The sequence below is a fragment of the Cupressus sempervirens genome, chromosome 10, assembly GCF_028749045.1.
Source record: "Cupressus sempervirens isolate cs-2001-9-10 chromosome 10, ASM2874904v1, whole genome shotgun sequence".
NCBI classification, from domain to species: Eukaryota; Viridiplantae; Streptophyta; class Pinopsida; order Cupressales; family Cupressaceae; genus Cupressus; species Cupressus sempervirens.
The window spans coordinates 567,124,613-567,701,328 of NC_143127.1; the positions used below are offsets into that span (position 1 = coordinate 567,124,613).

The 576,716-nt window shown below is 35.3% G+C and overlaps 2 protein-coding genes and 1 long non-coding RNA gene across 6 annotated transcripts; all 3 read right to left on the minus strand.

Moving 5' to 3' along the window:
- Positions 1-138,183: 138,183 nt before the first annotated feature.
- Positions 138,184-431,890, minus strand: LOC149535144 (protection of telomeres protein 1a-like). 4 transcript variants are annotated; one of them, XM_089804784.1, is made up of 14 exons: positions 431,611-431,890; positions 431,223-431,320; positions 405,975-406,074; positions 405,814-405,881; positions 405,139-405,292; positions 380,252-380,388; positions 304,629-304,821; positions 294,706-294,773; positions 294,464-294,552; positions 254,525-254,806; positions 254,355-254,428; positions 191,008-191,066; positions 139,042-139,218; positions 138,184-138,723 (listed from the first exon to the last, which is right to left on the minus strand). In XM_089804784.1, exons 3-14 carry the CDS (start codon positions 406,024-406,026, stop codon positions 138,478-138,480), a joined length of 1,599 nt encoding a protein of 532 aa, XP_089660910.1. In that variant the 5' UTR covers positions 406,027-406,074; positions 431,223-431,320; positions 431,611-431,890; the 3' UTR covers positions 138,184-138,477. The 4 variants fall into 4 exon arrangements, with proteins under 4 accessions (XP_089660910.1, XP_089660909.1, XP_089660911.1 ...); XM_089804783.1 differs by lacking the exon at positions 431,223-431,320; XM_089804785.1 differs by lacking the exons at positions 405,814-405,881; positions 405,975-406,074.
- LOC149535145 (uncharacterized) lies at positions 234,316-235,012 on the minus strand. Its single transcript, XR_016357070.1, has 2 exons — positions 234,954-235,012; positions 234,316-234,846 (listed from the first exon to the last, which is right to left on the minus strand). It is a non-coding gene; the product is annotated as an uncharacterized LOC149535145 (long non-coding RNA).
- On the minus strand, positions 363,415-366,212 carry LOC149535146 (uncharacterized). Its single transcript, XM_089805278.1, has 4 exons — positions 365,008-366,212; positions 364,573-364,869; positions 364,052-364,450; positions 363,415-363,925 (listed from the first exon to the last, which is right to left on the minus strand). Exons 1-4 carry the CDS (start codon positions 366,139-366,141, stop codon positions 363,539-363,541), a joined length of 2,217 nt encoding a protein of 738 aa, XP_089661404.1. The 5' UTR covers positions 366,142-366,212; the 3' UTR covers positions 363,415-363,538.
- Positions 431,891-576,716: the final 144,826 nt, after the last annotated feature.

The following is a 576,716-nucleotide window of genomic DNA, read 5'->3' on the forward strand; positions in this document are numbered from 1 at the left end:
AGTCAAGTGTATGAAAGTGTTTAACATTGACTAAGAAGAGTTTTATTAATTTTTAGGATATAAGTAAAGATCTTATCTTGCACAAATGATGTGAAGAGTAGAAGTGATGTGAACTATTGTGAAGAAAGATTATATGGTATGTGAGCCTTATGTGATGCAAAATCCAATGTATGATCAAAGAAAGTGTGAGATACAATAGCAAGACAGTATTGTACGTATACCTACTCTTGTGAAGACCTTAATTGATTTACAAGTTCTAGTATTTAACAGAATAGAACATAGCATATCAAAGAATTAAATTGTATGAATTATTTTGGTGACAAAATAATTACTAACTCATGATGGGCTAACATCCTAGATTTTTACCCTAAGTTAGTTTTATATTTAGTCAAGTGTGTGAAAGCATTTAAGGCCAACTGAGTAGAGTTTTATTAATTTGCAAGATATAAGTAAAGATCTTATCTTGCACAAATGATGTCAAGAATAGAAGTGATGTGAACTATTGTGAAAAAATCTTATATGATATGTGAGTCTTATGTGATGTGAAATCTAATGTATGATCAGAGAAAGTGTGAGATACAATAGTAAGACAATATTGTATGTATATCTACTCTTGTGAAGAACTTAGCTGTATAATTGCATGTTAGGGAAGTGGTCTCTTCTTGCACACATCTTATTTGGTTTACCAAATCCTAACAGGGTTGAGGTTTTTAATAGGGCTTAGTCCTCTAACAAGGACACAAGACACTATATGTATTTTATGGACTCCCAATAGGGTCAATATCCTTAACATGATTCTTTTTTTTAGTGGATCATCTTGTGGGTATCATCCCCACCAGGGTTTTCCCTTGGCTAGGTTTCCCTAGTTAACAAATAATTGTGTTATGAGTTCTCTTTGTGCATGGTTATATTTACTTTCATATGAAAGTATAAAATAATTAACAATATTTATTTGTTAACCAGGGAAACCCTAGCCAAGGGAAAACCTCAATGAGGATGATACCCACAAGATGATCCACTAAACAAAAGAAACATGTTAAGGATATTGACCCTATTGGGAGTCTATGAAATACATATAGTGTCTTGAGTCCTTGTTAGAGGACTAAGCCCTATTAAAAACCTCAACCCCTCTTCCTCATCTATTTCTAATAGATAAAACATTTTTATTTGAAGTATCATTTTATTCTTGATTTTCTATAAAAAATAGAAGTTGAATTGAAACACATAAACACTAAAGATCATATGGTAGATATCTTCACCAAGGCAGTTGCAAAAAATTAGTTTTTAATTCTTTGTGATCAAATTGTGAGCCCACTCATCATCAAGGGGGAGTATGTGAATAATTGATGCTAGTGGAAAAAACAAAGATTTTTTGGGAGAGATTTTTAAAAATTTCATTTATTTTTTATACAAATAAGGGATGTGGCACAATATGCATATATCTTTAGGATTTAGTTTTTTTTTTTTTTTTTAACTTTTATTTTCTTGCCAATTAAATATGTCTAGGTACATGTGTACATCTAATTTTGTTTCTTATTTTCTCCAAGATTGTGAATTCTTTATAATCAAACCATTGTATTTTTTTCCTTAAGAGCTACAACAAAGATATATTTTCAAAATTTTATTGTTTGAAGAATCTACAAAGAATTACTTTTACTTATCTATTAAGAGAATTTCCAAATCACTTATACACTACATTAACACCATAAAAATGTAAATCATTGATCATTAAATAATTCAACTCAAATTTTATTAAGAGTTCAAACTAATGATGCACTATAACTTGCAATCAAAAAATTATAAATTGAATAAACATAAGAGGTTTCACCATTGTTTATCAATAATACCTTCCATTCAAGTATGCAATATAAAAAAGTAATCAATGTTAGGATAAACCACAGACAGAAATAAAAAACTACATGCAAATATAACCAATAACAAAAAATAATAAAACACACAGAAATGAACACAAGGCACCAAGATTTAACGTGGTTCACCCAATCCCTGGGCTACGTCCACCAAATAGCAAGTCCGGTCTTATTACAATCCAGTGATTACAACCTGATTACAATCCATAATCCCTTACAGCTCAATACCGCCGAAAGAACCAATTTCGTATCACCACACATAAAAATACCCAACCCTAAGCCCTTTTTATACAAGTATTAAACCGCTTTAGGGTTATAACATGTTGGCCATATGTCGGCCATAATATGTCGGCTACCATGTCGGCTACTTCCCAAAAACCCCACTATTTATGAAGTATGTACAGTACTTTCCTGATCAGTCACCACAATCTAACAAGCAATTGGAAAATAGGAAATTATTATAACACCTAACATAACACAATTATTGACGAAGCTTCAATGAATTTCCAATTAGTTTGGAAAATATTTAACAATAAGTTTTTCATCTCCTACTAAAAAGAAAAAGGTTTTATATAGGGCTTTGAAATACAATCAAAGGACCAAATTGATATAATATCAATGGCCAAAAAATTCAAAATAGCTCTAGTTAGGGTGTTTAATAACTACCACTTATAATCCAAATATTCCTTGGTGTGAGTGAGGATTAGTGTAGGAGTGCACTAGTCTACTAGTTGGTGGGTTTTGAATCTGGTTCTTTCACATGTTTCATCTAGAAAGCAATTGTATCATTGGGGCAAGAAACATGTCTACAAAAACCCAAAACTAAATACGCTTCAAAAAATAAGAATCAAAGAAAGGTCTAGAAAGGAAAACTTCCCCAATGGATAAATGTTTCTAGGGATAGTACCTAGGCTTAGAAGATGAATGACTAATGTAAGGGAGAGGAATCTTCTTCGAATTAGTGTGCAAGTGAGTGTAAAGTCCCCAAGATCTAGGTGGGTTCATTTCATATCCCCATTTAAAGATAGAATTTTAATAATAATAATAAGATAATAAAATGTTATTAAATAAATACTGATAATAGAGGTATATTAAAACTAATACTAAAATAAAAAATAGGAAATTATTATTATTTAATCTATATTATCAATGGAATAACATTTAGTATCATATTTTAAATAATTAGAAAATAATTAAATTATAATAAATAAATAAAGGAATAAAATTAAATACAAAAAACAATATTGTAGAAAGTATCTTCTTTCTAAATAGAATTTAATAATAACTAATAATAAACACAAATAAGTAAGTAAATAAATAATATAACATAGAATAATATAAATTAACTAAATCTAATGAAAAGTCAAAAGATATTTAACAAATAGACATGACTCCTTAAAATAAGATATAAAGAGGAAGAGAGTGTATTTTAGAGAGAGGGGAAAAGAAGAGGTGAAGATAGGAATTCAAAAAGGAAAAATGGAAGAGCAAAGTAATATAAAATAAAGAAGCTAATTTCTATAAAGGTATCAATGATATTGAAAGGATGTGAACCTTTGAAAGGGTCATAATTATGAATAGTTGTGAATCTTAAAAAATGTTGTAATTATAAAGTATTAGGGCATTTCCAAAGGATTTTAGTTATAAAGTGTTGTGACTTTTTGAAAGGATTATAACTGTGAAGTGTTCTGACTTTTCAAAGGATTTGCATTATGAAAGGTTGTGACTCTTTGAAAAGAAGAAACAAAAAAGTATGTTTTATGTTTTCCTTATAATTAGAAAAGGAATAATTTTAGAAAGTAAATATAGAGTTGAGATAATCTAGTAGGAATAATTCATTGAGGGGCCAACTAAGGATGGAGGCACATGGACCAAGAAAAGAGAAAGGTAAGAAATGTATATTTATGGATTATATTTGTTTAATTATGTTTATGAATTTATTTATACTAATGAATCATACTTGTGGATAATTTATGCATATACATATGTATATGTAAAGGTGGAATTCAAAATGGATAACACGCATGACTTAATGGTTAATGGTTTAAGATTAAGAGAGTCCCTTTGGGAAGAGAGTGACCTTAGTATGGTTATAAAGCTGAAATATTCCATAGATGGTAATTAATGCATATGTGACAAGGGCCTTGGATGGATAATGTCCCTTCAAGGAAGGACCTCAAAGACACTTTATAGAAGATGAAGAAGTAACTGGAGATCTAAGGATCCTCAAGAGGGTTATTGATTATTATGTGGGTCTATAAGGTTGGGTTAGGATAGAGTGTAGAATAGTGAATTTTTTATTTATTACTGTATAAATTCTCACATTGTTTTGTAGGTATCCTTGTCCTAGTTAGTGGGGACATTAAAATTCAAACAATTCAATCAAGGATGGAAATACAATAAACCTATTATAAGACCCCTAAATTATAATCCTTGGCAAAAGTTAGTGAAGTTGATGAGTGACTAGGAGAGGAGGAAAAATATGGTGGATGGTAGTTAGAAAATGATCCATGAGGTTTCTCCTTCCATTTTAGAATATATGGGGACTTAATGGGTCCCATAAACAAGATGTCCTCGTAGATATTCCTAGAGACTATAGACTAGACATAGTTTTGATACATGAGACAAAATTGTCAAGTGAGAAGGTGGGAGAGATTAAAATTTTCAATCATTATTGAGTGGAGGGGTCTTATTCGGATGAGGCTTGTAGTGGGACTATTGTGTTTTGAAATTTTAGATACCTTAAAGGGAATATTGTGTTGGCTAAAGATAATATGGTCTCCATTCATTTTCACTATATTAGGGATGGATTCTCAATAGTTCCTTACAAAAATTTATGCTCCTAACTCTAAGATAGGGGCTGAAAGCTATTTTAGAGAGGAGATTTCAAATTCCTTGTTGGATGATGAGAAGTTTGGAGGTTCCAAGTCTTAGCTGGACACTGGACATAATCTTATGAATTTTATTCAATTTCAAGTCCTTTCAGATGTGGATCTTCAATTGAGGTCTTACAAATGGGATAACAAAAGATTCAATAAATATCTAATTCAAATTCATCTCAATTCATCCCTTATTTCTAATGAATGGCTCATAAATTATTCTTTCTCACTTAATTTTATTTCTAGAATTCTCTCACATCTTTTCCACATTTCTTTTCTGGGTGATCCTACTAAATCCAAACACAAATTTCTTTTCCATTTCAGTAAGATGTGTTTCTCTGACCAAAATTTAAAAAAAATTGTTATATAATGATATAATTTGAAGGTGGAAGGTACAACTATTTTTAGAATTTATAAAAAAGATAAGGTTTGTTAAAGTTAAATTCATGAAATGAAATAAAGATACTTTTGGAGATATTTTTGTCTAATTTTTTTTTATCAAAGATGACTGAAAAAGATGAAGTCACTATGGAGGAGGAATCCAATATGCTTGTCAAATACCACAATATCATTATGAAGGATGAAGTTTGCTAGAAACATAGATCTTGGGCTTTATGACCTACTATTGAAGATAAAAAATACAAAAAAAATTTGTTTGACTACATCCAAGCATAGAGCTATAAATAGGACATCTCAAATCATTTATGACTCTATTAAATTTGAGGAGGATATCTGAGTTGAGGTGATGGATTTTTTTCACTTCTTTTCTTTTTGTTGATAACTATCCTATCCTTGAAGATCATGAGACTATTCTCTTAGCTATTTCTTATCTCTTAGGGGAAGAGAAGAATAAGTTTCTCTCTACCATTCCATTATCCAAGGAGACTAAAAAAATATGTTTCTCTTTGGAGGTGATAAATTCCCTAGTGTCAATAACTCACCCCTCTTATTTTTTCAAAAAATGTAGCATATAGTGGGAGAAGATGTTTCTAATGTTTTCATAGAATATTATAGATCTAGGTCTCTTCTTAAAGATCTTAATATCACTTTCATAGTGTTGATTCAAAAAAACATAGTGCTAATTCATTGGATGGATTCATGCATATTATCTTATGTAACTCTATTTGTAAAATTATTTCTAATATTTTATCATTGAGAAAATCTTTCCCTTCTTCACTCAATTATCTCTATCAATCAACACAATGTTTTTCCTTGGAGATAGATTTTGGATTCTATTATCATTGTGCATGATAACATTCAATCTTTGGAGATGTCTAAGAACTAGGAATTCCTTCTAAAACTTAATATGGTGAAAGCCTATGATCGAGTTGATTAGAATTTCTTAACTAAGGTGTTGCAAGCTCTTGGCTTTGGGAGAAAGGTGTTAAAGCTCATCATGCAACTTCTTAATAAAGGGTGTTCCTTTTAATACCACAAACACATAATACAAATAAAGAACCAATAACAATTGTTGAGAAAAAAATATGGGCTTCTTATTATTACTACAAATGTGGAATTACAAAATTTTGAAATACAATATGCAAACCCACATGGGCACCTTCCTTACAATAATTTGCAATATAGAACTACAAACTATCACCCTAAATTGTCCTAGACAATGTATGTGCATTCCTTAAATAGGAATTTTTACACCAGCTAGGATGTTTCTAGAAATAAAACCCTAACCCTTGAGACCAACTTGTTGGATACAATTGTTCAATTGTGTGTTGTCTTTGATGTAACATAAACGTCATATCAGTCATCAGATAGAGTCTACCAAGCTCAGATGGTCAGCAAGGCAAAGGACAAAGTCTATTGAGCTCAGTTGGTCAGCAAGGAAAAGGACAGAGTCTACTGAGCTCAGAAGGTTAGTAAATAAGGTTTATAGTGTCTATCAAGTAGACAGTTGTTATCGAGATTTCAAGGTTAAACAAAGAAATTTAGTTGTTACCAAGTTCACTAGATCATCAAAGGGAAATATGGAAGAAACAGTTCTTACCAAGCTTTCACAGACAGTGAAGGAATTTAGTTCTTACTGAGTAAACTCGGTAGCCAAAGGATTTTGCAGATATTGCAATGTTAACCGAGTCAAGATGGTTAACTCAAGAAATCTTTGGAAGTAGTATTTACCGAGTAGGGTCGGTGAGTGAAGGATTTCATTGTTTTGTGAAATAACATTTATTTGTTTAAAGTAATATTTATAGCCGACTGATGTATGGTTTATTGGTAAATGTAACACGTGAATGAGCTGACTTGATAATATGAATGGTATAAATAAGAGGTAAAGTTTCAAATTTTAAGTGTAGAGGTGGATTTGATTTGATATGAAGATTGATTATTGTGGAAGAAAATTTTGAGGATGATTAGAGACCATTGAGAAGCAGCAAAGCCATATTTGATCAAGGAGGATCTAATGGTGCAGAATAGGGATCTGTAATCAGCAAACTCAGTTGCATCTTATTTAGGTCAACTCATTATTACTTTCTAACCATTGTAGTAGTGATTTCAAATCTCTTAATAGAGTTGGTTTAATAGCCATTTTGTAAATCCTCTAACAAGGTGATAGTTTGGTTGAATTGTTCTAAAGACCTCTAGCAAGGCCACTCCTAATAGGGTGATTAAATCCTCTAACAGGGTCACACCTAATAGTGTGTATTGTAACCTTTAATAGGGTTGGCTTCTAATAGGGCTCACTTTAAAAGAGTGAAAATTGGTAACTAGTTACTTGGTGGTTTTTCCCATATTGGGTTTTCACATTAAATCTAGTGTCTCTTGTGTTCATTGTATTTAACTTTTGTATGCATATTAATAATTATGAATGCTAGATGACCAGTAACTAGTTAATCTACCGAGTTACAACAATCTTACAGTGTTTATCAAATATTAGCAGTAAATAGGTATTTAAGACATCTAAGGGATCTATGGATTTATTTTTGTGGTAATTGATTCACCCCCCCTCTCAGTTACTCCATCTATAATTCCAAAAATTGGTATCAAAGCTCTTGGTGCTTGCAGGAAAAGATTTCAAGGATCTAAGCCAAAGGTCAAGATGTCTTATAAGAGGGAAATTCCAAGACTTAACAAGGACAACTTCTCAGCATGGTAGGGATTGATGAGACTTCATCTGGCTTCTATTGGTGATACAGGACTAAAGTATCTTGATGAAAAATATGAAGAGCCTACTGGTACACTATCTGTCAATGATATTGCTAAAAACAAGACTCACAACAACATGATGATAGATATAGCATCTACTCTGAGTTATGAAAAATTTAATGACATCAAAGATTGCAAAATTTCTTTTGAAATGTGGAACAAGCTGAAAGAGATCTATGGAGGAGATGATAATGTGAGAAGAGCCAAAGCAAAAATTTTGAGAGGACAATTTGATCAAATGAGGATGAGAGAGGATGAAAACATTGCAAAGTATGTTGAAAGAGTTAAAGCATGTGTTAGTGCAATCAAAGCATCTGGAGGAGATATCAAGGAGGAGACAATTATAAGTAAAGTTCTTAGAACTCTACTTCCTATTTATGCAATCAAAATCTCTACAATTCAAGAAAGAAGATGTGAAGCAAATCATAAGATAAATTTAGTGGCCATAGTTGGAAGATTCACTACATTTGAGATAGACAACTATGATAATTATGTTCCAGCTGCCAAGAACATTGAATCAGCATTTGAAGCCAAGCTTTCACTCAAAGAAAAAGGGAAGAAGACAAAGGATCCATAGTCAAATAGTGATGAAGAATCAGAACAAAGTTTAGACAGTGATCTTGAGGTGGTTGAAGCTCTACTAGCAAGGAAATATTCAAGAGGCAAAGGGAAAGGTTCCTCTAATCTATTTTTCTTGTGAAGAAATTGGACATATTGCTGCTAGGTGCCCAAATAAGTAAAAAAAGGATGAGAAGAAAGGTCACAAGTACAATGGCAAGAAAGACTTTAAATAATTCAAGGATAAAAGTAAGAAAAAATGTTTCATGGCTAAAGATTCTAATGATTCTAATGATGAAGAAGAAGAAGATGAAATTGTCTACATTGCTGTAAAAGACGAGTCTGATAATGATGAAGAAATGACACTCATTTCTCATATGAGTAGAAATGATATAATGATTATAGATAGTGGTTGTTCTCATCACATGACTGGTGATAAAACCAAGTTTGAACATTTTGAAGACTTTGATGGTGGTAGTGTAAGATTTGGAAATAATGAACCTTGTTGTATAAAAGGAAAATGAATAATCTCACTGACCAGGGAACTTGTATGTAATAATGCATATTGGGTAGAAGGACTAAAGAAAAATCTATTGAGTGTGGCATAGCTACTCAATAATGGATTTAAAGTAGAATTCATGCAAAAAAAAGTAAGGCTGCTGAATGACAAAGGTAAGCTGATTGGATCAGGCACTCAAACGAAAGGTATCTTATTTTATCTTGAACTTGGTGAATGTTCATGTTTTATTGCTCAAGTTGAAGAAAGTTGGTTATGGCATAGGAGGTTATGTCATGTAAACTTTGATAACTTGATAAAAATTAGTATATTCATTAAAGTAAGAGGCATCCCTAACATAAAAAAATCTGAGGTTGATCTATGAGAATTGTCAAATTGGTAAAATGGGAAAGACTAGCTTTAAAAGCAAGAACTATTAGACTGAAGAAATTCTAGAAATTATGCATACTGATTTGTGTGGACCTATTGACATTGAAAGTTATACTAGTGAAAAAAAATTCATTCTTTTTGTTGATGATTATTCAAGAATGATGATCGTCATGTACCTAAGAGAGAAATCATAAGCATTTGAAAAGTTCAAATGGTATTTGGCCAGAGTGGAAAAGGAAATAGGAAAAAGACTGAAATGTTTAAGGTTTGACAGAGTTGGTGAATTTATTTCAAATGAACTCAATAACTTTTGCATTGAAAGGGGAATCAAAAGACAAGTTTCAACACCTAGAACACCTAAAAAAAATGGAATAGCAGAAAGAAGGAATGGATCTATCATGGATTGTGCAAGAACCTTAATGATTAAGAAAAGCATTGCTATCAAATACTAGAAGGAAGCTATTAGCACTGGAATTCATACCTTGAACCAAGTACAACTAAAAAAGGATTCATTCAAAACCCCCTATGAGTTATGGTATGGCTGCAAACCCAATGTAAGTTACCTAAAAGTATTTGGAAGCAAATGTTACATTTTGAAAGAATCTAGAAAACGTAAATTTGATATAAAAGGTGATGAAGAAATATTTTTGGGATACTCTTGCAAAAGTAAAGCATATAGATGTTTGAATTTATCTACTCACAAAGTCATAGAAAGTGCACATGTGAAAGTTGATGAGTTTGCAGAAAGAACAGAAGAAGAAAGCAAAAGGGAACCTAAAGACTACAGGAGATTTTTTTACATTGAACCTGATACAATTCCAAATACACCTGTTAATTAAGAATCTTCAACTCCTAAGTCTTCATTAACTGAGTCATAGGAAGTTCAAACTAAGCTAATAACTACCGAGTCAACATCTACCGATCCTGAGCAACCAGAAGTTGAAGCACAAAAGGTTAACAAAGCAAGTCACCTAAAAGACAAGGATCCTATGTTAGCCAAGTATGTTAGGAAACATCATGCACTAGATCAGATCATTAGAGATAAATCAGAAGGAATAATGACAAGAAGTAAGTTGAAAAGCACTTGTTTACTTGCTAATTTTGAACCTAAAAATGTCAAAGATGCACTAGACAATGAAAGTTGGATTGAAGCTATGAATGAAGAGATAGAACAGATAGAGAGAAAAAAAGCATGGACTCTTGTACCTAGACCTTAAAACAAGAATGTAATTGGAACTAAGTGGGTATTCAAAAACAAGCTAAATGAAGATGTAAGGTATCAAGGAACAAAGTTAGATTAGTATGCAAAGGATACTCTCAAGAAGAAGGTGTAGACTATGGAGAAACTTTTGCTCTTGTTGCAAGATTGGAAGGTGTCAGAACCCTACTTGCATATGCTATATAGAAAGGATTCAAAGTTTATCAGATGGATGCCAAGTCAACATTTCTCAATGGCATATTGGATGAAGAGGTTTACATTGAACAACCTAAAGGTTTTGCTGATCCAAACAAAAAGGACATGATCTGCAAATTGCATAGAGCATTATATGGATTGAAACAAGCCCCTAGAGCATGGTATGAAAGACTGCATAACTATCTTATTCAGATTGGTTTTCAAAGAACTAATGACAACAGTAGTTTGTACATAAAGGAAGGACCATATAATAAAATTGTGTTGGCAAAAATATTTGTAGATGATACTTTGTTCACAGGAAATGATGATCTTTACAAAGAATTTTTAGAACAAATGAACAAAGAGTTTCAAATGTCAATGTTTGGAGAAATCAAATTTTTTATTGGTCCTCAAATTCATCAAAATAAGAATGGTATCTACATCACTCAATCTAAATACATCAAGGAGATATTGAAAAAGTTTGGTATGGAAGAATGCAAACCAGTTGGAACTCTTATGTGTACTAGATTGAAACTTACCAAAGATGATGAATCAAAGGAAGTGGATCAAACATTGTATAGATCTATGATTGGAAAATTGCAATATGTAGTGCACACAAGACCAAACATTGCTCTTGCAATAGGACTTGTAGCAAGATTCTTAGCAAAACCAAAAGAAAATCACATGATGACAATCAAAAGGATCATGAGATACTTAAAAGGAACTGAAGATTATGGCTTATGGTATAAACTTGGAGGAAATCTAGATTTAAAAGTGTTCACTGATGCAGATTGGGCAAGAAATGTTGATGACAGAAAGAGTGCAAGTGGATGAGCTTTCTTTCTTGGAAAAGGTTGGTTTCTTGGACAAGTAAAAAGTAGAATTGTACATCCCAATCCATAGCAGAGGCTGAATATGTTGCAGCAGTAGTAAATTGCTCAAACATTGTGTGGTTCAAACAATTATTGGAAGGTATGAAGCAAGAAATCAAAGAACATGTTATTATGTTTTGTGACAACACAAGTGCAATTAACATCTCTAAGAATCTAGTGATGCATTCAAAGACCAAGCATATTGCTAAAGAGAGTGAATTATTCTGTCAAGTACAGACCTGTTTTCAAATTTCATTCTGCTATGACATGTTGTGTTGCCATCAATGCCAAAGAGGGAGATTGTTGGATACAATTGTTCAATTGTGTGTTGTCTTTGATGTTACACAAATGTCATATCAGTTATTAGACAGAGTCTACCAAGCTCAGATGGTCAGCAAGGCAAAGGATAGAGTCTACTGAGCTCAGTTGGTCAGCAAGGCAAATGATAGAGTCTACCAAGCTCAAAAGTTAGTAAAAAAGGTTTACAGTGTCTACCGAGTAGACAGTTGTTACCAAGATTTCAAGGTTAAACAAAGAGATTTAGTTGTTACTAAGTTCACTTAGTCATCAAAGGGAAATATGGAAGAAACAATTCTTACCAAGCTCTCACAAACAATGAAGAAATTTAGTTCTTACCGAGTAAACTTGGTAGCCAAAGGATTTTATAGATATTGAATGTTAACCAAGCCAAGATGGTTAACTTAGGAAATTTTTGGAAGTAGTATTTACTGAGTAGGGTCAGCCAGTAAAAGATTTTATTATTTTTTGAAATAACATTTATTTTTTAAAAGTAATATTTGTAGCCGATTGATGTATGGTTTATTGGTAAATGTAACATGTGAATGAGTTGACTTGATAATCTGAATGGTATAAATAATAGGTCAAGTTGTGAATTCTAAGTGTAGAGGTGGATTTGATGTGATATGAAGACTGATTATTGTGGAAGCAAATTTTGAGGATGATTAGAGATCATTGAGAAGCAACAAAGCCATATTTGATCAAAGAGGATCTAATGGTGTAGAATAGAGATCTGTAATTAGCAAACTTAGTTACATCTTATTAAGGTCAACTCATTGTTACTTTCTAACCATTGTAGTAGTGATTTCAAATCTCTTAACAGAGTTGGTTTAACAACCATTTTGTAAATCCTCTAACAAGGTGATAGTTCAGTTGAATTGTTCTAAAGACCTCTAGCAAGGCTACTCCTAACAAGGTGATTAAATCCTCTAATAGGATCACACCTAACAGTGTGTATTGTAACTTTTAACAGGGTTGGCTCCTAACATGGCTCACTTCAGAAGAGTAAAAATTGGTAACTAGTTACTTGGTAGTTTTTCCCATATTGGCTTTCCACATTAAATTTGGTGTCTCTTGTGTTCATTTTATTTAACCTTTGCATGCATATTAATAATTATGAATGCTAAATGATCAATAACTAGTTAATCTATCAAGTTACAAAAATCCTACAGTGTTTATCGAGTATCAACAGTAAATAGGTATTTAAGACATCTAAGGGATCTATGGATTTATTTTTGTGGTAACTGATTCACCCCCCCTCTCAGTTACTCCATCTATAATTCCAACACAACTAACTCTAGAATTACATATAGAGTCAACCCAATACACATTTGAAACTTATTTTGGAAATTTTGGCAGGGTCAACTTTGGAATGCCATAACCTCTTGAGCCATTACTTTGATTGGATATTATAACCACCTTTTAGAATCCTCAGCTTCTGATCTACAGGGTCCTACTCACCCAAGCTCTAGTCCACCCCATTTTGGAGCCCATCCGGTGAATCTAAGGTCTTCAATAATGAGCCTATTGTTTTAATACCAAAATTGCACACCAAAAATATGCAATAACTTCATGAATACTCATTATATGGAATTGAGCCTTAACTGGAAGGCTTATATATATACAAGATGAACATCCACCTCTGGAATTAGGATATCTTGAGCTTGTATGACTAACTTACTAAGTAGAAAGCCTCCAAGAATAAAAACTTTGCATTGAAACAACCTTTATTCAAAAAACAAAAAGGAAATATTTTTGGGTGATGCAAATATAATCAATAAAAGAAAATAATAAATTACATATAAGAGAACACAAGACACAAGGATTGAATGTGGTTCATCCAATCCTTGGGCTACATCCACCAACAAGAAGTCCAATATTATTATTATCTAGTGATTACAATTTGTAATTCCTTACATTTCAATACTGCTAGAAGAAGCTACAATATCATCATACATTATAAAATCCCTAAATCTAAGACATTTTATACAAGCTTTTTCCACTTACAAAATTGGGCTAGAATACTTTGTCTAATAAAAAAAAGAATAAATCTTGGGGGTACTTCCCCCAAACTCCTGTACAAATAATCTCAATGGAAATCATGCCGAATAAACCTTTGAGTCTAATTTGGCTCCACATCACAATAATATCCCACTTGGAGACTAATCAAACTTCACAACTATAACCTCCCACTTGGATATTGACCATAGCACTGCCAAACTTGTAGCTCCCATTGGAAGATCAAACCACCCTGGACTCTATTGTTCCTTTATTCTATTCAACCTAAAAGACCAATCGAACATAAAGAGGAGTTCACCTTCTCCCTTGTTACTGCCTTGGTGAAGATATTTATTAGATTATCATTTGTATGTATCTTCTCCATCTTTAATTATCCATCATCCAAAACTGACTAAATGAAATGGTACCACAACTATATGTGTTTTGTCTTTGAATGTAGAGTAGAATTCTTTGCAAGACGAATGACACTCTAGCTATTTATGAACCAATAATTATCCCTCTTTGGGTCTCCCAATTCTTCCATGAAGAAATAAAGTCATATGTCTCCTTGGCTGCCTCTATAGTGGATAAAGCATTCACCTTCTATAACTAAGAAACCCATCTCATCACTACCCCACCAATAGTAAATACATAACCTATAGTAGTCTGCTTGGTATCAACATCCTCTACCAAATATGAGCCAACATAACACTCTAAATCAGTAAGAGAGCCCCTAAAATGTAAAAACTTAATGTTTCTCTCAAATATCTAAGAATCTATTTGACTGTATTCCAATGCTAAATTCTAGGATGAATTATATACCTACTAAAACTCCAACTGCACGTATAATATTTGGCCTATTACATACCATGACATACATAAAACTTCCTACAATTGAAGCATAAATAACCTTGGATAGTTTTTCCTCCTCTTCCAATATCTTGGGACACATCTCCTTAGTCAATTTTAAATGATCAGGTAAAGGTGTGCTGACAACTTTAGCATTCTATATAGAAAAATCTTGCAACACCTTCACAATATAATCAAGAGGAGATAAAGTCAATTTTCTATTTTTCCTATCTCTTCAAATCTTCATACCAAGGATTTGTTTTGCTACCCCCAAATCCTTCATAGCAAATGAATATGCTAATAGTAATTTTAACCCCTTAATGTGATCATCAACATATAAACATAAAATAAAATATCTATCATCATATAACCTTCTAAAATAAATAAAATGGTTAGAATGACACTAAGTGCAACCAAGCTCATTCATAACACCAAAAAATTTAAGATACCATTGCCAAGGTACTTGCTTCAAGCCATATAAAGTTTTCTTCAATCTACAGACTAAGTTCTCCTTACCTTTGACCTCAAATACCCATGGTTGTGCCATATATATCTCTTTGTCCAAATCACCATGAAGAAAGATTTTTTTAATATAAAGCTTCTCCAAATAAAAAAATTTAGTAGGCACAATAGTTAAAATAGTACAAATAGAAGTCATTTAAAAAAAAGGAGAAAATATCTCATCAAAATCAATGCCCTTTTTCTATACAAATCCTTTTACAACTAACCTAGATTTAAATATTTTCTTACCTCCATCCTCATCTTGAAACCTATAAACCCATTTATTTTGTAAAGCCCTTTTACCTACAGGCAACTTGCATAAATCAAAAATTTGATTTTTTAGCAAGGAGTCTATTTCTTCTATCATCATAGACTCCCACTGAATCTTAGTATCCACATGCATAGCTTCATCACAACATTTAGATTCACCAACATCAATTAGTAAAATAGATTACAAAGAGGGAGAAAATATTTCTAGAGGTCTACTTAGCTTTATTTATCATCTAACATTCACTGAGGTGTGTGGTATTTGTTGTTGAAGTTGTTGCAGAGCATGATGGACTACTAAAACATCTTCCTTTTGAGTATCATCAAACACTACATAATCATTTTCTTTCTTCTCATATTGTTACAATAGATATTTTTACAACATTTTCTCATTGAATATGACATCTCTTCTTCTTACAATTTTATGATTTTCAAAATCCCAAAGCCTATAACCACTTGTTAACCTGGCTCTAATACCACTTGTTAGGATTAACCGCAAATAGAAATAACAATTACATGAAAATATAACCAAATTCATCAATTCCATATCCAATAAATACACATTTTTTTTGACTTAGCTTCCATCTTGGTTCTATTTTTAGAATCTATATGTACAAGTGCTTTACATCCAAAGGTTTTGACAAAAGAATAACTCATCTTCTTACTAGTACATGCTTCTTCTAGAATACCACAACCCAAAGGAGTAGAGAGATCTCTATTAATAAAATATATAAAATATTTGATGATGTAAGAGCATACTGAGTTTAAGAGAAATCTTGCATCACCCAAAAATATTTTCTTTCCAGTCTTTTCTATTTTGATAAAGACTCATAGATGGGGGGTTGCTATTTTTGGGAGATTGCTATTTTTAGTAAGTTTTTCATACAAGCTCAAAATGTTCTCACTTTCTACAAGAAGGTTCATTTTAGAGTTTTAAGCCTACCACAAAAATCTCATTGCTCAAGCATAAGTATTAGAGGAGTTATTGTAGATTTTCAATGAAAAAAATTATAGAAAATTCTTCATGCTCACCGTTGGAGGCCTTAGAGTGCCTGGATAGCTCCAAAAACTTGATAGAAGGGCACTAGCCCAATTCTAAGCCTATAGATCAAGAGTTGGCATTTCCAAAAAGTAGTTATAATAGCCAATCAAAGAAACAGTTAAGAGTTATGACCTTCCAAAGTTGGGCTACCCAAAATATCTAAAATAATAGGTCTATGGGCCCCACATTTTCTACCCATGGCCCTACCCATAGAATTGTAGGGTTGCCCAATTGCTAATTGATGCATGCAGAGTGGGCAGTTCCTGATCCAGATAAATCCCTAAACCCTATATTCTCTTTCTCTTTTCTCTAGAGTCTGACCAATCAATGAGGAGTGATGAAAGAAGTTCATCTACTACACTGCCCATAAAATTATAGGGCCTTTAATAATTGTCAAAGATGTATTTGGACAACTCTATATATTGTTAGGGTCTGTCAGCCCTAGGTATTAAGTTTCATTATTTAGAACCTTCCCAGGTGGCATAAAATTGCCTATTTAAGAAAGGCCCAAACATTGTTTAGAATAGCTCTAGGTGGTAATTTACAACTTAGTCTTGTAGATTACTATAATGAAGGCACACATGTGGGCTAGCATGTTGTACTTGTGAATTCTATAATTCTACATTTGTGACACAAATAAGAAGTCCATACTTTTTTTTTGCATTTGTTATTTTTTCTTTGTTTTTTTTATATGTTTATGCCATTAAGGGGAGAACCTTTCATCAAGTGGTATCAAAGCTAGAGTTCTTGAGTGTGTGGATAGATCACCAACTATGAGGCAGTTCGCACTAGGACTATGGTTTGGGTTCAGCATGTAGATAGATTGCCAATTGTGAGGCAGTTTATACTAGGGTTTTAGGGAAGGTGCAAAAATGCCTTCATGAAGAGAGCATAACAGAAGAGTATATATGTTTCTTCTGAGGGTTATAGAGCCCTCCAAAGACAAATGCAAGCATTGGAAGAAAAATGTAAAGAGGAATAAATCTTTCTATAAAAGATGAAAGCAAGGATGAGGATGAAGTAGAAGAAAAAGTCAAAGCAGAGGTAGTTCTAAACCCAGAGGAAGAGAGGTGTTTTAGGGCCATCTCCAAGATTGGAAAAAGACCTAAGTTTGAGGTTTCCATAGTTTTGGGAAATCTTAACCTAAATGAGCTGATCGATTGGATCAATGAACTAGAGGAGTACTTTGAGTATGAAGATATTGATTATCCTAATTGGGTCAAGTTTGTGAAGGTGAAATTGAAGGGACATGCAAAGATCTAGTGGCAATAGGTTTAGCTGGAGAAAAATAGAGAGGGAAAGGAAAAAATCACCAAATAAGAATAGATGATAGCTAAACTAAAGTGATGTGTTGAGTCTAGTTCAAATGAGAGTATTGAGGAGGCATACTAGTCTTCCCTAAGAGTTGAGGAGAAACTAGGCAAGAAGTTTGACAACTAGAATAGTGGAAGAGGTTGCAGTGGAAGATCTGGCAAATGATCTTATAGAGGCCATAATGATGATCAAAAGAACAAGGATGAGGATGGAAGTAGCAATCAAAATCAGATGGGAAACAATTCTAATCATTTCAATGATTAGAACAATAGAGATCAAAGAGGAAGAGGTAGATGACAAGGATCTGAAAGAGAAGGCTTCCATGGAAAATGCTTTCCTTGTGGAGAAGAATGAAATAGAGAATTTGAATGTTCCCAACACTAGGGAAGGACATATCAAAGAACAAAAGGCCAAGCTAGAGCTGCACATATTGATGAAGATGCCAGATCATTACATTCTAAAGATGCTAAAAGAGGAGAAGTCTTAGTTAATAGAAGATTTTTGTTGAGTGGTGAGAATGAATCTGATCAAAGAAGGAACTTGTTTTTCATAAGGTGTAGATGTGAAGATAAGTGTTGTAATGTGATCATTGATAGTGGAAGTATGAAAATTTGGTGTTAGAAATGATAGTCACCAAGTTGAAGCTGAAGAGACAGAATCACCCACGTCCATACCATATTGCTTGGGTGTAAGATGACCACAAGCTCATGGTCAATGAGAAGTGTTTAGTTAAATTCAAGATTGGAAGCTACCAAGATGAGGTACTATATGATATCATACCTATGGACATATGTCATATGTGTAGGACTAGAAAATGAGTAAATTTGCATAAATGAGAGAACCACTAATCTCATATAAAACAATGCAAACAAATATAATCTAAACATAAAAGCCACTTGAAATATAAAATAATTTAAAATAACAAAACTTCCTTCAAGTGTAGCTCCTATGCTCTCCTTTCTTCACCATAAATTTGAATTTTTTTGTAGCTCTTGATCTTGACAAGATCTACCTACAATTGAAAGATGATGATATGATATGAAAAAATGACAAGATAATGAGAATATGATTGGAAGAATGTGGTTAGCCAAAACATGTGCAAAGAGGCTCAATTTATAGTGTTAGAGCCAAAATGCAAAAATGGAAGGAAAATGTGCAATTGGAAAATTGTCATAATTAAGAGATTTACAATAGAAAATGTGTCATAAAATGGCACATTATAAAAAATTGTAAGAGATGTGCATAGAAACATGCAAAAACATTAAATAGAAGCAGTGAAAATGGAAGGGAAGGTGTAAGAAAATGAATAGAATGTGTAAGAGTTTGAAAAGATGAAGGTGTAAGAGTGGAATCTAGAATATAGGAAGTGCAAGCACAATTAGTGGGAATTTGTGAGAGTTAGGACTTCATAATTTAAAAACTCATAAATCTCTCCAAAAATGGAGAATTAGAATTTAGGAAATAGAAAATTCCAAAAATTCACGACAATTAATTAATTGGGAATAATTAATAAAAGAGAATGGATTAATAAGATGAGATTGATTAAATGATTAAGACATAGGAATAAAGCATGGGTTATTTATTCCTATTAGGAAAATTAATAGAAATAGTTGCCCAAATGATAAAATAAATACAATGAATAACCCTATTAAAGGATTATAATGAAAATGTAGATCAAATGTGATGACATTGGATTGAATTAGGGACTCGATTAAATTAATGAAATAAATGATGCTAGATGAAGGAAAATGAAATGATGACTTGTCAAGGACACATGACAAAGATTGATGATGTTGATGAGGCATTGAAAGATGTGACAATTCCAAGGATCGAATTGATAAAATGAGAACATGCCAAGGACACATGACATGTATTAATGAATGTTGATAAGGAACTAAAGGACGTAACAATGCCTAAGGGATTGATGGTGATAAGATGACATTGAAATGGTTTTGAATTGATTCTGACATGATCTGCATCTTGATTGAATGATGATCAGGTTGGCCAAAAGATCAAAGTTAGTGAAATGATAAAATGGGACAAATTATGATGTGAAGGTGATAAAAGAGTTGGCACAAACCATTTTTTAGCATCTACATTTTTCCCTTCTTTGATACAATGTGATTATGAGCATTGTGTCAAAGAATAATAATGAAAAAGATCAATGCCTCAATGAAATTAAAAGAAGGATGTAGGGTGCCCCCTTTGAAAAATTGGGCAAGAAATTGACTCAAGGGAAAAAAAAATCAAAATGAAAAGAAGATGAGAGAAAGAGATTAATGAAAGAAACATGAGTAGAAGAAGGAAATGAGACTAAGAAGAGTGATGAAGCTTTCTTTCATAGGTGCAATTTATGTCATAAGAGCTTTATTTTTATGTAGCAAATAGAATGCAATACATCGTGACATAGAGAGCCAGAGTGAAAGTGCAAGCCTTTTACATAAATGAATACAATGAAAACAAAGAATTACCTTATCCATCTTAAGGCATAGAGTCGTGCCCCAGACTATCAAAGAACATTTGAAAAATAAAGACAAAAATGATCATGAACCATTCCAGCTACTCTCATAAATCAATTTATATCATTGAGTAGCATAGGAACATGATCAAAAGAAAAAAAAAAAGAAAAAACAAAACACTCACTAAATAGTGTGAGCAAACAACCATTCTGATCTATTATTACTCACTTTTATTAAGTGTTAATTGGGATTTCAAAGATCAATGTTTCACAGGTTGATTGTTTGAAGGTTGGTTCTAGCAGTTATGTGTGAATCTTGTCAAAGCATGATTTCATTGAAGTGCAAAATTTAAGTCAGAGTCTACATGTACAAGTGTTTAGCAAAAGAAGTGATTATTTCATTGATTATGTACAAGGTTTATTGCAAATTTTTAGGATTTGTCATTTTTTTTTGTTTCCAAAAATATTTGGTTTTTTTTTGTGTTGCAATTTTTTCACGACATTTTGTAATTTTTAGGTTTTTTTTTCAGGTTCATATTTAATGTTTAGTGTTTTGTTTAAGACATTTAATAATTTTTAGGGACTTTTTCAAGACATTTTATGATTTTTTTATTGAGTTTTCAAGGACATTTTATGACTTTTTGGATTTTTTTCAGGATCATAGTTGATTTTTTTGTTTGAATTTTTTTCAAGATCATATGTGGTTTTTTATATTTTGTTTAGGATCTTTAAGGTATTTGTAGAGAAAGAATTTCCCCTAGTGTCTAGCAAAGCAAGGGTATTGTGGATGGATGAAAAGAAAAGTAATGGATGATGGAAAAAGGTTACTTAGAAGGGTTTTGAGGTTGGGTCACCAAGGACTATCCACAGAAATGGGAGGACATATTTTATGACTCAAGGGTTGGATATGAAAATGATAGGATATCGACACTTTAGGAACTAGAGGAAAAGTGATGCATGAAGATGGACATACTAAGAGGTTTGTTAAAAATATGTTGTGAATTTTGTGTCCTTATTTTCATCAAGACTAAGATAGGGAGAGTGATAGGAAATTGATAGGATATGGATAGGAAAAGCAAGATCATTAATGGACAAGGGGATATGGAGTAGAGGTTTTGATAGGATAGGAAAATTTTGAGCAAGGGGATAGGATAGGGTAAAGCACATAGGAAATGAGGATCTTCCACAAGATCTGTATCCTTATCAAGATCAAAGTTGAGGAAAAAGAAAGTGGGGACTGCTAACAAGATAAGGGGTATGATGGACATATGATAAAATGAAGGAAATGATAAGGGATAATATGAGTGAAATTGCCCCCAAGTATGGAATGCAAGATATTCATAGACTACACATGATGTTTGTTTGCTAGGTTTTCATCATGGTACTTGTTTTCCACGTTTTCACTGTTGGACGAAAAGACTTATTTTTTATTACTTTTTTATTTTTTTTCAATTTTTTTTCAATTTTTTTTTTGACTTTTTGACATTTTTAGAAGATAATGGATGCATGATGTGGCATGGATGAAGGACTCAAGCATCTTATTCTTTGGATAATCCTCTAGAAAGGTGTGCAATAATGGACCATGACTATGATAGTATGCTCAAAGACATTGGTAGGGTAATGAAAATGGGGATAAAAGGGATTTAGGAAAGGGATTGGACATGCTCAATGAAAGGATAGGAAAAATATGTAGGAAGATGGAGGGAATGAAAGAAGGCTTGATGTTTAGTGAATGGAAGTGGATGCAACAAAAACATTAGCACACACCTTGAAGGGTGATGAAATGATAGAGGAAAATGAGATTTTGGATTTGATAGAGGAAGGGATGTGGATTTTGGGACACAAGGACCAAAAATAGATTTGTAAGGTAGAAGAATTTTTGATGGAGGGATAGCAAATTTGGATTCCAACTTTGATCTTGCTTTAGAGCTTTATGCTTCAAGAAGCTTTTTGAGAATCCACATGTATTTTGACTTTTCATTCTTTTGAGGGTCCTTATATTGTATTGAATGTAAAAGAGATTTAGGAACTAATTTTGACTTTTCTTTTCTAGCAATGGACCTTTGTGGCCATTTTGGTATTTCTTTATCTTTTTGGATCATATTTTTTATTATATTGACATGTCAATTAGACTAGACATGTTGATGCTTGACTGCATGTGGATTACTTAATTTATAGATTTTATGCTTGGCATCTAAATTACTTGGAGATGGAATAAAATTAAGGGATGAATATGAATTGTGTGTATGACTTTTGGATGGGTTAAGAGCTCCCCAAGATGTGTGTCTTTGTTGACTTGCATACGGGAAAGGGTAAGTGGATTGTGAACTAATGGATGGAGGAACATATGGACCTAAAATGGATGGAAGGGTGAAAGAGGAGGTATACATTTGGATCTAGATTTGGAAGTGATACCAACACCTTGAGAATGAGCTTCAGGACTGAGGTAATGACCTTTAGAATCTTCTTTGATATAAAATGGTTTTGAGATACTTTTTTCTTCAATGTTAGACCCTTTAACTCGATAATTTTTTTGATGTGTGAGATACTTACTACTAGATGGGAGTCCATTTCTAGGTGTATATGATATGGAAGACTTGATAGGACAATGGATTAGACTAGACTCAAAAAAACTAGGAGAACACATTTGAACTAAAGGGGGTTCATGAACATTTTGCACAAGTGTATTTAGGCTATGAGGGGGATTATGAGGGATAATTGAATTGTGTAATGGAATACGAGTAGTGGTAGGATCATTTAGTAGGATGGGATCTTGTGGAGGATTTGGAGGGATGGTTGGATCTTTTGGATAATCTAGGAGTGAAGGAATACTTTGATCTTGACTTGGATTTGGATCATCAAGAAATATGCAAGGGTGATCTTGATCTCTCTTGGAAAGTCAAAGGTCAAGGGGAAATCGATCATCTTGGAAAATGGAGTTATTGTAAAGCTTAATGGAAATGAGGCCTTGATCAAATATTGGATTTGATTGGATATTGTTTTGATCTTGATCTTGATTATTTTTAGGACACATTTCTATATTGTTTAAATCATCCTCTTGACATGGGGTATGAAAGTTTGAAAAGGGATTAATGTTTTGATGTAAAGGAGATGGACTTTGAGTTGGACTTTATGAAATAGTATTTTTTGGAGATGAGGGACATAGTGTTATTGGTTCTAGGAATTGAGAATCATGAAAGGGACTTATGTCAAGGAGGGGACTAGTTTGAAGTTGTTCTGTAGATATCCCTTGGGTGGTTTCAACATTGGAAGTGAAACTTGTAGGTGATGAAGGGAAATGTTCTTGGGAGTTTTTGGGAGATGAAGGGATAGAGGAACACATGGATTTTTCTTGAAGGTAAGTGTTTTGAGGGGATATTGGTGTTGCATCAATGTGAATTTTTTGGGATGAGTCATTGGTAGACATGGGTGACTTGTTATCGCCATCCTTTTCAAATAACTTTTGAAAGATTTTCTTAATAGTATAATATTTTAATTTCCTTGCTTGGATGATCTTGTTGGTGTTGTAGAATTGATTGTACATCTTGTTCAAATTTATTTGGTTGAAGATATTCCTCAAAAGGAATTTGATTGATCATGTTTGTTTGATGTGAAAATTTTGATATGCTCAAGTTGGTGTTTGTTTGATAAAGATTTATTGGATTTGTTTGTGAGTTTGAGGACACAAAGTCTTGTTGATCAAATTTTGTTGAAGACCAAATTGTTCATGATTGAATTGTTGGGACTGAAGGTTGTGACATTTCTTGGGATTCACTTGATTCAAATATTGGATTGATCATATTTAAAGTCCTCATTAGAAGTATTTGGCTGAATTTTTCCTTTGCCTCTACAAGTTGTGCAATAATTTTTGGCATGTTTGATCTATCCATGAGATATTTTACATGAGCTTCAGGAAAAGTTTGTAATGGACAATTATAAAGTTTAGCCATGTCCTAGCCTTGTTTTATATTAGATTCCATTTGGTCTTGAACTATTTTGTCTTGTTTATCCAATTTATTTTGCAACCTTTTGATAAGGAGTATGTAAGATTCAAGTGATTGATCATAAGTTGTTGAGGATGTCATTTGTGTTTGATCAAAAGAGGTAATGTCATTTGAAGTGTATGCCATGTTGGGGTCAAAACCTTGTGTTTGAACAAAAGGTGTTTGTGAAGTGTCCATGATGTTTGGATGAAAACCTTGTTGTTGCACATGTATGTCTTGTATTGGGTCAAAAAGTTCTTGTGGTTTCTTGTCACTTGAAATGTACATGGTTTGGTATGGACCTTGTTGCCTTTTGGAAGTTTGTGATCTTGTAAAAATTGGCATGATGTCTAAGAATGTATGCAAATGCACCTAAGTATGAAGGTATATAAAAAATGCACTTTATTTTTGGATTTTGGGATTTTTGAATGAAAATACAAGAGAAGGGTTTATGTATGCAATGTGGTGGGTGTTTAGGATGGGTGTTTAGGACATGAAAATTTAAAGTGTAATGTAGGGGTATGCAAATGTTTGACTATGCAAAGAAATGTGTGGCTGAAATTTTTGGACTTGGAAAATGTTTGTGTTGATGGTGCTCCTTGGACTTTGGAGGCTTTTGGTGTTTGGACAATGTTTTTGGATATGATATGATTTTTTTTTGGAGATTGATATGAAAATGAAAAATTAGATTTTTTTTTTGGATTTTTGGACTAACTAGATTGAAAGAAAACCTAGGCTTATGCAACAATGGTTTGAGAAAATTGAGATAATGAAAAATGAGGACAAGGTTATGCAAGATGAGGACTATGAAAACTAAGGACATGCAAAAGGAGGTTTTAATTTTGAGGAAAATATTTGGAAAATACAAGGCTAAGAGTCTAACCTTAGAAGGATGAATATTGGATCTTGACCAAGAAAGAAAGGACAAAATCAAAATGACAAAGTTGATAAAAGGACTAAGTCAAATTCATCAAGACATAGATAAAATTTGACTCAGAGAAAATGATAAAATGAAAAATGATAATGAGACTAAGGTCAAGATCCTTTATTTATCCAAATAAGAAAATACTCTAAGACTCATGTTTTGTTTGGATTCTCCACCAAATTCAAAGGGTCCTAGGTTGAAAATGAGTGTTATGATAGCATCAAAAATGAGGGATATGCAAGGATTAAGATGGGATCAAAATGAGCACTAGGAGGATAAAAATGTGGATTAGGATGTGAAAAATGAGGATAATGTAAGGTATGATAAGTGGAAATGAGGACAATGTAGGGACCAAGATAAGGGCTATGCTATGAAAAAGGGATCCTAAGTGCAAAATAAAAATTATGCAAGGAATATGATAAGGACATGATAGGCAATATGCAATATGGATATGAAAAATGATTTTTAAGAGACATGCCATAAGAGCCTAAGGCAACAAGTTTGAGTTTCCATGTGTTTGTAATATTTTTGCACAAGTTTGACAAGTGTATGTTTGGAAAATGTTTTGAATTTTTTTGAAAAGTGTTTGCAAGTTTATCAATTTTTAAATTATCTTTATTAATGTGAAATACTCACACAAGACACAATAGACAGAATGGTTTTTGTTAAAAGTAAACAAAAACAACACAACCTAGGCTGAAAGGACAATATCCACTGAATTCTCACTTGAACTAAAGTTCAGCCGCACTTATCTAGAGAAAAAGACCTAGAATTTTGGTAGCACAAGCTCCCCTTATAGTGCACTCACTTCTCAACCATACCAAGATCCACTTCCCAAGGGGCGTCACTTCCCAAGGGACTGTTGTCTCTACTAAGGACCATAAAAGTATGAGATGTCTTCATAGGCATGGGTGACCCCTTGAGCTAGTGAATAGAAGGATTTTGGCCACTATAACAAAGGTTTTTAGTATGAGACACTCTGTTTAGTAAGTGGATGATAAAATACTACAGGAGGTCTCCTAGCCCTAAGAACTAGGGTTTGACTCACCTCTAAGGGTACTGGACGAGAGCTATCACCCAACCATACCGCTGATTGGGCATTACCCACAATCGAGCCTTTATATAATAGTTAGAGTAGAGACCTAGATTTGCCCCATTACTACTCTGAATTCATCCCTTGGCATACCCAATATCAGATATCTTGGTCCAAGGTAGGCTTCTCTAAAAGAATCACATAGATTTCTCTTACACCCAAGATCCATGAAGGTGAGGGGAGAGGATATGTTTGTATAACCCTTTTGGATTTTAGAAATTTTAGACATGCCAAGAAGAATAGAAAATGTTCATTTTAGGACCCAAATAAAGTGTTTGCTAATCTAGGGCATCAAACACACAAGTTCTTCATCATACGTCTTGCATCAAATGCATTAGTAGTTTTATGATATGATCTTCATCCCACAATTTCCACAAGCTAAAAAGAGACCATTAGTAACACCAAAAATGCTTCTTAAAAGAACTACATAGATTTCTCTTCACCCAAGTTCCACAAAGGTGAGGGGAGAGGATACATCTATATAACCTTTTGAGATTACAAATGATAGGACAATCCAAACACTTAAAATGAAAAGTTCATTTTAAGCACATAGCACATGGTCCTTAATCCAATTAGAAAGAAATTGTGGTAGAAAGTACAACTTTATCATTCTTTCCTTCCCAATTAAAATTACATAAAAGTTTGTTGTTCATTAACCTGCTAAGAAAGGAAGTTTGACAAAATATGAAAATTTGTTGTTCTTTTTCTTCCTAATTAGGCTAAATGAGATTTTTTGTCCATTCACCTCCTAATTAGATCTAAGTGACTTTTTTGTTCATTTGATCCATTAAGAAAGGAAAATTGAGAGCATAAAAAGAAGGAATTGTTGTTCTTCAATCCTCCTAATTAGGCTAAATGATATTTGTTGTTTATTCACCTCCTAATTAGACTATGTGAATTTGTTGTTCATTTTAATTCCAAAAATAAGAAATTAAACAACAAATAAAATAAGACTCCAAGATTCTTCCTTGTACCTACAAGAACAAAAGAAGATTAGTATAAGATTCATGTCGGGTTCACCAAATGTAGGACTAGAAAATGAGTAAATTTTCATAAATGAGAGAACCACTAATCTCATATAAAACAATGCAAACAAATCTATTCCAAACACAAAATCCACTTGAAATATAAAATAATTTAAAATAAAAAAAACTCCCTTCAAGTGTAGCTCCTATGCTCTCCTTTCTTCTCCATAAATTTGATTTTTTTTGTAGCTCTTGATCTTGACAAGATGTACCTACAATTGAAAGCAAGAAGATGATATGATATGACAAAATGACAAGATAATGAGAATAATAGGAGAATATGAGTGGAAGAATGTGGCTAGCCAAAATAAGTGCAAAGAGGCTCAATTAATAGAGTTTGAGAGCCAAAATGCAAAAATGGAAGGAAAATGTGCAATTGGAAAATTGCCATGACTAAGAGATATAAAATTAAAAATGTGTCATAAAATGGCACATTATTACAAATTGTAAGAGATGTGGGTAGAAACATGCAAAAAAATTAAATAGAAGAAGTGAAAATGAAAGAGAAGGTGTAAGAAAATGAATAGAATGTGTAAGAGTTTGAAAGAGGAAGATGTAAGGGTGGAAGCTAGAAAATAAGAAGTGGAAGCACAATTAGTGGGAATTTGTCAGAGTTAGGATTTTATAATTTAAAAACTAATAAGTCCCTCCAAAAATAGAGAATTAGAATTTAGGAAATTGAAAATTCCAAAAATTCATGGAAATTAATTAATTGGGAATACTTAATAAAAGAGGATGGACTAATAAGATGAGATTAATTAAGTGATTAAGACATAGGAATAAAGCATGAGTTATTTATTCCTATAAGGAAAATTAATAGAAATGATTGACCAAATGATAAAATAAATACAAGGAATAACCCTATTAAAGCATTATAATGAAAATGTAGATCAAATGTGATGACATTGGATTGAATTAGGGACTCGATTAAATTGATGAAATAAATGATGCTAGATGAAGGAAAATGAAATGATGACTTGTCAAGGACACATGAAAAAGATGGAAGATTTTGATAAGGCATTGAAAGATGTGATAATGCCAAGGATCACATTGATAAATTGAGAACATGTCAAGGACACATGACATGTATTAATGAATGTTGATAAAGAACTGAAGGACGTAACAATGCCTAAAGGATTGATGATGATAAGATGACATTGAAATAGTTTTGAATTGATTTTGACATGATCTGGATTTTTATTGAATGATGATCAAGTTGGCCAAAAGATCAAAGTTTTTGAAATGATAAAATGGGACAAGTTATGATGCGAAGGTGATAAAAGAGTTGGCACAAACCATTTTTGATAGTCACCAAGTTGAAGTTAAAGAGACAGAAACACCCATGTCCATACCATATTGCTTGGGTGCAAAATGACCACAAGATCATGGTCAATGAGAAGTGTTTATTGAAGTTCAAGATTGGAAGCTACCAAGATGAGGTACTATGTGATAACATACTTATGGACATATGTCAAATGTTTCTAGGTAGGTCATGGTAGTTTGATAGACATACTATACACAATGGGTGAGAAAATACCTACACTTAGACCAAGGATAGAGTGAAGCATGAGTTGAAGCCATTGAAGGATAAAGAAGAAAAGGTATGTAGTGCTGCCAAAATATGTTTTGTTGATGGAAAAGAGTTTCTCAAAGGTATGAAGCATGAGCATATGTGTTTTGCTATAATTCCAAAAGATAGTAAAGAAGAAGTATATGAGGTACATGAAAAAGTTGGAGATATGTTGGGAGAGTTTTCTAATATTGTATCAAATAATGTACCTGATAGATTATCCCTAATGAGGAAGATCAGTCACCAGATGGATTTGGCTCCATGAGCCAGTTTACCAAACAAGGTAATGCATAGAATCACACTAGCAAAAAGCGAAGAGTTGAATAGACAAGTTCATGAGTTATTGAAAAAGGGGTTGATTCAAGAGAGTTTGAGTCCATGTGTTGTACCAATAGTATTAGCACCAAAGAAGAATAGAGAATGGAGGATGTGCACAAATTCTCATGCTATCAATAAGATCACAATCAAGTACAGATTTCCATTGTCAAGGATGAATGATATTATGGACTATTTGAGTGGAGTTGAGTATTTCATAAAGATAGATTTTAGAGTGGGTATCATCATATTTTTATCAAAGAAGGTGATGAGTGGAAGACTACTTTCAAGTACAAAGAAGGACTATATGAGTGGTTAGTCATGCCTTTTGGGCTAACCAATGCACCAAGCACTTTCATAAGGCTCATGAATGAGGTATTGAAGGAGTTTTTGCATAAGTTTGTCATTGTTTACCTAGATGATATATTAATATTTAATAAGACATTGGGGGAGCATTTGACTCCTATTTGTAAGATGTTTGATAAATTGAGTGAAGAAAAGCTGTTGATAAACCTGAAGAAGTGTAGTTTTATAAAAAGAGAGTTGGTGTATCTAGGATTTATAGTTTCAATAGAAGCTCTAAAAATGGACCCAAAGAAAGTGAAGGCTATCCTTGAATGACCTACTCTAAGGAGTGCAATAGAGGTAAGATCTTTCTATGGACTGGCAAGTTTTTATAGAAAGTTCATAACAAGTTTTAGTATGACTTGTAGACCCTTGACTGAAACAATAAGAGGGGATAGGAAAGAATTTATGTAGACTATAGGAGAAGATAAGAGTTTTAATATGTTGAATTAGAAAGCTACTAAGTATGTTGTTTTAGCACTTCTAGATTTTAACAAGGTGTTTCAAGTAAAATGTGATGCTAGTGGTACTACAATATGAACTGTTATGAGCCAAGAAGGTAGACCTATTACTTATTTTAGTGAGAAATTGAATGATCAAGAATTTTATGCTATAGTTCAAGCATTGAAGAAGTGGAGACCTATCTTCTTCCTAAGGAGTTTTTTTTTATATACTAATCATCAAGCTTTGTAATATTTGAATAGTCAAGGAAAATTGAACCGAAGGCATTTGAAGTGGCTTGAGTTTTTGCAAATATATATATATATTTTTTGAAATACATGAGTGAGAAGTCTAGCAGAGTTGTAGATTCTCTTAGTAGAAGACAACTTTTGCTGATAGAAATGTAGATAGAGGTGGTTGGGTTTAAAGAACTTAGTGCTTTGTATCCATATCCTAATTTTGGTGAAGCATAGAAGGCTTGTACATAGCCTATTATACTTGATAGGACAAAGTGGTTGGATTTCATGATCTAGGTTAGTATATTGTTCAAAAGAAGCTAGTTATGCATTCCTAGAAGTTCAATGAGAGAGAATCTCATCAAAGGGAAGCATAGTGGAGGATTGGCTAGACATTTTGGTTGAGATAAAACCATAGCTTTGGTTGCTAAGAATTATTACTATCAAAAACTGTAACAAGATGTGAAGAAGTTTTTATAGAGTTGCAGAGTATGTCATATGGCAAAAGGAGTGAAGTAGAATACATGGTTGTATCAATAATTACCTGTACCAGAGAAACCATGGGAGGATGTTAGCATGGATTTTGTTCTTAGATTACTGAGGGCATAGTGTGGGTATGATTCTATTTTTGTGGTGGTTGACAGGTTTTTAAAGATGACATATTTTATTCTTTGCAAGAAGACTAGTGATGTTGTTCATGTGGTAGAGTTGTTTTTCAAAGAAGTCGTGAGACTACATGGTCTTCTAAAGAGTATAGTTTCAAATTGAGATACCAAACTTGTTGGGTATTTCTGGAAAACATTATGGAAGAATTTGAAGATAGATTTGAAGTTTAATTTATCACATCATCCATAGACTAATGGGCAAACAAAAGTTGTGAATCACAGTTTGGGAAACTTGCTAAGATGTTTGGTTGGAGAAAAGCCAAAAGGATGGGATATGATTTTACCACAGGAAAATTTTTCATATAATAATTCTATCAATAGGAGTACTAGCAAATCACCATTCCATATTGTATATGGGAGTAGTCCTAGAAATACTTCTAAATTGTGGCAGTTGGATAAAGGAGAGATAATTAGTGCTAAAGCAACAAAATTTGTTGAACATTTGAAGAACATCCATGAGGAGGTGAGGAAGCATATCATAAAGATGAATACATAGTATAAGGTTAAGGTAGATGTGAAAAGAAGATATAAGGAATTTAAGATTGGAGATGAAGTCATGGCTCATTTGAGAAAGGAGCATTTTCTAGTGGGTACATATAATAAGTTGAAGACAAAGAAGTTTGGACCATGCAAGATAGTGAAAATGCATGATTCTAGAAATGCTTATGAAATGGAGTTGTCTTCTGAGTTCAATATTTTACCAGTATTTAATATTTCAAATTTGAAAAAGTATTATGAAGGAGGTGATGGAGATGAAATTGCAAAAGCACAGTGGAGTGTTACAATAACTAGTTTGGCTACAAAGGAGTTTGAAGAGATACTAGACAACCGTGTTGGTAAAAGCACTAGGAATAGAAATAATGAGAAATACCTAGTAAAGTGGAAAGGGAGGCTAGTAGAGGATTCATCATGGCTAGCAAGGTAGGTGGTTAACCATCTTAGTTTTCCTGTGAAAACCTAAGATGTCACAAAGTCACTTCTCAAATTACATAGGGTGTCTGATGTAGAAGCATCCTGTGTGTAAGAGCAATCTTGCATCACCTAAAAATATTTTCTTTTTAGTCTTTTATATTTTAATAAGAACTAGAAGAAAAGGGGGTTTCTATTTTTGGGAGCTTCCTATTTTTAATAAGTTTTCCATATGGGCTTGAAATGTTCTCATTTTCTATAGGAAGTTTCATTTTAGAGTTGTATACCTACCATAAAAATCTCATTTTCCAAGAATAAGTATCAGAGAAGTTATTGCCAATTTTCAGTGAAAATTTTGAAAAAAATCTTTAGATTCATTGTTGGAGGCCTTAGAGTGCCCAGATGAGGTTTGAAAACTTGATGAAAGGGTGTAACATGTTTCTACACCTATAGATCAAGAGCTAGAATTTTCAAAAAGTGGTTATAATAGCCAATCAAAGCAATGATTTGAGAGTTATGACCTTCCAAAGTTGGGCTGCCCAAAATATCTAAAATAATTGTCAAAGATGTATTTTGATGACTCTATATGTATTGTTAGGGTTTGTCGGCCCTAGATATTAAGTTTCATTGTCTAGAACCTTCTTGAGTGGCATAAAATTGCCTATTTAAGAAATACTCATTGTCTAGAATAGCTCTAGGTGGTAGTTCACATCTTACTCTTGGAGATTACTGTAATGAAGGGACCCATGTGGGTTAGCATATTGTACTTGTGAATTCTATAATTATGCATTTGCAACACAAATAAGAAGTCCATACTTTGTTCTCGCATTGGTTGTTGTTTCTTTATTTGTATTATGTGTTTATGGTATTAAGGGAAGCACCCTTCACCAAGTGATAGCCTCCACCCACATGTTTAAGGGAAATCCAACATAAAAACTCATGCTCCTTGCATTCTCCATTATTTTCATGTTCATGCATTTAGCCACTCCATTTTCCTATGGAGTCCTTGGAACACTTTTTTGTCTACAAATACCATTAGTAGAGAAATAGTCTTCAAATACATAAATACAATACTTACCACCATTATCAAATCTAAAATATTTTAATCTATTACCAGTCTCATTTTCAACCAAGCTTTTCAATTTCTTAAGAGTTTGAAATACATAAATAAACCCATACTTTTCTAGATGCATCATCAATGAATGTAACATAATAATGAAAGCCATCAAGGGAAGATAATTGAGATGGTCCCCATACATCTATATGCACAAGCCCTAATTTCTCATTTTTCTTTTCCTTCCCACTCTTCAGAAACCTCACTTTCTTTTGTTTTCCATACACACAACTTTCACAGAAATCCATATTGACACATTTTAGACCTAGTAAAACTTTCTTTGAATGAATTAATTTCACACCTTTCTCACTCATCTACCCAAGTCTGTTGTGCCATAGATCTGTATCAAAATCTACATCAATTATTTGTTCTCCCCACTCTACTATAGCAACTATTCCTAAATATTCATTTTTCTCTGAAACAATTAAAGAAGAAGAAATAGTATGACCTATACAAAGATATAAGGTTCCTACTTTCACACCATTTTCTATGACAAGGGAACCTTTTGAAACCTTCCAATTTTTATTATTAAAATTAATTACGCAACCATCATCACCGAATTTTCCTACTAAAATTAAATTCCTACTCAACCTTGGAACATGTCTTACCTCATGTATTAGCCAATGATTCCCATTCTGCAACTTAATCTTAACTTTTCCCTTTCCAAAAATCTGATAGGGTTCATTATCCCCCACATAAACAAGACCAAAACCCCCTTGGACATAACCAATAAAATAACCTCTATGGGATATATCATGAAATGAAGCCCCAAAATCTAACACCCAAGAATCATCAACACTTTCTAAAGAAAGAAGAAAAACATCCTCTTCAGATTTGTTACTTACCACATTTTCCTTGTTGTTCCCTTCTAGTTTATCTCCTTCATTTTTTTTTGAGTCCAACAATCTTTCTTCTTATTCCTTGATGTCCTACAGTACCAAAAATCTCTTGGTCCTCTAGATTGAGACCTCTTCCCTTTGATTTTCCTCTTGATTTCTCTCAATTTCTAGAATTACTTCCTCTCTCAGGTATCATGTATCTACTTTGTGCATTCAAAGAACTTCTTGATGTAGATCTACCTGAGACTTTCATATAATTTTCTACTCTCAGAATAACACCAATCACATCATCGAATTTTAGGGTATTAGATCTAAAAATAAAATTTCTCACAACCATTACCAAGCTATTCCAACTCTCAGGAACACAAAATCAAGAGAGCCCTAATTTCATCATCAAAATTAAAATTTACAAAAGACAACTGAGTAGTAACTGTATTAAAATCATTTAATGATCTATAAAAAATCCACCTTCTGCTATCTTATACTAAATAAATGCTTCGTGTGAGAAATACCTTGTTTAAAATAGAAGGATTTTTATTTATTTTTTCTAGGGTTTACATCAACTCTTCTGTTGTCTTTGCTTTTATAATATTAAATATCACTAATTGTACCAAGCATAATCAAATACTTCCAAGTGCCTTTCTATCCAAAATTTCCCACTCATCATCTATTAGAGTTCCCCATCTCTTGGCTTTTCCTTCCAATGGATACCATAAATCCTTTTGATAAAGATAGTCCTCCATTTTCATTTTTCATAAATGAAAGTTCTACCCATTAAAATTTTCAACCTTCAGCTTACCCTCATGTGGCATCACTTCCACTCAACCATGAGACTCCCACTCAAACGTGAGACCTTCCTGTAGAGGATAGATACAAAAATGATGATAGTTTGGGCTAAAAAAATGACAAGTATCTAGCTCTAATACTACTTGTTAGGATTAACCATAGATAGAAATAACAATTACTTGCAAATATAACCAATATCAAAAAATAATAAATTTCATAGAAGAGAATGCAAGACCCAAACCTTGTCTTGGGGGTGCTTCCCCCAAACCCCCATAGAAATAATCTAGGGGGGAAATCACACCAAATAAACCTCCAAGTCTAATTAAGTTCCACATCACAACAACAAGATTTCTTTTACACCTAGGATTCTCCTGCACCAAACAACCAAAGTAATTTGAGAAGTGACCCCATTACGTCTAAGGTGTTTAGAGGAAAATCAAGGTGGTTAATCTCCTTCCTTGCTAGCCATAATGAATCTTCTACTAGTCTTCCTTTCCATTTGACTAGATACTCTTCATAAGTTCTATTGCTTGTAATTTTTCCAACATGACTGTCCAGTACCTTCTCAATCTCTTTTGTAGCCAAACTAGCTACTAGAATACTCTAGTGTGCTTTTACAAATTCATCTCCATTACCTCCTTCATAATACTATATCAGATCTAAACTATTAAATACTGGTGAAATATTCAAGTCAATAGGCAACTCTACTTCATAGGCATTTCTAGAATCATGCCTCTTCACTATCTTGCATGGGCCAAACTTCTTTATTTTTAGCTTATTATATGTACCCACTAGAAAATTCCTCTTTCTCAAATGAACCATGAATAGATCTCCAATTTGAAATTCTTTATACCTCCTTTTTACATTTGTGTTATTTTTATACTATGCATTCATCTTAATAATGTGCTTCCTTACCTCCTTATGGATATTCTTCAAATGTTTAGCAAATTCTTTTGCTTCAACACTACTATTTCTCCTTTATCCAATTTCCTTAATTCATAAGCATTTATGACACTAATCTTATATACAATCTAGAATGATGATTTTCTAGTACTTCTATTGATAGAATTATTATATGCAAATTTTTCTTGTGATAAAATAAGATCGTATCCTTTTGTCTTATCTTCAACTAAATATCTAAGAAAATTCCCAAACTATGGTTCACTACTTCTAATTCATCCATCAATCTATGGATGATGTGATGAATTGAACTTCAAGTTTATCTTTAATTTCTTCCACAATGATGCCTAAAATACCCAACAAACTTGGTATCTCTTTTTGAAACTATACTCTTTGGTAGACCATGTAGTCTCACTTGTATGAAAAATAACTCTGCCACATGAAAAAAATCAATTGTCTTCTTGTAGAGAATGAAATGTTCCATTTTTGAAAATCTGTCAACCAACACAAATATGAAATCATGTCCATATTATGTCCTTGGTTAACCAAGAATGAAATCCATGTTGACATCCTCCCATGGATTCTAGTATTTTGCTTCATGCCTTTTTCCATCTGACATACTCTGCAACTCTGCACAAACTTCTTCACATCTTTCTATAATTGTGGCCAATAACAATTCTTAGCAACCAAAGCAATGGTCTTATTTCTCCCAAAAAGTCCAACCAATCCTTCACTATGCTTCTCCTTAATGAGATTCTCCTCATAGAAGTTCTAGGAATGCACAAATGACTTCCTTCAAACTACATACCATCTTGGATTATTAAATCCAATCACTTTATCTTGTCAAGTGTAATAATTTCTATACAAGCTTTCCAAGCTTTACCAAAATTAGGATCCTCTTGATAGAAATTCTCGAGTTCCTTGAACCCAACTACCTCAATTTGCATTTTTATCAACAAAACTTATCTTCTACTGGGAGCTTCTATAACTCTGTTAGACTTACCACTATTGTATTTTAAAACAAATGCATAATTCTACAAAAACTTAACCCACTTCAAAAGCCTTTTATTTAATTCTCCTTGACTATTCAAATATTACAAAGCTTGATGACCAATATACAAAATAAACTCCTTAGGAACAAAATAGTGTCTCCACTTCTTCAATGCCTGAACTATAACATAAAATTCTTGATCATAAACATAATATTTTCTTTTGGTATCATTCAAATTCTCACTGAAATAAGCAATAGGTCTACCTTCTTGGCTCAAAATAACTCCTATTGTTGTACAACTAGCATCACAATCTACTTGAAACACCTTGTTAAAATATGGAAGTGCTAAAACAAGATGCTCTATAGATTTCTATTTCAATAGATTAAAACTCTTATGTGCTCCCATATTCTACTTAAATCATTTCCTCTCCCCTCTTATTGTTTCAGTCAAAGGCACAAAATACTACTAAAAATTCTTATAAACTTTCTTTAAAAACTAGAAAATCCATGGAAAGATCTTACCTATGTTGAACTCCTTGTAGTAGACCATTCAAGGATACCCTTTACTTTCTCAAGGTCCATTTTCAGACCTTTTTTTGAAACTACAAATTCCATGTACACTAACTCCTTCACAAAATAACACTTCTTCAAATTTATAAACAATATTTTCCTCTTTCAACTTATCAAAAACCTTACAAATATGCATCAAATACTCCTCCAATGTCTTCCTAAAGATCACTATATCATCTAGGTAAACAATAAAAAATTTACCTAGAAAATATTTCAATACCCGATTCATGAGCCTCATGAAAGTGATTAGTGCATTGGTTAGACCAAAATGCATGATTAACCACTTGTGCAATCCTTCTATTATCTTGAAGGTATTCTTCCACTTGTATCTTTCTCTTATGTGAATCTGATGGTACCCACTTTTCAAATCTATCTTTGTGAAATACATAGCTCTACTCAAACAATGTGTTATATCATCCATCCTTGGAAATGGAAATATACTTGATTGTAATCTTATTGATAGGTCAAGAATCTATACACATCCTCTATTCTAAATTCTTCTTTGGTGCTAATATTGCTCGTACAATACATGGGGTCAGACTCTCTCGAATCAATCCCTTCTTCAACAACTCATACACTTATCTATTTAACTCTTCACTTTCTACTAGTTTCATTTTGTGCACTACCTTATTTAAAAAACTAGCTCCTGGGATCAAGTCCATCAAGTGACTAATCTTCCTTAAAGAAGGTAATTCATCAGGTACATTATCTAATATAATATCATGAATCTCTCCCAACTAATCTACAACTTTTACAGGTACCTTCTCTACTTCTTCTTTACCATATTTTGGCATTAAAGAAAAACACATGTGCTCATGCCTCATACCTTTGAGAAACTCTTTCCCATCAAAAAAAATATTTTGGAAGCACTATATACCTTTTCTTCTTTCTCCTTTAATGGTTTCAATTTATGTTTCATTCCATCCTTCATTAGAGTGTAGGTATTTGATTGCCCATCATGTACACCATACCTATCAAATTGCCACAACCTACCCAACATATGATATATATCCTTAGGTATCATATAAAAAAGAACCTCATTCTGGAATCTTCCAATCTTGAACTTCACTAGGCACTGCTCATTGACCATGACCTACACCCAGGAAATATGGTATGGATACAGGTGTTTCTGGCTCTTGATATTTAACTTTGTGACCATATTTTTTGGCACTATATTATTAGTTCTTCCTCCATTAATGATCATATCACAACACTTGTTCTCACATTTTCACCTTGTGTGAAACAAACTCCTTCTTTCATCAGGTCCATTCTCACCACTCAACAAGACTCTCCTATTAACTAGGACTTTTCCTTTTTCAACATCTTTAGAATGTGATGATTTGGTTCATCATCAACATACACAACTTTGGCCTAGCCTTCTACTCTCTAATGTATCCTCCATTGACACTGGGAACATTTAAATATGCAATTCCCTTCTTCCCATAGTGAAAAAAATTTCCATGAAAATCTCCTCTTCCAAATCCTTGGCCTCTTCCTCTTCCTCTCTAATCTCTATTTTTTTGATCATGGAAATGATTATAATTGTTTTCCTTTTATTGGAACTTCTTGCCTCATCCTTGTTCATTTTATCACCATTTTGGCATCCCTAAGATTGTCCACCATGACCTCTTTCACTATTCTTGTTATCAAATGTTTTTCTCACCTTCTCCTTAACTCTTAGGGAAAATTGGTACGCCTCCTCAATACTAATCATTCAAACTAGACTTAGCTATTCTTGAATGCTTAGCCTTAACCCATTAAAATTAAAAAATAACCTTCTCCTTACCATCTTTTGCATGGCCAATTCTAATGAAAACTTAATAGAACTCTTTAGTATACTCTTGAATAGATTTTCTTGCTTGCTTCAACCCTTGCATTTTCTTCAACACATCAAGCCCATAATCTGAAAGAATAAATTGTCACTTCAATTTAGCTATCATTTGATCCCATCTAGTGATTTTGTCTTTCCCTCTTCTATTTTACTCCAATTGAATCTCCTCCCACCAAATCTTCACTTGTCTCTTCATTTTTGCCTTCACAAACTTGACCCTATCAAGATCCTCAATATCTTTATACTCAAAGTATTCCTCCAATTCATTGATCCAATTGATTAACTCCTTTGCATTAATTTTTTCCAAAAATGTGGAAACCTTAGACTTGGCTCTTTTTCCAATCTTAGAGATGGCCTTGAAAGTCTTTCTTCTTCTAGGTTTAAAACTTCCTCTTCTTCAACATTTTCTTCTTCTTCACCTTCATCCTTGCTTTCAACTCTTAAAAAAAGATATATGCCTTTGTGCATCTGCTTATCCAATGCTTGCATTTGTCTTTGGAGGGATCTAAAAACCTTAGGTATAAAAACTAAATATCTCCCACCATGCTTTATTCATGGAGGCATTTTTCATGCTTCTGTTGAAACCCTAGTACAAACTGCCTCACAATCAACAATATATTGACACACTTAGCTCAAACCATGGTCCAAGTACAACTGCCTCATAATTGGTGATCTATTTATACACTCAAGAAATCTTGCTCTAATACCCATTGATGAAGAGTATTCCCCTTAATACCACAAACACATAACATAAACAAAGAAATTTCAATAATTGGAAAGAATAAAATATGGGATTCTTATTATCACTACAAATGCATAATTAAAGAATTTTGAAATATAATATGCAAGCCCACATGGAAGCCTTCCTTACAATAATCTGCAACACATATCTATGAACTATTACCTGATGAGGCATATTAATGTCTCAAATTTGATATAGTTTTAATATAGTCTAAACTTACTCTTTGAGACATGTGAAAAATATTTCCAAAATATCTATTTTAAATATCTTATGAACTTATGTTGAATGTAGCTAGAACCTATTAAACCTATGGATAGTGGATATGATGTACCTTGCTTAATATTATATATAAAGTGCAGTATTTCATATAAATATTTTAAGCTATGTTTTAATATTTGAATAAGAGTAGAAATGTTGTTGTATGTGTTCAAATGTTTGTAATCTTCAGGAAATGTAGAAGTGGCGTGAAGAGTGGTGAGCACAACATTAAGGGAGTAATGAAGACTGGTCATAGCATGAGAAGCACAAGTTCTTTTCGGGTGATAAGCCATGTCTGAGAAAGGAGTTACTTCAGAAAGCCTAACTTGTTACATTATTTGCAGACTATTATTTTGTTTCTTAATCAATGTTGTAAAAATTATGGTTGACATCCCGCCCTTTTTCTATTGATGATGTTCTCTCATGAGTTTTTATGTTATGTTTTGTAATAAGTTTCAATCGTCTATATATATGGAAAGTTAGTGAGGGGATTCTAAGATTCTTAAGTTTTTTCTCTATTCTCTACGAATTACTCAGTCATGTAACAAAAGAAGAATTCTAATGAGAGTAATTTTGGATTACTTGTTGTGTTCTTAGTTAGTTGAAGCCAACCAAGAGGGCCCACTTTGGAGATGGAATAGATTTAGGTAGAGTACATTTGTTTCTTTCAATTTCTTGTTTAAGATAGCTTTACTATATTAGTCCTACAACATAGTTACTCTAAAAGTTCCCGTAGCACTTGTGGAAAATGGTCATAGTGGATGATTTGAACTATTAACTAGTTTAGAATTCCCTTTTCTATAGTTTCTACAATTCCTTGTTGATAATCTAAGTATGTTTACTATTCTATATCAATAATATAGATTCATTTCATGTATTTTACTTTCCTACAACATAGGTGTTATGACTCTTAAAGGAACTTGGTGCACATACTGTGCCGACCCATTTCAAGTCCTACATCATTGGGTTAACAATTCAAATGTATTTTCATAATGTAATAGATAGTTCTCAAAATGGATATAGTACCATTGTTAATGAAATAGTAGTATGATTATCTTGATCTATTATGGAAACCTCCATTTTTGGCATCATTGTTAGGAACGGTGTCAAACTAGGAACCTTCATGAGTTCTTTGTTTCTACATTAGCGTGTTAGTTAGAAATCACAAGATTGAGTGCTCGATTCACAAGTCACCAATTCAATTGCATGCATCAAAGAGGAAGACCATGAGATGAATATGGGAGATTTCTTTCATGGGATCTTGTTAATCTAAATAAAGAAATTGAAGAAGAAGTTGAGTTGCCTTTTTTAGATGTAAGTCCTATTTTTCGTACAGAATCATCCTCAAGGGCAGAACCTTTTGATACAAGTGGCCTTCAACCTTTTGCTAAAATTTTGGCTAGTTTTCTTGATAGTACTACTCCAAATCCACTAGTTGTTAACAATCTAGTGGCTACTATCCCTTTTCAACAACAACCTCATAATCAAATACCTCCAGTAATGGCACAACCCCCTTTTCCATTTCCTCTCCCAAGCCTTGTAACCAATGCTAATCTCAAAAATATACCTCCAAATTCTCTTCCAAAGTGTTATGGCTTGACCACTGAAGATGTTGATACTTTCTTGTTTGAGTTTGATATCCACTATTGTAGCTTTGACTACAACACTAATTCCCATAAGCTCAAATTATTTCCAGCAACACTAAAAGAGTCAGCTTTATGATACTTCATGGGTTTAGGAGCCAATGTAGTAGGTAGCTAGGATGAAATGAAAACTCTATTTCTGGACAAATACAAAGAGTATTGAAAAGCAAATGATTCAAGAGGAGATGATATTTTTAGAATATCAAAAAAGGAGGAAGAAACATTGGAAGAATATGTTTCACATTTTTTGTATATACTATAGAAGAATCCTCAACATGTGTTGTCCAAGGATTCACAAAAGCTAGTCTTTTTGAGAGGTGTGAATGATAGTTTTCTAGAAGCACTAGATTTGATGGCTAGAGGAGATGTGTATCAATATTCTTGGGATGACCTGAGGAAAAATTTTCTTAATTGCTCAAGATCAACCATGAGGAAAGGAAAAGGAAACCTAAGTACAACTATTAAAGAAATCAATCAAGGTATTTCAAAGCTTGAGATATCTAATTTGCTCTCAGATTTCAAGTAGGACATTATAAATGATGTCACTACACATCTCAACACAATGACTACAAAGAAAAAAAATGTAGAAGCTAAAGTACAATTGGTTGCGTACTACTCCCTTACTAGAAGCAGAAGAAAGATTGCCAATGCAAAATGGTCACTAGTTTGAAAAACTAGCATCTTCCAACTAAGTGCATCAATATAGATGGAGATGATGAGAAAGTATTCTTTGTTACTCGATGCTGGCCATGGGGCCCATGTAAGGTATGCCTCAAGACCCTTTGTAAAATTCAAATCTATATGGTAATCAATGGCAAAACCATAATACCCAAGGTCCTCCACAATATAGTCAACCTAATTGGAATAATGCTTTGAAAAATAATCCACAATAGCCTTAATGGCCTAATTCCCAACCTTCCTAGCCAAACCAATAGAATAATCAATGGTAGAACTAGAAGAACCAATGGCAACCACCCTAGGGGAATTGGCACTCTACAAATCAATGGAGAGGACCTCAATAGTAGCCTAACCAAAATACTGGTAATCCACAATTACCACCTCCAGTCCAACAACCTGCACTAATGCAACCACTTGTGAGTCCTAGACCTCAAAATCAGACCCAGTTACCTGCACAACCTCAACTAAATCCAAATAACCAACAATCACATCAACCCGTGTACTCTGTTGATGCTTAGCAATATCCTGCTTACGCTCTGAATGTTGCAAATATACATTTGAGATATGGTACAACCATACCAGTGCCTAAATTGCCTCGTATAACTAAAATACTAGATACTCTTGTAGCATCAAAATCCCCAATTTCTAAAGAGGTTGACCCAACTAATGTCACTATTTTAGTTCAAGCCTAGCCAATAGTTGAACCTCCTTTTCTAGAGAAGTTCATACAAAGTAAACCTATACAAATAGAGGAATGGTCTTTTGATATTGTTGATCAATTAAAGGGCATGCATGTCCAAATATCCCTATTCCAAGCTATGAAAGATGTTCCTATCTATGGAAAAGCCATTAGAGAAACATGCCTGAAGAAGCCTTGGAGGAAGAAAAAGGGCCTAACTATAGTCCATATTGCAGGACAATTGGTTGACATTATGTTAAGAAAATTGGTTATTCCTAAATATTTTGATCTAGGTAGTCCAATTGTGAATGTGATTATAAATGGTCAATCTGTTAAAAATTCTTTAATTGATCTTGGTGCCGCTATAAATGTTATGACCAAAGATACTATGAAGAAATTAAAAATAGAAGGATTAAGGGCTACTCCAACAATTCTACAACTTGTAGATAGTTCTACTATCACTCCTGATAGGATGATAGAAAGCATAGTTGTAACCTTAGACTCTCTAGAGTACCCTATAGATTTCATGATTTTGTCTCCCAAAGTCAATTTATCTGGTTAGCCTATCATTCTAGGATGACCATGGTTAGCTACAAATGATACAAATATAAGTTGTAGGTTAGGAAATATGACCATATCTAATGGTCAAGCAACAAAGAAATTTGATTTATATCCTCCAACACAACCACAACTAGATTTAAGCACATATGTCTAGCTAGATTTAGGGGATGAAGAAGAAGAGTTAAATTCTATAGCACAACTTATGATGTTACATTGACAATCTTTCCTAAAGCTCCAAGAAGAGGATTTAGTAATTTAGAGTATTCTTACTAACACTTGTGTGGTAGAAAAAAATGTATCTGACAGTTCCATGTTAGAGTTAACCACATATGAGGAATGTAATGAGAATTGTATTCTACTCAAAGAACTGAGGATTATTCATCAACTATTACCATGTGAATTAAATACAAGTATAATCTCTAAAGTTGCTATAATTGGGCCTAACACTACAATTCAACTGTCACATGGTCATAATCTTCACATCAATCTCAAATTATCTTCCACATAGATGAAACAGTTAATAGAGCTACTTCAAAAACATGAAAAGGATTTTGCATGGGACTATGAGGATATGAAAGGGTTGAGTCCTATATTATGTACTCATATAATATACATCAATGAAGGGTGCCTGCCACTCCATCAACCCCAGAGAAGGATTAATCTAGCCCTTAGAGAAATAGTTAAAATTGAACTGAAAAAATTGCTTGATGATGGTTTTATTTATCCTATATCTAATAGTAGATGGGTGTTACCCCTAGTCATAGTGCCTTAAAAGGGAGGAAAATGGCATATTTGCATAGATTATAGAGAATTGAATAAGGCAACCAAAAAGGATCACTTTCCTTTACCATTCTTAAATCAAGTTCTGGACACTCTAATTGGAAAGAAGTATTTCTCTTTTCTAGATGGGTACAGTAGTTATAATCAAATAAGTATTGCTCCCAAAGACCAAGAAAAAACCACATTTACATGCCTATGGGGTACTTTTACATATTCTATTTTTCCATTTGGCCTGAGTAATGCTTCTGCAACTTTCCAATGAGTTTTGATCAACATTTTTACTGATATATCACATGATTGTATGGAAATATATATGGATAATTTCACAAAATTTGGAGTCACCTTTGAAGAAGCCATGATGAATCTTGAAAAGGTTCTTATCTGATGTAAAGAACATAATCTAGCACTTAATAGTGAAGAATGTTTCATGCTCATGTAGGAAGGAGTGGTACTTGGTCATTTCATATTAATTGTAGGAATACAAGTGTATCTAGCTAAGATAGAGGTAATTTTAACACTGCCCATACCTACAAAACTGAAAGATGTAAGATCTTTTTTAGGTCATGTTGGATATTATAGGCATTTCATAAAAGACTTCATCAAAATAGCTAGTCCTCTATACACATTAAAGGAAGCTAAATTTATTTGGACACCTAAATGTAATGAAACCTTCCTGAAAGTTAAGAAATTTCTCACCATGGCACCAATTTTACAAGGATCAAATTGGTCAATTCCATTTCATATTCATATTGATGCATTAGACTATGTCCTAGGAGCTATATTAGGACAAAAGCCTGCTAATCTTGAGAATGTCATCTACTATATTAGTAAAAGCCTTCATGGACCCGAGATGAATTATAAAGTAGCAAATAAAGAACTTTTAGTTGTATTCTATGCATTGAACAAATTTAGACATTATGTGATTAGATATCCTATTTTTTTCATATTGATCACTCAGCTATAAGGTATTTAATAAAAAAGCCAATTGTCATTGGTAGATTGACAAGATGGCTCTTATTGTTACAAGAATTTGATATTACCATTATTGATAAGCCAGGAAAATCCAACACAGTTGCAAATTATTTGTCTAGATTAACCGTTGCTAATCATTGAAGACACCTTTCTACATGAGCACTTGTTCCATATAGAAACCCATACACCATGGTATACAGACATTGCAAATTATCTTGCTACAAATAGATTGCCCCCACACTTCTCTTATAAAGAAAAGAGAAAGCTAGCAAAGAAATTTTTTCAATATTATTGGATAGATAACAATCTCTTCTATGTAGTGCTAGATCAAGTCATGAGGAGGTGTGTCAAGGAAGATGAGATATATGATATATTGCATGCTTGTCATGATGAACCATGTGGATGCCATTTTGTAGGGAAAATGATAGCACTAAATATATTTACAATGGGATACTATTGGCCAACCCTACATAAGGATGCAATGACATATACAACTAATTGCGACAAATGCCAAAGGATGGGCGGACCAACCAAAACTGATGAGATGCCACTCCCTCCATAGGTTGTGGTCACACCTTTTGATAAGAAAGGCATGAATTGCATAGGTCCAATTAACCCACCATCAAGTGGAAAATCCTACATCTTAGTATGTACAAATTATGTAAGTAAATGGGTGGAAGTTAGGGCAATGAAAAATGCTAGATATGAGAAAGTAGCTAAGTTCCTATATGAAGAAATATTGACCCATTATGGACTACCTAGAGAAATTGTCATAGATGAAGGAGCTCAATTTACATAAAATTTGATCACTAAGGTTATGAAGGAGTACAACATAAGGAACCATAAATATAGTCCTTATCACCCTCAAGAAAATGGGCAAACAAAGTTTACCAATAGAGAACTTGAAGCCATTCTAACAAAAATAGTACACCTATACAAGAAGGATTGGACAAGCAGATTAATTGAAGCTATTTGGGCATACTGGACCACATGGAAGACAACAACTAGATTCACTCCATTTGAGCTTGTCTATGGTAAAGCAGTAATGTTTCCCATTGAATTTGAATACAAGACACTACGTACTACTTTAGAATTGAACATCAATCTTCCCATAGCATGACAATAGAGACTCCTCCACTTGAATTTGTTGGATAAAATATGAAAAAGAGCTTTAGAAAGAACATAAATTATTCAACAGTAGTAGAAGAAGTGGCATGATGCACATATTAGGAATAAAAAACTCCAAGCAAGAGATTGGGCCCTCCTTTATGATTCTCACTTCAAAGAGAATCTAGGGAAATTGTAGACTCAATTGTTAGGGCCTTATGAAATTCAACATGTATTTGACAATGGTGTAGTACAACTAACAACCATTGATCCTGTTCAGTTTAAATTACTTGTAAATAGCCATAGGCTGCATCTCTATCATAAGAAACAAACTAAAGCATAGTTCCTATAACAATTCCAACCAACCAATGCACCAACTCTTCTGAACACAGTTCCTGCAGCTGAAGATGAAAATCTTCTTCCTACAACCATGCAATGATAGAATTTTAGGAACCTTCATAATAAAACCTCATTTAAATATGAGGCCCCATTCTTCCATTCACTTTTATCTTTCTTCATATTAGCCCATCTCATTTCTTTATCTACCATCCACCCACATTCCATGTCACCCACACTCTATTTTTCTTTCTTTCAATAAACAAAACTGTCAACACTTTCTACAATCATCAAACTTTTCCACCTCATCAACTTGCATGTAGATGTACAATCTCAAATTTGTAGGTATAACAATTTATTTTACTCTTTATTCATTTTTAGAATATAGGTTTCGATATTTATATCTAATATTGCATTATATATGTCATATAAGACTTAAGCTAATTTCTCCTTCCCATGCCAAAAATTTAAAGTGAGGACACTTGTCAAAGTTTAGTAGGCCACTGGGAAAGTGTAGTAATTTCCAAATGTCACCTCCATGTTATCCTAGTCATGTATACATTAAATAATGTACTTTGGCAGTAGTCTGATAGTTTTTATTTCATTAATTTTTAAAATCTTTCTATATCTGTCGTACCTTTTATTATGATTTTTGGGAAAAGATCTCTTGTACTTGGTAGGATTGAAGGACTAAGAGCTATTATGGGAACATTTTTAGTTAAAGCCTCAATGTACTCCATCATTAATGTATCATTATTCTACATGCTAAAAACAAAGGGGTCTTGACTATGGGAAGTGGTAACAACATAAGACATTTTTTTAAGATTAGTTTTGAAGTTCAGAGAAAAAGAAAATTTGCAGAGGTAAGAGGGAAATTTTGTTATCATAGTAGCAAGAGTGGAAGCCAGACATTTTGAAGATGGGAGGATAGTTAAAGAGGTATGAGCTAGTCATTCATAATATTTTACTCGTGAACATTAAAGCAGTTTGGCTATTCCATGCTTGTGGATGGCTCGATTATTTCTTACGATTAACAAAATTTAATAAAGAAGTGGCAATTGAGTTCATGAGAACATTTGATGAAGGAGAAGCCTCAATTTGGGGATTAAGAGTGGTTTCTACCAAGGAAAGGATAGCAAAGCTCACAGGATTACCAGCAATTGGGGAACATTATCCAAATGAACATAATGCTAGATCTTCAAGGGCATAGTTCACTTAGCAAGGTGACCCTCAACTGGACATTACAAAACAAGGATGTAAGAGACTCTCTCTTCCACCTCCATATCTAGATCTAGCAACCCTCATTATCAGATATTTAACCTATGAAGGTAGGTTTTCAAACTTGCATGCTCATCATTTTAAATTGCTTAGTTGCATAAGGCATAACATGCAAGTTAATATTCCCAACTTTCTTTAAAATATGTTGTATATTAGTGCTGAGGAAACCCAAATTATATTTCCCATCATGCCCTCATTAAAATTCTAGTTGAAAGATCTTTTAGGGATTCTTCCCCTATTTCATGGGCAGAATTTGTTGAATCCAAGTCCTTACAACTGCAATCCAACCCTATTCCTCAAAACTTAGACAATGAGGAAGAAACCACAAAGTCAATTAAAAATCCAGCTAAGAAGGAAAAATAAACCTCTCCTGATAAGTCTACTAAGCCTAATTTAGAGGATGATATGCCGAGTTCTTCTAGGGGTAAAGGCAAGAGTAAGGTTAGCCCTAACCTTGAAAAGGAAGTGCAAAATCCCTCTCTTAAGGAAACAAAAAGAAAGAGGTCTATGCCTACAACAACTAATCCTATAGCATCCACTCCAGTCATACCTAAACCAAAATGGACCCACAATTTGGTCAAAGTTGAAGAAGTTCCTGTATGTAGAAGCCCTCATATGCGAGGTCAATTATCTCTAACTTCTATTAAAAAACCAAATGCCCCAATTTTAAAATCTCAAATAAAGTCAGTAGTTGAAAATGTCCCAAATGATTCTCTTGTGCAAGTAGAGCCCCAAAATGTAGAAACACATAAAGCTAAGTTTGTCAAGGAGACACTACAAGAGAATCAAGAAATGTGCAAATCAAATCCTACTACTATTCCAAAAAAAGCAGCTAGCAATGAGCAACCTACCATGTCATCAGTCCCTAAATATTCCAATGTCTCCCTTATACCTTATAAATCTTCTTGGTACACTTAGTATTTCCAACAAGCTACTAGAGAACAAAAGATGAAATCTAAAAGTCGAGAATTTTTTTCATCAACAATTCAACCAATATTGTTTGATACAATCATTTTATTTTTTAGAAAGCCTTGTGAAAGCAAGAGAAGAGCCAGATGAAAAAGGCAATATTTGACAAAGATGAAGAAATAAAATCATTAAAGGAGCAACTACAAAAGTAGAAGCAACAAATGAATAAGGCTTTGAAGCTAGTTGATTAGGTTATAGCCTATAGACCACCCCCAAGGTTGTATGCTATGGGTTTGAAAGAATAGTTTCTATTATTCCAGTTGATGATGACAATGAGAAATATTGATTGTGAATTTAAGAATGCTTGAGATTATTATAATATATATCAAACTTTGCCCTCATAGCAAAAGAACTTTTTGTGTGAGCTCTATTTGCATAATTTCATAATTCCACAAGAAACAAAGTGGAATCCCTTACTTTACATAGAGGATATTCACTTAAGAGCTCTAATGTCAAGGATGCTCAATGAAACAAATTATTATAGGTAGTTGGATACTTATAGAAACCTCAAAAAATTTGAGCCACTGCCACTTTGGGCTAAATCCCATAAGCCTTATGACCTCTTGAGAGATTGGTTCAAATTAACTTGTGGAAGGCCAAAATTGGAAATCAAAGAGAAAGTGTTTGAAGAAAGGGAAAATGTTTGCAAGGTATCAGACGCTTCCTAATTTTACACAATAGAGAGCAATTGCGGGGCTTAGAAATAGGTGGAGTTGACTACCAAAATCTTTCAGAAAGGCTGAACCACACAACCCTATTAATTTTGAGGCAATAATAAATAGAGTGCCTAAATACATGTAATTGGGAAGGCAAATCAGGAAAAAATTATGAATGCCACTAACCTTCCAACCTCCTACCCTTCTCTAGCCCCCATATGAAAGCAATGCTACTAGATTAGATCCATTAGTTGAAGAACACTTGGGTGAGCATTAGAGATGATCCAAAGGGTACTTATACACCTTTAGAAGTGGGAAACAAGGGAAGACAACAATGAGAGATTTCAAAGTAATGGCAAAGATGTACAATGCTTGAGGACAAGCATTTGCATGGTGGGGGGCAAATGATGAGGCATATTAATATCTCAAATTTGATATAGTTTTTATATACTTTGAACTTACTCATTGAGCCATGTGAAAAACGTTTCCAAAATATCTATTTTAAATGTCTTGTGAACTTATGTTGAATGCAACTAGAACCTATTAAACCTATGGATAGTGGTTATGACATACCTTGCTTAATATTATATATAAAGTGCAGTATTTCATATAAATATTTTAAGCTATGTTTTAATATTTGAATGGGAGTAGAAATATAGGATCAACCCGATACACTTTTGACACTTATTTTGGAAATTTTGGTTGACCAAACTTCAAAAGTCCATAACTTTCAAACCGATGCTCTAATTGGCTATTAAAACCACTTTTTGAAATCTTCGGCTTCTAATCTACAAGGCCCAACTCATACAAGCTCTAGTCAACCCCATTTTGGAGCTCATCTAAGGCCTCTAAGGTCTTCAGTGATGAGCTTAGAGTTTGTATACTAATAACTCCATGAATAATCATGTCATGGCACTAAGCCTCAACTAGCAGGCTAGTATATCTAAGATGAACATCCGCCTCTGAAATTAGGACATTCTAAGCTTGTATGACTAACTTACTAAGTACCAAGCCTCTAGAAACAACAACTTTGCACTAAGATAACCCTTATTCAAGAAACAAAAAGGAAATATTTTTGGGTGATGTGAGACTTCTCTTATGCCTAGAATGTTCCTCCATCACTTCTTATACCCCTAGCTTTGTAGTCTTGGTTAATGACTCTCCTTCTAGTTTCTTCAAACCCTTAAGAGATTTACAAGAAGGAGATATTATCTCTCCCATCTTGTTTGCTATTATGGTTGAATTTTTGTAAAGACTTATCTAAAAAATGATCCATTAAGGTAAGTTGTAGGCTCTTAGCTCATTTTATTTTAATGTTATGGTTAAGAGGGAAATGTGAATCAAGGATATAAAACCCTAAGCTCATTGCAAATCCCACTTGCACAACTTAAAGAGGGAGTTAACTATATCTAGTAACTATATCTAAGATGAACATCCACCTCTGAAATTAGGACATTCTAAGCTTGTATGACTAACTTACTAAGTACCAAGCCTCTAGAAACAACAACTTTGCACTAAGACAACCCTTATTCAAGAAACAAAAAGGAAATATTTTTGGGTGATGTGATACTTCTCTTACACCTAGAATGTTCCTCCATCACTTCTTATAACCCTAACTTTGTAGTCTTGGTTAATGACTCTCCTTCTAGTTTCTTCAAGCCCTTAAGAGATTTACAACAAGGAGATATTATCTCTCCCATCCTAACTCTAAAGTAACTATATCTAGGAATATTAGTGCCAACCAAATGATAAAGGAGCACTAATGTAAATAAATATTTAATGGTTATAGGGTTGGAGAAAGGATGCAAAATTCCTTAAAACCCTGATTTAGTAAGAGCTATAAAGATCAAATAAGTGGATGAGAATATATAACTAAGATATAAAGCAGTGATAAAGTTTATTGAAATGAAAGAGGAAAAATTATATACCTTGTAAAAATCCTAAAAAGTGGACTACTAAATGACCTCCAAAAGAGTTGATTCTCATGGGTTGGATTAAAAACTATGTTATAGACAAAACCCATATATCATTCAGTGATATGTCAGGGACCACCTTCCTAATAAGGGTCAAAATGGAAGGGTTGAAATAGATTAATTTGGGTTGATCTAGAGCCAATTAGGGGAAAACATGGGTCCTTAGGGAAAAACTGCACCAATCAAGGGTAAAATACACCAATAAGGGGTGAATTGTGGCCCTGATAGAAAATATACAATGTTGATTTTGATTTTGTAGTTCCTAAGAAAAATGGAAAGGGTTCTTAGATCTACAATCTATTCATCAATCTAAGATCCAAAACCTATAATGAAAATGGTTTTTTTTTGTTGATGGAGGGAGGGGGTTGCCTCACTCAAATCCCAATTTAGGAATTAAACTTCAATTAAAATAATTGAAATAACATGAATGTAAAGTAAGTGCCTAAATTCACCTTAAAATAGCCAGATATCTTGAATCAAATGCAATTTTCTTACTTTACCAATTGATTTAGACCAAGACGATGAAGATGAATGGATGCAGAAGATGCAAAAAAGGATCTTGAATGGATAGAATAAGATCTTTATGATAAACTCCTTAAATTGCTTGAATGCTTAAATAATTGATCTTCAATGGAGGAATTCTTGAATGAATTCTTGAAGACTTGAAGGCTTGAAACTAAAACACTTGAGAGATTGAGCACTAGAGTGATTGCTTGATATGACATGAGATGAGAAATGGAGAAAATGGAAGGCTTTATATAGATCTCAGAATTAACTAACTACCATGAGCTAACCTACTTAGGAATCCCCATCTTGAATGTACCTAGACACATCACCAAAAGATGAGACCTAAAATAGGCCCCAATCAAGGGTATTTTGTGCCCCTAACAACTAGGTCTTGGAACCTCTAGGATCTCAAACTAGGTCCCAAATCTCTAGAGTTAGGTTTAAAATCTAAGATATAGTTGTAATAGTGTGAGACATAGATTCTAAGTGGATAGATGAAAGAAAGAGATGTTAGAGTAAATAATTAATATTTAATTATTTATTCTATTGCTTAAGCTTACTTAGGTCATGCATTTATTTAATACTTTTGTATTTAATGCATGTAGTGGTTAGTTGTTGACAACTCGGGAGTTTGCTCCTTTTTTAGCATATTCCACTTTTTGTGGATATGTGCTGAGTTGTCAATCTTATCTTCTACCTCCTTCCAGCTTGTTCTACAAGCTTCCATGAGCTCTTTATATTCGAGCTCCCTCTTTGTATTTTTCATCAAATCATAACATCATTTCTTATTGTAAATACATTTCTTCTTGTGTTTGCATTATGATGGCTCTCATGTCCGTTTAGGTTTTTTTGCCCGTGCTCCATGCTCTTCCCTTCTATGGCTTCTCTTTGACAGGTTTCGCATGCAGGTGATCTTGGCGTCTTCGAAGTTGGCTTTCCTCAACTTCAACATGGTATCAGAGCCTTCCTGCTGCAGCTTTGTTGAAGAAATTTTGAAGCCATGATTTGAAGTCACAAACCCTAGTTTGTTTGTGTATTTTTTCTTCAAATCAGGGGTCAGAAAATTTTCGGAGCACTTTAGGCCCAAACAGACATCACCATTGGATCCGGAAGGCCGTTTGCAATCAAGATTCATATAAAACTTGTCATTTTTGGACACAGGGCAATTTTGGCAATTTTTTGAGGCCTCCAGGGTCGCTGTCGTATAGACGCACGGCTTGAGAAAAACAAAAAAAATTTTGGGGCCCACCACCACCGCGCCACCTGCGTGCAGCCCACAGCGGCTGAAGCAGGCAGCGCCGCCCACGCTCCGCCGCGGCCCGGCCGCCGCCCTTCGCCGGCGGCTCCTCCGTGTTCGCCGCCCTGCGGCCACCTCCTTCGGCGGCGATTCCCAGTTCCGCCACCTCAGCTCTGACTGCGGCCACCTCTGCCTCTTCGCTGAGTCACCAGCTACAGTCACTGCCCGCGTGGCATTTCTGCCAATCTACGCCTGACACGTGGCACGGGTGCCACGTGGCCCCTGCCACGTCAGCCTGTCTACTACGTGGCACTTTTTTTGCAGCGACGGGTGACGGGCCGTCAAATTTAATGCCCTATATTGCTGACATCACCATGAGGTCAGCGCTGCATCAGCCCTTGCATGCACCTCTCCCGATTTGCTTTTGGACCTACCTTTGGTTTTTTGGCCATAACTTTTGCATACGGAGGTATTTTTCCTATCTGAAAGAAGCGCTGGAAAGCTGGTTCCAAGACGGAGATTTTGGTGCAGGTATTTTTTTGGTTTTGATGCGTTTTTTTGCCCTTTTTTTCTGTTGAAGTCCGAAGTCCTATTTTTGACTCCGGCATGCATATCTTTTGCGTCCCATGTCTATTTTTTGAAAACTTTATATTTTTGGAAAGCTGGTTTTCTCATATTTTTAGAAATGTAGTCCTTTTTCTTCGTTTTTGGCCTCTTCTCTTTCTATCATAGTTTTGGTGTTTTAGCTCTATGGTGGATATTTTGAGTGTTTTATGCCCGAGGATCGTTTTCTTGGCATGGTTTGCTTTCTTTTCGGCTGTACTTTCTTTTGGTTCAGCTCTTTTTCAGTTTTGATCATTGTAGCTATCATTTTGAAGCACTTCTTTGTATCACACTGAGATAAAGTGTCACTTTTGCATTCTGGGAGTCATGAACGTTGTTTTGAGTCAGGTGTACTTGCACTATTTTCATAAAGCACCATGGGGGGGATTATTGTTTTCTGTTTTAGGCATTCTCCCTTTGTCAAGTGAGTGTCCCTTCCATGACATTAGCCCATGCAGAGTCAGTTAGACCGTGTCTTTATCGGTGTCTGTACCTCTTTCCCTCTCTCCTCGTTCTTGGTTCGTTTGTAGGAGATTTTGGCCCACCTTCTCAGTTGCTTGTCATCACACCCCATCTGCATTAAGGGGGGGTATGTTGTTGTTCTAATGCATCTGTGGTTTGATGGTTTGATAGTGTGAACTATGTATTCAGTGGTTGATCCTATGTACAAGGCGATTGCAGTGGCTGGCTACCTATGCATTTCGGTGAGATGGATCATCTACCATAGAGACATGCTCAGTGTGTGCCTTCTTCTTCCATGGAGGTTCTTTTGATCAGCAGTTTGACAGATTTGTGATTCTTCATGCTTCAGTGATGCTGCTTCTTCATGATCACTTCTTGTTCCTGTTTTAGGGGACAATTTCCCTAGTTGGAGACTTCTTCAGCTCTTCACTGGGTTCTTACCTCTTTTTGGGGGAGGGTTTTTCTCATGTGATTTTCTCTCTTTCCTTGCTTACAGAGGTTGCATTTTCTTGCATTGTACTTGGGTACCTAAAATGGCCTCATTGCCGGGACCCATTATGCATTCATCTTAGCTTTGTGAGCTTAAGGCATTTCCCTAAGTTGCACTTAAGGGGGGGTGTTAGAGTAAATAATTAATATTTAATTATTTATTCTATTGTTTAAGCTTACTTAGGTCATGCATTTATTTAATACTTTTGTATTTAATGCATGTAGTGGTTAGTTGTTGACAACTCGGGAGTTTGCTCCTTTTTTAGCATATTCCACTTTTTGTGGATATGTGCTGAGTTGTCAATCTTATCTTCTACCTCCTTCCAGCTTGTTCTACAAGCTTCCATGAGCTCTTTATATTCGGGCTCCCTCTTTGTATTTTTCATCAAATCATAACATCATTTCTTATTGTAAATACATTTCTTCTTGTGTTTGCATTATGATGGCTCTCATGTCCGTTTAGGTTTTTTTGCCCGTGCTCCATGCTCTTCCCTTCTATGGCTTCTCTTTGACAGGTTTCGCATGCAGGTGATCTTGGCGTCTTCGGAGTTGGCTTTCCTCAACTTCAACAAGAGAGACCTAAGAGATAGATCCTTCCTCAAGTTTAATGTTGGGACAATAGGAGCTTTAAAGAGGATCTATCAGGTTTTACCCCAATTCTATCTAGGAGAAAGGACATAAAAGAGAAGAACGAATGAAAAATGAAAAGATGTTGATGATCTCACATTAAATTAGAGTGCATCCAATTTAAGGTGATACATTTAGCCCTCACTTTAGCAAGAGTATGGAATTGATCCAAACTCTTGGTAAAGTATAGCACAAATCATAAGATACTCTTACCTAGTAGAGTTCCCAACCTATTGTAAAACACTAAAAGAGATATTGCAAAAGATAACATTGAAATAGTCTAATGGGGTGGTAACCTGATAGTCAACCCATCAAAAGGGCCACCCATAGATCAGCATTCATCATATCACCATGGAAAGGTATAATAAGACTATGTTACCCATGCATAAGACTTAGCAAATTGTTATGCATTACCCATAGATGAGATTTAGCATAGGTGAATGTAAAGGAAAGATAGACCCAATGTCAAGGATTCTTACTTCCTCTTTTTCCATTCACACATCTTGTGAATCCCTTTATGGATTATGCACACAAAAATACATATGTTGAATTTCATAATGAGTAATGCATATAAACTTGCTAATTCTCATTCATGGGTAACACATCTAATACATATATGCTAAATATTATATTTTGGTAATGCATAACAACTTACTAAGTCCCAATATAAGTAACACATTCAAGTAGAACATGTTTAGTCACATACATAGGTAACATGTCTTTTACATAAGACCATGCCATGATGATATAATGAATGTTGATCTATGGATGGAACTTTGGTGGGTTGACTAGTAGGTTGCCACCCTGTTAGACCATTCAACACTACATTTTATAGAAACTTTTTCAGTTATTCATAGTGGGGTGGGCACTCTACTAGGTGAGGTAATCACTTTTTCTTTCCCTTCTTTCTCTTTAGCTTTCATGCTAGTAGGTTAGATCCAAAGCCTATGTAATTAATGATGTTTCTCTTACTTTTCTTATGTCATCATTCATGATGTTGTAGTGTATTTCAAAATGTGATATTAGTGGGTGAGATATCTCTCCAACTAAGGCCTCTCTCAGTGGTTGATTTGGGCTTGTTTTAAGTAAAAAGGTGTTAAGGGTGAAATGTGAATCAAGTATGTAAAAATGCAACCTCATCACAAATCCCACTTACAAAACTCAAAGAGGAAGTTAAGGAGATTGATCCTTTTAGTCCCAACTATAAAGTAACTAGATCTAGGAAGATTAGTGACAACTAAGTGATAAAGGAGCACTAATGTAGAAAAAGATCTAATGGTTATAGAGTTGGAGAAAGGATAGAAAAGTCCTTGAAACCCTAATTTAGCGAAAACTATGAAGAGAAACTAAGTGGATGTGCAATATAGAACTAAGATAAAGTAGTGATCAAGTATATTAAATGAAAAAAGGGAAATGATATACCTTATAAAAATCCTTCAAAATGGGTTTTTAAATTCCCACCAAAAGAGTTGATTGATGCTAGCAAGAATGAAAATGGTGCTACAGACAAAAGCCAATGACCATTCAGCAAGATTTTAATCGTGATCTCCCTTATAAGGGTCAAAATGAAAGGATCAAAATGGATCAATTAGGGCTGACCTAGAGAAATTAGGATTACCCTAGAGCCAATTAGTGGAAAACTAGGGTTATTAGGGGAAAATTACACCAATAGGGGCAAATTGTGGCCCTAATTGAATGTATGCAACCTTGATTCTGATTTTGTAGTTCCAAAGAAAACCAAAAAGGTTACTTAGATCTACAACCTACTCATCAATTTGAGATTCACAATCTACAATAAAAAAGGGTTTTTGTTGTTGATGGGGGGTTTACCTCAGTCAAACCCCAATTAATGAATTAACCTTGAATTGAAATAATAGAAATAACATAAATGTAAAGTAAATGTATGAATTCACCTTACAATAGTTAGATCTTTTGAATCAAATGCAATATGCTTACTTCACCAATTGATAAGGACTGAGAAGATGAAGATAAATAGATTTAGAAAATGAAATAAAAGATCTTGAATGGATTTAAGAAGATCTTGAAGATAAAATCCTTCAATTTCTTGAATGCTTCAATCCTTGATCTTTAAAGGAAGAATGCTTGAATGAATTCTTAAAGACTTGAAGGCTTGAAAATTGAACACATGAGAGCTTAAGCACTAGAGTTATTTCTAGATATGAGATGAGATGAGATGAGAAATGGAGAAAATAGAAGTCTTTTCATAGAGCTTGTTATTAATTAACTCCTAGATGTTGATCTACTTAGGAATTAACACCCCAAACATACTCAGATACAAGAACCAAATATGAGAACCAAAATGTGTCCAAATCAGGGGTGCACTATGCCCCTAATTGGCCTATCAAGGGCACACTAAACCCCTAATTGGTTATGGATACACTGTGCCCCTAGGAACTAGGTCTTGGAACCTCCAAGATCCCTTCAGTATTCTAAAATAGGTTCCAAATCTCTAGAATCATATGGAAAATAAGCATTATGATGCGAGGAGAAGTTTCCAAGTAGATAGATTAAGGGAAGGGAGGGACCTAGGAGGATAGAACCTACATTGAGCTTAATGCTATGACAATAGGATCTCTAAAGAAGATTTATTAGGTTTTACCTCAATTCCACCTAGGAGAAAGGACATGTAATGCCTGCCCCTACTTAACTTTTCTATTGTATTGTCAGATTTTTTTAGGCCATTTTTCTAATTGTGTTTTATAATTATTAGTCTTAGTTACCATATTAGATTAGATGTATTTCAGACTCAATTTATATATGTGATGAGTTGCTTATTTATTTCAAGTGTTTATGATTGTTTTGATGACAATATATGTATGCTCATTTAATGAATTTTAATTACTTCATGATGTTAGTAGAGGAATGATTTATATGTAGTTTCTATCATTACTTACCCCATACTTTCATGTGTATGGTGTATGTGTATGTTTTACATTATGATTGAAGTTCCTGATGTGGTTGAGGGAGGGAGTCATAGTCACCTATTAGTTGGGATCTACATGATGTAGCATTTTTCAGATTGGTTTTGACAATTGAGTGTCAACACACTTAAGTCATTTATTAAGTTCATACCGAACTTACAATAAATGATGAGTATAATATGTAAATATAGACTATGCCAAGTTGCATTGAGTGACAAGTCACTCATGTGTCAAGTCACTTAAGTGCTAAGAAAACAATACATGCCAAGTGATTCAAGTGCTAAGCAAACAATGGATGCCAAGTAGTTTAGATATCGAGTTAGAGATATAATTATAGTATACACTGAGCATCAGTAACCTTAAGTACCGATTAACACAAATTTGACATAGTTGTTTGAGATTGTACAAACAACTATGTAAACTATTTTTCACTCAACCTAAAGATAGAATATGATCTTTTAAAGATAAGGGCAAATTTGTATGAGAATTCCCTATGATATTACATGTATCCAATTAGAAAAAGGGAAGGACTAAGTGGCAAAATGGATGAATCTCAGCCATAGATTCATACCTAACCCTAATTCTTCTAGTCTTCTTAAGAAGGATGAAACCCTAAACTTCATTAAGAGAATGTATGCAAAAAGAATTGAAGGGAGAGAACAAAAAAGTTTTCATGGAGACTTAGAAGGTGTAAGAGAGTGAATTTCAAAATTAGTTTGAGAAGAACAAGGATAAAGGATACAAAATTGACATATCATATCAGATAAGATCAAGAAGGACATATTGCAAATTTGATCTTTAATTAGGCTATTAGAGGTAATCATAAGATCTATATTGAAACATCCTAATAGGTGATTTTGGTTAAATCTCCTAGCCAAAGTAGTCCTAATAGACTATTGTAAATCCTTTAATAGGGTGACATTCCAAGTGGATGTTTTGAAGTCCTTTAGCTAGGCACACTTCTAATAGGGTGTTGAAATCCTCTAACAAGGTGGAACTTAATAGTCCTTGTAAGCCTTTAAAAGGGTAGGCCTTTCATAGGGCAGATCATGTCTCATGGTCAAACTTATTGTGACCTTAACTAGTGATACTGTATTGCTATAGTAGTGAAGAATTGTGGGTGTCATGCCCACCCCAATTTTACCCTCTCATTTGGAGGGTTTCTGGGTAATCATATTAGGTGTCAAATGTGTGATTACTTATGTGTTTACATGCTTTAGATGTTTATGCTTGAGATGGATGAGTGGTGAAAAGTTTAATGGGTTCATGTTTTAACTATTGATTCACCCCCCCCCCCCCCCCCCCCTTTGAGTAGTTCACTTTTCCTACTTGTAATTCCATCAATTGTTATCAGAGCTTGGTTCCTAGAAGAAGAAGCTTTGTTGCTTAGAGGAAAGATCTTGAAATAGAAGTCTAAAAGTTGGGGAAGACCATTGAAAACTAGTGGATTGAGATACATCTCATACTACATCAATTAAATGAAGTCAGAGATGCTTTGAAGAGTTCCTTAAAGAGAAGGAAAGAGATTGCTATGGCAGAAAATGACACATAATATAAAGAGATTGACACCACAAAGCTATTTGCTAATGGTAACTCTAGTGAATTTGATGTAGCAATTGTAGATCTAATGGAAAAGAATAGAGCAAAAGCTAAAGAGATTAGAAATCTCAAGTTGGAGCAAGAATAACAAGCTATACTGTTGTGTGAGGTGACTAAACTAAAGAAGAAAGCTATAGAAGACAAGGCCATGATTGATGAAGACAAAAGAATTTTGGCAAACATATTGGAAGAAAAACCAATAGAGATATCTAGGATCTCAAACATGCAATTGGATACCTAAAGCCAAATGATGAATGCTCATCATGAGTTGAATTTGAAGGACATTGAAATAACCACTTTGAAGCTATGAAATGAACAACTACAAAATGACCTGAAAAGAGAAAAGGAATTTGCAAAAATTTTAAACAAGCCAAATGAAGCCATCAAGTACTTTGAGCAACTACTAAAATCCCCTAGATCTAGTAGAGATACATCAGGATTGGGCTACATAAGCATTGAAGAAGGAAATCATCCAAAGCTGCTGAGGAAAGAAATAATAAAGGAAAGAAGTCTAAACCTATTTGTCAGCATTGTGGTAAGAAAGAACTAATGTTTGCAAGAGAAAGAATGTAACTCAGAATGGTAAGCCTAAGAATATGACTCATTGTCACAAGTGCCACAAATAAGGTCATCATGCACATGAATGCAAAACTAGAACCATACATGCACCAAAATTTGAAGGACACTGTTACAATTGTTAGAAGTATGGACATAGAGCCTTTGAATGCAGATCCAAGTCCACATGGTCATCAAGTAAGTCAACAAAGGCAAGAAGCTATGAAAACTCCTATAACTGGGATTACAATACAAGATATGGTTGTCACTATTGTCAAGAATATGGTCATATACCTAAGAATTGCATTAAAACACACTTTAGTGGTAATTACAAGAGATGGTTGAGTCAAACTACATATTTTAGCTATCATAAGACTAGTCACATCAGCAAGCATTATCCAACTAGGTCAAGGCACCCAATTCTGAATTTGACAAATGAAGAAGGGATCACTTCATCTAATGGGTCAAGTGGTCACACTTCATTAAAGTAAGAAAATAAGAGGTATGTGAGACTAATACTTAAAGTGTTGCATTATACATTAGTTCCAAAAGAGATCAACACTAAAATGATCACATTAGGATTAATTAAGATGTAAAGAGTTGTGGAAAAATCAAGGTTAAATGTTCAAGTTTTTGTGATGTTGCCGAACATGAAAGGTCCTCAATAGATGCTGAGTAAATATTAGTGTGTGTCGACCTATTGGTTAAAAATAGTTAGAGCCAAGGTAGTAGTGGTTGCTGAGTGAATAGAAATCTCTATAGAAGATCAGTGGAATAGTAATTGTGTTGATGTTGAGCTTTACAGCTATACACGACTAAGCATTAATTGTGTTGTTTTGTAGGGCATAAGGTCAATTTTGTTCTATTTTTCATCATTACAAACTCAAAGCAAGAATGAGTAGGGCAAAGAAGTGATCTAAAAACTAGTTCAAAGCACTTGCAACATTTCCTACAATGATTAACCAACAATTCATTGAATCTCAAAGGTGTTCTTCACAAGCCAAGTTGCACAATTTTAAATTTTGATAAACCTTAGTTTGTTAGAATAGCTTCTAGTTCAAAAATTGTAAAAGAGAAAGAGACATTTGATGTTTAATTAGTTAGCAATTAAGTTAAATTACCATATTTCAAAGCTATTCCAAAAGTTTCCTATAAAAATGACCGAGTAGGAGTACTATCCATGATCCTGCCTAAAATAATAATGGTTCAAGACTTGAGGAAATGCTACAACTGCAAAGTAGGAGCCATAGGTGACATGTAAATAAGATAGGCATATGATAAATTGTGTGAAAATGGAATCCTAAAGGAATAATTCAAGATTGTGGAGAGAAAGGTTTTGACCCATACCTTAGATTTCCCCATGGTGTTTAAAGCTAAATGGATTAAAATAGTTTTGAGTAGAATTCATGATGGATTTCTATGGTTGGAGGGTGGACTATAAAGATTTAAAAAAGAATTGTCCATAGGGTCACAAGTTTTCCAACCCTACATCAGCCAAAGACCCTATGCAGTGACTCCAAAGAGGCAATAAAAAACACGTGCAAAATGGAACAAGTGTGGTATGACCATTGAAACCATTACAAATCCTTTACTTGGCTTTTTTGTTAGAGTTATTTCCCACAAGTTCTACCAATCAAGTAGGTTAAACAGTGCACCCTACATAGTAGTGGATGTTGGATACAAAATTGTGAAAAAAGATCACACCTATGATCTTGCAGAACTTCAACTGCAACAGATAAATGAAAATCTAGGTGCCATCAGGAAGACAAAAAGTGCTCAATGTAAGTTTGGATCAATCCTTGTGTGCATATTATTTTATGTGCAAAATTAATTCCCATCTTTTGGTAAAATTAGATGGAAGACCAACAAGTCAGTGACTGTCCAAATCAATGAGTATATTGAGAAAATGGGAGAGAACTTTGAGTCAATTATGACAACCTATTTTGAAGACTTTAAGAAGTATATGAAGCAAAGATTGAGGATACCTATTTCCTTAGTGGAACAACACTATAATGACATATGTTTCCTTGTTGATATTGATTACACATACATTTAGACTACAATACCTAGGATTAGATGGCTAAGACCCCTAGGGTATGAAATCAATGTAGATGAAGCCTCAAATACCATTACTACACTCCTAGTAGAGGAGATTGATAAAGCATTTGGAAATTATGATGTAATGAATTCTAAGGTTGAAATGGAGCTGAAGATAGCTCCTAAATTGAAGAAGAAAGATGAATCAGTAAGAAAACTAAAGGCAAAATATGGTGATGAGGAAGAAGAAGATGATGAAGAGAATGAAGAGGAAGAAGAGGTACAAGCACAAGAACCTCTAGCTTTAACCCAAGGCATGGGTGAGGATCAAGAAGAAGAATGTGTCGAGGAGGAAGAAGAAATCAAGGAGGCACTAGCCCAATCAGCACCAAAGAAGAGGAAGGCCAAGGCCCAACCAATGACTAAACCAAAGGCAAAGAAAACTATCAAGCCTAGCCTAGCAAAGCCTATAGCTCCTATCACCAGAGCTAGTACAAGATCGACCACACAAAAGGCTAAGGAGAAAACCAAGTAGGCTAAGAAAGAGAAACCAATGAAAATGAAACAAAGGAGAAAGTACATTGCACAACCTAATTCAAATGAAGAAAAGACAAAATCAAATGACATTAGTCAATATAAAGTGGTAATTCATGCACCACTTTCTGATCTTGAAAACTTGTGTAATAATGTCAAGAATAATGCAGATTTATCTGGATTGAAAAATTTAGGTTTTGATAAATTGAGTAGAGATGAAAAGAATCTAGTGGAAGAGGCATTGTATGCTATGATGTCCAAATTTAAGAATACTCCACTTGAGTTTGCCAACAATATACCCAAAAGTCTATATGATATTGTTGAAGAAAAATGTCATTACTATTTAAATCTTGAGAAACAAATCAAAGAGTCAACATTAGCTCAAGTGATGCTAAAGCTAACAAATGGATAGATTGCTAAGGCACTGAAGAGATATGTAGCTAGGTTTACACCTAAATATAGAGCCTTTAGCATTTTACAAAGAAATATTGATGACTTGGTTAAGAAAATAACCCAAATATGGAAATTAATTGATGGGCATCAAAAATTGATGATCAACAAAAGGAATAGAATGTGTTGGACATGAAAGTGTTGAGTGTCAGCCCCTCACATGACACATACAATTCAATAGAGACAATTATTGTTAAGGATGTTTCTGATGCTTCACCTCAAAACATCAATCCTTTAACTATAGATGACTTGAAGAGGATATTGGATCAGTCTAGACTCCATGCAAAATTATGTGAGAATCCAATACTGGTGAGTGTAGATGAGCTCCAAAAGGTAGTAACTAATATCACAAGGGACAAGGTGAATACACAAGAACCACCTTCTGTCATCCCTTTAGCTACTCATGTGAAACCTTTGATGCAAACACTAGTAGATACAACTACAAAGGTTTAAACACTTGTAAAAGTTTATACTATTGAGAAGAAGTAGACTAAAATAGAAGAGAGAGATAAAATAGGATAGATAGACACATTTGTACTTACAACATAGACACAAGGTGCTAGTTAGGTAATAGTCATTGATCAAGGGAGATCACAAGAAAAGGACATACCAAAGGAGAAGGATCAAGAATCCATACAAGCATTGGTCACATTACCAACATCTAGCTCTCCTACAAAAGTCCTTCAGAAGCCAATCACTAAAGCTATACCACTGTAGATTTCAACATCAAGCTCCAGTTCATCCAAAGTTGCAAAGGTAATTCACTATGAAGATGTAACTTTAGATGAAGAAACAGTGATACCTAAATATGACTATGCAACCATTACCTTGGAACAAATAGGCTTAATGTAACAAGCCTTAGAAAAGAAGAAAAATCAAGAAATATTTGAGAAGTATAAGTAGAGGCAAGAATTGTAGGAAATAAAAGATATCATTCTAGATGTTCTCAGTTTGCCTAGACCTGAATAATCCAAGCCAATATTAGAAAAACTATTAGATATTGTGGATCAGGTGAATGATGAAGACCAAGATACTAATGAAAAACTTATGGAATGGTTAGAAATAAAATTTCAAGGAACAGTCAATGAGAAAATATCTGGTAATATAACTCTAGTGCAAGTACAATTGGCTACAAAAGTTGAGACAGTAAAGAAGGTACTTGAGAATATATTCTCATTATACACAAAATTGTGTGATCCCACACTCTTCACACAAGAAAATAGCCATTTAATTTTGAGTCTAGAGAGAAATCTCAAAGTATCAGGTATGCAACTACCTCAAAACCCAGCTCAGAGTGAGAAGCATTTTCATTCATTACTTAAATCACAAAGTCAACTAGCTATATTAACAGCAGAAGAGGCTACTATAAGAGACAAGTTGCTTAACATTCAAGCCTCCCTAACCCCTCATATTGAAATACTCCACAAGGATATGCAGAGACTTTAATGAAGAAAGATCCTAATCTTTCCACATCTAATGGTCTAGTTCACCTTGCAATAGAGATAGTCATCCAAATCAAGTCACTTAATGTTGCATGTGATAATTGGGATGTTGCTCTAAAAATAATAATGGGATTCCACAAGTCTTTCTTGGAAAAACACACAATTAGTGTATAAATCCTTTGACATAAGTGTTAAATAGGGGGAGATAATTAAGCAAGGGGCAGTAATTAAGCAAAGGAGGAAATAAAACCATAGGGGGAGAAATCACAAAAAGAGAAAATAGAAGAACAAAAACAGAGCATATTAGATAAAGAGTATCAGTATATTGAAGATAGAGTATCAACAAGAGACAAAATTACTCAGAGCAGAGAATAGAATTTTGGTTAATATATGCACATTAACTCAAGGGGAGTTATAAATTTTGAGGTATATAGTCTATTACGAAATTTTGAAAATGTTGAAGTATTCTATATGCTGAGTTGTGAATATATTAAACTCAAGAAGAATAGATTTTTTTATGTAAAGTTAAGTGTTTTTTGACACTCACATCAAAGGGGGGGAATGTTGATCTCAAATTGATTTTGACAGTTGAGTGTCAACACACTTAGTCATTTATTAAGTTCATGTCGAACTTACAATATATGTCAAGTATGATATGTAAATATAGACTATGTTGAGTTGCACTAAGTGTCAAGTCACTCATGTGCCAAGTCACTTAAGTGTCAAGTAGATAATATATGTTGAGTGATTTGAGTGTCGAGTAAATAGTGGATGTCAAGCAATTCAAGTGTTGAGTCAGAGACAGAATTATAGTATGTGTCGAGCATCAATAAACTTGAGTGTTGAGTAACATAGATGTGACATAATTATTTGAGATTGCACAAACAACTATATAAACCATTTTTTAGCTGACCAAAAGACAAAATATGATCTTTTGAAGATAGGGACAAATTTGTATGTGGATTCCCTATGAAATTACATGCAGCCAATCATAAAAAAAGGAAGGATTAAGTTGCAAAATGGATGAATCTCAGTCATAGATTCATACCTAACCCTATGATGGGGACACAACCCAAGCACAAAATGGACACAACAGGAAAAGGGAAATTGTATTAACTGTGAAAATAAGCTAGTACATTTAGTACAGAGAAAATAGACTTCAAAACATGCCCTAAGGGCTTACAATAGCACAAAACTAGAGATAATTTCTCCTTTTGGTACCTCCTCTCAAATTCCACTCTGAACTACCTTTTACAATGCCAAAAATGTCTTTAAATAGACCCGAGAGGGTTAAGGACTAGGAATACATTCTAGAAAGTGCTAGTAGGCATCCATTGACCAAGTAGAAGGCTCCAGAAGCCATGTTAGAAGTTGGTGCAAATCTAGAAGAATCCAAAAATGGTAACTGAACTTTTGAGAGGCATAACTTTTGAACCGTAGCTTCGATTGATGAACTGTTTACATTTTCGAAAAGCTCTCAAAGTGCTCTATAGCCCTATGGACTAGCTTCACTCATCCCCCATTTTTTGGCCCTTTTCAAGGTCATTTAATGCCCCTAACTGACTTTGAAGCATTCTTATGAGGTCTCTAGAAATTGAAAAACTGTAATAACATTCAAACTGTGGGGCCTTTTGACCTGATTCTTTTTCTAGAATGCTCTAAATTACAATTACATTCATCCAGCCAATTTACCCCTTCTAGTTCACCAAAATGATGGTTCAATTACATACTCCTATTTTTATAGCATTTATATGTATCCCAAGGTGTTCAAATACTCTATCCTAGAACACTAATAGTGGAACTATGAGAGTTGGAACCTTTATTTGACCCAAATGGGTATCCAAAAATGAAAACACATGAAACAGAAACTAAGTCTAAGTACATTTTTTTGGGTGACACAAGATTGCCCTTATACCTTTGGATGCTCCTGCATCAGACACCCAGGGTAGATTGAAAAGTGACCCTGTCACTTTATGAATGGTAGAAGAAATCCCAAATGGGAAACCTCAGCTACTGAAATCCAAGTTGAGTCCTTTATCGGCCGTCCTTTCCACTTGACCAAATACTCTTCATACTACCTATTTCTGGTACTCCTACCCACACGATGATCTAGAATGTCTTCTATCTCCTCCTTCTTAGAAGTAGGAATTGGACATGGCTCTAACATCAATTCCTCATCTACACTATCATCATGATACTCTGTTAAGTCTACAATGTTGAAAATAGGAGAAGTGTGAATACCATCTGGCAACTCCACCTCATATGCATTTCCTAAGTCATGTTTCTTCAAAATTTTTCAGGGACCAAATTTTTTCATTTTCAGCTTGTTGTAAGTGTCGGCTGGAAATCTTTGTTTTCATAAGTGTACCATGACTAGATCCCCTACTTGGAATTACTTATGTCTTCTCCTTTGATCAGCCCTAGCTTTATACTCTTGATTCATCTTGGTAACGTGTGCTTGAACCTTCTCATGTAGATGCTTGATATGTTCAGCAAATTCTTCAGCTTCAGCACTTGTCCTCTCCCCTTGCTCTATCTTTCTCAATTCTAGTGCAGTCCTTGGGCTACTTCCATATACAATTTGGAATGGTGATCTACCAGTACTCCTATTTACATAGTTATTGTAAGCAAACTTGGCTTGTGGTAGAATCAAATCCCATCCCTTGGGCTAATCCCCAACTAAACATCTCAACAAATTGCCCAGACTTATGTTTACCACTTCCGTTTGGCCGTCAGTCTGTGGGTGATGTATGAAACTAAATTTCAAGTCTGTTCTCAACTTTTTCCACAATGTTCCCCAAAAATACCCAACAAATTTAGTGTCTCTGTTAGAAACTATACTCCTTGGAAGATCATGTAGTCTTACCACCTCTCTGAAAAATAAGTCTGCAATATGGATAGCATCATGAGTTTTGTGGCATGGAATGAAATGTGCCATTTTAGAGAACCTATCAACCACCACAAATATTGAGTCATTACCCCTTTGTGTCCTCAGCAATCCAAAAACAAAATCCATACTTATGTCCTCCCATGGCTTTTATGGAATAGGCAATGGCTGATATAGTCCAGTATTGTGGCTAAATCCCTTGGCAACTTGACAAACCTGGCAACTCTGTACAAACTTCTTCACATCTTGTGAAATTAGAGGCCAAAAATAATGTTCTCTAAGAATGGCAATGGTCTTATCTCGACCAAAATGTCCTGCCATCCCTCCACTGTGTTTCTCTTTAATCAAATTTTCCCTCATGGAACTCCTTGGAATGCACAATTGGTCGCCCTTGAATAACATACCATCCTGAATATAATAGTCTAACCACTTAGTTCTGTCTACAACAACAGGCTCTTTACAAGCTTTCCACGCTTCAGCAAAATCAAGATCATCAAGGTACAAATTCTTGAGTTCATCAAACCCAACTACTTCAACCTGCATTACTATTAGCAACAACTGTCTCCTACTTAATGCATCTACAACCCTGTTAGATTTTTCACTTCTATGCTTCAACACAAATGTATAGCTCTGCAAGAACTCTACCCACTTCATATGCCTCTGATTCAATTTACCTTGGCTATTTAGGTATTGTAATGCCTGGTGATCAGTATACAAAAAAAATTCCTTTGGCAATAAATAATGCCTCCATTTTTTTAAGGCCTGAACTATTGCATAGAACTCTTAATCATAAACAAAATGCTTCTTCTTTGCATCATTCAATTTTTCACTAAAATATGCAATAGGCTTACCTTCTTGGCTCAATACAGCCCCAATAGCACCACCACTAGCATCACAATCCACCTGGAACACCTTTCTAAAATCTGGAAGTGCCAACACAAGCTATTCTGTCACCTTCTTCTTCAACAATTCAAAACTTCTCGCAGCTACTGTAGTCCATTTGAACTCTTTTCTATCCCCTCTTATTGTGTCAGTTAGGGGTGCACATATGCCACTGAAATTCTTAATAAACATCCTGTAAAAACTAACTAGACCATGAAATGATCTTACCTTAGTAGAAGACCTTGGATTAGGCCATTCCAAGATGGCTTTTACCTTCTCTGGATCCATTTTGAGACCTTCAGGTGATATAACAAACCCCAAATAGACTAACTCCCTTTTTGCAAAGATACACTTCTTCAAATTAATTCATAGTTTCTCTTCCCTTAACCTTTCAAGGACACTACAAATATGCAATAAATTCTCTTTGAAAGTCTTGCTGAAAATTAAAATATCATCCAAATAGACAATAACAAATTTTCCCAAGAACTTCTTAAGTACCTCATTCATAAGCCGCATGAAGGTGCTTGAGGTGTTCGTCAATCCAAAGGGCATGACTAACCACTCATAAAGACCCTCCTTGGTCTTGAAGGCTTTTTTCCACTCATCTTTTTCTCGAATCCATAGCTAGTGATAACCACTCTTGAGATCTATCTTTGTGAAGTACTGAGCTCCACTCAAGCAATCCATAAGATCATCCATTCTATGAAAAGGAAACTGATATTTGATGGCTATCCTATTTATAGCTCGAGAGTCTGTACACATCCTCCACTCTCCATCCTTCTTTGGTGCTAGTACTGTAGGTACTGCACATGGACTCAGGCTCTCCCGAATCAAGCCCTTCCTCAATAGTTCCTGAACCTATATATTTAGCTCCTCAGTTTCAGTAGGAGTCATCCTGTGAGCAGCCTTGTTAGCCAAACTAGCTCCTGGGATTAAATCTATCTAATGACTGATTTGCCTTACTGGTGGGAAATCCTTCTGGAACATTATCAGAGATAATATCTCCAAACTCACCTAGTAAATCTAAAAAATCAAGTGGTATTTCACTACTACCTTCTTTATCTTTCCTAGGAATCAAAGCATAGCACATACGCTAAAGTTTCATTCCATCTAAAAACTTTCTTCCATCAACAAGACAAATCCTAGCACTACTACATACCTTTTTGCCTTCCTTTTTCATGGGCTTCAGTTTGTGGCAAACTCCATCTTTTGTTAGAGAGTATGTTTTTGCATGGCCATCATGTACTGTATGCCTATCAAACTGCCGCAATCTACCCAACAATAAATAGCAAACATCCATTGGAATAACATCACAAAGAACTTCATCATGGTAACTCCCAATTTTGAATTTCACAAGAAATTGTTCACTTTCCAGGACCTTATGATCATCTTTCACCCAAGCAATTCGATAGGGTTGGGGATGTTTCTCCCTCTTGAGCTTCAGCTTAGAGACCATCTCCTCTGATACCAAGTTATCAGTGCTACCACCATCAATGATCACATCACAATATTTATCCTTACACTTGCATCTGGTACGGAACAAACTCCTCCTTTGTCCTGGTTCAATCTCACCACTTAGTAGGACCCTTTCATTTACCAAGGTCTCTTCTCTTTCTTCATCCTCTAAATGTGATGACTGTGCATCCTCATCCACATGAGCAACCCTAGCTTGACCCTCAGCTCTCCTATCTATCCTTCCTTTTCGTTGAGGGCATTCAAAGGCATGATGACCTTCTTCATTGCAATGGAAATAGGTACCACAGAAGCCTCCTCTTCCTTGTCCATGTCCTTTACCTCTTCCTCTCTGATTTCCAAAGTCTTGATCATGGGAGCGATTGAAACCCTCATTCCTCCGGTTCCTGCTAGTACCCACATCTTCATTTTTCTTTTGGGTTTCATTTCGGCCTCCAGATAACCTACTACTTCCCCTTCCTTCTTGACCATGCCCTCTTTGTCTCCCTTCAAACCTTTTATTTAGCTTCTCTTCGACTCATAGGGAAAACTGGTATGCCTCTTCAACGCTGGTCATTCTTACTAGACTTAATTCCTCCTAGATGCTAGGTTGCAACCCACTGATATAACAAGAAACCTTCTCCTTATTTGCTTCTGCATGCCCTGCTCTAATCAAAAGTTGATAAAACTCATCTGTATATTCTTGGACTAATCTTCATGCTTGCTTTAGCCCATGCATCTTCTTAAACAAATCAAGCTCGTAGTCCACAGGAATGAACTACTTCTTCAATTTGTCCACCATATGATCCCACCTTGTGATCTTCTCCTTTCCTCTTCTATTTCTTTCCAATTGAACCTCTTGCCACCAGATTTTGGCATGGCCTTTGCAAACTTAACCCTATTTGGGTCCCTGGTATCCTCATACTCAAAGTATTCTTCTAGTTCATTGATCCAATCGATCAACTCATCTGGTTTTAGATTTCCTGAAAAATACACCCACATCAATTATAGGTCTTTTTCCAAACTTAGTAATGGCCCTAAAAAGCCTTTCCTCTGCCTGATTCAGAACTTCCTTGTCAAATTCCCCTTTGGGTCTAATTTCTTCTTCTTCATTGTCATCCTCACTGTTGTCACCTGCAGCAACATTTGTTCCTCTACGGAGCTCCTCCTGCAATGCTTGTACCTGCCTTTGGAGGGCTCTAGCCTCCTCAGGATTAATAGCTCTGACCCTTCCACCACACTCTCTTTGTGGAGGCATCTTCTTAACTCAAACCCACAACCACATAGTCCTGGTGCAAATTGCCTCACAGTTGGCACTCTATCTACACACTCAGGAAAACTAGCTTTGATACCACTTGATGGGGACACCAGCCAAGCACAGACTAGACACAATAGGAAAAGGGAAATTCTATTAACTGTGAAAATAAGCTAGTACATTCAGTATAGAGAAAATAGACTTCAAAACATGCCCTAAGGGCTTACAATAGCACAAAACTAGAGATAATTTCTCCTTTTGGTACGTCCTCTCAAATTCCACTCCGAACTGCCTTTTACAATGCCAAAAATGTCCTTAAATAGACCCCGAAGGGTTAAGGACTAGGAATACATTATAGAAAGTGCTAGTAGGCATCCACCAACCAAGTAGAAGGCTCCAGAAGTTGCGTTAGAAGTTGGTGCAAATCTAGAAGAATCTAAAAATGGTAATCGAACTTTCAGGAGGCATAACTTTTGAACCGTAGCTTTGATTGACGAACTGTTTACATTTTCGAAAAGCTCTTAAAGCGCTCTATAGCCCTATGGACCAGCTTCACTCATCCCCCATTTTTTGGCCCTTTTTGAGGTCATTTAATGCCCCTAACTGACTTTGAAGCATTCTTATGAGGTCTCCAGAAATCGAAAAACTGTAATAACATTCAAACCGTGGGGCCTTTTGACCTAATTCTTTTTTTGGAATGCTCTAAATTACAATTACATTCATCCAGCCAATTTACACCTTCTAGTTCACCAAAATGATGGCTCAATTACATACTCCTATTTTTTTGGCATTTACACATATCCCAAGGTGTTCAAATACTCTATCCTAGAACACTAATAGTGGAACTATGAGAGTTGGAACCTTTATTTGACCCAAATGGGTATCCAGAAATGAAAACACATGAAACAAAAACTAAATCTAAGTACATTTTTTGGGTGACACAGGATTGCCCTTATACCTCTGGATGCTCCTGCATCACCCTAAGTCTTCTAGTCTTCTTAAGGAGGATGAAACCCTAAACTTCATTAAGAGAGTGTGTGTGAAAAGAATTGAAGGGAGAGAATAGTAAAGTTTGCATGGAGACTTAGAAGGTGTAAAAAAGTGAATTGCAAAAATAGTCTAAGAGGAACAAAGGATAGAGGATATAGCATTCACATATCAGATAAAATAGGATCAAGAAGGACATACTAAAGATTTTATCTTTAATTAGGCTATTAGAACTAATCACAAGATGTATGCTAAAACATACTAACAGGTGATTTTTTGGTTAAATCTCCTAGGCGGAGTAGTCTTAGCAGACTACTGTAAATCCTTTAATAGGGTTACATTCCAAGTGGATGTTTTGAAGTCCTTTAGCCAAGCACACTTCTAACAGGGTGTTGAAATCTTCTAACAAGGTGGGACTAAATAGTCATTGTAAGCCTTTAACAGGGTAGACCTTTCAAAGGGCAGATCATGTCTTATGGTCAAACTTATTGTAACCTTAATTGGTGACACTTTATTGCTGCACTAGTGAAGAATTGTGGGTGTCATCCCCCTCAGTAGTTCACCTTTCCTACTTGTAATTCCATCAACCATTCCTTTCCATTGCCTTTTTAGTTTAGAATATATGTGTATTTACATGCGTGAATTTTATGTAGATTACAGGTACTAGGTATCAACTTCCTTGAATTGCCAAGATGAGTGTACCCTATCATAGTATCTCAATGGTATAAGTGGGGAGATAACTCTTGAGTCCAAATCCTAACCTAAGTCAATGGTCCTAGAAAGTAGGAAAAGTATCTAAGTTGTTTACCCATTTGAATTCATCAAGTGACGTGAATTCATGATTTTCAGTTGTAATTAAATCAAATTAAAATAATATTTAATGATTTAATTTAATAAGAATTTATAAGGTAAAATCAATATTTAATTATATTTAATTAATTGGGAAATTAATTAAATAAAAGAACTAAATTCAGAGTTTTAGTTAAAGTCTAATTTTGGACGTATTAATATTTATTTAATTTAATAATAATATAGTTAGGAGTTTATTTTTAAATAAATGCTAAATATTATCATTACTTAATAAATATTGTTATAAAAACGTCTCAAGAATTAATTAAAGAATGAAATGAATTAATTTCATAAAGATATGTTAATGGCAAAAAGTCTGTGCATGAAAATTGAATTATAATAAAATAATAAAGAGACAAAGAGTTATGTTCATAGGATTGCACAATTAAAGCCCAAAATTAAGGAAAAAGTCTTTATTAGAGATGGAGAGTTCATTTTTCAATTACTAGGTCTTGGATGATCAATTTGAGAGAAAAAGAGTTTAAGAAAAAAAATGGGATTGTTTTCGTGCTTCATGCTTTATCATTTTTAGCATCAGATCTAGGTAGGATCTTGTGGAATTATTTGTATGCTAGTGTTCTCTTCTTTGAATTTATGTAATCTTTATGTCTAGATAAATTTGTATTCTTCATGTCTAGATAAATCTATATTCAAAGTTTTAAATTGGTTTAAAACCCTTGTGGTAAATTTCATTGTCCTTCGTTGTGAGATTATCTACATATGAATTTAATATATGAAATCCTCTTTTGATTGATCTGGTAATTTGTAGATTGAATTGATTAAGAAATCTGTGTGTTCGAATAGGATTTTGAAAAGAAATCAGGATTGGTTATTACAAATTCGATTGATTATCTATAATTCTTCTATTAGATTTAATCTTGAAAATTACATATATATATATATATATATATATATATATATATGTAATTACACAGTAAATTTTAATTACATTATTAAATATTAGAAAAAAAAAATTGAATAGGGGGCTTTTGTTTGTGTTATTTAAATAAAATAAGAATATATTTATGGGGGGCGAGGCCACCACTCCCCATCCACCTTTCCTTCCCTCCTTGTTTCTTCTTACCCCTCGATGGCACACAAGAATTGCTGATGCAGGACCTACTGCAACCATACTAGGGCCTGCTATAATGGTCTTTGTTTATGGCAAGCCAACGGGCCTTAAAACATGTCATTTTTTATTTAAAATTTTATTTAAAGTTTAAAATTATTTAAATTTTAATTTATTAAAATTCTAAGTTATTTAAAATTTTAATTCATTTAAATTTAAATTTAATTATTAATAGTTTTCTTTTAATTATTAAAATATTATAAGTTATTAAGTATTTTCTTTAAAAGGATATGTTATTAGCAATTAAATTAATTAAATTAATTAATTTGCTAATATGACGTTAGAAGGAAATTAATTAATGAAACTCATTTTATTATTTAATATTGTTAAATAATTACTAGTTAATTATTTATTAATTATTATTTAAATTTATGGTCCTTATAGAGACATTGGTTTGGTGAGTTAGGGGTAGATAGGTGTTTAATTCTAAAATTAGAATGGAGATTTTATAACTTTGTTAAATCAGAAAAGCTTACTATGAAATGTGATTTTGAAACCTTAATATTAACTCAAAACTATATTTTTCTAAACCAAACAGAACTATGAAACTACACTGTCAGTTGTATGATTTCTTGTGTGTTGGGTTTCAAGGTTGACTTAGTTTATTAACTGGTTATTAAGATGTTTACCAGAGGCTTGGGAGTTTTGTGCTGTGATGTCATGATGATTTTTTGATTACAATCTTTTATACCTGACCATGGTGATGTGTCATGTATGTGCTATGATGAGTTTGATTAGATATTTTGATGTTCTTTCTAGTTTCTTGTATGGGACTGAGGTGAATGGTGTGACTTTCCTAATATAACCTTTGAGTCTTTGATTAGTTGTCCTCGATTGCTTTCTAATTGCTTGTATAGTACTAAGGTGATTAAATGATTTGTTTGTTTGGTGATGTCATTTTATGACATGGATTTGGTTTATGTGTACTTGATTTTAGATCAGTCCTATTAGGATGATCATATTGGTGGAATCTATGATTATGATTAGTAATATTTCAGTAATTTTTAGTTGCTTATTTAAGAACTGATGAGTGATTTATGGTCATATGAGACCTATTGCTTTTACTAAGCTTAGGGTAGGCTATTTGTATGTCATGTTGGGAAGTGGCTTGCAATTGAGGATGCAACCCCCAAAGAGGCTGATAGGTAACCCATTACAGGTTATTTTAATAAGTGATAACACTACATTAAATGAGAGTAAAATGAATTAATAAGAGTCATTGTTTTTCCTTGCCCATTTCTCTAGTGCTAGTACAAAGCTCTAGGATGGGAGTATGGAGGATGCTTGGTTGCAACCTTGCTTCGTTAGTATGTCTTGTCTATATGAAAGGATACTGATGTTGTATAGAGACACTAGGGGGCCAAAGGATTAAAAGACTACCAAGGTAATCTTAGAGATGGCTCATGCAATGACACTTTCCCACTTACATAGTAGATTTCCTATGTATCTTTGTTGCCTTTGGGTTTAGATGTCATTTATATCTTGGTACCTTTGAGTTAGATTGATTTCAAATTTTCCTTGACCTAGATGTTGGTTTTGACCTTGTGAGTTTGTTATCTTGTTTGGGACTTGAGACTATCTCCTCAGCACGATGGGAGTGGACCTTTTTGAGTTTCACAAGGTTGAGTGGTAGTGCTTTTCAATTTTACCATTGAGATTCAATAGTTTGATGCCATGGCTAGAGTTCCCTATTCTGTACTCTCTTTCATTTTTTTTCTTATGTACTATGGTGGATGGTTGTACTAGATTGTATTGTATTTGATTTCATAGATCTTACAAGATGATGTAATCTATTTTTATGATGTATATTTTTTTATCCTTTCATACCCTGTGACCTGTATAGTCAATGATTGTGCATTCTAGTTATTGCCAAGTAGCATTTAGGATAACTGTATATTATTTAAATAGATTTGTACCAGTAGTTATTATTTAATGTGGATGTGTTATATAATAGTTTTAGTATTAATTAAACTCAAATGTGATTCAACTTCATGGGACCCTTAAGAATTGTAATCTATTTTATGGTATGTATTTATGTATATATTATTGCTTCTATTATTTTATTTCTATTGTTGTTTTTTATTAGGTAAACAGGTTTTGTAGGGACCTTGAAACCCAAGAGTTAAAACATAAACAAGGCTGATAATAAGTGTTAAAAGCCTAGCCAAAAAAAGAACAAGTCTAAAGACTGATAATAAGCACTAGACCTAGCCGAATCCACAAAGGCCAAAGGAAAGGCTAAATAGTTATATTAAAAACAAAATAGGCAAAAGCTAGGACAAAAAGCCAGACAAAAGGGAAAAACTAGAACCGAATAAAAGAGCTAATCCTCATTCTTTCTTTTGAGCTCCTGCATGACCTGGGCAACCTTGTAGGCTACCTGGTTCTCCTCAACCTCCTGCTGATGGGTCCTGTGAACATCCTAGTCCAGACTAGTGTAAGTGATACCTGTGATAGTTTCATCATTAAATTTGGATTTTCCCCTATCTTTTCCTTCCTCATCCCCCTGCATACTTCTATCTTTAAGCCAATCAGTTAATGATAGAATGTTGTCATTAATTGAGTTGAGTAGTGAGATCATCTGGCTCAACAGATTGTGATTTTAATTTTCCAGGTTGTGGATCCTCCTTTCTGCTAGGCTAATTCTATCATCTTGGTCTATCCCCTTCTCAAGAATTGTTAAATTCCTAGCTCCTTCTATTTGACCCACCTTCTCCTTGACCTCCTCCAACTCATGAAAAAGCCACTTGATTGACCTAAAATTGTCAATCATGTTGTTGCAGGCATTGTTCAAAAGGTTCATCCTAGTTTCCCTAGCATTATCAAAGATTGCCACAATCACAGGGTTAATTAGCTCTTCAAGTTGTGGCTCCTCCTAGTTATCCACCAAAATATGGGGATTCATCACTTCTCTGAAAATACCCATTTTTGTTGTCTTCATATTAAAATTCCTCCAAGCTTTCCTCCTATCTTTGGCCAGCAGTTCCCCCCCTCATCTCCAATACTGTTCTTTATCTACTCATCTAGATGGGCTTGAGGATGGATAGGGGAGAGAGGTAGCGAAGATATATCTAGTTTCTACTACAACCTCTCATCCTCCATTCCCACCCACTTGCATTTATTCCCACCTTGGTCTTCCTTTTTTTCCTCCTACTTCTCCTTATCCTCACCTTTAGTCTCCATGTCCTCCTCTTCATCATTGTAGTCCTTCTCCTCATTCCCAAGCATCTTCTAACCATGACCCCTAGGGCTTTTTTTGCTAGGGGTAATGGGAGACAATGACTTCTTATCATGAGGTATAACATTTTTACTGAAGAAAGTTAACCCCCCTTCCTTAGAGCTAATGCTCTGAATGTCATCCAAGTTAGAGGAGTAGCTTGAGCTTCCATTTTCCTCTTTCCCAGCCTATGAGGGGATGTTACTTATCATCTGAGTCTTAAAGTTCTCATAGATAAGCAATAACAACCCCTCATGTACAGTGGGGTTAGCAGTGGGATTCTTTTTGAAGCTAGACACTGTCTTGTTCATGGAAGTCAACAAATAGAAAGGAAAAGAAACTTTACTATCATGCCAAAAATGATTTAAAAGAACAAAATGGTGGGGAAAACACGATCAAATCTAGGGTCAAGAGTAATGTTCTCAATGACAGCATGCAGAACATACCTCCATAGTTTCATTATGGAATCTGGATCATAGAATGTATCACTCTTTTTTAGGGCATTTAGCTCCTTAGTGTTGTCCATGAAGTCCTTCATTGCATTGGGCAAGAGCTTTTTGTCCCTAAAGAGCTTAAAACCTGCCATCAGAATCTTAGTAACAGCCAAAATCACCTCCTCCATTATCAAAAATGAAACCCCATTCACCTTGACTCTACCATCCTTCTACGAGCTGACCATGTTGGCTATCACATTTTGATCAAAACCATGTAGCTTCATGATATATCTTGTAATCCTACCATATTCTAGCTTCTCCCACACTTTATCCCTACTTCTCCATTTTTCCATCTTGCCCACCAATTCTTTTTTGCACCTTTCACCCACCATTTTAGCACTTTGCATTCCCACAATTCTCATAAGCACAACCCTCTATAACTTCACCACCTAATGGAAATCTCTGTGTTTAAGAAAAAAGCTGAAGAAATTAACCTTACTATTGCATAGGTTGCATATGCAAAAAATGACCCATAAAGCATGTCAAATAAACTCTAATAAATTCCACCTCTTGCACTTTCCAATATAGCCTTTATGAATCGTACCCTTTCCCCAAAAGCCTTTCCTAATCATAATTGCAAATTGATCTCCTCTGTACTCCCTTGGATCTTATCCAACTCAATCAAGCTCTTAACATCAACTAGAAAACTCTTTCCTAGTTGCCAGGTCATCTTTTAGTCAGATTCAACTCCTTTATTTGCAAACCAATCTGCCACAATCTACCACTAGGTTTACTTCCCAGAAAATGTAAGTGACATGGACTCTATTAAATTTATCAAGAGTCTCATGTGTCTCTTTAATGATATTTGCAATCATCCACAAATAATGATATTTTCCATTCATACATTTAATAATGTTATTTGAGTCCCCTTCAAGCCAGAGATTAGTAACTCCAACTTCAAAAGCCAGTTTCACCACATGGCACACCACACTTGCTTCTACAAAGTGATTAGTTTGGAAGCCCAGGGGGAGAGAGAAGGCCTCTACTCCCTCCCCAAATTCATTCCTTATTATGCCTCCACATCCCAAGGAGCCAGGGTTTCCCTTGGAGGCCCCATCAAAATTGGCTTTATGCCATCCTTCTGGTGGGAGAAGCCACTTGGCTTCTTATCTTTTTAACATTCTTTCTTTTTCCTTCTCAATTTTTCTACCACCCGCTTCAATATCTCCCCCCTTCCTTACTAGGTAGTTTTCCTTTATATTTTTATAAATCTTCTTCCCAAGCACTATGGCCAGCTCCTCTGTATCTCTAAAGATTCTATTGTTCCTCTCCTTCCATATGCTCCAGCAGTAGTGAGGTAAGATCCAGGTACTTAATTCCTACAAGATAGATAGATTGAAAAAAAATTTCCATTGGCTGAAAAAATCTAGGAAATTATCTGGCATGCACTAGCTAATCCCTAAGTCTTGGGTAAGGAAATCCCAAACCTCCCTTGAGTAGGAACAGTGAATGAACAAGTGGTTGTCTTCTTCTAACTGGTTCTTACATAAAATACATTTGCTTGACAAAATCTATCCTCTTTTTATAAGGTTATCCTAAGTGAGGATTTTATTCTATAGGGCCAGCCAATAAAATATATTAATTTTTGGTGTGAGGCCAGGGAGCCAAGCTCTCAACCATGGAGGCTTCTCTTTTAAGCTCCAAAGAGCCATATAACCTGAAGCAACAGAGTAGTTTCCATTGGAGTTGTCCCCCTAGATCATTTCATCCCTCTTGTTGCTGAGAGCTATATAATTTAACATTAACATGATTGGTTTTAGATCATTACATATTATAAATAGATCTATCCAATCCTAGTCGTTCTCATAGTTGCTGACTTTCAAATCTATCCAGATTTGAAAGGTTATCCTGAGTGAGGATTCTATTTTGTAGGGTCAGCCAATAAAATATATTGATTTTTGGTGTGAGGCCAGGAAGCCAAGCTCTTGACCATGGAGGCTTCTCTTTTAAGATCCAAAGAGCCATATCACCTGAAGCAACAGAGTAGTTTCCATTGGAATTGTCCCCCCAGATCATTTCATCCCTCTTGTTGCTAAGAGCCACAGAATTTAGTATTAACATGATTGGTTTTAGATCATCAGAGATTATAAACAAATCGATCCAACCCTACTCATTCCTATAGTTGTTGTTAAGTTATTACCTTTCAAGAAAAAAAAAGTTTGGCAAACTTAGTGAAACTTTAGATCAATTTCTTTTGGGTTCCTTGGTAGGGCATTACAAGACATAAAAGGGGAGAAATAATAAAAGATGCAAATACATTGATGATCTCACTATAAATAGATGTAAAAACTTCATTGAATTGAAATGCATCCAATTTAAGATGGTACAACTGTAATCACCCAAAAATGATCGTCTAGACTATGAGCCCCCTTTCTAGATTTATGTATTAATTTATCTGTTGCTTATTCTTGATCAAATCATCACTTTGTTATTTATTTGATTATAACCCATGGCTTCACCACTTTATCCTAAGTCTTTTATTTAATTGAAATAACTTTCTCCCTTTTGATTAAATAAAATCCCCCAAGTCTCACTCATCCTAGGTGTGCAAATAAAACACAATATTCTTATTTTAAAAATAAAATAAAAGGCTTTTTTTTTAATATACAAAGGACACACTTTTCTATGTGAGAGGAATGTTTATATTAAAAATATATTCAATTCTTCTCCACACATCTTTTTCCTCTTAAACATCATTATTTATCTTTCTTAGGTGAGATGCTTGTGCACATGGATCACTCAAGATGAGTTCTCCACCCTTGATTGTGCCTCTTTTGCTTCTTAATCTCTATCATCTATTTTTATTTAAAAGGATGCTCTCAATATTAGTATCTCATGTTATTTTTATGTTGTAGGTTTTCTTAGTGACTTTGGATCTTTTAATCACCTATAGTATTCTTTCATGCTTGAGTCATAGTTTCATCTTACTTGCATTATAGCTTCGTGGCATTCTTAGCTTAGCCTTTCTTTTATGCTCTAGATTATCTCACATAACTTATTTAGGAGGATTTTTAATGTCTTCATCCTTCATATCTTATCTTGCATCTTGTATTTCATTTTTCTTAGATCTTGCATTTGCATTACATCCATTATGAATTCTTGGATACTAGCATTCTTTCTCATTTTCTTGAATATCTTGTTCTATGGTTCACCTTGAAATGGTTGCATAGATTGGTTCATTTGAGAGACATCATACTATTATTTTCACCTTTGCACACCATAGATAGAGAGCTATAAGTCACAATTAAAGTTTCCTAATCTATTGGATCCCTTGGATAGAATGTCTTAGAGAAGTGTACTATTTTTTTGGTGTACATTTTTTGTGCCCATTGTGGGACCAAACACCCTTGTCTAGCTCCATTTTAGCTATTTTTGTCACATTTTCTATTTCTACATTTGAACTTCAAATAGAAAAATCCTATGATACTTTGTTAGTGAGTGTATGATACTTTATTTAATGGCTACAATATAGGGCTAGTTTAATTGTTGTACTAGTTTGTGTATTTTTTTCATACTATTTGATACAGAGTATCATATCGGGAAGAACTATCACCTTGACATACTGGAAAGTATCATATGATATTAGATCAACCTGTATTATCTTCCTTCCTATTTCATTTTCTCATTTATTTTTCTAGTTTGCATTTTTAATTTCCAAGTTCTTGCATTTTTGTTTTTCGGTTTAAAACAATTCCTAACAACAGTTTTGTAGGGTATTTGTAAGATTTGATTAATGATTTGATGCCCTAACCCTTGTTTGTTTTGTAGGGGCTTATTTTTAGCTTTCTTGCTAAAGGAAATTGCTAAATCAAGAAGGGTTACTAACATTTTTGTAGGTCTGCCCAAGCTAAAATGAAAAAACAAAAGACAAATATTTTGTGTGTGTGTCTTCTTTTCATTTCATGTTCAAAATTTACTAGAGCATATTTTAGGCACATAAAATGAATTACTTAAGGTTAATTATTGGTAGGATAATATGATCTTCATCTTTTAGGTGAATCCAAAATCTTGACCCTTCATTGAATCAAGAAAGTTAGTGGGATATTCCACTCTTTAGTGGTCTTAATTTACCTTGCTTGGCATGTCTAGGGGAAGCATTGGGGAGTAGGAAAGTATGCTCTTCACCTCTTGGTGAATAAAAACACTTAACCTTCTTGTTGTGGATCCATTTTTTAATCCCCTTATGATATTCTTACCTTTGGAGGGCCTAATCATCGAAAGTGGGAACAAACAAAACCCAACTAATCTGACCCACTATAATCAAAACCTTTTGACAAAGGTGAAAGCCTTGGGGGGCATAAAACTTGACTTCACTTGGTGAGATTACTTGTGGAATTATGACTAGGTGGGTATGCTTTATTGGAACTATTTAGAATAACCAAGAGGGGGTTGAATTAGTTATCTAAGGTCCAAATGTACTAATAAAACTTTTTCAATGCTTAATAGATTCGTATCCATAAAACCATAGGTCAAAATAACTTTGTAGAAATGTAAACATGAAATACTACAAAATCATTTATATAATTTGACATGAGGATTTTACATGGAAACCTAATTTGGGAAAAGCCACCTATAACATGCTACCCAATTTCACTCTTCTATAGTGATGCCCTATTAAAGGCCAACCCTGATAAAGGTTACAATACACACCATTAAATGTGACCTAGTTAAAGGATTTTAATCACCTTATTAGGAGTGAGCCTTGTAGAGGACTTTAAAACATTCCATTAGAATTTCACCTAGTTAAAGGATTGACTATTAGGTCAAACTTAACCCAAAGGATTTATCTAGACTGATACAATTGTTAGAAAGTAACAACAGTACTTTATTTGATAACAAAATTCAACTCACTTGCAAATTACAAATCTCTGGTTTAGTCCTCTATTATCCTTGGCATTTATACTCTTCATCTCTAACAACTTGTTCACCCTTCAAGCATCCAACCTCTTAAGACTTCTAGTTTTTCATGCTAACTAAAGTCTCTTCTATTCTTCTTGTCTTCTTGTCTTCCTTAGGTTCTTGCACATGACAACCTTTGCTTCTAGCCTATTATCTCTATAATAGAGAACTTAAGTTTTTTTTTCATTTAACCAAAATTATCCATTTTAGGGTTAGGTAAGATTCAATGAATCTACCCACTTTTCCATTCTAGTCCATCTAGAAACTTCTACAATCTTCCTTGAATTTTCCTCAAAATGATTTATCTTGAATTCTATGCCACCAACTCATTATACTTATATTCCACACACTTCACATAATCCAAGAAATCAAATTAGTTGGCTTAGATTCATCAAATCTTCAATTTAACACTTTTTGTTGCTACTCAACATCTACACTACTCACTCGATAATAACAGTCTTTTGATGCTCAACCATTACTGGGTTTCTCGACACCAAGTACATCTTCTTAGCTTGGTTACCACTATTATTTCCCTAATTTTTGACACTTACTAAATTTTATTGATGTTCAGCACAAACTAAATTTTTGTATGGCCTGAACAAGAATTTGCTCAGTTTACACTATTTACTCAGCTAGGCTTGGCAAACACTTTTTATGAAAACACTTCTTGTTGGCTTAGTTAAAGTAGTCATTTACTTTAACCTTAATTAGATCAACAATACATAATATCATCAATGTCTTACTTGGTCTCAGTACTCCTTTTATATACTAAATAACTCAACCTCTCTCTAGATTCTCTTGTTATCTTCTCTTTTCAAATCCTCTTCATCAATCAAACAAACGATAGCCTTCAAACCAAAAAGAAATTGTCTCACCAACAAGTAGCTAGTTTGACATCATTGACAAAATAATGATTATTCTATGATAATCTCTTTTCAACAATCTTCATCTTTGGCATTGATGGAAAACCAATACCAACAACAATACCAAAAAGAAAATTAATGCCTTGTATTTAAATTTCTCCCTCTATCAATATATGTGCCTCTTTTTTTCTTTTCTTTTTTTATCTGATCTCTCTGATATCTCCCTTAACCTTATATCTCCTTCTTTGATCACTCTCTATTATCTCCTTCTTTCTTATATCTCCCTCTTTGACAATAATGCCAAAGGCTTGTCATCTTTTCATGCATATATAATCAATTCTAGTTCTCCCTCTGTCACCTTGCATGTGATTGTAAATCTCTTGACTCAGTTCCTTCATTACTTTAGGTAGCTCCTAAAGTAAGATCCACTACACCAAATTCTAAAATATGACATTCAACTAAATTGATATAGGTCACTAATCTTTCTTCTAAGTAGCTTTTGATAGGGGTATCAGCCCTAGTTTACCTCTAAGATATTCATGGGCATCCTTAGGTAAAGCTTTTATGAATATATCAATTATCTATTCTTTTTTATTCACATATTCCATTCTCACTTCTTTTTCTTGAACCAACTCTCTCAAGTATTGATACTTGATTGCAATGTGCTTTGTCTTTGTGTGCATCACAGGGTTCTTTGATATATTTATAGTACTTGTATTATCACAATAAAGTACCACAAGTTTAGTAATTTCTTCCTCTCTCTTTTTTTCCTTTAAGTAGTTGTTTGATCCATATCACATTTGTACAATTTACTACAACAACCACATGTTCAGCTTCAATAGTAGATTAAGATAAACAATCTTGTTTCTTATTAGTCTAGGTGACCAATCTCTTTCCTAAGAAAAATGTTCCACCACTTGTACTCTTTCTGTCATCAATGTTTCCAACCCAATCAACATCTTTATAGGCTCTTAATTCAAACTTATCATTTAGTCTTATGTTCCTTTCAAGTATGTCATGATCCTTTTAACAACCATCAAATGATTCTCCTTAGCCAGATTTGTAGAAAACCTTGCAACAATCCCAATAGCTAATGCAATGTTAGGTTTTCTATGTACTGCATATTGCAATTTTCCAATCATAAACCTATACAATGTTTGATTTACTTCAGCAAAAACATCAATTTTGGACACTTTGTGTCCTATAATTGTAGAAGTACTAATTGGTTTTGAATCCTCCAAACCAAATTTTTTCAATATTTCCTTTACATACTTAGACTAAGTAATGTAAATACCATATTTCATCTAATATATGTGAAAACCAAAAAAGAACTTTATCTCTTCAAACATTGACATCTCAAATTGTTTCTTCATTTCATTTGCAAATGTCTTACACAATACATTTTGTCCTCCAAATATGATATCATCAAAAAATATTTTAGCTAGTAAAATCTCTTTACCTTCTTATGTCTTCAAGTACACATTGTTGTTATCATTAGTTTTCTCAAAACCAATCTTCACAAGATAATTCTGAAGCCTTTCATACCATGCTCTTGGGGCTTGCCTTAAACCATATAAAGCTTTGTGTAATCTACATACCATGTTCTTGTTGTTTGGATCAACAAATCCTTCTAGTTTTTCAATGTAAACCTCCTCTTCTAGTATACCATTTAGAAATTTTTACTTTACATCCATTTGATAAACTTTGAAACCTTTGTATGCAAAGTAAGAAAATAGAATTCTTACTCCTTCCAATCTTGCAACTGGAACAAATGTCTCTCCATAGTCAATTCCCTCTTCTTATGTGTATCCCTTGCAAACTAATCTTTCCTTATTTCTTGTGACTTCACCATTCTCATCTAGTTTTTTTTTGTACACCCACTTGGTTCCAATCAGATTTTTGTTCTCTAGTTTGGGTACTAGAGTCCATGTGTTGTTCTCCTCAATTTGATCAATCTCTTCTTTTATGGCTTTACTCCAGTCTTATTTCTCTAATGCATCCTTCACTGACTTAGGCTCATGAATGCTTAAAAAAATGTATCACTTCTCAACCTATTCAATGTCATTGGTCTGGCTTCTTTATCTCCAATAATTTGTTCAACGGGGTGATGTCTCTTGACATATTTTCATAATTTTGGTTCTGCTCTTCTTTCTTCAATGGGTCTATCAATTTCAAAGTTGTTGTGCACTTCTTTATCAGGTAAATAAGCATTCCTTTCATACACACTAATCTTAGTATTAGGAATGTACCTCAACTTTTTTCTACAACTCGATTCTTGAATGCAATTCAGTTCATGAATACAATTTAATATCCATTGTATGTGGCTCAACATTCACTATACTTGATCCTTGGTTCATAGATTCATTAACATTCATGTCTTTATAGTAGTTTAAGAAGGTTTCATATTCTTTAGGTTCTTTTTTAGGTTCAGCTTCATGTACTTGTGTATCTCATCAAACCTCACATTTGCACTTTCCACAACTTTTTTAGTGTCATTATTTAAACACTTATAAGCTTTATTTCTTGTGGAATAGCCTAGTAATATACCTTCTTCACTTTTAGCATCAAGTTTACCATTCTTGACATCCTTAAGAATGTAACACTTGCTTCCAAATACCTTAAAATATTTTACATTGGGTGAGTATCCATAGCATAGTTCAAAAGGTGTGGAATTTGTACCTTTCTTGGCTTGTAATTGGTTCAAGGTATAGATAGTTGTACTTACAAATTTTCTCTAGTATTTCAAAGTAACATTCTTCTCCATCATCTGCATTGTAGCATAGTCTATTGCAAATTTTTTCTTTCTTTCAACAATCTCATTTTGTGGAGGGGTTCTAGGTGCAGAAGTCTATCTTTTGATTCCTTCTATCATTATAGAATATCTCAAACTCATTTGATGTAAATTATCCACCTCTGTCAGATCTCAAACATTTCAAGCTTTTTCCAGTCCCCTTTTCAACTCTTTCCAAATACCAGTTAAACTTTTGAAAAGCATTAGATTTTTGTTTCAAAAACATAATTATCATCATCCTAGAATAATCATCAAAAAATAGGATAATGTACTTGTCACCTTTGTAGCTTTGTACATCAATTGGTCCACACAAATTAGACTGAATTAATTCTAGAATTTATTTTGAGGAGTGGGTCTTACTTATAAAACTAGATTTTTTCATCTTGCATTACTAACATTGTTTGCAAATCACATTATCAAGTATATTCAATTTTGGCAAACCTTTGACTCCTTTCACGTTACTGATACTGACTAAGCTATCAAAGTTAACATGACATAATATCTTGTGCCATATCCACACATCATAAAATTCTACAACAAGATAAGAAGCATCATTCATGTCAAGATAAAATAGATTACCTCTAGTCTAATCTCTATTTCTAATTAGTTTTCCATTAGTGACATGGATATTTTCTTTCTTGTTATCAAATTCAACTTTACAACCTGAACTATTCAATTGTGACACAATCAACAAGTTATATTTAAGTCCTTGTACATAGCAAGCATTTTTACACATGATCTTTTATGTTAGTTTTATTGATCCTTTAGCTTTTGTTAGAAAGGGTGCATCATACCAAATCTAGCACTATTTCCATTATAATACTCAAGGGTAATGAACTTACTTTTATCTCTAGTCATGTGATGTGAACATCCACTGTCAATGATCCATCTATCACTTTTATTCACATAAGATATTAATGTAGTTGCCTCATCTTCATCAAAATCATCTTTCATAGAAACATACACAACTTCATCATCATGGCGATCAGATCCATCTTTTGTTTCCTCTTTAGTAATGTAGTAGGAATTATTTCCTTTGTCTTTATAGTCTTTTTTGTTCTCATTCCTTTTACCTATGCATTTATCTCCACTTCTATTGTTCTTCTTCTCTAGACACTTAGCAGCAATATGATCAACCTCATTACAATTGAAACGCATGATAGGTAGCTTACCTTTTTGTTTCCCTTTGCTTCTGTGAAATCTCCTCGCCAAAAATGCTCCAGTCTCTTCTACATCTTCCTTATATATATCACTACCATTAGAAAAATTCTTGAACTTTTTATCTTTCTCCTTAGATTATTTCATTGTCAATTTAGTTTTGAAACCAAATTCGACATTTTTAGTTTTGAAATTATAAAAATTAGAAAGTTCAAAAGTAGTGATTCTACCCATCAGTCCTTCAAGGGTTAGATTTCTACTAGGAAAACACCTTAGTTCTTGTATGAAAGAAACTCTAATAGCATAGATAGGTAGTAGGGTTCTTAATACTTTGTTGATCATATTTTCATTTTCAATAACACCATTTTCTCATCTGGTAGCATTCACAACATCTTTGATTCTTGTGCAATATTGGGATACATTCTCACCTTCTTTCATTTTCACATCATCAAACTTTCCTCTTAGACTTTTAGCTTTAGCTCTCAAAACATTCTTATCTTCTCCATAGATCATTTCTATAGCATCCCACATATTCTTAGCAAAATTACATCCTTTGATGTCATCAAACTCTGAGTAGCTTAGGGCTAATGCAAGATCTAACATTGCATGATTGTATTCTTTCTTCTTTTTTAGATCATCAATAGTAAGGGCTCTAGTAGGATCAACATGCTTAGTGGTGATGGTAGATTGTGCATAATCTCCAAGTCTTCCTATATGTAGCTTCATCAAACTTTTCCATGTAGGAAAATTTTCCTTATTCAGTTTGGTCACTTCCTTTTTATACATCTGGATCTTTAGCTTTTAGTACCTTCAAACTACTTCCTTACAAGCACCAATACTCTGATACCAATTATTGGAATTATTTAGAATAACTGAGTGGGGGGGTGAATCAGTTATCCAAGGTCCAAATGTAGAAATAAAACTTTTCAATGCTTAATAGATTCATATCCATAAAACCATATCATGCATGCATCCATTAGATCATCCAATACCTTAACTTAGTAGGTTACTATCCTAGGTCAAAATAACTTTGCATAAATATAAACATGAAATACTACAAACTCATTCACACAATTTGACACAAGGATTTTACATGGAAATCAAATTTGAGAAAAACCACCAATAACATGCTACCCAATTTCACTCTTATGAAGTGATGCCCTAATAAAGACCAACCCTATTAAAGGTTAAAATACACACTATTAAATGTGACATGGTTAAAGGATTTCAATTACCCTATTAGGGGTGATCCTTGTTAGAAGACTTTAGAACATTCCATTAGAATGTCACTTGATTAAAGGATTTACAAATGATTGTTAGGTCAAGCTTAATCCAAAGGATTTATCCAGATTGATAAAATTGTTAGAAAGTAACAATAGGACTTGATGTAATAATAAAATTCAATTGACTTGTAGATTACAAAATTCTAGTTTAGTCCTCCATTCTTCTTGGCATTCATACTCTTCATCTCTGACAACTTGTTCACCCTTCAAGAATTCAACCTGTTAAGCCTTCTTGCTTTGCATGCCGATTGTAGTCTCTTCTATTTAGCCACCATATGAAGAAACACCCTAGACTTATTTTCTTCGTTAGGTTCTCACATATGAAAGGCTTCACTTCTGGCCTACTATCTCTATAAATAGAGAATTTAGATCTTTTTCTCTTTAACCACAATCATCCATTTTAGGGTTAGGTAAGATTCAATGAATCTACCCACTTTTCCATTTTAGTCCCTCTAGAAAATTCTTCTACAATCTTCCTTGAATTCACCTCAAAATGGTTTATCTTGAATTCAATGCCACCAAATCATCATACTTATCTTTCATATGTTTCACATAATTCAAGAAATCAAATTACTCAACTCAAATTTGTCAAATTTTTGATTTAACACTTTTTGTTGTCACTTGACATCTACACTATTCACTTGACAATAATAATCTTTTGATGCTCCACCAACACTGCGTTGCTCGACACCAACTATGTCTTCTCAACTTGGTCACCACTATGATTTCCCTAATGGCTCAACACTTACTAAATTTTGCTGACGCTTGGCATAAACTAACTTTCTACTTGGCCTAAACTAGAATTTTCTTGGCTTGCACTATTTACTCGGCTAGGCTTGGTAGACACTTTTTATGAAAGAACTTCTTCTTGGCTTGCACTATTTACTCGGCTAGGCTTGGTAGACACTTTTTATGAAAGAACTTCTTCTTGGCTTAGCTAAAGTAACCATTTACTTTAGCCTTAAGTAGACCAACGATACATAATATCATCAATGTCTTACTTGGTCTTAGTGCTTCTTTTATACACTAAATAACTCAACCTTTCTCTAGGTTCTCTTGTTATCTTCTCTTTTCAAATCCTCTTCATCAATCAAACAAATGATAGCATTCAGACAAAAAAGAAATTGTCTCACTAGCAAGTAGCAGGTTTGACATCATCAACAAAATAATGATTGTTCTATGATAGGTTCTACACTTCAAAAAATCTCTTTTCAACATTCTTAAGGTAGTCTTGTCACTACAAGGTCCATTATTATGTATTGTATTGTGTGCAAGAGGGGTGTTATAAATGAAATCTTTACTAGTCACTTCAGGATTTAGAGGCTGCCCCTTTTAGCTACTCAATATCTTGGTGCAAGGATTAATTCTAGTGCACTACCTAGATCACCCCAAGATATACACTCACCATATGTGTCCCTTTGGTTGTGTTAATATCACTTCCATCAGAAATCCAATATCTATTGTAGACAACCACTTTGTGTAGGGTGATGGACCATCAAGTTGTGGGATATGGCATTGAGTAATGAACCATGTCCTTTATGTAAATTTTCCTTGATGTGTTTTCAAATGTGCTAGACCCATGGAAATCTATAAACATACACATGATAGTAGTTTTCATATGGTCTTTTCTTTAAAACTTTAGAAGTTCTTGTATTGGCAAGGTTTCTTTGTCCCTTGTCTAATTATTTAAAGATGTGTGTTTGTGCCACAATTTTTTTTAAAAAAACTACCTTGTTAAAAATTGAAACACACTCTGCTACAATGATCACATTGCTCAAATTGATCTAAAATTTGAGTCAAAATATAGGTCTTAGGGATGAAGTCGCTAAAAGTGTCTTCATTGAACAACTCTTGTACTATCTTTCAGAGAAGTATCATACGATACTTCTAGACCCTTTAAACTATTGTTCTTCCATTTGAAAACTATCTTATTGCTATACTACATTCTATTGTACTACTTCATAGAAACTATCATAGTGGACTAAACTATTATTCAACATGAAGATAATTGTGTCCCTTCTACCTCCATTCATTTGGAAGAGGTTGACCTACCCAATAATCACACCATTGAGGATTCCACTTTGAGACACCTTGAGTTTGATGAGTGAGATGTAAAGGACCCTAATAGAGAACAAATTAGAAGAAATATTGCTCATCTTATAGAATGTGACCAAAGTACTGACCCAAATGAATGTGAATGGGATTCTCTTTTGGTTGCATCTCATGAGTTGGAAGTAGATGTTGTACATTCCTATGCTAATCAAATTGACATAGTTGATGAGTATTTTGTAGGGTTTGACAAGTTGAACTCTCAACTTGCTTTAGTGGATCACACTGACTCTCCTAGGGCTTATTCTGATTTGGATACCTTTGAAGATTTCATTATAGGTCCTAACTCTTTTATCACTAGAGAATATTCCTTTCCTATTAATAACCTATAATCTTTGACTTCTCTATCCCTTATACATCCTAATCTTATTCATTTGTCTATGAAAAACCAATGACCTAAGCTAACATCATTTCAAAATGATTATGAAATCACTTGCTACCTAAATGCTACTAAGCCTATAGTCTCTTCCACCAGTAAGCCAACTATTGATCAATATGATTGAGTTAGATATCAAGTACCTTAGTCACAAATTAAAAAGAAAAAGAGAAAAAGGAGCTTTGGTGGAAAAAACCACTTTGTAGCAGTGTTAGAGCCCAAAAATAGTAAAAATAAAGACATATCTGAGGGTAAAAACCTCTTTGAGATACTTAAAGATGAGGTACTTGGTAGTATTCTTATCTATTTTCAAGATATATTATTAATTTTAATTGAACCTATGAAGCCTATCAAACTTGGTATAGAGGAGCCTCCAAAGATCATGCATTTAGCTAAATTACTTTTAGCTAAAGAAAAAGAATATTTCACTCAGTTTTCTATGAGAAGAAAATTAACTTTGGTTGGACATATGTAGACATACTTGGTCTTGACACTAATTTAATCATGCATCACCTTTCTATAGATCCTAGTATCAAGCATGTCAAGTAAAAATTAAGGAAAATGCATCAACATGTTTCCCTATTAGTGAAAGTTGAATTAGAGAATCTCCCAAGTGCCAAATTTATAAGAGTTATAAACTATGTTGAATGGATATCTAACATTGTAACTATTTCAAAGCATGACAAATCCATTTAATTTGTATTGATTTATGAGATCTAAATAAAGCTTTCCCTAAGGCTGATTTTCCACTTCCAAATATTGATATGATAGTGAACATGACTACAGGTTATGAAATGCACTCCTTGATGGAGGGATTCTTAGGATATAACCAAATAAAGATAACTCCCAAAGATCAAGAAATGATTAGTTTCACTTGTGCATGGGGTAACTTTTCCTAGAATGTCATTCCATTTGGGCTTAAGAATGTTGTTGCTACTTATCAAAGGGCTATGAAAACCATATTCCATGATATGATGCACAAAAACATGGAGGATTATGGAGATGACACCTTAGCTAAGTCTAAACAAAGGAATACTCACTTGGGTGGCTTGAGTTTGATAGTGGACCATATGAAACAATTTTAGCTTAGGCTCAACCCTACGAAAAGTTCTTTTTAGTGTCACTTCTAGTAAACTGGTAGGTTACATCATACCCACTAAAGGCATTGAAGTTGATGCAAAGAAATTACAAGCTATCATAAAAATGGTGCCTCCTCATAAAACAATTCAATTAAGAAGTCTTCAAGGGTGTCTTCTATCTATAAGTGTTAGAATCTAAAAAGATTAATAACCCAAAAAACTAGTACAAAGAATAAATATCTAAACTATGAATACAAATGATACAAAATCAAAATAGCAACACAGAGTTAGTCTCCAAGAGAGTAATGCAAATGCTAGAATCAAAATAGCATTAAGAGGATGCAAAAACAAGAGATGCAAATATAAGCCAGGTAGCATGCTTATATAGGCTAGGAAGAGGGAGGAGGTGGCAACACCAACCAATGAGGAGCAACCATCTATCAAACTAAAGATAACAAAATATCTTCCCAAGATATCAAATGGATGCTCACATGTAGGAAGGTGACACCTCACAACCATTCACCTAATAAGACATCCTTTATTAACCTAAGCGAGATTATTAAAAGTGTAGGAAAAACCTAGTAAAATAGGAAAAATAAAAACTACACTAACAATAAGGAGGTTTATTTCTCAGTTGGTTGATAGATCACAACCATTAAATAAAATCTTGCACAAAGGATCTACATGTGTATGGAACGAGAAATGTGAAAAGATTTTCGTTCAAATTAAGGAGTGTTTGGCCAAACCTCCAATCCTTATGCCTCCTATTCAAGGGAAGCCCTTACTTTTGTACATCTCAGCTACAACTACTTCCCTAGGGGTATTACTAGCACAAAATGATGAGAATAGAAATGAGTGAGCTATTTATTACATTAGAAGAACCTTAGTTTCTTATGAGATCAGTTACAATAATATTGAGAAATCTTGTCTCATTGTTGTATTGGATCCCAAAAACTTGGACACTACATGCTATCTTATACTACACATTTGCTTGCCAATATTGATCCTATTAAGTGCCTCTTAAGAAAAGTTGCGCTTATAAGTAGACTTGCCAAATGGAAGATGCTCCTATCTAAATTTGACATTTAGTATGTCAAACATAAATCCATTAAAGGACAAACTATTATACACCTTTTGATTTTCTACTTCAAGATAATGCTCCTATGCAAATAGACTTCTTGGATTCATATGTTATGTATGTCATAGAAAGGACTTGGAAAAATGTTCTTTGATGAATCTCATACTTAGAATTGTGCTAATGTTGGCATTTTTGTTCATTATACCTCATGGTTATACAATTCCTAATTCTTAGAAGCTATTGTACCCTTGCACAAAATAATAGAGTAGAATATGCAGCTCATACAAATGGGATATGCTAGCTATTGAATGGGGAATTTCTATGCTAGATATTTATGGAGATTCTCAACTTGCATAAATCATATCAATAATGACTATAAAACCAAGGATTACAAGTTGATTATGTACAAGAAGTTGATAGAAACTCTAAGGAATTACTTCACTTTTCAACAAATTTCTAGAACTCAAAATAAGGCTACTGATGCTATGGCTACCTTGGCATCCATATTACAATTGCAAGAACATAAATCTTGGTTTGAATTCCTAGAGGAAGAGCCATGTTACCCCACCTATGATTCTCTTGAAAACTAAGTCATTTGTTTAATTGTTGGACATGACTCTTCTTGCTATGCTACCATTTACTCCTACCTCTATGACCAAATTATTTCTGATAACCTAACTTGCAATGAAAAAGACCAACTCATTCATAATGCTTCCCATTATACCCTTGTCTTTTGTGACTTGTATAGGAAGGGTTTGGATGGAACACTCCTTAGGTTCTTAGAGAAGGATGAGTCTGAATGAGCATTAGCTAAAGTTTATGATGACATTTGCAGGTCTCACTCTAATGGCCTTGCTCTTTCTCAACAACTACTTAGGGATGGTTACTATTGGCCTACTATGAAAGAAGATGTTGTGTTATGCTAAGTCCTACAAAAAGTGTTAGCTACATGTTAATTTGATTCATGCTTTTGGACATGAATTAATACCCTCTATCATGATTGGCCTTTTTAGTATTGGGCCTTTGATCTAGTTGGAAAAATAAATCCTAGCTCTTTGAGTGGACACAAGTTTATCATCATTTCTACTACTATTGAATACTTCATTGAGTGGGTTAAAGTTGTCCTACTTTCTACTGCTATGGAGAAACATGTTTCTCTCTTCAAATTGAACCACATCATTTGTTGCTATGACATTCCCTCCTCTATAGTCACTAATAATCAAGGACAATTCAAAAATAATGACCTTAGACAAATTTTACAAGAAGTTCAAGATTAAGCAACATTGGTCCTTTATCTACTACCCTCAATTGAATGGTCAAGTTGAGGCTTCAAACAATACATTGCTCAAAATTCTACATAGAACTATAGATAAATCTAGGAGATATTGGAATCTACAGATCAATCCTACACTATGGGCTTATAGGAATAGCATATGTATGCCTATTGAGGTTACACCTTTTTTTCTACTTTATGGTTTCAAGATTGTTCTACAATTAAAAGTTGAGATTCCTTCTTTGTAAGTTTCCTTGAAAGGGTTAATCACTAATGAAGATTATAGATCTATGAGGATACATGAGCTTGAAATCATAGATAAACATCATAAGGCTACTTTTGATCATATGAGAGCTTAGTGTAAATGAATGTCTACTAGCTATAATAAGAAGGCTCATTATAGAGAATTTCAAGTGGGCAATCTTGTAGGGTTCATCCTAATTGGTAGGGTCTCTACATTATTAGTACTTGTTTTGGATCTAGTGCTTATCAACTCTCTACACTTGAGGGAGATCACCTCCTTGATCCCATCAACATACTTCATTTGAAGAAGTTCTATGGTTACCACTCTCGCTATTTAGTGCTTATTCATAGCTTATGCTTTTGAAAAAATCCAAAAAAATCATATATGATGCTGAAGAAATTCTAAAATTTAGAAAATATCCTAAAAAAATGATCATCTTAGTGAAAACCTAACAATATGAACTTTGATTAATCACCAAAAAAATCAAATATCTCAATTTTTTTTTTAAAAAACATAAAAATTCCTAGAAAAAAATCTCTGTGAAGAGGTGAAAACCTAGAAACAAGCACTGCTTGAGGCTCTTGCACCTATGTCTATCGATATTTCACTTTATTCATCTCACATTGCTTCACCTTTTCTAGCTTGGAACTAACTCTTGTCTAGGTCTAGTAGGCACAGACAACATAGCTTATTAGGGTCTCCTTTTTGTGTTGGTGTTTCTTTGGCAGCTTGCTAAACATTATTTTTCAAAATTCCCTTGACATTGAGTGTTTCTCAACACTTATTAGATATGTTAAGTATAGTCTAGGAGGTTGCAATACTTCTCACATTGGAATACTTTATTCATAAAAAGACCTAATAATCTATTGAGAATGTCATGAAATAGAGAACTGAGGGCATGGGACATGTTTTCTTCTTCTTTCTGTATGTTGGTATACCTTGTCGATCTTAGGTGTATTGTCTTTCTTGTCCTTCTTGACCCTTGGGATCTTCAATGTATAATCCTTGTCTATTTTTTGCAAGTGCATGCTTATAGCCATCTTGATATTTTGTGTCTCAATGCAAGCATAATATTGCTACATTAAACCTAGGGAATCTAATTGCACTTTCATCTTGACCTTTATTTCTTTGATGCATAGTTTGGGTTCTCATGTACCTATTTGATATAGATCATATTCATATCCTCATAGTTTATACTAGTAATGATTGTATGATTTTGCGATGTTCCTAATAAAGCTTGATGATAAAAACTAGGACCTACTTATATAACCCTTGCAATTGCACCTTTGCATACTAGTTTTCATTTTAGAGTTCATTCTTTCTTAGATTTGCATTTTGAGTGTTGAGAGAGTCTTCTTTATCTTTCATGGATGTGTTAATCAATTGCATTCATCTCCTTGGTTATCCTGAACTATATCTTCAGCTCTTTTTTATTTTGTCATCTCATCACTTCTCTTATTTTCCTTTCATCATAAAGGGTTAATCCTATCATCACACCTATGTATCCTTTTGGATCCCTTATATACCCCTTTGACTTATTTTTGACCTAATTTATGAAATCCTTGGATTTCTACAAAAATTGCACCCTTACCTAGTTTCAACATCCTGGATCTATTTTTGGGATCAATTCGGGTTCATCTTGCTGCTCAAAATTACATTTTAAAATTCTTCCTTCTTCTATGCAGTTGACTGAGCTTTGGAGGCTTCATCTTCAAATATTCATGTCTTTATCATTTCTACTCTCTTTTTCTCTTCTTATTTATTTCATTTGTTTTAACCTTTCTTCTCATTTTGACTTAATCGTTATGCTTTACCATTTGTGGTCAAATTTTTCAAATTGGAGGATATCATCATTGCTTGGTGGTTATCCTTTAGTCTTAATCTCTTATCTATCATCATGGAATTTTCTTTATCTCAATTTGATCAAATCTAGCTCATTTTTTAATCTCCTATACCTCATTTTGATTTCAACCCTAAGGGAGAAAGAATTTGTTATTATTACTTTTCTTAGCTGCATATTGATTCTGTCGTGACTGTCTATTTTCTCAAGAGCATGTTGGAATGAATTTTCACCTTGTTTGAATCTTGAAAATCTATTGTGAAAATTCATTTTTCATTGTGTGTAGTTAGGGTTTACAATTTTCATGTGTAAATTTATCCTAGCAAAACCCTAGCTTCATAGTCCTCTTGCTTATTTTCTTTAGAAACACCCTTTGTTTTAAAATATGTTTTGCGATCTTAAAAGACTTTTAAATTTTTTAAAGTGTGACCATGTGACCAAGGTGATCGCATGGTCATTACATGGTTAGGATCTTAATATTTTTATGGTGTGACTATGTGAAATAGTTGAAAGCTCAATGTTCACTTGGTCGCAATGGTTTATTGAAAAAGGTATTTTTAGGCAATGAAGGTACAATGCAATCAAGAGAGAAGCTTCACATGGTTGCATAGTCAAATATGAGGTTATATTTTCCAGCAACAACTATGCAAAAAGGGACAATCACTTAGTTTCTACCCTCATAGCAGTTCAATGATTTGACACACAGAGTTATCTAAGAAGATTGGCTTATATAACATCAAGATTATGTTGTGATGATGAAACTAAGTTTAAAGAAATGTCAGTCATAGTTTTGCAACCTCAGTTTCAGATAGTCAAAGTAGCAAAATGACTCAATGACTAGTTGTGATTGCACATTCGAAGGCTTAAAGGTGTAGTGTTATTAAATAGTCACGATCATGTGGAACTATCAATATAGGTAACTAAAGCGCTTGATTGTGTAGTCGCCAAGTCTAAAAGGTAACAAAAGGTATAAGTTATGATTGGGAGACATGATTAAGAGCTTGTTAAGAATTGTTTGATTGTGTACTCATGTAGTTAGAAGACATGGGGTAAAGTGAAGTTATGAGCTAGAGAACTCTTTGATCACATAGTTGTATCATTAAAAAAGGGCAATCAAAGTGTATACATGAGATTGTTTTTTGCATGCTCGTGAATTTGAAACTTTAAATTGAAAAGGAAGCTGCAAAGTAGTGAAACAATTAAGAGCTTAAAATGATTATTTGATCGTGTAGTCACATAGCTAAGATATTAATAAGAAATAAAGGCTGACACAATGATTCCTTAGAGTTAACTATTTCACATGATCACAAGCCTTAAGTGTTAAATTTAGGATCAAGCAGTGATCATACAATGCAATCAAAAGCTTGTAAAGATTTATGTGGTCACCCAGTCTCATAGTTAAGAGTATGAAGGAAAAGGAAAGTTGTGTAGTGACAAAGGCATAATAATAGTGTTCTCTTGGTCGCAATGCTAAGGATTTAAACATAAAGACAAGTCATGAAGCAATGACCAAAGTTTTTTGCATAGTTACAAACAAAAATATGAGTTAGTGATTAAATCTTGTGAAACTGCAAATGGTTAATAATATGTAGTGTTTCCATAGTTTCAACATAAGAATTTAATAATTAAATGACTATTATAACCTCATGATTACCAAAAAGATGGGTACTATCTAAAAAAACACAAAAAATATTTTGAAACATAGCAATTCGAGAATTGCAAAGCCAAATTGTGACGCTTTTTGAGTTTTCAAAATTTCTCATGCATGCTGACTTAAAGACACCATTAATGTTATTTTTGTGCTCAAATTCTATTAAAAAGTGATGTAACAAATTTTTAATTACAACATTCACCAAGTTTCAAAGCCAAAAGAGAATTGAGAGCGAATTTTCTATAGAAAATTTAGTCGCAGAAGAAGTGTTTGAAGAAGTTGAAATTAGAAAAAATGGCACAGAAAGAGGGTAAGTTGATAGCTCAAGTCAATGTGGAAGAAGCTTCTCAAAGTACTGAACAAAAAAAAAACCAAAGCTAGCCAACCTCTTTGTAGAAGAGTGGGTTTATTTTCTACTAGGATCATCCCATGCTCAAGCATTGAATTTCCATATTTTCAAAGATACATACAAGTTTTCCAAATATGTGACAATGCCAAAGACTAATGGAAATGATTTTTTTTGGTATTTCTACAATAATAGGTTAAAAAATTTATCTATCTACAACCCCTAGAATAGAAACTTGGCAAAGTTAATCATGCCAAAGGTAATTCTTGATGTGGATTTGGTGAAATCTTCATAAAGTCTTACAATCCTATAACTCATGGATTCCATAGGAAGTACATGAGTTTGTTGTGTACAATGGACAAAGAAACCTTCATTGAAGTCTTTAACATTGGAGGACCAATGAAAAATCACATTGAGCTAAAAAAGATGAATGAGACGTTCAAGAATCAAAATAATTTCTTCACTGGAAGGGTTATACAAAGACATATCCCTAAATCCACAAAAGAAAATGGTGAGCTTCCAAAGAAGGTAGGGGACTTCGTGCCTCTAGAATTTTTAGAAAATACTTCCCGTATACTATGTTTAGAGTGGATAAGGTGATTGGACTAGATGGCACAATGAATGCTCCTAGAAAATTTTATATCATTTCCCTAGATATTCAATATTTGCACCATAATATAGGGTATGGCTTTGTGGCCTACATTATAAATATTATGCACAATGAGATTATTGTTGCTCAGAGTGCAGAGATGAGGAATTTCAAATTCCACCATTACTCATTGTTAATGCACATCATCCTTTACAAAAATACATGGCACATCAGTTCTTTTTTAATTGAAGAGACAAAAGAGAATGGAGAGAAATTGTTGGTGAAACTATGGATAAGGTTATGACAAAGGTTTTACCCTTTACTTTTGTTTCTTTCTATAATGATTTTTTTTTTCCAATTTCAAACATGCTTTCTGATATGATAGAGAGGGTTCCTAGGGGGCTTACAATGCTAATCAAACCCTTTGTATGCCCTAATGGAGATAGAAGGTTGAGCCATGATTTGCCAAGCTTTTTCCTTTTTTGACAAATTTTCTTCAATAAGGGTTTATGGATGCCCTCATGTTTTGCCTAGGTATATTCTAGAAAAAGTTGGGGATAATAGAATTCTTATGGTAATTAATAGTAATTAACATGGAATACCTAGGGCCTATAGTAAAAAAGGGTTGATTTTTTCCTAGAAATGTTAAAATAGGAGATTTTTTCATAGTAAAGGATGCTACAAACAATAGATGCATTCATGAGTGAATTCCTACTACCCACTTCTCCTTCTAGGACTTATGATCCTAATGACTTGGTTAGGCATGCCTTGAAGTAGATGAGGAAATACATCATGCCAAGTATTAAACCCCATTGGGAGGAGGATGTGATAATGAATTGTTTGGATACAGAGGACTGTAGAGACATGACTCTCATATGGAGAGAGCTCATAAGGATAGAGGAGAAGATGAAAAAGGAAGATATCTCCTTTAAATATTTTTATCATGAGGAGAGGTATGTTAACAGATAAAATAAATGCCTAGATAATTTTGATAGCATACTATCTTAGGTCCCTCCTAAAATAAGAGATAGGGAAGCACCTGAACTTCTACAATGTGATGATGTAATAGATATTGATATTGAAGGTGGTCAACCAGAAATCTCATCATGGGACAAAGGAGGTAGAAAGAAGAAAAAAATGATAGAAATCCTAGATAAGGAAAGGGAGAAGGCACTGTAGATCCTATGAAGGGAAACAAAATATCCCGAGGACATTAGGCATAACATTTTAATAAGGCAAGCTGGCCATAATGAAAGAATCCCTAATTATCTTGAGCTTCAAACAAGGATGTTAGATGAAAGGATTGTCCAAACTCAAGAATTTATGAAGGATGAAAACTTCATGAATTCAAAGAAATTAAAATCATTCTTGTTTAAGATTAAATATAATGAGCTTACTCTTCAACTACAGCCAAGAGACTCACAAGAAAAAACAATTGAATTGGTGTAGAAATTGAAAGAGTATGACCCACATAGGGTAACTTTCACTGTAGATGAGGCTAGGGAGCTAGTATAGAGAAGTGGGATTTTAATTTTCCCTAGATGGGAGCTCAACTCATCCTTCATGCTTCACCAAATTAGGAGACAAAGAAAATCGATCTCATTTGAAGAGACAAATATTGCAGGAGAGTTGTAGGGGTATGGATTCAATATTGACTCCAAGAAAATGGCAATGTGAAGCATGGCTCTTGAATTTGATAAGACCACTCTGATGGAAGTAAGGGACTCTCCCCAAGGCAATGTGATATTCTAGAATTTCATAACAACTTCAAATGACTAGATTAATGATCTGATGAATAGTGCTTCACTAATGGGGAAGAGAAACATGGATATGCTTGAAGAATAATTGTATCAAACATACAATATATACACTAATACAAGGAAAAAGTATGAGGAAGAACTGAAAAGAACATATGTAATAGAGCAAAGAGTTTCTTGCCTCGAGGATGAGGAAAGGAATTTGAGAAATGTAACCAGGCATGTGACATAGGTCAAGGATCAAGAGACCCAAACAAAAGCTGATACAAAAAATATGGGTACAAATCAGCCAATGGAGGTAGATGAGCTAGAAGCTAGAAAGGAAATAAAGATTAAAAAAATGGAGAGCATGCTCTCACATAATATAAATGTTCTCAAATAGGTTTCCCATTGTATCCACATCAACTACATCACACTACAAGGAGCAAAGTACCAGTGTACAGAGGCATTGTCCATTCTTTCTCCCTTATTCACTAAGTGGAATCCTTACAATTCATTCCTTGATAGATTGGTCCCAATGTTTCCATAGAAAAACGAGTTTCCTAAAGAAACCATTATTTCCATAAGGAAAATGGTAAATAAAGTAAAATATTTAAATGCATTATTTTCTGGTAAGTTGCAAGCAATAAGCAATAAAATGAAGGTCATTGCCAATGGGACACTTGGCTTCATACCTAAGATAATTGATGATGATAATAAGATAAGGGAATGACACTAGTGGTCAGACTCCTTCAATAAAATTTTGAAACATCAGAGGTTCTTTTCCTACAAAAATGGAGAAACAAACATTGTAACAATTTTTGATATTGCTAATCTTTTATAGAAGCTTGAGGAAGATATGAATAAGATAGTTGCAGAAGTTAGATCTATAACTAATGTAAAATGGAATAAGTGCCTAACAGAGCTTAATATAGTTAGAGAAGCCACCTAGCCAAAAAAAGAATCAGATATTACTATCTAGGAGGTGATAGTTGATATAAAGGAAATTCTAGCTGGAGATAGTGACTGAACATGCTAAGAAAAGTCAAAGAACATCAAGAGGGAGGAAAACTATCATATAGAGACACCTTATCTTTGTGGTTCACCTATTGTGGGTGTGCTCTCATTACAAATTACAAAGTTGGTCCTGAACATCAAAATTGATAGCTATTCAAATTTTGGCTATCTCCAATATTCTTTTTATAATTATTTTGTGTCATACAAGAAATTTTTTGTAACTTGATTTTGAAAATGTGTCCTCCCATTTGAAGCTTGTTGCAATCCTTGTTTCTACCAAAGGATTTCTAAGATGTGGAGTGATGGTCCAATTTTGTTTAATCTGAACAGAGTATTTTTATTTTGGTGTTGATCCATGCATAATGTGTAATTTTATTCCAAAGTTTGAATAGAAAGTTAACAATGGCTTTTCTAATAAAGTTATTTTTTGATAGTAATGGTCATTGAATTGCATACAATTTCCAAGAAGTCAATAAAAAATGTAGAAAGCTAGTTATTCATCCTAGATCTTGTCTCTTCTTTTATCTCCATTTTGTTCTCTCAGATTTAATGGAAAATTTTATTAAATTCTAGTTGTAATTTGTTTTTCAATTATATTTCAATTTACTTTTTCTTATAATCTAATGGGTTATGTAAATGCTTAATGCAAATTGAAAGAGCTTTATGGTTTTGATTGAAGATTTTGATAAGTATGAGATCTAGAAATGAACATTGATAATCTTTTCACAAAGTGTTAAGATAGATCAAGAAATAGATGTCTAATTCTTGTGAGTTTATAGCTGAAATAGATAAGGCACTAGTTATCCTTGAAGTTGATCTAGTTTGGAATATCTCATATGGTGCAAAATTCATATAAATTAATCATTTACTTTTTTGCTATTGAAGTTTTGAAATGTCAACCTACACTTGATTCATGGAGTTCTAGGGTTTGATAAGATAGCCATTTATCATCTCTTTTACTGTCACAGAATTGTTGGACTAACTGCTAGCCTTTTGCTTTGGGATTAGTGACATGGTTTAACCGCCTCCTCTATTCTATAAGTCTAGTGTTTGTATCAAGAATTAATAGGTCAATATTTTGGTGCAACGACAACTCTAGCTTGTAACAAGTGGTATCAAAGCTTGGTCACATGTTTGAATCTCCTTGGGTAACATTGAGGGGGGAATTGTTAGACTAACCACCAGCCTTTCCCGTTAGGATTTGTGATATGGATTAATCACCTCTTGTGTTCTATAAGTCTAGTGGTTGTATCAGGCATTAATAGGTCAATCTTTTGGTACAATGACAACTCTAGCTTGTAACAATAATTAGAAGAATTAGGGCTAAATCATCTTCTATAAGGAAATTCATTTTTGGGATGTAAGTGGTGAAGAAGTAAAGATTGAGTTCTTAGTTAAAACCACTTGAATTCTACAAAGTTCAAAGAGGAGAATGCATTAGAGTCTTGTTAGTTGGCCCTTTTATTTTGCTTCTTAGAATACCCATTATGGTTCCTAGCTAATTCCTAAGTTTTCTGATCTTGCAAAAGGTTGTTAAAATTATGTCAAACCAGAAGCCAACAAAATGGAAACTCTACTAGGGTACTATGAAGAAATTCATTGTTAAAATTTTGGGGTCATTGGTACAATTTGTACTTTTGTCAGTCACGTATTGGTTTATTTTAATAGACAAACCTTGAGAATCTACAAAATTCCAATATAGTAGGAAGCACATGACATGGTTTTTGTCTAAATAGTGCCTTGTCTATATGACAAAGTTTTCGTTTACAAAAGTTCATCTTGACAGTAGTTCTTGTGTCAGATTTGTAATCAAACATTTTGTTCTCATGTTGTTTTATGTCTTCTAGCTATATTAAAAAAAAAACCCCTTAGTGGGTGGCAACTCGATCAAAGGTTTTGTAGCTAGTGCTATATATTTTAAGTGTTCTTTAAAATGATAGATAGAAGGAAAAACATGAGCATATACAAAGGAAAATCTAGAAATTCTTTTGCATATAGAATTACCCCAAGGTGGTAGGGAGAACTAGCCCAAGAAAAAAGGTGATCCTAACCAAACATGGAAACCTTGTGACAAGAACTTAGTCCAATCCTAATATCATCATGTGGTAGATAGAGAGTCATCATCCTTAAATTATGAATTTGAGAATACTAAGGTTTTAGGTGAAATGTTCAATAACCCATTACCAAAAGAAATAATCTTACGAGATAAAATTGTCTCTTCTATAGGAGATACCACTTTTAGACCTAATGTGTCTAAAGAAGTAAACCATAGGTGGGGGTATAAGAACACCTTGAATATTTGGCCAACTATAGGTCAAGTCCCATATATTGAAAGGAATCTCATAGATCTAGATGATCTGGTAGATTCATAGATAAATTATTATTAGAGATTGAGACATTAAGGAAGAAGTTTGTTGACAAAGATTCCAAATGCATTCATTTGGAAAAGAAGTCATTACCATGAATGTTCTCACAGAGAGAGAAAACTTTCTTATAAGAATGGAAGTTCTAAAAGAGTAGAATAGAAATTTAGAAGAAAAATCTTCCACATTGAATTCAGACATTTTTGGAGATGTGGGAGAGATAAGGTCAGGAATCCAAGATCATGAATGCCTTCTAAAGGAGAAGGAAGGACCTGTCATTTCCAAAATCCTACCCTATAAACCTATAGAAGAAAATGTTATATATCTTACCATGAAGAATCTTGATAAAGAAAAGAAAAAAGTTGTGGGGATACAAATTAATGAGCTTCAAATTGTCTCTAAGAATCTTGTCATGTCAAAGATTGATTTGGAGTTGAAAAGAGAAAAGGAGAGGGAATATTTGGATAAAGAGCTTGAGAAAATTGAGAATGAGGCCGAATTGTAGAGACAAGGACAAATATTCATTTCCTTAAAACCACCTCTAGCTTAGCATCTTGGCCAAATCAGACTACACAAACTATACCTTTTATTCCAACTTGTGGACTTGTAGTAAATAGCCAAAGTTTTTCCCAGTCAATACTAGCTTCCTTTTCCACTACTACAGATTAGTTAGCTACAACTCAATAGGTCAAAATTCCCATGCAGACCCCAAGAGCTAGACCTAGTAATTCAAATGTTGTAGGTTTTCAGAAGGGGCCTATTTACATGGTAAGATACAAACAAATAATCTTTGTAGGAATCCTTGGCTTTCCCCATCCTATCTCCAATGATTTGAGAGACAAGGTTACTAAGTTTCTAGGAAATAATGCCATAACTAGTGAAAAGCATCTCATAAAGTTCACTAATATGTTAAATGATTATGAAGTGGAGCATGAGGATGTTGTTATGAAATTGTTTGTGCATTCACTCACTGAAGATGCAAGAGACCGGTTCAAAAGATCACTTGATGACAGTATTGGTTCATGTGATGATTTAGAAAAGTTTTCCAAGGAGCAATATGATAATGCTAATGCAAGATTCATGTTGAATAAGTTCAATAATATTAAGAAATATTAGAAAAAGTCAACATTTGATTTTAATATAAGATTCTAGAAAGGAATGTATAAATTATTTCAAGTTATGAGACTAGGTGAGAATGTGTGTCTCAATGCCTATTTCAATGCCTTTGATAGAAAAATGGCTTATATTCTAAGAGATAAATATCCCAAAAAATAGAGGGATACTTTCAAGACAAATCTCAACATTGAAAACAATAGAAAAGCCTCTAGTAAATTAGGAAAGAGAGATGACCCTAAATTGTTCAATCCTAGGGGAAAGAGGAAAGAATGTGACAAGATTGTTACAACCAAAATACTAAGGATGAAAAAATGAATCAGGTTTTTACAATGCTAATTTTTGAATCCTTCACCAAAATCTACAAATAAGCCTAGTTCTAGTGAGAAACAATAATTCAATAACAATTATAATAGGCAGACTAAATTGTAGAACTATCCATATAATACACATTGAAAGGATGGCAAACCCATTGCTAACCCTACCTAGGGCACAAAGGACAAGGACACACCAGATCTATTGTAGAGCAGTTCTATAAATATGATGGAGGAAATGCCTTGTATTATTTTCCAATCTCCTCTTTCCTTTTACTATTGTGTTGTTTCCTAAGCATTTTCTACACATCAACAAACACAACGTGAAGAGGATGAGGAAGAAAAAATCCATGATGATGTGACATGTAACATGGTTAACTTATGTGACAACGACAAAGAATATAATGTAGAAGAATCTGAAATTGATGTTAATAATCAAAGAATTATGTATCAATTACATCATCAACAAATTTTTTCAAATGATGAAGATCAAGATGAAGATAAGATGTGCAACATGATATCTAATGTTGAGCATATGAATTTGAGAAAGTCATCCAAAGAAGAAATTGGCAAAATAACTACAGAGATGGTGTCCCAAGTTCATAGCACATATAATCTAAGAAACATAACTATCAATAATACTATTGGGAAAGCAACAGGTGTTTTCATTAAAGACATAACCCATAAGATGAATGATGGCCATAAAGAAGAGAATCAAGTGGTTGTCAAGGTCAAGGACAATAAGACCAAAAAGTGGGAACCTAAGAAGGTACAATTTCAAGCTGCAAAGGTAGTCAAGATAAACATAGGTAATTTATGAAAACTTCTTTCTTATGAGCTTGTTGACATGATTGCCATGTTATCATAGATTACTATCAAAGTTACCTTATCTAAAAAAAATTAGGATAGAGGAACATAAGAGTAAAGCCCTTTCTTGGTTGGGAGGGATTGAAGACAACAATTTTATTGATAGAGAGTCATTAGTAGGGTAGGAGCTACTACTTGTAATAAAAGAAAAGGAAGACTAAGGAGTTATATCCCAAATACCCCAAATGTGTTTAGATAATTTATCTATAGTTTTTATAGAGAATATTGATCCTTTCTTCCTTAGCTTGGTCATAAATGGCACTTGACCTTAAAAAATTGCATGATTGACTCAAGAACCTCTAATATTGTCATGTCATTTAAGATCATGGAAGCTCTTGGTCTAAAAGTATATACAAATCATGGTAGATGTAGAGCTATGGATTCTAGAGAAGTCCCCTATTATTGGCACCATTAATGCATTACCTTTTAGGTTAGTTACTTATCCTAATGTTGGTCTGACCATGACTTTCCTAGTAGTTGACATTCCTCCCTGGTATGGAATGCTACTCTCTAGAAAATGGTGTGTTGCAATGGGAGGTAGCCTACAATTTGATTTATCTTTTTCCACATTTCATGTAGGGGACAAGGCCATCAAATTTAATAGATAACCAAGTGTTATCCAGATGATTGAGGATAACATTGGTACATATTATACATGTTTTCTAGACACAGAGGTGAACGCTTTCAGAGCTAAGAGTACCATTCTAGAAAGTAAAAGAGTACTCCCATTTATTTCACAAGAGGTAGAAAAATGCACAGATTCTTAGAATCTTTGGAAAATACATTTTAATGGGGTTGTTTCCAAAGAGGGGCTAGGGGCTAGTGTATTTTCATCTCTCCAGAGAAGAATACATTTAGGTATTCACTTACCTTGAATTTTACCTATACAAATAACATAGAAAAGTATGAAGAACTTTTACTTGGGTTAAAAGTGGTTACAAGTCATGGTATTAAAATGTTGCATGTTATTCATAATTCTAAATTGTTGTGTCTTAGATTAATGAGACATATGCATCTAAGAACAAGAGGCTAAAGCAATAGAGAAATGTTGTATGGGATCACATTGAAGCATTTGATGCTTTTGGAATCTCTTAGATGGACATATGTAATAACAAGATGTATGATCTTTTAGCCAATGTATCCATTAAGCCAGATGATATATCATTTGCTAGGGTATCCAAAAATTGAAATGCAGAATAGGCCATCAATTCCTGACAACATAGAGAACTAGTAGGCATTTGAGGATGATAAATATATTCTAAAATTTCTTTTAAGACAAATACTATGGCCATGAGCTGGATTGTAGCACAAATTAGTTGAGAATGTAGATGGGAAGGATACCATCTTTGGCCGAGAGATCTTGTAGCTGAAGACAAATAAGGTTCTTTAAGGATTGGTAGTGTTGGAGAGTGTGTTTGATAATCAAGATAGAGTTCACCTAGAGACCAAAGATAAGAAACCACAAGAGCTTGAAGAAGTGAACCTTGGAATAGCTAAGTCTCCCAAGAAGGTGTACATAGGTAAAAATCTATCTTCTACCATTAGAAAGTCTTTGATTTATTTGCTGAGGAAATTTAGAGATGTTTTTGCATGGTCATATGATGACCTTAAGGCTTATAGGGAAGACCTTTTTAACATGTTGTTCCACTATAAGAAAATGTCAAGCCATTCAAACAAAAGTAGAGACCTATGAATCTTGCATTATCCCCCAAAATGCAAGAAGAGCTAATGAAGCTTAGGGATGGGGTAATTATTAAACTTATAAGGCATTCCTCATGGGTATCAAACCTAGTGCTTGTTAGGAAGAAGAATGGTGACATTAGGCTCTGTGTAGACTTTAGGAATCTGAATATTACTTCCTTAAAAGATAATTATGGTCTACCAAACATGGAGGCTATGTTACAATAGGTTACTGGTTCTGAACTAGTGTCCATGATGGATGGATTTTCTAGATACAACCAAGTGTTGGTTGATAGGAAGGAGCAGTTCAAGACAACCTTTACAACTCTATGGGGGACTATTGTATATGTCAGAATGCCTTTTGACTTGATCAATGCAGAGGCTACTTTCAGAGAGCCATGGTTTTTTCTTTCAAAGAGTATATAGATAAATTTATGGTTGTCTACCAAGATGACTTGACAACTTATTCTAAGAAAGCTAAAGACCATTGTAAACATTTGGAAAAATATTCCTAAAGGCTTTGAAATATGGAGTTTCATTGAACCTATTGGCACCTAAATTTGTAGGTGTCAAATTTGACAGGAAAGTACTTTTTTTTATACTAGAAAGCTTGATTATTTTGTAGAAATTATATTCCTTATATGTTTTAAAAAAATTTAAAAATAAAAATAAAACATTTACCCTTGTCATGCAATGAAATAGTTATTAGGGTAAAGTTCATTCAAAAGGGAAAATATACCTTCTTATGAAAATGTCAAATATTATTTATAACAAATTTTAATATTGATGATTTGCAATGCATATTTGATGAATTAATTGTTCCCTTTTTAAAAGTGAATGGAAAAAATATATGGGTTTTACAAAAAGGATGGGGAGAGGGAGTTGATTACTCAACCTCTCAACCATATCCTCTTTCCTATCCTAACTACTCATTCTACCCTAACCAATTGTTATTGTATTCCTTGAGAATATTTGTTAGAAATGAAAGATATAATTGTAATGTTCTTATTTTACATGTAAATTAAAGGGATAATTAATATTTCTTATGGGTTAGTTAAAATAGTGAAAGTTATTTACATTAACACTTGTTTTAAAAGGAAAATAAATAAAAGTTTAATGTAAATGATTATTATGATGTATTTTCCTTACTTTTTATCCAAGTATTGTTTCTAGGGAGATATAATAATAAAGTAATATTATTAAAAATTTAAAATCATTTATATATTCCTAGATCTTTAATATAAAATGCTTTTATTTCATGCTTCATTGATCATATAAAGGAATTTTTTTAAAGTAAAATCAAAATTCCTTCTAAAGAAAAAGCAAAATATTTTCTTGATATGAGGGCATTATGTTTTTACCCTAAGTTGATAAAAATGGATTAACATTAGGGTAAAATTTTGTTTTGAATCATATATAAAGATTATATATTTCTAATGTAATTTACTAACAAAGTTTTTCATACAGGAAAAAGACAAACCATTCTTGATATTGAAAGAGGCATTTCCTAAATCAAATCAAATAAGCATTATGGAAAAGGAATGATTATCAAGGAGTTACTCAAAACTAAGAACACAACCTTCTAGGAAGACCAAATTCTAGATTAATTATTTTGTCAAACTTTGCATTGTAAATAAAGTGTTCAATTGTATTTTAGGTTTTTTGTTAGGAAGCATCATGATGATCTAAAGCTTGTATGCATCCTTTGAATTTCCATAAAGGATATGAAGATCATCACAAAAATAAGAATTCATTACCATATTTTCTCATATATATTTTATAGAAGGTCAATCCTTTTGTTTTACTTCAGATTGTGATATCTGTATGCACCAAAAACACATGTATTTGTGGTGAAAGCATTTCAAATTCAATATAAGGATTCATGTGCTCGATTGATCTTTTGGTGTATCATTTTTGTCTCATTCATTTTGTTTCCTTAGATCAAATTTTAAATTTTCTTTAATTGACTGTCCAGTTGATTGAATGCAATAAGTGATTTTAATGTTTGGAAAATAGTAATATTGTATTGATAAATCAATTTTGTCTTTTGGACTCTTCAGGGGAGTTAAATTCAATTAGACGAAGTATTGGAATTTACTTAAGTATTCAACAATTCATACATCATTAAAGTGATAACAATTTATCTCAAAGGGATTTATTATTTGTCTCTAAGGGTTACTTTAAACATTTTGAATGATTGATAGAATAATGATAAAGAATCCATCAGTTAAGGCATTGGTCTATTGATTATTGTTTTGAGTCTTCATGTTGATTGCAGAAAGGACATACATCCAAGTGATAAAGGTTGAAAAATCTATTATAGATTTATATATTACCCCTACAAAGTATTTATCAACTTCATAATCAATTTTCCAAACACCCAAGTCCCCCAAGTTATCTGCTCTAAAAGCCTCTAGGGTGTGAGGTATAGGCCTACCAGCCTTGGTTCTGCAGAACCAGAATTGCAGAGGTTTGTATTCGGTCAAAGTGGAACCTGTCAGTTGGAAAATTTCTATTAGGATTTCCCATAATTGGATCATCATTCCATAGGAAACTTAATCTACTAATTTGGGCACCAATAAATTGGTGACTCTATTGGGGAGTTGATTACACAATTGGGGATTGTGAAGTAACCAAGAAAATATTAAGTTTTAGAAGATCAAAAATATAGAGTGAGGAGTTTGTGTACTCTATTGGAGGTAGAACTAAGAAGATCATAAAATTGATATATTCCTTTGTAAAAGAGGCAGCGACTCTATTTAAAAAGATTCAAGTTGGTAGCTCTATTAAGGGAGAAGACTTAGAAGGAAATGGCTTAAATTGTACCATGGTATGGAAGAAGATCTGTATTACACCATGAAGGAAGCACACAAACACCTTTTGGATGCATTTTTCAATTTGGAAAGATATGAAGGAGAATCCTGAGCACATTTGTTTATAAGGATGGCCAATATTATCTAGGAAGCACCTTTAGGATTCATGCCTTCATTGAGGGAATTTGCAAGAAAATTTAGTGAGTTAAGAATCTCACTAGATAATTTTGATTTGAACCTTCTTTTTCAAATATTACATGAAGATGATGAAGGACCAAGTTATATATCTCCTTTCAATGCATTTTGAAACTTAGAAAAATAAGAAGATGAATCTGTAGTACAATTTTTTATAAGGATGTTCAATACCTATCAAGAAATACCTTCAGAATATAGACCTCCATCCTTTTCTCTTATCAAAAAAATACAAGAACTAGGTCTCTCATGTGATCAACAACTCTGTACCTTTCTCAAACCAAATAATGAATTGGCTGTAGAGGATAGTGAATAAATTATTGAAGCAATATATGAGTCAGATGAAGTTTTAGATTGGGATGGAGATGAAAATATTAAACATTATGAAAAAGAATATGCCACTGAACACATTTGTACGACAATAAATGATAGTAAGTATGCAAATGAGGAGGGTGATTCTCTTAGTATGGAAGAAATCTTAGCCTTGCTAGATATGGAATACAATAAATATGTTGAGAGAAGTGGCTCTAGTTTTTTCTCAATCCACTGTGATAAACAAGTTGATGGATCAACATATACTTAGGAGATTCTGGATGAAAACAATAATTTTTAGGAATCACGTAATGAAGATGAAATGGAACTATTTACAACAAATAAACATGAATAGGTTTTAGAAGAAATCGTTCATGGAAATATGTCTAAATTCTCTATGTTCCTAAATCCTTTGTTTGAAGAAGAAACATGTGAAGATGTGTACGAGTTTTCTATGTTCTTGAACCCATTATTTGAAGATGAATCCTTATGCAGTCAAACCCATAAGCATCATGATGAAGATAGAAGGCTTAGTGATAATGTTGAAGTCAATGAAATTCAAGACATGTGAGTAGGAGTTGTTTCAAACTTGTGAAAATGGTATGTGTTATCAACAACAAGTTGAGGTAAGTATTCTAAAAAATCCTTTTGAAAATATTTTTGATACTTTCAACTTAAATGTTTTCTCATATATACTATGTGAAATGAAAAAGAAAATTAATATCAAAAAGAAATATTTGTTCCTAGGATTTCAAAGAATAGAAATGAAAGTGTTCAATATCATCAATAATGATTCTTATAAAGTTCTTGGGAACATTCAAATGAATGATATAATGATTTATTATAAGAAGCTGAGTTTTTTGAATAAATTGCTTTTTAGATATAGGCCTTTTACTTTGCAAAAGAGTTTAAACCCTAGAAATTATGTAATGAGTGAAGTGATAGATATCGACGATAAAAATTTTAGATTTTTTCTTTTACATGATCAAAATAAGGTTTTTGATAATAGGAAAAACCAGACATTTCCTCTTAGGGGGCCTAGGACCTCCCTTTTTTGGTTTGCACTAGATTAGGCATTAATCATTGGTCAGAAAGGAAATTGTTTCATAAAATATGGATAAAGTATGCTCTCTCATCTCCAATTCTCAAAGGATGGATGATCGAAAACTAGGTAAGTACATATTGTAAAAATGTAGAATCTCTTAGGTATGTACTCTTGGAATCCTAATTCCTTTATGTTTGAATCTCCTCTATAACTATTTTATGTCGATTATTCACATAATGTGATTATAAGATGAGATGAGAATGATCATATATTCATTGGCATCATAATGAAATCTCAAGGGTATATGATCTTATGTTGAGTTTCTCTAAAGTTTCTTTTTATGTATGACCTCATATGATGTATAAAAGTTGCAATATTTTGATGGCTTAAATAACATATAATTCAATGCATGTATGATTTTAAATCTTTATTTTTACATTAAATATTTTCCCTAGTGTTCTTATATGCATAAATGATTGGGCTATAAGAGATTGAGAGAAATTGAATCAAAGCAATATGTTCTCCTCAATCAAATTCTTATTTTTAAACATTTATTTGGAGAAACGTATTTATTGATTTGTCTGATGAAATTTATCTAATTCATCTGATGAAATTTATATAATTTGCATCTGATTTATATGTTTAAATAAAAATATTAAGAGATTGAGAGAAATTGAATTAAAGCAATATGTTCTCCTCAATCAAATTCTTATTTTTAAACATTTATTTGGAGAAACGTATTTATTGATTTGTCTGATGAAATTTATCTAATTCATCTGATGAAATTTATATAATTTGCATCTGATTTATATGTTTAAATAAAAATATTAATTAAAGAACTTATTTTTTTACATCTTATATTTTTGACATGGGGAATAATAGATTATAGCTATCTCAAAAGAACTCCAAGATAAATCACTTGATATAGCAAAAATTTTGATGCAGGAAGCATAAAAATAAATTTTAAACATCCCCAAATTCCTCTACTATCCTCTTTCAGGCAAACTCATGTCTGGTCCAGTTAGAATAGACAATGGCACAACATTTGGCCGTAGCAGCATTGAAGAATGCCTTGCCAAAGGTAGCATCCATTGCACCATCATGGAAAGATATATCTCCCGCAATCTCATTTCCAATAGGAAGCTATAGCTTCACATCAACCAATGGAAGAGCTTTATCCTCAATTCAAAGATGCAGCCCAAAATGAAGTAGATTTATTGTGTTAAGCTCAGGACTAAGAATATACATGAGATTATATTTCTATTTCATGATGGTTCTGAGTCGAGTGCCATTGTGTATTTGATTGTGAAGAAGGGTGATGTGTGATGACACCAAATAACCAATGAAAAGGCAATAGCAATGGAGAATACATATAAATTGGTGGCTTATCTGTGCTACTTCTCTCTTAAACTTATGTCAATACAAGAATATAAAACATGTCGAACCACTATATATATTGGAAGAATTCATGATTTGACTAACACTGGCTTGGTGACATTGTTGGCTTCATTTAAGCACCTCAATAAATTTGCAGTATCTTTATCTAAATGATTGCTCTGCACTAAGCTTAGTATGGACATTCTCAAAAATATCACAAATCTGGAGGTTATGCAAGTTGAGAGTTGTCCAAAAATCACAATATTGTCTGTTCAAATTGCAATCAGAAATCACTCAAAAAGTTGGAAGTGGACTCTGCAAGCTTGATGGAGCTACCAGATAACATTGGAGAACTGATTGAAGTGGAGGATGTTGTTGTCAAGAAACCTGTTGATTTGTGTAAGGAAATATTCTCAGATGAGTCTGATACCGAGGAAGAAGAAACTAAATAGAAGAAAATTGATATTCAAGATAAGAGTGTTTAGGAAGACAAATTGAAAAACAATTATGGAAAGTGTTGAAGTGAGCAAGGAAAAATAAAGGTCACGATGTATAGCCCGAAGATGAAAATGCCCAGCATTCAAAATCTTCAACCTGACTATATAAGATGTTTGTGGATATCATGAGGGGGGCAAAAATTGTTGTCATTTTCATTATCATAAATGTGTTGACGATAGCTACATTAAAGAGATGTTAGAGGTCCACCAATAACATATGCGACCATGAGGAGAGATTCATGCATGCCATATTCACCTGAGACAAATATCATATAATTCATCAATTCTATGAATTCTAGGCAATGAAAGATGCATGATATCAATCGAAGAATGCAACGAGAGCAACACAAGATATGAGAAACCTAACATCTAATAGTTCTTGTCACAGTGAATGGGTTCTAAAGAATGAATATATTAATAGTGGATATAATGGCATGATTGGAGTGACTTGTACAAGGATTGAATTGTACCTTGATTCTTCAGAAACCCTAAACCTAATGTTGCCACCTCTGTGATTGGACTATGGATTATGTTTACACTCACCAATATGGGGCCATCCAATATCAGTATATCCTTCAATGATGGCAATAGGTTCATGAGATATCATTATAGTCCATACCGATCAAGTTCATCACTAAGTGGAGGAGATATATTTCTTCTATAGAGATGAATGATATGTAAAGGTCGGATCGCTATAGCAATAGTAGTAAGATTTTCGGTGAATGAAAGGAGTAGTATTATGTTGTAGCGATTGGCAATGAGTGATAAGGTTATTACTATTATTGTGGTGATAAAGGCAAAAATTACCAATACATTATCATTTCCCACAAAATAAACATATAGCATCAAATCAAGCTACTATATTTGCAATATTTTAATTCTATCTCTCAGTTCTAAGTTTTCAAGTTCATGTATGAAGGCCAACAACAAATCCTTAATCAGGATGGAGGCAATGAATGCAGCACAATGGATGCTCTAACATCATAGGACATTATGTGATTTTCCAATCTCTTTCTTGCAACCAAGATGCAATGTTCATCATTTGGCAACCCTAAACCTAATGCCATCAGGGATGGCTATAGCATATTTTATGCTTTCTCAGCGATAGTTGCTATGCCGATGAGAGATCAAGTGGGGCCCAAGCATTTAAACTTTACAAGACCAAGGAAATATGAGGAGGGGAAATGATTTATTTTAGGGAAGTACTTTTTCTATTTGTATTATGTTTTTATTTTAATAGATTAATTTTTTTTACATGTTTTTGATCTATTTTTATGCTTTTTATTTTATGTGATTTTCTTCTTCCAAAGAATGTTGGATTCTCGTTGTATCCATGTATGGATGCACGTCCCCAATTAGAGCCACTATTGATACCCAAATTTGCAAATGTCAAATTTGATAGGGAAGTACTTTTTTATACTAGAAAGCTTGATTATTTCATAGAAATTGTATTCCTTATATATATTTTTAAAAATAAAACATTTACCCTTGTCATGCAATTGAAAAATGTTATTAGGGTAAAGTTCATTCAAAGGGGAAAATATATCTTATGGAAATGTCAAATATTATTTTAAGTAAATTTTAATGTTGATGATTTACAATGCATATTTGATTAATTAATTGTTCCCTTTTTGAAAGCAAATGGAAAAAATAAATGGTTTTTATAAAAAGGATGGGGAGAGGAGTTGAAAGGACCATGGCAATAAGGAGTTGAGGGATGATCAAGGACCTAGTAAATGGACTATGGCAAGTTCAAAGAAACCTGAGTCTATGGATGATAAAGAGCTTGATGAGCTAAGGGCTTCTATAGTTAAAATGAACATTCTGGCTGATCAGGTAGCCAACATGTTGAAGACTTTCTAGCTATTCTTCTATTGTCTTTTTTTAGAGTTTTTGTTGTCTCTATTGTATGACCCTTTGTTGGGGTTCTCTATTTCTTGTTGTTGATGCATAGTTTCATTTGGACCTTTTATGCTTATTTTCTCTAATCTTTTTAAAAGGTTTCAGACCCTATCCTCTTTCCTATCCTAACTACCCATTCTACCCTAACCAATTGTTCTATTGTATTCCTTGAGAATATTTGTTAGAAAGGAAAGATGTAATTGCAATGTTTTTGTTTAACAAGTAAATAAAAGGGACAATTAATCTTTCTTATTGGTTAGTTAAAATAGTGAAAATTATTTACATTAATACTTGTTTTAAAAGAAAAGAAAAGAAAGTTTAATGTAAATTATTATTATGATGTATTTTTCTTACTATTCCAAGTATTGTTTCTAGGAAGATATATTAATAAAGTATTATTATTAAAAATTTAAAATCATTTATATATCCCTAGATCTTTAATATAAAATGCTTTCATTTTATGCTTCATTTATCATATAAAGGAAAGTTTTAAAAGTAAAATCAAAATTACTTGAAATGAAAAAGAAAAATATTTTCTTGATACGAGGGCGTTATGTTTTTACCTTAAGTTGATAAAAATGGATTAACATTTTGGTAAAATTTTGGTTTGAGTCATATATAAAGATTATATATTTCTAATGTAATTTACTAACAAAGTTTTTTTGTACAGGAAAAATACAAACCATTCTTGACATTAAAAGAGGCACTTCCTAAATCAAATCAAAGAAGCATTATAGAAAAGAAATGATTATCAAGTAGTTACTCCAAACTAAGAACACAACCTTCCGGGAAGATGGCAATAATGATACTAGATTCCAAATTGATTATTTTGTCAAACTTTGCTTTGTAAATAAAGTGTTCAGTTGCATTTTAGGTTTTTTGTTAGGAAGCATCATGATGATCTGAAGCTTGTATGCATCCTTTGAATTCCTATAAAGGATACCAAGATCATCATAAAAATAAGAATCCATTACCATATTTTTTAATATACATTTTCTAGAGGGTCAATCCTTTTGTTTCACTTCAGATTATGGTATTTGTATGCACTAGCAACACATGTATTTGTGGTGAAAACATTTCAAATTCAATACAAGGATTCATGTACTCGATTGATCTTTTGGTGATATCATTTTTGTCTCATTCATTTTGTTTCCTCAGATCAAATTTTAACTTTTCCTTAATTGGTTGTCCAATTGATCAAATGCAATAAGTGATTTTAGTGTTTGGAAATAGTAATATTGTATTGGTACATCAATCTTCATTATTGTCTTATTGGGCTCTTTAGGGGAGTTAAATTCAAAAAGATTGAGTATTGGAATTTACTTAAGTATTCAACAATTTATACATCATTAAAGTGATAACATTTTATCTCAAAGGGATTTATCGTTTGTCTCTGAGGGTTAATTTTTTTTGAATGATTGATAGAATAATGATAAAGAACCCATCGGTTAAGACACTGATCTATTAATTATTATTTTGAGTCTTCATGCTGGTTGCAGAAAGGACATACATCCAAGTGACAAAGGTCGACAAATCTATTATAGATTCATATATTAACCCTACAAATTATTTATCAACTTTGTAATCAATTTTCCAAACACCCAAGTCCCCCAAGTTATTTGCTTTAAAAAGCCTCTACGGTGTGAGGTATAGGCCTACTAACCTTAGTTCTATAGAGCCAGAATTGCAGAGGTTCGCATTTGGTCAGAGTGGAACCTATCAGTTGGAAAATTTCCATTAGGATTTCCCATAATTGGATCATCATTCCATAGGAAACCTAATCTACTAATTTGGGCACCAAAATTACCCAAGGAAATGTACCTTTGGTGTTACAAAGCGGAAGTTGCTTGGCCATATAGTTTCTAAAGGAGTTAAAATTGATCCAGAGAGGGTGGTAGCAATAGAAAAGTCTTCAAGCCAAAACAATGTCAAGGGTATCCAGTCTTTCTTTGGCCAAGCCATTTTCTTGAGAAGGTTTGTGAGTAATTTTGCTAAAATTAGTAGACCTATTTCTAAAATGCTTAAGAAAGGAGCAATAATAAATTGGGAGGGTGAACCATCAGTTACCTTCCAAGAAATTAAGAATGCACTAGTATTAAGAATGCCATATTATGCAAAGCCAATGCATATTTTTTCTTTTGCTTCCTTCCACACCATTGTAGCATTTTTACTCCAAAAGAATAAGGAGGGTTTTGAACAACCGATAACCTTTTTCAGTAAGTCACTCCAGCTTGTAGAGCTAAACTATGAAATTAATGAAAATAGGCCTATACTATTGTGAAAGTTGTTAAAGCTTTTAGGTTTTATTTGGTAGGTGCTACTATTATAAGATTTGTTCCTAGTGCTATTGCAAAAGATATATTTTCTCAACAAGAAGTGTATAGCAGGAGATGCAAACGGATTTACAGAATCTAGGAGCTCAATATTGAAATCCAAATAACAAAACTGGTAAGAGATCAACGATTGGAAAAATTAATAGCTCAGTCCAGCCTAGATGCCAATTAGATAAATGTTGTAGATGAGGATCACAGGCCGTATACTTGTGATATGGATTACTGTGAGTGGTACAAAAATGTTATTTATTATTTGCAACATATAGAAGCACCTCCTAATATAACTGATAATGAAAGAAGATATGTAAAGTAGCAGACCATCAGGTATAGTATTATTGGTGGGTACCTCTAGTGGAGAAATTTTAAAGGAATACTATTAAAGTGCATTGGTTATGAGGAATCAGTAAAGGTACTTACTAAAATGCATTCAAGAGTATGTGGAGATCATTATGTGGCCAAGACTATTGCTCATAAGGTGATGAGAGCTGGGTTTTGGTGGCCTAGCTTATTCAAGGATGCCTCTGCTCTAGTTAGAGAATGTGATCTATGCCAAAGATTTTATGATAAGTTGAAATTCTTTGGAAATACTTCTTTAAAATCAGTGGAGCTTCAAGCACCATTCCAGTAGTGGGGAATGGACTTCATAGAGGAAATATCAAATAAGTCTAGTACTAGTTATTCATAGATTTTAGTAGGAACAGATTATTTTACAAAATGGGTAGAGGCCATTCCTACTAGGAAAGCTACTAGCAACTAGTTTGAAAAGGATCATTTTCCTTTGTTGCATTTCTATTTGGAATTTCTTTAAATACTCACCTAGCAATTCAAGGCCTTCATTTTCCAACTTATTGTACATTCTAGTGATTTGTGCAATTTTATGACTTCTGGTCTTGCATTCAAATTTCTTGAATCTAGGAAATTCATTTCTAAAGTAAAAGAAAATGCATACCAATATAGCACCATATTTGAGAATGTACTTATTGTAATTCCTCTTTTATTTTCATAGATTGTCTAGTAGTTGCATCTATAGCCATCCATTAGATTAAGTAGTGTGTGGAAATTAATAATTTGGTGTACCCCATACACCCCTCCACTTGGTACGCTATTACTCCTACTAGATTGATAGAGTCAACATGTAATCATCATTGTTGCATACTATACCTTCTTGCCACTGATGTCTTTCATTGAGCATATACACCCATCATGGTAACATCTAGTCATCTTGGCCACTTCTATTGGTGAGTATTTCTTTACTATCATCTCCTTTCCTATTCTACTAAAACTTGTAGCTCTTCAGATCATATCATTTATGATATTGTAGGGGTTGTCAAGCCATATGTATTGATTTTGATCACTTCTTAGCACGAGTCAAACCCAATTATCCTAAAAGAAATTGGGGATATGGGTGAACCCACAATAATGGGTTCCACTTTAGTGGGACGAACAAAAATGAAAAAAATTGCAAAATGAGAAATTGAGTTTACCATATGTTCGTGCGAACACACTTATTATGTTCACGTGAACTTTTTTTTTAATCATGTTCATGTGAACATATTTTGTATGTTCGCGCGAACAAATGTGATATATATGTTCATGCAAACATGATTTTCATGTTCACGCGAACATGGTAAATGTGTTCGCGCGAAAGTCATGTTCGCGCGAACGTCATGTTCGCACGAACATGCAAAATCACAAAAATTTTAACCTTTTTTTCTTTTTCTTTTTTTTTTTGCTTTTTTGACTGCCATAATTGTAGGAGAATGATCTCCTATTGTAAAATAAAAAATTTCAAAATGTGCTACTCGGAACAAGCTTTCCAATGACTATAATTTTATTACATAATTTAATCATTAAGACTTTCAAATATGAGTTTAACTCATTATAGGTTCATTACCGATTGAACATTAACCGACTTTGACACCTCGAGAAAATTAGTAAATTAGGTCAAATTTTTTTTGAAAAATATGGAGGCACTAGCTTATTGAGATACCTTTCTATTCAAAAAAAAAAAAAAATGGTTTATGATAAATTGACTTCAAATTATCTGTGTCAAACGGAACGTATGTCTGAATTATAGTTCATGTCACTTCAAAACTTCATAAACTATACAATATTCAACAAAACTAAATCAAACCAAATGCAGACACTGGATATTGATGTTACAAATCTAACGCCGAAAGAATTACTTCATTATCATTTCTAGAAAAAAAGTTATGTGTGTCAAACAGACTGTCACTTTTTAAAATATTGAATTTTATTATGTACCACTTTTTGGAGGAGATAAAAAAAATTGACATAAATAATTTTTTTTTTTAGATTAAAAAATATGGTTGCAAAGTAGGAACAAAGTACTCAAAATCACTAGTTTATGTCATCTTGAAATTATTTATAGTTTTGGAGATATAGTCACTTGAACGTGACGTTTGTTGCAAAAATATTGATTTCAGTGTCAAAATTGGTCAAAAAGTGGAACCCATTATTGTGGGATCACCCATATCCATGGCATGATGTAAGGATATTTTCCTCTAGATGTTTGAATTCAAGCTTCAATGCTCTATCATAATAGAACGATTGATGCAAGTTGCAAATTTCTCTATCACCCAACTCACATATCTTCACTGTCAAATATGCACTCACAATATCAATGAGGAGAATGCTACTCGGGGGTGAGGAAAGGGCTCCTATCATATCATTTACTTCAATACCCATTGGATTAGGCATGAAAATTGGTGGTTCACTTTCCTTTCCATCAACCAACTCTACATCGTATAGTTCCTCTACCATTGTTAGTTGTATAAATTTGTTCATTGCTTCTCACACTAGCTTCCTTAGACCTTGCTCTTAGATTACCTTTCACTTTTTCCTTGGATTCACACAAAACTCTCATAATGATATCACACTTGATAGGGTTTGGCAAATATGAAAGCTTAAGAAATTTCAAGTTTGCAAAGTGATAATCACTTTGTGATGTGCCTATTTATAGATCTGAAATAGTAACATTGAGGCTCTAATGGTAAACACATCTCCTACCCACCTCTTAGTTTTTGTAGCTAATGATTTTTGTCATGTTGTCCAATGCTCAATATTTTGGATATGACTTATCTTATCTTCACAAGTAAAGCATATTATACTAGTAACTAAATTCTAGTTCTCCTTAGCATCATGTTTCATGACTTACCAGTTTGAATATAGGGATCGATGCAAGATTCAGCTTGCTTGCATAACCCCTTAAGATTTGGTGGCTTAGTTTGATTTGAAAGTTTCACCATTCACTAGTTATCTCACAACCTCTACAGGTTTAATGTCAACTTCTTTTTCATTCTTCTTGGTCTAGACCTTGGCAAAGTCCTTGTTGACTTCCTCAATGCCAATGATCTTCTCCTTTCCTTTCTTGCTAGCATGTTTCTATTTAGATTTTCCTTTGGTTCAACAATTTTTGGCAACATGACTAATCTTATGACATCTGTAGCATTTCATAAATGTACTTTTCCATGGTCTAGTATTATTCATGTGATTGGTCCTTAACTTTTCATGGATGTAAGATGACCATCATTCCTACAAGTAGAGAAAACTTGTGCAACACACTTGTTCTGTCTAGTGTGTCTTTCTATCTTTGAAGATGACTAATTTGATTGATTCTTTGATCTATAGTCCTTGGATTTGTGCCCATACTTCATAAAATGGTAATAGTATCCTTCTATTATTTCCTCATTTGCATGATCCCTACACTCATTTTCACTATGTCCATACTGGTGACAAATACCATAGTAGCCATTATAGGCATGTTAAGTACCAAACACTACTTGTCTATGTTGAAAAACATTTGATGTATTTCCTACTTTACCACAATAGTAACAAGTAGGTCTATTGGATTCCTTATCACTCTTTGGTGTTTTCTTGTTCCTCTTGAGGTTTAATTCTTTCATTCCCAAAGATTTCCTTTCTCTTCTTTTCTAATTCCTTCAAATCCTAGGCGGGTTAAGCTTTCAAACTTCTTTTGAGAGTTGAGTTGCTCTTCCATCTTCTTGGTGCTTTCATTTGACTTCATCAGTCTTTTGTTCTTTTCCTTTGAGTTCTTCAACTCATCAGATAGATGGTGTACTTTCTCAACTAGTTGCTCACATTATTTAGTTAGAGCTTCCAACAACTATGTCTTTTCATGATACTGTTCATGCAAAAAATTATTTTCTTGTTTAATATAATGGCATTTTTCTTCAATCATATCCATGTATTCTTCCTTTTCTCTTAACAGTTCTTCATCTTACAATTTTTCTTCTTGGGTTATTCTTAGTTCTTTAGTGGCTTAATCTCTTGCTAGAATGTCATTACCTTTCTCATCCTAAGCTTCACTCATTCTTACTGCTACTAACTCTTATTCATTTTTCATTGTCACGATCTTTTTAGTTAACTTTTCATTGTTAGCCATGATATTTGATATTGCTTCTTCAAATTCTTGAGATCCACTTTGTTCTTCTAACTTTTCTATTAGCATTTGAATTTCATCTAGCATCTTCATTAGTGTCTTTATCTTTTCCAATCATTGTCTTAACTTTTCTTTCAAGTCCTTAATAGTGTCCACAACTTCATCAAGTTGTCTTTGAAGTATAATAGTTTCCATTTGATCTTCCATTGAGTTCTTAAGTTTTTTAATCTTAGGCCCTAAGCTTTGATATCGATTGTTGGTCGCAATTGGTACTAAGAAGAGGGGTGGGTGGGGGGGCGGGGGGTGAATCAATACAAACTTTTAAACTAGTTACAACAACAATATTTCGTACCAATCTTAGCACCAATCCCTTAACAAGTAAGATGATAACAAATATAGTGCAAAAGAATAATATAGTATCACATAGAAAGGCATACATCAATGACACAAGTATTTATACATGGAAACTATCAATGTGAGGATGAAAACCATAGCGGGAGTAATATAGCCACTATTCTTTCCTTGCAAGTAAAAGAGTGTCATGTGAAAGGATACAATTATTCCTTCTAAGAACTCATCCTATTTCCAATGTATATAATTTATATTAGGATTAAAAAAGCCTACTAAAGCTACCTTGTGAGATAATTTAAAATATCTTTTTGAGAGATACCTTGTTAGAGGATTTTAAAGACTTCCATACAAGTTTTTCCTATTAAGGATTACAAAAGTTGCAATGATAAGAAACAAAACTAAGGGTTTTGATCTTAGATTATGACACACCTTGCCTTGTAAATATTATTTGATTACCCACAAAGATTTCTTGTTCATATTCTTATGTTCCAGCTTTCTTCTATGAATGATCCTTGTTCACCTCTTCCTTTTACGTGTTTCTCCACTGGTCTACTATTCTTCTCTCTAGTTTTTTCTGAACTCTAATGCTCTTCTATAAGTCTTCTTCAAGAAACAAACTCAACAACCCACTTCAATTTTGAAGCTAAAGTTTCTATATACACTCATTGTATCTACGGATTGGAACCCTAAAATTATCCTTCTCAGAACATGTATTCAAATTTTGAGTTCCATAAGTTAGTCTGCCACATCATACTCATGACTACCTATATAGGTTCCTATTCACATAGGCTTATATGTCCACCTATGAGTCTACATCTAGACTTGTGTCCTTGTGTCCTTCAATCTCTTCTTATTGCATGCATGTAACATCATTATTGGAGTTTCATCTAGTCCTGTCACATCCTTTGTGACTCATCTTAGATGATCCGTGATCAACTAACCTCTACACTTGTTTTTTGGTCATAGCCTTGATTACAACATTCTCTTTAGTCTTTAACCAGTGTTCCTGTCTACTAGCGGTTGCAATTCCTTGAAATGCTTCATCCTTAGTTAACTTGTTTCCAATCAATGACAACACTTTAAGTTTTTGTGATTCTACATCTTAGTAATCACCATTTTCTGGTCATGCCATTGTGACTCCTTTAGTTCAACAATCTCTTTATGGGTGGTTTATCTATTATCATCTTGATAATTATTATTTGTAGTCTAGAACTTCTTCAGTTTCTTACTTTATGGCCTTTTCGTGCTCGACAATGCTTCGTATGCCTATTTCTAATCTTTTTTTGATGAAAGCTTGGATGAAGTTCTTGATTCTTAAAGTGTTTTTTCTTCTTCTAGATTTTCTTACAAAACAAGATTCTTACTATTGACTCTTTGTGCAAAAGAGGCTTTTATATTCTTAACAAGTTATTTTTATGTATGTGGGACTCTAAGTCAATAGATAATTTACTACTTCATTGTTCCTTCACCTGAGAGGTCTAGAAAAATTTCTTCCAATTATGGAATCTTTGTTGGATTTTCCCTTTTCCTATGAAATATTTCTTTTGCTAAGGGAAATGCCAACGTCAAATAAAGTTCTCAAAACCTTATGGAATATTGTGGCTAGCTACATTCTCTAGGTTGTTGGAAGGAAATACATAAGAGTATTTTTATGGATGTTTCTCTTTATTCAAAGGTGGTTGTTAAAAAATATTTAAGAGACATTAATAAAAATGTTAACTTGATGTAGGATCAAATCAAGGACAAGCTTTCCCATATCCATATAAATGAGAATTGAGTGATTTCTAAGAGATGGGGTCTAAAGGTGGACATATCTAAAGTGGTGGGGAAGGTTAAAAAGAAATGGGAGGGATTGGTGTAACTTTTTCCTCTTAAAGGATGTGTATTAAAGTAAACTTTGATGGGGAAGATAGGGGAAGTCTTGAGCTAGATAGATGTAGGGGAGTGAGTGGTAAGAGATGGGAATGGTAGATGTTGGGTTGTAGTGGCACTTCCCTTGGGAATATAGAATAATTATTTCACATAAGCCACATGAGCCTTGCAAACTATGCAAATTTTCAGTCATATGTAACCTAAAAATGTTTGGATTGAGGTTGAATCTAATAATAAAATAAAGTGTCTTAGTGGGAGTCAGAAAGATTCATAGACCATATAATAAAAGAAGTAGGGACATAATACAATATTTTAATAATTATTATATCTCACATTCTTATAGGGAAACTAATGTTATGGTCGATGGTCTTGCTAACATTGGAGTTGATAATAATGAAATTATTATTTGGTGTGGGAGAAGAATTTAAATAATGACATAAATGCCTTACTTGGATAAGATTAGATGAATCACAGACTTGGAAAAATAGGTAATCATGGCAGTGACACATAATCACATTAAAATCATCATTTGTGGTGTCAAAGGGCCAAAAATATTGACTGAATTAATCTATTATAATTCCCCACATCCTTTTTACACATTTTTTGTGTTTTATTTTACAAGAAATTTCATTTCCAAGTATTAGATTTTCATGTAGTGTGGTCATTCTTGCTTTGCAAAAATTGTAGGTGACTTGAAGCACATTGAGTTTATGTCATATTTTTGATGTAAGAGGGAACCAAATGTTTGGAAGAAGCTGAGGCAAGGTGGGGTGATGGATTTTACACAAAAAGCGCATGACTCTATGGGCCAACTATTCTACAATTTGTGGAAGACTGGAGAAATAGTTTTGTGATGATGGAGGATAGGAAATTGGTGATAGATGTGGAACTAGTGGCTAGGATTACTTGGATATCCACAAAGTGGATAAATTTTTACAAAGACAAGAAGATTTTTGATAACATGAATAACAAGTTTTCCAAGAAAAAACAGGTGAGGGAGTTCATGGAAAAAGTAATACTTCCTTTCAGTAGCCTTAGTAGATAAAGAAAATTTGGAGAGAAGTTATTAAACCTATAATGGTGCATTTTACTTTAGATGGTACGTATACCAAAATTTATGGGTACCATTTTGTTATCCCTAACCACTTCTAACATAAAGCCTATATGTACTTCCCTTTTTAGTTGATGTTGGACCTTAACTATAGTGTTAAAATGCACTAAAGGAACCCTAAGAGACAAGTTTCTCAACAAGGTCGCATTCTCCTTATTTATGAGTACATCAAATTTTCTTCTTCTTTCCCTAGTACTAAGACGAAAAGATATATTAGTGGGAGTGAGCCTTCTGCTCAAGGCCTAGGGGAGAATTAAAAGGAGTATGAGACGTGGGTTTTTCTCATGTCCCTCCTTCTAAAAGCATAAGGTTTTCTAAGTCTCTTAAGGATGTTTCATCGACGGGAAATAATTAATGGGAGGAAAATGTGATAGAAACTATAGAGGACTTTGAGGAGGTTTCTCCTTTCCACCAAAGAAAAGGGTCACTGACACCTCTTCTAAGTTGGATTCTTCCAACCGTAGGGTTGTGCAAGATTTGTCTGAATGAAGGGTTAAGTGGAATGAAAAGGGTATGGAGATGAAAGATGAAAACTTGGAGGAATACCATGGCATTTTCTCCCAAGACAATTTCCCTTCCCTCTTCCTATGAACAAGGAAATGGTGCAAAAGAAAAGAAAGGAGGGTCCATATTTTTTTACACGAAAGTCTAAGAATGAAGGCGTTGAGGAAGGTAAGGTTCCTTTGCTAGAATACATCTAGGGTGATATGGATCAGATGTGTACATTTCAAACACTCCAAGATCAAAAAAGGATAAGGATGTGAAGTTAGACCCTCTTCCATTTTTTTGATGCTCAATGACTAAAAGGGAAAAAAAAAAGGATGACTTTTGGGGTTTTTCAAATGGACAAAGCTAAAGCTCTCTACTCTTTCTACCTACTAAAATAGGCTTTCCATGAAATTAAGGGCCTCAATTTGAAGCTTCATTCTTTTTTATCCAAGGTGGAGAATTTGAAGAGTAAAATGAGAAATTCTCCCTCACCCCCTTTGATGTTTGTGCCTTGTGGACTCTTGAAGAGGAAAAGAAGATGCTTGATTTTGTGGATGCTAAGGAAAAAAAGAATTTAATGCTTAAAAGTAAAATGGAGGATTTGAATCAGATGGATAATAGGATGAATTCCTACCTTAAGAAGATCATGAATGATTCCCACAAGGTTCTCAAGAATTCATTAAGTAGTGTGAGGAATATGATGACCATTCTAGAGGGATCTTTGGGATCAAAGACTATTATGAATGTGGAGCAAGTTTCTAAGGAGAGCATTGGTGTGGGTGTTGGTTTGGGTAAGAGAACTAGAGCAAGTGTCAAGAAGATGGCATAGTCTTGTTTGACCAAGGTGGTGGATTTGAAGAATGTAGTACTGAGAATGAAAGAGATAGAAGAGGAGGTCATTGTGACTTTACAATCTATAGGTTATCTACTTTGGGGGCTATTTTCTATTTTGTTCTATTATGTTGTTGTGTTTGTTGGTCTTTTGGCTACTTGTTATGTCTCAGTGATAGAATATGTTGTTTTTGATCTATCATTTTCTCTTTTGGTGTATTTCTCTATGGGGATTTAAATGCTTTATCTAATGTAATTTCTCTATAAAGGGTTTTAGGTTCCCTTCAAAAATTTATTTTCCTTAATCAAAAAAACCACTTATAATCATTGAATGATAGCCAATGAAAAATAAAATATCCTCCATGAGACAGTAGGAAAACCCCATGGCATGTTCGATCACAACAAACTCTCTTTCAAAAGGATGCATCCCTTATATTTTTCCTTGATGAAAAAAGCGATGCATCTAGTCACAATAATGATATGTTTTGATTTGATTGATTGCAAATTAGTGGATGCTACATCAACTTGCTTGTCTTGAAATATATCTTCCTTATAGAAAAACAAGTCTTTGTACTACAATAGTATCTCTCAATATCATCATAGATAAGTCTCAACTTCTTATATTTTTTTCTTAAATCCTTTGGAATTATTTTCCTTAAGATTCATTGTACATTTAATCATCATGGTTATCTTCTCTTTTTAATGACCAATTTTGTGATTTCCCTCCAACTTGAAATTGTCTCCCTCTAGTTTCTTCATCTTAAACATCTTTTTTTCAATATTTTCTTTATGTGGTTGTTGACTTGGACCATTTCACTTGCATTGCTATTTCCATCTTTTATTTCCAATCTTGATTTCAACCTTAATATTCTTCTTTTTCTTAGTGAGCCACTTAAAATTGCTTTGTTTCTAAATTTCTTCTTCAGTTCTACATTTCTTGGATATTCAATGGAAATCCAAGGATCATGTGGCATTCTTCACTTGTGAAACATTTCAATTGCTTAAACCATTTAATCTTCACTATCATCTTTCCTTCAAACTTGATCTTCATATGCCTTTGCTTGTGTGTTCCTTGAACATCATATTCCATGAAAATTGCCACGTATATGCTCTTACAAAGAATGGAAAAAGACTTGTGTTAAAAGGAAAAAACCCAATTAAAAAGTCATCATTAAAATATGCATTCTCAAGAATTAAAGGATTTGTATCAAGATATTGCAGTCCATTTTTACATTTTGATTTTTTTTTAAACTAAAATTGTTTACACCTTGCTAAAATTTAGGAATTTCATCTTTTTCTTGCACATGAACAAGTTCTAACTTTTTTCTTAATTTTGATTTTCCTAAGCTCTATATTTTGTTAGCTCAAATTTGCAATCTCAAATTTGATGTTTTATACTTCCTAGGGTAGGTTTTCACATCTTTTAGACTTAATTAAAATTCCTCCCTTATAGGGATTTTTTCCCATCAAATTATTTATAAATTTTGAATCCATATGTTTGATTATTGGCTAAAATTATTAGGGTTGGATTTAAATTTTCCCATTGCTTGAATTTGTCGAATCTTAACTAAGGTTTTCTCTTAATTTTTCCCTTTATCATTTCATTTTTCTTAATGTCTGATTCACACTTTTAGATCTACTTCTTAGTCTTAATTGGTCTTGATAAGATGTAATTTCTCCTCTTGATTGATCTGAATTTTTTAATGCTTAGATCAATCACCTTTAATCTTGAAATTTCTTCTTGTCTACTCAAATTTTCACCAATCTTTGATATAATTTGTATTTTTATTTTTTATTTTTGTGTTGCAATTGTAATGACCTCCATCAACTTCTCTATCTAGAAATCACAAGGATTCAATGAAAAAATGTGTCCATTGACTCAAGTAGGTTTACCTTGATTGTCATTTCATTGGATTTTTCATTTTTAAATATCCTTTCTTAGACACTCAAATTAGCCTTGCATCAAGGAGACCTACCTAGACCAAAACCTTCTTTATTTACATTTTAATTTCTTCTTGAACATTTTGATTTCCTCTTTTAATGAAAAAATTTGATATGGTTTGGAGATGAGAACGCGGAAGAGCATGATTCCAATAGGTGGTTGGAAATGAACAAAATATTGAGTAGATTTCCAATAAGGGTTTGGAAATGAGCAAAATGTTGGGAAAATTTTCAATAGGAACTCTTGGTAGGTATTAGAAGTGAGAAAAGGATTGACAAACTCTTCCTTCTCCACTTGATCTATTTAGATTTTTCATTATAATTTCAATATTTCCACTTCTTTTTCCAAAAATTTCTTATTTGTCAAAGGATTTTCCTTTTCACTTCATTGAAATTCAAAATTTTAAACAAGAAATCCTTTATTTAATCCAAGGATAATCTTTTATTCAATTTCAAACTCACTATTTTCTCTTACATTTCTTAGCTAGTTTCATTTGAAAATGACTTTTAATCTAGTCAAATTTCCAATAGGTGAGTGCAAATGAGCAAAAGTGGGTCGAAACCTCATCACTAAACTAGAAATGAAAATTTCTTTTTTTCCCCTCATTTTCACTTGCACTCACTTGAATTTCTTGCAATGTTTTATTACACACCTAGAAAGTTTCATTGTTCTTCACTTAACCATTGAACTTTGATTTCCACTTACCATTCAAAATAATTTTCAATTGTGATAGCTCATATTCTTGAATCGCTTCATCTTACTTATTCACTTTTTCCTTCATGAAATCCTCAAGTTGATTTTCAGAACCAAAGTTGCTTCTATCATTTGAAACAACTTTGTCCCTTGATAATATTCATCAAATTTCTTAACAACTTTCGATCTCAATCCTCTACCTATATTTGTAAGACTTAGAATCCAAAACAACTAATACTAAAACTAAAACTAAGGAAACCAAACTACTACAAAAAATAAAGGGGTCCCTATTTGCAAAGGTCACAACACTTTTAATGTGGATCATGCTTGAGATGAATGTACTTTTAAAGTGTTATTCCAACTTCATTTACAAAACTACACATAAAGGACAAATTAATACCATTGCCTAAAAAAATAAAAATTTAGAGTTGTACGATGCTAATGTAAATCAAAAAAATTGCATGGGGCTTATAAATCTCATGAATCCTAGCATTTGACATGATAGTCAAAGGTAAATGAAGACTAGATTTTTGTAGTTGTTAGACATTTTGATGATACCCACAAGCTAATGTAAATTTTTTTTATAGGTTTTTAGGTATACATATGGAACTTGGTGGAGAACTCTCCCTTTTATACTCATAAGCACTTAGAGAAGCATTAGTGATAATGAAGAAAATTACCTAAAAATACTTTATGATAGAGATTAATTTTCTTTCTTGTTTGGATCTATTTTGATGCACTAAAAGGGAAATGAGAGAAGGTAGAAAGATTATTGATGAGCTTAAGGTTACCAAAGATCCTTCAAAGAGAACTCAAGTGGCCCTTCAAGAGTAAGAAATTTAGACTTATGAGCTATGTAAAGAATTGTGTTTAGCTAAAGAATCATCATCCACTGTAGAAATGCAATCTTTGACTTTCATAATACTTAAGGATGAGAGTGGTACTCATGGTTTGATGGGAGAGTCTTATGATGGAAAAAAATGAGGAGCTCTCTGTTTTGCATGAGCTAAATGACAAGTATGATTCTAAAAAAGATGAATGCACATAAAACCTACATCATGGTGATCATGAACCACCATTAAAGGGGATAATTGATTGCACAAGTGGTGGATATAAATACAAAAGAGATAACTAAGCGCACCCCTAGTGAACCATCCCCTAGCATGTTACCTATACATGTAGAGGGGGACATAAGTGATTTATTGTTGGCTGAGCCCTTGGTCACTCACAAAGAGCTTCATGGCTTATCTTCTCTAGAGGCTCATGCGACAAAGCTTACTTATTTTGGACCATCCTATGAAAGGGTGGACATGGATGTGACATTGTTGATTTGGGAGTACCTAATCATGTGGACATTCTTGGAGAGGCCATTTTAACACTATTTCCTTATTATGCATTATTGAAGTATGGAGTTGATTCATTTTTAAGGGATGGGGTATGAGCAAAGACGAGCACATTAACCCTAATTCATTGAGTTGTGGGCCAAACATTGACATTAGACGTTTTATTATGTTGACCAAAAATATTCAAGATTATTTTTTGAGGAGATTAGTTGATTGAAGGGGTTGGAGAGGTTTGTATCAACCTTTCCCTATTGGAGGTTGGCATATTGATGAACTGACCCCATCATACTTTTCCCTTAGAGGTATTTGTCATGTTATTTGTAGTAAGGTTCTCAATTGAGTTGATGTTGTTTTGATATAGAACATGTAGCGGAGTGATTTGATTGTTTATGCACTTGGAATGATCTTTTTCCACATCCAACATAGTTCTTTTAAAGTTATATGGGCAATTCACATTGGTAGCATGGTTAGTTGTTCTAACCAATAACAACATAAGGTGAAGTGGTTTGATTAGTTATATACTTACAATGATCATTTTCCTCATCCATGAGAGTTCATTTATAGTTAGATCGACATTAGATATTGGTTGCATGAATGGAACAAGTTTTTCAATCCATTTAATATTGGTAGCATTGTTAGGGATATCTACCACTCTACTTTTCATTGGTTGAGAATATGATAATTTGGGATCTAGGGATCACATGATATAGTGCTTACCATGTTGTTGCAAATTGATGATTGATATGCTAGAATGACACTGGATTTTTGGAGCAATATGTTTGCAACCTTGGTATTCATATCAATATATATGTGCAATTAGCAACATATTTGGTATGCAAATGTACATGGCTCGAGGGAAATCAAAATCCAGGAAGGGAAAACAATAATTTCTCCTTTACGGCATTAACTTTTCTCTAGATGTTAATCTATAATTTTGGTCTATGAAGGCTAACATAATAATTAGGGGCCCCTTGTGATTGCTTGTGGGCAAGCAATCTCTAGAAATGATGAATTGTGATATTCCCTTTCAAGGCATTCACTTTTTTTTCTTCTAGATGTTAGCTTATATCTTTGGTCTTTGTTGACTAACATAGTGATAAGGGAACCCTCATGAGTGTGTTATATGTCTCTTTAGTTGATATTTTGGTGCTTATTTCAATAATCTTCACACCGTGTCTTAATTTATTATTGTGCATTCTAAAGTTCATTCAACAACTTTAAATTCACACTATTTTTAATAAATCACTTGTAATGTCCCTTGCTGATTTATTTTGAATAATTCAAGTCAATTACAATGTATTCTCTTTTCTTACGTTGTTATGGGATAATCAATAAGATAGGGGTGGAAAGAGAAGTAAACTAAGTGCTCCCAAGTTTTGTTCCTATTGACTTATCCACGAAGTTGTTTCTTCCTTTGTATGGTGGAGTTTCTTTGTTGAATATATATATATATATATATATATATATATATATATATATATATATATATATATATATATATATATATATATATATATATATATATCAATTGTTGGTTCTATTGTAAAGATTGTCTAAGTTTATTATTTGTTGCTCCTCTATAGTTGATGAGCTCCATGGATACCATCGTAATTATTCTGCAATGCTCCTCTAAATGTTCTATTCCATCCTTTTTGTACATTGCGAGGACAATTCAAAAAAGGTCGCGGCTACTTGGTATAAGGTATGTGGATGTTTAATTTGATATTTTCAACAATTGTTAATTTGTTTATATTATATGTTATATTATGATATTCTATATTTATATCATCATACATTTGATTAGTATTATAGATAATATTGGTGTATTATAATTGTATATTATTAAAGGTATTATTTAGTTATATTTACCTTTATGCATTAAAATATTATTTTTTATTTATGCTATACATTAATAGTTATTTATTACTTAGTTTTATTAGTATTATTTAATATAAAAAATAATTATTATCACTTATTTTAAAACCTTATTCTAGAAAAATGGGACATTACATCACTTGAATGTTTTGAGCATAATGACTATTTATAGTTAATCATCAGAGTGGTTAGTTGGCATCATATTTATATCTAGAAAGTGGATGAATTACTCCCATGATTTAATATTGATAATTAACATGGCTTTGATTATTTAAGTTTAATTATAAAAACTAAATCAAACGTAGGTCTAATCAATGCCAAGATGACAAAAAGGGTGGAGTGTGATGGCATAAGTGTGTTAATGTTAATGTTTTGATTATGTAAAAATGGGTTTTAAAGGACCCAAAACCTTTAACAAAGTATTAGAGAAATACAAACATAAAAGTTCAAATAATAAAAGACCTCAGAACATATAAACAACCATAGAAATAGGAGGCCAAAGCACAACTATGCACTAAAAGACAACAAAAGAAAAGCAAAAGGACAACTCCTAGACAGCTACAGAGTCTTCAATAGGTTCGCAACTTGATCTACCAGAATGTTCATATTCTCTGTAGAAGCTTTCATTTCATCCAACTTTTTTGCTTCCACTCCTTTGGTCTTCTTGGAATTGACCCTTGGATGCTTGTTCAAGCCTTGGTCCTCATTCACAACAAGGGAATCTTGGCCTTTACTTTGTTCCATCTTGTTCAACAAGGAATTGAAATTATCAGCCACAGTCTTCAAAATACTTCAATTTTGATCTACCAATTTCTTAACTGTTTTTTCCATGTTACTTACTCTAACATCCAGACTATCCATCCTTTTTTGAATATCTTTGCTTAACTGATCAAGGTTCCTATTTATGGTTTCAATTGTTGGCACATGCTTCATCAAGTTTTTTACCTCTTTCGCATTGCCAATAACCTTAGAGAGCCTATTAATGTGTTGACCCAACGTTCGCTCCCCCCTTGCTGTCTTGCTGAGCTAATCAAAGTCCTTTGAAATCTCCTACATTTGATGTTTAAGGGTACCAATATCCTTCATAATTGAACCTAGGTTACCCATGATTCCCTTTAGGAACACCTGTTCATCCTCTTCCCTATTATGTTCAAACTAGTCCTCCTACTTCCCCTGTTTGTTTCTATCCAGGTCCACCTCCTTGAGATCATTGTCATCACCCACATCTTGAGCAACCACCTTTTTTCTTTTCCTTTCCATCCTCTTAATTAAGGGTTCATCATCAAAGGGGACAGAAACCCTTTCCACATTCTTTCCTCTGTTTCCCAAGGCCTTCCCTACAGTTTCTCTCTTCTGAAAATCCTTTCTCTGCTCCTCGTAATCACTACCTTGATCCGACTCATTCTCCTTTCCTTTCCTTTTCTTCTTGGAAGAGCTTCCCAAATCCTCTTTCATGTTCTTTATATCAACCTCATCCACCTCATCTTTTCTTCTTGTTAATGTTAATATTAATAGTTATCTTTCAACTTAAATTTGACAACAATCTACATTGCAAAACTTCAATATTTATTATAAACATAATATACTTTTTAAAATAATTTAATATTTGCTAAAATTATAAGTTTTGGAGATGTAAATAATCATTTTTTTTAGAAATTAAAATTAAAAAAATTAAGTCAATACTAAAAAATAAATATTAATATTTTTGAGTGTAATACATTAAATCTAAACCATTTTATAATTGATATTTCTTGACATTTCTTCAAATACATTTATTTAAGATATCTGTGCTAGTAATAATAATTATATTAAATGACTTTATTATATGAAGACATAAAGGGGATTAAAGTGATTTTAAGTTGTTTTCATGTATAGGGAGTTATGGAGACTTTATTTTGGTATTTTGAGAGTTGTGAAATTTTCTTCAATAAAATATTATATGAAGATATGCACAAATATTAGAAAAAGGTGAATATACAATTAATTCATAATGTGACTTTAAATTAATTATAGTTATATAAGGGGTCACTTTATTATTATTCCCAAGTGCAAGTAAATATTATTTTTAAAAGTGAGAAATATAAATAGTGCTTCCAAAAACTTCAAGAGATGATTACACAAGGTAAACTAAGGAAGTCACTTGATCTACTTAGCTTATTTGATCTCTTTCAGAAGCTTGAGAGCTTTTCAGTGTAACACTAGTATTTGGGTATTTCAAGATATTGGGATACTGAGGTGAGTTTCCAAGATGGGGGGACAATGGGACTCAATTTTGGTACAACTAGGGGAGGACGACAAGGAGGGGATTGGGTAGGGAGGGGTGTTGTATACTGTACATATAGAACTTGAAATGCTAGTTAGAAATGATGAAAATACTTGAAATGCTAGTTAGAATTTAGTATAACATACTAAATTAAAATACTTGAACATATAAAAATTGCAGCACGAATTAGAACCTTTGAACATTCAACATAGTAACATAGTACATACACAATAGTAACATTTAAAAATCAAAATTTAAATAGAAATTCAAGTACCCATCCCAGTAGTGACATCATTGCGAGGAGGTGAGGGTACTTGGGTACTCCAAGTACCCAGTGCAAAAACATCTCAGGAATGGGTACTTCAAGGTTTGGGAAGGGGTCCAAGTCCTCGGGTTTCACTAGAACTTTTGCTTTCATTTTTGGGAAATACAAGGACGGAAACCCTTATCTTTGAGCAGTTTGGTTAGAACCCCAAATCCATCTTTGGTGAAATTCACCATTGTGTTTCATTCTTAGATTGTTGGAGGTTTCAACTTGAAATCTCTTGGGAGGATTTGATAGCTTGGATGACAAGGGCTTCGAGGTGAATGCCATGTTTTGGAAGGGTTTTATGTGATTGTTGGCATTTATCGTCATTCAGTTTTATGTGCCAGGCCTAGCAAATCTATATTAAACTTTAGTTCAGAATGATTTGTATTTGCTTGAGCAAGGATTTCATACAATTTCATTGCTAGGATGTAAACAAGGTTTGAGTGCTTATCTTGAATCTGGAGCTAACCATTGGAGTTGATTTGAGGAGCTATTTCAGATACTTGGAACAGTCTCATCCTTGTTTCAGGTCTGGCATAAATATTAGATTTATATTCAGATTTGTAATCAGCATCCATACCTTGTTGATTAATATTTTATGCATCATAACATTGAAGGCTACCATTGGGTATGTCATTGTATTGGAACTCGTTAAATTCAATAAGAAAAACTTGTCATTCAAAACTATATCAGACTTTTGATTTTAATTCCAGTACATATATTTGTTGTTATTTCTTATGTTAAATGTTTCTATAATTGATTCCTATCATGCCAAAAACTTCTACAAATTGGAAACTCATTAAAACCAAACCAACGCACTCAAAAACAAACTCAGAAGATTCAGACCAGCAATCAGTGAAAACAAGGGTGGGATGTTACAATATAAGAATGTGATCTTGGGCTGTTGGTAATCAGTGATTTGATACCATCTCATCTCATTGAAGTAGCATTGGCAACACATTCAAACAGTTTGACATCTTTTTGTACTAACTTTATCCTTCAACACTTATGCAAACAATTACTTTAATGAGAACAGATTTCCACAATCCATGATACTTCTTTGCAACAACTTCTGGATTTGATTGTGTGAAATTTTGTTGCATCAACGTTTCAAATCACACTCTGTGATCCATCATCAGGATGAAACCTTTGCTCTCTTATGCTTGGTTTCATCCTGATGATGGATCACTGAGTGTGATTTGAAATGTTGAAGCAAAAAACTTCACATGATCAAATCCAGAAGTTGTTGCAAAAAACAAACAATTACTTTTCACTGTAGCAGTAGTATTTGGTATTTTTGTCCCCTAGAACTTATTCTAAGATTTATTTTCTGTGGATTCCTTTCTGATAGTGTTTCTTTATTGATTTTAAATAAATCAATGCATTGCAACACAGAGAAACAACCATGTAATAAATATTGAGCATTCAAAAGTTAACAGGTCAAACAGATACTTCGTGTTCATCTCAACAAGTCTCCTGGATCTCTAGCTCCTTTTGTTTCCTCATTTGTCCAGAATTACAACCAGATCTTAGATCCATTAACAAAACATAATGTGAAATGGATTGCTATAATATTTTGCCACATTTGCAGCACATGGATGAGGCATCAAATACAAAATATATTCGTCCAAAAAAAACACACAGCACAATTGATTTAAAAGACGGAATAAATTTTACTACCATATCAAATTCAACCTCGCAAAGTAGTACCAAATATTCTATATCGCCTGCTATCCCAAGGAGAACTTTTGTCCAAGTAATATGACTTTATACAACATTCCACCCAAGGGGGATTTTGAGTTTTAGAAGACTTTTCACCTTCATTAGAATTGGATTCATTAATACCAAGAAGCTTATTGAATTTAGTCTTCAGTGCAACCAAATTTATGCTAGAACCCAGTAAACTTGTCGGAGGATAGCCACTGAAAAAAATATTCTGCAGCCAACAAAACCAGGAGTCTTCAAATGTATTCAAAGTTGTCTGACTCAAGAAAGAAAATTCAACTACTGCCAATTTGATCCATTATATGATACAATAACCATAAACTATTAGCTATGCAAGGTCCTTGTTATGGATATTTTGGCACCAGAGCACTCAATTTTAACAACAGATTAATGCCTTTTTCTTTAACAAAATTTTAGAACAATGTTTAATTAGTTGTTTCTTTAGCCACATAATATTTTCATGTTGAGAATTTTGTACTATGAAATTGAGGACGTCATTTATTAATGGAGATAAAATAAGCAACCCTACCGCATCTTCACCATACAAGTATGCATGTATTCTTGCTGTCGAATCTTCCAAGGTTAGCCTCACTCTATAAAAATACTCGATATTGTTTTCAGAGTCTTTTCTCTTGCCACAAAATTCTTCAATATTCCGTGGTAAACTTGCTATGACTCGAACAAGACAACGAAATTTGTATGTTACCTGTTTCAGAATGAAGAAAATGCTGAACATGATGTGATATCCCCATTTGAAATAAGATCTGATAATAATAAATAACCATAAACTATAAATAATTTTGAAAAGTCGTCTAAAAACACTATTGATATGAATAAAAAATATTATTAGTCAATATATTCATATTTGACTAATAATATATATTCTATTATTCAAATATTTATTGAATTGATAATAATCAACAATAAAATAATCAATGTAATAATCCTAACATTAGTTATACCGATGTCATATTAATACAACTGCAGCGCCATCCTTTGGTTTGGGGGGCACCAAGTGAGAGGCATCAACCCTTCTATTGTTTGACCAACACATATATATTCCCCCACGTAGGAAGGAACGAAAAAAGAGAGAGAGTGGAATATAGAAGGCAGTGAATGAAAAAGGACAACATAAATTCATAAGAGGTGCAATCTTAAATAAAGAAACGAGAAAGACATAGGCATAGGAAAAGTTAAAAAAAAGACTTACGAGAATAATGGAAGGAACCCCTCAAAGGTATAAAACCAACATTAATAATAAAGAACCAAATTCATTGATTAGAGGAGGATTTTAGGGAGTATTAGGTGGTGAAATAAGTTAGGAGGGATACAAAAGGAGATAAGAAAATAAGGGAAGAAAAAAGGAAGTTGGAAATTTATATACCTTAAAGTATTATTAAATTTTTTTTGAAATACATGAATTAAGGAACAAATAAAGTACATTATAAATAAATGCACCTTTCAATAAGGAAATAAAGAAATCAATTCAAGGGAGGAAATATAAACCATAAGGAATATGCTAATTGCATGAAATATTAATGAGAAAGTATATATAGTAAATTTAAGTAAGGGGTAAATAAGCTTATAAAGGATTCACGAAGTTAAACTTAAACCTATCTTTTGGTAATATTTTTGTCCTTCCCTATAAATTGCATTTTAAGAGACCATATTAAAAGGGGGCATCACAAGTGGTATCAAAGCACTATTCTTGCCATCTTGTGGGAGGTAGCTGATGCAAACTAGCCAAAGATACCAAAGAGCATTAGAGAGAGAAAAAAATAAATCGACCTCCACCATGAGTGATCAAATGAAAAATAAATCAAGAGCCTTCATGGAGCAAGCAATCCTCCAAGCACTACAAAACATGGGCAACTCAATTGAGAGTCTAAGGAATAATAATAATTCCACTCATAGGAGGGATGCAAGTTCTAATCGCTCAGAGAATCATAAGGGATATTCGTTAACTGAAGTACCCAGACCTCCCTTTTTACCAAGAAAGGAAATTTCAAGAGGAAGAAGGAATTGAACAACCTACAAATAGTGTTGTAGAAAATGCTAGAGCATTTGCCAGTCTGGAACCAGAGATTAGAGAACTTATAACATTTAGCGAATTTTGTGAAGGCCAAAAATAAGAAGCGTGAAAAAGGACTTACTCAAACACAAAGTTAACGTTCCAAACTTTGATGGATCAAGAGAAATCAAAGCATATGATTGGTTGCAAACACTAAACAATTACCTCGCCCTTAGTCCCATGATGGAGGAAGATGCACTTCAATTTTCTATTTTACTCCTAAAGGGCATAGTGCATGAAGGGTGGTACTATGGAATTCACACTTGAGGACACCAAAAAATTACTTCGTATGAGGAATTCTCACAGAGGCTGATCAGAAGGTTTAATAGAAGAAACCCCTAGGAAGACTTCAAAATGTTAACACATTAAGCAAAAAGGGACAGTTGAAAGTTATATTAATGAAAGGAAAGCTGCCGACTACTTTGTGATAAAGGGAGAATGGCTAGGGTACCCGATTGTAGTACTAGTTAAGTGAATCCTAATGCAAGAAGCTTTCCTAGGAGTCTACAAAAGGGAGAACCAATAGGACACCTTATTGTAGTACTAATTAAGGGAAAGACGCTAAGGGAACCTTTTTGTAAGAATGCCTCTAATAAAGGATATGATACATAAAGAGAAACAAGCAACCCACTAAGTAGAGCATCTCAGATGGATGCCTAAAAGCTGCCATCGGGCCAGGGGGCCAATGTTTTGCTCTTGGGTTTAGTATGGGATTTGCTTGGACTAACTTCAATTTTTCTTTGAAAACTTATAGATATATATGTATTGATGTTCACTTTCTGGTTGCAGGATTCATGACCAAAGCATAATAAAGAAGAGAATTTTGTAAAATAATGAAAATATTTTGTGTGTCTACTTTGTATCTTCATGCATCAATGTGCTTTCTTTGTGTCTACTTCGTGTATTCACATATTCCTGCATACATCTTTAATGAAGAAACATGTAATTGCATGAGGACAAGCAATTTTGGGCAGGGTAGGTCTATGATATCCCCATTTGAAATAAGATTTGATAATGATAAATAATCATTAATTATAAATAATTTTGAGAAGTTTCCTAAAAACATTCTTGATATGAATAAAAAATATTATTAGTTGACTAATAACATATATATTCTATTATTCAAATATTTATTGAATTAATAACAATAATCAACAACAAGTAAATCAATGTAATAATCCTAACTTTAGTTATACCGATGTCATATGAATACAAGTGGGGCACCACCCTTTGGGTTGGAGGCCCCACGTGAGAGGCATCAGCCCTTGTATTGTTTGGCCAACACACACACACACACACACACACACACATATATATTCCTCCACATAGGAACAAATGATAAAAAGAGGGAGAGAAATATAAAAGGCAGCAAATGAAAAAGAAGGAATATAATGCATAAGAGGGGCAGCTTTACATAAAGAAAAGAGAAAGACATAGGCATAGGAAAAGTTGAAGAAAAGAGAGATGAGAATAAGGGAAGGAACCCCTCACAACTATAAAGCCACCATTAATAATAAAGAACCAAATTCACTGATTAGAGGACGATTTTAGGGAGCATTAGGTGGTGAAATAAGTTAGGTAGTTAAATAAGTTAGGAGGAATAGAAAACGAGACAAGAAAATAAGGGAAGAAAAAAGGAAGTTGGAGATTTATATGCCTTAAAAGTATTATTATATATGAATGAAATACATGAATTAAGGACCAAATATAGGACATCATAAATAAATGAACCTTTCAATTAGGAAATAAAGAAATCAATTCAAGGGAGGAAATATAAACCATAAGGAATATGCTAATTAGTTTCAGCATGAAATATAAATGGGAAAGTGTATATAGTAAATTTAAATACGGAGTAAATAAGCTTATACAAGATTCAAAGAAGTTGAACTTAAACCTATCTTTTGGTAATAATTTTGCCCTTCATTATAAATTACATTTTAAGAGACCCATATTAAAAGGGGACATCACACATGACCAGAATTCATCTCTTCAAACAGTGGTAAATTAGTAATAATCCAGCTCTTATTAAAGCACATTAGATTGATCTAAAAACAATATCAAACAAATCCTAGCTCCTTGAAGGTAAGATAGATAATGCCATAGTAGCCTAAAGAGTCAATTGAAAGACATAAACTTTGAATCTTATGTTGACCATGAATTCAGAATAGCTCTTGAAAAAATGGTAACTTCATTACTAGTACTTTCTCTTCTACAAATAAATTAAATAGCAAGAAGTACAACTTAACCTTTCAATTTCTACCCAATAACATCAGCTAAAGTTCAACAATTTAACTGAATTGAATCACTATTGTCTGAATATTAGATATTCTTTAATATCCAGAAACTGTTAATGTGAAGAGTGAAATATTTAATTATAAATTCTCCTGGTTTGTAAGATGTTGCTCATGAAATTTCCACAAATTTTCAGAGATACAATACAAAGAAAACAGAAGCACTAAAAATGACATAAAGCTAAATTAAACTAATCATCAGAAATGCTGATATAGGAGCAACAATGCGCAAAACTTATGTGCCACATAATCATTGTCGATAAGAATATGGGCATTCAAATTTAATTTATTATTTGCTTAAGATATTAGATAGACAATGTACATGATTTGAGTTCTGGAAAAAATGTATGGTATGGAATACAAAGCTAATTCGAAAATAGAGGGTAAGAGTGGGTTGTAACTTGTGAGCATGGGCCAATGAACAGAGAGCTACACATTCTAATTGTGTCAACCCAGACTAATTCAATACCTCGTTCACTGGCATCAAAAGGTGCCATGAAATTTTGACCATTTCTGCTAAATTACATTGGGCAACATATCACAAAACAATTTTACCAACACTTGTGCAAAATTTAACCATTTTACTGTCAAATTGTTTGATTCAAGCATAATGGTCTGTACTATAATTCTCAAGACGAACTGCCATATTCTCTAGTTGAGGTGTTCAGTCATTTAAAAAATAATAATTCTGCATGATCATTTAAGAAAAAACAGTACAAGAATTGTATAGTATACAACTATGGCTGCTATTGCCCGAACAGTTGTAATAGTTTCCCAAGTCATGAAAGAGAATAACAATTCAACTTGATAATCGATGCAGTGAGAGGCTGTGTCAAATTTGAGACAAATTAAGGAGTTTAGCCATTGTTGTGTGGGCTTCTAGTATCGATAAGATGATAACTTCATGTTGTAAAACAAGACAACCAAGCCATGGAAGTCAAAGTAGATTACATAACCAGCAGTTTATTTGCACACAACTCAATGGTAATCAGGGACGTTTTCATGCATCAAGCATCAAAACTGACACAAAAGAATGGGAAATAGGTCTTACTAAACTGAAAAGAATGAGCAATAGAAATGATGAGCAACAATATTTTTGTCTTGGCACACTGAAAGTTGTGTTTTCCCTTATCAACAAATAAATAAGAACTGTTTCTTGAAGGGGCTTAGTATTTACATATAATACCATATCCACAAGACTTTAGCTAGAGAGAGGCTGTAATGTTCCCGTTATAAAATAAATTGTTTATTAAAATGTTGTAACAGGCCAATTGATTTAATGTATCTCAGACCCATTTTTATTTTTGTTTCTATAATTTGTGTCGCCATTGGCTATCTTTGTACACCCTCGGAAAGTTGTTCCCAACGGGTATTTAAGCATGGCATGTGGGTTGTCTTTAGGCAGGCAATTTGGATTATTTTCTCTGTATTGCAAACTCCTGTTGGGATTCTCTGTTGTTCACCATTTCGGAAGTGAAAGATCTTCCCTATTTGGTCATTTCCAGTTTTGGTGGGATTCAACCCTCACCCTATTCCGTCACCTATAATACTTTGCTCGGATCTGGCAAGTCGGAGCATCATCATATTGCGAATATCTATTGTGTTGGTTCAATCTACTCTTGTTCTATGTACTTCCATTTGTTGTTTATCGGCATTAAATCTGGTTACTTATTCACACTATCTGTTAGTCTACAAATTCTAATCATTCATCTCCAATCACCACCGTACATTGTATGACCTTCCATTTTCACCCTCCATTTCCTCCTAAGACCATCGTTCAGCCTTCCAATTTGACCGTACGACCTTCTGCACTTCCTGCGGTTGCTTTGGTGTCCACTAGACCCACCGTACGACCCTCCCTCACTTCTACTCACCTCCGTAGTGCTCACCCCTCATATTGCAGTTGTACGACGTACAGACTCCATTTGTCCACTGTACGGATCTCACAACTCCCATACGGACATTTCCTTCTCTTGCATTCAACTCCCACTGTACGACCACATAATAAACTCTGCCATCGTATGGAACCCTCACGGTGACCTACGGACAAGGAAAATTTCTCCAGTCGGATTGTACAGTTATCACCTGCTTAGGACAGAACATTACAGTGGTATTAGAGCTCTTCGATCTTGCCAGCTTGTGGACAGTGAATGAGAGTTTATAGCCAGAAGAGAGGGAGGACACATTCCATTGATGGAATGGTTGCTGAATCGAAACTGACAGCCATCGAACTCATGGCACTACTAAGGGAACTTGCCAGGAACTAGGCACAAATCATTGATACATAGCGACTCATGGAAGAGACTCTCAAGAAGTTGGCAAACAATAAAATATCTGGCGAACAAAATTGTCACAGCACGGACTCGGTGTTGGGTAAATCAAACCCTCATCTAGCATGCTCTTGACCTTCCATGCCGACTTTTCCTTCATAACACGGAGGGAAACAACCAACCTTTGAAGAGATGCAAAAACAATTGAGAGAAGACTGGAAGAATGCAAATTTTGAAGAAAATATATCCTACAAAGATTACACAGATCTGAGAATGAGATATTCGAGAGGCAGTAACAGAGGATATTTTAACTATGATCTCAGAAGAAAGTTGAGTAAAGTAAATTTTTCTCCATTTGACGGATCCGGTTCCATATTTGTGCAAGCATGAATAATGGAGGTCGTTACTTACTTCCAGTTGAATCCTATGCCAGAAGAAGCAATCAAATTTGCGGCACTACACTTGGAGGGAGTTGCACATGAGTGGTGGCATCACGGCACCATCAAATTAGGACATGATCAAATAAATACTTATGTGGAATTCACGGAGAGATTGACATAACTCAATTTCAAAGATTTGGCACAGTTGAGACAAAATGGATCGGTCGATCAGTACATTGCAGAATTTTAGAAACTCTTTGTTTTGGTCACGGACATTTCCTAAAGAAGACGGTAGTACTCTTCATGGATGGATTGACAGAACCTTTGAAAGGTTGGATAAAAGGGTTCAACCCTGCCACCCTATCGGAGGCTATCATTAAGGCAGAGTATGGCATCGTCATCCGCATCATCCTCTTGAAGTTACTCACATGCCAAACCGTCGACGTTTTTGAGGGAAAATAAACCTCCGCCCAGGAAGCCATCGTTGGATAAAGCTACCAAACAAGAACTCCAAAAGACAAAACTATGTTTCAATTACAAGGGACCTTGGGAGCTTGGCCATAGATGCCTCAGAAAAGGGAAGATCCATTACATTGAGGTTGTGTCTGATGATGAGGGCGAAGAGGAAGAAACGCTTGTTGAAGACAACCAACCTCATGACGAAACCAACATGATTAGATTAAACTGTATGGAAAGAATTGCAGCTTTGGTATGACGTGGAGGAACCATTGCCCTAGCCGGTAGCCCAAGGTACACAGTTTTTCGTGTATGGGGAACCCTCCAAGGACAATGGGTTACGGTGATGCTGGATAGTGGAGCTACTCTAAATTTCATAAACTCATCTTTAGTAAAGTGAAGAAATCTACCTATGGAGACTCACGCACGCTTTCAAGTCAAGGTTGCCGAAGCGACTCTTCTGCACTGCACGCACCTTGTTCCCCAGCTAAGTATCACAATGGTGAATCACACGGTGCCTGAGGATTTCTTCATAGTAGACCTAGATGACATGGAAATTATTCTAGGCATATAGTGGATGGAGACACTTGATGAATACACACAGAGTTTCAAACGGTGGACTTCATTTTTGTTGTCGATGGAAAGAAGGTTGTCCTCCGTGGAATGGCAAATGAAGGTCCAAAGGAAGTTTTTGGGCATCAATGGAGGCAATTTTTCCGCATGATGACGTTATGTGGGCTGTGCATTGTTATATCTTGGCGGAACTTATAAAAGGGCATCAGACACCTCCACAGGATGATGAGCTCCAGAATAATTTGAGTAAACATGATAAAGTTTTCATTGACATTCCTCTTGGCATACCACCTCATCGAGGGTTTGAGCATACTATCGAGTTGGAAGTAGGAGCCAAGCCGGTCATAACCACACTGTACTGCCATCCGAAGAAATTCAAAGATGAGATCGAAAAACAATTCAAGAAATAATAGAGAAAGGATGGATTCGACCCAGTTCCAGCCCTTTTGCGTCATTTGTGGTTTTGGTCAAAAAGAAGGATGGGACGATGCGCATGTGTGTGGAGTAATGTGCGTTGAAAAAAAAAAAATAAAGAATAGATATCCCATTCCAAGGATAGACGAGTTGTTGGATGAGTTGCATGGCACGGTCTATTTTTCGAAAATAGATCTCCGTTCCAGATACCATCAGATCCACATGAGGGAGGAAGACATAGAAAAGATGGCCTTCCATTGCCACTATAGACATTACGAGTTTCTAGTCATGCCATTCGGATTGACAAATGCACCTGCTATATTCCAATCATGCATGAATCGCATTTTCAACAAAAAACTACATAAGTACTTATTGGTATTTTTTAATGATCTTATTTATAGCAGGATATGGGAGGAGGACCTGAAGCATTTGAATGAAGTCCTAAGTATCATGGAGGAACAATCTTTGTTCACCAAGCAGTCCAAGTGTGAATTCAATATCACAGAAATATCGTACCTGGGGCATGCTGTCAGTAAATACGAAGTTTAAGTGCATCAGGAGAAGATTCAGGCTCCTTGATTGGCCTCCCCCAAAATCACTCACTGATTTGCGAGGATTTTCCAAACTATACAGTTATTACTGGAGGTTCGTCAAAGGATTCTCTCAGCTTAGTGCACCTTTGACGGATCTAACAAAGGGGTCTTTCCAATGGAACGAAAAGGCACAACTCACTTTCGATAAACTAAAAGAGGCAATGAGCACTTGTCCCATATTGGCATTACCTGACTTCACTTGACCATTCATTTTGGAGTGTGACATGTCTAGAGAAGGCATTGACGTGGTACTACACAAACAAAATGCCTCTATTCTATCTATGACAAGGAGATGTTGGCCATCGCACATGCGCTAACCAAGTTCCAGCAGTATTTGGTAGGTGCCAAGTTTGTCGTCCGCACGGATCACAATAGCTTGAGATACTTTTTGGAGCAACGAGATTTGAACGAGAGACAACAGAAATGGGTAAGCAAGGTTCAAGCCTTTGATTTTGATATTGAATATGTAAAAGGAAGAAACAATGTGGTTGCAGATGCTTTGTTCAGAAAGCCCACTGTCTGCTTACTAATCTAGATTTCAGCCGATTGGAAAGCACAGCTATTGGTAGAATATTCCAAAAACACATTTGCCTGTGAGCTAATGGATGGCATCACCAAGGATGATAGGTACAGAGTAGTAGATGAAATCATTTACTATAAGAGCCGGATATTCCTAGTGCGTGAATCTAAATTGAAGCAGAAAATCCTGAAGGAAGTACATGACTCACCCTTGGCAGGACATTCAGGCTTCCTCAAAACACAGAGAAATCTACGGGAGAGGTTTTCATGGAAAGGATTGAAAGGGGACGTGTTGCAATCTGTAAGAGAGTGTGCAATCTGCCAACAGAACAAATCCGCACATGCCCTACCTACCGGGTTACTGCAACCATTGCCAATTTTAGAACATAAGTGGGAAAGTATCTCGATGGATTTCATAACGGGGCTTCCCAAGGTGAACGGAAAGGATTGTATTTTCATGGTGGTCGACAGGTTGACAAAGTACGCATATTTCTTCGCCATCCCCTCAAAATTTCAGGCCACACAAGTTGCTAAACTATTTTTTAGATAAGTCTTTCGTCTGCATGGGTTACCTCGAAACATTGTTAGTGATCGAGATAGGCAATTCATCAGTATCTTTCGGACAAAACTATTTTAGATGGTAGGGACAAAATTGTCACCAAGTACTAGTTACCACCTGCAGACTGATTGACAAACAAAGATTGTGAACAAATGGCTCAAAGATTACCTTTGGAACTATGTTTTGGCACAACAATGGGCATGGGTCAAATGGATACATCTAGGGGAATATTGCTACAATACCACATGCCACATGTCCATTAGAATGGCACCCTTCAAAGCTCTGTATAGGTATGAACCCCTTTCCTTCATTGACACGGTTCTGGGTGATAATCGCGCACCAAGGGCGAGGGACTAACTTCAAGAGGGACAAGACATACTGAGATGCTTTAAGGAAAACTTACAACAAACACAAAATCAACAGAAGATGTACGCCGACAGACACAGATTGGAGAGGAGTTTCAAAGTAGGGGACTTGGTTTATCTCAGGCTCCAACCATATCAGCGATCCTCATTGAAGGAAAAGGGAAAAGAAAAACTAAAACCACGATTCTATGACCCCTATTGTATAACTCGCTGTATTGGTGAAGTTGCCTACGAGCTGGAACTTTTGGAGGGTAGTCGTATTCATAATGTCCTCCATGTTTCTTGTCTGAAGAAAGCCATTGGGCAGAACGTCACAGTTGCTACCAACCTTCTGCCACTCAATGAAGAAGGAAAGCTCATTTTGGAACCAACTGAGATACTCGAAGTACATGAAAAGATCCTACAAAACTACAATATGAAGGAATATTTGGTACGCTGGCAACACCTACTGTTGGACGACACAACGTGGGAGGGCGAGCACATTCTTCAACACTTCGTATTGCATTTTCTTGAGGACAAGAAAAATTTGGGATGGGAGGACTGTAATGTTCCCATTATAAAATAAATTGTTTATCAAAATGTTGTAATGGGTTGATTGATTTAATGTATCTCGGACCCATTTTTTTTCGTAATTTGTGTCACCGTCGGCTATCTTTGTACACCCTTGGAAAGTTGTTCCCGACGGGTATTTAAGCACGGCATGTAGGTTGTCTTTAGGCAGGTAATTTGGATTATTTTATCTGTACTGCGAATTCCTGTTGGGATTCTTTGTTGTTCGCCATTTTGGAAGTGAAAGATCTTCCCTATTTGGTCATTTCCCTTTTCGGTGGGACTCAATCCTCACCCTATTCTGCCACCTGTAATACTTCGCTCGGATCTAGCAAGTCGAAGCATCATTATATTGCGAATATCTATTGTGTTGGTTCGATCTACTCCTGTTTTGTGTACTTCCATTTTTTGTTTATCAGCATTAAATCCGGTTACTTATTCACACTATCTATTAGTCTACAAATTCTAATCATTCATCTCCAGTCACCACCGTACATCATACAGCCTTCCATTTTCACCCTCCATTTCCTCCTAAGAGCATCGTACGGCCTTACAATTCAACCGTACACCTTCTACACTTCCTATGGTTGCTTTGGTGTCCACTAGACCCACCGTACAACCCTCCAAGTGTCTTCACTGTACGGCCCTCCCTCACTTCTGCTCACCTTCATATTGCTCACCCCTTGGATTGTAGTTGTACAACGTATGGACTCCATTTGTCCACCATGCTCTGACAACTCCTGTACAGACATTTCCTTCCTTCTCTTGCATTCAACTCCCACAGTACGGCCACAATATACACTCTTTGCCACTGTACGGATCCCTCACGATGACCTACAGACAAGGAAGATTTCTCTAGTCAGATTGTATGGCTATCACCTACCTAAGACGGAACATTACAGCTGCGGCCCCTCATGGCATGCATACAAGATATCACACACCATAGAGCTTTTAGTGGCAATCAAAAGTAAAGCAGCAATTGTTACTCAAGAATGCATTCCCATCAATTGTTTTAGAAGTAGCTAGATTAAGAGATTGACCACTTTATTGGCACATTTTAACAATAACCATAACTATCTTGGCATTAATGGCCCATCTAAAAAACAAAAAATCTATGTGACACAAGGACGTGTTTCCTGTCCCTAGACAATGGAAAGAAAAGAGGACGTTCCCCATCGTCACCGATTTCAAAAACCGCAGGAAATGTCCCCTAACATTTAGGAACAGCTAGCCGTCCCCGAAATTCCTAGGGGACAGCCAAAATGTCTGATCCTCCTTGAAACAAGAAAGTGTCCCCTACACATTTGAATGATTTTTAGCATTTAAATACAAAAGACAAAACACTTTCAAAATTCTTTTTGCCAAAGCAGCAATGTGGGGTCCTGCAAGGTTCAAATTTGTGTCTGTAAATGATGGAATTAAAATGAAGGAGGTGCAACCAGGAGTAGTCGGGCTAGCATTGGATGATGCAGTTCTGCCAAAGGGAGATAAAGACTCAAATGATTATGAGCCTTTGGATATTGATAGCTAGAATAAGATTAGTTTCATATGTTGTGACTGTAACCTATTATATTTTGATGTTCCAGACTTCTGGATAGATGTTTGAGACATTTTGATTTGGATATTTATCTTGATAGACCATGGTTTTGATGTTTGGGACTACTGTTATGATGTTTTTATACTAATTTATACAGCTGCTATTATAATTTATGTTGTTATACTACTATTGTAACTTGTAAATCAGTGATTTATTTGCATGATCTTTTTGTTATCAATTATTGACACATCTCTTCCTCTTTCTGTCTCTCTTTCTATAGTATCTTAATTTATTTTGAAAAATTCACACACATGTATATTGCAACCCCCTATTGTCCCCTATTTTTGGCTCTTTAGAAAACGTCACAGAAGCATGTCTCCTATCGTCCCCATCTCAATAGTTCACATTATGTATGAAAGAGTAAGAAATATTATCATATTGTGTGCATCCATATAAAAGAGATTATACATCAAATATGGTATCATGTATTATACATTATTGCCTTTATCATTATGTGAGGAATTACCTACAAAACATCATCGTGCTACATACCACATGTTACTGAATTCGCAAACTGATGCTGGAGATTGCAAGTCGTGTGAAGCATATAAGTGATCTTGATCCAATTCCTTGATGTTTTCCAATTGCTCTATACCTTCCTCCATATGGTCTTCTACCTTTTATATCTTCACGTCTTTGAAAAGACAACTTTTGGAAATTGCTTGAAAGATCCCCTCCAGGATCTGACCTGGTTTTTTTCTATATCAATTTCATTTGAGTTTATTTGCAAGGGTTATGTTTGAGTTTTCAGTGTCAAGTGATTGTTTGGGTTTCAAACCTTGCAACGCATGCAAGATACAATGCACTTAACTCCCAAATGCAGATATATAAAGGACTGATATCAAAAATGAGTTCTGATATATTTTTAGCAGCACTTTAAGCCCCATATTTGCAATTCCAAATAGCAAGGGATGCATACTAAAAATCAGAACTCAACCACTTAATGAATTTCATATGAAACCATAGTTACACCACCCTACGAGACGGCGAGACGAGGGGACAAGTTCCCAAGACGGGTTGATAGAGGGGCCTTAATTTGGGGATGGCGACGGGGGATGGGGGGGGTGGCGGGGGGAAGAGGGGTGTATATACTATACATATGGTACTTAAAATGCTAGTTATGAAAGATGTACTACAATTATACAATATAATATATAAAGATGTAAAAAACTTAAACATAGAACATTGCATTGAAGTTTTGAACTAGAACATCATGATTCATGATTAAATGACAAACAATGAACATTGAACATGAATGAATGAAAGAGTGTCAAATTATATAATTTTAAATTTATAATATATATCAGTCTCTGATTATAGAAAGAAAATGTGAATAAAAATAAAGAATAGAAGGCTTTTGAACAAAGGAGGAAGGAATGGGCTCCACATCCCATTACAACAAAAATAGAACCAAAAAATAATTAAAATAATGCCTTATTTTTTTATTTTTTAATGTCCCCCATCTTGTTGCCACAAGAGACGTTTCGACGTCCAACCTCACATCCCCTTGCACCCACAGGGGACACAGAGACATCTCACCGTCTCACCGTCTCCGATGGAGGTGGCGCTTTGAGTGGCACCGCCCAAAATGGCAAGACATTGTCCCCCCGTCCTAGGTGTGTCCCCGTGTCCAGTGCGGCATGTTACACTGTATGAAACTGATTCACAAGAATAGGGGTGTCCAACTTGCTAAGGTGGTGCAAAATGGTTTATTTCTGATCAACACAAATTATTGAAACCAAATAATGGAAGAAACAATTAAAATGCTAAACCTATGTATGGCATGCAAGTGAGGATGTTAACCTCAAATTGGAAAACCTCAATGGGCACAAGAAAACAGATCCACAAATTATTCTTGATTTCTGATGTACCTAAATTTGCTGGTGATGAGTATTGATAAAATTTTGCACCAATTCCCAATGTCAAATCTAGATGGTAATGACCTGCAGGGAGAGTGGTATAGCCGCAAGGTGAACAGTACAATCAGCTTAGGAAGTTGCAACCCTTCAAAATCTACTCATAAATTGTTATATATCTACTACAACCAACTCATAGAGGAAATCTAACAGAAAATGCATCAAACAATGCCTATTTTGATCTGAATTCACCAAGCCCTAGAAACTATTTACCGTACTGGGTAAAGAAACAATGCATACAGATCATAGAATAGAATAACAGATAAGAATAGCAGAACTCCTTAGATTATTTGCATATGCCAGAACATTACATTATGCTTCATAAGTTAAGATCAATGATTAATGATGATTTACAATGATCCCAGACAAGATATAAATACTATCCGCCGAACCTTCCCGAAGGAGTCCGTCGGCCACAAACATTATGTCCGCTACAAACTATTTACTCGTCGGCTGCAAAATACAGAAACACCGATGACAATCACCCCGTCGGCTACAGAAACACTGACGACAATCATCCCGTCGGCTACAGAAACACCAACAACAATCCAGTCGGCTGACACCATCCCCCCCAAAAAGAAAAGTTGTCTCCTGACGACTAACAAAATATCTGAGACAAATTAACAACCAAAATACATTAACAGACTAATTACAACAAGATAAATCTACTTCTGACACATCACTGTCACCTTCATCCCGTGCCTGTAGCCTCTGCTAACACAATACTGCCTCCTTAATGAAGCTGACCTTGATAGCCACCAGTGCTGCTTTCTCTGCTTCCAACTCCTCGGTACCCTAAGCCAAGTGCCGCTGCACTGCCTCCAACTGGATGATCAGCTCCTCCCGAGCTCTCTACACATCCACCAAGACAGCCTCTCGGCCAACACCTACTCCCAATGCCTCTGGTACACAGACACTCCATGTCTGTAGCAGCTCCAAGTCTTCTCAATTGGTTAGACACCCATGACTGACATCTGCAACGACTGGGGGTCCAGGGGGCAACGCCCCCGACGGGGTCGAGGGGCAGCGCCCCTCGCCGCTAAGACCAAATTAGCACTCTGAAATCCACACAAAACTGCATGGAACACACTGTTTCTGTCATTTTTTGTCGATTCTTCACTCTTCCTAGCAACCACCGATGCTTCCCCTTCCCTTTGGCATTATCTGTCACTCATTCTGAACAACTTGAATCTGTCGTCATTTTTTTTTTGTTTCTTCGTTTGTAAGAAAACCCCTCACATCCATATTTTACACAAACTCGAATAATCTCTCCTCCGCAAATGAGAAACAAAACTCCAACAATCTTTCACTGAAGATGGCATGGAATAATAACAACAGTGGTATATTGTTTTTCAACCGTGACAATTAGATTGAAATCCACGGCCTCTAGATAACGCCGCGGGAACAGGTCCACCAAATTTAACGAAGAGGAATCAAAACTCGCGGAAGATGTAGAATTCGTGGCTTGACAACCCCGTGGAACACCTCCTGCGGATAGGTGCTGCCCGTGGAGCACCTCCCGCAGACAGGTGCTCGCGGACAGATGCTCGCGGAGCACCTCTCGCGGACAGATGCCCACGGACAAATGCCCGCAGAGCATGTCCCGCAGACAGGTGCTGCCCGCGAAGCACCTCCCGCGGACAGGTGCCCGCAGAGCACCTCTCGCGGATTTATTTTATTTTTTATTTTTTTCAAATTTTTTTTTTCATTTTTTTTTCAAAAATAAAAAATACAGAGGTACCTCAATTTTGCCTCCAGGCGTCGCCATTCTGCAATGATGACGACGAAGGAGCCCTCAGATCATTCGCCGACGACTTCTTCAGCAATGGCAACAACGTCAGATGATTCTGCAATAACTTTTTCGATGGCGACAGCGACGATGAAATCTTTCGGGTGCGGTATGTTTTCAATTTGGACCCGTTCATCGCCTGAGGGATCTCTTCCCCGTCCAAGGTTGACAATTTAATTGCTCCATTGTCGCCGACTTCTCGGATCTGGTATGGTCCAACCCATCTTGCCTTAAACCTTTCCTGTTTGCTTTCATTCTGATCGTCGTACTTGAGTACCAACTGCCCCGATTGAAACCTGTGGAGTTTGTCATGCCACGCCTTATGCCTGTTCTGTGTCACCTCTGTCGCCCACTGTGCCTGCGGTCGTTGCGCATCTAGCTTATTTCCTTGCTGTCGGTACCCTTCAGGTAATTTTATGGTGCGATGCATTCTTTTCTTCCTATGCGGTCCGTTCACCGTGTACCGAATGGTGGGATCTTTCTTTTTTCTGAGTTTGAACTGTATGTTCTTCCCCTCAACTTCAGGCGTAACCGCCTTTCCTTCTTCCGCTGCTCTGTATTCCTTCAGACACTCATTTTCCTCTTTTATCTCACCTTCGTCAACCCTTAGCATATTACAACTCGAAAACAATTTGTAGTCTTCTATCTGTCAGTGGTAAAGGCCATTCACCGAATCTAGGTCGTCATCATTTGATCCTCCTTCTAGTGTCAATACTCCTTCGTCGTTCGGTTCCATTCTCCTCTTTCCTTCATCATCATTTCTTTCGTCATCACTATCGCCTTCACCTTCTGAGTCTGATGATGCTGCCTCCTCACCTACCATTTGTGTGTGCAAGTCAATTATGAATCTTTTTCCTCTGCGCTCCATTGATAGGGTATTTCATTTCCAATCATGTTTTACTTTTGCTTGCACCAACCAAGTCCATTCAAGAATAGCATCATATCCTTTTCTTTTCAATAGAATGACCACAAAATCCAATAAAAATGGTTGTGTTCCAATAGTGACTGGTTGCGTCCTTAAGGTTCCCAACGATTTGATCCTGTGCTGGTCTGCCGTGAGCAACTGGAATGTAGGTGGCTATAGCGTCAGCTTTCCCAACTTCTTCCAAGTATCCTCCGGCAACACATTCACGCCGGACCCTCCGTCGACAATTGTGTTTGTCAAAACATTTCCCAAAATCCCCATCTCGACGACCGTCGGATGCCTTCCCGTTGTGAGCGCCAGAAGCATTGGGTCTGTTGCCGTCGTTGGACTACTGTCCCTTCCTGTGTCCTCCGTTGCTTTCGAAAATGGTGTATGATTCAGAATGGTCCTCCGTAACTGGGGCATTGTGAGAAGGAAGTCACTTATCTTGACCGGTATCTCCGTTTGTAAGATCTGTCGTACAATGTTTTGTTCTGTGAAGTTCCTTGCCAAGGTGCCGGTGATGTCCTTCAACTGAGATGTCCTTGCCGACGATGCCTTTCCAATTTCCACCTGCGCTTCCCCCAATTTTCTTTTTTCCTCCGCCGACGATTTTGCTTGCCTCCGCATAATTGCCAGAACCTCCTCTTCATCCGTGCCGACAGTGATCAAGTTTACTCTAGACTTTGGGCACTTGGCATCTTCATGGTCGCCAGGTCCGCACCATCTACATAATAATTTCGGTGTGTTTGCCGCTATACAATCCCGCGCAAAATGACCCCACAAATTACATGCTTGGCATTGAACGATCGACCGTCCATTTGCATCATACTGGGTTCGACTTCGGCTCCCATTATTATTGTTATTGTTCGCATTGTTGTTATTTTGCCCTCTATTATTATTCCTGTACCCTCCGGATGTGGCACCTGCACTATTCGTATTTCCGCTACTACCCGACGGGGAAGCCTCTTGTGTAAGAAGCACCTGCGGAGATCCTCGTGTCTTCATGTTAAAGGGGCACTCTTTTGTCGAATGGCCCATGATCTGACAAATGTTACAAAATTGGTTCTTTGGACACGATCCTTTAGTATGACCGTCGGTCTTACACTCCGTGCACCACAGCTCACTGCCTTTTGGCTCCTTCTACATGTTTTTAAACTCCATCATGCGGATCATGTCCTTCTGTAGGGCACGAACCTTCTTACTGTTGCCTTCATCGACGCTGCTATCACCTCCGGCAGGCTCATCGTCATCCGAATCAGATGAGCTAGTCTTCGTCTTCTTCTTTGTCTTCAGCTCACTTTCGAGGTCCAATGCTCTGTTATAAGCTTCCGTATATGACGACGGTGGCACAATTTTCATTTTCCTCCGCAACTTCGAGCATAGGCCTTCCACGAATCATCTTTTTTGAAGTCCGTCCGCCGGCTTACTTTTCATTTTGTTTATCAAGTCTTTTAATTTCCTGGGGTAAACGCGGACGGTTTCGTTCTTCCCCTGCTTAGTATTGAAGATCTCTGCTACAATTTCATTATCATCCCACAACAGTTCAAATTCTGCTAGAAAGTCCTTTTTAATGTTATCCCAACTGTTTAGCTTTTGTGGATCTGTATCAATGAACCAATAAATTGCTACGCCTCGTAGGGTGGCCGAAAATTGCCTCATCCAGTCGTCTTCATCAGTTATCCCATTTGCCCTCCAGATCATTTCACATGTTTTGCAATGTCGAATGGGATCGGCCGTACCATCGCCATTGAACTTCGGTAGTTTCTCTTTTGGTCCCGCCATCATGATTGGTTTCTGTAAACAGGTGTTGCTTGGTCCTGCAACACTGGCGCTCTGCACTCCCACACCAGCGGTCTGCACTCCCACACCGGCAATCTGTACTCCCACACCGGCGGACTGGTCTCCCACAGCGACAGACTGCACTCCCACACCGACGGACTGCACTCCCACACCGGTGGTCTGCACTCCCACACTGGCGGACTGGTCTCCTACACTGGCGGACTGCACTCCCACACCAGCGGACTGGTCTCCCACACCGGCAAACTGCACTCCCACACCGGTGGACTGTTTTCCCACACCGTCAGACTCAACAGCTACGAACCTTGGTGAAGAAGGGTGTTCTGAAGTTGTCCCCTGCGGAAGTATATCGCGGACGAAGAGTTCACAACACGCTCTTGCTCCATCGACACTTCGAGCCATGCGAGTCGATGCTCTTTCATCTAAATTCTCTTCCATCGGCGAACACAAATTCAAAAACTCCTCCCGTGCTTCTTCCACCAATTCTACCCGCTAGCAAGTTTCCTCCAACAATTCTTTCGTGCTTCGATTTCCGTCGGCAATCTTCTGGAATCTCCTTCGACGTTCGGCTTGCTGTGCCAGAATTAAATTTTCTTGTGTAGTACGGATTCCATCTTTTCCCTTGACCTTATTTCGATCCTTGTTAAGCTGATTTGGCATTAATCTTCATTCCTCCCACCTTCCAAGTTCATAGGGAAATGACGCCAAATGTTTACCGTACTGGGTAAAGAAACAATGCATACAGATAATAGAATAGAATAACAGATAAGAATAACAGAACTCCTTAGATTATTCGTATATGCCAAAACATTACATTATGCTTCATAAGTTAAGATCAATGATTAATGATGATTTACAATGATCCCAGATGGGATATAAATACTATCTGCCGAACCTTCCTGAAGGAGTCTGTCGGCCACAAACATTATGTCCGCTACAAACTATTTACCCATCGGCTACAGAATACAGAAACACCGATGACAATCACCCCGTCGGTTATAGAAACACTAACGACAATCATCCCGTCGGCTACAGAAACACCGACGACAATCATCCCATCGGCTACAGAAACACCGACGACAATCCAATCGGCTGACAAAAACATTATGGCTGTAAGAAAACCTGTCAAATCTATTTGTGAATAATTCACAGTAGCACAAATGGAAACCTTGTATAAATTCCCCTCAATAGTGAACTAGATTTTGTCCAATTCACAATTCTCCAAAGGTTTTTGTCCTCAAAAAATACCTCGCAAGAGTAGCACACCTCCTCATGTTACTTTATTGACTTCAAATCCTAATTGGCCCTTTTAGGGTTTCCACTTTATTTAATTAAGTTAATTTTTACAAACTTATGTCTCCTCATCAAATTCGAACCCCTTATGACATTCTTATTTATAATAATTTATTTTTTAAACAATATAATTTAAGCCCTCCTAGGCATCATTTCCCATGGTGGTCCACTTATTCACTACTTTATTAACATAATAGAAAGTAATTTTATTAGATGTTTAATTTATAAATTTATTTAGAACATTAAAGTCCTACATTCAATATTCCATTTTATTCCTGAAATCATCACTTGGACTCTGACCTAAAAATTGAGTGATGTTGATAGTACAAGAGTAATGTCTAAATATAGGACCATTGTCACTGTCATGTCCCCAAATTTTAATGTAAATTATATTAATTAATTAATTGATCCCAATATTTAAATAATATAATAAAAGGACCTTCAATTATTTACTTTAATTAATTAAGATGGGGCCCAAGTTAATAATATGTGTATTTGTGGTTTCAAATGATTTAGTATATCTCGGATCCATTTTTATTTAATTGTTTCCATAGGTGTGGCCGTTAGCTATCTTTGTAAACCTTAGGGAAGTTCTCCTGAAGGGTATTTAAGCACGGCATGAAGGTAGTAGTTGGTATGCAATTTGGATTCTTCTTCATTGTACTATGAATTCCTGTTGGGATTCTCTGTTGTTCGTCATTTTGTAAGTGAAAGATCTTCCCTACTTGGCTTTCACGATTTCAATGGGAATCAACCCTCACCCTATTCCATCCATTGTACTTTGCTTCAGATCTGACAAATCTGGAACACCATTTGAGTTTGGAATATATCTATATCTACTTGTGACTGTTTTGATATACTTTGTTGTCGTTTGTATTATTTTTGTGAAGTTTTCAATCCATTTTGGAGGGCTTAGTTGAGCAAATTTGAACAACTACAAAGCACTGCATTCCCCCTTGTCAAGCACGGCCACTTATCTTCTCAATGCTCAATTCCATCACTGTATGGTATCCTCTTGTTGCCGTACAAATCCACTATCTCATCCCTCATACTACCGTACAGACACAACATCCCAGTAGTGTCGTACAACCCTTCTAAAGTTACCGTATGACCTCTTCTCTTGTTATTGTGCGTCCACTTCTAATCCCACCATACGACCTATTGCTTGCTATTGTACGATTCCCAAGTGCACTCAAACACTACCATATGACTCCCAATTGCACTCCAACACTACCATATGACCTCCCTCGTGTGCATTGTCTACCATAGTACTATAGTATGACCTTTCCCCTTGCGCATCTAACGAATACTTGATAGCCATTTATAGTTGGAAGTGTTGGAAAGGAAATAGAACATTACAGTGGTATTAGAGCCGGTGATTCTGCGAGCCTGTTGGGAGAATGCAGAGCTTTGACTTGGATTACACTATGGCTTAGTTTCCAGCTGATTGGAGGGCACATTTGTTAGTCAAATACTCCAAGAATACTTTTACATGCCAACTATTGGATGGTTAAGTATAAGATGACAATTACAAGGTAGTTGGCGAAATCATTCACCACAAAGACAAAATCTACTTGGTACCTGAGACCAATATGAAGGAAATGATTCTAGAAGAAGGTACTTGCACAAATATCATTGAACCAACACCCACAATCAATTTGATGGAAATTTGGGTTCTACCAATGACCCTCCAAATAAGCAAGTTCTACCGGTAGTTGTTCAGCCTCTAGGTGATGCAGAGTCGATCAAGGACTATTAGTAGGAGCAATCTTTACAGTTGGTTGATTATGAAGTCTACTCCCCAGTTGCAATCATGATGGATTACATAGATGAATTTCAAGTTAGGGATCCTAGTGACTCAAGACACGACAATATTCATATCAGACTAGTGCAACGAAAGTTTGATGGCAGTGTAGTGCTACGGAGGATTGATATCATTTCAATCATCTAACCTGTACATTTGATTGGGGACCTTGGAGCTATTGGCATTTTGTTTGATGATGGCTTGCTTGAGGGCAAGCAATCTTTGGCTAGCGACGATTTGTCATGTCTCCAAATTTTAATGCAAATTAAATCAATTAATTAATTGATCCCAGAATTTAAATAATATAATAAAAGGACCTTTAATTATTTTCTTTAATTAATTAAGATGGGGCCCAAGTTAATAATGTGTATTTGTGGTTCCAAATGATTTAGTTTATCTCAGACTAATTTTTATTTGTTTCTGTAGGTGTGGCCATCAGCTATCTTTGTTAACACTCAAGAAGTTCCCTCGAAGGGTATTTAAGAACATGTAGGTAGTAGTTGGTATGTGATTTGGATTCTTCTTCATTGCATTATGAATTCCCGTTTGGATTCTCTATTGTTCATCATTTTGGAAGTGAAAGATCTTCCTTACTTGGCTCTCGCAATTTCAATAGGAATCAACCCTCACCCTATTCCATCCATTGTACTTTGCTTCGGATTTGGCAAATTTGGAACACCATTTTAGTTTGGAATATATCAATATCTATCTATGACTGTTTCAATATACTTTGCTGTCTTTTGTATTATTTCTGTGAAGTTTTCAATCCATTCTGGAGGGCTTAGTTGAGCAGATTTGAAGAACTTCAAAGCACTGCATTCCCCCCCATCAAGCACGGCCACTTATCTCCTCATTGAAGGCTCAACTCCATCACCATATGGTATCCTCCTATTGTCATACGAAGCCACTATCTCATCCCTCATACTACTGTATGGACATAGCAACCCACTAGTACTGTACGACCCTTCTAAAGCTATTGTACAATCTCCTCTTACTACTGTGTGTCCACTTCTAATCCCACTGTACGACTTGCTACTTGCTACTGTACAACTCCAAAGTGCACTCAAACACTACTGTACGACCTATTGATTGCTATAGTACGACTCCAAATTGCACTCCAACACTACCATACAGCCTCCCTTGTGTGCATTGTCCATTAGAATACTACCGCACAACCTTTTCCCTTAAGCATCTAACAAATACTTGATAGCCATTTCACAGTTGGAAGTGTTGGAAGGGAAATGGAATATTACAGTCACTTCCCTCCAATAAAATAGGGCCCCTTCCTAAAATTTATGAAATTGTCTCAAATCAATTGTAATGACTTAGAATACCCCTCAGACCAACTCCTGGTCTCCTAAAAATTAGGTGACTACCTCAAACTATCTAGGATGGGCTCCCCACTAAGCTCTACAACCTCTGGTTGGGTCCTCTAACCACTCTATTGACCTATGAAAACCCCTAATTATAGGTCAAGAATTGCCTAAGGGAAAGTACCATGTTGTAGGGTTCACACCCTATAGAGTTGCACCTGGTGTAGGCTAGGTGTGCACAGGGTGTACGCCTAGATTTGTGGGTGTGTAATTCCACACATCTGGGTGCACCCTTATGATTGGGTGTGCACCCAACCTGCACCAATGCACACTTCTTAAAAGTAGCATAAATACATATTAAAAAGGTATTTCTTTTTTTTTTACAGCTAACGATGATGATCTTAAGGTTGTAGAAGATGAAAATGGAAATAGACAATTTTTTTGATACTCCTTTTGATGATTTATCACCATTGAATCATGTTTCATGAACTACATTTCATAATTCAGTAATTGTAATGATTTCATTGGAATTGTGAACATAAACATATATAAAATCATTGATATTTGATTAAATTTTAACTATTGATTGACATGTAATACTTATCTTTGGGATTTGGCACTAATCGATGATCACTTATCATCCCATGTAATGATTTAGTTATAACTTTTTACAATTATTAATATTTCTCTTTCTTTTTTGTATATACAATACATACATATACACGTACTCATATGCACACAAAGTGTTGGCAATTTGGCTGGATTAGACATTTTGATGTTGTCATTTATGACAACATATCAACTATATGAAGTGAGCAAAACAAGAAGATAAAGTCATGGCATGTATACTTAGACAACTATCTAAGTGTTACATAGTTTATCTGTCAAAACAGATGAAGTTTTGATCAACGTAGTTTACAAAAGCTATATTAGCACATGCACACTTGAGGATAACCAGTACAGAGTATGAGGAATCTAAAGTCAAGTTTGTAGGACAGTGTGGTCAGCATGGGCAGAGTTATGACGGATTTACCAGTTACAACATTGTACACGTAGAACAAAGCATAATAAGGAAATGGGTAATTTTGGGTTAAGGAATTATTTTGTTTATGAAATAACTAATGAGGGACAATATCCTAGATGCTAACCCTAAGTCAACAAGAGTTACTATTGCATTTTGATAAATGTATAAAGGCATGATGGCCAACATATAAGATGTTTGATAATTAGCAAGGTATAAAGGAAGTTTGCTAAATGCAAAGTTATGAGAAGTATTATGCGATATTGATATAATGTTTTGTGATGCGAATTCTAATGTAGGATCAAAGGAATGCGAATTGTGAGCAGAAAAGGCAATATCATATATTGAAGATATCAACAATAGTGTAAAGAGGTTTTTATATCTATCTCTTTGTATTGAAGAACTATATCATACATTGCATGTTTGGGCAGTGGGCTCATCTTGCAAACATTTTGTAATTGCATCTATCAACTCCTAACAAGGTTAAGGCTTCTAAAAAGGCCTAGTCCTCTAACAAGGACTGAGACAATATACAGATGTAATAGACTCCTAACAAGGTCAATATCTTTAACCAAATGCTTTTGATTAGAGGATCATTTTGTGGGTACCATCCCCACTGGAGATTTTCCCTAGTTAACAAAATATGGTGTTATGAGTTCTCTTATTGGATGGTTATGTTTACTGTTCAACATAGTTAGTTTACTTGCTCATGCAAGTTATAAAGTTGTTAAAGATATCCAACTTTGGGCTAAAGTTCCCCCCCTCCTCAGTTTCTCCTCTTTCTAATGATTGGTATCAGAGCATAGTTCCTCAGAGAAGGCTTAACAACTTGAGTAAGATGCCTATGGATATGGAATAGTTACACAAGAACCTAGAAGAAGCTCTTGAGCAGATTGATATTCTTACTGAAGAAAGAGATGCTCTGAAAGAAAGATATGAAGATGCTAAAGACTACATTGGAAAGTTGAAAGACAACATAGATCATCTCAAGTCCAAGAAAGAGCCTAAAGATCATATCAAGGAAAGTGATGAAGTTTCAAGACTGAAGAAAAAAAATGAGATCCTGAAACATGAACCTATACTAGTAAAATTGGATCAAATTTGAAGTTTGAGAATGCAAATCTAAGATCCAACCTTACCAAAGTGACATCTAAGCTTGAGTATACCAAGTTGCAATATGCAAAACTAGATAAGTACAACATTTTTGTGAAGGAAGAGTTAACATAGTCTAAGCAACAACTTTAAAAACTATATTCTAGCAATGAGAAGCTTGATGAACAAATGTCTTTTCAAAGACCTAATGATAAGTCTAGTCTTGGATATTTCATTGGAGAAAAGTCAGCTAAGAAGTTTGAAGCAAGAAAGGAACCAAATCCTGAAAAATCATCAGCCTATGCAAGAAAAAGTAGTTCTGAACAATATTGAGTTAAATCAATCTGATGATGCACTTAAGGAGGTTGAGCAAGATAAGCAACTTGAGCAAGTTGATGAACCTAAGAAACCTGAGCAAATTGAATTACCCAAAGAAGTAAGATATGAATTCAAAGGTAGATGTTATGCATGTAATGAAATTGGTCATATGAAAAGGGACTGTACAAGTAAGTCATTTAAACCAATTATTGATTTTTATTGTTATAATTGTCATGGTTTTGGTCATACAAAAACTAATTGTAAAAAGCCTAACTTTGATAATAATAATAGCAATAGTAGAATGTTTAGAAGTACTAATCCTGCAGGAAGAAGATTTGATGAAGGAAACAATAGAATGAGAAGCAACATTGTGTGTTACAAGTGCAAAAACTTTGGGCATATTGCTAGAGATTGTAGAACACCTGTTAACCATCCTGGACCTAGATTTAGAAACAATGCACCAATATGCCAGCTATGTAACAACTTTGGTCATATAGCAAGATTTGATAGAATGGACATGAGGAACAACTCAAGGATTCCAAATTTTAGAAGGAACATGAACAAAAATGCAAGAAGGAATGACAACACCAATAATAGTCAAAAAGACAATATAAGAGAACATGTAGAAGAATTTAAAGAAGTATTTGTCAAAGCCAAAGATTCATCAAGTTCACATTTGGTGTTGGAAGAATAGTCAAATATGGCGTCGGTAGAAATTGTGCATTGGCCGACGGGTCCCTTCGGTAAAAGTCTTGTTATGTAGCCGACGGGTAAACAGTTTGTAGCGGGCATAATGTATCTGGTCGACGGACTCCTTCGGGAAAGTTCTTCGGAAGGTATTTATAACCCCTTCAGGAAGCATTCTATGGATCTTATCATTATAACATACCATGGAAGCATAATGTACTATGGGCATATGCGAATAATAATAAGACTTCTGCTGGTTGCTGTTCATGTTCGTATTCTTTGTCTGTGTGCGTTTCTTAATTAACCCTTGCGGTAAACAATGAAATCCGTACTTTGGCAGTGAAATCCGTACCCTTAGCAATGAAATCCGTACGGTGGCAATGAAATCCGTACCTTGTCTTAAAACCGTACTACAAATATGGAATCTGTACATTCTTAAAAAAACCGTACTTACTTCCTTTTCCCTTCAGACGAAAACCCCGTACGGTGCTGTCTCCTGCAAATATGGAACCGTGCGGTACTTCTCAAAAACCGTACGGTGCTTCCCAGAAACCGTACGGTGCTTTCTAGAAACCATACAGTGCTTTACTTCACTTTTTTTTTTTGTTTGTTTATAATAAATTTTTTGAACAACTATGTACAATATTTACATATGTACAGTACTTACAATCTTCTTCTTTCAGTTGTTCGTCCATGGAGGTGCGTTACTTCTTTCATGGAAAACATTCAACTTCGACCTATTCACTGTGTTGGCAGTTTCCTTTCTGTCTAGCATCCATTCTTTTACTGCTCCATTATCACCCACTTCCCGAATTTGATATGGTCCGACCCACTTAACTCTGAACTTGCCTGGGTTGATCTCATTCCGTCCATCATACCTCAACGCCAACTGTCCTGGTTGAAACCTGCTACGCCTGTTCTGTGTCATCTCCATATCGCCTAGTTTGTTCCCAAAGCTCCATACCATGGACTCCGTCAGCTGCCCCTTCTGTCCGTCAATAACACTTTCACTCTGTACTGCTACAACTTTTATTGAAACCTTCCTCTTTGTTGCCTGTGCAGACCGTATCATGTGTCTTCCTTGCCGCCGGTACCTTTCTGCTATATCTGTGGTTTGACATAATACTTTCTTCCTGCGCAGTCGTACAGTAGAATCTTTCCTTCTTTTGGGTTTGTACTGTATGTTCTATCCTTCAGCTTTAGTCATATCTGCGTTTCCTTCTTCAGCTTCTCTGTGTTGCTTCGAACATTCATTTCCTCCTTCGACTTCTCCATGTTCCTTCGGACATTCATTTCCTCCATCGGCTTCTTTGTGTTCCTTCGGACATTCATTTCCTCCTTCGATTTCTCTGTGTTCCTTTGAACATTCATTTCCTTCTTTCTTACCTTTGTCGATCCTTAGCATATTACAACTTGGAAAGAGCTCGTAATCCTCTATCTGCCAGTGGTAAAGACCATTTACTGAATCCAGATCGTCATCTCCTTCCAATCGTACGACTCCCTCCTGATCGAGTTCCATACTCTGCCTCCTCTCATCGTCTTCTCCTTCAGAATCCGATGATAGAGCTTCTTCTCCAACCATCTGAGTGTGTAGATCGATGACATACTTGCGGCCTTTGCTTTCAAGTGATAAAGTATTTTGCTTCCAATCGTGTTTTACCTTGGCTTGTATCAACCACCCCCGGCCCAAAATGGCATCATATCCTCTCCGCTTCAGTGGGATCACGACAAAGTCCAACAGGAATGGCTGTGTTCCAATCATCACTGGTTGTGCTGTCAGGACTCCCAATGGCTTGATTCCATGTTGATCGGCCGTTAGCAGCTGAAATGTAGGCGGCCAAAATGTCGGCTGTCCCAACTTTTTCCAAGTGTCTTCAGGCAACACATTGACACCGGACCCTCCATCCACAATTGTTTTCGTCAATACAGTCCCGAGAATTCCCATTTCGACGACTGCCGGATGGCCTCCGGATGAGAGGGCTAACAACATCGGATCTTTTGCACTTGCGCCACTCTCCTCCCTTTTGTCCGTTGTACTTGCTCCACTTTCTTGCTCCCTTCCATGTTCTCCTGGTAGTTTAGCAGCGGGAACGATGTTTGTGAGTGCCGATCGGAGCTGAGGCATAGTGAGCAACAGATCACTTATCCTGACGGGTATCTCAGTTTGCAAAATTTGCCGTACAATGTTCTGTTCTGCGCAGTTCCGTACGGAAGTACTCGATGTGTCCTTCAGTCGTGCCGTTTCTGCCTGTGTTGCTTTCTGGATCTCTACTCGTGCTTCCTCCAGTCTCTTCTTTTCTTCCGCCGGGTCGGGGTACACTTTAACTTGTTGCCATGTAATAGCCAAAACCTCTTCTTCGTTTGTCTCGACGGTGATCAAGTTTACTCCTGACTTCGGACACCTAACATCTTCATGATCACCAGGTCCACACCATCTGCATAACAACTTCGGTGTGTTCGCCGTTGTACACTCTCGGGCGAAGTGACCCCACAGATTGCATGCGCGGCATTGAACAATCGGTCGACCATTCGCCTCATACTGAATTCAACTCCTTCCGCCTATATTGTTGTTGCTGCTATTGTTGTTATTTTGACCATGCCGGTTGTTTCTGTATCCGCCCGATGTGGCACCTTCCGTACTGGTGTTCCCGTTCCCTCCGGACGGGGATGCCTCCTGTGTCAAGAGCACTTGCTGCGGTGTTCTTGTTTTCAAATTGAAAGGGCATTCCTTTACTAAGTGTCCCATAATCTGGCAGATCTCGCAAAATTGCTCTTTCGGGCAGGATCCCTTCGTATGGCCTTCCTTCTTGCACTCCGTGCACCATAGTTCATTGCCCTTAGTTTCCTTGTTCATGTTCTTGAATTCCTTCATCATCTGAATCATGTCTTTCTGAAGGGCACGAACCTTCTTGTTGCTATCCTCATCATCACTGCTATCTTCTCCTGAAGAGGCGTCGTCATCTGAATCGGATGAACTAGTCTTCTTCTTCTTCTTGGTCTTCTGTTCACTTTCCAGGTTCATTGCCCGGTTATATGCTTCAATGTATGTCGATGGTGGCACGATCTTCATCTTCGTCCACAGCTTCGAGTGAAGGCCTTCAATTAACCATCGTTTCTGTAACCCGTCAGCTGGCTTATTCTCCATCTTATTGATCAAGTCCTTCAATTTCCTTGCGAAGACTCGGACTGTTTCATTCTTCCCCTGTTTAGTATGGAATATCTCCGCTACAATTTCATTATCATCGCGCAGGAGTTGAAATTCAGCGATGAACTCCTTTTTAATGTTATCCCAACTATTTAACTTTTGTGGATCGGTATCGGTAAACCAATCAATTGCAACACCCTGGAGGGTTGCCGGAAATTGCCTTATCCAATTATTTGTATCCGTCACGCCATTAGCTCTCCAAATCGTTTCACAGGTTTTACAATGTCGAATGGGATCAGCTGCTTCATCTCCACCAAATTTAGGCAATTTTTCCTTCGGACCTGCCATTATCACTATATGTTGGGGATTTTGTTGTGTACCTGCGTTGTTTTGCACTCCCGCACTGTTTTGAGCACCCGCGCTGTTCTGAGCTCCTGCGCTGTTTTGAATACCCGCGCTGTTCTGCACACCCGCGCTGTTTTCAACACCCGTGCTGTTTGGTGAAGAAGAGGGTTCGTCAACCGAAGCTGTTCGTCCTGGAAATATATCTCAAACGAAGAGGTCACTCCACGCTCGTGCTCCTTCGGCACTCCGAGCCGTGCGAGTCGATCTCCTTCCGTCAGGATTCTCTTCCTGTGGCGTATGCAAGTTCAGAAACTCCTCCCTCGCTTCTTCCACCAACTCAAGCCGTTGTCGAGTCTCCTTCAACAATCCTTCCGCGCTCTTGTTTCCGTCAGCAATTTTTTGAAATCTCCTTCGACGCTCTGTCTGCTGAGCCAGAATTAAATTTTCCTGCGCAACGCGTATGTCATCTTTTTCCTTCAACTTACTCTTATCTTTGTTCAATTGATTCGGCATTTAATTCATAGCTGCCTACCTGCGTACCAGGTCCATCGGGCAACGACGCCAAATGTTTACCGCAAGGGTTAATTAAGAAACACACACAGACAAAGAATACGAACATGAACAGCAACTAGCAGAACTCTTATTATTATTCGCATATGCCCACAGTACATTATGCTTCCATGGTATGTTATGATGATAAGATCCATACAATGCTTCCCGAAGGGGTTATAAATACCTTCTGAAGAACTTTCCCAAAGGAGTCCGTCGGCCAGATACATTATGCCCGCTACAAACTGTTTACTCGTCGGCTACATAACAAGACTTTTACCGAAGGGACCCGTCAGCCGATGCACAATTTCTACCGACGACAAAATGAAGCACCTGAAAGGAGATTGAAGTTAGTTGTAGAGATTAACTTATCCTACTTGACTTAAGCACTTTTATCAAGGAATTAGCATAAAAAAGGTAGAAGAAATGTTATAGAAAGAGTTAAGCATACACAGTTAGTATGAGGTAGAACATGATGTGTTGAAGCTTGGTTAAGTGCGCAAAAGATTTGGAGTTCATATGTGAGTGCACGAAGGAAAACAAGTATCTTGGTAATTAGAAATAGCTTTTGTTGATTGTGTACTTGCGCAATTAATGAATAGATGAATTAGATACAATTTAAGGGTCAAAATCGAGTTAAGGAGCACCATTTGATCATGCAAGAGTTAAAGGAGAGCTTTGGAGCAAATTTAAGGCAAAATTGAAGAGTTTTAAAGAGAAAATTGAAGCAAGCCCTAGTTCTACAAAATTAAGGTATTTATCAGCTGTGCAGTCGTAATTTGAAATTTCGGTTTGAGAAATGGAAAATCCTACAGTATGTGATGTAAATGAGAGGCCTAGGTAGAAGTTCAAGAAACACCCCATATATTTTCATAGAAGATGATCCCCTAGGAGCATTTTCACAAGTTCCCCATAACATTTTACATGTCAAGGATGTTAGGGCATACATACATTGTAATTTTGAAAGCATTGATGACAGTGACATCCATAAGGACTTAGACCTAGTTTGTAACAATGACCTATCATTAAAACAAGGGTTTGAGCACTTCAATGAGTTAAACATCATCAAACACATGTTCTACACAGAGTTTGATAATCATGAGTGGACCACAATCATACTAAGAAAAATTCATGAGGATATGTTTTGGGTAGGTAATATTCCTATTATGATTGACAATGAATTAATTCATAAGCTTACTGGTTTGAGCAATGAGGGCAGTAATCCAGTAAATGGGAAAAATGTGAAGAAACTGGTAGAGACAAACCTACAGACTAAATCTGATGGAAGGAATATGAGACTAGACATGATAACTAACACGGAAGTAAGATTGATAAGTAAAATCATTGGTTACAAAATGAATTATAGTTCAAGACTAAATTCAGTTCCTGTTGGATTTATCCATGCAGCATATATGATGACATTAAAAAGGGAAAAGGTGAATATGTGTGAAATTACGAGACAACAATTGTTAGACAATATAGACAGATTAAAGAAGACAAAAAATGTAGTGTTCAGATTTGAGTCCTTGTTAACACACTTATTCTTTCAAGTAATCAGAAGATTTCCTGGTATGACAAATCATGACTGGGATAGCAGCACTTGTACAATGAGCATGATTACCTATCATTACAGAAAACAATCAAAAGGCAGAATAACAGAAGATATTTCAAGGATGATGAAATTTTTTCAAGCCGCTATGAAGCAAAGGTATAGGATACCTCCATCTTTGGTGGAAAAATATAAGAATGAAATCTCTTTCATGGTTGAGACTAATGTTACATGCATGGAGGCAGTTGAACCAAAGGTCAAGTTCATTGATCCTATAAAATATGAAATCTATGAATCTATGATTCTAGTATGGATCTATGAATCTAGTATACTTTATAATTGATCTATTTTCATGATTATAAAGAAAATCGACACATTCACATTGAATTACCGATTTACAAAATGAAATTATGAAAATTCAAAATATAAATCATTAAACTTAAAGTTTGTAATAGGATTCACTCATAATAGAGTCAAGACTAAAGTTCTTGATTTTAATCATCAAATGGATTTTCAAGAAAATCCGCATCAAAGGGGTACTGATGAGCTGCAAGTGCCATATATACATCACTAGAGGAACCCAAACCAGCTACACTAGTACTAGAAGGGATTGTGAATTCATAATCCTCCTCATCATCCACATCAGCCAAAGTGGATCTAGAAAGATCCTGCATGGTCATATCTAAATTAGAAGTCTTGGGTGCTACATCCCAAAGCTTTTCAGGCCCCTTCTTGTACCCACCATTTTATGTTTTTATGCTTTGTATTGCCGTGGATCCATGTTGGATCCTCGATCTGTGGCTTGGATCTGTGAGGATCCGATCCTTGATTCTACCTGTGGATCCGTCAGGATCCGCGGGCCGCAAGTCCTGGCCGATCCACAAGCAGTATAAAGGATCCTGCCCAGATCCTTAAGGATCCAAGCCCGAATCCGGAGCTGTGGATTCTAGCGGATCCACAAGCAGAATCAAGGATCCTGCCCAAATTTTTAAGGATCCAAGCCCAAATCCGGATCTGATCTATCTAGGATGAATCTAGCAACTAAGTGCATAACTCTACCAAAATACACAAGAAATGTGGATTATGGTTTACCGCTGCAAGTATTTTCAGTTTTCCTAATATTGGTTTCGAATTTTCCATGCTTTTTGCCACTATTAATCAATGTGAGAGCCTTTAAAATATTTTTTATCAACCTGTGTAGATATTGGCATATCAATATCATAGCTATATACTTTTTGTTGGTCCTGTTTTCATTTTAGGTTTATCTAAATATATTTGTAAGTGAATGTTCCAGGTTCCTTTTGTGAAAATTAGGGTTTGGTGTTTTTAATTTTGTTAACCCTAGAATAACCCTAATTTTTGTTTCACTAAATGTCGCCCTAGAAAGCTTTTGGGTTGTGTGCCTTTCCAAATTAAAATGCGCGGGGAGAAATCATTTTTAATTCCCCCTTTCTTTTGTCGATAAAATTGTAAATCAGCCGACAGGGCCCTTCAAGAAGGTTCTTGTTATGTAGCTGATAGGCCCTTCGGCAATTGTTATGTAGCCGATGGACCCCTTCGCGAAGGTTATTTGGAAAGTATATATACACCCTTCGAGATCATTGTAATCATCATCATAAGCATTATGTAATATCTTTGGCATATGCGAATAATAAAAGGAGTACCGTTGTTCTTGTCTATTGTTTGTGTGCATTAATCTATTTGCCCCATACGGTAAAAATTTGGCGTCGTTGCCTGATGGACCTGGAATGAAAGCAGAGGAATGAAGACTAATGCTGAATCAACTAAACAAAAACAAGAATAAGCCGAAGAAAAAAGATGAAATACGCATAGCACAAGGGAATTTAATTTTGGCACAATAGGCCAAACGCAAACGAAGGCTTTAGTAGATTGCCGACGGACATCGAAGCACTGAGGAATTGCTGGCAGAGACTCGACAGCAGTTGGATTTGGTGGAAGAAGCAAGGGACGAATTTCTTAACTTGCATACGCCGAGGGAGGAGAATCCAAACGGAAGGGGGATTAACTTGCACAGCTCGGAGTGCCGAGGGACCACGAGCGTGGAGTGAACTCTGCATCCAAGATACACTTCCGAAACGAACAGCTTCACTTGACAAAAACCCTTCTTCACCAAATAGCACGACTATTGGAAATAAAACAACTATTCAGAACAGTGTGGGTGTACAAAACAATGTGGGTGTTCAGAACAGCGCAGGTGTACAGAATAGCACAGGTGTGCAGAACAACATGGGTACACAACAAGTATCTCCAACTCGAATAGTAATGGTGGAACCAAAGAAAAAATTGCCAAAGTTTAATGGTGATGGAACAGTCAACTCAATCAGACACTGTAAGACATGCGAAATATTTTGGATGGCGAATAGCATAACCGAGACAAATGAGTGGGTCCAACAATTTCTAGCAACCCTAAGGGGTGTAGCAATTGATTGGCTTGCCAATACGGATCTCCAAAAATTAACCAATTGGGCAAAAGTTTAAAAGGAATTTATCACTGAATTTCAATTGCTGCATGACGACAATGAGATCGTAGCAGAGATATACAACACAAAGCAAGGAAAAAATGAAACAGTTCGAGTATATGCCAGAAAATTAAAAGACTAAATAAACAAGATGGAAAGTAAGCCAGCAGATGGGTTGCAAAAGAGATGGTTCATTGAAGGACTACGGTCGAAGTTACAGAAGAAAATGAAGATTGTGCCGCCATCGTCATACACTGAAGCATACAATCGGGCAATGAACTTAGAAAGTGAGCAGAAAACAAAAAAGAATAGTAGCTCATTTGATTTAGATGACGACACATCTTCGGAAGAAGAGAATAGCGATGACGAAAATGGCAGCAAGAAGGTCCGAGCTCTTCAAAAGGATATGATCCAAATGATGAAGGAATTTAAGAACATGCAGAAAGAGACGAAGGGAAATGAGCTATGGTGCACAGAATGTAAGACAAAGGGTCACACGAAGGGATCCTGTCCTAAGCACCAATTCTGCAAGATGTGCCAGATCATGGGACATTCCACAAAAGAGTGCCCCTTCAATATGAAAACAAGAGGACCTCAACAAGTGCTCTTGACCCAAGACGCTTCCGCGTCAGGAGGGAGCGGAAACCCCAATAATGAGGGTGCCACATCAGGAGTGTACAGAAATAATAGACGAGGGCAAAACAACAACAACAATGCGAACAATAATAATGGAAGCCACAGCCAAATTCAGTACGATGCGAACGACTACCCAATGGTACAATGCCAAAGTATCATACGCACCAAAGTTGGACATAGAGGCTATTATAGAAGATTCATACTTTTATAGTCTCGGGCAAAGTGGCTATAATAGCCTATAATAGCCTATAATAGTCTCCTTGGACATAGAGGCTATTATAGAAGATTCATCAAAAACTTTGCCAAAGTATCATACGCATTGGACAAGTTAACATGCAAAGGGGAACCATTCAAATGGGAGAAAGAATAGGATGAGTCATTTGAAGGGTTAAAGGTACATTTGGCCACAACACCTATATTGGTGTACCTAGATTGGAACAAGGATTATCATGTTCACGTGGACGCATCCAACTATGCAATTGGAGCGACTTTGGCACAGACAGGCAACCACAGACTAAATCACCTGATATATTTTGCCAGTAAATTATTGTCAAAAGTAGAACAAAACTACAGTAAAACAGAACGGGAAGCCTTAGGAATGGTCTACACAGTGCAAAAGTTGCGACACTACTTGCTGGCAACTTTATGAGCAAATAATTACCAGGCATGGGATTCCACTGCAGTTGACAAGTGATAGGGGAGGACACTTCGTTAACCATGTTATCTGACTGCTCACTACTGAATTTAAGATCTATCATTCATTATCAAGTCCATACAACCCGAGAGCAAACGGACAGACTGAAGTTATGAATAAGATCCTGATATCAATTATCTACAAGTCTTGTGCAGTTGAAGGTGAGGATTGGGAGGAAAAACTGCTCTCTGCCCTTCTGGCATACTACACAATATACAAGGTGACAATGGGAGACACACCGTTCCAATTGATGTTCGAACAGGAGGCAGTGGTACTAGCAGAATTCATGATACCGAGCCTAAGGATCGCTCTAGAAAATAAGTTAGGCGACATGGCAAGCCTGAGGGAAAGGTTGTAGAATTTGAACAAGCTTGAGGAGAAGCGACTATTTGCACAATGGGCCACGGAGGTGACACAGAACAGGTGCAAAGCGTGGCATGATAAATGCCTAAAACTGAACAAGTTCCAACCGGGACAGTTGGTGTTGAAGTATAATGGATGGAACAAAATCAAACCAGGCAAGTTTAAAGTCAAATGGGTCGAGCCATACCAGATCCGGGAGGTAGGTGATAATGGAGCAATAAAGTTGTGGACATTAAATGGACAAGAAATACCAGAGGCAGTCAACAGTTCAAAGCTAAAGATGTACCATGCCAGAACGATCCCCTCGTCGTCAGAGAATGACGAAACTCGGAGGGAGAATTGATTTTTTTTTTTTTTTAAAGAAGAGAAAAAATGAAACAAAAAAGAGAGAAAGAAAGTCACCTTATGGCTCCTGTATGGTGGCTTAAGTTAAGCTAAAAGGAACCGTACGACACAGTCACCGTACGGCTCTCCTATTACTGTATAGCTGCTCCTTTCTTCTAAACATCGTACAGAGTTTTGCAGGTGTTAAACGATAACCGTACAGCAACTCCAAACACCGTACGACCCCCTTTATTTGTCGCCGCGACCATATGGATTGAAGGATCGACAGAGAGCTTTCCCTTACGGATTTTATAATGCCCATACGACAATTGCCAGATTCCTGTTTGAAGCATCGTATGGTTAGGTTCAGTTGACCACTAAAACACAGTACACTCATTCCCCTTTCCGCTGTACGGCTTTTAGAAGTTATTTCATGGCCGTACGACACATTATAATTAGGCATTAGCACCGTACAGTGATCTTATTCAGTGCGTGGTTGAAGTATCCTCACCGTACGACTTATTCCTACGTCTTCTTTGTATGCTTAGAAGAAGATCAATGTATAAGAGATTGACACCAATTGGGTTTGCAGGGCATCAATTCTAAAGAAATTTGAAGCCCTCTTCAAGAGGCTTAGTGGAGGCTACACAATCTGTAGAATGGTTTGGGTAAATCCCCGTATGGAAAAGGTAGCTAACAATGCTTGTGGTGTTTTATATGCCTGCACATTTTTCTATGTTCCTTCACCGTACGGCCTAGGTAAGGGAGAAAGTTGGAAGCTGCATACAAACAATTGGCAAAGCATGGAAGGCCGTACAACTCCCTTCTAGGAAATCGTAGGACTTGGTAAGTATAGCAGTTAGAAGCCATTCGCTCATCTTGAAGGAAGGTCGTACAGACGCCTGGAAAGGAGGAAAATGTGTGTACAGAGAAATAACTGACCTAAGAATAAATGGAGTCTATAGGAAAGAGAAAGTGGAAAAAGCAATTGGAAGAATCTACAGATGAGAAGGGCATGAAAGTGTCGACCGCAGGTAACAAGAATGAAGGCACCAGTAGCATCAGCAAGCAAAAATGTAAGGCTCAGGCACTTGCAGCCATTGAGATCACACCACAGAATATAGCATTTGAAGGATTGAGCGGAATGGACTGTAGAAAGTGGTGGTAGGAAACTCCTGACGACCATGCAGTAAAAGCCAGCATTAGAAGGGCACAAGTGGAATGGGCAGTTCGGATGCCTATTTTTTGCATTCGAGATTATGAGGGTTTCCTACGTGTCATGATTAAGACTTATGGCAGGGGCTCTGAAAAGAGCACATTTCAGTACTTGGGAAAAAACTTGGTAGTTTCATTTAAAGCAACAGATTTCACATGGGTGTTTGGCATACCAAGGCCGCAGGGCAAGAAGGTTCAACCTAAGAAGATTTCCAAGGAGGTAAAAATGTTTTTTATTAGACTGGTATGCGCAGACATGACTGAAGCAAAACAGGAAGTGCTGGCTGAAACATCAAAAGGTAGGGGATTGAAGAAAACAAACATCTAGGAGGGACTGTGGCGATCCCTGATGGATTTAGTTAAGAGCAGACTTACAAGATCAAGTAGGGCATCCGATATCTCCTTTCCATAGGTATCTATGATGAATGGCATAATGAATGGAAAGGTGTATGATTGGGCATCTGTGCTGGCTGAACGTATGCATGAATTTATGACTCTCCAACATAAGACATTTTATATGCCACATTATGCCATAGGTCTCTTCCTCAATGCTATAGCATGAATGATTCTAGAGGATAGGTTGGAGGCGAGACCTAGACCATTAGCTCTGGGGGGGACCTCCTATCATGCAGTGGAAACACTTAGACTCAGCCTCTGGGCAAACAGGCTCTGCAGGACAAAAGAGACCTCAACTAGATACAGGAGGTGATACGAACAGTGGCCTACAGGAGACATCTTCCGAAGAGAACAGCATGGGAGAGGAGGAAGGGGAAGACGATGACGAAGAGGTTGAGATTGTCATAGCCACTCCCTTATTATTTCCACGCCCCACACTTTCTGCCACTTCTTGTCTGGTCCCAAGGGGTCTGCACATGGCTCATATACCAAGGTTTGGACAAACACGGCAATCGATAGTGATGACTACAACACTCTAGCAGGCGGTTACGGTAGCAGCACCCTGGCAGCACAGGGTAAGACCTCCAGTTCGACCAGCAGTTCGGTTTGTTGTGGAGTTTGCACGAGTGGCAGCACCTATCAGCCAAGAGAGTATGCCAGCTCCTGCTGAAGCACTTCCGATAGCAAACCGTAGCACCTACTGAAGCACAACCAGCACTAGAATCTGTGGCAACTACAGTAAAGAATGTGCCGGAGGGGGGAGAAGAGACTGCCATGGAAGTACTCGACTTACTAGTACCAGAGACAACAGAGAGCCAGAGTACGCCTGGTGTGCACTTGGATGTAGCAGGGTCGGATGTAGCACTCTTAGCATCACCCGAGCATGACAGGGAGAGTAGAGTGCAGAGGTTGAGCACGCACTTGAGTACGCAGTTCCACCGTACTCTAGTACCTCGAATGGCCTACGTGTGATGAAATTCCAAAGGGAGATACTCAGCAGGAACAAGTAGTGGAGCCAGTTCAAGATGTGGGACCGTCACATAGTGTTGTTAAGCGTATGGCGGAAGCAGTAGAGACAGCTATGGGTGTACAGCAGGTACATCAAGTAGTGCAGAAGACAGGGATGAGAGAGGCATTTCTTGCTGATGTAGCAGCTCTAGCATCTTGGGCTTGCTTCGACGAAGACTCAAGCATTGGACTTAGTCGTGAAGGAGCTGGAGAGAGTTATGTTTTATGAGATTGGGATGCCCAGCTGCCTTTACTATCTGTTTTGAGGAGTGAGGATGGCCGTATGTGGAGACTTTAAAGATGCGGCAGGATTGGGCCACAACAAGAGATCTTGGTATGGAGAGCCGAGTACAGGCTTTGATTCATGAGGTAGTGAAGTTATATAGGGAGGCGTATTACACTCTTCGGAGGAGCCAGGCAGATAAGGTAAGGTAGCAGCTGGGAGGGCTCAGGAGGAGTCAGCTGCCAAGTTGGCCTTAGAGAGGTCGGCCTGGGAATCCAAGAGGGCAACCCTATTAGATAGACAAAGTCAGCTATAGAAGTTGGCAGCACAAAAGGAGTAGTTGGCAGCTGAAAAGGAGTAAGTGGCAATAAGAAAGGAGAAAGAGTTGGGGGAAATTGTAGAAATGATGCAGTGAGCTCTAGAGCTTCAGATGGAGGCACAGGCAGAACTGAAGGCTAGGAAAGAACAAGTCTACAAGCTATGAGTGAAGTTGAACGAGTTGAGAGCATGGACGGCCACTATGCCAAGGATGCATCCCTTTGTTTAGTATTTATGTATTGATGTACTTGGGTTATTGTGAGTTTTGTTGTATTGTCATCTGAAGACGACTTTTCTTTTTGGGGGGATGATGTTGTCGGTAAAATTGTAAATCAGCCAACGGCGCCCTTTGGGAAGGTTCTTGTTATATAGTTGACGGGCCCTTCGGTAATTGTTATGTAGCCGACAGACCCCTTCAGAAAGGTTCTTCGGAAAGTATATATACACCCTCCGAGATCATTGTAATCATCATCATAAGCATTATGTAATATCTTTGGCATATGCGAATAATAAAAGGAGTACCAATGTTCTTGTCTATTATCTGTGTGCATTAATCTATTTACCCCATACGGTAGACACTTTCTATTTCCGAGAACCTTTGAAAAAAGGTTGTTCACACTGTTTAAATATTTCCTAAAGTTCTCGAAATAATTTCAACCCAAGCTTTTATCTTCATTTTTTCGCAGGTTTATGTTTCTATTTGAAAAAGTCAAGGAAATACCGCATTGTCAAATCTCCTCAAGATCGATAGTAGTTGCCATGTTGCCATGGGAAATCACGTGCCTTTTATTCCTAGTGACATGGCGACCAATTAATGTTCATCCATGGGACCCAGTTAATAAAAGAACAAGGTTATAAAGTGAATGGCCCTCACCGTCAAATCTTCCTATGATTGACGGTGGTCACTTTGTCGTTATTGGAAGCCACAAAGTTTTTACCCTTGGCAACATAGCAATGGCCCACTACGTAGACATGTGGCTAGACCAACCTTTGAAGATGGGGCCGTATTTTCCATGTCATTAATAGCCTTGTCAACATGTTAGTTTGTCAACATGTTAGTTTGTCAAAATGTCTGATGCCACAGAGGATTCACACTAAAAGAAATTACTGTTGATCTGCACCGTTAGATCTCCTCAAGATCAACGGTGGTTGTCTTGTCGCCATGGGAAGTTGCATGAACTTTATCCTTGGCGACATAGCGACCAAGAGGAAATATCATGGGCCCACCATATTTACAATTAAATAATCATAAAGTTCTAACTGTCCGATGCAAGGATCATCCACAATACTCTCTATGTCGCCAAAGGGAGTTGCTTGATTTTTACCTTTGGCAACATAGCAAAAGCATAACACGTGTCCAAAGGCAAAAGTGGGTTCAATGTAAGTCACCAGTAGTAAAAGAAGAAGCTTATGTGGAAGGATTTGATTGGATTGACCACCAACTTGGAGGGTTGAAGCCGAATCATTAAAGGTTTTATTCCTCAATCGTCGGATTTTTCAAAAATCAATGGCTTGTTTTCAAAATTGGAAAGTGGTGCCACCCTGTTTCTCTACAACCCATTTATGAGAATTAAGGCTTTCTGTGTGAAGTAAAACTAGAGAAATAGTGCAAGATTCAAAGATTTTCTTCATGCAAACGTATTTCTAATTTTCTGAGAGTTAAGAACCCATTGAAGAGCTATTTTCCGCTTGGATAAATCGTGAAGAGTTTGCTATACCATCAATTCACTGTAGAATTCAGAAAGAAAAAACAGAGAGCTAAGTATCTCAGTCTATATATTAATTCAAAGCGTTCTAGTATTCTACATTTTTATAAAACAAGCCTCCAAAGAAGGGTTTCTCAAGAAAATATAGTATGCTAGTAGGAATATCCATGATGATCTCCTTAAACAATCAAGTGAATCCACAAATGAGTCAGCCCAGATTAAGAAGATAGTACCTGTAAACCCTAGGCTCTGGATTGCAGATGGTTTGTATGATAAGGGGAATTGGACTAGGGATGCCATAACCTCTAAAACAGGGCACCAGTTGTTCAAGAAATGGTTCTCAGAGAGGAAATTGTTTGCCCCCCATGGGAATATTTAGAACTTTGATTTAGGAAAGCTAGTAGTCCCTAGTGTTTTCATGGATTCAGACCTTCTCAAAGCTATAGCACTAAGTTATGACCCAATAACCAGGATGGTGAGAGTAGATGGGAAGTGACTGATAAAAATCACTCCAAAAGAGATTCGAGAGGTTTTAGGGTTGAAGCCAATCATAGATTACCATGAGATCATTGACTTTCAGGGATTGGAAAAGGAGTATTTGTCTAAAAAAGATCAAGTGAAACAAGGTGCATTGAGAAGACACTTGGCTACAATTGGTAATTTGACCTTTGTCACACCATCAACTAAGGAGCCTTTCAAGAAGCAATTTTTCAATACTAGGGTCATAGACATTTACATGACTTTATTTAGGGTTTATGGTGAGGATGAACAAGATCTTATGCCAATAAAGTTCATGTATATGAAGACACAGATCTCTTCTTTTGGTGTGGATATAATTTTTTATTCTGCATCTTAGTTAGTAGAGGAAATTCACAAAGGCTTGATTGGAATTGCAAAGAGCAAAGTTGAGAAAACATTTGGCCATTATTCATTGTTGATGCATATGTTCTTGTTTAAAGGGATTACTTATTTTGAAAAAGAAATGGAATTAAACAAAGAATATGAGGGAGAAGCTTTGCCAGTCCAATTATGGAGCGCACATGACTTGGGATGCAGAAGAGGATAGCTTTGTGACATTTGACAGATACTTCGCATTTAGGTTAAGGAACCTCATATTAAGGGACAATCAAATAATACCTAAGGCACTACTGGATTTTATTAGGCCTATCGACAACCCTGGTAGTTTGAAGGTGTCCCATAATTGGGCAAATATCATACCATACCCTTTGTCTACGGTCTTTAGATTGTATGATTCCAAGGGACTCCCCATGTACTTCCCTACCAAGTACCTCTGAAGGTGGGAATAGCTGAAATGCTATGGTAGATAGGTGGATTAGAGGAAGAGTAATGTTCCTAAGGTGAACTCGGCTTGTAGGTGATCTCAATCCATAAGCAATTACTTACGTAGCCTTGTCGTGTGCTCCTAGTAGCAAATGCTTTAGGTAGTTCTCCCTCTATGCTTCGGGTAGTCTTTCCAGCGCCTCAAGTAGTTCTTCTTCGTGCCTCACGTAGTCTTTCTAGTGCCTCAGGTAGTTCTCCTTCGTGCCTTGGGTAGTCAATGCATCAAGTATGGTGGAATCAGGAGGCGAAAGGGGTGACCGTACGGTCCAATAAGGATGTCCGTATGGTGATGGGTGAAGCCATACGGTAGTTTGGGATAGGTTGTACGGTAGCAGTAGTGTTGTACGGTGGGCCTTGGGTAGCCGTATGGTAAGTAAACGAAAAGTTATATGGTGCAGGACAGAGAAGGAAATCGTGGATAATGGAGCAAGGGAGGTCCAACAAAGTCGCTCCACAAAATATATCGATATTTGATAGAATCAAATCAAGAAATACATAGATGTAATAGGGTGAGGCTTAAATCCCACCGAAACTGTGCAAGCCAAATAGGAAAGATCTTTCACTTCCGAAATGGAAAACGATCCAAAACTCTAACAAGAATTCGCCGTACATAGAAAATAATCCAAAAGCATACAAACTACAATCTACATGCCGTGCTTATATACCCTTCGGATAAACATCCCGAGGGTGTACAAAGATAGCCGATGGTCAACACCTATGGAACAATTAATTAAAAATGAGTCTAAGATATACTAAATCAATCGGAACCCACCAATACAAACATTAATAACTTGGGCCCCAAATTAATTAAAATTGGGAACATTACAAATCCTCACCGTCCAAAAATTGCTTGTCAAGAAGCAATTTGCAACTCCAAGATCCCAAACCATACGTGGAGGTTGATAGTTGTATCTTCTGAAGTCTTCATGTAGCATCATGATCGCATACACACACTTAGGAAAGGAGAGTAAATATTCATCAAACTTTCACTGCGCCACTCTGATATAAACATTGTCGTGTCCTAAGTCACCGGGATCCCAAGGATGCAAAATCATAACATACATCAATGTCATCATGTTCATCAATCTCTTCAGGTATGGTCATACACATAGACGCCAATGTTGGTACAAACCCAACAATTCTAGCTGTAAATAAAACCTTGGTAGCACACAGAACCTCGGTTGAAACCTCGACAATGGATAGAGCCTCGGCAATGAGCAATGTCTCAATGGTTGTAGTTGCACTAGTGGACACACAATAATGACATAGATGACCACAATGACAATGACGGGCACAAGCTCGATGTCGATAACAGACACGACGATGACAAACACAATGATGGTAATAGACACGACGACGACGATGAATACAACAGCGTCGATAACGGACACAACGACAATGATTGACACAGCAATGGTGACAGATGCAATGACAACGACAGTAATGATAATGACAGATACACCAACGATGACTGACACAACGACGGTGACAGGTGCAATGACGACAATGAATACAACGGCGTTGGTAACAGACACAATGATAGTGACTAACACAACGATGGTGATAGATGCAACAACGACGATGAATACCACGATGGTAATGATGGTGATGGATATAATGACAATGATGGATACAAACTCGACGACGGTGACAAACACAAGGACAAAGACAGACACGATGGTGGTAGACATAACAGTGACTGACATAAACTCGACGATGGTGATGGTCACAACAACGGTGACAGACATGGCAAGGGACTTTGTAACAGACATGGGGACTATGATAGACATGGCAACAACCATGGCGATGGTGACGAAAACAAACACAACTATGGTGGTGGATACAACCACAGTGACGGACATACAACTTTGGCAACAAACATGACCACAATGATGGAAATAGCTTTGGTGATAGACACATAGTCTTGACAACAACCTTGGTGATGGGTATAACTTGATCTATACATGTCTTCACAAGATCTATACAAGCAACCTCTTCAATTTTTTGGTGTTCTCCCTAGGTTGGTGTAGAAGAAAGATTTAATAATTTTTTTGGAGAAGCCTTGTAGGAATGCCTTCCTTTTGGTGTAATGCATCGTCCTTATTACTGCCATCTATTTTCTCCCACTTGTCCAAATGAGATATTAGTTTTTCTTCACAATGCTTGAAAATATGATTGACCAATCTACATGCAGCTATAGAGGGGACACATTCAAGATAACGAATAGCCCATAACATAGATGTGATGAGTTGGGATATTTCATCCATCTCCTCAATGCACGAAATCATAAGGCTCTCCATAGCAACTAAAACCTTAGAATCATGATCTTTCTTGATGGTGGCCAAAAAGTGATGAAACAAGTCGTTGGCCAGATTTTGAAATTCGAGATCTAAGAGGAGGTTTCCCATTTTAACATTTGCATAATTCTCCAAGATTGTAGATTTTCTGCAAAAGGGATCAGCACTAATGTCATCTAGACTCTAAGAGCTATCAACAATCAAATGCAAGATATTTCTCATGGTGTTATCATCATATGGTGTTCTAGGAGCCGATATTCTCAAGATCTCATTAAAACATGATGCAACTGCCAACCTTTTCCCCTTGTCATGGTCTCTTAAAAGCTTGGGTTGACTTAAGGCATCTTTAATTGGTGAGAGGATTCTCTGTATAAATCTTGAAGGTAATTGGTTAAACTTACACAAACATACTTCCAACAAATCTAATGGAAGATCAACACCTTCGCTAAGCTCCTTGCCAATCCCATGTAGTGTCTTCAACCACCACTCTTTGTCGCTGCTTGGTGCCATAATGCTAGCCCAATCCCAAAATCTCTCAACCATCCCAATAGGCTAGCAAGATCACTGGCTCTAATACCACTGTAATGTTCCTAAGGTGAACTTAGCCTGTAGGTGATCTCGATCCGTAAGCAATTACTTAGGTAGCCTTGTCGTGGGCTCCCAATAGCAAATGCTTCAGGTAGTTCTCCCTCCATGCTTTGGGTAGTCTTTCTAGTGCCTCAAGTAGTTCTCCTCCGTGCCTCGAGTAGTCTTTCCAGTGCCTCAGGTAGTTCTCCTCCGTGCCTCAGGTAGTCAGTGCATCAAGTACAGTGGAGTCAGGAGGTGAAAGGGGTGACCATACAATCCAAGAAGGATGTCTATATGGTGATGGGTGAAGCCCTACGGTAGTCTGGGATAGATCATACAATAGCAGTAGGGTTGTATGGTGGGCCTTGGGTAGCCGTACGGTAAGTAAACAAAAAGTTGTATGGTGAGGGACGAAGAAGGAAATCACGGAGAATGGAGTGAGGGAGGTCCAAAAGAGTCACTTTACAAAATATATCAATATTTGCAGAAATCAAATCAAGAAATACACAAATGGAATAGGGTGAAGGTTAAATGCCACCGAAACTGCGCAAGCCAAATAGGGAAGATCTTTCACTTCCGAAATGGCAAACGATCCAAAACTCGCCGTACATAGAAAATAATCCAAAAGCACACTAACTACAATCTACATGTCATGCTTATATACCCTTCGGATAAACATCCTAAGGGTGTACAAAGATAGCCGATGGTCAACACCTACGGAACAATTAATTAAAAATGGGACCGAAATATACTAAATCAATTGAAACCCACCAATACAAACATTAATAACTTGGGCCCCAAATTAATTAAAATTGGGAACATTATAGGAAGCACAATTGACTGGATGGTCTAGAGGCTCAATTTTCCCATCTTGTATAGTTGCTCACCAGTTCATAATCACCAAGGGTGGTTGGTTGTTATTGTTTAAATTTTTAGATCAATATAAAATGGCTATTTCTCATGTTTGTTTCAATGATAGTGAAGGATTCTTTGATATATTCAGATAGAGGGCCAAAACTGGTGCCAAGAAGCATCAACCCTACTTCCCTGAGGACATAATTAGAAATGAATTTTCTCTTCAAGAACAAGAGATTAAGAAGAAGTGGAGAGTTTACTCCAGGGTTTTGGAATTTATTAATTGCTTTGATAAGGATTATAGGCCTCTAGAAGATGCCAAGACAGAGGCAGATAAAATAAATAAATTGATGATAACCTTTCCTAAAATTATGGAAGCAAGGAATGAAAAGAAACTATTCTTTATAAATTCTTATCCGGATAAGGCCCAAGAGGTCATGAGAAAATTGTCTTTCACCCCTCTAGTAGGATTAGGCTAGTTGATTATTCAAAATAAAAGGCCTGCAGTTGATAAGGGAAAACAAATAATTAGGTTGACCCGTGTTGTTTTGAAGGAGAGGCTTGATGAGCCAATACCCAAGACGTAGAAGATAAAAGAGAGACAGGTGCCCCAAACAGAGGAGTACTCACCCTCTCAATCCCCATTGCATTTTGGAGGTGAGCAACTCACTAAGAAGCAAATGGAGTAGTTGGGATCCCAAGGGGAAATCTTCACTTCTACTACGGAATTAGAAGAGGGGAATCCTCAAGAACCTCCCATGCCAAGCCTTGGTTAACTATTGCTGATTACAAAGGAAGGGAGTTAGACCCCGTTGTAGAACAAGCTAGCCATGAATTTATGTCTGATGACAATTTTGTTAAATCTAGAGCCTTTTATCAGTTTGTATGGAGGGCAAATATTGGAATATTTGAAAAGAGATGTAATAAGATGAAAATAGAGCATCTTGAGATGGAAAAGGCAGCTCTACAGAATCAAATAAAAGAGGAAATGATGCAAAAGTTTCAGAGCCTGACCCCTGAAGAGGGAAGAAAAAATGATAAAATCATCTGGGGTCTTGCTTCTGCCAAATTGTGACATTGTTGATGCAATGGTTTTTAACTCTGTTACTAAGAAATTGAATGCAGATGAAAAGATGAAAAAGGAGCTGAAAGGTGCCAAATTTAGTGAAGATCACGCTGCATTAGTTATTTGGTCTATGAGGAAAGGATCTAGAGCTAGTTATTCTTAGCTGGATGATACTAATTTGATATGAAATTTGATTGTAAAAAAGGTGGAGGATACTCCAAGTGAAGAAGCCGCAGAGCTAAATGTTGGAACAGCCAACCTCACCCTAGCCACAACCCTAAGGGAACAAAGGGAAAGATTAGAACTATAGGAAAAGTATGAGAAAGTTCTGGTTGCTTATAATAGAGAAGTCCAAAAGAGAATTGAGCTTGAAAATAAGGTGATTGGGCACCAAGGATAATCTAGCAGGCCAAGAATCACTTATTCTTGTCCACTAGTGGAGCCTTTTAAATCCACTCCTCTTATAGAAATTCTAGATACACCACAGAGACCTCAGTAATATACTGCAAAGGATTTTGAAGAAGAAAAGAGCAAACTGTGGGCATTGCATGTGGAATTGGATATTCAGTACGAGGGTAGACTGAGGAAAGCAATTATGTATTTAGTAGATAAAATTGGTTGGCCAACATTTAATGAGCAATCAGCGAAGGTAATAAATATATGGAATGAGTTGTTAGAAAATGATGATGCTCTAAAGCCAATTGTCAATAAATGGAACGAGAGGGACAAAGATGTCACTCTTCTGTGTTTTTCAATTATCACTCTATCTTGTGAGCATATAGAAAAGACTTATGGCTTGACTAATAATCTCTCCAAGTTTGATGATAAAAGAACTGCATTACAAAGGAGAATCATTAATTATCTTCCAAAATATAAGAGTAAAAATTTTGGACTCTTCCCCCATGCCCTGGATAGAAAGGATAAGTTGAAGAATACAGAGGAATGGGCCCAAGAACTGGATGACCTATTGTGTCTTAGGATGAATAGTCATAAATGAGAAGGGAAATGCATGATGGGAAAATACAACTGAAGAAGTTGTAAAAGTGCAATTATTTTATGATTCTTTAAGGGATGATTTTATTGAGATAGATAAATTGGGAGAATATGTGATGAAGAAGTAGCATGAGATTCTAAATTTTAATTGGCTAGATAACACTTTTTGACAATTGGTGGTAGATTTTGTTCATGCAAAGTAGTTGGAACTTGGGGAAACTGATGATGATGAAATGGAACAAGATGATTTGCAAATAATTGACACATCAGTGAAAGCAGAAGAGGACAGAGGTAAGTAACCACTTGCACTAAAAAGTGCAGAGATCCAAACTGATGACTTGGCAGTAGGAGAATAAGATGTAACTGTTGTTTTGTCAGTGCATGATGACATGGATGGAAAGCCTCGAGTTGAAGTAAGTCTACAAACATCAGAACCAGGTCCATCATAAGCAAGTCCACTGATTACATCTTCCGAGGAAAAACAACATTAAAGCCAATCAAGAAACTCCTCGGCAACAAAAAGTGCAGCAAAAGTAGTCCCACAAAAGAATATTCATGATCAAAAACATTATGTTGCACCAATTTTTGTCTTTTATGACAATAACCTTGCAAATATCTTTTTGTCTTAAGGACAGCTATCAGTATTCTCTATGCCTAAAGCTTGTTGCATCTCACACTATATAAGTGAAATTCCAAGGCTAGAGAAAGGGTTTGAACTACTGCATAATTTCTTGTTTTGCTAGTTTTATCTTGGTTCAGTTTTCTTGATGCCAATTCTGTGATGTTTTTCTCTGTAATTCTGAGATACATTAATCTTCTAGGATCATGGTGTCTTGTCTTGAGTTCTTCTGAGTTCTATTCCAATGTTACATAATTTTCAAAGAGAATTAATACAAAGATGAACCGTCCCCATATCTTTTTTCTCTGAATCTTCTCCATTGTTATTGACTGGATATTTTGAGGCTGTATGGGTAAAGCATTTCTCAATTGAATGCAACTAGGATAGGTTGTATATCAGTTCACTATTGCTTTTAATTCAATGGATTAAGTAAATGCTTCAGTGAATATGATAGGATCTCCAAGCACTAAGAAGGATTTATGTAAGAATGACAGTCAATTAGGTCAAGAAATTGGATAGACTCTGAATCCCAATGGATGAGACACTGATCAATTATTTCAGTTTGCATATGAAGAGATCATAGATAGATATTAAGCACAATCTTAAAATCAATATCAACTTTACTTTAAATGTATGAAGAATATCATAGCTGGTCAATACTTGTTTACATTTAATCTCCGAGTTTTAGTTAGCTATTGTTTCGCAGAATTACTTGTAATTTGAGAAGAACTATGACCAAACTGTTGTAGGGGATGAATATTTTAATAAATGTCATTGAATGAATGAAATGTGAAGAAGTATCAAGACTTGAACCTTTTTATCCCTCAGGTACAACCGCTTTGATTTTGCAGAGTCAAAAGAGTAGAAAATCTTTTATGATTTTGTTGAAGTTGGGTCTAGATCTGAAGACCATCTAGTTGTTTATGGGAAGTAGCTAATCCTTAGGTTATTTTGATCTTCACCATCTTGGTATCAAGTATTCTTACTACTTGGTAGTGTAAAAGCACCAACACTTTCTTTGCTTCAATTCATTACATATGTCATACTAGTACCCTTGTAGACTAATATTATCAATATCATAACCTGTAATGGCCCTTTGCCAATAGGCCACTAATAACCACTAATACTGAACTACGAAATTTCGTCACACTTGACATGCAAACTAAATACACTGCTGAAAGTAAAATGCTGAATAACGGAAATTGTTGTGCAATAAATCTACTCAAATAGCTGATGTAAAAAAAAGTGCCAATATATTTATTCAATGATAACCAAATGCTTTTACATATGATATGCGATTTTCAACTCAAAGCATTACAACATGGCACATTACACACAAACCCTCACTGGCTGAATGCAACTGAGAATTTCTTGCAATTACAAACTGAAATAAAAGAACCTGGATTGAGCAAATGCTGAAGACGAAATGATGAAAATGCAACTCCAACCTACCCTCAAACTTGCTAACCGTATGGCCTGCAAGTACAACCGTACATGTATGGACTGGTACGACACTTGGCAAAAATAAATGCTGGGCTGAAAGGTGTCAAAAATGCTATGAAAATAATCACCAGGTTCCAAGGAAAATTCTCCTAGAAAATAAAAATCAAACTCCCAGCCAACAGTGAGATATGAGCAAAAATGTATGTCTAGGCTGAAAATCGAACCCTGTTGGAAATGTCCAAATAAGCCCAACTTGAAGTAGTTGAATACCACTTCCAAAATGCAACCCTTCAAAGGATATTTCACCTCCTCGATTATGCAAATCCTTAAGAGACTCCATTCCTAATGATCAAATGAAAATCTGCAGACCAAGATGGCACCACAAATGCTTAAAGAGAAACGTAGTGTAAACTTGAGTCATAGAATGTCCAAATGAGAGGCCAAGCACTATATTTATTCACTTTCCTAAGAAGCCACTAAGAACTTCTAGAAGTATCCATAAAATATTCTTATGAAATTCCTTTATAATGCACTTTTATATAAAAAGTAACTTTATAAAATAAAAAGTGCAACTCAACTCAAAATTATAATATTTTGGCCCCGCATAACACATAAAATAAAAATATGATAAATCCCATTTCTCCAAGAGAAAAATAGACCGTCCAATCCCCAAATAATCATCAAAATGACTCTCTCACCAAAATCATCTGCCTACGAGAGTCCATGATAGGCAAATTCACTGAAAATGACATGTCACTAAAAAGGGGACATGACATAACCAAATACCTTCTGCACACTAATTCATTGCATATGTCTTACTATTGCCCTATAGACTAGTAAAAAAGACTATAAACCCCATTTAATCTTTTGAGAAACACAAATTTATATTTATTGTTACAACTAACTTTCCAGTTATTGCTTCCATTGACCAAAATCAGCCACCAAGATTGCCATGAAAACATCTTATTGGCCAATAGGACAATGAAGCCTGGAAATTCAACAGGATGTCTTAGTCGATGAGATGGCAATAGAGAAGCTAAGATCTGAATTTACACTTGGGTCGAAAATCTTCAGTAAAGGGAACAATGCGAAAAAAAAGCTTGAAAGTTATGGCCTTTCTCCATCATAAACGCTAGAAAACTGTTTCCCTATGACTCTCATGGTAGTATAGCAATAGCTTCATTCAAAATAGAGAGAGATAACCAACCAAGATAGGGATGGATGAGACTAAAGCCTCCATAAGGCACTGATATTTAAAGCATCAATTGAAGCAGAAATAATGACAGAGATTCCTCTTGCTGTTGTTTCTTGTGCCATCCTATATTTGTGTGCGGTCATTCACTCCACCATCAAGCCTTTTTAAAAATATTTATATTTATGGATGATGATTGTAAGTTTTGGACCATGATACGAGCTACAATTTTTAGCACAAGTTAGCTGTTTCACCATATATTCCAATTTTTACAAGTTTGAGTACACAATGCTTCTAGATGAATTGGTTAGATCTCTTAAAACTAGCTACTTCACCACTCAAAATTTGTAATAAAAGATCCATAAGACAATCAACATTTCCATTCTCTTATGCAAATCATTCACTTTACCATGAATTGGGATGCAAAATGTCATCCAGTTATACTATCATTCTTCTTTACTCAAGAACAAATTAATTTCCAAATTCAACATCAAGGAAACTATAGATGATAACTTTCTACATATATATTTCAAGAATTAATGGTCGAACCCAGAAATCAACATGCAAATAACAGAAGGGAAAGAAGAATCAACAGACCTGTGAATTTGTAATGACATCCATCAATGATGAGAATTTGATACCCGCACAATTTGTTACTGAAAGATACACAAAACTGTTGGAAAGACATTCTTACCAGCACAATCTGGACAATATCATTAAATTAAGCTACAAGTAATGTAAAAGACAAATATCATTAATATTTAAGAAACCGTCTGAGTACTGATTGGAAACATTACAGAACACATATATGACTAATCCTTTCACTAAGCAAAAAATTTTACCATCTAAAAATGTAATTTGCTTAAACAAATTCAAATATTTTGCATTCACTTCAGTAAATTCAGCAGATGTATTAATTATGTAACATAGATAAAATTAAGATGTTGTAAATGCAACAAAGCATGCTGATCCCAAATCCATCTTGCTCATTCAACTGAAATCTTAGGTGGATAACTTTAAGAGTAGTGAAATTATAATAAATTTAAATCCATTGCAGATATGAAGCATGAAAAATTTAGCAAAAGGAGAGAGCTGTTGATTGTCTAACTATAATCATATCCACAATCAAATTAGTTGGTGAGAAGTTCTGAGGATTTAATCCAGTACAGCCATTGACAAAGGTATGATACTCATATAATTTCTACCATTGAATACTTGCAAGGAAAGGAGAAGAAATATATCATGTAAACAGAAAAGGAGGAAATACGCATAAATCATATGATCTTTGATCATTTGAAAGGAATGAATAACACAAAATAATCAATAATTTTAGTTTGATATCTAAAGGCACATTTAATCAAGTGTGAATTAAGTGATTCAATATTGCAAAAAGAATTACAGATTAACCCCATCCATATTAAATTTCAGTACAGCAGTAGATTGATAACTACAACATGATTATTAAATGCATATAATCTCAAAGGCTAGACAATATCAATTTTTAGAAAGCTAATGCCCAGAACTGCAAAATAAAAGCTCTGCAACAACAAAAAAATTACAAGTGTAGACCATTCTTAAAAAACTCTCTTCCCTATAGGTACCATTTACCAAGTAAAATTTAAAATAGCAGAGTAAGAGTGCAATTCATACACAAATCCAGACCATGCGTAAGTAGCACTAAATCACACAGCAGCAGTACTGTGATCCTCACAGTGTAAACTCCCCATTTTGCCAATATCAGAGTTTAAGAAATTAGCCTATTCTTGTGATCCTCGTGGCGTAATTATTGTGTATAGAGGGTCTTCTGTGTCATGTCCCCATTTTGGAGGCAATTTGATTTAATTAATTTAATTAATTAGGTTGTCCAAAATAATGAATATTTTATGAGGATGACTAATTAATTATTTTAATTAAATAAATAAGTGGTATTAATTTAATTATTTATAAAGTTATCAAATAAATAAATATTAAAAAGTAACTTTATAGTTAATTAATTTAATAAAGTGACTTGAATTATAAAATATTTTATAAAGTCACTTAATAGATAAAATAAAATAATGTTCTAGAAGTTTCTGGAGAAAGTGGAGAAAAATGAATAAATAGGCACCCCGGGCTTCATTCTAATCATCCAGTTGTTTATTTCTCTTTTGACATCAAATTGTGATTCAGTCACATAGTCTATTGTGGAGCCAAGTGGTTTCAGATAGTCAGTTGATCTTTGGGAACAAAAACTCCCTTGGATTTGCATAACTGAGGAAGTGAACTATCTTTTGAAGGGTTGCACATTTGGAGGTGATACTTTAGTCACTTCAGCTAGGGCGTCATTGGGCCTAAGGCCATTTTCAGCATTTCAGCATTTCAGGGGGCATTTTTAGCAGGGCCGAACTTATTGGAGGTCATTTCTAGCAGGTTCGGAATTACAGGAAGCCATTTTAAAGCAGTCCAAAAAAAACCAGGCCGAAAAAGCAGAACCGAAAAAAAAAGCAGGCTGAAAAAAACAGTCCGAAAAAACAGCTCCGAAAAAAGCAATCCGAAAAAGCAATTCGAAAAAGCAAAACGAAAAAAACAAAATCCGGAAAAAGCAAGTGGAAAAAGCAGATCGGGAAAAAGCAAAGTAGAAGGGGCAGCATTGAAGAAAATTATTACAGCCATCTATAATCAGGTTCTTCACTTCTCATTTGGCATATTTTCTGAGAAATGTAGGTTTTCAACTGAGTACAAATTATAGCTTCAGCACTTCACTATTTCACATTGTACTTGTCTTTGTTTGCCTTTTGGCATTATTGGTATCAAAGGAAGGCTAGGATTTTGCAATTGAAAGAGCGTTGTAATTTTTTAGACTGTCTATATTGCAACCCTAGAGTTGATGATCAGCTTATTAGTTTGCATTCCAATTGTTTGACAAAATATAAATTGGTTGTAAGTTCTCTTTTTGGCATAAATAATGTTATAATTTTGCATACTAAGTGTTTATATTAATGACACTTGGTTGTAAGTGCATTAATACCATTTTAGGTTGCATCCAAAGTATTTGTCATAATTACTAGTTGTTGTAGCTGCATATTGCAAGTAGTTTAGTCACATATTTGTATTGACTATTGTCAAAATTAGTTGCACATTCATGTTAGATCATTGTTTAGACAATCTGGAGTCTTTTTTGTAAGCATTCTCTTTGATGCAAATCGAAACAAGAGTCATTGCAGCAATCTAAAAAGATATATCAGTCATATGACCCCTTGTATGCGAAGTGTTTGACAAAATTCTTTGAGCCTTCAATCAGCATTTTAAGGTCAGAATTGAGCAGGACTATTACAGTGGTATCGGAGCTTGCTTGCAAAGTGTTTGACGAAATGTCAAACAACTGAAGTATAAAGATTTTTGGTGTTTGAAGAAGTTATAACCTATTGGGGTTATTACATTCTAACATAGTGGCTTGACTTGGAAGGGTCTTATCCTCTCCACAATGCAGTAAGTACAGGTTGGTCTTCGTTTGGCTCAAATTGGACTTCATTTGGGCTTAGTTTTGTGTACTTACTATTTGTGGTAAGTTGGGTGTGGATTGAGATGGACCCTTTCTATTTTTGGAAAGTGCATTTGGTCACATGGAAAAATAATAGGCATGACTCCTATTTCAGACGACATATTTAAATGATGAGTATTTTAGGAGTTATAATATTTTTAGTGGACACATTATTATTAATCACTAAATGATTTATTATAAAGTTATAATTTAACTTTATAATATCACATAAGTTGAGGGTTGATCAATCATTGGAAGGGGCCATTTATTTTATTATTATTATACCAAGCCAAGTATTAAATGTTGCAAAAAGAGTTAAGTTGAAAAGTTTCAAGAGTTGAATTCTGTTGGGTAACTTTCACAATTTCAGAAGTTCAGTTCTTTTGGAAATGTTTGTCAACAAAAGCATTATAAATATGAGCTCATTTCATTGGGAAAAGCATGCTTGGATATTATATTTTCTTTTGATGCCTTTGTGGCTTTTTTTGAAGTTCTAAAGTTTGTGCCCTTGTTGAAGTATAAGGGTTTGTTCTAAGGATTTGTTATCCATTACTGAAGTATAGTGGAAGATTGTCTAAAATTGGTAGTGCAACTTGCTACTAAAGTATAGCAATTTGATTTGTCTTCTCAACTGTATTAACAGTGCAAGAGAAGCTGATATTTGTGACTTGGTCTTATTCGTTAAGGGTTTGGAGATAGAAATTATAAGTTGCAGACCTGTGTTTTCCTTGGAGTTTGATGTTTTCTTTATTGGGGCAGTGTCTATTACATGCTAGCTACAATCTGCCTTAAGTTGGAGGGAGCATACTGTTGTATGTTGTTCCTCATATAAATCTGTTGCAATTTGATATCTACAATAATCACCTATAGGTTCTTCATTTAATTGAAAATTTCATGTGAGTTGTAGTTATGTGTTTCAATCATTAGATTGCATGCCAAATGTTTGTATAAATGTTTATTGGTTGTAGATGCACATTTCACAGGTTGACATCATATGTATGTATTTGAATGGTCAAAAAAACATTGCATTTGTACTACAACTTCTTTGTTTGGGCATATAACAACCATTTACATGCGTCTAAACTAAATTTGAACCATTACAAGCAAGCGGAAATAATCTAAAGATAAAAGACAGCATGATAGAGATTTCATGCAAAATGTTTGACGAAATGTCAAACCATTAAACTTGTGAAGGAAAATTGATGTTTAATTAAGCTATCACTTGGTGAGAGTTATTACAATGGTATCAGAGAGGTTCCTACTAGACTGTAGGAATTCGGCTCAGTTTTTATTTTGTTTGGTGCTGACTTTCAAGATTTTCAAATCTTATTTCTAGAGTGACCAGCACATATTTTCTCCAACTATGGACAGACATAGGACTAGCAGTTCTAGAAGTCAAAAGAGTAATGAGGAAGTTAGCTTAAAAATGAATGCCTTGCAGAAGAGTTTGGAAAAACTGAAGCTTCATCAACAGAGGTTGGCGAAGAGCTTGTTGGATCCCGTGACAGCTGAGAGAGCAGCAAGGTATATAGTTTCCACCTTTAGAAGGCCAACATCGAGGTTGCAGGGAAGGAAGCTTGAGTTTTCCCAACAGATATGCATGATGCTAATGTACCTACATTTAGTAGAACACCTATTAACTCGATCCGCAGTGTTGATGATGGACTCATTACATAGAGATTAGTAGATGTGTCAGTACCCTTGGTGGATAGTGGCATTGAGTTTCAGCAAGTTGAGGCTCCCAGAGTTGTTGCAACTAGTACAAAGATAGTTGATGCAGTTGTTACTATTGACACTTCTGTCTCTCTTGAGGAGGGGATTATTATTGGAGATTTGTATGTGAGTTATCATAGTGTTGCTCCAGTACAGGAGGCAATAGCTTCCTCAGATGGGACAAATGCATGTATGGAGTCACCTAGTTGTGATATTGGTGATTTGTATGTTACAGTGGAGTCAGTAGGTGTGGATGCAGATAGTATGGACACATCTGATGATACATTTGATGATGCTATGAGTTGCACTGGGTACAATATCCCTTGCCAGGTATTAGCTAATGACTTCGAGGAGGTTTTGGATGGGTCCTAGGATCAGTGTTTATAGGATCTATCCTTTGAGGTGGAAGCTGAGACATGTGGAGATTGATATAGCGAGGGCTTCCACCGAGTACAAGATCTATGCTATGAGTTGCACCGAGTACAATATCCCTTGCCAGGTATTAGCTAATGACTCCGAGGAGGTTTTGGATGGGTCCTAGGATCAGTGTTTACAGGATCTATCCTTTGAGGTGGAAGCTGAGACATGTGGAGATTGATATAGCGAGGGCTTCCATTAAGTTGGATAAGGAGTTGTGTGAGGATGATGGCACATGTATAAGTGATCTTGTGATAGGCAATTTTGATTCAATTTCCTATCATAGTGTAGTTAGTGAGACAAAGAGATTGCGAAGGAGGTAGGGGTTACAAAGGCATCATGTGACTTGTTAGCTGAAGGTGAGTGATAGTGAGATTTCTTAATCTCTTGAGCATTATGATGCTATTCGTCAAATGCTAGCTACATCTGGTTGGGGTGCTCCTATGTTAGATGAGCACGATGATAGTAGTCTTTCCCTAGCAAAGGTTCATATGCTTCGAGAGGTTGTTAAGATCTTGAAGCATAGTTACTCTCAGTTAGTTGCTAACAAGGATTACCTTCTAGAGTGGGGTAGCACTTGTTATGAGACATCGTTAAGAAAAGAGGAGGAAGTAGCTGAGCTTAGCCAGGAGCTTGAGATGACTGTGGACTCTCTTCAGTATACTCAATTGGCTCTTCAAGAGTCGCAGTCACAGTTGGATGAGGTTACCGTGGAGTTAGAGCGGGTACAGTTGACATCAACCCCAGAACCTGTTCAGTTACATATTGTGGTTGGTGGTGAGTTTGCTTCCATGGTTGGGGATGAGCGACATGATGTGTCAGACACATCCATCCAACATGAGTGTAGTAGGTATAGAGGAGGTGAGAGCATCAGGGGAGACGAGCTCTCATGGTGATTTGCCTCCATCCACCAAAAGCGGATCTCTTTCTTCATTTCATACAATTGGTGCCATTAGACAGATGGTAGTGCCACATTTTCAGAGGGATTAGTTGTGGGTCGCAGGAGAGCAGGTTGATGCTTCCACATATAATTTCTAGTGCACAAAGTCCTTCATGGAGTATCCATTGGAGAGTTCAAATGTGAGGGAGGATTCATATAGAGTGTTTGAGGGTACTCTCATCCGAGTCTCTCATGCTATTAAGAGGTTGGTAGGAAAGATTGTAGAGACTTTCTACTATGCTTCCCCATAGGGATTTTTAGGTTGGGTTTGCTGAGAGGGTTGCCCAAGATCCTGCCCGACCTTTAGTTTGGAGTCAAACATTGGAGTCATCTCCTAATTCCTAGTTTGGTATTGATGAGCCATTGATAGAAATTGAAGCTTTCTACCGACATTATACAATAAGGTGTGCTCATCATTTTTCTTTTGACCCATAGGTAGAGGATTTGGTTTCACATTGGTATGGATTGGCTCCAGTTTCATACCATCCATTATGGGATGGGTTAGCAACATCTTTTGCAGATGGGATTGACAATTGCAAATTAGACTGCTTGCAGTATCTACATACCCTAGGTAGTTTAGCAGAGGTTGGAATTGATATTAGTGTTGCAGGTATCTATGGTTGTTACCATCTCCATAGTGCAGTTGGGTATGAGTCTCAGTTTGATGAGGACTTAGGTGTGGATAGAGTTGGTATTTCAATTAGGTTGAGTACTAATGTGTTGTTGCCTTCCTCATTGCCTAGAGTCGGTTTTCAGATGATTTTGATGTTGATGTTAATTATTTGGATACTGGTGCTACAGGAATTGCTTGTAACAACATGGATAGTATGTAGTTCTACCCTTGGGATCCAGGTAATTTGTGATGTTTATTTTGCTATGGGATTGCTTGGGGACAAGCAATCTTAGACAGGGGGGATTGTAATGTCCCCATTTTTGCCAGTATCAAAGTTTGAGAGATTAGCCTATTATTGTGATCCTCGTAGCCTAATCATTGTGTATAGAGGGTTTTCTGATGCAGTGGCTTGGCTTGGAAGGGTCTTATCCTCTCCACAATTCAGTAAGTTACAGGTTGGTCTTTGTTTGGCTCAGATCGGACTTCATTTGGGCTTAGTTTTGTGTACTTACTATTTGTGGTAAGTTGGATGTTGATTGAAATGGACACTTTCTATTTTTGGAAAGTCCATTTGGTCACATGGAGAAATAACAGGCGTGATTCCTATTTCAGACAACATATTTAAATGATGAGCATTTTGGGAGTTATAATATATTTAGTGGCCACATTATTAGTAATCATTAAATGATTTATTATAAAGTTATAATTTAACTTTATAATATCCCATAAGCTGAGGGTTGAGTAATCATTGGAAGAGGCCATTTATTTTATTGTTATTATGCCAAGCCAACTATTAACTGTTGCCAAAAGAGTTAAGTTGGAAAGTTTCATGAGTTGAGTTCTTTTGGGAAACTTTCACAATTTCAGAAGTCAAGTTCTTTTGGAAATGTTTGTCAACAAAGGCATTATAAATATGAGCTCATTTCATTGGGAATAGGATGCTTGGATATTATATTTTCTTTTGATGCCTTTGTGGCTTTTTTTGAAGTTCTGAAGTTTGTGCCCTTGCTGAAGTATAAGGGTTTGTTCTGAGGATTTGTTATCCACTACTGAAGTATAGTGGAAGATTGTCTGAAATTGGTAGTGCAACTTGCTACTAAAGTATAGCAATTTGATTTGTCTTCTCAATTGTATTTACTATGCAAAAGAAGGTGATATTTGTGAGTGACCTGCTCTGATTTGTAAGGGCTTGGAGATAGAAATTATAAGTTGCAGACCTATGTTTTCCCTTCGAGTTTGATGTTTTCTTTATTGGGGCAGCGTCTATTGCATGCTAACTATGATATGCCTTAAGTTGGAGGGAGCATATTGTTGTACATTATTCCTCGTATAAATTTGCTGCAATTTGATATCTACAACAATCACCTACAGGTTCTTCATTTAATTGCAAATTTCATGAGAGTTGTAGTTATGTGTTTCAGTCATTAGATTGCATGCCAAATGTTTATATAAATGTCTATTGGCTGTAGCTGCACATTTCACACACCGAAATCATATGTATGTATTTGAATGATCAAAAAAAGATTGCATTTGTACTTCAGCTTCTTTGTTTGGACATCTAACAACCATTTACATGTGTCTAAACTAATTTTGAACCATTAGAAGCAACCAGAAATAATCTAAAGATAAAAGACAGCAAGATAGAGGTTTCATGCAAAGTGTTTGACGAAATGTCAAACCATTAATCTTGTGAAGGAAAATTGATGTTTAATTAAGCTATCACCTGTTGAGGGTTGTTACACATAACAACATTCTAGATCATCCTCAACTGTCCTTAATCTATTGACCAATAATCTTTTGTAGCTGATTCTTTACTTGTGCTCCAAGTCAATTTGTTAGAATATTTTTGTTGTGATCCGCATCAGAGACATTTCTTTAGGCAAATATGCACTCATTTACTTGCAGACCGAAAGCCCATTAATATCAACCATTACATAGAACATGGTTTAACATAAATAGCAATTGGCAGAAACTTGAAAAATGAAAAAAGTTGACATTTTTAATAAGAAATAATGTTTCCTTTCCTTCGCATTCTACAACCAGCTGCCATGAAGCATTGTCTTTCATGGTTATCACTTATGTATCTGTAGCATGGCCTTCCGGCTGTAATATCAAATATTTAGAATGATCAAAGGTGAGACTATATCCTAGAGCCTTGCGACTTTATATTCTTCATGAAGGAATGGGCTGCCACCACATGCACAACCTAAACATTTCCTTTGGTACCTTTACTTTTTCTTTAAGGTGTCAAGCCCCACAAAATTATTTTGTTATCCCAAATGAGGTCCAAATATGCATCCAAGAATGAAAGATTGAGGCAATACAGATTGCATTATGATCTGAAAACGTATTACACTTCACACTTGCACCATTTGATCAAAACAAACCAATAATACAGGGGATTTTCAAATGTGTTGAATGCTCATTCTGTCAAATCACCTTTCATCAAAAACATGGTAGTAGCTACTCATTCCATCATTTATATAAAGAAGAAATAGCCTGGCTCATGCCTAAACAAGGTATTGCTTGACCACTCAACATAATCCTTGATAATAAAATATTGAAGCTTCTGCTATACAATTAAGTTGTAATATTGCTATTAGGATTTAACTGTGTGATTTTTGAGTCAAACTCATTGACCCATGTTTTCATGAGTAGTGATTCAACATGAATCCATCTCTCATGAGAATAAATGGAACACTTAGCACTCATTGGATCTAGGTGATGCTTGCAGGGGTGAAGCACCGAGACTTCCCAGGAGCTCACCCATCCCAGTACTACTCCAACCTGAGCGCGCTTTACTATGAAGTTTCCTCCATGGTTAAACCCAAAGCTTGCAACCCCATTTGCAAAACCTTCACCAAGTGTTGTACCTTATGAACCATTCATTAGAAAGCCCCTCAAGTTCATCAATTGATAAGTGGTTTAAACTATGGAAGAAGTAGTAAAGCACGCTCAAGCTAGAGTAGTATTGGGATGGGTGAGCTCCCGGGAAGTCCCGGTGCTTCACCCCTGCGAGCATCACCTAGATCCTATGAGTGCTTAGTGTTCCATTTATTCTCATGAGAGATGGATTCATATTATCTCCTACTTATCAATTGATGAGCTTAAAACCACTTGCTGTGGAAATTATCTCCTACTTATCAATTGATGAGCTTGAGGTTATCAATTGATGAGCTTGAGGGGCTTTCTAATGAATGGTTCATAAGGCCCAACACTTGGTGAAGGTTTTGCAAATGGGGTTGCAAGCTTTGGGTTTAACCATGGAGGAAACTCCATAGTTAAGCGCACTCAGGCTAGAGTAGTACTGGGATGGGTGAGCTCCCGGGAAGTCCTGGTGCTTCACCCCTATGAGCATCACCTAGATCCAAAGAGTGCTAAGTGTTCCATTTATTCTCATGAGAAATGGATTCATGTTGAATTGCTACTCATGAAACATGGGTCAATGAGTTTGACTCAAAAATCACAATAGAATCCTGATAGCAATATCACAATTTGACTTGTTGTGGAAATTATCTCCTACTTATCAATTGATGAGCTTAAGGGGCTTTCTAATGAATGGTTCATAAGGCGCAACACTTGGTGAAGGTTTTGCAAATGGGGTTGCAAGCTTTGGGTTTAACCATGGAGGAAACACCATAGTAAAGCACGCTCAAGTTGGAGTAGTGCTGTTATGGGTGACCTCTCGGGAAGTCTCGGTGCTTCACCCCTGTGAGCATCACCTAGATCCAATGAGTGCTAAGTGTTTCATTTATCCTCATGAGAGATGGATTCACGTTGAATCACTATTCATGAAACATGGGTCAATGAGTTTGATTCAAAAATCACACAGTTAAATCCTGATAGCAATATCACAATTTGACTTGCTGTGGAAATTATCTCCTACTTATCAATACAATTAAGTGTTCATAGACAATAGATGAAACAAATTGCGTACAAAAGAATCCATTTCTTGTTTATATGTATTTGAAAAACAAAAATTATCCTAGGGTAATATAAATGGAACAAATCCAATCAGGATACAAGCATACAGCACCAGCAAAACATCAAGTGGACATAATTAATGAAGAAAATAGGACTATACAAGGTCTAATTTAAAAAGTATTGAAAAAGGTGAATATATCATATAAGAGGGCAAAATCTTAAGAGAGAGGGTAGCCCCTTAAATAAAACAGGCAAGCCTAACAAAAAAACTTTGGAGAGAATTTCAACCGGTTTAAGAAGTTAACAAAAAGGATGGATAAACCATGTTTCAAAGCAGATACCAATATAAACTAAGTTACGAAATTCGCTCTTGGAAGGTGCGATTTGAGATTCAGTTTGTCACAAAGTTGGATTTAGTTTGAATTCACTCAAAATTCTGCCACAGTCAAGTAAATTTGTTCAAAATTCTCTTAGGACCTTGTAAGATTTTTCAATGAATTTGGAAGACTTTTGATTTGGACAAAGGAACCCAAAACAAATTTGGAGCGAATTTGACTAAAAACGCCATTTTTGTTGGCTTTTTCATAAAGTTTTTTGGCTAACTCAAGTCAATATGATCCTCCAAACCTAAAAGTGACTCCTAAATAGACCTAAAGGCTTATTTTATATGTCATTTGTGCATTTGTGGATGAAAAGATTTTTTTTTTGCCTCCATTTGTGTATGAACTTATTTGCTGCTGCATATATATCAACATTTTTTTGGGATCTTGTATAGAGGAATCCAAAACGAATACTAACCCAACCAAAAAAAATTTTGGATGAATTTCGAACTTGAACTCAAACCTCCATTTGTACTAGAATCTGAACCAGCAACTTAGAAAATAATCCTAGATCATACATTAGTGTAATGTTCCTACTATGTCTCAGTTACCATATAGTGGCCTAAGAAGTGTAGTGTACGGTTTGGGGGGAGAGTATGATGCTTTGGAGGAGCAACTACTGCATACGAAGTACAGATTGCTTGGAATGATTGACCATATGATAGGAGCAAGTATAGTGAGACAATGCACTCTGGATGTCCATACGGGTGATATGGAAGCCATACGGTGGGGAGGGCGGGGTATAATGTTGTACGCTTTGGTCGTATGGTATGTGGAAGGGGCAGTCGTACAATAGGTGGAGATGACTAAGTCGTACGGTATGTGTTGTTTAGGCCACAGGGTTTGTAGGGGTCGTATGGTGTGTACAGATTAAGTTACGAACTAGATGCCAAAACAATATATTCGCCAAATACTTCAATTAATGTCAATACAAACATTTTAATCCAAGTCCAGGGATATATATATATTTGAATCTACAACAAAGATGGGGTGTGGATTTGTCAGATCCGAGCAAGTAATACAGAGACGGAATAGGGCAAGGGTTGAATCCCACTGAAACCAGATTAGCCAAGTAGGGAAGATCTTTCACTTTTGAAATGACAAAAACAGTGAATCCCAATGGGAATTCACAGTATAAAGAAATAAACCAAAGACGCATACCAACTACTACCTACATGTCATGCTTAAATACCCTTCGGAGGAGGTTTACAAAAAATAGCTGATGGCCACACCTACAGAACAATTAAATAAAAATGCGTCCAAGATATACTAAATCAATCGCCCCATAAACAATGGTTTGATTAATTATTTATTTTATGAGGGGAACATACAATCCTCCCATCCCAAAATTTGCTTGTCCTCGAGAAAATGCAATGTCGGATGCTACAGAATGTGTTCACCTTCCCAAGTCGTGTCGTCCAATGGCAAGTGTTTCCAGCATACCAAGTATTCCCTCAGGGTATGGTTCCGCAAAGTCTTCTCCCATACATCAATGATCCTGGCCAATTTTAACACGAGCTTCCCTTCTTTATTGAGTGGCGAAATATCTGTGGTTACTGCAATGTTCTGTCCTATGGCCTTCTTTAGGTAGGAGACATGAAAGACGTCGACTCCATTCTGGAAGTTCTAGTTCTTAGGAAACTTCGCCGATGTTGTGAGCTACATAATAAGGACCATAAAAACATGGTTTCAATTTTTCTTTCCCTTTTGCCTTCAATGAGGATTGTTTGTATGGCTAGAGCCTAAGATAGACCAAATCTCCCACTTCGAAACTTCTCTCAATCCGGTGTCTATCGGCATAGATTTTTTGTTGATTCTACGCCCTTTGTAAGTTCTCCTTCAAGAATCTCAAGATGTCTTGCCCTTCCTAAAGCCAGTCTCTCACCCTTGGTATGCGTCTGTCACCTAGTACTATGTCAATAAATGAAAAGGGTTCATATAGTGCTTTGAAGAGTGACATCCCAACGCACATGTGATAAGTGGTATTGTAGCAATATTCCCCCAGATGCATCCATTTGATCCATGCATGTTGCTGTGTTGAAACGTAGTTTCATAGGTAGCCTTCTGGCCACTCGTTCATAATCTCTGTCTATCCGTCTATCTGAGGGTGGTAGCTAGTACTTGGTGACAATTTTGTTCCTGCCAACCAAAGCAATTCTATCTAAAAAAAACTTAGAAATGGAGTATCCCTGTCACTAACAATGTTTCGGGGTAACCCATTCAAACGAAAAACATCTCTGAAAAATTAGTCCGCTATTTGTGTGGCCTGGAAATCTAAGGAGATGGCGAAGAAGTGTGCATACTTCGTGAGTTTGTTAACCACCACACAGATACAATCCTTCCCATTTACCTCAGGAAGTCCGATGATGAAGTCCATAGAGATACTTTCCCACTTATGTTCTGGTACAAGCAAAGGTTGTAGTAACGTGACAAGTAAAGTGTGTTCAGATTTGTTTTCCTAACAAATTGCACATTGTCATTCATACTACAATACATCTCCTTTAAGTCCCTTCCATGAAAACCTCTCCCTAATCTATCTATAGGTTTTGATAAAACCTGGGTGTCTAGCCAAAGGTGAGGCATGTATTTCCTTCAGGATTCTTTGCTTCAGTTTGGATTCAGGCACTAAGTATATTTGGTCCTTATAGTAAAAGACGTTATCCACCACCTTGCATCGGTCATTTTGAGTGTCGTTGTACATTAGCTTACATGCAAATGTGTTCTTAGAATATTCCACCAATAAGTGTGCTTTCCAGTCAGCTGAAATCTGAGATAGTAAGCAGATGGAGGGTTTTCTTGACAAGGCATCTGCAACCACACTGCTCTTTCCCTTCACATATTCAATGGCAACATCAAAAGCCTTAACCTTACTTACCCATTTTTGTTGCCTCTTGTCCAGATCCTGTTGCTCCAGAAAATATCTCAAACTATTATGATCAATACAGACGACAAACTTGGCACCTTTTAGATAATGGCAGGCTTTCTTGACAAGGCATTTGTAACCACATTCTTCTTTCCCTTCACATATTCAATGTCAAGATCAAAAGCCTGAATCTTAATTACCCATTTTTGTTGGCTCTCATTCAAATCTCGTTGATCGAAAAAAATATCTCAAACTATTATGATCGGTACAGACGACAAACTTGGCACTTACCAAATACTATCGGAATTTGGTCAGTGCATGAACAATGGCCAACATTTCTTTCTCATAAATAGAATATAAATGCTCCACTTGTGTAAGCTTCTGACTTTCATAGCCTATAGGGTGTCTATCTTCCGTTAATACCATGCCAATGCCTTCTTCAAATGCATCACACTTTAGAATGAATGTTTGGGTGAAATCAGGTAAAGCGAGAATCGAGCAAGTGCTCATTGCTTCTTTTAACTTATCAAAGGTGTGTTGCGCTCTTTTATTCCACTGGAAGGAACCTGTCTTAGTCAAATCTGTCAATGGTGCATTAAGCTAAGAGAAACCGTTTACAAACCTCCGGTAATAACTATACAGTCCCAAGAACCCTCACAACTCGGAAAGCGATTTTGGTGGGGGCCAATCAAGGATAGCTTGAATCTTCTCCTGGTGGACCTGCACTCCATATTTACTAACAACGTTCCCAGGGTACAATATCCTGTCATCCTGAATTCACACTTGGATTACTTGGCGAACAAAGACTGAGCTTTCATGATCCCTAGGACTTCATCCAAATGTCTCAAGTGTTCTTCCCAAGTTTTGTTGTAAATAAGGATATTAAAAATTACCAGCAAGTACTTACGTAGCTATTTGTTGAAGATGTGATTCATGCAAGATTGAAAAGTAGTTGGTACATTCATTAATCCGAATGAACATGATTAGGAATTCATAATGCCCGTAGTGACAACGAAAAGTCTTCTCTACATCTTCCTACATGCGGATCTAATGGTATCTGGAACAGATATCTATTTTAGAAAAATAACCCACACCACGCAGCTTATCCAATAATTCATCGATCCTGGGAATAGAGTATCTATTGTTTATTGTCTTCTTATTCAATGCATGGTATTTTCACACATATGCGCATCGTCCCATCCTTTCTAGAGTTTGAAGCTGCTTGAGAAAGAATGGATTACGGTAGGTGGAGATGACTAGGTCATACAGTATGTACTATTTAGGCCACGGGGTTTGCAAGGGTTGTACGGTGTGTCTAGGTTGAGTTACAAACTAGATGCTAAAAAAATATATTAGTCAAATACTTCAATTAATGCCAATACAAACGTTTCAACCCAATTCTAGGGATATATATGAGTGAGGCCTTTATATAGGTCCTCAATTACAATAGGTGGCCAAGATGATCACAATAACTGATGGCCCAAATCATGCCACATCAGCCCTAATTAGGGTTAGGGCAAAGAAAAGGAATTTACGTTAATACAATAATGAATCCACTATTATAGTGGGTAATAAATGCCCAGTACGCATGCCCATTTAGAAAGGGAATGGAGTGCAATAAGTGACCACTAAAAACACCCACTATGCATTAGATGCATCTATCCTTGATTTTCCCACTTGAAGGCATGGAATAGATCCAACACCGTCTCCAACTCTTCTGTACTGATTCTTGGTGCCGACTCTTGCTTGAATTCCAAAACTACAACTGCTCATTTTGTCTTTCCCAAACTTTCCTCCCAAACTGCAACAAGTCCTAAGTGGTGTGCATGGTATTCGAGAAGATGGAAAAATTCTGAAAATCATCTCTTTCAAAAACATTCAACTAATAGAACTCCTCCAACTTTACTTTCAAATTATCCTTTGTCATTTCATCTTCTACCAATCTCTATGATAACAAGGATGCAACTGTGTTAGATAGTCCCTGCCTATATTGTCAACCATCTTTTTCCATCCTTGGTGAAGCTCTCAAACATTTCTTTAGCTATGATTACTGCACTGTATCATCAAAGGAAATCATAGACATCTCCTACACTTATATCTTGACCCACAATCAATGCTTGCTTTGGGGTCTCCATCAAATTCTGAATATTGTAAATACGCTCATCTTCCAATGATTCCTACATGCACTGGATCCTAGAGAGTATAGCTAATGCCCTTATATGCACTTGCACCAATTCTTTTGCATGTTTGAATGCTTCCTCCTGAATTCTTTCAACCCAAACCTTTGCACCTTGAGCAATTCGCTTGATTCTATCAATATCAATTGCTTCAGCTGAAACACCCATCTGAGGGACAAATTATGGATCTTCCTCTCTTACTAGTTGAGGCAGGTTGTTGATGTATTGACACAAGACTTTGATTTCTCCTTTCTGGTTTTAGTATCCATCTTCTACCTTCTTCAATCTATCTATCAAAGCCTGCATAGAATCATCAAATTCTTCTATGATTTTCTCTTGGGAGGCACGACCAAGATTGATTTCAGTGACATGGTATTCATCTAGAGCAATCTGATTTTTACCCTTGACAAGTGTAGGAGTTGCAATCTGTAAACTCATGGACCCCAATTCTCCTCTAACAATCTTGGTGAATCTTTTTGCATCCCCCGATCTTCTGATCGGTTTGCTCGATCCAAAATTTCCTATAGTTCAATTGCTAGATCAACCTCCTTTTGTTGACTCTTATGAATTCTAAGCTTCAACCATTCTAGAACTAGTATACTTTGGTCTCCTGGGCTCACAATTGTTCTTTCCTTTGGTTTTCTTGAACGTCGATCTTCTCTTCACCACCTGGACTATCCACTATCACTTCGGGATTTGTAACTTCAACATTTGGAAACTGTGTCGCTACTGCAAGAGCTTCTACCTCTTCTGGACCAGCCCCAACCTCCATTTTTTCTCTAAGATTGCAGCCAAACTTTCCTCCATAGCTCCATCTTAATCTCTTCCTCTCTCTTGCATGGATTTTCATAGGCATTTATACTTAGCCTGTCATGTGTTGGCCTAGCTAAATTTTCTTCTTTCTCAAATCTCCTTATGCTCGTCTCTGCTTCCTACCTTTCAAATGTTTCTATCTCTTGAACATTGGGAGTGCAACTCGGAGAAGAGGGAGCATTTCTAGATTTCTTCTTCTATTGAGGCTGTTGGAAATCTATCCCATTCCTAGTATTCTTTTCTCAAGCAACCTCTTTCCCTTTTTGGGCTCCTACATCTTTTGATGGAGCTTGTCTTTCTTCAATAGTCCCTTCAAATATTTGCCCCAATCGTTCATCTTTGAGTGGTCGGTGACCAATCGATCTATGTGTGAATCCATTTTCTAACGCAACTAGTTTTTCAAGCTTTTGCTCAATCTACCACTTTGTAAAATCCAAGACTGGCTTTAACAGAGTTTCAAGATCCGTAACCTCTTTCATTTTTCCAATCGTATGGTTGAACTATCATTTCTGGATTGAATCCTTTTCGCATCACATTTGGATCCTCCATTTGATCAAGAACTTGGAATACGTTGCATGCTCTAATAATGCTCAATGGCAACCTAGAATGCATCCTCTTCCTAATTTGATGCTCATCTGCAATGTTTACCCAAAAATCTTCAAGGTGAACTTTATGTTGATACTTTGATCTTGCTACTGATGTGATCTTGTTGTAGGGATCAAAATCAGACCGTTTTGGATAAAGTGGAAGATAGAAAAAGTGGAGATCATCTAATGATCTCTTTGTTGCCTTCAGACATGGGCATGTCACAATTTTTTCTTCTATGAAAATTGGGAATTGCAATCCCGACTTCCTCTCCCCCCTTTGAATCTTGTCGTAGACTGTGAGTTACTGCACAAGTTCGAACAAGACCATCTTATCTGTTGGGTACCTCGGAAGTTTGTATGGCTCCATGGAGAATCCTTGAACTTGGATGTATGAAAAGGTGGAAAATTGGATGACCCAGGTGTCATATTCTTCCACCAACCTTATTGTGCCAATTAATAATCTCATATGCAACTTCTTTTGTAGGATTTTCACTATGCCCATGACAAAGGCATCATTAAAACTTATATAATCATCCCTGGAATATAAATGTAATTGCCGGTAGCATTCATGAATTTTCAAGCGTTGGGTTCCTCTCCTGATCGTTCATTTGCATCTCAACCCATCATAATTCATCCTGCATGCTAGCATATAGATGACGTAAGAGTTCATGTAGAATTATCTTGTGTTCTCTAGATTCACCAATTGTTCATTCAAGTTGTCACTTATGAGTCCAACCCAATCTATCATGTCACCTGCTCAACACAACACCACATCCAAGATTCAAATCTATAGCAGTCGCGTATGCCAAAAATGCGACTAAGCATCTTGATCATGTCACTATACTCCCGCTGCAAGTCAAGCCATACTAGTTCCTTAGGAATCTTGGAATGATGTGATCTATTTGTTTTTTTTCAACCATCTGCTGTTGATTATTTTTTCACAAAATTGGATTCCAACAATGTAGATTTTGAGTGCCTGCTCTTGTGTTTTTGTCACCATTCTTGGATGTGAGGGAATCCCAAATGCTTCGGATATGGATGTCAGATGAAAATCCGCAAGAATATTTTGTTTAGAATCCTTGATTTTCTGTCCCTGGGACTATAGTGATGAATTCTAGATGCTGAAAGGCAAGAGGGAAACCAACTGTAGCAACAATTCCATTTCTCACGATTCTAGTAGATAGGTGTGTAGGATAATGATCATTCTATCCAAACATTCTTCGATTGAATTCTTTCAAATCAAGGCCACCAAGGCTTGTACCTCCAATTTCTACCCACTATGACATAATTTTAGATTTGAGACAGAATCCTCTCCTTGCATCTATTGTTGATTATTTCTTCACAAAATTAGATTCCAACAGTGTAGATTTTGAGTCCCTGCTCTTGTGTTTTTGTCACCATTCTCGGATGTGAAGGAATCCCAAATGCTTCGGATATGGATGTTGGATGAAAATCCACAAGAATATTTTGTTTAGAATCCTTGATTATTCTATCTCTAGCACTATAGTGATCAACTCCAGATGCTGAAAGGCAAGAGGGAAACCAACTGTAGCAACAATTCCATTTCTCATGATTTTGGTAGCTAGGTGTGTAAGATGGTCATTGTATCCAAACATTCTCCAATTGAATTCTTTCAAATCAAGGCCACCAAGGCTTGTAACTCCAAATTCTGCCCACTTTGACATAATTTTAGATTTGGGACAGAATCCTCTCCTTGCATCTCTTGTTGATTATTTCTTCACAAAATTGGATTCCAACAGTGTAGATTCCGAGTGCCTGCTCTTGTGTTTTTGTCACCATTCTTGGATGTGAAGGAATCCCAAATGCTTCGGATATGGATGTCGGATGAAAATCTAGAAGAATATTTTGTTTAGAATCCTTGATTGCTCTGTCCCTGGGACTATAGTGATAAATTCCAGATGCTGAAAGGCAAGAGGGAAACCAACTATAGCCACAATTCCATTTCTCACGATTCTGGTAGCTAGGTGTGCAGGATGATGGTCATTGTATCCAAACATTCTTCAATTGAATTCTTTCAAATCAAGGCCACCAAGGCTTGTACCTCCAATTTCTGCCACTTTGAGATAATTTTAGATTTGGGACAGAATCCTCTCCTTTCATTCTTTATCAGTTGTCCTTGTGTCTCTCCTGTTCCTCGAGGTTCCTCCATTCTTTCTTCTGCAAAACAAAAAATATTCAAACATGAGAATATGGAAAAGCACAAAAAGCGGGAATAATCTTCCAAAGGATGAAGAATTTTAAACTTTGTCAAGATTGCTAAACCTTTCTCCTCAAGATTTACTTTTCACGCTTTTCCCAAGGAACTTGCAAATTTACCCAACTCACTGAAAAATATTCCTTTTAGATGAAGTTTGGAATCCTCAATCACGAATTCTAAGTAAATTCCTTTTCTCTCCTCAACGATCTCAAAAATTTCTTCAAAAATCTTCCTTTCAAACTATCTAAATTTTGCTCTCTCTTAATTTGTTCAGTAACTTTGTGGGTGTGAGAAAGAATAAAATGGTTTGATTATATATGTCGTCCCTCTGAAAAAGCTGCCATTAAAGCTGTAAGCTAATATTAGGCAATTGGTTTACTTAGCCATCAAGGTTCCCATTTCTATGCCACTTGTCGCTTTTCTCCTAGTTTTTCAAAAAAATTGCCATTTTGATGTCTTTAGCCTCAAGCTGAAGCAAAGTCCTCATTTATCCAGTTTTGGTTTTTTGAGAATTAATTAATTAAATAACAATTAAAGTCAATATTTAATCAATTTTCCTGTTTTAATGCAAAAAATCAAAATTTCTTTCAATTCTCCCCAATTTAAATTTTTGGATTATTTTTTCAAAATATTCAAATTAAATATCAATAAAATTAATATTTATTTTATTTTATGTAAATCCAAAACTCTCCTTGAAAGAAAAACATGCTTTTAAATCCAATTTTTCCATCCATGAAGAATTTTCTCCAACATTCTGGGTTTTTTAATTTATTCTCCACCAATTTTCAAAATTTTTAATGTTTTCAATTTTCCAAATCTTGACTTTTAATGATTTGGACATGGCAATTTCTTGTATTTTGGAATTTTTCACGAGTTTGGAGTTTTCAATTTTCCAAGTTTTCAGTAATATTCAAATTTTCCAAAATTTTGAAAGTTTCCCAACTTTTCCCACGACAATTCTACAACCTTTTGGAATTTTTGTAACACTTGGATTTTTCAAAATTTTCATAAAGTTTCCAAATCTCTAAAAAAAATTCAACTTTTCCCCAAAAAAAAAAAAAATGTTTTTGTCATTAGTTTCCACAAGATTTGGCTTTTCCAAAAATCAATTAGCATCCAAGATTTTTCAAATTTCAAAATTTTCACTTTCTCCACACCAAGGATTTTCATAATGTTGGATAAAATCCGCGATAATGCAAAAAATGCACTCTGATAAAGGAGGGGGCATTTTCAAAGCGTGCCTTGAATTGCTTTCCTTTGGACACTTTCCTTGATGCACATGAAAATGCGCTCTGACAAAGGTTGAGAGTGCAATTTTAAGAGAGTAAAAGATTTATTTGATATGGAAGAAATGCATGACACAGTTGAAATTGTACTTCACAATGTGAGGAGAGCACAAATTAGAGGGGACTGGGGATTATCTTGTGTTTGACCATTCCTTGCAACTGCTTGACTCGCAGATTGTGTGGAAGGCAAAGAAGGCTTTAGTAAGTGTCAAGGTTTCCATCTGCAGGACAAAATCCATGAGGACACATATGTGCTCTGGATTATATGGGGGGTGTAGTTTTAGTGAGATGAAGGATTTGAAGGATTTTCATCCACAAGGGAAATTCATTGACTTCATTGGAATCCCGCTCCAAGGTTTGTGGGGAGCATGCTTTATAAGATGTCATGGATTTCTCATGTGTTGGACAAAATCTGCGGCAAGGTGAATTCAGCGCTCCATAACTCATGACGAGCACATGTTTCAGGGTGTGGAGGATTTGGTTTAATTTGACCTTCCATGAGTGATGCGAGGAGAGAAGGAAAGCTAGGGCCAGAGGCACATCAAACTATCCAACCACATTGCTGAGTAAAACAATGGAAGCAAACAATGGAGAACAATGCCAAGGACAGAAGAAATAGAAAATACTCTAGTGATACATCAAATTATCAGCATACATGCCCAACTGTAAGGCCTTTTGGGTTTCGGCCAATAAGATTTACGAACTCTACGACAAAATTTTCACATATCCTTCATTCTAGCTCCTCTAGCTTCCCAGACTTTGCACTTCCAAGCCTCTAAGTCCACCATCCTAACCTAACCAAAACACCCCTATTTATCTTCCCAAATGGCTTAAAGAAGATTCTAGATCTTTACATAATAGAAGGTCGACCTTAAAACGTTCTACACACATCCCAAGACAAGATCCTTACATTAAATTCACAACCCAAATTAAATACATAAGTCGACTCACACTAGGAACCAATCATAGAAAAACTTAGTCAAAGAAGGAACCGAGCATCAGCAAACATCAGGTTCCCTCGGTATAGGAAGAAACACTTGGCCACGAAAGCACTCGGCCAACACTGAACAACTCAGCAACAACTGCAACTCAACAAACACTAGAACTTGGCACTAAAAGGCAGAATGAACAAAGATGAGCAGGATAGCAAGGCAACCCAAGATGCTCTTGCATCAAACAATTGTAGTTGAAAGTAACAATTCTCCTGAATCATTGAGATGTCACACCCTGAGTTGAATCCTACTTAGATTGAGAAATCCATGTAGCATCTTAAACTGGTTTATTCTTCCCTCACCAAATATTCATAGTAGTTTTTTTCTCTTGTGCTTTTACCAACTCTCTAATCCAATATCTGTTCAACCTCTTCAATCTGCTTCTTAGGATAATCATCTGGCACAACTTCATCATTTGACTCATGATATTCATGTAAATCAACAACATTGAATATAGGAGATATATCATCAAGCAACTCAAATTCATAAGCATTACCACTATCAAACTTCTTTAGAACTCTACAATGACCAAACTTCTTCATTTTCAGCTTACTATATGTTCCAAAATAAAATCTGCCCTTCTTCAAATGAACCATCACCTCATCACCAACTTCAAAAACATGATGTCTTCTCTAGACTTATCAACATTCTCCTTATATTTTTTATTACTTTGTTCCAACTTCAACTTCACTTCCTCATACAAAGACTTCATAAAATCAGCAAATACTTCACCTTCAACACTTCACTTCTCTTCACCAACAACACACCTCAAATTTGATATACCTCTAGGCTGCATGCCAGTAACAATCTCAAAAGGTGTATTTCCAGTACTCTTATTCACGGAATTATTATATGCAAACTCAGCTTGTGCCAATACCATATCCCAATTACTCAGCTTATCTCCAACTAAACATCTCAACAAATTAGCCAAACTTCTATTCACAACCTCTATCTGTGGATGGAATGTAGAACTAAACTTCAACTCAGTATTCATCTTCTTCCACAAAGTCCTTCAAAAGTAACCAACAAACTTTCTCTCTCTGTGAAAGATAATACTTCTTGGTAATCCATGCAATCAACAATCTCTTTTTAGAAAATCTCAGCAACGTGCACAACATTTGATGTTTTCTCACATGGTATGAAATGTGTTATCTTAGAAAATCTATCTACAACAACAAATATGGAATGATACCCTCTTGTTGTCTTAGGTAATCCAAGAATAAAATCCATACTAATGTCACTCCAAGTTTTTCAAGAACAAAAATAGATGCATACAATCTAATATTCTAATTTATTCCTTTTGCAACTTGACAAATTCCACAACTCCTTACAAACTTCTAAACATCCTTATACATCTGTGGCCAATAATACTTATACTTAAGCAAACTCAATGTCTTATAAATTCCAAAATGTCCAGCCAATCCACCACAATGTTTTTCCTTAGTTAGATTAACTCTCATGGAACCTCTTGGCATCCACAACTGGATTCCTTTGAACAGCATACCTTCTTGAATGAAATACTCATCATATTTACTCTGATGATTTGATAGATTTGGTGCTCTGCACTCTCTATGTGCCTCAGAAAAATCAAGGTCAGTATCATACAACTCCATCTCATCAAAATCAAGAACTTCAACCTTCATCTTAGTCAACAAAGAACGTCTTCTTCTTAATGCATCTGTAACTTGGCTAGTAACTCCACTCTTATGCTTGATCACAAATGTCAAACTCTACAAATATTCAACCCACCTCATATGTATCTAATTCAACCTATGTTGACTTCCCAAATACTGTAAAGCTTTATGATTAGTGTACAACATAAACTCCTTAGGAATCAAATAATGTCTCAATTTCTTCAAGGCTTGAACAATAGCATAAAACTCTTGATCATACACAAAATACTTCCTTTTACCATCATTCAACTTCTCACTGAAAAAAGCAACAAGTTTACCTTCTTGACTCAACATAGCTCCTATAGCACTACCACTTACATCATATTCAACTCGAAATACCTTATTGAAATCAAGCAAAGCCAATACAGGTAACTCAACAACCTTTCATTTCAAAGTCTCAAAACTCTTATCAGCTCCATGTGTCCACTTGAAATCTCTTTTATCTCCTCTCATAGTCTCAGTAATGAAATCATAAACAGAATTGGAATTCTTGATAAACTACTTGTAGAAACTAGCTAAACTATGAAATGATCTTTACCTCACCCACATTCTCAGATGTAGGCCATTCCAAAATTTCTTTAATCTTCTCAACATCCATTCTCAATCCATTAACTAAAATCACAAATCCCAAATACACAATCTCCTCTTGCATAAATAAACACTTCTTCAAATTAATCAGCAATTTCTCCTCTTTCAATCTTTGCAATACTTGTCTAACATGCTCAAGATGTTCTTCCTTAGTCTTACTGAATATTAGAATATCATCCAGATAAACAATCACAAATTTACCCAAAAATCTCTTTAGAACTTCATTCATCAACCTCATGAAAGTACTTGGTGCATTAGTCAAACCAAAAGGCATCACTCATACAAACTGTTTTTTGTCTTGAAAGAAGTCTTCCACTCATCACCTTCTCTGATTCCGATCTGATGATAACCACTCTTCAAATCAATCTTGATAAAATACTTTGCTCCACTCAAACAATCTATTATGTCATTCATCCTCGGCATAAGAAACCTATATTTCATTGTTATCTTGTTAATAGTTCTAGAATTAGTACACATTCTTCATTCTCCATTCTTCTTAGCTGCCAATATAGCAGGTAAAACACATGGGCTTAAACTTTCTCTAATCAAACCTTTTTGCAACTATTCCTTTACTTGTTTGTCTAGTTCTTCATTCTCAATACGTGTCAATTGATATGGTGCTTTGTTCGGAAAACTAGCTCCAAGAATCAGATCCATACAATGACTTATACTTCTTACTGGTAGTAAACCATCAAAAATATCCTTTGCAACAATCTCCTTGTATTCTTTCTATAAGCTTCCAATCTCTGTTGGCACCTGGCTAAAACTATCAATTTTTGTTGTCACTTGCCCTCTATCGGACACTCAGTCATTACAATCTTTTGTCATTCGGCCATCTCTACCACAGCTCGGTCCTCTAGGAACTATAGCAAAACATACTTGGTTCTTTTCCATCTCCTTTTTGAATTGCTCTCCACTAACCATGAAAACTCTCATAGTAGTACAATTTATCTCATTGGGAGACTCAATCAAAGGCATCAATGTATCCATAACTCAATTAGTCCAAATAGTATATGGATTCCATCTTCCATCATACACAACATGTTTATCATATTGCCAAGGTCTACCCAACAGAATATGGCAACAATCCATGGGCATAATATCACACAGAATTTCATCAAAGTAATATCCAATCTTGAATTTCACAACAAATTGCTCACTTACCAATATCGATGCTCATCCCTAATCCATGAAACATGATATGGTTTAGGGTGCTTTAGCCTCTACAATTGCAACTTTGTAACTAGCTCCTCTAATGTCATCTGATGTCAAATTTGTTGAACTTCCACTGTCACTGATCACTTTACAACATTTCACAGCTATCTTGTAGTCTTGAAAAGACTTCTCCTATGAACAGGTTCTTTATCCTCAATTTCTCACTACACAGTCCTTCTCACCATCAAATTTTCTCCAACATCAAGATCACTCTAAGGGTGCATAGATTCACCTTGTATCACAACATTTATACTACCACTTTCATTTGTAATGTCTCCTATTTCAAAGACTAATTCCATAGTAGATTCAAATAATTAAATAATTAGTAAATACTAAATAAATATAATATATTATAAATATACTAATTAAATAGTAATAAAATCATAATATAAATAATATGATAATATTGCAATTCTAAAATACACAATTATATAATTACAATAATATGATAAATATGTAATGAAGTGGTGAGAGTACTAAAGCGATATTTTTGAGGATCTAACAAGAAAAAAAAAACAAACATAAACTAGTATAAAATTATAATATTGAGACTAGGCGCAAACAATGCAAAGTAAGCAACTACTCATTCTAAATGCTCGGGTTGACTAAACATCAACATCAGCTTCCCAAAGATCAATACTACTGCATGGGGGAAGAATACAAGTTACAAGCAAAATAACTATCGTAATACATAGTAGACAATGAACATAAGGACCAGTGTCATATATAAGCAAGTGATCAGTGGAGGAAGATAGCATCGCAGACCCCAAACAAATTACCAAATGTCCCCACCTCTATTTTCCACTCGATGAAAAGAAGATTTAATAACCCCTAAAGTAATAGACTTCCTCTATCATAAACAGATATCGTGTATGCATATTAGTGCAAGAGGGGAGTCGATGATATGTCAGGGAACCACACGCATCGATAACTTATAACTCTATAGAGAGAAAGGTTAGGTAAGTGGAGTCTTCACCGCAGTGACTAAGAGCATAATAATAATCAGATTGATAGGATACTGTGGCTTCAAATTGTGTTTTCTACATAAACCACTATATCAATTTGTTGAGATTAGAAGTGACAGGTTGCGTACTATCAAAAGTAGCAATCTATGTAAAGAGTCTCCTCAATGGACTGTTACGGAAAGACACATTGTTTCCCATTTTCTCTTGGAAGATATATAGAGACAGCATGGGAGAATATCAGAGGACATGGAAGGGAAATCGAGAAAAAGAAGGATATAAAAAGGAAAAGCATCAAATCTTATCACATATCTATCTATTTTGAGATCTGCTCCAAAGGGAGGTGTCTAGTTGGCTTTAACTAGTACCAAACAGTCATATCTATATACATCAAAGGGACTGGAAAAAAGTAGAAGAAAATATGAAATAAGGGCTATCGAGTAGGAGCCGAGAATGGAATAATATAGCAAAAGGGAAGAGGATAAAAATTTCAACATTTAAATCGATATACATTTATAAGATAACAAAGATCTTGATTTATATATTATCTAGCATTGTTTCTTCATGCAAATTGCCTCTGTCCAAATCTCTGACATATAATAAGAAAATTTACAAATCAAATATATCATTCATTGTAGAAGTACAAGCTTGGCCATCTTGTTAGAGTATTATCTACATATTATTCAATTTTAGACATCACAGTCTAATTACTATATTAAATCATTAAACAATAACACAGTAGTATCTATAATCATTAAACATCAGACATTGCTACCTTTTTATATCAAAAATCTATACACATTTAAGAAATAACAATTGGTATCTTTATATATCCTATTGACCGGGTTTTAATTGGAATCATTTGGGAAATAAGAAATCAGAAATTGGTAATTGTCCTAATTTTTTGGATTGGGCAACCAAGGGACATTACATCATTCTCACCAATGTCTACACTTCAAGGATCTATTCCCTTCTTTGCCACATCTAGAGCAATTACTACAAAAACCACCTCTAGCATAAGAATTACCTCTTCCTCAGTATGAACTAGTACCTCCTCGGTAAGAATTACCACCTTTCCACTTGGTCTTGCCTTTCCCATCAGTTTTCCATAAGATCTGCCTTTGCCTCTCTAGAATCTACCACCTCTACCTCTTTGTCTTTGTTCATGCTTCTTTGTCATGATTTCCTTAGCTTTTAAGGCATATCGATATGCTCCTTCAACATTTTCCAATTTCGCAAAACTTATTTCATCTTGAATTCTAGATCTTTGTCCATTCAGGTACCTTGCAACTTTTTCAACCTCATCATCCACATGTCCAAATCTGATATCCAATCTATAATATTGCTCAGTTGACGCCTTCACATTCATGTCTTTTGTCTCAAATTTTGCATCTTCCTCAACAAGCTAACTTGGTAATCAGCAGGAAGGAGCTTCTTCACTTTGTTCACCATTTTCAACCAAGTTTTGATCTTCTCTTTCCCTCTTCTTTGTTTATTAGTTTGCAAATGTTCCCACCACAGTGAGGCATGACCTTTCAAACTAGTGATTGTAATCTTCACCTTTCTATTATCACGAGTACCTTTAAACTCAAAGAACTTCTCTATATCAGAGATCCAATCCAACACAACATTGGTGTCCAACTTTCCATCATAAGGAACAACTTCCACGGTAGGCTTTGAATGTGCCCTAGACAACACTCCTAACAATCTTTCCTCATCTTGATCTTCTTCGAGTTTTGGATTAGGATTTGGTGTCATCACTTCATCATCAAGATGTGCTCCTCTCCTCTGGGTTGTCTTCACAGCATCTAATCTGGCTGCAATCTATCTTAACATATCCATTATAGCAGTGTCAACATTTCCTCAACCTCGAACCATCTTGACAAACAGGTTCCTACAAGATCATAACCCTCTGCAAGTTATAGATCAAATCCCCAGATCTACCACCCTACAACTAAAATCAACTTAGGGTTCTACACAATCCAATCTCCTCAAGGACAAACCTCAAGCTCTGATACCACCTAACGTAGGGAGAGAAGGAAAGCTAGGACTAGAGGCACACCTAACTATCCAACCACCTTGCTAAGTAAACACAATGGAAGCAAACAACAAAGAACAACACCAAGGAGAGAAGAAACAGAAAATAATCTATTGATTCATCAAATTATCAACATACATGCCCAGTTGCAAGGCCTCCTAGGTATCAGCTAATAAGATTGACAAAATCTCAAACTTATAATTTTCACACATCCTTCACTCTAGCCCCTCTAGCTTCCTAGACTTTGCACTTCCAAGCATCTAAGCCCCCCATCCTAACCTACCCTATACACCCCTATTTATTTTTGCCAAAACGGATTACAAAAGATTCTAGATCTTTACATAATAAAAGGCCAACCTTAAAATGGTCTACACAGATCCGAAGACAAGATCCTTACATTAAATTCACAACCCAAATTAAATACATAAGTTAGCTCACACTAGGAACCAATCATGGACAAACTCGGTCAAAGAAGGAACCAAGCATCAACAAACATCAGTCTCACTCGGCATAGGAACATTCGGCCACCAAAGCACTTGGCCAACACTAAACAACTCGACAACAACTGCAGCTTGACAACCACTAGAACACGGCACTAGTAAGTAGAATGAACAAAGATGAGTAGGATAGCAAGGCAACCTAGGATGCTCCTGCATCAATGAGCTAAGTTGACCTGCACTCCACCTGAAAAGGGATGCACGATAGACTGCTAAGTTTTGAGTTTGCACCAAATAAAACATGCACAACATGAAAGGTATAGAGGAAGGCTCCATGGTAGACTACTCTTTTCTCACCTTGTATTATGTTATGCACAAACATGGAGGGCCCCCATAGAAATGGGTGATGGGTAACAGAAGGACACAACAAATATTATATTTAATTGCATAAGACACTTAGATGCACTTTTTTTTTATTTTTTTAAAGAGGGGTAAACGCTTTGACCGGGAGCTATGAACCAGTGAGGCCACAAACAGGGGACCTCATCCCCATTAGATTTGAACCTTGATGGCAAGGATAACAACTCAACAATTTAACCATCACAACATGCCACTATTGGCACTTAGATGCACTTAAATGGGGTTTTTATTACATATTGCATATGCTCACATGCAAAATACTTCATGAAAATCCACTTCCAATAAATTATAAGTCCCAACATCTTTAAAGTGCACCTTTTCAATGCAATAACACATTTTAATGTGTTCAGTGGGTTTTTATTATGTATTTGCATATTTAAAACTTATTAAATCAATGTAAGTGGCAAATTTTAACCCATTTACATATGGTTTTGCACATATTATTCATTTTAATGTTTTAATGCATTTAAGTGGAGTTTTTCAAACCTATTACATATGCATTTTTTAAAATTGCCACTTAAGTGGGCTTTTGAGATCAATTTACATGTTATTATAACATGCAAATATATGTTTTAAGTGAGTTTTCACTTAAGTAAATCAAAAGTGGTGTTTTTGGACCCTATTGCATATGTTTTTGGTAAAAGAAACCTCATTTCCACAAGCCAAAACTAAAAGTGGTGAATTTTGACCCCATTACATGTGTTTTAAATGCTAAAAGAACATGTATATGCATTGAAAAACTCCATTTTTCACTTAAATATCATAAGTGACAATTTTTCATGCAATTACATGTAGTTTTAAACATGTTTTTCACTTATAAAAATGCATTTAAGAAAGAGTGGCAATTTTAGACCTATTTGCATATCATTTAAACATGCAAATGGCTTCTAAAAACCTATTTGTATGGCTTATAGTGCATTAAAATCGAAAGTGACGATTTATCCAGCGATTGCATATGTTTTGAACATGCAAACAAAACCAAAAAGTGTGTTTTACTTCATAATATGAGGCTTTTTAATCAAATACCTCAAAGTGGTGATTTTTTGCTCAATAACACATGTTTTTGCCTATCAAAACTTCACTTTTTTGGGCTTCTTTTTTTCCAAAAACGGATTTTGCAGCCTTCAAATGCTCATACCTTGAGTAATACTAGGTCGTCTTAGATGATCTATGGGTCGTTTTTGCCTAAAATCACCCAAAGAGCACATTGGGCTACTCAAAAAGGGAGTTTGTTGAGTGTTTTCTTCATTTCCCAGCCCATCTAGGGCACGTTTTTGCTCAAAACAAGCCTAGTTTTGAGCAATTCGCACCACTAAAACAGCAAGTGTTTGGGTCAAGGTAAGTTTGAAAGAATTTCCTATCCTTCCTAGCTTGCATTCAAGTCTTTTAAATCACTTGATATGCTTTGGACGTCATTTTCCAAATTCTTTGCATGTTGCATATTGCTTGGTCAAAACGGTTGCTAAAATGATGCAAATTTTTGCTCTAACTTCCTACACTTGGCAAGCTATGAATTTTGACTCCTCTCTTGCAAGGATTGAGTCAAGATTCGAAGTCTACTTAACACTTCATCTTGCAAACTTTCTAAATCCAATAAATCTCTTTGATTAGATTTTTCAAAATTTTCACTCGTTTCAAAATGAGTCCTGGCCCACCTTCCTAGAGTGGCTAAGGGCATGGGCTCCCTTTCCCTCCTTGAGAGACAGTGCTTCCGACACCACTACCAGGACACTAAGTCCAAGCTCTCTATCATGGACTCTCTAATCAGACCCATAGTTATTTACAGTGCAGTGGTATGGGGTCCATCTCTTCTGGACTCCGATTGGGCCTCGATCGAGCAGGTACAGACACTTCTCCGTTGGATCATCAATTGCCAGCGTTTCAACCCACACAGTATTGTTCTAGCCGAGTTTGGAGCTCATCCTTTCCATCTCAGTGCCATTTTTGACTTGATTTGGTTCATCCACCGACTTAGAGGTTTCATGGATTCGTTGGAGGGCCAACACAAATACTCATACCTTGCTTACTGCTCTTCACGGGGCTTAGCCAGCTCAACGGGGATGACTAGCGCTCACTCTTGGTATACCCAGGTCACTATCTTTCTAAGCTCAATCAGGATTCATATTGACCATCTTCCACCATACCAGTTCTCGTTGGATGCTCCCGCCCACCTCCTCCCCTCTCAGCAAGAGCTGAATGGCCACGTCAGACTCGACATTTACAGGCAGTACATCTCTACGAATTGGATCAGCCCCCCTAGCGGGTTACGCACTTGGATGCCATTCTACTCAGAGCACTTTCTTGAGATCTAATATGGTACCATTGTTTGCCCATCTTATCTGAGTCGTCGTTGGTGTCATGACCTTTGCATCACCTTGGGATCTTTTAGAGTCGAAGCCTACCGACTCCGTTGCTAAACTGATCACCACCTGTCCAGAGAGGAACGTGTGTGTCGCCTTTGCACATTATCAAAAAAAGAAACACAAACCCATTTTATCTTTAGATGTCCCATCTACTATGAGACCAGAGGTAGATTTTATTGCCTTTTCAGAGACTACAAATCCCTTTTGGCTTTTTTCAGTTATTCCAACCAGAGGTTCCTGGTGCTCTATCTCTGGGAGGCCTCCCAGCTCAAAGATTACACATTATAGCTCTAGTTCCCTCAGCACCAGACCTTGGATCAGCTCATCACGGACTTCTTTCCTTCCACGACCATTTCCGAGGGTAGGAAACGAGCTCACCCGACTATCTCTTGACATACCAGATTGGTTAGACCTTGGCTTGGGTTCCTTAGATAGTAGCACCCTACCCTGACGGTTATGTTGTGGCAGAGACATAGACGGTGCCAGAGACAGACCCTTGCTCATCCTAGCCTGTATCTCTCTATACGAGATTTTTTTGTATTGAGAAAGGGTTGACAGTCTTTATCCCTTCTCTCTTCCTTTTGTTTTTCTTTACCCTGTTGTGTGCTCTCTTTTTTCGGTCATCATTTGGTGCTCCTGTTAGTTTTTTTTACTTTACTGTATTGTTGTATCTTTCAGTTGCTTAGACCCTTGTTGGTCTCTTGTTGGACATTAATATCATTATCTTATCTTATCTTCCTTATTATTTTTCATAATGTTTTTGTTATGTTGTGTATGCAAGTCTCATCATTTCCATTTTTAGATTTGCATTTGTTTTGTATATGTCGTATCTTCTTTTTCTTCAAGTTGCATATGCAAGGTTCCACTTACTTGCATATGCAGTCAGGGATAAAATCCCATTCTAATATGGAAGCAAGTCCCTCTTGCCCCTCATGAGAATGCAAGTGTAATTCCCACCAATATGCATTCCATGAACCTCCATATGGCTTCCCTATGGTTGCAAAAGAATTTCCCACATGCTTGTTCGATACATCGCATGACTTATGCCTATTAGAGCATGTCATAATTCCATTTCATTACACTTTACTCGTCATTTACACATTTTAAAGCTCTATGTCTGCATATGTACTCTAATCCAAAAAAACGTTTTTGGCTATTCTAGCTAGCTATTTTGAGCCATTTTGAACTTGAACCATTTGACCATTTTCTCTCCCCAATCATCTCATACACTTACCCTATTCATACTTTGCCCAAATCTGTATTTTTACACAGCAAAGGTTTGCTTTGGACTCCTCATATGATGATGTTCTTACACCATGGAACTTTCGTATAATAATTGCACAAGTACATCACTTTGCAATGTCAAAAGAGCTTGCATCAACAAAAAGAAAAGATAAGAAAAAGATGAAGTACCAGTATGACCAGTACTACAACTTCATCCTACCATCACAAGTAATTTCCTACAGTGATGAGGTTAGAGATACAGATGTAGCATACATGAATATGGAAGATTTTCTCATAAGAGTCAATGTTGAAGCCACTGGAATATGACTTGGATCAAAAAAAGTCATATTCATTTGCTAACTACCTTTTCCTTTGGCGGCTCATGATCCCAAGTTCATCCTTACATGCGCCAAAGATTTCGGTGCAACTTCTAGAACTATCAATGACAAAGACGACAATACCATCATTAATCTTGATCCAGAGACTATTGATTGGATTTTTCATGTTCCTCATACTCCATTTGTCACAAGCATCACTACACAAAAAGCCTTGAAGTGGTGAAGCGAAGATAGTTCTTACTACATCAAATTCATTAATGAAAACTGGCTGATTCAAAGGAGGCCCGGTCTTTCCCTAGAGGCATGTGGAGATCAAAGTTCAAGGAGGAAATCAATGATCATATCAAATTGCTTAGCTGCCTAGCTAGGCTCAAAATTTCAAATTTGTCATATGCTTTAAGTAAATAGTAGTAGGAAGATTACATGTAAAGAGCAATCATATTGTAAGTACAGGATAACATGTCCCCGTAAGATCAGCTCATGTAGTCAACTTGCAATTAGGCATGCAACTTTGAATAAGTCAAATTAGTTAGTGAGAAATTTGTTAGAGAATAAGTCAAGGTGGTTAAGGATTTCCCCTTTTCCCTCCACCTTTTCTTTCTCCTATTTTCCTATATAAAGGAGAGTTCATTGTAAATAATCATATTTTGGCAAGGCAAGAAAATTCTATCAATTTATATGTGCACTCTAAGACTTTGTGTTTAGATGTAAACCTAAATTGCTATCAATAAAAGAGGCAACTTGCTTTCAAACTTTGTGTTGATTCAAGGTGTTATGTGACTACATTGTCAAGATATTGATTGAAAGTTTTGGAGCTTTGATCAAGAGGGATTTCAATTTAATCGCGCAGAGTTTGAGCTAGCTATTGCGTTTAGAGCCAATTTGAACTTTTGAAGAACTTTGTGTTGTAGGAGGACAAATTGTAATAGATAGTGGTCATTGTAATCACTTAGAGTTGAAGACTTTGGGCTTAAATTGTAAGTGTTTTTATTGAATTTAAAGGTATCCAGTAAGAGACTTTGTGCCTTACTGGTTATTCTACTTGAGTCTTCATTCGAGACAAATGCAGGAGACTTTGGGTTCCATTTCATGCTTCACAAAATATAGAAAGTAAATTGCTGCCCCTAGTGTTGTTCTTATGTCAATTCTAGGATCACCGGAATTATCATCACAATAAGACACTTTTTATTAAGTTGGAAAGTTATAGAACTCTATGCAAATCATTCCTGAAAAAAGAGGAACTAATCAAAAGAACCATCCTTTTTGTAATTTCAGTTAAGTTCCTATTGAAGTTCCTATTGAAGCCACCTACGGTAAGAAGGAAGCCTCCCCTATTGCTGAGAGGAGAGATAAATCTCATGAAATATTGCCTAAAGTCACAATTTTGTATGTCGTAGTCAGTCATGTACAAAAAAATTAGCCAACACCTTTGCATTGCAGGCTTCACTAGACTTAGGCAGGTGAACCTTCACTTTGAGCTTGAACAGCTTATTCAATGCTTTTATAAAGCGAATTTAGCTTTGTGACTTCTCCAGTTGGCAAGGTCCTCGAACTCGATTAATATGAAGTTGAATGTTGAGTGTTTGAACTCATAGAATGTTTTGTATAATATTTGTCAATAATTAATTCACTGCTTGCAAGAAGGAAGTATGTATACTTTTCACTTCAATTAGAAATCCAATTATATTTAAATGACCAATGCCTTTTCTTATTTGGGTAACACAATCAACCACACTGTAGATTATTACGTACAAATTTATGAAATAATATTTATTTAAAATATCACCAATTATCCCTCAACTCTGCAAAATATACTTTTTATATGCAACCCTATGCTAGCCAATAGGGATTTACTTCTTAGGTAGGAAGTCCGATTAGCAAGGGACGCAAAAGCTTTTATATGTTTCACACTATTCCATGTTTGTTGAACACATAATGTAGAAAATATCCAATGCAAAAAATAAAGCCTTGTTGGAACAATTTTATAATCTTTGTATTGATCATAAAGGATGAATCTTAATTGTAATTGTAATCTCTCTGCCACGAAAAAGAACAAGAGACTTTTTTTTTATTATTTAAAATATAATGTTTGAATTTATATTACAAAGCCATGCCTTATAATTCATTTTCCTCCATACAAAAAAATCTCTTTTATAAAATTTCTCCAAATACATCTCAAATTTTTTTATCCCTTTTTGACCTTTCGGCACCCCTTATTTATAAACACTCCTCTTCATAAATAACCTTCTTCAACTATTAATTGCATCACTTCATAATTAACCACAGAACCAACAAAAAACTCATCGAAAGCTTTATTTTTTAAAAGGCTTGACATTGGTTGCTTAGTCCAAGTACATAATGATGCCACTTAGCTATTCAGATCTTGAACTCTTTTCTAATTCATCCAATTCATATGACACTTTAGCAATGTCTTGACCCCGTTATTTTCCCGTTGTAAGCACGATTGATGGACATGAATATTCAAAAACACAACATCAACTATTCCTCCATTTCGGAGTGGTGCGTGACTTCTAGTCATCATGATAAGTCTTGGTGTGTCGTATTTCTGCCAGCTGGTTCCTCATATGCTGCTATCGAGTTCCTTTTATGATGCTTTTGTTGTGTAAATAAAGAGTCACGATATCCTTCCATCATACTAGTCTTTGATGCCACCGCTTCTTCACTATTTGCCCTCTTATTTTATGAATCATTTGTGTTGCTGCATAGAAGTTCAACATGTGTTCTTTAATTCCATCACATAAGACAATTTGGGAAATGGTTGCCAAACGGGTTCTTTAATGACATATGCCCTTTGTGGGCATAATGAGATTCCAACTACCTCTAGAGAAGCAAACCAAGCATCCATGCTTAACATGATGCAAGGTGAAATTGGGTGGCCCCATGTCTCCTAAAAATGAACATTGATTCTTTCCTCTATCAAACACATAGTTCTTATCATGTAACACATGCAGATTACGTTTGTCTGATCCAATATTTTCTTCAAACCTATTGTGCAGCACTTGTTCATATAATGGTTTAAAAGATGGATCATGTCTAGGAGACACTTCTTCACATCTATTAGGGATATGGTCAAGTAAGATGTTTGAGCAATCTTCAGGACTATCCTTCGATCTATTTTCCCCATCATGCTTGGCTGTTTCATCTTATCCTCACATATTTGATATACTTCCTGCTTGAAAGATGTCCAACCCTGTAGATGCATATTATGAATTTTATCACCTTCAAAATTAGGCTTGCTATCTTCATCATGATGTTCATGGACTTGAATGCATAGACAAACCTCTTAATGAGAACTTTCATTTAGAACATCAAGTGTTTTATCAATAAGACTAATATCTTCATTCACATTATCCTTAGTTACTTGGGTTCATTGTTTTGCCCCTAAAACCCTACCTAGGTTCGAACAAATTCGAGAAACATGGGTCGATGAGTTTGACTCAAAATCACAGTTAAATCCTAAAAGCAATATCACAATACTAGTCCAGTTCGGCCCAAGTTCAAATAGGGTTACATTTTCTTGGGACTGGTTTAAACCCATAGTCCAGGAATTTGAACCCAAGCGAATTTCAGCTGCCCAAATCAAATTTGGTGCAAACCCGGGCGAAATTCTGATGACGAACGACTTTCAAGGCATTTTTTATATCAAGTCTGATATGGTTTTGAGTTCCGCAGCCCTAAAAAGTGAATGTAAATAGGTTATTTTGGCTTCTAACATCATTTGTGGTGAGCAAATCATAGTTACTAGAAACGAGAAATGAGAAACATAACGGCAACAAACAGAATTTTTAACAGTTGCGTAAAAGAATAAGTGTTTAATTTGCATATATTTCAAAATATAATTTCATATCTACAATAAGTGTTTTAAAATATATATCTCTTTCAAAAATTAAATATATTAATTTAAAAATTAACTAAATAAATATATTTAAACTATTAATATATTATAAATAAACATTAAAATTAATTTTTTTATTTAATAACTAACACTTAACAAAAAATTTATATAAAATTTAATAACTAACACTTTTATTATTTTTTAACTTCAGATTCTATTGTAACTTTAATTTATGTATCCACAATGAATAAACCACTTCACTCTAACAGCCAGTTAAAAACTAAAACACCTCCAAAGATTAGCTAATGATGTGGGTAATGGGGGTAATCTGATAGATTTACCCAATAGCTATATCTGCGTAGATAGGCTGATTGAAAACCAATGTTATCTTCAATTCATTCGACTATGCAACACTACTAAAAAAAAAATTAAAATTAATTTGTTCATTTAGCTTAGACCAAAAACAGTGGTTTCATGACAGGAAACCCGTTTCACCCGTCGAAATGCAAAACAAGGCTTCCCTGTCACATTTCTAGTAACTATGGTGCAAATAGGTGATTTTGTGAGCAATAATGTGATTGAGCAAAAGTAAGTTTGTGTAAGGTGGAGTTGGAAGATTGGATGGTTAGCTATATTGAACTTCTTGTTATGATTCATGGATAATGATTTAATTTTCATGTTTTGAATCTTTGATGTAGAACTTGAAAAACGAAATATATGACGGTGTGATCTTGATTCCTAATGCTATGATTACAACTTACATGTTTAAAGTTTATGCCTATGGTGTTTTTGTTGTTTAAACTTTAAATGATTAAATAATATAATTTAATGATACTCTATGCTTCTAGGCTTCATAAATATGCCTACATATTTTTTTAATAAACAATTTACATGTTTTCTGTATGACCGAACCCAATCAAACCCAAAACACTTTCCAAATTTCTGCCATACCAGCAAATCGGTTCTTCAAACCCGTATTTCAAATCGAACTCAAAACGATAACTAAGACATTATCTCCGAAAACTTCCTCCTATTCATAAACCGTATGCAGTTCTATTTCGTCTCCACAATTGGACTGTTGAGAATTATCATCTCTTTTATCTATCCCCTAAATATGTGCTGATCTACTAACTTGTTTATCTTGGTAGATTGAAAAAAAATATGGTTCGTTTTCCTCAACATGTTTATGATATTCTATGTCTAATAAGGATGAAATCTCTTGCACCATAAGAGAATCCTCTTCCTCGTTTTCGTATTCACTGATATCTGTTGTCACACAGGGTTCTTCATGGATGGATTCTTCTTCAATTGGATCCAAAATTTCTTCTATATCTGAATTTGAAACATCACTTACCTTGTGTGCATCTTCAATCTTGCATTCACTCTCTTCTGCAGCTAGTTCATTATCCATAAGTTTGAGAAAAATAAGAAATTGATGATCATATAAGAGACCTAGTTCTCGTATTCTGTTGAAAAGATTAGTGGATGGAGGTCTACATTCTGAAAGTATTTCTTTATGGGCATTGAGCATCCTCATAAAGAATTGTACCACAAACTCTTCTTGCTTATCCAAGTTCAAATATGCATCCAAAGGAGATATGTAATTTGAGACTTCTTCGTCATTATTGAGATTGCCATCAAGCATAACGCTTTGTTCAATCTGATCATAAGCCTCCTCTTCTCCATCTTTATTATCTTCTTCTAATATTTGAAAAAGAAGCTTCAAGTCAGGGTTGTTTGGTGAGATTCCCAACTCACAAAATTTTCTTATGAATTCCCTACGTGGAGGCATCGTGCCTAAAGGTACTTCCCAAAAATTATTTACCATCCTTATAAACAAATGTGTTGCAGATTCACTTTTATATCTTTCCAAATTGAAAAGTGCATCCAAGGGGTGTATCTGTGCTTCTTCCATGGTGTAGCATTGATCCTCTTCTTGTTCATAATACATATTCTTCTCTTTTATTTCCTATTAGGTAATCAAATCATTTCCTTTTGAGTCTTCTCCCTCAATAGGGCTCTCAACTAAAATTTAATAGAGTCGCCACCTCTTTCGAGGAATACATTAATTTGTTGACTTTTTGGGTTCTTGCTTCCAATAGAGTACACTCCTAAACAAACAAATACAATTTCTTTCTAATTCTGATCTGAGAAATTTGAAATTCTAGGTAACTTCACAACACTTGTTGCCAGTAACTCTCCCTAGTAGAGTCGCCAATCTGGTGGTTCCCAAAACCACAGATTGGAAATCCGAGAGCTTGCCCATTCTCCAATAGGATTCCAAATCAGTTATGCCCAACGAATAGGAATAATTTGAATTCCCCTGCACTTTAGGCTTTGCTACATCTAGGTGAGTAAACCTTTACTTCGAACCTAATCACCTTGTTCTCCAGTTGACAAGGTCCTTGAACTCGACCAACATGAAGTTGAATGTTGAGTGTTTGAACTGATTAAATGTTTTGTATAATATTTGTCAATAATTAATTTAGTGCTCGCAAGAAGGAAATATGTATACTTCTGACTTCAATTATAAATCCAATTATATTTAAATGACCAGAGCCTTTGCTTAGTCAAGCAACAAAGTCAACTACAATGAAGATTATTATGTACAACTTTATAAGACAATATTTATTTGCATTATCATTAATTATCCCTAAGCTCTACAAAAGATACTTTTTATATGTAATCCTATGCTAGCCAAAAGGAATTTAACTTCTTTGGTAGGAAGTCTGATTAGCAAGGGATGCAAAAACAATATTGATTACACCCCTTAAAAAATCTCTCAACTTCATGCTTACCTTGAGTTGATCCAAGGAACAATGAGAAGGGGAGCCTAACCTTAAAGGTAGGAGAGACTTGTTGTCATATATTGTGGTTGGTCTACCTATTTTGCGACTGAATTTGCACAAACTGTTGATTGCAAAATATCTACCTAACAAAACTATACCAACTACACATGCCCAACAATATATATGACATGAAGAGTATTTGTGTGACGACACTATGATTCACTACTTAGCTTCAATGCTCAATTCTACGAAACACACAACAATCTTTGATTATAGATCCAACTCTCCATGATAATCTAGATGACGTTTCCTATGAGGGGCAATCTGACACAAGGCCCATCTACACATCAAAACAACCAAGGTTTACCTTCCGCCACTATATATGCTAACCACCCAATACCAAGCAAGAGAGAAATATTGTGTTCATATGCCTAGAGACAATCAAATATGCTGGTTGCAAGTTCAGTCATATACAAGAACATGTCTTATCAACCATTCTCCTCCATCACAAAATCTCTAAACAAGCAGTTAACTCAAGGTGAATCTTGATATCTTTTCACCCTCAGAGATGGGGGCTATGCCCAACCTACTTCCCAAAAGGTTTGTGTCTTCAAGGAATACACAATTTCAAAGATGATAGCAAAACAAGTTATTAGCAAAATCCCAATATGCCTTCATGATACCCTTTGCTCACATAAGACCCACACGCATGATATCCTGGGAGTTGAAAGAACATTCCAAAAGGAGCACCCAACAAAACGTTTGACAAGTGTCACACTGAAGACAAAAATTATATCCACCAACTTAAAAAGAGAACTTTCAATGCTAAACTCATATATTTAATTTTGTCACAACACATCAAAAGCCAAACTTAACGTGATAGGGGCAACATTAGCAATAAAGTCATAACTAATTAAAATTTGCACCATATCATGGCTACAATCATCCCTTATGTTCAAAATACATCTACTAGGATTGACTATAGATCAAAGAACCAAAAATTGGATCAAAATCGACAAGGCCTACTCGAATCGTGAATTTCCTATGAATCGGCTACGAATCAGCAAAGTGAAAAAACCCTTGAATTTTAAGGATTTTAACGATTTATAACTTATTTTATGTACCCTTTATTGAATATAACTTAAACACATTATAACATCATCAAATAAAAGCTAAAGCCTAACATACATAAACAATACATACACAAAATAAATGGTGATTTTTTACTGACTTCACAATTTTTGGGGCTGATTTCACCAATTTTTGGCTATTTTTGACAAAAGTCAAAAATCATTGAGTTAGGCAATTTTTGACAATTTCTAAGAAAAAATTGCCAAGATGAGTTACCAAGTCAGAAAAAATCACCTAGGCTTGCTCGAATCACTGAATCACCAAAATTGCATGAATCACTGTGATTTTTGGTTCTATGGTGTAGACTAATTGGCAAAGTTGTTATTATACTAATTCACCCCCCCTCTTTGTATAATCATGTGCTCTTTTGCGTAGTGCATTTTTCGTCCCACTGAAATTTCTTATGTTTGACCGCTAAGACAAAGAATCAGCCCCACTAGGCTTCCGCAATCTATATACACAAAAAATAAATTTGATCCTCCCGTTAAATATACTCTTCCAATTATTATAAGAAATGTCAAAGCTCTTGGGTTTCTAATTCGATATTGGCTCAAGATTGTGTACATGAGTTTTCAAAAATCTCATTCCCGTGAGCTTTTCAAATAATATTATTCTGGGACCAATAGGCACTGTAATATCCCATGTCTCAATGCTCCTCACAACAACAATTATAAAACTTTTCAAAATGAATCGTCTGACATCTTCGATAGTTCCCAAAGAAAAATCACGCACGATTTTAAAACTTTAGCAAAGAGTCAAACTGCCTTTATTCTCTCAACCGCAAAGGCTAGTAAGTTCGACGCTCTGATACCACTGTAATATCCCAAATGGATATTCTACCATTTTTTCTCAGAAACAAATTTCAGCACATGATAGATAACTCATGCAAACCAATCTAGTAATATAAACCAGCAAATGAACCGATAAATGCTCATAAAAATACCTCAAATATAGTATTGCATTATACATCAGCAATATAATAACTAGATATCAAAAATTGAATCTTAAACACAATTACATTGTCATATTGGAAACTAACTATTAAATGCACCTGTAATCTCAGTTGTGAATTTTGATGTGTATCCACCACATGTGATGAATCGGGGCTCTGTCCAATCCACCCGGAAATCGTAAACGTTTTCCGTCCTCAAGTCTCAACAACAGAAAGATAGAAGCTTCCAAAATTATCCAAAGAGAAACCAGAAATTCAACCTCAAATCCAAACTTCCCCTCCTCATTTTGTCTTTCATCTTATTTCCATTTTTGCTACCTGTTTACCTTGTCAATTAAAAGAGACTTTTTAAATAGTTTTCATTTTTTATTTTTTTATTTTTTTTAAAGAGGGGTAAACGCTTTGATCTGGAGCTATGAACCAGTGAGGTCACAAATAGGGGACCTCATCCCCATTAGATTTGAACCTTGATGGCAAGGATAACAACTCAACAACTTAACCATCACAACATGCCACTATTGGCTTTTTAAATAGTTTTAATTTAACTCCAAAATCATTGTTAATTATTTTATAAGTTGGACTTTGGTGCAAGAGCACCCTTTCAAGGCTCCCACCATATCAAATTTTGGTACGATGAACTTCTTCTAAGAAGTATGTAGATAGAATAAGAGTTTCCAACTCATTTGGTGTGTTTTGCTTTAGTTTAGGCTCTTGGTTCAGGTGATTGGCAATGTATTGTCATGTTGTGATTTTTGGCTTTCTAGGTGCATAGCGTGTTCCTAAAATGTTGCAATGGTGTATTGGGGGAAGTTTGAAGACCAAGAATGCCTTGAGAAGACCCAACAATGGTCTTAGTGACGGAATTGCAAAAAGAGAAAAAAAGAAATAAAAATTGCTAAGTTGCTGATCACTTTTGTAAAAGTGTTCAGCAACTTTTGTTAGAAAGCAAGTTAACTTGTTTAAGTGGCTAAAAATGCCCTAACTCAACCCATACGCTATGGGATAGCCTATTTAAGGTTGGAAGAACCTGAACCAAGGGTTGGAAGTCATTTTTTTGTATAGCATTGTGCTGCTACAGCAAACTGTGACTGGTTTTTATACATTTTTACTGGTTTTTAGTGTTGTTTGGCAGCAAATCACGTTTAGTGTCATTTTTTTGCATGTTTTACTTTGTATCTTGTATATTCTCCATTATCCATGCATTAGATTAGATCTAGGTTGCCGGTTCGTGGTCCGGTTCTGGGTTCGAGTTCGAGAACCAGTTCGCTGGTTCGACGAAATTTTGGAAAGGGGTTTGGCTTCGTTTGGCTTCGTTAGTACAAAAACATGTAAAAATTAAAAAAATATACATATATATACATTTTTATGAAGCATGAGCTAAAATTAGAATGTAGCATAGTACCATAAACACATTTAAAACTTTAAAACAGCATAAACAATAACATATCAATGTATCATGGTGAGCATACCATCATATAGTAACATAGTTCAATCAACTTCAACATCAAAGATGAAAGATTCAAAACATTTAAAATGGTGTCATTGTTTCACGTTCAAGTGTCATTGTTTCACGTTCAATGTTTAAAAGTAACTAATAGAATGAAAATCTATTAAAATTCTGAATTTCTAGTTCTAAGTTCTTCATTCTTCATCTTCATCTTCTTCATATTCATCTTCTTCTTCATCTCCTCCTTCGCCTATGCTATTACTTGCACCAAGGCCAATGGGATTAGCAGCAGAATCAACAATGGTATTGACATCAAAGTCATCAAAATCATCAATTGTAAGCGCAGCAGTGGAAGCATCCAAGTCCGCAATCTCTGCATCTACATCCCACTTCTTTGTCTCCCCTTCTTTGTATTCTTGACTCTTGTGCGAAAGAAGGCGCAAGTTGTTATGCACAAATACCAGGTTCTCGGCTCTTTTTGATTGCAACCTATTGCGCTTCACCGAGTGGATGAAAGAATAGGTGCTCCAATTTCTTTCTGATGCAGAAGAACTAGCAACCTATAAAGACAACATAAGGTAGGCAATTAAAAAGGAATTAATTCAATCTTATTGAAAAATTCTTTTGAAGATAAAGTGAGCTAATTAAAAAATAAAATAAAACTTACTTGTGATATAACTTTGATTGCAAGGGGCTGCAATGTTTGGAATTTTTGGCCATGGAGGTAACACCAACCATGAGCATGCTTCTTGAACCGATGACGAAGAGCATCATTACTTAGACCTGTAGCATTGACAAATGCTATGAACTCATCCATGATTAGATCTCTTATATCATCATCAGGAAATATTCTTCTAAATGTTGCCTGGTACCCCTCAGACACTTCCATATCTCTATATGGTGGCAACCTTCCTGGTAGATCACAATATTGTGAGCTATAGTATTTGGGGGTCAAGGCATAGGCAAGCAAATGTAATGGAGTGGTCATTTTGTTCAATCTTTCATTAATAATTTTTTGCACTTGTTTGAAAAAGGTCTCTTGCGGATTTTGCTCCTGCTCATTTATAACTTGCCTGATCTTCTCAATCATTGAGTCTATGCCATCATAGATCTCTCCAAGGCAAGGCCTATCCATGTCAGTGTACCTAAGCATGCTCATAATGGGCTCGGTGATCTTAAGGAGATATTCCACACGTTCCCACCATGAGTCAGCCAATAGCCTATCCTTTATTTTGTTTGCCCTTTCAGTGTTCTTTTGCTTCCATACACCCCAATTGTTGCTGATTACCATACCTTGAAGTGCATCTTTCACTTGCACAAGTCGTCTTAAGACGATTATATGTGATGCAAAACGGGTCTCAGCAACCTGTGACATAAATTAGAGCAAAAAACAACTATTAGATACATATTTTAGAAAACTAAGAAAAGTATACACATTGGCAATTGCACAAGTAAAATATGAAAAATCAGAAATTGTCAAATATTAAAAATTAAATTACTAATTTGAGTTCAAGTTCATTTACCTTCAATAGCTCCAATTTTGAGTAGTTCCTGAAAAAGAGATTGAGTCATGTGGTGGTTTGTGACAAACATTTGTATGTCCTCAGCCTCTTCATACATTGTTTTGATCCACTCAATTTGGTTCCCAATCTTTTTTAGCATAAGATTGAGTGAATGGACTGCACAAGGTGTCCAAAAGATATGTGGATATCGTGATTCAACCAACAAACCTGCTGCTCTACAATTCTTTGCGCTGTCCGTTATGACTTGGACAACGTTTCTTGCTCCCAGTTGTTCAATGGCCTCAATTAAGATATCAGCAATAAATGGCCCATCTTTTACTTTGCCCTCACAATCCACCGCTTTCAGAAACATTGCCCCTTTAGGGGACACCGCAAGGACATTGATCAAGGGACGGTTCCTAGAATCCTTCCAGCCATCTGAAACAATTGTCACCCCTGTCTCAACCCATGAGTCCCTTATGGGCTTCAATTGATTTTCAACCTGTTGGACCTCATCATCCAACAAGGTGGTGCGAACTTTCTCATACCCGGGGCCACAATACCCTTTTGGAGCTTCATTGGCACCCCTCAACCTGTCCTTCCAAAACGGAGAGCGGACAACATTAAAAGACAACCCATTTGTATAGAGGCATCTTCCCACCTTAATGTCAGCAATTTCTCGGGCCTTGTTTTGAAAAGAAGTTTCTATTGGCCCCTTTCTTTTGTGTACAATGGGGATAGATTCAGTGTCAGTGTCCATTGTAGTATTGAAGAAGGGGTGGTCTTGTACAATAACATCTGAGGGGGCCTGCATTCCCTTAGCTTTTTTACTTTTATTGCTACTACTACCGAGTTCTATTGCCCTGCGTCCTTCTCTCTCTTCTGCTGCCTCATGCTCTTCAATATATTTTAACACGATGTGATTTGGTATAGGGACACCATTTTTGCCAGGGCATTTCTTGACTCTTCTTCCAGCATAAACACATAGATGGCCTACCACACGATAATAAGAACTATTTCTTTCTACATCACATCCTCGACATCTCCAACGGAATGCACCACCTCCTGGAATGGGTTTTATAATGTCTACATACTTCCATAGAGGAGAATCGGAGTTGGTTTCCATTCTTTGTTTGGTGTTGCCTATTGATGAAGAGGTAGATGACATTAATTTCGAACCTTTCCCTATGGCAAGAAATTACTAATTAGTTATATGTTCATAATCTATATGCAAGAAAATGACGAATTTTGAAATAATGGAAAAGATTCAAGAACTTAGAACATATGAAGATTGAAAGAGAAATGAAATTTTTTTGGAAAAACTAGAACAAAACAATAGTAAATAGAATAAGATCTTACCTCTTGGTCCTTTTCCAGCCATTGCAAGTTTGCAAATGTGTATAAATGATGCACAAACACTTCAAGAACACCAACAAGTATTGCTTCAAACTCCTCCTTGCACAACCAGATGCTTGCTCAAAAACTTATGTGCTCTCCTTCAAGGCAAAACAACCTATTTAGAAACATCAAATGACTATGAGAGAGCAAAAAACCAATTCATAACACCTTTTTAGGGTACGTGGACTCCAAAAATTATAAAAAAATGCAAATAAGTCACTTTATTTCCGCGTCCGTGGGCGGGTTCTTGGTTGGGTTCGAACCTGGTTCGATTTTCCTAGCCTGGTCCGCCCGGGTTCGAACTAGGATTCGAAAATCGAACCCTAGTCGAACCCTGGTCGAACCGGACCAGAATCTCGAACCGGTTCGAACCAGTTCGAGGTCCGGAGGGGGGGAGGGGTACCCGTGTAACTTAGGATTAGATCTGTAAACACGTTTGGGAAGGTTTTAGTAAAAAAAATTTAAAGCAAGAGTTTGCTGTCCGGTTTTTTGAGTTCTCAACAATGAACGGGCTGTAGCTCTTGTTTCCACCGTGGGATTTCCACGGCCATCTGGATTCCAAGACTACAGACCCTAATGTGTAACATATTGCAAGAAAGGACCCAAAGAATGTGTGCACGCATTTGTTTGACAAAGCCATAGGCAAGCTAGGCAATGCCCGGCTAGGAGCAAGCGAAAAAAAATGTGTTCTCAAGAGCAAAGTATAAAGATTCAAGACTTGCCCTTCAAAAGGATTCAAAAGGGATATAAGAAGGTTACTTCTTGAAGAGAAGTTTCAATGAGCTGAATAAGGTGTTTGAAAATTGAGGACAGCAGGCAGCCCTCAAAACCCTCATTTTTACCATTATTGTTGTACGGCTTTTTGGTGACCTAAAACTTCAAAAATCTTTGAGTATGTATTGTGTGAAACAAATGTTATTAAGGCCAAGTTTGATGAATCCCTAAGAGTAATAAGTAATTAGCCCTATAAATCCAGGTGGAGACCTAATCAGGGCTCTTCTAGTAGCCTTTTTGTGAAGAAACCAAGAAATCATGTATGAACCCATTGTTACCATCCATTCAAGCATACTAAAAGTGTTCCAATAGCACCTTAAAACTCATCAAAACCTTGGTATTACCATGGAACCTTGGTAGACCTACATATGCATTTTGAAAGAATTGCACTCTTGGGAGGATAAGTGAGTCATGGAGAAAGATTTGATCATTTCACCTAGTGGGAAGGTTAGGGAAGGTCAAGCGATGTTCTAAGTTGCAGGAAATCCTATAGACCATATAGATGTAGAGAAAACACCAAGATCCTATTGTTGGATGAGAAGCATAGACTAGCTAGTCTATCCTAGCCTGCCCCATCAGATTGGTATCAGAGCCTGCAAAGATGTGGGAAAAAGCAAGTGCAAAGAAAGGTGAATGTAGTCACCTAGTGAATCTAGTGATTCTAACACAATGGTAACCAATGCTGAATTGGCTAAGAAGGTAGAAGAGCAAGAAGAAGACAACAGGTCTTTGAGAGAAAGATTGGCACAACTGGAACAGTTGTTAAGCGAGGTCCAAGACACTACAGATAAAGTCAAGGACAAGATGGAGCAAAATGAAGAGGAGGCTAAAGAAAAAGACATTGAGTTGGAAGAAGAAACTCCAACACCAGATCCTGTTTTACCAGAAGAGCCTTTCTTGAAGGCAATCAAAGCAATAAACAGTAAAGCCTTGGAAGGCATTCCTCTATTAAGTGGCAAGATGGATCCTGATCTCATCATGGAATGGATTGAAGGAATAGAGAACCATTTTGAATGTGATGGTGTCTTTGATGCTCAGAAGGTTAAAGTGGCAAGGTCGAGATTGAGAGGCACTACTCTCACTTGGTGAAAATTTGTGCAAACAGAGAGGGAAAAAGAAGGAAAAGGTCCTATTACTCCCTGGAAAGGAATAGTGGCTAAAATTAAACAAGCCTACATTCCTGAAGACTATGAAATACAATTGCATAGGAGGAGACAAAATCTGAGGCAAAAATACATGCATGTGCACTCCTATACTGAAGAATTTCAAAAGTTATACTTGAGGTCTAAAGTGGTTAAAGATGAAAGTATCCGGTTGGCAAGATATCTAAATGGACTCAAATGGTCTATTCAAGAAGAAATGAGCCTTGTCACTCCTAAAATAGTACATCGGTGTTATCAAATAGCCCTAAAGGTGGAAGAGAAAGGAAAAAGAAAGCAAGACCATACTTCCAAGAACAGAGGAAGAGGTAGAGATTCTAGAGGTGGTCAAAGAGGTGGTTCTAGTAGAGGTGGTGAATCAAGAAACCAAGGGGAAAGTAGACTCTTGGAACAAAGTTCTGAAATCAGCACAAGGGGATCTATTGGTAGAGGAAGAGGATCTCAAGGAAATAGAGGAAGAGGAGCAGGAAGGAGCAGCTCCTATTTTGCTACCATGAAGTGTTACCAATGTGGACAGCTTGGGCATCCTGCGTACAAGTGTCCTGATAAACCATCAACCTCTAGTAATGAAAAAAGAGTGGCTTATACTCAAGAAGATGGTGGCAGCTCAAGCACTAATGAAGTCAGCAAACTAGAATTAGAAATGGGTGAGAACTTGATGATTAGAAAGGTGCTCATAAGGCAGCCTAATCTGAGTGAACCTAAGCAGAGGAGGGCTCTCTTTAGAGTTAGGTGTAAGATTCAAGGTAAAGTTTGCAAGGTTATAGTAGATTCTTGATCTACAGATAATATTATATCAAAGGAGGCAGCAAAGAAGCTGAAACTTACAAAGGTTCCCCGTGCAAATCCCTATAAGGTAACTTGGTTGAATCAAGAGCAAAGTGTACTTGTCAATGAGCAGACATGGGTTGAGTTTTCTACTAGAGCCTATAAAGACAAAGTACTTTGTGATGTCTTACCCATGGATGCATGCCATCTTTTATTGGGAAGACCTTGGCAATTTGATAGGAAGGTGAACTATGATGGAGAAGAAAATGTCATTTCTTTCAAGAAAGATGGAAGGACTTTCAAAATTCAGTCCTTAATAGAGAATGAGGGGAAGCCTCTAAGACACCTAGTGTGTTACTTAGTAGTGGCAAGTAGTTCTTGCAAGCTTTATAGGATGAGGAAACCATAGGATGTGCAATTATGGTGAAAAAGAAAGGAAGAAGATACGAAGTTGCAGCCAATACCTCTTGAAGTGCAGCAAATTCTTGATGATTTCAAAGATATTATTTTAGATGGTACACCAGCAGTACTACCACCTAAAAGAGCAATCAGCCATCAAATTGATTTTGTAGCCGGTGCTTCTTTGCCTAACAAAGCAGCTTATAAGCTTACTCCGGATCAGAATAAGGAAGTGGCAAGACAAGTGCAAGAATTATTGGATCAAGGGCTGATTAAGAACAGCATTAGTCCATGTGCAGTCCCAGTGGTCTTAGCAGCAAAGAAAGGAGGAAAATGGAGGCTTTGTACAGATTCAAGGGCTATTAACTGGATCACTATCAGGTATAGATTCCCTATTCCAAGAATAGAGGACTTGATGGATTGTTTAGGAGGTGCTAGGTATTTTACTAAGCTAGATTTAAAGAGTGGTTATCACCAAATTAGAATCAAGGAGGGTGATGAATGGAAGACCGCTTTTACAACAACGGATGGGTTGTATGAATGGCTTGTGATGCCATTTGGGCTCACAAATTCCCCAAGCACTTTCATGAGATTAATGAATGAGGTCTTGAAGGACTTCACAGGTAGATTTGCAGTAGTGTATCTAGATGATATACTCATCTATAGCAAGACAAAAGAAGAGCATCTAGAACATGTAAGATTGGTCTTGAAGAGACTCCAGGAAGAGCAACTAGCCATCAATTTGGAAAAGTGTTTATTCATGCAGCAAGAATTGGTTTATTTGGGCTTTGTAGTGTCCAAGGGTAATCTGAAAATGGACCCAAGCAAAGTGGAGGCAATCGTGGATTGGCCTACTCCTAGAACAGGGACTAAAGTGAGAAGTTTTCATGGCCTAGCACGATTTTATAGAAAGTTTGTGAGGAAATTTAGTGGGATTTGTGCACCAATACTAGACACCATCAAAGGTGGGCTGAAAACAAAGTTCAAATGGACTGAGGCAGCAGAGAAGGCATTTCAAACATTGAAACAAGAGGTAGCTACAAAACCCATTTTAATCTTACCTACTTTTGATAAATTATTCACTCTTGAATGTGATATCAGTAATGTAGCAGTAAGGGGTTTATTGAGTCAGCAAGGAAGACCTGTAGCATTTTTCAGTGAGAACCTCAATGAGGCAAAGAAGAAATATTCAGCTTATGACTTGGAGTTGTATGCATTAGTACATTCTCTCAAGAAGTGGAGACATTACCTACTACCCAAAGAATTTGTTGTCTTTACAGATAATCAGGCTTTGAGTTATATAAACACTCAAGAGAAGCTTAGTAACAAGCATTTGAAGTGGATGGAGTATCTACAATCTTTTACATTCAAAATCAAATACAAGAAGGGGCAGCTCAACAAGGTAGCAGATGCTTTGAGTAGGAAGCTTTTGACTGTCCAAGAAGTGCAGCTGCAAACATTGGAATAAAAGGTTTTAAAGACTTGTATGAAGAAGATGAAGACTTCTCCCAAGCCTACAAGGTATGCCTAGAGTTTAAGAATCATTTTCATTGTGATTTTGCAGATTATACCCTTCAAAATGGATTGTTATTTAAAGGTAATCAGCTATGTGTACCTAAAGGATCCATGAGAGAAAATTTGATTCAAGAGAAGCATAATGGTAGCTCAAGTGGACATTTTGGCATAAACAAGACATTGGAGTTAGTACAAAGATACTACTTTTGGCCTAAGTTAGCAAGGGATGTACGGATATAATGTTGAGTAATGTGGAATATGTCAAAGAGCTAAAGGAGGTTCAAGCAATGCAGGACTCTATCAACCCTTGCCAATTCCAAATAGGCCTTGGGAATGTGTAAATATGGACTTTGTGGTTGAACTTCCCAAAACCAAATCAAGTATGGACAGCAATTATGTTGTAGTAGACAGGTTCCCTAAAATGAGTCATATTATTCCATGTAAGACTACTCATGATGCAAGTTATGTAGCACATCACTTCTTCAAGGAGATAGTTTGGATTCATAAGCTCCCTTTGAGTATTGTGTCTGATAGGGACAGCAAGTTCATGGGTCATTTTTGGCAAACCTTATGGAAAAGGTTGGGAACTAATCTTTCTTTCAGTTCAGCATACCATCCTCAAACTGATGATCAAACTGAAGTCATCAATAGGGTGCTTGGTAACTTGTTAAGGTGCTTAGCAAAAGAGCATGGGCAGACTTGGGATCTTGTTATCTCTCAGGCTGAATATGCTTATAATGATAGTGTTAATAGGACCACAGGAAAAAGTCCTTTTGAGATAGTATATGGTAGACACCCTAGGGGAGTGAATGAGTTGAGAGATTTAGATCTTGTGAAGTTAAAAAGTGGACAAGCTGAAGATTTTACCCAAACTATCAAAGAGGTTCAAGAACAAGTGAAGAAAACTATGTTGGAGTCTACTCAAAGACTCAAGGCCAAAATGGATGAGAAGAGGAAAGAAGTACAGTTTCAGATTGGGGACTATGTTATGGTCCACCTTAACAAAGCCAAAATGCAGCAAGGTATGCCCACTAAGCTCCAAATGCGAAGAGTTGGCCCATGCAAGGTTCTAGCTAAGTATGGAGAGAATGCCTACAAAGTGGAATTACCATCAAACCTAGCTATCTCACCAGTGTTTAATGTCGCAAACCTGATCAAATTTAAGGGAGAAATCAGTCAGCAAAGTGCAGCTCCACCAAGGGTCCTACAAGACCTTGACACTAATGCAATGCCCAAGAAACAACCAGCCAAAGCAAAGAAAGTATTGGAATCTAGGGTGAAGAAAACTACTTGGCATCAAGTGTATATGGAACATCTGATCAAATGGAAGGATCAACCTGAATCTGAAGCTACCTGGGTTGAGGAAGCACATTTCAAGAAGTTTGGCATTGATCCAGCTCTTCTTGACCCCAAAGTGCCTTAGTTTGTGTTGAGGGGGGGAGTATGGTGCAGGAGCACCCTTTCAAGGCTCCCACCATATCAAATTTTGGTGCGATGAACTTCTTCTAAGAAGTATGTAGATAGAATAAGAGTTTCTAACTCATTTGGTGTGTTTTGCTCTAGTTTAGGCTCTTGGTCCAGGTGATTGGCAATGTATTGTCATGTTGTGATTTTTTGCTTTCTACGTGCATAGGGTGTTCCTAAAATGTTGGAATGGCGTATTGGGGGAAGTTTGAAGACCAAGAATGACTTGAAAAGACCCAACAATGGTCTTAGTGATGGAATTGCAAAAAGAGAAATAAAGAAATAAAAATTGCTAAGTTGCTGGTCACTTTTGTAAAAATGTTGAGCAACTTTTGTTAGAAATAAGTTAACTTGTTTAAGTGGCTAAAAATGCCCTAACACAACCCATACACAATCGGATATCCTATTTCAGGTTGGAAGAACCCGAACCAAGGGTTGGAAGTCATTTTTTTGTATAGCATTGTGCTGCTACAGAAAACTGTGATTGGTTTTTACACATTTTTACTGGTTTTTAGTGTTGTTTGGCAGCAAATCACATTTTTACTGTCATTTTTTTGTATGTTCTACTTTGTATCTTGTATATTCTCCATTATCCATGCATTAGATTAGATCTGTAAACACATTTTGGAAAGTTTTAGTAAAAGAATTTTAAAGTAAGAGTTTGCTGTCCAGTTTTTGAGTTCTCAACAATGAACGGGCTATAGCTCTTGTTTCCACCGTGGGATTTCCATGGCCATTTGGATTCCAAGACTACAGACCCTAATGAGTAACATATTGCAAGCAAGGGCCCAGAAAATGTGTGCAAGCATTTGTTTGACAAAGCCCTAGGCGAGCTAGGCAATGCCCTGCTAGGAGCAAGCAGCAAAGAATTTGTTCTCAAGAGCAAAGTATAAAGATTCAAGACTTGCCCTTCAAAAGGATTCAAGAGGGATATAAGAAGGTTACTTCTTGAAGAGGAGAAGTTTCTATGATTCAAATAATGTGTTTGAAAATTTGAGGACAGCAGGCAACCCTCAAAACCCTTCAAAACCCTCATTTTTACCATTATTGTTGTACGGCTTTTTGCTGGCCTAAAACCTCAAAAATCTTTGAGTATGTATTGTGTGAAACAAATGTTATTAACGCCAAGTCTGATGAATCCCTAAGGGTAATAAGTTATTAGCCCTATAAATCCAGGTGGAGGCCTAATTAGGGGCTATTCTAGTAGCCTTTTTGTGAAGAAACCAAGAAATCAGGTATGACCCCATTGTTACCATCCATTCAAGCATACTAAAAGTGTTCCAATAGCACCTTAAAACTCATCAAAACCTTGGTTGGACTAGGTATTACCGTGGAACCCTAGTAGACCTACATATGCATTTTGGTAGAATTGAACTCTTGGGAGGATAAGTGAGTCATGGAGCAAGATTTGATCATTTCACCTGGTGGGAAGGTTAGGGAAGGTCAAGGGATGTTCTAAGTTGCAAGAAATCCTATAGACCATATAGGTGTAGAGAAAACACCAAGATCCTATTGTTGGATGAGAAGCATAGACTAGCTAGTCTATCCTAGCCTACCCCATCAAACTTGTAATTTTCTAGTGTCCCAAAAAAGGGTTCTGTTATTTAGTGACAGTAGAGTATCCAGTGCAGAAGATTTACTACATGACGGTCCAGATGTCATGAGGACTCTTAAGAGACAACATTTTGAGGGCACAGAATCAACGTAAATAGTATGTTGATTAGAGGAGGATTGCTTGTTCTTTCCAGGTGCGAGATATGGTGTACTTGATGTTGCATCCTTTCAAGCAATCCTCCATTAGGAAGAGTGGACTTGAGAAGCTCAAGCCTCGTTATTATGGTCCCTTTCATGTGGTTAGACAACTAAGTGAGGTAGCCTATGAGCTAGATTTTCTAGAGGACAGTAGAGTTCATAATGTGTTTCATGTATAGCACCTCAAGAAGGCATTGGGAAGGCATGTTTTCACATGTTCTACTTTACCCCCAGTAGATGATGAAGGGAGATTAGAGTTGATCCTTGAGGCTAAACTAGACACCAATGAGAGGCATTTGCACTTGTGGATCATCAGAGAGTGTCTAGTGAAGTGGCAAAGTCTTCTAGATGAGGATGTCACTCAGGAGCCTGAGGATGAACTTCACCACCCCAAACTGCAATTGCTTGGGGACAAGCATTCTTGGGGAGGGAGGATTGTAATATCCCTAATTTAGCAAGTAACACTAGCTTGGTGTCAATTCATCATCGCAACCCTCATGAGCTAAAACTATGTTTTGGGGGTCTTAGCTGAGTGGCTTACTATTTATAGTAAGTCGATTGGGCTTCATTGTTGAATAGCATATTGTAAGTTATTTTATTAAGTTATACTTAAGGAATAACTTATAAGTTTTCCTTATAATTAGATGGTGTGAAATCGAAGACTCTTAAGTGAAAAGTACAATCTAGAAGTCAAATGTGTAATGTCCCCTTTTTAGCATTCATAGCATAATGTTGTCGTTAGCCTATTTCCCCACAGTCCCATAGGCTAACCAGGACATTAAAGGGGCTTAGAGGCCGTTTGGCCTAGATAGTTTCAGTTGCAAGTCTTTCTGAAGGGTTTTGAGGCAACTTTGGGCATACTTACTATTTATAGCAAGTCATCTTGGGCATGGGTGGACATCCAGTGGCAGCCGTATGTCGATGGTAATTGTTTAAAATCGGCAAAAAGACTTGTTTATCATTGATAAGATTTGTTTTGCATTGATAAAGCTATTTTATAAAGTTAAATTTAAATATTTAACTTTATTAATGCATAGACTATAGTTTGTGAAAAATATTAAAATTAAAAGAGTCTCCTTTATTTTATAACACATGGAGACATAAGTTACATAAAGGAAGTTATGTTTTATCCCACATTGAGAAAACAAAGGATGAAGCTCTTGTGAGAACACTATAAAAGAAATGAAAGAGCTTTTTTTAAGCATGGTTGGAAATATCAAAGAAATTGGGAAATTTTCTGGAGATTATGTCTCAATAGTTTGAAGGACGAAATCCCTTCAAGCTGGAAATCTTGACGCCATTGAAAAATATGGTCTTGAGATTCAATAGGGTAGCAGTCTGAAAAAGCAGATACGAAAAAGCAATCCGAAAAAGCGGAATCAAAAAAGCAGGCCGAAAAAGCAGTCCGAAAAAAGCGGAATCGAAAAAGCAGACTGAAAAAGCAGCCCGAAAAAAGCGAAACCGAAAAAAGCAGGTCGAAAAGCAGTCCAAAAAAGCAGTTCGAAAAAGCAAATCGGAAAAGCAAAGCAGAAAGGGCAACATTGAAGAAAATTATTACAGCCATCTACAACCAAGTTCTTTTATTAGTATTGTTTTTAGGGTGTTATAGGTTTCAGCTGTAAGTGTGCATTATACCAGCATTATCATTTTGTAACTCGTATAAATGCCAAAAGCCTTGGCCACATTTCATGAGCATTGTATTAGAAATTTCATTGCAAATTAAGAAGATAATAGTTGCTGGTGTCATTTAAGCAATTCAATATCATTATTTATCAGCTAGTTAGTTTGCACACCAACTGTTTGTAAAAATGCCAGTTGGCTGTAGGTGTTCATTTCTCATGCTTAGATCATATAAATGCACTGAATATTGTCAAAATTAGTAGCATACTCATGTTAGGCCATTGTGTAGTCCATTTGGAGTCTTCTAGCACAAGATTCTCATTGATGCAAATTGAAAAAGAGTCATTTAAAGCCAGCTGAAAAACTATATCAGTCATACGTCCCTTGCATGTGAATTGATTGATGAAATTCCTTGAGCTTTCATCAGCATTTTTTGAGAGCAAATTTGAGGAGGGCCATTACAATGGTATCAGAGCTTGCTTGCAAAGTGTTTGACAAAATGTCAAACAACTGAAGTATAAAGATTTTTGGTGTTTGAAGAAGTTATAACCTATTGGGGTTATTACAAAATGGCATTTAGTGTATTGAAGACGATTTTACTTTGCAAATGTTATAAAAAGAACTTCATGAGGAAATCAATTCATTCTATGATTGCATTTTATTTAATTGAGTTCTCTCTCCAACAGTTTGGGCGTGGGTCTTGTGGAAAATCTGTGATTCCTCCATTGCACTTTGAGCTGGTAATCATATCAGAGAATTGTGTTCACTTTTCTGATTTTATGTTCTGTGAATCTGATTGATTTGTTTGGTGCTGAGGTATACCATACGGCCTTATCTGACTGCTGCGATTTGCATAGAGGAAATTATCAGGCTGAGCATTTGAAGATCTCTGCAAAATACTTGTTTTTAATGCCACTAGGAGGCGTCTACATGAGCTGTGATTCATTCTGCTATAGCAGAGTTTACGGTTACTGAATTTGTGTGGTTTCAGGACAGCTGCATTTTGGGGTTTCATAGCAGCATTTGTATCTGCTGGCAGCATCCTTACTGTCTACTGCAAACTACTAAATTTTGGCGTGGAATCACATCTATCTCTACTCCAAACTTTTCCAACGCCAAGTACATATAGATTTCTTAATTAATTTTCTTTGTTTGCATGTACATGATTGTAATGGTTGCAAAACTTCTTAATTGCAATTGAAATTCTGAATACTGGAAAGCCATGATTGTTTTTTAATAATTATATTTGTTATTTCAAGCATTTCTACAAATTATGAGAATTACAAAAAAAAAGCATATATATATATATCAATTCAAAAACACACGAAAAAAAGCAAAAACTCTCAAAAACAAAATGATTCTTCAGCATAGTTCTTCAGTGAGCCAGCAGGGCTCTTTACACTCTGACCAGTAGTTAGTCATATATGTGTAATCTGAGCTGAATTTATGAAAATGTTCATTGGCACTTTCCTTGTGCCTTTTTATATGTTAAATCTGAACGATATTCTGAAATGCAGTCTGATCAGAGCATAAAAGTATTTCTAAACTGTTGTGCAAATATCTGTTATGTATTGTTCCTTTATTGAATGGACTAAAGTTTATGTAGCAAACAGAAATCAACACATTTCATCAGCACATTGAAAAAAAGCCAGAAACTCAGTTCTCAGATTGCAAGCAAACTAGTTGACAAAATACTTGTGAGGAAAATGATTTAGAATTCATCAAAACAAGGGGAAATCTTACAATCTAGCCTCCATATCGTTCATCTCTGCTCAGACAATATACTCTTATTTGTGCTTTAACCACATTTTTTATTTTACCATCCATACACATCCCACCCACTCCCTATACCTCGATGAAACGAATTTGACATGGCAATATAGATTTAAAAAAATCACTTGCTATACCTCAAAAAAACAAACTTGACATAGAAATATATAAAAATATATTTTATTTTTATACAAATATGTCATTAGAATATGTATCGAAATCAATGTACACTCTACACGCAAGGAAGCAATTAACTAACACAGCTAATACATGTTAACTAACAAGGATCGCTTCTGCAAATGTAATAACAGTGCCATTGTATTGATAATTGATGTGTTTCAAATGCAGATCTGAATGACTTATAAATATGAGAGGAGGAGACATGTCTCTATGGTTAATCATCATTAAATAATATATTAACAATAGCATATATATAACTATATCTATATATAGTATATATATTATATAATATAACTATATCTATATATAATATAATATTATATATATCATAATATAGGTAGATATAAGAGTATTTTCTAAATGATGATTTACCAATAACCATAAGAAAGATTTATCTCTAGGTCAATTTAATTTGACTGAGGCTAAAACCTTAACACTCCCTCTTAGCCAGGGAAGATTGTTATAAAACACATTATGCTCTCAAGCATATGGAGAGACATCATCTCGGTATGATATTCCTAGAATGGTATAATTAATAATATCAACATATATCCATCAACTTAGATATTATCTTTCAATATAATCTAAAGTATGATACAAAAAGAAATATCAATCATATGCTATTCATCATACTTATATTCTTTTGGTATATGCATTGGCATCAAATCCTAGATGCCTACCAAAGGAATATGTATATCTTGGAAGGATGTGTGTTATATGATCTTCGGCACTCCGGGACAACAAATGAATGTAGTCTATCAGATAACAGTCATGATCTCAAGAACAAACACTTCATGTAGTCCATCATGACAAGTATCATGACCTCTAGCACACTTCACAACATCAACTTACTATAGTATGTCATGATATGTTTATTATCATTAATGTCATGAATCAATGAGAGGAACTATCGCAGCATATGTATTAATATATACAACCCAATCAGGGCATGATCATAAAGTATCGAATAGCATGAGATATCAGTATGTGGAGTAAATTAAACATATACATATACGTATGTATATGCATTTACATATGCATGTATATACATATATGTTCAATATTCTGATATTAGATCCAACCGAAGCTATTACTTTAACACTCCCTCTTAGCAAGGGAGGATATGATCAATTTCTTAATCTCAAAAATCTCATATTCGAGTTTGCATCAAAAATGCTTATACACAATTATATCCCTTTAATAATATATACTATCTGATTTCTGAAACATTTCGGGATACAAACATACTCGATCAAATAGTCAGTCTTGATCTCATGATTTCTGGCTCAATCCAGGACTATCATGATTTACTTATTGTCACGACTTCCAGCACAGTCTAAGACAACAAGTTAATGTAGTCTATCATGACAATGGATCAAGAATACATCACAAGAACCACAGTATCATGATTTCTAGTTCATTCCGGGGCAGCAATTTAATATAGTCAATCATCATACATTTTGTTAGCATGATTACCAGCACATTCTAGTACAACTACTTAATGAAGTCTATCATGATAACATGGCCAAACCATTGCTAAGATTGTCACCTTACAATAGCGACCTCACACATATATCAAATTAAAGATCATTACCTTTCATGACATAAATCACAACAGCATCACGTAGTAACTCACATGATATCCACCATGTTGCTCCCAGAGGGTGGAGAAAGAGTTTTCAACTCAACCTTCTCTCTCAAGGAATTTCACTTCAAACTTTTCTTTCGTAGAGAACTCATTGACAAGGAATTGCATCTCGTAATTCTCCCTCTGAACAATAGATCCTAAGAAGTCAAGGCCTCTAGTTACTACCTTAGAGGCTCTCTTCGCCAAAACATGCATGTCCGACTCTCTTTGAATCTGATATTAATCTTTCAACTTTCAGTGACAAGTCATTACTTCCTCGTGATCTATAAAGGGGTAGGCCCGTCAAAATCATGTAGTCACACACTTGTATTTTTAGACACCCTATCAATATCGATCCTTTGAAATCCTACATTTCCTTTGAAGAAGTGTTACACTCCCTCTTAATGGAAGGATACTCATAATCTCAATCATCGTGAATATTCGTTGCTAGATGACTAATGAATTTTAGATCGCAACTTCTTTAGAACTACTGCCATAAGATTGAGTCTGCATAATATTTGGTAAAGTACCAATCTTCTTTTCCTACAAGAACATCCTCAAACATAAAGGAAAAGATCAAGGCAAAATAACTCTTATAGCATGTATAGAAATACAAATAAAAGAGAAACTACAATGAGTAGATAAATGTAAAAGATAAGAATACTTATCTTCACATGAGGGTCCACAGATATTTGAGAATGGAACATCTCGTTTTTAAAGATGGTTCAAGTGGGAATGGAACATTTGTTATTATTATCCCCCCCACAATCTAAAGTTCCCACTCATTCCATTTTATACAATCAGATCATTTCTTCCTATCTGCTTTAGGAGTAGGCCAGTAATCCATCTATGGTCCTAGAGTATATTTGCATGGCCATGAACATTGCTATCTTCATATTACCACCATCAAATTAATGAAGCATAAGTTGTCACAGAAGAATAAAAGCCTCTACCCTCCATGTCATTCCAAACCTCTAAAAATCATCAGGCTTGAGACCTTTGTATAACGTCTCATCCATTAAGCTGCATGCATCATCAACTTTGATTGCCATGCAAAATCTTCGTCAATTTAAAATCTGGTAAGCATCCTCCAATCCTCATATAGAATTTTCAGCTTCCAATATTAGCCAATATAACATTGGCGGTCTTAGCAAACCTCTGTGGTAATATTAATCAACCAACCCAATGATATCACAGCAACTCAACAAAGTCATAAACTGCATTCCAAACTGAAACCCTTTTGCAACCCATATATTGATAACAACATTCTTCTGTAGTGACCTCTTTCTAGTCTATTGCAACTTATAATGGATTTCTCTAATTAGCAAGAGATTTCTTTCTTTAGGTACTTGCAAATGCAAAGCTGATTCCCTCAATTTTATGCAATGTTATGCCTGACTAAAGTGTCTCTATTCAGAAGTCCCTCAATGATGGATCAGATGTATAAAGTTTTGAATTTATTGGATTTTCTTCTCCAATGTTGCATAGGAATAGAAAAGCCTTTATCAATGAGTATTTAGCCTCCCAACTCATATTCAAGAGGAATGGAACTTCATTAAAAAAGTCTTTAACCAACACATGCAATTCAATTCGCAGCCAAGAAGCTCATGATTTAGCAAATAAGCATCATGATTCAAAAAGAAATGGAGTCACCAATACAATTAAATGTCATGGCTCTAGAAGAACTCATGATATTAAACTATGAATATATCATGCTAAATTCATATGTCAGCTGCATAGTGGTAGAGGTATGGTCTAACTTCAACAATCCTTAAAAGACTTTGCTTTCACATTCGCACTTCACTGATATTTCTTCATCAATGGGGACGTAGCTTAATAGCTATTAGGGAACTAATGTCTCATAACAAAGATTTGGAGTTGTGAACAGATCCAATGTTTATGGTCCCAATCTTCTTTGATCTTGCCTTGCTATTTTCTTTTTATATTTTATTCTGTTCTTACTCTTTCTTATTCTTCACTCATTCTTCCACTTACCTGTATGCTGTCAAGCAATGGACTTTTTATATACTGCTGTAAACATTAGAGTCTTTCATCTTAAATATAATCTCTATTAATGAAAGCAATGTTGTCGTTTATTCAATATATGTATTATGAATATTCTTGTGTTTCTCCAATATAAATAAATTGTTTTGTTGATGCAGCATACTTCATTACTATTTTTATTTTATATCTGCATAATCCCATTTGAATATCATGCAACCCTGTTGTGGAACTCTTGTTTCAAATAGAAGCTTTCTTTGTCCTATAAACACTATCAACCTTATCACTGGTTGACATCATAAGTCAAAACTATCAATTTATTCTGTTCACTTTTTGACGTATATCGTTTATGCTTGGTTATGATACATCTCTGATTATATGTGTTTCTCCTACTTCCTGTCACTCATTGCAAAAATGCTTAAAATCTTAAGTATATATTCTTAAATACTTCGTTTGGTTTCAGGGAACTGGATGTATCTCCTTTCTATAATCTTTGTTTGGCAATCCCTACCATGTAATATTCCAATGTGCTGATGTTATAAGGGATTACAGATGTTGTCGCCAGTATTGGTTTGCTAAGTAAGTGTCCTCTAATTAGTATTCAATTCCAAAAGTCCCCGTAAAGTATAGTACTGCTCTTTGTTGTCATCTCAATCGTGAAAACTTTTTTCTCCTACATGTAGTGCAATTGGTCTGTGATAATTCTCTCATTGAAGTCTGAGATATTTCTTATCGTATCCTTGTCTCTGTTGGTCTCTTGGATGTTTGAGCTTCTGAGCCGTATTTTGGTCAATGCTTGGCTGGCGGCTCCTATTAATTTTCTCCATCTTAGTTTTTCCATCGAAGGTATTTTTCTCTGCCCTTTTAATCTCCCTGTGTCAGCTCATTTGAATAATACTGACAAATATTCTTAATTCTTCACTTTAATAGATGGATAGTGAATCTTTCCTCAAAAACTTTCTTGGCCTATCATTAACCATGGTTTAGGTTCTGTCACCAATAGTGTATCTGATCATTCTCATTTATGCTCAGTCTGGTATCTAGGATTCCACAGAATATTGCTACATTCATTTCATGTTTTTGATAATTAAATTCGTCTATCCTCTGTAAGTATTATTTCTGCCAGTTAATGTCTTCTTCATGCAAAACAAGTTGCTTCCTTACATTTGCAGTTTGGCCTTAATACCATGTTAAGTAAAAAGGATAGCTTCTGCAAATGTAATAACATTGCCATCATATTGATGTGTTTCAAATGCAGATCTGGATGACTTATAAATATGAGAAGAGGAGACATGTCTCTATGGTTAATCATTATTAAATAATATATTAACAATAACATATATATAACTATATGCATATAATTTATATATATATATATATTTATGATATGCAATATAATATTATAGATATTATAATATAAGTAGATATAAGAGTATTTTCTAAATGATGATTTACCAATAACAATAAAAGATTTATCTCCAGGCCAATTCAATCCAACCGAGGCTACAACCTTAACAATACAAAATTAAAGTATACTATAAAAATCTGAAAAATAGAATATGTATTGAAATCAGCATACGCTCTACACCCAAGGAAGCAATTAACTATTACACCTAATACACAATTAAAGTATATTATAAAATCTAAAAAATATGCTTTTATTACATCAATGGGGGCTATAATAACCTAGAATTTAATGTACATGAAACTCATCATCACTATCATCTTTACCTTGTAAACTTAAAATTATCAGTTGCATAACCATTGAATTGGCATGTGAATTCAAACTAATAGTTTTAAGTCATGTAGTCATGCTTATGTACCAACATAACCTTCTACATCAATTCAGTGATCAGCCTATGTTTGGTTGCACACAGATTGTATGTTGCTGTATATTAATTTAAAATAATCAATTGATTCATCATCTACATAGTATTGATATGAAATATGTTGAAATTAGAGTTCCAAGATTATTATAGTCAACTCTATGATGAAAGTAAATAGAGCATTTAGTATGCAAGAGTGCTACAGTTAAAAGTTCTGACTTCTGTCTCATTTTCACTCATTTCCCTTAATTATGCTAATGAAGAATATTTCGCTTTAGTTCAAATGTTTAGGAAAAACCAGTTCCAAAATACCTGTTATACCATCCAGAATCTTCGGACACCACTGAGGCCAGTATGAACTTGTTTCAAGGCATTCTGCAGAATCTCTGACACCCAACAAGCATCTCAAAACAATTCAATATTTAGCAAAGGAAAACGAGTTAATTAGATCCAACTTTGTAAAGGGAAACAGAAAAACTTACCTTATGCATTTTTCCTCTGTCTCAGCAGAAATGATATAAACCTTACTTTTATCAGTCATAACTCCTTCCCAGAGTCCTGAATTTCTACGACAAGTAATGTTACGAAGTTTCACCCAACGCCCTATTTCTGGAAATCGTGATTGAAGTTGATTGATATTCATATCTACATATACTGGAATAACAGAGCCCACAGAAGGAAAATTACATAAATCTTTTCTTTGTAGAGGAATTAAAGAGGATTCCCCAAGAGGACCAGTGCCACCATCGGTTTCTTCTTCTTGCCTGTTTAAAAAACAGTTGAAATAACTTAAAGAGAATAGAAGTAGATATTTAAGCAATTTCATGCAGTAAACAATATCCACATGGAAAATAAGAGTCTGTCACATATGTTCCTAAAAGGCACCTCAAAAGTTGACCATTCACATATGCAAACTAGTTTCTAACTTTCAATGGAAATGAAACAAACTGAAGATACAAAAGTCCCTTACTAAATAACAAAATTATTGGGAACATATCCATAGACAATACAATGCTCTAAAAACTAATTTTACACACAGTATGTTTCCAGATTTCTGAAAAATAATGCTTCATAATCCTTAGAAATAAATTGTCCATAAACACTGACCAAATGTGACTAGATTTCCTACATTCAAAGTTCGTCAGTGTCCATTACCATTTGATGAGCATGTACTAGAAGTGAACCTAGCTTTGTAATTGAGGATGTGCCTAAATTGGTTGTTGATAATGGAAAGTATTGGTGTCACTTTTTGTCTGTAACAATAGAATTTTTTTCACTTTTTGGTGCAGTGTAGCTGAAGAGTTGTTTCATTCCAAAACATTACATACTTGAAGGCATTTTCTCCAATGTTACTCTTCAAAACCCACAAAAAGCTAAATTGTGATCAAAACGATACCTAAGAAATGATTTATGTTAAAACAGACAAAACCTTTTGCATAAATCAAGATTCACCATTTAAAGAATTAAAATACACAACCCTATCAAATGTATGATATTGCAAAGAAATGGTGTCTGATGCCATGAACGGGATGCTATTGGAACTCACAGTAATACGTCAAAAGTTCTCCCCTGACAATATTACTACTTATAGTGTATCGTAAAGATAATACACAAGTTGTGTAGTGTAATTGATTCTAAATATTGTGTATTATCATAAATATTAAAATATGTGTTAACATTGTTTCTTGGAATTTCATCTATCACTCAACATGTAAGCTTGCTAATGCCAAAGAGGTCATGTTACAAGTGATGGGAGTTCACATACAATCAAGCTTCTGAAGTAAGTATACTATTTTACATGCATGTTAACGTAGTTTCTTGAAATTACATCTACGATTCAACTTGTCAGCTTGTGAAATATTCTTCCTAAATTCCCCAAATAAATTTAGACCGAAAAACAACTGGAACAGAAAAAGTTGCAATCCTTCAAAAACTCAGACCTCACAAAACAGTGTGAGAAAAATGTCATTGCAAGAAAAATCATCATCCCAGTGAACAGTGAAGAAACAAAATCAAGGAGTAAACAACACATCCCTCAACATGCCTCTACCCTCCATATCACATATAACAAGAGAAAGTTATGTAATTACAAGAGGGACCATTGTCCTCATGATTATTTTGTACTTACAGCCCATAATAGGACTTGTGTAATCTTTCTAATCTTTAATTCAATGACCCAATAACTTTGCTTATATCGTTTCTCTATTAAATGCAAATGAGAGGTTTTGAAAGTGCACCAAGCATTATATGTGGTTAGAAAATAACTCTCAATTAACCTCATTGAAAGGTAAAGAAACAACATTCAGAAGCAGAAAATTCAAGGGCTGAAAACACACGAACATCCTACAAATCCCAAACACGACAACAAAAAGCTAAAACATATGAAAAATCAAGCATCAATAGACTCAAGGTGGCTTCAAGACAAAGCAGTCCCAAAAGCTCTAAAATACCCATGGTTCCTGTCAAGGTATGTAGCTTCGGTCAGACAATCTCTATGAGTAACAAATCTGAATTATATGCATATATACATATCAATACGACTTGCAGATTGATACGTATATTACTATATATACATATATCAATATATAATTTTAATATTATTCTGATATTGATTTCTGAAAACAACTGATGCACTTATATATATATATATATATATATATATATATATATATATATATATATATATATATATATATATATACACACACACATATATATACACATATATATTACTATATACATATTACTATATATACATATATCAATATATAATTTCGAAGTTATTCTGATATTGATTTCTGAAAACAACTGATGCACTTATATATATATATATATATATATATATATATATATATATATCATTGTGGAAAGCTCAATGATATTTCACATGATAATGGCTGTAGATGCCGATCACTGTTTATCTCGCATGATTATCAGCTTGACTGGAAATGCCAATCCTTATTTGGCATCTTGATATTATCGATCATGCAAGTATATGTGTGAGTTATACACAATAATGCATCGGTGCAATATATACCAAACTGATTTAGCAATCATTTATGCTATCTTATCTATGTTAAGATACAGTGGTGAATGATGAGCATGCTCAGATGAGCTACTCGATATGAAACCTATGTAAATTTGTTTTAGATGCTTATGATCAATCCATGACCCAAGAATGGGTTGAGCTAAGAAAATTCAGCATGATACATAGAGTTCCATGGAAATGTAAGAGTTTTGTGGACTCGGAGTCTAAGCCACAAACAGAATATGGTAGACAGAACATTCAAACATCAATCTACACCCCGTCTCAAGAATTGCGTGTGGGCATGTAGTCCAAGTGCTAAGAAATTGGGGGGATACATATAGTGCTGTACCTTGTTAAACATAACCTCTATGATTTTGATTGATGATCTTTCATAATATATCATGTTTCTACCTTTTGGCACACTGCTATACATGTATAATAGACATGCGATGTTGACTTTACATACTAGGCTGTTGTATATTGTTTTCAAGATGAAGTGTATATTCTGTCATGAGATGATTATTCTAATGAAATGTTATTGTGATAAGATGGGCATGAAGGCCGAGGTTACATAAATGGAAAACATGGATTAACTAACCCTTTTTAGGTGATCTGTGAAGGATGATCTACTCATTAATTAGTATTGTTGGTGTAAATAAGTATTACTTATTACACTTACTTAAGTTTACTTAGGTTAATGCATTATTTTATTATTTATTTAGGTGAGACACTTAGGAATTTGTGTACTCTCATGAGTTACGCAACTCTAATTATGCACATGGTGTCTACAACACAAGAGTTTGCATCATTCACTGAGTTGTCATATTGACAACACAGTTATTCGCACTCCTCATTTAGCACATGTTCTCTACACCATTGATTTGCATGCTACATCATCGTAGGCTTATTATCCTCACATCATCGCACTTAATTTCGTGCTCAATGGAGGATAACCCATATCTAATGGACATGTGTCTAGTTGTATGACTTATCATGTTGCTAACTTCTATGCATTCTAGAAGCTCTCCTAAGGCCTTTATATACAGGCACTCCTAGTGTACTCTCAAGATGGCATATTGAATGAATATCGTCATTCTGATCATACTCTCTCTATTGGTCTACTGTTGTGCTTGTGTTTGAGTTCTTTGGTCTTGGGTGAATTCTGGCCTTAGCCAAATTCTTACATGGTATCAAAGCTGAGGCAGATTCTCTACACATAGTCGTTCGAGACCCTTCATGCTTCAGCACCTCGACTTGAATCCGGAGGGTCCACAGAAATTGGGAGCGTCGAGAGTCAGATTTGACCTCACTGTTGCGTCTGAAGCGTCGATTCAATGAAGATCGACTATAAATTTGCCTATGCTAGGTGAAAGTTGATCGTGAGGCAAATTTTTTTTGCAAATTGGAACCCAAAGGCCTTGATTTGCAGTTCAGGTATGGTCGTTTTATATATCTGATTAATTAATTTTTCATATCTGAATATTATTTCCTCTTTGCAATTTATTTCCCTATCTGGGTATTTTTCGAATTTCATTTTCAGAATCACTCATTCAAGCAGAGAAAAAAAATTTAGCCGAACTAGGCAATGACACCCTAGCTCGGCTCTGTTATTTTGGTAGAATATTCAAATTTATTGCAAAGTTTTATTATACTGCGAGCACTGTAAATTCCGAATTTAATATCGGGCCATACACCATATAAATTAGTAGCCGAATCAAACCTGGGTAGAATATTCCACCGACGACAACATTTCCGGCGAATGCACCAGATATCTGACGTGCCCATTCCCACTGGGCATCTCTTTATTTACGCTTTTTTGCACACAGCCTTTTATAAAACAGTTGCATCCGAATTCCCACAAATGTGGGACTATTCCTTCAAAGCCAACGACTGAAAAATAAATTCCAGCCCCTGACGCGAAGACCTTCGGCGCACATTAAAACAAACTCCAGTCCGCTAAAGCATTTCCCAACAACGCTGTATTAAATTCGTCATCTCTGCGTAGACAAACTCCGGTGGCAACCAACGAAATTATCTGGCACGCGCATTTCAAACAATCCAACTACCGAAAAGATATTCCTAGCATCGACTTTTTACAAACCCCCGCCATTTCCAGCTGCCCCATAGCGAAATCTACCGCAGTCCACACGGATAGCGTAGGTCCCAGCCCACGTCCACACAGCGTAATCCCAGACCAGACACATGGAGTTACCTGCACAACTCGCATTGCCATGTCAACAATGACTTGGAGACCATGTTGGCAGCTTAGTCAACATACAGTCATCTGTCTGTACAGTACGGGTTTAGCCACATCACTTGTACGGTGCTCACATCATCACAGGGCAGGAAGGTTGCTAACGTCACTAGTTCACTGGCCTAAATTTGACGGTCATTTGACCGTCATACCAAGCCAAATTTGAACTGCTGCGATGGTCATATGACCGTCAAATTTAACCCCGTCATTCGCTGATGCAACCCCTCTTCAAATTGATTTTGGCTTTTGCAATCCGACTTCAAGAGGCCATAACTCGGACATCTGCACTCCAGATCAGGTGCGATTTTTTTTTTTAATTGGGTAGAATTTCCTAAACTTTTTAGTGGTGCAGCTTTTTTCTGGTTTTGGTGCACAAATTGTTAAAAAATTGCATTTTTTGGCTATTGTACCTGCATAATCCTGCATTTTGCAACTTCAAACGCTTCGTACGGGCACATCTGGAGTCGAAAACAAGTTCCATTTTTTTGAAAGTGCATTATTTTTTGTCTACTTTCCAGATCCTCAGTCAGATTGTAGGGTTGTGTGGACAAAAGTGTCACTTTCAAGAATAGGGTCTTTGTTTGCTTTGTATTGCTTCAAAATTGTAACACATTGTAAAGTTCCAGATTTGTAATTTATTAAGAGGTTGTAACAAGCAAAATCAGAAGTCCACAAAGGCCAAAATTGGCAAGTGGCCAATTGTAATTGCACTACTGATAAAGTGCCCAATGCATCTATTTTGGAGGGGTTTCTTGATTTAGTGAAAAGAGGGGGTGTTTTCTGCACTTTTCTTTCATTTTCTGCATTATGGGCAACTTTAAGTTTCCTAAATTAACTCCTTATAACTATGCTACATGGTCCATAAAAATGTGGTATCACTTAATGCATAATAGAGTTTCACAATATATAGATGGTACTCTTCCTAAACCAGCAGGTGATAAAGTATCAACAAGTGATATTTCAACTTGGGTAGCAATGGATAGGAAAGCCCTAGGTGATATATGTTTGGAGGTTGATGATAAGATCATGTATCAAATCAAGAAGTGTTCTACATCCAAGGAAGCTTGGGATACCCTTGAAAACCTTTATGGTAAAGTGTCTGAAGAGGATGTTTTCAAAATTGAAGATGAGCTTGTCTCCTTAGATCCTAAGTCATATGACTCCATACAGGATTTCATCATCAAGGTGAATGAACTAAGGACAAAGCTTACTAATTGTGGGAGTTCTATCAAAGATGACAGACTAATCTATCTCATACATAACAAGCCGCCATTGGAGTATTCCACATTTGTATCTTCTTTTAACACCTCAAAGACTACCTTAGGGTCTACCTACAAGAAAGTCACTTTTGACAAATATGCTAAATTGTTGGACGATGAAGAAAAGAAGTTGAAATCAATGGGGATTCTCAAACCACCTCAGTCTAAAGCATTGGTGGCCAACAATGAGGGTTCTCAATATTCAGCTGGACAGTCTTCAAATAAAAGAAAGGGTAAGAAGAAATGGAAGAACAAATCTGAGGATGCATAAAAGACAACACCACAATCCAATCAACAAGGCAAGACCTCGAATTCCAACAAGAAGGGGGACAACAATAAGGGGAAGAAGAAGTGCGCTTATTGCAAGAAATCGGGTCATGAAGAGCATGAGTGTTATCTTAAAAAGATTGATGAATTGACCAACATCATGAAGAAACATAATGTTCCATTGCCTAATGCTTATAAGGATAAAGGGTCTTCTTCAGATTCTAAGGGAAAAGGTCAAGCACTCATGGAAAATTCTAACTCTTCAAAGGAATGGATACTTGACTCAGGTGCATCTTATCACATGGGTTCTTCAAAGGAGGTTTTTTCTTCAATGAAGCAATCAAAGGTACCACACATCTTCATGGGAGATGATAGCAAAATGGAAGTTGAAGGGAAAGGAAACGTGGAAATGGAAAATGGAGAGTTTCAAAATGTTCTGTATGTTCCAAACCTAAGTTCAAATCTCCTATCAATCTACCAAATCACTCACCTCAGAGATGGACATAAAGTTGAGTTCCTTCCAGACTCAGTACAGGTGCACAGTCTTAAAAATGACTCATTGGTTGCAGTGGGGAAAGTGAATCACAACAAGAGGTTGTACTCTTTCTCCCATTTTGTGCCCAAGTCTCCTTCAAAGGCCTTGTTATCTCAATCAAATTCAAACATACAATTATGGCATGAGCGGTATGGTCATCTTGACTTCCGCTATCTTCAGCAACTTTGCACAAACAGAATGGTCAAAGGTCTACCTCAAATCAACTTTTCCAAAGGTGAATGTTCAACAGATTCAATGGATATGCATCCAGAGGGGAAGTTACAGAGAGGGAAGTCTTCAAGAGCACTAGGTGTTCTACAGATGGTTCACATGGTATTAGCAGGTCCTTTTGCATTGAGCTAGGGTTGCTACATACTTAGCTTCGTTGATGACTTTTCAAGATACACTTGGGTCTATTTTCTTCATAACAAGAATGAAGTGTTGGACGAGTTTCTAGACTTCAAGACTCATGCAAAAAAGAAATCTAGAAAGGCCATCAAAGTACTCTAAATGGACAATGGAAGCATGTATGTGAACAGAAGACTTATAGACTTTTGTAGACTCGAGAGAATTGATCTTTAGACTCCACCAGCATTCAGTCCGCATAAGACAGATGTTGCAGCTTTGAGGATTCGCACTCTCAAGTCTATGGTAAGTTGCATGATTCAAGCCAAGTCTCTAGATCCATCATTAGAAGTCGAAGCAATCTCGAGTGCCACTCACATTCTTAATCGATCTCCTCATCCAGCCTTAGATGGCAAGACTCCTTTTGAGGCATGTTGCAGCAGAAAACCTATAGTGACACACTTCAGAGTCTTCGGTTGTCCTGCATGGGAAAAGATATCTTCCAGGGGATGCAAGGCACAGTCACCTCAGCCTTGTACTTTCATTGGTTATGAAGATAGTGTGAAGGCATATAGACTATTGGATCCTGAGACACATCAGATTTTTGTGGAGAAGGATGTATACTTTGAGGAAAGTTCACCCAGCTTATCCTCTCATCCTCTTTGCACATCATACAGTGTGGAAACTGATAGTGACACTAGCAATAGTGCTTCTACAGATTCAAACACGTGGGGTTCTATCGACAATTACAGCGAGAGGTCACTTCTTCAGTTCAGTCCACATGCATAAATAGCCACAGTGATAGGTCCAGCACAGCAGGGTACATCCAGTCTTCTAGGTCCAAATTCAGTGACAGATTTAGAGGACACTATTGATGATCTGCCTCTTCATCTTGGTGCAGAAGTACCTTCTTCAGTTGTCACGAGGGTTCCATCCGACTCTCTTGTTCATTCTCTATATGATCGATCGTTACAGGTTGAAGTGATTGTGAATACTTATGATCAGCAATTACAGCAGGGTTCTTCATCAGTTGCAGAGACAGACAGTTCTTTGAGACAGGTTCTTCAGCCAGTTGAGCAGGTTTCAAAGACATCACTTATCCATGGGACTCTTTCCATGCACAATGGAAGCGTCTCATTTGTACCCTTGGCATTGTTTCTTCCTAAGGGGAGGAACACCATTCTGCAGTCTTGGATCAGCTTCCATCCATGCATCCCTATACCTCTATCTTTTTGGGGGAGGGTTTTTCCCATGAGGTTTTCCCTCTTTCTCCGCTTTATGAGAGATTGCATCTTCATTATGTACATGAGTACCTAACATGGCCTGGTAGCTGGGACCCATTTTGCATTTCATCATAAATTTCGTAAGCTTAAGGGCATTCCCCTAAGTTGCACTTAAGGGGGGGTGTTGGTGTAAATAAGTATTTACTTATTACACTTACTTAAGTTTACTTAGGTTAATGCATTATTTAATTATTTTGCATTATTTTATTATTTATTCAAGTGAGACAGGAGTTTGTGTACTCTCATGAGTTACGCAACTCTAATTGTGCACATGGTGTCTACAAGACAGGAGTTTGCATCATTCACTAAGTTGTCATGTTGACAACATAGTTATTCGCACTCCTCATTTAGCACATATTGTCTATACCACTGATTTGCATGCTGCACCATTCTAGGCTTATCCTCACATCATCACACTTAATTCCGTGCTCAATGGAGGACAACCCATATCTTGTGGACATGTGCCTAGTTGTATGACTTATCATGTTGCTGACTTCTATGCATTCTAGAAACACTCCTGAGGCCTTTATATATAGGCACTCCTAGTGTACTCTCAAGATGGCATATTGAATAAATATCGTCATTCTGATCATACTCTCTCTCTATTAGTCTACTGTTGTGCTTGTATTTGAGTTCCTTGGTCTTGGGTGAATTCTGGCCTAAGCCAAATTCTTACAAGTACCATATGCCAAACGATATATATGAGTGATTTTAATTATGTGATCAAGTTATGATCTAAAACATGTTAGTTGAGGAATTACAAATTTTGAATACTTACCTTACTCTTAATTATTGAACGCTGAAATTCTCTTTGAAGATATCAATATCAGAATCGAATTAACGATATGGTGAGTGTCTACATGAGTAAGACAGGAATATGAAAGAGAATATCCTAAAAACATGATCAACTCAAGTGATGCTGATATGACCGCAAGTATGGTATAGTAAACTTAGGTGCGAGTGTGTTTTATTTTTTATTTTATGATATCATGGAGACGTTTTTCTCGAAGCATTGAGGTAAAGAAATAATAGACTTTGAATTTTGATCATGACTTAGATTTTGAAAAGAAATAATATCATGATGCTATATATACATCTTGTATTTGGAATATAAAAATTGCAGAGACCATCGAGGACGATGAAACACAAGGGGAATGGTACATTACAGTCCAATTTTTGGCCCAATTTTAAATGTTCCTTTATAATATTTGTTACAATTTCAAGTTCATCGAGGACGATGAAACGCAAGGGAAATGGTATGTTACATCCCAATTTTCGACCCAATTTAAAATGTTCATATAGCCATTGAAGTTCACATGAAGTCAGTTGACAATGTTATAATCCTGCGAAATGGTAAAATGGTTAGTCGTCATAATTTCATATGAAGATAACATGCTAGTAGATTATTTATCCTAAATTCATGGAATTGAAAAGGCGGTTAGCTGTTATAATTAACATGTTATGGTAATATGATTTAACTGCAAAAAGTTCCCTTGTAGGGAGCATGTCAAAGGGGTGAAAACATTGTCAAAAAAGAATTGGGCACAGGAGCATCACCATCACTGGGCAAATGGGTATGAATCGTGAATCACCATAGTTGAGGATCTAGCGACTACATAACAGGATACACACATCAGACACACATGAGCTATTAAATAAACATTTAAAATATTAATCATTTTAACTTAATTAATGCGTACCTCAAATGGCTTTTCGTTGAATTTTCTACCACATCATTATAATACATATTTATGTACATACACAGATATAAATTAATGTGACATCATAATATTATTTTTATACAAGATTTTATCTATTTAATACATAAATTTAAATGCATGTACAAGAAGATAAAATAAATCTTCCAAGATGAAACATGTATTTAGATATACATATTTAAAAGGTACAACCTTGGATAAACATTTACTATGTACCATCTTAATAAGATATATTTATGTGCAAGTAAGCAAATATGTTTATAATATTCTTTTGATTTATAACCTTCAAGTTCTTTTCCATCCAAATTGTTTTTAGAAACCGAAATGTACACTTGGCATATAATATCGGTGTTCAAGAAGAAAAATCTTTTAATTCTTTAAAAGCTTCTTGGGAGCCTTGATATATCGAATGCCTCTATATATTTGGGAGCTGTGAGAAACCCGAACAACATGAAATGATTTCTCCTTCCACACGATTTATGATATACCTCTCTAGTTCTTGTCACATTATTTCCTTCTCATTTTGCCTTTGCTGAAAGTCATGATTGATAATCACTTTGAGTTTTGTGTCCGGAATAACTCCAGAGAAGGAACTGGTTGTTAGCGTCCAGCCAAGGCTCACGTCCAAGGGACCAACTATTTGAAACCAAGCCAAGGCTCACGTCTTCCATCCTCAGACCAGGTTATGCGGCCAAACTTTCATATTTAAATTGTTGTATGTTTTTCTCAAACTATTTTCGTATTTGCAGCAGGAAGGAATATGACATTACTTCTGAATTTCAATCGAATGGATATTTGATAGTCCAATTTCTCTATGTTGTTGAGTGAAGACCAAATATGCATGATATGTTCATACATCTTTTTTTTTTAAAGTATATTAGAATCGAATTATATCCTTGCAAGTTTATTAAGATCATTCTCTGTTATTTGATATACTGGAAATCGCAATGCTCCAACCCCTACTAGGGCTTAGCAAAAGAGTGGATACTCTAAGATTATAACCACCTGGGACTCACCTGGCTGTATGGCCAAAGAAAAGGGTGAAGAGGTGAGAGAGGAATCTGCAATAGCATGAAAATAGAAACAGATGTGACATAACAATTATTTATTAGTTTAAAAAGAATCATCTAGTAGCTCATGCATGTCCAATTCATTCTCTATTGTCAAGTTGAGTGGTGTAATTAAATACCAGAATGCTTTGTGGCTAACAAAGTGTTCCATGTCTATTCCAGGTAAGGAGAGTCTTTCTAATTAGAGAAAGTGTGGGGATAAGTTTAAGGTCTGTGGTTGGGAGGTTAAGCCCCTGACAATATTTCCTCTCTCCACGAGATGTTAGGACGCGCATCAAATAAAGATAAGTTGAGCATTCAAACATTTATTAGTAACACGTATTTTACTTTTATGATATTTATTCAGGTAGAAGATAAGATGAATTGAGTTGTATCATCGTTACAGTTATTTCTTTAAATGAAAGCAACTCTTATCATCAATGTAATTGGCAACAGTTAGATCAGTAGACCTTCCAACTGAACATGGAACATATTTATTCGCAAGAGATAGGTTTATCTGATGGATTGTTATCTTAGTCTTTCATTTATAATAATATTGATTATAGTATATCTTATAATCTTAAGTTACTGCCGCAACTAGCAATAGAAAGAAAAGGAAAGATACAAGGGTATTTGACGCCCTAAATGATACAATGGTGTCTGATGCCCTAAATGATACAGTGGAATTTGATGCCCTAAATGATATTGATGCCCTAAAAGATACAGTGGTATTGAAGCCCTAGATGATCCAATGGTAATTGATGCCCTAATTGATATAGTGGTATGTGACTCCCTAAATAATCCAATGACAATTAATGCCCAAATTGATATAGTAGTATTTGATGGTAATCGTCATTTGATCCTAAGTGATATTTGTGGACTAACCTGGGTTTTGCAGAAGCATCCCTAGATTGATTTCGGTTTCGAATTCCACGATATGTAGATTTTAAATTCTTGGGTAAATTCAATGATGGTGTCTTCAATTGTTAGTTATGAGTTTTCCATTTAAGTAATTGTCACTGTTAATCTCATTCACATGAACATAACTGATATAACTGTCTTCCTATGAATAGGAAGTAATAAATGTATTTTTTTGATATGTTAGTTGTTAGTTAACACCCGAGAAAAGTGGATGTTATAACATTCATGTTCTTAACACCAACTCTCATAAGAAGGGCAAGAAGAACTTTAAAAGAAAAATAAATTTTCATGGAAAGGGATCATCCCAATGAAAGAAAAACCTATCTAAAATCCCATGCTTTAGACGTGATCAATATGGACATTATGCAATAAATTGCCCTGATTGAACAAAACTACAAGCCTCATTTGCAAAAGTTGATAAGACAAACAAAGAACAAGATCCTGAGAAGTTTGCCCTCTACTCAACATTGTCCAGTCAAACGTCAAAAAAATCCAACATATGGATAATTGATAGTGTATCATAAAGGTAAATCACAGGATACCAAGACAATCTAGAAACTATGCAAGACGAATCAAACAAGGAAGTTACAATTAGGGATGATTATGCTCATTCTGTAAAAGGGGTTGGAACCTACATTATCAAATTGAAATTAGGAAACTCAATTCAACTCTTTGGAGTGCTATTTGTGCGAGGTATTAAAAAAAATCTAATATCTATATCATCTCTTGAAAATGATGGATCTAGAGTTACATTCGTGGAGGGTAAAGTCCTAGCATGGCCAAATAATTCAACTATAAAGAAGGCTCAAACTTTAGGCATGAGACAAGGACTTCTACACGAACTTTGCACCAAAACAAACCAAGCACTTATTCATGAGACCTCAGACTCAAATTAGATCTGGCATCAAAGATTAGGTCATATCCACTGTCATGCCCTAACTTCTTGTTGTCAATCAAGATTGCACCTTTAGCAAGATGAAGGATCCAGCTATCCCATTGAAACTTGGAAACTCTCTCAAGTGGTGGGTTGTCCTAAATCGAGAGAATAATCTTCGGATCCGGTCAGTTCTTAAATAGTGATCACCTAGAACTAACTTGAATTCGGAGAGAGGGATGAGAAAGTGGATGATATAAATGAATACTAAAACTAAATCAAGTGATATAGCAATGATTTTTTACGTAACTTTATCTGAACCAACATGAATACCAAGATACCAAAGACCCATAATACTCAGACAAGCATGCAATTGCAAAAGTGATTCTAATGCAAGGAATCAAGATTCTTTGCTTTGAAAGGAAAACATAAGTTTTACCATTTTTTTTGCAAAAAGAGTAAGAACACAAGCATAGACCTGTAACCACAAGTATCAAGACTTAAATCTTCAATAAGGAATAAAGCTAAACTATAGGAAAAACCATAGTTATGGGACTCGGACTCGCCTCTAACTTAGAAAGTCAAAATCCAACTCAAACTCGGACTCGGCGACCAGACTCGGCCAGGACTCGACAAGGACTCGAAAAATCAAAACCCATGAAATTCAAAGATTTTTAAGGATTTAACAATATTTTTGTGCATCATTTAGTCAATTAACATCAAATACACAATAATTGAGATAAACATAAGCTACTTAACACTCATACATAATTTTGCATAGATCACGTAAGTATAACAGCGAATTTTTGAAGGAAAAAAACTAAATAACATAATATAAAGTTGAAGATTTAAGATTTAAGATTCAATCCTTAATAAATTCCTGACATACAACATCATTTTCAGATTTCATATACATTGAAAAAAAAAACACCTTTCAGAAATCTCTTATCTTTTTATTTTTAAATTTTTTTTTTTTTTTTTTTTTTTGGAGAGTCCTGGGCTCTAGACTCGGCAGAGTCCTTGGACTCAGCGAGTCCACATGGACTCTGTCAGGACTCGACCGAGTCAGAGTCCAGAAGGTCGCCTTTGCCTCGGACTCACAGAGTCCTGGAACACTGGGAAGAACACAACACAAAAGTGAGCAAACCAAAATATTGCAACCAAAATAAATGAGAAGGAAACATTGTATCTATATAATTGATGCTGAAAAAAAATCTGCTACAAAGTGCTCCCACAAATCAGTTCAAAAGTTTGCAATGTGCAAAAAATATGAGAAAAGGGAGTAGAGACCTCATAATGAGAAAATACAATAAATAGAAGACTCAAACCCTAATTCAGATATGAAAAATATGCATGAATAATCAAGATCAAAACTATTCCAAACTACGAAGAAACCCATCAACTGCCCTCATCTACATGTCTAACTGATAGCTGATTGCAAAATCCTATCATCTGCTCTAAAAACATGCAAAAACCCTAGCTTGGATATCAGAATCAAGCCAAAAACATAACATGTCAAACTCCTCAACGGCATGTGAAATCGGCATAGAAGTGCATCCCCAAGTGATCTACAATTGAAAGTGGTACCAACTGCCCCATACCTGTCCAAAAATAACACTAATCTGCTCCATAGCTGCATGGGGAAAAAGAACTCAGCCCAGACTCAAAATCGAATATCCTTATACGAAGCAGCAAATGACCCTTAAGAAATTTGCTTCTTAAGAGCAAAAAGTTCATTTGCCAGTTTCTAAACCAGTGGATTAGTTGAGCCCAACAAAGAAGATTTTGCATAGGAATTGTTCTTGAACCGATTGGAATCCTTACAAATATTTCCCGCAACTATCACATCATCTTCAATTTATGTCGCCAAAGTTTGTGCAAGAGTCAAAGTAGCAGGTGCAGCCCCTTCTCAGCAAGAAACTAACTTCTGAAAGTTGAGTGTTAATGAAGAAACACTTCAAATTCGCAGCAGTAGATTAGGAAGTAGAGGGAATACAATTGGCCAGTTTGTTGAACTTGGAAATAAACTCTCACATCCCATCATTTGCTTCCTTCTTCATCTGTGTGAGTTGCGCTAGGAGAGCATGCTCATCTTATGCAAGTTTGAATCTTTCAAGAAACTTGGTCTGCAAGGATGCCCATCCCCTGATGGAATTGGGTTCCAAGTTGTAGAACCAATCGGCTGCTATATCTTGTAAGGTATCAATAAAGAGCCTCACAAAGATATTTTCATGCTCAACACCAAAAAACCCTACAGCAATGTAGAAACTCTTAATGTGCTCATCAAGGTGTTGTTTACGGTCTCCGTAGAATTTGGGAAAATTCTTACAAGAACCTTGGGTCAATCCATGTAATGGTGCTGCAAGATTCAGTGGGCCAAAAGTTGCTCCCCATGGTCCAGCGGCCATATTAGTATTAATATGGGTATGGATGGTATGAATAGCAAGAATCAATTAAGCAGTAGAAACAAGAGATTTGAGGAAAAACTGGGAATGTTCACTGGTTATAGCACTCTTCTTTTGGGAAGGTGGTTAACTTGTAGTTCGGAAAAGAGAAGGGATATTAGTAAGTAAATCAAAACGGGCATTTTGAGACCAAAATGATCTAGCATAACTTGAGGAACTATCAACCTTCTTTCTCCTCAAATTCATGTGCTCAAATTTTGCCAGTGTAATAGCCGATATTGCCAATTAGAAAAAGGACTTCAAACTTCAAACAAAAGCAAGAGGCCTCTGAATGCATTTGTGTCCCCAGCGGAGCGGAGCGGAGTCGCCAAAAACTATTGGGTGGATATTTTGCAACTGATAGCTTGGGTAAAATTCAGTCATTTACTCAAAAACTACCAAGAAATGGATGTTTTTGCAAAAACGTGTTCTCTAGAGACCATGAAATTCAATTCTTTTTGCATGAAATTCAATGCCATGGGCATGAGAATGCCAAAAGATGCAAAAACGACCTTGATCTTGGAGATTTCAAGACTATTTCAAGGGTAGTTTGGACGTTTTTGAAGAAAAACATGTTCTTGGAGAGGAAAAACATAAAGGTTTTTGCCCTTCAATCTTCAAATTTAGGTTTCATCTTTGCTAATGCAAGAAAAGAGATGCAAAATGCACTCTACGGACTTTGCATATCTTATATAACATGAATTGGACTCCTTATGCAAAATGCACTCCAAGAGTGCATCGACTTATTTTAAAAAGCATGCACTTAATGTCTTCAGGCAAATCGCATTCTAGGAAGGGTATTACATGTTTTAAAAACACTTGTCTTTGGCTTCTGTTGGGTGGATATTTTGCAACCGATAGTTTTGAGTAAAAATCCAGTTGCAAAATAGGATGACCAGCCACAACATGTGAGATAGAGTCTCTCCTACTTTAAAGAGAAGGCTACCCCTTCTCACTGTTCCTTGGATCAACTCAAGGTAAGAAAGAAGTCAAGAGATTTTATAAAAAGAGTGTTACCAATATCCTTTCTTCTTAACTTTCAAGAAAGAATCCACTTACTCGTGGAACGAGTAATGGGCAGGGTGAATCTCTAACTACACTTCTATCAAGAGTTGGAAATAGTTATACCGATAAACCTTTAGTAACTCAAAGGCTAGCTGAAAATGTACCAGTTTGGCTCTAAGTTTGGTCGTACTTCTATATGGAAAAGCTTTGCAATTAGGGCACAAAGACTCATAAAAGTAAAAACAACTTAACTATTTTGTGAATTAAGAAAGAAATATAAGCTATTAACAAAGCTTCTAGCTATATATTTCCACAACTGCTCCCAATCAAAGCTTTGGCTTCGATTGCTTCTTAAATCACTATGCTCTTTTACTGAACGCACAATAATAACATGAATCAAGAAAGTAGGCATAAATTACAGTCAAAGCTTCTAATTTTCTCTATCGCAATTGCTTCTAGTCAAACCTTCAAATTCAATTCAATTGCTTCTTTTATTCACTTTTCTCCCAAATTTGTACCACACAATCAAAGTTATGCTTGCACAAATGTGCTAAAGCTTTCTTACATACAACAAAAGATGATTTTTACAATGAGGGGGTACTTCTTTATATAGGCACAGGAGTTGAGAAAAAGATGGAGGAAAAAGTGGGAGCAACTCAACCAACTTTGTCTAACAAGAAGAGAAATTTTAGGGTTACATGTAACTGCACGTGCAACTCGCACTACATCTTTTAACATACATGTAACTCATGTTACATGTAATTTTTTTTTTTCATGCCATCCATCCTCTTCAATTACAAACATGAAAGAAGAAGAAGAAGACGGAAAAGAAGGAAACAATCCTAAGGATTATTCTAAAGGGCATTGTACTTGGCGATGCTGTCCTAGATGATAACAGGATCGAGAGTTCCTGTATTTTGTGCAATTGCATTCACCTTGATAACCATGGTGTTGCGTCTTTTGATAGCTTGACTCTCTTTAACGAATTATCCGTTGTCATTTGAAAACTTGGTGTGATCAAGTTTTTCGTTCAATTTGTCGTAAATTCTCCTATGTAGATTGACACATTCTGGATTCTTTGACACTTTGAAAACCTTCTTGATGATGTCTAGATGTAAATTCGGAATAACTTTCCATCAGCACTTTTAACTATTTTTTTTGTTGAAGTGCTTAGCGCATGGGAATGCTTGCAAATGGAAATTGGTTGATTTCCAAAACGTAACTTAGGGTTTTCAAAGTGTTATTACATGAAAAATGAGTACATGTAAGTGCAACATGTAACGGGAGATGAAAGGTGAGATGAGATGCAAATAAAGATGGTGGATGCACTTTACATGCAAGTGCAATTGACAGATGAGATGGAAAGCTCGGAAAAATGTGAAACACGTGTATTTTCTCATGAAGGCGTAAATGCATATGGAGAGATGGAAATGGAAAATGGAAGAGGGATATTGAGCTTCATAGTCATCTTTGGTGAAAAGATGAAGTCAGAGAACATGGAAGATGATAATGACATCTTTTTGACTTCTCAAAAAGTGAATTTTAATCAAAATCAGACTTTATAGATGCTATTACACAAAGTTTTTCATGTAATCGTGTCGCGCAAATGAGTGCAAAAAGTGAGATGAGTGAAAATGGAAACGGAAAATGAGATTACATGCATGTGCGGATGGTGAATGAGATGGAAAACATGTAATCACACTTGTCGAATGAGATGTGAGATGTGGCATGGAAACGGAATGTGGAACGTGATGATGCTTTCGCATGAAGTGAAGCAACAAGTTCATGGGAAAGAACTAGTGATTTCTCCAAAGTGAAGAAAACTGGCAAGCTAGCAAAAAACACAAAAAACACAAAGAAAAACATACCTTTGGAAAGTGAGTCAAATATGCCAAGATGCAAAGCACTTCAACACACAAATTCAAAATTGAAACTTGGGAAAGAACCAAAAATATGAAAAATAAACAAATACTTCATTTTTAAAGGAAAAATTCACTTTCCATGGCATAGATTTCAACAAGTGGCAATCATCAAGCAATTATGTGCATAAAATCAGCAAGATAAGCACAAATTAAATAGCAAGAAAGAAGAAATCCACTTACATGAAGATTAAGTGCCAAAAATGAAGGAGAAAGATGCTCCAATGTAGAAAAATTCTCCAAAAATGCTAAGACTTTTTCCAACCTTATAAATTCGAATGAGAAAGGGTTTTGTATGCTAGATGCCAAAACATGCACTAAAAATGCTCCAAGATTCAACATTTTTGGATATGCATGCTCATGGGACGTTTTTGGTAAAAAACGTGTTTCATCAAAGAGCATCAGGAAATTGATTTGGTGTTTAAACATCAAATCATGCACCAACATGCAATGTAATCACCAAATAAGACCAAATCGATTCATATTGGAGCAAAAACATTGATAAAAAATGGATATATTTGGAGTTTTCTTCAAAAATGTGCCCTAGAATAGAGCTTCCAAAAATGATTTTTAGCATAATAAATCCATTCTTGATGCAAGAAAACTCAATGCCAAGCAAAAACGCCTTCAATGGAGAAGATCTCATGCAAATCCATCAAGAAAATCTCCCTTAATGATCAAAATCGGGGTTTTGGAAGGCAAATGCATGTATTTCTTCAAAATCGGACTTTTTAAGGGCAATACACATTTAAAACATGCTTCTAGTCAAAAAATGGATCTCTTTGGGTGCATAGCATGTTTAAAATCTACCAATAAGGCAAATCAGACCTTTTGGAGGCAATGACATGTTTTAAAATGTGCAAGTGATCAAAATCGCACCTTTTGGAGGGTAAAGCACATTCTTAGTTACATCTCACATTTTGGATGCAAAGACATAAAAACTTACCTTTTGATGCAATGACATCAAAAAGGTCCACTTTTGCTTACAAGTTGAACTCTATATGCAGTGACATGTAAAATGTCCACTTGTCATGTCCCCTCTTCCGCTCTAGTTCCATGGTGCCGGGTTAATCTATCTCCACATCTGGATAGATTAACGGCTTTATTCATCAAGATACCTGCCAATCACATGGGAGATAAATTTTAATGTGTCACTTAATGTTTTGAAAGCACTTTAATAAGTTACTTTATGTTTTAAAAAGTCATTTGCTTTATAAAGTGACTTAAGTGACTACAAGACAAAATAGGAGTTTAATCCCACATCTCTTATCACAACATTTTTCCCTCACTTCGAGGTTATAAATAAGAGACTCCTTGGGATTTGGACACGAAGAATATATATTATTAAACAAATTCAAAAGTTTCTTTATTGTGACTTGGCCTATTTTCTTGGGGAAGAAAACCCTTGAGAAAATATTAGTGGAGTTGGATGCCAACCTAACTTCACCATTCCGTACAGCAGTAAAAGTTATTGAAGGTGATAGAACTCAACATTTCAGTTTTGGGATGTTATCAAGCAGTGAGAGTGTGGGACAGCAAGATTAAGGAGGATTTCATCTATAGTAGTGACGTACAGGTTTTGTGAGCATTTCTTCTAGTTAGTCGATTCACAGCTGGATTATTCGCAGGATACACTACAGGTAGATTTGCATTACAATAGCAATCAGGTTATAGGTGCTGGCACCCACGCAAGAGAAGTCCTACGGGCAGTGCATAGATGTGGTGGTAGCAAAAATACCTCTGGAGGGCACCGTAGTAGAGAAAGATTTGTATGGTGTTGGAAGACAAACAAAATAGGGCAGTCGGTGTGGTGTAACATCTTCTCCACCCAGTCTCATTCCAGTATGCCTTCCGCGGGGACATCCCAATAAATACTTAACATAGTCCAGTAGAGGCCATTATTCGACAGGTTACAGGTGGGTTTATGGGACCAAGACGGAGGTACTGAGAGGAAGTGCGGACTTGGACCAGCTCCCTGTTGTTTCGAAAATCTAGTATGCAGAGCTGTATGTTGTTCTATATTAACCTTAATTTCTAAATGTATACAAATGTTGTGATCAAAATGTAGTAACACAGATGTTTTGAGATTGTGAACATATTTCCAATTCCTTATTGCATTTTCAATGAATCAAATCACATTAAGAAATAGATTGGAGAATTTGGTTTCCTTACTACTCGTATGATTTACTGCAATCTATCTTTGATAATAATTAGTACAATAATGTGTCAATAAAAAAATTTTCAAGAATTTGATTTCATGAGAACTGTTTGACGAAATTACTCTGAGTCATAATCCAGTATTTCCATTCAAATCCGACTGAGATTATCACAGTGGTATCAGAACCTCAAGACCTGCCATCTTGTAGAAAATAACAAATTTTTGTAAACCATTTTATCAAAAATGACAACCAGGACTAAGTAGGAGACAACATAAATTCAGTCACCTACAGCCGACACAAGCAGACTCTTCAGTACATATAGACATTGAAGACAGTTATTCTATTGATGAGGAAATAACTTTTGGAATAGGTGAGCAAACTGATATTACTCAGCGGGTTGATCATTTGGGACAGGCTGAACCAAAAAACAATGTTCAAATGGCACGTAATGAAGATGAACAGGACAGGGACGTCCGGGAGACATTACAGGCTATCAGAGATGGGTAGAACAATATTACAAATGCTCTTCAGCAATTAGAAGGTACTATGCAGCAGTTGCTTCCGGTCCACAAAAGGGCTCCTAGCCATCACAATGGAGGTGGTAGTATAATTGGATCTCCCCAAGTAACTGGAGCTCCCACACATAACACAGACAGACCCTTGATGCTAATGTGGAAGAAGTTGTACCACTTGTAGCTCTGAATTTATTACTAGATAATGTTATGGCAACATTTGATGAGTGGGATTTGTTTCTGGATCCAGTTAAAAAAAATCTGACCTTCATTCAGTATTTAAATTAGAAAAGAGAGACTGATAGGCAGTAGCAAGATCAGAGACCGAGAGCACCTAACAGGGATTTAAAACATGTTATGAACAAACTTACTCTCCCCACCTTTGATGGCAGTGATCAGACATCTGCTAGAGCTTGGATTCACAAGCTGGATACTTATTTGACACTTAAGTCCATGGCTGAAGCAGAAGCCGTCAGATTTGCGACCATGCACCTAGAGGTAGCCGCATACGACAAGTGGTATCATGGATTAGTCACACAAAATCATGGCCTCATAACTTCATATGAGACTTTCAGCTCTAAGCTAATTACCCACTTTGACAGGAAGGATGTTGAACTCTATTACAAGGATTTGGCTCAGTTATGTCAGAGTAGATCTTTCGATAACTTCATTGATGAGTTTCAACGCATATCAGTTATGGTGTCGGATACGTCAAAACAGTGAAAGGTGATGCTATTCACAGAGAGGTTACAGGATAAATTTAGGGGTTTGGTTAAGGTCCTTAAACCAAACACCCTGGATGACGTGATCAAGATAGTTCATGATTTGGATTCACCTTCATCGATATTACAGCCTTCAAAGAAACCTTATAGGGGATCTACATCGAGCCAAGGAAACAAAAACCAGCAGAAACCAACTCCTCCCAGGTTGGATTATGAAACACGAAATGAACTCAGAAGGAAGAAATTGTGCTTTACTTGCAGGGAGCCTTAGACCCTCGATCACAGAAGCCTTGGGAAAGGCAAGATACATTATGTTGAGGTTCTCTCAAAGGATGAAGGGGAGCAATAGGAAGGTGAACATGTTGAGGACAACAAGGAGTAAGAAGTTGAAGAGAAGCCCCTTAAAGATAAGAGGAAAAACGTCACGATATAGCCTCCAGTTATAGCCACTCTTTCGACTGATCCGGCATGTCATCCTTTTAGAGTGAGGGGCGTGGTTAAGGGACAGCGCACTGTGTGCCTCTTGGATATAGGAGCCTCACATAATTTCATTAGTACACAGATGGTATCTAGGAGAGGTTTGCAGACAGTTGACATTCCCGAGTTCGAGGTGAAGGTTGCAGACAGTGAAGTGTTGAGGTGTATGGAGAAAGTAGCAGGTCTTCAGATACAGTTTGACGATTATCTTTTGGAGATTGATTTCTACGTTGTTTATTTGGATGGTTTGGATGCCATTCTGGGTAGACAATGGTTAAGGACTCTTCGTAGGTACACTTTTGATCACGAGACCATGTAGTTGGAATTCTTACAGGGTGATCGGTTAGTAGTCCTAAAAGCCATACCAGATAGTGAACCAAGATTGATTACAGCTCACAAGATGGAGGTCATTTTGAGACGACATGATATAGAGTGGGCGACACAGTGTTTCATCTCCTCAAAGTGGACACAGGATACAAGGTAGCAATATCGTTATGACATTCAAACAGTTATAGATAAGCACAGGAGAGTGTTTGAGGATATACCTTCGAAAATCCCACCAAATAGAGGGTTTGAGCATATTATTGAGCTAGAGGAGGGTGCCAAACCCGTCATTACCACTCCTTATCATCACCCCAGGCACTACAAGAAAGAGATAGAGAAGACGATCAAGGAGCTTTTAGATATGGGACATATCAGACCCAGCTCTAGCCCTTTTGCCTCTTTAGTGGTGTTGGTTAAGAAGAAGGACGGCATCCTTCGGATGTGTATAGACTGCCATGCCCTAAACAAGAGAACCATTAAAAACAGGTATCTGATTCCCTGCATTGATGAGTTATTGGATGAGCTTCATGGGGCAGTTAATTTTTCGAAGATAGACCTTCGATTAGGATACCACTAGATACAAGTCCGAAAGGAAGATGTGCATAAGACAGCTTTTAGATGTCACTACGGACACTACGAGTTCTTGGTGATGCCATTTGGGCTCACTAACGCACCAGCCACTTTTCAATTATGCATGAACCATATTTTCAAAAAACAGTTAAGGAAGAGTGTTGGTTTTCTTTGATGACATATTAATCTTCAGCAGGACTTGGGAAGAACATTTGCAGCATTTGGATGAGGTCCTTAGTCTCATGGAGGAACATTTCTTATTCGCAAAAGAGTCTAAATGTGAATTTGGGCTGACCGAGATTCTCTATTTGGGGCATGTGATTGGTGCCAAGGGGGTTAAGCTGCATCAGGAGAAGATAAGGGCAATTTTGGATTGGCCACCACCGAAAGATGTATCTGAGTTGCGAGGTTTTCTTGGCCTTTGTTCCTATTATCGACAGTTCGCCAAAGGATTTTCTCAGGTAACCACACCCCTTACCAATCTGACATGGCAAGGGGCATTTAGTTGGACAGAAGATTCTGAGGCAACATTTGATAAACTAAAACAAGTGATGAGTACGTGTCCAATGCTAGCACTTGATTTCTCTAGACCCTTCATTTTAGAGTGTGATGCTTTGGGAAGCGGAATAGGGGCAATATTGATGCAGGATCGTCATCCCATTGCTTTTGAGAGCAGGAAACTTAGGGGCAGCGACTTACTATATTCCACTTATGATAAGGAGATGTTGGCTATAATGCATGCCTTACCCAAATTTAGGCAGTACTTGGTGGGAAGTAAATTTATAGTAAAGACTGATCATAACAACTTACGCTACTTCCTGGAACAGAAGGAAAGGTAGCAGAAATGGGTCAGCAAAATCCAAGCTTACAATTTTGATATTGAGTATGTCAAGGGGAAAAATAATATAGTTGTTGATGCTCTTTCCCAAAGAACCCCAGTGCTAGAGTGTTACGTCATTTTTGAGATTTCAGCAAATTGGAAGTCCCAGTTGATAGTGGAGCATTCCAAGAATGCTCATGCATGTCAGATTATGGATGGTTTACTTCGGGACAAACGGTACAAGATGATGAATGATGTTTTATATTACAAAAATAGAATTTACCTAGTACTTGAATCTAAACTAAAGGGGGATATTATGCACACCGTACACGATGCACCATCAGCAAGGCACCCAAGGTTTTTTAAAACCTACAGGCAGATCAGGGAGAGATTCTCTTGGAAAGGGCTAAAGGATGACATATTGCAACACGTCAAAGAGTGCCAGACTTGCCAGTAGAACAAGTCTGAACAGGGCTTTCCCGCAAGTTTACTACAGCCTCTCCCTATTCCAGCTCAGAGGTGGGAGAGTATCTCCATGGATTTCATTACCGGTTTGCCTAAAGTCCAGGGCAGGGACTACATCTTTGTAGTGGTAGACAGATTGACTAAGTACGTGCACTTCTTCGCGATCGCCGCAAATTGGTCAGCCTCTCAGGTAGCTAAGTTGTTCTTTCGAGAGGTTTTCCGTCTCCATGGATTACCCAAGACTATCATGAGTGACAGAGACAGTAGGTTTCTCTGTACCTTTTGGTAGGAGATTTTCAAATTGACAAGACAAAATTGACTCCCAGCACTAGCTATCACCCGCAGACAGATGGTCAAACCAAAATAGTGAATAAGTGGATGGAAGGGTACTTGAGGAACTACATTGTAAGCCAGCAAGGAACTTGGGTTAAGTGGTTGTATTTGGGGGAATATTGCTATAACTCCACATATCACATGCCTATTTGGATGACTCCCTTTTGAGCTCTTTATGGCCACGAACCTCTCTCTTTCATTGATTTGGCTTTACAAGACAGCAGGGCTCCCTTAGCCAAAGATTGGGTCCAGGATCAACAGGATATTCTCAGATCTCTTAGAGATAATATTCAGCAGGCATAGAACCAACAAAAGTTATATGCTGATCGACACCATATAGAGCAGAGCTTCGAGATAGGTGACTAGGTTTATCATTGTCTACAGTCATATAGACAGAGCTCCCTAAAAAAAAGTGGATTAGAAAAGCGTAAACCCAGATTCTACGGACCCTATTGCATCATCAGGAGAATTGGAGAGGTTGCTTATGAGTTGGATTTATTTGGTGTGAGCCAAATCCACAACGTATTTCACATCTCATGCCTCAAGAAGGCAATTGGCCAGAAAATTGTTCCTTCAAAGGTTTTGCCTCCACTTGATGAGGAGGGTAAACTTATTTTGGAGCCGGTAGAAATGATTGAGACCCGAGAAAGGAAGCTGTGAAATAGGTTTGTCAAAGAATATCTAATCTGTTGGAAAGATTTGCCATACGAAGATGCCACTTGGGAAAGTGAATCTATTTTGCAGCATCCAGCTTTGAGATTGCTTAAGGGCAAGCAATCCCAAGAAGGAAGGACTGTCATGTCCCCTCTTCCACTCTAGTTTCATGGCTTCGGGTTAATCTATCTCCACATCCGAATAGATTAACGGCTTTATTCATCAAGATGTCTACCAGTCACATGGGAGATAAATTTTAATGTGTCACTTAATGTTTTGAAAGCACTTTAATAAGTTACTTTATGTTTTAAAAAGTCATTTTCTTTATAAAGTGACTTAAGTGACTACAGGACGAAATAGGAGTTTAATCCCACATCTCTTATCACAACGTTTTTCCCTCACTGCGAGGTTATAAATAAGAGACTCCTTGGGATTTGGACACGAAGAATATATATTATTAAACAAATTCAAAAGTTGCTTTATTGTGACTCGGCCTGTTTTCTTGGGGACGAAAACCCTTGAGAAAATATTAGTGGAGTTGGACACCAACCCAACTTCACCATTCCGTACAGCAGTAAAAGTTATTGAAGGTGATAGAACTCAACATTTCAGTTTTGAGATGTTATCAGGCAATGAGAGTGTGTGACAGCAAGATTAAGAAGGATTTCATCTACAGCAGTGAGGTACAAGTTTTGTGAGCATTTCTTCTCCTTAGTTAATTCACAGTTGGATTATTCGTAGGATACACTACAGGTAGATTTGCATTATAGCGGCAATCCGGTTACAGGTGCTAACACCCACGCAAGACAAGAAGTCCTACAAGCAGTGCATAGACGTGGTGATAGTAGAAATACCATTGGAGGGTGTTGTAGCAAAGAAGGATGAGTATGGCGTTGGAAGACAAACAGAATAGGGCAGTCGACATGATGTAACATCTTCTCCGCCCAGTCTCATTCCAGTATGCCTTCCACGAGGACATCTTGATAAATACTTAACATAGTCCAATAGGGGCCATTATTCGACAGGTTACAGGTGGGTTTATGGGACCAGGATGGAGGTCCTGAGAGGAAGTGCAGACTTGGACCAGTTCCCTATTGTTTTGAAAATCCAGTATGCAGAACTGTATGTTGTTCTATATTAACCTTAATTTTTGAACACATACAAATGCTATGATCAGAACATAGTAACACAGATGTTTTGAAATTGTGAACATATTTCCAATTCCTTATTGCATTTTCAATGAGTCAAATCACATTAAGAAATAGATTGGAGAATTCAATTTCCTTACTACTCGTATGATTTACTGCATTCTGTCCCTGATAATAATTAGTACAGTAAATGTCAATAGCAAATTGTTCAAGAATTTGATTTCATGAGAACTGTTTGATGAAATTACTCTGAGTCACAATCCAATATTTCCATTCGAATCCGACTAAGATTATCACACCACTTTTGATGGATTTTACGTGTAATTGCATATAAAATGTCCACTTTTGATAACTTAAAGTCATTTAATCAACTTAATTTCATAAGAATGTTACTAAATGGGACAAACAATATTTATATATCATATTTAAATATACAACACATAAATGTCATTTAAATGAGCATTTGATTTAAAAATCAAAAATTAAATTGAACCTATACAGTTATACAGTCACTTTAAGTGAAAAATCAAAAAGTAACTCAACCTAAAATTATAACATAAAGTGCACTATAGTCACTTTTAAATGAAAATTTTAAAGATAAAGTAAATTAAAAACATAACAAAAAGAGAATTTAAGTTATATTTTTCAAAAAGAGAAAGAAAAATTAAAAATATAACATGATATTTTTAATTCGGATTGTTACACCAAAAAGGTCCACTTTTGAGGCACTAAAACAGGCATATCTCTTGACTGACAATTCCAATTGAGCTCTAGGTTAGACCGAATCAAAGGGAAAAGCAAAAGGCATGACATGAGCAACACCAAAAGACTAAAAACCAACAAACCCAAACTCAAAAGCAAAGAAAAGGACTATGAAAGCTTCAAAAATCAAGCAAAGACTGCACAGAAAGCAAAACGAAAAATACTTGATGAAAGCCTTCAGTAAAATGATTCGATATACGAATTGAAATTGATCAATCAATCAACCTTAAACAATTGAATATAAAAATAAACTTAGACATGAAACTAGCTTGAAAAAGTTTCGTGTTGTTACCAACATTTTGTGGTGACAAAATGCAAGACAACAGCTTCTAAGTGCAAATCACTCTCTTGGAGGAGCAATACATGTTTTAAAAAGCTTCCAAGATTCAATCGCATTCTTGGAGGGTCATGCACATTTTAAAATGCATGGATTTACCTATTTCAAGTGTTTTAACTTTTAACATGCCTTTTTCATGCAAAATCGTGGTCTCTAAAGGCATTTGCATATTTACATATTAATGGGTTAAAGACATGTAATTGAACAACTTAAGTGATCAATTAAGCACGTCTAATTGATTTTTGAGAAAACATCACTTAATTGGGTCAAAAATAACATTTGTATAATAGAATTATCACATTATATACAAATATCATTTCAAAAAGAAATATTTAACTTATATGTTTTAAATAAAACATCAAGTTACTCAAAAATAAATTAGACTATATAGTTAATATAGTCACTTAAGTGAAAATTTAAAAAGCAACTCAACCTAAAAATATAACATAAAGTGCTCTATAGTTACTTTAAGTGATAAATTTAAATAATAAAGTAACCAAAAAACATAACATAAACTGACTTTAAGTTATATTTTTCAAAAAGTGAATGTCAACATCAAAATATAACATGATTTTTTAAATCATGCAGTTGCACCTGGAGAGTCCACTTTTTTGGCACTTAAATGATCATATCTTTTGATTGCCAACTCCGATAAAGCCCTAAGATAGACCAAATCAAAGGGAAAACCGAAAGTAATGATTTGAGAAAAACCAAAAGACCAAAAGCTAACAAACACACTCAAAAATGCAAAAAATGATGTTCAAGGCTTCAAAAATCAAGCATGGGCTCAATAAACTGAAAAACTAATAAGACTTGACAAAAGCCTTCAATAAAAAGATTCATTATATCAATTGGGGTCGATTGATTAAACAATATTATCCAATTAAATAACAAACTAACTTAGAGAAAAACAAGACTAAGTTGAAAAAGCTTCATACTGTTACCTACATTTTGTGGTCAAAAAGCAGGACAACAAGTATGATGTTTTATCTTTTGCTGATCTTTCTTTTGATGACAGTCATGCGCCCAAGTCACAAAATTGGCTTCAGGAATGTCAAGATATTTTAAAAGCACTTAAGATAAATTTGCAAGCTACAAAAAATCAACAAAAAAATTGTGCAAACAAGAAACGTCTAAGTGCAGTTTTGAAGGAGAGTTGGTGTATCTTAGATTACAACCATATTGTCAATCTTCGCTCAAACACAGTGGAGTTGAAAAGCTGAAGCCTTGCTTCTATGGACCTTACCAAATTATCAAGAAAATTGGTACAATCGCTTATGAATAAAATTTACTACCAGGCAATCATATCCATAATGTCTTTAATGCTTCTTGCCTTAAGAAGGAATTGGGAAAATAGGAGTCAATATCATAAGAATTTTACCCTTTGATTCAGAGGGCAAATTGAAAACCATACTTGAAAAAAATTTGGATATACGAGAAAGGCATTTGCGTAATCGGTCCATCAAGGAATATCTAGTACAATGGAAGATTTTGCCAGTAGATGATGCAACATGGAAGGCGAATAGGTGCTCCAACATCATAATTTACATTTGTTTGTGGGCAAACAACATGATGGAGGAGAGATTTGTAATGTCCCTCCAAGAGGACTATCTTTACGAAGTTTAATAAGGCATATATATATATATATATATATATATATATATAAGTTTCGATTTTCAATTTGTGAACTAATATAAATTAATTAATAAAATTTAAGGAATAAAATTAAATGTTGACTAACATAATTATGGAGTTAGCTTTGGAAATTCACCGTAATTTTACCAAATTATTTGAAAGATCCCTGATGGATCTCTGCTATAGATTTATTTTATTTTTGTTTTTTCCTGTTTATTAATGTTTTCTTGTAGAACTAGACGGAAATGCAGAAGAGTTTGTTTGTTTTTGTGTTTTTGATGATTATTCCACATAGAAATGAGAAGTAGCAAATGGCAAGAAAAGAGTCTGAAAATAAATAACAATATGCAGTAAAGTCAGAGTTGATACAAATCATACCAGGTAGATCTCTGAATTATAGAGCCAAATAAAAGATCCAGTACATTTCCTCTAACAATGACGCCACAACTGGCTGATGAAAACAGGCTGATAAGATGCAAGAATCTGCTGCTGAGTAACCGATTTTTCTATGTATCCAAGTGCTGCAAATGACAGAGTACGGCTGCAAGTACGGCTACAAGAAATGGCAGTGTACGGCTGCTAGAATTCACCTCCCATACGCCAAACAACATGCCCAACAAAACAAACTGTAGGCCCAAGCTGAAGTGGCATCTACCTTCCTCCTGAATACTATTGAAACTACTGACAAACCAATACCCAATGCTGCTGAGGGTTACATCCCAGCCAGCAATTACCCTGGGGTTTGCGTCCCAGAATGCAAATCGCTCAAGCAGAGCAAATCTGAAAAGAAGTGTTTGAAAAATATGCATAATCATGAGAAATGGCGCCCATCTCCTTATAACCCCTTGCAAAGCAATTCGAACCCTAAAGTGACCCCCAATTGGCATTGGCTATAAAAAATGAATTAAATCATATTTTAAAGTGACCATGTCACTAGAAAATGACCTTTAACACCATAGTAATAAATCCGTTCACCGAATTGCCCTGAGACCAAAGAGGAAGATTTAGAGAATTTCAAGACCTTTCCAACGAGCTATCATAACATGGGATACACATCCAGATGAGGCCAAAATTCTCTTATTACTCCAAAATAGCTATTAACTTAGCCTTATTTAAATATTAAACACTAACTTAGGAAATATTAAAAATATAACCCAAATAGCCACAAACTGCCCAATTGATATCACAAACCATAAAATCATCCTGTCACCTGTCTATGACTGAAGTCGGAAATCAAGGATTCACTGGCAGTCTCATCCCTAAAATCTAGGGATGCTCCTAAAATTTAGGAAACAAGCCCTATCCCTCTGAAACTGAACCCAAAGGGTCATCTCATGGAAACCCAGCCCTGGGCATGTTCATACCTCCTAAAAAGTAGGAATGAACCCCATAAATGTAGGAACTGCCTCCTAAAAACAAGGAACTTCACCCAACTGACCAATACCCACCAGAAAACCAAGTCCCCAACACTGAATAACCATACTGGGTCTCTATCCAACCCTGTCAGCCTACAAGACCCCATAATAAGCTGACTCACATGACATTATTTCAATTTAAATTTGTGTTGTGTGGAATGGAGGGGTAGGTTGATTGTTTTGAATATCATGAATATCGAATCAATGTTATTGGTGTATCCTTTTGTCAGCTTCTTGTTGACCTAGTGGATCAAACTTCAATCACAAAATCGAGCAATAAAGTAACACAGAATATTTCTGATAAATAAGAATTCCCATAACATCAAGATTGGTGGCTTTCGCAGTTTCTCTAGAGCACATTATTTAACACAGATTGTCGTCAGTTGTCAAACATGAAGATTGGTTATTCATTCATAATTGGGAGGAGATATATATATATATATATATATATATATATATATAATATATAAGTAACAACCTGGTAGCGACAAGTGTTACGTGTTGTATTGTATGTATCGAGTGGAAGTAAGACAAATTGGTGAACAGAAAGGCAAGAGGTCTAATGTAGAAGATTACTGGCTCAGTACGTGATCCTCATACAACTGGAGACCAATGATGGGTGGATATCTCTGTGTAGACACATGGTACAGGAAAATGAATTGTTCAAGCATCCATCATTTCATCAAGAAATGTCCAACATACCAAAGTGGAGGAATATGGTTGTATGGCATTGAACGTTTCCAAAAGTGACTCCGTGATTCATGTATTGACACTTTACCTTCCAGAATTATATCAACTTGATGTAAAAAGAAAAATCAGGTGTACAATATTATATTTTCGAACCAGTTATGATTAATTTTCATTGTTCCAGATTTATGTAACTATATGATACTAGTTGATAAATTTATCAATTGGAACAATTTGAGTTTGTGCCACAGTCAACAAATTTACTGCTTTGAACTAAATTATAGATGCTAAAAATTCTACTGTTTGAAATTGAAGTCTATAGAATCTGTTAGAGAAGTTGGAATTTTTTATTAGAGAAACAGGGAATTTTACATAATATCATACCAAGCAGAGGATTGTGTGCAATTTTTTTTATGTATGGCATGTCCAATGTTATGTATGCAATTTCATCAGGAAATGTCCAACATACCAAAGTGGAGGAATATGGTTGTATGGCATTGAAAGGTTTCCAAAAGTGACTCTGTGATTCATGTATTGACACTTTACCTTCCAAAATTATATCAACTTGATGTAAAAAGAAAAATCAGGTGTACAATACTATATTTTTGAACCAATTATGATTAATTTTCATTGTTCCAAATTTATGTAACTATGTGATACTAGTTGATAAATTTATCAATTGGAACAATGTAATGTCCCCTTTTTAGCATTCATAGCATGATGTTGTCGTTAGCCTATTTCCCCACGCTCCTGTAGACTAACCAGGACATTAAAGGGGCTTAGAGGCCATTTGACCTAGATAGTTTCAGTTGCAGGTCTTTTTGAGGGGTTTTGAGGCAACTTTGGGCATACTTACTATTTATAGTAAGTCATCTTGGATATGGTCGGACATCCAGCGGCAGTGGTATGTCAATAGTAATTGTTTAAAATCAGTAAGAAGACTTGTTTATCATTGCTAAGATTTGTTATGCATTGATAAAGCTATTTTATAAAGTTAAATTTAAATATTTAACTTTATTAATGCATAGACTATAGTTTGTGGAAAATATTTAAATTAAAAGAGTCCCCTTTATTTTATAACACATTGGAGACATAAGTTACATAAAGGGAGTGATGTTTTATCTCACATTGAGAAAACAAAGGATTGAGCTCTTGTGAGAACACTATAAAAGAAAGGGAAGAGCTTCTTTTTAGTATGCTTGGAAATATCAAAGAAATTGAAAATTTTTCTGGAGATTATGTCTCAATAGTTTGAAGGACGAAATCCCTTCAAGCTGGAAATCTTGACGCCATTGAAAGATATGGTCTTGAGATTCAATAGGATAGCAGTCTGAAAAAGCAGTCCGAAAAAGCAGAACCAAAAAAGCAAGCCAAAAAAGCAGTCCGAAAAAGCGGAACCGAAAAAGCAGGCCAAAAAAGCAGTCCGAAAAAGCAATTCGAAAAAGCAAATTAGAAAAGCAAAGCCGAAGGGGCAGCATTGAAGAAAATTATTACAGCCATCTACAATCAGGTTCTTTTATTAGTATTGTTTTTTAAGATGTTATAAGTTTCAGCTGTAAGTGTGCATTATATCAGCATTATCATTTTGTAATCCATGTAAATGCCAAAAGTCTTGGCCATATTTCATAAGCATTGTATTAGAAATTTCATTTGCAAATTAAGATGATAATAGTTGCTGGTGTCATTTAAGCAATCCAATATCATTATTTATCAGCTAGTTAGTTTGCACACCAACTGTTTGTAAAAATGTCAGTTGGCTGTAGGTGTTCATTTCTCACGCTTATATCATATATATGCACTGAATATTGTCAAAATTAGTAGCACACTCATGTTAGGCCATTGTGTAGTCCATTTGGAGTCTTCTAGCACAAGATTCTCATTGATGCAAATTGAAAAAAAGTCATTTAAAGCCAGCTGAAATACTATATCAATCATACGTCCCTTGCATGTGAATTGTTTGATGAAATTCCTGGAGCTTTCATCAGCATTTTTTTAGAGCAGATTTGAGGAGGGCCATTACAGTGGTATCAGAGCTTGCTTGCAAAGTGTTTGACGAAATGTCAAACAACTGAAGTATAAAGATTTTTGGTGTTTGAAGAAGTTATAACCTATTGGGGTTATTACAAACAATTTGATTTTGTGCCACAGTCAACAAATTTACTACTTTGAACTAAATTATAGATGCTAAAAATTCTACTGTTTGAAATTGAAGTCTATAGAATCTGTTAGAGAAGTTGGAATTTTTTATTAGAGAAACAGGGAATTTTACATAATATCATACCAAGCAGAGGATTGTGTGCAATTTTTGTTATGTATACATAATTCAATTTGCTTATATTACAATATAATTTGCCTTCCAGTGAATAAATGTATGAAGTCTTCCTTGCATCATTGATGTATGTTCAGAATAAAACAAAATATTTTATCTGAAGCTCTCAATCAACTTGCACATAATGTGTTTGACCAAATGTCAGAATATTGAATCATTGAGAAGTTCACCTAAAGAGTCTCAATTTGGGCAAGATACTTATAGCGGATCTTATAATGGTATTAGAGGCAAGAACCTTCCAGCCTTTGGGATAACATCAGATTACTAATGCAACCAAGTGACAAGGAAATAAGATATTATCAAAGGAAAATATGTAAAACTTGGCAACCACCTTGTAAAAACCCCTAGCCAGCTCCCAATTTGATAAATGATGCACAAACTCTTATTTGCAATATTTAATTGTTCTCCAATTTATTTTGAATTTTCCCAGGTTGATAAGTGATAACAATTACAAGAAGTTTGAAATGATGTTATAAATTTAGACTATAACTGGAAAGAGATTTTTTGCTTTTGATATGAAAACCACAAATCAAAAATATATGTTTTAATAATGGCACCGAGTCGTAGGTAATTTATTAAGTTGAGACAAAGAGCCATGCATACATATATTCTTAGTACAATTTCCAAATAACAGGTTGAACCTGGATTGCAGTCAAATATGCCTAGTTGTGCCACCAAAATGTCTTCCCTTTACTATGAATTCCAATCACAAGTAGTGAATACCCTTGCGTCAACAAGTGTGCAGATTTCTGGGCACGTGTAAGGGGGTTGCTGTTGTGGCGTGACTCCTACACCTCAGTATGGCTGCCTCTATGTAACGTAGGCTCCAGCAGATGTGACGTGGCCTCCCTAGCTGTTCTAGTACAAAACGTAAGGAGTAGTATACAATGCTAAGACCGTACAATCTCTTCCTTCACTAGGGCTGCCAGTATGCCAACTTCCAACACAAATCCGACCACCAAAGTAACCTTCCAACAAGGTCACGCAACCTCCACAATTCTGAAATTAAATACTTGCAGAAATCTCCACAATTTAGCCAACATCTCAATTTCCAAACTCCAATATCAGCTTCTCCGCAGACATAGGCAAAATAGTAGGAGTAAAGTAGCAAATTATTATAAATCAACAATAATTTGCACAACATTCAAAATTCTCAGAATTAAGAAATCAATCCCCAGTCACAGAAACACAAAGTAGGGAGATCTATCTAATGAAGCCACTATACATCAGCAGTAACTCCAAACCAACTTCAAAAACTCAGAGACCCTTATACATCAGCAAGGGCATACAATTAAGAACCCAGGAGAAAAGCCACAAAGGCACAAAATCAAATATATAATCAAGCGTGTTTTTCCCAATGAAATCAGTTCTCATTGGCAGAAGTTTCCATAAAACTCCACTTCCGAAATCATGGAAGTTTCCCAAAAGAACTCAACACTAGAAACTTTCCAACTTGCTTTTTAGAAATATCACTTAAACATTATTATAATAATGCAACTCAATGAATAATAAATAAATAAGATATGATATGATATGATAGATTTTAATGACGTCCACGAGACTAAAGTAGTCTATGGGACCCATGCAATCGCCCTCCCGAGTCAGGAGCCAAACTAGTCAGTTGCAAAGTTTTGGTTAACTTGTCTCTTCTTCTCTGAATTTTGATAATCAACTCCGCTCATGCAAAGAGCTCATGCAATTATTAGCCTGATCAACTACAGGTGATGACCAACTACCAAGCCACCCACTGCACTGCCAAGAATAACAACTACTAAAAATAGACTTACTAAAAATAGTAAATCCATAACTGAGACCCCCAAAATGCCTTGTCAGCTCATCAGGGCCGCTATGGTGAACTGACTTGGACAACTATAGGAACTTGCTAAAAATGGGGACATTACACACCTAAAGTACCTAAAGGAGAGTATTGGGGTTGAATGGTTTCTCTTCTAGTTTAAAATAGGCTGCAAGTATGGGTGATAGAAGGAATAATAGTCCACCATGGGATGAGGCTAGAGAAGAAGAGGTATTTTAAGAGGAACTCAAATAGGATGAGCACAGGTGGCCAATGTTCTTCAACAACTTAAAATAGCTATACAACAATTAACTGCAACCACAACAAAATCTCAATGTAGTCAAAGTGTTGGTGGTAGAACATTTGGCTACCCGTGAGGTGGAAAATCTCCCACACGCTCATCTCATAGGCCTTTGATGCCTACTTTTGCTGATCGTAATGATGAAGAGGAAGTGAATAATGCTAAATTAGCAGTGGTTATAGCTGATAGCATTATGACTATGTATGATGGAGGGGATTTACTACTGGATCATGCCAAAGCAGATTTGAGCTTCATGTAGTATAAGGAGCAGCGAAGAGGAATCAAAAGGACAAGGCAGGAAAGAAGGCCTAAAACACAAAACAAGGTTTTAAAGCATGATATGAACAAATTGACTCTTCCTACACTTGATGGAAATGGTAAGGCAACTGCTCATGCTTGGTTACATAAGTTAATTAAACACCTTCTTAACACTTAAACCCATGAAGGAAACACGAACCATTAAATTTGCTACTATGCACTTAGATGGAGCAGCATATTATTGGTGGCATCATGTACTCATAACTCAGGATCATGGATTGATTAATTCATATGAAGAATTCCATAATAAGATGTTTTTCCGCTTTGATAGGAAGGATACAAAAGTATACTACAAGGTGTTGGCACAACTAAGACGGAGTGGTCCATTGAACTCTTCTATCAATGAGTTCTAGAAAATTTCGGTGATGGTTCCAAATATGTCAGAGGAAAGGAAGGTCGTACTATTTGTTGAAGGTTTGAACGATGAGATCCAAGGATTTGTGAAGTTCCTCAAACCTGACATTCTATAGGATGCAATAAAAAAAGCAATGGACTTAAAAACCTCATCCACTTCCTATCAGCAAACAAAAGGAAATTTGAACAGCTCAAAACCAAATCAAAAGATTGATGATCAGCCTAAGACTATCCCTCCTAATACAAACTGAATTTCTGACTGATGCAATGGTTAAGGAAGCAACATTACAAAAGAAATGAAACAACAGCCTAGAATTACAAAACGTGTGAAGGGACGAGGAATGAAAGAAATGTGCTACTGTATATTCTGCATGGGGACCATGGATCCACACTCTAAAAAATACAAAGGGAGACCTCAATATCCTCTAATCTGTTTTATCTACAATGCCCAAACATAACAGATCAATCAAGGCTCAAATGGATCACTTGAAGCTACAAATTCTTCAAAGGGCAGCAGACTAAAATGTGCTACAAGATCCGGATGGCCAATCCCATGTGGAAATAGAAGCATTACATATATAATTTCAATGATTACAATATCCAAAGGGATAAGAGTCTACACTTATTTTGTTAACTCAGAGAGGTCATAAGTAGCACACAATACTAGAGTCCCCTGGGAAGCTCAACAACTGTCACAAAAGACTCAAATATCAACCATACTTTTAAGGGCCAAGAAATGGCTCTTAAAAAATCCAAGTACAAACTCAATAGCTAAAGCTCACAAAAACTCTATGGGATGATAAATTTTCCAATTTAAAGGAGATGCATAAAGATATTCCTCTATCATAGGAAAACTGATTTGAAGGCATGTTAATGTTTTGAAAGGGGGGATGATGTTAGCAGGAAAGCAGAGTAGTTTAGGCACAGTCCATTACCAACGTTTCGGCACAAGGAACTTATAGAGAATGAGATCTGAAAGATACCATCTAGAATAGAGATAGACTGGATAGATCACATCCAATCTTCTAGACATTTGTATAGGGAAAGATGTCAATGATAGAGAATATGATTAATATATATGAAAGTGTATGACAATAATGTATAAGATAGATGAATATATAAGAGAATATATATGAAAGTGTATGACGCTAATGTATAAGATAGATGAATATATAAGAGAATTGAGGAACATATATGATGTAGAAAGAGATAAGGATATATGAATGCTCTAAATTTATATTAAGAATGCGCATCTATCAAAGTTCTATAAATAATGTGTCATGTGATGTTCTTTATGATCAACCTATGTCACATGGTATGAGTTCAAGTTTGTGTTCGACCAGAAAAATTCAGAAAAAAAAAAATTGTTATTAAGTTCAGCTTATATAAATTTATTTTTTCAAAAGTACATAATAAATTAAAATTATGAATAAATAGTATTATACTAAATTTAAATAAATTTTAAAATTTTAAAATACTAATAAATTTCGATTATAGTTAAATATTTCAATTTGTTTATTTTAAATTAAATAATTTAAATTTCCAAATTTTATATATTTGAAATTTATACTCTATCAAATATTTTAATTTATCAAAAAATTGAGAGACTTATCAAATGTTGGTATTACAAGATTAAAAAGAATAATATTAAATTGAAAAAAAAGTAATAACTATTAATATAATGAAAAAGTTAAATGCGTAGATTAAATATCAAAAAAAGACCATTTGTTATTGCTTCGATAATGTAACTTTCCATCATTGGGATAGGAGAGATTTTGTTTGATAGTGATCTAGAAAATCGATGAGTTAAAAAAGGACTGACAAGAGTCACGTCGAACCGCAAGCTTGGAATGGTTGTTAGCAATCTTCCAACAATTGAAATGGTTGGCTGTTAGACACATCAACTACTCTTAATTTGTACTCAGCTGACTCACGACTTCTGCAACTCCACATTTCTCCTTGGTCTCACTCGACGTTACGCGCTAATGGTGAAAAAATCAGATTAGAAACCCTAATAAGAAATGCTCATAATTTTCCATATGAATTTTAAATGAATTTTTACAATTTTTATGTAGGAATTTAAGGTTCACCGAATTTCAAACTTCATGGCCAAATTTTGGCAAACCTTGTGACTTAGTTGTCAACCAACTAGATTTCATATCTGGATCTAATCCTTGAACCCTTCGTAAGACTAAGTCCAGGGTATAAACTAAAACACATGGAAAGACTTGGCACTAAGAACTTTGGTCTGTGTTCCCCAAATTTATTCCTAACACTCTCATCACTTCTGCATGTTTGCTTTGAGTTTTCCATTCTGAGAAAATGAAATATCATCCACCTGATCACCTTCATCTGCCTATAGGTCTATGTATAGAAGCCAATCTAGTAGGCTTTATCTCCAAAAAGAACCAAATGCTAGAACAAAAGGTACTCCGAAATTTGGTATCCATCTATCAGAAAATCACACAGATAACATGAAGAGACTCAAACACATTTAAAGTAGAATAATTTTCCAAATCCTTCTTATTAGTGTAGAAAATGAAAACAGAAGTTCTAGCCTAGATTTGAAATTCCACGCAACTGTGTTCGTGACTACCATCTGAAACATCTCAGTTAACATTATTTGTCTTCCAACCTCTTGACTTTTTTGTTTTCTCTGTATTTAGAATGGAATATGCAAACCCCTCCACTGTGAATCACTGAATGAATCCATTGCTAATATGATCTAGTTTGTTGACAAGCTGCATGCAATTACTTGGCATAACTTCACTTTTATACATTTGTGTTTTATCTAGAGCATAAAAACTTTATTTCATCATAAACTGGTAAGAAGCATAAACATAAGGATTACACATGTAATGCAAAGGACTAACACTATGCTTTAAAATTACCAACGTCTAATTGTCAAAATGAAAGAAAAGTAAGATATGTCTTATCTGTGGCTACTGATATACAGGCAAAGAATAGTTATGGCAACAAAAATATTTACTATTACTAGGACTGCATATATTTCAACCTAATACTCCCAGCACAATTTAAAAGTCATTTCAGAGGCAGATAGGAGATCAAAATCATCCCATTGAATCTTAACAATGAAGGCTTATGCAGAAGAGAAAACAGATAGTTATTATTCAGAGTAGAAATGTGTCAATTATAATGAAAGTTTCAAAGAATTCAATGCCACAACTAATTTGAAATGATGAATTCCGTAACTAGATAATTATTATTGAGAGAATCATGTCAGTTTTAAAGATAATTTCAGGTAATTCAATGCCACAACTAACTTGAAATGAAAATTATATTACTATATTTTTACAATGGCACATTTGCATGTGCATGTTCAGTTGTTAGTTCAACATGTGCAAGAAAGCAACAAATATAAGAAATAAGTAGTTGGACGAACTTCATTTCAAACTCTTGTGGTGGAGCATCAGTTCCATCCCATACATAAATGACTGATAATATCTCAGATATTTCGCGCAAAAGGAGAACCTACACAACAAAGATATAATATTATAAGATAGATATGAACAGATATATCATGAAATGAACCCAACAATTTATGTAAGGAGGTTGGTTGAAATCTAAAGACTAAAATACCAAAATGCTTGAGAATAAGAAAATCTACTTGAACACCTTGCTTACCTTACAACAAAGATCAAAATAGACACCCTCCTTAATATCTCTGATTTGAGCTGTATAAACACTATTACCTGGGTTAATAAGAAAACGTCAATTATAAATGCTTTGATGATCATGATCATAGGTCATTTTTCTTTAACTACAAAAATAGTCTGCATGCAATTTATGACTATGCAGAAATCAATAGAAACAATGTGACACCGTTGAGCATAATCATCTGAGTAACAGCTCTGAACAAAGTCTGTAATATCCTTTAGTATTCAATAATAAACATAAAATTCCTTGATGATTCTATACCAATGATTTTCACCTTCTTTCCAAGTCTAATGAATAGGCAATCAAACAGTTTGCATGTACGTATTGAAGAGAATGTAGTGAACATTTGTATCAAGTTTGTCATTTGTTAAACAAAGATACTTGTAACAATGAACTAGCTGTAAAATAAGAATGCATTCTTTATTTTACGTAAGATCCCCTATTGATTTTCAAATCATTTTTTTTCACAAATTCTTCCCCCTGTAATTTTGTCAAATAATTTGCTCGCAAGTTTGGATGCACAATTTTGAGATTTGCAGAGATTGCATATAATGTAATATGTGACTTGCTATTCAACTATGAATACTGAAAAACATATAACTTCTGCAATCTTTAACAAAAAAAGAAAATTAGAGAAATGAAGCAAAGATAAACCACATAGATCTACCCTTGATTTGTGGTGAAATTTTAATTTGCACAGGTTTTAAGTGTCTTTCATCATATGCTGATGCAAATATTTAGAATATTATACATTAGTGTGAGATCTCAGATTATAGGCAGCAAAGATTGAAAATAATTTAGTGAAGAACCAAACAGCTTGGACCGTAAACAGCTCTAGTGAGACTGAAAGTAAAACACAAAAAGCACATGTTTTCAGGTAAAAACTCTGAAATACAGCTCCAGAAAGGACTGATATATGCCCAGTGAAACTAAACCACTCCAAACTCCCTTTGGCAGTCATTGTCACATGGAAACACTTGAAAATCTCTGGCTATGGAGTTCCAATTATGCTGTAGTGTAGCCAGTAGTTTGTGAACTGCAACATGCCAGAGAGGATAGTTCCCACACCTAGCAATATGCCCTAGTTCACTTGTCCCACTTAAATCTCAAACAATGACTGATTCCTCCACAAAAAAATAGCCCTATTCCTTGTCTTCAGACTTATATTGCAAGTTTCACCTACATAGTGGCATGTTTTTTCACTCAGCAGTGTGGCATCCAAGCTTCATTCTAGTCAATGAAAGACCAAGAAAGAATCATTATTACACAAGTAATTGATAAATTATTTGATGTACTAATGATGAGCAAAGACGCTCAATAAATAACTTTAAAATATTCAGAAAATAAGCAAGTTTCTAAAAAGAAACTGCAGATAAGATCAGAGACGATCTTATCACCTCAAATTACAATAAACTGCATTATTGAGCATTAAATAAATAATAAAACATTATTTGAATACCCTCCCTCGATGCTCAATCTATCAACAACACCAATAGAGGCCCTAAATTTTATCTAGACTGAGGAACTTGGTGAAAAAATCTGTTGTCTGATCCACTGTTGGAACATACAGCAACTAAATGGATCTGTCCTTAACAAACTACCAAATGAAGTGACAATGAGTTTCCACATGCTCGATTCTTTCATGGAAGACATGATTCTTGGCAAGTTTGAGAACTCCCTGATTATCACAAAACAAAGGAGTTGGACCTGCTTGAGATATTTGCATATCCACAAGCATGGATCGAAGCCAAACTGTCTCACAAGTTGCTTTAACAGCTCCACGATACTCAGCTTCTATCGAAGAGAGAGCCACACCCTGTTGCTTCTTACTAGTCCATGAGACAACACCAGATCCCATCCTGGACACATACCCAGATGTTGATTTTTTGTCATCAACTGAAGCCCAATATGAATTAGTGTAACCAAGAAGTCTACGGTCGTGACTCTAAGTGTACAAGAGTCCAAAATCAGAAGTGCCCTTCACATAAAGCAGCATATGCTTCGCTGCTACCCAATGATCAGCCTTGGAGGCTGTCGTCAAGCGTGAAATGTACCTCACTGCAAAATTGAGGTCATCTCTAATGACAGTGAGATACATGAGACCAACCACTAGTTGCCTAAACAATGATTCATCTACTACAAGTGAATCAGACTTAGTTGACAACTTAAGCCCTTTTTCCATGGGTGTGGAGGCAGGTTTGCAATCCTACATTTGAACCTTATCCAAAAGACTTCGTGCATATTGGACTAGAAGATGAGGATACTGCTCTCTGTTTGCCAAACCTCAACACCTAAACAACAATGGAGAAGTCCCAAATAAGTCATGTCAAATTAGTTGCACAAAACTCTGTTTGTGCTCACCAATCAATGATTCTGAGATGTCAATTATGATCAGGTTATCAACATAGACAACAACCAACAAAATCTCATTACCAACTTGTTTGACATAGAAATTAGGATCAGATGGACATCTCTGATAGCCATGATATGTGAGGTACTTATCAATCTTGATGTACCAAGCCCGAGGAGCCTGTTTCAAGCCATAGAGTTCTTTCACCAGTCTGCACACCTTGTGTTCTTGAAAGACAACCTTGAACCCTGGAGGCTAAGTCATGTAGACTTCTTCCTTCAACTCACCATTCAGGAAAGCACTCTTAACATCCATCTGATGAACTTTCCCAACCAAACTGGGCTACTAAGGCAAGAATAAGCCGAATGGTACTCATCTTGGTTGGAGTACAAGTCTCCTCATAGTCAATGCCTTCCTTCTATGAGAACCCCTGGCAACAAGACAAGCTTTGTACGTCAACCTTATACAACCATTTGCAACTAATGAGCTTCTTCCCTGAAGAAAGATCAGAAAGTACCCAAGTGTGATTCTTTTGAAGAGTTTGATATTTGGCTTCCATAGTCTTTCCCTCTCAAGTATCCCTTTAGCCTCTGAATATGTTTGAGGCTCACAAACATTGTGAATATTGGCCATGAGGGGAAAATTAATTGTATGCCATTGTTTGCTCTTCTTTCTGGATGATCTACCCTCAATGAGCTCATCCTAATGAAGATCAACAGTAGTCTTAGCCCACCATTTAGGCCATAGAGTAGAAGAACAAATCTCAGATGTACGAGCTAGAACCGGCACTGGATCTAGAATAGGTTCAACGAGTGGAAGATTACCATTATCTAGAGGAAACTTAGGTTGATCGTCTTCAAACTCAGGTTGATCATCTTCAAACTCAGAATCTCCATCATCCCTATCATCAAGTAGACCTATTGGGAGACGAGCACCCAAATCAGATGCCTTCAAAGGATGATCCTCAAAATTTTGCATAGATAAGGATGGGTGAAAAGGTCCACATGCTTCATCAAAGACAACATCCCTACTGAAGACAAGACAATCAGTGTCTACATCTATCAATCGATAAGCCTTATGGTTGTCACTGTATCCTATGAACATAAGCTTTTGACTCTTAGAATCCAACTTCGAGCATTGGGCATCTGGAATTCATATATAAGCTAAAGAGCCAAAGATTTTGAGATAACTAATCCTAGGTTCACGACCAATCCAAACTTCTTCAGTAATCTTTCCCTTAACAACTTGTGTAGGGAAACTATTGAGGAAATAGACCGCAGCGAAAAACTGCTTCTGCTCAAAACTTATTAGCAACACTCTTGTGTTGTAACATGGAACGACCATCTCAACAATAGTATGATTGCACCGCTCTACAACACCTTTTTGTTGAGGAGTGTGGGGTATGGTTAACTGACATATTATACTGTGTATCGTAAGAGTTGGAGAATGCAATAGAACAAAATCCTACCCCCACCCTCCTATTATTTGACCTAAGAGTGATTATACAACAACCAAACACTTTTTCTACCAAAACCTTAAACTTTTGAAATACAATTAACCCATCTAATTTCTGTCTAACAAAGTACACCCACATTTTACGACTGAAATCATCAACAAAAAGTGAGAAATACATGCAACTAGTAACAGAAGGTATATGTATTGGCCAACAAATATCAACATGAACCAAATGAACTACCTTAGAGGCTTGCCATGAGTCACCATCCGTGAAAGGTGTCATGTGTTGCTTCCCAGCCTGACAAGCTCCACAACACCATGATGCTGAGTCTGGATCTCTAGTAAACCAGCTACAAGTACCTCTCGAGCCAACTGAGAGAGATAGTGCAAAATTTAAGTGCTCAATCGCTAATGCCAAGGACTAGCGATGGAAGAAGAACTTCTAGCTACCATGGCTAACTCCGGAGCATCACTAGTATCTACAAGTTGGTAAAGACCATGATCCTCAATAAAAATAGTTGCAGTAGTGCAAGTCTCCATATCAACAATCGAACACTTGTATGAGTTGTATCAACTTTTACTGATCTTGATCCACTATGACTAGATGTTGAATGGTGCCCAAGACAATCTGATCAAGGCAGCAAGATTAAAAAATGGTCATCATTTGCTTCTTCCAAGTATTGTAATTTCTACCATTGAAACATTGACTACCTTCCAATATGATGTTGGTCAATGAAGCCATCTTCACGTTTTTTGAGACAAAAAAAGGGATTATGAATATGATTGCACAAAATTCTATGCATGAATTTCAATGCACCGAGATAAGAATAGATTGCAATGTAAATTTACTAGCACAAAAATCAAGGCACAGATTTTGAGACAAAATTGTCTGAAGACCTAGACAAATCCGACAAAGACCTAGAAGAGATCCCAAAAAACTCAGAAAGAATCTGAAATTGGAATCAAATTTCACCAATACGAAAATCAAGGCACAAAAATTGAGGTACCTAGAAAATTATGACAAAAACCCAAATGAGATCTCAAAAAATCCACCAAGAATCTTCGAATAGTTTTCCATAGCTATAAAGCACGTGAGAGTTTCGAAAGAAATCCTAGCAATTTCTTTAAAAAAACCAAAAAAGAGTTATAGAGATCTAGGAAAAAAAAGGACATGAATCTGATCGTAAATCAGTGATTGAGGGTTTTTAGAAACCCTAGACAACCGAAAGGTAGAAAATGGTTCAAATCCTGTACAAAAAATAGTTGCAACAATAATGACGGCCAATGATTTGTAGAGAAATGCCCATGAATGACATCAAAACTCAACACCTAATGGAAACATGAACTAAAAAAGGGTAGCCCAATAATGGCATTCGTGACCTTGAGCAGAAAAAAAGGTTCAGACAAAGCTATCGAGCTGAAAAATGATGGGAAAGAAAGCCCAAAAACAGTCGTGAGGGAATGGGTTCTCCTACAAAAAACAACACAAGAGAACCATAAGAGCCATGAATTGACAAGGAACTATGCATGGGATTTGCAGAAGTACTGACCACAAAATTCTCAAAACATAAACACTACTCACAAGCCAATTTTGAAAATCTGATTTTTTTCAAAAATTCATAAATAAAAAAAATTGAATTTTTTTCGTAAAAAATACTCTCTAATACCATATTATGCAAGTAATTGGTAAATTATTTGATGTATTAACAATAAGCAAAGACGCTTAATAAATGAGTTTAAAATATTTACAAAATAAGCATGTTTCTTAAAAGAAACCGCAAATAAGATCAGAGACGATCTTATCGACTAAAATTACAATAAGTACATTACTAAGCATTAAATAAATAATAAACATTATTTTAATAACAATCACCTAGACTTACTTCTCACATTCCCTTCTATAAAAATCATTATTTTAATTATCATTATATCATTAAATAATACATTATTATTTATTATTAATAATAGAATATACTATATTATATCTTTTTATTCATCAATTAATATTAATTATTAAATCCTATTTTAGGAATGGGGATATTACAAACCCAAAAGTCACCTAATCCTAAGTTGAAGTATTAAAAAAAATTATTAGCAAAAATGGTGTGCACCATTGACTTTGTGGTTCTAATGGCCTTAATTTGGGCTTGGTGGCAGAGTTTTTCTCCTTGAACCCACGTTGTATCGAATATCCTAAACATGACACATGTGCTACCCCAGAACCCAACAAGGGATGTTGGCCCTTATTCACCATGATTGCCCCTCAACACACTAGGGGCATTACCCATAAACCTCCACAAGTAGTGATGCCCCTTGAGTGCATTGGAGTCTCCACTCCTAGCCCTCCACTACTCATTGGGATCTTTTCTCATATAATAAAATTGATTGAAATAAGGGTTTTTTCGGAGTGAAGACACTTATATGAAACTGCAGCCTTCTTATTGCTCTTCCAAGTGACAAGTTGATGAAAGCTAAAAAACAATAAACACACCAAAAGGAAACCAAAAAACTCAGAACAAGACCTGCAATTATTTTTAGTGATGCAAGCTTGCTTATAGACCTGGATGCTCCTATGTCAAGTGTGCACAAGAGCACACAAGGTCAATGTGAATGTGTCTAAAATCGAACCATCGTCACAATTGCATGCTCTTTCTGAGTCATTTCATTTAAACAATAAAAATAATTTCTCAAAAGAACTGTATGAACAAGCCAAAAATATATGAGGAATTCAATTTCTCAGGATTTGATATGTAACAAATTGGATCTTGAAAAAAGTTAAAGTATCTAAAAAATCAAAAAAACATGATAATTTTAAAATATCGGAGCATATAAGAATTATTATGTTACTTCTATTTAATCATAAAGTAGTGCCAAGGAGACCACAACCCCATGTCTCAAGGTGTGGCATCCCAAAAATGTTTCCTATACAAGTATATTTTTTAAATATCGGAGCATACAACAGTTATTATTTTTCTTCTATTTAATATTAGATTAGTGCCATGGAGACCACAACCCCATGTCTCAAGGTGTGGCATCCCGAGAATGTTTCTTATTTGTTCTTATTGCTCTTCCAAGTGACAAGTTGATGAAAGCTAAAAAACAATAAACACACCAAAAAGAAACCAAAAAACTAAGAACAAGACCTGCAACTATTTTCGGTGATGCGAGCTTGCTTACAGACCTGGATGCTCCTATGTCAAGTGTGCACAACAACATGCAAGGTCAATGTGAATGTGTCTGTAGAAACACTTGGTTTTCCTCTGCAAGTCTTAGAGAGCCAATGAACAAATTCCTCTTTTCTCTTTGTTTATTTAATCTATATCTTTTAGGAATTATTTCAGATTTTATAGTAACACAAATGAAGAACACTATTACCATAACACAACTCCAGATTTATTAAAATTTATTGTAAAGGAAAGACGAGTGACTATGAGCAAACTTATTATCCACATTACAATGCTTAACAAGAACCTGTTTGCTGTACATGTTTGCAGGTGCCTCCCATTTAGCAGGAACGTCAAGAATATGTTCAACGTGGCTCCAATACTCAGTGGCTGCCACCTCCAATTCCGAACGCAGCTACAGACTTCACACCCAATACCTAGCATGGTGAATTCTAGTCCCAAACGTAAACAGCAGCAATAATAAGGGACATCGGATGTCAATTTGAATCGCTGGTTGCACACGCCAAATTCAGGGATGATTTCATAATGCCTTGCTGCCGCTGCTATTGCCCAGTTCAAATGCTGCAGCTGTTTGGTGTCTAGACTGTTTCCACTACCACACGTTGCCTCAGAATTCCTTGCTACTACCAGTAAAGACCCCAGTCGAACCTTAATTCGGTAGCAAAGATTCGTACCACAAAAAAGCGGTCAACTTCCCTCCCAAAAATGTCTCCTTAGCCACAGGAATATAGTAAGGAGATTCAGCAAATTGTTTATAACAGCACAATTTGCAATGTAATTCCCAGAACAATCTCCCAGACACATGAAACATAGATAGGAGATTTAGAAAGTGAAATCAATATACATCAACAGTGACTTCAAACATCACAAATTTCAAAGACCCTTATACTTCAGCAAGGGCTCACAATTTAGACTCAGGAAAGCCACAAAGGCACAAAAAGGAAATGTATATTAAAGCATGTCTCTCCCAATGAAATGAGTTCTCATTTATAAGCTTCCGTTGCCAGAAGTTTCCATAAAACTCCACTTTAGAAATCATTGAAGTTTCCCAAAAGAACTCAACACTAGAAACTTTCCAACTTGCTTTTTAGAAATATCTCTTCAAGTCATTATTATAATAATATAAACATTATTATAATAATGCAATTCAATGAATAATAAATAAATAAGAGCTCATGCAATTATTAACCTAATTAACCACAGGTGACAACCAACTGCCAAGCCATCCACTACACTGCCAAAAATAGCAACTGCCCAAAAAGACTTACTAAAAATAGTAAGTAATCAACTGAGACCCCCAAAACACCCTGTCAGCTCACGAGGGTCACCATGATGAGCTAACTCTATCAACTGCACAGACTGGCCAAAAACGGGGACATTATAGTGTCCAAAATCAAAACATTGTCACAATTGCATGCTCTTTCTAAGTCATTTCATTAAAACAATAGTAATATTTCTCAAAAGAATTGTATGAACAAGCCAAAAGTATATGAGGATTTCAATTTCTCAAGATTTGATCTGTAACAAATTGGATCTTGAAAAAAGCTTAAGTATCTCCTAGCTGCACCAAGAATGAGAAGACATCCTCAGATATCCATCTCAAGAGGGGAACCTCCCAGGGATGGGTCCCTATTAAGGTCTCGACACAAGGGATGAGTAGCAAATATTTTATCCCTGGGATGTCCCTAATCTTGGTAAGGGCCCTAAACTTCTGGAAATGCATCCCTGAAAAACACTAAATGAATCCTGGTTCAGGAATTGTCCTTTAAAATTGGTATGTCTTTCCTTCTCACTTGATTTTTGGTTGCAAACTGTTGTCTGGATAAAACAACCTTGAACATGTGTTTAAAATTCCTATCTCACTCCACTGATTCCAATAACAAGTTCTGCCACCACAACCACAATACATCGTCATGCTCCAAAGCTCCACCCTATAAGGCTTAGGTCGGTTCATTTAAAACCTCAGCCTACAGTTGATAAATCCCAATGAGATAGCATCGAGGATTTCCCAATTTCATCATTTCAAGAGAGAAGTTGAGAATACACGCCCAACAGAGCCAAGAAACCCAAGAAGGGTATTGATGCCTATCTTAATCAGCAAAATTGAGGAGAAGGATAACTGGACCTCAGAAGAGTTTAAGATGGTTTTATATTTAGTATATTTCACCATATCTGGCAATGTCACCTATACTTTCAATAGGAAGATTTCTGGTTTTCCATTTGCAAGCACATAGTATGTCCATGTCCTGTTTCAGGTAGCACTAATTGTAAGTCTTATCCACAATTTCTACTGTAACTGCTTCATATAAGCTTCTTTAAAACTCTCTTTCCAGCATGAATATATTAAACTTTAACTAGCATATTAAATAAATCAATCATTTTCCGACATGAATGTATCAATCTTTATTAGCATATTAACTAAATAAATTCATTTAACCAATTTAGCCATAAATCGGCATCTTTTGACAACTTTCTGTTCATTAAAGATCAAGAAAAATAGGAGACAGACTGATAGATCGTGAATATGGAGATTACAAAATTGCTACCATCTGCAATGCTAAGCACCTATACTACAAATTCTTCGATGAGAACACTTTAGTTCACTTATTTGTACTCAATAATAACCACCATCACATTCATTCTCAATGTGGTAAAGGCTCCCAATGTTATTCCTAGCATGTGTTGAGTTGGTATTACATTGCCATTTGATATATACTTTTACATAACTGCCAATTATGATCATAGTAAAAAACAACTATTTTATAAATAACTTAAGAGGCTAAGGACTCAGTACAAGAGTCATAAACAAATTATGCTCTCCACATCATTTTTTCATGCAAGAAAAACAGCATTTTACAAATTAGATAACAAGTACTGGGAACATATTCATTATTATATACCTATGTAAAGAGAAAAGGTTTCCAGCCACTCTCGTAGAGAACTTATAACATTCTTTTCATTGCTTGTAAGTTTGTATGTACCATGCGAAAACTGATAAGGTTCATAACTAGATCCACCATTTCCCTCAAAAAGAAGGAAAGATGAATACTTTTTCTTGGCAACAGCATTGACCATATTGTTGTGATGTTCAATCTGCAGACAACCAGTTAGTCAACTTCAGGTAGCAGACAAATAGAAGCCGAGACCATTATTTCAACCTCTTTTGAAAAATATAAATATAGCTATACAATTACTTGAAGCAAAATGATATCAACAAAAGGAGCTCTATGGGTATTAGCAAACCCAAAGACTACTAATATATACATTACCATCAATATAACATTAAAATTTACATTTACAACCATCAAGATCCTTTGTCAGTGCACCAAGCTCTTTGGTTGACAAGAAAGATGGAGCAATGAAAATGCATACAGATTTCTGACTCTGATAATGTAAAAATAACAGATTACTATCATTTCATTCAAAGAGATCGCCTGATAGGTATACATTATTATAGAAATGCAATGCTGGCACCCAACAATGACCCCTAAATTACAGAACTATCTATATATTCCATAATTCTGACATTCTGATTCTTTTAAGTAGAATTAGAACTTTGATTCTCATGTATTGATAAAGATAAATGTCAGCATTTCTGATCAATGTTATTTCAATAAAGATGAGATTATCCGTAGCCATAACCAATGTATCCTTGTTAGATCACAACAACTAAATATATCTTTCGATTTTGTTATTAATCTACAGGAACTCTTAAAATATATACATTAAAAATTTTGTTGCAGCCCTTATAAAAAGTGCTAGCTAGATTTAGTATTTACATACAAGTCATAAGGCTCGTCATCTTTCAGCCATATTTATAGAATTTGAAGTATGAATTTACACAATATCAAGTGATAGGGATGGTGAACTCAAAGGATATCACCGGGAGAACATTTCCAATGCGTTTGAAGCAACATAAATGTAGTAGACAAGTTTGCCCTCAAACAAATGGTAATAAGATGTTACAATTAGGAAAGATTCCAGAAAAGAAGCCCACACAAATAAAGAAGACAAAACACCTTTGAAGACTTTTGCAGATTGATTCCTAGATTGAAAAGCATATCCATGAAACAAAGCCTATAAGGAGAGGCTGGAGATAGTAAAGCCATCTACTATTATGTGGCATAGAATCTTTACCAGTTGTTGAGACACAAGGCCACTCTTGCTCCATTGTGTACAAAAGGTAGTAAGTCAGAGACCCTAAAGTGCACTAGCAAATCCGTGCCAATCTGTTTGAAAAGCACAAAACTCTTTCAAGCCTGAACTTCTATGGTGGCTAATTCTCTGCAAAGGGTCAGTAATTGAAGAAGGCTGCAAATTTTGGTCTTCTTGCAGAATGTAGAGATTAGACAGAAAACAATGTAGAAATGCTCATTTGCCAAAAATCTATGTTACCCCAAGTTTCTGGGATGGGTTGATGGGGTGTTAGGGAAACAGGTTTCCAAGACATTTTTTTCTTAGTTTGAGCAGGGGATGGCTATATATATATATATATTGTCAAAAATCCATGTTACCCCAAGTTTCTAGGACGGGTTGATGGGGGGTGTTAGGGAAACAGGTTTCCAAGACATTTTTTTTGTAGTTGGAGCAGGGGACGGCTATATATATATATATATATATATATATATATATATATATTCATCAATTTCACATTCATCACAACAACATAGTTTAAAATTATCAATTTCATTCATCAATGATCATAATTATCAATTTCATTCAGCAATGATCATATAGCAAAGCAAATTACTATTTAATAGAATCATCATAGAAACCGCATCATTTTCGATCATTATATAAGAATACCAGTAGTAAGTCATCAAATGAGAATGAAAAGTATCATAGATTCATATCAGAAGGCTGCAATTTTCAACTTTCAACAAAATGAAAACATTGAAAATTTAAGACTTAAACTTTAAACTTTTCAAAGTATCAACTATAGTCTATCGATGATCATATAAACGTTCCATCAATGTTTCAACTATCAATGATCATATAATGTCAAGACAAAACATGTTATATCCTCAACCTGTTTCTAGAGGCTGTAACATGAATTGGGATTCAAATGTTGCCAAATTCATGAATGAGTTGCAGATAGCATTATTCCATTACAAGATATTCTCAAATTTGATGATAGTTTATCAAGTTTTGCACTAGAATAGTTTTACATATAAGCTGTAATCATCAGGTTATAAAACTTTGATGGTAATTAACACATGCATTCAATTCCAAAACTAAAGTAATGTTCTATCATGGAAGGCCGATTTGAAACATTAAATCAGATAATACATTCATGAGCAACTTACAGATACTATACAGAAATGTTCCAAAAAAATACTGAGTTCTCGGCAGCACCAATGCAAAGTAAGAAGCACTTGTAGTAGATGAAGTGATACTAGTAAGATGGTGTTGATTCGTATGGTAGTTTCTTGGATTTGGTGATAGCCCGCTGTACTGTCTCAAGCACCCAACCTATTGCAGCTTCAACATACAATCGTTCTTCCCCCAATAACCAGATATGACCTCCTGTATGTTTCACCACTGTCTTCCGTATTCTGACAGTCAGGTGTAAATTAGAATACTGCCGCTTGGGGAAGAAGTTATGAGTATGTGTCCCTCAATCTCTATTAAACTCCGCAGTGATGTCTATGTATACAAATCCCTTGTATGTGTTGATGAAAATCTGGTGCAAAGTCTCTATTAAACTCCTCCGCGATGTCCTTGTATACAAATCCCTTGTATGTGTCAATGAAACTCTGATGCAAGGTCTCTATTAAACTCCTTACCAATTTCTATGCATACAAACCCCTTGTATGTGCTGATGAAACTCTGATGCAAGCTTCTCCTCACGGGGTACACACTCCAAAATCTCAAGAGTGTCATCCAAGACACCAGCAGTGGTATGCCTATGTTGAATCAACCTAATGTTTTGCAATTACCAACTCGTTAAACAACGTCGAGCATGGTATTACTCTATCAAAGGTGCGATGTAGTGTTTGAATCTAGCTCAAAAGCTGGGGCTACATCTAGCATTCATTCTCCATAACAAAATTTCAATCTCAGAAATACGCAAAGAATATGGCACTCAGTCTACCACGATAACAAGCTCTACTCCTTCCATTGTGCATTCAGCACTCAATACCAAAAGCAACAAATCTTAGGCACTCTCAAAACAACCACTAGGGTGTTGTCCAGTAATTGAAAGCAGTGAGGATTATCGTCCTTAGTTAATCTCATAATTTTGATCAGCCTACAATTCTCAAATCTTCATGTTCTCCTCAACGACGTGTCATGACTACTCTTCCCTTCGGCAATGCTTTTACACTACCATGAACATGCAGGGAAAGTTAGGAAAAGTGTCATGATGAGTCTCGAGTAATGACAAAGATAGGTGTTACACAAAGGCATGTCATCCAACTGGAAAAGGACGGCCAAGTCATCGTCATGCTACGATCACTTCACAAACCAAAAACACCTCAATCCCAACTCTTGTGGGCCACACTCAATAATGATAGTTTGTATGTGGGTCAACTTTTAGTCTTGGTCCATGTAGAATCCCTTGGCATACACTCAAGCCTATCGGGATGTATCAAAAGGCTTGGTGGGGCATGTCTTGGTTTACAATGGGGAAGGGGACATGACAAAACATTACAAGTATGTAACATCAAAGTCAAAATGAAAACAAAGATACTATGACAACTGCCCCTAATCATCTATATCAAAGTCAACATCACTATCATCCTAATCCTGAAGCGATGCATCATCCAACACAATGCCAAGCAATCCCGACAGTGTTGCATCCTCATCAACCTAGGTGGCATCCTCAAGATCAATATTCCACCGTAATGATGGATTTTGTCGATACTCTAGAGTCTTACAATCCACAAGTTATAGAGCACTATGCACAGCCACTAACTTCTTCGCTCGTTTACAGGTAATCATATTCGTCTTCACGGAGTAGATAAAGCTATATGTAGACTAATTCTTCCTTACAACAGAGGAACTAGCAACCTATGAGAGGAGACAAATTGCAAACATCTTTAACTGTAGTGCATCTAAACCATGCCATTGCCACCATCCAACGTGGCTTTTTCTGTGCCATTACTGCTCTATCCACCTTTGCTTCAGTTGTGCCAAAGTTTGGACCATGGTTTGTGAAGGCAACCCATTGCTCACAAAGTATACTAGATTTTTGAAATGAATACAACTTTTGAATGGCCTTCATAATCCCACTCTCACCTCATCATCCTTGCTTGGAGCACACCTTCCAGGCCTAGGCTCATACCATTTTGGATTTAGTGCATAAGCTGCCATGTGAAGTGGAGTATTCATATCATTCCACCTCAGTAAGAAAATTGGCTTAATGTACTCCTTATATAAGACTAAATCATTACATTAGCCAAATTATTTGCTTCATCTTTTGAAGCGTGTTGTCCATAGTTTCATCCATCTCTCCAACACTAGGAGAGTCTGTATCAGCATATCTGATGACATCCACAACAAGAGAGATGATTGAGTAAACATATCTGCAATGAGAATAAGAACAAAATGTCAAATATCTATTTTTTAAAATTAAATAACAGAAAATCAGATATTTAGAGATCTGAAAATTGAAAGAAATTTATGATTTTCAAATGAAAATGAGAATCAACAATCTCTAACCTCGCAGTGGACCATTAAGTGTCATCAAGGATCCTTTGTTTGATGGCTTTTCCTTTAGTAGTGTTTATTATAGGCCATCTATTCCACTCTGATTTTACTACCATATGTTGTAGAGCCTTGTGCACCTCAACCATCCTCTCTACCAAAATGTAGTAGTCGGCATATATTGTCTCTATAGGTTTGAGAAATTCCTTCTCTAAAAACATCTTGAAGAGAGCAAGTAAGGTGTGGTGGTTAAAAATAAGCATTTGACTCTCTCTTCCTTGTGTCACCACTTCTTTTACCCAAGACAATTTTCCCATATTCTTATGTGCATTGTTCAATACAAGAAGATGACATGGAGTCCAAAAGAAGTGCTTGTAAGCACCCTCCACCATCATACCAGCCAATTTGGACACAACTGTTGAATCAGTAATCACCTGAACCACATTTGAGGGTCCAACCTCCTCTATGGCCTTTCATAGAATGCCAAACTGAAAATCTACATCCTTGTGTTTCCTTGAAAAATCAACAGTTTTAAGAAAATAACAGTCACTTGTGGATGTGACAATGATATTGATAAGTGGTCGATGTCAAATATCGGTCCACCCATCCATCACAATGGAACAGCCAGTCTTAAACCAAGTACGCCTCATTTCCTCCATCATCAAACTCACCTTGGAATATGCCTTATCAAGGAGGGTAGTGTGTAGTTTATGATCTCCAAGGGGTACCACAAAGCGACCTCTTGAACCTACATCTTTTATCATTTTCTTGAAGAATGGTGAATGGGCCATATCAAATGGGATGACATGGGCAAAAAGAAATAAGCAACAAAAACAATCAAACATTTCTCATGCTTGTGCATTGAACAAATTTGTAACGAACCCTGGTTGCTCACTATTACTAGCCTTTCTCTTCCCTTTTTTCATTTCTTGGTTCCCACTCTAGAAATGGCACTACTAGTAGATGACATAGAGTGAAGACCATGAGTAGATGGTTATAAGGGTGTTGGCTTAAGAAAGAGAAAAGCTTTAGACTTATATTCAACCTCCATTTGTAATCTATAACACTCTAATTTTGCATCCTCTTCGAATTTTACAAAATTTAACTACTTTTCCCTTAACCCCCAAGAAATGACAGCACACCCACGTGTAGCTCCCACTAATTTCACCTTCGCATACATGACATTTATAGAGCCTACTTCCACCCAAGTTTTTCTTTATGGCATCTATTGGATGAACAAGGAAAAGTATAGGTTTTTTAAAATTAAATCGACCTCCTGCAAAGTCTTTTAGGACAACTGAAGGGATTTCAAATTTGTTTGTTTCATCTCTTGAACCACTCCCAACACTCACACTACCACCCCCAATTCCAACTTCTTCACCCTGTCATAGAATCTGAAATTTAACAAAAATAAAAATAAAAATCAGAAACGAAAATTTGGAAGTGAAAGTTTAAGAAATGAAAGTCTTATTAATATTTCTTTGTTTGAAAAACAAAACTGTGTTCATCAGATATAATCATTCTCTACAAAACAAGCAATAACTTATGCTGCGAAACTAAACATACATGAAGAAAAAGATCAAGTAATAATATTAAAAAATTTAAAACAATAAACTAGAGAACTAAGAAAGCTTAGGATAAATGAGTGGTCTCAAGATAGTGATGTTTTTATACTGTCTATTAGGCCAAAAAGCATGCTGCAAGAATTTCAATAAATATAGTTTTCTGTGGGAAAGCATAAAAGCACAGGGTAAATAAAAAATATGAAGGCAGCAAAATTTCATAAGAAATTTTTTTTCTGTGAAAGGTAGGGAATGATTAGAGATATTTGAAACTTAAAAACCTAGGTTGCCGGTTTGTGGTTCGGTTCTGGGTTCGGGTTCGAGAACCGGTTCGCTAGTTCGACGAAATTTTGGAAAGGGGTTTGGGTTCGTTTGAGTTCGTTAGTACAAAAACATGTAAAAATTAAAAATATATATATATATATATATATATATATATATATATATATATATATATATATATATATATATATATATATATATATATATATATATACATTTTTATGAAGCATGAGTTAAAATTAGAATGTAGCATAGTACCATAAACACATTTAAAACTTTAAAACAGCATAAACAATAACATATCAATGTATCATGGTGAGCATACCATCATATAGTAACATAGTTCAATCAACTTCAACATCAAAGATGAAAGATTCAAAACATTTAAAATGGTGTCATTGTTTCACGTTCAAGTGTCATTGTTTCACGTTCAATGTTTAACAGTAACTAATGGAATGAAAATCTATTAAAATTCTGAATTTCTAGTTCTAAGTTCTTCATTCTTCATCTTCATCTTCTTCATATTCATCTTCTTCTTCTTCATCTCCTCCTTCGCCTATGCTATTACTTGCACCAAGGTCAATGGCATCAGCAGCAGAATCAACAATGGTATTGACATCAAAGTCATCAAAATCATCAATTGTAAGCGCAGCAGTGGAAGCATCCAAGTCCGCAATCTCTGCATCTACATCCCACTTCTTTGTCTCCCCTTCTTTGTATTCTTGACTCTTGTGTGAAAGAAGGCGCAAGTTGTTATGCACAAATACCAAGTTCTCGGCTCTTTTTGATTGCAACCTATTGCGCTTCACCGAGTGGATGAAAGAATAGGTGCTCCAATTTCTTTCTGATGCAGAAGAACTAGCAACCTATAAAGACAACATAAGGTAGGCAATTAAAAAGGAATTAATTCAATCTTATTAAAAAAATCTTTTGAAGATAAAGTGAGCTAATTAAAAAATAAAATAAAACTTACTTGTGATATAACTTTGATTGCAAGGGGCTGCAATGTTTGGAATTTTTGGCCATGGAGGTACCACCAACCATGAGCATGCTTCTTGAACCGATGACGAAGAGCATCATTACTTAGACCTATAGCATTGACAAATGCTATGAACTCATCCATGATTAGATCTCTTATATCATCATCAAGAAATATTCTTCTAAATGTTGCCTGGTACCCCTCAGACACTTCCATATCTCTATATGGTGGCAACCTTCCTGGTAGATCACAATATTGTGAGCTATAGTATTTGGGGGTCAAGGCATAGGCAAGTAAAGGTAATGGAGTGGTCATTTTGTTCCATCTTTCATTAATAATTTTTTGCACTTGTTTGAAAAAGGTCTCTTGCGGATCTTGCTCCTGCTCATTTATAACTTGCCTGATCTTCTCAATCATTGAGTCTATGCCATCATAGATCTCTCCAAGGCAAGGCCTATCCATGTCAGTGTACCTAAGCATGCTCATAATGGGCTCGGTGATCTTAAGGAGATATTCCACACGTTCCCACCATGAGTCAGCCAATAGCCTATCCTTTATTTTGTTTGCCCTTTCAGTGTTCTTTTGCTTCCATACACCCCAATTGTTGCTGATTACCATACCTTGAAGTGCATCTTTCACTTGCACAAGTCGTCTTAAGACGATTATATGTGATGCAAAACGGGTCTCAGCAACCTGTGACATAAATTAGAGCAAAAAACAACTATTAGATACATATTTTAGAAAACTAAGAAAAGTATACACATTGGCAATTGCACAAGTAAAATATGAAAAATCAGAAATTGTCAAATATTAAAAATTAAATTACTAATTTGAGTTCAAGTTCATTTACCTTTAATAGCTCCAATTTTGAGTAGTTCCTGAAAAGAGATTGAGTCATGTGGTAGTTTGTGACAAACATTTGTATGTCCTCAGCCTCTTCATACATTGTTTTGATCCACTCAATTTGGTTCCCAATCTTTTTTAGCATAAGATTGAGTGAATGGACTACACAAGGTGTCCAAAAGATATGTGGATATCGTGATTCAACAAACAAACCTGTTGCTCTACAATTCTTTGCGTTGTCCGTTATGACTTGGACAACGTTTCTTGCTCCCACTTGTTCAATGGCCTCAATTAAGATATCAGCAATAAATGGCCCATCTTTTACTTTGCCCTCACAATCCACCGCTTTCAGAAACATTGCCCCTTTAGGGGACACCGCAAGGACATTGATCAAGGGATGGTTCCTAGAATCCTTCCAGCCATCTGAAACAATTGTCACCCCTGTCTCAACCCATGAGTCCCTTATGGGCTTCAATTGATTTTCAACCCGTTGGACCTCATCATCCAACAAGGTGGTGCAAACTTTCTCATACCCGGGGCCACAATACCCTTTTGGAGCTTCATTGGCACCCCTCAACCTGTCCTTCCAAAACGGAGAGCGGACAACATTAAAAGACAACCCATTTGTATAGAGGCATCTTCCCACCTTAATGTCAGCAATTTCTCGGGCCTTGTTTTGAAAAGAAGTTTCTATTGGCCCCTTTCTTTTGTGTACAATGGGGATAGATTCAGTGTCAGTGTCCATTGTAGTATTGAAGAAGGGGTGGTCTTGTACAATAACATCTGAGGGGGCCTGCATTCCCTTAGCTTTTTTACTTTTATTGCTACTACTACCGAGTTCTATTGCCCTGTGTCCTTCTCTCTCTTCTGCTGCCTCATGCTCTTCAATCTATTTTAACACGGTGTGATTTGGTATAGGGACACCATTTTTGCCAGGGCATTTCTTGACTCCTCTTCCAGCATAACCACATAGATGGCCTACCACACAATAATAAGAACTATTTCTTTCTACATCACATCCTCGACATCTCCAACGGAATGCACCACCTCCTGGAATGGGTTTTATAATGTCTACATACTTCCATAGAGGAGAATCGGAGTTGGTTTCCATTCTTTGTTCGGTGTTGCCTATTGATGAAGAGGTAGATGACATTAATTTCAAACCTTTCCCTATGGCAAGAAATTACTAATTAGATATATGTTCATAATCTATATGCAAGAAAATGACGAATTTTGAAATAATGGAAAAGATTCAAGAACTTAGAACATATGAAGATTGAAAGAGAAATGAAATTTTTTTGGAAAAACTAGAACAAAACAATAGTAAATAGAATAAGATCTTACCTCTTGGTCCTTTTCCAGCCATTGCAAGTTTGCAAATGTGTATAAATGATGCACAAACACTTCAAGAACACCAACAAGTATTGCTTCAAACTCCTCCTTGCACAACCGAATGCTTGCTCAAAAACTTATGTGCTCTCCTTCAAGGCAAAACAACCTATTTAGAAACATCAAATGACTATGAGAGAGCAAAAAACCAATTCATAACACCTTTTTAGGGTACGTGGACTCCAAAAATTATAAAAAAATGCAAATAAGTCACTTTATTTCCGCGTCCGTGGGCGGGTTCTTGGTTGGGTTCGAACCTGGTTCGATTTTCCCAGCCTGGTCCGCCCGGGTTCGAACCAAGATTCGAAAATCGAACCCTGGTCGAACCGGACCAGAATCTCGAACCGGTTCGAACCAGTTCGAGGTCCGGAAGGGGGGGAGGGGTACCCGTGTAACTTAGTTAAAAACTATTAAAAAAACAAAAAAAATGTTAAAACTTACCTCTGAATCAGACCCTAACCATTCAACGATGCACGCTGAAGAACCTGCATTCACCACGGCTGGCAGCTGAATAATATTGCCTTAAAGAAGCATTCAACATTAGTTGTGTTCACCTGTGCTCAATGTCCAACATTCCACAAACTAGCACTCAATGGCTCAACAATAAAGACCTGGGTTCAAAACAAAACCAGCATTCCGCATGTGTCCGTGTTGAGAAATGCAATAAATAAAAGTTGTTAGATATGATATGTAAACATAATTATGAAGTATATAACTTTCACTTTATAATTTTATGACTTCCAAATGCAGACACAAATGCATATAAAACCAAATTTTCAATGTTTTTTGGTGTTTAATATTGTTTTGAATAGGAAAAATTTGAAGAGTCCTTGAGACAGATAGGAAATGACAACAAAGTCCTTGGGACAATCAATGCAATCCGAAAACTCGTTGACAATTTCCAAATGTTTGGAAACGCGTTTCCAATTTTCCTCTCTTGGTGAAGACGGATGGGAAACATCCACAACTGTCCTCCTGTCCCCGAAACTGTCCCCATTTCCAAAACTTGGGGCTTAGGTTAGGAAAGGTGTCCTAGGGCAACGTTGCCTAAAATATAGAAGCATGACTTCAATTCAATTTTACTAGTACACGAACCCTATTTAGAATTTTCTGGAAAGTAACTCTCCCAGTGAGAAAAACCACTTGTTTGAGTTACTTGGCCACTTATCCAACCCTTAGTTTTCCATGTTCGTAGGTCATCCTAATTATCCCTAGCAACTCTTGAAATTCCTCGTGCTTTATGTATCCAACTTATTGTTGGGGTGATATTTTGCAAGTGGCAGTTTAAGGATCAATTGCAAAACAGTGGTTCCAACATGTGAAATACAATCTCTCCTAATTAAGGGAAAGCTCCTCTCGTCTACTGTTACTAAAAACAACCTATACTAAACACCTAAGATTATGTAAACTAATCTAAGTGTAATGTCCCCTCATCTAGTTTAAAGTTAAATGTTGTAACTTGCAACAATGCATTAGTAAAATATGGAAAAAGTATATATTAAATATGTTAGAAATATTGACAAATTAGATATTAATCTAATTACTACCCTTGCTAACCCCTCCTAGTCCTTCAGAAGAGAGTCTTCTCCAATCACTTAACCCTCTAGTGAGAAATATATCCTAATTAGGTAATCACCATATGAAGAATGTCTTCCTCATGCCTCTTTTCGGATCTCTGATTGATAACACTACTTGGTAGAGATCCCACCTCCAACCAAGTCTCATATCTCTGTCATATGCATATGTTTAACCACTACAATATATATGACCTCTAAGAGATTCTTATGAATCTCTCTGGGACTTCCTTTCAGAATACCTGACATTCGCTTTGAATGTCCTCTGGTCTCTAAATCCCATTCAAAAAATTCGACATCCACAAGGGATGCCCGCTACCAAGAACCTCTCTTGGTTTCAATGAGAAAAAAAATTCTCATCCCCACTAATAATTCTTACATCATAAACTCTCTATGATGTATTTAAACACAAGGATCACCGTAAGACATACCCCTTTGAATTTATATTGGAATCTCTTACTATATTGCATGTTTCCCTTCCTCTGTATGAGAAGTATGTAGAGTCTATTGATCTGTTTATATTACTGGAATTTCTCAGATAAGATCTACTTCCCAATGCCACTTCTCTAGATGATCCTTCTCTATCACGTCTATATGCTTGATGTTTTACTGTCCCTCCAAATATAGCATTCACCTTGTTTGTCTTTCCTTGTGTTGATTCTTTATTTCTCCTTATCGTTGATGTTTCATTTGTTGTCACGTATGACTCTCTTTGCTCGATTCTGGATTGTGATTGTTGGTGAGTATGTCGTTGTTTGTCAGGCTACGTTGATGATATGGCACATACGTACTTGGACTGGCGTTTTATTGTCCACAGCCTGTTAGTGTATATCATATTTGCTTTCCTAGTTATATTCCACATTGCTTCAATGATCTCCTCCTGCTATGACTTGATGATTTTCCCCTATCCTATTTCTCGGCTCACGATTCTCCCTAAATACATGATGACTATCGTGAATGGACATGTTGATTACTCGTGCCCTTTTCTAAATACTTTGGTAGATATAGTTTATGCTTAGTTTATTATTTTGCTATAGACGTAGAATTCCCTTACCCATCATCAAGGGCATGAAAGGAGTATATATATAATTGATAATAAGTATGATTTGTTTATTTATGAAACATTTCTTAGATTAACATTATTAATAGTTCTTCTTTTATTATATTTTATTTATTTATTCACTTAAGTAAACAATACAGAAAATTATAATAATATTATATTATATTATTTTATTATAATATATTATATTTAATTCTTTGTGCACACAATAAAGAAAATTGTTCTTTTTTATTAGGAAAATTACATATATATGTTTATATTAGGGTTATTATAGTCCCTCCGTCCCCAATTTTCTTGTCCTCAACTCAACATTCTCCTCTTTGCCAAGTGGCATCTTCCTTTGGTAGGCCTTTCTATTTTACCAGAAGTTCTCTCACTCCCATATTTCTCAATGTCTTTTCTCTTGTATCAAGGATGACTTCTAGCTCTAATGTACTGAGTTGTCCTTCATCATCAAGTGGTGGTAATTTTGCACAGGGTAATACCTATTGTCCCAAAACCTTCTTGAGTCAGGAACATGGAATATATTATGAATCTAGCTATTGCTTGGAAGTGCTAATTCATAGGCCACTTCACCCAACCTTTTGATTACTTTATATGGTCCATAAAATCGGGGTCTGAGTTTTTCTATCCCATTCTTCTTAATGGACATTTTTTTGTACGGTTGTAGTCATAAAAACACGAGATCTCCTTCCACAAATGATCATTCCACTCTCTTCTTGTCTGCATAGATTTCTTGTTGGTTTCGTGCATGGTACAAATTTTCTTTTAATTCTCTCATAATTTCGATATTCTTTTGGATAAATTCTTGCACATTGGGTACCTTGCTTTCTAAGATAACTAATCCACCGAATGTGGGAGCTTCGTATCCATATAATGCTTTGAAAGGACTCATTCCTATAGACATATGATGGGTTGTATTATAGAAATGCTCTCCTAAGTATAGCCACTTAATCCATGCAGTTTGATGTCCTATGACATCATTTCTTAGGTATCCCTCTATCCATTTATTTATGATTTATGTTTGACCATCAGTTTGTGGGTGATAGCTAGTTGTAGAAGTGAGTAAGGTTCCTGCTAGTTTACAAAGTTCTTGCCAGAATTTGCTAAGGAATTTGCTGTCTTGTCACTCACTATATTCTAGGGTAACCCATGGAGACGGAAGACTTCTTTAAAAAATATTTCTGCTATTTGAGGTGCCTTATATTCTGTAGAAATTGGAAAAAAATGACCAAATTTTGTGAGTTTGTCGACAACTATGTAGATGTCTTTCCCTAGGACCTTTGGTAATCTAGTTTTTAAGTCCATAGATATGCTCTCCCACTTTTGACTTGGAATTGGTAAAGGTTGTAATAATCCCGCCAAAGGGGATTGCTCGACCTTATTTTGTTGACAAACCATACGTTCTTATACATATTTATGTATGTCTTTTATCTCTTCCATGAGTATCTCTCCCTTATATGTTTATATGTTTTGTAATATCCAAGATGGCCTGCTAAGGGGTTATCATGAAATTGTTTCATCACTATCTCTTTTATTTTGGATTTTGGGGTCAAATAGATCCTTTGTAGAAGATAATATCATTTGAAACTTTGAAATCTTCATTAGGTACCTTTCCTTCCAATACTTCAGTTGCAAATTGATCCTTGTCATAATCTGCTATGATCTCATCCGTCCAACTCCTAGAGATGCTAGAAATAGTGTAAATATGAGGCCTTCTTGATAATGCATCTACTGCTCCATTATTGACACCTTTTACATATTCGAGATCAAAATCATAGGCTTGAATGTTGTTTACCCATTTCTATTGCCTATCATTTAAATCTTTTTGATTTTGGAAGAAGCTTAGACTATTATGATCCGTTCTTACAATGAATTTTCCACAAACTAGATATTGACGAAATTTTGCCAATGCATGCATTATCCCCAACATTTCTTTGTCATAAATGGAGTAATGTTTTTCAGCTCCTATGATTTTGGGACTTTCGAAAGTTGTAGGATGTTTCCTTTGCATTAGCACAACCCCTATGCCTTCTCCTAAAGCGTCACATTTTAATTCAAAGGGTATAGAGAAATCTGGAATGGCTAAGATTGGGAATGAGCTCATAACTTTCTTTAGTTGCTTGAAGGCTTGTTATGCTCCTTCGTCCCAAGGAAAAGCTCCTATCTTGGTTAAGTCTGCAAGAGGGGCTGCAATTTTTGAAAATCCTTTAACAAACCTTCAATAGTAACTACATAATCCCACAAATCTCCTGAGTCGTGTAAGGGCCTAGGTTTTCACCATTTTTTAATAGCTTTAATCTTCTTTTTGTTAACACTTACTCCTTTATTGATTTTGTGACCAAGGTAAAGTATTTCCTCAAGTCCGAATTCACATTTTGAAGTTTTAGCATATAAGGATTCTCTCTCTAAAATACTTAGTAATTCCTCAATGTGTTTAAGATGTTCCTCCCATGTTCATCTATAAATAAGAATGTCGTTAGAGAATATGAGGAGGAATTTTCGTAATTGTTGCTTAAAAAATAAGGTTCATGCAGGATTGAAAAGTTGTTGGTGCATTTGTAAGCCCAAAGGTAAGTAAAAGGAATTCAAAATGTCCATAATGACATTTGAAAGTTGTTTTTGGTTCATCCTCCTTTTTCATCCTACTTTGGTGATATCCTGATCTTAGATCAATTTTGGAGAAATAGCAAGCTCTGTGTGATTCATCCATTAACTCATCAATTCTAGGCATAGGGTATCTATTTTTTATAGTTCTTGTGTTTAATGCTCAATGATCAATGAACATTCTCATAGTCTCATCTTTCTTCTTGACTAGTACCACCGATGATGCAAAGGGGCTGCTACTTAGTTGTATGTGCCCCATTTCTCAGAGTTCTTTGATAGTTTTCTCTATTTCTTCCTTATATTTGTGGGGATGTCTATAAGGTGTATGATTACCAGTTTTGCTCCTTCTAACTCTATGTTGTGTTCGAAACCTCTTTTGGGAGGAAGTCTTGGAGGAATGTCTTTAAACACTTCTTTATAATTCTTACGAACGGGTTGAATCTCTACATGAAATGTTCGCTCTTTAGTGGGGTTTTTGTATAGGATCATACATTGAGCTATCATTTCTCCCTAATTGTGTTTTAATATTTTTCCCATTTTATTTAAGAATGGGTTGAATCTCTACATGAAATGTTTGCTCTTTAGTGGGGTTTTTATATAGGATCATACATTGAGCTATCATTTCTCCTTGATTGTGTTTTAATATTTTTCCCATTTTATTACATGATACTACCTTTGCTGTCCCCTCAAAGTTATTTCTTTTCCTTCATGTTTGAAACATATTTCAAGATTCAGTCCATCCATGATAAAACATCCTCAGGAGTTTATCCATGACATCCCTAAGATGATATCATTTTGTATGTTTGCCACATAAAAGTTTCTTTTAATTATGTCTACTACTGGCAATTTCCACTTAGGTGACCACCTTTGTACAACGGTCTATGGTTCCATTTGCCAACTTGACCCTAAAACCTTCAAAGTCTTGAGTTTTTAGCCTCCTTTTTGCAACCAAGTGTTTGCTAGTAAAATCATGAGAAGCTCTTACCTTTTGACACTTAAGTACGCCTTTAATCTACAAGAGCCTATTCTCATCTTGGGATATGATTGCCAACATTCCTTGTTCTGACTCCTCTATTCTTTCCTTTTTATTTGTTTCTTCAATTTGGTTAACTTGCACTATTTTACAATGGTGACCTCATCCCCAGGTTTCCCTACATTTAAAGCACAGATTTCTTTGGATTAGCTCTTCCCTTTGCGGCCATTTGTGTCTACTACTCCATGGTTTATTACATAGGTAGCATGGCTTATCTTCATTATCTCTTCTGGTTCCTTCATTTCGGTGGAAGTTTTTACAAGTGAAGTTTTGTGCTCTTTCCTTATTATTAGATTCAACCATTTTTGCCTTCCTTATAGCTTCTAGATTTTGTGGTTCATGGGGTTTCCCTATAGTTTTTGTGGACTCTTTGAGACCTTCTATAAACATACGCGTGAGCCTCTTTTGGGAGAGATTGGGAATCATGACTGAAAATGCTTGAAATTGTTTAACATATTCCTGTGATGTTCCTGTTTGCTTAAGGTGTGTTAATTCTTGTAAGTACCATTCGGTATCTTTCTCATCAAATCGGTTCACAAGTTTTTGGGAAAACTTTTCATAAGAATTTACGTCTTTATGCCCCAATGAGATACGCCCTTGGGTCCACCAATCATGTGCTGCTCCACCCAAAAGGATTATGGCAAATTGGAGAGCTAATTCCTCGATCATCGAATTTAGGATAAAGAATGTGTTTAGTTTTTCTAACAATTGATGGATTGATATCTCCCCTGATCCATTAAAAATTGGAATTGCAACCTTGCTCACTTTGCGTTTCAGTTCTTCATACATATAACCTCTAGGCATCTCTCTTCTTTTATCCGCACAAAATTCCTTAACGGAGACTGCTTCTCGAATGTGAGGTTCTAGAGCTGCATATGCTCTTGCAATGTCTTCAACGCTAGTTAGGAGTTGCTCTACCCCTTCCTCCTCTCTTAGGTTTACTCTTTTGGGTAGGAATGTAGGTTAGGGAAGGCTGGAGCTCGAAGGGGTATCGTTGTTTTTAGGATGGATTGAACTAGTTTCTCTCCCTAGGTTTGATTGACTTCTTAAATTATTGATTGAGTTCCCCATATTCTGCAAGGCTTGCAAGAGGGCCTGATTTGATTTCTCCATTTGATTCAATATGGTTTGATTAGTTTGGTTGGTTTTTGTTAAAACTATAACTTTCAGTTCACATATAGTTTGATTGTGCAGATTGCACATTCCTCTTAGAGCATATAAAACCATTGTTGAGGCTATTAATACATTGCTCTTTTAATAGGCATGATCAGCGGTCTTTTTAGGGTGACTCTAAGTTAGCATAAACACTAACTATTAGTTATGTTTGCTGTTAATTTAAACTCCTTCAAGATGCCAATTATGAGGAGTCTTGGTGAGCCGACCTAGATAGGGTCATGTCCCTTTAAGGGACATGCCCTTGGGTATTATATATGGAGAGTATTGTCGTAGTTAAAGGACACACATTAAAATTACAAGTCTACTCCTTTAAGCAACTCTACCTCAAATCGATTATTGTTGTGATAAATACATTTTCAGAAAGTCAATTAGTATTATCATCTTCTTTCAAGGTCTGACATTAAAGAAGATCAGAACAGCAAGTCTAAGACAGCTTTATCTCAATTCCAATATTCAGAATTTGCAGAATATTTACATGATATTAGAGCTCTAGTAGTCGAACCTAGGCTCTACAAATTAAATAATCAGACTTGATATATATTGAGCATCATTCTCCTATCTTCAATGACATACACAATCAAACCCGAGGACAGGTTTGATGGGAAAGAACACTTTGATGCCTGGAAATTCAGAATCACAGTGATTCTTGAAGAAATGATGTAAAACAATTTGTTGATTCAGCATCCAAACAACCTACTGTTAAACCTCACAAATCTATCTGGAGTAAAGGAAATGGGAAAGCCATTCAGATCATATTAGATGGAGTGAAAAATGATATAGTACCCAAGCTGACGAAACATCAAACAACATTTAATATGATGAGTTCTCACACTAAAAAGGCAACTAAATCAAATACAAATAAAGGGAGAATCGATGAATTCTTACTTCCTAAGGGTTGTCAGCCTAAGAGATGAACTTGCAAGTATAGGAACCATCATTAATGATATAGATGTAATACTGATGACTATAGATGGATTACCAGACTCATGGGAAACATTCGCACAAGGAGTAAGTGCCAGAGATAATCTTCCTGACTTCAATAGACTTAAGGGAGATTGTCTTTAGGAAGAATCCAAAAAACTTAAGAAAGGAGGAAAATTGTAAACAGAAGATGAAGAACTTCATGTTAGTAATACAAATTCCTATAAAGGAAAGAAGAAGCATTTCAAGAAGATAAGGGGTAATCAAAAGAATGACAAACCTAAGAAAGATCTATCCAAAACAAAATGCTTCAGATGTGAAAAGTTTGGACACTACAAATCTAGCTGCCCTAAGAATTCTAAACAACAAGTGAACTGTACAAACATTACTAGCGAAGAATATAACTATGATCCTGAGAATCGTGTATTATATTCGGCACTATCAAATGAAGTCTGAAGTAAAGCATGGGTGATTTATAGTGGATCATCTCGACATATTACTCGATGCAAAGAAGCACTACACTAGACTCTATATCAGAAAAGGTTAATGGTGAAGTCACCATCGGTGATAATTCAACACATTCCGTTGAAGGAATTGAAAATTGCACCTTGAAAGTAAAGTCAGGTAGTTCTCTACTTCTCAAAGGAGTACTCTATGTACTAGGAATAAAAAGGAATCTATCTCGGTTACAGCACTTGAAGATGATGGACATAATGTTCCATTCATGGACGATAAAGTCATAACCTGGGCTAAGAACTCCTCAATTAAGGAAAAAAATTAATTGGTCAAAGAAAAGGGTATTTGTATGAATTAAATTCAAAACCCAGTCATCAACCTATTCAAGCCTTAATTCATGAAACTACGGATATAAATGAAATATGGCACAAAAGGTTGGGACATCTAAATTTCAAAACTTTATCAACCATGGAGAAGATGGTTACTGGTTTACCTAAAGTAAATAAAGATCACTCAAGCATATGCAAAGGATGCGCTCTAGGTAAGAACACCAAAAGTTCATTTCATGATAGCACTAGAAAAACTAACAATGTTTTGGAATTAATCCACTTAGATCTATGTGGGCCTATTTTTGTTCCTTCTCTTGGAGGATTCTAGTACTATATACTTTTTATAGATTACTTCTCTAGGAAACTTAGATTTACTTCTTAAAATGCAAAGAATAAGAAGAAATCCTAAAGAGATTTAAACAATTTAAAACCTTAACTGAAAAACTTATCAGAATGTAAAATTAAAACTCTTAGAACTGATAATGGAGGGGAATATACCTCACATTTGTTTAAAAGGTTTTGTAAAAAAACAGGAATAAAGAGGAAGTATATCATTCCTTATAATCCACAGCAAAATGGGGTAGCAGAAAGGAAGAATAGAACAATTATAGAAACTGTAAGAGCTATGATATTTGATCAAAATCTAACATATTATCTTTGGGCAGAAGCCTCTTGTACTGCTATCTATATTCAAAACAAAAGTCCTCACTCCTACCTTAGAGATAAAACTCTTGAAGAAGTCTTTACTAAGGTTAAACCCAATATAAGTCATCTTAGGATTTTTGGATGCCTTGTATATATCCATGTTCTAAAAGAAAAGATAACTAAGTTAGAACCCTCTGAGAGGAAAGGTATTTTTGTAGGGTATAGTGAAACATCTAAAGCATATAAAATTTTCATACCTGGTCAGAAAAATATTGAACTTAGTAGGGATGTAATTTTTGAAGAAGATTTAGCATTCAAAAGAGCCCTAAGTTCTGAAGAACCCTCTCCTTTACCTCGTTCTAAAAGAAATACTGAAACTGAGTCTCAGAGGGAGAACATTGAAGAAATTGAAGATGAAATTCAAAATCTTAATCTTGAAGAAACTCAAGATTCTAGGAAAATACCACTTTGGGTCATTAAGACAGTACAGAAAGCACAAGACTTCACTGCACCATCCGAACAATCAAAGAAAGCAAAAGACCCAAAAGATTTTCTAGTTATACAGCAAACATGAATGATTTGTCTAAATCAGAACCAACCAATGTTTCAGATGCTATTAAACAAAGAGCTTGGAAGGGTGCTATGACAGAAGAATACCAATCCATTATGAAGAATGATGTTTGGAAAATTGTTCCTAAACCTGAAGGAAAATTTGTTGTCTCTTCCAAGTGGATATTTAAAATAACGCATGCTACTAACGGTAGCATTGAAAAATATAAAATCAAATTTGTAGCCAAGGGATTTTCTCATAAAGAAGGGATTGATTATGAGGAAACCTTTGCTCCAGTTGCCATATACACCTCTGTAAGAGCAGTCCTAGCTATTGCAGCATCGAAGGGATGGAAAGTACACCAGATGGATGTGAAAACAGCACTCCTAAATGGAAAGATTACAGAAGAGGTATATTTCGAGCAACTTGAAGGATTTGAAACTCATGATCCTTACGTTTTTGTTTGCAGGCTCAAGAAAGCTCTCTATGGGCTTAAATAGGCTCCAAGGGCTTGGTAGAAAAGAATTGACAAGCATCTCACCGGCTTAGGATTCTCCAAAAATGAAGTCGATCCAAATCTATATTGTAAAAGGCATAAAGATGATATGGTAATTTTGATACTGTATGTTGATGATTTACTAATAACAGGTGATGATCATCTCATAGATCAATGCAAGAAAGATCTAATTAAAGAATTAGAGATTAGAGAATTTGAAATGAAAGACTTGGGACTCCATTACTTCCTAAGACTGGAAGTACGCCAGAATTCTCACAACATTATACTTAATCAAGGGAAGTATACATTGGATATTTTGAAGAGATTTGGAATGTGGAACTGCAAGTCTATGTCTTCTCCGATGGAAACTAATCTACATAAACTTAAAGAAGCAGTAGCAGAATCACCTTCCATAGATTCTACTCTCTACAGACAGATGATTGGGTCTCTTACGTACTCGGTAAATACAAGAACTAATATATGCTATATTGTTAACGCCTTAAGTTAGCTTATTTGTGAGCCAAGGGAGATTCACTTAGTTGTAGTCAAACACATTATGAGATACTTACAAGGTGCTCTTAACCTTGGGCTCAACTATGAGAAAGTTGACTTGGATTTACAGGGATTCACTGACTCAGATTGGGGTGGAAGTGTGAAGGATAGAAAAAGTACTTCACAATGTTACTTCAGTTTAGGATCATCAATGATATGTTGGATTGCAGAAAACAGTTGTCGTCGGTAGAAACTGTGTCAGCCGACTAGATTGTCGTCAGTGTTTCTGTAGCCGACGGAGTGATTGTCGTTGGTGTTTCTGTAGCCGACGGGATGATTATCGTCAGTGTTTCTGTATTCTGTAGCCGACAAGTAAATAGTTTGTAGCGGACATAATGTTTATGGCAGACGGATTCTTTCGAGAAGGTTCAGCGGATAGTATTTATATCCCGTCTGGGATCATTGATCATTCATCTTATCTTATGAAACATAATGTAATGATCTGGCATATGCGAATAATCTAAGGAATTCTGTTGTTCATGTTCCATTGTCTGTATGCGTTCATTTATTTTACCCGTACGGTAAACATTTGGCGTCGTTGCCCTATGAACCTAGAAGGTGGGAGGAATGAAGATTAATGCCAAATCAGCTTAACAAGGATCGAAATAAGGTCAAGGGAAAAGATGGAATCCGTACTGCGCAAGAAAATTTAATTCTGCCACAGCAAGCCGAACGCCGAAGGAGATTCTAGAAGATTGCCGACAGAAACCGGAGCACGGAAGAATTGTTGGAGGAAACTCGACAGCGGGTGGAATTGGTGGAAGAAGCAAAAGAGGAGTTTTTGAATTTGTGTTCGCCGAGCAAAGAGAATCCAGATGGAAGAGCATCGACTCGCACAGCTCGAAGTGCCGACAAAGCAAGAGCGTGGAGTGAACTCTTCGTCCGGGATATACTTCCACAGGCGACAACTTCAAAACAGCCTTCTTCACCAAGGTTCGTAGTTGTTGAGTCTGACGGTGTGGGAAAACAGTCTGCCGGTATGGGAGACCAGTCCGCCGGTGTGGGAGTGCAATCCGCCGATGTGGGAGAACAGTCTGCTGATGTGGGAGTGCAGACCGCCGGTGTGGGAGTGCAGACCGCCGGTGTGGGAGTGCAGACCGCTGATGTGGGATTGAACAGCGTCAATACTGCAGGACCGAGCAACGCCTGTTTACAGAAACCAATCGTGATGGCGGGACCAAAAGAGAAACTGTCGAAGTTCAATGGCGATGGTACGACCGATCCCATTCGACATTGCAAAACATGTGAAACAATCTGGAAGGCAAATGGGATAACTGATGACGACAACTGGATGAGGCAATTTCCGGCCACCCTACGAGGCGTAGCAATTGATTGGTTCATTGATACAGATCCACAAAAGCTAAACAGTTGGGATAACATTAAAAAGGAGTTTCTTGCAAAATTTAAACTGTTGTAGGATGATAATGAAATTGTAGCAGAGATCTTCAATACTAAGCAAAGGAAGAACGAAACCGTCTCATTTTCGCCAGGAAATTAAAAGACTTGATAAACAAAATGGAAAGTAAGCCGGCGGACGGACTTCAAAAAAGATTGTTCGTGGAAGGCCTACGCTCGAAGTTGCAGAGGAAAATGAAAATTGCGTCACCGTTGTCATATATGGAAGCTTATAACATAGCATTGGACCTCGAAAGTGAGTTGAAGGGAAGAAGAAGACGAAGACTAGCTCATCTAATTCAGATGACAACGAGCCTGCCGGAGGTGATAGCAGCAACGATGAAGGCAACAGTAAGAAGGCTCGTGCCCTACAGAAGGACATGATCCGCATGATGGAATTTTAAAACATGCAGAAGGAGCCAAAAGGCAGTGAACTGTGGTGCACGGAGTGTAAGAGCGACGGTCATACTAAAGGATCGTGTCCAAAGAACCAATTTTGTGACATTTGTCAGATCATGGGCCATTCGACAAAAGAGTGCCCCTTTAACATGAAGACAAGATCTCCGCAGGTGCTTACACAGGAGGCTTTCCCGTCGGGTAGTAGCAAAAATACGAATAGCGCAGGTGCCACATCCAAAGGGTATAGAAATAATAACAGAGGGCAAAATAACAACAATGTGAACAATAACAATAATAATGGGAGCCGAAGTCGAACCCAGTATGATGCAAACAGACAGTCGATCGTTCAATGCCGAGCATGTAATTTGTGGGGTCATTTTGCGCAAGATTGTACAGCAGCAAACACAACGAAATTATTATGCAGATGGTGCGGACCCGGCGACCATGAAGATGCCAAGTGCCCAAAGTCTGGAGTAAACTTGATCACCGTCGGCACGGATGAAGAGGAGGTTCTGACAATTACACGGAGGCAAGCAAAACTGCTGGTGGAGGAAAAAAGAAAATTGGGGGAAGCGCAGGCGAAAATTGGAAAGGCATCATCGACAGGGACATCTCAGTTGAAGGACATCACCGGCACCTTGGCAAGGAACTTTGCAGAACAAAACATTGTACGGCAGATCTTACAAACGGAGATACCGGTCAAGTGACCTCCTCACAATGCCCCAATTACGGATGGCCATTCTGAATCATACACCGTTTTCGAAAGCAACGGAGGACACACGAAGGGACAGTAGGGAAGTGATGACAACAGACCCAATGCTGCTGGCACTCACATCCGGACGACATCTGACGGTCGTCGAGATGGGGATTTTGGAAAATGTTCTGATAGACACAATTGTCAACAGAGGGTCCAGCGTGAATGTGTTGCCGGAGGATACTTGGAAGAAGTTGGGAAAGTCGATGCTGTGGCCACCTACATTCCAGTTGCTCACGGCGGACCAGCACGGGATCAAACCGTTGGGAACCTTAAGGGCGCAACCAGTAACTATTGGAACACAACCATTTTTATTAAACTTCATGGTCATTCCATTGAAAAGAAAAGGATATGATGCTATTCTGGGACGGACTTGGTTGGTGCAAGCAAAAGTAAAACATGATTGGAAACGAAATACCCTATCAATGGAGCGCGGAGGCAAAAGATTCATAATTGACCTGCACACACAAATGGTAGGTGAGGAGGCAGCATCGTCAGACTCAGAAGGTGAAGGCGACAGTGACGACGAAGGAAACAGGAGAATGGAACCGGATGAAAGAGTATTGACACTAGAAGGAGGATCAAATGACGACGACCTAGACTCAATGAATGGCCTTTACCACTGGCAAATAGAAGACTATGAACTCTTTCCGAGTTGTAATATGATAAGGGTCGACGAAGGTGAGGAAAAAGAGGAAAATGAGTGTCCGAAGGAATACAGAGAAGCAGATGACGCAAAGGAGGTTACGGCTGAAGAAGGGAAGGACATACAATACAAACCCAGAAAAAAGAAAAATTCCACCGTCTGGTACATGGTGAACGAACAACACAGGAAGAAAAGAATGCATTGCACCATAAAATTACTTGAAGGGTGCCAACAAGGAAATAATTTGGATGCGCGACGACCGCATGCACAGTGGGAGATGGAGGTGACACAGAACAGACATAAGGTGTGGCATGACAAACTCAACAGGTTTCAACCAGGGCAGTTGGTACTCAAGTACGACAATCGGAATGAAATCAAACAGGAAAGGTATAAGGAAAGAGGGGTTGGACCATATCAGATCCGGGAGGTCAGCAACAATGGAGCGATCAAATTGTCAAACTTGAACGGGGAAGAGGTATCTCAGGTAGTCAACGGTTCCAAATTGAGAATATATCAAGCTAAAGATGCTATCGTTGCTTTCACCGTTGTCGGATGCCCACGTAACTCCTCCGTCATCGTCAGAATTTCTTAGATTATTTGTCGTTGCTTTGGCCAAATGTTTACCGTATGGGTAAAATAAATGAATGCATATAGACAATGGAACACGAACAGCAGAATTCCTTAGATTATTCGCAATGCCAAAACATTACGTTATGCTTCATAAGATAAGATTGAATGATAGATGATGATTTACAATGATCCCAGATGGGATATAAATACTATCCGCCAAACCTTCCTGAAGGAATCCGTTGGCCATAAACATTATGTCCGCTACAAACTATTTACATGTCGGCTACAGAAACATCGACGACAATCCAGTCGGCTAACAGTTCCTACCGACAACAACAATCTTCAGTAGCACAAAGTTCCACAAAAGCCAAATACATTACAGCAATGATGGCCTCTTGGGAAGCAATTTAGCTTAGAAAGTTACTTGTAGAATTATTGGTCAAGCCATGAATCCTATGATTATTTATTGTGATAATTAGAGTTCCATCAAGCTTTCGATGAATCCAATTTTCCATGACAAGTCCAAGCATATCGAAATTCCTTACCATTATGTAAGAGATATGGTAGATAGGAATATTATAAAATTAGAATACATTTGCACAACAGATCAAACAATAGATATTCTGACCAAACCTCTCACTAGAGTGAAGATAGATCACTTCAGAAAAACACTTGGTATGGCTGAATTGTAATTCATTTGTATTCTTTAAATTATTAATAAAATAATTTTATTGTCAAGCTATTGACTGTTATGGGCTCCACCACTTGTATTCATTATTTTAGAGGTGACAATATCTAAGATAATGAACACTTGTATGAATGACATTATGAGAGATGACGATCTCTTAAATAATGTGCTAAACAATAGAGTTCTACTGTAAGATCTAGATGAGTTCAAGATCACACTGTGAAGTGGACATTGCTATGTCTATAAATCACAATTTGGATAAAGGAAGAATTTTATTATTTTGTAGAGTTTATCCTGTGTTTTGGTACGTCTTAACTTTGGATCATGTTGTGATATAGGAATACCAGTACTTATGAGTCACAACTTGGATAAATGAAAAATTTAATTATTCTTTGAATTTATCCTGTGTATTGTATTCTTGCAATACTGTTATCACTAGTATCAGTGATATGTCAATTCACAGGTTTAGTAATATGACATTGTATCATGTGTTCAATAATATCACATGCTCAGAAGAAGATTTAGATAGATATAGAGTATAATTCTATGCTTATTCATCATAATTGATGATGTTTGATATGTTATTTCTCAGTATGATTATCAAGTTAAGAGGGAGTGTTAAAACTATAACTTTTGATTCTCATACAATCTGATTGTGCAGATTGCACATTCCACTTAGAGCATATAAAACCATTGTTAAGGCTATTAATACATTGCCCTTTTAATAGGCATGATCAATGGTCTTTTTAGGGTGACTATAAGTTAGCATAAACACTAACAATTAGTTATGTTTGTTATTAATTTAAACTCCTTCTAGGCGCCAATTATGAGGAGTCTCTGTGAACTGACCTAGATAGGGTCATGTTCCTTTAAGGGACATTCCCTTTGGGCATTATATATGGAGAGTATTGTTTTAGTTAAAGGACACACATTAAAATTACATGTCTGCTCCTTTAAGCAACTCTGCCTCAAGTCGATTCTTGTTGTGATAAATACATTTTCAGAAAGTCAGTTAATATTATCTCCTTTCAAGCTCTAACATTAAAGAAGATCAGAACAGCAAGTCTAAGAAGGTTTTATCTCAGATCTGATATTCAGAATTTGCAAAATACTTACAGTTTGCTCCATATATGATCTCACTTCATTTGCTAAGTCGTTCATTGTAGTCTTTGTTCTCCTCTTGTAATTTTGCATAAGTTTTTACTCATAGGGTGGCAAGATTATGCTCTGATACCACTGTAATGTCCCCTCTAGTTTAAGGTTGAATGTTGTAACCTGCAACAATGCATCAATACAATATTAAAAAAGTAAAGACTAAACAAGTTAGAACTATTGAGCAAATTAAAAATTAATCTAACTACTCCCCTTGCTAACCCCTCCTAATCCTTCGGAAGAGAGTCTTCTCCAATGACCTAACCCTCGAGTGAGAACTATATCTCGATTAGTTAATCATCATATGAAGAATGCCTTCCTCGCGCCCCTTTTGGGACCTCCAATTGATAACACTACTTGGTAGAGATCCCACCTCCAACCAAGCCTCCTATCTCCAACATATGCATATGTTTAACCACTACAATATATATTGCCTTTAAGAGATCCTTATGAATCTCTCTATGGAACATCCTTTTGGAATAGCCGACGTTCGCTTTGAACGTCCTCTATTCTTTGAATCCCATTCAAGGAATTCCACATCCACAAGAAATGCCCTCTACCAAGAATCTCTCTTGGTTCAATGAGAATAAATATTCTCATTCCCACTAATAATTCTTACTTCATAAGCTCTCTATGATGTATTTAGTAACAAGGATCACCGTTAGACATACCCCTTCGAATCTATATCAGAATCGCTTACTACATTGCATGTTTCCATTCCTCTATATGAGAAGTATCTAGAGCCTATCTAATTGTTTATATTACTAGAATTTCCCTGATAAGATCTACTTCTCAAAGTCACTTCTCTAGATGATCCTTCTCTATCATGACTATATGCTTGATGTTTTACTATCCCTCCACAAGTAGCGTTCACCTTGTTTGTCTTTCCTTGTGTTGATTCTTTATTTCTCCTTACCACTAATGTTTCATTTGTTATCACGTATGACTCCCTTTGTTTGATTCTGGATTGTGATGGTAGTGAGTATGTCGATGTTTATCTAACTACATTGATGAAATGGCACATACGTACTTGGATTGGCGTTTGTATTGTCCACGGCCTATTAGCGTATATCATATTTGCTTTCCCAGTTATATTCCACATGGCTTTAATGATCTCCTCTTGCTATGATTTGATTATTTTCCCCTATCCTATTTCCCAACTCGCGATTCTCCCTAACTACGTGATGACTATGGTGAATGGACGTGTTGATTAATCGTGCCCTTTTTTAAATACTTTGGTAGATATAGTTTGTTATTTTGCTATAGACATAGAATTCCCCCACCCATCATCAAGGATATGAAAGGAGTATATATGTATTCGATAATAAGTATAATTTGTTTATTTATTAAACATTTCTTAGATTAACATATTGATAGTTCTTCTATTATATTTTATTTAATTCTTTGTGCACACAATAAAGAAAATTGCTCTTATCTATTATGAAAATACATATATATGTTTATCTTTGGGTTATTACACTAAGTAGGATGGCGTTACATTTACCATACTTTCTTCATTCAAAGTAGGTGTTCTTGTGTAGTGTTCTCTAATTTCAGAATACATATTTCTATCTTTACCACAATCTTTGGAGTACAATTTAGCAAAGTTAAAACAAGAAGCTCGTGAAGCCTCAAAGTCTTTCCACAGCTCCCTATAAGGAATTAGGAAGAAGAATAAAATATACAAGCAGCTCAAAGTATCCAACATATATTTCACCTCACATGCACAAAAGGACAAAGTAAAAAAATGTAATAACCCCAACCGGTTATAAATTTGTGAAACACCAAATCCTTCTCAAATTCAATTGTCTAACATTTTGTCAAACACTTTGCAAGCAAACTCTGATACCACTGTAATAACCTGAAACGGTTATAACTTTGTCAACTTCCAAATTCTTCTCTAATTCAGTTGTTTGACATTTCATCAAACACTTTGCAAGCAAGCTCTAATATCACTATAATATCCCTTGCCCAAACTGATTAATTTTAGCTCAAGGAATATTGTTAAACACTTGTATGTTGCCTTTCTCTTTTCTGAATATTTTGTGTTTCAGATTGTTTGATTTTTTTTGAATGATGCTAAGAAATTTAGAATGTTCGCAAATGATATTACAATACCTCTTACAATGAACTAACATGCAAGTGCAGTTCTTTTTGGTAGTTTCAATGCATATACATGGAAACTAGATATGGAATGCATACTTATAGCCAACCGACATTTTGACAAACAATTGGCATACAACTATTATGCTGATCATATATGCTATTAGATGGACATTTCATCAAACAAATGGTATGCAACATGTATCTCTTTTATTGAATTCATTCTCATGTACAATGTTGCTATGAATTTGCCAAGACAAATGCATTTACAATAATGACTACAACAATGCCAAATCTGATTCTGAATTATTGCATACAACAGCAAATTATATGCCTAAGATTACAATGCTAACTACTACTAGTTGCAAGAGGAACCTGATAATAGTGATGCCCATGGATGGAGATGAAAGTTGCAATCAGAATCAAGAATAAGTACTGTAGCGTCACACTGTTCACACGTATTGTAGCAGCAAAGAAAAAATGATTACTAATAGCTGCCAAAGATGAATCTTCAAGTCTGCACTCATTAGTCCTTCACTATTCTTCAAACCCTTTGGTTATTCCTTAACTTTAAGCAAAAATAGGACTCCAAAATGAAGCTCTCCAGAATGTCAAATTCAATAGATATTTCACCACCTCAAATGGTTGCAACACTGAAGAATTGACACTCTCCAATGGCTAGTTGAAATCAGAAACCCTTAGTTTCTTCTCCCAAGTTCATATCAAATGCAATTGACAATAATCAAATGCCTAAAAATGAAACTCTCGCCTCTAATTATTCTTTTCCTTCACCCTTCTAGAAGGAAATAAAATATTATTGAATTGCACTCTCTAGAAGTTTCCCCCTTTCCAATACAATAATTAGTTGTGCTTCTAGAAAATGCACTCTCTAGGAGCTTCCCCCTTTCCAATACAATAATTAGTTGTGCTTCTAAAAACTCAAATTAAATTAATATAAAGTCACCTTTAAATTTATTTATTATTGACTTTAATTTAATTTATTTCTCCTTTTTTCTCCACTTAGCCTTAGGAGAATGAAAAGCTAAGAACTCCATTGAGTTTCGAAAAGATGGGGAACATTACAAAAAAGGTAGCTTGCAAGTTACCTCCTTGTTTGTGTGTTCTACAACAACTCCAAAATTGATAAGCAGCTCAAAGACTGCAAAAGAAAATCTAGAAACAAACTATAACTCTAAACGCAATATGCATCTCAAAGTCTGCAAGATTTCTGTTCAAATCTCTTTTGAACAAAACCACAAAGCTCACAATAAACTCAAGAAAATGTCATCATGCCACATTTTGAATTACCAAAAAGTCTCAAAACAACCTACTCTTTTATTGAAAGCAATCTAATTACATCTAAGCTCAAGGTCTTCAGTGTGTTAAAGTAGATTAGATTTATGTTGATTAGGCATGTAGATAAATTTTAATTTTATTATCTATAGAATAATGCTCTTACTAACTTATAATTCCTCACAAGTTGCTGCCAGGCTAATGAGTAAATGATATTTCACAAGAGATGTAGATACTATTTATATTGATAATACTTCAATTATTTCTGAATCTGAATCACAAAAATTACGAGTATAAGGAGAGATCGAACTCCAAATGACTTGCGCTTATGTTGTCTATACTTTTTATTCATCAATCTGACTTGGAATATTTATATTTTTGATTGAATAGATGTGTCAGTAAATAGACATGTCTCCACATATGTGGAGACATGTCTTTCCATTGCCATGTCTACATAGCGTTCCATAATCGGTTCCTCTAGTCAAACTAATATTAACCAATTGTTATCGGTGATATAGGAAATAGAAGCAGACGTGAATCTGATGTCTAATCGATGCAAATTATACATTATCAATGGAAGTAGTTCATGTCCACTATTGATTAAATCGATACTCATTTACATAGAAACATAGTGATATTCAATATTGATTAATGCAGATTGATAACTACAAGTTTATACTTGTAAAATAACACTAATGATGATTTTTTACCAGCTCGATTATCATGAACAATAATTTTCTTCTCAAATAATCAATATAATGATTTGTGGTTTAATATGATTTGGTTTGAAGTTTTCCTATAGCGAATTTAAACTTTGGGTATTCTTAGGTCGGCAAAATCTTTAAAGTTGGTAAAAATAAAGTTACATGAATGCTTTTAGATATTTACTTGTCAAATGTATGTTCTTTAAATGAAGGGGAATAGTGTTTATGAGTTATGGATATGGCAGAATATTGAACTTCAAGACATCAGACATTAGCCCACTTTCACAACATAAACTGCAGACCAGTTTTTTATCCAGCCTTGGACAAATAGAGTCAAACTTTCTCTAGACGCTTATATACAACCCTAAGAGATACTGCTTATACCATCTACTACTTTATAGATTCAATCTTCAATTGGAAACACAAACCTTAGTCTAATGGAATTTAATTGCTTTGGAAAGCCATTTAGAAAAAATAAACATAGACAACATTTCAAATGCAAGTTTTGATAATTAAAGACTTGTATTTAAATTAAATTCTTTTTTGTTAGCAACAATTGATTTTAAAATCAAATATCACAGGGGATAAATCTGAACAAAGTATTTGAACTTCAATTTTCAAAGTGAATAAGGGAAAAAAGGGCCCTTGAATTAAATATTAAAAATAAGTACAATGATTTGTGCCTTCTTTAAAATATTCAGTATATCAAAACTCCATAAACATTTTATTTCTCCTCATTATTTCTCCTTTTGTTTCTTACTCACTGCTCATACTTCTTATATTTCTCTCACTTGTTCTTTATTTGCCAATAATTCACTCTATTTATATTTCACTTACATCCAAATGTGACTTTCCAAGTCCTAAGTTTATGTCTTTTCATTAATAAACTATATACTTTCTGATTGTAATCGGACAATTATCATTGCCTTATAACAAATCGCTGACCCATCATTACTAATTGATTGTATCAATCTTGCAACTTTCCTAGAGGTTCATGAATCGTTCATCTATGCACATAATGTCTTCCTTCATTTTCATTGTCGGGTTTCACAGTTTTTTTTAATCCTCCCCCTATATTTCTAATGTTTACTGGAAGAAGACGTGGATGCTAAAGTCTTTAACTCTGACTAGGTCCTTGTATCTCCTTGTCATCATCACTAGACGACACCGTCAATTTTCAATATTCATGATTCATTCCAATTATTGTTCCAACACCATTTTTTGCAAGTTGGATGTATTTTAATCACCGCTCCCATATAATCACCGTTTTGGTATGGTCTGGCATACTATGTGTGTTTGTTCAATGTAGATATCTCAATGATTTTATACTTACTTACTGGGTGATGATACGTCACTGATTTACTATCGCTCCTTGGTCTTACATCGAATTACATAGGTTATTTCTTCTATAGCTAATAATCTCAATACTGACTAGTGAACAATATTGCTCTATTCATCAACCAATCCTTCTTCTATATCGATTCTTGATATAACATTTATAATCACCTAATATAAACTATGTTTCCAATGCTATGTATGATTGTTGACATTACTGTGTGATATGATTCCCTGTTCAAATTTGTGGAGAAATTTTGACCAGAGGTGCGACACATTTATTGTAATTGCTGCATACAGTATGATTAAATCAATGCGCGTAGTAACTTTTCTATGTGTATTTGCTGCTGAAGGCTCTTCTTACATGATTGTGCCTCTACATTTGCTTCAGAATTCATGTTGCTTGGATGGTATCTTTCCATAATTGTGTAATTACTGCATATAGTATGTTTAGGATCGCTGCACGTAGTAACTTTTCTACGTGTATTTGCTGCTGAAGGCTCTTCTTACATGATTGTGCCTCTACATTCGCTTCAGAATTCATGTTGCTTGGATCGTATCTTGCCATAGTTGTTCTTATTGTAGTATGATCATCAAATAGTAAGTGGCTTTACTCTTATCTCCTTTCATATTCATTGTCTATCTATGTTTAACACAGCAAGTTGCAAAAACTTCTTGACTTACCAAAATTATATCACTATGTATTCTGACTTGACTCCTATCCCTTATTTTTAAAGTTGTTGTGTATGAATTTTAAATAATCCATGTCCTTCTTTCTAAATCAAGTAGGCCAAGCTAAATTTTTCAATCCAACCGACTATTCTGCAATAATGTGATCATCCAGTACTGGAACTCTGCATCAATATATCTTATTGAATTTGAAAACCAGCGATATGCTATTGTCTATATTAGATAGAGATTGAATCATGTTGGTTGGATATTTTGCAACCGACAGTTTTGGGTAAAAATCCAATTGCAAAATAGGATGGCCAGCCACAGTGTGTGAGACAGAGTCTCTCCAATTAAAGCGAAGGCTCCCCCTTCTCACTGTTCCTTGGATCAACTCAAGGTAAGCAAGAAGTCGAGAGATTTTTATAAAATGGTTGTTACCAATATCCTTTCTTCTTATCTTTCAAAGAAGAATCCACTAATGGGCAGGATGAATCTCTAACTACACTTCTATCAAGAGTTGGAAGTAATGACACCGATAAACCTTCATTAGCTCAAAGGCTAGCTAAAAATGTACTGGTTTGGCTCTAAGTCCAGTCGTACTTCTATATGAAAAAGCTTCACAATTAGGGCAAAAAGACTCCTAAACGTAAGAATAACTTAACTATTTTGCCAATTAAGAAAGAAATATAAGCTACAAACAAAGTTTCTAGCTATATATTTCCACAGTTGCTCCTAGTCAAAGCTCTGGCTCCAATTGCTTATTAATTCTTTTCTATTCAATTCACGAAATACAATGACCAAGAACAAAAGATAACATGAATGGAAGATAACTCTGATGAATTATAGACAAGGCTTATAACTCACACAAGTAACAATCTCACTTAATCAAAGTTACGTCTCAAATGCTCCTTTGTATTCAATTTCTCTCAAAATAGTGCTACACAAACAAAGTTCTGTTGGCACAATTTCTCCAAAGCTCTCTTGCATAAAGATAATGATGATTTTACAATGAGGGGGCACTTCTTTATATAGGCATAGGAGTTGAGGAAAACATGGAGGAAAAAGTGGCAGCAACTCAACCAACTTTGACCTAGTCTAACTTCAGGAGAAAATTTAGGGTCACATTCAACTCCCATTACATCGTTTTACATACATGTAATTCGCATTACCTGTAATTACACTTTTTCATGTAATGCATCCTTTTACAACTACTAACATGAAATAAAAACAAAAACAACAATCTCAAAGATTGTTTCTTAGTGCCTTAAATTTGACAATGATGTCACGCACTCTGGGAAGATCAGCAATTTCCATGGTCTTTGATATGGCTTCTAATCTCACTGCATTTGCATATGCTGATTGTACAACTTTGGAATTCATACCATAGTATCCAACAAGTGTTTTGTCGAGGATTTATACAAGACAAACTTGTTCATTATGTGTGAACCAAGGTCTTTGGAATCTACATCAACATTCATCTTGATTGTATATTCTGAATTTACTCTTCTACTGCAATGAGATTACCGGATTCATAATAACATGGCATCCCATCTGTTCCAAATCACAAGTAACACTCGCTTCAACTAGTTGACAATCTCCACAGGCCACCTGCAACTTTGTGATCAGCTTCCTCAATGTTTCCTCTTTATAACCAATGAGCCATTGATATCTAAAGAACATTTCACATGACGGAAGAATGTCACATGAGACCAAGGCATCCAAATCAAATCTTACCATTTCATCCCAATCATCAAGGATTTCTTTCAAATTATCCACTTCTTGAGTCAAAGAAGAAATTAAGTTTCGCTCCATTTCATTCATTTCTTTGTCATGCCTAAGAATTGCAAATGTCTCTGTGATGGCTTGAAATCTAGAACTTCAATCAGCTTTCTTTCCTTAGATGTTTGAGACATGACGATAACACTCTGAGAAAATTGTTGCCAAATGACCTCATTCAAATGAGAGACCTCCTGTTTCAATTGATTTTTCTTTTCCCATAGTTCATGATTGCTCTTTGATACATTAGCCATGAGAATTGCAAATGTCTCTGTGATGGCTCGAAATCCTCTAGAAATGATTTCCTGTATCCAAGACTTGGCCGCTTCAATCAGCTTCCTTTCCTTAGATGTTTGAGACATAACAACAATACTCTGAGAAAATTGTTGCCAAATGACCTCGTTCAAATGAGAGACCTCCTGTTTCAGTTGATTTTTCTTTTCCCATAGCTCATGATTGCTCTTTGATACATTAGCCAGTGCATCTTGAGCATCTTGCAAACAACTCAAACATGATTGCTTTCTGATTTCAACCTTAGTAAACTTGTAATCAGAACAAGTAAGTTCCTCAACACGTTTGTCCACCAAGGGTTCAGCAACTTCAACAAATTTGGTTTTATCTAAATCAACCAAGGTCCAAAATCCTTGAAATAATCTTATCTTTCAAATCTTTGGATTTAATCTTCTTAACAGGGAGATTGTCCACCACTTTTCTCCTTTTCGTTGTTATTTTGCTCAACTATGCAGGCAGCCTTCATCCGTAGAAGCAGATATAGTGGAAACCATTAGCATTGATCCTAATTGTAATTCCGTTGTAACAGAACAAGATTCAGCCTGCATAGCTGAAGGCATAGGAACATGCTAAGAAGACTCCGTCATTAAAAGCTCAAAACCTGTCGAAGATGTATCAAGTTGGGAAACTTGACCACTTGTAAGAGTTGGAAAGTCCTCAAATACATTTGCTAAAAGTTCATATTGTTCATTTGCAAGAATGCGAGGAGCTATAGAAGAAATAGGAAGAGCCATTGTCTTGACTTCCAAGACTGGAATAGGAGTGAAAACAGTGGAGAATGAATCCACATCGTCATCTACTTCATGCAGAAAAGTCTGTTCATGTATAGAAGCTACACAAGCTTGTGTAGGTTTTTGGAGGAGATATGATCATGACTTCCCCTTCTTCATCTGAATCTTCTTTATTAGATTTTGTCTCCAATTCTTCTTCTGATTCTTCCTCTGATTCTTGAATTGTTTCAGAGATATGAAATGATTTGGCTCCTTTTCCACCCTTCAATTTGAATTTGAGGGAACCCTTAGCATCGGAAGATGGGGCACCATCTTTCCTTGTGATTTCAAGCTGTGACTTCTTGCCAAGAGAACCAAAACTTCCACAATCCAAGCCCATCTTAGGATTTAATCTTTTAAGGCCTTTATTTTTCAACCATTTGTTGGTATTTAGCAAGATGGATTGAAATCTATTCATGATAGATGTATCGTCCTTTTGTTGCCACTAAAATGGAAAATGACACTTCTTATCAAAGCCGGCTTGATGAAACTCCGAATCAAAAATGTTGCCATCATATTCAACTTGGAAATATGAAGGGATCTCCAACATGTTAAGATCGATTATTTGCTGCAAGGTTAATCTGCAGTAATCCATCTTCATGATGTCAAGCTCTGTCCTCATATCAATCCACATGTCCTCAATGCAATGAACATGAGTATAAGCTCTTTTCTTTTGAGAATTCATTTATCGATAGTCAGAGTCAAATTTGGCTTTGAACTTCTTTACGACAATCAACTGTATCTCTACTTCCATTTTTTTGTTTTAGGTACAGAATTGATCGAAAAGTTGCCAATAGCCAAGGGTTTAGCTGAGGTAATACCGAAACCAGGCCTATGCATATCATGTTGATCACTCTGCACGTCCATGAGTTGTCTAGCTAGTTCCATCAAGATGAATAGATCTATAGCATACCTAGGTAAAGTATACGGCTCACCTTTAAAATATCCAACTCTCAAGTATGTGAAAGTTGGAAACTAGATGAAAATACAACCGTATTGATTCACCTTCTCCCATGCCGCATCAGATAATCTTTTGATAGATAATTGTTTATTGAACAAGCATCGAAAATGTCCAAAGAAGGCATCTTGAATTCTTTTGTAATGAGATTTACTCTTTGCCAAAGTGATTTGGTCATAGTATAGGAACCTGAAGACGATCTCCCTTGGTTGAGAGACCAGAGAGAGATCCCATGGAAGCAGCAATGTAAACAAGGTAACAGTTCATGTAGAAGGGTACTGAAGTTCTCACATTAAGTATCTGTTGGCAAAGTGCAGTGCTGATGAGATCTCCCCAAAAGATGTGTTCTTTATTCTCCATGATTTGAGACATGAACTTATACATCCATGGCTCGAAATCAATAGAATCTTTGAGACCACAAATTATGTTGAGAAGGATGATGAGATCCTTATATTCTTGTTTGAAATTAAACCAATTAACGGTCTTTGGCCATCTTGAGAAATTGTTTATTTTATTGTCTAACCAGTATTGGTTAACATATTTCTAAAAATCACCTTTGTTCTCATTCCAGCATGACAAAGATGATTCCTTGGTTAAATCTGCACATTTTGCTTTATGTGGTACCTTGAATATTTGTTCAATAACTTCTAGGTCAAGGCTAATGATAACCTTGTCATCAGCTTCCTTAATAGCCTTTGTTTTTGGAGTAAAACACCACACAAATCCAAGAATGAAATCAGGTTCTATGGCCGCCATAGGAAATGTAGACACCAAGTGAATGTTTCTTCTTTTGATATGCTTGATTTCATGGCCAACTAGAATTTCAACTCTCTGTAGAAAATCAGCCACATCCACATGACCAATCTTCGTGTCCATCACGTTATCAAAAATAGATATGACTGATGAAGGAGCTACATGAGCCAATTCTTTATCATATTGATATTTCATTTTGCCTTTGGATTTTGATGGTAAAGACATTTCTAGTGCTTGTACTGCAACACAAAAATCTCAAAACATAAATACATCATCAAATGGAATCGCCATACAAATTGATTTGGAAACAAAATGGAGACTTTGTAGTCCAATGAAATGATCTCAAAAAAGAAATCATATGCGTATGCAATGGATGAAAATGAAATTAACGAAATGCAAAATGAAGCGTTATGAAGGTGGAAAAAATGGAAGATGGAATCAAATGGAATGAAATGAGAATATGTGAGGGTGAAACACATGTGAATGCGTACAAATGAAGATTGCTGATTTTTAAATGTCACTTAGGGTTTTCAAGCCATTATTGCATGAAAAATGAATGCACGTACATGCAACATGTATTGGGAGATGGAAAGGTGGGATGAGAAGCGAAGGAGGATGGAGGATGCACTTTACATGGAAGTGCGAATGGAGGATGAGATGGAAAGTATGGAAAAATGTGGAAACATGTATTTGCTTATGAAGGTGCAAATGCATATGGAGGGATGTAAATGAAAAATGGAAGAGGGATAATGAGTTTTATAGTCACTTTTGGTGAAAAGATGAAGTCAAAGTACATGGAAGACAAAAATGACATCTTTTTTACTTTTCAAAAAGTAACTTTTAATCAAAATCAGACTTTTTGGATGCAATTACACATAAGGCATTTCATGCCACTGTGTCGTACAAATGGATACGAAAAGTGAGATGAGTAAAAATGGAAACAGAAAATGAGATTACATGCATGTGCGGATGGTGAATGAGATGGAAAACATATAATTGCATTTGTCAAATGAGAGGTGAGATGTTGTGACATGGAAATGGAATATAGAATGTGATGATGCTTTCGCATGAAGTGAAGCAACAACAAGTTCTTGGGAAAGAACTTGTGGCTTCTCCAAAGTTGAGAAAACCGGCAAGCAAGCACAAAACACAAAAACCCAAAAAAAAATGTACCTTTGAAAAGTGACTCAAACATGCCAAGATGCAAAACACTTCAATGCTCAAATTCGAAATTGGAACTTGGGAAGGAACCAAAAATATGAAAATGAACAAATACTTCATTTTTAAAAGAAAAATGCACTTTCCATGGCATAGATTTCAACAAGTGGCAATCATCAAGCAATTATGTGCATAAAATCAGCAAGATAAGCACAAATTAAATAACAAGAAAGAAGAAGTCCACTTACATGAAGATTAAGTGCTAAAAATGAAGGAGAAAGATGCTCCAATGTTGAAAAATTCTCCAAAAATGCTAAGACTTTTTTCAACTTTGCAAATTCAAATGAGAAAAGGCAGCAAACAAAAAGTTCTTGTTAAAAGATGCCAAAAAGTGCCCTAAAATACTCCAAGATCCAACTTTTTTTTAAATATTCATGCTTGGAAAGTTTTTGGTGAAAAATGTTTTCCACCAAGATGAAAGATCAAGTCAATTTGGTGCTTAAACACCAACATGCAATGTAATCAACAAATAAGATCAAATTGATTCATATTGGAGCAAAAATGTTGATCAAAAATGGTGTTTTTTGAAGTTTTCTTCAAAAACGTGCCCTAGGTTTGAGCATTCAAAAACACTTTTCAGCATGTTAAATCCATTCTTGATGCAAGATAACTCATTGCCAAGAAAAAACACCTCCAGTGGAGAAGATCTCATGCAAATCCATCAAGAAAATCTCCAGTAATGATCAAAATCGGGTTCTTGGAAGGCAAACACATGCATTTCTTCAAAATCAGACTTGTTGAAGGGCAATACTCATTTTACAACAACTTCTAGTTAAAATCGGACCTTTTTGGGTGCATAGCATGTTTTAAAATCTTCCAACAAGGCAAGTCGAACATTTTTGGGTCAATGACATGTTTTAAAATGTGCAAGTGATCAAAAAAACACCTTTTGGAAGGCAATGCACATTTTAAGTTATATCACACATTTTGGATGCAAAGACATAAAAACTTACCTTTTGTTGTAATGACATCCAAGAGGTCCACTTTTGATAGCCTCTTGATGTAATAACATCAAAAAGGTCCACTTATGTTTACAAGTTGAACTTTAAATGCAGTAACATGTAAAATGTCCACTTTTGATGAATTTTACATGTAATTGCATATAAAATGTCCACTATTGATAACTTAAGTCATTTAATCAACTTAATTTCATAAAAATGTTAATAAAGGGGATATAAACAATATTTATATATCATATTTAAAATACAACACAAATATCATTTAGAAAGTAACATTAAATGAGCATTTGATTTAAAAATAAAAAATTAAACTGAAACTATATAGTTATATAGTCACTTTAAGTGAAAAATCAAAAAGTAACTCAACTTAAAATTATAACATGAAGTGCACTATAGTCACTTTAAGTGAAAAATTTAAAGATAATGTAACTTCAAAACATAACAAAAAGTGAATTTAAGTTATATTTTTCAAGAAGTGAAAGTCAAATTAAAAATATAACATGATATTTTAATTCGTGTTGTTGCACCAAAAAGGTCCACTTTTGCGGCACTAAAATGACCATAACTCTTAACTGACAACTTCGATTGAGCTCTAGGTTAGACCGAATCGAAGGGAAAAGCGAAAGGCATGACATGAGCAAAACCAAAGGACTAAAACCCAACAAACGCAAATTCAAAAGCAAAGAAAAGGACAATGAAGGCTTCAAAAATCAAGCAAAGACTTGACCGAAAGCAAAACAAAATAAAAAATTGATGAAAGCCTTCAATAAAACAATTTGATATACGATTGAAATTGATTGATCAATCAACATAAAACAATTGAATATCAAATTAAAACTTACAAATACATGAAACTACCTTGAAAAATTTTCGTGTTGTTACCAACATTTTGTGGTGACAAAATGCAGGACAACAAGGTCCATTTTTGAGGCACTAAAACGGCCATATCTCTTGACTGACAACTCCGATTACGCTCTAGGTTAGAACAAATCGAAGGGGAAAACGACAGCCATGCCTTGAGCAAGACCAAAAGACTAAAAACCAACAAACGCAAACTCCAAAACAAAGAAAAGGACGATGAAGGCCTCAAAAATCAAGCAAAAGCTCAACAAAAAGCAAAACAAAAAAGACTTGATGAAAGCCTTCAGTAAAACAATTTGATATACGAATTGGAGTTAATTGATCGATCAACATTAAGCAATTGAATATCAAATTCAACTTAGAGAGATGTGAAACTAGTTTGAAAAAGTTTCGTACTGTTACCTACATTTTGTGATGACAAAATGCAACACAACAAATCATATATAGATATATGACTGTTACCAAATAATATCCTCATATACACCATATTGTTTATGCATCTTTTCTCAAAGTGCAATTTGACATTAATGACAATATTTTTTCACTCCTATATATGTATATATCTGCAAGGATATTTATATTGTGTACTCTTCTTTTGATCACATAGTTTTGGGTGATTGAATAATACTTCTCTAGCAAGAATAAATCATATCCACTTAATAGAGGCTCTAAACTTAGAGCTCCATCAAGTCCCATCATACTCCAGATACTTGGCATTGATTCGCAGCATTTTTGCACAAATGGAGGCTCTAAAATTAGGGCTCTGTCAAGTCCCATGCCAAAACTAGTCTTCTCCTTGCCACCTTGAGTACTAGTCTGAAGTTTGTTTCATTATTTCTTTTTCTTTTTTTATTATCAAACAATGTGTGCACTCTCTCATATTGTGATTGTCTTCCTCTTATTGTGATTGCCTTTTTACGAGTTGTTTTTACTTATTAACATTTTATGTTTTAAGTCTTCTTCATTAATCAGTGATTCCTTTTCTATTGCAAGTCCATATATTTATACTCCTGTTTGGACTCCCTTAAATTCCTTAATTGTATTTGATGTTATTGTTTTCTTTCTTTTTACTAAGCATTATATTAGGCAGCGACAATTTATTCATGTCTTTCACTTGATCATAGTTTAACGTAGATTCCTTACACTTCATCTTGCTCCATTTATTAACATGAGTGTAATTTGACTCCCTATCCGATGTCTTATCATTTACTGCGCCTACTTATTTCCCGTATTATACATGTGAATATCTGTTTTCTTATCTCAATACTCTGTTTATTTGGTTCTTCCCCTTTTCCTTCTTCCATTGTGCATAATTAAATATATATCTCCCCTTCTTACTTCGACATAGGATTTCATTAAATATCCACCAAGCAACATTTCTTCCATGCCCACGAGTTTTGGAGGTGACCCATATAATTTGTTTCTTTAATTAGTGTTAGCTTGTTCCTTATGTTTGGTCAGTTTAAACTGACAATATTAAGTCTTAAATCATGGGCCCATGTTAATATCAAATATAGGTTATTATTATATATTATCTAACTAATATGGTTACTATTAATATTAATTAAGAGTGAATACTATTTAATGAAATGTATTTGTCTGATTCTGTTAAAAAGGATTAATCTAATGTCTTAATTTGGTATTGAATGTTTTTATGTCTATGCAATTGTGTTGCCTTCATATTGACTCGATAATGATGATGGGAGATGTCTGTTATCAACTTCACTGTCTTTTCTCTGTATGGCATGTTATAGATCAATGTATTATGTTCATAGCTTCACAATGTTGTAAGTTTTTAAAATAGATTGTTTTCTCATCAATGATATTTGATATAGAAGATCATATCTACCATTGCTACTTTAGCATACAAATAGGAATTAATATAATTAAGAATTTATTTTTCAAAAGAAGGAAAATTAATATTTTTATTGATCATTAAGATATCATATTATTATTAATTACCATAATTAGAAAACCTTGTTATTTCTCATTTTGTGAAACTTCTTGCAAGAAGCAGAGATATTTGTTACTTCTCAGCAAGAATTTAATCTATGGTTTCTATAACCTTGTCAAAGCAATTAATAATTTATTGTTGGGTTTTCATGGCAGATTACTTATTAATAATTATTGCTTTAAATTATTGCATTGTTTCCTTAATTTTTGACTTGGAGTAGATTTATTTTCATGTTGGGGAAGTTGTTGTGGATGTTTTTTCCGCTCGACTCAAACAAATCCAGGCCACTAGCCTCTTGCTGATGGTAGGAGTGCCTTGTGTGGTAGGCTGATTGTTAATGATTATAGCTTTGGCCAAATAAATATGAATAATAATTATCAATAGAATGATCTATGATTCTATGCATGCACATATATGAATATACATTGAGTATATTGATATACATACATATATAATTAAATATTAAACCATAAATCATTATATTGATTATTTGAGAATTAAATTACCATTCATAATACTAGACCTAATGAATTATTATCATTACTCTTATTTTCCAAGTATAAATCTGTACTTATAATCTGTATTATGTCGTTATTTAAATTAATTATCATTGCCATTTTGATACATATTGTGTTAATCAATATTGAACATGATTATCGCCGTCTCCACTATGTATTGATAAAGATAAATTGCACTGATCATATATCAGATTCGCATCTGATTATACTTTTTATATTACCAATAACTAATGGTTGAGAACCAGTGCATATATTAGTTTGTATCTTGAAATGCTGCATAACAATCGGTATGAGCACTGATTAGTTTGCGTAAGTCATTGATTGTGAAGTAGTGCATTTACATGTTGGTGGAGAGACATGTCTCCACATATGTGCAGACATGTCTATCCATTGACATGTCTCATCTATATATATGTATGTATGTATGTATGTATGCATGTATGTATATCAAATCAGATCGATAAATGACAAGTACCAAAATCATTACTGCAAGTCATTTGGAGTTTGATCTATCTTTCTTTTACTCAAAAATTTGTGATTCAAATTCTGACATAATTGAAGTATTAATATTATCAATATCAAAATTATTTACATTTATTGTGAAATATCATTGCTTCGTTACTCTTGCAGCAACCTGCAAAGAATTATAAGATTAGTATGAGCATTATTCTAGAGATAATAAAATTAAAGATATCTACATTCCTAATCAACAGTAAATCTTAGTAACTTTAACATGGTATCAAAGCCTAGTTAAGGAAGATCAGATTAGATTTGATATAGAAGATTATCCAAAATATCAATTTGCTCTTAAAGAGAAATCATATTCCATTCTTCATAATGACGAGGAATCAGATTCAAAGATCATCTTGAAGGAGCATCAAACTTTGTATCATGGAAGTTCAGGATTATGCTAATCTTGAAGGAAAATGAACTAAATTCATTTGTAAAAGAAAACATAGCTGAACCAGAGAATGACGCTGAGAAAACTCAATGGATCAGCAAAAATGAAAAGGTTATGAAAATGTTTGTGAATGCAGTTAGGAACCATATAGTTTCAATTATATCAAAATGTGACACAACATACCACATGTTCAAATCGCTTGAAGATACATATGAAATAAACAATAGCAGCAGAGCTCTCACATTGAAAAGACAACTTCATCATGTGAAGATGAATATGGGGGAAACTGTCGCAGCATACTTTATGAGGATCAGTGAATTCAGACACCAACTTTCTACAATTGGTCATCAAATTAACGATAAGGAGTTAATATTAATGGCTCTAGGCTGACTCCCATCATCATGGGAATCATTTCATTCAAGGAATAAGTGCATGTTTAAAACTCCCTAAATTCAATCGATTAAAAACGGACTGCATTCAAGAAGAATCCAGATTGATCACCAAGGGGATTAACCAAACTACCTATCAATGAAGACATTCATGTATTGAACACCAAGTCTCATAAGAAAGGAAAGAAAAAGAACTTCAAATGAAAGGAAAACAAAAGCACCTGTGGAAAACGGTCTTCCAAGAAGAGGAAGAACATATCTAAAATACAGTGTTTCAGATGTGATAAGTATGGATATTATGCCATAAAGTGTCCTGATAGAACAAAACAACAAGCCTCCTTTGCTGAAGTTGGAAAAGCTAGCATGGAAAATGATTCAAAGAAACTTGTCCTCTATTCAACAATATCAAGTCAAGTTTCAAACAAAGTGAAATTTTAATAATATTTAAATAAACAGTCATAAGAAAATCATATTCAAGTATAGAAATAAGAAATAAAAATTGCATATATTATTATCAATAAAATAATATTTAAAACAATTCAATAATAATAAATTTAATATGAATAAATAAATTAGTTAAATTATATAGAAGAGAATATTGTAGAAAGTATGTTATCTTTCTAAATAAGATTTAATAATAAATACAAAATAAGTATGTTATCTTTCTAAATAAGATTTAATAATAAATACAAAATAAATAGAGAATATAATATAAATTAACTAAATCTAATAAAAAGTCGAGATGTAATAAAAAGATGTGACTTCAAAATTAAGGTATAAAAGGGAGGAGAGTTCATTTTAAAGAGTAAGGAAGAGGAGAAGAAGAGAAGAGTTAAAGAAGGATTATTAGAAGAGGAATAAGAAGAAAACAGATGACTTTTTCAAATATTTTCAAAGATGAAAGGATGTGACTCTTTGAAAGGGTTGTGATTATGAATGGTTGTGACTCTTCAAAAATATTTTAACTATGAAGAGTTATGACTTTTCAAAAGGATTCTCATTATGAAAGGTTGTGACTTTTTGATAGTATTGTGATAAACAAGTGTTGCGATTTTTTGGTTGTATTGTGGTTATGAAGTGTTGTGACTTTTCAAAGGATTTTGATTATGAAGTGTTACGACTTTTCCAAAGGATTATGATTGTGAAGATTTGTGATTTTTCAAAAGGATTGTGATTATGAAGGTTTGCAACTCTTTGAAAAGGACATGGATGATAATTAAAATATGGGAGGATTAAAAAACAATTATACCTAAGAGAGTTGAACTAAAAAACCATCAGAGTAGAGAAAGTAAAGAAACTAAACTAATATATATTAAATGTTGAGAATTGAAGTAATATATATTCTATGTAGAATTATAAAATGAAAAACTAAAGGGAAACAAAGGCGTGTTCATTTGATATATTTATTTCATAAATAAATATGAATTATTTGGTAGATAAAATTATCAAGATCAAGGATTGAGATGAGAACATTTTAGTTCTCATAGAGATCAAGTGAGAACTTGGTAGAGGGCACTCATTAGAATGTTGAGTTTATTTTAAGAGAACTCAAATATTAGAGACATTCTTGATTGAATGTCGTAATTCCAAATTGGAACCCTGAGAAAGATTTGTAGAGAATCTCTTAGAGACACTATATATTGTAGTGGTCAAACATATGCATATGTCAAAGATAAGAGACTTGGTTAGAGGTGGGATCTCTACCAAGTAGTGTTACCAGAGATCCTAAAGAGGCCTAAGACAGATGTTCTTTATATGATAATTACCTAATCGAGATACAATTCTCACCAGAGGGTTAGGTGGTTTGAGAAGGATCTCTTCCGAAGGATTAGAAAGGGTAGTATGTGTAGTATTTAGATTAATATTTACTTAATCCAATATTTTTAATGTGTTTCACATACATTTTTTCTATATTATATTGATGAATGGTTGCAAGTTACAGCATTCAAATTTAATCCGGAAGAGGGGGCATTACACAAACTCAACACCTACGTGATTGATAGTGGATCCTCACACCATATTATTGGATTCAGGGAACACCAAGACACTCTAGAAGAAATTTTTGATGAGGAAGTAACTATTGGGGATGATTATAACTACCCAGTAAAAGGGATTGGAACCTGTACGATAAATTTGAAATCAAGCATAGAATAACCTTGAAAATAGAGGGTATAGAATAACCTTTATGGAAGGCAAAGTTCTGGCATGGCCAAAGAACTCCACTATCAAGAAGGCTCATACTATAGGAATTAGACATGGATGTCTTTACAAACAATGCACTAATCCTACTCAAGCCCCAACTCATGAGACTTCAATCTCAAATGAGATTTGGCACAAAAGATTGGAGTATCTCCATTTTTGCACTCTATCTTTCATACAAAAAATGGTGAGTGGTTTGCCCAAACTAAATCAAACTCATGAAGTAACATTCAAGGGTTGTGCCCTAGGAAAGAATACAAAAGGAACTTTCCAAAATAGCGTTAGCATATCTAAATGTGTACTAGAACTTATTCAATCTGATTTATGCAGACCCATGTCTATATCCTCTATAGGAGGATTCTTGTACTCCATAATATTTTTACATGATTTCTCTAGAAAAACATGGATATACTTTCTTAAACATAAAGAGTCTAAAGAAATGCTTATGAGGTTCAAGGAATTCAAAGCTCTTGTAGGAAACATGTTTAGGAACAAAATTAAAACATTAAGGATAGATAATGGGAGGGAACATACTTCAGACATCTTTAAAGAGTTTTGTGTAAATGTTCGGATTAAGAGGGAGTTTATTGTACCTTATAATCCCCAACAAAATTGGGTGGCACAAAGAAAGAATAGGACCGTTGTAGAAGCTTCTAAAGCTATGTTGTATGATCAAAACATAGAAAATTCATTTTGGGGTAAAGCCTCTAGGACAACTGTCTACATCCAAAATATATGTCCTCATTCACTACTAGACAATAGAACCCCCAAAGAAGCAATCACTGACATCAAACCTAATACAAGTCATCTAAGAATCTTTGGTTGTGCTTTCTACATTCATGTGCCTAAAGAAAAGAGGTCTAAGTTAAAACCTTGAAGTGGGAAAGGATTATTTGTAGGTTATAGTGGAACATCTAAACACTATAGAATATATATACCTGGACAAAAATTAATTGAACTCAACAGGGATGTCAATTTTGAGGAAGACAATGCCTTCAAAAGATCCAAGAGCTCTCATGAGATAGAAGATCAAGATCCTCCAACAGGTATGGAAGAGGATCATGTTCCTAAGGATCAAAGGACTCCCGAAGAGATTGAAAATGAAGGTCAAGCTACTCCTGTAGAAGAACCCAACAACAATCGAAAGAGGTCACTTTGGGCTGGGAAGATGATTCAAGAAGAAAAGAAGTATGCAGCACCAAAAGGTACCTTCAGGGAAAGCAAGAGACCTCACAAACTCTCTAGTAATGTTGCCTTGATGAGTGAGATCGTAAAATCAAAACTGACCTATGTTAAAGAAGCTCTCAAACATCAAGTATGGAAAGATGCTATGTTATAAGAATATGAGTTCGTTGTAAAAATGATGGATGGGACATCGTGCCAAGACCTAAAGGAAAATTTTTCATATCATCAAAGTGGCTCTTCAAGATCAAACACTCTGCAGATGGTAGCATTGAGAAACACAAAGCTCGGTTTGTTGCTAGAGGTTTCTCCGAGAAAGAAGAAATCGATTGAAAAGAAACTTTTGCCCTTGTTGCCCAATACACTTTGTCAGAGCTTTAATTGCTATTGCAACATCAAAGGGATGGAAGATCCTTCAAAGGGATAGAAGATCCATCAAATGGATGTGAAAACTACATTCCTAAATGGCACGATTGAAGACTTCTATTTAGAGCAACCCGAAGGTTTTGTCATACATAATGCTAAATCGCATGTTTGCAAACTAAAGAAGGCTTTGTATGGACATAAACAGGCCCCCAAAGCATGGTATGAAAGGATTGATCACCAGCTCGTGAGATTAGGGCATTACAAGAATGATGCAAATCCAAACTATATTATAAAGTGATTGATGGTGATATGTTAATTCTTATTTTCTATGATGATGACCCGTTTGTCATAGGAAAGGATTACAAAATCTCCCAATGTAAAAAGGATTTAGCTTCATAATTTGACATGAAGAACACTATTCTACATTGTTGTTTGGCAGTAGTCAAATGGCATCATTCTTAATCAAGGGAAGTATACTATTGACATTCTGAAAAGGTTTGGAATGTTGGAGTGCAGAACCATGTCTACACCCGTGGAAAAAAATTTGCACAAACTAAAGAAAGCAATAGTAAACTCAAAATTTGCAGACCACACTCTACAAATAAATAATTAGATCCCTGATGTATTTGGTCAACACAAGACCTAATATCTGTTATAAGGTGAATGCACTTAGCCGGTTTATGTGCGAACCAAAGGAGATACATCTTGTTGCTGTAAAACATAATTTGAGATACCTTCGAGGTATACTTGGATATGGTCTTAGATAAAACATGTTAGCCTAGATCTCACCGGATACATTGATTCAAATTGGGTTGGAAGTGTGCTTGACATAAAGAGCGCATCAATATATTGTTTCAATTTACGATCAACAATGATCTCATGAATCAGTAGGAAACAAGCCTCAGTTGCACAAAGCTCTACAAAAGTTGAGTACATTGCAGCCTCCATAGGAGCAAGAGAAGGGGTGTGCCTTAGGAAATTTCTCATAGGGCTGTTTGGTGAGCCCCTGAATCCTACTATTATCTATTGTGACAATCAGAGTTGCAATAAGCTTTTAGTGAATCTAGTGTTTCATGATAGATTAAAACAAATCGAGATTCCTTATCACTATGTTAGAGACATGGTAGAAAGGAATGTGATTCAATTGGAGTGTATTAGTACAAGTGATAAGATAGCAAACATTCTCACCAAATCTCTCTCCATGGTAAAAATTGAACACATTTGGGATAAACTTGGTATGGTTGAAAAAATGTAAGTCAAATTTGAGATTGAGTCTCAATTATTCTTTATTTTTACTAATATCTAAAGATGTTTAATGTAAAGTATTTTGTTATCATGTGTGTGACTTCATGACTTTATGGGCCCCTACGGACATTATTGAAAGGTGGCCATTTTTCAATAATGAACACTTGTATTTGATTGACATTGTAAGGTGACAACTTTACAATGATATATTTCACTATTATAATGGACATCATGTGACTTGAAATCTATAGCCATGTCATGATAATTAATATCTCCTAGACATTATGATAGATATCATGAGACTTGGTATCATTTGGTAGATCATAATGATCTTTAAGAAATAATCATGGTGGATAATATATCCCTGGATATGCCATGATTAAATATTCATATCGCAGGCATCATGAGACTTGACGTCAGTGCACATACCATAATATGGATATTTTGAGTTATGGAGAATATCATGTGACTTAATATTCTTGTGTATACCATATCTCTTGATATCATAGTGATGTGATATATCTCTCTCACAATAAATAGATCTATTGTGTTAGATACTTAAATAAGTTTTATCTTCCCTGGCTAAGAGGGAGTGTTAACAATGATACCTTTGGTCAGATAAATATGAATGATAATTATCAATAGAATGATCTATAATTCTATGCATGCATATATATCAATATAGACTGAGTATATTGATATACGTACATACATAGTTAAATATTAAACCAGAAATCATTATATTGAATATTTGAGAATTAAATTACCTTTCATGATAATCGACCTAATGAATGATTGGCATTACTGTTATTTTGCAAGCATAAATCTGTACTTATCGATTTGCATTATGTCGATATTGAATATAATTGTCGTTGTCGTTTTTATAAGTATCGAATTAATCAATATTGAACATGATAACATCGTCAGTACTATGTATTGATAAAGATAAATTGCATTGATTATATATCAGATTCGCACCTGATTATACTTGTTATATTACCGATAGCAATCAATTGAGAAACGGTGCATATATTGGTTTGTATCTTGAAACGATTCGGTATGAGCACTGATTAGTTTGTGTAAGTCACCGATTATAAAGGGGTGCATATGCATGTTTGTGGAGAAACATGTCTCCACATATGTGGAGAAGACATGTCTATCCATTGAATGTCTCATCAAGAGAATATATATAAATATATCTCAAATCAAATCAAAAAATAACAAGTACCAAAATCATTAGAGTAGGGCATTAGGAGTTCAATCTATCTTTCTTATACTCAGAAATTTGTGGTTTAAATTCTGAAATAATTGAAGTATTATCAATATCAGATTAATCTACATTTCTTGTGGAATATAATTGCTTCATCACCCTTGCAGCAACCTCGAAAGAATTATAAGATTAGTAAGAGCATTATTCTAGAGATAATAAAATTAATAATATCTACATTCCTAATCGACAATAAATCTAATCTACTTTAAAATCAATGATTGAATGCACTTAACTTCAATTGATGTTGAATCTTTAGTTTGCATCCATTTGATGGGATTGGAGAGTAGATATTGATTTGATAATTATTTGAGTGTTCCTTAGAAGCTTGCACTAGGTGGGTGGAGTCGCTGGCAAGATTACATCTAGTAGAGTCCAAGTCATCCATGATTCCTTGCATTCACAGTTAGGAATAGAAGCTAGCCAGTTTAAGTTCGAGTTACAGCTCAAACGTTTGAAGACCAAAACTCTATTTTAATTGCACGTTGTAAACCCAAACTTATGAGAGAAATAGGTGTTATCCATTGAATGAACAGCGTAAGTCCCTTTGTGATAGTTGGCATATCACATTATAAAACTGAGTGAAGTCCATGATTAAGAAGGAAACTTGAAGTCATTTCGTGCTCTTGCTTTGCAAGTTTAGCATGAGAGATGACCTTATATCAAGAGAGGATTGAGTGTTTGGTGTTTCTCCACAAAACATTAAGTATTTGATTCCTAATGTTGTAGTAGAACAAAACTCACATCAACAAGTTTTTTGGCCATTTCAGTATTGGATTTAGAGCACCTCGCTGAGAATTCTAGCTAGCTATTACTCATGGTCTTCTAAGTTTGATTGGATATTTATTTTAACGCTAAAAGATTCAATAGTTAATTATGACTAATAAACTAAGGCACAAATTACTAAGTCACTATTATTAAAAGGGGTCTTTCATTCTCCTAAGTGGACAAGGACATTTTTAAATAAAACGATAAAGGATGAATAAATAGAAAAGAGCAACTGAAGAGTGATAGCATTGGGTATTAAAAGATGCATGCTTCATTATGCTTGGATTCAATTTGATTTTTGGATTTCTCTTACAGAAATTGAGGAAGCTTCAAGCTTTCTTTCAAAAATGTGAGGACGGAAACCTCCAGGCATATTGGTGGATCGAACGGCAACCCAGTTCATCATCGGTGGTGGATTCCCCATGGAATTCACAATTGCATTTCAAGTTTTTTCTTTATCTAAGCTGATTGCTGCTACTGTATTTAAGATTGGGTATATATTATGCTATTGTATCATTGATTATTATAATATAATAACAATTCTATGGATCTATATTTGAGTATTTGCTGGTCATTTTAATTGTTAAAGTGTAAGTGTTATCTATTCATATTTTCCGAAATATATTTGAGGAAATTTGTGGGAAAATATCCTAACGGGATATCATAGTGGTACCAAAACTAGTTTTCTAGACGATATATTGCAGGTATCAGAGCTAGTTTTCCTGCCAGCCTTGAGTTTTCAAATTTACAATCACAAAGGTATTTGGAAATTTGAGAGTTTTGGTGAATAAACATTATTTTAGTCAAATATTGTTGGTTTCGTACTCCAGTCATTGCAAAATAATAAATTGTGGTAATTTGATGAGTGACAGAAGTGCAGATCTATTGAGTAGATTGATACTCTATAAGGCTTCAAAGATTGTTTCAGAAATTATAAAATTGTCCTCCTTCTTGTATGATGCAAGAGTAATTTCAAGTATGAGTATCTATATCTCCGAGTAACTGATTATTGGTGATGAATAGAGTTGGCTGAGGAAATAAGTTGCGATTGGTGTTTTAAAAACAATCAAAGAACTCTACGGTTGAAATTTAATATTTCATATTTGACATTTGGAGTAGTTTGTGTATTTTCAATGGGCCTGATACCCATATTAAATAATCTTTATGTAACATAAACATTATTTATAAAAGATTTAAGTATTCTATGTTCTATTTGGTAATTTTTTTAAAAGTCCAATGTTCTAAATATTGTCGTGAGGAAATATCAATACCACTAATGATCTTGGAGATTAATTATTCAACCGCTGCAAATATACTGGCAATTGTTTAATAAAGTGGCTTAGCATATATATTTTAAGTCATGACTCATCACTGTCCTCATGAAAATATATTCAGCAACGTCTTTATCGGAGTTATTGAAATAACTGTTAGCATGTTCTTTGAAAAAATAGGGAACATTACTATTATTAACATTTAGGCCATATTATGTGCGAGGTTATTGAGCAATTTTGCGTGGTTGAGTAAGCCAAACATTAGCATAGACTAAAGTTATGGACAAATATTTATAAATGGAACATTCATATTGGGTGATCCTTCACTGTAGAAATATCTTGTGGTAGTCATGATTTAAGAAGCCACATAGGAGGAGTTTTCCTGATGAATTCTCATATCAAATTCAACTCTATAAATTGACAAAGTAAAGACTATTCATATTCTGAATAGAGTATTACACAGTAGTCGAGTGCCATGTTTCTTTTTATTGCTGTAATTATTGAAACTAAAGCTTAATTTTTTCTGCGGTTTTTTATCAGGACTCGAAGCAATATTATCAGTGCCAAAGAATATAAGGAAGTCTACATTGAGTGGATAGAGGCAGACATGTCATATGAAAGGTTTCTGCTTTCTGTGGAGAATAAGAATTCTATGAGCCAATGACAGGTGGTCTTTTCATAGGAAGAGGACTGGACTAACTTGGAACCAAATACATCATCGCCTGTAACTACACAAGGTCTTGAACAGGTGAAGTAATACAATGTCTTTTCCTTGGCATGTATTTTTGGAGTGGAATCAGTTTTTGCAGAACTTAGTAGTTGTAGAGAGTTTTGTGGGAAGGGTTGTATTTAGTATTGCAGCAAACAATTGGTTAGACTATCTGAAGGAAGCATATCCTTTCATTTATGAAGCACACTCAGGAAATGGACCATGCATACCCATCTAGGTGAGTTGAGATAAAGAGTTTCTTGCAGAGATTAGAATTCTGGAAAGTAACAGTCTTTTGGGTATAGTGTGTATCAAGTTGTTCATCCTTGGAGTTCACTGGATTTGGGTATAGTGTGTATCAAGTTGTTCATCCTTGGAGTTCATTGGATAGTTCCTGGAAGTCACAACCGGTGCTTATCTCAATCTCATATTGTTGTAACTTGGTGATAGATTAAAAGGAAACTTTTCTTGATGCCTGTTGTTTCGGTAGCTGGAATTAATTATGATAGTATTGTGATGCAATCTTATTAATCTCATATGCTTATGAACATCCATGTGGAGTTTACTTTTTCTACTGGTATCTATCCCAAATACCACACATCTTTTCTTGACAAAGGGTCTGTGAAACAATAGTCATATCTCTGATATTTCAAAAATGTGAAACAATACAGTCATATCTCTGATATTTCAAAAAGGAATTAAATTTTGAAAGTTGATTTGAGGATTTCTCAGTTGTAAGCAAATTGTTTGACAAAATACCTCAGAGTAGAAAGGTGAAAAATTAGCAAATATCTATTTGAGGGTATTACAACAGAAAATCTGAAAAGCAATTGTTTCTCACAAAAATTCAATGAGACCTTCGATGGTGAACAACTACGACTTGCAGAAAGAACAAGAAGTGGGAATCTGGCTGTATATGATTGGATTACAAATCAAGTCCATGAGATCCCTAGATGGTGTCCTCTTCAAGTTCGAAGAATTAGAAACATATTTGTCTAAAGTGGAAAGGGCATATTGTAGGCTTCTCAATTGGGCCTTGCAGCCCTCAATGCTTACTTTGGTCCAGCACAGGCTTATGGAACATCATCATAAAAATGTTAGACCTGTAGTTGCATCATGTCTCAGTGGGAGTACATGGATAACAGCTCCTATAGCAGCCTATAATAATGAAGTACTGAGAGAGACACTACAATTGGCTGTGAAGAGCTTTCAAGGGTTGCAAGGTGACCAAGGCCCAACCATTTTTAAGATAGTTAAAATATTAGAAACTATGACAAAAGTCAGATGATTCACCATTATGATTGATATTGAATGTAATGATCTAATTCTCCACATGTCTGAATGCTTCTTGGCTGAAATCAGGGAGCACCATTCAAATAATGTGAAGGATTGCATGCACACCATTATTTCTGCAATCAGGTTTGTTGGCCATTTGGAGGAAGGATCATGTTGTATCACATCTTGCATATGAATTCTCCAAATGATTGGTTGAGCATAAAATTAAAAATTTCAAGGGGCACATGACTAAAATGAATCAATGGGCTTAATGAGAAAGATTAGAATGAGAAGAGAGTGGATCTGTTTCATTTATCAGGAAACTTAGACACCTAATCATGTTTGTGGGAATTCCAATGAGGATACTGCGGAGGAAGAAATTTAGACCAGTAATAAAAAAGATAGGAATTTCAAAAATTTGCCCTGACAAAATAACACAAGTAATGAAGAGGAGATGAGTTCAGCTTTTGTTGAGGGTGTGGGATATACAAATCTCTACATTGGTGATTTTGAAGGTTGTATTTGATGCGCCTTTTTTTTAGGGTAATATTACTCAATGTGAGAGCATTTTTTAATCTCAAGATCATGAGAAATTGTTTGAGAATGACAACATAACAGCAACCTTGTCCTTGTGCACAAATCCATCAAGCAAGGAGTTTGAGGTCAACGATGACGCTGATGACATCCTTGTGCTCATATTTTCTTTATGACAGCAACTCACTTAAATAATAGTGATTTAGAGGAGCAATCAAAAATAGTATTTCAGAATGATGGTGTTTTAGATGACCAACTAGAAAATGCATGCTAAAGTGACGATACTTCTTCGAAAAATCTGTTGAAAGTTGATGATATAATTGTTATAGCTTCAGTACACCATGCTGATACTCACGGGATCATTGAAGAACTTTACAAAAAGGCTCAGATGGGAAAAGGGCAAAGTGGTATGGGAATTGAGTCTTATGTTGCTGACTTACAGGAGGTCACAGTAGCCTTTGAGTCTTTGAAATCAGATTATTTACATCTAATTTCAGACAAAGACTACCTTTTAAAGGTTGCTGAAATATATGCTAATAAATTAAGGGAAAAAGAGGATAAGGTTAATAAGCTCAACAGGGAGCTTAAGGATGCTCATGAGACATTAGATAACACTCGGGTTGCTCTTCAAGAAGCAGAAAATCATATTGTTGACACCAATCAATCTAGGGAACAGGAGATCAAAGGAAGGCGTGAGTTTTTCCATGAAGTAAGAAACTTGATAGTTCAACAGACTTATGACTTGGTGGCTTCACAATTCTAGACATATTGCTTGTATCAAAGTAGCACAATCGATTGATGGAGCAGTTTTCTTGAGGTTGATATGGGATCCAAGTATTTTGGTCATAGTATGCAGACGTTGATTGCTTAAGGACAAGCAATCTCCGGGAAGGGAGGACGATAATGTCCCCTTTTCTAGTCCTTTATTATCTGATGCATTGTTAGCTCTTTTTCCCATGGTTTTGCAGGCTCACCAGCTCTTTACACTGATAAGTGCAAGTTTTGGCCTAGGCACTTCCAGTTGCAGGCCAATCAGAGGATTTTTGATAGGGTTTCCAGGTAGTTACTATCTTTAGTAAGTCAGAAGGGATCGGCTTTTGGCCATTTTAGTATTGGACTTAGAACACCTCACTGAGAGTATTCTAGCAAGTTATCACACGTGGTCTTCTGAGTTCGACTAAACATTTAATTTAGTGCCAAAAGATTCAATAGTTAATTACTAAAGTGACTATTAAACTAAGATAAATACTAATAGGGCGCTATTATTAAAAGGGGTCTTTTATTCTCCTAAGTGACAGAGGACATTTTAAAAATAAAATAAAGAATAGTCAGGAAATGGAAACTAAAGAATCACGGTGTTGGGCATTAAAAGATGAATGTTTGGTTTCATTCGGATTAAGTTTAATTTTAGGATTTCTCTTGAAGAAATTGAGGAAGCTTTGAGCTTTCTTTATGAAACCCAAGGACAGAAGCCTTCACACATACTATTGGATTGGACAACAACCCAGTTCATCATTGGTAGCGGATTTGCGATCGAAGTCACGATTGTATTTCAGGTTCTTTGTTAATCTGATGTGACTGTTGCTACTATATTGAGAATTAAGTATTTATTATGTTATTATACTGCTTACTATTATAAAGCGATAGCAATTCTCAGGATCTATGGTTGAGTATTTGCTGGTCATTTTACTGGTTAATGTCAAACCTATTGTGAATTTTACGTGATCATATTTCTGGAATATATTTGAGGAAATTTGGGAGAGAATATCCGGATGGGATATTACAACAGCCTAGAAGATAAATCCTAGAAGATTAGAGTAGATGATGGGAGAATTTCAAAACTGAGATAAGGACAGATCCAAAATGCTTTAGTTGGGTCTAGGAGAAACCTTGAGATAGAAGACGAGTTTAAGGAAGTATTTGAAGATCTGGAGACAACTGAAGTTGAGAATCTTGCCGAGGAGGAAAAACTATTGAGAGCTATGGCACAAATGGAAACGAATCATAGAATTAATGTTGCATGACTCTTTTGGTTCTTCACATCCAAAAGAATTGTTAAACTGGATTAATGAACTAGATGATTACTTTGAGCTTGAAGACATTAAGGATCCACACACAATTAAGTTAGCACAGACTAATTTAAAGGGTCATGTTGCCTTATGGTGTTAAAAATTGCATAAAGATGGGGAAGATAATAGTGAACCTATGAAAACCAGATGGTGAGTTATGCTTTCTAGACTAAAAGCTAAGTTCATACCAGGAGATTATGAGCATGAACTGTTTAAGAGGTTAGAAAACCTAAAGTAGGAAGATCTGATGAGGAAAGAGTATATTGAGGAATTCTACAAAATAACAATCAAGTTTGGCCACTAAGAGTCATCCAATGAGAAGGTGGCTAGATATGTTAATGGTATGAGACTTAACATTCAGGATGAGTCAAGTATGTTGAGGATTGGCACAATTAAAGATGCTTATCAGTATGCCTTCAAGGAAGAAGATAATTTGAAGAGAAAACAAATTACCCCTAGCGCTAGGGATAGACCAGTTGACAAAGACAAGGATAAACTGGCAATTGAAAATGAAACTGATCAAAAGATTTAGGCAATGAGCAGAAGCAATGGGGAAGTCAAAAGTACTTGTTTCAAATGTGGGAATGTTGGTTATAGGACTTTCCATGGTTCCAAGGTTAACAAAACCTAATGGTACATGAGAAACAAGTGGAGAAGGATGAACTTGGTGAAAGAGAAACTAAACCTAAGATGGAAGAATCTCTGATATTCAGAAGAGACATGCTAAGCAAAAAGGAACCAGAGCTTCTGTAGAGGAAGCAGTTACTCTGAATTGTTTGCAAGTCTGGTGGAAAATAGTGCAAGGTGATAATGGATGGTGGAAGTACAGATAATCTAGTATCTAAAGAAATAGTACAAAAGTTGGGACTCAAAAGACTTGAGCATCCTTGTCCTAATGGGATCAGTTGATTTTAGGATGATCACATGGTAGAAGTGAAAGAACAGTGTTGGGTCAATTTCAAAATTGGACCTTACTGAGATGAGATACTTTGTGATGTGGTTAATATGAGCATTTTCCATGTTTTGTTAGGTGACCTTGGCAATATAATGTTGGTGTTATTCATGATTGTCGAAGGAATGTTGTTTCTATCATCAAAGATGGCAAAAGATTAACTTTACTTCCTTTGAAGGATGAAGGAATGAAAGCTAAGAACTTGAGCATGATGAGAACTTAAACCTTAGGTGATTGGACTGTTTTGGATCAGATATCTCTTGCTTAGATTTTGGGAAGCTTCAACTTCATCTCAGGATATTGAGGATAGAAGCCTTTAATTCTAAGTTGCCGATTCGGGTTCGGGGACGGGTTCGGGTTCGGGGTTCGGTTCGTGGGTTCGGGCAATTTTTTTTTCCCCATTTGGGTTCGTGGGTGGGTTCGTTAGTGTGTATATATATATATATATATATATATATATATATATATATATATGCAAAAAAAATATAAACTCATATAGTTGTAAAAGTAAAACTGAGTCATTCCATAGTATGAATATATCAATGTTACTTGATTATTGATCAATGCCAAATGTCAAAGATAAACATTAAATACTCACTCATTAATCTATGCTAATGTTGTAAATAAAATCATACATTGAATTACTAAAATGCAAAATGGAATTTCAAAACATAGACTACTTCATCAGATTGATAGATAATAAATTATGACTTAATAAAGTTTGAAACTGTGAAACATAGTGATAAATCATAAATGACTCAATGAGTCAATGACAAATGTTTAAACATAGTTTATCAAAGATGCAAATGCCCTTCAAGGGTCAAATGGGTCATCAAAATATGAGGGATCAATGGCTTCATCCTCATCTATATCATTGACATTTTCCACATCATTGGAACCCAAACCGGTTCCACTAGCCCCAGATGCAGCCACATCCTCCTCCTCGTCCTCCTCAACATCTAGCAAGGCAATTCTAGATATATCTTGGACAGTCATATCCAAGTTAGAAGTCTCAGGTAGTACATCCCACAACTTCTCTGGTCCCTTCTTATATCCTGGATCCTTGCGTGATAAGAGGCGCCAGTTGTTGTGAATAAATACCAAGTCCTCTGCTTTCTTTGAACCCAACCGGTTACGCTTCACTGAGTGGATAAAGGAGTATGTACTCCAATTCCGCTCAGCAGCAGAAGAGCTTGCAACCTAGAGAGACAACCAACAAATTTTAAAAAATTAGCTAAGTAATTTTACAATACAATAGGAATTTAAGAGTGCTAATTCGACAAGCTAAGTAGCCATAAGAAAAGGAAAAAAAACTTAAATACATACTTGTGACAAGATCTTAATGGCAAGAGGTTGGAGGTACAGGTAACTTTCCCCATGTAAGTACCACCATCCAATGGCATCCAATTTACTTTGGTCATTGATTGCATCAGGCTCTGCATTTTTGCTTGAGACAAAATCAACAAACTCTCTCCTAACATTTGATGCCACATCAGGATCACTAAAGAGCCTGTTAAGTGCCCTCTTATACCCAGCAGCAACTTCAGGATCTCTATATGGTGCCACTCTACCAGGAATCGCAAGTATCTCACTGCTATAATATCTAGGAGAAAGTGCATATGCCAAGAGGTGCAAAGGTGTAGTCATCTTGTTCCAACGATGTAGAACAATTTTCTCCACCTTAGTGTACAAGGTATCAGGATCCTGCTCTCTCCTCTGAATGACCTGGGATGTCAAATGATGTACATGTAAGTTATCTTGATGTAGTGTTAATAACTTAATTAAAATCAAAAATCAAAATCTCTCAATAAACAAGGATAAAGTATTGTATAAAAATTTAAACTTACTGATTTCATTCTTTCTAGCATAGAGTCCATGGCATCATATATGTTTCCCAAACAAGGCTCATCCGTGTCGGCATACCGAAGCATAGACATGATGGGCTCGGTGAGTTCTAATGCATATTCCACCCTATTCCAAAAATTATCACTCAAGATCAAATCCTTTACAGTTTTGGCCTTTTCTGTATCAGCTTGCTTCCATCCACCCCATTTGTTGCTAATAACCATTTGACCCAATGCCTCTTTCACCCTCACAAGTCGTCTAAGGACGATTGTGTGTGAAGCAAACCTTGTTTCAGCAACCTATTACCATGTTAATTCAAATTGTAAGTTAATATGATAAGTTGATAACACAAAAATTTAAGAATATGTATTAAATTTTGTAAAGTATGACACAAAAATTAATATGATAAATGAAGCTAAATAAAGTTTAAAATTTACCTTCAATAATTCCAAGCGGGAGAAAGTTCTGAAAATTGCTTGTGACATATGGTGGTTTGTCACAAACATTTGGATCTGCTCACCCTCCTCATACACATTTTTCATCCATTCAATTTGGCTGCCCATTGTTTTCATCACCAAGTTCAAGGTGTGGACAGTGCATGGTGTCCAAAAGATATGCTCATATCGTGCTTCTACCAAAGCACCTGCAGCCTTACAAACTTTAGCATTGTCCGTTATTACTTGGACAACATTGTCAACTCCCACGGACTCTATGGATTCAATGAGAAGTTGGGCAATAAAATTTGCATCCTTTACTTGCCCTTCACAATCAACCGCCTTCAAAAACATTGCCCCCTTGGGGCAAACAGCAATCACATTTATTAAAGGACGGTTTTTGCAATCTTTCCATCCATCAGAGACAATGCTCACCCCCGTTTGGATCCAAGAATCTCTTATTGGTTTGAGGAGGTTTTCTACATTCTTTCTCTCCTTATGCAATATGGTGGTTCTCAACTTTTCATATCCAGGGGATTGGTAACCATGAGGTGCATCATTTATTGCTTTCACCATCTCTCTCCAATAAGGGGATCTCACTAGATTGAATGAAACACCATTTGTAATGAGGCAACGCCCAACCTTTATATCAGCAATTTCTCTCTTGTCATTTTCAAATGCCGTATCTAATGGGCCTCTCTTGCGGGATGCGGGTGTTTCTATTTCATCTTCATCCATAGATGGGGTAGGTAGGAAGGGATGTGGTTTACTAATTGTTTGAGAGGGTGGTGTTGGTGGTATTTGCTTTGACTTATCTTTTTTTACCTTTGACACTAACCTATCAGCCTCTTCTTGTTCTTTTAACATGCCTGCTATTTGAGGAGCTGACAACCCTTTTTTACCTCCCTCTGGGGGCCCCTCACACATGGAAATCCCTTGACCTGGTGGACCTATCAAATGATGTTTAACCCGGAAATAGGAGCTTCTATATTGGTTTTGGCAAAAATTGCATTTCCATATATACCCTCCCCCACCAGCACATTGCTCAATTCTTGTTGTATACTTCCACAAAGGAGAGCCTTTATCAATTTTAAATCTTTGGGATCCCACCCCACCCACTGAACCCTGACTACTCATTCTTGGATTCTTGCAATCTATAAAAACAAATTTAAAAAAATATTTCAAAACTTATACAAAACTTGATAAAAATTTAGAACAATAAATATAAAAAATTTAAAAAACTAAAAACAAACTATGAAAGAAGCAAAAGGAAGGATCAAATGCATACCTGGAACACTCAACACTGATTATTTGAAGGATTTGAAACTCCACAAATAATCTCTACAACCTTCTCTTCAAACTTGCAAAATGGCCACACCAAAATGAGAGAGCAAAATGACAAAGCAAATGAGAGATTAGATGAATGAAATGCATCTAATAGGCCTTACTTTAGGGTTTGGCAAAAAAAATAATGAAAAAAACATTATTTTATTGCTTTTTTGGGCCACTTTTTGGCCCCACCTGCCGCGGGTCCGCCCGGATTCGCCCGGGTCCGCGACCGGTCCGGGCAGGGTCCGCATTTTGGCCTGCGGGTCCTCCCGGGTCCGTGCAAGCACGGACCCGGGAGGACCCGCAGGCCAAAATGCGGACCCTGCCCGGACCGGTCGCGGACCCGGGCTCGGATCCGGACCCGAATGAATCCGGACCCGGACCCGAGCTCCAGGGTGCGAATCCGGTAACTTAGCTTTAATTTCTATGTGGTGAATCGGACACAACCCCATATCAAAATTAGCTCTAGTGAATTCACAATAGGGTTCACAATTGTATTTTACATTCTTGTCTATCCAATCTGACTGTTGTTACTGTTTCTAAGATTCAAACGTTTTTGAAGTTATTGTATTGTGTAATATTATAATACAACAGCTTTTTCTAAGTATATTTCTTTGGGCATTATTTTGGTATTTGTTGAAAGTTGTACATAAAATTATTTTTTAATGTTTCTGAAATTTATTTTTTGTATTAACATAGAGTATAAAGCTGAGTTACATCAGTAAAATAAGAACTTCTGAGTTACAACATCAGTCCCAGCATCAGAAAGAATCTCAGAAGTGACTATTTAGTATCCATGGAGTATCTATTATGCACATACATTTGTATACTGAAGTAACCTACAAACTGTATAAGTAGTTAATACAAAAAAAAACACTTCCAATCATTTCTATTCCTCAAAAAAGGCCCTTTCACTTTGTTAATATTCCAGTCCTGGTAGTGTTTGGTCATGAAGTGTTCTATTAACATCAGCAGGTTCATCATCAATCTTTAGCCTCTCCATGAATTGATTTAGCCTTCCCAATTCTCTTTGTCTGAGCATATCTTTGGGGATAGTAAAGTACTAGCATGAAACTATATCCTCCTTGTGGATCATGATTTGGCTTTCCTGCATCAGCATCATAAACTTGTCTCTGGATATTTCTAGGACTGCTGCAACCTGCGACATAATATGAAAATGAGGGAGTTTACAATCAAACTCAGTAAGTTGCCTCCTCTTTTGAAAAATCTCTCCATTCCTTTCCTTCCAAGAAACCACAAGATTTCAAATGTCAGAATAGACCAAAAGGTGTTGGCTTTAAGATCAAAGGATTCCACAAAACCAGCTAAGACTTCACTCCAAGAAAGACCAGGTATACTGCTCCACACAATTGGAGACCCAAAAAAAATAGATCAGAAATCACGGGCAAACTTGCAATCAAAAAACAAATGCTCAAAAGATTCAGGAACATTACAAACACCACAGACAATAGGATTACGTGGACCATGAGGGAGACTGTTGCCAACAGCAAGTTTCCTTAAAAGAAGTAACCACCTAAAACAAGAATTCTTAGGTTCACAAGGGGAGTGTCAGTAAAGACTAAAGATAAATTGCCACCTGGAGATTGAGAACTTCAGCCCCCAGCCATGATTCAACTTCTCAAAGATATAGCAATCATCTTTCAACATATTATAAATCTGCTTAGTGGAAGCTGCATGAAAACTAGATCCATCTATCCATTTGATCCAATGCAAAAATTGCTCAATATTCATAGAATGCCCTGAAAAAAAATTACCCATAGCTTTCGCAATTATAGAGTATGTTTTCTTCTGAGTACTAGAAATATGGCATTTAGCAAAGATTTCATCCCAGCTCCCTAGCCTATTGTCAACCATCATATCCTTTACAAGAACAATGCCCAATTTATACCAAGTCTTACCAAAACAGCTTTGGGTAAGTGCTAGAGGTTTTCCATTGGCCTCTATTCACCACCAAATAGATCTATCTAATACAGAGTAAGTAGGAAGACCTCCACTGGCACCTTTGTTAGAAATAAGAAACCTGAGTCTAGGCCTTCCAAATAGACTGAAAGACTTTGGAACCAAAAACAAACAACTAGCAGTTACCAAAGATCTTATCACATAGAGGAACATCCGACCAACCTTTCCCTTTTCTAATTCCAGATTGAGATATATTGTTTCTAACCATAACTTTCCATGGTTGTTCCCCCTCTAGGGCTTGAATAATCCACTTAGATGCTAAAGCCATACCTTGAGCTTTCAAATCCTTAATGCCTAACAAACTGTGATTACCAGACCCTACGGCCGGCATTACTTCAAACTCATCTTCAAATAGAGGGTTAAACAAACTGATACATTTTCTACTATCAAGAGCCTCTTCAACAGAGCCATTAAACTTACCACCCCTACAACTATCCAGAGAAATCTTATCCACATCTGGCATTACATCCGAAGGTAGGTTATCCCCATTACAATTATTACTTCTAGAATCATGCACATCAGACTCATCTTTCTTATTTTGTCCCGACTTACCACCTTCTTTAGGGTTCATTTTAGTCTTAAGTTTACTGTTGAATTTAGGGTTCTAAAGGCCATTAAGGGCTGGGCACTCCTTTTTGGTGTGTCCATTCTTCTTGCAATGAAAGCAAAAGCCTAAATTCCTCAGAAGGAAAATTTCCCACACAAACCTTTACTTTACCAGTTCCATCGAAATGAACTCAGGAAATTCAATATTGGGGGCTAAGGCAAGCAAGATCCTAGCATTAAGATGCGGCAATGTGTATCTAGCATCCTCAACCTGAAGCACAGAACCAAGAGCCTGGACAATTTGGGCAATAAAGGCCAAAACTCAAGTTGGAGATTTTTAATCTCAATCCAATGAGGAGTGGACCAAGCCACTACCTATTCCATTTTACCATTACCCAACCATTAAAATGCTCTAAATAAAGATCTACCCACATTCCAATAGTTCTTTTTTAAAACCCCTTTCTTACATTTGGTGAGTTTTAAAGAAAACCAGAAATAACCCTTTTTGTATCATTCTATAGAAATTTATTTGAATTCCTAACTTCCTTCCCCAAATGTTAGTAATCCAATCATCAAAAAATTTGCAAGAAGGCAAAGAATCCTTATCAAGGCAACTAAAGAAGATAGCAATATCTTTCAATCTCGATGTTCTTTCCTAATGGTCAACACCATATCTTTGTTAGGAGAGAGAGAGAGTTCTAAAGTCATGGAGAATAGACTTACTATCTTCCCTAGCTCCCGTTGTTGCTCCATCGGCTTCTCCCCTATCGAGTCCACCTCTATTGGTTGTGGGTCCTCTTTGTTGGTGTAAATAAGTATTTACTATTTACACTTCACTACTTAAATTTACTTAGGATAATTCATATTCATATTAGTTGTCATGTAGACACTTCGAAGTTTGCATATTCATATGAGTTGTCATTTGGACAACACAGTAGTTTGCACTCCAATTGAGCACATGTTGTCTACTACATCTCTTTATGAGATACACCTTTGCATTCTTATCCTCTCATTGTTGCACGTACATTCATGCACAATGGAGGATTATCCACTCTTGGTGGACATGTGCTTAGTTGTTATGTTTATCTCTTGTATGACTCCTAGACATATCAGTTGCCCTTATATACAAGGCACTTCTATGATCTATTCATCCAATTATCTGATTAATCCATTCTCCTTTGATCATAGCTTGTCTCTCTTGTGCTATCACTTGAGCTTCTAGATCTTGGCATTTCATTCTTGCCTTAGGCAAATTCTTACATGGTATCAGAGCTATACCAAATTCTTACATGGTATCAGAGTTATACCAAATTCTTACATGGTATCAGAGACATAGGAGTTTCATTGCATAGCCATTGAAGATATTTTTTTTGCAAGTCAAAGGATGGAACTTGTTGGTGCAAACCAAATATTGGCATCACATTCAGAAGGTCAAAAAAACCCTGAAATCGACTTTTGTTTCATCAAAATTGGACATCTAAAGCGAAATCTAGAATCATTTGATTTTTGGAGGTGCAGTAGCGGCAATTCAGGAAAAATAATTACAAAGGTGATTTTCAAACAATGATATCTCCCTCATACGGACTCCTTTTTTTGAGCAATTTTTCTTTGTTTTGGGGTAGAATTTAGTGATCTACACATTGGTGCAGGTTGTTTGTGATCTTTGTTCCTGAAGTCTTCTACAAACAAAAAATCTCAATTTTTACAACTTTAGAGGCTTCGTTTGGGCTCATATGGACACACATATTCAAGTGCCATTTTTTTTTAAAGTGCATAATTTGTATACTTTCCAGATCTGGTATCACATGGAGTAATTTTGAGTGGACACAATACTTTTAGCATTTGGTCATTTTTGGCCTATTTTGGCACTTTTAATTAATTAGATCCTTGCGAGGTCTTGTATCTTATCTTGTTGAGTTATATATAGCTTCATATTTTCTGTTGTAACCATAAAAAAATAGAACTTCACTTTGGTCTATTTGACAAGTGATCAATTGTACATGCACTAAATATAAAGTACCAAATCATCTTTTTTGGGGTGGGGATTCTTTGATTGAGTAAAAAGGTGGGGTGTGTCTTGTGTTCTTCAGTCTCTTTGATATTGTGCTCTTTATTTTGTATTATGGGTGTTTTTTTCTAAATTAACACCACATAATTATGCTACTTGGAAAGAAAAGATAAAGGAACTATTAGTTTAAAACAGTTTACTACATTATGCATATTTTTTCAAACACTTCTTTTCAGATTTGCTCTGCTTGAGCGATTTGCATTCTGGGACGCAAACCCCGAGGTAATTGCTGGCTGGGACGTAACCCTCAGCAGCATTGGGTATTGGTTTGTCAGTAGTTTCAACAGTATTCAGGAGGAAGGTAGACGCCACTTCAGCTTGGGCCTACAGTTTGTTTTGTTGGGCATGTTCTTTGGCGTATGGGAGGTGAATTTTAGCAGCCGTACACTGCCATTTTTTGCAGCCGTACTTGCAGCCGTACTCTGTCATTTGCAGCACTTGGATACATAGAAAAATCAGTTACTCAGCAGCAGAGTCTTGCATCTTATCAGCCCGTTTTCATCAGCCAGTTGTGGCGTCATTGTTAGAGGAAATGTACTGGATCTTTTATTTGGCTCTTTAAATTAGAGATCTGCCTGGTACAATTTGTATCAACTCTAACTTTACTGCATATTGTTATTTATTTTCAGACTCTTTTCTTGCCATTTGTTACTTCTCATTTCTATGTGGAATAATCATCAAAAACACAAAAACAAACAAACTCTTCTGCATTTCCATCTAGTTCTACAAGAAAACATTAATAAACATGAAAAAACAAAAATAAAATAAATCTACTGCAGATTTGCAGCAGAGATCCATCAGGGATCTTTCAGTGGTATCAAAGCTTACATCCTGCCAGCCTGTAGGGTTTGTGAGAAATTGTCACAACAGATTTTGGCATCTGGGTATTGGATAAAAGTTTTTGATAAGTCATTTCAGCATCTGAGTAGTCACTAGTTGGTGGATTGAATACAAATCTATGCCTCCTTGTGGAGAAATACACAGATTCTACGAGCGCAAGAGAAACCAGTGGCAAGCAGAGGCCACCAGAGACGCACAGATACCAGCTATGGGTGAGGCACAGGGTGCTGTTGGCGACGACATGCCTACAGAGGCAGAAGAAAGAGAGATGGTGCGAACCCTATTCACTACTCAGCCCAGGATCGCTCAGGCTCTAGACAGGTTACAGGATACCTTGGAGCGTTTGGAGATGAGTGGACACAGAGGCAGGCAAAGTAGATCAGTTTCAGTGGCTGGTAGTCAGCGCAGCCATCAATCCCATTCTTCAGTTGGGAGCTCCCTTCATTCCAGTAGGAGGCATCGCCATCGTACACCTACTACGAATAGGCCATTGCTTCCCCAATTCATACCAAGTGAATGGCCAACACAGGTGGAACCACCAGAAGTGAGGTTTCAGGAGTCAGTTTTGACGGCCATAGTTGAGTGGAGAGCTCTACCTCCTGAGGTTAGGGACGTCTTTCCTCTTCCCCAATATTGTGCACAGCGTAGAGATACAATCAGGTTCAAGGGAGATCGTGGTAATAGACTACCACAACAGCAATAGAATTATGACCTCAATAGAGCTACTGGGAAGATTACATTGGCCCCATATAATGGCTCAGGAGACACTAGCGCACGAGCTTGGGTCCACAAGCTGGACATATACCTTTCATTGAGGCCCATGCCTGAGCGTGAGGCTATTCAGTTTGCTGTGTTGCATTTAGAGGGGATTGCCTATGATTGGTGGCACCATGGATTGGTCAGCCAGGATCACGCCTTAGTTCACTCCTATGCTGAGTTCACCGAGCGACTCATTGCACGATTTGACCGTAAGGATACAGAACTTTATTACAGGGAGTTGGCTCACCTTAAACAAACTGGTCATGCAGAAGCCTATATTAATGAGTTCCAGCATATTGCAGTTATGGTACCGGATATGCCCCAGAAACGTAGTGTGATGTTGTTCATTGAGGGTTTGCAGGATAGACTAAAAGGATTGGTACGTGCTTTCCAACCAGCTACTCTTAAGGAGGCTATTGATGTGACATTGAGATTGGATACTGTTCCAGAAACGTAGTGTGATGTTGTTCATTGAGGTTTTGCAGGATAGACTAAAAGGATTGGTACGTGCTTTCCAACCAGCTACTCTTAAGGAGGCTATTGATGTGACATTGAGATTGGATACTGTTCCCACTTCTTATCAGGCAGATAAGAAACCATTTAGAGATTCACGGCCTGCACAGAAGGCCAATACGACACAGAACAAAGGAGGGACCTCATCTAAAACTCCTTGGATGAATCAGGAGATGAGGAATGAATTGAGGAGGAAAAAGTTGCGTTTTTCTTGCAAAGAACCATGGGAACCAGGACACCGTTGCATGGGTAAAGGAAAGGTTCATTTGATTGAGGTGACTTCTGAGTTAGGAGATGAGGAGGTTCCTGATACTGATATTGAGGATAATACAGAGGATGTTGAGCATTTTCCGACACACTTGGAGTTAGACACCGCTGAGCCTGTGGCATCAGCTAAAGTAGCTATGGCTACCCTCTCCAGTTATCCTAAGTTTCATGCCTTCCGGTTGAAAGGTACACTTAAGGGTAAGCGGATCACCAGTTTGGTAGACACAGGTGCTACGCATAACTTTATTGATCAAAAATTAGTTGAGAGGCGTGGCTTACAATACGAGGAGTTTGGTGGTTTTGGAGTGAAGGTGGCTGATGGTTCCATTTTGGGTTGTACCAAGCGGATTCCACAGCTTAGTATTCAGATGGGAGATTATACTTTGATTGATGACTTCTATGTGCTTCCCATAGAAGATTATGATGTGGTTTTCGTCATGCAGTGGTTACAGGGTATTGGGCGTTACATTATTGATCACCACCGTATGCAGTTAGAGTTTCTTTCTGGCAGGCAAAAGGTGATTTTGAGGGCAGCGTCAGATGGTGGAACCAGGGAGGTGACTTCTCGCAGGATGGAGACCATCCTTAGACATAATGATGTGCTTTGGGCTACACACTGTTTGGTTAAATCCAGAACACCCATATCTCAGGATGGCCGTGTATTTCATGTGGACATTCAGTCAGTGATGGATCGTCACAGTAGAGTGTTTGGTGATATACCTCCTAGAGTGCCACCAGATAGAGGGTTTGAGCATGGTATAGAGTTGGAGGATGGAGTGAAGCCAGTGATTACTACCCCATACCGTCATCCTTGAGCCTATAAGGACGAAATTGAGAAGACTATTCATGAGCTATTGGACATGGGTTTCATTCGACCTAGTTCTAGCCCCTTTGCTTCTTCTATAGTGCTTGTTAAGAAGAAGGATGGGACTCTACAAATGTGTGAGATTATGGAGGGATTGATAGTGGATGACAGATACAGTGTGGTAGATGATATTATCTACTATAAAGACAGGGTTTACCTTGTTCCGGGTTCTCAGTTGAAGGAACAAATTTTGCATGCTCTCCATGATATTCCTACAGCCGGACACCCAGGACATGGTAAGACTTACAGAGCGGTACGTGAGAGATTCTCTTGGAAGGGTCTCAAAGATGATGTTTTACACCATGTCTGTGAGTGTATGACTTGTCAGTAGAACAAGTCGGAGCATACCTACCCAGTGGGATTATTGCAGCCCTTGCCTATACCGGAATAGAAGTGGACAGGGATCTCCATGGATTTCATTACAGGTCTTCCTCGGGTTCAGGGGAAAGATTGCATTTATGTTGTTGTGGATAGGCTAACGAAGTATGCCCACTTCTTTCCCATTGCATTAGATTTTACAACACCCCAGGTGGCTGAGTTGTTCTTCAAGGAGGTGTTTCGACTTCATGGTCTTCCCAAGACCATTGTGAGTGATAGGGACAGCAGATTCATGAGTTCCTTTTGGCAGGAACTTTTTACACTAGCTGGTACTTTGTTAACACCTAATACTAGTTACCACCCTCAAACGGATGGGCAGACAGAAATAGTTAACAAATGGGTTGAGGGATATTTGCGTAACTATGTGCCAGGGCAGCAAAAAGCATGGGTGCGTTGGCTGCATTTGGGCGAGTATTGTTATAATACTACGCATCATATATCCATTGGCATGACGCCTTTCAAAGCTCTCTATGGATATGAGGCATTATCTTTCATTGATTTGGCATTTGGTGACAGTAGAGTTCCCTTGGCTCAGGATTGGTTACAAGAGAACCAGGATGTCATGAGATCTCTTAGGGAGAATTTGCAGCAGGCCCAAAATCAGCAAAAGATGTACGCTGACAGGCACAGGATTGAGAGGGCATTTGAGGTGGATGATATGGTCTTTCTGAGTTTACAACCATATCGGCAAAGCACCCTAAAAAGGTGGGGAGCTAAGAAGCTCAAACCACATTTTTATGGTCCATACAAGATACTCAGGCGAGTGGGAGAGGTTGCATATGAGGTTGAGTTACCACATGGCAGCAAAGTTCATAATGCATTTCATGTATCTTGCCTGAAAAAGGCCCTTGGACAGCATATTATAGTTTCACCCGAATTACCTCCTATGGATGAGGAAGGTAAATTGATTTTGGTCCCTGATGAGATTCTTGAGGTGAGGGAACGGCGGTTGAGAAGCCGGGTGATTCGAGAGCATTTGGTTCGATGGAGAGATCTTCCCATAGAGGATGCCACCTGGGAGGGTGAGAGCATTTTACAGCATCCTGCATTATGGTTGCTTGTGGGCAAGCATCTCCGAGAGGGGAGGACTGTCATGTCCCCACTCTAGCTCAGTCTAACAGAAACATGTGAGTCAGCTTATTATGGGGTCTTGTAGGCTGACAGGGTTGGATAGAGACCCAGTATGGTTATTCAATGTTGGGGAATTGGTTTTCTGGTGGGTATTGATCATTTGGGTGACGTTCCTTGTTTTTAGGAGGCAGTTCCTACATTTATGGGGTTCATTCCTACTTTTTAGGAGGTATGATCATGCCCAGGGCTGGGTTTCAATGAGATGACCCTTTGGGTTCAGTTTTAGAGGGATAGGGCTTGTTTCCTAAATTTTAGGAGCATCCCTAGATTTTAGGGATGAGACTGCCAGTGGATCCTTGATTTTCGACTTCAGTCACAGATAGGTGACAGGATGATTTTATGGTTTGTGATGTCAGTTGGGCAGTTTATGGCTATTTGGGTTATATTTTTAATATTTCCTAAGTTAGCATTTAATATTTAAATAAGGCTAAGTTAATAGCCATTTTGGAGTAATAAGGGAATTTTGGCCTCATCTGGATGCATATCCCATGTTATGATAGCTCGTTGGAAAGGTCTTGAAATTCTCTAAATCTTCCTCTTTGGTCTCAGGGCAATTCGGTGAGCGGATTTATTACTATGGTGGAAAAGGTCATTTTCTAGTGACATGGTCACTTTAAAATAAGATTTAATTCATTTTTATAGCCAACGCCAATTGGGGGTCACTTTAGGGTTCGAATTGCTTTACAAGGGGTTATAAGGAGATGGGCGCCATTTCTCATGATTATGCATATTTTTTCAAACACTTCTTTTCAGATTTGCTCTGCTTGAGCGATTTGCATTCTGGGACGCAAACCCTAGGGTAATTGTTGGCTGGGACGTAACCCTCAACAGCATTGGGTATTGGTTTGTCAGTAGTTTCAACAGTATTCAGGAGGAAGGTAGATGCCACTTCAGCTTGGGCCTACAGTTTGTTTTGTTGGGCATGTTCTTTGGCATATGGGAGGTGAATTCTAGCAGCTGTACACTACCATTTCTTGCAGCCGTACTCTGTCATTTGCAGCACTTGGATACATAGAAAAATCGGTTACTCAACAGCAGAGTCTTGCATCTTATCAGCCCGTTTTCATCAACCAGTTGTGGCGTCATTGTTAGAGGAAATGTACTGGATCTTTTATTTGGCTCTTTAATTCAGAGATCTGCCTGGTATGATTTGTATCAACTCTGACTTTACTGCATATTGTTATTTATTTTCAGACTCTTTTCTTGCCATTTGTTACTTCTCATTTCTATGTGGAATAATCATCAAAAACACAAAAACAAACAAACTCTTCTGCATTTCCGTCTAGTTCTACAAGAAAACATTAATAAACAGGAAAAAACAAAAATAAAATAAATCTACAGCAGATTTGCAGCAGAGATCCATCCGGGATCTTTCATTCTCCTCCTACTGATATTCCATCTACTATTGTTCCTGATGATTCTTGTATTCACATAGCTATGAATTAGGATGATTCAGTGCCACATGGCATTCATTGTCTTCCAGATTCAATTTCATGGGATGACTATTTGACAGACATTTCCAGTTTGTTTATGGAGTCTTGCATTGCAGATTTGGGAGACACTATTGATGACATTCATCTTCTCTTTGTTGAAGATGATCCTTCTTCAGTTGTTGCGAGGGAACATTCCGACCCTCATCTTCATTCTCTACTTGATCAGTCTTTCGAGGTTGATATGATGGTAGATCCTTTGATAGAACAGTTGGAGGAGGTCACTTTCCCTTCAGAGGAGACACTTGAGTCTTTGATGCATGTTCTACATTCATCTTCAATTGATCCTGATTTGTCTTTTTCGGCAAAGTGGCATAGTACGTATAATTTGGAGGAGGCACCTTTCGGTATTTACATGGGGACACTTGAGCAGGTTTCAGAGATTTCATATATTTTGAGGTCTTTTCCTACAGATGAGAGAGGCTTCATCGATACACCTTTGGTTCTGTTTCTTCCTAAGGGGAGAAATGTTGTTCTACACTCATGGAGCAGTTTCTACATTGAGCTTGGAGCATCTACCATTGGTGTACATTCTACACTTAATGGAGGCTACTCGGTCTGTCTTCCACTTCTTCTCTCTTATGGGAGGGATCTTTTCCTCAAATGAGGTATTCTCTCACATTTTCTTTTATTGTACTTATCTCTCTTTTTGGAGGGGAGGTTTTCCCACTTTCTCCGCTTTATGAGAGATTGCATTGCATATCATTTGCACTTGCATATTGTACATGGGTACCTAACATGGCCTAGTAGTCAGGACCCATTTTGCATTATCATCTAGCTTTTGTGAGCTTAAGTACATTTCCTTAAGTTACACTTAAAGGGGGGGGGTTGGTGTAAATAATTATTTAATATTTACACTTAAGTTTACTTAGGATAATGCATATTCATATTAGTTGTCATGTAGACACCTAGGAGTTTGCATATTCATATGAGTTGTCATGTAAACAACACAGTAGTTTGCACTCCAATTGAGCACATGTTGTCTACTACATCTCTTTGTGAGATACACCTTTGCACTCTTATCCTCTCATTGTTGCATGTACCTTTATGCACAATGGAGGATAATCCACTCTTGGTGGACATGTGCTTAGTTGTTATGCTTACCTCTTATATGACTCCTAGACTATAAATTGTCTTTATATACAAGGCACTTCTATAATGTATTCATCCAATTATCTAATTAATCCATTCTCCTTTGATCATAGCTTGTCTCTCTTGTGCTATCTCTTGAGCTTCTAGATCTTGGCATTTCATTCTTGCCTTAGGCAAATTCTTACATGGTATCAGAGCTATACCAAATACTTACACTCTTGAAACACATTCTTTCCTGCAGAAAATGTCATTAAATGAAGCCGAAGGTGGACACTCGTGCCTCAATTGATCAGATAGGACTGCTCTATACGAGACCCTGACACCCCAACCATCATTTTTCGGTATTTCCTTACCAAGACCGTCGCTGCCATCATTTTTCAAACTTATTTTATCAACATCCATTTTGAACATATGTTGATCATTATCCTTCAATCCTTCCGAGTTACACATGGGTGAACCAAGCTAGGAGCTGAGAGAAATCAGCTCCATAGGCATATTATCTAAAAAACCCTAACTAGCACTCGACACAGAGAACACAAAGGCAAACGAAAAGGAAGAAAATAATGCAGGACAGCACATAAGGTAACTTCAAAACCAAGAAAAGGACCAAAAACGATGCAGACAACAAAGAAAAATGCCACGGAATCCAACATAGAGTACAGCCGCCAGCGATGAACACCTCACCATAGTCGTACAATTACAAAGCCCACCATTTCAAGAAAAAGTGATTTGTTCAAAATAATATAATTCACATATCAATGTTTCTAAAATTAATTGAGAAAATTTTGGAGGAGAATATCCAAATTGGGATATTACAAGTGATGGCACAAGAGGAGGCTAGAGCACAAGTAGACTTAGTGGAGGAGCCTTAGGTTGAGTGAGGATGCTGACTCTAAGGATGATGAGGACTATAAGGATGAGGATGATGAGGATTCCATTGAGGTTGGGCCTCAGACACAAGAAGAGAAAATGGTCATAGAATCTTCCATGACTTATTTGAGGCGTACTCATAGGATGACATGGGCTACTATGAACCTCAGTCTTCTAGTCTCTAGATTTTACTTTGATATATGTTTTGAAATTTTGATTCCATGGATTTCATATTCCATGAATATTGTAGACAACTAACTGTGACACTATTTATTTTTCTAACGTGTTTTTTAGTTCAACTTATTTCCTTCAAAATTTTGCATTTATACTTATGTGATCTATTTGGAAACTTTGTTTATGTGTGCAAAATAGCTTCTATTTGTCTCAATTATTATGTATTTGATGTTAAGATTTCTGAGTGTAAGGAAAGTCCGAACCTTGTAACTATGGTTCAAACACATGTCTTGAAACTAAATCCAATATGCATTCCACTCCTTACATTTGCTACATCTTTCATTTTGGAATAGGCAGTGGCACACTGAGAGTGTTGGAGTTAATGAACTATATATGGCATTTTGTATTTAAAAATAACAAGATACATGCTGCCATTTAGCCATGTATATTTTCATGTACATTGGAGTTATATGATGGTGAGATTGCTCATAACAAGAAGAATCATTTTTATTGTTGTGATGCTTTTTATGATTCTACTAGGTTTGTAAATTGTACACGAGAAGTATTTGTATTGAGCCAGGGATAAAGAGAAAATTGTGTGATCTATGTGTTTCAATCATTTGAAAATAACTCTAACCAAACCCCAATAAAGCAACAATCCCAAGACTGTAAATATTTCAAGAATACCCTCAAGAAATCAGCACAGCTTAAAATTTCATCTATAGTAAGAATTCAAATTTCTTAAAACATATGCATAGGTTTCCATTCATACTTTGTTATAAAAATACTACATTCAATGTATTTATACTTGATGCACATACCCATGAAAAGCATGATTGCATAAGAAAGGTGCAATTAAAACAAATATCAAAAATAATTTAATGGTAAAAGTCCAAAGTTTATTCTGTGACTCTCTGCAGAAATGGTCTAGATCATCAAAACTACCCGAACATGACGAAGGCGAATAATATCACCAATTTTATTCACATGAGGAAGCTTGTCTGGATCAGTATCAAATGCAATTAACCGAAGGCCGGGGTTATGATAAGACATGTCCACAATGGTCATTGATGACATCATATCTGCAAAAGGATAAACACAACCCAATTATAGCATTCAATTAAAATGATTAAAACTTAGACAACTGAAAATCACACCATTTTATGCTTCAGAAAATTTCAAAACACCACCTTGAATCATGCAAACCAAATTTAACAAACAAATTTTGTAGTTGTCTGAATATTTTAATAGCATGACTATTGAAATCATTGTTTAAATCTTCTATTGTTTTCAATTATATAATTTCCAAATGAAACTTTACCTTTAAAAACTGGAAGTTACTTGTAAGTTACTTACAATAGTAAGGAAAATATGGGCCTTGTATCTTCTTGAATAAAGTTCAAGTAGTTGAGTTCCTCCATCACATAAGTTATATAGTTGGTGACCATAACAAACTATTAGTTAATGCAAGTGTGATGCAACACCATAAGTAACTCAAACAAATACCAGTAATAGGCTTTTAGAGTTGCAACAAAAGCATGAGGAGGATGGCAACGGGGAGTTAGAAATGACTGTAATCTGCAATTCGGGACCCAAAAGATATAATATTTGATAAGTTTAAGTTCAAATATCTAAAATATTAATATCAGCCTCTCCTATTTATTGACAAAAATATAATATTGGTATAAAGCAATTCATTAGCGACAAATAATCGCAGATGGTAACATGGCTAAAGAGTGTGAAGAACAACAAGTTGTGTAAGCGTCAACAATCGTGAAGATCAATAAACATAGTCAATGAAGATCATGAAACAAGGAAAAGGAAGCGTCGAAGACAGCAATCCAATCATGATAGATAAGTAGTTACTGCAACTAGGGAATGCACAAGCAATGTTAACTCCGAGCATTAACATAGACATAATCAATGTGACTAAGAGATACAGAGACTTGTATCGATTATTGCTGATGTCCATTTATCTTTTATAACACTATTAAATGGTTACAAGTGAAGGTCGAAATCATCATTGACATATCTAATTAACAATAAGAAGGATTACTATAATTTGGCGAGTGATTGCGTTCATGGAAGGCATGATGATATTTCAGAATTGTCCTTAATGTATACTAATAATTTCTACCAATTATCTAGAGATATTTCACCAAGTCTTCATGAGATGGCAGCCATTTATTTGCTAGTTAGTGATTTTATATGTATGCCCTCTACAGTTATCAGTGATTACCCTGTTCAGTCTATAATTATATGTTCAAAATTAGCATGGTCTACAAGGGGTATTGAGTTGTATACTGATTTGTAGAGTCATTTTTACTCGAGGGATATTCCATATGAGAGGTTTTAGTTTCTAGGCCAGTGACATCATGATGGCATTATGGGTATCCTTGATGCAGATCCAAGTTATGGCAGAGATATGATGAGTTAGTTTTCATGCATATTGAAGGTATCATTGGCATGTGTAGAGTGCTATTCTTGTGCAATTGAGTGACATAGGTAAATCATGGATAGAAGGACCACTGGTTCTATTCCTAGGATCGGATGGATAGACTTGTTTGGAATCCAGGAGTTAACAGCATGGACACTGTATTATGTGGACTATGATGAGTTGCTTCACTATCTGAGACTCAACACAATTGTGTTCAGAGTAGTGTAGCAGGCAAAAACAATAGTATCTCTTAAGATGACATGGATCCAAGAATCACAGTGATAGATGGGTTGCACTCTTATTTTGGTACCACAGCATCGCAGGTCCTGACTTCAGAGTTACCAGTATGGGTCTTAGAGGTCCTAGCAGATGGATATGGGATCTTCATATTGGTTTGCAGATTGATGACTGCTTGAGGGAAAGAAATCTCAAAGAGGGAGGACTGTAATGTCCCCTTTCTAGGACATCAGAGAATTTAAGCCAAATGCATAAATTGATTTTTGAAGTGACTTAACTTGGGCATAAGGTAGATTATCTTTAAGACATTTTATTATTCACAAGGAGACCAAAAGATGACAAAAGGGGAAGAAGAAGTAAGACAGATGGAGGGAAGGTGAAGAGTCACCTGTTTTAGCTTAAAGTAGGGAGAGGAGCTCATTTGCAGTCATGCTGGTATTTTGGAGTTTGGTTTCAGATTTCTGTTTGAGAAAAGGGGAAGCTTTGGCTTTCAGTTTTCTAGAACTTCATGATGAAAACCTTGAGGCTCTTCTCAGTTGATCAGACGCCAACCCGATTTAGCTTGGAGTGGATTTGAGGCGGAATTCACCATTGTGCTTACAGGTTCTTTTTGAGTTTTCTAATCTAACTGTGCAACTATTTTCTTGAATGGATTTGGATATCTGGTCATGTTATTGTATTGTAAGTTATTATAATACAATAGAGAATCTGAATGTTGTTTTAGATTGGGTACTTTTAATGAGCATTTTCTGTTATATATATGTTTTTATTTGCAAAAGATATATTGTGTTTTCTAAAAATTGTTGGTGTGAAAGTTTGGGTAAAATATCCATTCAGGATATTATATCTTCAGCCAGTAAGAAAACACCATTATGGTCTAGAAACATTATGGAAGAAGTTGAAAACTATGTAGCTCCTCGAGGTACTTTCATAGAATGCAAGAGACCTCAAAAGTTTTCTGGTTATGTTGCATTAATGAGTCACATAATTGCTTCAAAACCTTCTAGCACTGAAGAAGCTTTAAATCATCAAGTTTGGAAGGATGCAATGATGGAAGAGTATCAGTCTATTCTTAAAAATGGTATTTGGGATGTTGTTCCAATACCAAAATGAAAATCTACGATTTCCTCTAAGTGGCTATTTAAAATTAAACATGTTGCAGATGGTAGTATACAGAAACATAAAGCTAGATTTGTTGCTAGAGGTTTTTCTCAAAATAAAGACATAGATTATGAGGAAAGCTTTGCACCTGTAGCTCACTATTCTTCCTTTAGAACAATAATAGCTATTGCAGCTGTGAGAGGCTGGAATCTTCATCAGATGGATCTTAAAACAGCATTTTTAAATGGATTCATTGAAGAGGAAGTCTACATAGAACAGCCTGAAGAATTTGTAATCTGTGACAAAGAGTCTCACATATGCAAGCTGAAAAAGGCCTTATATGGTCTCAAACAAGCTCCTCGAGCATGATATGAAAGAATTTATAAATATCTTTTAAATTTGGGTTCTGAAAAGATAGATGCTGATTCAAATTTGTATTTTCAAATAAATGATGACTAAGTGTTGATCATTGTGCTCTATGTTGATGATTTGTTTCTTCCTAGAGATGATGATTTGATTGTTAAGTGATCTTACTTCAGAATGTGAAATGAAGTATCTCGGTTTATTAAATTATTTCCTTGGACTTGAGGTATGGCAACATTCAAATGGTTTTATTTTAAGTCAAGGTAAATATAGTATAGACATATTGAAAACTTTAGGTATGTTGGATTGCACATCCATGGCCACTCGTATAAAAGGAAATCTAAAAAAATTACACGAGGATGCAGCTATTTCTAATTTGATTCATCCTATCATGTATAGGTAGCTTATTGGTTCCTTAATGTATTTAGTTAACACAAGGCCTGATATTTGTTAAGCAGTAAATACATTGAGTCAATTTATGTGTGAACCAAGGCAGATTCATCTTATTGCAGCCAAACATATTTTGAGATATGTTCGAGGTATAGTAGGATATGGATTAAAATTTTCATCTAATGTTGAGCTTACTTCAAAGGCTTCTCGGATTCAGATTGGGAAGGATGTGTGCGTGACAGAAAAAGTATTTCAGGTTATTATTTCAGCTTGGACTCAACTATGATTTCTTGATGCAGCAGGAAGCAAACTTGTGTAGCTCAAAGCATTGCTCAAGCAAAGTACACTGCAACATGTATGGCTGCAAAAGAAGCCATGTGATTTCGTAAATTGCATGATATTTTATTTGGTCAACTTATTGAACCTACAATGATTATGTCTGACAATCGAAGTTGTGTAAAACTTTCAGTCAATCTAGTTATTCATGACAGATCTTAACATGTAGAAATTAAGTTTCATTTTCTCAGGGATATCGTTTAAAGGAAGGCTATTGAACTTACGTATGTTTCTATTGAAGAGCAGATTACAGACATACTCACTAAGCCCCTTCCTAGAGTAAATTTTTGTTACTTTTAGGACAAGCCTGCCATTATAGAAAATGATGTTTCTTGGTGAGAGGGAATCTGAGCTTTAGTGATTCATTTAATGATGTGTGCTTCTCTACAAGAGAAATTCAAGGTAAGATTCAATGATCTATCCTATGTGAGTAGGCATGATGGAAGTGCATTCTTCTCTAGGAGAAGTCTAATGTTCTAGCCTTCATTCTACCCACTGCAAATAGGCATGGTGGACCACACTCTACGAGTAGGCATGGTGGAAATGCAATCTTCTCTAGAAGAAGATTGAGGTGTAAGTCCTCATTTTCACCCTTTGCATATAGGCATGGTGAATCTAGTCACTGTGAGAGGCATGATGGAAGTCGTGTGTAACTCCTTATATTACCTCTATCTCTCACCCTCTGGGAGTGCCTATGATGAACAATTTAGTTTTGAGATAAAATTTGTTTATTGTCATTATGAGATAATAATTTGTCCATTATTGTGATGCGATAACATATTCTTTTAAATCTATGATGAGATCTGTGTTGACATTATTGTTGGTTGCAGTCATGTGCACTTGTCAAAAGAAGATACCCTAAAGATCTCTCTTGCTAAGAGGGAGTGTTGAAATCTTATTGTTGCGAGACAAATCTATTCATCCTTTCTACCAATTTGTGCTCATTTGGTCCTAATCTTTTGTTCCCACAAAATTCTTATGCTCTCTTCTCTCACTCAAGTATGAAAATAATAATTCTTAAACTATCATTGTTTAATCTGAGTTGCGTCATTTATCAGGAGTTTTCATGGGTAGTCTTAAAAGTGTCCGGGTTGCTATCCATCATTCTCTACATATTGGTCGATGATGGCTATGCTATGTTATTATGTTATTTCCAAGTTGGACGGTCAATAGTTTATTATGTTATCTTACTTGGTCTACTTAGCTCCACATATTGTCACCATGGCTGCCAACTATGCTTCAGACTTGTGGCAATGTATCGTGGCTCCTATCTTGTATCATGGCAAGCAATTTCATATTCGGGCATTTCAATTCTATTGACACAACTGCAAATAACAAAGCATCATGTTTTTGAGTTACGGGCAACTTAAGCGTCACTTTTGGAGTTCGTATTCTCTACTTTTGTCTTCTAGTCTAGAGTGACAAAGAGATTCATATTCGCATGTAATGTCCCCATTTTTAGCAAGTTTTTGCAGGTGGCCAAGTCAATTCACCATCACGAACCTTGTGTGCTGACAGTGGGATTTGAGGGTTTTAGTTGTGTGGTTATAGGCTTTCTAGCAGCCTATGGTGTGTTTTGGCTCTATTTGAGGGACTTACTATTTACAGTAAGTCAATCTGTTGGTTCCGATAAGCTCAGTTGAGTTAGAGGGGTTGGAGGACGCTCTCAATTTTTATTTCGAGCTTCCAGTTTGAGCTCCAAGAATCATGGAGGGAGCATCTATTTATAGTAAGTCACCCCGTCAAGTCCATTCATCATCTTTCATCATTAGGATCACTTTGATGTTGTCAAATTTTGATTTTGATGCCTCTTCAACTATTTTCGCAAGATGGGTGAATTATTATTATTATTCATATAAATACGCTGAGGTTGCTATTTTTGATAATGTTGTTGATTGGTCACCTCAATATCATATCTCGTTGGAACTGGGACGAAAAGTTTTAAATCATGGGAACAAGAAATAGTGGTCTTACCTGTTAGAATTTTAAGTTATGGTGGAAAAGGTCATTTTGGAGCCAAAAGCAATTAATAATTAGTTTATAACAGCACTTTATTATATTTTAATTTTATATGTGGGAAGCTTCCTAAGTGAAGTTCATTTGGGAAACTTTGTGACATTTGGAGATTATAAATATGAGATTATTTGATGAGTAAAGCATCCAATTGATTATATATTTGATTTTGTGTCTTTGTGGCTTTTTCTTGGGTTCTTAACTATATGCCCTTGTTGATGTATAAGGGTCTCTGAAGTTTCTGATGTTTGAAGTCACTATTGATGTATGGTGATTTCACTATCTAAATCTCCTATCTGTGTTTCCTGTGTCTAGGAGATTGTTCTAGTAATTTCATTGCAAATTGTGTTGTTATAAACAATTTGCCAAGTCTCCTTATTGTAATCACTGTGGCTACGGATATTGATCTTTTGAAGGAAATCGATTGTATTATGCTACATATTGGCAATTGATTTGATGAAGTTTTGAGGAATTTGGTGACTACTGAGGTTGGCATTTGAGATTCCCATCAGCTTGACGCAAAGGCTGTGAATTGCTAAAGTTTATTTGTGCCAGGCGGAATTGTACTAGGCAGCACTCGGAATTAATAGCCTACGATTTGTGAGTAGCTGGACATCTTTCCTCTTCCAGCCACAATGTGCTATGGGGGCATTCCGCAATAACTACGAAGGGTTTGACAGTCTTCGGCCTGCATTTGTGGATATCCTTGGAGACGTGTATTGAGGAGCTGCCAAAGGACTCATATTCTGGTCTTCCCTTTCAGCCGGCAAGCACATCGAATTAAGCTATAAGGAAATCAGGTTCCTTACTCAATTAATTGGTGGAATTTGATATATGATCTTTGTATTCCCTTTCTACATAAAATTATGTAAAATGCTAAAGTTGTGTCGTTAGCATTCCTCCTGCACTTCCAATGTATTCTGAAAATTAATTCTAATAAAAACAAGAAACCTAGCAACATTGTTCAATTGGCACTGAAATTTCTATCAGAGCATACATAGAGTTTTTACAGCGGTATCAGAGCAGTTTCCTACCAACTTGCAGGAATTGGGCTCAGTTTTTATTTTGTTCGGTGCTAACTTTGAAGATTTTTAGATCTGATTTCTAGAGTGACCAGCACTTTATTTTCTCCAGCTCTGGACAGACATAAGACTGGAAGTTCTAAAAGTCAGTGGAGTAATGAGGAAGTTAGCGTAAAAATGAATGCCTTGCAAGAGAGTTTGGAGAAACTGAAGCTTCATCAATAGAGGTTGGTGGAGAGCTTGTCAGATCTCGTGACATTTGAGAGGGCAGCGAGGTATATGGTTTCCGCCTTTAGAAGGCCAACATCGAGGTTGCAAGGAAGGAAGCTTGAGTTTTCCCCGACAGGTGTCTGTGATGCTGATGTACCTATATTTAGTACGGCACCTGCTAGCCCCATTCGCAGTGTTGATGATGGACTCATTTCACAGAGATCAATAGATGTGACAGTACCCTTAATGGATAGCACCACTGAGCTTCACCAACTTGAGGCTCCCGAGGTAGTCGTTATGGTTAGTTCAGAGGCAATTGATGATGTAGTTACCACTGACTTTTCAAACTCATCGGAGGAGGGAGTTGTTATTGGCAACTTATATGTCAGCTACTATAGTGTTGCTCCAGTACAAGAGGCAGTTGCTTCCTTAGGTGGGACCAAGGCACGTATGGAGTCACCCAACTATGATGTTGGTGATATAGGTGTTACAACAAAGTCGAGAGATGTGGATGCAGATGGTATGGACACATGTGATAATACTATAAGTTGCACCGAGTATGATATCCCTTATCAGATATTGGGTGATGACTCCAAGGAGGTTTTTGATGAGTCCTAGGATCAATGTTTACATGATCTTATGTTTGACGTGGAAACTGAGACATGCGAGGAGATTGATATTGTGAGGGCTTCCATTTCTTTGGATGAGGAGTTGTGTGAGGGTGATAGCACACGTATGAGTGATCTTGTGGTAGGCAGTTCTAATTCAGTTTCCTATTACAGTGCAGTTAGTGAGACAGAGAGATTACATAGGAGTCAAGGGTTACAGAGACATCATGTGACCAGTCAACTAAAGGTGAGTGATGTTGTTCGTCAGATGTTGGCTACATCAGGTTGGGGTGCTCCTATGTTTGATGAGCACGGTGATGGTACTTTTTCTCTAGCAGAGGTTCGTGCACTTCGAGAACCTGTCAGGATCTTGAAGCATAATTACTCACAGCTAGTTGCTGACCGTGATTACCTTACAGAATGGGGTAGCACCTGTCATGAGACATTGTTAGAGAAAGAGGAGGAGATGGTGGAGCTCACCCAAGAGCTTGAGGTGATTGTGGACTCTCTTCAGTGTACTCAGTGGACTCTTCAAGAGTCACAATCACGATTAGATGAGGTGACCGTGGAGTTGGAGCATGTTTGGACCACACCAGCCCCAAATCCAATTTAGTTGCATATTGTGGTTGGTGGTGAATTTGCTTCTACGGTTGGGGATGATGGACGTGATGATGTGGCCGACACATCCGTTCAGGATATAGGTGCAGTAGATACAGATGAGATGAGAGTATTAGGGGAGTTGGGCTCTCATGCTGATTTGCTTCTTTCTGCTAGAAGCAAATCTATTTCTTAATCTCATACAGCTAATAGCATTGGGCAGTTGGCAGTGTCACATTTTTAGAGGGATCAGTTGTGGGTCGCAGGGGAGCAGGTTGATGCTTCCACATTTAATTTCTACTACATAGAGTCCTTCATGGAGTATCCATTGGAGAGTTCAAATGTGAGGGAGGATTCATACAAAGTGCTTGAGGGTACTCTCATCCAAGGCCATGCTATTCGGAGGTTGGTGGGAAAGATTGTAGAGACTCTGTCTAGTATGCTTTCCCACAGGGATTTCGAAGTTGGGTTTGTTGAAAGGGTTGCCCAGGATCCTTCTCGACCAATAGTTCGAAGTTTGAGATTGGAGCCATCTTCTGATTCCCAATTTGATGATGATGAGCCGGGAGATTTTATCGGCATTACATTGTGAGGAATGCTCATCACTTTTCTTTTCACCCACAAGTAGAGGACTTGGTTTCATGTCGGTGTGTGTTGGCTCCAATTTCATACCATCCATTATGAGATGGGTTAGCACCATCTTTTGTAGATGGGATTGATAGCTGCAGGTTAGACCCCTTGCAGTATCTACACACCTGGGACAGTTTGGCAGAGGTTGGAGTTGGTGGTAGTGTTTCACTTACCTATGGTTGTTACCATCTCCACAATGCAGTTGGGTGTGAGTATCAATTTGATGGGGACTCAAGTGTGGATAGAGTTGGTATTTCAGTTGGATTGAGTTCCGATGGGTTGTCATCACCATCAACGTCTTCAGTGAGTTTCCAGATGATTCTATCATTCATATCAGTTATTTGGGTGTTGATGCTATACAAGTTTCTTGTACACAACAGGGATAGTATGCAATTCTACCTTTGTGATCCAGGGGGATTGTGATGTTCATTTTTCTCTGAGATTGCTTGGGGACAAGCAATCTTAGGGAGGGAGGACTGTAATGTCCCCATTTTTAGCAAGTTCCTGTAGTTGGCCAGGTCAGTTCACTATCGCAACCTTCATGATCTAACAATGGGATTTGAGGGTCTCAGTTGTGTGGTTATAGGCTTTCCAACAGCCTATGGTGTGTTTTGGCTCTATTTGAGGGACTTACTATTCATAGTAAGTCAATCTGTTGGTTTCGATGAGCTCAATTGACTTAGAGGAGTTGGGGATGCTCTCAGTTTTTATTTCAAACTTCCAATTTGAGCTCCAAGAATCTTGGAAGGAGCGTCTATCTATAGTAAGTCACCCCGTCAAGTTCGTTCATCATCAGGATCACTTTGGTGTTGTTAGATTTTGATTTTGATGCCTCTTCAACTATTTTCGTAAGATGGGTGAATTATTATTATTACTCATAAATACGCTAAGGTTGTTATTTTTGATAGAGTTGTTGGTTGGTCACCACAATATCATAGCTCATTGGAATCTGGACGGAAAGTGTTAAATCATGGGAACAAGAAACAGTGGTCTTACATGTCAGAATTTTAAGTAATGGTCAAAAAGGTCATTTTCGGAGCCAGAAGCAATTAATAAATTAGTTTATAATGGCACTTTATTATATTTTAATTTTATATGTGGGAAGCTTCCTAAGTGAAGTTCATTTGGGAAACTTTGCGCCATTTGGAGATTATAAATATGAGATTATTTAATGAGTAAAAGCATCTGATTGATTATATATTTGATTTTGTGCCTTTGTGGCTTTTTCCTGGGTTCTTAGCTATATGCCCTTGCTGATGTATAAGGGTCTTTGAAGTTTTTGATGTTTGAAGTCACTACTGATGCATAAGGGTCTATAAAGTTTCTGATGTTTGAAGTCACTGCTGATGTATGGTGATTTCACTATTTAAATCTCCTATCTATGTTTCCTGTGTCTAGGAGATTGTTCTGGTAATTTCATTGCAAATTGTGTTGTTATAAACAATTTGCCAAGTCTCCTTATTGTAATCACTGTGGCTACGAAGATTGATCTTTTGAAGGAAATCAATTGTATTATGTTGCATACTGGCAATCAATTTGATGAAGTTTTGAGGAATTTGGTGACAATTGAGGTTGGCATTTGAGATTCCCATCAACTTGATGCCAAGGCTGTGAATTGCTGAAGTTTATTTGTGCCAAGCGTAATTGTATCAAGCAGCACTCGGAATAATAACCTGCAATTTGTGAGTAGCTGGACGTATTTCCTCTTCCCTGCAATGTGCTATGGGGGCATCTCGCAATAACTACAAAGGGTTTGGCAGTGTATTCTGCCTGCATTTGTGGATATCCTTGGAGACGTGTGTTGAGGAGCTACCATGGGACTCATATTCTAGGCTTCCCTTTCAGCCAGCAAGCACATCGAATTAAGCTATAAGAAAATCAGGTTCCTTAATTAATTGGTGGAATTCGATATATGTTCTTTGTATTCCCTTTCTACATAAAATTATGTAAAATGTTGAAGTTGTGTTGTTAGCATTCCTCTTGCACTTTTAATGTATTCTGAAAATTAATTCTAATAATAACAAGAAACCTAGCTACATTATTCAATTGGCACTGAAATTTCTATCAGAGCATACATAGAGTTTTTACACTGCTTTTGTCTTCTAGTCTAGAGCAACAAAGAGTTTCATATTCGCATGATCATTTAGCTTTCATTATCGCTACTTGTGTGTGGTTATTCAACTACTTATATTTTTTCAGATAATTTTGAAGCATCGTATGAGTCTTGACTTTATTATTCAGTATCTCTTCTTATGCTAGATAGTGTATGAGTATTGATGTGATTCTGTAATATGTATCATTCTGGAACAAGTTGGTTTAGTTATCTCTAGCATTTGTTATAAGGCTGATCATTGAAAGGTATCTTTTGTAGATTAATAGGAGTGTTATTTGTCTTGCTAGAAGATTGTTGATTCATATATTATTGAGGTGAATCAGTTGTGTGCTAAAACAACTTAAATTAACTTTATCAAATCCAATACTTATAACCAATATGTTGCAATAACCATAAAATAACAAACATGCACAATAACACCAGATTTGTTGACTAGGGAAACCCTTCATCAAAAGGAAAACCCCAGTGGGAAGGATGCCCACAAGATGATGTACTAATATAAAAACTTCCTTGTGAAAGGGTAAGACTTTGTTAGGAGCCAATACATGTAGTCCTATTAGGAGACTTTAAATCCATGCTACAAGATTACAACCCTTTTAGAAACTGCTTCAACCCCATTAGGAGCTGATAGGAAGTCAACTTAAAATGCTGTCCAAATTGCTTCAAAACTGTCTTCACAAAACAATTCTAGCGTAACATATCCAAGGGTGAGTTGACTGATACAGCAACTTCTTTGCCAATATAGTTCCTTTGAAGTTCTCAATACATCATCATTTGCTTTGATCTTATCACATTCGCATCCGCAGACCCCATCAACAATATAATACAATGTGATACCTTTCCAACCGATGAAAACATCTTTCCTTTATACCAAGTCCTAACAACTAATTGAATCGGCCTTAAGGCTTCCCCAATGTACAATAAATAATATAGAACCTCATTAAGATATTACACTACAATTACACATCCCAAAATAAATCCCAATACATAGTTGGCCTGACAGTGAACATATGACATGTTAAACTTCAATGACCATCACAGGATCATCACTAGCATCTATTATCTTGAGCATATCAACACGAGCATGTCTTCAACCATAATCTGACCTCACTTAACCAAATTCCATCTCGGTCAACGGAAACAATCCAATTACTAGTAAATTGTTACTTGCAAATTGTACACAAACTAGCCTTCAATAAATCTTTTGAAACTCACACAAACCTTTGAATTACTTTCCATGAACACAGATATATCATCAAAACATATCCACAATCATGATTCTAAGCTCGTCGAACTAAGTTCCACATCTCCTAACCAAAGCTCTCTCTACAACTCTGACTATTCCAACCAGAACACATATATGTTGGTATCAATGACAAACCAAGTTATGAATGCAACACATAAGCACTCAATCATCTCTCCAAACATGCTGACAAACTCCCCCAAAGGAATAACTTCAGCATTTTGTAATGACCCCTTCTGGTCATGCCCTAATTTACCTCTTTTTTATCTATCTGCTTTTTTTTTCAATATTTCCCTCTAATGATCTCATACCAAAATTTGCATTCAATATTTATATTTTTTAATTCTAAGAGTTACATCTTTTCAATGTAATAATTATATTATATTAATAATGATATAATTATTTATTTATATTAATATTAATAATTATATTAATATCACAAAATATTATACTAATTATTTATTTATATTAATATCACAAAATATATTATATTAATATATATATTAATTTAATAATGTATCAACTATATTATTAGATTATAATACTTTATTAATATAGTACGTTGCTACATATCTTAATCATAATTGTATTAGGTTATTATTAGTATAATACAATATGTATGATATTATTATATGATTATAATGTAATATTAATTTATAAAATATTATTATTTTACTATCATTATTAATATTAATTTATATAAAATATTTATTTATTATTTAAATTATATGCTAAAATGGGGATATCACAGTCCTCCCCTCTCGAATTTACTTGTCCTCAAGCAATTGATTTGATCCTCATAGTCCAGATTCATTCTCTTTCCTGCATATGTGTTAGACACTTGTAAACCTATTAATACATAATGGCATGTATAAGAACATATGAATGAAGGCACAAAGTAGACACATTAATGCATGAAGACGCAAAGCAAACACACACGAGGTAGACACACGAATGCATGAAGACACGAAGAAGACCTAAAGCAAACACATTGATGCATGAAGACACGATGTAGACACATAGTATACATGTTAAAACCTTGCTTACAAATTGAAATAAGAAAAAGGAAATGTTTTACCACCTTGATCGTGAATGTCGTGTTCCTTTTCCATGTCTCAAAATCAAAAGTTAGATTGGAAATGCATATTTTCTATAACTAGTACTATAATAGGGTGTATCATTCCATAGTGGATGGAAGATTTACTATGGCTCTGAGTTTGGACACGCTCAGCTTGGGTCTCCCTCAGATTTTTAATCCATATTGGGATTATCACACCCCAACACGACCAATTTACTCCTCCCCCTGTGCACACTCCCTACCCACTAGGAACATACTTAATTTTGATGTGGATGGAAGATTTACTGCAGCTCTGAGTTTCGACATGCTCAACTTGTGGCTCCCTCAAATCTTTTAATCCATATTGGGATTTTCACGCCCCACCACGACCGATTTACTCCTCCCCCTGTGCACACTCCCTACCCACTAGGAACATGTTTAATTTTGACATGGATGGAAGATTTACTGCGGCTCTGAGTTTGGACAAGCTCAACTTGGGACTCCCTCAGATTTTTAATCCATATTGGGATTCTCCCGCCCCAACCCGACCGATTTACTCCTCACCCTGTGCACACTCCCTATCCAACTCCAGGGATAACACAATAGTTCTTATATATTCAACCATGAATTACCAATAGTATTATCCACACATCTTTACTCAATATAATTTAACATAAAAATTATATCCTTCAAAAATGTATACTTTGACATATATAATAGACCATCTATTTACGTATTTCAATCTATGTCCTTCAAACATATAATTTCATCATCAAATATTTAACTTTAATAAAGAATTTCCTTTTCAAATAATGAGTAACTCATATTTAGTAATCTAACTCTCTACCAATATTTAATTTATATACAATTGATTCTAAGAAATTCCCACCCTATATTAAATATTATAAACATGACAGTTTAGTAATAACGAGATGAATAAATACTCACCTTTCTATTTGAGATATTATATTCAAAACATTATAACATACCTCAATTTGAACCACATCAGATATGAATCAGGTCCCATCATTAGCTCAGTCAAACTATCCTTGACTGGATATCTCTTATCTCTCACATTGTGATAGTTTGTTCAAACATATATTTATAATGTTCCATAAACACAACGATGCAATACATCTTGAAGGCGAGAAAGCATCAAGCTTAAGTTTGTTGGGTCCCTCGAACCCGACTTATAATGCGTCCTCGGAAATGTTTTCTTTGAGTGTTATAGTTTCATAGGCAATTTAGTATGTGATCTGGCTACCCGATCACCCATACTGTACGGCTGCTCGTTGTTCAATGACGGAACTATTCAGTCAGAACCTCCAATGATAATCAATGGTAAACATTTCCAATTTTAATTCTTAATTGCTCAATGATAATCAATCATGAATCCCTCAATGATAATCAATCTAAGATCTTCAATATGTTTCTTATCGTGTATGCTGGCAAGAAGTATCATAGTTTCTTTAAAGTCTCTTTGAACTTCGAACTGCACAGTGATCTAGAATGACACATCATGTGCTGACTCAGGAAACCTGATAAAGTTTGTGAAGTACATGTGATAATTATTTCCATATGTTTGATTTGCCCTTGTATGTTTTGTTCTTTTCGCTGGCTCCATGGTGTACATTGACCAAACTTCTTGATGCATTAATCTTCATTTTCAGAATCATTGCTACTTGACATATATTCATTGCTGGCTTATGGAAAGTTTGTCAAGCTCCTACATTAATCCCTATTTTTTCCTTTCCATCAGAACTCTGAAACTTGGACGACTTCATGTTATGTTTATTGTTACAGCCATGTTATGTTGCCTCGGCATCTGCCGCTGCTTCTGCTAACATTACAGTAGTAAACCAATTCAATCTGACCAGAGGCCATGCCAAACCCGGTACTGGAGTCATTACTGGAATCATCATTGGATCAATTGTTGTTGTAGTAATTGAGTCAATGCAGTTTTAAATGTTTAGATTGACTTATGATTAGCTAAGTGGAAGTTTTATTTATTGGTTCTTCTTATTGTGTTCATAAACATTGATGCAAAACCATTTTTACATGGCTAATTCCAAAAGCACTTTACTTATCTCTGTGGACTCTGGGAAAAGCATGTCTAATATACATCTTCTCATTGTTTAAATTAATTACTTTGTATTAGTCTTGAAGTCCAGATCAGCGAGAACTCGCCAGACTAATAGTCTACTTTTAAACATTTTGCGGAAGTCCAACTTGCCTTTTACTTTTCTCTCTCTTTGTTTAGATGGAAATCAATGCACATGAATTTAATCATATTTAGACCCTTTTTAAAACTTCCTCCCTTTTCGGATTGAAACTAGGTCATCATAAGGGATGTTAAAGGCTTCAAACTTCTCTCAAATACTACTCCCATTTTGGAAATTTAGCTTCTGTTGCAATATGTTAACTTTCTTTGCTTGGTATGCATCCTCTTTACTTTGAAAGCATATTATTAGAATTAGAGCTTCTGTTGAAATACTTTAACCTTCTTTGAAAATTTAAGCTTGTTGGGCTTCAGCGCCACATGGAAACCTCGAAAAGAGCGTCCAATTCCTTTAAAAACTGTTGGTCCATCTGATACATATGTCACAGTCCTCCTCACAAAGAGATCCCCTTTCAGCTCCGAAACAGAAATAGATCGATAATTTAAGTTTTATATTGGTTCTCTGTGTTTTGAAAGACCGCAAGCATAATGTGGATGATGTAGTTGCTAAGTTGGTTAAAGCCCTGGTATCCTTTCTCATAAGCTCTGCAGGAGTTAGTTATGTTTATCCGATAGCTTTATTCCTAATATGGTTTTTTATAACTTTGAGATGGTAGCAATTTTAGAAGCTACAGGATTTTTATTTTTTTATCTGTTCTAAAGAAAAGATTCCATGTTTTATATTGTCCTGTAATTGTCTTGAGACTTGAATCATTTAGGTATAGGTTAAATTATTTCTTCCTTGACAACACTGTATTTCCTTAATTTTAAGACATGTATAGGCATGGCGTGAGGAATTTGGCGTTGAAAATCTCACAGAAGAATCTATTCAAAATATTGCTTCCACTGGAAAGGCTTATCTTCATGACTTTCCTGACATAGAAGGAAGGCTTGTATTGGCAGTAGTTGTAGCCAAGCATCTTCCAGCTGTTAGAAAGTGAGAAACTGTGCATATATTTGATTGAAAAAGCCCTCAGATGACTCCTGCCTGGAAAAGAGAAGATGCTTGATGATGTCTGAACACTATGCAGATAGATGTGTTCTATTATTACTATCCAAAGAGAATCGGGGAAGTGCTTTTCGTAGATGCTCCATTGACATTTCAACCTGGTTGGAGTATTGTCAAACCCATGCGCAGTAGATGGCCAGAAATGCTATGGATCTTTCAACGACTTCTCTTCATCAAAGTTCATAGATATGCAGAAAGGTAACAATGTTCTTCATCATATTTTGTTCACACTCTGTAGGATGGCAGGATCATGCTCTGATACCATTTGTAATGACCCCTTCTAGTCATGCCCTAATTTACCTCTTTTTTATTTGTCTGCTTTTTTTTTCAATATTTCCCTCTAATGATCTCATACCAAAATTTGCATTCAATATTTATATTTTTTAATTCTAACAGTTACGTCTTTTCAATGTAATAGTTATATTATATTAATAATAATATTATTATTTATTTATATTAATATCATAAAATATTATATTAATTATTTATTTATATTAATATCACAGAATATATTATATTAATATATATTATAATATATATTAATTTAATAATATATCAACTATATTATTAGATTATAATACTTTATTAATATAGTACGTTGCTACATATCTTAATCATAATTGTACTAGATTATTATTATTATAATACAATATGTATGATATTATTATATGATTATAATGTAATATTAATTTATAAAATATTATTATTTTAATATCATTATTAATATTAATTTACATAAAATATTTATTTATTATTTAAATTATATGCTAAAATGGGGATATCACACATTCATGCTAACAAATCTTGCAACTCTTGTAACAGGGTGTATTGAACATCTATGAAAATAGACTTCCTAAGTTGCAGATATTTTATATTCTAAACCAATTATTATCTGCACATACAAATCATTAAATGGTGCATAATTGCTAATTTTTGTCATAAAAGTGTATGATTGTTCACTTATATAAAGGAAAATCATTCAAATTGTTCATGTTATTTTCACTAGTCAATATTGTTTGTATGTCTAATTGTGTTGGATCATCATAATCGATGCAAGAATTACATGACACGGTTTTCAAGAAAACCAAGAATGTTGACATGTGAACTAGGGTGCAAAGAAAAGTTGCAAATGGTAGAGGTAGAAAAATGAACAACAAAGTTTCCAATGCATGTTTTGAAGAAGTAAAAGTGCCTAAAGGTTATTCCAAGTTGAGGAAGGATTAGAAGTGATCTAAAACATATCAAACGAGAATAAAATAATGCCAACGAGAAAAAATCAGGTGAAAATGCCTACAAACATCTTGGGTGTGTGAAGGCCCAATGTCATGTTGCAATGCAAAAAAATCATTTAAATACAAATTGCTTGCACTTTACAATGTGAAGGTAGAAATAGACTACTTAAGTGACCCACAAAATGACTCAGTATAGTCAAGAATGATGCTCTTGCTGAGATAAAGCCTCAGCTTCAGTGACTTTTTACATATGATTAATGAGTTCTTCTCTGCGAGAGAAGTTCGAGGTGCAATCCCTTGTTAATGAGTTCTTCTCTGCAAGAGAAGTTCAAGGTGCAATACCTTGTTAATGAGTTTTTCTTTGCCAGAGAAGTTTGAGGCGCAATCCCTTGTTAATGAGTTCTCTGCAAGAGAAGTTTGAGGTGAAATTCCTTGTTAATGAGTTGTCCTCTCCGAGAGAAGTTCGAGGTGAAATCCCTTGTTACACCCTCTAGGAGTAGTAGTTGTCGATCTAGCCACTGGGAGTAGCCATGGTGGAAGTCGTGTGTATGACTTTGTGACTTAATTTTTTGTTTTCATTATTTCACCCACTAGGAGTAGCTATGATGAATATTCTTATGCTAAGATAACAATTTTAAATTGAGAAATTCTATGATGAGATTTTGTTGACATTCCTTTTGGTTGCTTCTATATGCACTTGGCATGAGATGACATTCTAAAGATCTCTCTTGCTAAGCATTGGTAGCAGTGGGATAGATCTTTCACCAGAGATGTTTATTGTGAATTTTCTTAAGTTTTCTCTATTCTCGGTGCTTCAATTCTACTTTTTCATCCTTCAGCCTTGTATTCCTATTCTTCCACGGCTCTCTACGTTCATAGTCTTCATTGTTGCTATGTTTCATCCCAAGTTCTTGTATGATGCTCAGGCTTTAGCATCACTCCTGTTTTCCATGAAATCTTCCATGTGCATGTGCTTTTATTTACCATAATAGTTCTAATGATTTGGCATCATGATTACTCTAGTTCCTAATAACCAAGCATCATACGTGTATCATGAATTTGTTCATCATATTACCAATGAGTATTTACTTTCTTTGGGTTGGCAACTTAATTTATATTGTTGACGGTTTCAGTCGACAGTTCATTTTGCTCTCTTTAACAGCACTCTTATTTTCAGTGTTGATTTATTTTCATACGTGCATCTTCAACGACTATTGCTTGGACTTCTTGAGTTATAAGTTTGTTTTGTGAAGTGAGTCAGGAATTTTGGAAGTATGGTTTTTTACAAAGAATTATTATTCATTTTGAGGAGTGTGTCTAGTTTTCAATATATATTACAGTTCTTAAAAATATAATATAGATGCTTTTCTGTATCTCATGTTGAACCAGCTTGCTTCTATTCTCAGTTCTATGATATCTGCTAAAGCTTAGTATTGCGATGCTTTGCTTGTATATGGCATAGATGTTTGATGTGTAGAAAGTTGTAATCTGAATCACTTAATTCTGTGCAACATGAGCTTATAAGGAGATACTTTTGATTAAGCATATTCATCTCTGATAATTGTGTGACCTCGGAGTATGTAAGGTTTTGCAAGAAGTGGAGATATTGTAATTTTGCTTTAAGAAATTTAATAAAGGAATGTTTTCTGGTGGGCTGGGTTGTTTCCCTCGATGAGGAGGATTTTTCCCAGGATACATCCTAAGTTTGTTCTGATTGTTTTGTATTTTGCAATTTCGTTTTTGTAATCCTATTTGAAATTCAAATCAGATTATCAAAGTACAAATGCAGGGCAAGATCAGGATGGAGTTCAAGGAGAAAGAAGAAATCTGCAAGCCCGCAAGAAAAACCAAAGAAAATTATCATTAACTTGAATTTCCTCCATCCAAGTTCAGTTTGAAGGATCCAAACCACACGGACTTCACTTCAAGAAGATCAAGGCATCAAAAGAGATATCTTTCTTGCATATAGCATTGCCTCTCTCTTGCAGCATCCTTTGTTTCCTAACTCAATTTGAATTGCATATTTGGACCAGAACGTTTTCGGGATGACTCTAAAAGAAAAGTAATGAAACTGCCGCCCTATGGTTAAGAATGCAAGAAGATTCAAGTTCAAAGTCCTGGCAATGGTCAAATTCCAAGAACGAAGACGGAGAAAACTTGAGGAGATGAAGCAAATTGGCAATATGCCATCATAATTGGAAAACTTGATAATGTTGAGCATCGTGACATGTTTCTCATCACCAATGAACTGATCAAGTCTACACGATAAGGAAGCTATGGAGGCTCCCTCTTGTCTTCAACCAATCAGAAAATTTCAGTTACACATGCCCATGCACACTCAATCATATCATGTCAAGTGTACAATTTTCCCATTGGTTCTCAAAAGCATTCTAATTTTTTTGTTGGCCCACAGGTTGGTGCCTTCATGTAATTGAATGATAAGGTGGCAACCCTAATTAGGGTTTGTAATGGATAAATCTTGGCCCTTGATCTTGGCCTTTCATTGTGATTGAACACCTATAAGAGTTTGTGGCCTTCTCATTTGTAGGGGGTTAGATTTTAGATTCATTAGAGAGAAGTTAGCTAGCAGTAGAGGTAGAGTAGGAAATGAGACTTGATGAAATTGTTGCACAATGGTATCAAAGCAAGTGATGATTCATTTTGGTCTTCATGATGGATTACTTAATGTTGCTTTGGGGTATTGCATGGTTTCTTAATTCCTCACTAAGATTAGATTCCATTTCATCTTAAGTAGAAGTAAATGAATAGAAGATATTGTTAAAAGGTGATCAATGGTGAAGCTAATGTCCAAACCTTTTAATACTTGTTGATCATAAGTAACAATGCAAGGTTAGATCTGGGCCTAAATTATGAGTGTTTAACCTCTATTGGAGATGTTCATATCAATTGCACCTTCATAGGATATTGAGATGAGCGTTGACATCATGAAAATCATTCTTGCATACATAAAAGATACCACCCTCCTATGCCTAGTTGATACATCAAAGCAAGGATTGATTAGAGGTTCACCCCATCATTAACATTATTCTACATTGTTAAAGTTAGATAGCTTTTAGTTCTTTCCAATTATTTGGTTGAAAGTGTTTTGAAGTTCTTGAAGTTAAAATGATATCCATTGAATGAATAGAATAAGTAAATTTGTGATAACCAGCATATCACATCATTAAAACCCAATGAAAATCTGTAATAGGAAGGAACCTTGAGGTTGTCTCATTTGATCACACAATACAGATATATTTTTTAGCATATGAGCATCCATATTCAAAAGAGAGTTTGATATTTGGTGTTTCATCCTAGAATATTAAGTATTTAATTTTGTATGTTGTAGTGGAACCAAACTCACATCAACATAGCCCCAACCTGTGTGTTTAACCTAGCAAACTAGAGAAATCTTTCGGACATATTTGCTCCTTAGAAATACTATTCCACCAAATTTGGCAAGTTCCCAATACATTTTTTTTGTTCCAGAAAGATCATTTCACCCCCCAACCCTAATTTATGTCATGCAAAATATCCAAAAGGAAAAACCAAACTTATTTCCATTTTGCAAATGAAAAACAAATATCTTTTCCTCCATTCATGAATTACTTTTTTGCTTGCCATTACACAAATAGTTTTGGAGCTTGATCCTTGAACACTCTAAGGTAGTCGTTGTGTTATTCTTGCGCATTTACAAATGGTGGTTTATTGTCAAGGAAATCATAGACAGAGATTTCTTCAAAAGAAGCAGGTTTTGTTAAAGTTTTGATTGTTTTCTCTTCCATTTTTTATTTCAAATCAACTCTCTTTTTCCTTTTGGCCTTTCTTGGATGTTGTTTATTGAACTTGTTGACAACAATTTCTAGCTCCATGAACCAACCCCATTTCATAATAGACCCGAACTCTTTCCTTTGGAAATATTGAAATGGCACAATAGTTTCCAAGTAACAGCTTATGTTTCGATATGTAGTCATGGTAAAGCTACGTATTTGAGCTCATATAGTCAAGTAAAAGGCCACTTGTGTAGGCTCTTTGGAGAAGGCGTCAAATTTAATCCAGGTAGTTAATACCCAAATGATAAGACCTTCTACATGAAGTAGTCTTTATTAAGATGCAAGGAATAGCAAACCAAGCATCTAGGTGTAAATCAAATCATCCTTTGCTAAAGAAAGAACCTCAAGAGATGAAACCCCCTCCAACACCACCTTATTTCGAACTTATAAAGAGTCATCCACTTATATCCATACTTGAAGAACAACTTGTGGACTCTAGACATAAAAGATCAAAAGGGTTGTAGGAAAAAGTACTTTAAAACGAATCTAGAGAGATTGTCAATAAAGATACAGCAAGATGTGACTATACAAATGGATTGGCATTCAATATTGTTTGCTCACCATATTGGCAAAAAATGATGAAATCAAGAGGCTCGAAAAGGTACAAGGGCCAATGTTTTGAAAATGTGTGTAACACCTTTAGAAAAATGAAATTTGTATAGTACTCCTTGAAGCCTATAAGGGATTTGTCAATTGGAACATGAGCGTCCATAATTTATGATGGATGGAAAAGGCAAAAAATAAATCATTGTTCAATGCTATTGCACTATCCCATAAAGAGGCAATGTTTTTTGAAAGCAGTAGATTGTGAAAGAGAGATGGTTGTTGGATTTATTGTTAACATTCATTGTCAAGCCATTTTGGACGTGGGCCCTCAAAACATTGTGCAAGTTATACCCAATAATGCAAAAAGTCATAGGGCTACTCATTATAGGTTTAGGAATTATTCACAGTTTTTTTGTACGCCTTGTTGTCCACTCCCTCATACTAGTGCTACAAAAATAGGCAACAAAATTGATTGGATCAAACAAGAGTATGTTGAAGCTGAGGAGATTCAAGTGTTTGTGACTAACCACCATGTCACAAGACATTTTAGAACAATCTCCAAAGGTAAGTTAAATAACAAATATGCTTCTATTTGGTAAACGTTTTCATTTTATTATAATTTTGACAACTGCAACCTTATTAAACATGTTGATGAGACCCACTTTGCCTCCACAAAATTGATTTTAAAATGATAATCAGCACTAGTTTGTCCTTATCAAGACAATAAGACATTAAAAGAGTATGAATGTATAGGAAACTAATCCGAGATGACATTTGGTAGGGATGTTATGAGTATCTCCTCAATTTCACTAAGCCCACATTAAGCATGATCCATTATACCAAAATGGATGGGCCTTGTTTGGGTGAGCTATCGACTCAATTGAGAAGATGAAAGCAATCATAGATTCAAAACAACAAGGTCCTAAAGTAATATTCTTCAAAGAACTACACAAAACCATTGTAGAGAGATGGAACAAAATGACCACTCCATTCCATCTTCTTGCCTTTGCATTAAGTCTCAAATATTAGAGTTTTAAGCTCCTATTTGTTGTCACAAGAGTTCCCTGTATGGAGATCCTAAAGTTGCTCAAGGGTACAAGGCAGCACTTCACATACCCTTCACTGATCGTGATATGCAGGATGCAATGAAGGCCAAGTTCATGGGTTTTGCATACTCCAATGATTGTGGTATTGATGCTCTTAAAAACAACTAATGGTCAATGCTAATAGTTAGCAGTATTTCCATGACAAAACATACATGCACCTACAATATCTTGCAATCAAGATTTTATCATAGGTGAGGTTTTACAAAAGAAATTTTGTATTGTTCATGTTTTATTTATAATTTAAATTTTTTAACCTTGTAACTCTTTAACTCTCTAATTTTGTCCTAATAGGTTGCTAGTTCATCTGCACTTGAGAGGAATAGGTGTACAAGCTCCTTCATCCACTTAATACAATGCAATAGATTACACTCATCGAAGGCAAAGGATTTGGAGAATGTGCTATCAAACTTGAGGGCCCTTACACAAACAAAGTGCCTACAAATAAGGGAAGACAAAGAAGTAGAACATTGAGCCAGAGAGTAAAGACTTGGATGCTTCCACTGCCCAATTTACTGCACTTGATGATGATTGTAAGCCACTTGGTGAACTTAAGAGTGTTACTGCAAATGCTAGTGCCATTGCCACTATTTGTGTTTTTTCCAATATATCACTACATAAATCATCTAATATGGATGATGATGACAATAATTTTGATGGCCTATATGATATTTAATACTGATGACTGACTATAGAAACTATTATTAAATTTTAAATTCAATGTGTATCATGACAATCAAGTTTGACTAACATTTGACTATTAATATGATTGTGAATACTGAACTTAATTACTATTGCAAATATGTACATCTCTCTCATTATTATATGTTTTTGTATGGACGAATCAAGCTCTGACCCTACCCCCATAAGAACTTTGACCAAACCTATGAACCATACCTCCAAACCCGAACCCAAATTCAAACTGGTAACTTAGCTATAAACATCACTATAAGACTTTAGATGTGGCTATTGGGCTCATGCAGATTTCATAATAAAAATAGTTTTACTATATTGTTGGCAAACTTTTCCAATATGCATTGTGTCAATGCACTGTTCATTTACATCTCTTAAGCACTTTGAAGTTTGAACAGCACCTCTAACTAGCCTATGGCATTTTCATTGTTGTCACCCATCTACAAAATGTTATTTTTGCACCTTCACTATTTTCAGAGCTACTTTTATGTGTATGTATGTGTGTGAGACCCTTCTATGAATATATATATATATATATATATATATATATATATTGAATACTTAGCTCCAGCTATGGCACCCATCTACAAAATGTTATTTTTGCACTTCACTGTTTTCTGAACCACTTGTATATGTATGTATGTACATGTGTGTGACCCTTCTATATATATATATTGAATATTTAGGCTCCAGCTATGGCTCCCAGTGGTTCAAGAAAAGTAACTTCAAACCAATAAATAAATTGTTTGATTTTAATATAGAAAAGTGAGAGGACATATTTGCTTGAGATATAAATTCAACCAGAAAAATAAAATAATATAAATGTTGTGCTTAATCATACCAGATCCTTTGGTTGGCTTTGGCTGTTCATACTCAGCTATCACACCATATATGTTAACTTTTGTGTTAACAGAAGTCATAGCAGATACAATGGGCATGTACTCATATTGTTTGTTATCCATTTGTCCACACACTGGAAACACATAAACACTTGCCTGCAAAATTGCATTGCATGAATTTACCATTAAAATTTAATATCAAAAAAATTAATTTCCATTTGGATAAAAAAACATAAAACCAAACAGTGTAAAAACGAATAAAAGTGACACTAAAACAAGAAATGAATGATATTACAGTAAGATACCCCAATTTGGTCACTTTATGACTAATAAAAGGGAGAAAGAAAGTCCTAACTACTTCAAGGCCTTTGCCAAGACTCTAAAATTAGCCCTTTTGACAGATGTGATGCTGACCAGTAATCTTCATGCTATTTCTAAAGATAAAATGTAAAAACCCCTAGCTGGTTCCCAAAACAAATCTTGATGAGCAGATTAATGTTTCAAAGTTTTCTAATTTTTTGATCATATATATATGCTCTTTTGATAATTTGAAATATGTAAATATTGAGACCATAAATTGCAAAAGAATAAACTTTTTCAAAACAATGCTTGTAATTTATTAAATTGAAAAGACTTATATGTGTTGTAGTAAGGGTTACAATTAAATATTTCAGAACCTGTAGCTCGATTTCACAGCCCAAGGATGCATGTTGAAAACCATTTCTCCCAGTCCAGACACAACCAACTGCATTAACAGATGTTCAGTCAAGAGCAATCGCAGCCCTGATGAATCAACCAGTATGGGCATCTATGAATTTCTGATGGAAATTTGCCCCACCTGTGTGTTTGAACAAGTAGTTCGAATTGGGACTGAATTGGTCAAAAATCATCCACTAAAAATGGACGCAAGCAGCTGATAATATGGGTAGCAATTCCACCTAAAAATTCAACCAAGGAAATGCCAAAACAACAGCCCCAATGACGTTAGGAATGAATTGCCCAGAATTGCAGAATTTGTAGATGTTTCCAACCAAGAATGCAGACCTTTCTTTATTAATTCAGTCAGCAAAACCAATGTAAAATCTCAGCATAAAACATCAACCTTCTACACCAGATATCTCCAAGCCACAGTAGACATAGTAAGGAAAATATCTAACCAATAACAAATCCACTATACTTCAACAATGGAATGAAAACACTTCTCAGCTATAGTGATGAACAATAGAGAAGTTAGGCAATCTTAGCTATACCTCAGCAGCTAAACTGCAAATGCAATTCTCAGATATTTCCAACCGTTATACATCAGCAAGGGCATACAATTCAGAACCCAGGAAAAAGCCACAAAGGCACAAAATCAAATAAATAATCAAGCATGTTTTTCCCAGTGAAATGAGCTTGCATTTATAAGCTCTCGTTGGCAAAATTTGCCATAAAACTCCACTTCAGAAATCGTGGAAGTTTCCCAAAAGAACTCAACACTAGAAACTTTTCAACTTTCTTTTTAGAAATATCACTTTAAATAAATAATAAATAAATAAGAGCTCATGCAGTTATTAGCCTGATCAACTGCAGGTGACGACCAACTGCTAAGCCACCCACTGCACTGCCAAAAATAGCAATTACTAAAAATAGTAAATCCATAACTAAGACCCCCAAAACGCCTTGTCATCTCATGAGGATCGCTATGGTGAACTGACTTGGCCGATTGCAAGAACCTGCTAAAAATAGGGACATTACATAAAACTTTGTTCTCATCAACAATACAATTTATGGTCTTAATATACAAAGAAAATACAAATTCCACCCTTCCAAAGCATCTTCAATTTTTTGATAAAATGATATATTACTATAGTAGAAGAGGGATTGATCGGCTTATATACAAACATGACCTATGCACAGAACTTGATACTCTTCCAATCCAAACAATTATTTTTATTGTAAAGAGTCGAGACAATCTCTGTTTTGAACAATTTTGTGCCTTTCTATTCTTTGTAATTTTCAATTTTGTCGAACTGTTGGATTGAAATCTGATAACTCAGTTATAATTTCTAATTTCTGATTTTGGACAGATTAAGAAAGAGAATCCCAAGCATATGAAGTCCAGAATGCTAACAATGTAATTTCTATTCCATTATTACCAAAATCTAACTATTACAAATAATAAGACTTTTCAAATTTGCACTAACAGCACTGAGAATAATAAACAACAGTTGAAATTTCTATTTTCCTTAATCAATAAATACAATGCACTCTTTGCATACCCAGATTAATGCTAACTAAATGGTAACAAGAACTGGCAGTCTGGCTTCACACCTTTTATCTAATTTTCCAGCTTGGTACAAAACCAACAACAGAACTTTGACTTATATAGATGGCAGATCATACCCAACATTAATAGACGGATTAGAAAAGTCTGATAAATCTGCTACAGCAGTTTAATCTCTTCTAAACCCTTGCCACTTCACTTCTAAACTCAAACTTTTAATTCAAACTGTTCCTGGGAATTACATTGTTGACAAGCAATGGTAATAATGATTGATAAGATTTACCTTGAAGCTCAAAACACAAATTCCACTGACTGTATCTTGCAACAGCAAGAAGAGAATGTCAGCTTAGAAGGGTTTCGTCCTCTGAGCCCTAGAGAAAATCTTCCACAATTTCACCAATTTCATATAGTATCAAAGCATGCTCAAAGTGAGCATTTCAATCTCTTTTATAGCATTTCTAAGAGCTTTTTCACTCACCTTATCAATATGGGATAAATGAAAACACTTTTTCCCTTTTCCTATTATTTCAAGATCCTTGCTTTTTTGCCCATGATTTCTTTTTCGGACCCTATAATATCCCCAATCCAATGGATATTTTCCCCAAAATTTCTCAAATATTTATAACTTATAAATTAACAGATAAATTCATGCAATAAATTTCAGATTAAGCAAAAAATACCCAGATAAAATAATCTCAGAAATAGTATTGCATTCAATAATCAGCAGTTTAATAACAAGATCCAATCTTAAAAACAGAAGCCACAGTCAGATTGGAAAACTAGACAAGAACCTCTAACCCAATGTGAACTGCATCATGAAGCCACCTCAAGAGATGAACTGGGTTTCTGTCCAACCCACTGAGAAAGCGTGAGGGTTTCCGTCCTCAGGTTTCAGAATTGAAAGCTAGAAGCTTCCCCAATTCTCTAAGAGAACAGAAATCAATTCATAAAACAAGCATATTGAAATGAGATCCTCTTTGTTCTTTCAAGGAGCAGCCCTCTGACCCTTCAGTTTCCCATTTCTATTTTTTCATCTTCTTCCTCTTTTGTCACTTTTCCATCTGTTTTAATATTAGAAATGACTTTAAGCAATTTGCATTGAGCTATAATAAAGTCACTTTTAATATTTTATAAAATTGGTTCTTAACTTTCAAATACCCCGAATAGGGGACATTACAGTCCTCTCTCCTAAGATTGCTTGTCCTCAAGCAATCATGAATATGCAAACCAATACCATTGTCCCATATCAATCTCCAAGCTACCTTGTAGCTAATTCTCGAATCTTTGAAATTAGGATATGCCACACGGGGAAGCCAGATGTTAGGATACAGCTTATCAAACAATAAAATTCTTGGATCCCAAGTCAACCTAGAAGCATTGCTTCACCTATTTGTTGTTGTCACTCTAAAATAACAGCAATAAGCCTCAAGCTGAGAAGCAACTCATTATTATCCATGAAAAGAAAATCACTTATCCTGTCAACACCTGGATCCCAAATCAGTCTATCCATCCAATCCTAGGCATAGAAATAGATGTTTAACATTCCTTCCTTTTCCTTGTGGGCTCAAACTTATTGGGCTTAGCAACTTTACCTTTGCTTTTTGTATATACTTTCATTGGTGGAGTGTTTTGTTCTTTCTTCAATGTTTCATTCATAGTCTTCTTGCGGTTGTGGCTTTCCTGATAGATGAAGTAACTTCCACTTCTTTATCTCTTGCAGTTCCAGATGTTCCTGCCCGTTTACTTGCATGCTTAGCTCTTACTTCTGCAATTTTCTCTTTTCTAAAGCCATTCTTAATAGAAAATTCTTCAACTTCCTTTTTTATCTTCTTCTCAATCACCAGTGGATTGAGATTCCTATGTGCCTCCATATTCTTTTCTTCATAGATTCTAAATCTAGGAGTATTTGGATCTCTTGGTTGTGACAGTACATAGTCAACATAACATGTCAATACATCTGCTTCCACTTCATATCCCATGGCATCATCCATGATGTCCTTGGTTCTACTGCCTCCATCAAACATATTTCAGTGCCCACTGCCCACCATGAAACAAACAGAATCCTTGTACTTTTCCACCCCGACAGATGGAATCCTCTCCTTTTGATGCATCTTCGGTTGGAAATCTTTGAGATATCCCCAAACCCACTAGTAAAGTTGTTCCCTAGAACTCTAATGCAGTTTCTAATTTGCACACTTGTCATTGTATCTGCAGACATTGGATATCTCCAATACCTGGAAAGAAGTTCTGAAAGTAAAAGAACAACCCCATCAACACTTGACCATACTTGAAAGGTGTTCTCTTGTTCGTTTTAATCTTCTCCAAATTCAAGCATAATTACTAGCTCAGTGCTTCACACAAGTCAAAATGAACATTCTCCTTGACCATTCTATATGCAGTTAGAATAGTGCTTATTGGTATGTTATTCATCCTACTACATTGGAATGCTTTGTACCTGATAACAAATGATGCAAATCTCACTACTAGGTTTGTGATATCATTCACAATCATAGCTCTTAAGCTCTATTATCCCATTTAGGCTTGGTCAATTGGGTGACCTCATCATGCTTAGTTGTTCTAACAATAAGAACTTTGCCGGTAGCACAATAGTTCGTAATTGCTTAGATTGCCTCTTTTGTGATCTTATACGGCCTACTCAACCATAGGAACTGATTGTGAACTTGACTCATCACATATCTAGCTTGTTGGTCTTCAGATTTTCTCAGGAATTGGATATTGTTAGTCAAACCCTTGTTCTCCAAAACCTTATACTTATCCTTCAACACAAGCTTGTCATCATTAAGATCTTTTTATTAGTCAAAGATAGCAATAGCACTTAGGTCTTCAATTTTGCAATGTATATAAGCTCTTATGTCCTCGACATGCATTACTATTCAAGGATCACTGCAAATGTAATAGCACTGTCTTGTTTTGGTATGTGTTTTCCAAATGTCACAATCACTTATATTTATATAGAGAATGAGATACGAATAGACATGTCCCTTCATGGGACATGTCCATCATAATAACAATCATTATAATTATATATATACAAATTTTCTATATATATATATATATACACACACATATCTATATTATTATTATTTATATATTTGATATGTGTGTGTGTGTGTGTGTGTCTGTGTGTGTGTGTGTGTGTGTGTATTTAAGTATATATATATATATACATCTCTTATATATTAAATATATATACATATCTACACTAGAAATCATCTTACTAAAGCCACAAAACCTCAACACTCCCTCTTAGCTAGGGAGGATAAACACAAGACATTTTAAACCATTGATAATATTAGGAATGGTAAAGTTTAAGGATATCTTTGATTAGAAGATATCCACCATTTTATGAGTATCAGTCTTACCAGAATCTCAACACATGATATTCACCAAATACTCTAAGTAACATTTTGATATCATGAGTATTGGTCTTCCAGAATATTAACGCGTGATATTCACCAAGTACTCAAATAAGGTTTGATATCACATCTGATATCATAAGTATTGGTCTCCTTGAATATTGGCATTTGATATTCACCAAGTACTCAAAAAGTTTTGACATCTGATATCATGAGTATTGGTCTCCCAAAATATCAAAATTTGATATTCACCAAGTATTCAAAAAAATTGATATCACATTTGATATCATGATGTCATGTCCCCAATTTCTGCCCTTCCTTAGTGACAACATTTCTAGCAGGGTTGGTCTATTATCTGGTTCCCATAGGCCAGCAGAGCGTAGAGGGAACCAACCCAGGGACTTTGAGAGTCATGCATGAGCTTCCCAAGTAGTTTGGAGCAGTAGACAATAGTTTCCTACAATTTAGGAGGGATTCCTAATTTGTAGGGATTGACTAGGAGTGGTCTAGGAGGCATTTTGAGACCTCGGCGAACGTTTTGGAGACTTAGAGTGCATCTCCTATTTTTTAGGAGGCATTCCTATTTTTTAAGGAGGAACTTTCAGTTCAGTGACAGTTCTCTCAGAGGTGCACATAGCAGGGGAGTCATTGGGACTCAATTTTGGTTGATTGGGGCTGTCTCCTACTTTTTAGAAGCATCCCTAGATTTTAGGGATGGACTACCAATTGACCCATCTTGTCCGGCATCAGTCACAGATAGGTGACAAGGTCAAATTCATGTTTGATTGGTCATTTTGGGCCTTTTGGGACCATTTGGGAAATATTTTAATATATTTAAATATTTCCTAAGTTGGTGATTAAATAAATTAAAATAAGGTTAATAATATAACCATTTTGGAGTAATAAGGAGATTTTGGCTTCAATTGATCACGTACACCTATGTGTTATAGCTCATTGGAAAGGTCTCGAATTATTATACATGATTTTTACTATCTGTAGACTTTTTGGTGCCTTCAGCTATGGAATTTTAATAAAGTAATGTTTTTCCTATAGCATGGACGACTTTAATTGGGAAAATGTTATTTTATTATATTTTATTTAAAAGGAAAAGTGTAATTTCCCTTTAGGGTTCAATTTACAATTGAAAGGGGATATAAGGAGATGGAGACCTAATTTCTTATTATCTTTTGCATATTGAAAAACTTGTTTTTGTGAATTGGCTCTGAGAGAGCAATTCTTCATCTAGGACGCAAACCCCAGGTTCTGGATTGGCTGGGACATAGCCCTCAGCAGTTATTGGCATTGGATTCTTCAGACAGTGTGCGTTGTTATCAGGGATAGAGTACACCATTCTTTATTGTGGATTCAGGTTGCAGATTTATGGTTTCAGCGTTACAGATTGATTCTTTCAGCTGGGACGTGATTCCTTGCAGTCTTACGGCTGCCATTTGCAGCAGTTTGGCATCATTGTTGGATGTAAGCTCCTTGGAACTGCATTGAATTTATTATTTGGCTTTATAAATCAGAAATCTGCCTGGTACGATTTATAGCAATTCTAATTTGGCTCTATGTTCTTATTTATTTTCAGTCTCCTCTCATGTTTATTGTTCATTATTCATTACTATTGTGAAAACTATCAAAAATCACAAAACAAAAACAAAACCTTCTGCAAATTCTGTCTATTCTCAAAGACCATCAAAGAAATCACAGAAAAATATAGTTTATTAATTTAAAAACTACAGCAGATCAGCAAGGGCATCTATCAGGGATCTTTCACATGAGTATTAGTCTCCCAGAATATCAACAAATGATATTCACCAAGTACTCTTTGAGTAATGGCCTTCCAGAATGTTGAGATGCAAGATGTTCACCAAGTACTATGAGTAATTGCCTTCCAAAACATCAAGTTGCATAATGTTCACCAAGTACTCTGTGTAATGGCCCTACGAAACATCAATTTGCATAACATTCACCGTGTACTCAAAAAATGTTTATAAGGTATGCGCACATGCATTCTCATGATGCTTACCATATAAACATCTACCATGCAACATATAATCTATCATGATCTACATAGACATCATAAGATATCCATCACAATAGAAAATTAAGTAATTGTAAGATCATCACCTTTCAATAACTTATGCAAATACAACTGATGATCATTTGGAAGTTGTCACTTCCTCATGATGTACATAGGGGCAGGCCCATTAAATCATGTAGTCACACGCATGATATCAAAAGTTCACACGAAGTCAAAACTCCCTCTCATTCTAATATGATTAAAATCTTCAAAGATCAACTAGAACATATCCTCTATCCGCTCCTTCAAACAAATGTGTCAAAATCCCTCTAAACATCAATCTTCTGAGCTTCTCATCTAAAGTTGCCTCCAATGCATTGTCAAACTCCCTTAAAATCTGATATTAGTCATCCTTTTCTTTATTATTTTCCTAATAAATATGCTGCCACTGCTCAATAATTTTCTTATCATGAATGTTGTCAATCGATATATCTATCCTACTTCTTATATTCACTTCCAATCGAATGAGAGAGAATGTGATTGCTTGTTTTTATGCCTCATCCACGTACAATTCTGGCAAAGAATTTGCTATACATTTCTTCTTCAACTTGCTTTGGTACCACGTTCGAGGATCGCTGTAAATATAATAGCATTGTCTTGTTTTGGTATGTGTTCTCCAAATGCAACAATGACTTATATTTATATGGAAAATGAGATACAAATAGACATATCCCTTCATGGGACATGTCCACTCATAATAAGAATCATTATATATATATATATATATATATATCTTTCTCAAATATATAAATAATAATAATATAGATGTGTATATAAATATATTTAAGTATATATATACATCTCTTATATATTAAATATATATGCATATCTACACTAGAAATCATCCAACTGAATCTACAAAACTTCAACAATTACACTGTAGGGCTCGCTAGATAAGGGCATCCATTGGATCGACGTATGTAGATTTCTAGGGGTGTTTCTTGAATTCAGGGTGAGGTCTCTTCATAACATCAATTACTATTGGAGTAACCACGATCTCAGTATCAAATTCAAGCTTATGATTCAATAAATACCATTTAAGACTACAAAACTAGGGTTTCTTCAAGAACACTTGAACATAGCTCAGATACATGCATGAAATCTTTATTAAAACCTTCTCTCGGTAGCTTAGATTACTTCAATAGCTTTGGAAATCACTTTTGTCTCTTCTCTACTTGCTCTTTGAATGCGTGAGTGAAACAAAGTCAAAACATCTTTTATAAATTGCGACACATCAGCAATAAATGCTTCACCAGTTGGGTAAACCTAGCTCTACTTTACTGAAAGAAGCTCATCCCCAATGGGGAAAATCGTATCATCATACAACCAAACTTCATATCATTTCTTAACACACCATTATGCATCTAATTATGCAGACAAAACTTACTGCACATGAATCCAGAGGGTTCATAAATAGATTTGACAATGAAACCCCTAAGCTAATGCAAGCTTAGTTAGTAGATTAATTCTCTGCACCCAGTGGAGATGCAGACCCCTCTAATGACTTATTCCCATTCTTCTTAACCCATGTCTAGTTCATTTGATTCTTTGTTTATTCAATTGTAGCAATCTGCTTTCTCTTCTTGTCATTAAACTGATTTACTGGTTGCTTCCCTTTATTCTTTGCCTGACGGAACCTTGCTATATGTCCAATGTTGTGACAAGAAAGAAAGCCATCCTAGTAGATCTCCAAGGTCCAACATTTCCTCTATTGGTTCTCAATCTACAATTAATTGCCATATGACCATGATTATGGCAAGGTGAGCAAGTAACATCCCACCTATTCTCATTCTAATATGGACTCTCCCAATTCACAAATGTCCTTTGATCGTTCAGTCGTGTCCTCCACTCATTAGCCTTGTGACCAAACTTGTTGCAATTATAGCAATGACCATTGAATACATTTGGACTATTTCTACAAACTCTGTGATATGACCTAACTCATGATGAATTGAGCATGTAGGAATACTAAGTATATGCTTGCACATATTTCCAGTATGTCCTACCTTATAACAGTTAAAAACAAATAGGTCTAATGTCCCCTTCCTCCTCTTTCCAATAGGATCTAATAATAAATAATAAATTAATAAAAAAAAGTAGTAATAAATTATAAAATAGATTATTGTTAAATGAACCATATTGTTAAATGATGAAAGGAAATAGTAAATTACTGATATATTATAATAATATTATATTATATTATATTATACTATATTATATTATAATATAATATAGCATTAATACAATAAATATAATAGTAACATAAAAGATGTATTTATAATACAACTAAATATTAGTATTAAACTAATAATCAATAATATATATATTTAAATAAATAAAGAGAAATAAGAAATAAATGACAACAACAATATAATAATATATTGTCAAGTAATTAAGATAAGGCATGCCTATCTAAATTAAATGCCAATATACACATAGCATAAATGAATCACAAATCAATATAATTATCAAGCATATAATTTGACATAGCTAAAACAGCATAAACAATTCTGATTATTATAACATATGATTAAAATTGAATATAGAATTTGATTATATATATACATGCTCGATGCCTCATTCAATCAAATGTGTCTGTTATAATCAGTGCATACGGAAAAATGATGTTAAAATTTCAATTTGATTTTAAAGAGACAATTAGTAAAACCGATGACAATGGTCATATATGCTACAAGTTCCATTAAGAGGTACATCATTAAAAGGCATCATCGATTGGTAATTAAGATATGATTTACAGGTTATAAGAACAAAGGACAAAGCAGATATAAATGGAGGAGGGAGCATCTAGCTGAGTACAAGGATGTAGAATGGAAATATTACCCAAGTTCACCAAATAATAAGATACATACAAAGAAACAACATAGAACATAACTTATTGTCACAATACCAAGATGGCGAGGAAATGATTTACTTTATTCATACCAAAACATCATAAGTACAATGTTCATATTCTAGAGTCTTATATATCAATCGATTGGTTGGGAGAACCAACAGACACATTCCCTTGCCTCTTAACTACCCAACCCAACAAACTTAACTAATGCTGATTAGAACATCACTTTATTACGTATCACATATATCCTGCCAAAAAAAAGAAGACAACTAAAAACAAAAGGAGACATCAAGAAGAAGGTTGGGAAAACATCCATGTACTCGGAGCTCACTTGAGTCACCGAAGATTGCCTTCAGCCACCTTCTGTTTGGCTTGAACTCCCTGTAGAACATGCAAAGCATCCATCTTCTTTGCCTCTATTGTGGCGATCCTGTTCTCCAAGGCAGCCCTTTCCATTCTCCAGGTCTCTTCCATGGCAGCTTTCTCGGCCTTCCACTTATCTTCAAGAGTAGTCCTTTCCATCTCCCATTCCTTAGCCAATATTTTTCCCTACTGGAGTTCCAAGTAGGTCCTGCAAAAAGCAACCTCCATGTCTGCAAGGGTCTCCATGAGACGTGGTTGTTCCCGGGCAAAAGGAATGGTGTACTGCTTTGTCCACTCCGCAACCAATTCCTCCTTCCTATACCCACTCTGTTGTAACAGCTCCCAATCTATATGGCATCAATTATGCATAAATATTGCCAATGATTTCGTTGCTTTCACCATGGCTTCTATATTCCGAGATCTCATCTATTTCATGACCTCCCTGGTGGAATGTCCCATAGCCTACAACTCAGTAAGAAATAGTTCTACCTTGGCTATAAATGAGAATGTGTAGATGGTTCCACCCTCTCGCTTATCTCTATTGAATCCTCATTTTCTATGGGGATCAATGAAGATACCATCCCTTCTTCCTCAAGCAATTTGTCAGCCTCATCAAGGACCGTACCTTCCATAGGCATATCCTCCCTAGCATTAATCTCCTCCTCCTGTTGGTAGCAAGTATCCAATGCCTCTGTAAATTGCACTATCAAAGCAACCAGGTGAACTACTTCAAGGCCTAAAGGTGTTTGTAGCCTCACCTTATGTGCGCACTTAGTCTGGCATCTCAAGTCTATCACCTTAGTGCGGGTGTGCTAATCTAGGGGAATCAATTGCGTTGCCCTCAATAACAACAATCCGATGGCCCCCCATTGCAGGATTTGTTGTCAGCACTTACCGCTATCCCCTTCTACTAGGTTGTCCTCCTTGTTTTGCTCTGGGACATCTTTATGCATTACTGCCATCATACCAAAACCATGAGTCACCTCCCCTACGCCTGGATCTGACGCAACTCCTTCTATACCATAAGCCATACTCTAGTCTCTAGCCATGGCTACTACGCTACTCTCACTATGGTAAATCTCAGCAGATTCTTATATTCCTGTTGGTAGTGGCCCATCTATGGGTGGTAGGAAGGTAACTTCTCTAGGAGTTCCCTTCAAGTGAGTTAGGCGGATTTCTGCTTCCTAAGTCTGAAGAAGATGAATCTGTGTCACTCACATCCCCTTCTGAACTCTCTTCCTCATCCTCTTCTTGACCGTCAATCGATGCCTCCTACTACTACTCCTACTCCTCAACTGCAGCTACCTGTTTTGGTTTCTTTTTCCAAGGTTCTCCACTATGGGATCCCATAGTGTCCATGTAAAGCCAATAAGTCATGGCCAGCTTGTAGCATTCCACCCTGCTGACTGGAATCAATGCCCCTCTATGCCCACTGTCCACCTGAGTCCACATTGCTTCCAGGAATAGGGCCATGCATGGTGGGGCATGTAGAATGCTTTGTGCTTTAACTCCATGAATTATTGAAGTCTTTCTGAAAGAAATTGTACCCAATTGTACGCCTGCCCCTTATATTATCCGTCAACCACAGGCAACATCCAGAGAGAAATATATGAGGTTTGGGTTCCTACTGTGAGTTTACTTTTCACCAAGTCCACAATGCATCGCCATTCATTATTGGCGATGAAGATTTTCTTGACCCTACTATTCTTCAAAATTCCTTCCCATTCTTGTTTTGTGAGATCCTTCTTGCATATTAGTCACAACCATTTCTTCTTCTCTTCTACTATCATTAGGGTTTTTACCAATTGTTGTCCTCTGCTAGGGACCCCCAAAACCTTGTTTATTTCCTTCGCTGAGTAGGAGATTGTTAGTTTTTGATGTAGATACTGGATGACTGATTGATTCACCTTTTTTATCATAGCCTGCCACCATGGTACGCAATATTGGTTTGAACTCTCTTAAATCAAACATAGGCATGGAAATAATTTTGTCTACCTCCGCTTTCTGCAAGGCCTCCTTGAGCGGATGGTCATCATCTACATGCTCCCACCAGGTGTGGCATTCGCTCCCCATGACACTTTCAAAGGTGACATTTTCGGCTATATCCTTTCTGTGATTTTTCCTTTGTCCTTAGTTACCATCTTCCTCACCTGCAAGACCTTTTTTTTCTTCTTGGAATCAATGATGTTTCCTTTGCTAGGGTTCCCCAAACTTTACCATTTTTTGGAATTTGCCAACCATGTTTATACCTTCACCCAGTTATTCCTTCTAGCCACGTCTATAAATCTTATATGTGTTTTGGTTTCCCTCTATGTTCCCAATTCCTTGCCACGCCTCTACCTTCCCTTGTATACTTATCCTCTACTTAGCACTCATACTTATGCCCAACCAACTGCCTGTTCATATTTTAATCGGCCTTGCAACTCGTACAAATATTGCTCATACGATGGCTACTCGTACGGCTAATGCTCGTATGTTTCCCTCCTCTTGTACGCTACCCTCCTTCCATACCTGCATTGATTGTCGTACGGTGTCTCCTGCCTCCTCCCATACGGCTAAGGCTTCTCCTACATGCCTCCTCCGATCTTTATACAGCACTCTCTTGTTTGTACACTTGAACCCCTCAAGCTTGGAAGGTTTCTTAGTATTGATTCCTCTTTAACACCTTGTATTTCTAGGAACCGAATAGCCAAAGGCTTTGTCCTCACTTTATAAGGTTTTAACTTTGACCCATTCACTAGGTCTTTTACGGGTACATTATCCAAGGTGGATAAACTTAGTGCTCCATTATCTTTGACTTCCAAGACCTTATACGGTCCCAAACATCTTGCTTTAAACTTTCTTGGTTTGACCTCGTTTTTCCCATATATTTAAGTACCAACTGTCCAAGTTAGAAATTCATCCCTTCTAAATGCCCATCATGCCAAATATTGTGCCTTCTTTGTGCTACCTCTGTCACCCATTGAGCAAGTATTCTTCTTTCATTGAGTTTTATTAAGGCGTTGAGTCTTTCTCCTAAAATTTCTTCATCCCCTAGCCTTTGTTGTATCGCTATTCTTAAGCTTGGTATTGTGTATTCTACTGGTATCACAACTTCTTGCCCATACATTAGATGGAAGGGAGTTTTTCTAGAGGTGGCCTTATACATAGTTCTATATGCCCACACCACCACCAGAAGTCGTTCTTTCCAATCTTGTCCTTCAACTCCACAGGTCTTGTAGAGCAATGTCACCAATATTTTATTCATGGATTCTACCTGACCATTTGCCCTTGGGAAATAGGGACTGGAAAAGGAATGAAAGATTTTGTACTCATTTGTCATTACACTGATGGTGTGATTCACAAAATGCACCCATCTAAACCTCGTCAACTGGAGTGGAATCCCAAATCTGGTTACTATTTGTTCATACAAAAATCTGGTGATAATGAGAGCTATGTTATCAGGTAGAGCCCAAACTTCTGCTTATTTTGTAAGATACTCCATTGCCACCACTATCTACTTACACTGACGGGTATTGCTTACGGGTAAGGGTCCCATGAAGTCCAACCCCTAGCGTTCAAAAAATTCTTGTGGTTGAGACAAAAACAATGGCATGAAATTCTTTTTAAGGTTTTGTCAACTCTCTGACAGGTGTTGCAACTCAACACCCATTCCCTAGCATCTCCCGCCAATAAAACCTTTCTTGTGGTTGTATCAAGTCCCATGTGACCTCCTGCCAATCCTTCATGGGATTCTTTCAATACTCCTTGAATTTCTTCCTCTATGACACATCTCCTTAATACCCCATCCGGTCCCAATTTGTAGAATAATCCTTCGATCAACTGGAATGTGTTGCTTTTGAGTGCAATCTTTCTCCTCTTTGTTGCTGACATCTCTCATGGAAAGGTAGTTGTTGACAAATATTGTCCAGTCTTTCGTACCACTAGGGTAGCACGGCAATTTGAAATAGGTTTGCATCTAGGAAATCTTCATTCACTTCACTGCCAGAGGCTTCTCCTTACTTGAATCTAGATAATCGATCAGCAATTACATGAGTTTTTCTTGGTCGGACTATGATCTCAAAGGTAAATTCTTGCAATAGGATTAACCATCTACTTACTCTTCCTTGAATCACCGGCTTGTTTACTAGGTACATTAGTGCTTGATGGTCAACAAAAAATGTAAATGGCATAGCTAGTAAGTTATGTCTAAATTTCTATATGGCATAAACCATACCTAAAGCTTCCCTTTCGGTGGTACTGTAGTTGTGCTTTGCTTTTGATAGTGACCTACTTGCAAAAATACACAGGGTGATCTACTCCTTCCTTCCCAATCTGTGCCAAAGTGGCACCTATTGCATGGTTGGATGCATCCACATGGACATGGAATTCCTTATTCCAGTCAGGGTATACGAGGATCGGGGCTCCTACTAGTCTCTTCTTTAATTCTTGGAAAGCCCCCTCCTGTTCTTCCTCCCAACAAAATCGTTCTCCTTTTATCGTTAGCTTTTCCATGGATAAAGATACTTTCGCAAATCCTTCTATAAACCTCCTATAGTACCCCACATGCCCCAAGAAGGATCTGACACCTGTTACATCTAACAGAGCCTCCATATCTAGAATGACCCTGATCTTGTCAAGATCTGTCTTCAATCCTTCCTAGCATACGATATGACCAAGAAGTCTACCTTATGGAAACATAAATCTACATTTCTTCGGATTCAGGGCCAACCTTGCTCTTCGACATCGATCCATGCATTCGCCAATAATTTTGAGGTGGTGCTCCTTCCCACTCTAGACAGACCAATCATCCAAGAAAGCTTAAAGTTTCCTACCGACATGTCGTCAAAGATGCGTAGTATGATTCTTTGGAACGTGGTTGGTGCATTGCACAACCCAAATGACATCCTATTATAGGCATATACACCATCTTCAACCACAAATGTAGTCTTTAGCTTATCTTCCCCCGCAATACCGATCTGATTATATCCTAAAAATCCATCCATGAAAGAGTATATTTCATGGCTGATCACTTCTTCTAAGATGCTATCAGTAAAGGGGATAGGGAATAGATCTTTTATAGTTACCACATTTAGACATCTGAAATCAACACATCCGAATTTGGTTGTCATCCTTCTTCAATCATATGACTATAGGAGATAGCCATTCACTCGTTTGTACTTTGAATATTATCCCTGCTTCTAGCAAAATTGTGATTTCTTGTTGGACCTTGGCTACATAGTTTTTATTCATTCTATAAGGTCATTTTCGTACTGGTCTTGCTCCAAGTACCAGTGGTATCCGATCGACACACAACTCTGGGGGTACTCCATTCAAGTCCTTGTACATCCAAGCAAAGACATCCTTGTACTCCACGAAGATTCTAAAAGTTGTCGCCTTCAACACTAGGTCCCAGCCCCTATCAGAATCTCCTTGGGTTGCTCCTTTTCCCCAAGGTTTATCGTCTACAATTTGGCCTCCTTGTATTCTACCTCCTCGTGAAATATGTGTGTTAGTGTCCTACTAAGGGTTTGTGTACCCTCTCTGTATTCCTCATAACCCTTTGAATACCTTTCTTCAAACTCCGATTCTTGGATTTGCAACATATTACATTCTAGTTGGAAAACTTCATAGTCTCCCATCTGCCAATGAAATAATCCATTGAGGGAGCTTGTTTCATCTTTTGAGCATTCCCCAAGTCTGAGCACCCCTTCCTCATCTAGTTCCACCCCTTAATGGTCTTCTCCCTCTGCTTCTGAATCCAATGCCATGTCCTAACTTACAGACTGGGTCCTCAGGTCTATGGTGTACTTCTTGCCCTCTAACTTGATGGATAGAGTGTTTTGTTTCCAATTATGGGTAGCTTTGGTCATAACCAGCCATCCTCTTTCTAGTAAAGCATCATACCCCTTTTTCTCTAGAGTAATAACCACAAAATCAAGGAAGAATTGGTGTGTACTGATTACTATCTTTTGTCCCATCAAGGTTCCTATTGGCTTGATTTCGTGTTGGTTTGCTCCCACTAGTTGAAATGTAGGTGGCCAGAGTGTGGGTTTCTCTATTGCCTTCCATGTTTCTTCAAATAAGACATTTACGCTAGAGCCTCCATCAACAATAGTATTTGAAGGTTTACACCCCAAAATAATTTCCATTTCCACAACTATTGGTGTCCTCCCCATTCCTATAGTGAATAGGGTGTTGTTTTCTTTCTTGACCTATGTTTCTTCTTTCTTCTCTTCTTTGAAGGGTATCCCTCTCATGTTTGCCCCTTGCGTTAATGCTACATGTAGCTGAGGTAATGTTTCCAATAAATCAGCAATTTTCACTAGGATGGTGGTCTCCAGTACTTGTCTCATGATATTTGGTACACCCCCGTTGGTAGGAAGTTTATCTGGCCTTGCCTTCCCTTCTGCTGGCATGTTATCTTGAATGTTTTTCCCAGCTTCATGAAATCTTTCCTTCTCCATAGTAGCATCTGGGTAGACAAGTTTCCTAGCTTGCATCCTTGTGATGGCAAGGATTTCACTTTCTGGTTCTTCAATATCCAACATGGTCACCCCTTTTTGCCTGGGGCAATTCTCATCCTCGTGATTGCCTAGTCGACAACACTCACACAACATTCCTCCATTTTTTCCTCCTCCATTTTGATAATCTCATGCAAAATGCCCCCATTCGTAGCACCTCCTAGATTGGATCAGAGGTCTTCCCTTAGAATCATATTGGATTGCTAGTTGAGGTGTTTTGTTATTGTTGTTGTTATTACTCCCTCTTCTATTATTTCTATATCCTTCCAGTGAGGCTTCTATATCTATGTTCCTTGGAGGGGTGGAGGGTGGTGTGGATTGCTCTCCCTGTATGAAGAATAATTGTGTGTTCTGTGTTTTTAGATTGTAGGGACAATCTTTGATTGCGTGTCCCAACACCTAACAAATCTCACAAAATGCTTTCTGTGGGTATGTCCCTTTTGTAGGGCCCTCCTTTCTTTTTTCTCTTCATTACTTCTTGTTACCTCCTTCATTAATCGTCTCATGTCCTTTCTCAAGACTTGGATGGTCTTGGATTCATCTCCACTTTCTTCTGAACTTTTACTCCCGCTTTCATGCCTTCTAGCCTTGGAGGTTTTGTTCTCACTTTCTATGTCCATTACACGAGCACACACATCCACAAAGGTTGATGGTGTAACTATTTTCATCTTTTTCCTTAGGGAGAATGTCAATCCTTCAATGAACCACCTTTTCTTCAGTCCATCCACAGGCTTGTTGTCAAGTTGTCCTATCAATTCCTTCAGCCTCCTACTATAGGCTTTAACCAATTCCTTGCCTTGTATTATAAATCTATGTCACTATTTCATCATCGTCCCTAAGGAAACTGAATTCTTCTCCAAAGTTTGTACGGAGATTATTCCATGCGTTCTTCTTGCATGCCTTCAAATCTGTGTACCAAGCGATGGCTATACCTCTTAGTTGGTGGGAACTGCTTTTAGCCATTCATTCACATCAGTCTCTCCATTTTCTTGCCATATGGTTATGCATATTTTACAGTGACATGCAGGGCCCTTCGAACCATCCCCGGTAAATCAAGGCAATTTTTGTTTATCCATTGCCATTTTGTTGCCCTTTTCCCTCCTGGAGAGGCACCCCCTCCTAACAGGATGCTTCCTAACGAGATGCTTCCTCCTGACAGGACACTCCCTCCTGATGGAATGCTCCCACTTGATGGGATGCTCCTTCTTGACAAAACACTTCCTCCTGACAGAAAGCTCCCTCCTAATAGGATGCTCCCTCCTAATGGAATGCTCCCTCCTAACGAAACACTCCTTTCTGATGGAACACTTACTCCGGATGAGAAGCTCCCTCTTGACGGGCTAGAATCATGATTGCTCAACCCAACAGTATCTCTTGCTATGCTTAGGTTTTGTTCATGTCAAAGTTCTCTGCGTGTAGGGGTTTCCAAGTTTCTGCACCCAAACTTCCTTCCTGGTATCTCAAAGATAGACAAATTGGCTATTCATTCAATTGTATGTTCAATCAACCCTTCTTGGATTGGGATGGGGTCCCCCTATCCCCTTAAATTACGTCTTTCCTCGTACTGTTGGAGACATAATGTCCTCAAGGCGACTTCCTCAATTTCATCCTCTGGTACCCGCCTCGGATATTTGTTTGGAATCAGGGGCATGAATTGGTTTAGTGTCTATTTCCCTTCCTAGGATTGTCGCGCTCCTCCAAGTTGCATTCCCGTGTCCTTTCAGCGAACTGCTAGAGCACTTGTCGCATCCTTCGTTCCCTTTCTATTTCGGCTCTTTCTTCCTCAAGACATACCAAGTTTCTTGCCAACAAGCGAGGAATATGTCCAAGTAGATTGCACACCACTGATGGCACCGAAAGTTCATCATGTATCGTGCTCTCAAGAACCGTTCTCTCACGGGCTTCCCTCTGCATGTACTAATTGACCACAACTTCCCAGGTCCTCACCAAATCGTGTGTCAATTGATCTTCTCTGGTTATTTCCTCCTCTTCTCCATCACTGTTTGTTACTTGTATACGTGGTAGGAAAGGTCTTCCCATTACTCTATCCTATCTTGCCAACGAACTCCGGATTCGGACTTAGGCAATGGTGCCAAAATGTAGAATGGAAATATTACCCAAGTTCACCAAATAATAAGATACATATAGAGAAACAACATAGAACATACATTATTGTCACCATACCAAGATGGCGAGGAAATGATTTACTTTATTCATACCAAAACATCAAAAGTACAATGCTCATATTCTAGAGTCTTATATATCAGTCGGTTGGTTGGGAGAACCAATGGACACATCCCTCGCCTCCTAACTACCCAACCCAACAAACTTAACTAATGCTGATTACAACATCACTTTATTACGTATTACAAAGGAGATATATAGGAACCAATATCATCGTAAAGGACATAATACAAGTGATAAAGTTAACGAACATGCATATATCCAGTCAGTGATGCAAGAGGAACACAATCAGAATTCCATTTCACAGTTAGCATATAAGAAGGTTACAGAATATTCGTCTGTACACAAAGACACAGCATATTCTGCAAAGAAGGAAGACAACACATACTACAGAAAGAATGAATTAAACAAAATCTAAGCCAGCAAAGCTAGAGTCTAAGTCATCAATCCTCATTCATTTGTACTTATTGATTTCATACAGCAATGGAGAAATAGAGTCGCCATATTGGAAAAACTGAGTTGGCATTCTTCATCGACTTAAGGCATTCAAAGCTTAATCACAAAAACATTCATACAAAAAACACAGAGACAAATCATCAGCGATTACAAGACCCAGCAAACTTCATCCGCGACACCAATCACCGGGAATGCCAACTATAGAGGAGCCTCAATATACAAATTTAGTCGGCAATACTTAGAGACAGGGACATTAGGGATCAATTATTGATCCTCATTCACATGCATAGATAACTTCTACAATTGGAAAATATTTACCCATCCAATCAAGTAATCAATAAATCCAAGCAATCAATGTTCATTTCATAATACAATAGGGACATAGCATATAAGTTGATCAGATTAGAAACTACTGTATACTACAGTCAATAGAGAACTTATTTTAATTGTGATATGCAAGAATGATAAGATTAGATAAGTATACAATTTATCTACATTATGTGATTATACCACTTGTATAAAATAGATATATACATATTGGGTACAGAAAAATGAAAAGATCTTATATACGCCAGCAGTCTTATATAATGAAATACAAATAATCCTGATCAATTCATGAGAATAAATTACACAATTAAGGAATTTGCAGGAAACACTTGTAGAGGAAATATTTATGGTAGATCTGTTGTAAAGAATATTTTAAAGGAAAAAAATAAGAAGATGTTAATTATGCTGACAGAAGGAATGGATCATAAGCATTGCTGTAGTATTAATATCTGTTATAATAGTAAGACTGAGATGCACATATATAAGAACAAAATCATTTATTTATTTTTTTTTGTGTGTGTGTATTTATATATATTATAGATTGAGTTAGAAGAAAAGATGTTGGACAATATCTCCATTACATAGTTCAATTGCAAAGTTAAGATAGTACAAGTGTAAGAAATCAACGTAATTGTCCCAATATCTTAGGATTATCTGAAGGGGACATTACAATAGGTTTGTAGGCTTTCTTACCAGGACTTTTCTTGTTCATCTTGGGTGGAAACTTGTCATCCTGTTTAGGCTTCTTGGATCCAGATGATTCATCAAATTCAAAACTTACATACACTAGCAATGAGTTTCACAACACATTCAGTTCGTTATGCAATCTTTCATTCTCTCTACCTAAACTTTCATTCCTCATCATCAGAATGTTGAGCTCACCTCTTAGATCTTGCATTTCCCCATTAGTCTCATGAAGATGTACATGTAATGTACCCACATCTTGTTCAAATGCTTGTAGTTTGGTTAACAATGTTACCAACCAATGTGAGCAAAAATTGAAATCATTCTCAACAAGGAGCAAGGTTGAGGAAGAAAAGGAAGAAGATTTGTTTCAGCCTACGGAAGGGGATGAAAAGAAAGACAAAACTCAGTCATATGGGCAGCTTAGCAGGGATGAAGCTGATCCGTTAGTTGATGACTTCAGGATTGATAACAGATTTGTTGGGGCAGCTAATTGTGTAGCAGTAACCAAGAGTAGACATGAGGATATTCATATTTATGATGGTAATATTTTGAGCCAGTATAATAATTAGATGAAGCAAAGGAACTTACTTTTTGAGATGGATGTTGATTGGATGTTTGAGAATCCACTATTTGAGTTGGATGATGGGACAACTCTTGAAATTGATCAAGAGTCACAGATTGATACTAATTGCAGTCAGGAGGTGACTGCCTTGTTACATTTGACCAAGGGACATAATGCTGATTACAAATCAGCCTTGGATAGAGACTTGGCTAACATTATGGCCAAGGCGCATATAAGGAGAAAGGATAGTGCAGATGAGTATACATTGATTTGTTTTTCTCCTCATACAGCTAGAGCTCAACCACAATTATCCAATGCCTATAGTTACCCTACCATCACAGATGTTGAGCATGATGATAGCACTTGGTTTGGTACACTTCCAATCTAGTAGGAGGAAGCTGCGTCATACAATGTTGTTAGCTTTCATCTTCAGTTCAGTTACTGTTTCGGGATACATGTTAGAGTGGCAGTACCGTCGCAGTTGGATATTTTGGAAATTCCACCTATTATGAGTATGGGGTGACAGGATATTACAGATAGTTAGACCCTGGAGGATCAGACATATGGTCAGTATTGTTTCAGGGAGTTGGTTGGCATAATGTTGAGCTACCACCTTTATCTGACTCTAGTGGTGCTTGTGATCTCAGTTGGAGTGAGGTTCTCAATTGGAATGAGGATTTTCCCACATGATAGCAATAAATGGCAGGTTGATTCAATAGATTATGTGCATGGAGTTATCCAAGATCGTGATATTAGTATGATTGGTGCACTGTTGCAGGGAATCAATGAGCAGCTTCATAATTTGAGACATGTTATTTGTATCAGATTGGTGCAGCGGCTTGGTGGAGCAGCTTCCTTGAGATTGATATGAGAACCAGGCATTTTAGTTACAGCGTGCAGACACTGATTGCTTAAGGGCAAGCAATCTTTGGGAGGGAGGATTGTACTGCCCCCTTTTCAAACCATTAACCTCTAATGCGTCATTAGCCTTTCTCATCATGGTCTCATGGGCTAACCAGGTCTTGCCAGGGGTCAGTATGAATTTCAACATTCGACATAGACATCTTCACTTTCAAGCAGATCAAAGTCAATATAGCATGGGTTTCTGATACTTACTATTTATAGTAAGTCAGTTGGGGTCCATATTTCTAGGTTTGTACTATTGGTCTGTAAGCATCTTGCCAAGAGTTATACAACAAGCTATTATACATGGCTTTCTGAGTTGAATGGGATATTTATTTTAATGTCTGAAGATTGAATTGTTTTAATAAAGTGACTTTAAAATTTAAAAGAGGAATTAATAAGTAAGTAATGATATAAAGTTAAATTATTCTCTTAAGTGGGAAAAAAGAGGATTAAAAGGAAAAAGAGGATTAAAAATGAAGAGACGGGGAAGGGAATATAAAAGGTCATCCTGTTGTGCTTAAAAAGGTAGAAGAAGCTCATTTTCAGGAGGCATGGTTTATTATTTTGTTTTTGGAGAATTTTGAGTTTCTCTTAGAGAAACATTGGGAGACCTTACAGCTTCATATTCAAACCTAAGGACGAAAACCTTCAGGCAACCCCGGTTCATCACTGCAATAGATTCAAAAACAGAGTTCACGCTTAGCTTGCATGTTCTTTTTATGTGTTTCCAATCTGATTGTTATTGCTGTTTGTGAGATTGGATTCTCTATGCATGTTATTGTATTGCTGTTTTATAATGCACTAACGAATTCTGAAGTACTTGATATGAGTATTATACTAGTTATTTGCTGGTTTTTATTGCATAAATCATCTCTTGTGTTCTGAAATCTGTTTATGAGATAAGTTTGGTAAATTATCCATCTGGGATATTACAGAGATACTTTCAGTGTTGTATATTTTGTGTACGCATGATAAAAGTAATTGAACCATAAAAAGGATCGTTGATTGATTGTTAGGATTAACAATCAGAGGCATGAGAACATTGTATTCAGCTTTGAGGACTCAATAAAAGATCTTTTTGGGTGTGACTGGGTTTTCTCTCGAGTAGGAGGGTTTTTCCAAGGTGTCTCTGGTGTTATGTGTTTCTCGCTTTATCTGCTATTTGTTTATGCTATTCTTGTTCTAAAACTTGACACAATTTTCACGACATATTCATGGCTTCCAGTACAAACAAATAAAATTATAAACTTACTGGGATAGTGATTGTAGTGATCAAACAAGAAAGAACCCTATGGCGCAATCGCACAGCTACATTGCAGAAGCATAAAAATGTAAAACTCAAGATCCACTAGAGCCTCAAGAAATCATTTGACCACATCATAAAAAATCAAAACTCAAAAAGTTTTTCTGGAAAATGTTGGATTCAGACATAGCCTGTCCTAATTGAAATGCTTACTCATCTCCAGACTTCTAGTGACCATAAGATAGATGAGTTATGGAGAATATGATCATATTATGGGGAGCTCACTAGGCTCAATCTTAAAGATAAATTTCTTGTTCCTATAATTGATGAATTCATGTCTTTTTAGGATATCGTCAAATGTAACTAAAGGAAGAGGATGCAGTGATTAGGCTACTCCGCCATCCTTGTAGAGCTTAGCATCAATTTTATTGGCTTCCAACAACAGTGTAGTACTGGTTGGCATTCTAGTTGATGGCAACACTCTTTGCAGCATTTTTGGCCTTCTAGGTTGTTCTCCATAATTTGGACACTACTATTTTTAGCACCCACAATACCATCCTTTGACATCAGTAACTTCTTAGCATAATCAATTTCATTTTTTCAATGCCCTGGCACTGATTTCTGCAATGATTAGATTTATTTTAACTATTACACTAAAGTTATAAAGTATATTTTCTTTACTATTTTATTTCTAATAAAATGATGCTCTGAAGTTGGAAGCCTAGAAAAGGGACACTTGGACTTAGTAAATTAAAAATGCTAAAAGGACTTTTTGAGGGAAATGAATTGATTTGAATTTTAAATTTCTCTTTTTACCTGCATTTCTATGCAAAGGGGATTTTGGCTTCCATTGGATTATTGAGAATGCACACATAATAGGATGTTGTCAGAGTTAATAAAGGAGTTCTTCCAGAAATTGATTGAGGAGAAAAACCCTCATCAAATTACTAGTTTTAACAGTGAAAAATCCATCCTAGCTGGTTTGTGTGATTTCACGTGGAAATCACCAATGTTTTAAACAAGTTTTGGATTTTGAGGTTTCACGAAAAAGAGGATTTTGAAAGTTTATTTTGGGTGATTCCGGTTTGAGATTTTCAAAAATTTCAAAGTTCTTCTTCAGCTAGCAGTACAACTTCATTGAAACAACAGCAATCTAGTTAGTAAAAATCATCAAGGCTGGGCAACCTGTTTGTGCATGATTTTAAGGGTGTTGCTGCAGATTAGATGACTTTTGGAGGTCCGCATCAATCTGAGAGGTGCTGGTTCAGCATGGCGTCACTTTGAGGCCTGTTCACTTACTTCCTTGGGGTTATTTATAGTTCGTAGTGACGGTTGAGTCACCTATAAGCACTTCTTTGATGAGACAATACATTTTGGTGGCATAAGGGATTATTCCAGGGGTCATCACAACTGTCTTCGGTGCCTCTGAGAGTGCAAAATCTGAGTCAGTTTTAGACTTGTTCAAACTGGTTGTTGACCTTTGATGGTGGACAGTTTGGTATACCTAGAGGTGGACAGTTTGGTATACCTAGAGGGCCTATTGCTCAAGCTAGGAAACTTCAGAATGAGGGTGCAATGAAGTTTTTCAAGGTTGCTGATGCCTGCTATCACACTTATTCTGCTACAGCAGGCCTGTGCATAGCCGCCAATGTTCTATTCTGAGGTATTTTGTGTATTTCCATGAAATTAATGCTTGATAAAAGTAGTACCTATCCAATTTGTATCAGCAAGAAAAGATCATATTGCAGAACATCTTAGACTTGTATCAACAGGAAAAATCCTACAGCAAATCATAACAATAAACTGTAACAGCTAAACACTCTGTTTGCTTGCTCATGTTCTTAACTCTTGCGGGATTTCATTGGCGAAATTTTTATTTAAAAAAATGGAGTAGATCAATACACAAAAAGACAAGCAAGTGATTAAAAAGCCATTTTTTAATCATTTAACAGTTTGAACTGGTGCACTTAATAATCTCCAACTTCAAGAAATGACACCTTGGCCCTTAACATGTAGAATTTAACCCTATTTTCATGTCTAAACCTTAAAAGTCATTGCAGCTTAAATGATTTTGAGTTGGTGAGGCTTAAAGCTTGAATATCCCACGCTTTGTTGAACGGCCAAGCTAAAAGCTTGATTGCAAATAAATTATCCAATGATAAAATATGATTTGAAACACCAAAAGCTAGCTGAACCCAATGGAAAAATTAGACTTGATCACAAGCAAAAGTCACCCCAACCCTATGAATGGTAAATTCCTTATAGTCTTTCATACCTCCATGAACCCGCTCCATAGGACTCCGGCTCAAAGCCACATTTGTTGTGCATGTACCATATCGTTTAGTAAAGGAGGCAAGTTATGTGAATGGAACCCTAAATATCAGCACTAAATAAAATGATTCAGCTGATCAATTTCTCAACTATACACGATTATAAGAGCTTAATATTAGATGAATGTTTAAGAATTAACAGATAAACATCCAGAGCTGGAATCCTGAGGAAGCTGGCAAACTAAAAGCTTAAAGAAAGTGAAGCAATAGGTTAAATGCGGGACACCTTGTAACTCAACCATTTAAATTCTACTCCAGAAAAGTTCCAATTCTTGCACAATTCCGAGCAATAAATTAAAAGAGCAACATAGTGACATCATGTATATACTCAACTGATTTCCTCGAATCACCCAGTGCGCTTTAAACCCAAGTCCCCTTCAACTCATTCTGCAGTCACGGAAAGTTGATCAAGTATGATAAAGCCACGAACAATAGATGCCAAATTTGTAAAAATTCAGTGACGAACGGAATCACATGGAATGCAACTTCAACAATTCAACGTGTATATTCATTTATTTATTCATCTGCAGAACGGGTGGACTGTACTACTGATGACATGCACACGATGAACCTTAAAAACGACTGATAGTCGAGAAGGTGATAATTTTGTAATGAGGCATTTTTCGGTTTAGTTATAAGTTTATGCAATTTTAGTTATTTTGTTTTGTTTTAATTAAATTGAGGTTTTCTTCGGCTTAGTTATAAGTTTATGCAATTTTAGTTATTTTGTTTTGTTTTAATTAAAGGGTTTATTTGGTTTGTGCAAGATGATTAGAATTGATATTTGCATAATTTGAATTTGAAAATTTTGGCTTTGTTTTAAAAATGGTAAAATATAATTAAAATATCAAACTTCTATTTTTGCTTCAATATCATATTAGTATACTTTCGTTTACATTTTCTTGAATTGAAAATTGTAACTTGGTTACACTATTTTGAAGAGTGTAAAGAATCACATTTTATTAATTTTCAGTGTCTATTTGTATTTAGTTAAAACCTATTTGTTTAACTATTCTAGGGTTCGAAGTTGTTGTACGTTGAGTTGTTTTGTGCATGGTCATTTTAAGCGAATTTCAGAAGAACAATTTAGGCAAATTTCAGAAGAATGATGAAGTTGATCCAGACAAAACACTCCTTTATATTTGTTTAGTCTGGCCATTGGAGTTTTTCTTGAATTTTGATTGAAGCTACGACTGGCTGGGATCATACTAGGTCTTTTAGTGGTTGTTGTAGTTTGTTTTGCTTTGGCATTGGGTGTTGTTTCCTGAACTGATTGGATTCACCACACTGGCTTAGCTCAGGAGCTCATTAATGGCGGCCACTCTGAGCTCAAGTCATGTCAATCTAGGCAATTGGAAACAATTGGGCTAGCTATGGCGGACAATGAGGATAAAAATTTGAATAAGAAATGAAAAATTGGGTCTAATATTGATAGAATTTCCACTAAGTTGAGTTCAGGAAAACATCATTATTGTCTTCTCTAATCATCGAATCGAGATTGTTCGTGTTAGTCACCACAATTGTAATTGCTTTGTGCATGGGTTGTGAAATTTTCATTGTTGAGAGATTGTATGGAATTATGGTGGTAAACTCATATGGAAATTGGCAGAGTAGATGATATTGGGTTATTAGGAACCCCTCTATTTAATCATTTGTATTGCTTTATGATAGTGTATATGTTGGAGTTGATGATAACAAATTGTGAATGATAGACTAGGAATGCATTGTTTGTAGGTTGTATTGGAATCTAGGAAGGAGTATTCCATGTTTAGGATAACAAAGCACAACATATTAATAGGTTGTAGTTGTTAGGATAAAATGAGAGACACAATGTGTCATGGTTCCTAGCTGTAGCGAGAAAATTTTAAAGTTGAATGGAGGGGGGGGGGGGAGAGAGAGAGAGAGAGAGGATAGGGGGGAGAGAATTAATGGAATACTTAAGAATCATTGCATCTAGATGACACTCATAACCCATCCTAATACTACTTGACACTCATTTCTAATAAGAAGTTAGTAGAACATTGAAGGGAACAAGCCCATAATCTGGAAGTCTACTTTTATTTTAGAGTACCCACAACCTAAAAGTAGTCTCATGTTTCTTTAGGTTGAATAAGTCTAGGATTGGACTAGGTTGTACCTATAGATTACATTACAATAAAAATAATGAAATATTAAGAATAAAAATTAAAGTAAAAACCAATTAAAAATATAATTAATTTAAATAGTTTTTAAAGATCAATTAAATACTTGTAGATATTCATTTAATAATAGGGATTATCAAAATTAGAAATAAAATTAATAATAATAGAGATATTAAAATCTTATTTCATAATTTTCATGACAACTTAATGAAAAGATAGGTAAAATAGACCTACAAGGCCAAAGCCCCCATTGCAATAATAGTAACACATAGAAAAAAATTGACTTCCCCATGTAGAAAAAATAATAATTATAAAACATATTTAAAGAATCATTAATATGTTTAGTTAAGAGTAACTAAATATAGAGTTGAGGAGTTAAAGTAATTAAATTAAGTTCATTTTATCTTTAATATGTGTGTGTGTGTGTGTGTGAGAGAGAGAGAGAGAGGGAGAGGGAGAGGGAGAGGGAGAGGGAGAGAGGGGCTCAATAAAATATTGCAAATTATTTTTATTTTTTAGAATCTCATTAGGTCTTCTGGTTATGACTTCCCCAATTTAAATACAATATATATTTTTATATAAACTTAAATATTATATGGACAATATCAATTGAACACATCTAGTTAGATGTATAAATTTGCTAATGTTGAATTTGTCTATGATGTTGAATAAATAACAAATAAAGATAAACAACAAAATGGAAAAAGTCATAGTAAACTATGCATATCATTTAATATTGCTAAATAAATTTAAGAGTATGAAACTGAAATATAGGCTTTACAGGAGGAGCTTTTCCTTCTGAAGTTTCCCTTCCCATTGTAATTTTGTAATCTACCTGTGTTCCTAATAGCTCCCTTTAGGTATGACACAGATAACCTAACTTGTATGTAACTAGCAACTTCTTCTCCATTTCATACACTCGTCGCTTTTAGCTCTTCCTACTCAATTATTCGCATGTTGGAACCCTTGTTTGGTTTGTGTCCCTATTCCTAATTTTAAAGCAACATGTAAGAAGTGGTAAGTTAAAATTGGCCAATTGTAACAGCTAAAAGTACTAATTTCTTAAATTCCTCTATCTTAGTCCTGACATTTGCCAAATTTGTAGCAAAAGAATCATTCAACTCTACATCTAGAAGTGGAAATGGAGATGTAGAGTTGTTTGTGGAGAAGTTTAAAGCAAGAAGGAGTGTAGTTGTGGCACATTATATCTTGGGTGGTAAATCATGGAGCCTACAAACCAAAGGTTAGTTTGTTATCTTTATGGCCAATTTATTGAGCTATAACAATGGCAACTACTCAATAAAAATCATTAGGAAGAGTTTTTTCTTAATGTTATGTCAAAGACCTCCCTGTGGACTATAGATGAAATTGGAGCAATATATGAAATGTTTTATAATGGGATGAGTTGAGTGATTGCTACGCATGAACTCTAGTCGTTTGTAGGATACAATATTTCACTTTTCATAGTCAATCACACATTTATTGCTTTTTGTGAAGCTAAGAATTTGTATTAGGTTAATAATTTAGATGGAACTAAGTTGCAACTAGGGGAGGACGACATTGTTGATGTTAGTGTGCAGAAAAAACCTTTCCAAGCATCATAACAAATCTGGTTGGTGTACCAGCCAAATTAATTGTCCTTTATTTGGTGTATTCTTTAGGCCTAATTGCCATTGCAATAAATGATAAATGATAAATTCATACATTTATACATATTTGTTATCGAAACAATAATTGATATTTGATTAATCAAAAATTAAGTTATAATGTACTGAGAACATAAAATTTTCTTGAAGACATCACATAGGCCACCGGTGCTCTTTTTTCCTTGCATGTAGTTAGTGAATTAATGTTGAGCTCTAATATGTGTCTAATAGAGGTTTATTCTTTTTTTTTTAAAGCAACAAATGGCTTGTACATGAATTGGCTCTCCTGCTAAAATAGTAATATCAGAAGTGAAGTGTATTTGGCTAAAATACCATAATCATTGTCCTCATCTTCATTACACATCCTTTTGATGTTTCCTATGGTCTAAGTAGCCATGAAAAGGAAGCTACTACAATTGCATGTTCTTCTAGACCGAGATCATAGGATGTGCAAGAAATAGTATCAGAATCTATGGTTGAAGAAGAAGCACTCAATCAATTATCACGAGGGGCTCAAGCTGTAGAAATCTTACTGGATAATATTGTACAATAAATGGAGGTTTTAAAAAAGTCCTAGTTTGTTTTAGGTACTTGAATAGTTGTGTTGTGATGGAGGTCCATTCTACTATCAATTGTGTTTTTGTAACGAGCTTTTACTTCTAAGATTCCTCTGTCTTCTGCTACTTCGGTAGGCTTCCGAAATTGATAGCAATGATAGGCTATGGAGTTTCCAAATCTAGTTGAGATTGCATTTCATCAAAGGGAAAAACATATTAAGCATGGTCATGAATTGAGTGAAAAAATGTGTAGAATTAAATTTAGTAAGAACTCAGAAGCTTCAAGATCTAAGAAAATATAAATTAAATTAAGCACTCGTAAATCTAGGTATTGCCAGAAGTGTTTAAATCTTATGTATTTATTGTAATAAAAATTAATATGAACCCCTTGCTAATTTTACTTCCAACCAATAAAGATAAAGATAATTAATATTTTTAGTATTTTTAAAATAAGTATAAATTTATAAACATAGGAAGTATGGATATGCTAGATAAAAATATTTAATATTATTGGCTAATGTTATTTATTTATTTGCATCAAACCGATGCATAAGAATCCGAACTAATAATATGTTATCCTAATCTATGTGTTATTTTACCTGTGGTTCTTAATTAATTAATTTTTTTAAATCATAATTTCAATTTATAGAAATGGAATCTTGCCATTCATCTTCTACGTGAACCAAATGGTTCTACTAAAATTGCAAAAATCCTTTTCAAGATTTGCAAATCCTTTATTTGGCTAAATCAAAATTTGTGGAAATCTTGATTTGTACAATTCCACGAAGCAAACGAACCCTAAAAGGTTTGTAGAGGGGGATGGATGTATGAATTTAGTGATGTCTATGAACTAAGGAGTCTAATTGATCAAGGATTCATAGTCTCAAGTTATCTTCATATTTCTTCAATTTTGGATTTCTTCTTATTAATCTTGACTAGAAAGCAAGTAGTATAGATGATCTTATACTCATCAAATATATTGTACAATTGTTAGCCTTCAAGATAATTTTGTATGAGCATGGATATCTTCATAGGATATACATTTTGTTGAAAGTGACCTTCAATCTAATTGCACCCAAATTGAAGAACATACATAGTTTCTTCATTTATACCTATTTTAACATGTTTCATCTACTCATCTCATACCTAAGATGATGTGATCATGTTTTCAATTGTGTCACTAAAAACCTTGATTCCCTTTAATAACTATCCCTAAAAAAAATGTATCTTCATGTTCCCAAGTTGGGTTAAACTATAAGATGTAGAAAGCCTTTTTTTGACCAATGTGATTAGTCTACATAGAAATATAAAACTTTTCTATCATCAAGTTTTTTCCCCTAATACCTTTTGTTCAACTACTTGTTTATTTTGTTTCATCCAAGTTTTCTTCTTACGGTCAACACCCTCTTCCATTGCAATTTTAGGTCAACTTGGTTATCCTTGTCTTAAATCTCCTATAAATAACTTATTAACCAGATTATCTTTGATGCCTCCACAAAAAGGTACCAACTTTTGTGAAAAGAATTTAATAGGGTACTGAGGCTTTAACTTTGATATTGGTTGTGATTGGGTTATTTTGAATTCTTTCAATTGTCTCCATCCATAGTTTGACATGTTACCTTTCCAATCTTCACAACTATAAAGAACAACAAGAGTGACCAACATACCAAAAAGAGTTTTCATGATTTTCTAGTCCCAAAGTTCAACTTTTCTACACCTATTTTGGAGTTGATATTATGTTTTCCATCCACTTATAACCTTTATATGCTCCATAAGTCTTCCAACTTGAGCTTATAACAAAAGTCAATTTCAAGATATTCGTATTCTTTCACTATTTCCAATGGGTTGCCTTCAAAAATGAAGAATTTTTTTTTTTTTCTTCTTTAAAGAGAAAATCATATTTGTTTTTGGGTATTGTTCACCTACATCCCTACCTCATAACAACAGTTTTCTAAGGCCCTTAAATGATTTCTCAATCCATAAGTTTTTTTTGTTATTAAGATAAGATAATCAACATGTAAAAGAAGCTTCACCATATATTTTATCATTTGGATACCTTCTCTATATATTTTGTTTAACCAATTTTTTTATTTGTAAATGTTTAAAACAAAAAAATTTAGGGGTACATGGCATTCTTGCTTAATCCCAATATCACTACCAAAACATTTGGACATTCCTTCACTAGTCATAAATTTGGCTCTAACTCTCTTATATAGTTTATGCCATGTCATTGTATACACAATAGAGATACCTAATTCTTCCATTGTGTTCATTATCTTGTCTCTATGCACCATCTCAAAGGCTTTCTTAAAGTTTACAAAACAATTGTAACCACTCAAAATTAGTAAATTATGAGGCCCCTTTCTGCATTTTAAAATTCCTAAATGATAGACTAAATCTCTTTTATCTATCATCTTTGATCAAATTTTGATTTAATTCAAATAATTTATATTTGATCACCTTATCCTAAGTTCCTACTTTAATTAAAAGAATTATGTCCCCTTTTAATTAAATAAAGTCCCTCTTATCCTATGTGTGCACATGAAAAGGATTATTCCTATTTTAAAAATAAAATAAAAGCATTTTGTCTACACATGTGAGGGCACACTTTTCAAGGTGGGGATCTCTTTTCTCCTCCACACATCTTTTGCCTTTTAAGCACTACCACTGATTTTGCCTCTTGGATATTTTTGTGGACAATGTCAACATGAGGCTCATTCTCCACTGTAATTTTGCCTCTCATTCCCTACCATCCATTTCTCTTTAAAAGGAGGCTCTCTCATCACTCTAACATACCTTATTCTTGCACTCTATTGTTATGTTGTCATTCTTCTTACTTACTCTTGAGCACATTTGCACTCAGTTTGTTTACTGGCATTTTAGTTTACTTGCATTCTTAGCTTAGCTTTCTTTTATTCAATAGCTTTTCTTGCCAAGTCTAATTAGGGGTATTATAACTCTTTGTTAGCTCAGATCTTACATTTCACTTAGCTTAGATTGCATCTTGCATTGCATACTTGATCTTTGGATATTGACATTCTTTCCTCTACTTCTTTAAATCTTTCATTCTATGGTGCACCTTGCAAGGGTTTCTTAACTAGGTTCATTTGAGAGCCACCATAATCTATTTGAATCCTTGCATGCCATAGATAGGAAGCTATAGGCCACCTCTTGGGATGCTCTTCATCATGGGCTCTCTCAAGAATAATGGTCTATAGAAGTGTGTTCCCCTTTCAAGTGTTGGATACAATTGATTAATTGTGTATTGTCTTTGATGTTACACAAATGTCATATCATTATCAATCAGTATATGTCGAGCTCACTCGAGTAGTGAAGATAGTTTTCTATGTCTACTGAGCGTTCCTGTGGTTGCTTAGTTTAGAAGGCAGTGTCTACAAAGCTCACTCAGGCGTTGAAGGAAAGTATGCAAAAGATGATTATTAACTAAGCTCACTCAGTTAATGAAGGAAAGTTGGATGGAACAGATGTTGACCGAGATCACTCAGTTGCTAAAGGATTTTTGTGAGTTTGTAGTGTTAACCGAGATTCTATTGGTTAACACGAAAAATCATTTTTGAGTTAGTTTCTATCAAGCTGAGTTGGCCAATGAAGCATTTTCTTATTTTGGGATATTAAGCTCAATTGATTTATCTATTGATTCCAGCCAACTAAGGTGATGAATATTAATTATTCAAAGTTGTATTCGAGCTGACTTGACAATATGAAAGATATAAGTATAAGGTCAAGTTATGGTTTCAAAGTGTACAAGTATGAAGATATTATTAAAGATTTAATTATGAGAAAAGGAAGCAAATTTGAAGGATAAACAAAATATCCTTGTGGAGCATAAAAGCTATATTCGATCAGGCAGGATCAAGTACAAGCCAAAATAGAGATATGTAATCAAAAATTTAGTTGCATTCAAATTAGGTCATCTCATTGTTTCTCTCTAACCATTGTAGCAGTGATCTAAATCTCTTAATATAGTTGGCTTAATAGTTATTTGCAAATCCTCTAACAAGGTGGTAGTTCTATTGAATTGTCTCAAGACCTCTAACGAGGCCACTCCTAATAGGGTGATTAAATCCTTTAATAGGGTCACATCTAATAGTGTGTTTTGTAACCTTTAACAGGGTTGGCTCCTAATAGGGTTCACTTCAGAAGAGTGAAATTAGTAACTAGTTGCAATTGGTGGTTTTTCCCAAATTGGGTTTCCACGTTAAATCCTGGTGTCAAATGTGTTCATGCTATTTTCTCTTATGTGTTTGCAACTAAGTTAAAGTAATGGTAATCATAGATAATATATAAAGTTTGTACATTAATCATTTACCAAGCACATTCAGTAATTATCGAGTTACAACAGTTTGTGTATGTTTACCGAGCATCAGCAGTATTTAGTTTTTAGTTTGTATTTTGTACTGACATCCAAGGGATTTGGGATTATTTTAGTAGTAACTAATTCACCCCTCCCCTCTTAGGTACTCCTCTTATATTTCCAACATCAAGAGCATACATTTTTTTGTGCCCACCATGGGGATGAACCTTGTAGTTGTTAGGATAAACCACGGACAGAAATAAAAACTACATGCAAATATAACCAATAACAAAAAATAATAGATCACACAGAAATGAACACAAGGCACCAAGCTTTAACGTGGTTCACCCAATCCCTGGGCTATGTCCACCAAAATAGCAAGTCCGATCTTATTACAATTCAATGATTACAACCTGATTACAATCCGTAATCCCTTACAACTCAATACCGCCGCAAGAACCAATTTTGCATCACAACATAATGAAAATACCTAACCCTAAACCCTTTTATACAAGTATTTTATTCATTTTAGGGTTACAACATGTCAGCCATATATCGGCCATAATATGTTGGCCACGGCCCCGAACCCCACTATTTATGAAGTATGTACAATACTTTCCTGATCAGTCACCATAATCTAACAATCTCCCACTTGGGGACTAATCAGGCTCCACACTAAACAACAATCTCCCACTTGGAGACTAATCCTGTACCAATACCACTACCTCATGGGGCTCCCACTGGAGCAAACCACCCTAGACTCTGTTGTTCTTTTATTCATGTTCAGTCTAAAAGACCAACCAAAGCTGAAGAGGAGTGCAACTTCTCCCTTGTTACAACCTTTGTCAACATATCTGTTGGATTGTCATTGGTATGTATATTCTCCAGCTTTAACTGTCCATTCGCCAAAACGGACCGAATGAAATGGTACTGCAACTATATGTGGTTGGTCTTAGAATGCAGAGCTGAATTCTTTGCAAGATGAATGGCACTCTGACTATCGTGAACAAATAATTATCCTTCTGAGGATGTCCCAATTCGTCCAAGAAGAACTGAAGCCATATCATCTCCTTGGCTGCCTCTATAGCAGCAACATACTTTGCCTCTGTAGTGGATAGAGCATTAATCTTCTGTAACCTAGAAACCCAGCTCACGGCTACCCCACCAATAGTAAAGACATAACATGTAGTACTCCGCCTGGTATCAATATCCCCAGCCAAATCTGAGTCAACATAACCCTCTAAATCAGTAGTAGAGCCCCCAAAGTGTAAACACTTATTGGATGTTCCTCTCAAATATCTGAGAATCCACTTGACAACATTCCAATGCTCAAATCCTGGATGACTCATATACCTGCTAACGACTCCCACTGCATGTGCAATATCTGGCCTAGTGCATACCATAGCATACATCAAGCTTCCTACAGCTGAAGCATAGGGTACCTTGGACATCGTATCCTCCTCTTCCTGTGTCTTGGGACACATCTCCTTAGTCAATTTCAAATGACCAGGTAAAGGTGTGCTGACAGCTTTAGCATTCTCCATAGAGAAACATTGCAACACCTTCTCAACATAATCAGCTTGAGATAGCGTCAATGTTCTGTTCTTCCTATCTCTGCAAATCTTCATACCAAGGATTTGTTTTGCTGCCCCCAAATCCTTCATAGCAAATGCATGTGCTAACTAGCGTTTTAGCCCCTTAATATGATCCATGTTAGACCCAGCTACAAGCATATCATCAACATATAAACATAAAATAATGTAGCTATCATCATCCAACCTCTTAAAATAAACACAGTAATCTGAATGACACCTGTTATATCCATGCACATGCATAAAACTGTCAAATTTTAGATACCATTGCCAAGGTGCTTGCTTCAAGCCATATAAACTTTTCTTCAATTTGCACACTAAGTTCTCCTTACCTTTGACCTCAAAACCCTGTGGCTGAGCCATATATATTTCTTCATCCAAATCACCATGAAGAAAGGTGTTTTAACATCCAGCTGCTCTAAATGCAAATCTTCAGTAGCCACAAGACTTAAAATAGTACGAATAGAAGTCATTTTAACAATAGGAGAAAATATCTCATCAAAATCAATTCCCTTTTTCTGTGCAAATCCTTTTACAACTAACCTAGCCTTAAATCTTTTCTTACCTCCTTCCTCTTCTTTCAACCTGTAAACCCACTTATTCTATAAAGCCTTTTAACCTGCAGGCAACTTGCACAAATCCCATGTCTTATTTTTTAGCAAAGAGTCCATTTCATCTTTCATTGTAGACTCCCACTGAATCTTAGTATCCACCTACACAGCTTCATCATAACTTTCAGGTTCACCAGCATCAATGAGTAAAATAGAATACAAAGAGGGAGAAAACCTTTGTGGAGGTCTAATTTGCCTTGTTGACCATCTAACATTCACTAGTGTGTGTGGTATTTGTTGTTGCAATTGTTGCACATCATGAGGAATGGCTAGAACATCAGCTTTTGGAGTATCATCCAGCACTACATTAATCATCTTCTTTCTTCTCATCTTGCTGCAACAGATCTTTGTACAACACTTTCTCATTGAATATGACATCCCGACTTCTAACAATTTTAAGATTTTCAAAATCCCAAAGCTTATAACCAAATTCATTAATGCCATATCCAACAAAGACACATTTCTTTGATTTAGCTTCTAGCTTGGTTCTATTTTCAGAGTCTATATGAGCAAAAGCTTCACAATCGAAGGTCTTGAGAAAAGAATAACTCACCTTCTTACCAGTCCATGCTTCCTCTGGAATACCACAGCCCAAAGTAGTAGAGGAACCTCTATTAATCAAATATATTGTAGTATTGACAGCTTATGCCCACATGTTTAAGGGCAACCCAGCATGCAACCTCATGCTCCTTGCGCACTCCATTATAGTCATGTTCATGCGTTCAACCACTCCATTTTCCTGTGGAGTCCTTGGAACAGTTTTCTGTCTACGAATACCATTAGTGGAGCGATAATCTTCAAATTCATGATTGCAATACTCACCACCATTATCAGATCTGAGACATTTTAATTTCTTACCGGTCTCATTTTCAACCAAGCATTTCCATTTCTTAAAAGTTTGAAAGACATCAGATTTCTATCTAAGGAAATAAACCCATACTTTTCTAGTTGCGTCATCAATAAATGTAACATAATAATGAGAGCCACCAAGGGAAGATACCTAAGCTGGTCTCCATACATCTGTATGCACAAGCTCTAATTTCTCCTTTTTGTTTTCCTTCCCAGTCTTTAAAAAATTCACTCTCTTTTGTTTTCCATACACACAACTTTCACAAAAATCCATATTAACACATTTCAGACCTAGTAAAAATTTCTTTGAATGAAGTACTTTCATACCTTTCTCACTCATGTGCCCAAGTCTATTATGCCACAGTGTTGTATCAGAATCTACAGCAGTTATTTGTTCTCCCTACTCAACTGCAGCAATTGTTCCTGAACATTCATTTTTCTCTGAAACAATCAAAGTAGAAGCAACAATATGACCTGTACAAAGATATAAGGTGCCTACTTTCACACCTTTTGCTACTACAAGGGAACCTTTTGAAACCTTCCAATTTTTATCATTAAAAGTAACTACACAACCCTCATCACTGAGTTGCCCAGCTGAAATTAAATTTCTACTTAGCCTTGGAACATGTTTTACCTCATGTAGTAGCCAATGATTCCTATTCTGTAACTTAATCTTAATTTTTCTCTTTCCAACAATCTGACAGGGTTCATTATCCCCCAAATAAACAAGCCCAAAATCCCCTTGGACATAAACAATGAAATAACCTCTATGAGGTGTAGCATGAAATGAAGCCCCAGAATCTAAAACCCATGAATCATCAACACTCTCTAAATACAGAAGCAAAGCATCCTCTTTGGATTTGTTACTTACCACATTTGCCTCCTTGTCTCCATCTGATTTATCTCCTTCATTTTTCTTTCGATTCCAACAATCTTTCTTTTTGTGCCCTCGTTTCCCACAATACCAGCAATCATTTGGTCCTCTTGATTGAGACCTCCTCCCCTTTGACTTTCCTCTTGATTTCCCATGATTTCCAGAGTTACTTCCTCTTTCAGTCATTCTGCCCCTGCTTTGTGCATTCAAAGCACTTCCTGATGTAGATCCACCTGAGGATTTCCTACGAGTTTCCTCACTCAAAACAACACTGAACACATCATCATATTTTAGGGTACTAGATCCAAGAACAGAATTACTCACCGCCATTACCAAGCCATTCCAGCTTTCAGGCAAAGAACACAAAATCAAAAGAGCCCTAATTTCTTCATCAAAATTGATACCCACAGAAGATAACTAACTAGTAATAGTATTAAACTCATTTAAATGATTTGCAACAGATCCACCTTCTGCCATTTTCATATTAAATAAACGCTTCATGAGAAATACCTTGTTTGAAGTGGAGGGCTTTTCATACAGTGTTGCTAGGGTTTTCATCAAATCTTCTGTCATCTTTGCTTTTGTAATATTAAATGCCATCGATGGTGCCAAGCATAACCGAATGCTTTCGAGTACCTCTCTATCCAAAAGATCCCATTTAGCCTCTGACATAGTTCCCTGATTCTTGGCTTTGCCTTCCAACGACTTCCATAAATCCTTTTGATATAGATAGTCTTCCATTTGCATCTTCCATAACTGGAAGTTCTGCCCATTAAACCTGTCAACCCTTAGCTTACCCTCATTTTCCATCGCTCCCACTCAACCATGAGACTCCCACTTAACCGTGAGACTTTCTTGTAGAGGATAACTGAAAGACAACCTCGCTCTAATAGCACTTGTTAGGATAAACCATAGACAGAAATAAAAACTACATGCAAATATAACCAATAACAGAAAATAATAGATCACATAGAAATGAACACAAGGCACCAAGATTTAACATGGTTCACCCAATCCCTAGGCTACGTCCACTAAAATAGCAAGTTCGATCTTATTACAATCTAGTGATTACAACCTGATTACAATCCGTAATCCCTTACAGCTCAATATTGTCGCAAGAACCAATTTCGCATCACAACATAATGAAAATACCTAACCCTAAACCCTTTTATACAATTATTTTATTCATTTTAGGGTTACAACATGTCAGCCATATGTCGGCCATAATATGTTGGCCACTGCCCCGAACCCCACTATTTATGAAGTATGTACATTACTTTCCTGATCAGTCACCATAATCTAACAGTAGTTTAGCTCCATTTTTCTTTTTTTTGTCAAATTTTGTATTTGTAAGTTTTGACTCTTGTTTTGCAAACAAATATATCACACTACACTTTTCGTACTGCCAGTATGGCATTCCATTATACTAGAGTATAATATTTTACTAGTTCTGCATATCATACTCCTTCTTTGTTGTCTATCATACCACCTTGAGTATTGTATTGGTTTGATGCCCTATGTCATACTAGACTAGAGTATCATTCTACTTTAGTAGGGTATATCGTATGACTCTCTATTAGCTAGTGAAGTATCATCTAGTCCGATCTTCTTACATAGTCTGGGATTTGGGTTTCAATTTGCATTTTAGATTCGTTGGTCTTCTAACACCCTCTAACACTAGTTTTTTAGGGTTTACTTTTTATTTTGATTATCTATTTCACACCCTAACCTTGTTATTTTGTAGGGTCCTGCTTGCATTGGTAAAGGGAAAATTTGTATAAAAGGGCTACAAACACTTGTTTATTGGGTTGCACTAACACAAAAACAAAAGATTTCATTGTGTTTTCATCTTGTTTCATAGTGCTTGTATATATTAGTTGTCAAAATTGGAATTCAACACTGCTATAAGAGTTATTTTAGATCACTTGGTTGAATTATGACTCAAACTAGGTCTTATGAGCATAAACAATCACATTCGGTCTTTATTGTTAAACTGTTGTACTAAATTAGTGAGAAATATCATATGACTCTATCAAGTATCATACTGCTTCATAAAAGCTATCGCACCGCTACCCTTTTGTCTACCATACTACAACTTTCTAGCATATCATATTGCCCTAAAGTTTTTAATATCATATTGGTTTTGACATATGAGTGACAATATACTTAATTCATTTACTTAGTTCATGTCAAATAAGTAATGTATGTCGAGCATAATTTTTTAGATAGTATATGTCAAGTGAGAGATATATAGTATATGTCGAGTAACTAATAAGTGTCAAGTCACTCAAGTGCTGAGCAGATAGTAACTGTCGAGTCATTTAGATGCCAAGTGATCAGTGGATACTGAGTCATTCAGAGATCGAGTTACATCATTGAAGAGATAGTGGATGTCGAGCATAAGACATTTCAAGTGCCAAGTAATATAGTTTTAACATAGTTATTTGTAATGGCACAAACTGCTATGTAAACCATTTTTTAGCTGACTTAAGGATTGTTTTGCAATTCTAGATGATAAGGAAACATCTTTATTTAGGATCCCTGTGCAGTACATGTAGCCAATTAGAAAAAGAGAAGGATTTAGCGATAATATGGGTGAATCAAAATCATTGATTCATACCTAACCCTAAGTCACCTAGGTCTTCTTAAGGAGGACAAACCCTAAACTTTTTATGAATGTAAAAGGAGAAAAGAGAGAAGTGTGCATGCGTAAATAGAGCATTCATGGTGACTAAGGAGTTGTGAATTGAGATACATTGCAAAATCAATTAAAGGAGAATAGAGGAAAGGAATTAGAAGACATAAGTGATACATATGATTAGTGAGGATCAAGCACATATTAGAAAATAGGTGATCTGTTATCTAGTAGCAAAGTGCTAACTGCAGGATCATTGTTGAGACATTCTAATAGGTGAATCAATTAAATATCTTAACAAAGTAGTATTAACAGACCATTGTAAATACTTTAATAGGGTGCTTACTTCATTGTAAGTTAAAATCCTTTTATTAGGCACACTTCTAATAGGGTGTTGAAATCCTTTAACAAGGTAAGATCTAACAATCTTGGAAGCCTTTAACAGGGCAGACCTTTCACAAGATAGATCATGTTTCATGATCAATTATTGTAACCTTCATTGGATACACTTTATTACTACAGTAGTGGAGATTTTTGGGTGTCATCCCCACCCTAGTTTCACCTTCTCACTGGAGGGTTTCTAGGTAACCAAATATCTTGTGTGATACATGTGTTGAATGTTATTTGCTTTCATACTATGGATGAATATGTTTAGCTAGCTATTTCAATTTACATGAAAATTATGAGATGGATGTGTGGTGAATGAATTTATGGTTAAAGTTTTGAAAGGACTGATTTAACCTCCATGCCCCCGCCCCCCCTCAGAGTTTATTTTCCCTATTGTATTTCCAACAATTGGTATCAGAGCATTAGCTCTCCGAAAAGGAAAGCTTTGCATCTTTGAGGAAAGATCTTGAAGATGGAAGTTTACAAGTTGGGAAAGACTATTGAGAACTAGAAGATTGAAATACAACCTGCACTACATCAGCTAAAAGAAGCAAGGGATGACTTAAAGTGATCATTGAAAATAAGGAAAGAGATAGCTATTAAAGAGAATGACACACATTACCAAGAGATTGACACTACTGTCAATAGTGGCATGTTGTGATGGTTAAGTTGTTGTGTTGATATCCTTGCCATCAAGGTTCAAATCTCATGGGGATGAGGTCCCCATTTGTGGCCTCACTGGTTCATAGCTCCAGGTCAAAGCGTTTACCCCTCTTTTCAAAAAAAAAGAAGATTGACACTACTAAATTATTTGCAGATGGAAACATAAGTGAATTTGATGCATCAGTTGTAGATCTGATGGAAAAGAATGAAGCCCTAACTAAAGAGGTCAGAAATCTCAAGATAGAACAAGAAATCTAATCACTATCTCTATGTGAGGTGACCTATCAAAAAAAGAAAGTTGAAGAAGATAAAGTCATGATTGAGGACGACAAAAGGATACTGACCAAAAAACTAGATGACAAGACATCAAAGGTGAATAGGATTGCTCACATGCAACTAGAAACATTGAATCAAATGATGATTACAAATCATGAATTGAATGGAAAAGATATTGAGATCACAACACTAAAGTTGTAGAATGAACAACTAAGAAATGATTTGAAAAGAGAAAGATAATTTTTTGAAAGTTTCAACAGACTTAGTAAAGCTATCAAGTATTTTGAGAAATTGATGAGATCTCCTAGCTCCAACAATGATACTATTGGATTAGGTTAAACCAATACTCAAGAAGGAGAATCATCTAAAAGTGGTAAACAAAGGAGCAACAATGGTAAGAAATTCAAACTACTTGTCATAATTGTGGTAAGATAGGTCATACTGTGATTGTAAATCAAAATCCTAAGCAGAAGTTCATGGGTCACTACCACAAGTGCAATAAGCAAGGACTTCAGGTACATGAATGTAAGACCAAGACATCAAACACACAAAGATTTGAAGGTTCCTGCTACAATTGTAAGAAGTATGGACATAGAGCATATGAGTGCAGATCCAAGCCTAACTGGTCATCAAACAAGTAGACAAACATAAAGCATAATAGAAACTCTTATAATTGGGATTATAATACAAGGTATAGTTGTCATTATTGTCAAGAATATGGACATGTTGCCTAAAAATTGCGTAAGAACCCATTTCAGAAGTGACTACAAAAGATGGTTGAGTCAAATTACATGTTTTAGCTATTTGAAGACTAGTCACATAAGCATAAATTGTCCAACAAGGTCAAAGGAACCTAGCAGTGAATTCAATAAAGGAAAAGGAAAGATTGATGTTGAAGAAGTCAAAGTGCAAATGAAAAAGACATGGAAGAAAAATGAAAATTGTAATTCATCAAGTTTCGATGGGATCACTTCTACCAATGGATCAAGTGATCACACCATCCCCAACTGAGAATTCAAGAGGTACGTGTGGTATTGATATTTAAAATGATATATCATGCATCAATTCCAAGGATTTAGTTATGAAAAGATTATGTATGCATGAAGAAAGATGCAAAGTATTGATTAGAACCTAGTAGAAATCATTAAGTTTTGTTAGTTTCCATGTTACTGCTGAGCATGAAAAGTTTTTGTATGGTTGTCAAGTGAAAGTTTGTTATTGTTGAGCTATCAAAGCTAATAGTGTTGGCCACAATTGTTGTGGTTGCCAAGAATGAAACAAATTATATGGAAGTCAAGTGAGTTAGAATTGTTATAGGAGTTGAGCTTACAATTGTGTAAGCATTGAGCATTTATTGCGAACTTTTAAGGGCTATGTGGTCAATTTTTAACTCATTTGCAATTATTTGACATTGAAGAGAGCATGAAGAGTTGAAAGAAAATTGGAAAGAAGGATTTAGGCATTTACAAATTGAATCCAACCACTGTTCAACACCATTCATTAGATTTGAGAAGGTATTTATCATGTGCCAAGCTATGCTGTTTGAACTTTTGCAAACCCTAGTTAGTTATTATGACATCTAGTTCTTCTGCTACTATGGTTAAGGAAGGAAATAAAGTTTTAATTTTTAATTGATAAGTAATGAGATCAAACAACCACATTTTTGGGAAATTCCTAACATTGCATATAAAGGAGATCCATACGGTGCATTATTGATGATACCACCACAAGTTTTGATGATACAAGATGTAAGGTGTTGTTACACTTGTAAGGTTGGAAGCATTGGAGACACAGAGATAAGAGATGTTTATGAAAAATTGTGTGAGAACAGAGTATTAAAAGAAGAATTCAAGGATGTAGAGAGAAAAGGGTTAACTCGTGCCCTAGATTTTCCAAACATGTTCAAAACATAATGAATTAAGATTATTCTTAGTAGAATTCATGACAATGTTGCATGGTTGGAGGATGGCCCTATAAAAGTCACAAAAAAGATTATTCATAGAGTGACAGGGTATCCAACCCTAGATAGACCTAAGACAATGAGGAGTGATGCAAAAGAGGCAATCGAAAATAATACATGGCACTATGGAACAAGAGAGGAATGACCATAGATACAATATATGATCCCCTAATTGCTTTTGTAGAAAGAATTATTGCACAAAAGTTCTTTCAATCCAACAGATTAAACAATATACCATGTATTGCGATAGATTTGGGTTACAAGATAGTAAAGAAAGACCATTCTTATGACCTTGCCAAGTTACAACTCTAGCAGTTATCTAAGAACTTGGGAGCCATAAGGAAAATAAAAAAGTGTGCAATGTAAATTTGGCTCAATACTTATTTGTATATTTTTATATGTGTAGAATACTTTCCCCACATTTGGGAAAGTAGGTTGGAAGACTAACAGATCAGTTGCAATGTAGATTGGTGAATTTATAGAACGACTTGGAGATAATTTTGAGAGTGTGATGACTAGCTACTTTGAAGATTTTAAGAATTCAATGAAACAAAGACAAAGGATTCCAATATCACTAGTAGAGAAACATTTGAATAATGTTTTTTTTCTAGTTGATGTTGATTTCACATAGCTTCAAGTTGTTGTTAGAAGGGTGAGGTGACTTAGACCACTACCTTATGAGATTATTGTTGATGAGGCATCTGCAACCATCACTACTTTACTAGCTGAAGAAGTAGATAAGGATGCTACTGCTTTTGGAAACTATGATGTAGCAAAATCAAAGGTCATAATGGATTTAAAGACAAATTCTATGATGAGGAAAAATAATAAGCTTGTGAAGAAAATCAAAGAACAATTTGGTCAAGCGGCAGAAGGAAATGAAGAAGAAGAAGATAATGAAGATGATGAAGATTCACCTACCCAAGCACCACTTTCTATCACATAGGGTCAAGGTGAGGACCAAGGGGAAGAAGAAGCACAAATTGATGAAGGTGTTGAGGGAGAAGAAGCCAATGAAGCACCTATTGACACAAAAGAAAAGAAGAGGATAGAAAAGAAGCCTGTAGCAAGGAAACCTTCAAGGGTTGTGAAACTAAATCCTACAGTTCCTATTACCAGGGCCAGCACTAGAGCTACTACCAAGAAGACTCGAGAGGTTCAGAACTCTAAAGGAAAGAGAGCTAGTACAACTACAGAAGGAGATGAACCTGAGCAAAAGAAAAGAAGGAAGTATATTTCCCTAGCTGAATCAGATGAGGAGAGGATAGAGTCAGATTATAACAACCAATTCAAAGTGGTAAGTCATTTTCCTTCTTTTGATTTGGACAACTTGTGTGAAAATATTAAGAATAATGTTGATTTAAGTAGATTTACACATGTTGAGTTTGATAAACTTGGAAAGTTAGATATGGATAAACTAGAAGAGTCTATATATGCCATGATGATAACTTTTAAGAAGACTCCAATTGAGATTGCCAACTCTCTACCAAAGAGCCTATATGATAGAGTTGATCAAAGATGGAAATATAGTCTCACAATAGAGAGAAATATTAGAGAGACTACACTTACAAGAGTGATGCCAGATTTGGATAAATTTGAGATGACAAAAGCTATTAATAAGTACAAGAAAAGAATTGTTACAAACTACCAAGATTTTAACATTTTACAGTATAAGATTGAAGTTGTTTTTCAATAGAGCACACAAACATGGAAGGTGATTTATGGGCTGACAACACAAAAGGCTATTGAGCAAGCACCTAAGGAAGTAGGTGAAGAAAAAAATAGAGGTAGAGGTAGTTGAAACAATAAATGATGAATTTATGATGGAAGTACATGGGGAAGGCACTACAAAGGCATCAATTGAAGAAGAGCAATAGAAATACTAGAATATACCAGAGCAATAGAAATACTAGAATATACCAGTAGTACAAATGTTGAGTGCTAGTCCTCAAGTAGTTATAGTAAAGGTTAAGGATGTGTCTGACGTCACCATTCAAAACATCAATCCCCTTATAGAGGAGGATATGCAGAAGATACTAACTAATTCCACCACCAAGCCATAATTATGTAGTCATCCTATGTTGGTGAGTGTGGCTAAGATTAAGAAGGAAGAATTGGCATTTGTAGGGGAGAAAACTCAAGCATTATCAAATACTCCCTCTCAATCTACAAAGGTTCAAACTTCCATGCATATGGTAGTATACCATAGGAAGGACAACATGCCTTCACATATCAACACTAAGGTACCTAAAATTATCATAATTGAAAAAGAAAGGACACCAATTCAAATAGGCCAGGAAGCCAGTCCTGCACTTGCACCACAAACACAAGGTGGAGAAGAGATCAAAGAGAAGGAGAAGGATAAGAGTGAAGATTCAGTCTTGACTATAGAACTAGAGGAAGTAATAGCAATACAAACACTAGTTATATTACCAGACACTACTACACCTACTCCTAGTCAAGCATTTCATAGGCCAAGTACTGAAGCTACACCATTGCAAGAGTCAAGGCCAAATCCTAGCACATCTAAGGTTGATGAGGTGACATCCTATGGTGACATAAACTTAGATGAGGTGATTGAGTTGCCAAAGTATGATCTTACAACAATCACAATAAAGAAAATGAGCATATTACAAGATGCTCTGGCAAGAAAGAAACACCAAGAACTGCTCAGAAGGGAGCACATGCATAAATAAGCACTTCATGACATAAAGGACATATTTTTTGATGCATTCAACCTCCCTAAACCTAATGAAGCCAAGCCAATCATTAAGCAGTTGGAAAATATTACAGAGAAAATTGATGATGAAGACCTAGATACCAATGCAAAATTATTGGAATGGTCTAAGAAGAAATTTCAAACCAAGGTGAATGAATAGATATCTAGTGCCATTGCACTACACTAGGTTGAGTTAACAACCAAGATTGAGGGTGTAAAGAAAGTCCTAGAGAATATTTTCTCTCTTTATACCAAGTAGTGTGATACAATTCTATTCACACAAGAAGTGCATCACCACATTGACACTCTGCAAGGAGATATGTAGCTAATAGGTACTGCTCTACCAAATTCTCTAGCACGGAGTCAAAAGTACTTTAGGAATTTGCTAAACTCCCAAGGTCAATTAGGAAAATTGCAAGCTCAAGATGCTAATATTTGGGCTACACTGATCAATATCTAGTCAATGTTGACCCCACACATAGAGATACTACACCAAGAACTAGCCTTTGCAGAAATAGTGATGAAGAAAGATCCTCATATTTCTACACATGAAGGCTTAGTTCACCTTATTTTTGAGTTATCTATCCAAATCAAATCATCAGAAGTAGCATGTGATAACTGGGATGCAACTCTAACGATAATACTTGAGGTCCATAAAACTTTCTTGGACAAACACACAATTCGTGTACAACCCTTGACATAAGTGTCAAAAGGGGGAGAATAAATAAAGGGAGAGAATGAAGAAAGGGGGAGAACACATGAATGGAGAGATAAGTTATGGGGGAGATCAAATAGAGATAGAGTCAACATAGCAAATCTACTCAGCAGGAGTATCCAATTTCAGTTCAGAATAGAATAATCAACTCAGGGGGAGTTATTGCATTTTGAGGTATCATCGATGAGTCATAAGTTTTGCAAAATTTTAAATTTTTGAATTTTTTTATGTAAGACATATACTAAATGGATATTTTTTGAGTTATGCTTGAATGACTAAGGTTATTCATGCATGACCAAGTATTTTTCCACTCATGTCAAAGGGGGAGATTGTTAATCTCAGATTGGTTTTGACATATGAGTGACAATATACTTAAGTCATTTACTTAGTTCATGCCAAACAAGTAATTTATGTTGAGCATAAGTTATCAAATAATATATGTTGAGCAAGAGATATACAATATATGTCAAGTAACTAGTAAGTGTCAAGTAGATAGTAGGTGCTGAGTCATTCAAATGTCGAGTGATCAGTGGATGTCGATTCATTCAAAGGAAGAGTTACAACATTGAAGAGACAGTGGATACCAAACATCAGACACTTCAAGTGCCGAGTAATATAGTTTTGACATAATTATTTGTAATGGCACAAACTACTATGTGAACTATTTTTTAGCCAACTTCAGGATTATTTTGCGATTCTAGATGATAAAGATGAATCTTTATTGAGGATCCCTATGCAGTACATGAAGCCGATCAGAAAAGGGAAGGATTAATTGATAATATGGGTGAATCACAATTGTTGATTCATACCTAGTCACCTAGGTCTTCTTAAGGAGGAAAAACCCTAAACTTTTAATGAATGTGAAAGGTGAAAAGAGAGAAGTTTGCATGCACAAATAGAGCATCCATGGTGACTAAGGAGTTGTGAATTGAGATATATTGCAAAATAAATTAGAGGAGAATAGAGGAAAGGAATTAGAGGATAGAAGAGATACATCTGATCGGTGAGGATCAAGCACACATAAGGAAAGAGGTGATATGCTATCTAGCAGCAGAATGCTAACCACAGGATCATTACTGAAACATTCTAACGGGTGAATCAATTAAATCTCTTAACAGAGTAGTCTTAATATAATCTTGTAAATCCTTTGACAGGGTGCTTACTTCATTGTGAGTTAAAGTCCTTTTATCAAACACACTTCTAATAAGGTCTTGAAATCCTTTAACAGGATAAGATCTAACAATCTTGTAAGCCTTTAACAAGGTAGACCTTTTATAGGGTAGATCATGTTTCATGATCAAACATTTTAACCTTCATTGGGTACACTTTATTACTGCAATAGTGGAGATGTGTAGATGTCATCCCCACCCCAATTTTACCTTCTCATTTGAGGGTTTCTGGGTAATCAAATATCTTGTGTCATACATGTGTTGAATGTTATTTGCTTTCATACTATGGATGAATATGTTTAGCTAGCTATTTTAGTTTACATGCAAATTATGAGATGGATGTGTTGTGAATGAATTTATGCTTAAAGTTTTGAAAGGACTGATTAACTGCCCCTGCCCCACCCCCCACCCCCCACCACCACCCCCCCCCCCCCCCCCCAACCCCACTCTCAGAGTTTACTTTCCCTATTGCATTTCCAACTAAAGTATTATTATGCTTCTTGCAAATTATCATATGGAATTTCTTATTGTCCTTCTATTGCCTAATTTTATGAACGGTTTTGCCTAGTTGTTGGTCCTAGTTGGTCTCTGATTCAAATATTTTCTTAGCTAGTCTAGGAAGCCTATTCTCGATCCTCTTTTGTCTCTTGGTCTAGGATTGTTATTGGATGAAATGGTTACCTTGATCACTTGACTACACTCTTTGATTGGGAAAGTTATTCACTTGTCTATCTATCTTTAGGTATCTATCTAAGCTTGTGATACTATATCTTGACTCGAGTCTCAAGTGTCATAAATCACTTGGACACTTTTCTTGACTAGTCACTTTGATACTCTATTACTATCTCTCTTTGACAAGTGTGCACTTTTACCTCTCTAGTTTGGACATCAAGTTATCTTGTGTCACCTTATCAACTTCTTCAAGCCTTCTTCATGCTTGCCTTTCTATCTACCACTATGGATTTAAATTCTTTCTATTCCAAACCTAAACCAACTCTAGATGATCATGAACTCTTATATGTCACTAAAGTGTTTTGAGACCTATGCGCTAAATACAAAGAGCTAGAAGAGATCAATGATCCTACTTACCTTCATCCCACTAAGTGAATAATGAAAATTCTCTCTAAACTTGAACAAATAATAGAAGAAATAATGAAATTCTCACATAAGTCTTCCTCAAGACCTCCATATACACATGAGTTATCTTCATCAAGGTTTACATATTCTACTCCAAGATATCAATTGTCTTCATCTACTAGCTCTAAAGACCTTTTTAAAGAGAAAGAAATCAATATTACCTTTGATGAAGAACATATGCCACAATTTGATGACAAGCATATCTTTGACCAATATGATGAAGACACGAATGCATGCTATGCAATTGAAGAACAAAAAGAAGATCCTAGGAATACTTTTGAGAGGAATTTTACTCTTTTGAAAGACTTTTATGACACAATCTTGCAAACACTTCTTGACATCAAGCTCATGAAATTTCCTAAACCTAGCTCATATGGAAATCCATTCTTGGAAATGTATTGTGCTTACTATTGACATAATGAACACAATACTCTAGATTACATGGATTTGGAACATAAGGTCCAAGATCTTAAATGTAGTTGACATTAAAAACTCTATAGACTCATGTGATGAGGATACTTCTCTTGAGCAAGAGCATATTGATGAATCTATGTATAGTAATGGTCCCTTTGTAGCCTCCACTTCTTCCAATACTCATGCATTTCCCAAAACTTCAAATATTTCCAACATGCCTCCATCAAATAAAGAACCTAATGCTTTCCATATTGATTATGTCTATCCTGAAAGACTACCTCTAAAATAAACTCAAGCTAATCTACACTTGGCTTCAAATATTTTCCACACTAGTAAGACTAAAGATCCTCAAACTTCATGTGATGCTATAACAACAATTCCTACTCCAAGAATTTCTCCATTACCTCTTCAAGATCCAATAATGCAAACCCAAGACATTTCCTTGTCCTTAGCAGTGGCTTCATGTCAAGAGGACTCTCAAAAAGCTAAAAGTATAAATTTCAAGAAAGATCAAGATCAAGCACCCTTTCATCTCCTTCAAGATGTAATCCCTCCATATCCTATGTATTTCCCATCTCTCAAGTATGATGAAGATACTACTTCCACCATTTCTACTAAGCTTATTGAAAATCATAAGGAAAGTGCTCTTCCTATGATGTCTAAAGACACTTGTAAAGATCAAAGTATCCCCTCATTTCATTTTTGTACTTCTTCATACCCAACTCATAAATCTCCTTTTCTTCCTAAGTATGTTCATAATAATAAATACATTCAAGCCTTAAGTGCTGCTATCAAGGAATATTTTTCTATCAAATCTATAGATGAACCTACTGGTAGCCTTGGCCATGTTGCTCATTATAAAGATGTTGATATCCTTAACCATTATTCATTTGTATCTTTTGAATCTATCCTTGGTCCTTATCTATTAAAGATAAAATATTCAAATCTTCCATTTATATTGGGTCCTTATGTTCCTCCATCTCTTATACCTTTCACTCCTAGTTCATCATCTAATTTTCTCATCATACCTCAAGATCAAAAAAGGCACTCATCCTTGACAAACTTTAATCCACCCATTCATCTAAACCTTCCATATCAGCCTTATTCATCCATAAATCCCAAGTCTTTTGGAAGCAATTTGGATTTACAACATAGAAATAAACATAAGAGTCCATTAACAAATGAAGACAACCATGTCCTTTATAATCAATATGTGAATACAAAGAAACAAATAATATTCAAGAGACCACAAAGGTCCACTAACCAAAGAGTAGAATCAAATAAAATATAGAATCCTAAATCCATTGTTTAAGAAATGCATTCTCAGGAATCCAAAGGAAAAGACAAGTCAAAAGAAATAAGGATTCCCAAGTCTTTTTTGAAAGACTTGAATCTTGAAAATAACTCAAAGTCAACATTCAAGCTTCCAAAGGCTTTCACTCTATCTTCTTCTAGAAATTTTCTCAAAAGCTCCCAAATCCTTCCACTCCATTTTTTTCCAAGAGTCTCCTACAATTTCATATACCAAAACCTCAAGATATCCCATTCATAATTTCTCCATCATTCCATCACCCTTCAAGGTCTATCTCAATGTTGATATTGCCCACTTTCTCGCCTACCCTGATACAATCTTTTCAAGCCTACACTTACTAATGAGGGCACAACACAAGAAAAAATTGAATACAACAGGAAATGAGACTCTTATTATTAGAAATGATATGCTATTTCATTCATTAAAGAAAGATAGACTCAACAACATTCTCTATGGGATTACAACATTATTAGATTTCAAACTTCTCACAGTACCTTCTCCCAAACTCAACAACAATTGTCTTTACATCACAATAATTGACCTTAAGTAACCTAAATTAGGTTTAGGGTTCATAATACATTTTACATTATTCCATTTGGAGACCACCATAAAAATAGAAGGTTCTAGAAGTTACATTAGAAGTTGGTGCAAAATTAGAAGATTCCAGAAACAATAGTCCAACTTTTAAGAGGCATAACTTTTTAATCCCACACTTCAATTAACAAATCGTTTACATTCTTAGAAATCTCAATGAGAGCTTAATATTTCAATGGGATGACTTTGTCTATTCCACACTTTTTGGGGTCATACGAGGCTATTTAATGCCTCAAACTAGGCTCTAAAGCATTCTTAGAAGGTCTCTAGACAATTTAAAACTACAATAATTTTGAAACCTTGTAACCTTTTGACATGATTCATTTTTTGGAGTGCTTAAAATTATAATCAAAACCTTACCTCCAAATTACACTATGTAACTCTTCATAATTTTAGCTCTATAAAAGAAGAACCTAGAATTTGCATTTGCACATATCCCGAGGTGCACAAAAACACTAACCTAGAAAAGTAATAGTGGAACTATAAGAGTTGAAATATTTATCTGGCCCAAGTGGGTGTCCAAAAATACAAACACATTGAATAGAAACTAACACTAAACATATTTTTGGGTGATACAAGATTGCCCTTACACCACTCAAAGCTCCTGCATCACTTACCTTCTATCCATCCTCCTTCTAGCCTTTCAAGGCACAAAGCCTTGTCCTCCATGTACCTTTATTTTCTCTACAATGTCCCTTCCATTATCTTATCATCATCTTCAAGCATACCTTTTAGTGACCTTGGATTATCATGACATATTCCTTTCAAAGAGGAGCATTTATCCAAAGAGAAAAAGACTTGAATTCTTTCCAAAAAAAAAAAAAGAAAAAAAAAAAAAAAAAAAAAAAAAAACAAAAAAAAATAATGAAAAAAATAGATAAACCAAAGAAAAGAGAGAGAGAGAAAAATATGAAAAGTGTCTTGGTGAAAACCTCGTAAACAAGCACCTTGGTAGGAGAAGTAAAGATAAATATATTCGTCCCATGGTGAAAATCACTTCTTGTGGCGCCTTGGATAAGTACCATATGAAAATGGTGCAAGAGAACCTTATCATCATAAATTATATCTATTTGATTATTTGTTTGTATCAAAGTTTAAGGCCAACACAAATTGAAAATTTTGAGTTCATATGTTTAAAAGAGCAAATATTGTAAAATTATAAATTTTACAAATGTACCACAATTTTAATGGGAACAAAAATAGGCAAGTAACCAATGTATAGGTGGGCATGTGAATGGGAAAGGTAGTTGTAACTACCAAAGAATATGATTAAAAGGTAAAGAATTGGTTCGATTTGAGGAGAGTCAACTGGGAAGATTAAAACTGAATTTATTTTTAGACCCTCTGGCTATCGATAGCCATGGTGAATCTATTAGTTAAAGAAGCAGTAAAATGACATTTTAGTGTCAGACTTCATCTTGTTTTCATTTTCTTCTTCTCAAGTTATTGGGCACATATTTAATTATGATTTTATGTGTTACTATTAGTTATGTGATTCATGATTTGGGCTATCAGTTATGGTTTGTATTTGGAATAGAAAATCAATTCCATATTATTTATTCATGATTGATTTCTATTGGTGATAAGAAGAAAAGTTTTGAATCTTAAGATATGCATGTGGGATTTTCATAAATTGACTAAATTTTATTTTATAAGTGAATTCCAATTTGTTGTTTGGTTAAGAAAAAATGAGCAAAATTGATTCTAAGCATAATCCAATTTATTACACGGGGGATGATTGATCTAGTTTCTTTTGCATGCATTAGGTCTTATTATTTAGATCATTTGAATGAGGATTTTTAGAGTAGATGTTTCTTGGGAAAAAAATTCAGAATATTTTTATGGAAATTTCTTGAGAGCAATACATCCCCAATTGACTAAAAATTCAATTTTAAACATCATGGTTTTCTTAGCTTCCTTGGTGTAGATTTGGTTTTCTTAAAATCTAAAATTTAATGGACTTTTTACTACCTCCAAGAAATCAATACACTATCCCCTATGAATACAATTTTTTGGGATTGAGTTTTATGACATGAATGAGTATATTTGGAGTAGCATATGGAAATTCTAATTCTAATTTTGGTGACCGATTCTAGTGGAAATAAATTTCTGATTTGGGAGTCTAGTGAGAAGATAAAATGATAGACCTATCTTATGAGCAAGAAAGTAGACTTATAATTGATTACACACATAAAAAATAAATCAGATTTCAATGTAGGCCAAAAATGATGCTAGATTATGGTGGTATTTTGGTTATTTAAAATCTAACACAAGTTTGATAGTTACTTGACATTTTTTGGTTAGGATTTATTGTATGTGGAATAGTGCATTGCAGAAACCTTTAATGATATTGGGTTTTGATAAAAGAATGTGATATTTAGTATAAAGTTTTTCCTCATCTTTTGAGTTACATTTGAATGAAGTACATTGTTGGTACAAGCATTTCTAGTGAAAATATGAGTTTTTATGAAAAATAATATGAAGTTGCCTCTTCCTTTCAGTGTTTTGACGGTAAATGAAGTCAAGATTTTTAGACTTGGAAATTATTTCAAATGCTCTGCATAAGAAAACCTAACAAACATGCATCATGCATAATCCTCCATCATCCATCCATTCTATCTTTCCTCTTTGATATTGACAAATGTTAAGTTGTCCATGATCATTGGCTATCTTACCCATTATCTTTCCTATCATGATCCTTCTTATCCTTAGCATTTTATCCATGTCATTGTCCTATCCAATTGACCCCTTGGTCTTGATCAAAAGAAGAATAAAAAACATAATTCTTCAAAGCCTCTTGACATGTCAAATCTTTTGGGCTATACGCTTTCATGACATCCAGTCATCTATCCTATATGATACCTAATATATCTATCCTATCTCTACATCTCAATGTGCATCATGCATAATCCTCCATCATCCTCCATCAATTCCATCTTTCCTCTTTGAGCTTGACAAATGTTAAGTTGTCCATGATCATTGGCTATCTTACCCATTATCTTTCTCATCATGATCCTTCTTATCCTTAGCATTTTATCCTTGTCACTGTCCTATCCAATTGACCCCTTGGTCTTGATTAAAAGAAGAATAAAAAACATAATTCTTCAAAGCCTCTTGACATGTCCAATATTTTGGGTTATATTCTTTCATGACATCAAGTCGTTTATCCTATATGATACCTTATATATCTATCTCATTTCTACATCTCCTCTACTTCATTTCAATTTTGATCTTGAGGAAGCATGAATACTATACATAAAATTCTGCATATTGATTTGGACTACATTTATCGGCTTTGGATTTATTTGTTCTCATCTTATTGTTATGGGTCCCGATTCATCTTCACTTGATCTATCAACATTGATGTATTAGTTCTCATCTCATTGTTATGGGTTCTAATTCATCTTGACTCGAGTATATCTCTCAAACTTATTGGTGTTCATCTTATCGTTATGGATTTTGATTCATCTTATTTTTAGAAGCTATCTTGAAATCATCATTCTTTGACTCAATGTGTTCCCAGATCGATCACACATTAGTCAAAGTGGGAAAAATATAATCACTAAAAAATGGTCTATTTCTGCATTTTAAAATTCTTAAATGCTAGACTAAATCTCTTTTAACTATCATCTTTGATTAAATTTGAAATACTTTATAATTGACTGTTTGATCATAAGTTCCTATTTTAATTAAAAGAATCATGTCCCTTTTTAGTTAAATAAAGCCCCTCTTATCCTATGTGTCCACATGAAAATGATTATTCCTATTTTAAAAATAAAAGAAAATCATTTTGTCTACACATATGAAGGCACACTTTTCAAGGTGGGCGGGATCTCTTTTATCCTCCACACATCTTTTGCCTCTTAAATACCACCATTGATTTTTCCTTTGAGATATTCTTGTGAAGCTCATTCTCCACCATAGATTTGTACTCTTATTCCCTACCATCCATTTCTCTTTAAAAGGAGGCTCTCTCCTTACTCTCCCATACCTTATGTGTGCACTTTATTGTTATCTTGTCATTTTTCTAACTCACTCTTGAGAAAAATTACACTTACTTTATTTTCTTGCATTTAAGCTTACTTGCATTTTTATCTTAGCTTTCATTTATGAAATATCTTAGCTTACCTAGTCTAATTAGGAGTTGTTTAACTCTTAATTAGCTAAACTATTGCATTTCACTTGGCTTATATTTCATCTTGCATTGCATACTTTATTCTTGGATATTGGTATTCTTGCCTCTACTCCTTTAAATCTTTTGTTCTATGGTGAATCGTGCAAAGGTTTCTTAACTAGGTTCATTTGAGAGCCACCATACTCTATTTGAATCCTTGCATGCCATAGATAGGAAGATATAGGCTACCTCTTGGAATGTTCTTCATCGTGGGTTCTCTCACAATAATAATGGTCTATAAAAGTGTGTTTAGTTTTTGACCACACAAAAAAAAAAGCTTCTTCCCCTTGGTTGTCTCATATTTTTTTTATCAAGTGTCAAAGGGTGATGTCATGATGAATAATGGAATGACTAGGTCTAAAACCAAATTTCCATTTTTCTCTTTTTCCTTCATCTTCTACTATATTTATAATTTCACATTTTATCATGCTCTTATAAAAAAATTCAAAAAGGGGTTGACCATATATGTGGTAGATCAAAGGGTTATTGATATCTCCACTTTTAAAGAGGGAAATAACCACCACTAGTTGTCCAATTTGTTAGAATATTTAGAATAACTTAGAGGGGAGGGGGATGAAACAATTATCCTCAAGCCTAGATGTACCAATTCAACTTTTAACAACTTCAAACAACTTATTCAAACTCATAAATCCACTCAGACAATATAGAAACTTAATTGTAAATCAAATTATTTATTAACACTTTGTTCCCTATCTAGTATATGCCAAATAATAGAAATAAATAATCAGTAAATAGAATTAATCACAAAATGACATTAATACATGCATGGCACCAAGGTTTAATGTGGAAACCCAATTTGAGAAAAAACTACCAAGTAACATGCTACCATTTTTTTACTCTTCTAAAATGAGCTTGGTTAAGAGCCAACCATGTTAAAGTTTATAATACACAGTATTAGGTGTGACCCTATTAAAGGATTTAATCACCTTATTAGAGGAATTTGGATTATTCCATTAGAATGTCACCTTGATTAAAGGAGTTAAATTATGAATGTTCGGTCAACCTTTATTAAAGGATTTTACTTCCATAATGGTTATAAAGTAATAACTAGGTTTGATCTATTATAATAAAACTCACTTTGCAAATTTAGATCTTCATTCGACTCATTTCTAGTTCATTGACTGGACTTCATCATATTCTCCATCTTTGATCTTCTTAGCAACCCTTCAAGCAATCACTCTTCACCAACTTCTCACTTTTTCTTTGCTACTCTATTTTTCACAAGTTCTTCATAATTTTTCCAATCAACAACCATAAAACATCTGTTGTCCCTCCTTAAATAGGTAGCTTTAATATTTTTGTGCTTAAAAATCACTGTAGATCTTAGGGTTTGATCACATTCATTGACCTTGTCCATTGTCTTGTCCTTCTACTTCTTTCTTAAAAATTCTAAAAACTTCTCCTCAAATCCTTGCCTTAGATTTCTTAACAAACTCAATTCATGCTTTAAATATGATAGCTCATCAATCCTTATCATTTAGGCATTTTAATCAATCTAGAAATTCAACTATGTTAGCCTCAAATCTCAATTCTTTCACAAACTATTATTTTGCTGACACTTGGTCATCACTGTGTTCTTCAACTTGGTTATCACTAGGTAGCTTAGTCTCTACTTTTCTATCTTGCTCAACTTACATTGGTCCGCTTGGTCTTCACTGCACTCAGTCACTTTTTATCATTTTTCCTTTTATCTTTCTCGATCACTACTATTACTAGGTTGATATTGTTTGCTGGACTATCTCTTAAGTTCCTCAATCTTCTACTTCATTGACCTAGTAAAATTGTTACTCAGTCAAGCTTAGTGTTTTACTCTCCTTCTCCTCTTTTATCAACCATCTTTTCTATACTTCATCCCAACAATCTTCTTTTCTTGATACAATGATTAAACAACACATTATCTTGTCAAAGACTAATTGATCAAATGGACATTGTAGTTCCATCATACTTGATCCTCTTTTCTCAAAAACTTGACTAGCTCACCTTGTTATCTCTTCTTTTCAAATTCCCTTCATCAATCAATAGATATGATATTCTATTCTATTAGTAAATTTCTTACTAGTAAGGTTTGACATCAATGACAACATATGAATTATTCCAATTATAGTTTCGTATAATCTACCTCTTTGGGATTGATGGAAACATATTTTTTTATCATGAAAATGCAAAATACTTGCTCAGGATTTTCACTATATTAAGTCCCTCTATAATTTGTATCATATCTTTGTTAATTTCCTTAGTTTCATTCTATTTCTCATCTTCTTAGTTTCAATCTAATTCTCATTCTATACTTCTGATTTGCTTCTATTATACTTCTCCCTCTATGATACCAATTATAAATTCTTCATTCTGACACCAATTGTATTATCACTTGTAATGACTCCCTCTTTGTCATCTCTTCCTATAATTGGATGGTAACACAACATCTTACTCTTTATTTGTAACTTGTCTGGTAACTGTCATACATCTCCCTCTTTGACAACAATGCCAAAGACAAAATTCACTATTTACACATCATTCTCTTGTCACTATTTTGATTTATCTTTGAAATATCACTCCCTCTATCATCTTGACTTGCAACCTCATCTACTCATACTTCTTTCCATCTTTTTACAGCTTCCTAAAATGTGACCTCCTGCATCAATGTGTAAGATATTATGATCATAACAATTGATGCAATGTTTCATCTCTTCTTAGTTTGCTTCAAATAGGGGAATGACCCCTAACTTACCTCTTAGATACTCAAATTTATCCTTATGTAATGCTTCAGTGAATATATAAGCTATATGCTCCTTTCTGTTGACATATTCCAATCTCACCTCTTTGTCTTGCACCAATTCTCTCAAGTAGTGAAAAAATACTAAATTGATTTTTCTTTGTCTTTATGTGCATCACATGATTCTTAGATATGTTTATAACACTTGTGTTAACAAAATGTATCAGTACAGGTTTAGTAATCTCTTCCTTTATACCTTTCAACAATTGCTTGATCCACATAATGTTTGAACAATTAACTATTGCTACAACATATTCAACTTCTATTGTAGATTGTGAGATAGAATTTTGCTTCTTACATGTCCATGAAATCAATCTCCTACCTAAAAATAAATCTCATCCACTTATACTCTTTTTGTCATCAATGTTTCTAGCCCAATCAACATCTGTGTAAACTTTCAGCTCAAACTTGTCATTCTTCTTGTGCCATAATCCATAGCCTTCTATGCCTTTCAGATATCTCTGTATCCTTTTCACAACCATCATGTGATTTTCCTTAGGATTAGTAGAAAATGTTGCAACAATACCAATAGTTAATGCAATGTTAGATTTTCTATGAATAACACATTGCAATTTTCTAATCATTGACCTATACAATGTCTAATTTACTTCAGAAAAATCATCATTCTTTGAAAATTTATGTCTAATAACCATTGTTTCTCCAACTGGTCTTGAATCTTCCATACTAAAAGACTTCAATATCTCCTCGATATATTTTGATTGTTTAATGTATATACCTTACTTCATTTGACAAAACTTGCAAACCAACAAATAATTTTATCTCTCCAAACATTAACATCTCAAATTCTTAAAATGATTTGCATAATCAATCATGTCCTCCAAATATGACATCATCAACAAAAATTTCAGCTAGCAATATCTTTCTCTTATATTCACTTTTCAAGTATAGATTGTTATTATCATTATTTCTTGCAAAACCAGTTTCTCACCAAATATATATTTAACCTTTCATACCATGCTCTAGGGGCTTGTTTCAAACCATATAATTCTTTGTGTAGTTTACATACCATGCTTTTCTTGTTAGTATCAAAAAATCTTTTAGGTTGTTCAATGTAGACTTCTTCTTCCAAGATTTCATTCAGAAATGTAGATTTTATATCCATTTGATATACCCTGAAACCTTTGTAAGCAACATATGCAAGTAATGTTATTACTCCTCCCAACCTTTCCATTGGGGAAAATACATCTCCATAGTCAATTCCTACTTCTTGTGCATAGTCCTTACAAAGTAGTCTTACTTTCTTCCTTGTGACTTCACCTTTCTCATTCAACTTATTCCCAAATACCCACTTTGTTCAAATCATATTTTTGTCGTTAGGCCTTGTTACCAATTTCCATGTCTTTTTCTTCTCTAAATAATCAATTTCCTCATTCATTTCCTTAATTCATTCTTCATTCTCCAAAGCATATTTAACTAATTTAGGCTTAAACTCACATAGTAAACATATATCATTCTTCAACTGCCTTCTTGTCATTGCTCTTGAATCTTTGTTTCCAATAATTTGATCTAGTGCATGGTTCCTTCTTACATACTTTGCTAAGATAGGTTCATTTCTTCTCTCTTCTTGTTGTAATTCACTTGGTCCAACTTACTCATCTTCTGTATGTATCTCTTGTTGTAAATTGGTATTGTCTATCTGGTGTTTGATCACCTCTCTCTGACATTCGGTTCCTATAACATAATGTTCAGCAACATGTTGAGGCTCGATAGATCTTGTTTATTGATGCTCGACAGTGCTAGTTTGTTGATGTTTGACAAACTCTTTCTCTAGTTCAAGTAAGGTACTTGGTTCTCCTTCATAGACGTATACATAATTTATGTAATTTGCAAGTTCTTTCTTGCAATCTTCTTCATTCTTTTATGTAAATTCAACAACTCTAACATTTGCACTTTCCATAATTTTGTTAGTGTTAGAATGCAAACACTTGTATGTCTTGATTTTAGTGGAATATCCTAAGAATATACCTTCATCACTCTTTGCACCAAGTTTTCATTTCCTTGTGTCTTTTAATATGTAACACTTGCTTCCAAATACTTTGAAATAATTGACATTAGGTGCATAACCATAATAGAGTTCAAAAGGGGTTTTGTTTGTATCTTTCTTGACTTGAACTTAGTTCAATGTATAAACAATAGTACTTATATCTTCCCTCCAATAATTTTTTGAAACATTCTTTTCTATCATCGGTGTTCTTGCATAGTCCATGATTGATCTGTTGCTTCTTTTAGCTGTCTCATTCTGTAGGGGAGTCCTTGGTGCACTCATTTGTCTATTGATTCCTTTGTCACCAAGTTCAACTCATCTAATATGAATTCACTTCCTCTATTCAATTTCAATCACTTCAGACTCTTACCTATTTCCTCTTCACATTTAGCCAAATACCATTTAAACATTTGAAAAGCATCAAAATTTTCTTTAAGAAACATTACAATCATCATTCTAGACAAATCATCAACAAATAGAATAAAATACTTGTCACCATAATAGCTTTTCACTCCAATAGGACCACATAAATCAGTGTGAACCAACTCCAAAACATCACTATAAGAATAGGTCTTGCTCTTGAAACTAGACTTTGTCTTTTTTCCCATTTGACATTGTTTACACATCACTTTATCAGGTTTTCTCAATCTTGGTAACCCTCTTACTCTTTTCATCTTACTAATGCTTACCAAATTATCAAAGTTCACATGACATAGCCTCTCATGCCATAGCAAAACATCATCAAACTATGCAAATAAGCATTTATCTTTAGATAGGTATAGATAGAACAAGTTACCTCTTGTTTGTCCTCCAATTCCAATTAGTTCACCAGTAGCATCATACATATTTTCTTTCTTGTTTTCAAATTCAACTGAGTAGACTAAACTATTCATTTGTTCTACACTCAACAGATTATATTTTAATCCATTAACCCAATATGCATTGCCATATTTGATCTTATCATTCAATATGATTGATCCTTTACCTTTCATGTAATATGGTGCATCATTTCCAAACTGAACACTACTCCCATTATAATGTTCTAGATTTTCAAACTTACTTGTATCACTAGTCATATGATATGAGCAACCACTATCAATTATTTGTCTATCAATCGTACTCACATGTGAGATTAAAACAATTTTCCTAGCTTCATCAAATTTATCTTTCATTACAACATAAACAACTTCTTCATCATATTCATCAGAACCACTACCAAAACCATCTTCTTCAACAATGTAACAAGATTTCGTACCTTTTCCTTTGTAATTTTTCTACCTAGATTGTCTCTATTATCTCTCCTTCCTTGGTTTTTTTGTCTTTCCTTTCCTCCTTTTCATCTCTGTTAGGACATCTTACAACAATATGACCAACTCTATTACTTGTAAATCATATATAGGAATTTTACCTTTGTATTTGCCTTTTTCTCTTGGTAGCCTTCTTGCTAATAATGCTTCAAGGTCATCAAGATCATCATCGGATTCACTGTCATTATCCACATGTTTATTCTTTGAATTTTTTCTCCTTTTTGATCCATCCAGGTTTAGTTGAGACTTGAAAACATATTCAATAATACAAGGTCTATAATTATAAAAGAATTTGACAATTCAATGCAGTGAGTCTACCAATTAGACTATCCAAGGTTAGATCATTACTAGGTGTACATCTTAGTTCTTATATTGCAAATACTTTAATTGCATAGATAGAAAGTAAAGTCCTTAATACCTTATTTATCACAGTCTCATTATATATGTCTCCTCCAGCTCCTCTAATTGAATTCAAAACCTCCTTGATTTGGCCATAATATTGTGCAATAGTTTCTCCTTCTTTAATTTTCATGTCATCAAACTTTCCTTTGAAACTTTGGCTTTAGCCCTTAACACATTTTTGTCTCCTCTTTGAATTTGTGGTAGCTTAGCTCACAATTACTCTACAATAATGTAGTCATTTACATCATCAAGCTCAACATAACTTAGGGAAGATGTCAGATCTATCATCATTTAATTATACTCATGCTTCCTCTTTATCTGCTCAACTGTCATGGGTTTAGGAACTTCAATATATTCACTATCCAAGTAGTAGAGTGTAGAATCTCCATCTCCCAATAGATGAAATCTCATCAAGTGTTTCCATGCTAGGAAGTTCTTTTTATTCAACTTAGGTACCTCTCTCTTGTACATCTTGATCTTTAACTTAAGTCTCCTTAAAATTTCCTTACAAGCACCAAAATATTTGATACTAATTATTAGAATATTTAGCATAACTAAGTGGGGGTGAATTAGCTATCGTCAGGTTTGGATATACCAATTCAACTTTTAACAACTTATTCAAACTCATAAATCCACTCAGCCAATATAGAAACTTAACTATAAATCAACTTATTCATTAACACTTTTTTCTCTATCTAGTATATGTCAAATAATAGAAATAAATAATTAGTAAACATAATGTATTAACAACATTCACACATGTATGACACCAAGATTTAATGTGGAAACCCAATTTGGTAAAAACCACCAAGTAACACATTACCACTTTATCACTCTTCTGAAGTGAGCTTGGTTAAGAGCCAACCTTGTTAAAGGTTACACAACTCATTGTTAGGTGTAACCTTATTAAAGGATTTAATCACCTTGTTAGGAGTGACCTTTTCAGAGGACTTTCGTAATGTTCCCACTATAGGGTTAGATTAGGATACATAAAAACTACAAAAGATTGATATGATCACAATAAATATAGTTCAATAGCTTATACCCTTAAGAACTAATTAGCATTTCCAACAAATGTTCTCCATTGAAATAACTTAGATCATGTATGAAATTCCTCTAGAATGCCCTCCACCAAGAAAACTTGGATCATGCTCCACCAAGTTAATCTTGGATCATTCTCCACCAAGTGCACTTGGATCATAGTATGACATTCTCTATGAATTCCCTCCACCAAGATAGGCTTGGATCATATTATGACATTCTCAATGAATGCCCTCCACCAAGACATGCTTGGATCATATTATCAATTATTATATTGTTTCATCCACCTAGTGCACTTGGATCATAGTATGACATTCTCAATGAATTCCCTCCACCAAGACAAGCTTGGATCATATTATGACATTCTCAACAAATTCCCTCCACCAAGACAGGCTTAGATCATACTATCAATTATTATATTCTTTCATTTTATTATGAATTAAATCCACAAATAATTATATAGGAAATATAAAGATATATAAACCCCATATATTTAATATAACCTATTATATTTACATATATGGTGTTTGTATATTAATTTTCTTTAAAGCACCAATTCATACACCAAATAAAAATCACATACAATGCTCAATAATAATATCCTAGAAAATTTACCGAACTTACCTTGGCAGGATCGGGGACCCACCTTCCTTTGCCCATCTAGGACAACCTCCTTATATTGTGCCTTACTCTATACTCACATGAATAATATGTTGGATTTCTACTCCGCTAGGTCTGCTGACTATACCTCTTTATTGGGAATATGGAACCCATTATCTTTAATATTATTGAGGCCCTATGTTAACGTGTTAATATCCTTAGTGCCTTGCTCGAATCATGTTCTTGTCCTCCATGGATGTATGTGGGCAACGGTCACTTGCTTACCCAAGTCAAAGTTTCATTCGCTTGATATTGTCCATGTGATTATTGAAGGATTATTGTCATCACACCTCTTGAGTTGTGATTCACTCCCTTTATTATTATTTTTATTATTTTATTCTATGTTCTCCTCCTTATTTGTCTACACCTTTCATTTATACTCATTGTATGGTCGGGGGTCATGTCCCTTTGACTACCGACTAATATATCTCATCTATATAATAACAATGTTATAAGACTACCATTTATTGAATATTGAATATTATTATCATTATAACCTTTTGTTATTATACAATTATGATTATTTAAATATAATATATTAAATATAATTGTTATTGTCATTTATCAAACGTGATCATTTATTAATATAACAATATGATATCTTCTATTGGTATTATAATGATAAATGAGACACGATGATTTACTAATGGTGAATTAAATATATATTTTTATTATAATATTTAGTTTTACATCAATTATATGTCATTACGGGGTTATGATAACTTTGGATCATTCCATTAGAATGTCACCTTGATGAAAGGATTTACAATATGACTATTAGGTCAACCATGATTAAAGGATTTTAAAGCCATAATAGTTAGAAGGTAATAGCTAGGTTTGATCTGTTAAATACAACTCACTTTGAAAATTTAAATCTCCATTTGACTCACTCCTAGTTCATTGACTAGACTTCATCATATTCTCCATCTCTTATCTACTTGGAAACCCTTGAACCAATCACTCTTTACCAACTTCTCACTTTTCCTCTACCACTCTATGTTTCACAAGTTCTTCATAAGTTTGTAAATCAACAACCATAAAACATCTCTTGGTCCTCCTTAAATAGGTAGGTTTGATCTTTTGTTGCTTAAACATCACCTTAGATTACAGGGTTTGATCAGATTCATTTAATCTATCCATCATTTTTTTCCTTTTATTCCTTTCTTGAAACTTCTAGAAACTTCTTCTTAAATTCTTGGCTTATATTTCATAATGAAATCAACTCATGCATTAAATATTCCATCTCATCAATCCTTATCATTTATGTGTTTTGACCAATCTAGAAATTCAACTATGTCAACCTCAAATTTTGATTCTTTCAAAAACTATTATTTTGTTGATACTTGGTCATCATTGTGTTCTTCAACTCAGTCATCGATGGGTAGCTTGATCGCTATTGTTCTATCTTTCTTGGCTTACATTGGCTTGCTCAATCTTCACTATACTGGGTCACTATTATCATTTTACCTTTTATTTTTCTTAGTCACTATTGTCACTTGGTTGATACTATTTGCTCGACTATCTCTTATGTTCCTTAATCTTCTACTTCATTGACCTAGTAAAACTGTTACTCGGTCAAGCTTAGTGACTCTCCTTGTATTTCATCAACCATCTCTTCTAGAATTGAACTTAATTGTCTTCTTTGCTTGACATGATGATTAAACAACATATTATCTTGTCAAAGACAAATGGATCAAATTCCCATTTTAGTTCCATCATACATAAGCCTCTTTTCTCAACAACTTGACTAGCTACCTCATTATCTCTTCATTTCATATCCTCTTCATCAATCAACTAATATGACATTCTACTCTATTAGTAAATCTCTTACCAGTAAGATTTGACATTAATGACAACATAACAATTATTCTAATTGTAGTTTCCAACACAATTCACCTTAAAACCATGTTAAATGATATTATTGAAGATTCTTTTTATGTGAGGAGAAAGGAGTTCAACTCACCTATCTAAAAACTCATCTTGAGCAATGCTTGACAAATTTTTTGTTTGATTTTCATAGTATCCACCATGAAGAGTTCAGATGATGTACTCACTATGGGAGGAGAGTTCTTCACCTATTTCACTCATAAAGTATCTCCACACATTCTAGCCATTGAGCATATGTGAAAAAAATCTCAGTTTATTTTCTCCTCTACTATAGTTCCTATTAGGATTAGAGGGACAAAAATAAAAATTGCATCCAAATATAACTAAAATCAAAAATTCATAAATCACATAGAAGAGAACACAAGACACAAATTTTAACGTGGTTCACCCAATCCTTGGGCTATATCCACCAACTAGCAAGACCAATATTCTTATTATCTTGTGATTACAACTTGATTACAATCTGCAATCCCTTGTAGCTCAATATTACTGCAAGAAGCTACTAAATCATCATACATTATGTAATCCCTAACCCTGAGCCATTTTATACAAGATTTTTGTTGCTTATAAAAATAGGGCTAGAATAAGATGTTCAATAGAAAAATATAACTCTCAACACCTTTTACAATAGTAAATTCATTTTTTGGTTTTGAGGGATGTTGTCCCTTGACATTGCCCCATATTACGATTGAGATTGTTGACCCTAGGACCTCGCAAGGGGTGCTACCCCTTAACCCAACCCAGGGTGCTAACCTAGGACCCCTCAATGGGTGTTTTCCCTTGACCCCTAGAGCATGGGGGGCACTGCCCCCAAACCCACGTAGTAAAATGTGGGGTGGGGGGGAATGTGTTGAATAAAGTGGGGGAAAATTAACCCCTGAGTCTGATTAGGCTCCATATAATAGTAGCTCCTTTCAAAACTATTTGGGCTCATATTTTTCGAGAGAGATTAGCTGCTCATTTCTTGTATTTACATACATTTTTTCTTGAGTCAATTTTCCATGTTTCTTCTTAGTTTCCTTTCTTGAACCTTTTTCTAATATAGATTTTGTGGTTGTCTTATGTTGCTCATAATAACATGGATTTGCTGAAAAAGTGTTAAGAACCCTCTTCCTTTTGGATGACCTCTTACTTGCTCTTAAATCCTTTTCAATTGTAGGGATTAAAAAAATATTATGTGGATGATCACTTTCCTTAGTGACCCCTTCTTCAACCAAGAATTTATTTACTTTATGAAATTGTTTCTTAAGAAGATCATTGAAGATGTCTATATTATCTTAATTAATAAGGATTTAGCCATTGATGGCCACTTTATTTTACAACATACATCATGTTTATTATGTGGGATACTTGAAGGAAAAGTACAACATAATAAGGAGAGGCAAGTGGTGATATTTCATCTCTATAAGAAATTCTCTAATTTCAACCCCTAGAATTCTATAATTAATATTTCGAGGCCAAATAATGCAATCTATTTTATTTTTCATTATGTTTTGCAAGTGATACCCCCTAAAGTTGGCTAAAATATCATGAGAGAAAATAATGTAATCCATAATACACTTGTCATTATGTTTTAAAAGTGCTATCCTTTAAATTTGGTTAACCTCTTATAGCATTACATGTAATCACACCAAACTAACTACACAACCCCAATAATTTTATCCCAAAATAGAATACACCCCATTGCCATCTAATGAGGCTCTTTTCCAAGATCTACCACTAACTTCTTCCATCCATACATAAATAATTTCCACTTTTTCATTGCTAATCAACTATAAAGATTAATTATCACTTGTCCTTTCATTGGGGTTCCCTAATAGAATTATTTCTCCTAAGGTGCTAAATAGACAATTTTTTTTTTTTAATGATGCGTACAAGCGTTCATTATCTTCATTCCCTCTCTTGTATAATGTAGAGTTTTGTAAAGTGAAGTAACAAGCAGTCACACCGAAAATTAACTCATTCATTATTATTTGTAGGTAAATGTATTAATTATTTGGAACTAATTTTTTAAATTTATAATTCTATAAAATTTCTCATTTATGAGCACTACAAATCCATCATATCCTTTATTCCCCTTTTTCCAAACTAAAAATATATTGTAACCTTAAAATTTTCATGTTCATGCATTTCTACAAGAAAGAAAATATACTTCCTTTGTGATATGACCCCCACTCTAAGAACTCTTCTTCATGGATAACATCTACAGTACCAACTCACAACATTAAGAAATCATATAAGGTCCCTAGTCAAATTTCCCATTCAAGAAATGTTCACTAATTTGAGTTTTTCCCTTCTTCAACCATGCCCACTTTCCCTCATTACTTGTTGTCTTTTTTTCCCCCTTCTTCCCTCATTCCTTCCACTAAAAAGATTTTAGATATTTTTCTAAGTAGATATATTCCCTTCTATGTAACCTTATATTTCTAAGAATCATATTCTTATCCTCTCAGTTTCTCAAGTTAACTCATATATGTCTATTGTTGCATAAAATGTGGCACACTTCTATAAACCCTTATTCTTAACAATACCCATGAAAGAGATAATCTCAAGAGGTGGCATATAACACTCTATCTATGATGTGCAAAAGTACAAAATGATAGTGTGGTGGCTCTCAAATTAACCAAGCTATAAAACCCTTGCAAGGTGCACCATAGAACAAGAGATTAAAAGATAAGAGCAAGGATTCTAGTACCCAAGAACCATAATGGGAATGAAATGCAATGAAAGATAAACTAATATGATGTGGAATATGCAAGCTAAGCTAACAAATATGAAGAGTTACAAGCCTCCTATCTAGACTATGTGAGCTATTCTAAAGCATAAAAGAAAGATAAGATAGACATGTCATGAAGCTATGAAAGTATGTGGATTTAGATGCAATAGTTCTCCAAGTTCTCCAAAGTTCTAAGGTACCTAGAAATATTGAAGCATAATGTTGGTAAAAAGAATAAGGTTCTAGAGAGTGAGGAGAGAGCCCTCTCTTTTAAAGAAAAATGGATGGTTGAGATTAAAATCCAAGAGGGGTTTAATCAAGGGTGGATGATGCGTCTTGAGTGATCCATCTGCAAAAGAATCTCACCTAGTAAAGATCAATGATGGAGCTAAAAAATGTGAGAGATGTGTGGAGGAAAATGAAGATTCCATCCACCTTGGAAAGTCTGCACCTCATGTCAGATAAAAAGCCATATTTTATTTTATTTTTAAAATAGGAATAATACTTTATGTGTGCACGTTCAGGATAAGTGAGAAGTGTGAGATTTATTTGATTAAAAGGGAGAAAGTTATTTTAATTAAATAGTAAACTTAGGATAAAGTAGTCAAACCATAGGTTACAATCGAATAAATAGATTATTGAGAATTTGATGAAAGATGAGCAATTAATAAATTAAGCAAAAATGTTAGAAAGGGGGATAATAGTCTAGATGACCATTTTTGGGGGATTACATTTTCCCCTCTTTGACTAATTTGTGATCGATCTAGGAGTACATTACGTCAAAGAGTGAAGAAGCGAAGCAAGCAACAAAAATTGACTCTGAAGAATGAAGTGTAGAGAGCATAGAAAATCCCAAACACTCAGCTTGTTAGCATCAAGATTGAACATTAGGAGAAAGATAGAAAATATCAATACCCAAGAAAAGTGCTAATATGTGAAGCCAAGTATCCAAGTAAAGTAGATAGATCAAGATAAAATGGAAAGGTCAAACATATGCTCTTGAGAAATAGATAGCCATAGTAGAAAAGTAATTTGCAACAATGCTAGAATATTCTTGTCCCCTCAAGATCAAAATTGTAATCAGATAGAGGAGATGCAATTAAGACCAAAGAATGACCACTAAGCAATGTAGATGTGCCCTAGTTTGACTGAGTGTGACCAAGAAAGATTAATCATGAGAATTAGTTCAAAGCAAGAGGAATGGTGAAATAAAATGAGTAAGAAGAGTAGAATAGAGTAGAAATGATAAAGAAATGAAGAAATAAATAATTCCCTACCAAGATTCAAAGATTAAGCCTCAAAATTTCAGCCAATTGCATAGAAGAAGGAAGAATAAAATGCAATTTTGACCATCAAGATGAACCCATATTTTGATTTTGATGCCAAAAAATAGATCTAGGACATTGAAATTACGTAGGGGTTCATTTTTTTTCTAAAATCCAATGAGTTCAAAAATTAGGTCAAAATGTTATATAAAAGATCTAAAAGGGTCAATAGATGTGATGATAAGATTAACCCTTTTGATTACAAGAAAAGAAGATAAAATCAAAAGATCAAAAGAGGATGAAGATATGATTGAGAAGAAGTAAGATAAGATGAACACAATTAGTTGACGCATCCATGAAAGGTAAAGAAGACACTCTCAACATTCAAAATGCAAAGCTAAAGTAAAAATGAACCCTAGAATATAAGCTAGTATGCAAAGGTGCAATTGAAAGGGTTATATAAGTAGATCATAGTTTTTATCATTGAGCCTTATCAAGGAATTTGGAAGATCATACAATTATCACTAGCGTAAACTATGAGGATATGAATATGATCTATATTAGATTGGAATGTGGGAACTTAACCTATGCATCGAAGACCTAAAGGTCAAGATGAATAATACAGTTAGATTCCCTAGCTTTAGTAGAACAAGATTATGCTTTCATCGAGACAACAAACATCAAGATGGCTATAAGAAAGCACCTTTAAAAAAAAGACAAGGATGATACATTGTGGATCCTAAGTGTTATGGGACAAGAAAGAAGATCAAGAAACCTAAGCTCGACAAGGTATACCCACAAACAAGAAGTAAAAGAAAACTTGCCCCATGCCCCTAGTATTCTAGTCCATGACATCCTTGAGAGACTATTAAAGGTGGAATGTACAAAAAATAACATGTCATAGATAACACATAAAGTAAAATAAGTCAATAAGCCTCAGCCAATTTTTAGTTTAAGTGCATGTGTGAAAGTCACATGACTATCTTTTTAGGACTCAAGTCTACCAATGAGAAGCATCACAACATCCTAGATTATAGCTTAAGTATCTGATAAGTGTTGAGAAATACTCGATGTCAAGGGAAAGTGTTGGAAAACACTATTGAGTGAGCTACTAATGAAACACCAACATAGTAAGAAGACCTTGATAAGCTATGCATTTTGTGCCCCCTAGACTTATATGAGAGTTAGTTCCAAGATAGGAAAGCCAAAACATGAGGAAATGAATAATTTAGAGTGAAAAGAGAGATGATGATAGATATAAGTTTGAGGGTCTCAAGTAGCATATGTTTCCAGGTTTTCACCACTTGGCATGATTGACTTTCTCTTAAGAAAAATCAAATTGTTTCATCTTAGTGTCTAGCAAGTAGAGGGTATGCTGGAGTAGATAGTTGGTGGATAAGAAAATATGGATGGAGCAAGATGAATGTGGTCCTCAAGGAACAACTCTTCAAGAGTACCCAAGCTAGGGAAAGAGGTAAAATAGCCATATGAAGCAGGTTTGGACAAGCAAAGAAAGCAAATAAAGGAGATAACATGTAGGATAAGTAGTTAAAGTGAATAAGCGATATAAAATATAGGATAAGTAGTGGTAGCCAATAAGAGAGATAGTATATGGGATAAGTAGTGAAAGTCAATAAGAAAGATAGCATATAAGATAATGACATGATACCATTAAAGTGTATATCCTAAATGAGTGGATATATCAAGAGGCCTCTAATAACCACGTTTTTTCTTCTTCTTTTGATCAAGACCAAGGGGTCAATTGGATAGGATAGCAATAGGATAGAGCAATAAGAATGAAGCTAGATATGAAGGCTATGAGTAAATGAGAAAGAACAATAGGGAAGATAATGGATAATATAGCCAATATGCAAGAATAGCTCAACATTGTCAAGATCAAAGTAGAGAGATGGAAGCATTACACACAATCATGCCTATTTGCTAGGTTTTCATCATAGTACTTTCCCAAGGCACTGCAAGAAGTGGTTTTCACCATAAGATGAATTAATTTATCTTTACTTTTAATACCAAGGTGCTTGTTACTAGGTTTTTACAAAGGCACATTTTTTTAAAAGAGTTAAAATTTTTTTAATTTGGATAGGGATCTTATAGGAAGGATAAGTCATGATAGGAAAAGGTCACATAAAGGTATACTTAGAGAATCTGATAGGATAATGGAAGGGAGGTGATATTAGAAAGAGTATATGGAGGATAAGAGTTCATTCTTTGAAAGACAAGAAGGAGGATGAATAGTATGTAAATGTAGAATTAAAAGAATTACATAAATGTAGGTGAGAAAGTGGGAAAGATCAAAATTGATGCACACCTTGAAGGGTGGTGGATTGATGAAGGAATCATGGAGGAAATAACTTGAGGTTTAGAAGTATGAAGTGGTAAGATATTGTTAGAAAGAGATGGAGTGGAAAGATTTGGATGCTTTTTAGGAAGATTTTTGGAAGAAGGTGGAGTAGAAGCCTTTGGATGCTTGAATGTCAACTTTGATTTATTTTCAAGTTTCAAGTCTTTTAAGAGAGACTTGGGAATCCATATAGCTTTAGATTTTTCTTTTCCTTTGGATAATTTAGAACACATTTCTTCAATAATGGATTTAGGAACACATATTTACTTTGATTTTAGGATTTGGTTAGTGAACCTTTGTGGTTTCTTGAATATTTTTCCTTTATTTTCATTCACATATTGACCATTTGTAAATGGATTCTTGTGTTTGTTCTTAAGTTGTACATCCAAAGATATTGTTAGAAGAAGATGAAGTGGAAAGCTTTGGAGACTTGTTTGTCCTTAATATACTATTAGAAGAAGATGGAGTGGAAAGCTTTGGAACATTTTTAGGAAGATGTTTCGAAGAAGGTGAAGTGGAAGCCTTTGGAAGCTTGAATGTTAACTTTGATTTATTTTCAAGTTTCAAGTCTTTTAAGAGAGACTTGGTAATCCATATAGGTTTATATTTTCCTTTTCCTTTGGATGCTTTTGAACACATTTCTTCAATAATGGATTTAGAAACACATAAATACTTTGATTTCATGATTTGGTTAGTGGACTATTGTGGTCTCTGAATGTTTTTCCTTTATTTTCATTCACATATTGACCATTTGTAAATGGATTCTTGTGTTTGTTATTAAGTTGTACATCCAAATTGCTTCCAAAAGACTTAGGACTTTTTGATGAATAATGCTAATATGACTAGTTAGATGGTTTAGTGGATGTATATTTTTCAAGGATGAATGTCTTTGTTGATATTGAGGTACAATAGGAGAGCTAGGAGTGGAAAATGTAGGAGATGAAGGAACATAAGGTCCCAATATGGAATAAAGGTTTGAAGGCTTTAGCTTTGATGGATAACGATCAAGAATAGACTTAGGATGTGAAAATGGATAGTGGATAGGGATATCAGCATCTTTGGAGTGAGAAATGTGACCAAGGCCTTCAATAGACTCATGAGAAGCTATAATAGGAGAATTTGAAGCTTGAGCATAGTTTTGAAGTGGATATGGAGAAGTAGAACAAGAGGGGATAATTGATCTTGACAAGTTTATTTGGATAGCATATGCATAGTAAGTTTCTCATTATTTTCAGTAAGCCCAATGGAAATAGTGGAAGTGGTGACATCTTGAAGGAGATGAGAGGGTGCTTGATCTTCATCCTTTTGGACATTTATAGATTTTTCTTTTTGAGAGTCCTCTTGATATGGAGCCACTCATAAGGAAAAATGAGAATGTGAGGTTTTCATGATAAGATCTTGAAGAGGTACAAAGAACTAGTTGAAGTGGGCATAGTAGGAATATAATCACATGAAGGTTGAGGATTTTGAGTCTTAGTAGCATGGAAAAGATTTTTAGCCAAGGGAATATTAGCTTGATTTTATTTTAATGGTAGTCCTTGAGGGTATGCATAGTCCATATGAAAAGCATTAGGTTCTTTGTTTGATGGAGGCATGTTGGAAATCTTTGATGTTTTAGAAAGTTCATACATGTTGGAAGAAGTAGAGGTTACAAGGGGACCATTACTAGACATAGGTTCATCAACATGATCTTTCTCAAGAGAAGTATCCTAGTTACATGAGTCATTAGGGGTTCCAACATCAATGATACCATCATCAATAAGATTTTGTGTTTTATATTTCAACTCCATGCAATCTTCAATTCTATGACCTTTTTTTCTATGGTGACTGCAATAGTGATCATCATTTCACCATGGAGGTTTTACCTAAGGTTCATAAGTCTAGATTTGTATGGTAAAGTAATGATCTTGTTTGCAACCAAGGTCTTGAGCACTACATCATATGAGCCTCCCAAAGGGGTAAAGTCATGTTTAGGTCTAAGTGACCAAAAATTTCCTCTAGAGTCATTTGATTTATTTGAGTTGTAGATAGAGTGATTAGACCTAGAAGAAGAAGTTGAATGCAACCTTGAAGAAGATGACTCATGTGTATGTAAAGATATTAAGGATGATTCAAGTAAGGATGCAATTATTTCCTCTAATATTTTCTCAAGTTTAGAATTTATTAGATTATGTACCTAGTGAGATAAGGTAAGAAAGATCATCCATCTCTTTTAGCTCCTTATATTGAGAGTATAGGTCTTGAAGCTCTTTAGTAGTATGGAGGAGCTCATGACCATCTAGACTTAGTTGAGGTTTAGTAGCAAAAGATTTCAAGTCTATAGTGATAGATAGAATGTCAAGCATGAAGGAGATTAAAGAAAGCTAATAAGGTGACACAATATAACTTGATATCCAAACTAGAGAGATCAAGTGTTCACTTGACAAAGAGAGGTAGCAATGAAAAATTGACTTGTCAAGCAAAGTATCCAAGTCATTTATGATGCCAGTGACTCAAGTCAAGAGAAAGGAAAGAAGCCAAATAGCCAAGTAGATAGATAAAAAAAAAGAGTGAACATCTTTTCCAATAAAGTAGTGCTATCAAGAGATCAAGGTAACCTTTTAGAAAAAGAGGGTCCTTGTATGCTGGAATAGATCAATACTTTAGAAAAGAGCAAGAGTGGTAAGACCAAAGAGCCATTTAAAGAAAGTTAAAGCATTAGAGACATATAAAGAAAAGTCAAATGATTAAACTCCCCTAGCAAGAAACACATGTAAAATGTTTTGACATGATGTTTTGACTTGGAAGATTTTTTTTTTTTGAGTTTTTGAATTTTCATGTGTTTTTGAAGTTGTATGATTTTTTTGAATAAAAATACACAATAAAAGCATACAAAAAGGAAAAATTCCTTAGGCTCAATTCGATGGATTTGTTTCCTTTCACTCTAAGAGGGGAAGGTTTTAAACATTAAAGAACTTCAAACACACCAACAACCTATTTAGGTTTCTAAAAGGATTTACGAGCTCAACAAGGGGATGTCCTTGATATATGCAAAGTACATGAGGCCCAAATCCATAGATGAAAGATAATATTGCCAAACAACCTACAGGAAACAGTAACCAATCTCCACCTTCACTTTTCGAAGGCATAAATTTCTTTGGGGCTTAGCCAAGATTGAAAATATTGCTACTTCCAAGAGGCTTGTCTTTATATTCAAGCCTCACTATTTAAACTCCATCGAAACATAGGAGTCAAGGTCATCCCTTAGACTGATCACTTCTCTAGGCAACCCCCTTAAAATAAAAAGGGAAGATCCCTTACTTATGTTCTCCTCAAACTCCCTAAAATATGTGCATATAACATCGAACACTTATATAAACCCTTATTCTCAAGAATGCCTATGAAAGAGCATCTCAGGAAGCATCTTATAACTCTCTATCTATGACGTGAAAATGTACAAAATGATAGTATGGTGGCTCTCAAATGAACCAAACTATGAAACCCTTGCAAGGTGTACAATAGAATGAGAGATTAAAAGATAAGATCAAGGATGATAATATCCAAGAACCAAAATTAGAATGCAATGGAATGCAAGATAAAGTAATATGGCGGGAAAGATGCAAGCTAAGCTAACAAATATGAAGAGTTACAAGCCTCATATTTAGACTATGTGAGTTATTCTAAAGCATAAAATAAAGCTAAAGTAGACATTCCATGAAGCTACCATGATAATGCAAGTATGTGGATGTAGATGCAAGAATTCTCCAAGTTGTCCAAAGTTCTAAAGTCACTTAGAAATCTTGCAACATAAGATTATTAAAAAGCATAAGGTTAAAGAAAAATGGATGATCAAGACTTAAAGCCAAGAGGGGCTTAATCAGGGGTGGAGGATGCATCTTGAGTGATCCATGTGTACAAGCATCTTACCTAATCAAGATCAATGGTGGAGTTCAAAAAGGTAAGATATGTGTTGAGGGGGATGAATATTTCACCCACCTTGGAAAGTGTGCACCTCATGTGAGACAAAAGTCTTTTTATTTTTATGTTTAAAATATGAATAATTCTTTATGTGTTCACATTTAGGACAAGTACAAAGTGAGGGCTTTATTTGACTAAAAGGGAGCATGCTTTTTTAATTAAATGAGAGACTTACGATAAAGTGGTCAAACCATAGGTTATAATCAAATAAATAGATTATTGAGAATTTGATCAAAGATGATAAATTAATAAATTAAGAAAAAATTGTAGAAAGGGGGCTAATAGTCTAGATGATCATTTTTTGGTGATTACATTTGTATTTTCCTCCATTTATCATCTTATCTATCATATTTTTGTTGTTGAATACCTCCTATCCACTTCACCCATCTATAAGAAAGTCCCTTGTCAGAACATGAGAGAAATCATTACATAATGTTTAAAATGTTTTATCATGGGTAGAAGGATCACCCTTACCATTATATATCTCAAAATGAGGAATTTCCATGTATTGATGAATAACATCACAAATGATACTTAAAAAAAAGGAATAGAAATGTCACATGTAGGAATTTTCAAATTGGATTGATTCATAAAGGCAATTTGTTATTTCAAAGGTGAAATAGATTGAGTCAATCTATTGATAGTATATTTAGTAGAAAGAGTGGTAGTAGATATGTGTGAAAGGTTTGGACCATTATCAGAAATGAAACAAATTCTAGAGTATGAAAAGGGAACACTATGTTAGGATTTAGATTCCATCAACCTTGTAAATGCTTAATTTATTATTTTTCCATTATCTTTTGTAATTTACCCATAAGAGTTGGAATTTTTTAACCAACAATGGTGAAAGGCCATGAAAAGGAAAAGTTGATTTTACCATTTTTAATTTAGGAAAATGAAAAATAGCTAGGTAATTATATACTTTATAGAGGATATAAGAGTACCTATGATAGTTAAGACAACTGTCATAAGATTCTATGACAATACTTTTGACAATTTATGATAGATTCCTTACACAGATTTATATACATGAGAGATATATAATGCCAATTGTAAGAATCTATTTTTTTGAGTGGGGTTGAGTTTTTTTAAGGTAGTTTTATTGCCTATTATTTTATAATATTAAAATGGTATTCATCTCCACAAATTCATATAAATTGGGGCTTTAAGATAGAGTTACTTATTAGTCTTGTCCAATCACTAAGTAACAAAGTACTACTAGATTTTCTTCATAGGTCTATAGAGAAGTTTGTTTTTATTGTAATATTCATTAGATTATTAATATAATTTCCCATCTTTTGATGGTGGATTTTTTTCCACAAGGGTTTCTCCACAAAAATTAGGTTTTTTTAATTTGCAATGGCTTTCTAGTTCTTGTTTTCATTCTACAATCACTTTATCAAGGGTTGATCTTTGGTTTCAAATTTGTATAAATAATCAATTTAAGTTCTTATAGTAAGATTTATTTATTTTATTTGAAAACACTTGGTATTAGAGATAACAATTCTATTGAGGCAGGGATTCCTTTATTTTTAAGTGTTGAAGGTTTTTGCTTGCAATAGAAGCTTTTGTTTTGTGGGTTTTTTGTATTTCTGAGAGAGTTTGTATACCATGGCCTCCACCTCTCACCAAGATATTGAGAAGTTTAATGGTATTATTTATGGTATAAAAAATTTGAAAGTAGAAGATTTCCTTGGAGAGATATATTGGTGGTTGCCAATTTTAGAAGAAAGGAAACCAAATGATTCTACCTTATCAAATAAGGAGTGGAAAAAGTTAGAGAATAAGGTATGAGGAACTATTTTATTGTGTCTATTAGACTTTGTCTTCCTAAATGTCTCTATAAAAATACATAACCTACAAGATATGGAGAAAAATAGGTGTATCTATCAAACTAAGAGTTTTTTTAACAAGCTATATTTGAAAAGGCATTTGTATTCCTTGAAATTGAAAAAGGGCGACTCTTTTTTTGAACATTTGAATGAATTAAATTTGAGTATAATAAAAATTATTCATTAGATGAAAATATATAAGATAAACATAAATGGATCTTGTTGATTTTTCTTTGTATAACTCTTAGAAAAACCTATTTATTTCCATGTGTAGGGGTTGTTTTGAGCCAAAGATTCATAGTATAGTTCCTACTCCTCTTTTAGAAGAGATGAGGTGAAATACTATGGATGGTGGCTCTCAAGATGTCTTGTATGTACAAGGAAGGCGTAAGGAAAAAGAGGCTAAAGGGGGTGAGATGAAGAATGATAAGTTAGAAGGATGTTCTAAGACCCATAGAAAGAGAAGATTTAAGTGTTGGAACTATGGTAAGAGAGGGCATGTGAAGGAGTTTAGGAATAAGAAAATGAGCACTAAGACTTCCATGCATAAGTCCTTAGGTGATAGTGATTTTGATGCTTTCTTTATTTTGGCTAATTATGTTAGTAATCATGCTTGGCTTATTGATTCAGTGCTTCTACCATATGACTCCTCATAAGAAGTAGTTTTCTAAGTATAAGGAATATGATGGAGGGGAATTTTTTCTTGTTGATATCACCTTAGTAAATATTGTTGGAAAAAGAAAAGGTAAAGTTTTGTTTCAGTGGTGCAAGTATTATTTCCATTAATAAAGTTTTCCATATTATAAATCTTATAAGAAGTTTACTTTTGGTTTCTAGATTAAATGATTTTGGGATGCATGTCACATTTGATAAATTTGGTTGCAGGTTGCCAAGGGGAAGTTCAGTAGTTGAAATGGATCTTAGACATGGAGTTTTTTTAAGTTGCATGCTTCCACTCTTTGTAATACAACATATTTTTAACTAGAATTAAAAATGCATGTATGTTTTGATACCACAGATTGGATCATATTGGTAAAAAGGGTCTTAAGACCATTCTAGACAGGAAACTAGTTGAGGGGACTTTTGATTATTTTGTTAGTAAGAGCGATTTTTTTAGTATTGTGTGTTTAGTAAACAGAATATATCTTCATTTTTTAAAGGAGTTAATAAACCTAAGAGAATTTTAAAGACTATTTATTTGGATGTATTTGGTCTAGTATATATATTTTCTTTGAATAGATCTCAATATTATGTTTCTTTCATTGATGATGTCTCAAGATATACTTGGATTTGTTTTATGCACTCAAAATCTGAAGTTTTCACTAAGTTAAAATAATTTAATGCAATGATTGAAAATAAATTAGATTGAAGATAAAAGTATTGAGATATGATGATGGGTTCTAATATTTGTAGAGAACTGTATGAGTTTTGCAAACATACATGAATATTTAGGCAAATGACTACACCTTGGGGTGGTAGAAAGAATGAACTATACGTTAATAGAAAGAGCTAAGAGCATGTTGAGTAGTGCTAATCTAGATAGAATATATTTCTAGGTGGAAGTTGATGATACTGATTGTTATTTGATTAATATATATACTTGTAAAGCTCTTGTGGATAAAATGCCTTATGAAATATAGTTTCGTAAAAAGCCTTTAGTTTTACTTTTAATGGTATTTGGTTGTGAGTCTTTTGTTCATGTGGCTCTAGAGAAGCAATCTAGATTAGACCTAAAAGAAAAGAAATGCATCTTTGTAGGATATGGTGAGAATATAAAAGGCTATAAGCTTTGGAATCCTCTAACCCCAAAAATGATTTTTACTAGAGATTTGATTTTTAAGGAGTTTAGAGTTGACTCAAATAAAGAAAAACCAAAAAAAAATTCAAAGATAGTGCATTCTGATACTAATAAAGGAGATGCACATATGGAAGAATTAATGCAGGAGAATCCTGCGTGTAAGGGAAATCTTGCATCACCCCAAAATATTTCTATTTTGAGTTTTCCAATTTTTGTATTCTTAATAAGGGTTATTCCTATGCAAAGTTGCTATTTTTTAAGGAATCTTGCTAATTTTAGTAAGTTGGTATTATGTACTCAAATTGTTCTAATCTTGTATGTGGAGGTTCATCTTAGACATATCAACCTATGAGTTGAGTTTATTATCATATGATATGTATTGGTGTAGTCATTGTAGATTTTTGTTATGAATTTTGGCTATCCAAATTTCTGGTTCAGCGATGAAGGCCTAAATGGCTCCAAAACAAGGTGAAACCTTACTTAATGGATGCTTGCACAATTAGACACTACAAATTGCTACTTGAGGATTTTGGAATGGGGTTATAATAGCCCATCAGGTACATGGTTTGGTAGTTATTCTCTCTAGAAGTGGACCCATCTAGAAATATAATTTGTAAATTGTCTTGAGTCAATCATATGTAATAAAGTGTAGTGGAATAATATAATATGAGGTTGGTCGACCTCAAGGGTTAGAACTTAGTGTTTGAAATGTTCCTAGGTGGTTAAAAGTTCCTATATAAGGAATGCCCACAAGTTATCTAAGGTAGTTGATAGTACTATTATAAGGAAGGCACCTATGCTGGTTTGCATATTGTAATTCTATAATTTTGCATTTGTAGCGATAATAAGAAGTTCATATTTTGTTCTCTTAATTAGTGTTGTTCAATTTTTATGTTGTTTATCTTGGTATTAATAGGATCACCCTTCATTAGGTGGTATTAGAGTGGGAGTTCTTGAGTCTGTAAATAGATCGATGACGGGGAGGCAATTTGCACTAAGAGTGTGGTTTGGGATGAATGTATAGATAGATTGTTGATTGTGAGGTAGTTTACATTAGGGCTTTAACAAAAGTGCAAAAATGCCTCCACAAAGAGAGTGTGGTGGAAGAGTCATAGGTTTTAGAGCCCTCCAAAGATATATGCAAGCATTGAAATAACAAATGCATAGAGGAATAAATCTTTCCATAAGAGATGAAAGTGAGGATAATGAAGAAGAAGAAAAATGTTGAAGAAGAGACTGTTTTGAACCCAAAAGAAGAGGGAAGTTTTAGGGTCATTTACAAGATTGGAAAAAGACCTAATTTTGAGGTTCCCACATTTTAAAGAAATCTTAGCCTAGAGGAGGCTCCCACATTTTTGGGAATTCCTAACCCCGAGGAATTGATCGTTTGGATCAATGAATTGGAGGAATACTTTGAGTATGAAATATTGAAGATACAAACAAGGATAAATTTGCAAAGCCCAAACTCAAGGGTGATGCGAAGATCTAGTGTAGGAGATTCACTTGGAGAGATATAGAAGAGAGAAGGACAAAATCATAAGATGAGACCAAATGATAGCTAAATTGAAGTGACAATTAATTCCCATTGATTATGAGCTTGATCTATTGAAGAAAATGCAAGGGCTAAAGCAAGTGGGAATATCTATTCAAGAGTATACCGAAGAGTTCTACCTAGTTCTCATCAAAATAGGCCATACAGAAGATAACAAGGAGAATATTGCCTATTATCTTAATGGGTTGAGGCCAAGCATTTAGGAGGAATTGAATCTAGTATGAATGAATAGTATTGAAGAGGCATAACAATTTTCCCTAAGAGTTAACAAAAATATGAACAAGAAATTTGATAACAAAAATAGTGGAAGAGGTCATGATGGAAGATCTGGTAGTCAATCTTATGGAGCTTGAAATGATGATTAGAAGAATAAGGATGAGGCTACAAATAGCATCAAGAACTAGAGGGGAAATAATTCTAATCATTTCCATGATCAGAACAATATAGATTAAAGAGGAAGAGGGCAAGGTTATGGAAGATTAGGCTTTCATGGAAAATGTTTTCACTACGGAGAAGAAGGGCATAAAGCATTTGAATGTTCCCAACACCAAGGAAGGAATGATAGAAGAACTAAAGACTGAAAAAAGAGTAGCACATGTTGATGAAGATACAAAATCCTCACATTTTGAGGATGTTAAAAGAGAAGTCCTAGTTAATAGGAGAGGCTTGTTGAGTGGTGAGAATGAATTGATCAAAGGAGGAGCTTATTTCATACAAGGTGCAAATGTAAGGATAAGTGTTATGATGTGATCATTGATGGTAGAATTAATAAAAATCTAGTGTCAGAAAAGATGGTCACAAAGTTAAATTTCAAGAGGCAGAAACACCCGTGCTCATATCATATTGCTTGGGTGTAGGATGACTACAAGATTATGGCTAATGAAAAATGCTTAGTGAAGGTAAATATTACAAGCTACTAGAATGAGGTGCTATGTGATATTATACCTATGGACATATGTCATATATTTTTGGGTAGGCCATGTAAGTTTGATAGGTATGTGTTGTAATGATGGGTATGCAAATACATATACTCTGAAAAAGGATGGGGTGAAACATAAGCTGAAGCCATTGAAGGAGAAAGAAGAAAAGGTATGTAGTGTTGCTAGAAGATGTTTTTTTAATGGAAAGGAGTTTCTCAAGGGTATGAGGCATGAACATATATGGTTTTTTTTAATACCAAAAGATGTTAAAGAAGAGGTAGAGGACGTACCTACCAATGTTGCATATTTGTTGGAAGAGTTTCTAGATATTGTGTTAGATAATGTACCTGATAGATTACCCCAAGTGAAGAAGACCATTCACCAAATGGACTTGATTCCAAGTTCCAATTTGAAAAATAAGGAAGTGCACAAAATGACACTAATAGAAAGAGAAGATTTGAATAGACAAGTGCATAACCTATTGTAGAAGGGGTTGATTCAAGAGAGTTTGCATCCATGTGTTGTACCAACAATATTGATGCCTAAGAAGAATGAATAATGAAGGATATGCACATATTCTTTAGCTATCAAAAAGATCACAATTAAGTACATATTTATATTACTATGGATGGATTATATTATGGATTGTTTGAGTGGAGCTGTGTATTTCACAAAGATAGATCTAAAGAGTGGGTACCAGTAGATTCACATCAAAAAAAGGAAATGAGCAAAAGTCTTCCTTGAAAAAAAGGGAAGGTTTGCATGAGAGGTTAGTCATGTCTTTTTGGCTAACCAATGCACCAAGTACTTTCATGAGGCTCATAAATTAGGCACTAAAGGAGTTTTTGGGTAAGTTTTTCATTGTGTACCTAGATGATTTTTTTAAATCTTTAGTAAGATATTGGAGGAGCATTTGATCCACATTTGTAAGGTGTTTGATAAGTTGAGGGAGGAAAAGTTGCTGATAAATTTGAAGAAGTGTAGTTTTGTAAAGACGAAGTTGGTGTACTTGGGATTTCTAGTATTAGGAGATGGTCTGAAAATGAACTGTGAGAAAGTGAAGGGTATCTTGGAATGACCTACTCCAGGGAGTGCAATAGACGTAAAATATTTTCATGGGTTGGCTAGTTTTTACAAAAAATTTATTAGAGGTTTTAGCAGTATTTGTGGACCTTTAATTGAAACAATGAAAGGAGATGAAAAATAATTTTAAGTGGACTATAGGTGTAGATAAGAGTTTTAATCTATTGAAATAGAACTTTATAGAGCATCCTACTTTAGCATTTCTAGATTTTAATAAGTTGTTTCAAGTAGTTCATTATGCTAGTGGTACTACAATAGGAGCTATTTTGAGCCAAGAAGCTATACCTATTTCTTATTTTAGTGAGAAATTGAATGATGCCAAAGGAAATTATTTTGTTTATGATCAAGAATTTTATGCTATAGTTAAAGCATTGAAGAAGTGGAGGCACGATTTTCTTCCTAAGGAGTTTTTTTTTTAATACTTATCATCAAGATTTGCAATATTTAAATGATCAAAGAAAATTGAACTAAAGGCATTTGAAATGGGTTGAGTTTTTGCAGAGTTATACATTTATTTTGAAGCACATGAGTGGGAAGTCATATAGAGTTGCATATGCTCCAAGTAGAAGAAGAGTTTTGTTGACATAAATGTAGATTTGGGTGGTTGGGTGTAAGGAACTCAAGAATTTGTACTCGAAGGATCTTGATTTTCAGTGAGGCTTGAAAAGATTGTACAAAGAATGTTACACTTGATGAGACAAAGTGGTTAGATTTTATAATCCAAGATGGTATGTTACTCAAGGGAAGTTAGTTGTGCCTTCCCAAAAGTTCTATGAAAGATAATTTGATCAAAGAGAAGCAAAGAAAGAATCTAAGAATTATCATTGGCCACAGTTGTAGAAAGATGTGAATACATTTGTAGAAAGTTGTAGAGTATGTCAAATGGAAAAAGAAGTGAAGCAGACTACAGGGTTGTATCAACCATTACTTGTACCTAAGAAATCATGGGAAGATGTCAACATGGATTTCATTCTTGGTTTACCAAGGACACAACAAGGGCATGATTTCGTATTTGTGGTGGTTGAAAATTCTCAAAAATTACACATATCATTCCCTGCAAGAAGACTAGTGACGATATTCATGTGGCAGAGTTATTTTTTAGAGAGGTGGTGAGACTACATGGTTTGCCAAAGAGTATAGTTTATGATCAAGATGTCAAGTTTTTTGGGTGTTTCTGGTGTACATTGTAAAAGAAATTGAAGAAAATTTGGAAGTTTAGTTCATCCCATTATCGACTGATTGATGGACAAACATAAGTTGTGAACCAAAGTTTAGGGAATTTGTTGAGATGTCTAGTTGGAGAAAAGCCAAAAGGTTGAGATCTAATTTTACCATAGGATGAAATTGCATAGAATAATTTTGTCAACAAGAGTATTGATAAATCACCAAACTAGATTATATACAGGCACAGTCCAATAAATGCTTCTAAGTTGAGGCTATTGGATAAAGGAGAAATAAGTAGTGTTGAAGTAGAAGATTTTGTTGAACATTTGAAGAACATCCATGAGGAGGTGAGGAAACACGTTACAAAGATGAATACATAGTATAAGACTAAGGTAGATGTGAAAAGGAGGTATAAAGAATTTCACACTTGTGATGAAGTCATGGTTCATTTGAGGAAGGAGAGATTTCTAGTGGGTTAATAAGTTGAAAATGAAGAATTTTGGACCGTGCAAGATAGTGAAAAACCATGATGTTAGAAATGCATATGAAGTAAGGTTGCCTACTGAATTGAATATTTCACCACTTTTTAACATTATATTACGAGGGAGGTGATGGAGATAAATTTTTAGAAGCACAATGGAGTATTCTGGCATCTAATTTAGCTACACAGGATATTTAAGAGATATTGGACAGTCGTGTGGGAAGAAGCACAGGAAAAAAAAATACAAGGAGTATTTTTTCAAATAGAAAGGGAGGCTAGTAGAGGGTTCATAATGGCTAGCATGAGTGGAGGTTGATCATCTTGGTTTTCCTTTGACTACATAAGATGTGACAGAGTCACTTCTCAAATTACCCCAATTGTCTGATGTAGGAGCATCCTAGGTGTAAGTGCAATCTCACATCACCCAAAAATATTTCTTTTTCTAGTTTTTATGTTTCTAATAAGGGCTATTCTTGTACAAAGTTGTTAGTTGAGAGATCTTGCTAAATTTAGTAAGTTAGTATTATGTGCTTAGATAGTTCTAATCTCATATGTGGAGGTTCATCTTAGACATATCAGCCTACCAATTGAGTTTTATTGCCATATCATATGTATTGGAATAGTCATTACAAATTTTTGGTATGAATTTTGGCTATCCAAATTTGAGGTTTAGTGATGAAGGCCTAAATGATTGCAAAATGAGACAAAATCTTTAGTAATGGATGCTTGTACAATCATCTATTGTAGATCCCTAGCCAATGATTCTATAATGGGGCTATAATAGGCCACTGAGTCAATAGTTTTCTAGTTATGCTCTCCAAAAGTGGACACATCAAAAATTGTAATTTTTAAATTATCTTGAGTCGATCATATGCAATAAAGTGTAATATAATATAATATGAGGTTGGTATGTCTCAAGGGTTAGGGCTTAGTGTCTAGAACCTTCTTGGGTGGTTAAATGTCCCTATATAAGGAAGACCCATAGGTTATCTAGGGAAGTTCTGGCTGATAGTCACAACTCTATCTTGCAGAATATTATAAGGAAGGCACCCATATGGGTTTGCATATTGTAATTCTATAATTATGTATTTGTGACAATAATAAGAAGCCCATATTTTGTTCTCTCAATTTGTGTTGTTCTCTATTTTTGTTATTTGTCATGGTATTAAGAGGATCACCCTTCATCAAAAATAAAGGGATGAACAATAAGATGGAGAAGAAGGAGATAGTTCAAGTTAATGTTTAAGATATTTCGTTGTGATAGAAGAAGTTGACAATGAGGAAGAACATGATGAAGAACCTCTTACTCTAACTTTGAGATGGTCTAAAGTGAAATCTAGTCGACAGGTACAACCACCAATTTTTCTCTTGTAGATCCTCTTTTCTTAGTATTGATGAACCTAGATCTTACAGGGAGACACTCTTCTAATGAATCTAGGTATTAGATGTAGGCCATGTAGGAGGAGATGATAACTTTAGATAGTTTTGACACTTGGGATCTTGTTAGTTTTCCCAAAGGAAGAAAGTCCATTGGATGCAAGTGGGTATTTAAGAATAAATGTAGCACAAATGGTCAGTTGGAGAGGTACAAGGCTAGATTGGCCAAGGGCTACTCCCATAGAGAAAGGGTTAATTTTGGTGAAATATTCTCTCATGTTTCTAAGTTGAATTCTCTTAGATTCATGTTATATATTGTTTCTAATTATGACTTTGAGATAGAAAAAATAGATGTTAAAACTACTTTCTCACATGGGGTTCTTGAAGAAGAAATTTACTTGTGACAACCTCATAGGTTTGGTGCAAAAGGAAAATAAAACTTGGTTTGCTAGTCAAATAAGTCATTGTATCATTTAAAACAATCATTTAGGATGTGGTATCATAAGTTTGATGTATTTTCATTAATTTTTTGTTATATTAGAAGTGAAGAGGATTGTTGTTTCTACATTAAATTTATCAATGATTAATTATTGATTATTTTCTTGTATGTTGATGATACATTTCTTATTGGTAACAATAAGGAAATGATTAAAGAGCTCAAAACATAGCTATCTAGAATGTTAATATGACATACTTGGGGGATTCTGGATATATTCTTGGGATGGAAATCATTAGGGATAATGTTCATAGAGAGGTTTGGTTAAGTTAGAGTAAGTACAGTGACACTATTTTGTAGAGATTTAAAATGGAGGACTCTAAGCCAATGAGTATCTCATTTCTACTTGGTACTAAGTTTATTTAGACATGTTTCTTAAATATAATGATTATATTAAAAATATATGTAGTTTCCTTATGCTAGTTTCATTGGTATTTTTATGTATGCAATGGTTTGTACTAGACCAAATATAGCTCAAGTAGTGGGAGTTTTAAGTAGATTTATGTCCAACCTCGGTAGAGGGCATTGAATTTTTCTTAAAATGGCTTTAAGATATTTATAAGGTATTTCAAATTACTATTTGGTTCATCATGGTACTGACAATGTGGGTGAGTCATTGGACATACATGGATTTTTTGATGCGGATTGGGTGGGTGACTTGGATAAGTGAAGGTCCACAAGTGACTATGTATTTACTGTTTTTAGAGGTGCAATGATTTGGATGGGTAAAAGACAATCTATAGTTGTAGTTTCTAGCATTAAATTAGAGTATATTGCAGCTACACATACCTCTAAAAAAGTGGTTTAGTTATAAATATTTGGTAATGGTATTGGTTTTAATTACATGATAATGAGAATTGTATAGCTAGAGTGCCATATGTTTGGCCAAAATCATATGTATGATGCTTGCACTAAGAATATTGATGTTTAGTGTCACTTTGTGAAATAAATGGTTGAAAGAGGAAATATTTTTCTGGAAAAATTTGATACTTCAGATAATGTTTTAGATTCTCTTACAAAACCACTAACCATGGATAAGTTCTCTTCGTATAGAAAGGCCATGGGCTTTCAATCACCGGACTTGATTTGTATTTTGTAACTTTATGGGATAATTTAAAATGTATGATTTGAAGTGGGAGAATGTTTGGATTTAGGTACCATCAACTTTTTAAACCCTTGATTTATTATTTTCCCTTTATCTTTTGTAATTTAGCCACAAGAGTTAGAACTGTTTAACTAATGGTGGTGAAAGAAGACATGACAAGGAAAAGTTACTTTTACCATATGTAATTTATGAAAGAGAAAAAATAGCTAGAAACCACCTCTTGGATTTCTTTATTTTGAGATAGTTAGACGTTTTATAAAGGTTTTAAGAGTATCTATAATAGTTATGACAATTGTCATAAGATTCAGTGATGACACTTATGGCAATCAATGATAGATTCCTTACAAAGGTGGACATGCATGAAAGATTTCTTTTGACAGTTGTGAGAGCATCTATAAGAGGCTATTATGGGGGGGGTACTATCTTAAATTAGAATCACTTCAATTTAATGTTATTTGTATTCTCCTCTTTTCTTCTTATCTCTGATCATTTCTCCTATATGGAATTAGGGTAGGACCTAAAAGATCCTCCTTAGAATTCCTATTTCATGGTGTAGATCACTATGTAGGATCTATCCACTTAGGTCCCCCCTTTCCTTCCTCCAATCACTCAAAATCTCTCTTTTTATACCAAATCTAGATTTTCTCTAGATCTGCACCTAATTTTCCAAAGTTAGGACCTATCTTGGAACCTTGACGGAATCCTTAGAGTTTGTAGACTTGGGAATCAAGGATGCAATACATCCTTCATTAGGCCCAAATTTTGGGTTACCTTCTTGAGCCTTATGTTTGGGTTTATCCAAGGTGTTAATCTTATGTCTAGTCGACCATTAAAGAAAATTTATTTTGTGCCCTTTATAAGTAGTTTATTTCATATGCGATATATTTTCTAGCATGTTATGTTGTTTGGATGTGATTATCCAATGTTGTTTCTTTATTTCTCTATGGTGTTTCATTATTCCATGATTCTTGTTGTTGGATACAAGGTGTTTTTGTTTTGTTCATAGATGACGGTGGTTCTTACAACTCATCTTTATATCTTCCAAGATTTTGTTATATAATCAAGCATAGATTTTTCTTTCTTGCCTCATTCTTTGGGGGAAAGGTTATTTTGTACATTATTTTCCCACTTTCCTAAGCAACTAATTTCCTTGAGCTTAAGTGGTACTTGTTTATTATGCAACTCTATTCATTCTTTCTAAAGAATTGTGTCTTGACTATGGATTCTCTCTTTTGTATGAGGTGTATATCCCATATCATCACCTCTTGTTTATCAACAAAACTATTACCATTATAAACATTTTCCATTGCTTTGGGTTAAATATTGCATTCTTCATTAAAAATTCCCATCTCCTTTGGAAACAAGGTGCTAGATATCTAATTTGTTTGTTTCCCTTTTCTTTTTCTTTGACAAGTTATCCTAATCAACCAATTCTCTTAGGTACATTTCTTGTATCCCAAATTTATCCCTTCTGAGGATCCTCTTTCCAAAGTGATATATCCTTTTCATGATTTTCTATGTTCTTAGATTGTAAGGTTTAAGGTTCTTCACTATGAATATAGTCTGCATTATTTCTTTAAGGATATCTCCTTGTTGTGTGAAGTAGGTATCCTCTTTCTCTTCCTTCTCATATCTATTATATAGATATGATAAAGAGGGGGCACATATATTGCCTCCTATGTATATAGTTTCTTTAAAAAAAATGCTAAATCTCATCATAGTTAATGTACATAAAACATATGCTAAATCACATACATGGGTAACACATTCAAAAATATATGCTAAATCCCATACACGGGTAACACATTTAAAAATATATGCTAAATTCCATATGCAGGGAATGCTTTAAGATAATATACTAAGCCTCATACATGGGTAACACATTTTTATTGGGTCATTCCATGCTGATACAAGGACATTGGTCTATTGATGAAACTTTGATGGGTTGACTGGTAGGTTACCCCCTCAGTTAGACTATTTAATGCCATCTTTTGTAAGCAACTCTTTCTATGATTCGCAATAGGGTGACCACCTTACTGAGCAAGGTAATTTCTTCTCTTCTTCTCCCCCCTCTCTCTTTTAATTTCATGCTAGTGAAAATTGACCTTGAAGCTACATTATTAATAATGTTTCTCTTGAATTTCTTATTCCATCACTTACTCTCTTTTAATAGCCTTCCAAATATGATATTAGTGGGTGCAACATTATTGGTTGAGGTTTCTTTAGTAGTTGATTTGGATTTTTTTTAGTACTAACTCATTTTTATGTCATTTTCTTTTTAAATTGTTTTTCTTTTCTTTTCTTTTGGACCCTTGTACATGAATGTGAAGTTAGGAACCTTTGTCTAGGGGTCTTATTCCCCTTGACAAAGTAATGTTCTATCTCATTACAATTTGGTAGTTTCTTCTTGCCCCACTTTATCATGAGTTTGGGTTGACCCATACTCTTGCTAAAGAGGGGACTAAATTTACCATATTAAATTGGAATCACTTCAATTTAATGATAGTTTAGCACCCATTTAATGTGATTTGCATTTACTTTGAAATCTCCTCTTTTCCTCTTATCTCTTCTTATTCTTCTTAGATAGAATTAGGGTAGGAACTAAATGATCCTCCTCTACATATCTGAAACCTACATAATAAAGGATTTTTTTTTTACAATGTTGAGGGGGAGGGGGGTGCGCGGGGGTGGCGGTCACCTCAGTTAAACCCTAGTTTAGGAATTAACCTTGAATTGAAATAATCAAAATGGAATGCTACCAAGTAGTAATGATAGATATAAAAAGAAGCAATTTAAATCTATGAATATACTCTTGAATTTGAATGTAATCAAGTATGTTGATGCAATAGCTTTGACCCAACTTCTAAAACCCTAGAAAGGAAATTAAAGTTAAACCAAAACCTTCTTGAATGTATGTGCTTGAAATTTGTCTTTGTAGATCATGTAGAAGATGCAAAAAAGGATCTTGAATTTATAAAGAGAGATATTGAATGTTGAAAATGCAATAGAAGATCTAACATAAACTCCTTCAATGGCTTGAATGTATAAATCCTTGATCTTCCATGGAGGAAAGCTTGAATGTCTTAAATGCTTGAAGAAGAACTTGAGATCTTGAATGCTTAAACAATTAAAATTTTGGATGTAATTTCTTCTTATGAATGTGGATGAGAAATGGAGCAAATGAAATGGTTTATATAGAGCTCAAAATTAACTAACTTCTATAGGTTGATGGACCTAGAAGTTAACATCCGAACATCCCAGAACATGAGACCCTAAGAGAGGGGCCAAAATAAGGCTTCATTAGGGGTGCAATAAACCCTTTATTAGCCAATTAGGGGTGGAATGCACCCTTGATTAGTTAGGGGGTGCATAGTTCTAATGATAATTAAGTGGTCAAACATATGGGGCTATCTAAGGGCTCCAAAATAGGTCTTAACATCTAGAAATCAGTTGCATATTTTGAGAAAATCTCATATTGGTGCTATAAAAAGATTCCAAGTGGATAGATGTATGAAAAATGGGGACTTAGGAGAAATAGATCATACCTTGATCTTAACACCATGAAAATAAGAGCTTTAAAGAGGATCTATTAGGTTTTACCCTGATTATACCTAGGGAAAAATATGGAAAAGGGAAGGACAGATGAAAGAGAGAAGGAGATTGATGATCTCATATTAAATAGGTGCTAAAAATTCACTAAATTGGTACTTTCCCAGTTTAAGATGGTACATTTAGCCCCCACTATAACAAAAGAGTGGATCAACCCACACTTGTGGTAAAGTAGAGAGAAGAGGAAGAGGAGGAAGAGGAGAAGAATATGGTGAATCTTAACGAGATAGGAAATCACTTAGTTAAAGAGAAAAAGCCCCCAAGACCAAGGGTCCTAACTCCGCATACATGCATGAAGTTGCAAAGGAAAAAAAAAAGAAAACAAAAAGGCTAAAAAGAAACAAAAACACAACAAAAAGGTTAGTATTAAACAAGCCCAAATAAACTAGTGAGAGAAAGCTCAACTAAAGAAATATCTCCCCCACTAATATGATATTCAAAAAACTATTACAAGAGCATAAGTGATGACATAAGAAATGCAAGAGCAATATCATCAATCAACATAGCTTTTGGATCTATCTCTACTAGCATGAAAGAAAAAGACAAAAAAGAAAGTGATTACCTAACCTAGTAGAGTACACATCATATTGTGAGTCACCAAGAGAGCTTTTGAAAAATATGACATTGGAATAGTCTAATGGGGTGGTAACTAGCTCATCAACCTACCAAATTTCCATATCTAGATCAACATCCATTGTATCACCATGGCATGGTCTTGTGTAAAAGATGCATTACTAGTGTATGTGACTTACAATGTCATGTTTGAATGTATTACCTATATTGGGACTTAGCAAGTTATTATGTTATACCAAAATATAATATTTAAAATATAAATGTCTAGATGTATTACCCATGAATGAGATTTAATAAGTTTGTCTGTGTTACCAATTATGAGATTTAGCATATGTTTTTAAAGTAACAATGCAAATAAAGCATACTTGGCATCTAGGGATAAAATACTCTGATCCATGCTTAGAATTTGTATTTTCTACCCCATGCAAGAAGAACTATGTACAAGGAGGGCTTATGTATTCCACCTTCATTATCATGCCTATGTAAAATAGACATGAGAAGGAAGAGAAAGAGGATACTTACACAATAAGAAAATATCCTTATAGCAACAATGTGGACTATATTCATAGCGAAGAGTCATGAATCCTACAACCTAAGACTATAGACAATTGTGAAAAAGATATATGACGTGTAGAAAGATGATCCTCAAAAGGGATAAATATTAATAACAAGATGCCCACCTAAGATGAGTGCTTGATTAAGATAACATCTTCGACTTGAAGGGAAGAAGAAAAATAATGCACCTATTCAACCTGTCATATATATATATAAAAGTGAAATAGGAACACTTGGATGAAGGATAAAAATTGTCTAAGGGGAAATGTGCATAATGGACATACATTTTACTTGATAAATTAGAGGTGATGACCTAGGACATGCACCTCTTACAAAAGAGAGAACCCATAGTCAATACACAATTCTTCATAAAGAAAAAAAATAAAATCACGTAATGAAAAAATTCTATGTTAGCTTAAAGAAAGTATATCCATAGAAAAATATGAGAATGTATGAAGGCTCTTGCCCCCCAAGTGTGAGAGAAGAAAGGAGCTCCATAGTTGATTATATAAATCTTGAAGAACATCAGAATGAGTCAAAAGAAAAAACCAATAGCCATGCATAAAATGACAACATCTAATATTCGAAAAGAGAAACACAATGCTGCACAATAAATATAACACTCTATTCTAAACAATAAAAATGCTTAGAAAAGAGAAATTAAAAAGAGTCTATAGAAGATTGTAGTATGAAAAACATTAAGATTATAGATATGAAATATACTTTTCTAAGAAAAAATACATAGCTATGCATATAGAAAATAAAACATACCTACAAATAAAAATGTTCCATAAAACAATATCAATCTATGGAAGATAAAGAAACAAGGCCATTGTACTTCTAGAGACTATCTCATAGAGATAAGACATGAATGTGAGTGCAAGAGAGGTGAAAAAATCTTCTTCTAGCATAAGATTTTGAGAAAATTCTCATGTAGAGAAAGAAGAAAGGATCTCAAAAGAAAGAAAGGAAGAAACCTTGCCCCCCAAGTGAAGGACAAGGGAAAGAAACCTAATGCGAGATTCCAATAACACATTATATAAGATAACAAGGAATCTACCCTAATAGGTGAGAACAAAGACTAAGTAAATTCATGCAAAAATTGTAACACTTCATGTGTGTAAAATTGAGGCCTTTTCTTTAACATACAAATGAAAATGAAAATAATCGACAATGTTATGAACATAAAAATAATGAAAGAGACAAGAATATAAAAAATACAATATTCAAGAGGTATAGGAGATTTTTATGGTTCAACAACAACTAGTTGAATGTACACCTTGAAAGCCAAATCTCGATGATTATAAGGGTAATCAAGATTAGGAGTAGAAAAGAGAAGATGAAGAGGAGATTGTGTAGAATATTCTTGCACCATACTAGAAGGAGAATATTGAAGAACATGTTTATCCATCTTAAGAGATAAATCAATAGGATTTTTAAGATCATGTTCATTAATACCAAGTCCCAAGCCAGTGTAACCTTAACAACCATATGAAAACCTTTAGGATAGTTATTTGTTAGATCTTCAATACGAGGAGGTTTCTCATTAGAATCATGTGCAAAGGTGGTGTAAGGAACAATTACAAGAGGAGGAACAAATAGGCCTTATATTTTTCCCTATTACAAGTAATCGGAGAAACAAGAGGCTCCTCAAGGAAGGTAGGAACATCCTCATCATGAAATAAAGTCTGAAGTTGAATGTATGTTGAGGAAGGATTAGAGGGTTAGGAGGAGAAACATCCTCAACTAAGGTTCTCGCATAATCCAAAGAGGTAATAAGCCAACCACATTAAGACCTTAGCACAATCTAGAGATAAGGAAAATGTGTGTTCATCAACCTCAAAATAACATAGGCAAGGAGAGTATGAAGATCCATAAACACTATAAAATGCATAAAACTCTCATAAATGTAATAAGTTCTATAAAGAGATGTAAGAAATAAAATATTGAAAAAGATAACCATACAACAAAAGATCTTCATGATGCAAGATGTATGCAAACCAAGAGAAGAATTTAAGTCTACTATATTAACAAGGAGAAAGATAATCAAGAAAGATAAAAGGATCTAACTCCAAGAAAAGAAGACACAAGTTAGGTTCACCAATTTATGTGGGGTAGGAAAATGAGAGAAAACCAACCCTACGTAAATGAGATGGGGAATACCAAGATCCACCCCTTTGGATTAGGTTTGATTGATACAAGGAAGAGTCTCAATGTAAAACCCAATAGACAAATGAATGAATGAATTAGTTTTATGTCCCTCTCACCCCCACCTTAAGAGGCTTTTAGGTGTAGATATGTAAATAAAGCAATGCTAAAATGGAAAAGTATGGAAATAGAAAGGAGAAGAAAATGCCTTTTAAAACAAAAACCTAAAAATTTGATGTCAATGGATATAAGAAGATATTGTAATCTGAAATCTAGGCTAAATCCATGAGAGAGACAAAACACAAAAATCTTTTGATGATTTGTCAGGGGTGAACTGGAACATCATGGGCAAACTTGAGCATCATGGGTGCATTGCAACCCTAATTGACTATGTGCAATACTAATTCTAATTTTTTAGTACTGTAAAAAGATGATAAAGGTATCCAAATTTGTAATCTTTTCTTTAATCTAAGATTTCAAACTACAAAAAAAGGGTTTATTTCTTGTTGTTTGAGGGGGGTAGGGGGTTCTTTAGTTAAACCCCAATTTAAGAATCAGCCTTGTAGTGAAATAATCAAAATGGAATGCAAGAAAGTAGTAATGATAGATCTGACATGGAGCAATGTAAATCTATGAACATGCTCTTAATTTTGGAATGTAGTTAAGTATGTAGATGCAATAGCTTTGAACCAACTTCAAAAACCCTAGAAAGGAAATCAAAGTGAAACCAAAGCCTTCATGAATGTATGTGCTTGAAATCTACCTTTTTAGATCATGTAGAAGATGCAAGAAACAATCTTGAATGTATGAAGGGAGATCTTGAATGTTGACAATGCAATAGAAGATCTAGCATAAGCTCCTTTAATGATTTGAATGCATAATTAATTTATCTTCAATAGAGGAAATCTTGAATTCCTTGAATGCTTGAAGAATAATTTGAGAACTTGGATGCTTAAACACTTGAGCTCATGGATTAAATTACTTGTTATGATTGTGGATGAGAAATGGAGCAAATGGAAGGGTTTATATAGAGCTCAATGTTAAATAACTCTCACAAACCAATAGACCTTGAAGTTAACACCCAAACATCTCAAAATATGGGACCCAAAGAGAGGGGCCAAAATAGGGCTTCATGAGAGTGTGCCCTTGATTGGCCCATCAAGGGTAGACTAGACCCTTCATTGGTTAGGGGTGAATTGTGCTGCTGATTAGTTAGGGATAGATTGTGCCCTTGATTGGTCAGGGGTGCATTAAGACCCTAATTGGTTAGGGTCACACTGTGCCCCTTATGATTTGATGCAAAAACCCCTGGAGTTATCTTGGGGCTCCAAAATAGGTCTCAAGATCTAGAAATTAGGTCTTGATTTCAAGAAAATATCATTTCAGTGCGAGTAGATACTAAGTTGATAGATGGATGAAAAGGAGGGACCTAGGGGAGATAAATCCTACCTTGAGCTTAACACCATGAAAACAGGAGCTTTAAAGAGGATATATTAGGGTTTACCCCAATTCCGCCTAGTGGAAAGGATAAAAAAGGGAAGGAGAGATGAAAGAGAGAAGGAGATTGATGATCTCACATTAAATAGGTGCTAAGCCTTCATTAAATTAGAGTGCTTCCAATATAAGATGGTATATTCCAAAGGTCAAGACCTATTCTGGGACCCCAAGGTAATCTTGGAGGTTTCTAGACTTAGGAATCAAGGATGCAATACATCCCTAGTGCAGTGCATCACTGATTGAGCCCAATTTTTGGGTCCCCTTATCAAGCCCTATGTTTGGGTTTATTCAAAGTGTTAATATTGTGTTTAGTTGATCAGTAGGAGAATGTTTATTCTGAGCCCTTTATAATCCCATCAATTTGCATCATTTTGTATTTCTTCATTTTTATCCATCCATCCATCAAGAAATCCAAGCATCCACAAATCCATTACACACAAGCACTCAATCACTTAAGCATTATTCAAACATTCAAGGCATTTAAAAAAAATCCTCTATTGAAGATCAAGGATATAAGAATTCAAAAAATTAAAAGAGTTAATGAAAAATCTATCATTTTCAACATTCAAGATCTCCCTTCATACATTTGGGACCCTTTGTTGCATCTTCTACATTCATCTCTCCAAGATCCACACTCATCTCTAAGGATAATTTCAAGAACATTCATTCATGAAGGTTTTGGTTTTACTTTGATTTCCTTTCCTAGGGTTTTTGAAGTTAATTCAAGGATATTGCATTAACATACATGATTAAATTCTAAATTCAAGATAATATTCATAGATATACATTGCTTTATGTTAGATTTACTTCTACTACTTCCTAGTATTCTCTAGTTTTTGTTTGATTTCAAGGTTAATTCCTAAACTAGGGTTTGACCAAGGCAAACCCCCCATAAAAAAACAAAAAAATCCTTTTATTGCAGGTTATGAATCTTAGAAAATAGAACAAAGCATAGATTTGAATACCCTTTTCATAGAACTTTAGATATTTGGAAGTTTTTCATGATCATACACTACAAAGTAGGGATATAGTCAGACCATGCCAAGTTAACCTTATTTCTCTATATTGACCCTGCCAATCTAGATTGACCTTGACAGAGAGCCTAAATATTTTTGGGTCTCACCTAATTTGTTATTATAACTTCTTTACTTGAATTCTAGGAAGTTCCACACAACATTTGATAACTCATTTACATGTTTTTGTTTTTGATTTTGCAAGATGCTCCATCTTCCCTTCTTTATTTTAAAACACATTTTTGTTCTTCTATATTTTAGCTTTACATTACATACCTATCTAAGTAAACCTTCTCTTTGTGGAGGTGAGCGAGAATTAATTTCAATAAATTCACCCTTTTGAATTAGATTATGAATTAACACTTGATCTTGTGATAAATTAGGATTTACATTAGGAGGTGAATCTTGGTTTTTGCCCTTTATATATGCTTAGGGTTGTGGATTCATTTCCCCCCCACGTAGGGGGTGGGTGTTAGGTTTTTATAGGTGGTTTTAATGTTTTTTATTTTATGATACCACAATGGTATTCTTTTCAAAAATCCCTTTAAATGGAGGCCTTGAGCTAGAGTCATTCATTTAGTGTTGTTCACTTTCTAAGGCAATGAAGTGATACTAGGTTTTCCTTAAAGATCTACAAAGAAGTGTATTTCCATTGTAATAATCATTAGGTTTGTAATATACCTGCCTCTCTTTCTATGGTAATTTTTTTTCCTAAAATGGTTTCTCCATGTAAATTTGGAATGACTTTCTAGTTCTTGTTTTCAATGTGTAATCACTTAATTAAGGGATGGTATTTGGTTTTACATTTGCATAAATAATCAATTTAAATTCTTACTTGCAAGATTTATTCACCTTGTTTCAAAACAATTTTAAGTGGTCATGGATAAAGGTAAGGATACACATGGAGCATTTTAATAATGAGAAACAATAGGATTTGGAAAGGTAATATGTGTAGTATTGATGTTCTGAATCAAAATTGTAATGAGAGATGGAGTGTAGGTAGACACACTAGATATTAAGGTAGGAATAGGAATGATAATCTCGATACTAGTAGTAGGTGGAATCAAAAATAATTCTTGGGCATGATATCTAATAGGATTGACCTTGTTATTAATGAGATGAGAGATACTATGCAAGGTGTTAACAACATGTTCATCATTATGATTTATCTTTATCTAATGATCTACTATAGAGATGACATTGGGATTGGAGTTTTCTTGTCCTAAACATTGCTCATTTTTTTTAAAGTCATGGGAAATATTTTAGAATTTCATAGGAGTAACTCTTAAGGTATCATATTCTTTATGAGAAGAGTGGAATTATTTGTTCTTGATAATAGGAGGAATATCATTATTAGGCATGTTAGTCTCATAAAGATTCATAGGAAACAAAGAAGACTCAAGATCAAAGGAACCCAAAAGTCTTTGACTTCTAACTAGAATGTTATAAGTGGGATAATAGCACTAATGAAAAATAATATTAAAAATATAAATATGAATTTTGAAATATATATTTAAACATTCATCAACTAAGTATAGTTTAATAAAAATATCATTGAACCATCAATCAAATATTGCAATTTCAAGCATACAAAAATTAATGAAATGCATAGAAAAAGAGACTTAGACATCAAATTAGAGGTTGTAAGAACATTCAAGTTAACCAATATGTACAATATAAAAAGGGAAGAAATTCAAAGGGTTATATCACTTCTTCTTTCCAGGCTCTCAAATTCAAAAGGATGATGCCCCAATGAGCTTAAGTGACGACTTAATTGTTGAATGGGGTTTTTATCCTTTGTTAAATTTATAATTTTGAAATGGGAATAATAATAAGATTATAAAATTAAATTTTAGGAATATTTATATGAACTTAAACCAAAATAGGAAAAGCCTACTTCAAATGTGAATAATAGGTAGATAAAATGCCAAATATACATGAAGTAATTGTTATAAGATCCTAAAGTCAAAGAATATATATTAGTCACATTTTAGATAATTTATGAGGGTATATAGTGGATGAACCATTATGTGCCCATGTGTAGAGATACTAACATTTTTTGTACACAAGTTTTTCTCCTAAAAGTTATAGGAATGATTTGATTGTTCCCGACATGTCTTGATAAGTTTAGACAACTCTATAACATCTTCCTCGCTTAGACCCTCATAGAAGGATGTTTGAATCAGTCATACCTATGAATATGTTTTAATTTTATTGTAATTAAGGAGTCAAGCTCAAAATGTATAATAGGAGTTAAGGATTCCCTCACAAATACATGAATCTATGAATGCCACTCCTAGATCTTCAATATAGATATGCTTGATAGTCACTTGTAACAAATGGGAAATAAATTCATAATGATATTATTTTTTAGACAAAGAATTACTCTACTTGACCATAATGGAAGAGAAACTTTCTTTAATGGTGAATATTTTCTTAGAATTGAATTGAATGAACTGGGAAAGCTATATCTTGGATTCTTCCCTTCAAATGTTGAATGTGATTGTTAAATTGTTAATGATTACTTGAATTTTTTTTTTTATCATGAATGTCTGAACATATTATTTGATATCTAAATGAGGAGATATATGGAGTTTATATACTTCATCCATAATTTTATGATTAAAAAATAAGCTAGGATGATCATAATATCTATTTTTCCACTACATCTTGATATAGTGCTCTAAGCTAAACTTGGACCAAAATGTCTAGGCATAGAACAACTAAAACATAATTTACTTGGATATAGAACATTTGATCCATTATATACATAGGATTTTTAAAGAAGTAATAAAAGAGGAATCACATTTCTAGGATCAAGCATAAAAGACATTAGATATCAAAATCAACAAAATGGGGCCTAATAAAGCATCCAATTATGGGTGCTAAATTTTTAAGACACTATAAATTCATAAGTACCTATTCCTTATTCAATACAAAATCTAAATTAGGTCATTCTAAAAAAACAAAAAATACTCTTTGAAAATGTCTATTATTCCCCATCCTCTAACAAACCATCAAATAAGTTTCACTCTATTGGACTAGTTCCACCTTGCTCTATTGCATGTCTATAAAAATTTTGGCAATATTTAGCTATAGGAAGTAACCCAATTTTTAGTGTCCAAGTTTTTTTGACAAATGGTTTGTATAAAACTACCACATTTAACACATTTCTATAATATAATTTTGTTCACATTTACCCGTATGACAATACGTTTACCCGTATAACAATCCATGGAATTATCTAATATATTAATAAGCATAATAGTGTGCCTTGTATCATTTAGCATACCAAAATTGTCAAGTCTCAAGTATCATAAACATTTTAGGAACATTTTAGAGAGCATTTGAAAAGACCATTAAATTACCTTATCATTCTACCCAACAAAATTTCTTACTTTTCTCAATGAAGAGCTACAAATTTACTTGTAAGTGAAGCTATCTCTCTAAAGTTATAATGTAAAGTGATACCAAGATTTGGTGTTAAGGCATTCTAATAGAATACATTAGACCTTGTTACGCACCTCTACCTTATATCTTCTTTGTTAAAATCATAGCCAAATCCTATCCAATTTGACATAGCACAAAATTAAAATGGGGGATGAAAGGGAAATGAGATCCAAGTAATCTCTCACCCTAATAGGAAATGTAATATAAATTATAATCCATTGAATTTTCATATGATTTTTATATAGGGAATGCAAATAATTTTCCTTTATCTCATCAATAAGCTCTTATTTTTTAAATTTCATTCTAACAAATTTCTCCTAGTGGTCATTGATAATTGTTGTCACAGAGGTTTGCACCCTTGTCCAAAGTTTTTACCTAAGGACAACCTTGTGAAACATGGAAACAACCTCCAAACTGTGGGACTTGAACTATGAGGTTGAGTCTCCAGAGAAGGCCAACTTCCTTTACTATCAGGGTGTACTTAACTACTCTTGGAGAGGAAAAGGGAGAAGGAATGCATGAAAGCAAATCTACCTACTGTAACCTAAGGGGGTGATGCACCAAAATAGAGTGTTCAAACCAATCTCTGCCCATACATGCACTATTGAACCATCATGACACCAAGATATATACAAATCTAGACTTGCTTTAATCTAACAACGATCACATGTAGATCAGAAAACCCAAATGAATGACACAAGGAAAGACAAGATTCACTTATATATCATTCATAGGCCAAAAGAGATACAATCATGCAAGATTGTAGATCTCTACAATAAACCAATAAGAGGCAAATAATTCTTGCACTTTACATCAATGTTTGAAGGAGATAAGGCAGGATGTCATACAGTTCAGAGGCAAAGAGAATTTATACATGAAATTGCAAAGCAATATCAGAGAAGTCAGAGAAGAGTTGACCATAAAAAAATCTAAAAAAATTTCCTTTATAGCTTAGGCATAACTGAGATATTTTCTCTAAATTTATTCCACAACTACTTCCATTAAGTCTCTAAAAAGATCTGGAGAAAATTTGATATTTGTTGAAACAGTGTTCTGACAAAAATGGCACCATTAAACCATCCTAAGCAAAAAAAATGGATGAATTGAGGTGGTGGAGTGTTCTCCTTTGTTCATTGAGTCCAAAATTCATACAAGAGTGGTTGGCATTGATCACAAGGATTAGATCTTGCAACAAAACTCGATCTCCCTTTTTTCTAGCTCGTGAATCAGTAAGGTCAAACAGTCAACTAATTTTTGCCACAGGATGAGCCACGTGGACCAATGATTTCATTTGATTTTTCCACCCCACAAAGTCTCCACATGGTTGACCAACTAACTAAGCCACCTCCTCAAAACCCTAACCATGGCAGTCTCCCAACTGTCAACCTCTAATTGTAGCATTATCTCCTTGGGCTTGCAAGGACACATGTTGCTGAATTGCTATCTTGCTATACATAAATAGTGAGCACCTTGCCATAGCAATATAGTGATGGCTCTTGATTTTTCTTTGATCCTTTCCTTCACTGTTGGCATTTTGAACTGGAGCCCATAGAATTCTAAGGATATGTGGCATTGAGTCGCTATCTCGCTATACATATCCTCCGAGCAACTCTTCATAGCAAGATAGTGACAGCCGTCGATTCGAGATTAAATCAAGGGTGGAGAAACTACACAAAGTACTTTGAAGAGTGATGGGCCCCATACTCGCTATGTTGTTATGACTAAAAAACTTGCAACTTTCCATAGCGAGATAGCAAGGACTGTTGATTTTGCATTGATCTGATGATCAGGATCATTGACATGCTTTATGAATGGGCGTGGGTCCAGGTACTACTGACGTGAGAAAACCCTGCACTGCTAGAAACAAACCAAAACCTTACTTTCATCCTAGTCACCTTTCCACATCATTTGAGGTCCCACCATGTGTTTATTTATCAGCAGGGTGCTATGTTGCTATCGGCGAGAAGAACAAGTTTCTCGATAGCGACATAGTGAGCTCTGTTGGAGTCAAAACTTTCGGCCTACAAATGCTGAGTAGGATGGTGCTGTGTCCTTTAATTTGCATAATTCTTTCCCAATGAATCACTTTCTTGGGGCCCACCTTATCTAAAATGTTGCTACAATATTATTTTCCATCTGGGCGCTATGTTGCTAACGACGATAAACACAGATTTTTCAATAGCGATATAGTGAGCTCCGACAGGTCACCAAAAAATTGGCGCCAGACTTCATTTTTAGTACCATAGCCAAAATTTTGATGGTTTCTATCTCGCTATGGAAAATAACCTCGCAAATTTTCATAGTGAGATGGCAACATCCGTAGATCGTAACAAGATCCAACGACGAGGAAAGTTGTAGGCCAACGAAAACAAAATAGGAAATAAGGAAATACCGTAAGGTTTTAATCATTTTATTTTTTGATATTTCCATGCCATTTGAATAATACTTAAATATGGAAGATGACCGTTGGATGGGCTCAAATGTTTGAATTCAAATTTTTGGCAGGAGCAAAAATAGATAACATTTCTGGCAACTTAGAGGGGACGCAAGCCAGCTATGCGTGTGATCAGTGACCTTATGCATCCATTGATCTATAGAGTCGCAAAAAATTTGGATCAGTGCATTGTGAAACCCTAACCCTACCTCTGTAGGAAAAAAAAACCTTGAAAACCTACCCTTTGTCTCTGCTACTGGAACCAGAGATCAAAAGCTTTTTGTGACCTTCAAAACTTCGAAAGAAAAAATTGGCTATCTCACATGGAGATACTTGTGCTCGTGCACTTCTTGGAAGGCAGGAAACCAACAAAAAGAAAACTAAGCTACATATGTACATGAAACCTCAAGCCCTGTCAAAGACATAGTTCGAGATAGATCTCATTGATTGGGATAGGCAAAACTTCACCATCAGGCCTGCTTAATTGAAAGGCATTGGCCTACTTGCAACCGACAATTAGATAGGGACCACTCCACACTGCATCAAATTTTGAGTGTCTCCCTGGTTTTTCCATGTATGCATCCCATTTCAAAACTAAATCACCCTCTTTGAAGGTTCTGATCCTAGCCTTCTTGTCAAAGCTCCTTTTCATCTGCTGCTGATGTGTTTCTAGGGTCTGCATGGACTAACTTCTTTTTTCTTCCAGCTTCATCAGCTCTACCATTCTTACTATCATGGCATCATCTTCAATTAGCTCCAATTGATGAGCTAGTTCTAGGGATGAGAATTCTAATGAAATTGAAATCCTTGCTTCTCTGCCATATACCAACATAAATGGTGAATTTCCTATTGACCTCTTAGGTGTTATTCTATTAGCCCATAGTGCAGTCCTCAACTTTTGATGCCAACACCTCTGGTTATCCTCTATAGTTCTTTTCATAATCCTAATCAGGTTTTTTTTTTGGACGAATCAGCCAAACCATTGCCTTGAGGATAGTAGTTTGAGGATGTGCTCAAATAGATATTATGGTCAACTACCCATGCACAAATCTAAGCTCCTACAAAAGATTTTGCATTATTTGAAATAATGGTTGAAGGGGCACCAAACTTGGTCACAATTCTGCCAAGGAACTCAACAACTGAAGATTTTGTGGCATCCTTCAATACAATTGCCTCTATCCATTTGGTGAAGTAATTTGTAGCAACTAAAATCCATTTATGACTAGAACTAGAAGGAGGATTGATAGGGCCTATGAAATCCAATCCCCATTGAGAAAAAGGCTGGTCCACTTGAATGGGATGGAGAGGAAGAGCTGCAAGCTTTTTCTTACTAGAAAAGAAGGCACATTTTTCACACTTCCTCACATACCTATGACAATCATGGAACAGGGACGACTAGTAGTAACCAGCCCTCATGACCTTCATTGAAGTTGTCCTTACTGAGAAGTGACCACCATCAAGACCATCATGAAGTTCTCTGATCATTCTTTCAGCTTGGTCTATGTCAATTCATCTTAATAAGGCTCCATCAAAATCTTTCCTGAAAAGGATACCATCAACTATGACATAAGGAATTGACTGTAATCTATACTGTCTCCTTTAGTTCTCTCTAATCCTTGAGGGTATCCATTACCTGATAAGAAATTCTTCATATCATCCATCCAATTCCTTGGGTCATCGTTTCTTGTCTCTTGTTGCTCTGTTAGTATCATAGCAACTTCTTCATCTGATTCTTGAGATGATATCATCTGTTTACACAACCCTTCCCTCTTACTAGCTTGGTGATCTAGATGTCAATATCATATTCCATTACTTTAGTAATCCAACTAGCTCTCTTCTCACTAATATCTTTGCTCAAAAGGAAATCCTTCACACTGGCATGGGGTACTAACAAATGAATTTTATTATGAGACAGGAGGTGTCTAAATTTCTTTAAAGCTTTGATGACTGCAAGGGTTTGCTTCTCTACATAGCTTTATTTGTCTTCATACTCTTTAAGCCCTTCACTAAAGAAGGCTATGGGATTCTCTTCATCTTTATCATTTGTTTGAGTCAAGACAACATTAATACTTGATTCACCACCTAGGGTATAAAGGATGAAATCCTTTTCAAAATTTGGATTAATGAGAGTGGGGGCTGAGGCTATGGCTACCTTGATTTCTTCAAAACTTTTCTTCCCTTCCTTGGTCCATGCAAAGACCATACTTTTCTTGAGCATAGCTGTAAGGGGTTTTACCATGGTAGCAAGATTAGGGATATATCTTCTCACAAAATTTATCCTACCAAGGAAACTTTGGAACCCTTTCTTATGTTTAGGAAGAGGGAGAGCAAGTATTTCTTTTGTTCTTTCTGGATCAATGGTTAAACCATCCTCAGATACAATGTGTCCTAATAATTTTCCTTGATTGGTAGCAAAGACACACTTGCTCGGGTTAAGGGATACCCCAAACTCTCTACACCTTGAGAACACTTTTCTTAAATGATCAAAATGATCTTCTACATTCTTTGAATACAGTATGATATCATCTAGGTAAACTAATACAAACTTTTCAATCATGTTTTTGAAGGCCATCTCCATTGCCTTCTGAAATGTAGCACCTACATTGGTTAGCCCAAATGGCATCTTACAATAATACAATAAGCATAGGTAACCCATTTGGTAGTGAATGTAGTCTTATACCTATTAGAATCTTTGACCAGTACTTGATTGTAGCCAAAAAATCCATCAAGAAATGAAAACCTCTTTGAACCACTAACCTTGGACAAAATCTGCTCCATGGAAGGGAGAGGATGGTGATCTTTAAGGGAAGCTGGGTTAAGGTCCCTAAAGTCCACACACAATCCAATTTCTCCATTCTTCTTCCTAATAGGGACAAGGTTTGCTACCCATGATGAGTGCTTGATGGGGAAAATTATATTGGCCTCAATCAATTTGGATAGCTCTTTTCTCATCAAGGGTTCAATCTTGGGATTCACTAGCCTCTATTTTTGTCTTACTAGTTTGACATTATCAATTAAATCTATGGTATGCTGAAACAACCTTGGGTCAAAACCCTTTAAATCATCATATGTCTAGGAAAATACATCATTAAATTCTTGGCATAGATGAATAAAACTTTCTTTCTCATCTTAGAACATACCTTCCCCATGTTTAAGGATTTTCTGTTAGCAAACATGACTGGGGTGTGTTCATCTTCGTTAGTAGCTAAGTTCATGACTCTACTTCTTGCTTGGTCATCAGGATTAAAAAAACTTTCTAAGGTAATGAGACCCTTAGGAAATTTATTGGAACTGAGATTAATGATTTGATCACCATACTGATCCTGCAGTCTTGACTGGTTGCTATTTGAAAATTCTGCTTCATTCTGCAAGAAGCTTACAATTTGTTTATCAGATTCAAACACTTGCCAATGGATTTTGTTGTCAGGGATGGAAGGCCTTACTACCATTTTGATTTGTTGCTTCTTCTTCTCCTCAGGATTCCCTGGCACATCATGAGATGCACCTATTGCTGCAAGCCCATCAACATGTCTATTTTGTTTTCTAGGGATACTTTGAATATTAAATGCATTGAAACTCTCAAGCAAATTCCATACCCTATGCTTATAAGAATTGAGCAAACTGTTCTTGGTGATATTCTAATTTCTCACATGATTAACTACCAACTCACTATCTCCATATACGCTTAAGGTTTGAATTCCTCTTTTCTAAGCAAGTAGGAGACCCTGAATCAAGGATTCATACTCGGCCACATTATTAGTGCAACTAAAATAGAGCCTAAAGGAGAAGTAGTACCTTACTTGTGTAGCAAAAATCAACATCACACCAACCCCTAACCCATTCTTATTTCTTGATCCATCAAAGTACATACTCCATATCCTACTCATATCTTCTTTAGTCTCCACAAGATTGGGAACTAGGGCATCCTTCTCTAATATATAATATGTACTGAGACCTATCTCAAGGGTTTTTGGCATAGGATCAAATTGATATGCATTAGCCCATTCATCTAAGAGAAAATCAGGTATCTCTGCTAGGGAAGTAGTAGGCTCATTCACTATGTCATTCTCATCCATTTCTAGGATAGTGTAGTTCATGTTGATGAGATTAGGGGTGTAGGGTTCAGTATGATGGAGGGCTAGAGGCTCTACTTTGATTGAAGATTTGGTCCCATATCTTGTTCTAAAAAACATATACGACCAATCAAAAGATATGTAACCACCTATTTGGGTAGTGAAGTCTCTTGACAGACAAATGGCAAAATGTGGCTTGACTTCAGCAACAGATATATCTTGAGTTACAGTACAACTAGGGCATGCATGTAGGGATATTTTCACATTCCTGAGGATCCCTACAATCTTGATAGTACTACCATCCAATTGTAATACATCCCTAACAATGGGCTCATATTTCATTTCTAAGGCATCAGCAACACACCTAGGCATCACTAAACTACTAGCCCCTAAATCAATCATGCAATTGTGGACTAGTTTATCCCCTATAATTAGAGAAACATAAAATGGAGGGGGTCTAACATTTTTATTTGTTTCTTCCTCCCTTGATGGCTATACTAGGCTTGTGGCACTTTCCATGCTGGGTGGCTGATCCTTTGGTTTAGTACTTTCCAATTCTTGCTACAGCAACCTCTTTTGCATGGGTATAGTAGCAACAACATCCCACATGGAAATATTCACATTTGTCTTCTTCATTTGTTCTACCACACTAAATGGTGCAGTAGGTACTTTGGTAGAAGCCTTGGGAGCTACATTTGTAGGAGGTTGAGATGGAACAACCTGAGGATCACTTACATCCTTTTTGCCATTATTTCACCTTTGCTGCTGAGAAGTATTTGATTGATCATTTACTACTTTCTCTTGAGGTATTGCATTTGAAGTTGAGGCATGATTAAGAGGAGGAGGGGTAGCATCTTCAATAACTCTTCTTTTTCTCCTAGTGTTCTGAGCAATGGAATCTTGGTTTACATTACAATGCTCCTCCACTTGATAATTCATAAAAGAGCAATCACCTTGTCCTTGCATATATGAGGCATCTTTCAATTGGTCCTCCTTGTATGATTTTCCTGCTGTAGGTTCTTGGATGGTCAAAGCAAAATAAGATTCAACCTTCTAACACATGCAACAGGTGTCATAGTTACAGAAGGGACAAAAATCTTTATCTTGGGCCATGTTGTTTTGAGGAACTATGGCCCTGCTTTGGTTTGAAGTATGGATATTTTGCCTATTCTGATCCAAAGAATTGTTCCCATAATTATGATTTGGAGGCCTACCACTATTCAGAGTTTGATGTTGCAATTGATGAGCCTTACTACCTTGAGCTTGTTGTCTCTTTAAAGTCACCACCTTGTTGCTCACTTTCTGCATCATAGAGAAGCTATCCTCCAACTTCTTCTCTTGGCCCTGCAATCTTTTATCTATGTTCCCTATGTTCAACATCATAGATTGCATCATTTCCTTGATTTCATCTATTCCATTTGAAGATATGGAAGCTTGTGGGACTAGAGCAAGGGATTGTGATGTGGAATTTGTGGGAAGAGGAGCCATTGCTGGTTGGTGATTTGGAACATCAGGGAAAAAAGGCATAAGGGGCCTTAGAGCTAGCTTACCTCCTTTTATTAGGATTTTTTCTAACTTTATTGTTATGTCATAATCATTAGGCAAGGTATCTCCTCCCATAGTTTGGATTGTAGTGGCAATCTCAATGTTAAAAGCTTTGAGGTAATGCAAGAAGGCATTACCAGGGGTAGGCTTTATTGAAGTAGGTATTCTATCCCATGTCTTTTGAAATTTATAGTTGAAATCAGTCATAAATTCATGGGGGGCTCTTTTTATAGTAGTCAACTACTCTAAACGTGACAAATGGTCACTTTTGTCCTCAAAGTGTTTACATAGTCTTGCTCCTAATCCATCCCAATCTGTTATAGAACCATGAGCCAAACTTCTATACCATTCTAGTGCTTTTTCTTTCAAGAATGAGGCTAGAAACCTAACTGCAACATCATCCTCTATAATACCATGGATATTAAAGACATTTGCAACTTCTTGAATGTGTTCTAAGAGAGAGATAGAAGTTTCACTAGTAAATTCTGGCACACTTTTGAATGTAGCTATTGGTATGTCATGTCTTTGGACCAATAAAAGAGGACTCCCAACATTAAAGGTGGCAAAAGTATGGGCTCTAGGCTGTGCCATATAGACAAGTGATCTATTGATATGTGTTGATGGCAATCTAGGTTGAGATCTAATAGTAGGAGGAGTAGAGATAGATCTTGCAGGTGTATTTATTACTATTGCACTCTTGACTGGGGATAAAGATACTCTAGTCTTCCTTATTCTAGGATTTGAAAATGAAAGCTCTTGGTACTAAAATTCACCTCTAGAAGATGCCCTTGTTTCAGATTTGGGCATGAATTACTACAACTTTGGTCTGGAACCAGATGTATTTGAAGCTTAGAGTCACCAAGTACTTGAAGAATGAGCCTCTTGAAGGCTTGAACACTGAAGCTAGTACTATCTCCTTGGTACTAATCTTGAAATCTTCTTTTTGACACCGGTAGACTTGAAATTTTTTGAATCTTGTCCCACTGGGCATGCCGAAAACTATTGTCATAGAGGTTTGCACCCTTGTCTAGAGTTTTCACCTAAGGACAACCTTCTGAAATAGGGAAACAACCTCCAAGATGTGGGACTTGAACTATGAGGTTGAGTCTCCAAAGAAGGCCGACTTCCTTTACTATCAAGGTGCACCTAACTATGCTTGGAGAGGAAAAGGGAGAAGGAATGCATGAAAGAAAATCTACCTACTCTAACCTAAGGGGGTGATGCACCAAAATAGAGTGTTCAAACCAATCTCTACCCTTACATGCACTATTGAACCATCATGACACCAAGAGATATACACATCCATACTTGCTTTAATCTAACAATGATCACATGCAGATTAGAAAACCCAAATGAATGACAGAAGGAAAGGCAAGATTCACTTATATATCATTCATAGGCCAAAAGAGATATAGTCATGCAAGATTGCAGATCTCTACAATACACCAATGAGAGGCAAATAATTCTTGCACTTTACATCAATGGCTAAAGGCAATAAGGCAGGATGTCATATAGTGTAGAGGCAAAGAGAATTTACACATGAAATTGCAGAGCAATATCAGAGAAGTCAGAGAAGAGTCGACCGTAACAAAATCTACAAAAATTACCTTTATAGCTTAGGCATAACTAAGATATTTTCTCTGAAGCTATTCCACAACTATTGCCATTAAGTCTCTAAAAAGATATGGAGAAAATATGATATTTGTTGAAATAGGGTTCTAACAGAAATGACGCCATTAAACCATCTTGACCAAAAAAGAGAGGATGAACTAAGGTGGTGGAGTGTTCTCCTTCATTCACTAAGTCTAGCATTCATACGAGAGTGGTTGGCATTGATCACAAGGATCAGATCGTGCAACAAAACTTGATCTCCCTCATTTCTAGCTCATGAATCAGCAAGGTCAAATAGTCAACTAATTTATGCCATAGGGTGAGCCACGTGGACCAATGATTTCATTTCATTTTTCCACCTCACAAAGTCTCCACATGGTTGACCAACTAACTAAGCCACCTCCTCAAAACCCTGACCATGGTTGTCTCCCGACTATCAACCTCTAACTATAGCATTATCTCCTTGGGCCTGCAAGGAAACGTGTCGCTGAATTGCTATCTTGCTATACATAAATAGTGAGCACCTTGCCATAGTGAGATAGCAATGGCCGTTGATTTTGCTTTGATCCTTTCCTTCACTATTGGCATTTTGAATTGGACCCCATAGAATTCTGAGGATAGGTGGCACTGAATTGCTATCTCGCTATACATATCCTCTGAGCAACTCTTCATAGCAAGATAGCAATGGCCGTCGATCTGAGATCAAATCAAGGGTGGAGAAACTACACAAAGTAACCTGAAGAGTGGTGGCTCCCATACTCACTATGTCACTATGACTAAACAACTTGCAACTTTCCATAGTGAGATAGTGAGGACTATTGATTCTGCATTGTTTTTACGATCAGGATCATTGACATGCTTTATGAATGGGCGTGGGTCCAGGTACTGTTGATGTGAGAAAACCTTGCACTATTGGCAACAAACCAAAACCTTACTTTCATCCTAGTCACCTTTCCACATTGTTTGAGGTCCCACCATGTGTTTATTTACCAACTAGGCACTATGTCGCTAACGACGAGAAGAACAAGTTTCCCGATAGCGACATAGCGAGCTCCAGCGGAGTCAAAACTTTTGGCCTACAAATGTTGAGTAGGATGCTACTGTGTCTTTTAATTTGCACAATTCATTCTTGATGAATCACTTACATGGGGCCCACCTTATCTAAAATGTCATTTTAGTATTATTTTCTATCTAGGCGCTATGTCGCTAACGATGATTAACACAGATTTTTTGGTAGCGACATAGCGAGCTTCGACGGGTCACCAAAAAATTAGTGCAGGACTTCATTTTTAGTACCGTAGCCAACATTTTGATGGTCACTATCTTGCTATGGCAAACAACCTCACAACTTTTCATAGAAAGATGGCGACATCCATAGATCGTAACAAGATCCAATAGTGAGGAAAGTTGTAGGCCAGTGGAAACAAAATAGGAAATAAGGAAATACCGTAAGGTTTTAATCATTTTAGTTTTTGATATTTCCATGCCATTTGAATAATACTTAAATATGGAAGATGACTGTTGGATGGGCTCAAATGTTTGAATTCAAATTTTTGGTGGGAGGCAAAATAGATAACAATAATTTTAGAAGCATTGCACAATCTTTCCTTCTATTTTGTTCTTGCACATTTGTCCAATTCAATAATAGGACCTAATTATTCAAGATATAATTTAGTAATCTTGATTCTTCCTTGGTTATAGAATAAGTGATTTCTTCATTTCCTTACAAGTAGTCATATGCACACTCATATCTTCCCTCTTTCTTAAAGGTCACCAATAGTGAGAAAGGGGTGGTCTATTATGCATTATAGGCTATATCAAGATTATACAAAGTGAACTCATGTGCTATATTTTAGACTTCTATTTTCAAGTTCTAAAATATGTCAAAGTATTGTGTTAGTGTGACTAGTGAATAAACTAGTAAATCAAAAAATTATTTCTTTAATTAAAAGCATAATATATATGTATAGATTCTTGAAGGTAGTCTTTAATTAATTATATGAAGAAGTATTATTTCCATGTCTTCTAATTTAATATTTGGTCTATTTATCCTAGTCGTTACCTTTTTCCTTAAACTAATTTTCTTTTTGTAACTACAATGACTTGTTTCCATTAAGGGAATAGAAGTTTGAGTGTCTTGATCAATATTAATAGTGGTGATTGTTGATCTATCATTTTGCACGATGCTTAACAACAAGAATTCTTTCAAACTCGTCTCTTGAAAAGTCAATCTTGTGAATCAACTCCAAGGTCCTAGGTGATCTTGTGACCTGCTGGAATCCACTCAGTTGATGATAAACATTTTTGTTCATAAGGAGGCCTTTGGTAGTTTGAATGATCTTGGATAAGATGTAGAATTTGCTCACTGCCTCAAAATAAACATGCAAAAGAACTATGTTTTTGTATTTTACTATTTTTTATATGAATGCAATCTAACAATATAGCTAATATGAATTCCTATTTTAACAAGGGGTTAGTAAATCAAATAACAAGATATTTAAAGCAAATAACGTGAATGTAAAATCCTAATGGACATAAGCTACAAAAATAACACGTCTGCGAGTTAAGCTTTTGAAGAAATCAGTAGGTAACCAATGAAAGTAGGATCTACACTTCCTTGATTCCACGAATGCAATTATCAATGGGAAATGTAGTAACCATATGATTTTTCACTCTTCATCAAATCACAAGGCCACAAAAAGTGCACTCATGCGAGACAAAAAGTTATGCAAGCACCTGTAAATCTTTTCCCCATGCATGTACCTCATCCATAATATTGAAATCTTGTTTCAAAATTACTCCATTTTATCCACATTTTCCTACATAGCATGAAGTAGCTTCAAATTTCCTTGGATGATGAGAATGCCTTTCTCCTCAAAACTTTCCCACCATTATTGGTAGGCATTAAAAAATGGATCTAATTATACAGCCCCCTATCTCTTCTTTCCAGTGCAGCATTTAGAATCTCTTCGGGCTCTTCAAGATCCAAGGGACCAAATTTTTTGGCTAAATATCCCTATAGGATTTAATTTTGCCTTTGAAGTGTTATTAATTCTACCCCTTCCTATTCCAAACTCCTAAATACCTCCTTGATCCCCATTGTGACCATCAACTTGGCTATATCCAATGTAGGTTTTCCAAGCATAACCTCTCTGATTTGATAATCTTGTGGATCCAAATCTTCTATTTTCAAATTAGGAGGAGGAATAGCCACTTGTGCAAATAAATCCTATTTTCAATCACTATTAATAAACATCAATGCTCTTGTTTCTTTTGATGGAGACTCAGGTTTCCTTAGCACCTCAATCAACTCTATCATATCTTCTTCATTAGCATTGAGTTGTTGCCTTTTAATCTTTATCATTTCTTTTCACAACCATCTTGGAATGCATTCCACCAAAGGCCTACCTTTTGACGATGAAGGAGTTATCTCAACTATCCCTTTTCCCTTATCACTCCTTTGTGGAGTTTTTTTCTCTTTGTGATGGCTCTCCTTTTGTAGCCTCAGTTTTAGTAGAGCCCACATTTCTTACCTCTATGTCTTGGGAGGCCTGCTGAGGATATTAAACCATTCATCCTTATCTAGACAATTCATCAGTTGATACTTGTTGTGGCTCTTCCTCTTGTTCCTTTTGAACTTCTTCTTTTGTTCCTAATGGAAAGAGAATAGCAATAACTTTATCAATTGTGACTTGTGATGGGGATGAAGGAGTTATCTCATGACTTTGTGACTCTGGTGGCATTTGGGTCCAATCTTCCTATTGGGTTTCATTAGTTGGTGTATCCTATATCTGGTCCCCAATTAATTTAGTTCCCATGGGCATGAAATCAAAATATGACATCTGAAAGAAATTAGTGCCCTCTACATCCTGCTCATCAATCCATTGCTGCATTTCATCCTCTAATGTGGTTGATTATAGAGGTTCTTCTGGGATTGGTGGTGTTGTAGTAGTATAACTTCTTCTCCTTTCCTATTCTATGGCTCTTACTAGCTGAGTTCTTCTATTCAAAGGTACATTATCCTCATCATCCTCTTCTTCATCTTCTTTAGGAATAGGTTCTAGGACTGATGGGATAGGGACTACTTTTCGGATCACCCTTTGCCTTTTCTTAACATGAGTCTTGATCTTTCTTCCTTTCTTAGGTGCAGAAGGGGATGCTTGTTCTATCTACCAAGGTGGACAGACCTCTTGAAACTCAACTTTTGTCTCTATTTGGCTGGGTGCAGTAGCTAGTGGCAATTGTGAGTCAAGCTAAACTTGTGATGCCCCAATATCCTCTGGCCCTTATACATTTACTTTTCCTTCTTGTGGGGGTACCAAGATTTCACCCTCTTCAAGCTCAATTCCTTGGGGAGAATTCCTCTTTCTTTTTCCTTTTCCTCTTCTCTCCTAAGGGTGATAGTATCCAACCGGTCTATCAAGTTGGTACACCATTTTGGATTTTATTGGTGACTGAGCTGTAAAGGTATGGATGGTGACTTTCTTCCCTCTACCTTTAGTTAGATAGGCTTGTGCATGGAAGATTACTATTTCATGTATTAGATCAAGTTTAAATGGTTTATTGATGTAATCCTGCATCATTTTAATGATGTACCTCACCCTATGGTTAATGTCAAAATTCTCTTCTCTATCAACCTCAACATTTACTATGGGTCATTCCCCAATTTTATCTGCATTGAACAAAGGATCAAGTAGCTCCCCCGAGTCTTGTTTTAATGTCTTCAATGGAACCTTTATCTTCAAGGCCTTCTCTTCCAAGTATAAAGTCATCCTACAATAATCCCTTATTCAAACATCCTAGTCATTTGTAGCATTCATCCAATGATCCTTAATGACTTCTTCATGCTAAGATGTCCTTCCTGTTAGGTATTGTACTCTCCTGATATTATCAAAACATGGCCTTGGAGAATTATACTCTTCTAAGGGATACTGATCCCATTCACATTCAAAAGATGAAATATCTTGTTTTTGAAGCACCCAAAAAGGTCCTATGGTTAGAGGCCACATCCAAAAATGTTTATGTTGTTTTCTGACTCTATCATATGTAGACACAATTTGTTGAGAAATATCCAAGAGGATGAGTCTATCACAAGGGTACTTGGGAAGTTTCTTTAGGTTACTAGTGGTACCAACTACCCTCCGATATGTAAATGTTTTGAACTGAATGTAGTATGCTCCAAGTACCGTTATTTGTGCCAATGCATTATTTGATAATATCTTCACATAATCTCCTTCTATGAATTTGATTATGGTGAATATGAAGGCATCATTAACAATTATATACTCCTTGCTTTGCTTCGAGAGTCTCTTTTTCACCAATTGAGGGTAGAAAATATATGGCCATGCATTATGATCTTGCATGCTACCCCTCTTGTACAACCCTGTATAGTTTGTCACCATTGTGACTAACAAGTACACCAAATATGATGTCATATAGAACTTCCTTTTTTTCTTTACTGCCTTCAACTATTCAAATAAATTTTCACTCAAAGAAGAGGTCCAATCAATTGGCATCTTTGCCATCTTGATGGTCTTGATAAAATGCACCATAAAGATGTTCAAATGCCTGGCTATTGGAAAACCCATAGCCCTACTCAAAAGTATAATTGAGTATCCAATGTCTTCTTTCATATATCCTCTGGTCATGTTAACTTTACCAACCTTCTTTCCCATAGGAGTTTTCTCTATAAGGTAAGATGACTGAATGATCTCAGAGGCTTCCTCAATATGCTCTTAGTACCAACTTTTTGCTTGTTCATACGTAAGCTTGATAAATTGATCTACATGTGGGAGATGAAATAGCTTCTTAATGTTTTTAGGTCAGAGATCAAGGAAAATTTCCATAGTTACACTCTTCACAACCTTCTCCTTAGGGACAAAGTGTTCCACAAGTGTCATTATGAGCTCTGAAGATTGTACCGATATTGGGTGCGAAGCTACATTCACTGGCCTTGATCAGATCAATGTAGAGACCATAGTAGATCTCTCAATAGGTTTGTTAAAAATCTTCAAGAATTCCACCACATTATTATGCCCCAAGATTATATCGTTGATCTCTAAGTAGTCATCTTGAAAGCTTGACTTTGTTGGAATGCCTTGGAATTTGAAGATCACTAGTTTTGGTCGCATTTTCTTAGCAAGGGAGCTTGACGAAGGTGTCATAATATTTGCACAAAATATGCCTATTAGTCTAGAATTAAGGAAAGAACAAATTAATTATGTCCTAAAATTGACTTGCACAAAACCTAAAAAAATAATTGCTCGAAAAAACATGAAAAATCTAGTTTAAAATATTTAAATGCAAAAAATTAAAAATGGGTGCACCTGGCACACCTGATAGGTGCACCTATTTCCTAAAAAGTTAATAAAGATAAGGTGTGCATCAACACACCTGATGAGGTATGCTGATGCACACCTTATGATTTTATTAGGTTTTTCTTTTTTTAAGTTTTCAATGTTTAAATGCTCAAGGGGGCTGTGCAGTAGTACACCTAATTAAGTATGTAGTAGCACACCCTCATTAGAGTTTAGTCTTGTTTTTAATATTTGTTAAATGTTTGAATTTTGAGGTAAGATGCACATAAGTGCACTTGAGGAGGTGTGCCGACGTGCACTATAATTAATTTTTTGTGTGTGGCATAGGGTGTTAAGTAGAGTGAAGAGGGAGAGATGGAAGGCACACGAGATCTAGTGTGATGCTACATTTGCAAAGAGTTGACAGAGGTGTAAATGAGAGAAAAGAAAGTAAGTGGAGAAGGAAGGAGGAGGGGATGTTATATAGGCAGATGCACCCTTGGTGCTACGCAGGTGTGCAACTATACATTTGTGCATCACTAAGTGTGATGTGCTTACCTTTTCTTTGGTGTACTAGCCTACCAAATTAGGTGCGCTAGTGTGCCCTTTAAATTTTGCAAGTTTAAAATTATCTCCTCCGATGCTTTGATTTTCATCTGTAGGGTTTCTCTACCAGGACCTAGAATGTGAACTTGGGGGTTACGTGAGACCTCAAAATGGTACAGACCCTGAACTAGGGCCCCAAAGGCCAAAAATTTAAAGTAGGGCATCTCCATTTCCTTTCAGAAATGGGGCATGCATTGTGGAACCACAACAATGATCTATTATATAATCCATGTGACTACTTGGGATCCATTTCTACTAAACTATATAAGTTAGTATCATCCACATTCATAATCTCTATCTCGTACTATTAAACATATTCATATGATACTCTTGCTCCCTTCTGTCCTAGTATTTATTGTGTATCTTAGTCACTTTATATTTGTGCTTCTCTTTATTTTGTGCTTCCTCCTTTTCTTATTTTTTCCTCATCCTATACTTCTTTATCTTTTTTCCCCCATCTAACAGATCTTGATATTTACTTGTAAATGCCTCTTGTATCTTATCCATGATTTATTATGTAGTTATGTTTTTGTTACACTATGGATACGCCAATCTAAAATTGACACTTCAATCTCAATGTCATTATGACTATTGGATAAAATCTGCCTTTGTTTTGATATTTACTTATCTATAAACATACATTATCCTTTATTATTGGTCTTATAAGTAATTTATGCTATTGATTGATCCTCCCTATTTTTCCCTCATGTAGTTTTCACGTAATGGGATCTTCAAGAATTGTTTTAGCTGTTCTTTTGTATTTTATTTCCCCCTTTGAATTATTGTAGTTTGAGTTCTCTATTTAGATAATAAATGTGATACCAGGGACACTAGAGGAGACTTCTTTAGTACTAGTGTATATTTGGAATATTTTTCCTTATTCCTTTTAGGCAATTTTAAAAGAGAACTATGGATATTTATCTTCCCTCTTCTTTCCCATGACTTAAGATGGTTCCTTTACCACTAGAGGCTACTTTGTAGCCTTTTCTATTTTCTTCCTCTTCTTTAGGGGTGAAGTAGTTAATATTATCACTAAACAGATAAGCAATAACCTTTCAAAATTATTCCTACCACTCTTTCCAATGTGATTCCTTATTTTTATTTTCTATAGTATTCAAACTAAAAAATATTCTCCTTAGAAACCTAGTCATGAGTTGCTTCTACTAATACTCTTGTTTCCCTTTCCTACCATCTTTTCTTTCCCTTCTATTTTTTTTTAAAGCTTCGAAAAAAATTAAGTGGTTTTATTATGCAATGAAGGGTGCTCCCCTTAATACCATAAACATATAATAGAAACAAAGAAACAACAGCAATTGCGAGAAAAAAATATGGGATTGTTACTATTGCCGTAAATATGGAATTACACAATTCAAAATTACAATATGCTAACCCACATGGGTGCTTTCATTACAGTAATCTGCAAGACAAAGCTATGAACTATCACCTAGAGATATCCTAGATAATGTTTAGGCCTTGCTTAAATAGGAAAGTTTATGCCACTCGAGAAGGTTCTAGCAATCAAACTTAATAACTAGGGCCAACAGACCCTAACAATACATATAGAGTCGACCAAATACACTTTTGACATTGATTTTGGAAGTTTTGGGTAGCCCTACTTTGGAAGACCATAACTCTCAAACTGTTGCTCTAAGTGGCTATTATAACCACTTTTTAGAAACCTTAGCTTCTAATATTCAATCTTAGATCAGTGCAAGCACCCATCCATCAAGTTTTTGAGCCTCCTCAGGGGTCTCTAAGACCTTCAAAATTGAGCATGAAGTTTTTATACCAAGATTACACACCAAAAATCTATAATAACTTTGCAAATACATATAATATAGCCATGAAACTCCACTACAAATTGATATAACTAAAATGAACCTTTACCTCTAAAATTATAACATTTTGAGCTCATATGACTGACTTATTAAGTATAAAACCTCCATAGAAAACAAATTTGCATTAAGACAACCCTTATTGAAACAACTAAAAGGAAATATTTTTGGGTGATGCAAGATTTCTCTTACACCAAAGATGCTCCTACATCATTATGGGTGGGTTTAGTAGGTTTTTGGGCTCATTTCTTATTCCTAGTCTTGGATACAAGAAGGGTTACATTAGATTCTTTTTTCCCAAACACTAAGGGTTCTATCTCAAATTTATTCCCATAATCATCTTTTTCAAAGTAACTAGATCCCTTACTTTCACCGCTGGTCCTTTATTTCTATATTCCCTTTTGTGTCTTGATTTTTGATCCCTAGGTCCCAAATTTAATTATTTAACACTTTTAATACCTAGTAAGTCCCCCAATACATCTTAAGAAAATACATGGGGTCTTCACTAAAGAAGAAGTATAATACCATGTGCATTCATATTAGGGGATTTAAAATGGTCAAAATATTTCCTAAATAGGGGAGGTTTTTTCTTCTTCTATTAATTATAAGTTAAAGTCATTTTAGATTTAGATTACCACCTATTTAATAGAAAAGGGAGGAACAAGCAACTGATCTATGGTCTGACCAGATCTTCATTAAACATTGGACCATACTACAAAAGATTAGAAAAATAAAGGATTGTTCATCAAAGAAGAGGCTAACAATTTGTTACATAACCCTATCAACTTAAATTTCTATCCAAGCCATCTATGGTAATGACCCATCTAACCACTTGAACCTCAAGGCTCCATGTCTAATAAATGTATTTGAATAGCTCATGATTTATTTCTATTGTGGTTTCACAATGCATGCCCCATTTCTCCTAGAAATGGGGACCCCCTAGTAAATTTCTTTATTTTCTCAAAGCCTTAGTCTAGGGCTAGAGTCATTCTTCGGACTATGCCTAGAGTTCGAGTTAGCCCTAGTCCTATTTGAAAAAATCTAGATCTTAGAAATTGAGAATTTTGGAGCAAAAGTAAGTTTTCTATACTAAGGTGCACACTAGCATACCTAGAGCACATGCATGCCTATCAAAGGTGTGCAAGTGCGCTAGATGCACTAATATGCTCCTATCTCCCATTGGAGATGTGCACCTTTACACATGCACAGGTGCGCTCCTCCAAAAGGTGTGAGCTATTCCAGGCCTATAAAAACCTGGGATCCTTGTTCCCTTCCTTCATTCTTCTTCCTTCAACTTCCATGAAGCACACATTCACACCTTCAAAGGTGCATTAATCTCCACCAACCTGCACATAAAGCACAAGTTAGTCACCTATATAAGGTGCACATATGTGCACCTTTATTCAACAAAGCCTTAAGAACTAAAAAAAAACCTAAAAATTACCTAAGGAAAGGTGGAAAGGTGCACATATGCACACTTCCCAAGGTGCACTCATGCACACCTTTCTCACACAAACTAAGAAACCTAAGGTAATGGTGCACACATGTGCACCTTGTCAAGGTGTGCATGTGCACACCATTTTTTTGATTCTTAACACAAAACACAAAGTAAGGGTGTGCATATGTGCACCTCATCAAGGTGCACCTATCCACACCCTTAGCCTTGTAAGATTACTTAGTGCCCCTCTTTGCACATGAAAGATGCATGTGTGCAATAGTATACATGCACATGTGCACACTCCAAAAGGGTACACACCTACATAGGTGTGCAACTAAATAACTATTAAAGGGTTATTTAGTGCACCCAACACACCTAACAAGGTGTACACAATGTGTTAAATTTCATACCAGAGCTAAAAAATGGAGTTTGAGTGGTTTTACTAGGTTTTGGTGTTCTGGGTCTGATTTTTTAGTAATTAAGGTTTGTTTAGGGTTTGACTTTCAACTTTTTGGACTAATATTTTTTTAATTTTTTGTGTAGATAAAATGACTTCCTCATCATCCTCACTTATAAATAAGATTGCTTCAAAACTATTTGTCTTCAAGTTTCAAGGTGAACTGAAGAAATCATGCTTTCAAGATGGACATTTAGAGATTAGAGATATTGAGTTGGGATACATAAACTGGAATGCATTCATGGTACTCTATAATAAACCTAAAGAGAGGTCCCCAATGGTCTTGGCACTTATCAGATCAGGGTTGGTCAATGTGACATCACATCTAACATCAGTGCAATCTGTGAAGCTTGTAATGGCATTGGCAGAAACTATGTGTTAGAAGAAAGAGTTGTCAAGAGTATCATAGGGGAGATAGCCCTAGACCTAAGATTGAGGAACATTGAGAAAGTTTTCCATCCCCCAAGAGTCAATCAATATGTTAAGATAACCTATCAACAAGGTAAAATATGGTATCGGGATAGTGAAAAGAAGGCTACAGAGACCATACAGTCATCCTTGGGATAAAGAGAAGGAAAGATAGATATAACTAGAGGATATATGAAGGACGATATCAGATACTTCATTGTACTTCTAAGAAGAGTCATGGGTCTACTAGTGGCTAGTCATCTTAACATTTGGATGGTACATTTCATAGAGACCATCAGAACATCCAAACTACCAATTGATTGGGCCATAATACTAAGTGAAAACTTAGATGAGTAGTTGGTAGGAGTCAAAGCTGACCCCCAAGTTTTACATGACATCATACTTGGTGTATTTACTATTGGCAAGGACAACTAACTATCCAAGATTATTCAAGAGGGGAAGCATATAGGATGCTAATGCATGGCCTTATGTGGTATACCCCATATCAGAGTAAGGAATACCAGATAGTGAATGATTCCTTCATTTTTGCAATCATCCAATTCATAGAGGGTGATTATGCTATAAGGATGTCAGTAGAGGCAACAAAAATGATTGCAAAAATTGGTGCCTACTGTAGAACAAGATTTAGTATGCAAAGAACATTAACAAATAAAGTAAAAATTCACAAACCAAAAAACTAAATTCACATATATGCTTAGACAAAGAAAGCAAACAAGAAGTGCAAACTTCACAAGAGAAAACACTCCATGCTTTCTTGATTCTGTAGATGTGTCCTTTTGTTGTGGATGTATGCTCAAGATGCTTAAAAGCTGCTTCAATGGAGATGGGTAATGGCAAATTGGTAGCTTTGTGAGCTCTCAATTTGGCATTATAAGGGTAAGATTGATGGCTTTGGTTCTCAAAATAGCATGGTAACTTTAGCTCAAAGATTGTTGATGAAATGGCTTGGGATGGGATTCAATTTATAGGCTAAGGGGTAGAGGGATGGAGGGCTTAGATGCAAGGATGGATGAAGGCTTAAGGAGGGCTAAGATGCACTCAAAGGGGAGCACATGGTTTTTGCTTGTTTAGCACCAATGGGAAGGCGACACTTGTCACAAGGAGGATGAGTGTGAGAGGGTAGGGTAAAGGGTTGGTTAAAGGCATGATGAGTGGGGTTGAGTATGTAAGAGGGATGTAAGAGGAATGAGTGTGGAAGAGGGAAGAGTGTGGAAGATGGGTGTAAGAGTCATGAGTGGGCTTGTAAGAGTCTTTTATGTTTTGTAAGAGCACTCATGACTTAGTGGTTGGGCTTTTTTGAGGGGAGACTTTGGTTTGGATTAGGAAAGCCTTAAACTTGTTTAAGGAATGTGACAACATTAGGGGATGGATTAGGCTTGGGTTTAGGATTAGATTAGGGATGTTAGAGATGTGCAAGTGGATGGCATTAATGAGGGTGGGTGAGTTAGTGGCTAAGCTTGGTTAGTATGGGTGGATGGGGTGGATTAGGCTAAATGGAGGATTAGAGATAGGTTAGGGGTTTTTGAATTTGAGGATTTCATTTATCAAATAGATTTATTTAATAAATGGGGATTTTTGGAATTAGATAGGAGAAAAGGATTTAATTGATAAATAATAGATTATTTGATTTATCAATTAGGACTATAGATGATTAATTAAATTAATCAACTAGGGATGGCAAAGGATTAATTAAATAAGAATTTAATTAATGATGCCTTTAGAAATGGCTAAATTAGATTACCAAAGCAGTGTAATCAAATTTAGGTGTCTACACCTACTACATCCAGTTCAAGACATTCACTTACCTAAGGGTAGCTGGTACAAATGTAAATCCAAAGTAACTCTCAAGATATCCATTATATAGGCTCATATTGTTGGAGATTTCAAGATAGCTCACATCTGCATATGATAGAGTGAAGAAATGACATAAGAAGACATGGGTATGGCCCATTACCATATCCTTTTGAAGCAAAACAAAGCAAGATATCATGACCTTTGACATAGAATGGGATCAATATCCCTTGGAGGATTACAACTACCCTTGCCCTTATTTTGATAATATCGGTAGAGTACAACATCTGGTAGGAAAACAATTTATTCATGAAGATGCAGTAGACGATCATTGGATGAACATAGTAGATGACTATGATATCTGAATAAGGGGTTATTGTAGGATGACTCTATATCTGATAGGAACTACCTTGAAAATAAAGGTCCCACTAAAGGTTTTCCAACAAAACACTCAAGATGTCTTAGATCCCTCATACAACTGTAACAAGGTATTTGATAGACCAATCATGAATGCAAACATCAAAATGGATGAAAGTGTAGATATAAACCATAGGGCTAGACATATAATTTAGTTGACAAGGGACTAGATCAAGAAGCCTTTTAACTTTGACCTGGTTCCATAGAGTGTCACCTTCCAAGCCACAATACACCTAGTAAAATGTAAGGGTGCAAAAGTTATAGTGTTAACATTCCCTTCCTAGTCTCCAGTTAGGTTAGAAATGGTGTATAAATATGATAGGATTTTTGGGTACTTTAGGCCAGACAAAGAGATAAATAAGAGGAAAAGAGATTCTCCAAAGAAAGTTGAGCCTGAAGATAAAGAACCTCAACATCAAGAGGTAGCTCAAGAACCTAAGAATCAAGAGCCTCATAATGAAGAAGTAACTCAAGCTTAGGATACTCCAAAAATGTCTCCACTGGAATAGGAACAAGAACAAGAACCAGAGTAGGAAGCACAAGAGGTGTCACCACTTGCACAAGAGGATGAAACCTCTCCTTCACCTGCTAAGAAAGATAGGGTTGGACCTATTGTCAGAAGAACTAGAAGACAAAATATATAGAAAAAGGTTATACCTATTCTTCTAGTCTCAAAAATCATCCCTGAGGTAGATGAAGAAGATGAAGAAGATAACCTCCCTTTGAATCAAAGGACATGCTTGGCTAAATGAGAAGCTCCACCATTATGTTGCCATCTATTCCTAGGAGACCTATTGAGTTATGTTGGTGAATAGATTTGTCTTTAAATAAAAAGAAATGAATGAAAACTTTTATGCCCAAATCGATGAGAAAAATACAATTTCCCAACAATTGAGGAATTTCAACTTCTTTTATTCCTCTCAGAATTTTGGTAAGGTTCAACTTCCTTATTAAATCTTTAATCAAAAATACCTTTCAAATGAGAATTAATTTTAACCAAAAAGTATTAAGGCTTCCTATCTATTCCTAGATAGGGGAATAATATGATAAATAACAATTAAATAAATAAAGATGCATACAATAGAGAGAAAACATAGTTCCTCTATCAATCACTTCTTGAAAGACATTCAAAATTAATACTCATCTAACATGAAAAGAGTTATCCAGCATCAAAGGAATTTCAACCATCCAATATCGATTCAATACTAAATCAATAAAGAACAAATTCAAAGCATAACATCTTTGAACATTCAAACATTTTCCTTTTCAAAAGAACAATATTGTTTAGATACATTACTAAAAACTTAAAACATTTGCATAGCTACAAAATTGAGATAAAAGTGGTCATAGTATGATAACCATCAAAAACTACCAACCCTTAACACTACTAAGTTTCAAACTTAAATATAGAGCTATTTGAAAATCTCCTTGAAAATCCAATTCAAAGATAGTTAAAAGTAGTTATAAAAACCAACATAAGGGTACACAAACCCAGAGTTTAACTTTTAAAAACATAAACTAAAAGCATTGAAAGCATTTTAAAAGAAAATACTAATCATTCGTCGATTGGTTAAGTGGTTCTTCTTCCTCCTCATCTTCAACATCACCTTATCCATGTGCTAGCTTCCACGTCCTAAACACGTTCATGAATTCAGTCATGGCAGTTATATTCAAGCTCTTGATGCTTTGCAGGCAGTTCTTCTGGATGTCTTTGTCCAACTTCATCTTGTTCATGGTATCCAGGCAACTAGGGAGTTGTAGAGTGCACATTCCTAAAATTACTTTTCTTTTGGCCACCTTGTAGAAATCAAATGATGTGAGATCAATTTTATCCTTTATAGACTTCATGCATTCTTTGTGTTCTTTGATCATGATCTCCACATCAAAACCTCCCTCTTTAAGAGGGCTAGAAAAGGTTGACCTGATAGATTGAAAGGCCTTGCTTACATGCTCAAGCAATGTTTTGAATTCTTTTTCACATGATTGCATCATAGAGATTGTAGAAGTGTAATTGGATAGCCTCCAAGCTATATTCTTCCTCAAAACTTGAATCAATCCTGTGCACATGTGTTGTAGTGGGTTCTCCTTGAGCAACTTTTCTAGTCCAAAATCTTCCACTTCTACCAATTAGGTCACCATGGTTGAGAATTCCTCAACTTTTCCTTTCCAAGCCACAAACTAAATACATGATTCATCAAGTGTGATTCGGGCTAGAGAAACAATCTCATGTAAATTTTGCATGAGTTTAGCAACTTGGTTTCTTACTGGGCTAATCCAATTGAACACTACAAACATCATCATTTTCTCTTTCTTTGAATCCTCTAGCATTTTTTGATTTTTGGAAGCACTAGAATCAAAGGCAAAGTTGTGATTGATTACCAAGAACTAAACTTTGACCTTTCAATGAATTTATATACTCGACCATTGCATTTTTCTCAGCTTTTAACTTCTTCTTCTCAATACCATCTTTCTGTGACTGTAGCACAATTTTCTTGGTAGATGTCTCCACCTAGTGTTCTTTCATTTCATGGTTCATCACCCCTAAATCTGTACATGTAATTTCAAAGTTTCTCAGGTCCAACTTATTAGTTCCCTCTTTTTGATTGTAGGTGGCTACCTTAGCTATACTTCTCCCCGTTGCACTATCAAAAGTTATCCTTGATATTCTTTTAGTCCTCTTAGGTTTGGGGGCCTTTTTGGTATATTTTCTCACAACGTCATCAATAGGTAAAGAAAGTGGAACTAGAATCCTCTTCCTATTTACTAAAGCCACAAGCCAGTTAGGAGTGGTATCATCCCATTGCAATTCAGTACCTTTCTCAGGAGTATCTACAATTGCATCCTTAGAGGGGACGAACCCACAATCATTTGAACTCTCTAGCTATTATCAATGAGCTCACCACCTAGGTCTGTATCTCATCATCTACCTAAATCACTTGATGGAGTTTTATCAATACTGAAATTTTAGTTTTCTTGTTAGAATGAGATTTTTGCACAAGAGGGGGATTATAGATCTTCTTCTTAAATATCCTTGATGACCTTCTACTACCTACAATTGTAAGACTAACATTAGGAATAGGGTCAATCTGGTCATTAATACATGTGTCCTTTTTCATTCTCAAACAAGACTTTGTCTTTTCAATCACATTTGTTGTTCTTTCAAGAATATTATATTCTTCTTTAGAATTCAAATCTATGGCAACTGTGTTATAATTTACTGGTTCAATTTGTTGGGGAGCTAGGATATCTACTCTATCTTCCTTTGTGTCTATGATATCTATACCCTAATTCAATTGGAAAAGATGGATTTGTGTAATGGTGAACTTGGATAATCCCCTTCTTTTCACTTCTAACTCATTTGTACAATCTTCCCAAATATCCTCTACATTAGGGACATGTACAATCCTTGAATGAGTGTCAAATAGGCCATGGATAATTATTTTGCTATCAAAATCTAGTCTATCTTGGAGAGCAACGACCATTACAAATATGGAAGAAGGATTTCTCTCTCTAATTTTCTTGCGACTAATTATTTTGGACAAGAAAAGAAACTTAATGCCCTATTTTTAAAGGCAAAACCATCTTTATATGCCTCTCAAAAAAGAGGAAATGATCATTAATTATGCTTGCAAAGGATAGAAATAATTTTGGCATGCCACAAAGGAAAGGTGACAAGACAAATTAGGTATTGATATTAAGCTGAGAGACAAGTACTTTGAATAATTACTCCCCTTTACGTGTGCCAAATTTTTATTTTCACACTCTTAAATCAAGGTTCCAGCATGATCATTTATGATGACCTTACTTCAACCATTAATTTCTTGTACTTGCTTTTAGATCATGGCATCACCCATGATCATGTCATACTTGATGAGGCATCCAACTACTATATGTCCTCTACACCATGTGTATACATGACATGTTGATTGGGACCACTAAGGAATATTGTCTTAATGAACGGACAAGGTGTTAAACTTGTGAACTAGTCGATTTGGTACAAAGGGTTAAAGGTGGCTTAGTGCTCTCTAAACTTGGTATAAGGAGTATAAAAGGTTCAAGGAGTATGAAGAAACTTACATCTTATACTAAGAAACTTCTAAACTTTTGATAAGATGGGGTTTTGGGATAAATCACTCATGGTCAAGATTTTCCAATAGAAGGACTTGGTCAACAATTATCTTGAGGGATGAATGAATCAAAGAAATGAGGTTAGAAAAAGATGAAAATTTTATCATACCTCATTTTTCATTTGACTCTAATAGAGCCAATGATCTAAACTAAAAAAAGCTTGAAAACAAGAATGAACCAAAGATAAAGAATACAAATGGCGATTCTAAAAAACATGACCTAATAGGTTACAACTTCAGAGGATGAGCAACAATAGTGGATGGATGAGCAAGAGGGGTAGGAAACAAATATTTTCAACATATCTAATTTTGACTTTATGCTATTAGGAACTAAAATTGTGAATGATAAAATATGAGACACACCCACAAACCAACCTTTGGGAGAGAATTGGAACCAAATGCCACCTCTAACACAAGAATCTCTGGGTACCTCACCACCATCATTTCAAGATTTTTCATTTTTGGACAAAGGCTCAACTACTTCTCTCCCTCCTATTACCAAAGAAGAATGAGTAGGGCATTAAGAAGAGCTGAAACAAAGGCCAATTAATGAAGTATAAAAGGAAGGATATATACTTGAAGAACCTTAGAAAACTTCTCAGGATAAAGAGGTGAGGACTTTGGAAATTGTAGATACAAGGACACTGAGTCTAGATCTCTCTCTAAAGGAGAATACTTTCGAAAGGAGGGATAAGGGAAAAGGGCCTATAGGGAAAACCTTCTCTTCAACCAAATACATGTCTCCTATGGTCACTGCACTGATCTGGGCCCTTGCTGAAGAGGGAGGTTATGGTTCAACAAAAGAGGCAACTAAGCCTAAATGAAGAGAAGAGTATGGATGCACTAGTAGAATCCATCAAGAGACCTAAGCCACCTACACATGATGCACAACAATTGAACTTCATAATGAAAAATAAAGATCAGGAATTACTTGCTTATATAGCCATTCCTCCTCCACATGTTGAGATTGAAGATTAGAATCCTAAGGACTATTAGATTAAAGAAGTCATATTAGGAAAGCCCACATTAGACATGGCTAAATTAATGATCACTATGGGCGTCAAGGATGTGTTCACATATTTAGATGTAAATGAGAATGAGTAGATAAAGTTGGGCAAGGAGAATGAGCTTCTAAGAGGATATTTACATGGAATTATAGGTCCATTGGATCAAGATCACCCAGAGGTTACTCTCGTTGTATCACTGGAAAGGAGAGATAAGGAGAGTGTCCAAGTTGATTCATTTTTGGGAACATGTTAGTAAATGCATGACAATTTTGACCAAAAAGGTGTAGAGATAATACAAGCTAATTTGAACCTATTGTATAATTTTTGCTCTAGTGCAAAGAAACTGGTATATATAGTAGACCTAGATTTTGGGCTTATGGATGAGGTAGATACCTGGGGAAAAGATCTTCAAGCACTCCAAACAATAAAAAGTCAAAGGTGTCGTACACTCACAGAAGAGTACATAATAGATGAGATTGATAAACTTGAGGATTGGATTGAAAAGATAGCTGCCAAAAATAAGGTCATGGAAGAACTTCATGAAGATATTGAAAAGTTAAAAGGCCAGTCTCAAGAGAAAATTTTGGATGCAGATAGGTATTAGGATGCTATTTCCCTTGAGATTTTTGAAGATGAGTTGAAAATGAAGCTCAAGTTAGTGCATGAAGTGGTTGAAAAGTTCTGAGGAACTTTTGAGGATGCTTCATCTGATGAAGATATTAGGCAAACATTAAATACTAAAGAGGTATTGTTGAAACTTGAACTTGAATGGATATCAATAATTTTCAGCAAATAGTCAAGCATAAATATAAGGCTTTAGATTTTATGGAAGCTTCTCAAGTGATGGAGATTATAGATAAATTCAAGAGCAAACATCTAGACATTACTTTGGTATAAAAGGGAAGAAAACTCAAAAGCTAGAAATTTAGTTTTGACACTTGGGGAAAATTTTGGATTTTTTGAACTTGCCTATAAGGTGCACAAGGTGAACTACTCTAAAGGTGCACCAAATTTTTTGAAGAAGTCAGAGGTGCACCAACAATTAATTTCTAGTTCCAAATTTAAAGCTTTCCATGCACCAAAAATGCATTCTGATGTTAGTTTAACTCCTAGAAACATTTAGAGAAGGACAAGCTTCCATTCTTAGAGCTTTCAGTGACTCCTAGATTCTTTTACAACTTCCTTCTTCTTATCTAGTACTTTTTTTTTTTTTAAGACATGTAATGGCTCATGCACCCATTAATTAATAAAAAATGGGTGGAGTCCTACTTAAAACCATTTAGAGAGTCATTTTGTACATAATTTGATTTGTTTTATTAAGTTTTAAGCATATATTTGCATGACAATATCTCTCACTCTCAACACAAATTGAGGAGATGATTTCTTATAAATTCAGGAATGTAACATGAATTCTAGGCCATTATTTTGGTGCAAATATATATGCTATTGGTGCTCTCATTTTGAGTGTAGTTATTCTTGTCAGAGTGTGTTATTTTTGTAGATTCTTGTTCGTGATAATAATGGAGCCAATGGTTTTGTTATGTTAATTTAATTGTGCAATCTTTTTGTCCTAGTGTTTGTCATGTGTTGATGAATTTTTTTGTCATAGCAAGTTGGAGAAGAGATCACCCTATTGTTCCTACATAGCTTCTCATCTCGCATGTGCACACTTTCTGTGGCCTTGTGATTTGATAAGAAGTGAAACATCTTTTAGTTTTACTAAATTCCAATCGATGATTGCATCAGTGGATTTGAGAGAGCGCTACTCCTACTTTCATTGGTTTCCTACTCGATCTTTTCAATGATTTAACTTGTAGACATTTTGTTACCATGATTTATGTCCATTAGGAATTTCCCTTTCATGTTATTTTCTTTCATCTCTAATTGACTTATCTTCATTATTTTCTTTGCTAACCCTTGGTTAAATTAAGAATTCATATAGTTGCATTGTTAGATTGCATTCATTAAAAAATAGAAAATACCAAAAACATATCTCTTTTGTGGTTCATTTTGAAACAACAAGTAGATTGAATATCTTATCCAAAATTGGTACGAACCAAAAAAATCCTCCCTATGAAAAAATACATTTATCTTCAACTAAGTGGATTCTAGTAGGTTGCAAGATCACCCAGAACCTTGGAGTTGATCCCAAATTAGATTTTCAAAAGAGGAGTTTGAAAGGATTCCTATTGTTAAGCATTATGCAAAATGATAGCTCAACAATTTTTAGGGTGATATTAGTGCATGAGGAGATGCACTAATCAAGATGCATGGAATTCTCCCCTCATTGAATTCTTTCTTGTTTTAAGTAAACAATATCATATTTTGGGCATCACAACTTTCAACAATTCTATTTACCATGCTGCCCAACCTAGTTTTGCTAGAGCACAGTCCCATCAGAGTGTCATTGTTACTTGCTTGTACTCCACTATCCCCATGTCCATCTAGATTTTTGATTATCTTTCTCATCTATATTTTCTCCAAAATTTCCTTGAGGGTACCCTCAAAGATGTTTGGTTCAAATGTCTCAATCTTTATATCAAATTGTACTCCATCTTTTAGTATCTTAGCATAAGCATTGGTTATCTTCACTGCTCATTTATCTTTCAGTTTATAGCTGATAATGACCTATACACAAATTTTATGTATAATGGGTCTCCATAGAGACTCAGTAAGGATTCTACTCCTATGTTTAAATATAACATCATTCCTGATTAACCAAATAGACCAAAGCAAATAAGAGGAAAAGATAGCCCATAAAACATTCAAGTGTTTGGGAAGTCCAAGGATGTTTCTAGTAATAGCAAGGAAATAGATGAGCTCAAGTTTGATATGGATGTCAAACTAGTTCTAGATCTCTTTAGTGAAATCACATTTTGAAAATAGGTGTGAGATGGTTTTAGGCTTGGAGCAAAAAGAGTAGGTTAAGGGAAGATCATCAAAATTGTTCAGAGGGAGCTTATGAAGAAGTTCTTTCCATATAAAAAAAAGAATCTTAGGTTCCACTTTGTAGTACCAAATAGTAGAAAGATGTTTAGTCCAAGTTTTATGATCTAAATTATAGTTTCACTTAACATTGAGATACTCAAAAACTTCATTGTTATTTGATAACATACAATATAGATATTTAGTTTTGGTGGAGAAGAGCTTGGTGCCATTAGGCCAAACAAGGAGGAGAAGTTTATTAATCTCATCGATGCAAACTTGAGGAAGTTTGGCTTTTATCCAAGATTCCTTAAGCACTACATATGTTCTTTTTTGTGACTAAGGGAATTGAAATTTAGAGGCAAGGTTCTCCCAAGACATTAGTTGGTTATCTAGACTTAGGTTGCTAAAAGAGTGAATGCCCATCCTATCCCAATTTTTTGTTAAACAAACTTGCAAGAGAGCAAGAGGTCTTTCTTTCCTTTCCAAATTCCACCACGGGGATCTTGCTCCGCACATCTTGGCTTGGCTATCTATCAAATCAGCCTCTACCATCCATTGTCTTACTTTGTCCCAAGATTTTCAAAGAGTTTTAAAAATGATAGAGCCGTCAACTTTGATATTCTATTTTCCTGAGATTAAGTCATGAATGTGCATTCCTTTCCATTCTTTTCCACTACAAGGGACAACTCTTACAATGTTATGTCTGATCAGAATCTTCCAAGGTTCATTTCCCTTTATAGACCTAGAAATCTATTTAGTTGCTAGCATAATTGCTTGCAACCTTAAGTCCTTTAGTCCCATCCCACCTCCATCTTTCCTCATAGTGCATCACTTCCATTAAACTACATGTCTCTTCTTATTGCCTCTTCTATTAGACCACAAGAAATCCCTAATAATATTTTGAATGTAGAAAATATGATTTTGATTGAATAGCTGTGTAGAGGAGTGATACATGGTGTATACTAATAATATATTTTGACAAAATTGTATTCTTTGAGCTAGAGATAAATAATTGTTATTCCATCTGTTGAGTTTATTGACAATCTTCTCTTTGATCCATTCCCACATTGTATTTAGATTTGGTGATACTGAAAATGGTATTTACACATATCTCACAATGTGTGCAGGGCCACCCTAGGAGAAGCATAATTTATCATACCATGCTGGAGTTTGCTACTCCCATCCCAACATTATGGACTTTTCCAAAGATACTTTGCTTCCTAAAGCTTTACAGAATATATCCATTTTATTTGATAGTTTAGTAATGTTCTCCTCCATTAGGTCAATGAGAAGAGAGGTGTCATCTACAAATCACAAATTGTTGATTTCACATTAATAAGTCATGAAAAATCTATTCTATATGGGTCTTATAGAATTATATAGGCTTACATCTGGTCTTAGGGCCTTGTCATTATTCATATAGGATATGGCTTGAATAATCTTAGCTTTAGAGATGGGAGCACTTAGTCTAGTTTTGTCTTTATCTAACACCTTTTTTGGGATTAGTTTCCTAAATTTTCCCTTTTCATACTCCATGTCCACATTTTTTTCTTTCGATATGAATAGATTGTAGTAAAATTGAGCAAAAGCTTTTACAATCTCTCTGGGTTTAGTGATTAGGTTACCTCCTTCTCTAACAGCTCCAATTTTGTCTCTAGCTTCCTTATTTTTAAGAATCTAGAAGAAGTATTTAGATACTTTATCTCCATGCTCAATCTAATTAATTATATCTCTAGTCTTGGCCTCCTAGATCTTAATATGTTGAATTCTTCTTAGCGTATCTCTAGCTTCTGCTAGAGGCTGTTGGTGAGAGCAATCATGTGGATTAGACTATAGGTTGTCTTTAGTTTCAATTAAGTTGTTATGAAATTCTATCTCTTTCCTTCTCATATCTTTGGACCTCTTTTCCCCCATATGCTTAAATACTTATTTCCAACTTTCAATCATTGTGTTCCACCTTATGGTAGCATCTAAGACTTTAACCTTACAATGGTTAAACCATCTTACCATAACTTTGGTGGCCTTGAGGTCATCATCTTTTAGAAGGTTGATATCGAGGGAAAATCCTTCAACTTTATGAGTGTCAGTCTTTTGGTTTTCTAATCCAAATAATATGAGACATAATGGGATGATGATCAAATAGTGTAAATGGATAAATTAGTACATTGGACTCTTCCTCTAAATTTTGGAAATTGAAAGTATTCTTATTAACATAGAATCTATTAAGTTTGGAGCATATACTATTCTTCCCTTTCTAGAAATTGGCCCATGTCTTATGCTCATCTTTCCTACTAGCCATTGGATTGAATAATAGATTTATGCTCAACATTTTATTCCAAAAAAACCTCTATTCTCCTTTCCATTCAAATTTGCAACCCCCTATCTTGTCTTGTTAGTCCTATATCATGTTGAAATCACTAGTAACTATCTAGGGGATATTGTGCAATAGGGACATCCATTTTTAAAGAGAGATCATACTTATATGGTCATTAGGTGCATATATTGAGAAAATTCCAAATTTCTCACCTAGGTTCTCTACTATTATCCAAACATCTCTATTGCAAGGTGATGTGCCCCATTTAACAACACAAATTTTCCACTTAGGGATGACTAATATGGTAGTAACTTTTTTCCTTTCTCATGATTGGTAAAATAGGGTTTTGCCTCTCCCTAAATATATTTTAGTGCTATGTCAAGCTAGAAATTAGTCACTTTAATCTCCCGAAGTATTAAAAAATCTATGTCCTAATGTGATCTGAGAAGCCTTTTTATAATGTATTTCCTATCTAGGGTTTCCAGTCCCCTAACATTCCATAAGATGTATTTGGCCATTAGTCAATGGGTGGATGGGGGCAAGTCATCTTTTATAGTTTCATAATGCTTGCTCATGGTGGATGATTTAGAGGGTCTACCTCTCTTCCTACTAATCCCTTGTTTTCCTTCATTCATCTTATCTACCAAATTTCCTTCATTCTCTTCCTTTCCATCCATACAAATTCTTTTGGATATTTTTTTCTTTTCTTTATTATCTTCCATAACCAAATCTTCCTTTTCATTTTCACTCAAAGTTCTAATCTCAGAGGCTATCGTGCTTCTATGCTACCCATAGATCAAGGTCATACAAGGATCTTCACTAGCTAGAATTAGTATCAGACCAAATGTATTAATTTTATTCTTTGCTTTATATGAATCTATGACAGAAACTAGCCCATCACTCTTGGGAACTCTTTAAGGTTACTTTGATCATCCCTACTAGAGGTAGGAGGAGTGATCCTAGAATCTTACCCCTTAAGTAGATCTTCTACTTCCTCAGGTAGAGGTAAGATTGGGTAGTAGTTGGAATTTTCTCTTAATCTATGCCATGATATTGTCTTAATTTTTTTCAATACAAATTTTTAAGCATTCATTGTCCTATACATATATTTCTCTAGGGTCAATCTAATGGATATAGGGGAAGGGTTAGGCAAGGTAGGGAACAAGGGATCTTGGGAAAAAGATCAAACATCATTTTCAATTTGGGGTTTGAAAGAGGCTTGCAAGGCGTCCAATTCTAGATAGATGTTCTCTAACACCTTATGAGTATCAACATTCAATTTAGGGATCCTATTTGTTGGATCCTTTATATTTTTAACAACATATTTGGTTTTCCCTTTCATGGTTCTTAGCTCATTATTGATGATCAAGTTTACAGTTGATTTAGTATTGCAAATGAGGGGGGAAATTCTTCTGGATATGACCATCTTTTCTATAGAGAAAATATGAATAACACCTCCTAGATATGAGAGAGGATAATTGTAACTATTATCTTGAATAAGGAAGGAAATCCCATTAGGGAGATCTTTACTCAGGTTGATGGCTATCAAAATCGTAACATTTGTGTGTGTTAACAAAATGGGAAACTTATTAATTCTAATAACTTTGCCAATAGGGTCCAAAGCTTGAGGGATAATGTTCCAAAGAAAAGGTGGGATAGTTCAAAATGTCACCTATAGTGGTGTTGATAGGGCCATGATTTCATCATTAACTACATTAGGAGACCACGTGATAACATGAAATGTTGAGTTACCAATCATCCAAAATTGTCTGTCTACCACACTTTTTTGGGATTTAGGGTCTTCAAAAAAATTTAAGAAGAGACCATTTCAAATCATTCTACAAAATGAAAACTCGAACCCTAGTTTTTTTGATCACTAGTTTTGTAGCCATTTGTTTTGGTATGTCCTGGTAGGGATTTTTTTGATATCTTGTGTGGCTGGGAAGATGGTAGTATCTCTAAGCCTAACAATTTCATTCTCTATTGTATTGTTCATCTACAAATTAGGAACAAGGACATATGAAAAAGTGTAAGAATCCTTATGTGAACTTCCTTCTTGACTAGTATCTCCAGTTCCTTGCCCTGTCCTTTCAAATTTCTCTCCATCAAGGATCACTGGTTTGTTCCTCAAAGCTTGTACAAATGATTTTGAAATCCTTGTGAGTTGAGGGAAGGAGTTTTGTTGATTTGGAAGTGGTATTTCCTACAAAATACTATATAGAAATGAAGTACTCATTATGAACCTCCACTCTATGCAACATTAAATCCTCTAGGATATTCGATCTGCCACTTATCGCAAGTTGTAGACTCCATACCCTTAGTTTTAGAGTGACCAACCCACAACTATTTTTAGAGGGGTTTGTTTTGGTAAATGTAGTGAGGGTGTACTAGGTTGGTTTTTGAGGATGTTGACAATAAATGAGTTTGGGGATATATCTTTTGAAATTTAGGAGGATTCTTTACTATGTCATGAATGCATGTGTTATAAATGAAGATCACTAAGTGAAGCTCACATGGAAAAATAAATACCTAAAATAATTTTTAGCAACAAATTAATAAGACAATGGTGAAACAATGAAGTGTCTTTATCTCTTTAGACCTTTGTAACCATCCTTGTTAAGAAATGAACTATATAGTTAGGAAAATTTATCAATCTTCCATGTCTAAAATGAATTAGAACCTTAAAAATCCCTTCATAGGTAAAATATTAGCTTTTGTAGGTTTCACTTTCTGCTAATTTATCTAGAAATCTAATTACTTTTGTCCTTGTTTTGAAGTTTCCTAGTGTCTATTTGTTGGCCTTGTAAATTTGTCTCTTGCAAACACTACATCACAGGTTTTGCATAATCTTCACATTTAGAAGATAACATTGAAACCTTTTTTATTTCCATTGTAGTTGTATCCACATGCAATCCCTTCACTAGGACTTGACCCATATACTAGTGTTAGCACAAATTACAAATGAATCTTTATATAAAATTTTGTTAATCTATGGAAATATTTCATCCCATGTTTACAAACTCCTCTTTGTATGCTCAATTATTCTATATTAGATTGTGAATAATTAGATCCTTATGAATAAGGTCCCCTCCAATGATTCACACTCTTCCAATAATCACCATTATGTTTGATACTATTGTGAGTATCTTGAATTCTAAATCTAAGTCAACTTGAACATTTTTTTTCAGCTTTAGCAAGAACAAATTCATGTAATTCAAGTTGTAGATAACTATCAATATTTTGAGGAATGAATTAATGATATGAAAAGTAAATTGTATATGGATTTAATAATTTGATTGAATAATAGGGATATGTAAAAAATAAATAACAAACTTCAATACTAAAAAAGAATTAGTGATATAAATGGTTTTTACGAATTGCATAATTAGAAAATGCATGCATAAAAGGTTTATGAAGACATCATTTTGGTAACCATGCCCCTGCCCCAATTGAAATTACAAAAATTTTCTCACATGTAAATGTAAAGGATATTATTAAAAATACATATTTATTGACTTCTAAATATGCCTAAAAATCAATCACAATGTAGTTACATGCAATAATTAAATAGAAATGTAAATCAGTTTCAATTTCAAAAAATGGTTGTGCATGTGGTAAATTTTTGTACCTTTTGAAGAATTTGTACCAATTTTGATGTGGTGACTTAATCATAAACACATGTGAGTAGGTTAGTGCACATAGTATTCAAATTATATTTTTATTATGTAATAATGTAGAGTATTTGTGGTGGGGGGAACCAGAAATTTGTGAGACAAAAATCTTGTGTTATGATCAAGAAATGCTAACTTGGTTATTATACTTTAATCATGATTCCAAAATGGATCAAATATTTTTTATACAGAGTGATTTTTGCGAAGTTTCAAATAGATTCAAGTGTGTGTCATCAACTTAATGAGTAAGTTGTGCAAGGTTGTGTTTGAGCTGAGTTGTGAAGTTATTTGATTTTGGAACTCTAGATTGTGAAAATTGCATCATCCACACCTGCTAGTGAGAAGAATGAGGCAATGAGGGACAAAAATGCACAAATTGTTCAAAATTATGTATACCTTCCACTGAATTTTTAAGGCATATCCAAATATTGCATTGATAGGAGATTCTTCTAGGGCTTTGTCTGCAATTCCACCCAAAGTGATTATGGTACATGATGTTAGATAATGTTATATGTGCAAGTTGAAAGAGATAGGAAATTTTGACCTAAGAAATTCTTATGATAAGTTGTGTGAGAATGAAAAATTTAAAGATGAGAACAAGGTCATGGTCGATAAAGGGTTAACTCTTTCCCTAGCATTTCCAAAAGTATTTAAAGTTGAATGAATAAAGTTGTGCTAAGATAAATGCATGACATGATATTGTGGTTGGAGAATGAACCAGTTAGAATCACAAAGTCTATTATTCATCATGTGACTGGATACCCTATTTTGGATAGAGTGAATACTATGCAATGTCAAGTACATATTTAATTGAAATCCTCGCAAAGGAAAAATGGAATGATAGAGATATGTAAATCAATAACTTTGAAGACCTTGTGATAGAGTTTACAGTTTGGATTTTTTAAAAAATTTTCACAAGTTTTATCAGTTGAGCTAACTGAATAGTGTTCCATGTGTAGTTGTTGACATGGTGTATAAACTTGTGAAGAAGGATCACAATTATGATTTGGCCAAGTACAACTCGTGCAACTGGTAGAAAACCTAGGAGTGATAAGGAATGCCGAGAATACATCATGTAAGTTTAGATCTCTTATTGTATGCATATTTTTCTATGTACAAATTAGTTTCTCATTTTTAAGGATGTAATTTGGGACAAAAAGAGACGAATCACAAAGAAAATAAATGAGTTTATCAACTAGATAGGTAAAAATTTTGAAACCATAATGGATGGCTATTTTGAGGATTTCAAGCAAAAAATGAAGAATGAATTATGAATACCTACATCAGTCATAGATCAATACTATGATCATATATTTTTTTCTTGTTGATATGGATTACACATATGTTCAGACTGTAATTCCTATAGTGGCATGACTAAGACCTCTACGCTATTAGGTAAATATTGATGAAGTGTCAACTACCATCACAAAACTGTTAGCTAAGGAAATTGACAAGAATGTTGAACCCTTCAACACATATGAGACAAATAAAATAAAAATGATGATGCAAACAAAGATTCTCAAGATGGACAAAAAAGGAAGAAGATGATCCAAGATTTAAAAGGTAAACTTGGAGAAGCACCACTACAGATAACTAAAGATAAAGGAGAAGATCTCAATAGTGAAGAAGGTGAGGATGAAGAAGAAGAAGGTAAAGGAAATTTTTTTTTTTTTTTTTTGAGACCATGAAAACCAAAGAAAATTAAATTATTGTAGTTGAGCCTAAAGTGAAGAAAAACATGAAGAATGTGGTAGTCAAACCCATAACCACACCACAAAGGACCATTGGGCAAAGATCCAAGGTAACAAGTCCTATAGCTAACAAGCCATTGAGAAAAAAAATTATAAATATCACAAGGAAAATTGAAGGTAAAACTCCTAAGAAGAGGACAACAAATGCAACAGGGGCCGACAAAGGCCAACATAAGAACAAATTGAGAAGATATTTGGTTGTTAAGTCTGATGACTTGAGTCAATTTCAAATTGTGCCAAGAAAAGAATCAAAAAATATTGACAAGGTATGTGAGAACTTGAGAAGATTAGCGGATCTAGAAAGACTTCACTACAATAAATATGAAACTTTAGAAAAGATTGACAAAGAGAAAGTTGAATAAACTACTGTTGACATGATGGTAAATTTTAAGTATACACCAATTGAGCTAGGCCAAGGATTACCATAAGAGTTGTATAATAAGATAGATGCAAAGTGGAAATGGATCTAACTACTAAAAAATAAATGAGAGAGGCTACATTAGCCCAAGTTATGCCTGATTTAGAAAAACATCATATGTAATAGTCATGAAGGACTATGCTAAATATTTTGTGCCACAGAGAAAGGCATATAAAATTTTGAAAAATAAAATGAAGTGGTTGTATAGAAAGGAAAATATTATGGAAGAAAAGATTTTGTCTTATGCCTGTAGATGAGGAGAAAAAAGACATAGAAGAGAAGGATGCAAGAGAAGCTAATTTAGATAATATGGAAGACATCTATGACAATGCCAGATAGTTAATTGAGACAATTCATAAGATGAAACAAGAGAGCAAGAAGCAGGTAGAAGTAGTTACCATTGAAGATGAAACTCTAGAGAATACAGTGCCAAATGTGACTTGTACTGAGAAAGATTCAATAAGGACTATATATCTTCTAAGCAAGAAAAGAAGAAGCAAGCTTCTAAATAAATTAAAGATGCATTGATGGACATCAATCTAGTAATTGTATAGATCAAGGAATATCTAGAGATTGGTAATAAAAAAAAAACTCAATAGGTAATAGTTAGTCTAATTGATACATCTATAGTTCCTATTGATACTAATGTTTAAATGTTAGAAGAAGCAAAAGATGTTTCTATTGTCGAGCAATAGAGTGAACCAAAAAATGAAAGGAGAGAACATATAGATATTGCTAGCAAGGGCACCCAAGAGGAGATTAAGGAGAAAGAGAGCCAAAATGTACAAGTAGAGCAATCTACTACTGGTAACTTGAAAGACCAAATGTCTTAACCAAGTTCAACTGTTGAACTCACATTGACTAAGGGAAATAGAAAAAGAGAAGAGCCAAAAGTTGCCAAGAGCACACGAGCAATTACACATAGACTGAGTCTAGATCTCTAGACTCAAAGTTTACAATTATCATTGCCGAGCTCTAGTACTCTACATTCCAAAGGAAAGTGGATTAAGAAGAAGAAGAAGGCTATGTCACCTAGGAAGCCAGTGAAATTTGATTAAGTTATTGTGATTTTTAATTGGGACACTAATAAATTTAAAATATGAGAAGACCAAAACATTGCAAGATTTACTAGCAAGGAAGACAAAACAAGAAGAGCATAAAAGAGAAAAACAAAAAATACAGTATTGCATGAGATTAAGGATATTTTCCTAGAAGCTTTTGACATAGAAAAACTTAATCTGCAAGCACCTATCATGAATCAATTAGTTTAGATTGTGGAAAAGGTCAATGATTTAGATGCTGACATAAATGAGAAGTTAATGCAATGGTTAGAAAAGAAGTTTGAAAACAAAGTGATGGAAAATCTAGTAGTAGAAATTATTGTAAGAGTTTGAGTTGTCTAAACTTGTAACCAATTTGAACAAGTTTTTGTTGGAATTAAAATAGGAAAGATAAAATTATGGGGGGGTGTGGGGGGTGGTGGTGAATTAGTAGTTTAAACTTGGACCTATAAAACATTCACCATACATCCATCTCATACATTCAATGAGTAAATTTAAATAACATGTAAAGCATATACATCTAAATCATTTAAACACATAAGAAATCATACACATATGACACTAGATATGATTACCAAGAAACCCTCCAATGAGAAGGTAAAATTGGGGTGGGGATGACACCCACAAATCTTTACTATTGCATTAATAAAGTGCATCCAATAAAGGTTACAATGTTTTGGCCATGAAACATGATCTACCCCGTGAAAGGTCTACCCTATTAAAGGCTTATAAAGACTATTAGGTCTCACCTTGTTAGATGATTTAATCACCCTATTAGAAATGTGCCTTGCTAAAGTACTTTAACTCACAATTAAGTAAGCACTCTATTAAAGGATTTTATACAGCTTGTTAGGACTACTTTGTTAAGAGATTTTGACTGAAATCACCTGTTAGAATGTCTCAACTTTGATCATGTGGTTAGCACTTGCTTGCTTGAGAAAAAATTACCTCTAAACAATGTCTTCTTGATCCTTCTTGATTAGATATCTCTTTTCTATATCCTTTTCTCTGTCCTCTATTCTTCTCTAATAGATTCTACAATGTAGTTTCACTTCATAACTTCAAAGTCACCATGAATGCTCTATTTGCACATACACACTTCTTTCTTTGCTCCTTCAATACCTTACACATACACTCATCTCTATAGATTTTAGGGCTTGTCTTCCTTAAAAAGACTTAGTGACTTAGGGTTAGATATGAATCTAAAACTGAGATTCATCCATTTTAGTGCTTAATCCTTCCCATTTTCTAATTGGCTACATGTAATTGCATAGGGAATCCAACTAGATATTTTTCCTTATCTCCAAAATATTGAAATTCAATCTTAAGCCAGCTCAAAAATGGTTTACATAGTTTTTTTTGCCTTAAAAATATATATCAAAACTGTCTTACTCGGCATCTAAAGTCTCTAATGCTCAGCATACACTAATCTCTTTGTTATGACTCAACACTTGTATTGCTTAGTATCCACTATTTACTTGACTCCTATGTCACTTGGTATATACTATCTCTTGGAACTTGAGTGACTCAACACATGAGTGGCTTGAAACTCACTATGATTCAACATGGTCTAATATATACTTGTTGTGCTTGGCATTTACTACTAGTTTGTCATGAACTAAGTAAATGACTTAAGTGTGTTGACACTCACTTGTCAAAACCAATCTAAGATCAACAATCTCACCCTTTGACATGAGTGTCAAAAACACTTGAATATACATTAATATCCTTGATCTCATGAGCATAACATATCTTAACTCATCTTATATAGAAAATGTCAAAATATCAAAATTTGATAACTCCTCCTGAGTTGATACGTCTATTCTATATCCAAAATTTTGTGCTCCTACTGAGTAAATGTGTCTCTACTAATATACTTTTACTTCATGATGTTTTGATGATACTCTTTCATTTGATACTTTTGATATTTTTTGATGCTTGCTCTCCCTTAGCTGATTTTGTTGTTTCTCTGTTCCTCTTATTTCTTACTCTCCTTGTATCTCCCCAAAATTATTATTCTCTATTACTTGCAAAAATAATATCTCCCCCATTCTTTTATTTCATTCTCCCCCTTTTCTCTATTTCTCCATTTCTCCTCCAAAAATATGTCTCCCCCTTTATCTTATTCTTCCCTTTTTGACACTTATGTCAAATGGGCTATACACTTATTATATGTTTGTCTAGCAAAGATTTATGGAGATCCAATATCATCATAAGAGCTGCATCGTAGTTCTCACATGCTACATCTGATGACTTGATTTGGATTGCTAGCTTGGCAATAAGGTGGACTAGACCATCTAACGTAGAAAGATTTGGGTCTTTCTTCATTAAGGTTTTGACATAGCCTAGCTCCTTGTGAAAAATTTCTATATGGGGGGTGAGATTTTCTTGGATGCTAGTTAGTTTGGCCCTTATGTTGGTGTCATCTACTATTAAATAGCTAACTAACTTTATGTTTGAAGCAATGTCCTAAAATGCTTCTCACTTTGAACTAGATTCATTGGTAATTTTGCACCTGATGCAGTAATTTGCTTTTCCAATTTCAAAATGAGACTTCTACTCTCTTGGGTGAAGAGTGAGGGATTGAAAAATTTAGTGTACAATGAGAATAAGTTCTCAAGTACCTTCTTCACATCCTTAACCTTAGTTGCCAATGCAACTTGTGTTAGTGTTATATCACCTGATATTTTCTCATTGACTTTGTTTTGGAACTTCTTTTCTGACCATTCTAACAATTTTGCATTAGTATCTAGGTCTTCATTATTGACCTTCTCAACTATATCTATTAGTTATTCCATTAGTGGCTTGGTCTCATCTAGATTTGGAAAATTTAATGTATCTAAAAATATGTCTTTAATATCTTGTAGTGCTCACTTTTTCCTATGCTCCCTTCTAAGCATTTCTTGATGCTTTTGCTAGGGGCTTGTTACAATATGCTCATTTGTTCTATAGTCATGGTATCATAATCATACTTGGGAAAAATTATCTCTTCATCAAGGCTCACATCTCCATACTGAATTATTTCTTGAGCCTTTGATGAACTCGGTCTCAACACTGAGATCTGCAATGGTGTAGCATCTGTGTTCAACTTTTTGAAGAGTATGACTTGATGGAGTGCCAGATACTAGTAAGGTTACCAAGGATTGGATGGTAGTTTTCTCCTTCAATTGTGGTGTCCTCTCACTCTCTTTAGGCTGAGCCTATTCTACCACAATGATTTGACTTGCACCTTATCCTTGTATTGTAGGTGTAGATAAGTCTATCTAACCTATTTCTACAGTATCAACTTGTGTTTCCACTATGCTCTTCTCTATAGTATCAATCTTGGAAATTGTATCAAATTTTTTAGATATATCTTATGGAACTTGGACCAAAGGTTTTACATTAGTGACTAGAGGGATGATAGTAGGTGGTTCTTGTGGATTCACCTTTTCCCTTGCAACATCAGTCATTGACTTTTGTAGCTAATCCATACAGACCAAAATAGTATTATCACAAAGTTTGGCTTGTAGTGTAGACTGAACTAATATCTTCAAATCATTTTCATAAGGGGATTAATGTTCTAAGCTAATAGATCAGAAACATCCTTGAAAAACTATTTTAGTGGTCTCACTCGTGATACTTGTGACATGTGGAGGATTGACACTCGATAATTGTGTGTCTTGCACACTCTATTCTTCTGTCTTCTTTTGCTCAGCTGTTGCCTTGTCATCTACTTGCATTTCTATTCCTCCTCCAATAACACCATCTTTTTCATCATCTTCTTCATCATCTTTCACTTTAATGGGTGCTTTTTCTCCTTCCTTAACTATAGTCAACCCATAAGTGAGCTTCTACATCTGTGTGGACTTCTTAACAACATCCTCAATATTGTTTTGCAAGATGCTAAAGGATTTGTATTTAGGTGTGAACCTAATTGCCTATTTCTTTACAATCTTAGCAATTTGTGCCTTAGTTAGTTCAGGCATCACTTGGGCCAGAGATGTTTCTCTAATTTTTTTCTCCAAGTCTAGACAATAGTGCCATTTTTGCTCAACTCTATCATATATATTCTTTGGCATTTAGTTGGCAATCTCTAGTGAAGTTGTCTTGAATTTTGTCATAATGGCATATACGGCCTCCTCCACTTGATTTTTCTCTACTTTACCCAAATTATCAAAATCAACATGACTAAATCCTAATAGGTCTACACTATTCTTAACATTTTCACATAAATTTTCTAAATATGACAAAGGATTATGACTCATCAACTTAAATTGGTTGTTGTCATTTGATTCTGTTTTCTCTTCTGACTCAGCTTGTACCACATACTTTCTTCGTGGATTTTTCTACTCTTGACCTTCTTGCTCTACTGATTTGGTCTTCTCCTTGGCCTTTTGAGCTGTTGCATGTGTACTAGCTCTTGTAGTAGGTGTAGTAGGCTTGGGCTGACTCGGCTTAGCTACCTTCTTTTCTTTAGTCACTGGTTGAGTCTTAGCCTTCCTCTTCTTTGGCTTGGTAGGAGTAGGCACTTCCTCGACTTCTTCTCCCTCAACCCCTTTAGTCTCCTCTTCTTGGTCTTCTCCCATACCCTAATGTAGTATAATTGGTGCTTGTGCTTTGGTTTCTTCTTCCTCTTCATCATCATCATCGTCTTCTTCCTCTTTGTCCTCAACACCCTCTCCAAAGTTAGCTTTTAGTTTCTTCTCTATCTTCTCCTTTTTCTTCATGGTAGAGGTAGTCTTAAATTCCATGGTAATCTTGGACTTTACCATCTCATAATTTCCAAATACCTTTGCACTTTTATCTACCTCTTCTACCAGTAAAGCTATTATAGCTACAAAGGCTTCATCCACATTAATTTTATAACCTAAGGGTCTCAACCATCTTACCCTTGGTGTTGTAGTTTGTACATAAGTATATTCGGTATCCATAAGAAAACATACATCATCATAGTTTTTCTCAACTAAGGATATTGGTATTCTCAATCTTTTCTTCATTGACTTCTTGAAGTCTTCAAAATAACTTGTTCGCAAAGATTCAAAATTCTCTCCTAATTGCTCATTGTACTCACCAATCTGTAATGCTACTAATCTATTGGTTTTCCATCCCATAGTGCCAAATGAGGGAAATATGTTTTGCACATAAAAGAATATACAAATCAATATAGAAGAAAATTTACATTGTGCACTCTTTGTCTTTCTGATTTCTCTAAGGTTCTCCATCAATTGTTATAATTGTAGCTTTGCTAGATCATATGTGTGATCTTTCTTTACAATTTTGTATCCCACATCCACAGCTATACAGTGCACACTATTCAATCTATTAGATTGGTAAAACTTGTGTGAAATAATTCTTACAACAAAGTCAATTGATGGATCAGTAATTTATTCTTAATCACTTCCTTAGAATCACTTCTTAGTGTCTTAGGCTGATCTAGGGTTGGGTAACTAGTAACCTTATGAATTATTGTCTTAGTAATTTTGATAGGTCCATTGTCTAGCCATAATGAACTATCACGAATTTTCCTAAGCATCATCCTTATCCACTCTGTCTTAAACACATATGGAAAATCTAGGGCTCATGTTAATCCCTTCCTTTCAATAATTTTGAACTCTTCCTTTAGTAAACCATTATCACATAATCTATTGTATGCCTCCTTGATCTCCATATCACCAATGCTTCCTATCTTATATTTGTAGCATTTTCTTACATCTTGTACCATTATCACATTCAGTGGAATCATCGACAATGCACTAGAAGGGTCTTGCTTGTAAGCAGTATCAGGAATAGCTTTGAAAATGGGTTGCTTGACCTCACTAACTAAACATTGAAAACTTCCATCCCCTCTACATTCTTCAAACTAGACACCATAATGTGAAACTAGGGTTTACAAAATTTAAAGTGCATAGCTCAGCTCTTAATAAATACCTTATGAAATATGACAAAATGGTGAAGAATTGCTGCTCAAATCTTCTACAACTACTTGGAATAGATTTCTAGATTGCCTTCTGCTCTGCTTGCTTTTTCTCAAATTTGAAATGATGAAAAATGAGCTAAAATTGATCAAATACCCTTTGAAAACCTTGCAATAAATACTGAGTACTTACACAACTGTAATCTTGGCATCAACCAATTTTAGGCTCACTTGACATCTATTAACATTTTAATCACTCAACAACAACTATGAGCTCGACATCAACTAGCCAGTCTGTAAGCATGACATCATCTAGCATTTCACTTGGCATACATAGGAAATATTTCATGCTCGACAACAACATGAAAAACTTAAAGATTTATCTTGGATTTCTAATAACATCTTGCATCTTTATTCATGCAAATGTAATATTTTTAGTACTAGATTCCGTTGGAACTGATGTATGATATAACCTTTAAATATTAGTCCCACATACCTCTTCATTGCCTAGTTTGATGAGGTCTTATAACCTAACTCATTGGGTGAAGTTATCCTTCTCCATTTGATAACTGCAATCATCCCTTATCTTCCATGTCTTATTCATCTCATCTTTAATGTGTTCAGGATCTACCTTGCCTTTGCCTTTATCAAATTCACAACTTGGTGCTTTTGACCTATTTGGACAATATCTACTGATGTGACCAGTCTTCAAACAACTAAAACATGTGGTTTGACTTAAAAACCTTTTGTAGTTACTAATAAAGTGTGTCCTAATAAAATTATTAGGAACATTTCCATATTCTTGACAATAATGACAAATATATATTGTATTATAATCCCAATTATTAGAGTTTCCATTGTTCCTTAACTTTGCTTGCATATTTGATGACCACATGGGTTTGGATCTGCATTCAAAAGCTCTTTATCCATCCTTCTGATAGTTGTAACAATATCCTTCAAATCTTTGTGTATGCATGGTCTTGGTTCTACATTCATGTGCCTGATGACCTTTCTTATTGCACTTATGGAAGTGAACCATGCTTTTAGGCCTGACATTCTTATTTGTAGTCTTGCTCTTGCACACATTAGCAATATTTCCTTTCTTACCACAATTATGACAAGTAGGTTCTGAGTTCTTACCTTTGTTGTTCCTTTCTTTTTCACTTTTGGATGATTCTCCTTGTTCAGTACTTGCGTATCCTAGTCCAAATATATCATTATTGGATCTAGGGGATCTCAATAGTTTCTCAAAGTATTTGATCCTTCATTTGGCTTTTTGAAACTTTCAAAAAATTACTTTTCTCTCTTTAGGCCACTCTATAATATTCATTCTACAGTTTCAATGTAGTTATCTCAATGTCCTTGACATTCAATTCATAGTTGGCATTCATTATTTGACTTAGAGTATCCAATTACATGTTGGAAATCTTGGTTAATTGTGATGATTTCTCTCCTAGTCTATTGGCCAAAATTATTTTGTCTTCTTCAATCATGACTTTGTCTTCTATGGCTTTCTTCTTTTGTTTAGTCACATCACATAGTAGTATAGCTTGTGATTCTTGCTCTAACTTGAGATTTTTGATTTCCTCAGCTTGGGCTCTACTCTTTTCCATTGAATCTACAACTATTGCATCGAATTCATTGGATCCTCCATCTGCAAATAGCTTAGTAGTGTCTATCTCTTTGTATTGTGTGTCATTATCCACAATAGCAATTTCCTTCCTTCTCTTCAAATATTTCTTTAATTATTCTCGTGCTTCATCTAGTTGATGTAGAATGAGTTGTATTTCAATTCCCTAATTCTCAATAGTATTTCCCAACTTGTAGACTTCCATTTCAAGATCTTTCCTCAAAGACGACAAACTTCTCTTTCAGAGAACAAAGCTCTGATACCAATTGTTGAAATTACAATAAGAAAGGTAAACTTTTTTTTTTTTGGGGGGGGGGGTGGTGTGAATCAATAGTTTAAACTTGCACCCATAAAAGTTTCGCCATACATCCATCTCATACATTCAATGAGTAAACTAAAATAATATGTAAAGCATATACATCTAAATCATTTAAACACATAAGAAATCATACACATATGACACCATATATGATTACCCAGAAATGCTCCAATGAGAAGGGTGGGGATGACACCCATAAATCTTCACTATTGCAGTAATAAAGTGTATCCAATGAAGGTTACAATGTTTTGACCATGAAACATGATCTATCTTGTGAAAGGTCTAACTTGTTAAAGGCTTACAAAGACTGTTAGGTCTCACCTTGTTAGAGGATTTCAACACCCTATTAGAAGTGTGCCTTGCTAAAGGAATTTAACTCACAACTAAGTAAGTACCCTGTTAAAGGATTCCATATAGTTTATTAGGACTACTCTATTAATAGATTTTGACTAAAGTCATGTCTTAGAATGTCTCAGCTTTAATCATGTGGTTACCACTTTCTTGCTTGATAACATATCACCTCTAAACAATGTCTTCTTGATCCTTCTTGATTATATGTCTCTTTGTTGTATCCTTTTCTCTATCCCCTATTCTACTCTAACTAATTCTGTAATGTAGTTTCAAGTCATAACTTCTAATCCACCATGAATGCTCTATTTGTGCATGCAAACTTCTCTCTTCCCTCCTTCAATTCCTTACACACGCTCATCTCTAAAGAGTTTAGGATTTTTCCTCCTTAAGAAAACTTAGTGTCTTAGGGTTAGGTATGAATATATGGCTAAGATTCATCCATTTTTCTACTTAATCCTTCCCATTTTCTGACTAGTTGCATGTAATTATATAGGGAATCCAACTAGATATTCATCCTAATCTCCAAAATATCAAAATTCAATCTTAAGTCAGCTCAAAAATAGTTTACATAGTTGTTTGTGCCTTTACAAATAAATATGTCAAAAATATCTTACTCATCATCTGAAGTCTCTGATGCTCAGCATACACTAATCTCTCTATTGGGATTCAACACTTGTATTACTCAACATCCACTATTTACTTGGCTCTTGTGTCACTCGACATATGTTATTTTCTTGGCACTTGAGTGACTTAACTTGGCACATGAGTGGCTTGACACTCACTGTGACTCGACATGGTCTAATATAAACATGTTGTGCTCAACATGTACTACTAGTTTGACATGAACTAAGTAAATAACTTAAGTGTGTTGAAACTCACTTGTCAAAACCAATATGAGATCAACAGTTCCAAATAATGTAAATATAATGTTTAGAAAATTTTATGATATCTCAACCTACACAAAAGATATTAGAGATACAATGGATTAGCTAGAAGATGACTTGCAATATAGTACAAATGCACCAACCATAGATGCAAATTCTAGTACTACACACTTATCTAATGTAAATTTTCAAGAGGCAAGGCTTATAGAGTTGACTGTTGAGTATAGCTGAATAAGAGAAAAATTGATCTCTATACAAGCATGATGAAATCTCACCTTGAGGTTATGCAATTGCATTTGAAGAATGCAAAGGACTTAGTCACATTGACCAAAATTTATAATTTGTTGATAGTTTGGTGGATTTTGTAGTAAAGGTAGAGCTAGAGATTTAGGCTATTGAATCTATAAGGACTAATTGGGATAACACTTTGAGCAATAATTTGCAAATTTACAAACTATTTTTGGATAAGTTTTTTTGGAAATGCCCACCCCAATTGACATAAGTGACAAAAATAAGGGGGAGATGAGAAGAAAATAAGGGATATATGAATGTAATAAAGGGGGATAGACTATAAGTTTGCAAGTTTTGAAAATTTAAGGTTTTAAAGTTTTGCATGTATATACTAAGTGTAGAGTCAAAACATGTACAATATATACTGAGCTAAGTTATGGAATATATTCTAAGGGGGAGTACTTGTGTTTCATTTTTTGTAATGAATAGTTTTTGAACAAAATGAAGTATTTTTTCCACTAATTTCAAAGGGGGAGATTTTTAATCCCCAAATCATGTTGTCTATTAGTGTCAAATACTTAGTCATTCACAAGGAAATATTATTTGGTCATCAATGCGATCGAGTCATCCTATATAGGCCAAGATAAATATTGAAGACTTATAAATATTCTAATTCATGTGTCAAGCAATAGTTACTACCGAGTGAGAAAATGGTAGCTGAGTACTCCAGTGATTATCAAATTTATCAGGGTTAGTAGTTGATGCCAAGTGATACAGAGGCTAAGTCTTAAAATTTTTGATAAGCACAATTAAGGCTAAGGGACAACATGATGAATCAATTTATACTGAGTGTTAGTGTGATGTAAGTATCGAGTAACAAAGTTTCACATCTATTTTTGGATTGGCACAAAATCTTATGTTACCATTTTTATCAATATGGAAGCATGTTTTGAAGATCAAGGACGTAATCAAGGAGGTGATTATGCATTCAAAGGAAGATCATTAATCCCTAGGTGAGGAAATACACCAATAAAAAAAATGCAAGGACTAAGCGATAAAAGGATTCATTATAGATCATTGATTGTGATCTAGAAGGTTCACCTAAACATAGTATTAAGAAGGGTCTATGACCTAGTTTAGATGAGAGAGTATGTATGGGCATGTGTGAGTATATGAAAAGTTTTGTAGGAGAATTAGAGAGTTAAGAATAAGTATTACAATGAATATTATTGAGAAGAAATAGAGAACATCTATCATAGTAAGGTGATATTATATTGCATTGAGGATATCAATTATTAAGCAGTGAAGTGATAATTGAAGGATTAGGTACTGAACATTCTAATAGGTGTTTCAGGGTTTAAATATCTTAACAGAGTAGCTTTAATAGGATTATGAAAACATCCTAATAGAGTAGTCACTTAATCATGATGTAAATTCCTTTAACAAGGTAGAACCTATCATTTCTTTGAGCCTTTAGCAGGGTAGACTTCTCATAGGGTAGATCACCAGAAGTGATCAAATCATTATAGCCTTGACATGCACAACTTTATTGCTGTAGTAGTGAATATTTTGTGGGTGTCATTCCCACCACAATCTACCTTTAGCTTGGAGGGTTTTTGTGTTACTAAATATGTGTGTTAATGTGTTATGTGTTTATGAGTTTACATTCATGTAGTTAGAAGGTAGTTATGATATTATGTTGATGTGATTGATTACTTTAATATCAAATGAATATTTAATTGAGAGTTTATGTGGTCATATCAAATATCTTTTATGTATGAAGTAAAAGAAATTTTATAGATCCTGATTCACACACCCTCTTAGTATCACACTTTCCCTATTAGATTTCCAACAACCTCATGCTCCTTGCATGCTCCATTATTATCTTTTTCATGCATTCAACCACTCCATTTTCTTGTGGAGGCCTTGGAATAGTTTTCTATCTATGAATACCATTAGTAGAACAATAATCTTCAAATTGAACGCTGCAATATTCACCCCCATTATAAGATATGGGAAATTTTAATCTTTTACCAGTCTCATTTTCAACTAAGCATTTCAATTTCTTAAAAGTTATAAATACATTATATTTCTATCTAAGAAAATAAACCCACACTTTTCTAGTTGCATCATCAATATATGTAACATAATAATGAGATACACAAAGGGAAGATACTAGAGCTGGTCCCCATACATTTGTACACACAAGCCCTAATTTCTCATTTTTGTTTTCCTTCCCACTCTTCAAAAAACTAACTCTTCAATATTTATGCTTCTGGGTGTGATTGCATGTAAGTTTGATAGCATCAACATTTCAAATCATACTCAATGATCCATCATAAATCATTGATGGATCATTGAGTATGATCCGAAACATTGATGCTGTTAAACTTACAGACAATCGCACCTAGAAGCATAAATATTGAATAGCATGGATTGTGGAAATTTGTTACGATTAAGACTAACTCTCTTTTGTTTTTCACACACAACTTTCATAGAAATCCATAATGACACATTTTAGACTTGGTAAAAATGTCTTTGAATGAAGTCATACCTTTCTCACTCATGTGTCCAATTTTGTTGTGCTATAGTGTTGTATCAGAATCTATAATATTTGTTTGTTCTCCTTGCTCAACTACTCCTGAACATTCATTTTTCTTTGAAACAATTAAAGTAGAAGGAATAATATGACATGTAAAAAGTTATAAGATGCCTACTTTCAAACCTTTTCCTACTATAGGGTAACTTTTTGAAACTTTCCAATTTTTATCATTAAAGGTAACTGTACAACCCTCACGACCCAATTTCCCTACTAAAATTAAATTCTTACTCATCCTTGGGACATGTCTTGCCTCTTGTAGTAGTTAATGATTCCCATTCTACAACTTAATCTTAATTTTTCCCTTTCTAAAATATGATAGGGTTCATTATCCCCAAAATAAACAAGTCCAAAATCCCCTTGGACATAATCAAAAAAATAACTTCTATGTGGAGTAGCATGACATGAAGTCCCTAAATCTAAAACCAATGAATCATCAACACTTTCTAAGGAAATAAGCAAAGTATCCTCTTTAGATTTATTACTTACCACATTTTTCTCCTTGTTTATTCTTGTTTGTCTCCTTTTTTTTTTCATGTCCAACAATCTTTATTCTTATGCACTAGTTTCTCATAGTACCAAAAATCTCTTGGTCCTCTTGATAGAGACCTCTTCCCCTTTGATTTTCCTCTTAATTTCCCACAATCTCTAGAATTATTTCCTCTCTCACTTAATTTCTCACAATCTCTAGAAGTGCATTCAAAGTACTTCCTGATGTAGATCCACCTAAATTTTTCCTATTAGTTTCCTTACTTAGAATAACACCAATCACATCATCAAATTTTAGAGTATTAGATCCATAAAAAAAATTACTCATAGCCATTACCAAGCCCATCTGACTTTCAAGAAAAGAATACAAAATCAAGAGAGACTTAATTTATCCTTCAAAATTAAAATTTAAAAAAGATAATTGTTTGGTAACCATATTAGACTCATTTAAATGATCTCCAATAGATCCACCTTCTACCACCTCCATATTAAATAAACACTTCATGAGAAATACCTTATTTGAAGTAGAGGGTTTTTCATAAAAAATTTCTAGGGTTTGCATCAACTCTTTCATCATCTTTGCTTCAAAATATTAAATGCCATTGAATGTTTGAGACATAATCAAACACTTCAAAGTGCCTTTCTATCCAAAATGTCTCAGTCGTCATCTATCATAGCGATTAGTTTGATAGAGTTTCCTTCCAATGGATGCCATAAATCCATTTAATAAAGATTGTATTCCATTTACATTTTTCATAATAGAAAATTTTCCCTACTAAACCTTCATCTCACCCTCTTCTTCCATCGCTCCCACTCAATCATGAGACTCCCACTCAACCATGAGACCTTCCTACAAAGGATAACTGAAAACAACCTTTATCTAATACCACTTGATAGGATTAACTAGTCATAAATAACAATTACTTGTAGATATATCTAATAAAAAATAATAATAAATCACATAGAAGAGAACACTAGATACAAATATTTAATGTAGTTCACCCAATCCTTGGGCTATGTCCACCAAAACAATGAGTCCAATATTTTATTATCTAGTGATTACAAGTTATTACAATTTATAATCCCTTACAGCTCAATACTATAACAAGAAGCTATTATTACATCACACTCTATGAAATCCCTAACCCTAAGCCATTTTATACAAGATTTTTTCCACTTACAAAATTAGGGTTAGAATAATTACAACATGTTGGCCTGTGGGAAAATAACTAATAAAATAGCCCCATTATTTTTAGGGCTACAACCCCAAACTCATGAAAACTATCAACTTTTTTCCATGGCTGTATTGGAGCTTCCACTCCCAAAACCCTATTTAGGGCATGGCCCACCCCCACCAAGGAATTATTGAACTGATCAGTCACCAAGAGCTAATTATTAGTAGGATATATTTTCAACTAATCACAAATTGAGCACAAATGTCTTGTAGTATCTTTTTTTGTATAGAAAGTTTGACACTATATTCTATCTCACTCTATTAAATTTTGTAGGAATAGATCCTCTAAAGTGTATCTTCAGTAAATCTACGTTTACAAGGAGATAACAATGTTGGTTATTATTCTCAATAAATTTTTGACACCAAATATGTGGATAGAAAGGAAATAAGAGAAAGAAATTAAAAATCAAATAGCCAAAGCACCTTTATGATATTATTATTCAACATAGATCAAATTTCCCACTGTAGAAATTTTGATAGTATCTACACAAGTATGGAAACTTGATGGATCATACACCGATGATGATTATGGAGCTAAAGTTTTATTTGTCACACCTCAAGGGCATGTTATAAAAAGTCATACAAGATACTCTTTCCCTATACAAATAATAAAGAAAAATATGAAGCATTGCTAGTAAGACTCTAGATGGCATTCCATTGGAAGATGAAAAAATTACATGTCTATGGAGGCTTATAGTTTTTCATTAATCAAGTAAATGATAATTAGTGGACTAAATATATTATAAGTTATTACCATATAAATTTATTGTGGATGAGTTTAAGAAATATTTTCATATATCACCTTTGAGAAAACTTTGAGACAAGATAAAAAAAAGATGCAAATGATATGGCTACAATTGCTTTGCTCCTTAAAATGGAAGATGCAAAGGCTTGTTTTGAATTCTTGCTGATATATTTGTCTTATCCTATGTATAGTGATATCGAGACAAGTATATTATGTCATATCATTGGAAAATATGCTCCTATTTATGGAAATATATATAGCTATCTAAAAGAAAACACCTTACCTCTTGAACTATCTAGAAATTAAAAATGTACCTTTCTTTGCCAAGCCTCTCATTCTAATGAGCACTTAATGATACTTTTTTATAGTCGAACACGATGAAGCTCAAACTAGCTTAAAAGATGTACATGAGGGTATTTGTGGGACATAATCAAGTGAGCCTTCCTTAGCTAAGAATCGTATGTGGATGAGCTATAATTTTCCTACAATAGAGATAGATTCCTTCTAATATGCTAGAAAATGTAAGAAATGTAAAATTCATGAGAATCTTATTCTTGTACCAGTGTAAGAGTCTCATTCTTTAACAACCACGTGAATTTTTTGTTAGTGGGGACTTGACCTTGTGGGCCATAGTCTATTGGCCACAAAGACATTATCAATTCAACTAAGTATTTTACCAAATATATTGAGGCAATTCCTTTGATCTCTTCTATCAAGGAAAAAATATCCATTCTTATCTTGAATTATATCAGTTATAGATATGGTATCCCTAAGTCTATTATTAAAATCATGGAAAAATGATGAGAAATAAAGTTGATAGGATGATCTTTTACCTTACAAGAGATCCAAAAATAATGTTCTATCATTTCAATGCACAAGCATCCCCTTGAGAATCCTAAAAAGGGTTCTATCTAGATCACACATTTTTTGAAGGGGCTTTACACACCTTGATATTAATATATCTAATATAGACCTCAATTGACATGTCTCCTATCCATTCAAAACTTGAATGCAAGATCTAGGCCTTTTTATCACCTTATTTCATTTTTTAGGGGTGTTTAATAGCATTGGATTTTGAACTCGCAACCTCAACTTATTCTCTCCAAATATTAGGTGTAGTCTCCTTACACTAAAAAAATTACAATTTGACTAGTTTGGAGGTCCCAAGATTGGGTTTGTATCTATTTGCACCAAATCTTCACAATTAGGCCTAGTAGCCCAATTAGCTCAATATAATAGATAATTACTATGCAATTTTGAAAAACAAAGGATAGTTATATATTCCATTTTTTTACCTTCTACATAGTATCAAAAAATCCAAAACTAGAGTAATCAATCTACCAAACTTTTCTTTGTAAGCCACCTATCAGGTCTATAGGACCAAATATGATAGTTTCTTACAAATGCCATGGCTTTGGAGACATCCCTCTATAATCCACAACTTCAACCACCATGAACATAAAAAATAATTCCTATTCAACATTTTACACCCTTTAAACCCCCTTACTTGAATTTTTTTTCCATGCTAATTCACTTTGACTACATGTACACTAGTCTACCACATAGAGATGCTAGGCCTAGGGCTTCCTACCATATATAGCCACTATCATGAACCACTTCAAAAATTGAATGATGTTATTAGGAATATGTGGACCTATCAAAATCTTAAAGATTAGAATTTTTTACTAGAGAATGATGACCCAAAATGCAAGGTTATCTCCAAGCACTAGGTTTATGAGGGTAATAGACTTTTTGAGAAAGAATGTCTTGAAAATCCTCCACTGAACAACATCATAAATTAAAACCAAGTCTAAATGGAAGGTTATTAATAATAGTCTTAGGATTAACAACTTTATCTTTTATTCCAATATGTGTTAAATGAGAATGAACAAGAAATGTTTGAGTTTTGTAGAATGAAATAATGTTTTGTTGCTTCAAAATGAAAAAAATCCAAAAATAAAAATTGTAAATCTTTCTCTAGCCTATTTAAAAGAAAACCAATGGTTCCTAATTAAATTTTAAGCTGGATGACTGTCTATAACCAAAATGCAATCCTGCAATGCCATAATGTTGTTAAGTGGTGTAGGCACACCTAGGTAGGCTCATGGAAGACCTAGGGATCCTATGTTATTTTTTCTTGTAGTGGTGCTAGCAAAAACACTAGGTAAATAATAGATCTAACCTTGTCCTAGGTTGAGTTAAGTTAAGGTGAGAAAGCCCCATGAGGCCTTAATTGCTCGTAGTTGTTTGATTAGGTCATATAGAGAATCTTTGTGTCTAGAAGGGTAGAATAGCCAAATAAGTGTTTTAAGTTCCTTATTATACATTTTTAAATCCATTTTATGCTTTTGGTAAGGTTTTGTAACCTTTGGATCAAGTTTGAGGGTCAAACATTAAAAGATCTAAAAGTTGTTCAAAATTTGTCAATGTTGTCATTAATAACATTGATAACTTTTGTTGCATTTGGAAAAAAATTTAGTTGAAGCTTAGTAACTATATAAAATAGTTAGGATAGAAGTTGGGATGTGTACTTGAGGCCATCCTTGACCTTTTGAGAGGGTCGGAAGTTTGAGTCATTTTGGTGTGTATAGACTATCAACAAGTTAACAATTACAATTTTATGTTTTTGAGGATCTTGGCACTTTAATGGATTGAATTTGGAAATTTAGTGCTTCAAAGTGTTAGAGGAGTTTTACTTGATATTTTTTATAACTTCAGTTTGTATTAAGTTTCTTGTTTTTTTTCTTGATTGCCTATTGTTATGAACCAACCAGTTTGCTAGGTAAAATGGAGTCATAACTCCTCTTCCCATCATAGGATCTATACAGTCTCTTGCGATTAGGAATATGAGTCTTTGTACATTATATATAGTGAAGGAGGGTCCTTGGAAAGCAAGGGAAGGATTTTTGTGGTGATTCCATAGGCGAGCCAATGATGCATGGCTAGGGATCACAGTATGAAGTAGAGGTGATAGGAGTGATTGAGTGCTTGAAATGCTTCAATCAAAGTGTAGATTGTTAAGGGATAAGGTGTGTAGAAAAAAAGAATGTAGAGTGTAGTGTTGGTAAAGGGTTATAAGGAGTATAAGACTAGTTCTTTCCATACTGGTTCAATTACCTTGGAAACCTTGATTTTAAGTACTACAGGGAGTATGGTGCAGGGGCACCTAGGTAGGCTCATGGAAAACCTAGGGCTCTTATGTTTTTTTTTCTTTTAATGGTTCTAGTCACACCACTAATTGAATAATATGGATAACCTAGTCCTAGGTTGAGGTAAGTTAAGGTGAGAAAGCCCCATTAGGCTTTAATTGCTCATAGTTGCTTGTTTAGGTCATATAGAGCATCTTAGTGTTTAGAAGGGTAGAATGACCAAATAAGTGTTTTAAGGTCCTTATTACATGTTTTTTATCCATTTTATTCTTTTTTTAAGGTTTTATAACCTTAGGAGCAAGTGGGTCAAATAGTAAAAGATGTAAAAGTTGCTAAAAAATTGTCAATGTGTCATTAACAACATTGACAACTTTTGTTGCATTCGAGTAACATTTTAGTTGAAGCTTAGTAACTATCTGAAATAGTTAGGATATATGTTGGGATTTTTATATAAGGCCATCCTCAAACTTTTGAAAGGGCTGGAATTTTGAGTCATATTGGTGTGTACGGACTATCAACAAGTTAATAGTTACAGTGTTATGTTTTTGAGGTTCTTGGAACTTTAATGGATTGAATTTGGAACTATAGTGTTTGGAAGTGCTAGAAGAGTTTTACTTTAGATTCTATATAACTTTATTTTATATTTTTTTAGAGTTTAAGTTTCTTAAATAAATTATTTTGTTTCTTGATTGCTTGTTGTTCTGAACCAGGCCATTGGGCAAAATGGAGTCATAACTCCTCTTCCCACTGTAGGATCTATATAGTCTCTTGGGATTAGGAAGATGACTCCCTACAAATTATTTATACTAAAGAAGGGACCCTAGAAAGAAAGGAATGGATTTTTTTGGTGATTCCATAGGCGAGCCAATGATGCATGGCTAGGGATCATAGTATGCAACATAGGCGATATGAGTGATTGAGGGCTTGAAATGCTTCAATCAAAGAGTGGATTATGAAGGGAGAAGGTGTGTAGACACTCCAAATACAGGGTGAAGTGTTAATGAATGGTTCTAAGGAGTATAAGACTATTTTCATTCCAAATTGGTTCAATTACCTTAGAAAGCCTACTTTTTAGGCACCTAAATAGGTCATACTGTATAAATTACTTGAGAGACTGAGACCTCAAGAATCCTTTAGTACTATGAAAAGAGTGTTTGAATCCATGATAAGTTTCCCCCTTGTTAGGAACTTTTTTAGGTTATTCCTTTTTTTCACCAAATGGAGGGCTAATTGCTTGTAGAATTTTTGCAAGCAATTTTGTGTGTTTTTTGGGACTTGATTAGGGTTATATGAGTGGTTTGTGATGCCATTTGGTCTCTCTAATACTCCTAGAACATTCATAAGGCTCATGAAATAAGTAATCAAATATTTCACTAGAAGATTTGTGGTTGTATATCTAGATGATATAATTATATTTAATAAGACAAAGGAGGAGTACATCAAACATGTGGAACTAGTGTTGCAAAGACTTCATAAGGAGAAGCTTGTTATAAACCTTGAGAAGTGTGACTTCTTCAAGAAAGAACTTGTGTACTTGGGCTTTGTGGTGTCAAAAGGGTCCATGAAGATGGATCAAGAGAAGGCTATTGCTATCCTCAACTAGCCATCACCCACTACATCTATTGAGGTAAGAATTTTTCATGGTCTAGCTCAGTTCTATAGGAAATTCATTAGGAATTTTAGTGGTATATGTACAAATTTTCTAGATATCATAAAGGGTGGGGTCAAGCCTAAGTTCAAGTGGACCTTAGAAGTAGAGAAATTATTTGAGATGTTAAAGAAGCAAGTAGCTACCCAACCTTGCCTAGCTTTGAGAAACTTTTCACCATAGAGTGTGATGTAAGTGGCCTAGTAGTAGGGGGAGTGTTGAGTTAAGAAGTAGGCCAATAACCTTCTTTAGTAAAAAGATAAATGAATCCAAAATTAAATATTCTTCTTATGACCTAGAACTCTATGCCCTAGTTTACTCTCTTAGGAAGTGGAGGCATTATCTATTGCCCAAGGATTTTTTTGTGTTTACTGAGAATCAAGCTCTCAGCTACATCAATACTTAAGAAAATTTGAGTAATAGGCATTTGAAATGGATGAAATGTCTACAAGATTTCACCTTCACAATCAAGCATAAGAAAGGATAGATGGACAAAGTGGCAAATGTATTCAGTAGGAGAGTGTTAACAATCCAAGAAGTTCAACTACATAGCATTGGAATAGAGAGCTTCAAGAGTCTCTATAAGGAGGATGAAGACTTTTTAGAGGCATATAAGGTATGTTTTGATTTCGAGAACCATTTCCATAAGAAGTTCTCTGAATTTACCTTGCAAAATGGATTATTATTTAAGGACAATCAATTATGTGTACCAAGGGGGTCCATAACAGAGAACCTAATTTAGGAAAAAAATAATGGGAGTCTAAGAGGACACTTTTGGTGTGAGAAAAAATCTAGAACTAGTTCAAAAGTTCCATTATTGGCCTAAACTAGTTAGAGAAGTGATTAGGTATGTTGATAAATGCATGGTATGTATGAAAGCTAAGGGTGGAATGAGAAATGCAAGACTTTATCAGCCCTTACTAGTCCCAAATAGTCCATGGGAGTGTGTGAGCATAGACTTCATAGTAGGTATGCTCAAGAAAAAATAAGGCTATGGTAGTATCTATGTAATTGTAAACAAAATCAATAAGATGGGACACTTCATTCCATGTAAGAATATCAATGATGCTAGCCACATTGTACACCTATTCTTTAAGGAGTCTATAAGGATTCATGGAATTTCATTAAGAAATGTTTCAAATCGAGATGTGAAGTTCATGAGCCACTTTTGAAAGACTTTATGGAGCAGACTTGGTACAAACCTCTCATTTGGTTTAACGTAAAATTCTCAAACTAATGGATAGATTGAGGTGGTTAACATGGTGCTAGGTAATCTCTTGAGGTGCCTAAGGATTATGGCAAACATGGGATGTCATCATTCTCCAAGCAGAGTATGCTTACAATGATTGTAGGAATAGGACCACATGCAAAAGCTCTTTTGAAATTGTGTATGGGATACATCCAAGGGGTGTATGTGAGTTGAGGGATCTTGGAGGAATCAAACATAGAAGTGGACATGTTGAATATTTTGCCAAAACCATGAAAGAAGTCCAAGAGAAAGTCAAGAATATTATCCAAGATAATACATAGAAATTGAAAGCCAAGGTGGATGAAAGAAGGAAAGACATTCAGTTTGCTATTGGTGATTATGTTATGGTGAATTTTAACAAGTATAGGTTGCAAAAGGGAGTGCCAACTAAGTTGCAAATGAAATGAGTGGGGCCTTGCCAAATCATAGCCAAATATGGAGTCAATGCTTATAAACTATATTTGTCATTAGATTTGGGCATTTCTCCTATTTTTAGTGTCAAAGATTTGGTTGAATTCAAGGGTACACTACCTTAGAGAAGTGAAGGGATCAATGCTGATCTGGAACCTATAGTAGTATCTTCATCAAGCAAGTTGGAAGCTAAAAAAGTGTTGGACCCAAGAGTTAAGAAGGCCACTAGACACAAGGTGTACATGGAGCACCTCATCTAGTGGAAAGACAAGCCAACTTCAGAAGCAACCTGAGTTTCTAAGGAAGATTTCAATGAGGCATGCATCCCCCAAGACCTATTGCCAACAGGAGTGACATAGTTTTCTTTTGTGGGTGAGTATGGTGTAGGCGCACCTACGTAGGCTCATGTAAAACCTAGGTTTCCTATGTTATTTTGGCTTGTAGTGGTGCTATCCAAACCACTAGGTGAATAATAGGGCTAACATAGTCCTAGTTGAGGTAAGTTAAGGTGAGAAAAACCCATCAGGCCTTAATTGCTAATAGGTTCTTGATTAGGTCATATAGATAATCTTTGTGTTTATAAAGGTGGAATATCCAAGTAAGTGTTTTAAGGTCCTTATTACATTTTTTTTCATCCATTTGATTCTTTTGGTAAGGTTTGGTAATTTTAAGGGTCAAACATTAAAAGATGTAAAAGTTGCTAAAAAATTGTTAATGTTGTCATTGACAATATTCACAACTTGTGTTGCATTCGAGAAATTTTTTAGTTGAAGCTTAGTAACTATTTGAAATAGTTAGGATAGAACTTGGTATGTGTATTTAAGGACATCCTCAACCTTTTGAAAGGGTTGGAAGTTTGAGTCATTTTGGTGTGTATGAACTGTTAACAAGTTAACAGATATAGTTTTATGTTTTTGAGGATCTTGACACTTTAGTAGATTGAATTTGGAATTTTAGTGTTTGGAAATGTTAGACGAGTTTTACTAGAGATTCTATATAACTTTATTTTTTATTTTTGTAGGGTTTAAGTTGCTTGAATAAATAATTTTCTTTCTTGATTGCTTGTTGTTCTGAACCAGGTCACTGGGTAAAATGGAGTCATAACTCCTCTTTCCACAATAGGATTCGTATAGTCTCTCAGGATTAGGAATATGAATCATTTTAAATTATATATAGTGAATGAGGGGCCCTAGAAAGCAAGGGAATGATTTTTGTGGTGATGTCTTGGGCGAGCTAGTGATGCATGGCTAGGGATCACAATATGCAACAAAGGTGATAGGAGTGATTGAGTGCTTGAAATGCTTCACTCAAAGTGTATATTGTGAAGGGAGAAGGTGTTTAGAAAACCCAACTATAGTCTGGATTTTTGGTGAAGGGTTCTAAGGATTATAAGATTGGTTTCTTGCCATACTAGTTTAATTACCTTGGAAACCCTAATTTTTAGTACTAGAGGGAGTATTGTGTAGGGGCACCTAGGTAGGCTCAAGGAAGACCTAGGGATCCTATGTTACTTTTTCTTGTAGTGGTGCTATCCATTCCACTAGGTTAATAATAGGGCTAGCCTAGTCCTATGTTAAGGTAAGTTAAGGTGAGAAAGCCCCATGAGGCCTTAATTGCTCATAGTTGCTTGATTAGGTCATATAGAGAATCTTTGTGTTTAGAAGGGTACAATGGAAAAATAAGTATTTTAAGGTCCTACTTAAATTATTTTTTATCCATTTTATGCTTTTTGTAAGGTTTGGTGTCTTTTGGAGCAAGTTTGAGGGTCAAACATTAAAAGATGTAAAAGTTGCTCAAAAATTGTCAATGTTGTCGTTGACAACATTGATAACTTTTGTTGCACTCAAGAAAATTTTTAGTTGGAGCTTAGTAACTATCTACAATATTTAGGATAGAAGTTGGGATGTGTATTTAAGGTAATTCTTGACCTTTTGAAAGGGTTGGAAGAATGATTCATTTTGGTGTGTACGGACTGTCAACAAGTTAACAATTATAGTTTTATGTTTTTGAGGATCTTGGCACTTTAATGGATTGAATTTGGAAGTGTTAGAGGAGTTTTACTTGAGATTCCATATAAATTTAGTTTTTATTTTTGTAGGTTTTAAGTTGATTTGATAAATTATTTTGTTTCTTGATTGCTTGTTGTTCTGAACTAGGCCATTCAGCAAAATGGAGTCATAACTTCGCTTCCCACCATAGGATCTATATGGTCTCTTGGGATTAGGAAGATGACTCATTTTAAATTCTCTATAGTGAAGGATGAGCCATAGAAAGCAAGGGAAGGATTTTTGTGGTGATTCCATAGGCGAGCTAGTGATGCATAGCTAGGGATCAAAGTATGCAACAGAGGTGATAAGAGTAATTTAGTTCTTGAAATGCTTCAATCAAAATGTGAATTGTGAAGGAAGAAGATGTGTAGAAATACCAACTAAAGGGTGGAGTGTTGGTGAAGGTTTCTAAGGAGTATAAGACTAGTTTCTTTCTAGAATGGTTCAAGTATCTTGGAAACCCTAACTTTTAGGCACCTAAATAGGTCATATTGTATGAATTACTTGATAGACTGAGACCTCAAGATTCATTTACTACTCTAAAAAGGGTGTCTAAATCCATGATTGGTTTTCCCCCTTGTATGGAAATTTTTTTCAAGTTATTCATATTTTTCATCGAATGGAGGGCTAATTGCTTGCAGCTTTTTTGCAACCAATTTTGAGCAGTTCTGAATGTTTCTTGGAACTTGATTAGGGTTTAAATTCCAATGTGGAAGAAAGTCTTGGAGAATTTCCTAGTGTCCTCTAATATTATCGTATATTCATTTGGAGTGTTAGTTATAAGGTTGGGGTTGTTGTGGAGTTCGTGAAGAGGAAGCAATAAGGCCAGAGAAAGCCTAGGAAGTTGGAGAGGCATGTTTGTTCTACCTAGTTGGTGTGCACTAGTTGAATGGGTTAGGATCCTAAAGGAGTAGTGTAGCTAGTAACCCTATTAGGGTAGGAGATAGACCTAAGGAGACCCTAGAAGAATCTAGGGTGGGAGCAAGGCTAGTTATCACATCATTAAGTTTTTGTGACAATATTTGAGCAACTTTTGAACATCTTGATCTTAGGACCTGATTTATAACTTGATCACCTTAAATTTGAAATGCATAACATTAGAATGACCCAAAATTCACAATCTAAAGGTAGTCTTTCACATTTGAGCCCTTAGACCAAATTTTCTCCCAAAATCCCTATAATGTCTTACATTCAATTTTAGTGTCAATTTTGGCTTACAAAAAATTTGTGTCCTTAATTACATAATGGACCCAAATAATCCATAGGTTTTTATTACATCATTCCTAATATACTTACATTAATCATTCTCTTGGTATTAAATCAAAATTTTAGGGTACTCGTACACCATAATTCTCAAGTGAAACTTGTCTCAAGTTCCCTTAGAGAGAAACTATTGCAAATCCTATCCTTAGTTCTTGACATCTTCTTCCAACATTCAAGTTGCTTATAATTTAGGTGTCTTTGACATTTGACATAGTGTTCATAATAGGTCTTGTGGATTATCTTCTTAGCCTCTCTACTATCCATTACACACTCTATCTTTGATGGCTTCTTAGGTGGTATTCTCTTGACCCATTCCCCTTCCTCACATACTGGTTCTTCTTTATTTTCACTTTCACTAAAGAGACTCTTATAAAATAAGAGATAATAAACATTAAATATGGGAGATATAGAAATATCAAAAGGTAGTCCAATCTTATATAAATTAGGACCATATTTTTCCAAGATCCTATAGGGACCAATATTTCTCATCATTAACATTTTGTGGCCACCTTTGGGTAATATGCCATATTTAGGGTGAACCATGACTAGATTACCTATTTTAAATTGAAAATATCTATATTTAATCCATTCTTTCCTTAGAATTTTGAATGCTTTGTTGCAAGTTGTCCTTGGCCTATTTGTAAACCTTCCTAATTTTCTCTATAAAGTCACAAATATGACCAATCCTCTTACCTAGGGCTTGGACATATCTCAACTCAAAGATCACCCTTGGATGACTATCACACACAACCTCAAATGCAACCATACTTGTGCTCTTGTGGACTCATTGTAGGCATACTTTTATTAAGAAACTACCATATCCCAACTCTCTCTATGATCCTTAATTAGAAATTTGATAAGGTTACCTAATGACCTGTTCCCCGCCTCATTTTGGCCATTAATTTTGGGGTAATAGGTAGAACTAAATGCTAAATTAGTTCCCAATTTTTTCCATAAAGTCCTCCAAAAATGACCTACAAACTTACTATCCTTTGATGCCATAATTCTAAAAGGTATTCCATGGATCCTAAACACATCTTTAAAGAATAAACTTGCAATGTAGCTAGCATCATTTGGGGTTTTGCAAGGAATAACATTATCCATTTTATTAAACATGTCTATTGAAAAAAAATATATTATCAAAACCAACCTTTGTCTTTGGAAAACTCATTATGAAATCCATTTAAACTCTCCCATGGCCTATTTGATATGGTCAAGGGTTGATATAGCCTTGTATTTTTTGAGATGCCCTTGGCTTCAATAGTACAATATTCTATAAATTTTCTAATATCAATTTGTATCCTAGGCCAATAATAAAACCTTTCAACCAGATCTAATGTCTTATTGAGCCCAAAGTGGCCTCCCAAATGAACATTATGTTTCTCCTTAATTTCATTATCCCTCATCCTACTTAGGGCATCTAAAACCTTATGACCCATCCTTTCTTATGGTTTATTGTGAAAGTATAGGCTCTTAGGTTATATTCCCACTTCATAAGCATTAAAAATTGTCATTGATCTTCCCTCTTGGCTCAACATTACTCCCAAAGCCATCCTACTTGTATCACATTCTATAATGAGTACCATATTGAAATTGGAAAATACTAGAATAGGGTACCTAACTACTCTCTATTTCAAATACTCAAAGCTCTAGTCTCCTTTTTTGGTTCATACAAACTTTACATTTCCTCCACACTTGATTGTCTCTAATATAGGATCACAAATGTGTTTGAATTTTTTAATAAATTTCCTATAGAATGTTACCATGTTGTGGAAACTCTTAAACTCTCCTATAGTCCTATTGAAAGTATAAGGCAGGCTAGGTTACTGAGAGGGGAGGGGTGAATGATGAACCAATACAACTTTATCTTATTTCACCAATCAATCCTTCATATAATATTTTTATCTAATTGAATGCATGAAAGAATGGAAGTATTAAAATATTCATAATACTTTGACACAAGATATGGTGATTGTTAGGTCTACCTTATTAAAGGATTTGACTGATGCACCTGTTAGGATGAACTAGTGGCTAATCTCTGATTTGCAACTCTAATTTTCTTCATATAATATTCTAATCTAATTGAATGCATGAAAGAATGGAAGTATTAAAACATTCATAATACTTTGACATAAGATATGGTGATTGTTAAGTCTACCCTATTAAAGGATTTGAACCAATGGCTAATCTCTGATTTGCAACTCTAATTTTTTGGTTGGGATTCCTTGTATTGCAATGATCACCTAAATGTGATACATAAATCTCTATTGTCCCTTATACTTCTTGTATCATTCTTTAATTCACACTCATGTACATCATGGTCTTCTTCAATGATATATTTGGATATGATACAATGCATTACATATATAAAAATCCAAATAAAAACTTACTAGAGTTAGCTACAATACCAATATCATCATAATTCACAAAGTTGGCCCAACTATTGTAACTCAGGTTCAAAAAAACAAACTTTGTGATTTTCTGATACATAGAAAACACTATCAATACCTATAAATATTTGGCACTCAGTTGAACTTGAAGCTCAGTCCATACTAATCACTTCTAAGTAGCTCAAACTCGATCAACGTTGTGTGACTTAGTGAACACTGAGAAATTCTATAGCCACTGAATTACTCAGTTGCCACTGCATACCTTAAGCAACACTAGATTAACATTGTTAACATTGGGAGGTTGGTAGATATAGTAGAACTTGATTAACATACAACATCTTGGTCAATACTACGATCTTCTTCATTTCCTTTGAATAGCTCGGTAGTCTCTACCATGCTCAACTTGCATTATAAATTGTCTTTAAAGCTTGGTAAAAATTGTGTAGCTTGGAAAACATTGTAAACTAACTTAGGTGCTTGGTAGACACTGCATTTTGACTACTTAGATAAGGAGAAACTGAAATGGTTGGTTAACACTACAAGATGAATGATAAGCTCAGTATAAATTGTAGAGCTTAGTAGCAATATAACCATTTGATTAAAAAACTATAAAGCTCAGTAGTAATATAACCATTTGACTAAGTGTTGAGTCAATCATAGAAAAATTGACCTTTATGTTAACAATTTCCCCCTTTGGCATTAGTGACAAAAACACTTATCATACCAAAAATCTGAACTTCAAAACTATAAGTCAAAAAACTTCCTTTATCATCATTTTGAGACTTCTTCTCAGTTTTGACTTCTTACTATTGTAGCTTGGTTACATACTCTATTTTTTCTAATTTTTTAGAATTACTTTTGTAAAGATACTTTCTACTTATCTGTACAAGTATCTACATAATACTATACTACTCCCCCATACATTTATCTCTCCTATGTACATACATCTGGAGTATAATATACTTTTCTTCTTTATACACTATCTTATATCTTCTCCTTCTTTTATATTAAACATATTTAATTCTCCCCCTTTTTGACATAAATGCCAAAGGTATATAATATATATATGTTAATACCAAAATGTGACAAGAAATCAGAATGTACCTTTAGAATAAGTACAGTAGTCTTGTCCCAATTCTCTTGTAGTACCTTACTTGCATGGAAGGAAAAATGAAATTTTGCTGATAATTCCATCATATGTTCAGCTATGGAGAAGTTGTTGTCATGGATGAGTGTCTTTGTATGTGCAATGTGTTTCTACAATGCATCCATGCATCAATAATTCTGCCTGTAGATTTGTCAAATATCTGATCTTTGTGTAATGTGCAGAACTATGATTTGGGTCAAGTGATGTTTGTTGTGCACTTTCCTTCATATCTTCATCTATCTTGGATTGTTTGTCCTTGGTCTCCTTTGTGAAGATAGATGTGTCACTCAATTTGACAAATAATAAAATAACATTATTAACAGATGTTTCTAGTGAAACAAGAATAGTAGATAACTCTATTTGATCTGTGGCAATTTTTTGTGCAACTTGTACCAATACTTTGTTCTCAAATCTTCTTTCACTCTTTGTAGTAGTTTTTCCTATCCATTATGATTTTCATTAAATTTTTGGAAAATTTTAGTTAGTTGATCAAGAATAGGTTGTGTACTATCAACATCAATACTTAGAGAATTAAAAAAAATGCTCTTTATGTCCTCAAAGACTTGGCTTTTCTTTCTTCTTTTCTTCTCTAAGATTATGTTGCTTATCTCTTTTCGTTAATAATTCTCTTAGGTTATCCATTTGATTAGGAGTGAGAGTAGAGATATCCCAATTTGGAATAACTATATCCTCATCTAGTCAATTGCTTCCTCTTCTTTACCCATTTCTTTTAGAATCGGAGAAACAATTTGTTTATCCTTATCTAAGATTTCAATGCTCAATTGAGACTAGTTCTCAACTATCATTGCACTAGCTATGGATACACTTGGAATAGAAATAATTGTAGAGATTGATGGACTAGCAACAAATGTAGAAATAACACTAACAATAGGAATACCTTGTTGTTTCTTGTTCAAGTTTGGTGATGGAGGAACTTGTTGCTTGACAGATGAAGTGTTGGGCACTTCAATCAATGTAACACTCAACTGAATCGATCCAAAGCTTAGTTGGGTGCTTGGTGTAGTAGTGGTATCCACAACCAGCTCAGTAGAAGTTATCTTTGAGCTAGATTGCACTAAGGCTATGCTCAAAGAGTGAGGGAATGAAGCCATGACTACCATTGCAATTTTCTCTACATTTGTTTCCTTACTGCTTTGTATCTTTGGAAGGATTCTTCTAGTAGCTTCCTATTCTTATTCCTCATTATCAATATTGAAATAATCTATTTCATTATCTTTTATTTCTACTTCTTCTTCCTCATCTTCATCATCCTTGTCATCAATGTGCACAAAAAAGCCACTACATTGATGTAACTTATAGATATTCTTCCATCTAGTAGTAGCTACCTTCACCACATATTCAATATCCTTAAGTAATATCATGCATGTGTTTAACTTGAGAGTGAACTTCTTCTCATTTTGCTTCAAGGTTTCCTTAACTTCCTTCTCATTGAGACTTGACATGAGTTGCCTCAAATTCTATTCAAAAATGTCTTTTGTAGTCTTCTTTGCATTTTCCCATCTAGGTTTTACTGCCTTCATGAGTTTATTGGGAATTCACTGTGAGAGTTCATCTGGTGAATACTTCCATTTTCCCAATTTAGTCACAAGATTATCCTCAATCTACCTTTTCTCTTCTTCATTTCTTGTCTCATACTTGAGAAACTTAAAACATGCCATGCCAGTTCCTTCTTCCATCTTTTTCAATCTTTCTTGGAGTGCAGGTATAGGCCTTTTGAAGATAATATGTTCAGTTTCATCT

What these genes read in the sequence shown, in the direction of transcription:
- LOC149535144 (XM_089804783.1), bottom strand. Translation starts at nt 406,026, where the DNA reads ATGATTTTTGACCAATTCAGTCCCAATTCGAACTACTTGTTCAAACAC. An exon ending in AACCTTTTCTCTTTACATAG is followed by an intron (nt 294,774 to 304,628) that starts GTATATAATAAT and finishes TTATTAACCCAG; the next exon opens with GTAATAGTGTTTATACAGCT. An exon ending in ATTTTGATCTTTGTTGTAAG is followed by an intron (nt 294,553 to 294,705) that starts GTAAGCAAGGTG and finishes TTTGTTGTGTAG; the next exon opens with GTTCTCCTTTTGCGCGAAAT.
- LOC149535146 (XM_089805278.1), bottom strand. Translation starts at nt 366,141, where the DNA reads ATGAGTAGTCAGGGTTCAGTGGGTGGGGTGGGATCCCAAAGATTTAAA. An exon ending in CCCGCTTGGAATTATTGAAG is followed by an intron (nt 364,870 to 365,007) that starts GTAAATTTTAAA and finishes ACATGGTAATAG; the next exon opens with GTTGCTGAAACAAGGTTTGC. An exon ending in CCATTAAGATCTTGTCACAA is followed by an intron (nt 363,926 to 364,051) that starts GTATGTATTTAA and finishes TTGTCTCTCTAG; the next exon opens with GTTGCAAGCTCTTCTGCTGC.